Source organism: Paramormyrops kingsleyae, chromosome 6 (assembly GCF_048594095.1).
Source record: "Paramormyrops kingsleyae isolate MSU_618 chromosome 6, PKINGS_0.4, whole genome shotgun sequence".
Taxonomy (NCBI): Eukaryota; Metazoa; Chordata; class Actinopteri; order Osteoglossiformes; family Mormyridae; genus Paramormyrops; species Paramormyrops kingsleyae.
The window spans coordinates 18,466,226-19,042,941 of NC_132802.1; the positions used below are offsets into that span (position 1 = coordinate 18,466,226).

Sequence of the window (576,716 nt, forward strand, 5' to 3'; positions counted from 1 at the left end):
GCTCCCAAGGGTACTTCCTAATCAGCCTCTAGTTCTTGGGCCGCTCAGCTAGCCACAAACCGGGACAGCCGGCCTGATCGGTTCCTGTTCAGCCCTGTTTTCCGTACACCCATGCAGTTGATTGGCTGGCGGGGTCATTTTGGGAAAGGGATAATTACTTCTGGTCCTACGCACTAAACCTACTGGCTGTCACAGGGTAGCCTGTAAATTCTGGTGATTAATGGGATCTCCTTTAAAATGCTGTTATTATTTACAAAGTACATATAAGTGAAATGTGATAAAACACTTCTTTGCATTTGACATTATAAAAAGAAAATGGTAAGATGGGCCTAAATATCTATCAGAAAACTTCTTACACTGATGTCTAAGTGAAAAACATTAAATGTATCTCAGAATAGTTCACAATTTGCTATACATATATATATTCATATTGATATATTGATATATTGATATCAACAGGTGATACTGTGGATAATACTGCACGACCACATACTGTATATAATGCGATTTTGTGTACATACATATAGTAAAGTTTGATTAATAAATTTTGCACAGACAGACATTCCCAACATTACTTACAGTAATAACAAAGTATGTCACACATTATTATACAGCACTGTACAGTACAGTATTCTTTCACTCTCAAATGAAAGGGATTCAGTCATTTTAGCCTTATAAGGAATTCTCAGGAGACAATAGATCAAGGAAAAAATTTCATGCATCAAGGAATAACGTAATAATCGTGGTTTTTATACATTTTTATAACACGGACACTGCAATAATGCGAAAAAGAATGCGATCAATGAAATCTCAAGAGGCAGACTGGATGAGAGTTCTCAGGGAGACGTAGGACAGGGGACAAAGTGGGACGAGTGATGTACTGGGCGCAATTGGGCTGGCAGATTTCGGCATGTTACAGCCGGTAAATGCTGGCCAATGGTTTGAAATTTATGAACCATTTGTTTCTGGAATTTTCAAATTTGTTGTTTTTTTTTTTTTTCCGAAGTAAAAATCAAAGTAGTTGAAACTGTGGATACACAGGTTCTACTGTCATTATGAAGCTCAATATTTTTAAAAAATTAATTTTACATTTATTTGTTTCAACAACCACATCATACAATAATATATCCGCCATACTGATTTTTCATAAATATTTATTTTTTACAAATCTGTAAAATAAATGAAACTTGCTAACCATTAGCCATTAAATTAGATCTGTTCTTTTTAAAACTGTTTCTCGATAACTTTTGTTTGCCATTAAAATCCTGTCAACTTTTCTTTTGATTCAGCTTAGTAGCACAGAGATATGGTTTCATGTCTTTGTTTTGGGCCAATAACATTCTCAGTTCCCCTGGATACAGTAGATATCGGCAGAGCCCAGTGTTCAGATCTTAAGCCTCTACCTTAGACATGACAAGCTGTTTAACAACTGCCAATTGACTAAACTGATTGCTCCAATGTTATATTCAGACACAGGTTAACATGCAGTTTGGACAGTACTGAGACTTAAGCCCTGGATGATACTCTACACAGTCAAGAGTGGAGCAGGGCTGAGGTAACGTTTTGGGAAGCCAGTGCCTTCCTGGTCTGGGACTGCCAAACCTACCACTGTTACACCCGTTACATGTGAGAAGTTTTACTATTTTTCACATACCTTCAACATAGGTTTGACTTGCTCATTTATGCATCCAGATATTTGCTAGTCGGTAGTGAAGTGGTTAAAAACATGGACTGATAATTTGGGGTCAAGTCTACTGTAGTTCTTGTCTAGTCTAGTTATTGCAGAAGCACTAAATTATACTAATGAGAAATTAATATTGACATTAGACATAAATAACAATGTAAGATAATGTTGAGTACAATTAAAATTGTTAATATTTTTCCCCATTTTTTATGCAAAGGGATTTACTAAGTTCCTGTTAATAGTGAAACTGTTTTATACAAATTCTGAATTCTGATTTTTAGATTTATTTAATAGTGTACAGCAAGCAGGATTCAGCTAACTGTATCCAACTTCCCCTCTCTTAAAATGCATTGTGGATCTTTATATCAAATATATGACTGTTTTGACTGTCACTGGCCTATTATTACCCCCAGCCTCGCTTATGTTGTGCAGAGAGTGGCCTTAATTTAACTTCTGATTGCATAAAAAGTAAGCGAAGGGCTATTATAATGGATTGTAATCTCTGATCTTCAAATACCCAAGTTTGACCTGAAAACTAGTCTACTGTGCCAGGACACCATCTGAAATATTTTTTGTTGTTGTGAACTTGGACCTGTTTAGCAGCTGATGCTTTGCAGGCAATTGTTGATACGATTGTTTTCCTGGACGGGGAACTAATGCGCAGGGACTACAGCATTAGTGTTTTGAAATCAACCCCCAAGGCCCAGAACTGAAATGGGAAGGAAATGGTGCATTAAATATGAGTCAATGGCCATTTATTACACCACGCTGCATTCGTGTGGTTGAGATCTGGGAACTTTCAACACCTTGCAGTTTTCTGCCTCAGTGCCAGTTCTTAGAGCCCACCTGCCAGGCAGAGAGGGAATGGACTGCCCCCTTGCAGACGCTGAAGGCAGGCAAAGGCGTATCCCTTTGATATGTAAACATTCGGCAAGCAGGGATCTGGTAGGATCTCAGTCACAGCCATTAATCTGTGGGCAGTGGGGCTTGTCCTGCTGCTTGGGATGCTGTCTGAGATCAGTGAGGCCTGCAGTCACGAGACTCTGACCTGGGGCTCAATTTAAAATAAAAAAGAAATTGAGAGTCTCCCGAGGTACCGGAACACCTGCAGTTCATCAGGCTGTTTAGATTGCAGCCTGAAACGCTGATATGCTCAGCTGGGCCCCTTTCATTAGGCTGGCTACAGACAATAACAATACAGTACACAGTCTGAAAACGTACAAAATTAAGTTTAATTTAAGACGATGACCAGAGCATAACCCACCCCCACAGCGCAGTCCACATGTTGTCTGTTTCCAAAATAAAAGGAATTAAACATCGCTAACTGCCTAAACTAATGTATGGCACTTACAGAACCCAGCCCCACATGAGTGTGAAAATGCTCGTCTAGTATAAATATTATTTCTAAAGCATATTTAAACTTAGCAAAACAAAGTACTGCATTTGCTATTAACATTCTTTGGTTCATGTTTAACACATTCTGGACTGAAGGTTGGAAAACATCTGTGAGGCCAGCAGTAGGCTGGGATTGTCTCTCCGCTTACTCAGAGCGCGTCAAGCTCCCAGCGTCTTGTAGTAATATATCCTTTATGGAATTTTGGTCGGTTTGAAATATAGTACTGCAGTTAGCCTGGTTGTCTCTTGTGATAAGTGTAGCTGGTGAGGGATTGCATAAAAATATTCACAAAAGTAATTTTATTTTTATTTTATATTATAGGTATTACAGTTTTTCTGATAGCAACAGTGATAGAAACAGTGACTATGACATAATGTTACAATATTTCTCTCCAAAATAAATGATAAAATCATTAAAAGCATTTTGTAATGCTCTGAATTATCTAATATTTGCAATAAATATTAGCTGCAGCACAATATGAATCATCATTATGGAAAACTATTACCAAAGAAGCACATTAAATAGCTGTGGCAAACCAATTTGGATGTCACACATGATTTGTGATGAATTTTATTACAATGCCACCAAAAGTGATTTCTGGGGAAACCTGGGAATACTCATGGTGTAATACAGCAAACATAAAAACCGGGTTCTTTACAGTGGTTAAGTATTGTGACAAATAAAGCCAGATTAATTACATTCCAGACTCAAATGCTCTAACAGACATTCAAGACCATGTGTTTATAATCAATGGGTGACAGGTTCTCTAGACCGTGAAACCAGAGTGGGCTAGAAACAACCTACAACTGACGACTCTTGTCAGGTTGATCAAGTTATTCTGAGCATGTGTTTCTACGGTCATATGTAGGTGAACCTTAAGCTTCCTGCCATCTCGAAGATGACAGGGAAAAGAATACAGACTAAAAATATTTCATTTAACAAAACTGTGGTTCTGAGGTTTTGAGAACTCTTGCTTCAGGACCATCATATTTATGAAATTAGGTACAGCTACAACTAGCCTTATATGAGATTATGAATTTTACAGACAAGTGAAATGAGCTGGCGTTTTTTGGAGTACGTGGTGAATGTTTTTCTTGCTGTGGATTATTTTCATTTGGTAGAAAGACTAAGTCTGGCATTTAGTGTTAGTTGCTGTTTATCAGAATGTACACAGAGGGACTTTCTAAAACTAAATCTATTACATATAGTGTTTGTGATATTTACCAGGCTTGCAATAGTTGGTGCAGTCTTAGAATTTTAATTTAATGAAATACTGTATGTGAGACGAACATAGTATTACATTAATGTATTTGATTCCCGTAACAAAATACATGCCTAATCATCTTAATTCAACTTTAGGAAAACATTTCTTAAATTGACAAATAAAGGTTTTGATTTTTAATTGTATCAATCTTTGCTAGTTCTAATACACTTTATAAACAAGAATTAGTTCCTTTTCTGAAACTATCAACATTAACATCTCAATAATTATTCATGTGTTCAAATGTTTATATAGAGATGGCAAGAAGGTATGTGTACCTGTTATAATAGGAATAACAACAATAACAATAATAACAATGTTCATTTTTATTATTATTATTGTTGTTGATGATGATGATGGTGGTGATGATGAAGAGCCACATACATGAACCTCATTATGAAGGGACCAGATTTCCCAGCATTGAATTCCAGCATTTGCAGTCGCTGCACATGGCGTATAGTTAAACAGTGGTGTGATGTGTCACATCTGAAAGATGTCTCCTGAGAAACGAAACATCAACCCGCACCTCTCCCCCAGCAGGATCTCCACCTGTAGGAGATGGCCGTGAATTTCCAGCACGGGCTCTGCTAATAGGCCAGTTGCTCTGCACCCTGCTGAATGAGGGTCAAACAGCGTTAGAACTTGTGTTTACATAGGGTGGCAATATTTTGATCAGTGTGTTTAAGGCAGCTCCCTCGTTTGCCAGATGGCTCCAGGGCTTTTCCTGCTGGATGGGGTTCGGGTGCTGCCACTTATATTAGAATGTCAGGGAATTTTCACAGGAGTCAGTGCCATTTTCAGCACTGCTCTAATAGCCTTTGGCAAGGATTGCTTATTAATGCCCAATTTCCATGTCAAGTAAAATGAAAGACTTTATATGATACTTAAAACAGCAACATTTTATCACGACTTGGCAGATTTGACAGATTTAATAATAATACTAATAGTTTTTCTTCTTATTATTATTATTTTTATTATTATTTATTTATTATTATGGGGAAATTCCCTTCCTGTCTAGCCCATCTTGCTCTCTGACGCACTGACGCACATGTAGGTGAGAGCAGGATTGGCAGCGAAGGAAGGGCAGCCTCCTGTAGCAGTGCCAGTGGAGGGCAGCCTCCTGTAGCAGTGCCAGTGGAGGGCAGCCTCCTGTAGCAGTGCCAGTGGAGGGCAGCCTCCTGTAGCAGTGCCAGTGGAGGGCAGCCTCCTGTAGCAGTGCCAGTGGAGGGCAGCCTCCTGTAGCAGTGCCAGTGGAGGGCAGCCTCCTGTAGCAGTGCCAGTGGAGGGCAGTCTCCTGTAGCAGTGCCAGTGGAGGGCAGCCTCCTGTAGCAGTGCCAGTGGAGGGCAGTCTCCTGTAGCAGTGCCAGTGGAGGGCAGTCTCCTGTAGCAGTGCCAGTGGAGGGCAGCCTCCTGTAGCAGTGCCAGTGGAGGGCAGTCTCCTGTAGCAGTGCCAGTGGAGGGCAGTCTCCTGTAGCAGTGCCCATGGAGCTGTGGCGTTAAGGGGCTCACTGAAGGGCCCACAGATGTGACTACTCTCAGGTTATGTGAGTCTGTAGGTGTGGCTGTGTGTGAATGAATGGAGAGTCCCCACAAAGACATAGTTACAAACCTGTGTGTGTGTGTCTGTGTGTGTGTGTGAGAGAGAGTGTGAACCTTGCCATGGGTTGGCACCCCATCCTGTGCTATTACCTGACTTGTAGCCATTGTTTAATGAGATCGGCACTGGATCCCACCTTTTATAGCACAAGCAGAATTGAATGTGAATGAATTACTTTTCCTTACAGTTAGTCTTTGAGCTTCAGAGCTTCAGAAGGAAAATGGAAAAGCATTTCCAAAATGATTAAAGAACAAAGTACGTCTCAAAGTGTTAATTACATGGGACAAGCCTCATCAAAAAAGCCTAACAGAGAATGCACTTCTTACGGCAGCTGAAGAAGTTCATCTGCCAAAGACAATGATGGTGCACTTCTACGGAGCCACCATTGAGTCCATCCTCATCTGCTCCATCACCATCTGGTATGTTCTTGCTACCATATCATCCACTCTGCAGAGAAGGTCGTTGACTGCAATCTGCCGTCCTTCCAGGCCTCCAGGAACCTAGTGCAGACCGGACAGTGTGGCCGACCCCTCCCATCCTGGACACAGACTGCTTGAAACACTACCCTCCCGCAAGAAACAGAGGTCAATCATGACCAAAACCCCATACCACAAAAACAGCTTCTTCCCTTCAGCAGTTGAACTCATCACCAAGTCCTCTGACCATTGTTGAAATCTGGATAAAAATCAAAACCCAAACCACAAAGAAACCATTGTCTTGTGTTGATTTTTCTAATAGTATGTCACATGTTCTGCTCTTATGCTGCCTGTAATCCAAATTGAAAAAGGCATCCCCATGTATCATGGTAAGATGGTTCCTGAGACCGGCTGGAGGAATCATGAGGCATGTCAACACGTCTCCTTTACCATGAGTGGTTAATAATAGACACATCACCCTACTGGCAGTCAGCAGAACACCATATACCTCCCTTCCTTTGCTGGACATTTATTTATTGCCTTACTTTTTAATTAGCTTTAACTTTTTTTTCTTAACTCACTGGCTCACTCCTGCCAAAAGTGAAGCACATGTGGCAGAAGGGTTGCCAGGTCCTGAAAAGAAGGAGCATATTTCAAGGGCAAAAGTAGTGGAGCTCAATGAATGCTGTAGGAGTCAAGTTATTAAGGATTCTCGGTTTTCCTCCAGGTTGCCTAATAAAATATATTACTTGTAGGTTTTTCATTGGGTAGGGACAGGGAGGAGTCTAAGTAGGGTTCAACTTCACTTTAATTGGGATCTTATGTGGCATATGTGATTTTGGCTTGTGAACTAAATTAATCAGAGAAGCTTTAATTGTAGCTGATTCCTGTGTGTGTGCATGGGCTATTGAGTGCATGTTTAGCTCCTCCAAGCTGAATCCCATTTCATCGAGTGCCATTGAACTCCACGCACACCTTACTCTAAATCGACTCTCGGTCAGTGGGTGAATAAATTGCAGTGTAAGTTCCAAGGCACTCATTTCCTCCTCTCAACCTATAATTGAAATGTCAGAGAACGACAAACGAGTGTGTGATGCAGTTTATGGCCCTTTAAGGCTTAATGACCTCAGAAGAGAGGAGCACTGAACAGCACCTGCTTTGGTTGACCTGTTCATTGACTTGGCTCTGTTTCTCTGCCAAAGCACTCTGGCCTGATCTGATGTTTGCATGGGTAAGTACTTCATCTTCAGATATTGTTCTACTTAAAGTAATATCAACATCATGAGTTAAATTGCTTGGTGCTTTTCCATTTACTACATGTTGCCGAACCTGTGCTATCTTCATCTTAATGCTATGTTCTTTTAAGATTTTAAGAGTAGCGTTTGATGGTGACATAACTGACTCTCTGGCCCATAAAAAAAACAGCTTGATAACAGAAGCTTGTTGCGGCACAGCATGACGCGGACGATCCAAGAGGCAGCTCCAAGACAACGAAAGTTTATTTTAATCAAAACAAAACATGCTGGGGAAAAAGAACTATGAGAGGTCAGAAATACTCCGGTGTAAAACATTACTTAAAGAACCATAAATGACGTACAACAGGAAACAGGTAATAGAGAGAACAGAACTCAGAAAACCGGCGGAGTAACAACCACAGAACAATGTACAATAACTGACTAGAGAACAACGCAGAATGCAGGCACTTAAACATAGACAGGGAACCGACTAACAAGAGGGCAGGTGTGGAACATGAGAGTTAGCCAATCAACCAAGACATATAGCAACAAGAAACAAGTGAGGTGAGTTAGAATAACAACACAGAACTACAGATTTCTAACAAACACTGAAACGAGGAAACACTAACCACACTGGGAATTACTACACTAGGATAAGTAACCTGGAACCAATATGGAAGTGAACAGGACAAAAGCAGGACAAACCTATAACCAGGAAAGAAAGTACCAAAGACGGGGGAAGCAAAAATCCAGGAAATACAAATAATTTGAGGAGGCAGGCCTTTAACCCATAAGCAGAGGGTTTGTAGCCACATGCTCAGCCCATAGAGCTGTGCGGCAGCCAGGGAGCTGGGGAAACACACTAGGGATGTGAAGGACAAGAGACATGGTGGCAAACAGGATGGTCAGCGACACCTGCTGGCCAAATGGGACGGAGACACCAAGGGCAGGTTTGGACGGTACAGACCCTAACACCGATGTACTGTAAACTCTGGGTATATACTATATGTGAAATTTAATTCATGCTTAGTGAGTACTGTACAGTTTTATGACAGGAAAACATAGTTGATTACTTCATAACTATTCACCTCTCAGGGGAGATTTACACTCTTGGGCAGTTGATTACCTCACAGTACATTCAGAGCTTTCCACCTGCTTTCTGAATTAGTCAGAGGAAGTGATTATAGTTTATTACTATGAGTTGAAAGACTTGCACATAGGCCAGGTTGGGGCCACAGCTGGAGCGTGTCAGACGCTAACACGAGAGGAGACAAGCTACCCATAGTCACACAGCCGAAGACTGATGAAGCCACGGTGCAGGAGCACAGCACTCGCCGCCACGCAAGGCACTCTGGAGGTAAATCAAACAAAGACAGTCCCACACTGGCTGTTCTGTTTTATGACATGAAAGCTACATTTATGCAATAAAAAGGAAAACCAGCGTGTAGCCTACTGAAGTATATAATCTGGAAAGGTTACCTAAATTAAATAAACTAGAATATATATAAACAGGAACATGCTATAATCTTGCAACTGGTCACAAATAATAAATTATATGAAAATAAAAGGTAGAATTTATAATCCATTACTGAAACTGGAATTTAAGTTGCTTCTTGGAAAATAAGCTTTCGGGTATATACTGTACCTACGAAGTTTCACTGCCTAGGCAAAACTGACACGCAACTTTACAGCAAAACATACAAAAGCTGAAAATCAAAGTCCTTAATTTAAATCATCACAACATATAAGACAGCTTCCAGTAAATCAACATATTGCAGCACTATGAAGTTCTGCTTCATGTACTACTATAGCTTTATTATTAGCTCATGTTAATTAAATGGGAGGAACCCAGATGACCCTGCACAGCACAGGCAGAACACAGGGAGAGCACAGGGAGAGCACAGGGGGAACACAGGGAGAACACAGAAGGAACATGCAAACTCCCTACACAGAGAGCAGTGGCAGAAATCCTTCCCCCAAACCTGGATATGTGAGGCAGTAGTACTTACCACTCTGCCACTCTGCCATCTTATGTGTTGTTTAAATGAAATGATTTTTACTTTTTCAGTAATACATAGTAATTATGTATCTCAAGGTGACTATCAAAGAATTCCATCTTAATGTAAATCGGATGTTTGGAAATTTCAGCATATTGTCAGAAAAATGTTTTACATATTTACTATTTAATAAATACTTTACTAATGACCCATTTATCTATCCATCCATCTCTCCGTTATCCACACTGCGTATCAAGGGCAGGTGCCGCTACCCCATTCCAGAAAACACGGGGCACCAAAGCACCTTAGACAGCATGTCAGCATTTATTAATGTGCTGTTTCTATTTTTAACGACTCACAATTAAAATATTAACCGGAAACATTTTAAAGTGTTCTTATCATCAATTTGATTGTCTTCTGCAGGAATCTGTTTTTCCTAGTTACATATAAGCAGCTTAAGGAGACCTGGGGGATTGGGGGCAAAACATGATTAATACATATGATATAAATATGATTTTGAAAGTCTTTGTAAACTGTTATTTATAAGCGAGGATGGTCAACCGGTCCCCGTCTGTTTTGACTGAAAAAAACAACGTTTTGCAATAGCATGTCCGTCGTAAAAAAATGCATGTTGAACTTCCCTCAGAATTCGCCATGGTGTTGACCCCTGTTTATTAGTCTATAGATATTATAAATTAAATCTTATTTTGATAAATGCGTCTTTCAAACAAAGAACAGATTCTATTCTTTTTTTAAAGTATACGGCTCTGAACAAGGGCGGAAAGTCATGTCACTTTGGATTTCTTTTCATGAAAAACTCAGGTATACCCGGATGCCTCTTCATTTAAAAAAAATAAATAAATCATCATCATCATCATCAAAAATCGATGGATTGCAATACCTTTACAATTGTGTGCATCATTAGTACACATTTACATTTAAAAAAAATTAAAACACAGTTAAACAAATGCATTCTAAACAATACAAGAAATGTTACACAATTGTGCCGAATTATATTCTGTTACACAAGTGAAGTCAAAATATATTCATAAAGCAAATTTAAAAACAGCAACAGCTGACCAAACTGCTATACAATCAAAATAGCAAAAACCATGAATCAACTCATGATTACATTAGATTTAAATTACAAATTTTCTTTAGAAATTATTCTTAAAATGTTATTGCCAAAAATACATAAAAAATAATTAAGCAATGGGAACATGCAAGAAAACTAGAACCAGTAACAGCAGCTGACCAGTATTCTAAGCGACTTTAAAGGACGTTCATTCAGCGCGAGAAATAGCAAAAGCGTCGCAATTTAGAAAAGCAGTTTTATGTAAATCATAGGCCTAGATTTATTTATTTATTCATTCATTTCACAGTCGAAGTCCCACAGTGGGAACTAACACTCGGAACTCGGAAAAGCTTAATGAACCGTTATAACATGCATATGACACTGTGTGGGGTGAGAAAAGCTGTCGCTTCTGCCTCGGTAGACCTTTTTGGATTATACGTAAGGTGGCAATGTTTCTTATTATTATTATTGCTATTATTAGTAGTATTATAGCACCGACGAGAGCTCCGAGTTATCGCAGCAATATTGTGTTAACGCTGAGAGGCTTGTTTATCTCTCGTCCAACGCATTTCATTGTAATCCTGACCCTGTGTTAACATACATATGGCAAATGAAACTGAAACTTGAAACCAAGTTCGATCTGTCATGGACAAGAGCGTTTGTAACGGATGGATACCATACAGCTATATTCAACTAACAGCCTATATCAACATATTGCTAAATCTGATAGCAGGGTATAAAAGAAAGAGGACATGAACATGTCGATCTTGCAATTGTAAATAAAGACAGTGACAAGCAAGTAAGTTAGTTCCTGATAAATTTGAAGGAATAATAGAAAATATAGGCCTAAAAACAATCCATTGGATGACGTTACAACTATACTCTTTCAGTACGCTGGTTAAGAAAGTTTTACCTTCATTTTCTTATGCCACGTATAATACATGAATGTAGTTGAAAGAAAATAAAACTGTTTTACGGTTTAGTCAAGGGATGAAAGTAGGGGTACATAAACGATGTAATTTTACGAGGTGTTATTCTCTGTTTACCTACGTGTTACAATTCCGGTTTTTGACTTTAAAATAGCAATCAAAACGGACATTGCTTCCAAAAACATAAAGCATATAATTAATTGCATGTAAAATAACATAACACCGTATGCTAATTATTTTTTTTAATTAATTATGCATTGTAGTGGGCTGGTAAGATGGCTAGTGATGTTAAAACATACAAATTAATAACTTGCTGAATACAAATTCTAAAAAGTTTAATAAGGATGATTAGAAATGTGTGTGAACACGAGCATGGTATTACTGCGCATGTTTTCCTAACCACAATAACGATGTTTATAAATGACGTAACATCCGAAACGAGCAGCGATCCAACACTGATTCAGAGGCAAGTTCCAGTTCTAGTCCACGGGGTCCTTACAAAACGTAGGGTATTTTATTGGAAGAATGTAGTATGCAACAAATAATTACGCCACACTTAGCATTATTGTTTGCATGCGAATCACTGGCAAGGACACAAGAATCACTGTATGTCTTTGGAGACGAAAGGCAAGTAGTACGATATTAACAAACGTAACCAGTCCTCGCTAAAAAGATCAACATTGACAAGCAAAACACACTAACTTATTACTTCAAGTGCAGACTTTCATCGACGCTACGGCTTAAAAAGTACAAACATATAGGGCTCTGTTCTCCCATACGTATAAGTCAAAATCGCGTAACTTTTTAAGTGCTGAACTTAAGCGCAAGATGGGAGAAAAGACCCCATGATTTCTAGTGTTTCTCTTATTGCTTAACTCCAGTTGGGGTTACACAATGGGTGTTCTGGAATTAAAGGAAACTTTAAAGAATGGAATACCGTTCGAAATAATCTATAAAGCTATACATTTATGTGACAATACAAAGAAAATGTTTACATGTCATTAATTTCATAGAGCTTACTGTTCCGGCACATATGCAGCATTGGAGGGCAAATTAAAAATAAGCGACAACAGAAACGAAATGTAACAAATAAATGAAAATTTACAGTTGATCCGATTATGCATAAGCAGATGTTTCACACAATAGAGAAAGATAAGGGAAGATAAATACCAATCCCTTGATTAGGAAAATTTAATAAGTTACATTTTTATCCAGGGGAGATATATATGTGTGTCTGTGTGTAAATGTATATAACTCTCATACGGTCCTTACGAAATTTCATCGGGATTCTCACATTCTGCATATATCTTACCATTGTTAGAACAGCATATTAAATAAATGTACAAGTAATAAGAAATGTCAACACAAATACTATAGTACTCAGATATTTCACTGAAAGAGGGACAGAATCAGTGATCTGCTGAACGTTTTTGTGCGTCCTTTTTGTATGGGACAGATATTAATTGACTGGCAGGACATTCATTTGGTTTCTGCTTTTCGAAACGATTGGGGGTGTCTAGATGGCGAGGCCCTGTTTTTGGAAAAAAGAAGCTGAAGGAAGCTATAATTACCACGCGCCACTCCTCGGTTGCCCTGGATACACCCAAGAAAAATACGGGCCTAATACATGTCAAATGTTCACGGCACGGCGATAACCTGCCACCGCCAGTGCGGCCGTATACTCCATTTCATTCCTCCTGGTTTACGTTGTAATTTTTCATGCCGCCTGACTGCAGATCTTTCTCTATAGACCTGTCTTGCTCTGAAAGCTGCTCACTAGAGGGAAGTGAATTCTTCTTCGGACGACCTTTTGGCTTGGTGGGGGATTGCAGCCCGCCACCTTGCAGGACCTGTGCATAAGAAACGTGTGCCAAATATTAACACACCATTTTACAGGTGATGCTGCACACAAAGGCACGGATAAAAAATAAACATCTTCTGAACGATTCCATTCCAAACAGGGGCACAAGGCAACATTTATACTATTTTATTCCAATTTATCTAAGTGTATCTCTAGAAAACAATTAACGAAACTTACAATTTTCTTCCACTTCATTCTTCTGTTTTGATACCACGTTTTGACTTGTAACTGACTTAAACCCAGCGACTCGGCAAGGTCTATTCTGTGAAATAAAAAAATCACTCGCTATGGATTTTTTAAATCACAAGCTGCATGAATATTATGCGGCACTAACTATAAGTATCAAAGATATAATTGATGGATAGTAAAAATTGCACGAAATCTATCTATATTGAACAATAAGAAGTAAAATAAAAGCATTGTTTCATGCAGCTCCAGCGAAGCTGCGATGGTAAAATGCATATTTTATACCTATCCGGTGTGGAAAGATACTTCTGTTTCTCGAATCGTTTCTCAAGGCCCACAAGCTGCAGTTCGGTAAAGACTGTTCGGCTCCTTCTGCCTTTCTTTGTCTTGCTTTCTCCATCAAGTCTGGGGTTAATCTTGCCGTGGAGATGTGGTTCTAAGGACATTTGCCGAGAAATGGAGCCGGCCTGCAGTGCCGGCGGCCGGTGGAAGAGCGCGGCTCCCAGCGGAGAGCCGAGAGAGCACGACAGGGGGCAAAGAGGCAACTTGAAAACCCCGGTATGATCTGGTTTCAGGCCTGCAAGTAATAACAACAGCAATTAAAAATAAGATAATTAAAATCATGTGCAAATATTGCTTTGTATTTGTGCAAGAATACGTTGCATATTGTATTTTATAGCTGTCATCCAAACTCTTTGATACATATTATTATATTATTATGATTCTTAGACACAACACGCGAATATAAAATTGGCTACTGAAACAATGAATTTCTCAAGCTAAACTAAAACAACATCCAAGACTCGTCATAGGAGAAACATTTCTTCGAAGAACCGCGCACAATTCCTTTCCAGGAGTTTGAAACACGTAAAGAAGTCATTTTCTACAATAAAAGGCAAGTTCTCAAACAGAGAGAAACGCAAAACGAACTAGAAACTAAAGACATTTATTAGTGTTTTATTTATATAAAAACTCGCTTCGCATTTTGTTGACACCGCAGAAGTCCGACAGCTGGAACTAAAACGCGGAACATCTGGTGGGCTACTTAACGACTACAGCACCTGACACCCTAATGATCATGGAAATTAGTAATTATTATTCGTACATTGCTTAACTGGAAGAAAATGCCGGCAATAAAATACGGTATTTCATAATATCATCTTACCACTGTGCAATTCTGAATTATACGTGATTAAACGCAATTCTGGCTTAGGTAGCCTACATTCTTTTCTACAAAAAGAATATTATAGATGCAAATTAATACGCACAAAGTCTGTTCTATGCACATTTGAAACTTTAATAGTCTGAAACAATGGATTGACGATGACATAGTTAATTATGAAAATGAACTAATTTAATACATACGAAATTATATACGAACTACAGAATCCAGTTCGCAAGATTTTTGTTTTGCATGCTCACAAATGCAAATCCGACGTAAAAGTTTTTTATAACGTAAGACTTAATTTGGCATATTATGAATTGATTCATCTAGCCTAGTTGTATGATCTGTGACAATAAATTAGTTGCTATAAAGTTAATGTTTTAATAATCGTTAAATTGCTCACAAGTAATTTAACACTTTATTATTACACATCCCAGAAGTCGCGTTATATAGGACGTTATTCCATTACGATATGCCATTACTTAAAGCACATATTAAACGTAAATGTGGAAAATAGGTGCTTACCGAAATGATTGTGATATGATCGTGTTGATAAAAGTGCTTGCAGCCCAAACCTGAGTGCTGCTCCCGTCGGGGGAGACATCTTGGTGGCCGGGGGATCAGTCAGAATCTCTTCTATCATGAAACTCCTAAATCTGTGAGATCGATCCGGTAGTGCATTTGGAGGACTGTGGAGTTCACTAAAATCCAAAAGACGATGCATCGCCTCATTGATTTGAACCAGGAAATGGAAAAATACTGTTTATTCGCAGTTATTCCACAAGATGACTTCGCATTTCGTACAAAAAAATACTTTCAGCATTTAGGCGTCATTTCCAATAAGCTTTCAAGTTCGGTATCCGTTTAACTTGCACTTTTCTTTATGTTTGTGTTTGTGCGCGCACATTTCCAAATCGACATCCAAATCGACGTTTAGAGTAGAAGATTTGGCATTTAAGAAAGTATTCTCCGCCCACTATAAGTAAGTCAGCCTATTAGTAAATGCAACACGCACTGACACTCTTTCAGTACATAGGAAGGGGATACGCGACAATACCGGCCGAAGCCCGATAACCAAGTACGCCGCTGTATATAGATACTACCCTTAGATATAGATATTGCTTAGGTCCATGTAAAGCTTTAGTTTACAAAAAAATGCTATTTATGCAATGAAAGTTACGCGCAGTTTTTAAATTAGGCATATTTAAGGTGTACGTACTGAATATGGTAAATAGAGGGAAAGAGCAGGCCTAATAGAACACTGACTGATATAAATATTAATTATGAAACTCAAGGAAAGAAAAACTACAGCGACCTAAACAATTCTAAATAATTTCCTTATTTTCTTTTTCGTAGTAGGCTAGTTAATATACAGAAGTAGAAAGTTTCTGTTGTCAGCCTATATGACATTCATTCTGAACTAGCGTTAATTTTAAATTAGCGAACGTGTATTTAAAAACAAAACGAATTGCTGCATTATATAAAAGTAAAATCACCACTTATGAACTAGTTGGTCTGTGTTTATTAAATTCGTTATATAAAGATAACTACAATTATAAATGATCACAACCACTGCATAACCGCAGGCAGCACAGTCAAAGCGGTCAAGAATTAACGAATCAGTTAGCCCGAACCAAAGGTTGCACCACATCCTCACATCCTATTTAAAATATTTACAAATATTTATATTTGCAGTTTGATGGAAGTTTTTATAAGGGTATAACTGAGTGTAAACATCTTACTTTTTAGTTAAGTAATTCTTAGCCAATGTGCGAATGTATCCCTCATGGAGAACATTAGGCTATTAATTCAGATGTGCGTAGGGGCGTGGCCGTTGTTTCGCCTAGGCCCACCCACTTTTTTTCTAGGCCCACCCAGTCAAATTTCTGATTTTCTTGTAATTAATTATTAAAATTAGAGCTTGTAAGATATTGGAAAACTTCAGATATCATGATGTGATTTTTTAAATATTGCGATATTTATAAAACAAAAATCATTTCAAAATAAATTAATTTCTGACAAACCTGTCTATGAATGATTGCCTAGCAGACCGAAGCCGATACGACTTGTTTTAAAGAACAAAAACACCCTTCTATTAAACCCTTAAAAGAACTAACACAGACAACAAACAGTCACTGACAGTACATAAAGAGGAAGTGCAGGGAGACCGTACAGTTTTGGACTGGGGTTAATGCCAGAGGAAGTTTGCAGTTATTCAGTCAACAGATTATTGGCGACTTTTAATCAGCATGCGCCTCAGCACTCGCAGCCCCGTTATGTTACTGTATGTGGTTTCTGTTGTTACAAATCGTTTCCATTTTACAACAGTACCTGTAAAAAATTGTCTTGAACTGAGTTTTTTTTAGTATAATTGACCGAGGGATATCTAGCAGGGAAGAAATTTTACAAACTGACTTATTGCAAAGGTGACATCCTATGACTGTACTACTTTTGAATTTAATGAGCTCTTCAGAACAACCCGTTATTTCACAAATGTTTGTAAACCTGACTGCATGGCTAGGTGCTTGATCTTATACACCTGTGGCTATGGGTCTGAATGAAACACCTGAATTCAATGACTGAGTGGTGTGTCCCAATAGTTTTGGCCATATAGTGTAGTTAGATAGATAAGTGAACCAACACCAGGAGGCGCTGTACTCCTACTGATTAAGAATCAATGGCACCAAGGTAAAAGTTGTATAAGGATATTGGATCCACCTGAAGAAAAAGAAATGTATAATATGTTGCATATATGTGAAGAACCCCAGAGAGTCAAAACATTCAAGGTTTCTGTCTCTGTTTTCTAATTATTGTTTAGAACTGCTAGAATTTTCTCTGTCTGGTCCAAACAGTAAATAGCGGAGATCAGTCCTGAATAGCAGAGATGAACTATACCAGTGTTTCCCAGCCCAGTCCTTGTGGAACCCCAGCAGTCCATGTTTTTTCTTCCTCTCTGCTCCTAGTGCACCTGTACCAGGTATTCGGTGTTCCTGATTGGCTGGGAGCTGGAAGGGAGCAAAAACGTGGACTGTCCGGGAATCCCCGAGGACTGGGTTGGGAAACACTGAGCTATACTACCAAATCTCAGCTTATTACTGCAACATTAATGTGTTGTTGGCATACAAAGAACAGATTGACAATAGCATAATAGATTTTAGTATGTTTTCATATGATTGTGTATTTGTGTGTATGCATGATATTATGAATGAGTGTGGTTGTACAATCCGACTAGGGGAATATTGCATCATATATTGCATGCATATATTTTTTCATGTGTGTCTTCACTCAGTTGAGAATTACTGACTGAAAACAACCAGTGAGCTAAGGGGGATTACATGGTCACTGGGAGGCTTTGTTATTGGTCACTCAGAATGCGGTACTTACAGCTCTGCGGATGACTGGCTCCCTCTGGCTTCCTCCACCCCCAGGGGCCGGCTGACGTAAACAGCACACTTTGCAAGCTTTGTGTAATCCACTGTTATCCAAAGCTGCCTGATAACTATCCGTGGTGATTTGTAAGTGGCTTCCAGTGCAAAAGAGCAGCTAGAAGCTCATTTAATACCTGGGGTCTTGTCCTTAGCCTAGAGACCAAGAGACACAAATTTTCAATCCTTATTGTTTTCCCCACAATTTTAGGCAACTCTCTGTTATCAAATACCGAGTTGTGGTGTGGCCCTTAGTGTGGCCCTTACGTTACCATTAACGCAGAGCACACAGCAGTAACGGAACAGCTGTAAATGCCACATAGGCCCATAATGTCATTACAAGAAATCATCCTCATTTAAACAAAATAACATAATAAATTATGCTCATTCTGATATTTAGCTAATGGCATTTCAAAGCATGTTTTAAATAATTATAAACTTTTAGTTGTCATACATTTTGTGTGTTCAGTCATAGTGTATGTAGTCTAAAAGCTAAATTTTTTTGCGATGTTTGCATGAGATAAAACTGCATGGAAATTTGATTAATCAGTATTTCACAAAAATAGATATAATTTGGAATTTTTGAAGATAAAAAAGAAATTTATTTATTTATTAGGACTGCTGGTTACTGAAATAAATGGTAGAATTATTCTTACAGCCTTATCCAAAACAATATACCTGTACTGTATTGTGTAATGTATGCAGATGTTTGTATTAGAATCTATATATTAACGAATGATTGTGAACCTGTTTTTAGGCACTGTGAAGGTGATATGTTTATGTTCCTATTCTCCCACCAAACACCTTCCATTTCAGAATGACCTGTAAATACACAGTATGTAATGTTATGGTATAACACAGGATCATCACCCTACATTTGGTCCCACAGTGCATCAGACTGATGTGCTTCTAAATTAATTTCCTTCTCAGAGGAGAAATGCAGTGATTAGCATCAGCAACGAGCCAATAAGGTCCTTGCATTGCTGACCTTTCCTCACCTGCTTAGAACGTCTAAAGGCAGCTTAGGTCAATAATGTCTTGGCAGTTAGGAACATCTTCTTATGCCGATGGCACAGCCTCCTTCTGCTAATTAGCAATCACTGCAGTTCCTCAGCACAGAACTTGCCCCAGGGCTCTGTTATCCGGTGTGAATTTACAGTCCCCTTCAAAGCGATTGCAATAGCCATGCCAATTCATTTGGATTTGCAATGCACTGAAGACTTTTGTCTTTCTGTTCAATAGATGAAAGCAGGATGAGCGTTTGAAATTTCATCTTTTAATTCCAGGTATTTTCATCTAGATGCATCAACAACATAACACCATTTTAAGGTGAAGTGATTAGTTGTTGACACAGCACACAGCAACAAAATGTGTCCTCTGCATTTAACCCATATGTGACATCATGAGCAGTACCCTGCTGGGCAGGGAATCAAACCAACAATCTTTCAATTACAAGTGGGCTTCCCTAACTGTTTGGCCAATATCAGCAATGTGTGAAAGCTTATACGATCTACCACACTAGCATAGTGTCATGATGGATCTGGCAGGTTCCATCTGGCTAAGGTGAAAAAGCTGTCGGCATAGTGGAGATGAACGGTTCTTTGTTCTGATTGATGTTGCTGGATTGCTTTTCAGTGGAAGGCTAATGATGTTGAGGTATGGATATTACTAATGTTTATCGTCTCAGATATACAGCGATTTATAATTCTGTAATTTACTAAGACAAATCCTGATTCATTGCAACAGCCCTGACCAGTTTTTGTTACACAACGAGTTGTAGTTTTCTCTTTATGGCATGACATGAATTTTACACAGCGGTGGAACGTAATGAAGTACAATTACTTTGTTACTGTACTTTACATTTTTCAAATATCTGTACTTAAGTAGATTTAGCCATGGACATTTTTGACTTTGACTCTATTACATCTTACAAAATATTTGTACTTTCAACACTACTACAATTCTACTTAGTGTTTACAATCACATTGCTGTTTTTTGATCAGATGTTGACAGGGAAAGGGAGTGATGTGACAGATTTCACCTATAGATTTCAGAGCTTTTCTTGTCAAAGTGAAGCAGGGAGTATAGGCATCAGAGGTTTTGAATGCTGTCAGCTCGTAGAAACTTTTATAAAAGGAAGAAGAAACCATTGTTTCTTACTTCATACAAACACTTTTTCATTTCTTTTGGAATGTGGCTCTGGAAATGGTGAGAGGCGATCCTCGCATGTTTGTGATCAGCTTAACTTAATGGTGAATTATGAATAGCATGTTGATAATTTCATGACAAGAGTGTTAAAATCTGCATCCTGTGGCCATTAGCTGGTCAGTTTTATTTAATAACACACACATAGGGTTTTGTGATATGACCAAAATCTCAAATCCTGATAACGATGCATATCGCAATACAGCACATTTTCTGTAAATTCAATTAATAAATGGTCTATTTAAAATGGCCAGATAGAAAGACCTATTTCTTATTACATTTTGAAGTATATACTCAACAAATAATAGGTAGTTGCTCACATTTCATTATTTTTTTCCTTTTATTTAGAACCTTTGGGCAAATTTCCAGTTCAGCATGTAACAAAATATAAGATACTAATTTATAAAATATAAAACGGTAACTCGAACCATGAACTGTTTGAGCGTGCGCGGTAAGGATCAGTCAGCACTGTATGCGCAGTGCAGTAAGGATCAGTCAGCACTGTACGTGCAGTGTAGGCATGCACAAAACCTAGGGCACATGCGGCCACAGATTGGCCAGTAACAACTGGGGCCTTCGCACAAATATTCTGCTTGTCTCCGTGATGTGTACATACTGTGATTTGTGACACAAGGAAATGAATGATGAATATATGAAATGACAGATGTTTCACACATAATACATATTGACATAACGCAGCCTTACACACAAATATCAGTGCTAGAACTACTATTAAACTGTGTGACTGAGAGCATGTGCTGGCCTTAGATGTGCTTATCAGCATTAATCGTTGTTGCTGGTTAATTACAATGTAATTTCAGTTAACACAATGGAATGTGCCCTGTCATGCTTGAATTGCACTATCATGCCTGAACTTTTCTATTCAACAAAATATACGTACAGTAGACACAATGTCATTTTATACAGTTGCATCAGAGACTACAAGTTCAAGTACTTTTACTGTAATACTTTAAGTATATTTACAAGCAAGTATGTACTTGCTTTTACTTGAGGCCAGTGGGGTACTTCAACTTCTACTAGAGTATATTTTTGCCTGTTTATTTCTACTTTTGCTTAAGCAAATTGTTTGAGTACTTCTTCCACTACTGATTTTATATATAACATCCTTCAGTGACACTAATATGCTAAATATGTTGTGCTTTGTCTTAAAGATCATGTATTTCATTTTTGCATATAATGTGAAACTAACTATTCATATCAAATAAGAGTAAAATTTTATCTAATGAAGGATTTGTGCTTATAAGTGACTCATACTGACAATCAGTATGTGTAACATATATAACAAAATGTTGACAAAAATGTTATAGTTGATATAAAAATCATTCAAAATTCTTTTAGTACATTGTTACTGTAGATTTTTCTTTTTACTCAGACTAATTTCAACTTCAGGAGTCAAACCCAAGAACATGCAACATATGTGTTTAGGACTGTGGACAGAATGCGCTAGCCTCTCTTGATTCGTGGCAGCTCATTAATGGTCCAGGCAGACACTGAGACTGAGTGACAGTCTGTAAGCCTTCAGGCAGCCTGTAATGTTTGCTCCCGATATACAGGTCCTCCAATGGCAGCAGAGCTGGTCTGCTGAGTGACACGCCTTAATCCCTCAGGATAGCCTGCAGTGAAGAGCCTAACATCTGCATGATTTCAAAAAATTCCCTCCACCGACCCAAAACATCCCGAGTTGAGGTCAGCAGCACCCCATCCCTACCATAAACAGTGTTGATGCTGCACCACTTTCCTGCCCTGAGCTGCAGGATGGCGGACCAGAATCTCCTCAAAGTCATCTGGAAGTCATTTTCCATGGCCTCGCCAAACTCCTCCCACACCCGAGTTTTTGCCTCGGTGACCGCCGAAGCTGTATCCCGCTTGGCCTGCCGGTACCTGTCAGCTGCCTCTGGAGTCCCACAGGCCAAAAAGGCCCAATAGGACTCCTTCTTCAGCTTGACGGCATCCCTCACCACTGGTGTCCACCAGCGGGTTTGGGAATTGCCGCCGCGACAGGCACCGACCACCTTATGGCCACAGCTCCGGTAAGCTGCCTCCACAATGGAGGCGCGGAACATGGCCCATTCGGACTCGATGTCCCCCGCCTCCCCCGGGACATGGGAGAAGTTCTGCCGGAGGTAGGAGTTGAAGCTCCTGACAGGGGATTCCGCCAGACGTTCCCAGCAGACCCGCACTATACGCTTGGGCCTGCCAGGCCTGGCCAGCTTTCTCCCCCACCAGCGAAGCCAACCCTCCACAAGGTAGTGATCAGTTGATAGCTCCGCCCCTCTCTTCACCCGAGTGTCCAAGACATGCGGCCGCAAATCCGATGACACGACTACAAAGTCGATCATTGAACTGCGGCCTAGGGTGTCCTGGTGCTAAGTGCACATATGGACACCCTTATGCTTGAACATGGTGTTCATTATGGACAATCCGTGATGAGCACAGAAGTCCAATAACAAAACACCGCTCTCATTCAGATCGGGGGGCCGTTCCTCCCAATCACGTCACTCCAGGTCTCACTGTCATTGCCCACGTGACCATTGAAGTCCTCCAGCAGAACAAGAGAGTCCCCAGGAGGAGCGCTCTCCAACACCCCTTCCAAGGACTCCAAAAAGGGTGGGTATTCTGAACTGCCGCTTGGCGCATAAGTGCAAACAACAGTCAGGACCCGTCCCCCTACCCAAAGGCGACAGGAGGCTACCCTCTCATCTACTGCAGTAAGGCCTAATGTACAGGCACCCAGCCAGGGGGCAATAGGTCCAACCCCCCTCAAGGAGACTGGTTCCAGAGCCCAAGCCGTATGTCGAGGTGAGCCCGACTACATCTAGTCGGAACTTCACAACCTCGCACACCAGCTCAGGCTCCTTCCCTATCAGAGAGGTGACATTCTATGTCCCTAGAGCTAGCTTCTGCAGCCGAGGATCGGACCACCAAGGTCCCTGCCTTTAGCCACTGCCCAACTCGCACTGCACCCGACCCCTATGGCTCCTCGTACAGGTGGTGAGCCCATTGGAGGGGGGACCCACATGCCTTCTTCAGCCCGACCAGGCCCCATGGGTGCAGGCCTGGCCACCAGGCGCTCGCCATCTAGCCCCACCCCCAGGCCAGGCTCCAGGGGGGGCCCCGGTCACCCGTGTCCGGGCGAAGGAAACCGTGGATCTATGTTTGTATTAATCATAAGGGGTCTGATGAGCTGCACTTTGTCTGGTTCCTCACCGAGGACCTGTTTTCCTTGGGTGACCCTACCAGGGGCATAAAGCCCCAGGCAACTTAGCTCCTGGGATTATTGGAACACGCAAACCCCTCCACCACGATAAGGTGTCGGCTCCAGGAGTCGTACATATGTGTGTCGTACATATGTCTGTTTTACATATATGTGTCATACATATGTGTGTTTTACATATGTGTGTCGTACATATGTGTGTTTTACATATGCCTCAATCAGTGTTTGCCACCCCGGTCCTTGGGGACCCCCAGACAGTCCTTATTTTTGCTCCTTCCCAGCTCCTGGCAAAAAACCTGGAATGTTTGGGGGTCCCTGACCAAGTCGGGAAACACTGTGGTAAATAACATACATTTCGTTTGTAAATCATGTTTGTTATATATTTCAAGTTGTTGTTATGTCTAAAGGGAGTAATAACAAAGGTTGGTTTCCATAAACTTTAGCCGTGGACTCTAGGATATTATTTTAGCTGGTCAGATCCAAGCACAATCATTTATTTTTATTCAGGGACATTGTTATACAAAATGTATTTTTTAATGTTTTACACAGGGATCCAAGGGAACACTAATGTGCATTATTGACTGCTTTGCCCATTTGTTGACTGTACCAGAGAAAGTTGAAGAAGCTTTTCTAAACAGGACAATAAAGGCTTTCACAAAGGTATGTGAAGTTCATCAAAATCTGTTGACGTTGAATGTTGATGGCTTTGGGTAATAATTGCCTTTATGTTAATCTAGATGAGGAAGGACTCCGACGATGGAAAGGCCGTTTATAACAGCATGAGAACAATCCTTTGGCCAGTCCTGCATGAGATAAGAATGTCATGAGATCAGAAGGTCATGGAAAAATCAGACTCAACTGGCTCCCCTCAACAAGTCATGTGACCGTGAACAAGTCACTCTACAGCATCTGCCGCTGAGGAGGATTTGGGAATGGTGACTCACCGTTAATCTATGGGTTTTCCTTTAGCTATGCTAATATTTCTGTTATAAATAATCAAATATGTTCTTTTTTTGGCACAGTCAGATCCTTATTTTATGCTTTTGCAAGTTTTTTGTACTTCCTAAAGTTTCCGTGCCATAAATATATTTGTCTTATCCACTGTGTTTTGCACAGCTGGCAACATGGCAGAGTTGGTATGTAGCGCTCAGCTACACTGCATTCTGGAAAGCACAACTGGAACAAGATTGTCTCCTTATAATGTTCTTGGTATAATTATGGCAAGAAGCCCAGATTTAGCCAAGAACACTACGGTGGGAAAGCAAAACTGTACACAGATTTAATAGATAAAAAGTAGCAAGTCTTGGTGGTTTCAGCTGGACATGCGGTGCTTAGCGGCAGAGCTAATTAAATTATTCTGATAAGTTGCATTGCTAATACAGTGGATTAGTCATATAACCAGGGCTAAAACAAGACACAGATATAGAAACTTCGAGGCTAACATAAGATACATAGTTATTTTGATTACACCCTGCAGCATTAATTGATCTACATTTTCGGAAAGTTATAAGGTCACACTTTTTATGGTTTACATTAACATCTTCTTAATAGTGTCCTATGATTACATTCTCTATATGTTTTACAGTGCTAAATAACATTCCATATTGTCATAGGATGCCACCTTTGCAATAAGTCAGTTTGTGAAATTTCTTCCCTGCTACATATTCCATTCTGAACTGTTAGTTGTATTCTTGCAAATTGGGAGCTTTTAGGAACAACAGAAACTCAGCCACGACGTGCCAGACCATGACAAGTAACAGAGTGGGGTCGCTGAGTGCTGAGGCGCATAGTGTGTAAAAGTCGCCAACGCTCTGTTGACTCAATAACTGCAGAGTTTCAAACTTCCTCTGGCATTAACTCCAGCACAAAAACTGTGTGCCAGGAGCTTCATGGAATGGGCTTCCATGGCCGAGCAGCTGCATGAAAGCCTCACATCACCATGCACAATGCCAAGCATCGGATGGAGTGGTGTAAAGCACACTGCCACTGGACTCTGGAAACCTGTTCTGTGGAGTGATGAATCTTGCTTCTCTGTCTAGCAGTTTGATAGACATGTCTGGGTTTGGCGGATGCCAGGAGAACATCATGGTCAACATGCTCAAGGAATCACCTTAGCGGTGTAATAAATTAAGAAGAGTAATCCAGTTATCCCCACTAACTGCTAATCCATTAGGGCTGTGGAACCTGTTGTTTCTCTGCCCTTATAAGGCAGAAGACACCTTCGATGGGATTTCAATTCACTGTGGGCCAAATGCTGCCATAACCATCAGCTATTTCTTCTATATCTATTCATCTAACCAAACCACTCAGAAGAAAACCTGCACAGCACAGGGACAAACTAATCCTGAGTTATTACATCAGTGTTGCCTGGAATTTATGTCACAGGTTTGATATATACTGAGCAAGGTGTGATTGAGGCTGAATTTTGTTCCTGAGTGTCCATCCTAAATTTGTATTCCTATTTTGTCTATCCCATGTAAGCATTTCTAATTTAGATTTAATAATCCATTTGTTTTTCATCATTTGGCACTCATTTTGTCTCTGGTTTCGCTACTACTTTAAATTGACCGTATCCAGTACACGATCTGATATCATTTTAAATGACACGTACCTATATTGTTATATATTTTTTTAAGTCTAGAGTGCAGTATATTTTGACTCAAACTTCATGAATTGCATAATGACAAGTGAGTAAACGATCATGAAAAGGTGAGAAAACACTGCTTTGTCATTTAAAAAAGGTGCGTAAAGGCGCTTATTGTCCAACGCACCCCAGTATAAATGGATGCCGTATTTATTGTTTATTTACATGCTTTGACTTTGATATTAAAATATAATTTCGCGCTGAATCTCTCAGCCAATGGGCGCGTACTTCCGCATTTTACGCCGAAACAGACATTGGGAGCGTCGTGACGCTAACATTCACTTTAATGACATTTTAAACTATGGATTCTGATTTATCCGATTTAACCTTGGATTGCTTGATTCACGTTTTCTCATTACTTACTGACAACGACTTAATAAATGCCTCGGGTGTTTGTAAGGTCTGGGATACTTTATTAGCATGAGTTGTTCGCAGTTAGCTAGCACAGCTGAGATACTCAGGTTATGTTTGCTAACTTTATTCTGACACTTTCTGATGTTTGGACTCTGTGTCAGATGTAAAACGTGTTATTATCTTTAGAGGACAAACTGACATCCGCTTTAAAAAAAATGCAACCACTTTTTGCTTCTTTTTACATAGTTTGTAAGACGACCGAATGTGTTGTAGCTGAGACTGCATGTCATTGTCATTTGTAAAAGATAAATGATGATTGTGTATATAGCATTAGCCGGTAAAATTAAAAGTTAATAATTAGCTTGTGTTTTTCACAGCGGTGGTATGAAGCTGCAGAGACACCCTGGCTCTGGCGGTGAGTATCTCTGCTCAGGTAACGCAAACCATCCTTTATGCCTTTTAAATACCCGGAAATCAGTCATTCATACTTCCTGTAGTTTGCTTGATATTATCTTGAATCGTACATATGAAATGTTTCTCCGTCACTGTACTGTTACATTCATTTATTCGGCTGACACATCTGTCCAATTCGACGAAGAAGTTCATTAAAATCCGTGCAGTCAGCCTCCGAAGTGCGTATGGAGCACGACGGACTGCAAGTTTACTGGGGGGCCACCACAGACAAGGCTTCACCTCCCCCCAACAGATACCCGCTGTCTGTCGAAGACATTTTTCTTGCATAAGTTCGCCATCAAAACTTGTATTGTATTGAAGCCTCGAAAAATGAACCGCTTTTCAACACAATTAGCTGGAAAGTTTCATCTGACCCTCTGTAGTAAAATGTACTGTGTACATTTGTTAAATAAGTCTTAAATGAAGATCAGATCACATTATAGGAGCTGTTCATAGAGAAATCTAAACAATTCCAATATATTTTATTAATCCATTAGTGGGCAGCTCAAGTAAAACCATTAAGCAGTATTGGTAAGTTTCCCTTAGTTCATATAGGCCTAATTATTTTTATCGTCATCAGAAGTACTCCACATTACTTACCACTAACGCTAAATGTTACAACTTTTGACATCTCTTTGCACTTCCCTACATAGACAGATGTGTCTGCATCGCTGGAGCTTCTGTAATATCAGTCGGTGCAGTTCAGAAAATGGAAAGCGGAGCTGGAAGAGTTATTACCTGCAGCGCTCCAGTTTGGAACACAAAATGAAGACGGGCCGATCGTGCACAGACTACACATGCAAAAGCCTGAGGGGTCATACAGGTACGTATGAAGAACTTTAAAGCATGTGATAGCCAGTGTGGTGAAGCACTTCAAGGAAAGAAGAGAGAAAGTGTTTCCATGCAGAAGATATTGTTCTCATGTCCTTTGAGGTTCACCTGAGGTTCAGATTGTCTTCATTTGTTTGAATAATAGGTAGAGTGGTTGGGCTTGCTTACCTGCAGGAAAACAGACATGACTCTGACAACTGGGAGAGACCGTCCATTGTCTGCAGTGCATCTTCTGATGGTACAGTCCGTGCGTGGAATGTTCAGCAGGTGAGCACCTTCCTTCCTGAAGAGTGATGGTGAATTACAAGCCAAAACTTAAGCTCTGCATCTCTCGGAGCAGGGCGTCCAGCTGTGGTCAAGTCCTGTCCAAAGCCCTCTGTCGGGTGTCGTCACTGATCCTCAGCGTGAAGCTGTCTTCACCTGGGACACTTCAGGAGTAATCAAAGCCTGGGATGGCTGCACAGGACAGGAAGTGGCTGCCTTCCCCACTGCAGCCTCCAAGTGCAAGTTGCTGCCCTTTAGTGCTGATGACCAGTCTGCCCTCTTTGTTAGTGTTAAACTCAAAAGTATAAACCTTATGAGAAATATTTCTGCACAAATAATATGCATTTTAAAACAGCTCTCATCATTTTCTTGTAGGTTGGCACTAGCAGCGGGGCCGTCTGCATGCTGGCAGTCCCCTCGTTGTCACTGGTCTGGCGTCAGGTGCTCTTCCAGGCTTTCAATATCGACATATTGATTTCATCTCCTGATAAGAAATGGATCCTCGCTGCGAGCACAGAGGGCGCAGACTGTCACCCACAGGTAATTTTTATGCATCCCTTCAGTTTTGTCTCACTGAAGTCAGGATCGGTGTAGTTCACCAGAGGTTTCGCTGCACAGGTTTTCTGCAGCCGCAGTCTGAGGTGTGTCACTGAGGATGATCCTCCTCTGGGGCAGTCTGTGCCCGTCTCCTGCTGTCTGGCTGCGATTTTCCTGGCCTCTGAACCACCCCGAGTGGCTGTGCTGCACAGTGATGCATTCGGATATCAGACGGACAAAACACTCTCCGTCTTTGAAATCACTATTAAAAAATCAAAATACAAACAGGAAGTTGAAGGTATTTTTTTCTAATATGAGCTTATTGTTCCACATGTATTTTAAAGTTTGGTATTGAATCATGCAAACTGGATTGTTTAAAATTAGTTTTTTTCCTGCATTTTCTTGATGCTATGAATATTTTATAATGATATTTATGAAAGAGTAATTCCAGTATTTTCAGATTATCTCAGAATTTCCTATTGTACATGTGCTTCACTTTTATGCATATTCACAATCGGTCAGATCATAATCTTTGAATTGGATTGTGTGAACAGTTACCCCAGTCTACAAAAATTTAATCTGATTGAAGCTCTCACAACTGTTAGCTCATGTACCTCTATTAACTTTATTCTATGCTGTAATTCTGTAACAGTTGTTTTTTTAAGTTAGCTCAGCAGTTCTGCCAAAAAGCATGCAACACTCATGCTGTAGTTTCAGGAGGCGTTAAAATTGCATTAAATTAAAATTGACAGTGATGGTTTGGGAAGCGGAAGCTAATGGATGTTCAAGGGATCAATGTTAAATGTCCTCTTGCTGTTCACGTTCATAATATTAATAAAATCCATAACAATCCAGTTCAGCAGGTAGAAAGCTTTCCGCTGGGTTTGACTAATTGGCATACAGATGTGCACCTGCAAGCCAGAGGTGCTGCTACCTTTGTGGTTGCAGCTGGGAACCACCTGAGAGTGTACACCCTAAAAGGTGCCTTATTGGCTACTTTTGAGGATCACACGGAGCCAATAGCATCTTTCTGCGTGGTGAGTCATATATATTGTCCTTATTCTTGATTAGACATGCACTTGCGGTTTTTCTCATTGTTTTGGAACTGTGACACAGGACAGTTTTCGCGTGGTTACGGCATCCCGTGACCTCTCCCTGAGAGTGCTCACCTGGAAGAAGGAACGCGATGCTGGTCTGTCTCTCGAGAGCCGATTCCACCTGCTGGGAGGGTCTCACACCAGGGCCTGGTATGAAATAATGGTGTTTAGAAAACATCAAAGTACACAGAGAATACATGTACCTTTCGAATGGTCACAAGCTCTATCTTTCTATATTTCTGTAGCTGCCACCTTAAAATCTTCAATTGTGTAAATATCTGTAGTTAACATTCAATGCAAAATGCAAATAATTTATCCTGTTAAACTTTCTTGCTAGTAACTTTCTACTTCTTACTGATGATATACTTTAAGGCACCATATATTTTTATTTTGCAGGGGATTTACACATGTAATCTGCGATTACAAAAGTATTGTGGCCTCAGTGGAAGCCAGAGATGAAAAGGATGTTTTAAAGGCCTATTCCTTCAATGCTTGACCAGGCTTTCTCACCATACAAGGAGTATAAGAATATACAATGTACCGGTCAATAATAATGTTATTCAGCATATGTATCAGCAGTAATGGCTGGGGAAAATCTAATGGCATGAACAATTTCACATGGCTTTATGGTTACACAAATCCTAAGGCTTTTCTCCTTTTTCCACTATGGGAACAGCATTTTGATAAACCCTAAATGGGAATTTGTTAATGGCAGTTGTCACCACCCCAGCTCATAAATATCTATCACTGTGCAGAGCTTAGGTGCAGGCCATCATTTAATTGGGGTCCATTTGAGCTCAGTAGTTCTATGGAGAACTCCTGTATGCATTACCTGAAAATGTAAAAATCAATAAACATGTTTCTACGTGAATTCTATGAGTCCTTGTAGTGACATGTAGGTCTGAAACTACACTTATTTATCGCACATTCCATTTATATGACAATTTGCAGAATCATTCCCCACCAATTCCTTTCTGCATGTTTTAATGACCTTGTTTGAAAAAGTTGTTTCATATTTATATTTTTATATATTTAAATATTTGCATTCCATTTAATTCTCTTTTGAACCAAAATTGGCTGTGACATAAAAGAAAGAACTGTGAGAGATACATTGGTGCTTAATTGTCATGCAACTAATTGTGATTAATGATTTAATTGTCTTTCTGAATCCTTAGCCTGAAGAGAAACAGTTTAGAATCATTCTTGTGTCTAGCCAGGACAATAGTGGAGCATGTTGCATGATGGTAAAGTCCCTTTCCACAAGATGTTGGAGTGTGTCTGCGGGAATTCTTGCCCATCATCCAGAAAAGCATTTCTGAGGTCAGGCACTGATGTTGGATAATGAAGGCTTGGCTCACAATCTCCGTTCTAGTTCAACTGAAAAGTGTTTGATGGGACTGAGGTCAGGGCTCTGTGCGGGCCAGTAAGTTTCTTCCACACCAAACTCACCCAACCATGTGAACCATGTTATAGTTGCCCTGGAATATCTAGCAGGGAAGAAATTTCTTACTGCAAAGGTGACGTGCTATGACAGCACCACACCTGAATACACTGAGCTCTTCAGAATGACCCATTCTTTCACAAATGTTTGTAAACCTGACTACATGGTTAGGTGCTTGATTTTATACACCTGTGGCTATGGGTCTGAATGAAACATTTGAATTAAATGATTAAGAGGTGTGTGCCAATTGTTTATATAGTGTATCTGTACTCTGTCGGTAGTTTCTTTGCCATTATAATTTTTCAGGTTACCTGCCGCCCCCTTGTGGTCATTATGACACAGAGCATTTTTATGCACCAAACTGTTTCTTCATTTCAGGGCTGTCTTAATGTTCATTGTAGATTTTCAGCTGACAGAAAATCACTAAGTAGGCTCCTTGGTTGTGGAGCTCATATGATTTAAAGTGATTCATACTCAAGAAAAAGGCAGTGTAAATCATCCATCCAACTTCATATCCTGGCCCGACCAGGATATGAAGTTGTTAAATTATAATTTAACCTTTATTGTCCCTCATGGGGAAATTCCTTTTATGCCTCCATCAACTTGCTCTTTGTAGAACAAGCTGTCCATGAAGGGCAGCCACCTGTTGGGGCACCCAGGGAGCTGGGGGTTAAGGGCCTTGCTCAAGGACCCGGAGACATGCTGAGGTTTGAACCGGTGATTGCAAGCACACAGGCTTAGCCCACTGAGCCACACGTTCAGTGGGCTAAGCCTGTGTGCTTGTAATCATATATATATATATACTGTATAAATATATATATATTCATATATTTCGTTTCAACCAACCAGTTGAGTCCTCTGTGACTATCTCTTTATACTCAACAAAACCTTGGTCTGGATTTGTTCTTTCTAGACCTGAACTTTCCACCGCTGTCTTTAAAGAATTACTTTTGTGAGTAAATTCCCCAACACTGTTGTTATGGGGGTGTACACAAACACTAACACTGATCCCATAAGTTATGGTTTAGCATCCAAGTATGATTATTGGTGCTGTCTAGTATCTTTCCGAAGCATTTCCAAAAAGTACACCATGAATCTTTTCCCCTTCAAATTAACTCTGAAAATGAATAATTACATATCTTATGATCAATGACCAAGCAGGAAACCAATACAGTCATATTTTCAGTCTAGCAGAGCCCTGGAAATGGACACAATGGCCACTTAAAAAGAGTCAAAATAATGTTTAAGTTTGATGTACGTTGGACACCAGAGTAATAACTCATAGCAATACTGCTGCTGTTAACGTATAGCTTTTGACTGTATTTTTCCAAATCAGTTGTTTTCATTTTCTTCACAAATTTTCTTTACCAGTCTTGCATTAACAAGGACGATTTATGCAGGTTAGGGTATAGTCAGGGTGGGAGGCACTGGTTACAATTAACATATTTAAGTCTAAACACGGTTATTTGCCAGTTTCGCCGTTGTAAACCTGTAGGTGGTGCAAGTATAGAAGGATTGGAGAAGAAATATCACACAATGAAGTCTATCTTCTTGATGTCGATTGTACAAAGCTGCTTGTAGACAACTTACAGAAATTACAAGAAATATTAATTTACATCGTTACTGGTCTTGTATTTCTGCAGAATACACTAATAAACGCTACCTCACGATTAAACAGACTTAACAAATGCAGGCTATTTAGCACCTTAGTGAACCTCAAGAAAAACTTTTTTAACCATTTAAAATTGTGTTTCTGTATGACTTTCATAACATAAAGACTTTATAGCCATAGGCCTGGTAGCTTCTGGAAAGTGTTCTCTCATATTCTGTATCTATATTCACGTTTGTATTTTTCATGTAAACTGGACGTGCGCTTCTGTCTAAGGCGGACGCCTGTGCGGTATGTGCGTGTGACCAGGGGGGAGCAGCGGGGACTGAGAGAGGAGCCTAACATCAAGCAGAACTAAAACAAATAAAAATGACAAACTGCATGTTTTTTTAACAAAAAAAAAACATGCAGAAATTATATTCCGGAAGTATAATTATCAACGTGTTCTCTAGTTTTTACACCTTTCGCTTCTTGTCAATAGTACGTACGCATTTGACAGAGCTGGTGTAGCTTTATGCCAATCCTGTCTCATTAATCTTATCACAATTGAAAAGGTATGAAAATTTTAACGATCGCGGACACCATGGGAGGAGTAAGCGAGGCATTACAAATAAGATTTTTAAAAACTTTTGCTTATTACAGAATAATGCAAAGAGCATCAGACTTGAGTCAGGAAGAAATTGGTAAGTCAATCTTTTAAGCGCTTTATAATATAGCCTAATTCTCTCAGTCCATAAGCCCAGGAAAGCGACCTTTGGAGGAAAAAGAGACGGTAGCCTAATATATTTAAGGAGCATAAATAGATCACAACCACTATATTGTCTTAGTTGGGTTTTGTTTGTTTGCTTATTTATTTATTCTCAAAGTGTGGATTGTATTCATCTTATTAGTCGTTCGTGTTACATTTTTCAATTGCTTTTTAATAGACCTAAACACTTAATGTACACTATATGATTGCTAATGAGATTCTGGTTATAGGCTCCATTTCTTTCTTAAACACGCCCCGATTGATGAGACAGTTATATAGGACCCACGGGGGGGGGACAGCACTATGAATCATAGCAGCGCAAAAGCTACTGCGTTGTCAACTCGTATATTTACCTGTAACATTTACCAGACAGCTTAGAAAACCCGAAAAACGATACTGCTACTTCTGTTTTCTTTACTACTACTGTTTGTATATTACTACTACTACTACTACTGCTACTATACTACTGCTACTACTACTACTACTACTAATAATAATAATAATAATAATAATAACAATAATAGGTCAGAAGACAATACCGGGGAAATTGCTACGACACTTTCATAAAGGAACCTTCAACATCCAACGAGCCTACATGCATATTACGAGCATTGATCGTTACTCCTGACCCAGAAGAGACCCAGGACTCCCAGAATCGCAGTACCTTTCTGGATCTCTGTAGCAGCCATAACAGGAGATCAGACACCATGACCAAGAAAACGCGGCGATGGATTGTTCACATATTACTTTGTCTGGGGATTGTCTATTTAAAAATTGGGTGAGTATCTCGTTTCGGGATGCTCAGTATTCCATTCGATGTAAACAGAGTAGCATCAATGACAAAAGCTTCAAATTACAACGGTTTGAGCACAACATAAAACAAAACTTTGGCTTTATGCGTTTCATGTCATGTAAAATATGAAGGACCACGATGCTCAGCACTTGCAGTGTAATTTCTTAATCAGGGGAGATATTGCAGGCACGTTTTCGTTCAAAATTGCGCACAGCCACACGCACACACACACACACACACACACACACACACACACACACACACACATATATATATATATATATATATATATATATATATATATATATATATATATATATATATATATATATATATATATATATATCCGCCTATATGACTACACACAGCTATACACACACATACGTACATACGTAGGCTATGTCTATATGTATAAATTGAGGTCCACGATACCGGCTGCCCATAATATAAGATCAATGAGGGAGGTATTCCTTCCATTACCGGGAGGTTGATAATTACGGGCCTTTACGTAGTATTTCTTTCGGAAGGCCCCGGAAATATTGCTTTTCCTTTTGACTCCCTTTCAGGGGCTTCTCATCAGTGGTCGCGCTTGGAGCGAGTATAATTTGTAACAAGATTCCTGGTTTGGCTCCTCGACAGCGGATTATCTGTCAGAGCCGGCCCGACGCCATCATTATCATTGGCGAAGGGATCCAGATGGGCATCGACGAGTGCCAGTTTCAGTTCAGGAGTGGACGCTGGAACTGCTCCGCGCTTGGAGAAAGAACTGCCTTCGGAAGAGAACTGAAAGTGGGTATGTTACAGATCGGTTCAGCTATTGACCATCACGCATGGAAGGCAGTGAAACACCGACAGAGTCACATATGAATCAAACATCGTCCAAATATACTCGCTATGGTTGTTTTCTTGCTGTGGCACTGCCACTATAAATATGTACTGAATGTCAGTTCACTCACTCAACTATATTTTGAATTAAGAATATTTATTGTCGTTGAATTGCGATTATTAGACGACATATTCAAACCATTCAAACCAAAGGAAATTTCATACTCCCCGTAACAGGTACTTATTTTACTCTGACCAGCGTTTTTATAGCGAGGTCATCAAATTATTCCCAAAACACAGCTATATTCATAAATATTTATCTGGAAACACACACATATAACATAGGTTCATTAACACTTTCGTAGATATTTTATAGCATAATTTGTTTGTAGCCTAAATAATCACATGAAGTGCAGTAGGCTATTTTGAGAAAACTATGTCCAAATCTAATTATTCTGGAAAAAAAATTAAATTAAAATTAGGTGTTCATAAAAATTGAGTCATCAACAGTAATTAGATGGCTATGATACTGAGATGTTTTCTGCAGGTCCACTGGTGAGAAAGGAAAGGGGAACCATTGGCTTTTCATGTCTGGGAATTGGCCGAAGTGAGATAAAATGCTCAATTGAGCAGATTCCCCTGAACACAAACACGATTTCACACTTAACACGCTTCTTCACTTTCCCATGGCATTTTCTCAGGATCCAAACCAAGTTCAGGAGACAGTACTTATCATTCTGCAAAGGGTGAACGCACTTTTTGTTGCAATCAATCAAAATCAAAAGGGATGGGGGGAACCTACCTTTCTGAGATCTTTTTTTCCTGCAGCTCTCAGCATTGGCTTGCTAATGAAACCTCTATTGGGCAAAGCAGTTCATTATGTGTTTTAAGTGACAGATAAGACAACTAGACAAAGACAGTCACTTCACGCAAAGTAGTGACGACTCTAACACTGCTGCCTAGTCAGTGTGCCACGGACAAGCGTGACAACTGGATTAGCCGCTGTCCAGAAAGAAGATGTGAGCTGAATGGCATTGTTTGCAATTGCAGCTTTAAGAAGATAAGAACTGCAGAGGTGATTAGCTTAATATGTTTGTATGTGTTAGACACAGTCTGTGCAAAGGTTTTAAAAGTAAAATAAGCTTCACTTACTTTTCTTGGCTTACTAACTTACTGGTTTACGAGTGGCGTCCATTATCTATAAATACCAGACTTTTTTATCTTTATTAATTGGTAATTGAAATGTAGAAAACATCTACATGATAAGATGTTGAGAGGAGTTTACGTGAATGAAACATGTTAAACTTTAGTGACCCCGCCCTTTGTTAATGTTACTAATCTCCCAGAAACATTATCCTTATATAAATGACCAGGAAATAAACGGTCTGGGAGATTTGAGGCAGTCTGACAGGATGGGATCACAGTTTTTGAATCTTGTGTGTTGAAGCTGGAGTTATTTAAAAGACCTGTTGTTCACAAATCTGTGAATCATTTTTTCTCAGTTACTATAAAGTTTAGTTATCTTTTAATACTTAAATGTATATTTATTATTTATTTGGATGCACTTAGGTTTTAAAGTAGTTTGTAACTTTTTTAAAAAGTTTTTTTTAAGTGTGACTTTCTGGACCAAGTCTTTATAATTAAATTAATTAAATTAATTTCCCTAAGATTGTAAAAAATAGTGTCAATATGCACAAAAAGCAAAATATGAGGATTGATGGAACATGTTTATGTATGGTTCTGCTAATAAACTATTTTCATATTTAAATACATATATTTGAAATCGGACAGCACTGCACAGCAAGGTTGCACAGCAAACTCCTCATTATATCGCATAGTCCTTTGAGATTGGGGCTCTAAAGGAATGAAGAGAAATCCCAGCAGCATACTGTCACTGTGCAGCGCACAGAATTGTAATTAATCAGCAGCCAAAGGCCTAGCAAGCAGTGTAATGCTAAATTTAAGATTTAGAATAAATAGTATGTAGGTTTTACGTTTGTCATTTCATTCTATATATAGGAAGTCACCACACAAGTAACAAATTGAATTTGCTTGTTGCATTTATTTGACAGGTTTCGAAAAAGAGCACATTTACCTATCTGCTGTCACCCCTTTCCTACTGAAACTTAGTTTTTATCTAAACATGTTACATAGTAAGTGATTTAATCAAACAGAAATAGCTTTGGATTAAACTTCTATCCATGCTTTTTGTTGTTGAAGGTGAACTCTTTACCTGAGAGGTTACCGTATGTCCGGGATTCCCTGGATGCGTCCTCTTTTTGGGTCCCTGTCCAGACATCTGGTTTTTCAATAATTGGATTGTCTGGGTTTAGCGCTGCAACCTGTATGACCCAGTGTTGCAAGGTACAGTGGAGTACCAATTGAAGGAAAAGGCACCGATTTTTATTATACGGCAGCCACTCAGTATCGTCGCACAGCATTTGCAAGTCTCGTGCACGTGTTTACTTTAAAAATTAAACAATATGCACAACAATAACTCTTCCGCTGCTCACGTCACTATCCGGAGCCCATTGGCACCTTGACACTAAATTTTTGTTTTGGTGGGAACAGTGAATCGCGTCGTTTGCTTGAAGTTTAACAAACTGTAGCTCAGCGTTTTGTAACTTTTGTTGAAGAGACATATATTGTGTCGTTTGTTTGTAGATTGTAAATCCAGAGTTAACTGTAAGGTTGCCATACGTCCAGGTTTCCCCAGATGCAAATTTTCATTTTACAGGGGGGAACGGAAACTCATTAATATTCATGAGAGAAGTGCTACCTGATTGACCTGTGAATGCGAAAACTCATTAATATTCTGAATCCTGGACACATCCTCTTTTTCATCTCATCAAATATGGTAACCCGATGTTAACCCTGGATGATTAATCTATGAATCTATCAAACAGTATAATATAGGTTTAGATAACATTGCCCACAATAATAATACCTGGTTACATCTCATGCTACCATATTTTACAATGCTGATGTCACAAAGAATCCACCTCTGTTATAGGATTACTGCAGTACCCATGTTACATCCTTAGGTAGCATGTGACTCCTTCAAGCCGCAGTGGCGTTTACCGTAACTCAAACCACGTACAGTGTAAGTGTTTGGGAGCCCTCCTAGTGGCCACAAACTGTAACTACACTAGGAGGTGTGTAGGAGGGACTTGGCTGGGGGGTGGTGGTGGTGACTTTTGAGTGGGGCCCCAGAAATAACAAACACTCCCATGCCTTCAAACAATCATTTTAATGACAAATGATTGGGGCTCTGCCCACTGCAGTCATCTTCCACATGTGATAGAGGCTGGGACTGTGCCCAGGCTGGAGTCTACATACAAATCCTCTATCTTTTTCCATTGTATTGTCTCTTAAATAAACACTTTATTCGTTCATTGTACTCATTGGGCAGACTGACCTTTCCTTCCTGTTGCAGTCGCCCATCTTCAGACTTTTGCTACACTTAAGAAGAAAATTGATTGTGATTTTATTGTTGTCATTGTTTTTCAGCCCTTGTGACCCTTGCGGGCGTCATTAACTCTGTAATTAGTGCTTTATTTATAGCATGAAGGGAAATGATCTCTTTAGTGTTAAACTAACACGGTATCCAGTGATACATATGCTGGTTTTCCTTGCAAACATATAGGGACAAGCAACACTTCAATACAGCAGTGAAATACTGGATCTGATCCCAGTGAAAATGTCTTCCCTGGTCCAGGTAGCAAGGAGGCAGCATTCACTTACGCCATCATCTCCGCCGGGGTGGCCCACGCCGTCACCTCCGCCTGTGCACAGGGCAACTTGAGCGACTGTGACTGTGACCAAGAGAAACAAGGCTTCTATGACCATGAAGAAGGTTGGAGGTGGGGAGGCTGCTCAGCAGATATCCGCTTCGGCCTGGACTTCTCCAAGGTGTTCGTGGACGCCAGGGAGGTTAAGAAGAATCCCAGGGCGCTGATGAACCTGCACAACAACGAGGCCGGACGCAAGGTAGGTGCACTATGGCCTGCGCATTCCATTCCCATGGTGACCTTGTTTCTTTGTGGAGGTTATTGGCAGAGTTTGGTACGATTAATCATTACATGTGGCAACATTATACCTGCATGAAAGCTTTGCCCGAGCCTAAAATCTCAAAAGAAACCCACCCCCCCCAAAAAACGTCAAAGTTACAGAAGAAAACACTGGTCTAAGAGTAGATGTCTAAGCAGCTGAGGATCTGATTGGCCGGCTGGTAACTGATTAGCTATTCTGCACTAAAAGGGGAGGTAGCCTCATTAAAGAGATGCAACAGAGATGATGACATTGTCCAGAGAAACGTGGGGATTCTGAAAAAGGCAGAGCCCTTATGTAGCTGCTATTAGGCCCCATACACACACTTCAAGTCAATTTAAGTGTATCTCAGTATTCAGCAGCCCAGAGACATGCAGCGGGTCTGCGGTGCCACTGACGCCTCACCTTTGCATCGACAACACAAACAGGGGCTTAGTTAGCATGAGTGCCGATGCTGCCGCGTAGCTGGGGCTGCCAGGAGGGGGCGTCACTGACTCCACACAGTCTGCTCCTCTTGGCCAAAGACAAAAAGCGGGCCGATTGAAAGCCTGCGTGAGGCCGCAGCAGTAGGCAGGAGCCGGTAGTGCTGTCTCAGCTCCCTCCAGCGACTCTCCTGCACCACAGAGAGCCGATTCATCCGACCTGCACGTTCCCAGCCTCGCTGAAGGGCTCCACTTGGGTTTGGCCAAGCCGTTCACCATGGCAACTCTTCAACACTCAGTATGTGCCACCTTCTCTGGATGGCCCAGATGCCTCACAGCATTAACTGCATTCATCTTACACCCATATTTTTCCTCCCTTTGTTAAAGGGCCTCAACAGAGGTTTTATGCTAATCAGGCTAATGGCATTGAGGTCAGCGAGGGATAGAATGGTTGTCACATGTTTCAGTCACAGCTGCTGATGGATGAGAAGACCAGCACTAAAGTAATTTTTATTTGGTGGCTTAAGTGAAAAGGGAAGGTGGCAGATGGGCATTCCATTGGAAATTTGCATTATACCTAATTTTTTTGTGTTAATTCTTGCTGATATTGTTTCATTAATTTGGCGTAACTTGCTCCTATCGCTTAATTGTGTGCGTGTCTGTCCCATGGTGGGCCGGCACCCCGTCTGGGGTGTCCCCTCCCTGGGGTGTCCCCTCCCTGGGGTTCCTGGCTCACTCTGACAATTACGTGTTATAAAAGTTAAAAATTATACTTGTGTATTGAGAACATTGTGCAAACTCAGTCATTAATAAACAAACGGACAATATTTCAGCTGCAGCTCGTTTATAAAAGCTGTGCAAAATTTGGGGTTGTGCTAATAATGAGATACTGATGTTGGGTAACTGATGTTTTTGTTAAATATAAATGGTAACACTGTCCTTGAAGCTCTCATCTATAATGCACTACAATGACATTATACTGTGGACTATAATACTTCTTAAACTCCAGTGAAGCTCTCATCTATAATGCACTATAGATACCTTTATAATTCATTGTAATGGTCAGTATTAGAATTAAGGATGATTTACTGTATTATAAAGGTATCGGTAAGGCATAACCACCTCACACTGAAAATGGACACCCTTTATGCACCCTTTCAGCTTCCTGTCACTATGTAATGAAAGGTGGATGGTTTGCAATGCATCATGGAACCTGTAGTCTTTTTCAGAGAAGTTATCAGTGGGTTTTGAAGTTCATTTGAAATAAAACGTGAACACAGATCAGTATCAAGCTTCTTTGCAGGAGTTTACTGTAGCTGAAATTAATGTAATATCAACAAACACGGAAGATGGTGTTGCATTTGTTTTGAGCAGAATCACACAATAAAAGTTTGATTGGGCTGCAGGCAGGACTGGGAGAAATGCCTGGAATGCTAGAACGTCCCAAGCGTAAAAAGTTGAAGTATTTTATATACATGCTAAAAACCGCCAAAAATACTCATCTGTTCTTCTTTATGGCAACTAAACAGTTAAATAGTTTTCTTGATTTGTGTCGTTAGCAGTGAGATGATTTTATTAGGCCTATATTTAATAATTAAATAATTTTGTAAATTTAAATACCATCTCTGTTATGGTATGTGGCAAGTGAAACAAATATATTACAGTGTTTGTCACTTGTCCATCCAGGAAGACCAAAGGGCTTTTATCCAGCACTTCAAATAAAGGCAAGAACAACAATAAATAAAAGAGTGAATGAGAGAGTTAAAAAGAGCTTCACACTCTCATCAATCCACATCCTTACAATGGCTGGGAAAGCATTTACCCTGCAGCTAAAATGCAGGCAGAGTGCAAGTCTTCACCAGTATGCGTCACCCTGACGAGCTCAGCCATTCTCAGTATCAGATAAGGTAAATGCAGAATCTTAGAAATGAGGGAGACATCAATACTTGTCTTGCAACGTTATTTGTAAAGAAATATGTTGCGCAAGCATTTCTAATTGTATTTACTGTATTGACTTGTACTGAATTTCATATCTTAAGGCGTTTTTTTTTTTTTAGATTTTTACAGACAGACTTGCCGCTTACTTGCAGTCAGACTAATTTCTGTGTGATGTGTTCAAGTATTTAGGATGACAAGGTGAAAAGGAGGAATGAGAGATTCTTCAGTATGTTGCACAGGATTTCCCTCTTCTGCACAGTGTGACAGCACGAAAAACTGAAAGTCCTGGGCAGCCTGCCTGCATCTATTCTCCTTCCGCTTCTCTCACATCCATTCAGTCAAAGCCACCAAACTCCTGCTGCTTGACTTTCCACAGCAAGGCGATGTGTCACCGCAGAGTATGGAGACACGTGCATCAGGTCTCATGTCGCGGGATGCTAGCTTACGCAGTCTGCTTGATGTTTGGCCTGTGTATCTCTGTCCACCTATTTTACAGAGCACATTTTCAATCAGTTTTCTTTTTTCTTAATAAAAAATGTACCCAAATTATTTTGGACAAACAGTTTTTGTGTTTTATCAGTTTATTAGTATTGAAGTAAAGTGAGAGGAGTAAATAAACATTTCTGTGTGTACTGTATGTATTGATTGTTCAGCTGTTGTGTTTTTTTCTTCTTACTGAGAGTGTGAAACCAACTGTGTCCTTGCACAATGAATTGAAAAACTGCCGTGTTGCTTGCATGGAATGAGCAAGGGGCCCTGTCTCAGCCTGTAAAACTATTCCAGTCGTTACTTTCCACGTCTAGGAAGCTGTGATCAAGGATGCACTGTCTTCATGTTATGACAGCAGCTATGATTTTTTTGTATGGTGGGCTAATATGATCCAAGTTGTTTGTTACTGGCTGTCTATAAACTTCTGGAAAATTTTCCTTTGGAAGCCACCAAAGCCTGTTCCCAAATCAGAAATCAAATGCAATTTAATAGAACTAATTGTTTGCCTAATATGGTACACTATAGCCCTCATTGCTCTTTACACACTGCACAGATTAGAACTTAGATCTGTTGCTTAGGTCAATAAAAGGCTGCAGGGACTCCCTCTTTAATCTATGGAACCTATGTCGAATGCTTCCATAGCAGTAATTATGTTGCCAATATTTTCAGATCTTAGAGAAGAACATGCAGCAAGAGTGCAAATGTCATGGAGTGTCGGGGTCCTGCACGACCAGAACCTGCTGGACCACGCTGCCCAAGTTCCGTGAGCTGGGCAACATCCTGAAGGACAAGTATAGCATAGCAGTACACGTGGAGCCTGTGGTCATCAATCACAAGAGGCGGCCTTTCCTCAAGATCAAGAAGCCGAACTCGTACCGCAAGCCGCTGGTCACGGACCTGGTCTACATAGATAAGTCTCCCAACTACTGCGAGGGAGACCCGGCGACAGGCAGCGTGGGCACACGTGGCCGGGCGTGCAACAGGACAGCGCAACAGCCTGGCAGCTGCGACTTGATGTGCTGCGGCCGTGGCTACAACACGCACCAGTACTCACGTGTCTGGCAGTGCAACTGTAAGTTCCTCTGGTGCTGCTATGTTAAGTGCAACACCTGCAGTGAGAGGACAGAGGTTTATACATGCAAGTGAAGCATGTGTCTTATGCTTTTCGTTTGCTATCTTGCAATGTGAGACGTACATGGAATGGGAGGGAATAGACAGCTTTTGCTCGTTCGGAGTTCTTTGGCCTGATCTGCATTTGGTGATGGCTCCCCTTCAGATTTTGCTGCCATGGAATGTGGGGACGCAAAGGGAAACAGCACTGAGGTTTCACGAGGAATATGATATCAAAGTATGGGGAGAACAGAAGCTAACGAGATGGAATGATCCCAGAAAGCATGCCTTACAGCTTGTTGGAGGACCGGATTCCCTCTGGTCAGCACCAGGGGCGTTGCGGGCCAAAACTGTGATAAGTGGGAAACCCATCCTGCCCCAACCATCGCTGTCAGTTTGTAAAGGAATTCTTAGCACTTACACCAGTACAAGGGCCTATCTACAGCAGTGGTACAGGAGCATACCTTCACCTGTGGTACAATGGAACAGAAGTTCTGAACTTTCTCTTTTTTGCCATGGTTTATATAGTGATATTTAACATTTTATATAGATATAATATTAATATATTTAATGAGAAAACTACTGATACTTTTTCTTACTGATTTCGTTAAGGGGACAGAGACTACTGATACATTTCCTGGGATGATGTAAAGCCTTTCCAGTTGCCTTTTTGTGGTTCATGGGAGTTTTATTTACGAAAAAAAGTTCTGAGGGCAGAACAAAAAATGATTGGTTCAGTGAGATAACCAATCAAATTGTGGAGGAGGTGGGTCCAAGCAAATAGAGGAGGCAGTACTAACTAATCAGATGTCTTGGTCCTGCCTCCTCTAATTGCTTAGACCCACCTCCTCTACAGTCTGATTGGTTATCTATCTGAGTTAATCATTTTTTAAATTCTGCCCTCAAAATTTTTCTGTAAGTAAAACTCCCACGAGCCTTTTTGTGTTGCCTACTGATGTTCATGAGTGCGTATTTTTTAATACTAATATGAAAAGTGGCACCATGAAGCTTTACCCAGCTGCTGAAAAATACTCTGGAATCATTATACGCTATAAAAAGTTGCCAGAGTTGAAAATGCATACAGTAATTATTTGGGAATGATTCTTGATGGTTGGTCAAAGCGAGAAGCTGTGATTGAAAAACAAAAATATAAACTTTAATTGTTTTTGATGCCACATTGACTATTCTAACAAATATTTTTAACCAGTAGCAATAATCATACTCTCAGCAATTTTTCCCTTGTGTGGAAAATACTTGTTGAAAGAATATAGAGTATTTTGTTAGAAGCTATTTTTGTATGACTGTTTAATTTATATGGTTGCTTGATGCATATTTGTCCTGTTCATGCCTCTTTCTGTCTGACTCAGTTGACAAAGCCTGGCATATACTAAAATATTGGTTGCTGTCGATTTGGCCGGTGCGTTAAGTATGTGTTATTTCAGTGGAAAATAGAGTATATGTGTACAACCTGCTTCATTTATCCAATACATGAACAGGAATATGCCTGCTGCCTTTTTGGATTAACTCTCTGTTCTGCATTGATTGACGTGAGACTCATCGCATTGTCTGACATAGAAAAAGGTTTGGATGACATAGGTTGTCTTCAGTATATTGTTGGTGCAAGACTGTCAAAGGTAATGATCGTAGGTTCAAAAAAATCAGATGATCAGGCCAATGTTCTACCATACATTGATAACAAATCACAGTGCTGCAGTCAGTTTTGCAAGTCGCTTTTGGTGTTAGAGGATTTATTGGATCAAAGTCTAATATAACACTGAAGTAATCACAAAATTGCTAGTGTATTATGCTTTGGATTTGTTTCAGAAAAATAATAGCTATATTTGTTTAATAAAACTACTGCATTCTATAGCATCCATCTCCACCACAAAAAAGGAAACATAATTATCTTTTAACGCCATCCTCCCTTGAAGTTGTTTTGAATGTTGGATGTAAAATGCTATAGTGACATTTTGAGATCTTGACTATCACAGAAATTACAGACTTATACAGACTAAAAACAACCTAACTTCAAAAGACATCATTAATCATATGTCCTCACTTTAACACATTCAAAGATCTGAAAAACAGCTTCATAAGCGATGTTGTTGATGCTTGAAAGGTTTAGGATAATTGAACACTTGGGAGGGTGAGAAGTTGATTGGTGAAGCATATAGAGGTGTTTGTGCTTTAAAGCACTGAGCCAAGGGTGTCATGGAAACCATTTGGCTAAAGTGTAGAGTCGTTTGCAATAGGGTGATAGAAAGCTTTGCTATCTGCTTCATTTACTCTTCTGTGATGCGTTGTCTGGACAACACCACTGTGCATCTGAACATGCAATGTGGCTTCCAACAGAAGGTGGGGTATCCATCAATGAAGTGTTAATTATAGAATTCCAGGGGAAAAAAATCAAAAAGACTGCTAAAAAGAACCAAAAAAGCCCACTATTTGGAATGCTGTAGAGAAATTCCATTCTCAATAGCAAAATTATACTTTGTATTAACGTTTGTTAGTTATATACAAATATGAGAAGTATAAGGCATTATGCAAGGGCTCCAGCCCTGTACTTTTCATGTGTGTGCTACGCTGGCATAACCACAAACCCACTGGGTCATAAAACACAAGTGTCTCTTTCTTTAACATTAACAACCTAAATTCTAGGGGTGATCAAGGTGCCGGCTAACCTCAGTGAGACGTTTCTCCTAAACCTGCTTTGAGTCATTCCCAAGGAATTTGGTGTTTAATACCTGTGTTGGTCTGAGATGGCCCTGATCCTCCTGCCACCTTGTTAACAAGCTCATATTTCATGGGTCGCTCAATGCGCACACCTGCATGCACCTGGATCCCAGTGGTAGCCCTTGATTTATGGCTGCCATTCTGTTTCGCGCTGCTGTTGCTGGATCCGTGCCACGACTTTTCATTTGGTACCTGGTTAATGAAACATTTAGCTAAGTACAGTATCATTAATCTGAAAGTACAGCACTGAAGGCTTTGATTAGTTAATCTTTAATTACAAATTGGTAGCTAACAATGACCATCATGAGCTAACAGACCTAATACTTTTTAAGGGACCTAATGATTTATTGTTCAATAAATATAAGTGTAAGAGGGTGACAGGTGGCCCAGGAGAAGCCCTGAGGTAATATCCTTGAACTAGGTGCTGAATGCACCAGTAAAATACCAAACTGTAAAAACTGGCAAAAAAAATAGTTTATTTGGATAAAACTATCAACCAAGCAAATAAATATAAATCACTGTACCTGAGCAGCAGTCATTCAACCGGTGAGTAACATATTTTACATATTATACCTGCTTAAGACCTGCTGTGCAGTGAATTATAATCCATATCCTTATGGATCGCAGTTGCACATGAGTTCAGGGAATCCAAGGACAACAATTGTTTGCTCCTGCGAAATTAGTTTATTTTACAATAAAAAACTGGGGAGTATTAATCAGCTAAATTTGCTGGACACCAGCTTCTCAGCACAAACCCCACCCTAACCTAAAGGAGGTTGTTGCTCAGGTAGGTCTATTAAATATACATTAACAGAGCCAGAGAATGCAAGTAAGCTACTGAGCCGAACTGCCGGCATGTTGAAACGTGGAAACATTTGTACAGGTAAGAGTTAACCCACACAATGTCTAATATATACCAAAGATCCATTCAAATGCCCTACAACAAGGACAAAAATAGGAAACGATTAACAATGAATTGAATGAGGTAAGGATGAGGATAAATAAAAGACTGTAATTAGAGATTATGAGGAATGGAAAATGAGTTGGGGGGTGTTCTTTGCTTACCCCCCCCCCCCCCATCCATAAATCACCTGAAACATAATTTCATCAGTTGCATGTGTGTTTTCTCTGGTTCAGACATGTATATTCAGCACCTCAGCGACCTGCATGCAACGTTTATCCTCTCCCTTCAAAATCCGTAAGGTTTTTAGGAAGCAGGCACAGGGGATTATGATGTAGAAGAATCTGCCGTGGATGTAATGAAATAATAAAGCGTTCCTTTAAGCATGTTTACTAATAGTGTGTCTCCAGTCCCCAGGGTACAATGACATCAGATCCCTAAGTCTGTCTTTAAGTCAAATTTGTACGTAAGTCGGAAATAATAATAATACAGTACATTATAAGAACAATAATTACACAGTAATAAGAAAAGTAACCACATATGTTGCTATGTACTAGACCTCCAGCTGATGAACCTCTGAAGCCAGTCAATGTTTTCACAAATGTAACAAAGTATTGCATGTGTTCATTATTACGAAACATTGTATTTAACCCAGTTTTTAATTTAACAGACATTACGGCAGTCCATTTGTAATGACGAGTTTTCCGCAAGTTGGACGTTCTTAGCCTGGGGCGACTGTCCTGCGACACAGACAGTAACGTCAGCAAGCCCAGTGAAATGCTTCTGAACGGGACACAATATTTATGGCCAATGAGGCAAAAAAGGAACTACATGATTAGTCTGGATAAGGGTCTCAGCTGGCATATATGCAGGAACAAGGCTGCACGATTTAGAGCCTAAAACCTTTGCCCAGGGGCATCTATGGATGAATATAATGGGTTGGAGCAATATGGAAAGCAGGCATGAGAATAAAAAACAAGAATGCTAACAATGCTCCACATTATTTTTGGCATTTTTACATATCAGGCAATTGAAAGAATGAGATCAGTGCACAGAGACACGCAATACTGTATGACCCCTGCATACAGCACACTTGCCTTGCACTTTTCTCCTAGTCCACGTCATTTGAGCCATTGTGTATCTCCTAACAGGATGTCTTCAATGGAGACACATGACCTGCTCATGCCCTAAAGGGTGTCACATAACTGCAATTTATTGGGTGTTCTGTCTCTGCAGACCACGTTCCACCTGGTCCATTTAGGTAGTGCTCAGCTTCAGGTACCATGGTGAAAGGATTGTAACTCGTTCAGAGACACATTAATGTGGTCAGAAGCCCTTGGGCTATTTGAGTTTTCAAATAGTCCCCCCCCCCCCCCCCCCAGCAGACTTCACCGCCCATTTTCACCCTAGGGGCTTCAGTAGTCGGTCATTAGCTCAATTGCTAAATAACAACACTGAAGATTTTAGTTGGGGCCCCTTGCTAGTGGAGGCCCCTGGGTCTGAGTAAGTCAATGCATTTAAGCAGGCCTAAATGTTTTTAACATTTATTAAAATCAATTTAATTATTAAAATGGAAAAAGTTATTGAAACAAACTTTAGTAGCATAAAAAGTAACGTAAGAAACAGAAAAATGCACTTTAAAATTTCTTTATACTTTAATAATTTAATCATGTTATGTTTTTCCTTGCTTCATTGTGGTGCTGTAGAGGTGTTCTACAGCCATAATAAAGGTCATTTAACAATTAAAACGAGAGTACCCTGTTTTTTTTGTTGTTTTACATTTTAATCTTTGCTGATAGACATGTGAGACAGGTGGTGTGTCTTCCACACCTCTGTTAATCTGCTCTTCTTAAATATAGCATGAACTTATGCAATGAGCTGAAGGTGCCCTCCCACCATGACCGCGAGGCGAATGGGACGTGCTTTCATCACCAGGGCTTCGCCGGCTCATAAAGGTGTGGGAGGAATGTGCAAGTGACACGTGAAGGTGTCCTGAAAAACAGGAGAATGGGATGGGGGGTCCGCCAGGGTGGGCTGTTAGACCTTGGGGCCACATTCTTGTCAAAAGGACTATACATCAATATGTCAATAAATGAAATGCAAGCTTTATCCTGCAAATAAAGGGGATCCTTAGATGAAAGCGATAAAATCATTCACATAAACAATTAAATCCAGCATTACTGCTTTCATGCACATAAACAATGCAATTTTGCTGTCTACCAATGCTATGAAATGGCCTGTTTTATTGTTGCTATGAATGTAATATTTTTAGTGAATCTAAATTTATCATAGTTAATTATGACTGATCAGCACCACTCAGGGTAACAGTTTCCTTATTGTTGGCCAATAGGGTGGCAACAAGCTTTATGGACCAGGTCTTAGTTTCTTAGAAAGGCTTAAAAAGGCCATGCTGGAAAAGACGTCAAGAGACAGGAGAAGGCAAGCCAGCTATGCATGCCCTGTCTACAAAAATTAATCTTACAGCCTCCACCTGACTGACCCTTTTGTATATTTTTTCCTAAATAAACCTTGGTCCTCAAGGGGTATTTGCCTGCACCCTTGTCTCCTGTATCTCCTTATCTGCCACACTAGCGGTAGATGTGGGCAGGAGGAGACGCCAACCTGCAGGACCTGACCCATGATCCAGAAGGTACCTGAATAGTTGGTGTGCTGCAGCAACTAGTGCAGATATCCCTAAGATGGGACCAAGAAACTATTACTAGTTTGGGCAAGGTCTCTCAACATCTTCAGTGCATCCCTTTTGCAGGACTGAAGAGAAACCATGAGGATCCAGCCTGCTGCTCACCTGTTTCTTAACAAGGTCATCACTGAGACTGACATTGTGGCACACCTCACTGTGTTTGACTAGACCACAAAGAAGGAACAGTAGTCAGGACTCAACCCAAATCTTGGCCCCCATAGTTACAGGGGAGGAACAGGCTACTTACCACTCGCTGCCCTGGCTAGTCTCTCAGGATTATGAAGGAGGCTGAGATCTTGGTCTGCATGGTACCAGCACTTTGGGTGGCCCTTCACCTTCATCCCTGACCATGAATACTCCCCCCTTCTGCATCTTGCTTGGTACCCAGCGGCCCTGGTCTGGTGCCTGAGGGGATGGCTGCTGTCTGACAATTGCCCAGACCAAGAGGCAGGTTAGTCTTCTCTACAATAGCTTAATGCCCAAGGCAGGACGAAGGTCAACAGGAAAACGACAAGGCGACTGGCCGTGTAGCTGCTAATCTCAGGTGACGACTGCCCAACTGGCCGTGTAGCTGCTAATCTCAGGGGACAACTGCCCAACTGGCCGTGTAGCTGCTAATCTCAGGTGAGGACTGCCCAACTGGCCGTGTAGCTGCTAATCTCAGGTGACGACTGCCCAACTGGCCGTGTAGCTGCTAATCTCAGGGGACGACTGCCCAACTGGCCGTGTAGCTGCTAATCTCAGGGGACGACTGCCCAACTGGCCGTGTACCTGCTAATCTCAGGTGACGACTGCCCAACTGGCCGTGTAGCTGCTAATCTCAGGGGACGACTGCCCAACTGGCCGTGTAGCTGCTAATCTCAGGGGACGACTGCCCAACTGGCCGTGTAGCTGCTAATCTCAGGGGACGACTGCCCAACTGGCCGTGTAGCTGCTAATCTCAGGGGACGACTGCCCAACTGGCCGTGTAGCTGCTAATCTCAGGGGACGACTGCCCAACTGGCCGTGTAGCTGCTAATCTCAGGGGACGACTGCCCAACTGGCCGTGTAGCTGCTAATCTCAGGGGACGACTGCCCAACTGGCCGTGTAGCTGCTAATCTCAGGGGACGACTGCCCAACTGGCCGTGTAGCTGCTAATCTCAGGGGACGACTGCCCAACTGGCCGTGTAGCTGCTAATCTCAGGGGACGACTGCCCAACTGGCCGTGTAGCTGCTAATCTCAGGGGACGACTGCCCAACTGGCCGTGTAGCTGCTAATCTCAGGGGACGACTGCCCAACTGGCCGTGTAGCTGCTAATCTCAGGGGACGACTGCCCAACTGGCCGTGTAGCTGCTAATCTCAGGGGACGACTGCCCAACTGGCCGTGTAGCTGCTAATCTCAGGTGACGACTGCCCAACTGGCCGTGTAGCTGCTAATCTCAGGTGACGACTGCCCAACTGGCCGTGTAGCTGCTAATCTCAGGGGACGACTGCCCAACTGACCGTGTAGCTGCTAATCTCAGGGGACGACTGCCCAACTGACCGTGTAGCTGCTAATCTCAGGTGACGACTGCCCAACTGGCCGTGTAGCTGCTAATCTCAGGGGACGACTGCCCAACTGGCCGTGTAGCTGCTAATCTCAGGTGAAGACTGCCCAACTGGCCGTGTAGCTGCTAATCTCAGGGAACGACTGCCCAACTGGCCGTGTACCTGCTAATCTCAGGTGACGACTGCCCAACTGGCCGTGTACCTGCTAATCTCAGGTGATGACTGCCCAACTGGCCGTGTAGCTGCTAATCTCAGGGGACGACTGCCCAACTGGCCGTGTGCCAGCTAATCTCAGGGGACGACTGCCCAACTGGCCGTGTAGCTGCTAATCTCAGGGGACGACTGCCCAACTGGCCGTGTAGCTGCTAATCTCAGGGGACGACTGCCCAACTGGCCGTGTAGCTGCTAATCTCAGGGGACGACTGCCCAACTGGCCGTGTAGCTGCTAATCTCAGGGGACGACTGCCCAACTGGCCGTGTAGCTGCTAATCTCAGGTGACGACTGCCAAACTGGCCGTGTACCTGCTAATCTCAGGTGACGACTGCCCTGAATGGACTGCTGCCCCCCCACTGAGCCTTCTATATATTTTTCTGTAAATAACCTCTGGCACACCCTATGCTGATTACCATTCGGGATTTTTTAGAATTTCTTCATCTCTTCCAGGCAGATGGCTGTGAACTATTGGTATTGGGGAGTCGCTTCATTCACTGGGGAAATCATTTGGTTACCAGAGTGAGTTACTTTGTGGCGGATACATCTATGTCCAGTCATTATTGTTAGTGTATATATATATATATATATATATATATATATATATATATATATATATATATATATATATATATATATATAAATTATATTGCCAAATCTAGCTTTTCATTGACTTAGCTTTTGCTTGAATTACTCATGAAGTTTGTGTGCTGGCTTAGTGACATGAATCAGATTTACAAGCATTGTCTGTTGTCACAACAGAAGAGGGTCTATATGGGAGCATTGTGACTGGAAATATAACTAGTCTGCCAGTCAAAGCCTATGATCTACAGGCCCAGTGTAAATACAGATGCTCTACACAGCTATTTTAGGCATCTGAGGCCCATAGCAGGTGTAGAAATTAGTCCCACCGCAAAATGAGTGTGTCCTAAAAGCAATGATTTTATAACTTACATATGAGATGAAAATCAATTCTCATCCAAATCTGTTTTTTTTCCAAATTATTTTATGATTTAAGCAAAAAAAATACAATTGCTTACCTACTCAAGACAGTGAATACAGCTACCATTGGGAAGCACTTGTCGCAAAATGTCGCAGCATGGTCTGGGTTTACGGACAAAGGAGAAATCTACATGTATGTTACAGAATGTCACAGCACAGTCTGGGTTTACGGACAATGGACCAGGAGAGAAAACTGACTATTCTATATTTAACTGGCAGTTAAGTACAGGGGATTCACCAACCAACTTTGCTCTGGCTAAAGATCTTACTTTTTTCATCTTATAATAACGTATAATTTTGGTAATACAATGTTAAGCATGTTGATCAATGTATTTAAAGTAATACAGCACTTTACATTTATCATTTGATAACATAAAAGTCTAAATATGATGGGCTCTTTATATATATATAAAGAGCCCATCATGTAATGAGAGTTCAGTCGCATGCATGCTAGCGTACCACCAAATGTCACAGAAGCACACATTTTCTCCTTCTGCAACAAAACACAAAGGGCGTGGTGTGAAAAAGTTTTTATTTTGTTATAAGAATCATTGTAATCGGTCTGTGGGTTATATTAACATTGCATCAATGACACATCACCACAGAAGCAAAGGATCAAGAAGATTAATAGTATAATGATTGTGATGACATGGTTAAGTTATTTGAACTGCCAGCTTCAGCCCAAACTGTCTTAGTGAATTCAAAGCTCTCAGCAACAATATACACTCAAGAGCAAGTTCTGACAAGTGTCAAGACATAGACTCTGCAGGAACAGGAACCAGCGCTAACCTCTCATTATTTGGGAGTCCTGAACTGTAAGGCATTGTGTGCTCTATGCGGTAGCTTCACAGCAAGCCAGTCTAACAGATCTGAAACAGGATAAGAGCTGTTATGTCAGGCTAATAACACACTGCCGCTCTTGATTGTATGTGAAGCACACTTTCGGCAACAACCTGTTGTCTTAAGATACCCTTTCATGACACCTGTATCTGATGCCAGAAAGGTCTTGGCAAGAGTAAAAAGGAAGACAAGTGACACAACAAAAACTCTGAATATTTATATCTCATGAAATGGTGTTACTTCAGTGTCCAGTAAAATTCATGCATCGTCATGATTAATCATACAACAGAATAAGTCAATTAAAATAAATGCTAATTGTATTTCTTTGTGTTTTTTCCTTTATGCCTTACTTTAGGTAAATGCATTCTCATTGACACTGGTTGTTGTCATCCCATCTCATTGTTGCTTCACAACAGGCTAAAGTTTCATAATTGGCACTTCAAACGATTTTCCTGGCCTTATTGTGCTTTCAGCGCCTGCTAATGGCGCTTTCTGTGGTTCCAGCTCTCCTGTAGGCCTTTTCCAGTCAAGACGCTACACAGGTGAGCCAGACAAGTCACTTTATGCGAGCGTTTATCGCTAGAATACCTGAAGGCTGCAGCTCCGGACTGGGGCCCCAATATGCAAGCCTATGTGTGCAGCATTTTGCTGATCAGCAAGCTGTCACACTCTGGGTGGGCCTAGAAGACACTCTGTTTGGGTTTGCTCACATCTCCCACCCTAAAGGGGGAAGGCAAACTGGTATAAAATAGAGACTTTGCTACTCCGCCTCTACGGATCACAACACGGTAGGCTGATGACAGACGATCCTTGTGTGATCACTGACACCGAAATTACACTTTCTGCAATAATACTAGTATCTAGTTACACGACCAGTGAAAATGAAGACGCCCATCCCAAATACTGCTGACATCCTTCTGACATGGGCCGGAGGTGTCTGTATTAGAGGGTTATCGCAATGCTAAGAATAATGCAGGGTGCTGTCTTTGTTTATAAAGCTATACACAGGATGAACCCTCATCCATTCCATGCCGCAAACATTGTATTATTTGTTATAAAATGTTCTAAAATTTTATCATATTCCTGGATAACTGACTGCCTCAGCTCATAGTGTAAATAAGTAGATGCAAGCCTTTTGTTTCATTGATTAGCTCTTTGCCTCTGCACTGTACATTATTATGTCCAGCACTCTAACACAAGTTCTGTTTTATACTCAAACTACCAATTTTATTCTCTCATTTTCATTCTCTTTTTAGCCAATCCTTGCAATAACTCATCAATTCATAATGTGGTACACGTCAACAGAAAGTGCAGAAAAGGCAGACCTGCTTTCTGTGGTCGGATTTTAAGAATTTAAGTATTTGAGTAATACTGCTCGGTGATTAAGGTGAAATCAAAAGTCGGCTGGCAGGCGAATCAAAAATGTTGCACAAGAAGAAGCTTGATTGATTGGCAGTGGGGGAAACCTAAGAGATCACTACCTGCACACTTCACAGGTGGAAGCTTGCTGTAGTCACTGTGAGTGACAGACAAGTTGGGACATCGGGAGAGTATCGCCTCATGCGTGACATGAATAGATGCACAGTAGTATACATTACACACCAAAGAGCATTAATGCATATATATTTATATCCAGGTAATAACAAAAGCAATTCTGATCCAGTGGTGGGATTCTTAATTATAATGTGTTGTGTTGTTGACACAGCACTGAGGGGGGGTGAGGCAGAGTTTACTCCCCTGAAGCAGCTTATTATATGTTTTTTTTTCCTTTTTAATAATTTCAGTGGTCCATGTTTGTGGGGGGTTTCCATCCCAATTGAAAAGTGTTTTTTTTTCTCCTGACGCCCCTTTGAAAATCACAGTCTGTTTAATTTGTTTACATTTGAGACGTGTTTCTGTCTCTTCTAGCTTGAATTGCTGGGAATAATAACCGAATAGCACATAATTTGTATATTGATTGCCTAACATTTCTACAGGCCCAAACCTAAATAGACCAAGTGAGAGTAAAATCATGCCTCTGTAACCTGAAATAAAATCAGCATTCTCATTGCCTTGCAATAGTTCCTGTCAGAGCAAAAGCATTTTCAATGTGATTCAGTGCTGATAAATAAATAAGAACAGGGAGTGATATCTATTATTGCTTTGTGTGAATGGTCAGTTTTTAGGGCTCAAAGACACCAAAAGAGGCCTCCCAGGAATCACTGCTCTTCTTTGTTCTCTAACCCAGTTACACAACCTCCAATTCATACTGATATGGCAGAAAATGCCAACCAACTGCCTATAGACTATGCCAGCATCCTAGTGTCTGACTGTAAACTGTGGCTCTCAGTCTTCCATAGACTTGTACCGGTGCCAGCATCTGTCATTGTGCCCGGGCAGGCTCTGTGGAGTGCTTTGCATGTTTTAAGAATTCTGCAATTGAACCTGTCAGATCCAGCATTTTATATTAAGAGAACCATAACGTTCCCTTTGAGTATCAAGCAGACTCACCTGTTTGGGTTTAAATGTTTGCTCTACTTATAGATTCTATGAAAAACAGGTCTCTTGCATTGTTTGACTTCTAGGAAAATGTAAGTGGGGTAACACTTTATGGTGCACAAATACTTGCGTAATAAATCAGTTACTACTGAAGTACAAATCATGAACAAATCATGAACAAACATAGTCGCTACTTGAGATAAGATGTGTCATGATTCAGTTATGATGAACAAACATGAGATCGGTATTTCACTTGTGATATTCATTACTTGTTCCTTCAGTAGTTCCTTAGTAGTTCCTTCAGTAGTTCACAAAGGTTTACAGAAGTAACAGTTATAGTAAATATAGTATCTGCTTGGGATAAAAGATGCATCATGGTTCATTAATGATGAACAAACATGAGATCAGTATTTAACTTGTGTTATTCATGACTTGTTCATTCAGCAGTTTCTTCAGAAGAAGAAGACACAAGAAACACTCTCACCTATGTTTACGAGAGTTTCACTGCAATGATGGCAGCAGGTACTTGTGTGGCAGGGCTGCAGTGGAAATGACTTTTTGGGATTAACTTCATTTTCATGACAAAGAGGGACTTTGCAATTAATTGCAATTCATCTGATCACTCTTCATAACATTCTGGAGTATATGCAAATTGTCATCATAAAAACTGAGGCAGCAGACTCTGTGAAAACCAATACATTCTCAAAAGTTTTGGCCACGACTGTAACATTAAAAACATCTATTACTACCTGAAATAAACTAGCTGCATGCATCCCTCTTGTTCCACTTTCATTTTATCAATATAATATGGACTTTCTGACAGCACCCAGTCCATACAATAAATGGCTATAAAGCTTACCCATGGTATCCTTGGTCTTAGATTTGCTTAAAGGTGCCAGGATCTTCACCAAGCTGGGTATATATAATGCCTATCATTTAATTAGGATTCGAGAAGGTGACAAATGGAAGACCGTTTTCAACACACCCACAAGTCATTACAAGTATCTAGTGATGCCTTTTGGTTTAAAGAATGCCCCAGCAGTGTTCCAGAACTTAATTAACGACATCCTCTGAGACATGCTGAATAAATTCGCCTTTTTTAGCTTCAGGATATTTAGATTTCTTTCTCATAATGAACAAGATCAGGTTCGGAACATCTGCAAAGTCCTCCAGCAACCTCTCCTGAACAACCTGTTCCATTCCATCTTTGTTTTGCCCTCTCAGAGTCTGCGTTTCACTTGGTACGCTGGATTTTGATCACCCCTCACCTACTGTAATCTTTGCCTCTCGGAGAGACCGCTAGTCCTCCTGTCACCAATCTACATCCAAAATACACCCAACCTCTCGTCTGTCCTCTGACCAGCATCTCTACCTTGTGACTTGGATATTGTTTCATTTTCTGGTTCCAACTTAGATTGTCAATGCTGCTAAATGCAGATTATCTCACTTAATACCGATACCTAAATACCGATCACTTGGAGCTGATTTGCACCAATGTCATCCATCTGCTTCATTACAATGTCCTAACTACAGGCAAAATGGTTGTAGAGTAAATAATTACACAAGCCACAAAGTTTCAGAGAAAAAAATGTATTCAAAGAGTGTAAAGAGTAAAGAATGTAAAATTATTCAGCCCTTGTCTTTTTTTTTTATTCATTTGATGTGTGTTGTGACCATTACACATTCAGTTAATTAACTCTGGGAATGGTGGTATACTGTATACATTGGTTTACATGCAAACTGTCTTTCCATCTTCTATTCACTAGTCCGGTGGATGGCAATGTATGAGCCTGGAGCACATCTCAAGCAACAAAGGACAAAAGGCACGGGTGTATCTCATTACTGCTCACACTCATACACACGCTGTGGACTATTTGCATACACCCTGTTACGGCGTTATGCGGGCAGGAAAACAGTGACGATCCGCTAGTGACTCCGAGACAGAAAGGGATTTATTTACAAGATGGATCACGCTAACAAAACCAAAAGGGCCCAGAAAAGGAAAGGGAACAGAACTTCCAACAGCCAGTAACATACCACAATGATTCATTGAGAATATAATCACAGGTAGGAATTTAAATACACAAACTAAACCGAGCTAACGAGGAAGCAGGAGTGAGACTTGACCAAGACAACCAATCAACAAGAATACAGGGTAACAAGCCACAGGTGGAATTAATTAACAAAAATGAACATGTACACAGAACTAGGAAGCTAAACAGACATCAAACTAGGAGACACTAAGAGTACAAAGCAAAGCTAATTAGTTACAGAATCAAAAGGTTCAAAACAAATCCAGAACAGAACAAGGGCAGGAAAACTAAGACAGAAAATAAATACTGGGGAACAAAATACCAATAATTAAACAAACAGGTGAAGCTTGTTCCAAGCCAGCTTCAGACCACGACCAGCAAGTTCTCAATCTCTAAGCCAAACACAAACAGGTGAACCTGGTTCCAAGCCAGCTTCAGACCACGACCAGCAAGTTCTCAATCTCTAAGCCAAACACAAACAGGTGAACCTGGTTCCAAGCCAGCTTCAGACCACGACCAGCAAGTTCTCAATCTCTAAGCCAAACACAAACAGGTGAACCTGGTTCCAAGCCAGCTTCAGACCACGACCAGCAAGTTCTCAATCTCTAAGCCAAACACTGAGCTATATGGTGGCCCAGGGAGCAGAAAACACAAAAGGGTCGAAGGACCACATGACAGAGAGGGGAAAAGGCAGAATGATCAAGAAAGCCTGCTGGCCAAACTGGGAAAATCTCAGAGGGCGGGGTCAGCTGAGACTAACACTTGTGGGCTGTAGGAGGAAGGACACACAACAAGGAGAGATCCATATAAGCACAGAAGGGGCAGGATTTGCCACTGTAGTGCATTGTTATTAATTACTGAAACATATAAAACTGAAAATAGTCCTCAGTGTGATAATCTGCATCGCAACTGATTTAAGTAATTTGTATTTGAAAGCCAGGGGATCAGCTAGTGTTGGATTCTGTGTACTTAGGTTCATACTAACATTGGGCTTGTTAAAATCACACTTTTGACAGGCACTATATAAGGTTTCAAAACCTTTCAAGTGCAGCTCTTTATCCAAAGTATTCACAAAAGAAAATTAACTGTAAGAGGACCCACCTGTTTGAGCTAAAACACAAGTAATTTCAGCCCTTTGATATGGTACCCAGAGGGTCATGGCAGCCAACTCCCATTTTTATGAAGATGGCAGTTGCACATGACCCAGTTCACTGCATATTCTCCTGTAAATGAGCTGAAGAGACAAACAAACAGCCCAGATGAGTGGAGAGGGTGGGGTCCTTTAAAATCAGCTTCGGCAGTGAGGCCTTCACAGAACAACATAGCCACTGGTGCTCACTGGCAAAATGGAGCAACCTAATTCACAAGGAAAACTGCAATGTCTTGGAGGAGTCCTCCCAGCTGTGTCTAGTATGTGCTAGAACATTACCAGCAGTGAATACTGAAAGGCGTGATGCTGAGAGGAATAGAATGGTGACCCTGAGGTTGACCAACCTGATACTGCATGCGATTAGACACATTCCAGAATCTTACATATGCATCTGTGGATTATCCCTTTATGTTTTTCACATCATCATCTTCAAAGAAAAATTAAGCACAGTGATAAAAAAGAAGAAAGTCTCTTGAAAGGAAACACAATAGCTCTGTAGGAACTAAGAGCTGGAAATTCCCCTTTCGAGACTAAACATGTGCTCATCAATACATGTCAGTCAAGGTAAAGGAGAACTGTTAGAAAAATAACTTGAGAATGAATATGTCTGTGATTGATTCTTTTCCATGACTGCTTCATATCTGAAGATAAAGCTGAGATTTGGCGGCTCTCTAATAAAGGAATGTTATATGGCATCATGATGAACCTACTCACTGGAGATGCCCTAGGACAGTGTTCCAGGATCCAGCACAGTTTGCAGATTTCACTGCTTAAATACACCCACTAAACCTGGTAATTTGCTGATTAAGACGTGTTTGAGCTGGGAAACGTGCAAACTCTGTTGGGTTCTGGCCCTTCAGGACTGAAAGTGGGGAACCCTGCCCTTGACTTTCTTGTGGACTGCTAGGAAAGCCAGGGATTTCAGACAAGGTCCATCTCTAGTTGGATAGGGGGATATGGGGATTTTCAATGGCGTTAAGGTTGGAAAACCATCAACATAATCACACTAAATACACAGCCTCAGGTGCGTGTCCCAAAAGCTCACATTAGCAGTTTACGTGGTTGGACCAACTTGTACGTCGTTGTACAAAACTGATTGGTTTAGCTTTGCTTACTGTATAAAGACATTAAGCAATGCTGCACACCCATCTGTCCATTCCCCAACTGCTTACCCTGCAAGGCTAGACAGTTTTATTGAATCTATTTGTTTTTATATGGTGGCTTTTACAACATAGGTGCTCTGAAGAACTTAACAAAAAAATCAAACAATAGCAGCACTTATCAACATACCACAATCAAAAACACACAGTAAAAACATGCAGTGTAGATGAACCAATGTCTCTAAATTCCCTTTCACTGCTCTGTTGATACAATGGGTAACATTGGAAAAGTGGTCATGGAAAATGTATAAATTTTCTCAAAATTCAATTTGGATGCTATATGGTGAAATTGCTTAGCAAGTTAGCAGTATGGTAACTAATGTTTTTAAGTAGGCTGTCCCACTTTTATTTTTCAAATAACAACCTTACCCAGGTTTAAGTTACTGAATGTCATAGAAATAAATCCACCTCAATTTGCCCCTGCTAATCTTTCTTCAAGCTACGTCTTCCTTGGCATAGTAATGAAAAAATGACAGTAAAAAAGGCACAGCATCACGATATACATATCAGCCCAGACACAAGGCCCTGGGCTCTGCCCACTTTCCTGAGTATACAATACATCACTTTTATCCGCATAATATATGACAAATGGGGCATCATTAAAGTCTGGGAGTAGCACATTTTCCCTTAAGAGTGATTACAAACTTGTAAGCATTCATGCCTTACTGAGGTAGTAAAGCAGCTCAACATAGACATAGATAGACCATGGAGATAAATTGTATCAATACTCAACATGTTATTTTTTCATGGAATATTGTGCCTTGGGGTCTAGTGTGTAAAAGGCACAGAACATTTGTGTACATCAACACCTAATTTTGTGTCTGAAGCAAAACTTCTACCACAATCAAGCCCAAGCCAGTCTAGAGGTTCAGCTGTTTCTACATGAAAAGCTATCTCTAAGTTCCCCTAGGCTGCCGCATATCTCAGCGGGGATCTAAGGCATTATGTGAATGAACTTGCTTACCTACAGTTGCTGCTTCTTTCCTTTAAGACCTTTCTGCTCCTGGGTACCTGCCCACCAAGATCAAATCATTGTTATAATTTCTAACCGGTTAGATCTATTCATTGTATGATTAGACAATCCATTTTCCAGCCACTTATCTAATACAGGGTCACAGTGCCTCTGGGGCTTATGACAGGAAGTACAGAACACAACACCATGCAGATTTTTCATTATATCAGTTTATTACTACACTGACACTATAACATATAATGCATTCATAAAGCATTATAAACATGGCTATAAATATTTATCAAAAGGCATAACACTTAGCTATATGTATTATGCATTATGAATGCTTTATGAAGCTCTCATCTATAATGCGCTATAGATGCTTTATGACTGCATTATAATTAATGTTGAATGTGCTTTAAGTAAAGTGTTACAGATTTTTTATTTTATCTTGGTTGTCCTCCTTTTAACGCCAATGAAATTGTGACTAATGGATGCTATGAGGAAGAAGCCATATACAGTTGATAAACAATAAAGGCTGAGGCAGCATAATTATGGTATTTCCTGTGGGTGCGATGACCAGCGCGATGTGCCATTGGTAGGCACAGTCAGACACACTAACAAGCTTTGATTCTAAGAGCATGAGCAGAATCTGTCATGAGCATGCAGTTAGTGACATGTCAATAGATATTGTATCAATACTTTCTTTTATTCCATTGAGGTTGTTATTTTGCACTACAAGTAGTTCTGTCAAGCTTACCTTCACCATTCATTCTGAAAGCAGTGGAATATCTGATTCAGTAATACAGCAGAAGACTTAGAGGTCATAGGTAGTATTATACAAATTTATGTGGTGTATGTAAACAAAGAGACAAAGGCTGATACTTCTGCCAGGGCTACAGAAAGTGGACGGCAGGAATTTTATTATAAAGATCAGGTGAAATAATACAAAGCTGAAATAACAGAATTTTATAGGCTCCTAATAACTGTATAAATATCATTCAATTATTTCATGATGGTATATATTGTAAAGGAAGTGTTGATTACAGTCTGTGAAGAGGCTGTTGTACTGAGTAGAGCTGGTCTCAGGCTGTGCTGTGATAGCTGTAGTTTAGTGTCTTTCACCCAGGTCATGCCTCCTTGGAGGTTTGGTAACAAGATCACAGCATGCCTTTGTTCGTGACAGCACTGGAAATTCTCGCCTGCCTCAGTTCAGCTTTGAAAGGGGCTTTTATTTCAGCCCTTTTCGTTTTCGGGCCATGATCCACCCAACTGTATCTTAATAGGAATGTTTAAGAAAAGAGCAAGAAGGAAAATGGGATGTCTGCATACAGATACAGCTGGAATATGACGGTTGTGTATATTGTTTATGCTCTAGCCTTTATTTTGCATCGAATAAATATATAATACATTGGTATATTTATATTCCACTGTCTTTTTAAACTGAGGATTTGATGTGGGGTGCATTTCAATGCAGGAGGACTCAGTAACTGAAGTCGAGTCAGCTCTCTATTCAGACTCTGCCATTTCATAAATGTCCCCTGTGCTGTCCCACATACGTAGGCTTTCAGACACACAATATGTGTTTGTGTGCTTTCCCTTGGGGCAGCCTGTGTAGCGGAGTCTCTGTATATCCCCCCCCCCCCGCGTCTGGCAAGCCCGATTCAGATGGGACGAATTCGGAAGGTTTACCTGCCCTGTGACCTTGCCAACACCCTGCTCGGATGGTTAGGAAAACTTCTGCTTTTACCTCTTTGTGGTTAAACACATATTGCGTCAATTCAAATTGCATCGGTTCTGCACATTGCTCAGTGCAGTTTGTGTCATCATGCATGCGCCCGTATTTTTCATCCCATACTATAATTTCATTTGGAAAGGAATAAAAGAGTGTCCCATTTATAAAATTTATAGCAGCTGTGATAATTATGTGGGAGGAATTGTCCTGCATAGATTCCCAGGTGCTTAATGATTTATGTCGAGATCCCGTGTCTATTACAGTGGCTCTTAAGCATTAGTATTTAAAGTATCATTTACAAAACGGAACTTCATCCTACACTTCAAAGCTATACATTCAATCTTATTCTGAAGAATGACAGGCAAATATTGAAAGTAGTGCCAAGCGTTATAGTCATCAGACTGGAGTGGCAGCGGCCCTGGTTCTGCTGAGAGGTATAACCGCTCTCCTGAAACTAAAACTCATAATTTACACTATCTTTACACAATATTTACACAATCTTTTAATCACTATTATTTAATCACTATAGGCATGAACATGGCGACAACGAGTCTTACACCTGTTGTTTTTTTAAATGTACAGTTTGTACGTTCACATACATTATAAGTTTAAATCCCTCTATCCATTGATCGATCCATCCATCCATCCATCCATCTTCCAGCTACTTATCCTAGTTATGGTCATAAGGATAATTTTTAACATTTTGTACAAAAAAAAAACTATGTCCATTTAAGTTCCAGATTTTGTCTATGTCTTGTCAGCTTCTCTAAAATACTGTCTGCTGACTTAATAGGCAAGTGTGTATTTTGCCTGCATCTTCTGACCAATAGCTTCAGTTTAAATTATTCTCCAATTAAGAAGGGAAAGTTTAAAAATAGAGCGTGCTTAGTATTTGGTATTTGGTACACTATTTGGTACTTTCCGATTGGAGTAAAACAGAAAACTCTATATACGTCCCTGTGTAGAATTATTAAGCAAATTATTATCACTGTAAAAATGGGCCAAAAAAGGACCTTATAGAGACCAGAAAAAGAGGGATGCAAAAAAATTGAAACTGACAAACTTTTAAAATATCATTACCCTACAATCCAGTGTTTGGTTCCCAACAGTCAAAGAGTATAGAAGAAGCATGTAGAGAGAAGAAGACACAAGTTAACTACCAAAGACCTGTGTCAAATTAAAGGGTAGACTTCCAGACGGTTTCAGCATCAAATGCCACCATTTCTGAAAACTGCAATCAGAAAGGAATCTCGCAGTGTGCTACGTGACATTGGATAAGGTCACAAAGGCTAAAAGATGACCTCCACTCAATGAGGCACACAAACTAAAACATTAAGAATGGGCAGGGATATGTCTCAAGACTGGTTTTACAAAGGTTTTGTGGACAGATAAAATGAGTTTGGCTTTTGATGGAGCAGATGGATGGGCCCATGGATGGACACCTTCTTCAAGCACCAACAAGGTGGTGGAGAAGTGATGATGGGTTGCAACTATCAGTGATGAACGTATCAGACCTTTCCGATTGGCTGATGGTGCAAAAATTAAGATCTACTGCCAATTTCTAGAAGACAGCTTCTTCAAACACTTGTACAAGAATAATTCAGTAGCTTTCAAAAAGGTCATGATATTCATACAGGACAGTGTCCCTTGCCACACATCAATGTAGTCCATAAATTGGCCAGGAAGGGCCTGAAAGGTAATTGAATTATGACCTGGCTCCTCCTTCACCTGACTTAACCCCCATAGAGAACTGCAGGGCCTTACTGAAGTGTGAGATTTACCAAAGTGGCAAGCAGTAGGCTTCTCAGAGTAGCATCTGGGAGGGGGTCCTCACTGCCTCAGCTAATATAGGACATAATCAAATGAAGAACTTGACTGGTTCAATGACGAAAGGCTCCTGATGGCCACTGAGAAGGTGGCTCTGCAGGACATTAAGCTTGGTGAAGAACAGCCAGGAGTTTATTTCATATGTAGACGGCATACAACTTTTTTTATAACTTCTGTTATAAAAGGGAGAATAATTCTGATTGCCTAATAATTATGCACAGTGATAATCAAGTGTTTTTCTTTTATTTTGTTTGTGACAGACTAATGTAAAATTTTCCCTCTAAATTAATTTACTTGGGGCAAAAGACAACTTCATTTTTATGTTTGTCTAACTTTTGATAAAATTATCTTCAGGAATGTTAGCACCAAACACAAAAGCAGGAGAAAAGGAGGCATTAAACATACATGTAGAAAAGGAAGTAAATGCACACTACAGGTCTTGCCAGTAGTCTGAGCAAGGGAGCGTGAATGCATGGAGGGGAGACCATGTTACTAAGGGCTGGTTACTATGAGGACTGATGGTGTTACAGCACTGCTTAATGTCTTTATTCAGGAAGTATCTGGACCCAGTCTCACCGCTTCAGCCTGCAGACCAGCCCACACATCAGTCTCCCCTAATGATTTCATCTTCATTGGCAGGACGAGGGCATTTGTTCATCCCTCAGTCTGCAATGTTAACTCCATTCTCTTGCTCATGGAGGTTAGTAATTGAGCCTTGTCTGGTTTAGCTGTTGACTGTAACTCTTGGCTAATGACAGAGACGTTTGTGGAAGACAGCTGTAATCATCTAGGAGATGGATTGACCTCAACACGGGGCACAGGATGTCCTATTGATACCATCTGTGTCTCACCCCCAGGGTGAGACTGTATGTCAGAAAATTGATAGCAGGAATATGAGCCACTTCAGCCATGTCCTCAGTTTATTTCAGGGACTTGGGAGTTCAGGATAACCTATTATACTATGACTCAAAGTGATAAAGCAGAATTAAAATGGTGCTTATTTTACATTATTAACATGATTTATTAAATGCAAAAAGTAACATTTAAAACCAACTCATAGATTCAAAGCGCACTCATACAGCATCTGAAACCAGACAGTGAGTTTTGCTGCAAAGCTGTTTCTGAAAGGCTAATGTAATAAGCTTTACTGGTCTAACCACCAAGAGAATGTAAAGTATCTGCTGTTATTGTACTTGATTCATTTCATTGTCATCATTAATTTCCTATCAGGCTTAAATTCTAGAAATAACCAAATGTACCCACAATCTCATACATCAAATATGCTGGAACATCTTTAGTAGCAATAAACATATTTTCTGCACTGGTGGCGGAAATTGTGTTTTTGGCAGGATTTCATAGCCGAGGGAAAAAAACAAAAATATTATGGTGGTAAAGCTATTGCCAACAGGGACCACATTTACCAGTACATACCTGTCTTTTACCCCATAGCCAGGCTCAGATATAGAAATGAAACCCAGCAAGATGGTTTTTTAAAACAAATTCGCATGGATACGTGAACTGCATATATCATCCTGATCAGGACTCTGGAGTCACTTTTCCTCAAGAAATGAACAGGTAGACAATGCAGCACTTCATTAAACTGCAAGGAAAATTCCCATAACCCTACTATTTTTTTTTAATAACCTGCATTTAATCTATGTGGCACTTAATACTGTGGTTATTTGATGGTACCATAATTCCTGGCCACTGCAGGCTTGCAGATTGAGCTGCACTTTCGTTATGGTGCTTCACCTGGAGCTGCAAATGCTTGAGGGCCAGTTCAGAGAGGCCACCGGGAGGCTGCATGGGGTGAGAAAGTGAATTCCTCTCTGTACAGGAGAAAACATGAGGAGATGAGAGAGATACGGAGGAGTTTGAGGGGAGCTTGGGTTTCTTTCCGGAAAATGGGCCTGCTGACAGCCAGCATGCACCCGTATGAAGTGCCTGATGACTGTAAATTAGCACAAAGGAGTTTTACTCTGTATAGGTTTACTCCACACAGAAAGGAAACTGTGATTACTTAGGTTTTGTATTTAAGACTGTAATTTGGCACTATACTCTAATAGCTGTCTTGGAGCAACTCTATAGAGCCAAAAAGGTCAGGATAATTTAAATAGCTTTCAATATTTTAATTGTCCTTCTTTAGATGTAAGGATTCATTTCAACCACAGAATAATTCACGTCGCATCTCTGTTTCCGTACAAAGCAAAACAAATGAAACCTCAGAACTACAGAGCATCATTGTTCTTCTGCTAACTCAGGTTCCAATGTAACTCATGTAAAGCTGCAGTATGGGAAACTGGGAGTCACCTCTCTCCAGTGGAGGCTGCCAGCTGACTGCCAGCGTTTTGAAGGGGTCGGATTTCACTAAGATCGTGTGAGATCTTGTGGGATTTCATAGGACACAGCTAGAGATGGACGGATCACCATTTTGGGGCCCCTGGCAGAACTAGAGGGCATTCTTAGAGCATCTTATAATTGCAAGCACCTTACATACACCATGAAAAGGTTATTTCTTGGAGATTAACTAACTCTATCTGTCTTTTTTAACCATTTATTCCATGCAGAATTACAAGAGCCTGGTGTCTCATCCACCGTACTGCATGCATTTTACTGTCAAGGGATGCATACCCTAAGAAACAAAAACTGCATATGCACATATGTCTGCAATGTCCCCTTGATAAATTAGAACTATCCTGTAAATGTCTGCACATGAAATGCCTGAGATCCTGCCCATAAATGGTCAATGCAATCGAACTGCATGCTCATATAATATTCAAATAAAGCCCTTCTGTTTCCTTTATGTACAGTCACAGTAGTTACTGCAAATGAAAAAACCAGGAAGAGGAATTTTGAACAGTATGAGCTAGAGGCACGACAACGTTTTATATTTGGGGGCCTAAACGCATGTATCCCAAACACAAAACTATATAGATGTACATTTTCTGACTGCTTATTTATCACATATGTATGTATTGTGCAGCAGTTTCTAGCGCCTTTGGACTGTGTTGTATTATCGAATTAGATGGCAAAATGCATTTCGTTGAGTACTCATACTTATTTCAACGATACTAATGTTGAATCTAAAAAATGTATTGAATGGTAACACATCGCTGCTGTGGAACATTCTGTCAGCTCTAAGAAGTGGTCATATGTAAAGACAGAGGGAAAGACGTGACTCGCTGCACACAGGGCCAGTGTGACTGTAACTATCAGGGGCAAATCCAGTTCTTTCCCTAAGACTTAACATGCTCATGACGTCTGTGATACTCTGTTCTGTTGTGTTGTGCTAGAGTACTCAGGAGATGCTAAGGTGGGTGGTACATGATACTCAGAATGAGCAGATCATGAGTTTACCTGGAGTATCAAGCTACTATATTTGTCAGTGTCATGTCGGCATCATGGACGACTTGAAAAATAAAAGAATGAAGTGACTTTCTATTGCTGAAAGTTGCTTAATTAGTTAGTGATGTAACCTGTCTGCATCTACTGCTGTATTAGTTCTTAGTTATGCATTTCATAAATAAACTTTGATTTGCTTTGAGGTGCCCTTATAATGTGGGTGTAGTTGGTTGCCATGTTTATATTGGGCAAACCATACCTACAGATGCTGTTTAAATGCTGGCCTGTTCACCCACAGCACAGGCTGATGTGATGTAGCTCCATGCCAGTTTTGTTATGCCATCCGACACGGAAGGCATGAAGGATCCGCAGGTGGGGGGGCGGTTATCCCCAGTCAGAATGCCAGTATGGTCTGGTAAGTGCCTGTTGCCAGAAAGCCAACCACAATCAGAACCTTCAGATGTGCAGGTATTTTCTAAGTTCCAGCGGTCGGTCCCTCAAATGCTGGGCCCACATCTACACATAATAGTAAAAGAATGGATCTCAGAAACCTAAACCGACTGATAAGCCCGTCGTCATCATTCTGGGGAAAACAAGATAAATTTATTGATCCCCGGATAAATTCTTGTACATATAGCAGCAAAGTATGGAGAGGCATGCTATGCATTTAATGCAAAACTGACGCAGTGTAAAGACATTACACATAAACAGTAAACAAATAAATAAAAATGGTCTTGGTGGTCCATGAAAACTCGTTCCTTTCTGATCCTTTTGTTTATGTAGTCACTAGCATATATTGTCTTTGTCCAATGAAAAACACCTATCTCCAAAAGTCTAATATTTCAAGAATGTACATTTTCTCTGAATCTGCTTTGCAAAATAAATCCAAAATAACATGTCACCCATAGCAATAAAGAGACAAATATATTGCACAAGAATTGTGAGAAAATCACGATCTGAATTCTGAATAACAAAAAAATGTGATTCATATTTTACACAGAATTATACAGCAGTCCTAGTTAGCTATAAAAAGTAGTTCCCATCTGATTCCCCCATTTATGTACTTTTGAACAAAAACACCATTATGCTATATTGCATTTTCAGAACTATAGGCTATTTATATATTGTCTCTGTTCAATGAGAAACATGTATCTCCAAAAATCTAATATTACAAGATAATGGATATTACAAAAATCATGAGAGAAAATTTACTATCTGGATTCGGAGTAAAAAAAAAAATTGTGATTATTATTTTACCCAGAGTCTTGTGTCCTAGTTGACGCTCTTCCAAACAAAGGATGGGAGATACGTGGTTTTGATGGACACTTCTGACATTCGATGGAGATACTAGTTTAATAGAGGCTTCCATGACACATCTTCTCATTGGTCAATTAGATGTCAAATGCTAGCAGTATTCCATCTATAAAAAAAAATAATCACAACAGTCAAAAGTGGACATAAGCAGTTTACAATACGTAGATCCATGCATGCAAATTTTTGATGCCTACTGTATTTTACAGTTAGTGCATCTATTGACAATTGCAGCTATTTTCAATTAATGAGAAGAGGTAACAAGGTATGGTATTTGAAATAACAAATTACATTCTACAAAGCAGATGCATAGTCTTTGGCTTGCAATGGAAAATCAATAAATCCCTGTTTTACCATGGGTGATGCCTTTTCCCTGGTTTATCCAAAATAATTCCTATTTTATAAGGTCATATTCAAAGGCCTATGAAATGTCATGTCTAAACTAGAAAAGATGCAACAGTTTACAAATAGAATTAATGACAACATTAGCAATTATCAAGTGTATGTGTAAATTATTACTCAGTATGTGAGTGTGTGTGTACAGTATATATATATATATATATATATATATATATATATATATATATATATATATATATATATATATATATATATGGATAAAATACTGTATAGATGCTATGTTTAATCAAAATTGTGTCATAATAGTATGTCATGCCTTTCAATGAAAATTTTCTAGTGAGATGTATCAATGAGCCCAACATGTAGCAACACAGTCTGAAAGCTGATGGAGATTCCAGCATCAGAAAGAAAAATGCCTTTTATAATAACAAATCCTTGGAGTCAGCTTATTACCCCAGTGACATTATTTCTCTCAGGACAAGTTCTGACTCTTCATCACTATGAAACTCTGCCCACCACTCAGTTTCTGAGAATTTATTACCCTTGATCCATTTGCAACACAGACAGCACACATTCCAGTACTGATTTGTTACTCAGGGCCACAACAGCATTGCTGAGGTCTTCAGGAAACACCTTTCAAGAGTTTCTGTTGAGTTTTCAGAAGCTCTAGAACTACCAGTGATAGTGATGTAATTTCTGATGAACCACCATCCATTTGGTTTTATGTACAGTATGTGATTAAATTACTACTTTTGGAAGGATCAACACCTGTTGCTCTTTGACAGTTAAGCCTCCTGTTTCTATATGTTCAGTGTAATTTAAGTGAAAGAAGTCGGTTTGATAGAATTGTACATTAACCATTATGTGTTTACAAAAGCTCTAATTAAATTCTCATAACAACATGGTTGACAGCGAATCAAAGTTTTGAGAACTAGATCATTTGTGTGGAACATTTTTGACTACTAGATGTGGATATGTATGAGGGTTTTTGGACACTGTTCTGAAGAAGGAAGCAGCTAGGACTGAAGTTCACACCAACAGAGCAGAGAACATCCCAGATACTCCCAAGATGTAATGAAGTAGTGAAACATCAGAAGAGTATGCATCATTGGGAGGGTTGTGAAAGGCAGCATTGGGAGGTTAGTGGAAGGGTGGAAATTACCAAGGGTGGGGTATTCTTAATTTATGCATTATATACCTTACACAGCGTGTATTTAGAGTATGGAATAGTCTTCCTGTTAGTGTAGCACAAGCTAGAACCCTGGGTTACTTTTAATCAGAGCTAGATAAGATTTTAACAACTCAGAGCTATTAGTTAAGTTCTCCGCAAACGGGCTTGATGGGCCAAATGGTTGACAATATCCCTAGACTTAGTCAGCTCTTGTCCACCTTGACTGAACCACATGCTGTGTAAGGTCTCCGGTTTACCTAAGCGTCTTCCAGACCTCTCCAAACTTCTCCCATGCATGAGCTTTCAGCTTCACAACTGCCTTTGCTGCAGCCTATCTAGTCTGTCAGTGACATTCTGCTGATTCCCCTGAGATCCACCATCTTCAGCTTGACAGCTGTCTTCCTCACAGGCATCCACCATGGAGTATTAGGTGTGCCACCATTACAGGTACCATCTGCCTCCTGTCCAGACTCCACATATTCATTGAGCTGTTGAACATGGTTCATTCAGATTCGACGTCTCTGACTTCCCTCACCACATGGGAGAAGTTTTTGCAGAGATTTAAGTTCACTTTTACTCTGTGGCATTTTTGTTCTGTTGTATTTTAATTTTGTTGTTTACTTTTTTTTGTGTGTGTGTAGCATTGTACCATGTCCTCTTTTATTATGCATTTTATTTGTTTTATTATTGTATTACTGTGATGTACAGCACTTTTGGTAAATAAAAATGACTTGATTTGGCTTGACCTCATCCACAGTACCTTCTCATAGGCTAACTACTGCAAGCTGCCATTTGGCTCACATACATAAACAGTCTGCCTTCTCCTCTCTGCAATTCGGTAGCATAGACCCTCTTTTCAATTGGGAAAAACTCCTGCTGCACAGCCTTCTGTCTGACACATCTGAGCATCCCCCCCCCCTAAGGACCTTAATCTAGCCAGTTCCCACACTATCTCTGGATCTTTCCCTTTCAAGTTCCATGCTCACAAAGCCAGTGTCCACTGCCAGGTCAAATCATTCTGGGTCTTTTCTGCTAATGTCTGCAGCCTTAATGTCTGCAGCACATCTGACCCCCACCGTTCATCTTCCAGGTGGTGAGCCTACAGGATGGCTTCATATATGCCAATAATAATAATAATAATAATAATAATAATAATAATAATAATATACTTATAACATGACAAAGTATTTCTGTTTTCTTCAGGTCTTTACCTTATATTATAAACAGTATAAATACCACCCTGGGGTCCTGCAACAATAAATAATAGCCGCATGTTATGTCAAGTTGTTAAAACTGGAAGTATTATTTAATTTATTATTTAATTTAATAAAGCAGACAGAATGTCAAGTAAAGTGAAGTCATTATGGTTATTTTCATCCATCGCAGGTTCCATTTTCTGTACTATTAAAAAAGCCATTATTTCTCTAAGTACGATAAAAACCTATTTAACTGCTCCCTCAAACGCACACATGCATATGCACTTTAATTCCTCCAAATCATATTTTACTGTATCATATTTTTCTCTTTCTTTTATGTATGCAGACAATAATGTTTTTTTCCTTTATAGGTCACATTTTGTCCTTCTTGGTAATGGAAACACCACAAACTTTATTTTACCTGCTACATAAGTTTTCAAAAACATTTTTGCATCACCAGTTATAGTGAGAGGACGGCACTGGGACTAACTAAAGAATAATACTATACTGGTATTATCCTGTACTAAAGTATTAGGTATTTTGTAAAATGTTATTATATTTTAAATAAAATTGTATTCTATTTTATTCAATGTTCTTATGTAATGTATAGAAATAAAAGAGAATGCATTCCTGTACTCAGTGCTGCAGGAACAGATATACTTGGTAGCTATGAAAGTAATGTTATATATGGAGGTAGAATGTTTTGAGATTCATGGCACAAAAAAAATCAATATCAGTAGATTTCCAGCCTTAATTTAACAAAAGGCTAATGAGTAAAATAATTCAATGCACCTGAAGACAGTCTACAGAAATAAGAATAAAGTTGATGCCATAAAGATTGTATACCGTGATTTACCTTATGTGACACAGCATATTGCCTGAAGGAAATCTTTGATGTAGCTCTAAAAACATCCGCAAGAGCAACTTGGCATGGAATCAATCTGAAAAACCTAACTGCATCTGCGCTACAATGTAGCTCCAGGTCACCCACACATGTGATTCACAAAACATCCAATCGAAGCCGATAAATTGAGCATAAACAGATATGCGGATACATAAAGCAAACAAACTCAATCTGATGACCGGCAGCTCATATTTAACCTGTGGGATTGTGGTCTTCAGTCATCTTACTCCAGCTGAACAATTGCTTCCGATATTGATACACTTGCAAATTCAATGTGCAAAATTGTCGCTAAAGTGATTACTATAATCTGAGACGTGAGGACATCTTTGAACATTTGTGAAAAAGTGTTGGAAAGCAGGGACTTTCTTCTTCTAGTTACTATTTATGCAGACACATGAGAGGAAATCAAATGTGTTGAATGTGAAAAGAACTATAGAATTATGTATAGTTCAGTAAACGTGTTGTGTACAGGGATTATTATTATACTGCTCACACGTCAGGGTTCCCCAGTTCCAGTCCTGGGGGGCCAGTCTGCAACACAGTTTTCAGATTTCCCTGCTCAAACACACCATTTTCAGCTCACCGGCTAAGTGCCAAGTTTAGTAGGTGTGTTTGAGCTGGGAAATCTGAACACTGTATTGCAGACTGGCCCCCCAGGACTGACATTGGGGAACCCTGCTCTACATACTATTACAGTTCTTCTCAACCTGCTCCTCGGGGACCCTACAGACAGTCTACGTTTTTGCTGCCTCCCATTTCCCTGCCAGACAGTCTACATTTCTGCAAAAACATGGACTGTCTGGGGGTCCTGAGGACCCTGTTGATAAACACTGTTCTGTTATATTACTCTACTGAACATATTTTGTGTTGATGCTGATGTTGAAGCAGGAGAATTTCCATCCTGTTACTCTTCCTCTGTATAATGTCTTTACATTGCCTGGGAAAAGGCATCAGACTAACTCCTAACATGAATAAAAAGTCATTCCTTGGATATAGATGCAGTTTAGTAAACAGAATGTTCCTATCTGATGGAGTGATAGTACTTGAAGCAGTTCCTGTCTTAGATACCAGGTGTCTTCATTGACATGTAATGAAGTGTTTCTAAAGATTCAGGACAGATATACATCTTCAGCCACTGGTTATGGTGGAATTCCAGGTTTACACAGGAACTGTCTATGGTATGTGACGTGACTGCATCTTTTAAGGCATTCATATATTTCGTCAGGGAGTGAAGTTTGATGTCAACATTAGATCTTCTACTGTATGATTTTAGTCAAGCATATTACATTATGTTTTGAAGATGACAGTATTTTATGTACAAAAACCATAAAAAAGAGCAATCTTACAATAAAAGTCAGTTTAACTAATGAGAGTACTGTATGTGAGTATGTTTATTGATAAATTAATAATAATAATGAATAAATTAATGTATTAATTTTCATTTGAAGTATTCCAGGAGTACAATGCTACACAAAATGCGAATAAAAAATGCAGTTGTGCAATAAGTGCATGCAAAAATGTCATAATGACTTAAAATATCAACAGAAAACATGAGCTGGGATTAACTGGCCAGTAATCCAGCATTTACATACTGGCTGGGGTAGGACTGATGTAGTAAATTTTTTCAGTTCACTAGATCATGGAAATAAGAGGATCCATTCTCTAGATACTGCTGAAGACTGGGTTCTTTGCTCCAGCTGAAGATATATTAGTTCATGGCCCCCAGTGTGAGATAAAAAGTAAAGCAGCAAATGAATATGAGCATTATTTGTCTTTGGAGGAAATGACATCTTGCAATTTCGATTTTTTCAAATTTATTTTTATTTTTAATTTCACAGCATGTCCTCTTTAGTGTACAACAGGAATAAATACGTTTCCTTACATCAGTGAAAAGATAGATGCAAAAACAAAATGTCCACTGCAATGGACATAAATGAATGGGTGGGGTCTCAGGAGGTTATAGATGGTTATCTTATGTAGGAGTACCAAAAAAGTAGTCTCATATACTGCCCTTATGCTCTTATTTGGGGTACTGTGAGAAAATCCAGTAAGAAGAGTAACTGAGCAAGACAATAAAGACTCTCACAGATAGTTTCTGTACAAATTGAAGATTTGAAGAATTTCTGCCGCCAAACAAGAGAGCATTATGAATAATCCTGTACTGAGATAATGAATGTGTGTTTCTTTTCTGTATGATACGCAGCATTATCTAATCTTAGATTCTGTTTGATGAAAGACAGACACTTAGGATACTTTAAATGTAACGTAGGGTTCGTAATGTAAGGGCCTCGTCAATTGTAACACAAAAGTCTTTTATTGACAAGCATTTTAATTAAAGGAGCAAGCAAAGGAGAAGCGACTGGGTTACAGCAAAGTTCTCATCAGGCTTCAGACAGCTTCAAACATCCCAAAGTATCAAGGTCATGCTCAGTAATCAGTATTCAAGTGTCCTATAATTTTATAATGCTATATTTACATTTATTTAACCTTTTTTTTATATTACAATGACAATCCACTGTTAGTCAGCATCTTCAAATTTATCTCACTGTTGGTCATTCTGTCACCAGTTGCTCAAAATTAGATTTAAACATAAATTTTTATTTTGTTTTTGTGTTGTGTCTGTGTGTTTATCATTAACCATAACAAGTTGGTTGGGCAGCTTTAGCAACTTTATAACATAAAAAATGCTTTTCGGATAGCTGTTGTACAAAGCGAGTTGTTAGGGCCAGGACTGAGGAGCCCTACTTTTGAGTAACAGTCATTTCTCAACAATGCATTCAAGTGGCATCATTTTAAATAGCTAAGAAATTGTTCTCAACAAAATTCCATTATTAGAATGACCTGTGGACTGAACATGTGCATCATCACAGATCCCTTAATTACATTTCATGACAAAATTTCTTTGGCAGCAGCTTTGTGCAAAGTGTCGTACAAGTGAGGCAAATAATTTGCCACACCGTAACGGGACCGGGGGACAGCCTAGCGGTGTGGTGCTTAGCTCTGTCACCTCACAGCTCCGGGACCTGGGTTCCAGCCTCCGTTAGGACTCCTTGTGCGGAGCTTGCATTTTCTCCCTGTTTTGTCATAGGGATTCCTCTGGGTAGTCCAGTTTCCCCACAGTCCAAAAACATGCTGAGGTTAATTGGAGTTACCAAATTGTCTTAGGTGTGAATGACATCCAACATCTGAAGTATTATTGCATAATAAAAACTGTCTCTTTGCTCCCTAGAATATTTTAATTTAAAATAGTATTTTTCACAATATGGATTCATCACATTGCCCAGTGCTTCGACAGGTATAAAATGCTACCAAGGCTTCGTATTGAAGTGTATCCTTCAGCTAAAGGCGGCCAGGCTCTACATCCCATAGTAATATGGGGTTTGATTCACCAATGAACCAAAACAATAAGACCACCCCCACAAATAATGTTAACTATGTAGTACAAAATGTGCATGTAATGCATACAGCTATGCAAAGCTTAAGTGTTCCTCCAAAATGTTAGAATTCCTTAAAATCACCTGTGATCATGTTGGTTCTTAGAACGTCACCACCTGTGAAAGTACCCCCTGAACTGGACACAGTCCGGTGATACCTCAGCTCCCAATGCTGCCAGCAGGGCTCCTGGACCATGTCTGAAACCTGACTTTCAGACTATGGTGTCACATTTAATATATCATATCTTTGCTGCTTCCACAGCTGCAGTCTGTGCTTACAATGAACTGGGATTTCTGAGGTTAACAGTCTAATTAGGGGTTCAGTTTAGTCTCTGCAAAAGTGTGGGCTGTGGCTGCAGATATTATACAGAAAGACTGTATACAGAGCTGAGAAGAGTGGGAATTAGATGGGATAGACGGACATATTCAAGACAAACTGATATATTTGGAAGAAGTTAAATACTGGTACAGATGAAACGGGGGTTTCCCCGTTAAAACGGGAGTTTTAAATATTAGTTCTACATAATTTTTCATAGTTATGTTTAAATATATATGCAATGCTTGCAGATGAGGACAATGTCTTGTACTGGCACTGAAGTTTAGTTCCAAACTGTGGAACTTGTGCCTGTGAGAACGCTGTACTTTAGTTTGTTGCTGAATAACTAAAAGATTGAGTTGAAAAAGGCCCCAGCACAGGTTTTAACAGGCTTCCAAGAGTCATGTCCTGGAGACAAGGAGGAGTTTTTTCGCAATCATTGTTGGTTACTGGCTCTAGGGAATAATTGGTTCGGTATAATTAAAAAGTCTAACTCTGCACCTAAAATAGTGTTTCTATGAGGGTAACGAAGGTTAAGTTGACTGAGTTATACTAATATAGGTAGACCTCATTAGCATTTTACATTTTTTGTGTGTAATCATGCTTTGCATGTACCCAAAAAAGGCTAAAAAAAAAATCTAAAGAAATTATTTAATACTGAATACTGCTATTTAATACAGAAGATCTGCATCAAAAGAGCATATATCTTCACTGTTCTGCAGATAAACCAAATGTAATACAAGGGTGGAACAGGGAAGGAAAGTTGTATTGGGGTTTATTTTCAGGACAAATGGACTAGTGTGTGGCTCTACAGCTTATGACTCTATGCCCATGATCAGTAGGTCAGTAGTTCAAATCCCATAGCTGGCAGAGTAATCATGTCATTGTTAATCCCTTAAACAAGGTCACTGCCCTGACAAGACTGCTCCAGGGATGCAGATATGCTCCCTATTTGAATGTGTCTCACAGCAAGAACTGAGGAATTCCTATGGACTTGAACTTGTGATTTAATTAACTCCACAGCCCTGCACTGGATAAGAAGAAGGGGTTAATAGATAAATTCAGGTGAGGGTGTTAGGATTGAATGAAATCTTTGTTTGATATTGGTCTTTCTGAACATGTAGAATCCCTGCCTTAAATCAAATGGTGTCATTATCTAACCCACGGCCTTTGATATAAAATTAAATGCAATCATGGAAAAATGTTTCCAAACAGAGCAGTAAAGAGAAAAGAATCTTATTTATTGCAGACTGCTAACAGGTTGCAAAAAAAGGTTTGATACAGTATGTAATGCAATACATTATAGCCCATGGGCTGAATAATCTCTAGATATTCTATTTTTATATTTTAAGAAGAATCTTTTGTTTCGTTTGTATGCTTAACAATCCACTTAGTAGTCCCATCACAGCATGATCATACATCAATGTTTCTCGTCCCGGTCCTTAGACGGTTCATGTTTTTGCTCCCTTAAAGATGGAAGGGAGCAAAAACATGGAGTGTCTGGGTATTCCTGAGGACCAGTTTCACAAACACGGTCGGGGTTTATCTAATAAATCTAAACATGCAACATCTACCATGAGTTCTTTAAATAATGCTACCACGATCATTATACTTCCCCAGCTCATTTTATGTCAAAACAAAAAGCAGAAAATCTGAACTGAAAGCATTTTTCAACAGAGGACAACTAAACTTTAAGCACACATTTATAACTCTGACATGCTATTAAACCACACCTTTGCAACTGAGACCTATCAAACGATTGATATGAACACAGATATAACTGTGACCATATATATTACTTTACAAAGAATATCACCGCATCTAGATAGCTGACGTTCTTATATCAGAGCCATCTGATGCTTTTGATTATCATACCCCTTCTCAGACTCAAGTTGGGACTTGAACTTGCACTCTGACTACAAAACATATCAGTGAGCTTTCATCCTCATCTGATAACATTTGGAAAAGCTTTCCATATGACGGAACTTCAAGGATTTCCGTGTCATTTGCAGAAATGGGATCATTCTTGAGGCATCATGGACTAAGGAGATTAGGCAGCTTTCTGAAAGTCAACTTTAAAGGTGACTAAATAGGAGAAAGGAAGGAGCCTCACATCATTGACACATCTTCCCCCACCGGGAATAAGTCAGATATGAAACTTGGAGATCCTTATCTAGTGTTCAGTACAAGGCATAGGGTTCACTGTGTGAAGGGGGGGGGGGGGGGGGGGGGTGACTGATAGGGGTATAAGCTACTGAGCTCCAAGCCCTCAAAGAGCAGCAAAATTCTTTTGCGGTCCGATTCCTGAACCTTGTGGTGTGAAATAACCTGGATCATGAGACTTTCACTTTTTTCTCATGCCAGGAATTTCTTTACACGTGACACTAAAAGTAAGGCTTTACATAGTCATCTCTTTTGGACATAATGGCTTTAAGGTTGCAGGTAGTTCCCCTTAATTATGTTAAGCAACGCATAGTAGTTGTCTATTAATCAATTCCTAGTCATACACTAAAGTCATTTAATCAATATATTCTTGTCAGTGGCCGGTGGGGTGGTATAAGTAGCTAGCGCTGCTGTACCACGCCTCTCGGACCAGGGTTCCTGGTTCTGTGTGTGGAGTCTGCATGTTCTCCCCATGTCCCCAGTATGTTTCCTCCAGGTACTCCGGTTTCCTCCACAGTCCAAAAACATGCTAAGGTGAACTGGAGTTCCCAAATTGCCCATACAGTAGGTATGATTGCACCCTGCGATGGGTTGGCACCCCATCCTGGGTTGTTCCCTGTCTTGTGCCCATAGGCTCTGGCCCCAAGTAACCCTGAATAGGGCAAGTGGGTACAGCAGATGGATTGGTTCTTGTTAGTTAACAGAACTGGAGCAAAAACGATATATTATTTTGTTGTGCACATATGCCACATCTAAATTTAGTTTCCAGCCTTCTTTATGTGTTGAACTTATATACATAGTCATGTGGTTTGAATATGCATACTTGATAGCATATTTTTTTATTAGTTATAAAGAAAAAAATTCCAAAAAATCTGGAAATATACCAAAACATACTTACTCAAATGCCATAATAATTAGCAAACTGCTAGCCACTGCTCCTCCCATCAGCTATCAGAAGCTATATAAATAAGTTCTATGTTTAAGAATACCTCCAGGATTAAACACAAACATATCACCTGCACATTCCTATTCATCTATCTAATGTGAATTTTTGGCGATGTGAAGAGGATGCCATCGCCACGCCCCAGGGAGAGGAGATGTGGAGTGTGAGCGATGCAGTCAGGAGCAGCGCGGCTTGTAGCGTCTTGCACTTGGAGTCACAAATTCAACATCTTGCCATATATTGGTTAATAAAGGAATCTAATGAAGATGACAGTTCAAATGAAAAAGGGACAAAAAGTGAAAAAAGTCAACTGCAAAACTGACTGAGAGTGTGAATGAGTCACTGCACATCAGCAGTTTGACTATGAGGCAGCACTGATTCATCGGATCTCCAGGATTGATTCAGATGCCTGTGTGTGTGGAGTTTGCATGTTCACCAAAATAGTGCGAGTTTCTCGGGGTGCCCTGCTTCCCTCCAGTCTAGAATAATGCAGTCTGGTGAGTTTGCATCTCTGAATTTGTCTGGTTTAAGCGAAATTCCGTTATATGTGAGTCTGCTATATCCAGTGCTTTTTCTGCATGTTCTTAAAGGCGCACAGACGGGACCAGCGGACCTCATCCATTATAGACGATATTCAGTTTTAAGCGAATCCACTATAACAGGATTATACTGTAATAGATTTTATGCAATAAAAATGGGAAACTCAGATGGTTCATTCAAGGTGGGATGGTGGTTTTGTGACCTCCCACCTCTAGGAGTGATGTGGGTTTGTCACCTTCCACCTCTATAGTGGGAGGCGGAAGGTGTATTTGTGACCTTCTATTTCCATAGTGGGGTGGTGGCTTTTTGATCCCTCACCTCTAGGGGGTGTGTGGCTTTATGACCTCCCACTTCTAGGGTGGGATGTGGCTATATGATCTTCAACCTCTATGGGGGATATGGCTTTATGACCTCCCACCTCTAGGAGGGGATGTGGCTTTATGACCTCCCACCTCTAGGGGGGATGTGGCGTTATGACCTCCCACCTCTAGGGGGGATGTGGTTTTATGACCTCTCACCTCTAGGGGGGATGTGGCTTTATGACCTCCCACCTCTAGGAGGGATGTGGCTTTATGACCTCCCACCTCTAGGAGGTGATGTGGCTTTATGACCTCCCACCTCTAGGGGGGATGTGGCGTTATGACCTCCCACCTCTAGGGGGAGGGGTGTGGCTTTATGACCTCTCACCTCTAGGGGGGATGTGGCTTTATGACCTCCCACCTCTAGGAGGGATGTGGCTTTATGACCTCCCACTTCAAGAATGGGATAGTGGCTTTATGACCTCCCACTTTCAGAATTAGGGATTCAAATCTCACCCACTGCACCATGTCTTTTGAGTTTGCCTGTTCTTTCTCTGTTAGTGTAGGTTTCCCTAATGACATCATTCTTCCATCCGTAGTGTGCAATATGCAACAGACTGGCCCTCATATGTCCCCTCATGGTCTATGCTTCCAGGGGTAGATTAAGTTATGACTATAACAGATTAAGCTATGACTACGCATAGACTGTCTAGGGTCTACAGAGTTATGACTGTATTATGTGAAACTTAAAATTTTACACTGCCCACAAATCAAACAAATTTTTCATTTTAATATCTTGTTTAGCCTTAAAGTGCTCCCAGGAATAGGCTCTGGACTTAAACATTTGAGTAAGACATAACAAGAGATAGATCATACAGTTGCCTAAACTCAAATAAACAGAATGTAATTGTATTCCCCAGACAGTCAGTTCTGACTCTTAATCCCATTAAGAAGATAACTTAAAAATTATTTGACAGACCTTTTTCAAACTTTGCAGATGTATTTTCAGGGTCAGCGCCTGTCGGACACTTTTCCTAATATCTCTTCCCCATGTGGTCAGAAGCCATTGTTGGCCTTTCCCTTTGTCATCTCATTGTCTTTGGGTCTGGTGTATCAGAGTCCACTTGTAGAAAACACAGATGGCTGACAGTGTCACTCAGCTTAGGCATCGAAATGTGTGGACCCTCCAATTATTTCTATGGGATGTAGTTTATTGTCCAATGCATGCGACTGGGAGAGAAAGGCCCCTACCCTGGTGCCTGCGGCCTCCACCTTTACTACAAACTGTCTAGAGGGAACTGAGATCTATAGAATGGGAGCAGGAGTGAAACTGCCCTGTAAGTCTGAAAACGCCCACTGAGCTGCTTCTGACCACTGATGACAGGTCTTGGCGGAGGTGATCTCTGTGAGTGGGGTAGTAATCAAATTGTAGCCCCGAAAAAAAATGCTGATTCTGCAAAGCTGAAGAAATGCTATAGATCCTTCCAGCTGTTTGGCTGCGGCTATTCAGTAACCGCCTTGACCCTTTCTGGGTCCATCTGGACTGAATCTTACTCTAGTACGAAACCTAGGAAGGAGATATGCCATTGAGGTACACAAAGACATTAGTGAAGCCAAAAGGCATGACCAGATATTCATAGTGGCCAGTGGGCATGATAAGAGGAGTCATCCATTCGCCTGACTAGCTGGTTCAGGTCCAGATATTCTGCAGGAACCATAGACAGGTCCAGGAATTCTTCTTCCTGCTTCTTGGGGACCTCTGAATAAAGAGCTGTGCAGAGACACTGCAAGTGAAAAAACGCACTGCAGCTAATAATGTTGCCCCTCTTCCCATCTAAATGGAGATTATGCTTTATGACCCAATGTTGGCCCAACACAAGAGGTGCTTGAGGTGAGTCGATTACAAACAAGCACACCTCTTCCGAGTGATTACTACCAATGGCAAGATTCACCGGGAAAGTGGCACAGGTGATGGTGACCATCTTACGCCTAAGGAGATCATGTTCCAATGGTCTGCTGGACGTGCGTGGCACCTATTAAACTGTTGTCTGCCCCTGAAACAATGAGGGCAGCCGGGGGCTGCTTGATGGTGCCTTGGGAGATGAGCACAGACAGGTAGGTCCTCCAGGATGAGGAGGGAATAATCAGGGCTAAACCCACCAGTGTCCTCCTCCTCACTGGTGAGTGCATTCTTTTACTGGGTAGGTAGCAATGTAATGCCCCACCTGTCCACAGTAATGGCAGGCCTTGGTTGTCCTTCGCTGTTGCTGTTCTGCTAGGTACAGGCGGGTCCGTTCCATCTGTTTTGGTTCAGCAGGAAGCATCAAAGGGTTAATGGCAGTTGCTTCTGAGAACCCAGATGTTCAACTCCACTGTGGATCCGGTTATCCACCTGGATTTCAAGGTCTATCAGCCCTTTAAAAGAGCATGGAAGCTCGCGGGTGGTCAGCTAATCCTTGATCTCCTCAGCTAGCCCATTGTAAAAGGTGTCAAACTATGCCTGCCGACCCCAACCACTAGAAAGTGCCAGCGTTTGGAACACAATCGCATAATCTAATACAGACTCGTTGCCCTGTCTCTCTCTCATGTTTAGACCGGTCAAAAACCCACTTCATGTCCTCAGTAAAACTGGAGAGATCAACATAAAAATATGCCATCAATGAAGGTGTCCAGCAGTGAGTTGGTTTTGCGACCTTTCACTGTATCAGACACACTGGTCTTTGATGTGCCTAAATGTCGTGGCAGCTACAGGCAGTAGCGTGGTAGTGCATGATAGCTGTGAGTGTGAAAGGACATCAGTTTAAATCAAGCCTCTCATTCTGGCTGAACCCTGTCTGTGTTTGCTGTGTGTGCCAGGCTAACCTCTCCAATAAACCACCATAGGCATCTGTCAGAAGTAATCGATCAATCTGGAGGATTCTGTAAATCAGTGTAGGTAAGATAAATAAGCTGTCTTTATTCAGCCTCTCCAACTGCTCTTAACCAGGAGATACCCGTCACCTAAGATGTTACCCTAGCAACTACAAACAGAAAGATGACAAGCAGGGGATTCTCCACAAGAATGGCTGGCTCAATTACCTGATTGTTTGCCTTGGCAAATTCCTGTGCTTCTCCAGCCCCTGAACTCTGCCACTGACGCAGGAGTCTGGAAGCCCCACTGTGGCATGTGAAGTGTTAAATGCCCTCTGGCTCACACAGGGCATCACAGACTATAAGTAATGACCCACATCTGGTAAATTATTTTGCTTGTTCTCCAAATGGAGATGGTAAGATTATGCTGGGCCTAAACCTACATGTCTGTGCTGATTCAGATATAAAAATATTACTTGAGAATTTCAGCAAAACTTATTTCCTTAAGGACAAATATTACAAAGAATTGTGACAAATTCAGAAATGGCATCATTAAAAATGACTTTGCATTATATTATATTCTGTTATATTACAGTTAATTAGATATTGACTGACAGACAGACAGACAGACAGAGACAGACAGACATAGCAGCCCATAAAAAGAAAACTACTCATTTACCATAGTATAGTTCAAATGATGTCACGATGGGCAGTTCATTAAACCCGTCTATCAAATTCTCTCTTAAAACAACAACAAAAAAAACAAAAACAAATGCCTAGCACAATTTACAGTTTTTCTCTTCCTTTAAACTACATCCAAAGAAAGCACTACCATACTAAATCATTGTGGTGGTAACACTGAGCTAATGCCGAAAGAGTGCAAAGCCTTTAGAAAAGGACGACCTCATGCTCGTAAAATCAGTTGGTCACATGTTTACTATGAGATTGTTCCATGAGCATAATTGCATAGTGTAAAGCTCTATCCTTTACTTATGCCTGTGGAATGCTGTTGTGTAACACTGGGACAGATTGTTGGGTCTGTTCAGGCTTTGTTTTGAATGCTCCACTGCATATGTGCTGAAGGTACAAGAATTTGGGTAGAAGACTGTCGGTACAAGCCCCTGTGCCTTCACTGTGCCTACCTGGGGCCAAACGGGGATCCAGACTATGCAGCTTAGCCTGTGGAGATCAGGAAGCAGTGTTTACCTCTCTGCTCCAATGCTAACGCCCAGACTAAATCATGTCAGCTACTTCCTGAACATTTCCTGAAGTGATAATAACACACTGAACTATGACACATAAGGGTCTTTAAAATCCTGTCGTCAGTAATGAGAATTCGGGATAAGGACACAGAAGAGACAGCTGCATCCCAGTGCATCCCAGTGCATCCCAGTGGTCATTTATTTATTTCCCTGTATGCATCCCAGTTTATGCATATGGGCGCTGTTTTATTGTGCAAAGTGATGCTTCTTCATAAATACATATTTAGTATATATACGAATACAAGAATATCCCATCAGAAGTTACACGTTTTCTTAAACTCGTTTAAAAGGGAATTTTATTATTAAACTAACTGCAATACCTGACATGTGTGGCTTGAATGTAATGTGATAAATGTAAACTCTGTTTGTGTTGTGCACATCAGACAAATGGGTGGTATGTTTTGTTTTTAATTTTTAAAGCTGGGAATCAACATTTTTAGTCTGATGAATTTAAGGTTTTGTAATTGTTTGAATTTGTTGAAGCTGGTTTTTTTGATACTGTGGGTGTTGTTTTCCACTCGCATGAAGCTGAGAGCGCAAAGGTACATTTTTGCCGCTGTTTAATTGCACGGTATGCAAAGTGAAGCAGGTCCCGGCCTGCTGGGAAGCAAGCAGTGCTCCAGCACTCTGTGCTCTCGGGTGTCCACCTGACCCACCAAAGACAAGTGCGTCTGCCTCCACTTTCCATCCACTTTCCACCAGTGGACGTGTTCATGAACATCCCTGATGGGCGAGCTCAGAATCATGGAGCTGCAGGCTATTGTGACGTTGGTATGTCCAACCATTAAATTCCATATATGTGGTAGGAGACAAGAAGGGGCATGTGTATGGTGGTTGGGGGGGAGGGGGGGTGTAAACTACGTCCCCCTCCCCCACCCCCCAATGCTCAGAGCATTGGATCTGTGGGTTTGGATAAAACTAAAAACCAAATTTTCTCCGTCATGTTAAGCTGAAGTTATGAGTACAATTCAGACCCTGCAGCATTTTTCCATCAATAACAAAACTATAATCTGCCGTATGAGATGCAGCATTTCTAAAGTACCTTGAACTACCTTGTTGTTTTAATCTGCACAAAATCTGAAAGAAAAAAGTCGAGGTTTGCATTAGCTGCATGAAAGGACAATAGTTTGTATTTGTAGCATGTATGCTTCTTCCCCTATTGTTAATATTAAATGGACATTTAATTCAGTTAAAGAGATTATATTTCCTCTATAGACATTTGAAGTATTGACAGACAAACTCTTCAATTTCCTTTTTTTATTTTCATTGTGTTGTGATTTGCCAACTTCCTGTGGAAATCTTCATCAACCCGAAGACCGGCGTGTCTCTCTCTCTCTCTGGCTTCCCTTGGCCATCCTTTGCACTTACTGTAAATCTCTGGATTGTGGCCAAATGCACAGAATCTGGTAGAGATTGTCAAGGAAGAGGACAATCTGTCAAATGGCACACTCCTAGCTGTTAGGGGGACAGCACCTCAATGGCCGGAAGCATTTGGTGCTTGACTCTGGGTATGGGAGGAAGGCCCACACCTCGATCAGCATCACGTGGAGCAGGGTGAGGGGTGTAATGACAGCAAGCTGAAAGTGAAATCCTTCTGCTTCACCAGACCTTTTAGCACCTCTACCATTCCAGACAGCAACATCACTTACTCTTCCACAGCACTGGGATGGCCAGCTTTCAAACTTATTTATATGATTTATTACATTAAACCCTTCTATGTAAAAGAAGCCATCCATTCATTTCCTATTTATCCATTGTAGGGTTGTGGTGAGCCTGATATCTCTCCCAGGAAGCCCAGGGTACACAGACTTCCTGAAAGGGATGCCATTTCATCACAGGGCACACAGACTCCATGAAAGGGATGCCATTTCATCACAGGGCACACAGACTCCCTGAAAGGGATGCCATTTCATCACAGGGCACACAGACTCCCTGAAAGGGATGCCATTTCATTACAGGGCACACAGACTCCATGAAAGGGATGTAATTTCATCACAGGGCACACAGACTCCCTGAAAGGGATGCCATTTCATCACAGGGCACACAGACTCCCTGAAAGGGATGCAATTTCATCACAGGGCACACAGACTCCATGAAAGGGATGCCATTTCATCACAGGGCACACAGACTCCCTGAAAGAGATGCCATTTCATCACAGGGCACACAGACTCCCTGAAAGGGATGCCATTTCATCACAGGGCACACAGACTCCCTGAAAGAGATGCCATTTCATCAAAGGGCACACAGACTCCATGAAAGGGATGCCATTTCATCACAGGGCACACAGACTCCCTGAAAGAGATGCCATTTCATCACAGGGCACACAGACTCCCTGAAAGAGATGCCATTTCATCACAGGGCACACACTACAAGGAATTTATGTATTTGGAACATGGGAGTGACATGCGCAATCACGCATGGAGAGAACATGTAATCTCTCCAAAACACATAACCAGGATCAAAAATTGAATCCACAGCCCTTAAGGTGTGAGATCAGAGTGCTACCCACAGTGTTACCTACTGGGACACAACACCACCCACATATAACAAAGAATCCATAATACAAGAATGCAAAAAAATAGGTTATGTGTGTAAATGGAGTATCAGTGTAATTTTGACAATGTTATGTTCTAATGTTACATAATTTTAAACAGTGATTTTTACATTAGTCACAACAAGGCTTATTCCATCTTCTTAAGATATATAACCTTAAAAAAAATTCTAGACAGTTGAAAGACTCCATTGTGACAAGGACATAAAATATTTTGTGCAAACAAAGATACTTTGTCAATATTTTTCAATTAATTATTACCGGGATGAGCACTGTGTAACTTTCAGCAATTACAGACATTATGTGATAAATCATAATGGGTGACCTAGTACTAGACAGGAAAATCTATAAAAGGTAAAATAAAACCTATTTTCTCTGTCAAGTAGCCACTGTCCTTTGTGGCAGCTTATGGAAGCAGAGTTTAGGAACCAGATTAATTGTAAGTCAGAGCACGTTTTGCTCTGGAAACAGCTGATATATCATTAGAGGCTATGGAGACTTTAACACCAGTGCTATTAAGGGCAAATTTAACACAGATATATACAATTCAGAAAAGTTCCTCATAAAGCATTGTAATTATAATATCAGTAAACACTAACATTTTTCATTTCCTTTTGATAAAGGTAGCTTGATGTTGAGCGATGAAAAGATGAAGTCTAAATTGAGGTTTAGATTATTTTTAATAAATATTTTTGCTTCTGTTCTCAGTATGTTCCAGCAGCTAAAATCTAAAATTAGTGCAAGGAAAATTACAGAAGAAAAAAATGCAATTGAAACCATTTGCGCTGTAATGACCTTGGGTGCTGTAACTCATCCAGCTAAGCACATAACTGGCCCTGCCTCTTTGCGGAAGTATACAGAGAACATTAATCCTGCTATTAGACAATGGCTCACACCCTTTCCTATGCTGACAAAGGGATAGGAGGGGTTAAGAGAGCATCAAACACACATATACACATATCTATACGTACATCAGGTCCTTTTGAAATAAAAATGAATGTACAACTATAGTCACTAAGAATAGTTTATTTCTATTAAGTTTAATTACTGTCAAGGAGGCACATGCTAAGATGAAAATAGTTGATTGAGAACTCGAACACTTTCCATTTTGAAACGTAATTCGGTCTAATTGTTATATTGCTTTTCTACCAGCAGGTGGAAATATTGTTCCATTTATGTCAACTCTGAACTAGAGAAGGATTTTTTTATAGCTGACACAAGGAAGTTGGCTGAGTAAATAATGACTTAATAAGTAACTCAACGCTTGTATAAAACTTATGTAGAATGTCTGCAATGGGTAATTACAAGTTTTAAATATTTGATTTTGCCATCATTTGATTTATTATATAAAAATTAAGGCTGACAATTATGAACTTCCACCCATTTTCTAAGCTCTCATCGTGACCAGAGGGCAGCACAAGGCAGGGATACAGCATGGACAGGATGAGGTCTGTCACTGGGCACATACACCCAAGCTCTCTATCATACTATATGTGCAAGGCACGAACCAGCCTAACTGCATGTCTTTGGAGAGAACTCCACACAATCGATATGGGGGTGCGAGTCAAAGTTACAGTGCTAATCACTAAGGCACCATGTTTACCTGTTTTCAGATAGCATCTATTAACCACATACCACCAAAGCACATACAGTAATGTTTTATACCAGGGTTATTCAAATCACAGTCCTCGAGGTCCGAGCACTGCAGGTTTTCCAGCCTTCCTTTACCTGTCAGTCAGGTGTGAAGCCTCTGACCAATCAGAATCAGTAATTATTAAACTAACTACCTGGGAGAACTGAAAACAAGGCCTCGATTTGGAATCGAGGTCCAGATTTGAAGAACCCTGCTTTATACACATTTCAGAGGTAGCAGTTTACCAACTGCATGTCTTTGGACTGTAAGAGGAGACCAGAATACATGGAGGAGACTCACATAACACTGGAAGGCCTCCACATTCAGAGCAGAGGTAGGATTCAAACCTCGGAAATGTGAGACAGCAGTGCTACGCTCTGCACCAGCACGCTACGGTGGCCCTGAAAGCCCAGAACACGTCAACATTAACACAACGCAAAAACGACACAAAACATCAAGACAAAAAGTAAATTAAATTTTTAAATGTGTCGTGTTCTCTTAATGTGTTGTGGTTTTCAAAACAGAAGTGCCCTGTGCCACAGGGGGCAGTATTTCAACTCCTAATATCATGCCTCTGACAGCGATACCTATGATAACTGAATAGTGTCGAAAGGCTACTCATTCAGAAAACACTTACCCATGTGTTAAATGGGTTTTAGATTTAGATTGCTTATGAACAGAAAATAAACCTTTACCTTTTGCTTTGAAAGCAGTGCAATAAACAGACAAAAAAATTAAGTTGAGTGACATACTGAAACCATACTGGATAGTAACTCCAGGACCGAACTTAGAGACCAATTAGAGACAGAGTGAGGTCAGCGGCGAGGTCTTCAGTGGCAACTCCATGAAATTGCTGGACAATCTGCTTCCTGGTGAGCAGCAAAACCATACGGCTTTACATGATCTGTTGATGCCTTTTAGCAGAGCACGCAAAAACACTTCAGAGTTGATGTTTTTTATAGTCCCTGCTGCCCTTGATTCGGTCAGCCACCTTGATGATATAGCTCAGATCATAAGGTAGCAAGATCAGGCCACTGTTTTCCAATATGAACCAGTGTTTTGGCTGGACTTTGGATCCAGTAGATAAGTTCTGTCCCCTTCCAGCAGCTGTATGTTTTCTCCATTCCTCTGTCTCTGTATTGAGAGGATGGAAGAATTCAAGAATTGCTGAAACAAGCACAGGAGGATGTGGCAAAACATACCCTACCGGAGTTAGAGAGACAGGCGGATGATCAATCTGACAGTGACATCAAAGAACCTGAAGCAGCTTAATCATCTTCAAAGCAAACAAAATTTTGATTTCTATCTAAGCTGCAAAACATAGGAGATGGGGGGGGGGGGGGCTCTACAACAACTGTCAAGCAGCAAAATTAAAACATAGGGATGACCTCTTAGTCTCAACTTGTATGTGATGAGACAGGCATAGACTTCTGGCTTGCAAAAAGTAACAGCATATGCTACACACTTAAACAGTTTGCTTTAAACTGTCAGCTTCCCAGGCTTCAGAAAGACACAGAAGGCCTCACTTCAGGGAAGCACAATATAGCAAGATACATAGTGCATAATGTAATAAAGAGCCTTCCTTAAAATGAACAAAAACTCCTAGAACTGTCTTACAGTACTGTAAGGAATGAGAATTAAATGCCAAGGATACAGCAAACAAGGGACTATTTTAGCTCAAAAGAACAAGCAAGAAACAAAAGGAACCACAAGGGATCAAAAACAAAGCAAGCAGACAACAAAAAAAAAACTAAGGCACAACACAGCAGCAGCAAACACAATGACCAATTGAGGAAGAAGGGCAAGGGCAGGGACATATATACACAGATAATGAGGGCAAGACAAGGGACAGGTGTGGGCCAATTACAATGAAACAAACACTAAAGACAAGGGGCAGCAAGAAGCAGGCGTGGGTCAATTCACAAATCGCAAAAAACTCAAACCCTGTGACAGGGGTGACCCACGCCACCTGCTGGCCAGGAGGCATGGGTCTCTCTAACTCTGGTAAGGTATGTTTTGCCACATCCTCTTCTGCTTGTTTCAGCAAAAACACACGACAGGATCCTGACAATTTGCTATATGAAAGTTATGCTGTTATGTCAATATTCATATCCAGTATATTAGGAATACATGTATAACTGTTATTTTTGTTTTGGAAAATGTCAGAGATATTAAATGTTTATTCTGAAAAGCCTTGCAGTTTCAGGTTGTGCAGTCAGTGCAGCATTTTGTATTGCATAGGTGTGGAATGTGTATTTCAGAGGTATTGCTTGTCTTCTTTTGTCTGAGGTAAGAAATGGCAACAGTTAATAAATGTTCAACTACCTTAAAGTTTTCATCTATGACTTTTTTATGACTAAAATGACTTTTCGTTGACTGAAACTAAACAAGAACTAACCATATTTAAATGAGTATAATGTGAGTAAAACTAAAATGCAGTTTCATCAGAAGACTACAATTAAAACTTAATTTGCTGTGAAAATTAACACTGGTTTTCTCCACGAATAATGAAGTTGGCATCTTGCAGATCTGACATCTTCAGTGCTGTCAGAAATGTTTACATTAGCTTCTATGCTTCTACCCTGAGCTGTTATCAGACCTCTAAACAAAGACTTAAATGTCACTCAAAGGATGGGCAAATGCCTTTTATTTTTATTTTCCTCAAATAAAAGTAAATGCCACTTTGCATCTTCAGAAACAATATGATGAGCATATATTCTGTCATTGATGACAATAAACAGTTTATGGCTGCAGTTTGTAGCACAATGCCTTCTATTTGCAGTGAAATGTCATCCCTTTAAATGTCGTGAGTCACACTCCTGAGGCAAGAGGTGCATAACAGAATAAGTAGTATCTTATTATCCTTTTTATCTATCATTTCTTCAGCTCTGGGGCTGAATAGACCCCACAGATAGGACTGCAGCACCACCACGTACCGACTGAATTGTCTATATGTTTGCTAAATTTTAAATGGCTTCCGTAATATTAAAATTTCTTCATGCACCTTTGTACACTGTCTGGCCAAAAAACAAAATTTTTGTTTTTTCTTGGGCCCCCTTTAGCTTTCATAATGGTGCACATTTGTCATGCCATTGTTTCCACAGGCTTATGCAACATCTAACCCTTTATTTTCATCCAGATTCGCATTCATTTCTCACCGAGATCCTGCATTGACAAGCGAGTTGAACCTCCATAAAGCCTCCTTCATCACATCCCAGAGACCTTCAATGAGGTTAAGGTCAAGACTCTGTGGTGGCCAATTAATGTGTGAAAATGACTTCTCATGCTCCCTGAAACACTCTTTGACAATTCGAACCCGATGAATCTTGGCATTGTTGTCCTGGAATATGCCCATGCCAACAGGGAAGAAAAAATCCATTGATGATGGATGGAGGTGTAACCTGGCCATTCAGTAGTTTCAGGTACTCAGCTGACTTTACTTTATTGCTGCTTATTACACGGCTCTCTGGAATGCTTGATTCTGATTGGTCAGTTGAGACATTTGCAGGTTCGTTCTTTTCAAATAATGACCGCTCCAAAGTAATAATGCATAGCCGGTACTACTTGTATGTTTAAAATCAGTCCGCGCCAACAAAGATTATCATTTAAAAATGTTAATTTAAAACAAATATGTCAATAAAATGTTTCAAATTTATATTCATGTCCAGTTTTTTTCCTTATGTGGCAAGTAGCCGTGTAATAAGCGGGATAATGTACAGGCAGCCGGTAGTTATCGCGAAATAAGCCCCTTCAGTGTGATACAAGACCCTCCGCTTCGCGTCGGGTCCTGATCACACTGTCGGGGCTTATTTCTGCGATAACTACCGGCTGCCTGTACATTATCCCTTACATAACGTTGCTGAGCTGTAATAATGATCCAGTCATTGGCTCTTAAGTATTTGCTGATATAAATTCAAACGGCGACTTATTTTTTGTCCAGTTTCAGCAAGTCAGTAATGAGTCTTGTTGTAATGAGTCTTGTTGGGCACAGAAATCCCACTCAAGTACAAAACTACAATTTTCCTGACTATTTGATCTCAAGAACCTTTGGTCATAATAATTTGCCGCATTGCTGCCTACATTACAGTCCACCTTCACCTTATTAACCCTTGGCCCTCTGCATGCAGCCTTTCAGTGTTCTTCTTTTAGTTATGACCTTCTCACAGAGCAGTTTTTTTAAAAATAGTGAGTAACTGCTATCAGATCAGAGTGTTTTGTCTTTCCAGCTCTGACATTCATACTGATCACTCACTTAGCACAAAGTAAATCTGACATTCCGGATCCAATTGTAAATACACCACCTGAGGGTCTTCCTTTTACAAATGGCAAACGGGTTGTTTTGTTTTTCATGATTCTTCATTTTTGTGTTGTTTAAAATTGTAACAATATGCAAATGAACAAAAGATCATGTATACTGTGATTAGAGGAGGTCAATGTAAGACCAACCTCATAATTTATGAATTGCTTAACAATAGTGGATAAGGGTCTTTAATTGTTTATTGTAAATATGTCTAGTTATTAGAAAAGACTCTTCACTCTGTCAGGAACCTACCATACTTATTACTATATGTTGATGATATGTGTCATCTGCAAATTCATGATGGATTTTGAGCTGTGTCAGGCCACACCATCACAGGTGAATGGTGGATATCGCAGGGGGCTCTGCTCAGTGGAGTCCCAATATTGAGAGTTATTGTGGACCAGGTGTTTCTGCCAATCTGCACTCACTGTGATCTGCCATTGATTATGTCCAGAATTAATTTGCAAAGGGCAGTGCTCAGTCCCAGCTGTATGAAATTGATGGACAGTGTGGATGAGATTGATGGACAGTGTGGATGAGATTGATGGACAGTGTGGATGAGATTGATGGACAGTGTGGATGAGGTTGATGGACAGTGTGGATGAGATTGATGGACAGTGTGGATGAGATTGATGGACAGTGTTGATGGACAGTGTGGATGAGATTGATGGACAGTGTGGATGAGATTGATGGACAGTGTGGATGAGGTTGATGGACAGTGTGGATGAGATTGATGGACAGTGTGGATGAGGTTGATGGACAGTGTGGATGAGATTGCAATATTAAGTGCTGAAGTGACATCTACAGTATGAAAGGTCGTCTTGCATAGTAGTTTTGTTGGGTTATTATTTCTCACTGAGTATTCTTTGCTCTCCTCTTCTCATTGTATCGTGTCTTTGTTTAGCACCATAGCATCATTTGTCAGTAATTGCAAAATTTGATTCAGTGTAACTGGCACCACTTCAAACTTGACGTGAGGAGAAATGTATTTCCTAGAATGTAGTCACTGCCACCATCCATCCATTTTCTATACCCACTTGTCCTGCGCAAGATCGTGGTGTCCAGAGCTTATCGCCGAAGCTATGGGTGCAAGAGAGGGGCTAACCCAGGAGGGGGCGCCAACCCAATGCAGAGCACACACACCATTCACACCGATGGACTCACTGCAGCATGATTTTGGTTTGGGGTGGGGGGGGGGGGCTACAATGACACGGAGAGAACATGCAAGCTGCACACACATAGAGCCAAGGAAGAGGCTCAAACCCTAGTGCAAGGTGTCACGAGACAGCAATGCTAACCACTGTACCTCCGCACAGCAGTATCATTGGGGGGGGGGTTAAAAAAACGTATATATATTATTTTACTGCTGTAGCTTTTATTGCTGTAGCCAGATATAATCAGATATATGAAATTGCATTTCCAACCCCAATATCTACTGTGTGCCTGCTGGAATGTGCAGGCTAAGGAAGAAAAAACATTTTAAATATTTCAGCTAATATTAAGTTTAGACACTGCACATAAATAACAGAGCATTGTCATGAGCAGAATATCTATTCTTCAGAAGAACTTGCAAGACAAAATGTAACCCCTGTACAATTGCAGAATGTCTGCTGCAGAGTTGCTGATATTTTTAAATGTACATTTGCAGCTGTAGATCCTCTCTGATCTGATGCCCATTTGGTTATTCTGGCTTTGTTTTTCTTCCAATCCCCAAATAATACTTGGAAAATAACCTAGATCTTTCTCCTGTGTGCTTCCTTTACCTCGTCTTGGAATGACATTGCAATGACACATCATATACAGTCTGACATGTTTACCGCAGTTTTATTGCATTATGCTTGTTTGTCAAACATATCAACCACTCTCCCAATTTGTCTACCAAATATATGGTAGCAAACACAGAACCTCTATAGAAATGATTTTCAAACCTTCATTATCTATGCTGGACTGTTTAGCATATGGTTTAAATGAGTGGGCAAATGCTGCTTTTTATTGCCCATGAAGACCCAGTTTATGAAATATGTTTTCATGGTTATGGTCGGAAACAGTATGGTATTTACATTTTGTTTACTTTCCATGTTTGGTTGTAAATTGTCAAGCTGGTGTTTGTGAGGTATGTATAACAAACTATCAAAACCATGGGTGGTCCAATATCCAAAAGAAATTTAGATTAATTAATAATGAAAGACATATTATTATCTATGAAATAGTGTTAATGGAGCAGCACATTAAATAAAGCCATTTAGAAACTAGGGACGAGAATGATCACTCGAGTACTTGAAACTGCACTTACATACTCTAGAGAGTACCTGAGTACTTCACGGTGAAAGTGGAAATATACTGTTTTGGTCGGAATATTAGACAACCGTGATTACAAGGCCTTACTTTTCCAGCAACAATTTTTGGTAAAAGGTTTTTGGAATATGAAATCTTATCTTTTTAAAGAAAAAATATGTTATTTGACTAGAACATATAAGAAGTTAACCACCTCTCTGTTAAAAAGCAACCACAGGCAAATGATTCCATCGATTACGTTTGATGGATGGAGGCAGATAATTTACGCCATCTAGTGTTGTATGTGTATAATAACATTTAAATTCTAGTCCTCTAAGGTAAGACGATCACAGATTTTTTAGGGGTAATTTTTGGGGAAAAAAAATGTTTGGGCCAAAACGGTATTAGAAAATTTGTACATGGAAATATGAATCTCTTTTAATGCACTCCAAATGTTGCATACAAGATGTGGTACATTTTTAATGGACAAGGTGCTTTACATGGGTGTGTTGTGATACACTGCAACATCATTAAGAGAGAACAATACAAATCAGGGAAGAGGGAGATAGCTAGATAACGACAGGGGAACTGAAAAACACCTCTGGACGTCCGAGGTCAAGGGCTGCTCACCCCCCAGGACATGCTAGCGTTATTGAAAGAGTGAGCTTGCTTGCTAAAAGCACAGTGTTAACTGTGGTGACGGTCAAAGTCCACCAGTGAGTCAGTTCTCCATGCTGGCCTGTGTGGGGCGGCAGATTGATGGCTGCACCCAAGATGTCACCCCTCCATGGGGTTGATCCAGGACTCCAGCTCAGATGGAGCCCAACCGTGCCACCATCCAGGCACGTGGGAAGGAAGACAGAGAGCATTGGTGGTCAGAACATGTGGTGACACAGTAATGGACAAGGATAAATAAAAATGGCACATACAGCAGTACCAGTAGCCATGGTTACGGTGTGTTATGTGTTAAGTTGCAGGTAAGCTAAACTGAAGTGACTGAGACAGATTCGGCGTCCCAAACACGGACTGGCAAACCATTCCACAATACAGGGGCTCTATGGCAGAATGCTTTACTGTCAACTGTCACTTTACATGTTGAACAGCAAGGAACCCTGCGTTCTATGATCTGAGTGCATGATGCGATTTGTAAACTTGCAGTAATTGTTAGGTAGGCAGGTGCTAGACCTTTAAGTTCCTAATATGTAAGTAGGAGAACTTTGAAGTCAGTCCTGAACCTAACAGGAAGCCAATGCAGGAAACTAAAGCAGGGGTTGTGTGTTCAAATTTCCTGCTTCTGGTGACAATCTGAGCTGCTGCATTTTGAATACAGTATTAAAATTGGTGCAGGATTGTATGTACTGATTTTGTCGATTGGGTAATAAATTTGTGAGTGGGTAGTATATTCCCAGACTACCCTTGTCATTTGTGATTTGCCTTCCCAGATGTGCAAGCTACCCAAGCCATGGGCACTAATGCACCCTCATAGCATCATGGGTGCTGGCTTTTGAACTGTCTGCTAATAAGCTGGATGGTCCCTCTCCTCTTTAGCCCGGAGGATGTGGTGTACATGATTTTCCAAAAGAATTTGAAATTTTTTACTTATCAGAACAGGATAGTTTTCAATTTTTCCTCATTTCGTCTTAAATGAGGTCTGGCCCAGGGAAGTCGCCGGCATTTCTGGATCATGTGTAGATATGGTTTCTTCTTTGCGTGGTACAGTTTCCTGCATTTGTGGGTGCAGTGACGAACTGTACTCACAGACAATGGGAAGTGTCCCTGAGCCCATTTGGTGATTTCCACTCCAGGACTGTGTCTGATTAATGCAGGATCACCGGAGGATGCGAAGGTCACAGCTATCCAATATTGGCTTTTGGCTTTGTATCTAGTGTACAAAGATTTCTCTAGAGTTTCTGAATCTTTTAATGATATTTTGTACCGTAGAAGAAGAAATTCCCAAGTTCTTTGCAATATTACATTTAGGCACATTATTCTTAATTTGTTGCACTATTAGCCCACTCAGTCTTTCATAGAATGGTGAACCCCTCCCCATCTTCACTGCACAAAGACTTTTTATATCCAATCATCTTACTGACCTGTTGCCAGTTAACCTAATTAGTTGTAAGATATTCAGCCAGGTGTTTTGTTTTAGCATTACATAACTTTCCAGTCTTTAGTTGCCCCTGACCCACCTTTTTTGAAATGTGCTGCTGGCATCATCAAATTCAAATAGAACATATATATCAGTTGAATTTGATATGTTGTCTTTGCTCTATCTTCAATTCGTGGGCAGCGGTGTCTTAATGGTTAGGGAAGCGCACTTGTAATTGAAAGACTGCAGGTTTGAATCCCCAACCAGCAAGGCACCACTGAGGTACCCTGAGTGGTGAAATCACTTGATAATTATAAATTAACATACCAGCAGACAATGTTAGTTTAGTTAATTTGGTCAAGCTTAGTGTCCTGATTTACCTACAGCCACCTGCTGGACAACACCACAAATGACAATTACCATCAATAATTCCTCTCCAAAAATAATGGAAAAAAGGAAGAAAGAAAGTAAAGAGAAATTTTGCTTTGTAAAATCAAGCTAGCACCATGGCAACCTCTCTTTATTGAGAAGGCCGTACGTCTCACCTTGTTTCTCCTTAAATACCTTCGAGTGACAGAAATGCTATATATGCTTGCAGCACAGCCACTCAGTCAGCGATGAATTCTGTCATGCCTCTGATTACTGGTCTTGCAGTCAGACTTGCTGTCTCTTGCTTCCACTGATACACAGGTGGTTTCTATCAGCTGTAATCATCGGGTCTAATTGCATATGTCATGGTTATAATAATAATAACAGCTGAATGTCAGGTCTCAAAGCTGTCCTTGTAAATGAGTGAACTGTTGTCAAATGGTGTTGTATCGGTGCATGTCAGGGTTAATGCAATCAAATAACACTTCCCCCGATGACTGAACTGAAGATAAAAATATCATTACACAACTTTATCTCATTAAACTGCTGATTTTTAAGCAGGTTCACCTACTGGAAAATCACAGCAGTCTTCGGCTAAGTTGTAAGCCCAGTAATCACGGATTTCATGAATACAACTTTGGCAGGTTTCTCTGTAGGCGAGAAACTGCAGAAGTGGCTGTCAGAATGTGACACAAAGCAGGTTAAAATGGGTTTTCCAGCCTAAACAAGAGCTGTCAGTGAATAATCAGGCGTGCTGTTTGCAACTCAGTAATGAGAGTTTTTTGATAAAACAATTTGCAGTGTTAATAATGAAAGTCAATGATTGCTGAATAATTTACCTTCTAAATGCATAACTATTATTGTGCTCATATCAGATACGGTGAACATTCTAGCAGACAGAACTGGATACCTCCTGCTACCACATGGACCTCGTACAACCGAGGTAAAATCGAGATGTTTTTCACTGCTTTGTTTTTGTCATAACTGGCACGATGGGATGGATCTGTGCCAGTTGCTGTCACCAAACCTGAAATCTGCACATCAAAGAAACACTGTTCTGTGTTTCCCCCTCCCTGAAAAGATCTGTTGATCTTTACCTTGACTGCTAAGAGACATGATCTGAGTGTACTGCAAATATCACCGCTGGGGAGATATTCATTCAGAAGACAAGGCTACCATCCTCTCATGCACTCCAAAGCTTGTGAAATGGGGATAATGGGCTTCAAAGCGTGTGGTGCAGTGTCTGTTTCTTCAATATTCTGTCTGACATGCAAAATAAGACTACTTGCATGCAAAGATATAATATTAAGAAGGTCCCATGCCTTCCTTACCAAACAGGTCCCTCAAACAGCAAGCCCTTGAGATGAGAACTGAAAATACCTAGTCAACACTGCAGTGCATGCTCTAGCAAACCAGGGTCTCATTGTTTCCTGCTCAACCAAGGCACCTTCGCTCATTTTTGTATCTAGAATGTTTTTAGAGCATTAGATAATTAATAAATAATAATTTCTATGGATATAAATATATAGAATTTAAATTCTCCGTTATACCTTTAAAGTCAAACAAGAACACTGTCATCATAAGAAAAATACAACTCTACCATCAGCTGGTTTGTTTGGAGCAGAAGTCCCCAATTATTTTTCCCTGACAGCCAAATTCCATTAGCAATGGACAATAAAATTTGCTGATGGGCACTCGATCGCATGATCCACATTCAATTGTGTTTCGTTGGTGACTACTGGTCAACAGCATTAAGTACACATAATAAATGAAATTATTGTTTACGATGGTCATTATACTGAAGAAAATTGAGAACATTTGTTTGAAGATGGCTTTATGGTGACAAGATTGCAATTCAACATTCAAGACCATAAACCTCTCTAGGGTCATCACTAAGCTCAGTGACCTTGGACTGAACGCTTCCAGACCCCAGGTAGTACCAGTGGGCCGCAACACCTCATCGGCCCTCACCCTCAACATGGGAGCCCCCCAGGTCTGTGGGCTATGCCTGGGCCCCTCTGATGTTCTCCATGTATAGGTATGACTACAGGGCCACGTTCAATTCCAATGTAATTGTCAACTCTGCAGACGATACAGCTATAGTATGGTAGGCTAAATCAGCAATAACAACGAGTAGGCCGACCTGGAGGAGGTGAAGAAGCTGTCACTTTCGTGCCAGGGAAACAGCCGCCTCCTCAATGAAAACAAGATAAAAGATAAAGTCACATCGTTATTGGACACCACTGGACACCTTTCCAACAAGACGGTTCTTCACATTTCTGTTGTGTGTGTTCTGTTCTAGAGCTGCCCTGGTCAACCACAACTGAAGTGATTGTGACATGGAAACATCTGGGAACAAGTGGTTGGTCACACAAGCCCACAGACAGGGACCTGATTACCCAACATCAATACCCAACCTGAACAGCAGCAAATCCCACCAGCAGTGTTCCAACATCTAATGGAAATCCTTCTGAGAAGAGTACAGGCTATTTATTGCAGCAACTAAGCGGTAGCCAACTTCATATTAATAACCTTTGATTCAGAGTGAAATGCTGTCCTAATATTTTTGCCCATATAGTGCACATTCTTGTCTCTGTCATCTAAATCCAAACAATGTACACAATATGCAGTACTGTTACTTCCTGGAATTACTAAGGAAATGTTTTCTTCACACCTAACTGAATTATTACTGCATGTTTTCCATGAACCTCTGTCATCTGGAAATCAATATTCTCAAAATCATAGAATCGGTTCACTGAATATTTTAAAATACTCAGAAAAGCACTTATCCTGGATAAACTCTGCACAGATATAATTATTATACAGTCATAATAGAAATGAAGACGATATCTGTTTGAATTACAAACCCAGCTATCCATTTTTCCTATAACCTCAGACACTAAAGACATGAGAATGTAAACATATTGCAGTTCTTATATGTAATTACAGGAATTCAAACTTCTTTTGGCAAAATGTTGCATTAACAATAATTCTATAATGCTTCTAATGATGCTGTCTGTTCTTTTTAAGACATCCTTATTTTTTTGTCAAAGTGTCAAATGCAGCATGTATCACAGAGGTCAAGTGGTTGAGAGCACATTTTTGTAAAAGTCACCAAAGGTTCTCAGGGTTGTACTCTACTGCCTGTCTTCTTCAGGACTTGGTGGGGCTTTGAATTTGGTATCATTCTTGCTTCACTTTCAACTAAGTACAAACAGCAAGTGAAGGAGATGGTGTGCATGAGGAGCTGAAATGCTCTGACATTGCATAAGCTGTCAAGGTTTTTTTATCGCTTCTGCTGGAATATAACATGTTTTTATTCCATTTGGTAGCGTATACATTTTAAAATGAATTGTTTTTGAATGAGCATTATAAAACACTTGCTGCTTTTCTGTGAAGAAAAATTCTGTGCATTTTATTGAAAACCTCAATAAAGTTTTCTAATATTAGCCTTCTTTTACACAATAGCAATCTCATGCTTGAGGAAGGCATCTGCAAATGAGGCTTTCTTCTTGACAGATGCTGAAAATTCCATAGAGTTTAATGAAAACATTGGTACTTCCTGGGAAAGGAAAAAACACAGGGTGTAAAACAGAAGGCATAAGCCAAGGAACAAGTAATGTGATTAAATGTTCTTATATAAAATCACCCTAAGGCTAAAAACATAACATAACTGATTTCAAATATCCAATATCAGTGAAGGTTGGGCAGCATGCTTGTTCTCTCCAGGTTTGTGTGTGATACTTGTATGTTCTCCTGTGTTTCATCAGGTACTCTGATATTCTCAAAAGACACGGTGTATGTGAGTATGTGCCCTGTGCTACCTTCCAAACTCACTGTGACGGACTGAATAGGCAGTTATGAAAACAGAATGAATAAATAATTGTGTTTGACTGGTATTGTGTTACAAAAATATCAAAGTTTAACTGATATCGTCTAGGAATACAGTATGCAGTATGCTGTTTTTATACTCCGCCTGCATTTCTGTTTGTTGTCAGGTTTGACCCTCCACTTAACATTCGACGACCATATCAATCATCTCTGTAAAATGTCCTTCCTTCATCTTACGAATATAGGTAAGCTTCGCTCCACCCTCAGCTTTGTAGACTCTGAAAAACTTGTCCGCCTTTATCTCTACAAGTCTGGACTATTGTAACACTCTTTTCTTCGGGATCTCAGACTGGAAAATTCAGAAACTCTAATACATTCAAAACGGTGTAGCCACTATCCTGATGAGGTGCGAAAGCACCACCATATCACTCCAGTACACTTCATTAGCTTCCTGTTTCCATTAGGACAGAGTATGGAATTCTACTCCTGACCCACCAGTGCATCCATGGAACAGCCTCTCCATACTTCAAAGAACTTCTCACGAACCAAACTTGCAATAAACATCGCAGGGCCCACAGCAGTTGGCTCCTCTGTGTTTCCAGGACCAAACTCCGCTCAGTGGGGGACAGACCATTTTGCGGTTCCATTCCCTGCCTGTGGAACTCACTCCCAGATATCTTACATTCTCCTCAGTTTCTGCTCATTTTACAATCTGGTCTTAAAACCTTTTTATTAAGGCCTGCTGTACATTGTCTTACAAATTCTTTATGTTTGTGTAATTTCTATTTTGTTGCTTATCATTTATCTGTTATCTTATTTTTATGTATATGACAAAAGTATTGGGACATGTCACATCTGGCCATTACAATTACAGGAACTTTTATGACATCCTATTCTAAATCCACAGGCATCATTTTGGAGTTGGTCTCCCCCTTCATGCGAGGATATCTGCCCTATAGAGCAAGAAAATGTAAAGTGTCTTACTGAGTGCCCTTTAAGTGGAGAGAATGTGATGCAGTGCCTTATAAGGTGCCCTTACAATGGTCTAAGCGGCCCCTATGGGTACCCTTCCAGTGGAAAAGGATGCCATTATGAAGTGCCCTTCTAGTGGAGAGAATGTGATGCAGTGCCCTATAAGGTGCCCTTACAATGGTCTAAGTGGCCCCTATGGGTATCATTCCAATGGAAAAGGGTGCCGTTATGAAGTGCCCTTCTAGTGGAGAAAATGTGATGCAGTGCCCTATAAGGTGCCATATGACAGTTACTGGCGGAACTGAAATTCGCGGCTGCTGCAGTCAGACGGTCTTTTCTATGGTCGGATTTCCGTATCGACTGCAGCCATTCAGCTTCCCGCTCGCAATTCAAACTAGAAAGCGTGCACTGCAGCTTAATCTATTATATACTTAAATCAAAGTTAAAAATTAATAAAGAAAAAATGTTGATTTAATTAAATCCAGGCGCAGTTTGTTTAATATGCACGTTACTTATTTATCATGAACCGTAGAACGAGTATGCTGACGGCATTTAAAAGTTCGACAGCGGCCGTGGAAGGGGAAAACCCAGTTGGGTGACTGCTATGGCACTTCGGCGTTTTTTTCTTTAAAGAGATTGCATGTACTTCAATTTATTGCCTTTTTCTGTTCTGCACTGTAAAATATCACCATTACAAAAATTGCTGTTTTCTCATTGAAACTGGCACGCCCCAGTCTCTGCATCCGGCTTACTTGCATACACTGCTTAAAAAAGTCATTGGGGTTTGTACAAGCGAAGCTGTCAACCAAGATGTAAATCCATGTAACACACCATATATCGCGCTATAGAAAATATTATCAGCAAAACAGGCTGAGGATCTCCACAGGGCGAACATTAATGCTGCCAAAGAGCTGTGCTAAAGTATAGTATAGCGAAATTACGCAATTTAATATCAGCTAATTCTTATATCTATACCTGATTCCAGCTGTTCAGCAGCTTTATTTGAGAAATAACACGACATACTTTATTTAATAGTAAATAATAATAAAATCTGTTCCTGTCCATGACCTTAAATCTAATAATGTTCTAATGGTTAAAAAAAAAATCTTCATTAAAAAAGGTACTTCTTTTCCTGGATAATTTTTGCCTCTGCCAGGCAGCATAGAATTACACCTAAAAAAAGAAAATACTCACATAGTAGACTTCTGCCCTTAAACTCCCTTGAATGAGAGATCACCCACCTCATGCAAATATAATACACATAAAGAGGAGTGCAGGGTGCCTTTTGTTCACCAGATGATTCCCCAGGGGGGTCAGTAGTCCTGGCCGGTGACAGCGCATGGAACCTGCTTTGGGCTGAACCTGCTGTGCTGGTCATCAGTCTGCCAGTCAGGTCTGTGGTCATGGGAAGAACTACCAGAACATTTAATGGGAACAAATGTAGACACTGACCAGTGGCCATTTATCTTATGTGTCCATGCCACTGTTTGTATTTGTTATTTAATGTTTTAATATAAAATACTAAGGCTTAGGGTTTGACCTCCGTATCCACCTACATTAATACTGCAAGTAGAAGCTGGTATGAAGTCAAAGTGTGCTGTCCATCACAAACATCAAAAGTATGTAGATGAAGAGTAAGATGAAACGAAAAAGGCAATCATTTCTGATGAAGAGTGCTGTCTGTCTTCCTACAGACACAGGTAATTTATAGCTCATTGTTTGGTTACTGTTGCGTACCCTGTAATACAGTATTTATCCCATGGCATACACCATTCCTTTTTGAAAGAATGTTCTTCATCTTATTCCCTTACAATGTTGTTTTTTTAACAAGTCATACGTGTAAATGTGTTTTCTTTATGTACGTACTTGTATATTTCCACAAAAAAGGAACATACCTCTGTCAAGAGCAAATAAATAGGCACAAAAGTAGTTATTGAAGTAGGAGAACTACTATTACTAATACTAATAATTATAATAATACGAATAATAACAATAATTATAATATTTGATGTTAATACTGAAAATTCATATTTTTGCCAGTGAATTCAGGCGGTACAAAATGTAAACCAACTGCTAAAACAACAATAAACGTAAAGGGTAAATGTTCTGTATAATGAGAAGTGGCAGACTGTCTGAGACGCTCCTCCTTACAGCGGTAGAGTATGAAGCCCGATGCGGCGGCGCTGTAGCTTTAAGCGGAGCCCCCCCTCCTTCACCCCCCGCGTGACGCCGCCGTCTCCCAGCATTCACGGCTGCTCGAATAGCAGTGAATGGCGGGTGTTTCTGTGATCCGTGGGCTATTTTAAAATATAAAAATGCTGTTATTTAAAATAGGACTCAGTTATTTACGTAACACTTGTATGTAAATATTTTTTCTATCGATATTTATCGACTGGTGAATGTTGTTTGTGAATCTAGCGAATCACTGGCGTAGTCGCACTTGGGTATTTCCATGCTGTCCAAATTGAAACTTAGTATCACTGGTATTTCTCATAGAAGCTGCAGCTATAAACCGAGTGTCGTGTATCGTAATACCAAATATAATGAAACCGTAGAAAATGATCTAATCTAACCTCAATGGCATTTGTTTAATAAGAGACTGGAGTGTTCTGTTTTAAGAAAACGTATAATCCAATCACTTATTCTTTTAGTATCTATCATACAAAACGTGTAGACACCGAGGATCTAGCACGTATTTAACTATAAGCCAGACAGTTAAGGGAAATGGAAGCAATCTGGCCTCGTTTACTTTCAGTGTTTTTATTTTTATTTGCCATACCGCTGCCGGTTTGTACCTCGGGTGCCTCCAAGCTGAATATACCCAAAGTTTTATTGCCGCTCGCCAGAAGTACCAGAATCAATTTCACACTGGAAGCAACCGAAGGATGTTACAGATGGTGAGTGTAAACTGCAGAAGGAGAAAAAGATTCGCAGGAAACACGTGGTGGGAGGCGATGGCACGACAGTGTTTACGGCGCCTTTGCTATGCGGCGGCACAGGACCCTCGCTTTGATTTCGGTTCTTGGGTTGAAGCTCCTGTGAAATACGCCAGAAGTACCATGTTTTGTTGTGTGTGTTTTAAGCGTTGTCTAACCCAACATTTAGACTCGGGTTTTAGTACTGTGAGCACACAGTCATCAGACGGCGAAGTTATCCAGCATCCCAGCAGGGATGTAAGGTTATTAAAGCATGGCACGTGACCTTGAGGTTAAAGGTGTGCTAGATTCTTTTACTAAAATTATCTGCATCATGTGCCATGTAAGGCGTCCTACATCGATCACGGAATAAGATGCTAATTTTCATTATTTGGTAGATGTTTAAAAATTACAGGAAGTCCCTTTTGGTTCCTACATAAGATTGAAAATACATGTCACCTTAGAGTGCATCTAGGTTAAAAATTCTACTGTGAAGGCCCCAGTTCCAGAAAAGGCAATTACCTAAATCTGAACCGCTTAATGTATATAACTGAAAACAAATTTAAATATTAAGCATCTGTTATGATAGGGCTGTCCCTGCACAAGGAAGAAATGTAGTTTGTGCACAATGTTGATGGTTGAATGTGGTGCAGGATCTGATGCTTGTGTTTGCTGCAGGTCTTCCACACGACCAGAGGTCGCCAGCGTGGAGGCAGTTGACGTTGGTGAGCGACTCTGTTCCCAGAGGGCCGTGCTGCAGGCTCGGTCCACACATCCATCCAGACTCACCAGTATAATCATTGCAGAAGATGTTTGTAAGTATCTCTAGATGTTCATGTTATAAATTGGGTCTTCCAGTTCAATTCAACTTGTTTTGAAACCAGATTGTAAGCTTTACAGAACTTTGTTAAAATAGACTAAATCTGACCAGTACAGATCTAAAAATAGATGAATGAAAGCAAATGGTGGCTTATGGTTAGGGAAGCGCACTTGTAATTGAAAGATCGCTGGTTTGAATCCCCAACCTGCAAAGCACCACTGAGGTACCCTGAGCAAGGTACCACCCCCAAGCACTGCTCCCCGGGCGCTGAATTAGCTGCCCCCAGCTATGTCACATTGTCACATATGGGTTAAATGCAGAGGACACATTTCGTTGTTGCGCACTGTGTGCTGTGGTGTGTCAACAATGACCACTGATCACCAAATTCTAAATATCTGATATTTTTACATTTTGACAAAATTGTGTGGTTTATATATAGTTTACATTTGTAGTAGATATGTATGTTAGAAGTACATTATATTGACCTGTGGTAGATCTGTAGGTAAGTACATGCTCTTTCAGTTCTATGGTTTTACGTATCAAGACATAATTTAAAAAACTTCTAAAATTACTTAAATCTAACCTCAGGTGTAAAACAATTCACAACAGATTCCACTGTATCATTATTTATGAAGCCAAAATGAAGTGGAAAAACTACACAGGGTTCAGTAGCTTGCAGAACCACCTTTAGCAGCCATAACTTAGTCATCATTTTCTGTATGACTTTATCAGTCTCTCGCATTGTTATGGAGGAATTTTGGCCCATTTCACAACATCGCTTCAGTTCACTGAGATTTGTAGGCATTCTTTTACGCACAGTTCTCCTAAGGTCCTGCCAAATTTCTAGTATTTTTATTTTCATCTGGTTTTTCTTTTTGTGTTCTCATTATTTATGTTTTTTTGTCTCCCTTTTTTTTTCCAATGGAAATTAAAAATAAAGCCGTCCTCCGCAGAGGGGGGTTGTGGAGGGAATAAAAAGGTCCCGCCATAGCATTTCAGTCGGGTTGAGGTCTGGACTTTGACTGGGTCACTGCAGCACCTTGATTCTTTTCTTTCGCAGCCATTTTGCTGTAGATTTGCTGCTGTGCTTGAGATCATTGTCCTGTTACATGACCCAATTTCGGCCAAGCTTTAGCTGTTAGACAGGTGGCCTCTCATGTGACTCTACAATACTTTGATTTCCTGAGGAGTTCATGGTCGACTTAATGACGGCCAGGTGCCCAGGTCCTGTGGCTCCAAAACAAGTGAAAATCATCACCCCTCCACCACTGTGCCTGACAGTTGGTATGAGGTGTTTGTGCTGTGAATCATGGCCAAACATCTCCAATTTGGTCTCGTCTGTCCAAAGAGCATTGCTCCAGAAGTCTTGTGGTTTGTTCAGATGCAGCTTTGCAAACCTAAACCATGCTGCCATGTTCTTTCTAGGGAGAAGAAACTTTCTCCTCACAATCCTTCCAAACAGGACACATTTGTTCAGCTTTTTTTCTAATTGTACTGTCATGAACTTTAACATTTATCATACTAACTAAGGTCTGTAGAGTCTGAGATGTAGCTGTTGGATTCTGTGCACTGCATGGTCTGACCTTGGGGTGAATTTGCTGGAACACCCAATCCTGAGAAGATTGGCAACTGTCTTGGATGTTTTCCACTTGTGAATAATCTTTCTCACTGTAGAATGCTGGACTTCAGATTGTTTGGAAATGGCCTTATAACCCTCATCTGATTGATGGGCAGCAACACTTGCATTTCTAAGATCATTGCTAATGTCCTTCTTCCTTTGCATTGTGTGAACACCCACCTGAATGCTCCAGACCAGCAAACTGCCAAAACCTCCGCTTACATCTGGCTGCTACTTACCTTCTTAATTCCTATGGAAGCAGTAAGGGTGTCACTGCCTCTGCATATTGGCTTAGTTTTTGTGAAATAAATAATGACAGTGTCATGTGTTGTTCATTTGAAGTGGTATTTACCTAATTTTAAGGCTCGCTAAGGACCTGATGATTATTATTTTTTTTGTCCTGATACGTAGAACTTCAGAATCGAAAGAAGACGTTCTTTATTTTTTTGCATTAGTGTGTGCAATATTTATGAGGGTGATCTCTGTTTGATAAAGTAACCGGGCAGGTTTTGCGCTGCGATGCTATTGTGGACCTCATCAACGAGATCCAGATAGTTTCCACCACTCGTGAGCTTCACCTAGAGGACTCTCCACTGGAGCTGAAAATCCACGCCCTGGACTCTGAAGGTAATGCGAGTGTCTGCCCACGAGATCCCCAGGGAGTCTCCCCTCTAACATCTCTAATGTCCTTAGGTTTTTGCTGAAAAAGTCAACTACTTAGAGCTCTGATGCTGATTATTTTCCAGTTGCCATTTCCCTCAAAGTATTTATTCTGTAAAATAAATGTTTTATTTGTTATAGTACTTAATGTTGTGTCTTATAGGCATTTGCAGCTGTCTTGTGTTGCGAGCCAGCAATTATGATTCAGTGCCACAGCTTGTGTACACTCTGCTGCCCCTGATGTGTGACCTGATGCATATGCCAGTCGCCGTGGCGTATCTGTCCCTCCTTTTGTTTGGCTTTTCAACCTTCAGTTTACATAGTGCTGCCTTTGTTTATGATTAAGACTGGAGACTCAGTTGAGAGAATCTGTGCTAGACGGTGGGTGAGGTGGCTGCAGGAAGATGAACAGTGACAGGTCACTTGTTGATGTGGTGGATTGCTGGCATACTTTTTCGTGCGTGCAGTCAGCCTTACCGCCTGTGTTTTTCTTGGTCATATTCCTTGATAGGAAATACCTTCAGCACCCTTGCAGGACTGGTTTTTGACTGGAGCATTGTGAAAGATGAAGAGATGGGAAGTTTTCCTGATTCTTACAATGCGCTGCGGTAAGGGATTGAAATTGCTTCATTTTTTAAAGAAAGTCAGCTACTGTCTGGGAAGCTACCTGAAGTACAGACACGTAATCTGGTCCTTGGATTATATAATTGAGGCTAAAATTTTATACACTTAGGCTGAAGTCTTGCAAACTCATTGTTTCACAACTCCCACACTTCTTATGTTACCATACATCACTGTGTTAAGTCATTTCGGATTGAACTGGAAATGTGTGTCCAAACAGACAGGTCCCCAAACCTATCTGACTGTCAGGAAGAATGGGCCGAGTAGCTTGTGGAAGGCTACCTTAAGTGTTTGATTCGTTAAGCAATTAAAAGGCAATGGCACTAAATACTAAGTTTATCTAAACTTTTAACCAATTGAAGATCTATTATTTTATTTATAAACGCTATTATTATGGCAGAACAATATCTGAAAAGTATATTTTAATTTAAAAATATCAGAATAAATGAGAATGAGTTGTCCAACCACCCCCACCCCCCCAAAAAAAAAAAAAAAAAAACATTGAAGCACACGGTCAATAGTCCCTCTAGAGTCAAATCTAATAGTCAAGTCAAGTGGGGTTTTGTCTCACCAACCGTATTTAGTACATTATATATGGTGACGTGAAATAGCATTCCCTGAACTACAGTGCGAAATATATAACGTATGGTGCATGAACAGAGAGGACAATGCATTCACACACAATGTAAAGTAAACAATAATGGAATGTTTAGAATGGGCAATGATGGAAGCATGTAAATAATAAATATCAAAATACACAATGAGTCCTGGTAACAGTGCAGTAACCTCGCTGACAAAGGATACCAGTAATCTGGAAGCACTCAGATGTTGTCCCTGTTGCCAAGTGTACAAACCCAAAGTCCTTAAATGATTTTAGGCTCGTAGCATCTTCAGTCATGAAAGTTTTTAAGAAGTTGGTGAAGCAGGCTGTTCAGGAGCGGGTGCTGGCTTCTGTAGATCCTCTGCATTTTGCAAACGGCTGGCAGAGGATGCCGCTCTGATGCTGCTGAACCACCTATACCTCACCTTGAGGGCCACTGACTCATGCCAGACTTCTGTTCATTGATTTTTCTTCTGCTTCTAGCACCATTCATTCAGCCATATTTGTTCACAGCGAAGCCTCTCTGAATTTAATCTGGATAATAATATCACTGGATGGATTTTAGATTTTATGGCAGATAGATCAGTGTTAATGGTGTCCTCGTACAAGCTCTACCATCCACCAGTGTATATGAGTTAATGGTGTCCTCGTACAAGCTCTACCATCCACCAGTGTATGTGAGTTAACGGTGTCCTCGTACAAGCTCTACCATCCACCAGTGTATGTGAGTTAATGGTGTCCTCGTACAAGCTCTACCATCCACCAGTGTATGTGAGTTAATGGTGTCCTCGTACAAGCTCTACCATCCACCAGTTGGATTGTTCTCTCTCCTTTTCTTATTATTCTTTACACAAATAGCTGTCTAAGCAAGTTTGGAAATAGGCACCTTATAAAGGTTGTTGATGGGGGGGGGGGTTGATCATGATCAGGTCTTTCTTTCTTTGAACTTAATGTGTCTATCTGAGGGCATGATTGTTGATTTTAGGAAGTCGGTACCTTTCCTCAAAGTCACTGAGGTAACGGAGATTGAGTTGGTAGAGAACTGTCACTTTCACTTTTATTGTTATGGCCTTGTGGGCTTGACTTGCATTTCATTTGTAACTGGTGGGATGAACCAGAAAATCCACCCAAAATTCCTAAAAAAAAAAAAAACCTCTGCAGGATTCTTGTCTTTGCAGCAAAATATATGACATTATTTGTCTAGACACAAACCCTATTTAAAGGTTCTGGTTTTAGATAAATTCCCAAGTGCTTTTTTAAGCATAAAATTGTCTCGCAAGAATGTTGCTTGCAGCCCTGTCTTCTGTGTTGTCTCAGGGTGCTCAGGTTTTCTGAGTCAACTTACACTCCTCCACGTCACATCTCTAACATGGAGAAAGTTGGAAAGCAGGGAGACATCATTCTTGCGTCTGGGCTGAAAACGGGAAATTCCAAGCTGAAGGCCAGGATCCAGGAATCTCTTTACAAGGTTGGAAATGATTCTCAGGAGATTTAGCCCTACTTAAAAATATTTTGTTGTCAGTCCACATTTTTGCTCCCTCCCAGGAGGGAGCAAAAACTTTGAGACTCTGGGGGTCCTTGAGGATCTGGTTCAGAAACACGTCTTTAAACAATTTTGTTTCATTGTATGCTGGTTATAAATGCAGTTCAGTGTGTGATATACAGATATGGGATTCCCAGCTTTCTCTATGAGGTTCAGTTTTTCTCACACTAATTTGGGATTTGGGGCAGCATGGTGGTGCAGTGGTTAGCACTGTTGCCTCACATCTCTGGGACCAGGGTTCGAGTTTCCACCATCGCCCCATGTGTGTGGAGTTTGCATGTTCTCCCCATGTCGTCTTGGGGTTTCCTCCGGGTACTCCGGTTTCCCCCCACAGTCCAAAAACACGTTGAGTTTAATTAGAGTTACCAAATTGCCCATAGGTGTGCATGTCTGTGTGAATGGTGTGTGAGTGTGAGTGAATGGTGTGTGAGTGTGAGTGAATGGTGTGTGAGTGTGCCCTGCGATGGGTTGTTCCCCCATCATGGGTTGTTCCCTGCCTTGCGCCCATAGCTTCTGGGATAGACCCCAGACTCCCACGACCCTGAATAGGATCAGTGGTTGCAGAAGATGCTTTCACACAACAGTAACAACAGAGTCTTGTACGATTAATTACATCGATAATCTTAAGTGATCCCTTTGATACTGGGAAACGTTTATTTTACTAAGTGTTGGTTTCATGTGATCAGGACGTGGCAGCTGCTGAGGTCAGGCTTCTGATCCTGGAGAACATTTTGCTAAGTCCTGCATATGATGTGTACCTCCTGGTGGGTACCTCTGTGCAGTACAAGGTCCAAAAGATTCGACAAGGAAAGATCACAGGTGTGTCTTTGGTTTATATTTATTCTTATATATGTGTTTGGTTTACAATACGGTACCTGATACATAACATGACACATCTAGGTGTCATACTCATGCATATTTTTTTACTAGAAAAAATGTTAAAGCTGAAAATTTCAAAGATGATAGTTATTTTGAGGTTTTAAATATTTTATTCCCATTAATTTATTTTCTGCAAACCTTATGGTGATGTGGCTTCCAGCATGATTGTCTTATCTGACCTCAGACCGTGATGTAAGCGCTGTCTCTGGGAGATTGTTTGTTTGTGTTGCTTATGTCTGGTCTTTTCCAGAGCTTTCCATGCCCTGTGATCAGTATGAGCTGCAGCTCCAGAACAGTATGGTTGATCCTGATGGCGACCTGCCACTTCCTGTGGCCAGACTGAAGCAGGAGACCTCCAAGGTGCTCGCCCTGCAGCGTGGCTACACCAACATTGTGCTGGATCACAAAAGTATCCATGAAAGCTTTGGCTCTAACTGCTGGGTATCTGTAACCAGAACTAATAATGAATATTTACTATTTGTGTGGGTGTTGGTTCCTATAGCTGTCACAGACTGTATCGTTTGTTTAACTTATTTTTAACTTGAACTCTATGCTGTTCAAACCATTTGGTCATTTAGGTGATAGTAACTACCAATATCTATTAGTAGGGTGTAAATTGGCCCCAAGGTGATTCCATTTGATTACAATTATTTGGAAGGTTTTATTTGGGGATTTATACCACAATTCAATTAATGGATTATTCAGTCATGTTGAGAACCTAGATTCAAACCTTCAAATCGATTGACCGATTCTGATTTTATCTATTAATGTATCTTTATTCCTGTAGCTTTCAGTGGATCTAGAATAAAATAGCTTTTATTCTGATGTACTTTTGTTCCTCTGACGACTGGGATGATGTGCTTTATAAGCCTGTGTGCGTTTTCTCCACTTGGAATCTGCAGTTGTCCTTGATTTGTGCGTGTTCAGGTCTTCGCTTACAGGGGGCCTCACGACTTCCCAACAGCACCCTGTATGTGGTGGACCCGGGATATTTGGGTATGTAATCAAGTCAAGAGTTTTATTTGGACATGTACACTGGATGTGCAGTGAAATGCAGCAATAAAATCAGTCTTCTGCACGACTGCTGCTTAGCCAGTATGTTATCAAATGCATGCCCCCCTCATCAAACACAAGTTGTAGCTGTTCTGTATTCTCTGCCCTAATTACGATTGCTGATGTCAGGGACTTACCAAAGCTGCCCCATATCTAAGGCACACAACAAAACAAACATCCTCGTATCGACTCCATGGTGGACAACTGCTATACCCACCATGCCTGACGTGCACCAGTGTGTAAAAGCTGCAGTGCTTATCGATTTGTGTTTCCACTAGAGCATGGGTCACAACTCCTCGCCTTTCGCCAGGTTGACTATGGTTGGTGTTAATTTTTCAAACAGGTTTTAACATTCAGCCTGGGGACCGCTGGGTGCTGGAGACAGGACGTGTCTATGAGATCTCCATTGATGTGTTTGATAAGTCAAGCAACAAAGTGTACCTCTCAGATGTGAGTTTACTCTTTCGGGCGCTTATTTGAATGTTGATCATTGCTGCCCTTTGAAGATTTAATGAGCTTTTTTAAAACCATAATCAAAAATACTTGGAAAAAAAAATGAAACGGTGGTGAAAGCATTTATCTGAGCTATAAACGCCCCCTATTACACCTAAAATCCACAAGGATATTTTTGGACATGGTCTTATGTACTCACAGCTTTTTTACTTGAATGTACTTTGGTCTAAGCTTTGCTTTAGCTCATCTTTATATATCAGTATTTGATCTATATTTTTTCAGAACATACGGATAGATGCATCCTTTCAAAAGGAATACTTTGAGGTCTTGCAGTCATCCATGAATGGATCATACCACAGAGTAAAAGCACTGAAGAATGGGCAGACCGTCATTGATGGAGCCCTGTCTTCTGTGGTTGATGAGGTCTGTTCTCCTTATGTTTGTCTTTAGAGCCTGTCAGAGCCCTTCCATTGTGTATCATCGTCTATAATGTCATTGTGTTTAAGGCCTGTGAATATCATACACCTGTTTTTGTCACACTTTAGGATGGAGGAGTTCATGTCTTTCCCATTCCGGTGCGGAATCAGCAGGACGTGGAGATCTATAACCCCATCGTTCTCACTCCCAGGATTCTTACATTTCCATGGCAGCCCATAGTAGGAGCGTATCAGTACACAATAAAGGTATGCGTTACGATGACGATGACTATGCAAACTTCTGATAATGTCAGATTGTAAATCTGTTACTTTGGACTAGACAATATGGCAAATGTTTTTAGTTTTTTTTTTTTTTTTAATAAATTTTCGTATCGGTCGATATCTGTAATTATCACAATATAATTCAGAAATCATTGTTTTCAAAATGATGAATTAGTTTTGATGCTCTGAGGCTCCATTTATGCATAAACAAATTCTCAAACCAGAACATTTAAAACATGACAAAGTGAATGAACTGCAAACTGAAATTTAATTGTAATGAATAAACCACACTTAGTTTTTTATTTTTATTTTTTGGGCATATGGCACTAGTAATACACCAAGGGGGGGTGTATTGCTGGGTTTTATTCTCTGACTGCCTCTCTGCTCGTTACGGGGGGGTGGGTGGGGGTGGAGTTGCCACTCGACTTGTATCGGTAAATAAATGCTGTGTCCTGTTTTGATCCAATACAGGATGTGACTGAATGTTGCCACACTAATTGCTGGTTTCTGTGGCTGTAAGCACTTGTTTTCTGTTTGTCCTATGGGTCGGTAATGCTTTGAGCAATGAAATAAATTCGTAGTTTTTCCAGTTTTAGAGGCACAACTTTTCGGCAGAGATTGCCGCGCACAGTGCGAGTCTGTTTTGTGTCACCGGTCTCTTTAAATTGCCATAGTATTGCCACGTCACCAAAGTCTTTTTGCCTGTTTTATCCACAATATCTCCTTTTTAAAAAGCTGCTGTGGCTGCTGTGCTCTCTTCACCAACACCGAGGTTTCCCCCGAGGGAGCCGGTGTCCTGCTAACGCAATAGGCCTTCCTGTACGTTTGGTGCGCATAGAAAACATATCGATTGGCAGCAGACCAGGTTGTTTTAGCCAGAGCTGACAAAACGGTGCCACTCGTATTCTTCCTAGCGTTTCTGAATTCTCTGTGGATTATTGCTGTCGGGATATCTAACGGAATGAATGTTACTGTAGACTTTCGTTTTGGATTTCACTGGGTTACCCTTATTGGACAGGTTCCTTTGGACTTAATTGCCCTCCCGGTGAATTGTTTTGACTGTTGTTTTCCGCCTGCCTGCCTGCCCTGTTGCATTCTCTTATTTGCTTAATAGAGCCCCCGTTTGTGTTTTTCGGCTGTGTCTGCACTTGTCTTAAATCGTATTGTACTTCTATCGAGCATTTGTTATTTTGATATCATGGAAAAATATAATGCAATAATTGTTATCGTTTTATCAGCCAGCCAATCTGTTACAGTGCTGTATCTGTAATCGACCCTTGATCAGCAGTTAGTAGGACTTTTGTGGGGAGTGTATGGTAATGCCTAGGGCTGTGGCAATAACCACAATATTGCAATGTCACGATATTAACAAGGCAGCCGCAGAGGATGGCAAGCAGCCACCGCAACTGCAGTGTTCACATTTTATTTTTAATGTTCATTGGACTGCTATGCACTTTACCACAGGAGCTGCAACTCTCTCATATAAACGAACAAGCAACCAGAAGGACAGAAGCTGCTTTGAACAATTGAGGCCTCTTTGGCTTCCTCGCGTTCTGTAATTTAATAGACTGAACATGTCCTTGGACGTTTTGTCCTCCTCAGTAGAATGTGTCAGTGTAACTGCAGGAGAATTGTTTACATTTGAATTGCTTGTGACAAAATCAGTCAAAATTTGTAATACTTGAACTTGTATTGTTCAAATTTAAATAGTTCTTTTTAACTGATGTTCCTTTTGTTTAATAGGCAACAGGAGGAAGTGGGAACTTCACCTGGTCATCTTCTAGTCAGACTGTTGCCACGGTGACTGTGAAGGGAGTCATGACAACAGTCAATGATATTGGTGTCAGTGTGGTGCGAGCGCGCGATGTGCAAAACCCTCTGCACTTCGGAGAGATGAAGGTAAGGGCATTTCCTGCAGCTGCGGCGTCCTGGGAGGGTCTTTCTGGGCCTTCCGCCAGCCACTTCCTGTGCTTCGTTTATCATCAGCGCTGAGCCGAAGTAGTCAGCTAAAAGACATGAACCTGTTTGTATAGCTGGATGTTTTAAATGAGGGCGATTCTGTGCCTGGTTCACGGTTACCTCAGCTGTGCCCAGGGGTGCTGCTGGAGATTTTGGAACCCATGAAAGCCTTTCATACTAGGCCCCCACCCCAGACCAAACCTGACACTTAGGGGCCCTTGGAATCATCCTGATTCCCGCCCCCCCTTTATGGCACCCCTGGCTTTGCCATTTCTCTTGGATATAGACCTCATGATTAATACTTGTGGTCTGTTCCCCCTATGACACATGTGATTTGCCTTACAGCAGATGCCTGAGGGCTACCAGCTGCTCTCGCTGTGTGGCGCCAGATGTTTTTCTTCTCCAATTTCAGGGCTGGTCAACCCATTGGCTCCCCACTGGTTCCAATACTGTGGGACATGAAAGTAGTTTTCAGTTTATTCAAAAAATACTTTTTACATATTTTTTTCGTCGCCAGCCCCCGATAGCCAGTCAGTGAAATTTATCGTGCAGAACTTACTGTTGCCGAAATTTATTGTGTGGAAATTTAATTAATGTTGTGTAGGGTAGGCTTGGTCTGTATTATAGTAATATTTTTGCTGAACTGTGGTATTTTCGGTTGGTGAAATTTATTGTGGGCGAATCCTCCCATCTCCCCCGCTCAGTAAAATTTGTCACGGGGGAATTTCATCGGGTCACTTCACTCTAGTCCAGGTGAGTGGTGTCACATTACATGACATGACAGGACAGGTACACATATGGTGAACCTGATTACGTTAAGACAAGTCACACAAAATTGGGCTTTTAGTAAAGATTTTCAGATATTTTTGGAGAGGTGGGGAGAATGCATACGGTTTGGGCAGTATTACCGTCATATTTTCGGTGTACTACAGAATTTTCATTTGGTGTAAAGTCCCCCCTCCCAGATATATAGGCTGGGATGTGGGAGGACAAGTGATGAGACTGGGGACAGGGGGTGACAAGGCTGTCATTTGTATGCATGCTTACCTAGACTAGCAATATAAATATGTTGATTTCCAAAGTTAAAATGCTAATATATTTTTGCTTATTTGTTAGTGTTTAGTTTTTACAAGTTCACAGGGATCTGGTACGTGGTCCTGCTTTTATATATGCCCCTCTCTGCCTGCTAGGCATTTTTTTGCTGGCTAACTAGAACCTGTGTGTGTGTACAGTCAAAAACAATATAGGTAGCAGTAACACTAGATCTCAGAAGGAAATCAAAATAGGGTGTGTGTGTGTGTGTTGTCAGTTTGACATTATATGGCAGATAGTTATACCATTGGTGTCTCTGTCATAAATGTTACTCTTATGTCCTGGAAAATGATGGATATAATGCAAATGAGAAAGTAATAATATTTAGACATAAAGAGTATGTAAGACATGGAAATGAAGCATATACAAAGAAATGCGGGTAGGGAAAAGATTCTGTAAATTGGCATATAAGTGGAATATGTAAAATGGATAGGTGTAGATTGAGAGTTTTGGGTCACGGGTAGCACTCGGACCATTCAGGTAAAAAAGCATTTACCAGCTTTCACAATCACAGTTGATCCATTGAGTATTTCCAGAAACTGCAGAGATTGTGGAGTGTGTGAGGTGTAAAGATTAGATGGGGTGAGGGGGCTGTCTGGGGAAAACGCCTTTCTGACAGCATATTTTCTTGTTTAAAATATGATTTTGGATAGTACAGACGCTCCTCTACTTATGAATGAGTTATGTTCCGAACGGCCGTTCGTAACTTGAAATGTTCGTAAGTCGTTATTCAACATCATTTTAAAGGTATACGCAAGTACTAAGAACTAGGATGCTGGGAGTCCGCACGCTACACTGCTGCGCGGCAGGAGTAGCAGCCAGAAGCCGTACTAGGTGGAATTGCCACGCAGAAAAAAATAAAATGTTGCAGACAGGAAACTGGAGCCCAATGAACACAATTTGGACTTGCAGTCCTCTTCGTTCGTGTGTCTGAAAGTTCATAAGTTGAAAGTTCGTAAGTAGAGGAGCGTCTGTATTTAGCTACTTTAACGCAAAATTTTGTGTTCAAAATTTGGCAAAAATGCCTTGCTAGAGTCTGAATTCTCGGTTGTGATGTAGGTAGCTTGACGGTGTCTCCTTCTGCCCACTAGGTGTATGTGATCGAGCCCATCGGCATGGACTTCATACCCTGCCAGGTGGAGGCTAGGGTGGCCCAAGTGCTGGACCTACCGCTGCAGATCTTTGGTCTGCTGAGCGCGGAGAGCAGCGAGCGCGTGACCCTCAGCGACTGCTCACACTTCCAGCTGCTGGTGGAGATGGAGAGCCAAGGCGTTTTCCAGCTGCTGGAAGGTGAGGTGCACATTCCCATTAAATGTAGTGACACCTCAGGCTTTCAGCGGGTTATTGCTTGTTTGTAACATGGGCTAAAAAAAGTGTGAGCATCACTGGATTTATGTATTACCTTTCAGAATTAACTGTAGTCCCGTAAGGAAATCACTTTTGAGAGAATAGTTGACATATATAAATCCTTTCTTGCTCAGTAGCTGGACTGTATCACAGTCAGCTTAATAGTGCCACATTTGTCTTCCTTTTTTTTTATTGTACAGATTATGACTCTATAGCGCATTCGCTGTGCCTCAGATCCGCAGAAGAATTCCCACAATGGTGTGAGCTGATGGCTTGACCGAGTGCTGATTGTTCCCATTGTCTCTGTTCTCAGGGCGGTTGGCACCCGGGCAGGACCACTGCAGTGGAATCCGTGTTCAGGCACTTGTGCCTGGGCACGCCACCCTGCTGGTCAGCTACGCCCATGGGAATGTGCGCCTCAGTGCACGCATCACCATTGCTGCCTACCAGCCACTGAAGGTGAGGAACGCTCCATGTTTACATTGTTCCGCATCTCGTTCTTTTTTTGAGTCAAGATGGAACCAAAGAACTACCCTCAATCTACAAGCACAGCTCTAGAATGTACTATCATGCTTGTGTTTTGTCTTTAGCTCCCTATCACACCCTAGGCTCTGGTATTGCTATCATATTTTGAGCTGCGGCCTATGGTGACTGATTGGGGGGGGTGGGGAACATGCTTCTTACCCATACTGGGAGAATGCATTTCTGCCCCGATTACTGGCTCATCTTGGCAAGCCGCTTTTGCTCGTCCAAGAAATGCCACTTGTGCCCCCGGCATTCTGTCTTTGCCCTGCTGCGGTTATGTAATCATTGCTGTATGAGGGGGGCGGCTCGCGGTTCTGATTGCATGTGGGATGTTAAGCGTATGCTAAGCTGAACAGAGAGTAGCGGATTCACACTCATGCATTTTTCATTGCATAGATTTGCCTTTTCACCACACCGATATGTTGTGGTTATTTGATGTTGCCTTAAACAAGCTATAAAATTGAAAATTGAACCTTTAGGAGAAGCTTTTCAGCTGGATTGTTTTTGTTTAGGGTTTTCAGTTATTATACTAAAATTGTAGGAATCCACCATCAAATATGTGGAGGCATTTTGCTTATTTCTGGCTTTTCTTCCTGGACAGGTGATTGACCCCATTTCTGTAGCTGTAGTAACACTGGGGTCCTCCAAAGACATGCTCTTTGAAGGGGGTCCTCGGCCCTGGGTTCTGGAACCCTCCAAGTTCTTCCGAAATCTTACGACAGAGGATAGCCGCAGCGTCCACATGGCCCTCTTTGGCCCTGCGTCAAGGAACTACTTCAGACACTGGGTTCGGGCCACCTGCCAAGCTCTGGGCGAACAAGTAAGGGATATGAAAATCGAAAATGACCAGACAAGGGCTAAATCTGAAGGAGGGTCATTTATTATTTACTTGTTTATTAAGGGGAAATGTACCCTACTGCCATAGCGCACGAAAGGCAAGTTGGAACAGATGCAACCAGTATTCATTCATCAGTGATTCTCCATTTGTTCTGTAGGTCCTGGCTGTGACCGTTGGGAACCAGCCAAGTCTCACCAACCCGTTCCCAGCAGTGGAGCCGGCAGTAGTGAAGCTAGTCTGTGCCCCACCCTCACGCCTGGCCCTGGTTCCTGTCTACACCAGTCCCCAGCTGGATCTGTCCTGCCCTCTGCTGCAGCAGAACAAGCAAGTGGTGAGACCCTGTTAGCTCTTCGCCTGGTGCTACAAAGCAGCGGTTTTCAGTGCAGCCCTGCCGGATGTAGGTTCTGCAGGGGAGGTCTGTCCCTCTCGCACCTGAGTGACCCATCCGACCACTTTATTACTACAGGTACCCGTTTCCAATTACCGCAACCCTGTGCTGGACCTTGCTGCCTACGACCAGCAGGGGCGAAGGTTCGATAACTTCAGCTCGCTGAGCATCATGTGGGAGTCCAGCAAGGTCTCCTTGGCCACCATGGAGCCCACCATGCTGATGGAGCTCATTCTGACAGAGGACAACAATGGACAGAAGAAACTTCATGGTACATTTCACGATTTCAGACACTGATGTGTTTAATGGCGTGGCTTGCTGCTAGAGTCAGGTAGCAGTCTGGTTTAAGATTTGATTGCCATCAAGGCTGCCAGTTTTTGGTGGTTTAGCGAAGATGCATCCCTGCGCTTTGTTTCAGGCCGGCAGACGGTTCTCGTGCACCGTGAGTCAGGCATTGCCGCCATCACAGTGACTGCTGTGGGTTATCAAGCTTCCCACCTCGATGCAGCCAAGGTGCAGCGTCCAGTAAGTCTATCAATCTGTTAATTGTGTTGACTCAATATTACTTGTCATTGTGTAGTTAAAAAAAAAAGTAGATGTTTAGAAGATTTTCCGCGCTTACAAGTGGTGGCGGCCCTTATATCCCCAGAGGGAAAGGAGAAGTGATACTGAAACTGCAAATTAACAATAACCATGTAACCAGCAACACAGTATGGCTGCCATGGTAATATTAATAATAAAGAAAAACACCTTCCTGAATGGGTGCCGTATTAGCATTTTTTTCCTGTTTAACGTCTTGTTTTTTTAAATATGTTTCTGCAATAAAATTGATTAATACATTTAGGGAACAGTTGAAAAATGTTATCTGTGTTTGATTTGCAGCATTTCTTTCTCAGTTTTTTATACTGAATTTAGTGACAGTTTGAGTGACTATACACCTGGTCAGTTTGGAACGTCGCGTAGTAACAAACTCGTTTTTAAGAGTTTTTAGATGACTCTGTATATTAGGAACAGAGTGCAGTAACACATCGGGAAAACTTTCCCAGTCATTAAAAGACCACGAGTTGTGCATGTGATCATTCCCCTTCTCTGGTCCTGTTTCTCCATCATTCTTGCAGTATGACCCCCTAACAGTTGTGTCAGCCACACTGGAACTCCTACTGGTGGAGGATGTGAAGGTCAGACCAGAGGTCATTACCATATACAATCATCCCGAAGTGAGGGTAAGTTTACGGTCTGAAACCTGCAAGGCCAGTCTGGTCTCTCGTTTGTATGTGGGATGCACCAGACACTCAGGTTGAACAGTAGATAAAATCATTTGTAGGTTTGAATATGTTTTTTAAGTTTAAGCAGTTTTGTTCCTGCTCTTTACCCCTTAAATATTTTGACTGAGTGTATAGTGCCAATGTAATATCTATTAAACATTATTTTGCTGTATTGTAGGCAATTCTAGTGTGAAAAACTTATGTTTGTGCCTGACCTGAAAAAAATGGTGGGAATAATTAAGTTTTCAGGACTAGTCATCATAATTATGAAATTATGTTTTTGAGTATAGTCATATCTTACTGAAGGTACAATGTTGTTGGTGTTCTATAGAATAATCTTAAAACTCAATGGTTTGAACACCTGTTTGAACAATCCATGTATGATATTGATACAGTCACTCAGTCTTTAACGCTCATGCTTGTGTAACGAGGTAAATGGTTAATTTGTCTCCACTCTTTCAGACTGACCTTGCTCTGAAGGATGGCTCTGGGTATTTCTTTGTCAATGCCAGTGTAACTGGTTTAGTGGACTTGGTTTTCCAAGAATCCCAGGGGATTGCAGAGGTAACAACCAGCATTTTGCATTAAGATTATTAATGTGGTGTTTTAGACCTAGGAAACAAAGTACAACACAAAACATTTACAGTTAAGACCTGCATGTGCCTGTTATGCGCTTGAATTTGATTTTCTTCATTCCAGATCAGTCTACCAAATGTGTAGTTCTCTGTGGTGTCTGTCACAAACAGTTTTTCCACTCTTCCCAGGTACACCCACTGCAGGCAGGGATTTTGCAGGTGTTGGTTCATGATCTCTGTTTAGCCTTCCCTGCTCCTGCCAAGGCCACTGTCCACATATCTGACATATTTGAAGTGTATGTCACAGTGGTTGACAAGGTCAGTGCCGCAGTCTCACTGGTGAAGCACTGCATTGTGTTACTTATCAGCTCTGCTAAGTCACTGCCTTAGTAAACAATCCAAAATGCTGTATGTGCAGTGAAATAGCTTTAAGAAAATGTGTATAAGAATAAATTAATACACTATGTGTTGTTACTCTTGTGTTTATGCCTCAGGATTGTTGTATTGCAGGTGGAGATTGGAAAGTCAGTGAAAGCCCATGTGCGGGTCCTGGATGATAAGAAGAAACCTTTCCTGGCGAAATTCTTTCAGTTCATGAATCTGGAGCTTCGGGCAGCATCATCTATCATCTCCTTATCGTGAGTGTAGAATGATGCACCACTGTAACTTAACGCGTAGAAAACTATGACATGCTCTGTATTTACTACTCAAACCCACTTCCTTAACCTATCAGACCACTTGCAGAGTCTACTGAGAAGGAGACGGCAGTTTTCTTTGTGCAAGGTTTGGTTGTGGGACAGACCAGCGTGTCTGCTATGGTGCTGGACAAAAATGGTCGAAAAATCACGTCGACCCCTCAGCCGGTGGAAGTAAGTGTGTCCTTTTTTTCTACAAACACCCTGTAAATGAGTTCATGTTCGTGTGATACTGCAGTGGTCAGCACTGTTTCCTCTCATATCTGGGACCAGGACTCGAGTCTCCGCCATGGTTCCATGTGTAGAGTTAATGTTCTCCCCATGTTCTCCCCTTGTCATCATGGCGTTCTCTCCGGGTACTCCAGTTTCCCACCACAGTTTAAAAACACGCTATGGTGAATTGGAGTTCCCAAATTGCCCGTAGGTGTGCGTGTGTGAGAGAACAGTGTGTTCTCCCCCCCCCCCCCCCCCCCCACGACCCTGACTAGGACAAAACGGACAGATGGATGGATGAGTTCCTGTTGAAGCGTATGTAGGCTCTGAGCAGACTTTGCTTTTGGCCTTGCAGGTGTTCCCGCCCTTCAGACTGATTCCCCGGAAGATGACACTGATTATTGGTGCCATGATGCAGGTAGCGTTCCCGTGTTTTTTGCCCCTAGTTGCTGGCTGAAAATTTCCATTTGAAATATTTATCAGTGTGCTTGTGAACATGGGATTATCTGGGTCGTCATGGAAGCCCAGTCTGAGTGCTTTCTTCATCGTTCATGAGGCGTGTTCCTTCAGTTGAGAGGGATGACTGGTGCTGACCTTCCTTCGTTGGCAGGTGACATCTGAAGGTGGCCCCCAGCCTCAGTCACACATCCTCTTCTCCATTGCCAGTGAGGAAATAGCCTCCATTAACAGCACAGGACATGTCAGGGGTCTGGCCCTGGGCAACGTGACGGTGACTGGGCTAGTGCAAGCAGTCGATGCAGAAACCGGAAAGCTGGTTGTTGTTTCCCAGGTATTTGCAGTTTTTTTTTTTTAATTATTATTTTTATTTATTTAACCTCTTCTGAGTACATTTATATTTTATTACTTTAACATCCATGTTCATATTGACAGGATCAAGTAGATGTGGAAGTTGTGCAGCTAAAGGCCGTGAGGATCCGAGCCCCAATCACAAGAATGAAGACCGGTACTCAGGTAAGAACTCTTCCGACCTGCACGATATAAGGTGACAGTATCAGCCCACATTGACAGGCTTGATGAAGCTTCTTAGTTTGCCTTTTGAGGACCCCTCTGTGCTTCTGGGGCAGTAAAAGGAGCCGCTCTCCCCGCAGATGCCGGTTTATGTGATGGGGTTAACCAGCAGCCAGACGCCCTTCTCCTTCGGCAACGCTCTGCCGGGCCTCACCTTCCACTGGTCTGTGACGAAACGTGACATCCTGGACGTACAGACACGCCACTCAGAGGTACCTGATCCCCATCCTCAAGCCTCAGTAAATGGTTTCTGTCTCTCTGCATATGGATGGTTTTCATATGTTGCAGATAAAACTATTTTATCCAGAAAGTGTCCAGAAAAAACCCATGGAGATTAAGATCATGCAACTGGTGATCAACAAATAAAAAAAAAAATGCAGTGAACTAATTTTCACGATTTCAGTTAGAGCAGTCCCACTCAGGCCTGGCAGTTGTGAAGGCCACCTTATCATTTTCGTATCGGGGTGGCATGGTGGTGCAGTGACTGGCACTGTTGCCTCACACCTCTGGGACCCGGGTTTGAGTCTCCGCCAGGGTTCTATGTGTATGGAGTTTGCATGTCCTCCCCGTGTCATCGTGGTGCTTCCTCCAGGTTTTCTGGTTTCCCACCACAATCCAAAAACATGCTGAGGCTAATTGGAGTTACCAAATTGCCCATAGGTGTGTGAGCGTGGGTGAATGGAGCGTGGGTGAATGGAGCGTGGGTGAATGGAGCGTTCCCTGTTTTGTGCCTGCAGCCTTTGAGGCACTGGACCCCCCATGACCCTGAATAGGATAAGAGGTTTCAGAAGATGGATGGATGGATGGATGGATGGATGGATGGATGGGCAGTATCATTGGTATCTTCTGCGAATGAGATTTACTTGTCTGTGTTGGACTACATGGAAGACGTCAGTATATTTTTATACCAAAACCATTTACAGTAGAAGAATGGATGGATTTTTTTTTTTCCTTCACATACTCCTCAAGCTTGCTGGTATTTTGCTATCTCTTGTGGTAATTTTGTGATGTACTTTGAATTAGTTTTCTCAGATATTCTGTTGAATAATGCAAACCGATTTGCACATGCTGAGAAGCATTATGCCCCTACAGGAGAGTGTATTGCATACTGTCTTGAATCATTGATTTATCAAAATGAAACATTTGAGGAAGCTGACCTTTGGTTGATTTAAGCCTGGTTTAACAAGAGTACAACAAGATTAATTACAGATTTTGTAATGCACTGCCCTTCGATTCTGTCATATGAGCAGCATCTGAACGCCAGATGGGAGCCGCTGTCATTCGTGTTTAGGTTCCTTGCTCTTCTGATTTTCACCGCAGGCTTCCCTTAAGCTGCAGCCCCAGCAGAACTTTGCCATGAGTGTGCGAGGCCAGGCCAAGGGCAGGACGGGGCTGAAGGTGGTGGTGAGGGCCGTAGACCCGCAGGCGGGGCACCTGGCTGGGGATGCTGAGGAGCTGTCTGATGAGCTTCAGATCCAGGTGAAACCCTTGCCTGAGAAACAGGCGGCGATTTAATTATCCATCGTTATAGAATCTGATATAACGAGTCCATTTCACCCCACAACTTGGTTCCCATTTTAATTGTCTCAGTTGCTTTTAGGTTTTTTTCTTTGTTTTGATAAAACGGAGAACCCCTTTCTTGTCTGGAGCTTTGATGTGGACTTTCTGATCTGCTAAATAAGAAACCTTGCATTAATCTGTGTGCATGTTGTGTCATAATGAGAAATGTCGTCATATTTGTTGTAGGAAAACTTTTCTAAACAGAAACTGGTTGCCAAGTGACAACTGAGATTACATTTAACACATGGCGAGCATACACTAATGTTTCTGCTCATGTGTCCCATCTTGAGTCATTAAAATGTGTGGTGAATAAAGATTTCATTTTTTCAGGATTTGGTTTTTATCTTGATTCAATTTTGCATGATAAGGCTGGAATATATAGATTTATTTATTTATTCATTTATTTATATAATGTTCCTGTGTAGGTGAGAAATATTGTTATAACCCACACTTTTCAATTATAATGCACAGATCAACACAAAAGCTGTAAGCTGCAATTTATGGACTTGTGGTTCATTGTAAGACCAAGTTATGAGACTAACTTAGAGGCTTCTCTCCTTGTAGGTTTATGACAAGCTGCGCCTGCTCAGTCCTGAAGTCGAGGTGGACGAGATACTCATGTCCCCAAACTCTGTGCTTAAGCTGCAAACTAACAGGTATCTTTTTATATTTTTTTATATATTAGGTTTTTGTATGTCTCTTTGGCAGTGATCGCATTGAGTCAGTGTGTAATTAATGAATGAGGAATTGCATTGTTATTCAGGCATTTACAGATTCATTTCTGTTGTGAGGAATTTGTCCTTTGCTTTATTTTTTTCTTCATTTATTTATTGTACGTTCAGTCAAAGTAGTTGTATCAGCCAATGTTATGGAACCTTCACCTTCACCCTTTTTGACGCCATCTGTGCTGTGCATCATGTCCAGGGACAGTGTTGGCCAGCTCTCCTACCACGTACAGAATTGCCCCAGAAAGGCTGCTCTGGTCCATGTCGATGAGAATGGTCACCTATCATCTGGAGCCCTCACGGGCACCGCCTCTCTGCAGGTGACATCGCAGGAGAGCTTCGGTGTCAATCAAACCATCATCGTGGCTGTCAAGGTAAGGTTTTTCTACCTCGTTGTTAAAGCATGTCTACTATGCTTATGGATTTTTCACTTGTATGCATTTAATATTGATAGTAGCATTCCTGTTAAACGTACACATTCACCCAAGAAACAAGGTGTAGTTTGTGCTTTTCTGGTTGTCATGTGACTAAGGACTGTGTAGAGTGGAATAATTCATTGCCTGAAGACCCATTTTTGATTAATCATAATTTACTATTTTTTTTGGCACATACTTTAGTACAGTTGTAATAAACTTTAATACAACCGTTCTTGTGCAAAGAACAATAAACCGTATTACAGCTATATTATAATTGCAGTAAATTATTGCTGCATATACAGCTATGAACATTTAACAAACCAATATTGTTTAGTCCAGGTCCAGGATAATTGAAAAATATCCTCAGTTAGCAGGTGCTACAGGGTTTTTTTTTATTTTTTATTGTGTGTGTTTCTTGTGCAGGTGGTTCCAGTGTCTTATCTGCGATTCAGCACCAGTCCAGTCCTCTACACCTCAAGCAAGGAGTCTCCCTCTGCTATTCCACTGGGAACTGCTTTGACTTTTACTATCCACTTCCATGACAACACCGGCGACATCCTCCATGGCCACAGTTCACAGCTGAACTTTGCCACCAACAGGTCTGCAGCTGCGTATTTTTTTTTCTTAATTTTTGCAACAGTACTGCAGTCTAATTTGACTTTGGGTTCTGTTGTGGTTCGAGAATTTCACAGGTTGCAGACTTGTTTGTCCTTCCTTTTCCGTCATGTCTCTTTTTGTCATGCTCCTTTAATTCCTTCACAGTACCATAGGCTCGGTTATTTGTACATTATATGTCTTGATTGGCTGCTTTTGGGGTCACTCTGCAGGGATGACCTGGTGTTGGTCGGGAGAGGAGCCCGCAATGACACCCTGACCGTGCGCACGGTGAATGTGGGGCTGACGCTGCTCGGAGTGTGGGATGCTGAGCATACGGGCGTGGCCGACTTCCTAGCCTTGCCTGTGGAGCATGCTATCCATCCGGAGGCTGCCCAGAGCCTGGTTGTTGGGGATGTTGTCTGCTTCAGCACCCAGCTGGTTAATCACGAAGGTGGGTCAACACTGAGGCACAGTCAGGGCCTCCCTGTGGCAAGTTGTGGTCCAGGTCCTTGCCTGCGGATTATGTATAAAATCAGAGTATGCTTTGATGCAGCTTGTAAAACACAACCTGCTTAGTTACTGCTTGTAGGTTTGGAAAAGTCTTGTTTCTCCTTCAACAGACTAAACCTGCTGTCCCTTTGATGAGCTATTATCAAGATTAAGCTACATGTAAGGCTGCATAATCACCCTGGATAATATTGGATAAAAAATCTGAATGACCAGTAGTTTAAATCTTATTTTGATTGTGTTGTGAGAAATGCATTGGAAAAGACCAGACTGCTTGGAAGAAGGGATGACTGGCATGTTGGTAGGGAGATGGGTTCAGTTATCACAACAGTGACCACTCCATTGGGAAGCCTGAAGACCCAAAGAGGGGAATGAATCTTCTGGAGAAATGGTCTATATGGTTGCCAGGAGTCAATCATAACAGCAACTAAGAATTATGAAAAAGTAATTATAGGGTGGTTGAAAATCTTCATCAGTTACAAACATGAAATGCTTTTTTTGTCTGTTCATTAAAAAAAAACTGCAGTGCTGTGACTATCAGTGTCAAGGTGTTTTGGTTTTTTGTGCCATGGCTATTTCCATGAAAGTCACTGTCCCCTTCGGCTCTGACTTGCTTGTTTGGCCCTCAGGTGTCCCTGGTACCTGGAGCTCCTCAGCAGTGGCTCTGCTTCAAGTAGATCCTAAGACTGGTGTGGGTGTGGCCAGACACCCTGGCACATCAACTGTCTACTATGAGATTCCCGGCCAGCTCAGAACCTACAGAGAGGTAATTTTCTCACGTGTATGTTCATGTGTAAATAATTTGTTTTAAACATGAGATTGGTATAGTGCCAGTGAATTTTTAGATATTGAGGCATGGTTCTCTAGAAAACAAGGAATGTAGCCCAAGGTGGGCCACGGCAGAGTACTGTGGTAATAAGTTTCCTTCTTGCCAAAAGGATTAAGACAAACTTTCCTTGATGGGTTTCTGCTTGAGGCTGCTGCATGTCCAAATGGAGAGCTGGGTGTTCCTGCCTCTCTGAAGGGTTATTTTCAACCCAGGAAGGGCTCTGTGCAGCTGAACAACCATGACAGAATTTATCCGCTTGTACCATTACAAGAGATCTTTTTAGAGACAAGACTTAAACAGCCACAGCCTGAGACTATTTTGCTGGCCAGTGAATTGTAGACTCCCGTGATAATGCTCATCATTTCTGGTGGTCTTAACCGTGGATGAGTGGGAAAACCTGCTAACACTGTGGAAAAGGTGTGCATTTGTCATGAAGTGCTAAAGTCAATATTCTCCTGATTAGCTCATAAGAAGGTGTGGCGGATTTACAAACCAATTATAACTCTGAAATTATGGGATTATCTTTCCACTGAAGGATTTGAATGTTTTCCCATTTGATTGTTTTTCCTCAGGTGTCTGTCAGTAGTGCCATGCAGACCACTGTGATGGTGCAGTCAGGTGTTCTGCAAATTGAGCAGCAGTCCAGGGTGCTGGTCAGCACAAGAGAACAGGGAACCAATCTCATAGGTAGGCCTTCTCCATGACTTTAGCCTTAAACCTTGCCTGTAAAGGTCACAAGCTTTTGAGATCATGTGTCCATTTGTATGTTATCAGTGGGTCAGTATAAATAATTAGTGTCTAGCTTGAGAGGATATACAGGACATTTGGTCACATGTCCAGTATCTTGACTGTTACCAGATCTTCATTAAAATTTGGATTTTGCCGATATGGATAGCTTGTAGCCTATCCAGAGGCACCTGTAGTGTGTATTACAGGACAAATAGGAAATACAGTATGTCTGCCAAATTAGCTTCTCTCTCAGCTTGGAAACTCAGCCAGTAAATTCCTGGACAGCACTTGGGTTTGTAAGCTGGTATTCGCCTCACTTCCACGTCACTTTGGACAAATGCATCTGATAAAGAAATGCTCTATATGGACAGAAGTCTTGGGTCCTCTGGCCATTACACCTACAGGAAATTTCATGACATCCCATTCTAAATACATAGACATCAATATGGAGAGGGCCCCCCCTTTCAGCTATAACAGTCGTCGTTCTTCTGGGAAGGCTTTCCACTAGATTTTGGAGTGTGTCAGGCACTGATGTTGGACATAAGGTCTGGCTCACAGTCTTCGTTCTAGTTCATCCCAAAGGTGTTTGATGGGGTTGAGGTCAGGGCTCTGTGTGGGCCAATGAAGTTCTTCCACACCAAACTCACCCTAACATGTCTTAATGGTCCTTGCTTTGTGGCAGTGTGCTTTACACCACTCCATCTGACACTTGGCATTGTGCTTTATGATGTGAGGCTAGCATGCAGCTGTTCAGCCATGGAAGCCCATTCCATGAAGCTTCCAGCACACAGTTTGTGTGCTGGGGTTAATGCCAAAGGGAGTTTGAAACACTGCAGTGTGTCCCAGTACTTTTGTCCATATAATGTAAATGTAAATAAATGTAGATGCAAACTTACAACCTGTGTGTTCTCTGTAGGGGTTTGTTCACCTTCACAGATCACTGCCATCCATCAACTGCATCCTGAGTCCTCTGTACGCTGCCATGTCCACTTCAGCAATGAGGCCATTGAGTTCCCTGCTCATGATGTGTTCACCACACAGACGGGATTCGACCCCAAGACTGGTGAGTGAAGGATGTACAGCCCCATCTCCAAAAATTTTGGGATGTGTTTACCTGTGGAATATTCAAAGAAACCTGTTTGGGTCTTTCTACAAGTAGGTGAATAAGTAACAGATGGTAACAGATCATGATCGGATATAAAAAAAAGAATCCTTGAAGGGCTTGTTTACAAACAAGGATGGGTCAAGGTTTGACATTTTGTGCAAAGCTGCATGAGCGCACATCTTTCAGTGTATGATTGCAAGGAATTTAGGTATTTCACTATCTACGGTCCATAACGTCATTTAAAGATTCAGTGAGTCCGGAGAATTTGCTGCACATAAAGGGCAAGGCCACATACACAAACCAATATTCAGTGTGTGTGATCTTTGAGCCCTTAGAAGGTACTGCATTCAAAACTGACATTCTTCTGCAATGAATGCAACCACATGGGTTCCGGAGAACACTGGAAAGCCATTGCTGGTGTAAACGGTTCAGTGCAATATCTATATATGCAAGGTAAGAGTCAACTGTATAAAGCAGAAGCCAAACATCAACAATCCAGAAACACCTCAGTATTCTTTGGGCTGAAGTTCTTCTGAGATTGACGCAAGGAATAAATGTGTGCTGTGGTCTGAAGAGTCCACCTTTTGAACTTGTTTTTGTGGAAAATGGACTTAGTTTTCATCTTTGGCCCAGAGAACACAATCACCATGCTTGTTACTAATGGCATGTTGGAAAGCCAGTGTCAGTCATGGTGGTTTGGCATGGGGAACCTGAACATTTGTGAAGGCCGAATAAATGCTCCCGACCTTTTTGGAACTTGTTGCCGGCATCACATTTATAAGTGTGACTTATGAGGGCCATAAATCAGAGGAAAGAAAAGGTGCAAAAATACAAGGTGCAAGAGTATAAAACAAAGCGAAGACTGAATGTCAATGGATAACAGGTTATACCCCAGGTTATAGAGAAATCAGACTTTGGTGCAGATGAGTTACACCTCATTGCAAGTTAAAGGAATTACACTAGATCAAGGTCTGTATCAGACCAATTACAGCTTAGTTCACCCATGGTGACTTTTCAGGAATAGGAAACAGTATGCAGAGGAGTATAATTTTGGGGTTGAAGTATTGGTTTGCTCCTTAGTTGTATGATGGGTCTTAGTCATCTTTTTCTTTTGATTTACATGGGAATGTAAAATCCCATCCAGGCTTCTACAACTGCTCCATGGTCCTGAAGGCCCTGACAGACCAGCAGATGAGGGTCCTCAGCAGATCTGCAACCCAGCTGGTGGTGAAGGCCACTGTAGAGGGGGGACATTTCACGGGACAGCAGCTTGGTGCCCAGCTTCCAGTGAACCCCGTCTTCTATGCTGACCAGAATGAGATCTTGCTCACCAATCAGCACCCATCAGCAGAGTTCACAGTATATGGAGCACCTGTAGCCATAAGTAACCTTGAGGTGAGTATGTTCATTATTTCAATGTTGTTTTACTTGCAGATGGTAAAACATCATATATAATCCTTGTTTTAGTGGAGGACATGCCATCATAAATTCAAATTAGCATCACCAGACAACCATCAGTCTCTTAAGCTCTGATCTATGTAGTCAACAGTAGTTTTATCAGTTTCCTCTTTAGTCTTCACACTTTCTAGCCCCACGTTAAAATTTGCTTTAACAAAAGACTAGTGTTACTTTTCATCAGAAAATGAATGTTTTATATCTAATTCAGTGATTCTTGCAGGTGACTTCAAGCTCATCAAGTGTTGTGATTCATCAGAAGGAGGTCTCGCAGGGCTTCCCCAGTTTTGCCAAGTATACAGTTCACTTGGCTGACCTAAGATTTGCTCAGGGGGGTGTATTAGCCACAATCACTGTAACAAGCTCCTCGACAGAGCAGGCCTTACAGCTGCCGGTGGCAGTGATCCATGCGGCTGACCCCAGCACAGCCATGCAGGGTGGGTTTCCCTTTGTCTTCACCACTCAAAACCTCTGAGAATGTTCATTTTGAGCTGGATCTCTAAAATACCCTGTAAACATGGCCTGCAATGGCAGACTTTGGTATCTCAATAGCAAAAATTAACATGTAGCCTTACTAGAGCATACCATTGACAAATTGTCACGTCTTATGCAACTGTATAAATGTAGTTATTCGGTACGACATCAGTTTCAAAATTTCAGTAGATATAAATTACATAAAGAATTGGAGTCACCAAATTGCCCGTAGGTGTGCATGTGTGAGTGAATGGTGTGTGAGTGTGACCTGTGATGGACTGCTGCCCCATCAGGGGTTGTTCCCTGCCTTGCACTCATAGCCTCCAGGATAGGGTCCAGACCCCCCACGACTCTGAATAGCACAAACAGTTACAGAAGATGGATGGAAATTACAGAAAGTATAAGGCCACTGTGACACTGGTGATTTATGTAAGGGTGGATAATCATTCTTTGCGACTGAGTGGCCCATGACTTGTTTATCTGACTGTACAGCTAATCCAGCTGGAGCTTGGGAGGGGGCTCCTCTACTGCAGCAGTTCATCGAGTCTTACCAGGTCATGTTCTTCACCCTGTTTGCTTTGCTCGCTGCCACTGCCGCAGTCATCATTGGTGAGTATGGCTGCCTGGGCCAAGGAGGGTGGTGCTGTTTTATCCTTCATTTAATCTATTTAAATGGCTCAATTACTTGAACACAATCTTATCACACCAGATGTACAACGTAACATATTCAATGAATCATACAAAAAAGTACAGAATGGCGTGAAATGTCAATTGAATCATCACAAACTGCAATTTCAAGCGTAATTGGCTTAATTTTTGTAGAGCAAGCCAGTCAGCTTTAGCTAACAACTAATCAGTATGTCCCTTCCATTTTAAAGCATTGGACAGCATATGGATGAAGATCCTTTTAACCACAACTGTAGATCTGGGGTCTCATTTATCAAAGTGTGCATAGAACATTTCCTAAAATTGTGCGTACAAATAGCTGAATGTTGATAAATCTCATGCATTCTAAATGTGACTGCCTACGCCCATCAAGACTAATTTAAATAAATGCCCTCAATGAACCATATATGGGCATATAACTTCCACATAACACACCAGACCCTAATAGGAGTATGTGCTGCAGAAATAGAAATCATGAAGAGACATATACCTTTATATCCTATTTGTTCTTTGTGATATATTTTGTGCCATATGCTTGTATTGTGATTTTATAACTGCATTTTGCTATTAAGAAATAAAGTTTTTAAAAAATGTGCAGACAGGGACAATCTGAGCATAACCAAGAATGAAGTGGAGGTTTTGCTGAACATAATAAAAAAAAATTTTTGTTTGGCAGCCTTATTAGTTGCCAGTCAAAGAAAGAGAAGTACCTAGCATGAGGACAGATGACATACGCAGTTAATGCTGTGTACAGTGCTCTACAGCAAACGGTACTCTACAGCAAACGGTACTCTACAGCAAACGGTACTCTACAGCAAACGGTACTCTACAGCAAATAATGTAAATATTAGTCGCATCATTTTATAAAATCATACTTCATAATAAAAAGATCTCACTGGAATTTCATGAAAAATAAGGTACAAATTGTTCTACGAAATCAGAGCACGGTAGCAAAGCGAAGTAGGATGGCGTCTGAAGCTGCGTAATGTACATTGTTGTACAGTAAGTGTATTTTTATGTAATGAAATGGCACAGAATAGGTACTTTATGTATCATATCTGCTTATTGTAGCTGTCCATCACATTCATTACTGTATGCATACTGTATTACAAGTTTGAAATGGGCGGTGGGTCATCATAGGGCTGTGGGTGCTGCCCATTGTCCTGCACCTGTCACACTAAGCGATACACCCGCTGACCTCCTACTACATCTGCTGTCAGACATCTCTCTATCGTGCATTGTGTACTACGGATCTCGGACATAAATGTAATCGGACGTGCCTCAGTCAGGTGCATCTCAGCATTAGACTGTATTTAGTAAAAGTGACATTATTTCTTTGGCCATGGACCCGAGTGATTCTATTCCGTTGGGCTCGTGAGCAAGGCCCTTAACCTGCAGTTGCTTTGTCCTGGTTGTGATGTTAATCTACATCCAGCCCTATAAGGAGGTCCTCTAACTTATTGGGAAATTTGGGGGTTGGTGGCAGGATTGGCACTCCAGCCACCGAAAAAAAACCTCACACTGTTCCATCCAGACTAGTGTGGTGCTGAGGTATCACCCTCCACATGGCTGCGCTCGGGTTCTCATCCCTGAGGTGGTTTCTGTGGGTTGTGTGAGATGGTCGGGAATGTTTGTGAATATATGCACATGTAGTTCTATGCACAGGAAGAAATTGATAAATACCATTCTATGCATTAAAAGATGTGATTATGCATGGTTTACACAAAACACTCTTCTTGTGCACGTTTGATAGAGACCCCTGATATTGTTTTGAGGCAACAATGCACCAAAATTGAAGCAGCTTTAGAGTAACCGTAAAAGTATTTGACTTCCCAGTAACATTGTAGAGGTGGGGGGGGGGGGGAGGGGTGATGGAGCTGTCCCAGAAATACGTTGTGGTCGTTCCCACAGCCTCTAGTTGTTAACTGTTTTTAAGCTCTTGTATAAATTGCTTTTCTAACGCCCCCTTTCCACACTAATGGAATTCCAGTCGTATACAACATCGGGATGAACAGCAATGCAAAGGCAATAACATGACATTGGCAAAAGTTGAAAAATGTATATAAAGCAATCCGGTTTAGGCAGGCAGTAAATTTACAGCTAAAGGAAGAAGCCTTTAATTTATCCACTGAAATTTCATGCATTGATTGTGTATATCAGTCGTTAGCTCTTTGTCAATGACCTGCAACAGATATTCAAGAAATTCAAGTAAAATACATTTGAGAAGAAAAACACATTTGAATAACTGGTAATAACCAAAATTCATGGGCTTTCATATTCTGACCATGGCATTGCAGCTCTTCTCGCAAGTAACACACGCATATCACACGAGTAAGTAAAGAGAAAAGTTACAAGTACGAGTCAAGACAGTCTGATCTATATCTATATAACATTTTCAAAACATCATTAGTGGTTTTTGGTGTGTAAAAAGTCAAATATTCATGAAAAAAATCTACTGAATATTTGCATATGAAAATGTTTAATAGCAGCTGCCCTAGTTCTTTCCATAAATTCACCAGCATTAAACAAACATATTAAGCTGTTATGTTTTGATATAATTTAAAAATAAACTAATTTTAATCAACTGGTACCATGCGATACAAGCAGATTGACATTAAAAGATGGTATAGCAAACTACCTGTTGTAGTATAGGATTTATTCAAACAAGCAAACATTTTGTATACTGCTTTTTTTACATTCTTATGACCTTAAGTCTTTTCTAATAATAAACTTATCTAGCACATTTCAATGTGAATGACCATCAGATTCAATTTGTTTAAAAGCTTAAATACATCTTTTATCCCCAGCCTGCCATGCCTTCTCTCCCCGGGACCAGCCCCCACACCCAGCGTTTATTCAGAGGACACCTCCTACAGGTACTGTATGCTCTATATGCTATACCCTACAGACATTTGGTGGATGTGTAAAAACTCTGCATGCTTTTCATGTTGTTTTCCCGTTTGTGTCAAAGGAAAACTGAAAATGCTGATGTGCTACCTACATGTACATGAACACAATGAAAATGCCTTAGGATATTGGGTTGTATACTTCTGGTCGTGCTCTGACCCACACAGCCAATTTCCTACTGTCTTGCCATTTCACAGGACTTGCATCTCCAGCCTTCAGTCCATTCAACCACACGATTCCATCTGACCTAAAGGCCAGCCCTAAACTGCGACTCTACTCCCCAAGCTACAGCTCTCGTTAAGTCTGCTCTCGTTAGGTCTGCTCCCGCAGCTACCGGTAATGGAAAGCAGCTTCGTTACAGGAACACGGAGAACTTGAAGTGCCTTTCTTATGCTGCAGACGCGGTCAGCATGGCAACAGCCATTTTGCTTTAGTGTTATCTGTGTTCCAGATGGCTTTTGAAATAGCTCCTGTAATGTTTTGCGCAATATAGACGCCTTATTCCTATAGCAAAAAACTCTTATTTTTGTGCTTGAGTGTGTGTGCTGATGGTACTCTTCTTAATTTGCTTTCAGCTTTGTTTCTATGGGGGAAAATTGAATTGTTTTCTTTCATGATGAGCAGTCATCAGACAGAAGCAGTGACTGAAAATAACATTTTGTAACTCAGGAACATTATGCACTGAATTTATTCTGTTTGTAATTTTTCAATACATATAATAATTATGTGCATTCAGATCGAATGAGCTTATTTTGAATTGAGTATTTTGTGGCCATTGAATCTAATTTTGTGTGCGTTTTTAAAAAATTCTGACAAATCACTGATTTTTTTTTTTTAAAGTAAAATTTTGCCAGCCTCTAACGTGGCACATCTTGAAGCCCATCTGTAGTGTAACTGCCTTAAATACCTCAATTTGAAGCAAACACTGCAGATTTACATGCTAATGTGAAGGTTTATTCTGCAATGTGAATTTGGTTCCTCATTACAGACACCTCCAGTACAGTCAACGTAAGTGAATTAGCTTTGCTATAGTGATGTGACTCTATTGGAGTTTGACATGATGTCCACTTAAATGGCAGGGTGTTTTTTAAGTGATTAAGTGATTCTGTGATGTTATTTATTTTCTTAAGCCTGTTTAAGACTGCCGAATGGCAAATGCAAAATAATGAAAAATAGTTCGAAAAACCTGAGGGCATTTCTTTCCCACTTTTCTTACTGCAGTTTTTTTTATCAGGGGTGGGGTGTACTGCATGATGTCCTCCACTCATATGTGACTGTTTGCCTTTCCTAAGCTTCTTTTTGCTTTGACCTTGTTCGCAGATGAATAAATTAAACAAATATAATTTTTGAAAAGGTAAGGAACAGGATGGCTTGTTTTCTGTAAATAAATTTTTTTTTCTAAGTTTTCTGAGTAAGGGCATATTTATTCAACACCAACCAATACATCTGAATATTTCATGCTTTATATTAGGGCTGTTAGACAATCAATTCTCTTAATCGTGATTAATCGTAATAAGTGATTAATCGTAATTAATTCCATGTTTGTTATAATTGTTACATTTTATTTATACTATAATATAGTAGTGCTAGACTAACAGTCTCCCACTGAGACAAACTCAAGGCACAGGTTTGATTAAGATTGAACAAATGAACTCAACCAGGTAATAAACAAAATTAACAAATAACATGTCAATGTCACGTCAATAACTAATAATTAACTGCACATGAAAATGTGCTTTACCAATAAAGCGATTAGTGTTAAACCGATGAACCAAGCTCACTTGGAAGAGTAAACATAGATTAAACAAGACTGGCGAATCACCACTGCTGAAGCCCTAACAGAAAGCTGTGATGTACAGATTTTTCATTTGTACAGATTTTTTTTTTTTTTTTTTTAGCAAAAATACTACATGAAAGCAAGTTCAAGCTGAATCAACAGATGGCAACAAGATTATATTATAAGTAGGGATACCAAACATATTTTTTTTTATCACACACCTTCACATGATTTCAAAAAACAGACCATAAGACTATTCAATCCCGACTGCACAATCGACCCCTTCCTCAGAAAATGTTATTGCAGGTAACGGACCTTACTTGTGTGTAATTAAATTTGGGGAACCATGGCATGTACAGTCATGTAAATCTAACATTTGACAAACTGGTTTTGAAAACAGAAGCCTGATAAACACTGCAGGTTAACTGGAAACTGGCACTTACCTGGAAAGAATCTCCTTTTAAGTTAACCTTCAATGAAATAGAACAAATATTGAAAATGAAACTATTTATGCTTCCAGTCTGACAATTTCTAAAAGTGAAATGAAACAATAACAATGTTTCCTCGCCATTCTCCTACGTCAACTTCCCTGTGAGACCGAATGTCTTGAGTTTAGCTGTGAATTCTGTGAATCTGTGTAACATAACAACTGAAGCTCCTGCGTTGTTTACAACCATGAAGGAATATAAAATTAAATATAATCTATTAAAAATCTTTGCTCATACTGTTGTCTTATTGTGCTATCAAAATACTGTATGCATTAACAAGGTTAAAGGAATATAAATGTATGTCTTTGAAATCTGTTTTGCATTGATGCGAACAGCTCAACTTTACATACACCAAAACATTATGTCCGCCATGTTAAGTGAATAACGTTGACTATATCTAGTACAACAGTGCATGATCTGGGATATATTAGACGGTAGGCTAATATTTGGTACTTATGGTTGACGTGCTGAATGCATAAGAAATGGGCAGGGATGAAGATCTGAGTGACTTTGACAAGGACCAAATCATTATGTTCAGGCGAATGGGTCAGAGCATCTCCAAAATGCCAAAGCTCATGGTCGGCCGTGGTACCTCACCTATGGTCATGAGCTCTGGGTAATGACCGAAAGAATGAGATCACAGATACAAGCAGCAGAAATGAGTTTCCTCTGTAGGGTGTCTGGGCTCAGCCTTAGAGACATTCGGGAGGGGCTCAGGGTAGAGCTGCTGCTTCTCCACATCGAAAGGAGCCAGCTGAGGTGGTTCGGGCGTCTATCTAGGATGCCACTTTGATGACTCCCTGGGAAGGCACTTCAGGCATGTCCAACTGGGAGGCAGACCCAGGATATGCTGGAGAGATTATATCTCTCAGCTAGCTTGGGACCTTGGTATCATCCCAGTGGAGCTGGAGGTGGTGGCTTGTGAGAGGGAGGTCTGGGCATCCCTGCTTAGACTGCTGCCCCCGTGACCTGACCCCGGATAAGTGGCAGAGGATGGATGGATGGATAATATCGCTGGTGCCGGCAGTGAAACAACTTGCCAACTCATTAGTGGAATATCATTACATTGTTTTTTTTTTTATTCTGCGGAAAATGAAAAATTGATCTACTGGTCAGATTTAATAATAAATTAAATATCGTTGCAGGTCAAATAAAATATTGTGGTGCTCAAAAGGCAAAGAGATCATTAGGCAGAGACAAGTTTAGCAAGTTTAGTGAGCAAGAATATACTCACTTACACAGACTGGAGAGCCTTTAAGAGATAAAGTTATCGATCCTCTTATAAAAGCAGTATTGTGCAGAAATGATTAAAAGAGGTTATTTAAGGAGACAAAAGTGGATATGGCCAATAGTGACAGAGCGCAACGAGTCATACTATGAAACTTTTTTTTTTCGGTTCGGCAGCTTAGAAAAATTTTAAATCCAAATCAGATCAAACCAAATCAAAAAATGGAATTCATTTGAACCTTTTCTTCACTCTCGCTTCGGCCTATGTAACATTTCGGTTCTGTTCTTTTTTGAAACTGATGGAAACGCAAGCAGGTTCTCAAAATGCAACAAGTGAAAACCAGCCCAGCATTGACACCAGCACCGACTTGGTGTTGGTGGAAACAAGGCAAATGAGTTTGCTATACTTTAATGGCCTCCCCAGTCACCATCTCTGAATCGAATTGAACACCTTTGGCATGTGGTGGAACAATGGAGTCACAGCATCAATGTGTTAGCTGACATCTGCAACAATTACATGATGTAACCATCAATACGGCCTAGAATCTCTAAGGAATGTTTCCAGCACCTTGTTGAATGCATGCTACAAAGACATCAGGCTATTTTGAGACCTGAGAAGGATCCTGCAGTGTAAAGCAGCTGGTAAGTGTATATTCCAAATTTAAAACCCTTATAACCAGTACACCATAGTGAATACTGACCCCAGAAGTAACTTTTGAGAATCTTGTAATACTTCTAAATATATAAAGAAGCAAAAATATATAAGCAGCTAGCTTATCGTGCTGTTAAGCTGAAAACCCTGGGGCATCTGTTTTTCATCTGCTGCTGCTGTGTTTTCTCTGGGGCTAAAGTATTCAGTTTTGACACTGGAATGCTAAGGCATAACTTTAATTGAATTAGCATCTCCTGGTCTAAGATGACAACCAGAAATTTACCAATGCTGTCTGTCTATTTAACGGCCCTCGTTCTGAGTGTCCTCCAGTTAATTGTATTTGCCCCAGACTGCTCTGAATATATTATCACTATTTCTTTCTGACTTCCTGTTTCAATGATCAGTGGTAATTTGGTGATGAAACTTGTTGCTTTGTGTCTCCCTGTTGAATCTCTGCCCCATAATGTGGACTTAATGGTGATCAATTCACCATTGTGGTCAAATTTAGCGTTTCTCTGGTCAAGTGCCTTGTGGATTCTTCCTTTTCTGAGCTGTTGGGTATGTGCAGTAAAGTTTTTGTGTGAGGTTTACTTTAACGGAGTTTGTATTTGCACCTGGGTTAAAAGTCGCACAGCATCTATTCGGCTGTGTACACCCGGCTCCCTGCCCCCTGCCTCCACAAAGACCCAATGTGCGGCGCTTGGTGGCACGTCACGTCAGTGGCTGAAGGTGTCAAAGTGTGATACAAATATATAAGGTAGGGTACATCACCCACAAAGTGTACTCTTGCTCTAACAATAGTTAGCTAACCAAAGACACACAGTTGTCTTGCTAAATGCTGTTAGCATTAGCTACAGGGCTTGAAATTCATTTCTCCAGTGGGGGAGAATTCCCCTCTTATGTGTAGGACATGGGGAGGAATTTTAGATTTTTGCGAGGTGGAATAAAAAAAAAAAACAACTGCACCGATTCAGTAACATTAGCCATGAATTTTTTTAGTGGAATGGCATACTGACACCTAGGTGCAAATAGCCACATTGGCTATCTACCCTGGGTGCAAATAGCCACATTGGCTATCTACCCTGGGTGCAAATAGCACTCTTGGCTATTGACACTTGGGTATAAATAGCATCTGTCTTATTTTAATGGGGCCGATCCATACCTTGCATTCTAGAAGACTGGAGTACCTAGAGACGAACATGCATTTACACTATATAGTTTTTCTCTAATCTAATTTTCACTACAAGTTATCCAATATATAGCTCAGCATTCACTGTTTCAAACTTACTTTTTTGGGAGGATTAAATCCCAGGTCGCATAGGGCACAAGGCAGGACATTCCCTGACCAGGATCCTGTTCATTGCAGGGCACATAGTCAATCACCAAGGGCATGTTAGAATCATGAGTTCCCTTACCTGCATATTGCCTGCATAGATATGGGAGAATTCCACAGATCCAAGAGTTAGGAAATTCAAACCACCAACACTGCAGATGTGAGGTGTCAAGCTTTTCTTTCATTAGCCATATGATCTTGCAGTATTATACTCATATATACAAATATGGGAATCGAATTTCACCTTTCCGAACACTTCCAGTAATGATTTGTATATAATAAACATAAGTTGCTACAGACAAACAATTAATAATTGAAAATGTTACTTTAAGTGACATTCTCATTCTACAGGAAGTCCTGAATCATTGAATTCAGGTGTCCCAGTATTTTTGGTAATATAGTGTATCTAACCATTTTGACTGTCATGCTTAATACTTAATACTGAGGAACAATTTTACATTGCGTTATGATATGGATGATACGTAGCGTGGATCTGTGCATTGATGTGACAGGTGATTAGTCGTAATGCACGTATAGCCGCAGAGCGAAGTAATGTATGTGTATGGCTGATACCCAGTAAAAATCTGCGTTACCTGAACGTTGGTATTTTGTAGTGATTATCATGTTGTGAAAGTGCACAAACACTACACCGATGAGTATAGATAATGGATAGTGTATATTACCCATTGATGTAACAGGTGAAAACTTCAATCGTATTGCTGAACCTGAAAATATTAACCTATTTCAAAGATATTTTTCACGTTTAATAATGAGGTCCAGTGACAACTTTTCCGCACTATTGGAAATTGCTATTGGAAATTTTGATTTTTTTCACCCCACCCTAATCCAGATCCCATATCCCTTAGCAGGATATGCAGCTGTAACATGGAGAATCAAATTATTGATAACTAGAACCATATGAATGTCTTGTTTGCTGCCTGTTCCAATTTATTGGTACATCAATCATGAGAGAAGAAGGAGAGGGGTCTAATTATGGAAGTCTCACTCCCAAGAACTTGGTACTTTGTGATATAATTCCTGTTAGACATATCGTTCTGATACTGGCAACTTTAGTTATAGCTTCCTTGCACAGTTTTACACAAAAACAACAGAACATGCAAAGTGTTTGCTGGGCTTATAAGTAGAAATGCATGGATGACTTTCCACAATATTGTATTAAAATTGTGTCCATTCAAATTCTCATGATTAGCTATTTTGAAATGTGCCAGTGCAGCCCGGTTCTTCCGTAGCCACTTCAGATGAAGACTATGTCTTCTCATAATCACTTATCCAATACAGTGCTGTGGAGGACAAAAGTGCACATTTATTACATTTAATACATTGCTGTTATACATTTACAATGTCTCACGTTAATAATGAGCACTAATTCTCCTAAGACTGCCTGCCAAGAATTTTAATGTGCAGTAATTATATTGCATATTGAAATATAAAACCTTCTTAATCACACAGTTCCCATAATTTCTGTGTGAGGATTCAGTAATTCCCCTCCTCCCAGAGTTCGAACAATTTCAATCAACAGAAAAGAAAATTAGTTTTACATATTAAAAACTGTTGAACCAACCAAGTTAGACTATCAATTGCAAACACATCTGGGGATGATTGCAATGAAGCTGGATATTACAGCCTCAACACACAAAAATAAATAAGTTCACCAAAGTTTATTAGGAAATAAATATGGATTATCAAGGTCATCAGGGGAAAAAAAGTTGCTACTATTACATTATTGTTGTGGTTGTTATACAGCTGTATTTTAATGTGAACTACACAAGCAGGACTTTCACTAAAACTAATTCATAAGCACCCTGAAGAAGATCACTTTGTTGTTCTGAAAATGACTTCAAACTACCATATTAGGCCTATAATCCTCATTACTCACAGTTAACTATTGGGATTATCAATTATATGGGCAGTAAATGCTAGATATGACTAACGTGACCTGCTATGTAAACCAAATGCCACAAACGACCTAAGATATTGAAAACGATGCTGTCACGCCCGGCTCCGTACGATCCTTGTGTGTGTCACGCCCCCTCATTACCTCGTGTCAATTCCTGGTTGTGATCACCTGTGTCCTGTTATTTCTGGATAGTCTTTTGTATTTAGTCCAAGTCTCAGTCTGTTTTCCCCAGATCCGTCATTGTAGTGTCATGCGTTGTTCCTGGTTTGTTGGTCCTGTCATCCGATTAAATCCTCGTCTTGCCCTACCTACTGGCTCCTCTCCCCTGCTTTCCGGCTCGCTTGCCCCGCACCCTGACAATGCATGTAACATCAGCATTTTTAATAGTTGTACCATTAATAGTTTGGTGTAGTCCAAGGGCGTGGGGTTAACCGTGGGTTGGGTGGAGAGGGTCAGCCAATACCGACCTTAATTAACCTTTTCGGGACCATAAGCAAAAACTGACAGCCACCACAGCCACCTGACAGCAGTGGTATTTACATGTTATTATATGTACAAATTCTGTATAAAGTCATATCATTAATGCTATAGAGAATTATTGACTGGATAACTAGGTGGCTTACTGGAGGTATGGTGATATAAAAACTACTAAACATAAAGTTCAATACACCATCTATTCAGTGCAAAATGAAAAGGCAAGTGAGACAGAATAAGTTAAATAAACACTTTGGGAGAACAAACAATGAACAAAAAAAGAACTGAACATTGCAATAAATAAATCTGCTCCAGAACCATAAACTCAGTTTGATATTAGTTGCAGTACTGCATACTGCATAGTACATGCTGCGGAGTGTAAGTTGTAAACTTGGAATTGCGTCATTTACAAACTGTGCTTTTGAGCTATAAAGTGGGAAAAACCTCGACGGGGCCCCCTTTTGGACCCCTGCCTGTTTGGGGCCCCTGCGCAGCTGCTTATTATGCTGATGCATAAAGCTGCCCCCTGGGGTCAGTGCAGACACAAAATGTGGTGCGAGTAAAAAAGGCCATCTTGACTGGCATACCTTAGGCATTGAGTATGGCCATGCACTTCTATCTTCCCAGGAAATGGAGTTTTATTGCAAGCGTTGCCCCTGTGTAAGAATAACACAGCACCTTAAGGCCTGCAAGTCAACCGGAGATTAGTTTGGCATGGAGAAATACAGAAAATATATCTCTGTGAGGAATGCGCCTTGAGGCTGCTGACAAAATGAACCCACTGCCTCGGTGACCTATGAGTTAATTACTATTACCAATGGAGTCTCTATAACCCAGTAAATCTCTTCAAAAGCAAAGAAAGAAGAATCCTTCTTATTGAGAAAGAAGGCAGCACCTGCATCCCTTTTGCGTTCTTCTGATTTATGTTCCTTAGTTCATGCCACTGGGAATAAGCATAAAATGGTGTCTATAGGCATGACAGGGATGAGGAAGATGCATGACACATTTAGTAATTCACAATAAAACAAATATCTGAAACAGTCACAAAGGATCTGTAAGTGATTTAGAATTGTTTATAAAGGACCTATATCCCAGACATTGTTAGTTTCCTATGTGTGTTCATATACAATTTAATGCATGGATATTGTGCCACATGCATATTGTGTTGAATACAGCCTATCAAAGTTGATTATATTAATTTGATTGGAAGTTTTACCCTAGCAACTTGTATTTGTATTTATTTATTTATAAAAGGCAGTTCATTAAGTGGCCCCTCTTTAATGGACTCTCAAAAATCCATTGTATATGAAAACTGAGCAACGCAAAAGACATAAAATCAGCTTCAGGCAGTATGGTAAGACGTGGAACACAGCTGGGTCACTTTTCAGCATCAAAGAGAAGGCAGTACTTCATGCTACCTGACAGGTACATATCCTGCCTGTGCTTTAAGCACGTTTATGATGACTGACAGTAAAAGAGAATGATAAATTGTTGTTCTTCCCTCTTACTAATGGAAGTCAGCTTTTAACATGCACCCCCCGGTAAGAGAGAAACTTTCTCAACTTTTCCAGAAGGATGATGTGAGGTTTATACAGTACATGGCAGCTTCTTCTTTCTATGGTACTTTTGAGATGTACATATAACTTCTTAATGATGATCTTACTATCAGGGCTGCGAACAAACTGACCATTGTGATCACAGACATTTATACTTTGATCATCTCTGAAATGATCATTGCTGCAGTGTTATATAGCCTGTGCTCTCAACACTAATTTTATTCAGGCATTTGTCTTTGAGCCTACTAGCCTGGGAAATGATATAGTCAAAATGACAAACTATTGTCCTTAGAGATAACAGAGGAAAAATGGGAATCTTCAATAACACCTCTTAAATGCAAATGAAAGAAAAGAAGAAGAGAGCAAAATGAATGTTTTTGTGTTGTTTGTTTTTAAATAAAATTTGGCCTGGCATATTTACACACTCCTCCTACACACTATCTGCATCACTGAAGTCAAGCGGGACAGTCCTGTTGAGAAGAATGCATGCTGGGGGGGCTGTAAACAGTCGCCACCCCCAGTTCCTCTTTTTCTAATACTCAGCTTTCTATATGATGCGTGATTCTTCCAAGCATCCATTTTCTATGCCATTTATCCAGTAAGGGATCCGGTGAGCTCGGAACCTTTTCCCTGGAAGCACAGGAGAACCCTGCACAGGAGAACCCTGCACAGGAGGAGCATATGTATCCAGCTAAACTTATGAACCATATGATTTCCAATTTTTCTTTATAATGACACTATATTTAACAGGGTTATTTTTCCTCTGTTATCTCTATATATAATAATCGGTTTAATACTTTTTATGATAAAATCTGTGATAGAACTATTCCCCTTACTGTTTGTGATATGCTGATACTGTTTCCTGCAAAACAGTATCAGCATATATGTAGAGTACGTTTATGCTTCCCAGGTTTAATGGTATTGTATTATTTTAAAAGCAAGAGTATCCAATGTCCCACATTGATGTTTTTATGTGTGTTCCTTGCAACCAAAATTCAATACTAGAGCATTATCACAATAATGTCTTCAAGGTTTTCCTACCATTCTTCTTCATAATGCAGTTAGTGTTTTACAAATTGAACAAATTCTAGCACTGTAGATGGTGTAACTATTGTGCTCTCACTCTCTAATTCTAATCTTATAATGCCATCCAGGGGGTAGCCCTGCCTTTTACCTGATGCCACATCAGACAGGCTCCAACCCCCCCTCCATGATGGCTGCTGCAGGCTGGATAGATGGATGGGCAGCCTGAAGCTAAGCCTGGGAAGTATAGGGGCACAAGCCTTTGCCCAGGATGGTAGCATCTCAGGGCACAGACAGAATTTGGGGGAAAAAAGAAATTCTGTATTATTATTGAATTGTGATATTGTAATCTGTAATTCTGAATGTTTGTGTGTTTTATATGATGATTGGAACTAAACACTGGACCTGTGTTTATGTCCAGGAAACTTATAGCTGCTAAATAATCATGTAAATGACTACTAGAACATAAATGTGTGCTGCTATTATGTGAAGGGCTCTTGTGGTCAAACCTTGCTATAGATGCAGAGGGCCCTGGTGGTCAAACCTTGCTATAGATGCAGAGGGCCCTGGTGGTCAAACCTTGCTATAGATGCAGAGGGCCCTGGTGGTCAAACCTTGCTATAGATGCAGAGGGCCCTGGTGGTCAAACCTTGCTATAGATGCAGAGGGCCCTTGTGGTCAAACCTTGCTATAGATGCAGAGGGTCCTGGTGGTCAAACCTTGCTATAGATGCAGAGGGCCCTGGTGGTCAAACCTTGCTATAGATGCAGAGGGCCCTGGTGGTCAAACCTTGCTATAGATGCAGAGGGCCCTGGTGGTCAAACCTTGCTATAGATGCAGAGGGCCCTGGTGGTCAAACCTTGCTATAGATGCAGAGGGTCCTGGTGGTCAAACCTTGCTATAGATGCAGAGGGCCCTGGTGGTCAAACCTTGCTATAGATGCAGAAGGCCCTGGTGGTCAAACCTTGCTATAGATGCAGAGGGCCCTGGTGGTCAAACCTTGCTATAGATGCAGAGGGCCCTGGTGGTCAAACCTTGCTATAGATTTGCAACACTCACTGTATATGCTGAGGGACCAAGGAGCCCTGAGGACTAATTTGTCTTGTATATGTCAAAGGTACCTGGTGGTGAACCTGTGTGGTAAATTTGAGGTTCATTATGTTTTGCCTGCACTATACAAGTTGTGTCTCACAGCCAATAATGCTCTGAGGCCCCCTTCAGCCCCAGGCCCCTGGGGGCACTACCCCCACCAGCCCGGTCCATTATACAGCTGTGCCATTACCCCCAATTACATTTTGCGAGTGGCGGAGTCAATTATGTGGTTGGAATTAAATAGCTTTTCGATCTGTCTGTTGAATACATGCATGTGTGATTAAAAAAAATAATTGACATCCCTATACTCATAAAACAATGCTCTCGCTTTTCTAGATGCCATCTATTCATCCAGCATTTTTGAAAGCATTGAAATTCAGCCTTTACTTGCTTTCATGTAGTAATTTTGTTGGAAATTAATAATCTGTACATCTCAAGTTTAAGTTAATATTAGGATTTCAGCAGTGGTCAACGGCTGATAATCATGTTTAACCTTCTGAGTCTTCTTTTCTAGGGGCCTATATCACCAGAAGCTGCATTTTTGGGTTAGCGAGATAACTTGTTGAATTTAAGGTATCCATCCATCCATTATCGTGGCCACTTAATTCCCACTGGGGTCGCAGAGCCTGTCCCAGGAACAACAGGCACAGGCGGGAACCAACACTCACACAACTACAGGGCCAATTTAGACACACCAATCAGCGTATGCTGCTTACCTTCGGACTGTGGGAGGGAACCGGAGTCCCCGGCGAAAACCCACACAAACACGGGGAGAACGTGTAAACTCCACACAGAAAGGACCTGCGATCAAACCCAGGACCTTCTTGCTGTGAGGCAGCAGTACTAACCCTTGGTTTTAAGGGCTAAATGTAAGTTATCAACGATAAAGTCAGTTTAAGCTGAGGCTCTTTAAATCTGACAAGTTATCCAGCTATAAGCAAGAAATTCGGCTCCGTGATACAGCCCCAGGTCTTTGCAGTCAGCTTGGTTTATTAATTATCATGCTAGTATCATGATAGTTCAGTTAAGCACCTTTTTCACATGCAGATTAGTTTATGGAGTATTACTATTATTCATTTCCTTGTTATTTGTTAATTTAGTTTATTAAGTTTATTAAGGCTTCTGATGAGTCACACCTGTTCCTGGTATTTACCTGAGAACAGGTGTGGCTCATCAGAAGCCAGGTAGGATAGAAAACCTACTGAATGGTAACTCTCCAGGACCGGAGTTGGAGACCCCTGGTCTAGATGTAGGGAAAAGAATAAAAATGTCACAGTCCCCGTATGGCGAACTCCACTTCCCACAGTCCCTTATGGCTGCTTCCTGTTCCCTATTTATTACCACCTGCTTCTGTTCCCTATTTACCTTGATTGTTTCACTGTTTATTTATTTTAGACTTTTCAAAATAGACCCATATGGTTTTGATGACAGCGCTGTAGACTCCTGGCAATCTTTCAACCAATTTCCAAATGTAGCCGTCTGGAATGCTTCCCCAACAATCCTGGAGTTTCCTCAAGTTCTGGGTACAAGTTCACTACCTTGCTCTTACTCTTTGATCAAACTCATCCCAAACCAGCTCTATAGAGTTTAGGTCAGGAGATTTTGAGGGCCAAGTTATTTTTTGCAGCACTCAATCTCTTTCCTTGTTCTCTAGATAATTTTTACTGCATAATTTTTACCGCATCGAGCTGTGCGAGAGTCATTTCCGTCTTTAGGGTAGTGCAACTGGTGCAATCACACCAGGCCTATAGGGGCCTGCTCAAAAGAGAAATTTGCCTGTATAATAAAAGGCTAAATAATAATAAGTTATTAAGTTTAGTGGTGTGTGGATCAGTGGGTTAAGCCTCTGTGCCTGTCATCATAACCTCCTGAGACCCCACCCATTCATTTACAGTATGTCCATTGTAGTGGACATTTTGTTTTTGCATCTATCTTTTCACTGATGTAAGGAAACATATTTATTCCTGTTGTACACTAAAGAGAACATGCTATGAAATTAGAAATAAAAATAAATTTGAAAAAATCTAAATTGTAAGATGTCTTATTTCCTCCAAAGACAAATAACCTAAAATTGAAGGACACTTTTTTCCTTGGGTCTCAGGAGGATATGATTGCAGGGTCGAGCCCAGCCTCGGCAAAATAGTCACTTGTGTGTGGGCCTTTGAGCAAGACCCTTAACCTCCAGCTCCCTGGGCACCACAAGGTGGCTGTCCTCTCACTGTGACCTCCAAGCCTGCTCTTCTCACTTTTATGGAGAGGAAGATGGGGCAGAAGGAGATATTTTTCCCATGGGGATTAATAAAGTATCTTTATTCTACATTTCTTGTCATTGATTGCATGCAGCGACATTTCAACTGAATGCGTTATTTTGGCTAAATAATATAGCTGTAATGTCACACATATTTGTGGTGTAAAGTTCATTACATAATTTTTGATTCAGAATGCATAATGAAACAAATGAATACATTTATTGACCTGGGCAGAACGTAAAATCATCAGTATATGTTCCACATGGAAAACATTACATTAATTGTGGCTGGGAGTTGGTTACGGCTAATACTGGTTACAGTCAATTACAATCTGCGGTTTGGGAACATTGTGGTTTCCCTGTTAAGTACATCAGCACTGGAGAGAGAGTAGCTCAGAAGACCAAGACTGTCTGTCAGCTGTCTTATACTGACCTCAGATATACTGTATACTTTGCTGAAAACACAATCAAACATGCTAACTCATTTGAGTTGGCATCACCTGAAAGTGTGTGCAACTGGAGCAGAGCAGAAACAGCCTCTGCAGGTCTCCCTATGGCATTTAAAGGCGCTTTTACCAGGAAATCCTCACCAGGCTCATGAATAACTACAGGGATAGTGCTACAGATATAGTCAAATTCTGTTTCTCTGCTGTACTGAAATTGCACCGAACCATGAACCCAAAACCGAGGTTTATATCAAGCTGTGAGTTTTGTGTACCATTACAACCCTACTAAATATACATTTGAAAAACATTTAATCTAAATCCTGTCTTCGACATGTGATGAAATACCTACAGTTTGGCACTAGCTAGTTCAGAAAGGTCACACCGTACACTGTCAGTGACTGGTGAGCTATTCGTCTTCATTATCATTGCATCTGTATTACAGTGACCAAGCAGCATCAGGCACAATGACTCCCATACTCTGGTTATGTTATTATATTGGCTCAGCTGGGGGTACTGAATAAGTAGGGCTCTAATGGTGTGACATTAGCAAATGATCTGTATGTGAGGAATGAGTCCCTTACAGGAACTATACACTGGCGTTCATTTCCCTGCACAGAGCTGTTCTTTTTGTTCTTCGTCTTTCCCTTCGGAAATGTGACTTGAAAGCTGTTTCCCTCCTATGGCCAGTGAGAGTCAAAGCGGCATGGAAGGCCGTACTCTGAGCCAAGGGCGTAGATTTGGCTATGGGTGATAGGGAGGTGTTACAACCAGCTATTTTTTTATAGTGGAACACAAGCGTTTCAGATCTTTTTTTATGAATCTGAAAGTGCTACTGAACGAATTCACGAAGAAGTCAGAAAGAATATTTTAGGAAACGAGAATTGAATAGAGTCACTTCACCCGTCCACAGTGGTCTCACCTTGAACTGTGCCCCTCCCAAGAGACAGGCCTGATTTGGCTCATTATCTTGTTGAAAGACAAATTATTTTGAGTAGGTGCGTCCCAACCTGTGACTGGTATTGCAATTTGACTTAACTTTGTAGCTGAATTAGTAAATGTGATTTATTTACTTCAAACATGAAGTCCTTTTTCAAGAGCTGTCCCTTATTTTGTCCAACACCTGCATGTACACACATATATATTTAAATTCATCCATCTGTAGGGACACTGTTAGGACCGTTATAGGAAGACTTTCTATATGCTCAATAAATGCTCAATATTATCATCAAAATCAGACCTCCTACTCCTTAGTAAAAGCTTAGCTACCCTTTTCATAAATCCCTAGTGACGCTCCTGCCTCCATCTATCCATCTTCTAATGACTTACCCTGGTCAGAGACGCAGTCATACATTCACGCGCTCACTCACGCACACACATTTATTGATCTATGTCGTATATTGCAGCTTTTCACTCATAAATCAATCACGGTTATATATGCACACTAGAATTACGTGCAGGACAAATGTATCTGGCATAAGCTGAATTGTGAAAACCGATACTTATAAGGTACAACGAAGCTGTTGAATGGGGAAACCTATTATATCTGTTGTCTAAAGAATAATTGTTAAAGAATTTAGAAATATTGGGTTAATATTTATCATTTATGTTTCTGATATCAATCCCACATGTACGCATTTTATTTGTATATTTTCACAGCTTTTCCCAGTTGCGAATAAACAAAGGGTTAAATGGGTTTCCCGTGTTCAGTGTTGCGTACGAGGATTAGTTATTGTGCTGCAGAGCCTCCGGATGACGGGCTGCTAAGGACACACAGCTGAACAACTTCATCTTCAGTCATTCAGTCACTACCAAACACGAACGATGGTGGAGCGGAAGATCCACATTGTGTCGGAATTTGCCAGCGATCAGTTGTAGAGCCAGGGAGAAAAGTACGGGAACTGCGGGACGCCGGTGATTACGATCAGAATGGAAAACCCGGCCGAGAACCCAAGCAAGGCTGCGGAGTACTTAAATGAGCTGAACAAAATCATCGAGACGCAGCAGGAGTTGTTAGAGAAACAGAGGAATAGGATTGAGGAGCTTGAGGAGCAAGTGGTCAAGTTATGCCGGGAAAACGCCTGTCTGATAGAGCAGCACCAGCGGCACCTGGCAAACTGCAGGCTGCTACAAAGCAATAGTCATTCTGCTTTAGGTGCTATAAAAGAAAATGTCATCCGAGAAAAGTAAGTCGGCTTTCTTCCCAGCGTTTCCTTTGCTATATGATGGTCTACATATATTCAGTGTATGTCCACAGGAAACAGGCACGCAACAATAAAATGCCACGAAAATCACTAGTGCCTTTGCAGCAGGCGAGAAACATGGGATTTTGTACCATGCACTGTCACAAGTCAATCACAACAATTGTAAAATATCTGTGGGACAGAGTGAAGAAAAGTCTTTAATTTAAACTAATGCAACTGATCTAAAGGCAAATTTATGTTATTTATACAAGACCCGCTTATTATTATTATTATCCTTTGGATTTGCTAGTCAATATGCATTAAATGTGCTGGCCTTAAATGTTGTCAATGCATTCTTCAGGGCTTAACGAATTAAAAACTGTTCTCTCTGTTTTGTTTTCGCGTGACTCTTCAACTAAGATATTTTACAATATCTATTCTTCTGACTACTGTATAGTGTACGTATCTTTTCTAATGGACAGTATTATCCTATTGTGCCAATAAAGTGCTATACTCCCATTAGCACAACCTTAACCACATTTAAATGCCGGGCAATAAAGGTACAGCTTTGAAAATGGACCGAAGACCCGCAGGTGTCTTTCTCGGCGTTGCGTATTGCTGAGGTTTGTGTAATTATAATTAGTTGTGATGATGAATCAGCAATACAGAGAAACATCTGCAGTTAAATAAAGCTCAGATGCTTTCGCTAAAATTAAGTGCCTACTATGAGTCCTCAGCAGACGCGCATTTAATTTACTGTTTAGTGGGGTCGTTTAAATTGCTGTATTGATCTCGATTCACTTTGCCCTCTGGAAAAGCTTTTCAGCCTTAAATATAAGAATGCTACGCTCATGGATATAACTGTATAAATAGGAAGGACAAATCTCGTAGCCCATCTACTGTATAAAATACTATTTAAATATTTGAACTGTAATATATCGTTTCATTTGTTTATTATTTGTAAATGTATTTATATGTTTCGTTAAGTCTTACACCCATTTCTCAGTTAAAAAAATGGATGTTCATGCTTGTCTTTGTTTCTCATGAGACTCTCAGTTCGACGAACCGTTATTGAAGTATTTATAAGGATATGAACAAGAGCAGAACGCAAACAAATTGCCTTAATGTACGTTAGTGACAGCTGACAGTGCTGACTGTCTAAAATTACGTATCTGATAGATGTGCACAGTATTTCTTTCCATGAAAGGAACATTGTGTTGTTCTGATAAATGGATTTAACTCAGCTCAGTATTAATCTGGGGTATTTATGGATTGAAGCCGTTAGAAAGGAAACCAGTTTCACTTTTGTATGACAGACAGCAGAAAGTACTAGTACTGAGACTTAGAGTTTGGTTTTAAAAGCTTTTGAAGTTTATCTTAACGTTGTTTTCCCTACGGATTCATAGTAGCCTAATGGGATGCAGATTCAAACTTTAGCCCCCTGTACGTCTTTCTGGGATAATGTAATCATGCAAAGCACTTCCCATAGGACAGTAACATGATATGCAGCCCTCGGTCAGCAGTGAAGTTGGAGGCATATCCGGCCCGGATTATTCTGATCACATTTAGAGATGGAAAGACAAATGAGGGCCGCCGGTGAGGACATAGAATCAACAAATATTTTCACGCTGACGGTGTCTGTGGTCTGTCAGTGTGGCATGGAGGTGGCGGGAGGTTCAGGATGGACACCATAATCATCAGCTCCCCAGAATACTGCCTCTGGCTTTTCTCCCAAACAATTTTTTGTCAGGCATATAAATATTATTCTGAGGGTAGCAATTACTAGCTGTCCGTGTTTTCTGCGATGATCCTTATTAAACAAGACACGGGCTTATTGCAAAGCTCTGGGTATTAGTCATGTAAGGGAGCGCTAAATGGCGTTATTAGGACTGCAGCACTTCTCAGTCTGGTTTGGTCTGTACGCTCTCGGAAAATAGGTTGATGTTATAGCAAAGGCGATCCTAAAATGTGCAAAAGAGTTACAGTTTTGGCTTCTTCATCATATATAATTTCCCCTTGACTTCACAAAATTGAATGAATTGAGAACCTGGTCAATCATTTAACAATATTCGGTGTTATCTTGGTGCGCTTGTCGCGAATTATGCAGTAATGAGCGAAGAATGAATAATTCTCAGTGTTTCGCAATAAAATTTAGACGGCAGATATTTTCACAGTGATAACAGTATAACAAGAAGACAGACTTTATGGCATGTAGCGCTTTTTGCATCATCGTGGCTGTGGAAAGGAAATGGTTGAGTGATCGGTGCATCTAACGCTTAAAGACCTTGAAAGCAGTTGCTCATTGTATTGCCGCTAGAGGTTCCTGGACGGACTTTATTTTTTCCGACGGCTATTTAAAGCTTCAGCAGGCAAAATGAAACCCGTCCTTGAAATAAACGTTCGGCAGTATTTACATCCACTAACCCTCCCCTTTTGTGTGCAATGGTTAGGGGCACAAGGCAGCCTGTGTCAGTCTAAGCACTTGTAAACCGAGTGAGGATAATACCCATCCTCACAGAATGTGGACATTCCCCACAACTGACAACTTGCCCCACAGGCATCCAGCCAGTGACTAATATTTCCTTTTATCTGTGGGGACACATGCATAGCTCACAGTGTTGCTTCATGACCCGTTTATACAGCTGGATGTCATTGTGATTGAATTGATTGAAGTTAAGATTCTTGCTCAAGGGTACAAGCAGTTTCATTCCTCGGACTGAGCCAGCAACCATCTGCTCAGTCCAGAAACCATGACACCTTCCATTATCCAGGGATGACCTCTGTTTAGAGTCCCTCACAGTTGATATAGGAGGTGGGTTGGCAGAACAGCCCAGAGTGGTGTGCTGAGCTCTGTGTCTGCCCCCCATGTCACCAGCCTGCCATGTTAGCCCTGGGTGGGTAGCATTTGTGCTGACCCCCCCCTCCACCTCCCCCACCCCCACCCCAAAGAAACACTATATCTATGACAACATAAGTTATGTCTCCAAATAATATGTAGTTTATATAATTATGTAGTTTAAGTGGTGAAATTCTATAGTAAATAAGTCATATTGTTTTGTGAACATAAAAAATAATCTTTTGGCATTTGGATTAAGTAGCATTTTGGAAGACTGTGGCTTTTTCTAGATATTATTGGACGTTTGACACTTGGGAGTCAGAGAGTTGCTATTTATTTAAAGTAAATATGACCATACAGGAATACAACAATGATATAGTGCTGCAGGGCTGGATGGAAGCCTGGAGATATTCTCCAGAGATCATTAGAGAAATGGTGTTAGGCAACACTTTCATTCATGCTTGGATTCATTCAGTGTTGAAGATAAGTTCCAGGGCAAGACTCCCTATTTCCTAAAATCAAGACAGGATAATCAAAGCTTTAGCAATTAGGAACTCAACCTAAAACATGAATTAATACACTCACTGAGTACTTTATTAAGAATTACATACTAATTCTAGATAGAGCCTCCCTTTGCTCTCAAAACAGCCTAAATTCTTCATGGCGTGGATTCCACAAGATGCTGGAAACATGCCTTTGAGATTCTGGTCCTTGCTAACATGATTACATCACACAACTTCTGTATATAAAGTAAACTGCACATCCATGCTGGGAATCTCCTGTTCTACCTCCAAGTTGTCCAAATGGATTCAGATCCAGTGACTGGGAAGGCCTCTGAAGAACACAGAACTCATTGTCATGTCCATGAAACCAATTTGAGACGAGTTTTGCCTTGTGACCTGATGTTTTGTCACGCTGGAAGTAGCCATTAGAAGATTAATAAATTGTGTTCATGAAAGGACAATGCTCAAATGGGCTGTGGCATTTAATTGATGATCGACTGGTATTAACTGGTCCAAAGCATATGCCAAGAAAACATGCCGTACACCACCAGCAGCCTGGATGGTCGACATAAGACAGGTTGGGTCTATGGATTTATACTGTTGATGCCAAATTCTGACCCAACCATCTGTGTGCCTCAGCTGAAATGTAAACTCATCAGACCAGGCGATGTTTTTTCATTTTTCAGCTGTCCAGTTTTGGTGATCCTGTGTCCACAGTAGTCTCAGCTTTCCGTTTTGATTAACAGGAGCGGAAACCATCATGGTTTTCTGCTGTTGTAGCCCATCCGCCTCAAGGTTCGACATTTTGTGTATCCTGAGATGCTTTCCTGCTTACTGCAGCTGTACAGAGTGGTAATCTGAGTTACCATAGCCTTTCAGTCAGCTTGATCCAGTCTGCCCATTGTCCTCTGACCTCTCTCATCAACAAGGCGTTTCCGTCTGCAGAACTGTCGCTCACTGCATGTCTTTTGTTTTTCGTGCAATTCTGAGTCAGCTCTGTCAAACTGCAGTGCGTGAAACTCCCAGGAGATCAGCAGTGACAGAAAAACTCAAACCAGCCCGTCTGGCATCAGCAATCATGACACATTAACTGAAGCTCTTGACCTGTATCTGCTTGATTTTATACATTGTGCTGCTGCCACATGATTGGCTGATTAGATAATTGCATGAATAAGCAGGTGTTCAGGTGTTACTAATAAAGTGAGTGTACATTGCAGACTCATCACTAGTGACCATACACACTTTTTCTCCAGAAGCATCCACTGCTCCCTCCATATTTAGCTTCACTTCAGGCTGATTGCTTGCAGCAGCGCAAATGTATTTGAGTTTTAATTGGTTTGAACTTGAATTTAAATCGGGCCATAATTGGGGCAAACTTCGTAATTCAGCCATTTGTGCACTAAACCTTGACGTCCCTCTAAAGATGAGAGGAAAAACATAACGGTGCCCAGTGTGTGCTAATTTTCACTGCAGAGTGCTTTCTTGCTAGTGGGTTACATCATCAGTTAGTGGAAGAAAGGTCCATGTTTTATGAAAGGAAGGCAGCATTTGGGAGATAAATAAATTCACGGTAGAGTGGCATAGCATCACCTTAGCAGCACAGAAGCCCCAGGATTGAATAAATGTCCAACCTGATTTCATGTACAACTAGAGATGCATTTCAATAAGAAAATGTGAATGTGATTGTGCCAACAGCATCAGATTGCCAATGCATACCATGGCCTGTGGAATTACATGGATGCTAGCACTTGGCCTACAAAAGAAAGGTTTGAGTTTCTGGAAAGAGGGATGAAGAAGAGGGATGCGGATGGAATATTAAAAAGAGAAATACTTCTCAATGGGTGGGATATTTGAGAGGTGGGACACAGTTTCTAGGTGAAGAACTAGTAGGAGGAGGTAGGGCTCAAAAATCATAGGATAAAACTTAAGAGCAATATATGATTGCTGACCAATCACATAATGACATAAGCTGTAAGGAAGCTGTAATTGTCAGTTAAGTACTGTACTGTTTCACTTACATTATCTTAACGTTTTCTGTGAGAAGGGGGTAATTTATACAAATTTAGAAGAAGGTACCTGTTGTAGAAGAACTGGAGATGTGAAGGTATCGGAGGGAAAAATGTGCCCACAGTGGCTTCTGATTCCTATGTATGAACATATATCTTCTAGAAGCCTTGTTCCACAAAACTGATTTACTTTCTTAAAAGAAGAGGATTTACTTGTGGTAACACCAGTTTAATTTCCAAAATCCCTGCACAAGAGTCATAATCCAAAAACATGCAGCAGTGCATAGGGCTGGTATAGATAGACAAAGGGAACCAAATCCCAGTTCTGAGGTGATTCCAAAGTCCAAGCAGGACCAGAAGGTCATGAAGTTGATAGGAGCAACCAGGGAAAAACTACTCAATCCCAAGACAAAGAGCAAAAAATCCAGAACAAGCAGAAACCATGCACAGGAACTGGGCGGTCACAAACCAAACACTCAACAGTTCACAAAAACCATACCATGAAAATTAATCAAGATGATGAGTTACAGGGAGACAGAGCAGGAGCTGATTGGGCATAGCTGAATGGAAACTTTACTTGATGCAGTCATGACATTCATACTTATTTTGGGTTTCAGAATGATTATGATATATATTTAAAGTTTTCTAGTTACACTGGTATTAACGGAGTTGAACCTATTATTATTATTATTATTATTATAATATATATACACATATATATTATATATTTATGCTTACCGAACAATTTTATCACAAGTTGCTTGCAGTTATTGTGACTACTACAGCTATTCTTCCTTACATTTTTAGTTATTTTGTAAATGGCAAATGTGAAACAGATGTAAAACAGTCTGGACACCAACGTTCAATTCTGCTGCAACAAATCCCGAAAATGTCTTTTTTCCGTGTTGGCGCGCCTTGTGCTGTTTTCAATGTGACAGCAATGCTGGAGTGTTTTTTTTCACGTACAACATAGGAAGTAAAAATAAAGTGTCAAGCAAGGAATTTTAGAGGTTTTATGTATATATTCAGTTTGAAATGAGCTGCAATGGCAAAGTATTTAATCTTGTGCAGATTACTTCATTACACTAGCACACTTCGCATTACTTAAGGAAAACACCGCAATCATCTTGTTGAAACTCCCACTCAGTTGTTTCTCAGGTTATCTGAGCCTGCTTCCGCGAAAATATATGGTACTTTAGATAAAATCATCTGTGAGAAAAAAATGACTGCGAGATGCAGCAACCCTGCGTGGGGATCTGTGTATCAAAGTATGGCCTTTATATGTCAATCACTGTCCTTCAGCTGGGGGGGGGGAAGCCTTTCTCAACATGCACCAGAGTTTTTATCCTTTTGTTGTTGTATGTTTTGCTTTTCTTTCCCTTTTGTGATAGAAGCTAAGTGGTTTATTTACAGCATGGCAACACCTTGTGCAGACTCTTGTATGCTGGTCAAAACTGGTTCTACGTCCTACCTTATTTCCATAAAGCAAGAAGAAGGTGTGAGAAGCAGATAGAGATTGGCTCGCACAATTACCTTCCTTATGAGAGAAGGGATGAGCGGCCACACAGTGGATCTTATCGGAGCTGTTTAAATGGGGGTCATTGATCATCTGGTTAATGGCTTGTAGTATTACTCAGGTATAAATCGCTGAATGGCTCACATTCTCTATTAAAAGGAGCTCTTCTAAATCTTGAAAAGAAAATAACCCCAGTCGTGAAGGAGAAGCATGTTGTGGTATAACCAAGTAAGGGATTTTGTAATTGAAGGCCTTACTAAAAAAAATTGTTCTCCTATCATTGTTTTGGGGCCATTTTAAAGGAAAAAGCTATCTTTTATTCTTCCAATTTTTACACACTGCGCATTTTAGCAGACTTTTATTAATGAAAATGAATTTACTATGTTTCGTTTCTTTCAGCCCCAAGTGCCTTATTTCTCTGTGAAAACTCTCATTATGATATGTGGCACATTTTTAAGGAACGCCTTGGCATCCTTGTTCTAATCGAGCCTTAAGTTGGTCCAGTGTGGTTTTACCAGTTAGAATATCTAACCCTTATTTGTACTGTCTAGGGGAATAATACACACACACAAACATACACACAAACACACACATAGGTTTGTAGTTACAGGACTGTCACAGAAAATTAGAATATTGTGATAAAGTTCTTTATTGTCTGTAATGCAATTAAAAAAACAAAAATGTCATACATTCTGGATTCATTACACATCAACTGAAATATCGCAAGCCTTTTATTGTTTTAATAGTGCTGATTATGCCATACAGCTTAGGAAAACTCAAAAATCCCATCTCAGAAAATTAGAATATTTCCTCAGTCCAAGTAAAAAAATAAGATTTGTAACAGCAAAACAAAATCAAACATTTGAAAATGTCAATTAATGCACTCAGTACTTGGTTGGGAATCCTTTTGCACGGATTACTGCATCAATTCGGCGTGGCATGGAGGCAATCAACCTGTGGCATTGCTGATGTGTTATGGATGCCCAGGATGCTTCAATAGCGGCCTTTAGCTCAACTGCATTATTGGGTCTGGTGTGTTTCAGCTTCCTCTTCACAATACCCCACAAATTCTCTATAGGGTTCAGGTCAGGGGAGTTGGCAGGCCAATCGAGGACAGTGATGCCATGGTCAATACACCAGTTACTGGTGGTTTTGGCACTGTGGGCAGGTGCCAGATCATGCTGGAAAATGAAATCATTATCTCCGTAGAGCTGTTCAACAGATGGAAGCATGTAGTGCTCCAAAATCTCTTGGTACACAGCTGCATTGACTCTGGACTTGATGAAACACAACGGACCAACACCAGCAGCTGACACAGCTCCCCAAACCATTGCTGACTGTGGGAACTTCACACTGGATTTCAAGCAACTTGGATTTTGCTCCTCTCCAGCCTTCCTCCAGACTCTAGCGCCTTGACTTCCAAATGAAATACAAAACTTGCTTTCATCTGAAAACAGGACTCTGGACCACTCTGCAACTGTCCAGTGCTTCTTTTCCATAGCCCAGGTCAGACGCTTCTTCCGTTGTCTTGAGTTCAGGAGTGGCTTGACCATGGGAATACGGCTATTGTAGCCCATTTCCCGGACACGTCTGTGAACAGTGGCTTTTGATACCTGAACTCCGGCTTCAGTCCACTGTCTTTGAAGCTCACCCAAATTCTGGAAGCGGCTCTTCTTCACAATGCTGTTAAGTCTGCGGTCCTCTCTCTTGGTTGTGCAGCGTTTCCTGCCACATTTCTTCCTTCCAACAGACTTTTTGTGAATGTGCTTTGAAACTGCACTCTGTGAACAGCCTGCTCTTTTGGAGATTTCTTTTTGTGTCTTACCCTCCTGATGGAGAGTGTCAATGATGGTCCTCTGGACAGCAGTCAGGTCAGCAGTCTTCCCCATACTTGTGATTTAGTTTACTGAACCAAGCTGACTGTTTTTAAAGGCTCAGGGAAACCCTTGCAGGTGTTTCGAGTTAATTAGACGATTCAAGTGATTAGTTAAATAGCCTGCTAGTATAGTTTTTCATGATATTCTAATTTTTTGACATAGGATTTTTGAGTTTTCCTAAGCTGTATGGCATAATCAGCACTATTAAAACAATAAAAGGCTTGCAATATTTCAGTTGATGTGTAATGAATCCAGAATGTATGACATTTTTGTTTTTTTAATTGCATTACGGACAATAAAGAACTTTATCACAATATTCTAATTTTCTGTGACAGTCCTGTATATCTTAGTGGGGACTCTCCATTCATTTCTGTGGGGAAAGCTCTAATCCCAACATAACAACCTTAACTGCTACCCAGCCCTAACCTGAACCATAAGTAACCAAACTAAACATGAAACTTTTGCCGTTTATACTTCTTTGATTGCATTTACAGATCTTTGTGGGAACCTAAAAAATTGTCCCACAATGTCAAAAAAATTGGTTTTTATTACACTGTGGGGGATATTTGATCCCACAATATAATATAAACCTAATACACACACACACACACACACACACACACACATATACTGTATATATATGGTGAAAAATAACATTCACTTCACCATTACAGCTTCTAGTCATTTTTGCAGTTTCATATAAACGTGCTGTCTGATTTAGAGAGATGTTATAACATCAGTCTCAATGGGAAAAAAAATGTATGTATTACGTATGAGTAGTTGTGCTACTTTAAGCTTTCTTCAAAGGTGGGCAGTCTTATCCAGAAAGGGCCGCTGTGTGTGCAAGTTTTCGCTGAGACTCCCTAATTAGATTGCTAATTAGAGAACTGACTGGCTGAAGAGTCCTCACACCTGGGTTTGAACAGCTGCCCTAAAGGTTATCCAGAAACGGGCATACACACAGGCCCTTTGACCTTTGTTAATAAGATTGCCCACCCCTGGTCTAAACGGTAATGGCAGACAACCTACTGGCAGAACCGGTCCTGGAAAGATAAAAGACATCATACAGGTACTGGGCCGAGACCGACACTATGTCCTGTCCTGTGGGTAGCATGATAGTGATTTGCTTTAGTGTAGAAGATTTTTTTAAATTATTATTATTATTACTTTCAAAGGTGGAAACTGAAATAGATTAACCTTTTGGTTGTCAGTCCAGCATAGTTGATGGTTTTCTTTTTTTTCATTCTGGGGCACAGCTGCCCTTCAGACACTGAGTTCATGCTTTGAATACACATCATAGTTGACACATAATGTGAACATTCCAGTCATGGGTAAGCTCTGCCAATCTTCCACCCACTGATATTTCAGCTGTTATTTAATGCAAAGCTGAAGATAGGACAGGTCTTTGGTCAGCCTTGCATGTGACCTCATTATGTTCTTGTTGCAATGAAGCTTAGCTCAGAATATGTATTTATGTTGGTACTCCTTGGTGAGAGTTGAACCTTCTATTAATTTCATTCATATTCAATGACATTGCTTTTTCAACTAAAATACTTTTATTAACATCCATCCATCCATCCATCCATCCATCCGTTTGGTAAGGTTTTAGGGTGCATTTATTTGTTTTTTTTCTTCAAAATTATGAATTGTATGTGGATCAAAGTCAAATATACAAACAAAAAATTATTTTGTGAGATTATTTCAGGTTTTGATTTGAAATTTCAAGACAATTCAACAATCCAATTCACTAGATCTCTTATTGTATTAATCAGAGAGGGAAATATATATGGTTTTTCAGACACATTGGATGAAAATCTGGAAGTGATCAAATTCTGAGACAAAACACAGCAAAAATGAAGCAGTGAGGCTCAGTGGCAGCAAAGGGAAGGGTGACAAGAGACAGCTGACTTTGTTAACGTGATAACTCAGAAAGTGCATTATAGATCTTAATGCCACCACATCAAAACCTTACATGGATAAAGATCTACACCTGCTTTCATTTCGAGACATATCGCACCAAAACTGAAGCAGTGTCACTTAGTGGTGGCACATAAAACGACAGCCAGAGATGCAGATATTGTGAACTGGATTACATTGAGACAAGTCGCATAAAGTTGGGTGTTTATTAAAGATTTTTTCGAGATTTGGAGTGAGAGTGTAGGGGGACTAGAGATCGTACAGGTTGCAGGGTGTGGGAGGAGTAGGGATTATTTGGGGAGAGGGGGTGATGGAGCCATCATGGAATACATTGTTATTCCAACAACATCTAGTTTTTGAAGGTGGTTCCATTTAAATGTGGCATATACCACAGAGTAGATAGCAGTGTGTTTTTGCACAACACATTGACGGTGTATCATACACTCCCATCTCTCATTCCCTTCCAACTGAGATTTGCATAATTGTGAGATTGCTAAATGAAATGAAACATAGTCATTATACCATGCTGCTTTAGCATTGCCAGATTTTGGAGGCCGAAGGTGAACTCATTTTGGTTGTGAACCGGTGTGTTAAGAACTTTTTGAACTCATTAAAAAGGCTTTTCAGTTTTGTCTTACAGATAAAAAAAGTTATTGTAGTTTGGTATCAGAAATATTGAGAATGATCTTATTTGCAATGTCCTAGAAGAATACTGAATGATATTTTTATTGAGAGTATTGAATCATGCATTCAAGCGGGGAATGGCATTTTGGGAAATAAGTGTCCTTACTGAAGACTCAATTAAGAGCTGCAGGATTACTGTCTACTGATGCATAGTGTTTTATAAACACTCTGCCGTTTGATAGGATGTAAGCCCAATTTTCATGCTTCATTGGGAAGTCTAGCAGCCAGTCTTGAGGCTCAGTAACTCTGACATCCACTCTCTGTGCTGCATGAGACCCTTTCCTCATCCTTATCCCATGCCTTTTGTTATAATGGGAATACCTCTCCATTTTTGAATAGCAATGAAGAACTAGGGCATGTCAATATCGAAGAGTGATGAGGATGTAAACCCCCAAAGTGAAAACTTTGGGCCTTATAAAGATCTGATGGAGATTGTGCTGTGATGAGTTTGTGATGTGAACAATATATATTTGGTTCCAGCCTGCAGCATACATGTTTAGAACTGCAACATATACAGTACAGCCATGGAAAAAATTAAAAGACCACAGCACAATTGTTTGTTTCACTCATTTCTCAATTTATGGGTGTGTGTCTGTGAATAATATGGATTATGGCTTGGTTCTTCCCTATCTCTCTTCATTGAAGGGCTTCTTCCATACTTTATGGAACTTCAGTCCTGCTTCTAGGAGCCTGAAACACACTGTCCTAGCAGTGCACTTCACACCTGCACTTAATGTTTCCCATTCCTTCTGAAGGTCACTTGATGTCATCCTACCATTCATGAGAAACTGTCCGCTGAGTTAACAGTCATCTCTGGCATTAGACAGTCGCTTCTGCCCTTTACCTGGCTGGTTTCTGACATTCCCAGCTGTCTCCTGATTCACCTTATTCTTGTGTACAGCTCTTAGACCAACCTGCCGCTCAGCGTAACCTTCTGCCAGCAGAACCATGATTAAACCAGGATTTAAAAATATAGATTGGCCTTTTAATTTTTTCCACGGCTGTACATAGAAACTGCTGCATTATTTCAGCTTACAGTTAGATTTGACCTAAGTGCTAATAATAAATAAATAAATGCAATCTGATTAAATAGGCCTATATAATGTTAGTTTATGCAGTTTAAGGTAAGAATAGGTAGCTGCTTGGGCCCCAAGAACTAAGGGGCCCATGAACACAGAATTTCCAGAAGTTACATTTAAGGATACGACACAATATGATCATTTAATGTATGCAAAGTAGCATGACAGAAGAAGAAAACAGCGCAAAGATACAGTAGAAAACTAACATAACATCTCCCCTGTTTGATACTGTCCTTCTACAGTGGTAGATAAATTGTGAACAAACTTAACTGACAGCACTGTCACCCACAGCCTGATTGGTGAACTTAACCAACAGCACTGTCACCCACAGCCTGATTGGTGAACTTAACCAACAGCACTGTCACCCACACCCTGATTGGTGAACTTAACCAACAGCACTGTCACCCACACCCTGATTGGTTTTACCACTGGTACCCCACACTTTGATTAGCATTTTGGTCTATCATTTTTAACTCCAAAAAATAGCTCAAATAGCCGACTTAGGGGGCCATCTACCCATGTCAGCCTAGGGCCCCTGGAGAAGTTAGTTGGCCACTGAGTTTATGAAGCTCACAGACTTAGAATGGAATACAATCAATCCATGGTCAGGCAGATCACAATCTGTGGAGGATTATGCCAGGATTTTTTCATCTTTGAGCTTAAGTGTTGTTCTGTGTAAAAATGCACATAAAAGTGTATTTACAGCAATGGCAGAAGTAATGAATTAAATTTTATATAATTGAAATGTTCAAGTATCGCATGAAATTAACAGTCTGTGTTAGACAGTTCAAAGATATCAATTAGTTGATCAGTCCTATACGGAGAAATAGACCAGAATACCCTATAGTTTGTAAAGTTGACTGAGGGGGATCGGAGTTGCTTTATAGAGACTCACTACCAGATACTAGATATAAAAAATTACTTGTAAATGTTTGGTTATTGTCAATAAAAAGACACAATACATATTTGTGTTATTTTGGACAGATCCTTTATTATTAAAAACCTAGAAAAAGATCAGATCATGTTTTAATTAATAATATTTCAGGAGTACAGGCAGATTTAAAAGAATCCCATATAGATCCCAGCACTCTAACTGAGCTGTAATGCTTCTGTATATTATATAGTATAATTATATAAAAGCAATCATTGGGAATGGAATGGTCCACAGGATTCATCAAAACTATGAAAATCATTTAAGGTTTGAACTGGTTCATGGTCTATTATGACAGTTCTCATTTTATTTCATTTGAAGACGGTATGATGTTGACTGTGTGAATTTGATAGCTCCAGTTTAATAAGTAGTGTTGATGTATAGATAGTCTAATTCCTATGAGAAAGAAGACATTTTATTAGGTATTATTAAAATTAATAAAATTGACAAAATTCTGATCAATTCCAATAATCATTTCAATTCAATTAATTTTCATATAGCGCCTGTCTCAGCAGTGTCGCCCCAGGGTGCTTTACACGGCTGTGTTGGGAAACAATTCAATCATTTGTTTTCTGTCTGGGCATGTAGCGATGCAGCGTTACATTGTGTAAAAATCAGAGCAGCTTTCAAATAATAAAGCGTAATGTTTTTCTATATGAGTGATCTTTTTTCCTTTGAATGAACCAAATTCTTTTTAAAAAACAAAAAAAAGAAGAAGAACAGAATAAGATGGAGAAGCACTTTTGTTTTGCATCGCTGATGTTCTGTTCAGAGATGTGAGTCGTGTTAGCTGATGCTATCCCACCTCTGTGAGTCTAAAACTTCTTTGAAAAGAAGACTGCTTTCTTTCTGAAAGTGAGTCAGGGTGAAAAACAACAGTTTGAGGCTCACTCAAAGTACTTCTGCACTAATACTTTGGCATGTGAGGATGTTGAGGGAATTGCCTGTTTTGTGCAAAAGACTGAAGGATTCAGAAGTTTATTTCACAGGGTAATGAGCTCTGTGCAGCTCTGAGTTCTCACTAACTTTTGTTAAAAAAAACTAATGGGGGTCTTAAATATTTATCCTAAGTTATCCCTCCATTCTGGAATGCCAACCTTGGGTTCCAGGTGGAATCAAAAACTGTTTGGGTATGCTGTTACAATGTTACTAAAATGAAAGGTCATACGAAATAATATTTCACGTTCCATTAAAAGATTATTGTAATTTTAAAATTTTAATGCACTCGGATCTGTAAGTGGCTGGCAGTGGCCAAAGAATTATTGATTAATGTAGATATAAATTTTTAAAAGGGAATGTAATTCCCTTCTATTATGTCACCCAATTGGTCTGTTGTAGATGGGGTTGAAACACCTTAATCCCAGTTCTCATTGGGGCCGTTTTACTGCTGAAGAGGTGCTTGGTGACACCCACATTTGGCTTTAGGGATAACGTCGACTGCTAATAAAATTAACATATTACTTGTTAAAGAGAGGACTGTACCATATTGTTCTGCGTAACCCTTTGTGCTGCCAGTCCAGTGGAGAGATGTTGAGGCATCAAGAGTTCCCTTCACTGTAACTAAGGGGCCTAGCCCAGCCCCTGAAATACAACCCCATACCATTACCCCTCCTCCACCAAACATTACAGCTGGTACAAGGCAATCAGGCAGGTAATGCTCTTCTGAAATCCTCCAAACCCAGGCTCGTCCATCAGATTGCCAGACGGAGAAGCATGATTCGTCACTCCACAGAGCACGTTTCCACTGCAATCACGTTCACGAAGATTAGAGTTTGAACCTTTCCTGAATATTGCCCAATCGCCCTGTATTGAAAAATAAAGGCAGATGATATTTTCACGCCGGTATCAATAGCCATCAAAGATACATATTTGCACCAGGGTGGATGACTAATGTGGCTATTTGGGTGTATATAGCAGGCTGATGCTATTTGCAGCCAGGTGTCAGTAGCAAACCATGCTATATTATGAGTTATTTGCATCAAAACCAGGAACTTTGTGGAGGATGTGAGCAGTTCCCATCAGTGCGATCTTCTGTACTTCTTGGGCTGTGTGGTGACCAGGTAGCTCTCAAAGGTTTTTGGCAAATCCTTTCTTTATAGTTCCATGAGCTCCAATCACTACCAGCACAACTCTGGTCTTGGGGCCCCACATCCTGCAGATTTCAGTCTCCGCAAGTATTTGCTCAGTTTTTTCAGCATCTTTGAGAATGATGTCATGGGATCGCTACGTTGATTAGCAGGCAATGATTCTCCTTTTTTAAGTGAAGTCTACTAAATCTGGACAGTTTGCTGAAATAGTTTCCCACATGATGGTTCTGTCACTTATGCTGATGACAGTTTCAGGCTTGTGTTCGTACCATTTCTGAGGTACTTGCCCACTTAGCCCACTGCAGATCAGCCAATACAGACATCTGGCCACCTTGTTCTGTTGCTTCATGTACTTGGTGGGTGCCATCGTTGAACAGCCAGCCACAACATGGCTGATGGTCGTCTCTGCCTTGTTGCACATTCTGCCCTTGCTGTTGATTGCTGCTTCAAAATGTTCATCTGGTGGTACCTGGTGTTGAGTGCCTGGTCCTGTGCAGGGATGATCACGCCTTTGATTTTTCTCTTGAGCCCAGAGCTGCTCAGCAAGAACTTGTTCTTGATTTCCTTTGCCATTTCAATCAGAGAGTACTTTGCTATGGTGGCCTCATTACTGCTCACAATCTTGGTCAAGCTCAGTGTAGTCACTCAAGCGAACAATGGCACTGTTAAATACAGACGTAATAATAATAATAAGAAGAAGAAGAAGAAGAACAACAACAATAAATAACTGTAATAATAACATTAATTGTAACAACATCATCAATAGTGATATGAAATAATATTAATCATAGTTATTATTATTATTATAATCATTATTATTATTATTATTATTATTATTATTATTATTTGACCTTTTATAGTTCTTTCCACTTTGGCACTTTCAGCCGTTGATGTGATGTGCAACCAAGTGAACAGCATTCTGAAAAATAAAATGTTGTGTCTGGTTTTGAACCAATATGGGACGTGATTTGTCTCGTAATTTTGCCCGGGCGATCAGCCCTCAAGGAGGGGGGTCGGTTCCCTGATTTCATGCTAGATTGATCGATGAGGACGTTAGCCAGATACAACGGCAAGGTGAGGATCCATTTTGGACTAGACGAAATATTGGTTATGAACTGTTATTTCTGGGTATGTGGAAGGTTTGAATGCGATAGTCCATCCCACTTTCAATGACGTTACAGTTCCAAATTCTGAGACCAGCTTTTCTGTACTACTGTGCTGGAGCCGTTTTTTCTTTGCAGTGGAAAGGCATGGAACAAGTTCCGGCACCAGCTCCGGGCCGCATTGCAGGAAACGAGGCAAAATTAACCTGCGATTAGTATATCTGTTGCAGTTCTTACTGTTATGTCATTAAAAATTCAAATGTCATAGTGGAAATGAATATAAATATTTAGAAATGTACTGGTTGAGTGTGGGACAAGTACAGTTTAGAAAAAGTGAGTTAGAGAAAGTGACTTAGTTGTCCAGGGAAAATAAAGTTGTCGTTCCAAAAGCCCCCGTTTTTAGTTAAATCTGGCCCATAGATCGATCTTTCATTTTCCACTGAATAAAAAAAATCATTCTGCTAATCTGCGCCTGCAAGCTTGGCAAGTTTCACTGCTTTTTCTGTATAAAAAGAAAAAATGTGACTTCGCTTATTATGCTGCAATGTGACATACAACACTGTATTCAAATCTGTCTTCACTAAGTCTTAGGAGGATAGGTTGCTTTATGTAAGATCAATAGATTTGAATGCACAGTCAGCATGCAGAGAACTACATCTGTAGCATTAGTTGTGGGTTGGCTTTCCTGTACAGTGTATTACCTATGGCCTGTGTAGGCCATGTATTTCAGACCTGGTTTCCAGAAAAAAGTCCCGTCTGTACTGTCCATCTGTCTGGAACACCTGTTTCTCGTTCTGTTTCTCCTGCTGTTATTTGGTTATCAGATAAGTCCACTTGAATGCACATACACACACAAACCTACACATAAATCCAGGGGAAAGGGACCTATGGAGAACAGCAGTGTCTTTTTGTTTGCTGGAATACTAATAAGATATTTGTTTAACACCGAATGTTCTGCTGTTTTGTTTACTAATGGTGGTAATCGTTATAACAAATTTATCTTCTGCAGAACTTACGGTGGCAGGTGACACATCCTCTGAGCATGATGTCCACACATCTACACTGTGCTGATGTAGATGAAAACCGCTGCTCGAATGCTCTTCCCAGCCACAGTGGCATCGTATTGCAGCTATAGCTCATTAAGCCCCATGCATACACTGACTCAGCGTTCCTCTGACATTTGGTGTGAGGGCATGAGGATGGATGCTGTATTGCATTGGTAATGTCTGTAGTCATCTCCTATGGAGCTGTTCGATAGAGGATGGGAGCTGGCTAAGAGCTGCCTTAGCTTTGGAGGGCTAAGATCAGGTGACAGGAAGTAGCCATATTTATTCCTGGCCCTCCATGCCCATCCTCTTGTCTTGACATATATTACCCATCTGTAGCTCTAATACAACTAATGGAAATGTTATCTGTTTGCCTTTAAAGTAATCTTTCCTTGGGCTTTAATGCCAACTACCGCAAGCTCTATCACTATATGCTAATAGTGATCAAATGTAATTTACACAAAAGGCTGGCTAATAACATACAGTATTTAGTCATTAATACATGCCTCTGACTCATGTGACAATTTATATGTGAGCTTTTACTTAATCCTTTTTTGGATAATTGTAATTCCTGAGGGGAAAGTATCTGATGGATCTTACAACAATTTCACACAAAAATTAAATGGATGAAAGTCTACACCTGATTTAATTGTCCCAAAATTGAAGCTGCTGAATGTCAGCAAAGCAAGGAAAAGGAAGCTGTAGAAGACACGTGATCTTGTGAAAACAGTAACTCTAGAAGTATTTGATGGCTTTTTTCCCAGAAACATTGTATAGGTGATGATCAGGGGCCTATTTCATTTTGAGACATATCACTCCAAAACTGAAGCAGTGTCACTGGGAAAGATTTCATTGAGACACTGTTGGGGAGCTGGAGGAAAGCGCCGTAGCTTTGACCCCCTCTCACCCTCACCTATGTGGAGGAAGCGCTGTCGCTTGCCACTCCACACATGCACTTCTTGGACTCAGGACTTAAAGAGACAGCACACTTCTTATCTTTTACTTGCGCAAGGGTGCCCACTCACTTAGATGCAACAGACAGTATCTGCGCCTCAGTTCAGTGTCACACCGGGCAGTCCCTTGGCTTCTTTATTTATACTTGGCGGGAGGGGCTTACATGGGGCGTAGTTTAAACTGTTAATACTGCTAGTACCCTTACAGACAAAGGTTTATCAGGAAACGCTACACAACCCAGGGTAGGCCTCCTTGGCCATGTTGACAAGCCTATCCCCCACCCAGAGTTATAGTTCCTGTTCTCTCATCCTTTGGCGTCTAGGGACCACTTTGTTCTGCCCTGTCTCTAGACGCAGGGGCTGATACATATATATTACATATTGCTAACACACATACTTAATATGATAAAAGTAATACATTTTCCACTCTAACAGACACAATGTTAAGCTTTTCATAAGGATTTTTGGAGAGGTGGGGAGAGTGTGTGGAGGAGCTAGAAATTGTATTGGGGTGTGTGGTAATAGTAGGTATTAGATGGGGATGGGAGCAGGGGGGGTGACAGGACCAACTACCATTGACAGCATCTCATTTCAGTTTCCTTTGTAATTGTACACTTTAAATTGAGGCCATTTTTCATTTGGTTATAGACTCTTAAGAAGGTCAAAGATTTTGGAAGTCAAGAATGGCAATTTCATGTTCCGACATTCTATGCATACTGTAAAACCTGAAAATCCTGGATCTTTTTAAATGCATTTTCCAGTCTTGTAAAAGTCATGGAAAATAAAAAAATGCCCATATGTCCTAGAAAATAAATGGATTTTCCTGAATTTTTACAGGCATGATAAAATTATAACCTAATCATGCTTTGTTGTAAGCTTTTATAAAAGTTGACCACTGTATACAGTTTTCAGTAGGCTAACGCCAAATCAAAGTCCCACATTTGCAATTAGCATTTGTGAGTGAAGTGGGTTGGAACTACCCATCTTGCTCTCCATGACACATAGACGCACATGTAAGTGAGAGCGAGCTTGGCAGCAAAGGGCGGTCACCCATAGCAACACCCATGGAGCTGGGAGTTAAGGGCCTTGCTCAAGGGCCCACAGATCTCACTATTCGACCTAGGCTGGGCTATAATTGGTGACCTTCCGATCACAGACGCAGAGGCTCAGCCCACTGAACCCTGCCCAATCTCTGTTCCCTTGTCGGCTGGTGATCGTGTTTGTTATTAGATGTTCTCCGCTGGAAATCCTGTTCTAAGTCTGTGTAATTACTCTGTCTCCTTGTGTTTAAGTCTTCATTAGTTCTTGTATTACTTACCTGTCTTTGTTTACACCACTTATAGCCTCCTTTGTTCCTCAATGTTTTGAAATGTGTTTAAAATCATTTTCCTGTGCTCAAACGCTGCATCGTGGACAGTCATCCATTCTCAGTTTGTCATGCTTTGGCATAATTTAAAGGAAGAATATGTGGATTATCAATTATAGGTTATACTGTAGGAAATAATGCCAGAGTTAAAAGTGTCAGGAATTTTTAGAGTGATGTTTGGGTTATTCTTTGACAGTGGCCTGCATTGGACGTGCAAATGCTATGTCGTGAATAGTGTGGGAACCCTGTATCCACAGATGTTGACATAAACATGCTATTAGGATTTTTTTCCCTGCTTTGTTCCACTTCCATCAGGACCATTGACTTACTTTTCATAGATGCAGGCACGTGATATCCCGTTTTGTCGTGCCGCACAGTCTGAATCAGAATGTATCCAATACCAAATTACCAAGGAGATGTGATAAGATTCTGCAGCTCTCTTGGTGAAGCTGCCTCATTTTCCCATGCTATTCAATACCGTATCCCAAACTGCAGATTTTACATTTATCATATTTATGACTCAAATGCCATGCCTGCTGTGATCTTTGGTGTACAATCTGCATATTAGAGATTATGATTTTTCCCGCGCTGTATGTAGACGCTTAATCCAGAATGGTATGTTAGTAAATAAATTCAGATGAAAACACTCTTAGCACCTAATCAATTTTAAGACTGTTAGTTTAATAGAGTATATTAAATTGCAGCAATTTGTCAATCTGTTGACTTTAAACATCATTTTCTTATAATTACCATACAGAAATTTGCCAGCAGAAGGTATGTAAAAACAGTATTAATATTAACTGCAATTAATCACCAATCATTTTTTTTTGTTAAATTATTTACAACAAATCTGTTCATGATTTAGTTTTGAAATGATACTCTCACCATTCTGGGGGAATAATGATTTAGCTGAATGTATTATGTTAATAGTACTGTCCCTTTTAGCAATATAAACCTAAATGACTGAAGCATCTTATATCAAAGGAGTAGAAATGTATCAGTTTGTGGCACATGCATTTGGGCTTGTGATGCCATGAACATTAACATACATTCAAAATTTAGCATGTCCACTATAATTGTACCTACAAACAAGCTATAAATAACTGGCTTTATAGTTTTCACTTAGTAAAAAAAATTCTATTGTTGTCCAAATAATTGAGATTTTCTGTGATAATGCTGTTATGCTTATGATCTCTAAATTCACTGGAAGTTCTGAGAATTTTAGCATGAAATATTCATCCCACTTATAACTGTAATTGACATATTTAGCATGTAATACTTTGCCTATTTTCTACAAAACTGACAGCAAATTCTTATTAATGGTTTTGTCCCCAAGATGGTACTTAGTGTGCTGTATTTGATTTCATTTAGCAGATGGATATTAGTCTAAAATTTTAGTAGTTATTGAGGAAGAAGATGATTCATTTCTCAGGTTATTATGTTCTTTATGTTATTTGTGAGTGCTTGTGTGAAAATCCATAAAGATTAAATTATTTCAGTGCATTCAGAAAGAAATCAGTAAACCCCTTCACTTTTTAAAATTTTTATATTGTCTTATTCTAAATTCAGCAATGTACAGTACACTCAATAATGACAAAGCAAAAACAGGATTTTAGAAATATTTGCAAATTTATTAAAAATAAAAATCTGAGACATCACATTGACATAAGCATTCAGACCGTTTACTCAGCACGGAAGCACCTTTTGTAGAGATTACGGCCTTTTTAGGCATGATGCAACAAAATTCACACACCTGGGTCCTAATTATCAAACTTTGTGTAAATTTCACCATGAAAAAATGTGTGCAAATGAAAACTGAAAACTGCATATGGGCAAAAAACCTCTGATTTATCAAACTAGGCATACACACATATGTTTGCAATTACCCCCTTGATAAATCCGATGTATTTTGCAAATGTGCACAAGCCTGAGATCCTGCCCAGTACAGCCCACAATTACCCATAAATGGTCAATGTAAACAAACTGCGTACTCAAACAATATGGAAATCAAGCCTTTCTGGTTGCCAAGTCTGATAGTAGTGACCATATGTAACAAACCAAGAAGGGGAATTTTGAGCAGTGCAAGGTTGCGGCATGACAAAATGTTATATTCGGGGGTGTAAGCACATTTATCACAAATAAAAATGTACAGGTGTACATTTTTTCAATAATTTTTGTAACACTTTTGTTCTTCAATGTTAAAATCAGTTTCCTGTGCTGGTCGTGTTTTTAATAATTTATAAACACATTCACAATACTTTATAATGCATTCATAAAACATTAAAACATGGCTATAAATATTTATCAAAAGGCATGAGACATTATAGCCATGTTTATTATGCATTATGACTGCCTTATGAAGCTCTAATCTACAATGCACTATAGATACCTTTATAATGCAGTACAAAACATCCTTATTGCTTACACCGACCATTATAACACATTATTAAGGTATTTATTGTGCATTATAGATGAGAGCTTCATAAAGCATTCATAATGCATAATACACATGGCTATAATGTATGCCATTTAATAAATATTTATAGCCAGGTTTATAATGCTTTATGAATGCATTATTATTTGTTATGAATGTGTTTATAAATTATTAAAAACATGGATTATTTGCAGATTCTTGCAATTTCGGATTAGATGCCAAACTATTTTGTTGTCTGAGTATTTGTACTTCGTGCAGCGATTGTGAAGTTGAATCTAAGAAAATGTGTGTTGAATGGAAACACATCACCACTGAAGTAAATATGTATTTAAAAAGTGGTCGAATGCGAAGATTGAGAGAAGCGAGTTTGTGTGCTCCAGGCCACAGTGACTCGAGCGGTTTGGGGCAAACCCACATCTTGACCCTCAAACTTTGATATGCGTTTGGCATCTATGATGGTAGACGCCCTATTATGCAGTGTTATGCCAGAGAAGTCGGGAGATACTGATGTGGTAGGTCAGATTCCAAATGAACAAATCATGAGCTGACCCAGGCCATCTAGCTACTATGTTTGGCAGTGCCATGCTGGCATCACCGATGACAGATAGATAGATAGATAGATAGATAGATAGATAGATAGATAACTTTATTGTCATTGCCATAAAACAACGAAACTGAAGTGCCTCTTCTGTGCAACATTCATCCAAGATAACTTAATAAATACGTAAATTAGTTTTTTTTTTTAGATTTTTTTTGATTTGTAGAATAAAATAGCTTTTGATTGATGAAAGCCTCTTCGTTGGCAACCATTTCACTGCTTGCCTCAAGAGATGTATGCTGTACTATTGTACATCTGATAAATAAACCCTTTTTTTATGTTTGCCTGTTCCCCATGCAACATAGGGAAACACCATGTAGGCTGAGCAGATTTGTTATGCCATTCAGAATGGTTGACATGAAAGTACTGAAAGTTGTGTGGGACATCCCCAGTCAGTGTGCCAGTTCTCTCTGGTACTGTAGGTGCCTGTTAATGGAAAGCAAACAGTAGTCAGAACTGTGTACAGATATAACCTGAGTTCGAGTGGGTGGTCTCTCTAAAGGTATGGTCACAGTAGCATGAAAATCCAGTATCTTCACAGAGTTGAGCAGATAATATGGTATACCATGGTAGCTTCATTCAATGAATGAATAACATTGCCTTTGAAACTTGCATATGGGAAGGCATGTGAGAATCATCATAGCTAGTGTTGTGTTATAAATGGGGATTGACATAACTGCTGCGCAAAGTCTTAGAACTTAGAACCACAGATGAAGCACTTTTATGTCATTTGCATCATAAGCGTGTGTGCATGTCTGCACGTGGAGAATCTCCAAAAAATGAATGAATGAATCTTTATGTGGTATTGAATGTAGATTGATTAGGGAAAAATAAATGTAAATGGTTATACCATAAAGCTGCAACGTAACAAAATATGAAAAAATTGACTTTGGAATATGTTGTGAATGCATTGTAATCTAGCTTTGTCTCGTTATCTCATCTGCTTTGACCACATTGTTTCTGGCATCCCTTTAGCCTGTTGGGGCTGTGAAGTCTCAGAATACCCTTAAAGGGGAAGTTCACCCTAAAACTGAAAAAGACATGTTTTAGAGGGGCTTTAGTGGTATCATCTAGGTTGTTCTGCTGGGAGTTGCCTGGTTTTGGAGATATCAGCCTTGGAAATGTCAGGCTTTTCTTGAATATAATGGAAGTGAATGGCATTCATTTTATGGTAATTAAAGCACCATAGAAATACATTTGAAAAATTCAACAGCAATGGCTCTTATCAGAAATCTTGACCTCATTATTGAATATAATCCACAGACTTTGTAGTGAGCAGTTTAATGTACAAGCTGTTTCCTGCTACTGAACTCCACACACCAGTCATATGACTGCGCACAATGAATTCACCTTTGTGCTTGTGCCCATCTCTCCAAAATTAGGCAACTCCCAGCAGAACGACCTAGATGGATAGATACCACTAAAGCCCTCAAAAACATATCTTTCTCAGTTTTAGGGTGAATTGCCCCTTTATTACAGATTTCAAGATTTAATTTAAACATTACAATAGCCATGGGTTTCTTGCTACAGCAAAAAGTAATAAGTAATAATCAATCTATTTTCCTTGATATTCCTTTTATAATGATTTTTGCATCCACCCTTGTCTATAGCAGTGTGGTCGACCTGATGCCTATCCGAAGAAACACAGGAAGTATGTCTCAGATAGTTTTTGTCCTCTGAAGTTGCTCAGCCAAAGTGTGTTTATCTTGGCTGTTGTCTGGAGGGTTCAGCTAAAATCCTCTGATGTATTGGTTTCGCTAGCCAATACTGATTGGTCTGAAGGGGCCATCACTTTGAAGCTGGCAATGCTCAGAAATATATAATGAAATCTGCCAAAACAGACTATTTTAAATAAATAAATACATACATAACTTGTTATAATTGGGAATGACAGTAATCTGACTACACTGACTGTAGCAGTGGGTTGTAGATTAGTTGTACTATTCACTCTGAAGATATATGTGCCCCTATGCTGATGTTTGGCCAAGCATTGCAGAGTTTGACAGGACAACAAACCCGCAAGACCACTTATATGTGATGATTACTAATCACTGTTTGCTGTTTGTTATGCTGTACAAATACAGCATGTGACAAAATTTGAACTTGTTTATTTCATTAATGTCTAGATGCCTTTCTGGTCTATTGCCTTGGCTTAGTTGCCCTTCATTCTTTCAGTTGCTATTCTGAATGCAAGACATGTTACGGGGAAAAAATCCATTCCCATGTCAATGACATTGCAGATGACCAGATAAATAGAATGGTGTGTGCAGAGCATTGAACTTCATGTGCTGCACAGAATTGAAGCACATTGCCATTTTATATCTTCAAAGGATTGATACCTAATTCCCCCAGGCCTCTATGATCTCCACTCTGCTGCATGCTTTCATTGACTGAGCTGTGGTATCACTGTAACATGCTGAAGAAAACCAGGAATCAATAGCCACCTCCCTCCCCTTCGATGGGAACTCCAGCATCTGTATTCAAGCACTGCATCTCATACTGTGCTTGTGGATCTCTCAACTTCCCAGGTACAAGGCAGGTAGTCCTAGGAAGGTAGATTTGCCTAGATTTGAATGGATGTGCCTGGCCCACACGCTCAGGTGTCTCTTGTGTGACTTGAACTGCGTGAAGGCACACTAGTAAGACCTATTATAATTGGGTCTTCCCTAAGATCCATGGCAACTGTTGATCAGCACTGCTCACATAGTCCAGTCCCCTTTGCCTTTGGATCTCCTGTTTTCAGAGAGTAGATATAGCCCAAACCTGCCCATTCTGGTCATCTTTCATCTACCCAAGTAGCTTATATCAGTGTTCCTCAGTTCAGACCCCAGGGACCCCAGACAGTCAACAGACCTGCCAACCTTGGGATTTTTTTTTGAGTACCACAATGGTGGCACTCTCGCTGACTCACACTCGCTCTTGTGCCCGTAGCAGTATATATTATGGTATCATTTTAATCTGACAAAGGGGGGGTCTGCCTTTTTTTGTGTAAAACGGCAATATAACTTTCAATATAATATTCACCCGTCCAGCGGCTTTCAGTTGCCAGTTGCGAGGAATGTGCGTATTTCTCCTCACCTCCAGTCGTTTTCTATCGCTATTCTCGTCCTTTTACGGTCTCGAGGGCGCGCGTGTCTGTGTGAGACATTCGCGAGGCGCCCTGAGCTGTGTATGCAGCCCCGCCCCTCCTGCTGCAGACTGAAACAGCAGCCAGAAAGAAGCCTCAGCGTGACCAGCTGCTTTTTGCGGACTTTAGAGCTGGGTTCTTCAAATCTGGGCCCCGATTCCAAATCCAGGCCTTGTTTTCAGTTCTCCCAGGTAGTTAGTTTAATAATTACTGATTCTGATTGGTCAGAGGCTTCACACCTGGCTCACAGGTAAAGGAAGGCTGGAAAACCAGCAGTGCTCGGACCTCGAGGACCGTGATTTGAATAATAGGGCTATAGAGCAACAAACCGTACCGGCGTACTTTGGTGTAAAAATACGTACCTCCTACCAAAATTCGTGCAGGTCGGTAGGTCTGAGTCAACATTTTTGCTCCCTCCCAGATCCCAACCGGGTTGCAAAACACTGACTTATATTATCCCAAAATTGGCTCTGTAAGGTGTAATGAAACGTGCGCTGCCGATCGCTGCAAAGGGCATATTCCCTTGAATGCCTTTCCCATCTAACAAGGAGAAAGTTACTGTTCTTTGGCTCAGAATTAATGACGATGTTCAGCCTCCCCAGAGAGGTTACAGTGACAGAGTTAGCATTACTGAGCTATTAAAATGATGCAGACACAGGCGGCGAAGTGCATCGACTGATGGGCCTGTGTATTTACTCATATCACTGCTTTGGTGCCCTTTTCTAATTCATGCTGTTTTAATACCATTACATTGACAAAGCCTGGACTAATGGAAGGGTGCATGAGAACTGTGTACGGATGGTACTAATAATCATAGAGATGCATGGTACATGGCAGATGAGAATATGTAGCTAGTCCCATTCACTGTGCATCTCATTAAATGGTATAGATATCTCAGGCTTTGCTGGTCTGAAGCACCTGTTCCATTTTTTTTTTGTTTTAGAGGATTCTGATATACTACTTTATAAAATTATTTTAATATTTTTAAAATACAAACTATGACTATATTATCTCGCTTCTGAAAATGAAAGCATGGTAGAAGATTATCTCACTTATATGAAGTTATTCTCATGAACATGATTATTCTTCTAGACAATGAAATAGTGTTTGAATTTTGTTCATTGCAACTGACAGTCCCTTAACTTAGGTATATTAAAATTGTCACTTGTAGCTCTGACTTTTTTTCAACCATCTTCCCAAACAGGTAGCCAAAAATCTTACTATTGCTGCTGTTTTAAGATCAAATAACAGACATCTACAAAAAATGTTTGATAACGCTTTATATTAACTGCATTTATAGAACATTCATGTAAGTATACTTTAACATCCTAAGTATAGTATAGTAATGTATTTCCCTATAATATTGTGTTGGATGGTTCTAATGTAATTATTTAATTATTTGTGTGTTTTGGATTAGAACATTGTATTTCTAATTGTAAAAAAATGTCATTTTGTTGCATGTATGGCTTTCTGCAAACTTTAATATTGCATCTGGTCAGGCGGAGGCATGAGACTTAATACAGCTCTCCAGAGTGTGAGAAATGCAATTAAAAGCAATTTTTGGGGTGGCACAGTGTCAGTAACAGAATGCGCTTAAGAGTCTCTTACATGCGACACGCTCATATTTTGGTGTTTCTCCGCCCAAACCGCGGATTTAGCCTAAGAGCACTTAATTCGACGGGAGAATACGAGAGAAAAGCTCGCGGCTACGCACTTTTTTTGACTTACGCCTTTGGGAGATTCGACCTCATAGTTAATAAGAACAAAACTGACTTCACAGCGTTGGATACTTTTAATGAGAAAATGAATAGTAACATTCAATCATATATCTCTTGCTATGTGTTCGTTAAGCTAGATGTTGCATGTGAAACACATTGCAAAGACTCTTGCTATGGCTTCCTACTGTCAAAAAGCAGGGATGTTGAAATTGAGCTGTAATTTAAAATGGAGAGACGCCAGACATTGCCTGAAATACAGAGATGAGTGTACAGAACAGCAGGACTGGTTTGAAATTCCGTCTTTATACAGTACCTGAGCTGCCACTGTAGGCTCTCTCTCTGGAGCCTTAGCTAGTTCATTAAGCTGCTCTGTGTCAGACACCCTGGGATATCTACCCTTATAAACAAGCCATCTATATTTGAGCACCCTGTACTTCTCACTGTGGGAACAGCAAGAGATACTAATTAATTAAATGTGTTTTTCTTATGCTACATATTTGCAGTTTACAATTGAATAGGGAATAGTGTCACTCTAGTATGTGCCTGTATTATCTGTGCTGGATTTCTGAGCTTTCAGAATGAAAAGGCTGAATAAGAGTAATAATAATATAGAAATAATAATAAAACCTAATTACAGTTATCACACTTGGGATCTCTCAGGTTTAAGCCTGCCATGTACCTGGGAAGGCAATACACATAATATTTTTACTTTATTTTCAAGGTACACAGTCTTGTATGGTATTGCCATCTTATCATGGCTTAAGGGAAATTAGTCCCTGAAATTTGATGACTGGATATGTTTCCATTTGGTATGTAAGGATCTGTGAGCTAATTTCTATGCTGTCGTATCTTTCATTATCCAGGGTTACATCGATCGCAATGTGGGGCTGCAGTCACTTCTGCCTTCGATTTTTCAGGCAAAATTGTTGCTGAAAGAAACAGTATTTTGAAGTGGAAGTCCCTGTATTGTTTATGGCCTTGTTTTTGCTGCTCATACCGTAGACAGTGCTGTAACATTTACTGCAGAGAATGGGATGTATGGTCAGGGTGCATCCTGTTATGGGTAATAAAAATGAATGGAAGTCTCATAAAAGATTGATTTTCAGTGTAAAAACGCATTACTGTTCCGGGAAACTTTAAGAAAGGTGTAGAAATATATTTTAAACTGGACAGAAGAGATCGCCATGTTTCACATTGTCCCCAGCCCAAAGATTTGTGCTGTTGGCACCATTGAAACTGACAGTTGGCATTGGTGCGAGTGACCAGAGGTTTGGCTATATCAGCCTGACCATGAATATTGACCCTTTGGGGCAGTTTTGAGGGAAATGGAGCTGAGATGAGCATTTAATCCAGCAGTTAATTTCGGCAGCTTTGGTTTTATGTTATTTGGATATAATGCGGGTAAGTGTCCGGACATCCCTCTCAGACAGCTTCCTCTTGACTGTTCCATTGGATACCTTGGCTCTCGATACAGCAATTAGACTTGTGCTTTTAAACTCGACTCAAATAAGGTTGCATACCACTGTCATCAACACCAACCTATTTTTTTTCTCAGTTTGTGATATTGCTCTCAAAACATAAGGGTAACGTTCATGAACAAAAAAAACTAAATCCAAAACCCATTTGGCAAATGGCTGTGATATCAGAAACCTGACATTAAACGTGTTCTTAAAAGCTGAAAAGACTATTTTAAGGTACTAGCCTTCAACAAAATAGAATTAATATTGCAAATTCCGATATATTGAACAAAGTATTAAAATGAAATGAACCAAGTATCAATGATTCCTCGCCTTTAACCTCCATCAGCTTCCCCATGAGACGCCGCAAACTGACTGGGTTGATTTTAGCTGGGATTCTGGGATTCTGTGCAACGTCACGACCGAAGGTCTTACACTGTTTACAACAGAAAGGAATATTGGTTTCTATTAAACATATTTAAGAAATACAGTGGTACCTGGTATGCGTTCGCTTTGGAATAAGTCCAAGGATCCGGATTAACACTGTACCTCATTTCATTGCACAATTAAAGTATTAATATCAATAGTATTGTGTCATCCCATCTTATTAACATACCACAACAATTTTATATAGGTTACCCCCCCGGATTTGCTTTGTCATACATGTTTTCTACACTTTTCAAATAAATTGTAAACCCCCCCCCCACCCCCGGTCCTCGCTGATGTCCCCTAGTGGGTGGTGGCCCCCAGTTGAGAACCAGCGCTCTTAGGATAATGAATGAATTAATGAATCTATGAACTATGAAGGAATCAATGCCTCTCACCATATGACAGATCAAACCTTTTTGTATATATGCATAGGTGCTTTTTTTGAAAGTCTTATTTTGAGACATTTTTTTAGCTAGGAACAAACATATGGTCTAGGTTTTTTTTAATCCCTCTGTAGGGAATAAGTAGACTGTAAGCCAAGAAACAACAAAATGAAATGCAACCACTTCCAAAGCCCTATGTAATCAAAACATCAGAGCCAGCATTAAAAAGCTGCTATTATACACTCAACTACATAATAGCTAATCTATTTCGCTAGTGCACAGTGTTTGCCAAAACATTTGTTGGGTTGTCATTGTGGTTCTTCGTCGCTGTGAATGACTGATAAGTGTAAGATGAAGGACCTTGATTCTCATATGCATGATTTTTGCTTTTACTTCATGGCCCATAATATGAACTTGGAGCACTCTTAGCTGCCTCACTAGTCAAGTAATTGGATATCAACCAGAAGGTTGGAGATGCCAAAAGGGGAGCTCATTGTATGTCGGCTCAATAATTTTCTAAGCTTCTGATGTGTGTGTGAGGAGCAAAGTTCAAAAGATTGATGATGAATGTCTTAGAGGAGCAGGTTAATAATAGCAACATTAATGTTTCATCTTGTTGTTCATTAATTTCGAATGACTGCCTCCATGGTGCCATCTCAGCTAGCAGGCCTCAGAGCTTGGGCTTTGTCTGATCACCTAGTGTGTAGAGCTCACTTACAATTCTTTGGTTTTCTGTCAAGAATTGGATGAATTTGCCTTATTTTTTGAGCTGCAACTGTTCATGAGATCTATGGGTTAATTATATTCTGGGTTTGATTCCCTTCCTCGAGGCCCTTCCATCTTCCCAGTGCTCTGCTGCATGGGCACACAGAAGCCTTGTGAGATCCCTCATTCTCTTTGTTTTACTTTCATTGTGATTCTCCCTGGGGCAGTGACTGTGGGAGCAGTAACTGTGGAGCAGATGTTGGCTTGGGGGAGAGGGCACTGACCTCATGTCAGATTTCTGCTAAAGGAAGGAAATCAACAGGAAGTCTTCTGTCTGTTTCAATAGATGCAATACTTAAGAAGTGGCACTGCTATTTCGTCTTCGTTGTTCTATGTTTCAATGTCAACTACATCAAAATGTATACATTTTTTGAACTGATTACTTCTAATGGCAGTGTTCTCATTCAAACACCTTTTTTCTGCTCGGGGAAGTGTCATTCTCCACAAGACTGGAACGAGTAACCTCCTTACACTTATAATCGTGACACTGTACAGGATAATCATTATTCAATCAAAGCAGCAATTTTCCATATTGCTCTTGTTATTAAGTTATGGGAGCGTATGGTGCTGCTGTGGATCTTTTTTTGGTCATTCACTCGTGGGTGTCAAAACTCAGATACTGTACTTTGTGTGTCAGAAGTGAGAGATGATGCAAGCATAACTACATATATTAATAATCAATAATCAATAAAATTATTTATTCACCAAAAGCTATACTTTTGAAAAGAGGATTAAAGACAAATCTGAATTTAGGACTGTGCTTTTTTATTTCCTGGGTATTATTCTGTACAGTTAGTTTTCTAATATAGTAACAGAGCACGGAAAACTTTGTAAGAACTGTGAATACTTAGGGTATATCTGCAAAGCCACTTCCAGGATGGCCTTCATTGATCAGGTTAGATCTCATTAGTTCAGTATTTAATGGCTGTTTCTAATGAGATTTCCCTTAGGCTCTTTCAGATAAACCCAGGAGATCCAGTGGCAAAACCTTGTAAATTAAAAACAGTGCTATGCAAATGTGGTGTGGAAAGCAGCCAGTTATTGTTTTCTAATGCACTTTTGCTCACGGTACATGGTGAATGTTTAGTAATAGGTAGTGGCGGTTGGTGAAATACATTTTAGGTGGGGCTGTTCGTGCTATATTCAATCAGTACTGGTAACCATTCCAATACAATTTAGCACAAACTGCAGGATACCAGTGCTCTGAGAAATAGTAATTATTTCATTAGCATTAAAAATTAACAGATTAATAATGAAAATTATCTTGTGAAAATTACAGGACTCGCAACATTTCTGAATATTTAAAAACTCCACCTGGAAACATATCCTTAAGGCCATTCTTATCCTTTCAAGTCTGGCAAACCAGCTACTTTGTATGACAGAGGCAACATTAACGGGGCACCAGCAGCGAACTCCAGACACAGCTGTCTGTCAGCGCAGCATCACAGACGTCAGGAGAGGAAGGCAAAAAGAAACAATTGAGACAGTCCCTTCAGCTAAATGAAAATCACACATCCAGGGAAAAAATAAATCAATGGATCAGCAAATTGCCTTTAGTCGCTTTCATTTGCTACAGTGTTAACCACAAAATAGGTAGATAAGGAGCGTGCGCTGATTACCGCACGTTTACACACACACACCACACGACGAATCACCTCAGGCATGAGAACCTGAGCGCAGCCGCCGATACCTCATCACCACACTAGTCTGGATGTAACAGTGTTTTTCCAGAGGCTGGAGTGCCAATCCTAACATTAACCTGCAAGTTTTCTCTGTAAGATGGAGGACCTCCTTATAGGGCTGGATGTAGATTAACATCATACCCAAGACAGGACAACCGCAGAGCCCAATCACTCCTGGCATTCATAGGATTCAAACCAGCAACTTTTTGATTGCTGGTGAAGATCCCTACCCTCAGAGCCCCCACCCCACCCTCCTGGAGGAGCACTCTGTGATGTTTGAAAAACCATATAATTAACAATATCCTCATAACAGACAGCAAGTGACCATTTTGCTTTCAATGTGTGTGGGTCACATGCAGTAATATCCATCTTTATATCGACTTTATTTATTTTGCTTTTATAAAGTCATCTACAAAGTTACCGGTTTGCTTTTACTTTTACTGTATTGCCTTTAATTTTTCGGTATTGCTTTTAATAAAGGAACAAGCTGTCAATCAACTGCCTTTAGGCAAGCCTTTCTGCCCAGGCTGAGTAGTCAATTCCAGCATACATGAATCCTGCTTTCGACTTGTTTTTCGATTTCTAATTTATACCTCAAATAAGAAAAAAAAATGGATAACAATCGCTCACATTCCATTTTGTTTTTTTTTTCATCTTACACAAGAGGCATCACCCTTGTATGTGACAAGTTACTTGCAGAAAACTTTTTAATTAAATCGTAGTCACATTTTATTATTTCCATCCTACAATTCATTGAAACCTGGGCATGTTTTACTAAAATCACTTTCAAACTGCAGAAACTTTTTCTGGAAGCAGAATCTTTTTCTGGAACCCGGGACTTTTTGTCACGGTCACACCGCAGGAACTTCACTCAGTTGTAGTTTGTTGGAGGCAATTCCGGAATCCTTTTAAGTACCTATTCCAGACTAGGGTGTTTTTCCCTTGAACATGAACTACTGGGGAGGCACAAGGATAAATGTGTTGACTGGTTGACAACAAGCACCGGCGTTAACATGGAAATTAGGCGGAAGTGTAGGGAAAGAGATGTAGCGGAGCAAAAATTGAGCAGATGGAATTATTTTTGTACCTCAATTACATTTTTAATGCATCTTTGAATAATTTTTTGCTCATGTCTCCATATTTCTACATCGGAAAATTCTGTCTATAACCATATCTATACTTTAGTCAAGAAGAGATGTTTCACTGAGTGAGATGGGAATGAACATGAAGCTGATTTTACCCAAGAAATAATGATTTTTTTAAATATATATTACACATGATCTATTTTCAACACATACACACTTTAAGTAGCCCTAGCTCCCTCTATCGACCAGCTCCCCCTGGTAAAAGGCGTCACTTTTAAATTAAGATAAACTGTGTTTTCCCATTATGCCAGGGTCCTGGTCATAAAAACGCCTTTGGATGTGTAAAAAAGCCAAAACCTTTCTAACCTGAACCCTAGCTTCAATTGGCTAACCCTAATTTGGGGACTAGACTAGGGTGATAGAACAGGCTGTTGGAAAGCATGAAATGTGCTAATAAGAGACTACATTCACATTTACAATTAGTTATATTAATATCTCAGTCAGGTAAAGTGCAGTGAGGAAGGGTGGTATTTTTTTTTGTTTTTTTTCATTAATTCAGATTTTTCAAATTTTAAGTTGCAGTATCTCAACAGAACTTAGAGAGTCTTCTTATTATGCAGCCAGACTTTGCCTACAGACACTTGGGGCCCAGTGCTGAAGAACAAGCAGTATATGATCATTCTTGGAGGGAATGTGATCCTTTAGGAAATTCCTTGCCTCCTTGTGTTATTGTAAATGCCAGTTTCATCCTGAGGACAAACAGGCAGCAAAAGAGTTTAGAACCATTTTTTCTTCTTTTTGCTATTTATTTTTCAGTGGTTCCCTCATTTGCCTGTATTCACCTTTAGGTGCATTTTAATGGATGTGTTTAATTTTTGTCCACAGCAGAGGGTAGAGTTGCAAAGGTTCAGTTCCGATTTTCCTTTTGAATAAGCTTTTATGAGGTATTCAGTGAGGAATTCTCCTGATTCCACCTAAGCCATATAACGTGTTTTTTAGAAGCATAACCAAACTAAAACAGTAATTTATGAATTTCAAAGACATTTTTCTTAACGCTAGAGGATTTCTTTAAAATTTTCTAGCAGGGTTTATTGAAGTATTTATAAATTATACCAGACTGTACCATTGATACCGCTGAATATGTTGCAGAAGCATTTAGGTACACAATAAACACAACGGTATGTTTGTTTACCTGGTGCTCTGACACCGAAGCAGACCTGCTCTTGGTGCCTGTACCACCGAGTACTTCACCACCACCTGTACCACCGAGTACTTCACCACCACCTGTACCGCCGAGTACTTCACCACCTGTACCGCCGAGTACTTCACCACCTGTACCGCCGAGTACTTCACCACCACCTGTACCGCCAAGTACTTCACCACCTGTACCACCGAGTACTTCACCACCTGTACTGCTGAGTACTTCACCACCACCTGTACCGCCGAGTACTTCACCACCTGTACCACCGAGTACTTCACCACCTGTACCACCGAGTACTTCACCACCTGTACCACCGAGTACTTCACCACCTGTACCACCGAGTACTTCACCACCTGTACCGCTGAGTACTTCACCACCATAAGCACTATAGCCTCTGCCCTTGCTGTCAGTTAAGATGTGCTCAGTCTGAGCTGCTGCACTTTGTATCAGAAATAAATGCCTGTCATTTTATCTGAGGAAAAATCTTTCTCTTTCCTTTGCAGGTCTGAATGTGAAACCTCAAGAATTGTCAGGTAGGAATTAATTAAAACATTCCATCACCACTAGGAAGACCCTTCACCTCTGCTGCTGGAGCATTGTGATTAGATCACCATGTAACATTAAGCGTGTTGGTTGATTACACTGGTATACAGTGATTTTGGTGCCAATGATGTCTGAACGGTTTTATATTAAGTTTATGGTGCTGATTAAGAATATGACTTCGGTTTTGCCAGATTGGTTCTAGTTTCTGAGATATTTAATAGTTAATTAATTGATTAACGCAACACGTTTGAAAAGCATTCAGAATTGCAAAAATATTTTTTATTTTAGTTACAACTAGTAAGTAAACAGTCTAATGTCATACAAAAAAGAAATAAAAAATATGTAACAGTTACAGGGGAAAGTTATGTATGATTTGATTAAATAATAGAATATTAATTAGTTATTAATTGTTATTAATGTCAATGCTTCAAAAAAAAAAAGTACTGTGGCTGGTTGAAAAAGACGACTAATGTCTACGAAGCGCGATGCGACCTTTGTAAAGAAGTCATCAAACTGGCAACAATGGGCTCTAAAGCCATCGATTCACATATCAGGGGAGAGAAGCACAAGCGTTTTGTTGAAAGTCGGACAACAACTGTCCCCATTCAGTTGTTTGCCAGTCCTGCAAGTACAACCTCTACAGATAGGCCTACACCCGCTTTGGCAGTGTCTCCGGATCCCACGACAAGCAATGTCTTCAGTACATTCTCCTCAACCGACACACTGAAAGCAGAGGTGCTATGGGCTTTGCAAACGGTTAGCCGACATCACTCCTGTACGTCCAATGATGACATTCACACTGTGGTGAGCAATTTGCTGGGACACAGTTAGTACTTGTAGGAAGTTGTGGCCTACATACCCTTAACAGCTCATTCAAGACTGGTTTTGAAGAGTGGATGGTGGAGAAAGTGCTCAAAGCACTACATTTCTTTTCCACTCTGTACCAGCCAGAAGAGAGGACTTCACAGCTGCAACATCATCCTCAAGATTCCCTCTACCTTTCTGTGGCCATCGGTGGCTCGAAAATTTGCCAGCTGTCGAACGAGCATTGGAAGTCTGGCCCTCTATTGTGAAATATGTGGACCTGGTGAAGTCAAAAAAGGTGGAAAACCCAGGGACATCTTCTTTCGACTGCATTTGTGAAGCCCGAATGGATCCCCTTCTTCTGGCCAAGCTACATTTTTTCATGGTCCTATCATGAGCATTTCAACCATTTCTGGCTAAATACCAGACAGGTGTTCCCATGATTCCCTTCCTTTGGAAGGACCTGGCAGGTTTGATCTGGGTAAATATTCACCACCACAGTAACAACAGTAATAAATGAACATGCAAACACGCACCTGTGAACTTAACTCTAATTTTATTTTCAGACTCTCCTTCAGCACTTCATCATTCATTTCATTACCTAAGACACTGTTAAAGAGTCAAAAGACAGACCAAAAGCTATTGCATTTGTTATCACACACCAGTCGCATTGGGGAATGCATTATATTCATGGATGTCCATTATCTCAAAAACTAGAACCAATTCAACAAATGTAATGTGAATTCTCAAAATACCCTAAATCCATTCAAAAAACCTTGGCACCTGATTTTTATTTTTTTTGTAGACCTGTGTTATCAGCTTGCCTGTTTTGTGTGTGTGTATGAGTTTGTGTGTGCGCATGCATGCGTGTGTGTGTGTGTGTTCATGCATATGCACTTATTCCCTATAATTTACCATTACAATCTGCCTCAGCAGCTACTCAAACCCTGTTAGTGAGCACAATGGCTGTCCTGCCCCTTATTACTCTGTTGTTCAGTGAATGATGCCCAATTTACTTAGTTTGAATACCATCTGCATCTCTAGAATGGCAACACACTCTCATACACACACATGCACACACACACCAACACTCACACACACAGACTAACACACACACACACAGACTAACACACACACACACACACACACACACACACACACACACAGACTAATACTCACACACACAGACTAACACACACACACACACACACACTCAGTCACTCGTGCTCACACACACACATTTGTTTTAGTATCTTTGTTGGGAATGTCTATTCGTTTCTATGGGCATAACTGTAATCCCACCAATGACGACCTTAACTCCTAACCAGGCCAAACAAAATGCAAGTCTTTTGGCATTTTTAGTTTTTTGATTGCAGTCACAGATTTTTATAAAAATGTGTTTCCCCTTGTGGGACCGCAAAACTGGTCCCCACATTGTCAAAATAACCATCACATTGTGAGGACATTTGGTCACCACAATGTAATAAATACATAGACCCCCCCCCCCCCCCCACACACACACACACACACACACAAACCAAAAGCTTATAAACTGGAATGAATTTGCACAATACTCTAATTTAGTCTTATTTATTGATTGATCATTGAAGCCTGTGGTTTGCATTTAATGAAAGAAAAACTCTTTTCGGTGCGTTTAGAAGTTTTGGCTGCGTTGCGTTTTCTGTGTAGATTCAATTTGTTGTTAATTGGTTCTCTCTATATAAGCTGTATTCTTGATTTGAAGTATCTGAAAATCAACATGGTTTTTGCTGCAAATTATGTTGATCTTTAGAGGCAGATGAGTATAGAAAACACACTCAAGAGACTCTTCTGTCTGCAAATTTTGCTTTTAGAAAGAGGTTTTGGAAGCCAGAGAAATACAATATCTGCAACAAATAGCACAGTGATTACATGTCACACTTCATCTAGGAAGAATTCGTTCTTGTTCTTCAAAAATATACACTATAAATGTATGTTGGAGCACATAGTTGGTATTGAATTTTGGTTGGGTTTCTTAATGATGAGGTAGATTTTCTCGAATAAGTAACACTTTCTGCAGCATAGCCTGATGTATGTATCTGCCAAGACCCGTCAACCCATTAGGTAACATAGGTGGCCGCCTAGACTGCCATCTTCTGAGACTTGGGAAGCCAATTTCGCTTTGTCTCTAAGCCTGCCTGGGTCTCCTCGCGGCCTTTGAATAGCACTGGCATATCAGCCATGCAGAGAATTCTCCAGATCACCTTCACATGATCCACACTATGCACGACTTACTGCTGTAATCTGTTGTTGCTAATCTTCCACTTATGTATAAACCGCTTCAGGATGCTGTCATTTACGGCTAAAGCCAAGGAGCCTAATAGACCTACTATTTTACCTGTTATCTATAGATATCTATATCAATTTAGACTGTGAATTAAACTGAAAAAAGCAAGAGAGGAAGACCTTCTTTTTTTGTTTGAATACTGTATTTTATTTGAGCTGCACAAAACTGGAAAATTTTCAAATATCAAAATTTATTGTCATATATATCGCACTATGTGTGAATTTCAAAGACCAAAAAGTTTTTGTTTTCTTCCCCAAAATTAAAAAATTTACCCAAAACAAACTATAACCAAACAGAACTTATTATCTACCAACAACCTATCAAATACGTTAGTGGTGTTGCCCCGAGTTGACAACTCACTTGCTTTTGCTCAATATCGAACAATCATTAAAATTGCAAAAACTGTATTCCAAAATAACATTATTTTCTGCTGAGTAGTTACTTCGGGTCGGACGTCAAGTCTTCCTGAGTGAATCTAACTTTGGGCTCGGCAAATCAGATCCCTTCTACCCATTGCTACACGGTTTAATTGCCTATCCCAGTTCTCCCTCAGTGGTGCATTAATGGTAGTGCTGTGAAACCGCAAGGTCAGTTAAATTAACGTTTCCATTGTTAAAACACGTAGACATTTCATTCCACGATAGTAAGCATGGCATCAATGTAAACTGTTATTTGTGAAAGCGACGGGATTCCTAAATAAGCAGATGCCGTCCACTCAGGCTGTTTTACCTCATTGTTTTACATGAAAAAGGTTCTGCCTCCTCAGGCAATTATTTTTCCTCATTTTTAGCTTCATCAGTTGTTTTTAACTCTACTACAGACTTCAGTCTTCCACTCTGGAGGAAAGCCCCCACGCGATGTCCCAGACCAAGGTGGTGGCACTTTTCTTAGATAGAATTTAATTTCCTTAGATAGGCTTAAATTTTCCAACATACACTGAATAAAGAAAGTTATTTCCGGGCCCCATGTCCCTGATGGGCTGTAAGGTTTTTATTGATTCAGCTGTGCAAGGCTTTGCCTTGAATTAAGTAAGGAATATTATACCCTTAAAAACCTGGGATTCGGGACTGAATTCCTAGCACATCAGCAAACCTTGGTTCTGTGTGTCAGAAACCCTGTCTGTGTGGGTTTCCCTGGCATTTGATATGTTCCTCCAAAAGAAGCTTCCAGGACACATCAGCAGCTACTTGCTGTTTTTGTGCATCCCGCTTGGTGGCCGAGATCAAGCCAGTGCCGTTAAATGTGACAATTCCGGCGCCTAATTGGAACAGCCAGGAGGAGCCGAAGGAGGTGACATTGTGAGCATGTTGGACACGACACTCGCTCCAGGAAAACTAGCAGCAGCCTTTGCAGGACAAGCCGGGTGCAGGGAAAAAAAAACAATGCAGAAATGGGTGTGAGGCTATTAAAGATTCATTTATAAAATGCACTGTACAGTAACTGCATGCACAGATTCTGCCTTGTACTTGAATACTAAGGTATGCTGAGTGATAACAGTGCATTATAAATATCAGTTCCGGGGAGGCTGCCATGACTGTAATGTGCTGCATGGGGGGGGGGGGGCATCCATATGGATCGGGATTAAGTTGAGCTGCACTGGTGTTTCAAATGAGTTTGGCTATATGGAATAAATCCAGGCGTGAGTGCAGAGGCTTAGGTCATTAATAATTAAATGCAATTGAGCGCATTGTTGGCTGCTAAGAATAACCGTCTTGCTGGTTTATTGAGCTCTGGCCGAAGAAGTTTCCAGTGGTCTAGAAAGAAGCTCTTTCCTGGCGTGTTGCCTTTCAGACACCTGCAGAATCGTTGCTTTAGAGAATCATGGGCAGTTGTGCCTGCATCATCTTCACTAGCTGAGGTGGTTGTGTGACAGTGTGAGTGCAGGACGGCTCCTTCAGCATTGATTATCTGGTGTGAAATGGAGGACTGTGTGGTCTGCATTTAGTGTGTATGTGTGTGAGTTTGTATGCCACAGGCTTTGCAATGATTTGTCCTTAGATCCAGCATTCAGTACAGCCAAATACTGTATATACATGATGTAATGGATACTTGACCAAAAACATTCCAGAAACCTGTTAAGGGTAGAGTCTGGTCGCTCTGATGGCCGCCGTACTCAGGGGGTAGCTGTTGCTGTGGCGGATCAGCTCCTCCCGATGGTATCTGATGTCACTACTTTCATATTATGAGACTCAGGCACTCCTTGGGTGTCCTGTCTGTTGTGTCAGTGTATGCTCCGACTGCGGTGAGTGATGTCTCATTGAGGGAGAAATTTTACTCCCAGATTCGCTTGGTGGTTGGTGGGTGCCCACAAGGTGACATTCCCCAGGTCAAAGGTGACTTCAATGTGACCACAGGCATTGACAGGGCTGGCTATGAGGACTGTGTGGGTCTGGTGATCGGGGTGAAAGTGGCTCCATGTTCCTTGACTTTGTGAAAGGTCTGCGTGTAGCTGGATCCTGGTTCCAATGCCCTCAGCCGCGTCGTTGGACTTGGTACTCCACTACTGGTGATGCAGCGAAGGAGATCGATCACATCCTCGTGGGCAGATGCTGGAGGCTCCTGCAGAACTGCAGGGTCTACAGAAGTGCCCAGTTTGCAAATTCTGACCACAGACCTGTTGTTGCTACACTGAAGATTCAGCTCCCCCAACCACAGAGTAAGATGGTCATCTTGCCCGAGAGACAAGATGTTCCATGCGCCAACCCGAATGGGCCGCCTCAAACTGGGACCAAAGTGCGACCGTGCAGCGGGCGACGCCTCAGCACCACACCAGCTCCGATCCCCAACAGGCCTTATTAGCTCTGCGATGGCTGCAACTCTTCCAGGGACGAGGCTCCTGAAGGCTTTCCCCCATCCCCTTCATGGTGCGTGCGGCTGCAGCAGAGCTACTCCCACAGAGAGCAGAAGGTTTTCGTGCCTGTTTGGTCCGAGCTGCTGTGACTGGAGTGCCAATCCCATCACCATCCCCCAATTTTTTCCCTGCAAGTTGGAGGACCGCTTGCAGGGCTGGATGCAGTTAATGTCATACCCAGGTCCCACTGTACAAAATGGGATTCATCAGTAAATGTGAAATTACCAGTTTTTTTTTGCTGCACTGTATGGGCAGTCTCTTCTTTCACAATGTTGGAGTTACATCATTAAGAAATATTAGGCCTTCAGGATTTGGGGAGCTGGACACTGTCTCTCCATATCAAAGTATTTCATATATTCTATATATATATATATATATATATATATATATATATATATATATATATATATATATATATATATATATATATATATATATATATATATACAGTGGTACCTCAGTTCTCGAACTTAATCCGTTCCGAGAAACTCAAGTTGTAGTGAGTTCGAGAACCGAGGTACCACTGTGTGTGTGTATATATATATATATATATATATATATATAGGTACAGGCTAGTCTCGGTAGGCAGCTGTGCTATCTGTGTGTGTTTTCCACCTAATGTACTACTGCAGTAATACGATGCAACTTGAAATTTTGACTCCAATCTTTTCTTCCTTCATGTGTCTGGAAAAGACGCAGTGGGAGACATGCAGGTACTATGGTTTTTCCAGGTACTTTACAGAAACCCGCGCTGTGGATGTCAGCAGGTTTTTGTGGGGAATCCAGGCGATGGCAGAAGGCAGCCTCTCGCTACAGGGAGTTAGCGGTGAGGCGGCCAGGAGGCAGTTACCTTCCCCATATAGCAAAGGCCATTCATAGCTCTATATGCTGAATGGATTGGGAACACTGGGAATGCAGTGGAGTACATAAACTATGGGATACCGGCGCCTAAGCAAGACATCTGTCCTCTGCAGCATGACTGACAATTACTGATATATGTGGGACAAAAACTCATTATTTTATCTCATTTGTTTGCTCCGTAGCAGCAATCTTCCATAGCCTGTAAGAGGGAGACTAATAAAATGAGAATGATTCATGTTTCACGGTGTTTAACCCCCAGCTACTGTGGAAAGGCAGATGTGATTTGCATTTGGAAATGATTTGTTGAGAATGCAGAAACAACTATGAAAAAGGAGAGAACCCCAATTCAATTATCCCTGTGATTCTTGTCACAGCTGACACAGGAATGGTAAATTAAGGCCGGATGTTTCATGAGATGGGCTTGTCTGTGAAGCTGCATAGTGCATGTAATTCATTGTGTTGCACTGTATGATGTACAGGGAGGGATTTCTTCACGCTGCTTGCTTTCAAGATAACAGAGTCCTTGCAAGTTGCCCTGAGGGGAAAGTGGAGAAGAATAATGAACTGCAACTGGATTACAGTGCCGCTATAGTCCTGCAGCTGTGAATCCTCTGTGGAACCCAGCCGACGTGAGGCTGTATGTTCGTCTCAATTAATGGAACAATGTGCCTTTTGCACAGCAGAAACATCCAGAGCAGCGATAAAATAAGAGGAGCAGTAATAACAAATCTTGTATTAAAAGCCAGTATTACTCTGACCAGGTTTTCAGAAACTACATGTGGATCCTCTCTCCATTGTGGTCAAGATCTCCCATCTCTTTGTAGGCGCTCTGTGCTGTTTGGGAAGCAGGTTCCCATTTTCCCTTTACCTTCGATTCTTAGGCAACACACTCAAAGTTGATTTACACTTCTGCGTCAAGCCTACGCAAAGCTAATGCCGTGGCCCAGCCAAGTGGCCTATGCTGTTGAAAGCATTTATACTTGTGTGTAGTCTGCATTGCCGCAACGTGTAATTACAATTCTAGAGAGGTGCGTGTCAGGCTACTGCATAGGCTATGGTGTAGAAAGCACGGCTAAGCCGTATAGATGGCGTAGATTCTGTGAAGTATAAAACAGCCTTCAGAGAGCATGCATCTTCTGCCTTTTACCCCCAGGCCTAAAGACCCAGCTATGGCAATGGATTCCAACATCTGTTAACTGCCGGCTTGTAACTGAGATCTGGAGTGATATTTAGCATTGTTTGTGTTTTAGAGTCAGTGGGGAATATTTACTGCTCTGTCTTCTCTCTCCCTCTTAAAGGCGACATGCATCCCTGCCCGTGGAATTTGCTGAGACCCACGGTGGGATTATTTTGCCAATGTGCAGGAGACGCCAGCCCTGCCACAAATGGAAGTCTGAATCTTTCAGGTAAATGAGCTTTTCTGCACGTATTCTGCGTGGTTTTAAGGTGTGTCATTGGGATGTTTCCTGTCTGTTTTGCTTAATGGCGTGACATGCAGAGTCTGCCTTCCTTCGGTGAAGATAGCAGAACTTATTAGACGTCAGGTTGTCCGCTATTTTTTAATGCTTTGAGAGCCATGCTAAATTGTGTGCAAAACAGCTTGAGCACCACATTGTGCACCTATATAATATTTGGTGCTTTCATTATATTAAAGATGCCTCATCTAAATAGAGCAGCTGGCAGCATAATGTCGGCCAAAATGCTTGTGTTTACAGAGTGGAGTTTGCTGGTTGTACCCATGAAACAGGGCAGTCTCCTTAGCAGCAACAGATTGTCAGCTTCTGGAAAGATCTCACTTGGTCTCTAACCACAGCCTCTAACCTACTGTCTCCTGCTTTCTTTTTGTTTGTGAATATTTTTACATCTTTACAGTTTCGTTTTGCTGTCATGCTCTTCTGCTAGAGGGGACTGACACCCAAATTCCCACGTGACCCCATCCTCCGTGGGTGTATGGGGGATTCTAAGCATATCTCAGCTCTTTACTATTTGATTTTGCAAAAAAAAAAATTGTAAAAAAAACCTATAAAATTCTGGCTGATAAAAATTCTTTGCTGATTTATTTATGATCATGTGAATACTTGAGTGAGCCTGAATAATGACTGATTATGGCTGTAGACACGTAACTCCCAGTCAAGAGCTAGATAAAGTAACTACCAGAGCAAAGTGTACTCTGCCATCAAGCTGTTCTCACCCCCTGCACAGCCAAGAATCGCGGCAGCCATGGCTTTTCGCCCATTAGCAGCGCTGTACTACTTGCGATTACTTTATAGCACGTTTGGGTGCATCTGTAAGACTTAGATAAAAAGGTGAGAGAGGGGGAAAGATGAAACAGTGGAAGAGACAGAGCTGTGGGACATGGCCTTCAAAAGGCTTTCTGAGGAGCTGAGTGAGCTACACACACGTCTGCTTCAGTTCTGCATGAGGAATAGTTATCACTCTGTTAGACTTGGAGCAAAGCCAGAGCATTTGCCCTGTAAAACACCGACATTTTTAAGTCGTGTATAACAAATAAATAGTGTTGAGAGTATGAAGTCTTGCGATAGTTATTTGTTATAATTATTTGCCTGCATTTCAGGAATGAAGGTTTGTAGTGTAGTGTGCTGTGTATTATTTCAACATGCAAGAACACCTACAGACCTAAAGGCACCTGAGCTCTGTAGCATGTAAGATTTTCAGGCCACGCTGTTGCTGAGACGTGATTCTCACATCTGCTGTGCAGGTTCTCACTTTGCCATCCTAATGATCTCTGTGCTCTGCGGTGCAATGGGAGGCAGCCCACGGCGTCCGCGTCGTCCTGTATTCACTCTCGCCGTTCTTCGGTAACTGAGCACGTGGGAAGGAAATAAGGTAGAGCCTGCCTTAGGAATTAGCATTTCATTGACATCGTTTGAAAAACTTCTTAAGGCTTAATTAACAGCAGAACAATCACACACCAAGTTCTGTTATTTAGTTATGGGGAAATATTGGGCAGTTTTATTGTTTTAATTTCACTGCTATGTATTTATGTAGGATTAGCCCTATGTGTGGGTTTAATACTGTAGTGGAGATTAAGGAGCCAGACTTATAACCAGAGAGAAACTGGTCTGGGTCCCTGGGGGGGTGGTGGTTGGTTATCAGGCGCCGTATGTTTGAAAAGCCACTTTAAGTGGCATTCAATTAAATTGCTACTTAAATGAAACAACTTTAAAAAAAAAAAAAAAAAACTAAAAAAAAAACGAGGGGTGACAGTAAGAGCCCCCGCTTTTTAATTCTGTGAGTGTCGCTTTATGAGCCTCTAATGAGAGCAGAGTGAAGATGCGGCTGTAAAGATGTCGCTCTCGCTGGCTGGCCGTTTCTCACGCGGTCTTGCCTGCTGCAGCTTGTGCTCCGTTCCTTTCATTTCCTCCCTTATTCCCCAGAGCAAACACTGCAAGAAGTCGCGGATGAGGCAGTAATGGAGGGTGCTGAGTGGCGCTGTGTTTACTTATTCTATGGCACCTTTAGTAGCCTACACCACTCTGTGTTCCCAGAATGCTTAGTGTTGCACTTTGCCTGTTGATTTGTTGTCTTATTAGACTCCTGCTGTGTTGTACGGTGCTGTATAGCTCTTCCTCCAATACTGCTTGCACTTGTAACTGGGCTAGTTAACAGCTGTATGTTTGTAATGTGCTATTTCCTACACATCATGTTACTTTAATAAATGTAATTGCCCTCCATCCAGCTGCAATTTGCAGTTGTGTTGAGATGCTGCTGACCACAGATGAATGGGCATCTGCTAAGATGGTGGGAAGGTGCAGTACAAGGGCCAGCGTATGTAGGGGCCATTGGGGTGATGGTCAGGGATGCTGAAGGACCAGTTACTGGTCGCGTTACTGGTTTCAGGTCACAAGTAGGACTGTCACAATCCGGAGGGAGGAAGGTGCAAAATCCGGTTGTGTGAATTTTCTTGTGTTTAAAGTTTCAGGGAAGTCTCTCCCTTCCCCATTAAGCCAGTCTTTAGAAGGAAACAGGCCATATATCAGCTGCAGCTCATAAAATACAATATTGAGCAGCTGAGTAGCACAGCGGGTCACAGAGGCCAGTGTGAAGGTTAATATGAGATATTCCTTTGATGCTCTTCTGGACAAATGGTGCAGCCTTAGACTGCTCTTTGGTACTTGATCCGGCCAGATTTTCTGCACAATGCCAAAAAAAGCAGCTACACTGTATTTTACTCCAGCACATGCTTGCTGCCTCTGTGCCTCTGGGAACATTTTTTTTTAAGTCACAGCAACATCAGGGGGCCTGGCTTACGGCCCATAAGGCTTCAGTCATCCTGAAAATCCATTTACTTACTGCATTCTCCCCACATTAGATTCCAATAATGGTGAAAAAGCTCACATTATCTGGTGGAGTTAGGGTCCATATGGCCGCATACTGTATGGCGTGACATTGGTGGAGTGGGGGGGGGGGGGGGGGGCTGTGGGTGGTGAGGGTGCTAAACAAAATCATTTTCTGTAACCTTTTAAAAAGGTTGCTTGTGTAATGAACCGACTGAAGGGATCCAATTGCAGGGTGAATGTCGGTGAATCTCAATATGCGTACTTGACCGTACTTGTGTTCTCATCCACCCTTTTGTACAACTGTACAATGACAATAAAAAGTCTTGAAGTCTTGAAGTCTTTTGACGCCATCTTCCTTTGCTGTAGACAGGTTCCAATACTAAGAACACAAGTATAGAGGACGGTAAAAATCCCCAGATGTTGGTCTTGCCCCAAATATCAAGGATACATTGATTGCATCTTTGCTCTAAGAGTCCAATCCAATGATTCATTGCGCCCCACGTTCATTCCTGGAAGGCAAGTTAGCAAGACCGGTTTTGCCAAGACCACAAGTACGGTCTTTGCGTTCTTGGTATTGAGAATCTAGATCAGTGTTTCTCAACCCAGTCCTCAGCGAACCCTAGCCAGTCCACGTTTTTTGCTCCCTCCCAGCTCCCAGCACCTGTACCAGCTATTCGGTGTTCCTGATTGGCTGGGAGCTGAGAGGAAGCAAAAACGTGGACTGGCTGGGGTTCGCTGAGGACTGGGTTGAGAAACACTGATCTAGAGACTGACACTTGCAGTGTCAGGCATAGTGTGGTTTTGTTTTCGATCAGCTGGTCTAGCACGACTCAGTGATTCAAACCTCTGAAATCCCCTACAAGGTAAGTTTCTCCCCTAAGTTTAATGGCTCTGGAAAATGTGTATGTAAGCATGCTTCTTGAATAGCCTTGTGTTTCAAGGAAGTACCTCAACATTGCCTAAAAACATATCATCATAAGAAAACCTTGCATGTCATCATTGGATTCTATTGTGTATTTCATATACTTATTCGAGGAATTTGAACGTAAAAAATTAGCACTAACACTAGGCTTTTAAAAATATTCCTTACAATATCTTTTGGTTTATAGCGAAAGGCAATTTTAATCTAAGGATTGACCCCAAAAAACACAGCATCTTCAGATATTACATACATACTCAGTAACTGATAAAATTAGCATATCCTTGTCAGCATGTTTACACTGAAAATCCTGTTAGTCTCAAATACTAAATTCATTGGACTTCAGGCTGCGTGGCAGAAGAATATCCCTGTTTGTAAAATGTGACTTAAGTTGCTCTGCAGACAGTAGGGGCAGTGTGTTGGTAAACATCTAATGGAGGAACAAAAACAGGCAGAAAGCATTTCCAATGGAAACCAAACTGTTGTGAAGCAGCGTAATTGCTGTAGAATTATTACGGTTATGTTGCAGTTCTAAGGGAGAGACACAAAGGTGATGCCTCTGCAGCGTGTCTCCTGTTATTTTCTAAGAGACTGGTCACATAAAACTCATTCATGCATTATTAATGCGTTTACAGTGCTTCCTCAGACTGTTCACCTCTCCAACACTGTTAGTTTATCTGTGGGTTGTGTGCCCCCTGGTGGTGACCAGTGGCATTTACGTGAACTATACTTGAATAATATGAATGATATCTACTTATCAGACTTTGAGTGATTTAAATGTGATTTACTGGCCGATTTTTTAGATATCCACAGGGTTTTTTTCTCAAGAAGATTTAAGGAAAAAAGTTTAAGGAAAAAACAATCATCACTAAGGCCTTTATTTTATAATCTGTTGACGTTGTACGCTACAGTAAGTGTTTAGTATTTTTCTCAATAGTAATATGAGGATGTACTGCACATATCCTGGTTGTCTAATTTTGATGGTGAGGTCCTCAGAGCTGCCTTTCTGCATGATCTCAGTGGAAGGAAGCTGTCAGGTTGTGCTCCTAACCATCCTTGAACTGGATTTTTCCAGAACAGTCCTAAGATGTACGCAGGCCATTTCCTGTTTCGCTGCAGGGAGATTGGATGACAGATATGAAATTGTTTGTTAGGAGTAAATGGGGGGGGGGGGGGGTTCAGTGTCGGCTTTTTGATGAAAGTGTGGACCAGTCCCATGAAATCAACGACCTGTGGAATTTTTAATTATTTAAAATAAATCATTATAGGTATTTTGAAGGTATCATTCATCAAATGTGAGGGCAAAGCACAATATTCATTTTATACCACATAAATGTTGAAGGCAGTGTTGGAAAATAGCACATATTTATCCATCTATACGTCCATTTTCTGTTACCACTTGCCCCATTCAGGGTCGCGGGGGGGTCCTGAGGCTATCCTGGAGGGTACAGGGGCAAGGCAGGGAACAACCCAGGATGGGGCGCCAACCCATCGCAGGGCACACTCACACACCATTCACTCACACTCACACACCATTCACTCACACTCACACACCATTCACTCACACTCACACACCATTCACTCACACACCATTCACTCACACACCATTCACTCACACACCATTCACTCACACTCCATTCACTCACACTCACACACCATTCACTCACACACCATTCACTCACACACCATTCACTCACACTCACACACCATTCACTCACACTCACACACCATTCACTCACACTCACACACCATTCACTCACACACCATTCACTCACACACCATTCACTCACACTCACACACCATTCACTCACACACCATTCACTCACACTCACACACCATTCACTCACACACCATTCACTCACACACCATTCACTCACACTCACACACCATTCACTCACACACCATTCACTCACACTCACACACCATTCACTCACACACCATTCACTCACACTCACACACCATTCACTCACACACCATTCACTCACACTCACACACCATTCACTCACACACCATTCACTCACCCCCACACACCAGTTTGGTAACTGCACATATTTTCCTTTGATTCTATCGTGTCTATATGGTAGGTGCCTCAGAATTCACAGATTGGTCACATTAATTCTGGGTTAGCAAGCTAAATAAACAGGTGTTAAAAAGCTATATACCTTAAAAAACTATATTAAAAAATCTTAATTTAATAGCAAGTGGTGTGAGCTGAAATGCACCGCTAATGTGTTTAAATGAAAGCAAAAAAAACCCTCCAGAGACTCCAGATACTTCCCAAAGTCTAAAGACCTACAGTTAAGCTATTTAGAATCTCTAAATTGTCAGTAGTCTATGCCTGTGTCTGTGTCTGTGCAGTGGGATGGACTGGAATGCTGCCTGTTGGCCTTGTGCTCTTTGCTGCCTGGGAAAGGCTCCAGACCCCCCTAACCCCCCAGTCCAGGGATGGAACAGGATTCCAGATAGACTAAAGCAATTTGTGTTGCATAATCTTAAGAAAGAAAAATATTGCCTTCTATGCCTGGCAAGAGATCGTGGATATTGCTGTATTAATTCTCTGATTTATAGGAGCAGCTTATGGTTTGATTAGTGTGCAAAATGATGACAAAGATGGGCTTCCCCAGGGATGCCAGCTCTTTGATTCTCTGCCTCACAGGAGAACCGTTCGCCGGCCAGTACCTGTGAGAGCTGGAAGGCTGCAGGCAAGGCCCCAGCTGTGCATGCCCCCTGTCCTCACCGCAGTGCTGCTTCCGCCTCCATCCTCGAGCGCCAAATTGCTGTTCAGGCTTTCACAGGGGATCTCGCTGTTTTTTTGGGGGGGGGAAGGCAGGGATGAGTCTGTGTGTATGCAGTGTGTATGCAGTGCCCTGCCATCTGAATCCAGCTGGCTGCCTGTCTGTCTCTTTCTTTCCTGACAATGGCATGTCACACTCACAGAACACATACAGCTCACAGAAAGTCTTGGGACACTTGCTTAATTCAGTAAAAATATTGCAGGTTTATTGGTTTTATAACAAAAATCATTATTTGTTCATTTGTTTACAAAAAATATGTCACATTGGAATTAAAAAGGGCATTGACAAGCTGTCTCATCGAGACTTCGCAATAACATAAAGCACCAAACATTAGTGTTTAGTATCCCTTTGGGAGCCAATGACTACAATCGCAATTAATACCAAAATGGAAAGAACAGAACCAAATCAGTCGGTCAAAAAATTGACACCTAATAAAAAGAAAACGTCTGTGTGGAAGATATGTGCAGGTATGATAAACACTTGTCAAAGGACTTTTGTTATGAAGACAATAAATCTGTGACATTTTAACCAAATTAAGCAAGCATCTCTAGACTTTCTATGGGGGACACACACCTGATGCACTAATTATACAGCGTTAATGACACCAAGGACTTTGCCCTTTTCACGTCATTGAATTTTCTTTGACAATATGATAGCAGCCATCCTCCGACAGAGTGCTGAATGCTTACTAATTCCTGCCATATACCAGTCTTTTTTATTGCATTGCTATCACAGAGACTGTGGTTGGCATGGTGCAGTGGGTTGGTGAATTGCTTTGTAGTAGTTTGTATTGCAAAGGTGACACAGCCACGTGAACATGTGTCAAGCGTGTGAACAAGACAGGAAAGTGGCCTGACAGGAAAGTGGCCTGACAGGAAAGTGGCCTGCTGCGTACGATTCACTATGCTGTGGGCAAGCGAGGGCAGGTTATTGCCTGTATTTTTTGCCACTGTTGCTTGCTGAGAAAAAAATGAAAATGCAGCATATGGCTGATTAACCCATAGAGCTGCTGGTGGGTTTAGCCAAGACAACGCTGGCATTTTTCCTTCCTAAGACTCAGCCACTAGCCGGTAGGATCAAACCTCGCCTTTTATACTGGAACAATGTCTGTTGCCTTTGCTGTGACTCTGGAAGCCGTGGCTGAAGTATTCTTTACCATTTTTCACAGAATTAAGAATAAGCAACCAAGCAATTAGCTGTGGTAGTTATTGTCACACACCCACAAAGGGATTCAACTTGCCATTGTGTTTGCAAACAATATGTTTAAAAAACAATTAAGGCCCTGATCACACACCGCTGAGGCCGACTAGCATAGTCTGCGGCTGCCATCGTTAGCAGCTGGGTTTGTTGCTTAGCATTGGATGACATGCACACGAAAATTTCATGGGCAATTTCATATATTGGGATATATTTGGTAATTGGCATTAAGCAGCTCTGCAGCTATAGCATACAGTGTTTCTTTGCCTGAAGCCTTTGTGATGCTGCTTGTTTCCCAGCTCAGATTCCTCAGTGTGGAGCCCTTTCACAGGCTTCCGTTCACATCTATTGATGATCAGGCTGTTTCTCTCTTCTCTCTCGGCGGCCAGTAAGATCTGGCTAATGTGACCTGCAGGAAGCGTCCCTAAATAGGGTTGGATACCGTAAAATTTGAACTCATCAAACTACTCATAGCGTGTGTTTCTTGCAGGTAGTAGTGCACTCACACACGCCTGCATCCCCGTGCCTGTACTCACACGCGCATGCATTCCCGTGCCTGTACACACACGCGCGTGCATCCCCGTGCCTGTACTCACACACTCCCACTGTCTCCCTTTATCTTCGTTTGTATGTAGACAGGTTAAAATGCAGCCTATACTGACTTAAAAAATTTTCACTTCTACGTTGACCTACCGATTTAACAGACTATAAAGAACACAAACACCGTGACACTTTGTAAAACGTTTTACTCAAAAATAAATGCCACATTTGTGACTTTGCACATTCTGTTTGTATTCCGCCGTTGCGGGTTTTGGATCCTGAACAAGTTGAGAACTGAGCAGCCTTAAAATGTGCATGATGCAGTTTTGGTCACATGGACCAAAGCTGTACGCAATACAGAAAAAAGCAGCCTTGAAAAAACAAAGATCTGTTACAGCGTTCTTTCAAATCGCGAGCAGTGTAAGCAGATGTAAATTCGATGTCAGCTTAACCTATACCAAGCCTATGTTGGGTACAATGGTCAACATCATTTTCCCATAATTGTGATAGGATAATTTATGTTCCTTCAAGAAAACAACTTCATACAAGTTTGACCTAACGTTAAATTATATCTGTTAGAATAAAGCTAAAAATCTATGACACAGATTTTCATATGACGTATCGCAATACAGTACGGTATACTGCGGCTCAGTAAATTTAAACTTGCAACAAATTGAAGAGAAACCTGTTGTGTATGCTATTGCTAATAGCCCATTTCTGGCTACCAGACAACACTGTAACATTGACACTGGCTGACATGCATACAATCATGTTTAGTATATGAAATCACGCTGAATGCCTCATCAAGCATGGCTGGATAAGTTGAGACCTTGTGCTTACTGTTTGCCCCCCCCCCACTTCAAAAATCTCTCCTGTGTCCCTGAGTATAGTAGCCATTAAACTTACATATTCTAAATCATCAAACATGGGAATATGGTTGTCCTATGAAAGGAATCACAAGTCTGTTGACGATAGGACAGTGGCATGCGTGGCGTGTTTCAGCGAAGGCTAGCTCCACACAATCGCTGAGCATTTAGCATTGGCTGCAGCTATTGATTTTAGCCGCTTACCATCTCATCAGTTCTGCCTTGCTGTTGTCATAAGGGGGGTGATAAGTCGTGCTGATAAATGTCACCTCACCACGTCTGGACATAAGAAATCAAGTTCATTCTTGTTAGCTGTGTCCAAACTATACCTCCAGTTAGCTGTTTGATATCCATCCTGCTTTAGCAAAAGGTATTTATTTCCTGGTCTTTGTCTTTTTGTTTACCCCTCAGATAGGCAGGTTGAATAGGACTATGTGAAAGGGAAGCTAAATGATCCCTTCATCGCAGTCCCTTAGTGGCAGAATAAGGGTTTGGTTGGATTTAGTTGAATTGGTTGAGCTTCAGGGGCCACTCAAAGCAGCGGTTCTGGAGGATGTAGACACCGATACTGTGAAAGGCTGCTGATCCACACCCCAAAATCAAATACACTGACATTTGTTGTGAGCTGTAACAGCAGTGGAGATGGCCTCCTCTTGGCAATGCAATTTGCAACATGTAATGCTTATTTTCATGTTACATGCTCTATGAAGTGATTAACATCCCCTGAATGGTTCTTTGTTTCATCATAGCATGACATATTATTAAAAGAGTCTCTTTCATGGGACTCTTTGCAAGGTTGTCCTGTGTTTTATCGGTACAAACAATAAATTTGCTTTAGCATTTTCTGTCATTGTCCTGGCATACCCATAATTCCACATCTTTTCCCACAATGGGTACTTACAGTACTTTAATAATGACCATGGGTGGGTTATAGATATCATAATATTAACAAATCTCTTTTTGAGATGACTATTGGTGTATAAGAGGGAATACTTTGTCCATGGCTATTGTAGATGTGGCACTTGACATCAGACACCCTGAAGGACCAGCTGAATGAGACGGATAAGGACTAGATATGATCAGGACTCTCCAGCCCTTCCATGTGTTTATCTTTAAATAGCAGCTGTAAAACCTGAACAGCTTCCGGCTCCACAAACCACCATGCTGTTGGATATGTTAGGGTCAGCTGGCTGCAATATGTGCTTCAACTGTCAATAGAAACTGCATCGATGTTTGCTCAGGCTCCTGCGTGTGCCATCCAGCTGGTTAGTATTCTGGTCCCTGTTCACACATACACACACGTACACACAGACAGACACCTACCTCTGTCACGCTAGCAAAGGAGCTCAAACATCCCTGACAGGTTTGTCCAGCATAGTCATTCCACAGAAAGCTTTGAGGCCCTTTTGAATCTTCTGTGTATGTTACAGTACTCCATACTCCATACTGCATGACTTAAATCCTCACATTTCAGAGCGTGCTGGCTCCTGACTGTCAAGGAGCGTTTCAGGCTGTTAGCATATTCACAGTCTGTGGAAAAACTTCACTGTCAGCACAATTTACAGCATCATATTACTGCTGTTATGCTTCTAACTGCAATGTGTCGTTTACAGGACACAGCGATGAAAAAGGAATCGGATAGTATTCAGAATGATGACATAATCACTTTTTTATTTGTCCTCATTAGCACTTTAAGCCTGTAGGATGTAATGGTACAGGATTCTGGTACGCAGCTCGCAGTGGTGTACTTTTTTACCTCATCTGAAGCAGTGGTGTTTGTGTGTTGCAAAAAAATGTGATCAGGCTTTGAGGCTGATGCCCACTGTGTATTTGGGCTGCTGCTGACCTTAGCGTAGCCCACTACTGCACAGCGCTGACCTTAGTGTAGCCCTCTACTGCACAGCGCTGACCTTAGTGTAGCCCCTCTACTGCACAGCGCTGACCTTAGTGTAGCCCTCTACTGCACAGCGCTGACCTTAGCGTAGCCCTCTACTGCACAGCGCTGACCTTAGTGTAGCCCTCTACTGCACAGCGCTGACCTTAGTGTAGCCCTCTACTGCACAGCACTGACCTTAGCGTAGCCCTCTACTGCACAGCGCTGACCTTAGTGTAGCCCTCTACTGCACAGCGCTGACCTTAGTGTAGCCCTCTACTGCACAGCGCTGACCTTAGTGTAGCCCTCTACTGCACAGCGCTGACCTTAGCGTAGCCCTCTACTGCACAGCGCTGACCTTAGTGTAGCCCTCTACTGCACAGTGCTGACCTTAGTATAGCCCTCTACTGTACAGTGCTGACCTTAGTGTAGCCCTCTACTGCACAGCGCTGACCTTAGTGTAGCCCTCTACTGTACAGTGCTGACCTTAGTATAGCCCTCTACTGTACAGTGCTGACCTTAGTGTAGCCCTCTACTGCACAGCGCTGACCTTAGCGTAGCCCTCTACTGTACAGTGCTGACCTTAGTATAGCCCTCTACTGTACAGTGCTGACCTTAGTGTAGCCCTCTACTGCACAGCGCTGACCTTAGCGTAGCCCTCTACTGCACAGCGCTGACCTTAGTGTAGCCCTCTACTGCACAGTTAAGACCTTAGTGTAGCCCTCTACTGCACAGCGCTGACCTTAGTGTAGCCCTCTACTGCACAGCACTGACCTTAGCGTAGCCCTCTACTGCACAGCGCTGACCTTAGTGTAGCCCTCTACTGCACAGCGCTGACCTTAGCGTAGCCCTCTACTGCACAGCGCTGACCTTAGTGTAGCCCTCTACTGCACAGTGCTGACCTTAGTATAGCCCTCTACTGTACAGTGCTGACCTTAGTGTAGCCCTCTACTGCACAGCGCTGACCTTAGTGTAGCCCTCTACTGTACAGTGCTGACCTTAGTATAGCCCTCTACTGTACAGTGCTGACCTTAGTGTAGCCCTCTACTGCACAGCGCTGACCTTAGCGTAGCCCTCTACTGTACAGTGCTGACCTTAGTATAGCCCTCTACTGTACAGTGCTGACCTTAGTGTAGCCCTCTACTGCACAGCGCTGACCTTAGCGTAGCCCTCTACTGCACAGCGCTGACCTTAGTGTAGCCCTCTACTGCACAGTTAAGACCTTAGTGTAGCCCTCTACTGCACAGCGCTGACCTTAGTGTAGCCCTCTACTGCACAGCGCTGACCTTAGTGTAGCCCTCTGGAGCATCCTTTCAAGAAGTCCTGCACTGTAACCTTTTGATTTGTGCAGAAGATAAGAATATTCTTTTCTTTTTTTTTCTTTTTAACAAATTAAATCATTGATATGTTGGAAACAAAAAATATTATCAAGAAAACAAACTTTTGGGAAAAATGCATTTATTTATATTAGATAAGTTTGTCTTTTTGTTGCCCAAAGCCACTTTTTGTTGTTAAGCCACTTTTCCAGGGTGAACATTCTCTACATTTAAACTATGTAGTTTGGCAATAAATTATCATTTTTGAAAGATCACTGTTTTTCAAAACATTCACTAATATTCACAAGAAATGAACACAGTAACCTTCTGTGGTCAGAAGGAGCTTCTCTGGCCAGTGTTTCCAAATACACTCTTTGGAGACCCGGTTGGTCCATGTTTTTGCTCCCTCTGAGCATCTTCCATCTACTTTGATAATTATTGTCCCATATTTTCTGTATAATATATTCATGTTTTATCCAGACCCTTTGAATAGTGAGATATTGTGCATGAAGCATCCTTTTAGGCTTTTTGGATGTCAGCTTCCTTTCTGCTGATGTGCTGTGTTAAACCAGGCTGGTGCACTGAGCACCTGTAGTGACAACAATAGCCTGTTGCGAAGCATGGCAGAAAGCCAGCAGTGTGCCACAATGCGAAACAAGAAATCCCTGCAAAATATAGGAGGATTGCATGTCACCCAATAAACCAGTGCTTTTGGAACAGTATTATTTTTGCCTTGCAAATTCTCATGTACAGTGTATCAGTAGAACAGTCCCGGAGAGCCTCAGCCCTGCACATCTTTGTGTTTCCTTTCATTTAACACACCTGATTGTACTTCTCTGCTGATTACCAAATCAGGTGTGGTGGAACAAAGAAAGAGCTAAGTTCTGCAGGACTGGGGCTCTGCAGGACTGCAGTTGGAAACCCCTGCAGTAGGGTGTGGAAGCAGCCCAAATGAGCTGCTTGCTGAGCTCAGCCAGCTGAGATCTTTCCATAAGTCTGCACTTCAGGAGCTCTGGGACAGTGGCAGTTAGCCCTAGTGCCCTACATCTGTCAGACAAGGCCAGCATGGCACTGCCCCAAGCTGGAGGGTGCCTGTGGAACGCAGCCCAGTGATGACAGAACGCCAGGGCAGACGCAATGCCACAGGTACTGCATGCCCCGTTTCTGGCTCAGGTGTCCTCACCCTGGTCAAGCCAATCATGAGTCAGGTACATTGTCTAAAGTGAAAGGATGTGGGGCAGCTGTAAGTGCCACTGGCTGCAGCTTCACTGGAGGTTATAAACAAGCAGTGGGTGCAGTTCTGAGCTGTATGTGGTTTATTGAGAAAGTGGTCCTCAGCTGGCTGTAGTTGGTGACTATACTAGGGTAACTTGTGCTAACTCGGCCCATTCTGAAACACGTTTTCCTGTCCCTGCGCGACTTCCCCATCTGTTGATCCAGTTGTCTGAGTCTGGGATTTTCAAAGTTTGCCTCACTGTGCTCAATTTTTGTTTCAAGCCATCAACACTTTGCAGATAATAGTCTGCAAAAATGTCACACTGACAAACTTATTCCGAACCATTAAAATCCCATTCAGTTTTGTGTCCTGAAAGCTTCATTGTGCATCAAACATGCTTGATGACCAGAAGCTACTAATAGTATTAGAAGCCTTGGTGCCTATGACTGCCAGCAGCATTCTTGGTCAAGCAGTAGTGCAGCATTTAGGAACCACTGCATGAATGACTGCAGCTATCGAGTGTTTGCTGTGTCCTGTGTGCTGCATTAAATAAAAGCATTTGCCAAGTGACATTGGAGGTTTTTTTTCACAAAAGGCTCCTTGGCATTTTCCGGATTATTCGTTGAGGGCTTACAGCTCTGCTCCTTTTCCGCTTGGGAAGGGACAACATAATTTGTCAGCTCATCAGCATGCTGGCACAGTGGACAAGTGAAGCCTGGCAGCTGACTTGCTGAGAGCGTCTCTTCTGTGGGGCTGCACCGCTCGCAAAGGCCCTGCCTCAGAGACGGAGCCGCTCGACATGGCACCTGAATGGGGGCTCCCCACTCGCCCTCGTGAAAGGAAATGCGCTCAGAGTTTCATCTGCATGCCTTGAGTACATCCCACGTGACAGAAAGAAGTAAAGTATGCGTTCTGCTGTTAAAATAATGGATGGAAACAGATGGGTATTGACAGTGAAATCTCCCAGTTATCACCATTATCACTGTGTTTCAAAGTGGTCATCAGTAAACTTACAGTATGTCGCTTGTGAACGATTTATTCTTCCTGAGCAAATCTCTTTTTGTGGACAAAATAATCTTGGTCACCACACTAATTCATTTAGTTTGGCCGCCGAGTGACCCTTCATTGAGTTTGTTCACTGAGTGATCTGTCGTTATGTTTGTTCACTAACTGATCCTTCGTTCAGCTTGTTTACAGAGTGATTCATTGTTGAGTTCATTCACTGAATGACCCTTCATTTAGTTCGTTCACTGAGTGATCCTTTGTTCACTGAGTGATCCTTCATTCTGTTTGTTCACTGAGTGATCCTTCGTTCAGTTCGTTCACTGAGTGATCCTTCGTTCAGTTCGTTCACTGAGTGATCCTTCGTTCAGTTCGTTCACTGAGTGATCCTTCGTTCATTCGTTCACTGACTGATCTTCCTTTCAGCTTGTTTACAGAGACACTGTTCAATCTTTTCACTTAATGATTCTTTGTTCAGTTTGTTCACTGAATGATTCATCGTTCACTTATTTTAAAGGGTGATTCATCCTTCAGTTAATTCAGGAGTGAGCCACATCATGGCCAAGAGTCAGATTCTGTGTGGCAAATGTTACATTTTGGGGGTAAGTCCTTAGCAACATTCCCATCACAGGCACAGCGTCCTAACCAGCTAAACCACACACCACCCCCAAATGTAAATCCATCCATCCACCTTCTGTAGCCGCTTACCCTATTCAGAGCCGGGGGGGGGGCTATGGGCACAAGGCAGGGAACAACTCAGGATAGGGTGGCAACCCGCGGCAGGGCACATTCACACTCCATTCGCACCACTGGGAAATGTGGTAACTTAACCTCAGCATGTTTTAGGACCATGGGGGGAAACCCCACGACGACACGGGAAGAACGTGAAAGCTCCACACACACAGAGCCGTGGCAGAGCCTCCCAGAGGCCCAGAGGTGTGAGGCAAGAGCACCTCTCCACTGCACCACTGTGCCACCCCATAGTCAGATCACATGTTCATCGTCCATGAGTATATAATGAGTACATAATGAGTACATAATCAATCGAAATTGTACAGTTTAATATACAAATTTACAACACAAAATAAGAAAACTTGGAAGTGAATGTTCTACTCGGAATGAATCTTTTAGTTTAATGAAATCGAAAGAATCTGATAAGAATTTGAAAAGAATCATGATTTCCTTGTCTAGTCATCAACACATATGACCAGCAATAGTTCTACAGCTGGCAGCTGTGAAATTGGTGATAATACCTGGGGCGGGGGGGGAGGGGGGGTGTGCCCACCATTATTTAATATATATATTCATCCCCCAATAAATATACCTTTGTATTTGCATACATTGATAAGTTTTGCCCCCCCCCCCCCCTGCAATATCATTTGTCCCCTCCCACAACAGCAAGCAGTGATACATTCTACTCCATGTACAAAAAACAGAAGCTTCTCCTATTGCTTCTATTTGGAGGGACACTTTGCATCCCACTTCCAAGAGGAACGACAGCATCAGCACTGTGTGATTCAGGTATCTCATAGCAACCTGGACCACGTTTTCTGAATGGAATTTGAATCACTGCAATAAACACCATTTGTAAGTGTTTAGTTCCTTGGATCTTACATTTTTTTTATCAATCTTTTTTTTAATCATAAATTTGGCATTTTCCTTATATCACCCTGTTTTGTCAGATTTGTTTATATGGTCATGCCTCATCATCTTACAATGTATTGATTTCACAGCAGAGTGAGGCAAAGGGTATCTGTCTTCAACACATCCTCCTGTTTCTATGGAAACCAGGGGACCAATCTTCTTGCACTGTTGTGGACCATACTACTGCTGTATGACAGGAGGTAGCTAACGTGAATCAGAGCTGATTTCATGCGCATCTAAACACAGACTCTTGCCTTGCCTCGATTACGTGCTGCAATCGGCTCTTTTCCACAGTAGTATGTGGCTCTCCTTAACTACAGGTAGACAGGCAGCCCCCTCCCCCCCCCCCGGGTTTGGTTCCTTTGGAACACACCTGCACTGCCCCTCCCCCCAGCCTCTATGCGCCTTGAGCTCTGCTGATGCCGCATGTGACATCACAGGGGCTGCTTACCTCACGGGCTGCCTGCCGAACGCTCCCTCATTCGTGTGGCCTGAGCCTGAATGAAAGCAGGGAGAGCGTGCAAGCGAGACAACGTGAGAAGCCAGCGTGCGGCAGCCCAACGCTTCCAGCTCCAGCCCAGCTCTGTCATGGCGTGCAGGCGATGCCATTAGTGAGTACCTGTGAGACTCTAACGCCGCAGAAGGTCAGCGGGCGGTAGACGGGGAAGGCGCACGGCGTGATCTGCTGACCCTCGTTAAATCCATAGGGAAGGACGGGGTCCATTGTCGGTTGTAAACGGTGCCATCTGGAAGCATGTTGAAGCCTTGATTATTCTGTGTACATGTCATTCATATACAGACTCAGAGGTGTGTTCCAGCATAGTCCGCTGTGTTTTCTCATAATATATCCTGTTCTGAGACTGTATTTTAGATCAAAAAGATTCGTCTGTCCAGTTTGTTATTGTAGCAGTAAGGTTAACCCATGAATTAATGATTAAACAACACTGGGCTAAAAAAAAGCTTTTAGTAAGAACACAAATCTGTTGAATGAATAATAAATATAATTTCTGTGAGGTCCATGTGGACGTTATCGGTCCCTCTGTGCAGAGCACCGGACGTGCAGTCCAGGAAGAAGGTCAAATGCTTTGGCCATTTGACATGAACGTACAAACGTTCAGCTATTTCAGCGCAGTTTCACATGCGAGACGCCACACCATCCATATCTCTGCTTCATGGTCCTCGCCCGTCCCTCACACATCGCAGCTCTGCTCGCTCTATCGCTCCGCTCCGCGCTTGTTTATCTCTGGTCACGGATGTTTCCATGCAGATTCTTTGTCATCGATAAAATTCCGTCCACTGATTTAAAAAAAAAAACATCCTTGTTTATATGTGTTTATATTTTAAAGCAGACATAGCGTGTAGATGAGTGTTTTGAGATCATACAAAAATCTCAACCCACAGAAAACGCAGTTTTTGTCGTTGACGCTGAATAGTGTTGGTTCATTTGCGATGGCTCATGCTTATGAGGTGTCCAGACTGTGGGACTGTTTGAATCCGTGCATGGAGTGAGCAGGCATATGTGTCTGCAACCAAGCCAGGCAAGAAGAGGAATGCTCAGCTGCTCTGTGTTAAGCACCACGCAAGACTGAGTAATTCGCTTTTATAACAGTTACGTAAACACTTCCTTAAGGGTCGTTTTATTTTGTTTAAAATTTGACTGAAGTATTTTTAGAGAGTGCACTTAGCCTTTGTGTGGTTTAGGGTGGATAGTTTAATTCAGGCAAGTGCCTCGTGCTTTCAGTTGTTACCCAAAGCTGATGAGCACCTTGTTAGTCCCGGAGAGATAAAAATCGTATCCACCGCAGCCCGGGGGATTGCATAAGGACCATCTGTTCCCGAAGCTGCTATCTTGCGACACCCCGAGGATGAGGCGGAACTGTTTGCAGGGAGACCAAAGCAATGGCGGTCGTGTGGCGGTGTCTGCTCACGTTGGGAATAGCGACAAGTTTCCCCCTGTTGTTGTACAAGGCACCTTTTCTCACGTGGCAGACATTTACACGTGAAACGCTTCTCTTCTGTGACAGCACCGGGAGGAAATTAGACGCATAGGGATTTTGTCAGTTGTCAGTGATAGCACGCTGGATATGATAACTACTGTAATCCACCTGATCCGTTTTTGTTGCCTTGAGAAATATCCAGGTATAACAATAATGTGATTTCAAGCTGACTGTAAGCTGCTTAGGCCAGTGTTTCTCAAATTGGCCTTCAGGAACCCCAGATGGTCCATGACGTTGCTCCATCCCAGCTGGGAGGGAGCAAAAATGTGCACTGTCTGGAGGTCCTCAAGGACCTGTTTGAGAAATACTAGCTTAGGCAGTGATGTCACAGGTCGTCTTAGAAAGCATACCACTTACAAAGAAAAGCACAGGAAGGTCAGATGTTAGAGGTCACAGGTCAAATGTGTCAGTGTTGGAAAATCTACAAAGCCTTGAGTAGGCTGCTCTTAGCTAAGAAGGAGGGATCATTTGCGCCATTCAAGAAAGATTTTTCTCTCAGAATAATGTAGGGCCAAGGAATGAGGGCTGTAAGCATCATGGTTAGAAAAGCCCCAAACAAACTATTCTACCCTAAACGCTTCAGTGAATCACTCTGGGTCTGTTTCTGGGCCGGTGAAATATTGAGTGAAGCGTAGAAGACTTTGTCTTGTATTCTGTGAATCTGTGAATAGCATCACATATAGCTGAGTACATAGACCTAACGATGTTCGATATTTATCTGGGTTTTTAACTTGTGCATCTAGAGGTGACCTTTATGGATAAGTAAAGGAGAAATGTAATATCAGTTCTTAAATCCTCCTCATGGTCATTTTCAGGTATATTTTATTTGGCTGCTTTATTCAAGACTTGGATTTAGAAGCACAGCGTCTGAGGCAGCCAATAACATGCATCTGTTAGCCTACAGCCTGCGGGAGATTTTCTTACCCTAAGGAAAACAGTCTTGTTTACTGCCTCCAAGGCATTGCTTATTCGTGTAGGAGGTGTAGGATGCTAAATATCATGTTGAGATTTTTTTTTGTATGTGTTATTATATTTTATAGATTTTTGCATTGTATTGTTCCCTAAAATCGGAATGACAGAACACCAGCGTTTCTTTCACATCGTGCTATAGGAACCCTAAAACGGGAATCTTCGAATCTGGCCCTCGATTCCAAATGCAGACTCTGTTTTCAGTTCTCCCACTTAGTTAGTCTAATAATTACTGATTCTGATTGGACTCAAAGGCTTCACACCTGGCTCACAGGTACCGGAAGGCTGGAAAATCAGCAGTGCCTGGACCTTGAGGACTGTCATTTGAATAGTCCTGCTATAAATATGTGCTTTTTGGCTTTTTATTGGCAGTCGTGAACAAAAATACACCAGTGCTGTACAGATAATCAAATGTCTTGGTCCCACGCCCTGTAGTTGCTTGGACCCACCTCATCTACAATCTGATTGGTTATCTCTCCGAACCAATCATTTTTCATTATGCCCTCAGAACATTTTGGTGTAAGTAAAACGCCCACGAGCTTCCGCTGCTGGTTCATGCTGACATTTTGCTCTCAGGGAAGCTGCTTGGGCGCCACCAAGATGCCGCCGTTTACCCAGAACCAGGAAGGAGGGTCTCAGCTCTTTATTAGGCAATAGCTCTGTCGATCAGAACCTGGAAAATAAAGGAAAATAACTAGGGCCGAAGCAGGATTTCTTGCTTAGCTGGATAACTTGTCATATTTAAAGTAGGATGGGCTAAATATAAATGAACGTTATAAAGGCCATTTATACCGGGGTATGTTAAATCTGATATTATGCGACTAAGCAAAAAATTCCGCTTCGTGATACAGGCCTCAGTTCTCTGCGTAGTTCAAGGTGCCCCAGTTTAAATGGACTTTATCTTCACACGCTAACATTTAGCCCTAACTACCTTAAACGTGACAAGTTATCAACCAATCACATCTTGTGTTTATATGTAGTCAGCCAACAGCATGCTAGATACACTGTTGCAGACATGCCCACACCAGACCGGAACAAATATGTTTTTAGGATTTAGAAACGTTTTTGACTGTTAAACTTCATCTACTTTAATTGCAAAGAAGTATTAGCAGATTTACAGTTTGCAGAACTAAATTTAGTGGAAGCTAATTGGTTCACAAACAGTTTTCAAAGTTAGCAGAAATGCTAATCCGCTAACAAAAGCTTTGCTAATTAGTGGTTAGCGGATTAGCGGAGCCATGCCCACCACTGAGTAAACAGAAAAAATAGCAGTGTTTTCCAGCAGCTAAAAGTCCCCTCCTTCTTGATGTAAAACATCTGTTGGCTAATGACTCAAACCAGGATGAATGTCAACTGATTCAACTGGTCCTTTGATCAGGTCACAGCTGATTACTATACTGGAAAAAAACAATCGTAATTATTTTGAAAAAGGTGGAAAATGGTTTAAGATGGTGATGTTTATGCAGTTCCCATGCACCCATTTTTACTCACTCTTTGGTTCAGGCTTCTGAGAAGTGCATACCTACCGCTGCTGGTTACAGTACCCTCCTGAACCAAAGAGCAATTCTGAACATGCGTCTGCACCAAGGGTCGGCCAGAGGGTTGCGTTTGTGGCGGAGAATTTTCTGTTAATTTTGGGTCGGCTCTTTTCTAGAGATTATTTCCATCCGACTCGCGTAGCCAGATTTCTCACATGTCAGCTGGGGTTACAAGGTCCTGATTCAGATGCCGGTCACGCAGCCAATGAGGAGAGATGCGAGGACCTCCTTGCCCCCGCCAAGTCCGTAAAAGCTTGACCTGCACATGGCACACTGCCAACACAGATTCAATGCCTCCTCAAAGGATCTTCACAGGTACTTTTCTCCCAGTGCTGGTACGGCTGGATGAAGTAGAGGTTAGTAGCACACCACTGGCCTGAGGCCTGTGTTCCTCTGACTGTTAGCTACGTGCTCTGTCAACCACTCTTGGCAAAAATGACTTTTCCTATGCATCACCCTTAGCTGTCGTGATGTGGCTGTTTACTGTTTCAGCTCATTTATAGGGATTTAATTTAGGATAAACTAAATCTAACAAATGAAATATTGAGTGATGGTGTTTCTCATGTAGTGTTTCTCATGTAGAAACAGACTGACATATTGAGGACTACTTTGTGTGATGTAAGCACATGCTGAGTTTTGCAACACATCCTTTCTGTCAGGCTAGTACACAGTGTGGTGCATCTTCAGGCAGTTCCTGGAGCTATGAGGCTGCGGCTTAAATATATATTTTGCATGTATTTAATTACTTAGCATGCCTGTGCAAGGTATCCCTCCATCCATGCATCCATCAATAAAACTAACACATTTTAAATGTAATGTTTCTTCCACCTGCGACCGCTTCACTGGACCAGGCGTCTCAGAAAGCACAAGGCACGAAGGAGGGTGCACAAGAATACGCTCAAGGAAAAACATGCCACTACACACAGGCCTGAGACCATTTAAGATAGTTGTCTGCATAAATATTCTGTAGTGCTGGTAGATTCATGTGCATCTGTTATCTATAGCTTAATACAATAATGTTTTGGAAATTGAAATGCACAAAAAAATAAATAAAACAGATGAAGACAAGTGGAACCTTCTAACTGTGAACCAGGATACTTAAACTGTACTGACAGGATACTTAAACTGTACTGACAGGATACTTACTGTACTAACGCAAATTTAATTGCTTTTCAGCTTGTACAGTATGTGTTGCACTGCCAGTGTCGTGATGATGTCGTCAGTTTGGAGCACATGTGTCCTGCGAGCACCGTCTTCCTCTTTGAGCTTCGCCCCGTTTCCTCAGTGAGGCTATTCTACCAGCAAACTGACACTGTGACTCTATGGCTACCTGTACCTGATTCAGGGGCTTCACTTGCAGGGTCTAATCAGTTGTCATCCACTAGCATTTCGGATTAGGTCTACTGTGGTGGCATGGAGGAGCCCAAGTGGGCCCCCCAGGTGGAATTCAGCTCTACCCATCCAGCGCCACAGTGAGCGATACAGTACGATAAAATGATCGTGTGTGACAGGTGTGTGTGTGCGTGGTTAGATCAGTCGGAGGGAATGTGCTTTTGAGGGACTGGCTCACCCCCGCTATGATTTCTGGCCCTGCTACAGGTCTATGCACTGCTGGTGCTCTTGCACTGAGGCATCCTGCTCCTATTCTTTTATGTCACTTTTGGCACAGATGGGTCCAGTATGTAGGGTTACAGTGACTTCCAGAAGACCCCAGCCACAGTTCTGTGGGTTTCCAGAACGTGTTAGTATTGGTATGGGCCCTTTCTCCACATTATAGGCCGACACCTTGAGTTCAGTGAACAAATAGCAATTAAGTAGAGATATTTGTCCTTTTCTCGGCTGGTGTTTTGGGAAGGACACTTATGGGCAAGTGCTATAGCGGAAGATGTGAGCAGCCCTTGCATGCAGATGTGAATGCCGGCCATCTGCCTTGCCTCCCTCAGTATAGTCTCGCTGACAGGAAACACAACCCTGTCCTGTTCATTTTGATGTATCTGTCCTTAAAGTTGAAAAGGGGAAGCTTTCCTCTCCACCATTTTTTACCCACCTTCCCCCTCTTTACTCTACCAATGTAAAACTGTCGAGAAACAAAAGGCACAACATGTCACCTGGGCTTTGGAGTTTTCCTGGCAGAATGCACGTCATCTCGGGGTTGAAGTTCACCATGAAAGACTTGGTTGCTCTTCTGTGTTGTGTAACCGTGAGTCCATGGGCAAAGTTGGTCATATCGCTGACTCAGAATTTCATCAAAAATGAAATCAGGAGCCAAAGAATGTATCACCACCTCAGATGAGTTGTGCTTGGCACAAAATGTATGGAATTTTGTGCATTGTATTGTTCTATAAATGGATGTTTTTAAAGAATACCCTTGGATAAAGCCAGGGGCATGTTCTACGGAGTGGGGTTACTGGCTTATCGGGGTAACTTGTCGGATTTAAGGTAGTCTGGGAAAAATGTAAGTCCAACTGTGGTACCTTAAACCCGAAAAGTTACCCAGATAAGCCAGTAACCCCGCTTTGTAGTACAGGCCACTGGCCACAGAACTAACATTCCTAGTTTTCATTTATTAACAAATGATATTTTTCCTCTGCGATGCTGTGAAATATGCAGTGCTCTAGCAACTGTGATGATGAAAGTCATTGTGGATGCACCAATCTGCCACCAGTTCTATGTGCTGCTCTGTGCTTCTCCATATTTACAATGTAAACAATAACAATGAACACAAACACAATGTTTTTGTTGTTCTAGGGCTGTGCAATACCTTCCATTGCCACTAGGTGGTGCATATATCCAAGTTGGAGAAGCTTCTCTATAAATGTGCGGAGCCTGAAGTTATTGCAAGCTAATAATATAGACAGATGCTGATGTATACCCTGGGAAAATATTCTCCATATCATTCATCTGATGTTGGATCAAACGTCTCCCACAGGTCACAGCTACTGTGCTTTAACTGCCATTGCAGTTATGAGGGAGGTGATTTTCTGTACATAGCATCCATATTAATGAAATAAATATTTATTAGCTCATAGATTTCATTTGCAGTAATTTGTACCTACTTATTATGTGACAAAAATGCTGATTTATAGAGTGGTTAAGTATGTTTAGGACCAAGAATATTTTCATAATGAATGTAAATAGCTACATTGTCATATTTTTGAGGTAAACCTCTGAGACGTGTATACATCTCCAGAATCTAAGAAAGAGGCTTCTAGTAAAACACCCAGGAATCTTTTAAATCGGGAAACATTTTGGCACAGCAGGGTCATGGTATTCTACAACTCAGAGAAGTATGATGTCTGAGAAATTGCTTTGAATGTGGCTGAAGAATTTGCTTTAGACTTGCATTGATTAAGCTGAGTGACAATTACTGAGGTTTAAAAGAGAGTCTACTAAACTAAAGGAGCTTAAGAAAGAAACCATTCTTTCTGAAATTTCTGTCATAGACCAACAAAAGGAATAATGACAAAAAAAACCTCTAAGCTCAAAACTTGGGAATATTGAATAATGGAAACTGGGGAAATGGCTTTATTTATTTGTTTGTTTGTTTGTTTGTTTGTTTGTTTGCTTTTTTGTTTGATTGATTGGATTGATTGATTGATTGTAATTAGATTTTTTCGTGTGTACTTTCAGTCCTTTCTGCATGTATAAGAAGTTGCTGGAGGGTGAGTACCGATCTGTTGCACAGGAAATGCTACTGGCATCTGGCCAGATCATGTAGTGCATCTTCACATAGGAGGCCATGTCAGAACTAAGGTCAAGCTGAGGCGGATGCTTTTTACAGAGTGTGTAATATTACTGTGGGTCAAATGGGCCTGATTGATCCTCACTGTCAGTGAGCCCCTGGGGTGGGGGAGACATAAGTCAAAACTGACACCCAGCTGGCACTTCATGATGGGACAATTACACGCCTGCCAACCCCCCCAGGCCACAGTATGCTTTAGGGGGTCTTCGATGAAACTCAAGGGAATCTAAGAAACAAACAGTAAAAGAAACGTGGTGTAGGAGACAAAAAATTGGAGCTTGCAATGCTGCTGTGATCCATACAAAGAAGAGATACAGCAACAGAACCCAAAGAGAATCCGAACAGAACCCAAACAGAACACACTGTAGATAAACTGGAAACTCTCATAAATATCTCCTTCTAAGTCAGACATGGCCAACCCACCAGAGATACATTTGATATGGAATGATGCGGTGTTCTGGTTCTTGCGTCAATGCATCTTCAGGGAACATTTAGGTTAAAAAGAGAACGTAGGAGTGCCATTTCTAACACAACATCTGCAAAGGTGTCCATCTTGACGGTAGCTTACAGACAGGGCTCCAGGATGGCACCTTTGGCTCCCGTTCTGTGCTGCAGACGATCTCTCGTGCCAGACTGGCACTGCAATGGTCTGGCCTCTTTTCGTGCCTTGGAATGCAGCCTTGTCCGTTTAGCCGGTGCAGGCTCTTGTGGCGCTCTCAATCTGACTCATGAAATTCTTTTCGGAGCTCATCCAGGGACAATATGCTGCAAATAATTTGCAATAAAGACAGACCTTGGAGAAAAACCCAAAAGATCATTTGTCAAGATGCTAACACAATGACCATGTGGTGCCTCTGTTCTCATTGTGGTTGGAAGCAACCAGGCAGGTTGTTTTTTATGCTCATAACTTAGTCATTATAATTATTATGATGCAATTCTGATGAAGGAATATGTTTGCTTTTAAATAAGCAGGGATGTTTTTCAAAGGGTCATATCCTTGTTGGCTATTATCAGATACCACTGAGAGTGGGTCTTTGTGAGTGTGTTGGTTTTTTAGTAAAGGCCAGAGATTCTGCGCTGGGAGAGTTGCAATACAATCCTCATTTCCATTACTACAATAGAGGATCTTTTAAGAGGCAATTCAGGGTTTATAGGCACTAACTAAAAATACCTAATCCAGGATTTCGACCTGTAAGCTTCATGTCACAACTTCAGCTTGTTAACTAGTCTTGTGTGACATAAATGATTTGAATCTGATATTAGTTCACATTTATTTTATTGTGTGTCACCCCAAATCCAAAGATATACTCCTCAAAGCTAACTCTATTTTCTTTAAACTGAGTATGTAGCAGCCTTGACCAGGGCTAGAGTGCTGTTAAGAGTCAGCCCTGGCCTTTGGCCCAGACAGCTCCACCCCACATGCAGTACCATGGGTTTTGCTGATGCTAGGGTCCCCATGATAAATTGTAAATGAAATTGTAACACGCAGGAATATTGCCACATTCCTTTGGCTACTTTGACCACATTCGCTTATACTAATATAACGCTTCCATTTTAGATAAAGATATGTTTATTAATAATTGTGTAGAGCTTAGTCATTTCACTGAGTCTGAGTTTTTACCCAAACCCAGATTCACTGTGGTTTTGAACGGACTTTGAGAAAATGGCCTACAGCTTATTCTGAGATTATTCTAAGATTCACAAAACATGGAACCAAAATGTAGAGAATCCAGATCAATCTTTTTACACCTTTTGTTCTTGATTTCATATTATGTGCTGTTATAGCATTTCTTACAAAGGTGGCTCTGCGGCTTGTTGGCTCTGTGCAGTATGTTGGCTCCTGCACTGGAGATTGTCTCTCCTCCCAGGTGTTTCACACGCACTGGTGAATGTCTAAATTGCCCATAGCATCCACGGGGTACCTCGTTACCCGTCTTTCCTGGGCAGACTAGACTGGGAGACAGATGTACTGAACTGTAGAATTGTTTGTTTGTGTCCTCTGACTGAGAACGTTATAATCCCTTCCACAAACAGTTTATCTAGCCACTAATGGAACACTAATTGCAATTACAGAGCAAAATGTCACCACTAAAGGAAATTACAGGCTGATATCATTAAGTATAGACAAAAGTGTATATATACAGTATGATAGGAAGACAATTAACATTTTGTGCCATTTCATTTTCTTCAATTATTCATTCAGAATAAATAAAAGATAAAGATGAACTTTAAGCATTGACATTCAACCTTTTATCATGCTGTTTTATTTGATTTAATTGAAATCCAAACATGCTGTTCTTTCTCTGTGCTATATTTGTGTATCAAAGGTAAATGTTGTATAAAGTAATATCTCTGTAAAGGCATTTATATTGTTGTGGTTCTGGTAAAAATTCAGTGAAAGCTTCAGAGGTCAAAGTTATCCTCTAGAAAGAACAGACTACCATTTAAATGGGCTCAAGCAGGTTTTAATGTTTTGTATAAGATTATAACCTGGTTTGACATTCTGTGACATTGAGGAAATTGAGGTGTTACATTGGTCAATACACCTGATTACTAAGACGCTGCCCTGTCTCCTGGTGGCTTTTAAAGCTGCTCTCACTCACGTCTCACATATACATGCAAGGAAAACTTCTGTCCCGATTGACCAGTGCATCTCAGTTAGTCACCTCTACTGATTTAGCTGGGGAGAGCAGTTCGGTCGGCCCTGAAGAATGCAGCCAGCATTGCGCCGGGAATCTGAAGAAAAGTGTCGCGGTGTTGTAAGAGCTCGAAGTTGTGAAGCCGGGGGAAATGTTGAGACAGAGTGCAAGTGAGCATTGATTAGGGAGGGTGGATTGGGAGGGAGGTTGTTGCCTGGCGACGGGAAACTCCCTCAGCACCTGCTTCCTAATCTCTTCTGGGCCTGGGAGCTGTCGCAGCTGCCGCTGGCGTCCTGTGATGACTAATTGCATGTATAAGGGTATAAACAAAGTTATAAAATAGATTATTGTTGGAGACATTTGAGTCGCAATGATTTTTTTTTTTGAGGTGTACTTTACTGGGTGCCAAATACTTGTCATCTGTCTTTTTCACAGATGAGCAATTTGCCTTAATGAGAGAATATACAGGCAATTATGCTAATTCATTTTTAATTACCATTATGATTAATGTGTAATTTTATTGATTTGTGGTGCTGGGCAGGGAACAGAATCTGTGTTTTGGCAAACAGCGTCTTTTTCAGGGTGGATGGGGTTTTGTGGGAGGGGGATGCACAGCAAAAATTAAGTAAATGTAAAAAGATAACCTGAAGGATGGGGCACAGAGGCACAGACAGGAAGCTTTTTGCTTTTTGCAGGAAGGGCTTGTGGGATTATCTCTTTTATTTATACACAGGAAAGAGGGATAGGCACTTAACTCTGGTATCTGGGATGCAAAACCGGAGTACGTATTTTATATTTAAATCAATTTTTGAGTTCTTTGTTGGTGATAGCATCGGAGAGGCGGGCACTGAAGCTTTGTGATCCGTGAGGCCGTCCCCTTTTTGTGTCCAACCGATCGGCAAGCAAGTCAATCACTTTGCATTAAGATCCCATTTGCCGTTGTGTCTGTGTTGCTGTTGCTAAGCAACCAGCATCAGCCTATCGCAGCTGAGCTTTCTCCCTGCTGAGCACCATGTGCTTTTGTTGATTGCCTTGTTGCCACTCAGATTGGCTGGCAAGGGGGGAATTGGGGAGGTCAGATGTAATATCCCAGTGGGGGACATCGTTGACTGCACTGTCGCCTTCGTGAAGCTTGGGCAGCCCCGTCCTCCAGACAATGGAGTAGCTGAAATCCAGTGATAGAGCAGGGAGGGGGAAATCCACCACAGTGATCATCAATGGGAAGTAGAACTGCTATGACAGAGAGGAGGCCCTCTAGTGGGGGTGAACAAAAGTGAGATCCTACCCCCCACTTTCATGCACCATCTGGTGGCAGAAGGGCACGGGCTCGGCGTCGTGCGTCCACAGACCCCTGGCGTTCAGGGCTTTTTAAACACACGCTTCCAATAGATCAAAGACGGAGGATCGGCAGTCTTTTAGATGAGGTCACCTCCTCTGAGCCCCAGCTGCTGAGGAAAAGCATGCCAGGGCTGTGGGGGTCCCTTGGTGTGTGGACCGGACCTGAGGGGGGACCACATGCCCTGTCGTACTTTGCCTCTGCACTTGACCCCAATGCTTGCTGAGCGCTGGACTGATTTGGATCCTTTCTCTGAACAAAGCCGTCCACCAGGGGAAGGATCCTTGACCTGAATCTTGGGAAAATGCTGAAGATGAAAGCGGTCTGTTCGGATTACTGGCAGGTTTTGTGTCTGCAGCCTCTTGGTGGATTGCATAACAGGTAAAGTGCTAAATAAATCAGATTTATTTAAGCGGTGATTTCTTGATTTTTGAAGGCTGCACTTGCTTATTGTGACGGCTGCTGTAACTGGGTCTAGCTGCCCGCGTTCCTTGTGTAGCTTATGATCGTGTCCCTAATGCTTTCTTGTGTGACTTGTGTGGTACGTGCTTCTGGCTATGAGGACGGGACCAAGACCAGCTGGCATAATCCCCCCCAGGGAGGGCCATGCAGGCCAAATGGCCACAAATGGCAGTTACTGTTGTGAGGACTATGAGGGTAGAGTGGTAGACAGGGCATTTGTCTGCACTGTTTTTGAGCATTGGCCCATGTGTTGTGCTGGGGGACATTGGGGGTCTCCTATCACTTCTCTTCCTGCAGTAGGACGGTATTTCATTCTCATCAATTCGCTGAGGCATTCTTCTTATATTTCTCTTCTCTATTAATAAATAATTCCATTTTTATTGCTGGTCTACATTAAATATGTAGGATGCCAAGATGAATAGCATGTCCAGTAATTATTTAAAATGTCAAAGAGACTGAAAAGTTTTCTCTGTGTTCTTATTTGGAGAAGCCCTGAGATTCTCAATTTTCCATTTTCCCCATCTACAGCAATTGGATTTAATCTTTTCATATTAGCATATTTCAGATGATGAAAGAACGTGTTTTCTGTTTATCTAATTAAAAACCATGGTGCAGCAGTTTCTCAGTAAGAGTCCTGTACCAGTTTGGCACCCTCTGGCACAATAATTAGTCTGCAGGCCCCTCCCCCACCCTCTATCCCTACATCGCCGCTTTTTCCTGCCCTTGTTGATGTTGAAGGTGTTTATTACTTCATTAAAGCTCCTCAGTTCATATGCTCTCCTTGGCTTTGATCAAGCTGACCTTTTGGTGGTAGTCTGTAATGTAGTAGGTTGAATATAAAGTAAATGTTAAGCTATATGTCTTTTTAATAATTGATTTTGTGTATATTAAGCAAAATATATACAGAAATATTTTTTGTTTCTCACAATATTGCTATACTAAAAGAATAACATAAACAAGCCCTTTTTTGCATACGCTGTGACTACTGTATGTCAAGAGCATGTAACTATAATGATTGCATCCATTTACCCATTCATCATGTGTTATAAAATTGCACAAACCACCAATTCAGTCTCACTGATTTAAATTGTTTACTCACCCATGAAGTTATGACATCTATTTTTAAATTCTACTCATTTACTACGAGAAAATATGACAGTATTAGCATATTAATGGTCATCTCAAAGCATGACAGTTAAGAAGAATATAATTACTTATTGCTCCCGTGGGTCTGTTCTATTAAAAGCCAACACTTCACATTTAGTTGACCTTTGTCAGGCCACTGCAAAGGTGTAGAGGGGGACAGCTTGACTATTAGCAGTAGTACCTGAAAGAGACTGTAGCAAAACAGCAGTGGTACGTTTCCCCTCAGTATGGGAAGCTGCCAGGCTGAAAGGCCGTCTTTGCTAAGGTGTGAAAAATTCTTATTAGTTACACTGCCATTTTCTGAGATCTGTGGTAAGTGGACCTGTTCCTTTTCTTGTGGCACACCTCCACAATGTATTACAAAATGAACATGCATTGTGTGCAACGTGTCTAACTCTGCTTTGAGCCACTGAGTCAATGGATTTTTCATCCTTTCCTTATCGGTTGATTGTTTGGTATAATTAGTGGTAAAGATAACAATAGAATCAATTTGCATTGTGAGCTCGAATGCTGGATGACAGCTCTGTTCGAATCAAATTAAGCAGTTTCTCAGTTTCTCCCTCTTGACACGACTTGTCAGCACCCATTGCTTCAGCCTGAGCTGCACTGCAATCTGGTTACTCGGCATGCATGCAAAGTAGCAAATCCAACTCTTTCCACTTACAGACTAAAAGAATGTGATTTGATTTCGTCTATCATGCGTAACGCTCCATTCTATAATTTTTGCATCTTTATAGTCTGTGTTGATTGAGATTTTTTTCCCCCACTGTTACGTACTAAAGCTAACAGTGGCGAGTGTCTGTGATGAGTAGGATGGGGTTAGTGATGGGATCCCAGACTTCAGAACCCTGTTACCTCCAAGTGTGTTTTTGGGGAATCCCTACCTCAAAGACATACCCAAAACTAAGGGCTTATTACTCATATCAAAAAGGGACTCAGTTATTTTGTAGATACTGATAGATATGAACTGGTACTTTATTTGTTTGTTTGTTTGCTTAGCTGGAGCTATTTTATAGCTGACAAGACCTGAGAATGTAATGAACCTTCCTTATAATTGTTATTTGTTTTTGATCCATTTCTGGTTGCAGGTATGTATAAATTGAGAGTTATTCAGTCTTGTTGTACTTCCATTCAGCAGGGAAGATTTCAACAAACAGCAAAACTCCTGAATCGGTCCTGGAAGTACTCATCAACAAATGTTTATATATTGTTTCTTTATTGTTGCCAGAAATACTTACCATTCACCACTGTAAGATGGAAGTGGGTAAAGAACCCACAACTAGTAGAATACAGTACCAGTCCAAAGTTTGGACACACTTACCCATAGAGAGGTTTATTTGCAATATTCTCCATGTTTTAGAATACTTCATAAAGACATAAAAAGTATAATATAACACATATTGAATTGACAAAAAAGTATTAAATGAAAAAATATTAGAAGGTTGCCAGTTCAAATCCCTGGTTTAGCAGAGTGATCCCACCATCAGGCCCTTTTGTCCCAGGGACTAGCTGACCCTGTCGTTTCCTCTACACCAGCTCCATGAAGGGGACTCTTGGGGTGTTTTTCCAGCTGTCCTGAAGGAGGTCCCACATACGTGCTGAGCTCTCGTTGGCCGCCTTTCCTTCACTCTCTTGTCAAACTCCTCCAAAACCATTTCTACTGTGTTTGGGTGTTTTGTGGAGGCCTGGCATATCCAAACTGTATATCTAAGTAGGAGAACTCAAGTTCAGTCTAACCTACTGTATAGAAAACCATGTTTTTGTTTCTCAGTGTCTTGAATAGTAAAGAAACAGTAGTTTGGCAATGTTAATAAGCTGTAAGAAGTACACCTTCGAAACCGCGTCTCCGTGTGATTTGAGTGAGGCATGTGTCTAAGGTGACACTAAGCTGCTGAGGGGAAAGTTTAACCCCTCAGGGTGGAGTGTGGAGATTATAGGAGACCTATCCATGGACATGCCTTTAATTAAACAACATAACCTCGGCTTTTTCCACATTTTGTGGAAAGGGACAAGAACAGTCGCATTGCCAGCATCAGCTGCCACTCTTATGTCATTTATGACTTTAGTTAAACCAGTTTCAGTGCTGTGTCCCTGATGGAAGTCTGACTGGAGTCTGTCCAGTATGTCATGTGTCTCCAAGTATGAAGTTAAGCAGTGACTATCTTCTCCAGAAATTTGAACAGAAATGGTACATAATAGGAACATCTGTAATTGTTGTGCTCTTGTAGATCCAAACTTGGTTTCTTTAGTCATGGTCTGATGACTGCTGCTTTGAATCGGACAGTCACATCACCTTCATTTTGCCAGTTATAGGTCTTGCCAGGACTCCCATGGATTCTTTAAGAAGTTAAGTGGGGATTGGGTCCAGTGGACGAGTGGTTGGTTTTTATAAATCATAGCTCTCCTCTTTCCCTGTTGGCTAGAAGAACTGGATTGTGAACATTATGCATGAGCAAGTTTGGACTCACTGTGGGGTTTTGTGAAGTCCCCAGTCACTGGTAAAAGGGCTGTTAAAACTAATTGAGGTTAATTGGCTCCAAACAAGAGAAAAGAGATTTACCCCAGGTGATTTACCAAACCTGAAAGCATCAACGTACATAATCTCCTACTGATTATGTAAATATATTCAATACTTGTTCACCATTGAAGCTGTCAGGTATGTACAAAATTCATTGTAGAATTATCTTCACTGAGTTCTGAACCTTGACATACCTACTGAAGCAGATAAAACTGAGTTTCACTGACTTGGATATTTTGTCTGTTTCTGCAGTGTGTGGAAAGTAATGGCAGCCTGGAGCCTGGGTGTGGTTTAGTATTTTGAAAAGTAGGGCTGTGTGGACATGAAAATGATTCCCAGGCCGGCCCTGTGTGTCTCCTCTGGAAGGGTAAACTTACACAGTAATTATGATGTCACCATCTCCATGTCAGGTTCTGGCCGCCACATCAACCTCGCACCCATAGTGCCAGGCATGTAATTCACATGTGAAACATGAACTGGCACCCCAATGTTGAGTCCATTCTTCCTGTCATTGCTGTGGAGATTGTAGAAATAACATCCGCTGATGTCCCCAAGTAGGGAACAGCCAGTACCTTCCCACGACCTCCCCAACTCTCCACACCCTCCTTCCTAGAAGGCCAGTCTGTTTCAAGGACTGTGTGGAGACTGGCAGTCACAACTGGATGATTTAGGACGTACAGTAAATGAGACTGTATGCTGAGACGAAAGGGGCCAGATTTGCCTGCGCTTGAGTCTATGAATGACTCTGTAAACAGTCAGCCGCAGCCTTGTGAGTGTATGTAGTGGCTTTACCTTACTTGGCGATCTGGGCAGACTGGCTCTCCGTTCGCGAGTCAGCTGAGCAGCATGTTTGTAGGCTAACGAGCAGAACTGCTTGGAGAGCTGATCAATTGCACACCAACAGAAGCTGGACGTAGGACTGCAGGAACTTGCTCTCTTTTGGGTGGATATTTTGGGAACATCACGCAAATGAAGAAGTGAGGTGTGACCCTTCGGAGTGCCTGTTGACAGCGTGGGACATTACCTTGGGAACACGTCCCCCTTCCAGGCCCCCACTTCACTGCATGACATTTCTGAATGTGTCTGAAAACTGGACTTAAATGCCATGTGGAATCTAATGTGGAAATATTGCATCTCTGTCAGAACAATAAGGTAGGATACCCTGCTTCACCATTGGCCCATTACACTTTCAGGGCTATCTGAGTGCCATTATGAGTGTGAATCTGAGTGATTTCAGGCAAGATGTGAGTAGTCCCTGAATGCCCTCTGAGATACCACAGATGGCCACATAAGCCTTTGGACAAATATCAGTCTGTCAGGTTGTAGGAATAGTGTAAACCACACACAAGATCATGGGCGTGGTTGGAAATGCCCTTTTTCTTCTTCGTTCGATATGTTATTTTTAACACCTGATTTATTTGTTTGTTTGTTTGGTCTTTGATTTTTGGAAATACTGTAATTGATTTAAAGTTTCGTCTGCCTTAGTGATTATTTGTGGTTTTTCATAATTCTATTATCCCATTAAAGTTAAATGGAAAATTCTCTTTTTTCAGGTGATTGATTTTAAAATACATCCTCAAAATGTGTTTCCAGTAATATACCCTCCAACAATCCCTTTCATCTCCCCCTTGCGTTTCCCAGCTATTCGTCTTCAAATAAGCCTTTAGATTAAGATTTTCCAAACTCTGTCTCATCTTCCAGCATTTCAGCATTCTGCCTGAGACATCAGCTCCTACCTTTGCTTTCTTTTGCCACAATGAATACCAAGAGGATGGTGATTCTTATATTCATTCTTCTTTAATCCTGCTTCAGGGACTGCACCCCCCACATTCCAATATGGGAATACATTAAAACAATATGGCAGCTAGCAATAACTACCCCCCCCCCCCCCCAAACACACACACACATCACCATCAGCAATCCCTCTTCTTTCTTTGTAAGCAGCGTTTTTTTCTTACACAACAAGCATTGCACTCCCTAAAGGGTTAAATAGTTCTTGGTGTTCTGCGGGTTTCCCGGGCCGTGGTCAGGGTCTGAGCCCCTCCCTCTCATGCAAACGGGCCAATCCCCTTCACCACAGTGTGCTCTGTCTAACACAAGAGTCCTTCTCATGCTGTGGTTCACTTGCCCTGCCCCAAATGCCATATTTGGGGAAAATGCTCTTAGCTGGAAAAAGTGGGTCTGTTGGTAGTGGCGGGGGGGTGGGGTGATTTCTGTTCCATGTAATACCACCATCACAGTCTATTTTCAAGCTCCCAGTTTCCTGATATCTACTCTCCGGATGTCCAGTAGACTCCTGGAAAACAGGGATCAGTATACATGTGTGTCACTGCAGCACTGCTGAAGAAACTAAACTGATAGTGATAAAAGGGCAGCTTGCTGATTTACTCTAAATCAGTATCGTTCATTTGCACTTAATTATCTTAAAATTAGGACGGCAAGTTAAAGTTCGAATTGAAAAATTTGTATTGAAATAATACTAGTATAATTAGTAGTTTATTTTGTTATGTTTCATTGATAGTTATATAAAAATGTGAGCATTTCTTAGTTAGGATATATGACATAATAGTTTTTTTTGTAGTAGTAGTAGTGGTAGTTCATGCATATCAATGCTTATAAAGACTCAATGTATTTATTATCCTCCAGACCAAAGATCTGAAAGCAATGTTCCAGGTACACTTTGTACTATATATGATATCACCTTACATTATGCAAAAATGCACTGCAAAGACAATGATAAACAAAAACCTTTACTCAGCTGATTTTCCATATTGCCTTGCATTTCTGTCTTTACACATTGTGTAGACTGTGGATTGAATCTTATGCTAGGGGAGACTCCAGCCATTTAAGCATCACCTTGTCTTGGGTCATGTCTTTGCAGAAGATTTTTCTGCAGGAGTTGACAGATCTATCCATATGGAACTTCAGGCTGCAGAAGCAGCATTCATGAGGCTTGCAGTCTTTCCAGAAGCTCTGCCGCTGCCTTGTGACTGGGGGGTGATTATTTCACCCCCAGTCACCCCCAGTCACAAGGCACACGGCCGTGAACCTTACAGATGTTTTTTCATTGGGCGCGGCAAACTGGGAAGTAAAAGAGCAAAACTGCATTAGCCCAAAAGGTATCCATCAAGCAGAACTGCTTTAAAAGATCCAGTTCCTGTCTGGGGCTGGAGGGGAATTGAAGAGCACTTGTTCTTGTGAACCAGATCTGTGTCTTTGTGGGCCTTGCCAGGTAACAAAGGCCATTATTCATTTAGTCAACACTAAGGCCAAGAATGCTTATAGAAAATAATATGTGCAGGTTTTTCAACTCTCACGCATCTGAAGTGACACTGACTCTGGGGTGACACTGGCTTTCTGACTCTGACGCTCACGCAAGAATTTGTACGGCAAATGTATATTGTTCCATTGCAAACCTAAAATTAGCTACATCAAAACTGTTGGGGTAGTTTGTAAACCCTACACACTATTTACAAAGTAATAAAACTTAAGTAAATGTGCATGCAGACTTGTTTAGACATTAGTTTAGGCCTATTGGTTTTGAGAAAAAAAATCTGCAATTTTTTGTATTCAGTATGGTTGCTGTTATATTCCCTGGATTGAAAATACACGAGATTTTGCGACCGGTCCTCCGGTGTCGCAAGCACATTGTAAGGTGTGGAATTGATCATTGTAAGATCTGGAACTGATCACGTTTTGAGGAAGATTGCACCAAAAATAAAGCATTGCCGCATAGTGAGAGCAAACAGAAGGGCAGCTCAGACACATCATCCCATTACACTAAAAATATTTTGTGCATTTTTTTCCAAACTTTGCAGGCACATTCTACAGGTGCAGAACTGAAATTCAGAAATTTTGTGACAAAGCCCACCAAAATAATATCAGCAGTGCTACTGTAAGTGGTAGCAAAGGAAAGAAAAGGTAGCTGCAGAGGACACTTGTTCTTGTGAATCCAGTAACTCAAAAAGTATTTAATGGGTCTTTTTCAAACTTGCTAACTCTCACACTTCTGTTGGTAATGATATGAGATCTATTTCATTTTGAGAAAAATTGCACCAGAATTGAAGCTGTATCTCTTAGTGGTGGCACATGAAAGGACAGCTACAGATGTAGATCTGGTGAACATGAGTACATTGAGTTGCACAAAGTTATGCTTTTTATAGAGATCTTCTTTTTTGAGAGGGTGGGGATGTGGAATGAGTAAGGATTAGATGGGGGGAGGGGGTGTCAGGGCCGTCCGGAGAATACATTGTTGTTGTTCTAATCACCCCCATTAGTTGTTGTTCTGATAGTGTATCATTATTATTACTAATAAAGATATTGAATCCTGTAAAAATCAGTGTTTACAATTAAATGGCTTCACTTCCCCTTCCAATCCACAGCCCCTCCTCTTTCCACCTAGTGTATTTATTTAGTTTTCCTCCAGTTGCTCAGAGGCTGACATTGATTGTTTTGGTCCCTTTCTCTTGCTTAGAGTGCCAGGAGCTGGATGATGAATTGTGGGCACTAGGATCACCTATAAAATAATGGGACGAGATATTCTTCCCTCTTTGTTTTTCTGACATGTTGCACCTCATAGGTTGCCAAGTTAGGTGAGATTTTAGTTGCCTGCAACACTTCATTAATTCTGCTGGAGGAAAATAGGATGTTGAAGTTTCAGATCTAATGAAGGACAAAGCTTTATGAGGTGGTTTTGATCTTTAACAAAAGTTTAAACACTCAAGAATATATTCTCCCATCAGGCATATAAGTCAAAACGAGCTTTTGAGGTAAAGCTGATTTATTCTTCTGCAGAATAAAAAAAAACATGGATGCAGTTGTTCACGCTAGAGCTGCATGATATTGGAGAATTTCAGATATCATGATATTCATGAAGCAAAAAGAGTTTGAAATAAATTGCTCACAAATCCTTCTATGAGTGATTTAAACATCAATGATGAAAGTGTTTATGATTGGCTTGGAGAGCACGTGCAGAGCTCATGCAAAAGCAGCGGCGGTAAACTTTAATTTACTGATTTTTAAAATCTCCATCCATTATCTGAAGCAAAAATTTGGGTGTGGGAGGAGTCTGATGAGGCCATGGAGAAGGACTTCTGGTCGGGCTCAAAAAGATTCTGGCAAACCATCAGGTGACTCAGGAGGGGGAAGCAAGGCTGCACCCTTGCTGTGTACAGCAGGGATGAGAACTGCTGACCTCAAATGGGGATGTAGAAAAGAGTATTTTGAGGAGCTCCTGAATCGCACTGATACACCTTCTTTTGAGGAAGTAGAGCTGGACGACTCAGAGGAGGAATTATAATCACAGGGGCTGAGGTTGCTGAAGTACTCAGAAAATTCTTTGGTGGTAAGGCTCTGGGGGTGGATGAGATTTACCCTGAGTTCTTGAAAGTTCTTGATGTTATTCGACTGTCTTGGCTGACACGCCTCTTCAACATCGCATGCAGGTTAGGGACCTTTGGATTGGAAGAATAGGGTGGTGATCCAGGGGACCAGAGGATCTGTTCCACCTGCAGGGGTATCGCACTCCTCATTCCCTGGGAAGGTCTATGCTGGGGTAATTGAGAGGAAGATCTGCCCGTTGGTGGAACCTCGGATCCAGGAAGAACAATGCGGATTCTGTCTTGGCAATGGAACACTGGACCAGCTCTTCACCCTCAAGGGTACTTGAGGCTACATGGGAGTTTTCCCAGCCAGTCTACATGTGCTTTGTGGACTTGGAAAAGGCATACAATTGTGTCCTTTGGGGGATCCTGTTGGGGATGCCTCATGAATATGGAGTGGGGGGTCCGCTGTTGTAGGCCATCAGGTCCCTGTACAAAAGGAGCAAGAGTTTGGTTTGCAATAGTAAGTCAGACTCGTTCCCGGTGTGCGTTGGATTCTGCCAGGGCTGCCCTTTGTCACCAATTCTGTTCATATGGACAGAAATTCTAGGCGTAGCCAAGGGGTGGAGGGTCTGGTTTGGTGACCTCAGGATCACATCTTTCCTGTTGGTGTCATTGAGCTGTGACCTGCAGCACTGGGGCAGTTTGCAGCTGAGTGTGAAGCAGCAGGGACGAGGATCAGCACCTCCAAGTCTGAGGATGGTTCTCGACCCGAAAAGGGTGGATTGCCCTCTCCTGGTGGGGGATGAGTTGCTGCCTCAAGTGGAGGAGTTTAAGTATCACGGAGTCTTGTTCACAAGTGAGGGAAGAAGGGAGTGGGAGATGGATAGACAAATCACCACAGTGTCGTCAGTAAAGCAGACTCTGTACCATTCTGTTGTGCTAAAGAGGGAGCTGAGCCAGAAGGCAAAGCTTTAATTTTACCAGTCGATCTATGTTCCTACCCTCACCTTTGGTAGTGGCTGAAGGAATGAGATTTCGGATACAGGTGGCAGAAATGGATTTCCACTGTAGGGTGTCTGGGCTCAGCCTTAGAGATAGGGTGAGGAGCTCAAAGTAGACCTGCCGCTCTTCCGCATAGAAAGTAGCCAGTTGAGGTGGTAGGAGTGTAGAGTCGGATGACTTTATCCAGCCATCCTGAGCAGGTAGTGAAAAAGGCAAGTAAGTGCACTTAAGTGGCAGAATGCACTTGGGTCTTCTACAAGCAAGTCGATCATATTTATGTGCTTCTTTACCCAGTATGCATATCTAGCCTTTGATCCAGCCAGTGCCGATGTAGCCCCTTGTTAACACAAACTCAGTGAATGTACCTTCAGCACAGGCACTGAGGATGTCAAATAGCCAAAATTGCTGAAGTCCTTCCTGAATATGGGTAAATGGCATCCAGTATCTCATCATGAGACTAGGTCTTATTTTTCCAAAAGCTACAGTCATCGTGGGTGCTATTCAGATTTAGAAAAATGTACAAAGCTAGTAGATTCTTTTCCCAGTGATTCATTGGGAACTTTGAAAACCTCGTCTCTTGGGTTAGGGCCCCCTCAGCGTCAGGAGGGTGAGTCAGGTGACCACACAGACTTTGTCTTTCATCCAACAAGGATATTGGTTTCTGCTTGTCATTTACATGCATGTTTCTCTGTTCCCCATAGTGACCCAGGGCCCAGTGTTTATCAGTTTGGGTTAGGGTTAGGTTAGGGTTAGGGTTAGGTTATCTGCACGCACTCTGGATGCCGAAGGAGCATTTTTGAGAGTGATGTCTTGTATATCTAGAATTGTTGACGAACAACACATCCTTTTCACTGGTTAACGTCCGTCCAGTCGTTGTACAAGAAGGTGACAATATATATATATTGGCACTAAGGGGCCTAAAGTGTGCCAAGAAAACATCCCCCACACGATTACACCACCACCACCAGCCTGCACAGTGGTAACAAGGCATGATGGATCCATGTTCTCATTCTGTTTACGCCAAATTCTGACTCTACCATTTGAATGTCTCAACAGAAATCGAGACTCATCAGACCAGGCAACATTTTTCCAGTCTTCAACTGTCCAATTTTGGTGAGCTCGTGCAAATTGTAGCCTCTTTTTCCTATTTGTAGTGGAGATGAGTGGTACCCGGTGGGGTCTTCTGCTGTTGTAGCCCATCCGCCTCAAGGTTGTGCGTGTTGTGGCTTCACAAATGCTTTGCTGCATACCTCGGTTGTAACGAGTGGTTATTTCAGTCAAAGTTGCTCTTCTGTCAGCTTGAATCATTCGGCCCATTCTCCTCTGACCTCTAGCATCAACAAGGCATTTTCGCCCACAGGACTGCCGCATACTGGATGGTTTTCCCTTTGCACACCATTCTTTGTAAACCCTAGAAATGGTTGTGCGTGAAAATCCCAGTAACTGAGCAGATTGTGAAATACTCAGACCGGCCCGTCTGGCACCAACAACCATGCCACGCTCAAAATTGCTTAAATCACCTTTCTTTCCCATTCTGATATTCAGTTTGGAGTTCAGGAAATTGTCTTGACCAGGACCACACCCCTAAATGCATTGAAGCAACTGCCATGTGATTGGTTGATTAGATAATTGCAGTAATGGGAAATTGAACAGGTGTTCCTAATAATCCTTTAGGTGAGTGTATATATATATATATATTTGTCAAATGTAAGGACACAGTTAGTAGAGTAGTGGTTAAAGAACCAGTTAATGTAACCAGAAAGTTCCCGATTCGTGCCTCAGGGCAAGACCCTATTCCAGTGCCCATTAAATCCTACTGAAGCAACACTACAACCGATATGGTCATGGTACATGCAGCGTATGTCCAGGAAAGCAACTGTATCGCAGTGTAAATGCAAGCTGTAATGTGTGGATGTTTCTCTTTACATCACATATGTATTATGAATGCAGAAAATTACCAAGCTTACAATTTATATGTGTGGAAGTTTTAGTCTTTTTAAAGGAACATAAGGATCCATCTAATATTCTGCAGCTGTGGATGTGACACGGCACACAGTGGCCTGTGGCTGCATGGCGTCCTGCAGTATTGGCCATGCATTCGGCCAACTGGTCTGCTTCCTGAGGAAAAGCACACTGAGCGGCAGAGGATTGAGGATCTGGTGTGAGGAGAGGGGGGGGGGTTTATTGATGGGCAGTTTCATGGGAGCACGTACAAAATCCCTGAGCAAGCTTATATAAGAGTCTGTGTATGTGGGTGTCTTCAACTTATCCTACTGTATTCTCCATGCTTCCGTGTAGCACCGTGTCGCACCTGCAAGCAGACAGTCATGTGATACGTCAACCTCTGACACTGCAAAGCATCCTGATGAAAAGAACATGAAGGCAGAGGGATGCATGGAAACCGCCGTAGCGCACCTACACCGCCGTAGAGCGCCTACACCGCCGTAGAGCGCCTACACCGCCGTAGCGCGCCTACACCGCCGTAGCGCGCCTACACCGCCGTAGCTCACCTACACCGCCGTAGAGCGCCTACACCGCCGTAGCGCACCTAAACCGCCGTAGCGCGCCTACACCGCCGTAGCTCACCTACAGCTACAGCAACACACAGCTGATGAGGACTAGCTGTGTGGGTTTGCATAAATCACATTAAAGAGGGAGATACTTAATGAACAGCTTGGGTTACAGCTCAGGGGTAACAACCCTGAACTTCTGCAGTTAAGAAAATTATAGTGCAGTGTTGCCGCAGCCTGTAAACAGTCATTAGAGTGGAGGCTGCAGCCATGATGTCAGCCAGCAGCCCCAGGCAGCCTCACTGCCTGCTTCCACTGCGTCTGAGCTGCAAAGGTCGACGCGTTAGTTAGTTTGTTCATACAGGTTTTCTTTTGGAATACCATCCCCCCCCCCCCCCCCCCAAAAAGAAACTGATGGAAAAAAGCACATTGTGGGAAATTCTTTTAAAAATTAATGCTGCCCTACATTTGAACTCGTAACTTGGAAATTCCGAGTTCCAAGTAGGAAATTTCAGCTGGAACGCCCCCTGAACGCCCCCTGAAGTCGAAATACCTGCTCAACACAACCCCGACCTCAGAATTCAAGATGACTGCGCCCTGTATCAACAGCTGTACTTTTATGATTTTTATTTGCACTTACGTCCTATTTGTGGCTCTTTAAATTGGTCATACACATAGTATTGTCCAACCGCTATCAGTATACGTGATGCTACGGTGTTTTTATGCTCAAAATACCATATAAGGTGTTGTAACTAATATAACAATGGCTAACAATTAACTGGGCTAGAACTGGGGCCTGATTCAGAAAGCAGGATATCTTGCTTAGCTGGATAACATGTCGGATTTAAGGTAGTCTGGGCTAAGTGTACTGTAAGTGAAGAAGATAAAGACCAACGGTAAATTAAATCTGACAAGGGTATCCGGCTAAGCAAGAAATCCTGCTTTATGAAACTGGTCCCTGGTATTGCTTAATGGCTTTCCAACTTCCAGTACTGGAACACGGTTAACTCGGGTGTGACGTCATTCCCAGTTCCGAGTTCCGACCTCCGAGGCAAATGGAACGCAGCATAAGCCTTAGTATTTGCAAAATTATCTGTTTCATATTTTTAGGTTTGTGTGTTTGCACAAGTGTGAATGTGATTTTTTGTCGCAGCACTCAGGCTAGCACCCAACGCTAGAGATCTTCTGAAGGCTGAATCCTGTTGTTTCTTCTCTGTTCAGATCTGCACTCGACAGTTAATTGAACAAAATATTCCTTGTTTTTGTTCACCGGATATGCTCATTTGGCTTCACTGTACACGTCGTTGCTGTGAAAGCTCTATATCTGTGCTGGGTTTGGAACTGTCACAAGCGAAGTGCCAAGAATTGGTATGAAATAAAGATGGCTTCTTTTTCATGACTTTTGCTTTAAGCCTCTGTTCATAGGAGGAGCTGCTGCTGACACTGTAATGTACAGGTGGCTGCCAAAGCTCACATGTCACATGTTCACAGACATTCTTGCATTGCTGTTCTATTTATATCCTTTACATCTTCCCGTAGAATTCGCAGTGTTCTGAATTTGACAGCCTTGTTCTAAAAATGGCTCAGATGTATGAAGGCATTTCGTATTTTATTATGCTTGATATGATTTTGAATATACTTTGGGATCTAGAAATATCATTTTCAGGATTATTATGGAAATCGTGGATCATTTGTAACCTGTGTAATTGAGGCTCTGTGTAATGGCTCCCTCTATGGGTGGAAAAAATATGTAATAACCACTTTACATTTGGTGCTTGGCATATACTGCTTACTTCTCCATTTAACGGTGCCTGGATGTTTCTCCAGTGTGACGTGATTCTCCCCCATGTGTGGTGGTGTCCTTTGAACCCCACAGACTGCCATGCAAGACAGCCGCCCCTATATTGTGAGAATTAAGGGCTATTTTCATATTGTAAGGCAACAACTTGCTATAGTTGTTGATTTTCAGGAAAAATCTGAGAATGTAGAAAAACCCTATTATTTACGATCATTTATACTGGCCATGGTTGGGGTGGGGCTGACTGTCACAGGCAGTGGGGGGGGGGCATACCCCGGATGGGATCCATTGAAGGGTGCACAGTCACTCGCTATCAGCAATTTAAACATGTCAGTGGGCCTCTCTGCATGTCTTTGGACTGAAGGAGGAAACCAGAGTATCTGGATGACATCCGCACAACACAGGAAGAGACTTCACATGAATACAATGCAGACACCCCCATGCTGGGGGTGTGAAGCAAAAGTACTGCTCACTGAATCACTTGCTGCCCCTGATGATGTGTCATTATCCTCAATCCCACTCCTTTGCTGTGTTTGCTGCCATTCAGTGACAGCTGCAGTATCCCTGCCTTTTCTTACCCACTGCCCAGTCCAGGGCTGAAATTTGGGTTGGGGGGTGGCAAAAAACCTGGGCCCCATACGGATCTCGACTATTTTTTTTTTTTTAGTAACAACATATAAATCAAATATCCATTCCAAAACATTTATATAACAATTTTGGTTAAAGTATTATAATGTGTAATAATGTAATTGATCTTAAATTTGGCCTATCAATCCTCCCCCTGATCGGCGAATTTTACGGGTAGCATTTTGATTAGCATATTATTGATGTTCCATCATTTTTCATTCCCTCTTGTTTCTCTTTAGGTTCCAAAAAAGGTCAAATGTCTCACTTAGGAGTCCCCTACCCATGTCAACCTAGGGCCCCCAGAGAAGCTAATCTGCCCCTTCCACTGTCCGTTTCATCTGGCCCAGTCCAAGATTTCAAGTATCCAACATTTGGGAGCAGAGGCAAAGTTTTCCGATCTCATGTCTTAAGTCTGTTTCCCAACCCGTTCCTCAGAGACCCGGAGCTGCTCTACGATTTTGCTCCTTTCCAGCTCCCTGCCAGACAGTCCACATTTCTGCTCCCTCACAGCTCCTGGTTGGAGCAAAAACGTTGTCTGATTGTGGGTCCTTGAGGACCGGGTTGGGAAACACTGTTCTAGGCAGAAATTCATCAAATAAAATTCACTTAAGTTGAAAGTAGGAGGTTTTTTTTCTCAATCCAAACATTTTGCCATGTACAGACAGGTTGATAATCCCTGGTTTAAAGTGTTGGATAGGATTAGCCTGGTGTGAGACACCCTCAGACTTGGGTTCCTTTGTTATCTCTAAGAGAATCACATTTCAGCAGGACCTTCCAGAGGACAAACGGACCACATTCGCAGCCATATTCATGGGTATAATTCCACGGCCCTCTCTTAAGCTGTATTTAGATGATAGACAGGAAAAACCACTAAGGTGATTACCTTTTTCAAAGAAGATTATTTTCAGTAGTGTTTTTTCATCTCAAATATCAGTGAATGTGACCTCAGTGGATCGCTTGACTTCATGCTGTTCTACATAATTGCGCTCCTCATGTAACAGAAAGCCCAAACATAAGGGCAGTGACATTCTTCATTAATGTCAGAATTCATCTGTGCATTCTTCAAAAACCTGCTTTCTCTTTTTAAACCTGCCACTGTTTACACAGATTTTCATAATTCAATTACAGGGATTATACTGTAGATACCTCAGGCTTCACTTCATGCATTTCAAGTGTGATGGTCCTGCCCAGTCAGAAGCATGGTGGTTGTAGATGGTTCTCCTCCATCACAGTGAATAGCAACACCAGCCAACAGAAAGGACAAAGGAACAGGGTTAGGTCCTTATATTACCCATATCTGGCTGGCAACGTTATTTTGTATTTTGGGTTCAAAAACCTGTCATTTTGCAGTTTTCCTACTTATCTTAACCTCTTCAATATATGTACAATCCCAGGAAGCCCATAATAATCTATTTCTGGGTTCTCCTCTCAACTAGCACCCCCCCCCCACCCCAACACACATCACCACCACTGGGACCTGGGCTCTGCCGTTACCGCTACTCTCTGGGCCTCAGAAAAACCTGGAACGAGCAGTGACCTTGCAGTGCTGCTGTAAAGGCTTGGGGAGGCTACGTCACTCAGAGAGCAGAGGATCAGCAGCCGAGCCTGAACAAATGGCCTGAGTGGAGAGTGTGTGTGTGTGTGTGTATGTGTATGGGGGAGGGGGGCACTTGGAGGGAGGGAGGGAAAGAGAGAGAGAGACTAGGGGGAATAGAAAGAGAGAGGGAGAGGAAGAGAGAGGTAGGGAGAGAATGCAGAAGCTGCAGCACATCTCCCTGCTTTTCAGAACACAAAATGTGCTGATCAGTACATACTGCAGTTTCCTGACGTTTCTCTTTTACATCACGCTTCCCGCGCCAGTCCACCTCTTCCCTCCTGTTCTTCATATTCACTCTTCCATCTGGACCTGCCCAGCCTCTGCTTTCCAGCCAGCCCTGCTCATGGAGGACAGCGGGTGAGGTAGGTAGCGGTGCAGCGTTTTCATGTGGACAGCCTCCAGCAGCAGGAAGGGCTAAGCGATGGGCGGCTGGCTGGGGCCGCATTGTTGGGAAAGGTCTGCCTCCTTAGTGAATCCGGCATTGCTCCGATGGTCACATGGCTTCCCTGCTGGCGGAACTCACCACTACTCGCCTTATAAAAGTGAAGTGGATGGTGCAGGGAAACTTATCATGGCATCTTGTCTGTATGTCAAGGTTTTTTTTCATCATACAGATCAGTGACCCAGGACAAGTCATTTTCAAAGAAAAGCCCAGCTTTGATCTACTCGATGTGAAAGGTGTTGAATTGCATGGCGGTTCAGTCGGATGCATCCTGTGACTCACTTCTACGTTGAGCAAAATGGACATATTTGGGTGCTCTGTCAGTTCACCTGCAGTGAACATATGCTTAGAAGCTAATGTGTACAATATATGTGAATGGGCCCAATTTGTAAAATCCAGGGGACCCGAAGATGCCTTTCAAATTGAGCATGTTCCACTGTTGACTGAATTGCACAATTACCTCGTTGTATCAATCTCTACTTCAGCTTGCACTCAGAGTGGCATCCAAGTCCTATAGCTGGAGTGGCAGCGTTCGATATGTCGCAGTAACAGTAGGGGACTTAAATGGCTTTGCACTTCTTGGCGAGGGGAATACTTAACGTAGGCTTGCCATGTTCAGGGGATGCTGCTCTTTCAGACAGCACTCCTGTCCTTTCTGGGTTTTTGGCATGCTGAATGAGTTTCGGCTGTCTGAAACGCACACCCTATAATTTTGGCCCTGGGGTTACCATGAAGGGCTGACAGCAGTAGTCTGTAGAATGCACTAGCAGTAGTAGAGCGACTGGTACATCTCTATGTTCTAAAGCAACAAGACAGAAAGGAGAGACTTTGCATCCTGCCATTTTTTAATGAAGAGTGTAATCGAGGCTGACACGGACTCAGAGGGAGGGAAGAGCGTAGTGAGTCACGAGTATGAGATAGAGTTCAGAGTAACTGTTTCCTAAACTTGCTTTTTTTTGTGATGACAAAACCAGAACAGGATGCATCTCTGGAATCAACAGAACTCAGCATCTCTGCAGTTAAACTGTCAAACCCAGCAGTGAATTATATTCACCACTTGCTTTGGGTCTTTCGGTAGTCAGAGTCATCGTCTGGAAAATGTCTGCAATGGCTGTGAGAGTCGGTGCCTTTTCGTCTTTCCTCCCTTCGGACTCATTCCTCTGTGCCCTGACCTGCTCCACATTGATCACTGTTCCTGAGTTCACACCACAAATCTTCCAGTAAGGAGAGGAAAGAAATGTCTGGGATCCCAGGTTTTCTTCACGGGAAACGGCGGCCTGCTTTGGGATGTGTACTTCTCTGCCCAGGTGTCACAGACATGCTGACTGTATAGCTACAGTATCTGCCCCAAACGCAGGTTCACGTGCATCTATTTTTTATAGCCTGAGGTGTCTCTGCCCAGCCCAGACCCATCGCTGGATGTGATTAGTGTGTTGGGTATTCTCCTCAGGACCTTTTGAAGTGTAATTCTGAGAAGTGGGTTTTACCCTTCAGCTTGTACAACATCCTGTGATGCTGACAGACCACTTTTGAATCGTACCCTCCTGACGATTAGGCCTCCGCTTTAATGGCTAAGTCTCAGTAGTCAATCACTAGGGATATAGTTAGTATTTAAAAGACTAGACTGGAAAAACCATAAACCAGACTTATGAATTCCACATGCTATTGTAATATAATAAAATTCATTATTCAGAATAAGTGTATTTCTACCCAAAATGAAGGCACGTCTGTGAAACTTTAGTGAATGATGAGAGCCAGACATCTAATATCCAGTGCTTTTCTGCCAGCTGCAGCCTATGGCTTTGGCGTTCCTACTCCTGTTCCCTGCTGCCTGCCAAGGGAATCTGTGCCCTAAACGCATTCTTTCCAGCAGTTCCTGGGGCACTCATCTGTTTTGGGTGTTTGTTTAGTGGGTTCCAGTGGTGTCCCGGCACACGACTGCCACATTTTGGTCGGACAGCTAGAGAACACAGAACCCGTAAGGGGTGGCTGGTTTTCGTTGGGGGGTGGGCTGGTGTGGGTGCTCCCCGATGGCATGTAAAGTACAAATTACGATTCCTTCAGGATTTAAATAATTCCATCTGTGGCTTGCTGCAATGAGCAATCAACTAGCATGTGTTAAAAGCTACGATATTCCCTACTACCCTAACCCCACTTTAAATCAATGTTACTACATTGAGTTACTCTGTAAAACAGATGGGTGAACAGCCACTTCCACCTTAGTCTTGATGCTCGTTCCCCACAGATCTCTGAGCAGCACACTGCAGGTCGTGGCCAGCGAGGCTGATCAGTGCCTTAAGCATGTCTATAGGGATATTTGGAAAGAGTTTGGCCTCAATTTCAAGTTGTATACAATGAGTAATTATTGCTGCTCAATTCAGCTCGCAGGGGATAAGGACTGTTTAATCAATACTGCAGTAAGCCTTAAGTATGGGCTGTGGTCATGTGACCGCAGTGGGAGGATTTAAATAAGAGGCATTATGGGTTGCTTGTGCTGGGGGACCTATTACAGTATGTCTGAGTCTTTGTTTTCCTCTTCTGGACGCTGCTGCCTTCTCTCTATTGAGTACGTTGGGCATTTTCGTTGTTCTCCGTGTGGGAAGTCGGCTGTCCTTCTCTGGCTTGTTCGGAATGCGAGCGGAGGAGCAGAGCTGCCGTCTTTGTGCCCTCACGTGTGGGATGGGATGGCAGCGAAGTTCAGGCTGGCCAAATGTGCAAAGAGCTAACTGTCGCCGGGACGACTGGTGACTGGTGAGTCACGGGGAATGTCACACTTCAACCCTTTCCACCCCATGCTCCGTGACTCTGAAAAACTCATTCTCAGTCTGTGCTAAAGTAAAAGATTGACTTCCACAACTGCATGTATATCAGCAACTGTATTGTGTGTTGTTTAAGCCTGTTTCTGTAACTGCTTTTCCAGTGCTTATATATTGATTCACGTCAATGTAGCCTGAGATCACACAGTAACATTAAATGGAACTGGCAGTTGGAATGCATGTTTTTTCTGAAAAGATGCAAAGTAGAACATTTGAAATAAAGACAGATGCCCATTTAGTAAAGATTACAAATTTCTGATACTGCCTGCAGACACAAACTCGCAGTCCTTTTCTTAAATTTTAGAACAGCAAGATAGTTGCCTCTATTCCAGATTTTCATACCTTGACTAAAAATAAGGATAAAGTCAAAGTATATTTAAATGACAACTTCAGATATATGATACGTGGAGCCATCAAGAGGTGAATTTAATTTCACTAAGGTAAGCAGACAGGGCAGACTGCTTACTGCCCTAAGAGTCACTTCCTGAACGATGCAGGAATACACTTTAATAAATGGAATTTCCTGTGCTTGGCTAAATACCAACTTTAATATTTTAGATGTTTTTATTGTTTTTAAATAGTACCCATTCAGTATAAAATGATCTCTGGCAGTTAGATGTTATCTGTCACTCAGGGCTTATCAGCCACATTTTTGCTGAGAACCTTCGGAACATCCCTTCCGGGAAAAAAACTGCCAGTACTATGATTTGAAAAGCCTGTTTCCTGTTACCCCTTAATATCCATGTTTTTTTTTCTTGTGTGCCTCTGAAAAACAGTTGTTTTTCTTTCCTTCTACTGACCTCCTGTTTCCCAAAGTGATATAAATCCTGATATTTTGCTGACTGGCAGTCGGCCCACACGTTACTGGAAGCACGCGGCAGTGATGGAATGTTCCCTGTCTCCGCGCTGCGGAGCGTCTGTGCACTCAGCACTTACAGACCCATTCAGAACAGCTGTCTGGCCCGACACTGCTTATGAACAGGAACCTCTCTCTGCATACTGCTTCGGTCTGTAGACTTCATACTTCACACTCCTTGGGTTTTGAGTTACTCTGTCTGAGTCTGTGAAGAGCTGCCCAAGTTTACTCTAGGCGCCTTCTTACCACAGACTAAAGACATGCAGTTTGTCTGGGTTAGGGGCTCAAATTCAGTGGTAGTGTTTAACTTTTTGTGAACGCATGTGTGTATGAGCAAGCTTTATGATGAACTGGTGTTTTGTCCAGGATGTGTCTTACACATATTGTTTGATGGGATGGGATCAGATAATTTAAACAATTTTAAATTTGCACAGAAGTGTCTGCTAAATAAAATGAATAAATGATAATGAATCCCTGGCACCTCTGTGCCATCTGCTTCCCGAACCCCCAGCCTCTCAGAACCAGACTCAGGGGCAGAATTTCCTTTGACAAATACAGCAATGCGTGACGCACCTGGATGTTCAGAGCAGGGCCCAGATTTGAGCCGTCGAAAGGAGATTAGCCTCTGTAGGGCCAGCTGTAATCTTCACTGGGGGGGGGGACTCTTTGGCCTCAGAGATCCATGTCAGATAATAGTCCAAATACACAGGCCTGCTATGCTAAACGGTGTTTGTTCATCCCTGAAATGCAGTCTAAATTGATTAAATAAATTCTGTGGTACACAAGTTGAAATAACATCTCAAACGGTTTTAGTTTTTTGTTTTTCACTGAGGAATAACATACAATTTCTAAGACCCTTAATAATCCTACAGATATGTGCCTCTGCCTAGGGCTTAGATGACTGGGTACTGTTTCAGAAATCACTAGTGACCCATAACAATATCAGTTTAAGGTCTTATTTCGTATTTCTGGATGTGATTCAAGTTTGAAGCACTCTTCAGTGTTTTTTGATTAGAAGATTTGACTTTATATCAATTGACAGAACACACTGGGAATAATTTCCTGATGACAGTCTGTTTCTTGCCATTCTTTCCAGAGACCATGTCTGGGTTTATCAAAGCACTTAAAGCTGTTTGCAACATTGTTTGTAATCAATACACTTTTCCAGAAGAAATAATGAATCATCAATCATCAAACAAAATGTTTGGCATAATCTCATGTACATGTAAAAACATGGGGAAAAAAGTAGGTTTTTTCATTTGATTTATAGAGTATAATTAGTCAAAATCAAGTTTAATGAGCATACTGTAACTACAGCATAATACTTGTTAAATGAGACTTTTATACACAGCTGTGAGTTTAGGATAAATAATTGGTCTGGAGCTCACACATGTAGCAATAAATGCTTAAATAAAGCCATTTTACTGATAAATTACACTCGTTTGGTATTTATTTCAACTTGTCAGTTCTTCATGTTGCAATAGAGGTTGTTTGGATGACAAGGTGCCTCGATGGCTGTTTTGGGCATAAATGTACAGACAGTTCTCAAAATATATAAGTAATCTGACACACAAATTCTTACGTAAGTCAGGATTTATGTTAATTGGATTAACCCCTACCACACCATTCAAAAACACATCTGACAGCTTGTGCATTGTAATTTCTGGTGTTACTTAGAAAGCTATTCAGTGGTTTCTTACAGAATAAACACATTAACTGTGAGAATGATCAAATGAAACAGTATCATAATAATAAAGGTATATGTTTAGTGTGATTTGTATCAGCCTAAGGTTCTGTTTTCCACATGATGCTATAGCTGCAGCTGTTTAACACAGAAACCCTTGAGATCAGCAGTTCTCAACCTTTTTTTACCATGCCAGCTCAGGCGTGACCATATATCAAGTATAGGTTTAAATTAACTCTATGATTAAGCATGCAGTGCACTCTACAATTTACTCTAATCAATGCCTATCACACAGATCTGATTGGATGTGCCAGTGAATTTTAAATTAAGCATCTGTGGTTTGGCTTCTTGTATTGCTTGAATGTTCACTAAACATATTTAAGAACTTGCCCCGAGCCAAATTTGGGTCACGGTTGGTGCTTTAGATTGGCCCCAGTGTCCTTCATTTTGTGTGAAAGATATGTGAACCTGGCCCTAAAATTAAGGGTGTAGATTTGGGTACCAGTGTATTTGGGTGTGTTTCGGGGAACCAAACCTACTTCCTTGCTAAAATTGCACCTTTGTTTACAGTATTAAAACAAATATTGTCCTTGCCCATGTTAGGAGACAGGGCTGAGAGTTTCTGGCCGGTGTTAATAAACCCAGTGTCTCCACAGCGGCATTACAACCAGCAACAGGACTAGATGGTACAGGAGAGTAATGGGCCATCATCTCACTGAAGTAACTCTAGAGATCTTTGGAACGTGATTGGCTGCCTCTCCTGGGGCAGACTTCAAACAGGCTTATTCTGCCAGGAGCATGAGGGAGATGTAAATGGGAACCAATGTGCCTGGTGGCAGATTTCACCTCGTGATCCAGCTTTGTTTCGACAAATTGGAGCAGTGTCACTATTTCAAGCGTATGCATGGGGAATGAACCACTGTGGTTCTCAGAGCCCAGCTGCAGACAGCTGCCACTGAACAGAGCCCAACCACTGGAGATGTTCCAGAATATATATGAAATGTAAAAAGTGATAAACCATTGTAATAGACCAAATTATAAGAAACAATTATGAAGAAATTTTGGTAACACTTTCTATGAATGCCATCTCCAAAAGAATCTAAGAACACGTTCATAACACATTTAATGCATTTATAAAGCATTATGAACATGGCTATTAATATTTATAAAATGGAATAACACATTAGAGACATGTTTATTATGCTGTATGAATGTTTAATGACGCCTTTGCAGTATAATAATCAACAAAGAACAATTAGGTGAATATTAGCTGACTTTTCAGTGCTGGGACACCGAGTGATGCACATGGCCTTCTGATCCCGTGACCCCTGGATGTCCTAAACTAGACTATCACTTTGTGCTTGTGAACGCAGACCCCCTCAGGGAGGCCGGAGTGCTGCCTGACCTGCCCAGTGCGGCAGTACTTACACTAACGGCTCCCTAAGGCTGGACAGGGCAGCGTGGGGTAAATAACCAGTGAATCCGAAAGACGAATACAGTTTAAATTTCCTAGTATTCCTGGTGTGCATCTTTTTCTTAAGCATTGCTTGTCGGGCTTTCAACTATATGCTGAGTAATTACCTTCATGTGAGTCTCAAAACAGTGCGTCAGCTGTGTCCTGCTCAATAGCTGAACAGCTGTTCGCCTGTAAGTGACAAGGGTCAGTTCTTGGTCTCTATAGACTGCAGAGTTAAACGGACCAGGTCTTGGTCTCTATAGACTGCAGAGTTACACAATGCCTCAAAGCCTGGATCTTTAATCCCCCATTTCGACACAAACTTCCATAAAGTTGTGCTTTTTGGACCCTCAGGGGCTTGTGTAAAGCAGAACCTCTGAGCCAAAGAGGAGACGCGTAGACTAACGCTACATGACAATCAAAGGCAACACTTTACTTGAAGCAGTCTACATACTGTAAGGGTGACATGTAACATGTGCATGACACATGTCATGCACATTAATGACACATTATTGATGTTTATGACTGTTGTCATAATGTGTCATTCAGTTCCAAAAACTGAGTGACACATTATGACAACAGTGATGTTTATGATAACAGTCATAAACATCAATAATGTGTCATTAATGTGCATGACATGTGTCGTCATTCTTTTGACGGTTACATGTCACCCTTATATAGTAGACTGCTTCAACTAAAGTGTTACCCAATCAAATAATAAGATGTTGCCTTTAAAAGAAACTGAACATTTTCTGATAGAATGATCCTTGACCCACTAATTGCTTTTTACTGCAGCCACAGATCTGTTTGCTTTGCACTGAGTACTGACACATGTCACTATCTACAAGCCCACTTACGGCCCTTCTGGTGCCGCCTGCACCCTGCCAGTTTGTTCACTGACTTTTTGCAGTGCTGTTTGTAACAGACAGATGGCAGCACACCCCCCCCAAAGCACTGGGGGAGATGCAGGCCGCGGTGTCATGCTCACTGAGCATGAAGCCTGTTCTTTCCCATGTTTATTTATATTCCCCGCAGTCACTGTCAGGCTGTGACCCTTTGTGGTTCGTGAGGGCATACTCTGAGTGGCCAATGACAGGAGCTCTCCGAGCAGAGATATACAGCGTTACGCTCATTTCTGGTTGATGCCCACAGACAACAGGCATTTTTCAATGGAGAGCTGATTAACTTCTTTTTTTTTATATTAATTGGAAAAAAGTAATAATTTTAGTAACTTTTATCTAGTATTTCCCAAACAAATATTTAAAAAAAAAATTAAGTAGGATGTAATTTTTTTAGACAAAAGTATTTCTCCAGCCACAGTGAATCACGGTAAAGAACACTTTGATGCTCTTTTTTATGATACTTGCCGCATTCATATATGAAGTTTAATAATGATTTTATCAATTTAGAATGATACGAGAAATGGTTTGTTATTTTAATACACCTTTAAGGTATAATTGCTTTTTTTCTTCTGCTGGAATCACATTTTATTTTCTGTTGTTGGTAGTGGTTTTAAGGTGGCTTCTCTTGCCATTTTGTGTTCCATCTTAACTGGAAGCATTCCGAAGAAGCACGTCTCAACGTTTTGATGGCGCCAGCAAAATATAGTGACTGGGAACAGTTGATCTTTACCCATCACAGTCTAGGACTTGGTGTGCCATGACCTACGCACTGGCTTCTTGCTGGCTTAATAAATTTCGATGATTTGTTGTCATCTTCCTGTCGAAGCAGTCGCTTGGCAACAGGAGGGTGGATCCCGAAAACCCATACATGCCTCAGCTGCTTCACTGTCCGACAGAAGCAGGACAGCTGTAATCAAATCCATATGAGACCATTTTGGTGTCTGTCCACCTGCTGGAATGGGACTGGGGGTTACAGCTCTGCAATGGAGACGCTTGTGATTCACAAACATTCAAATCAACCTGTTCACAGGTTTCACAGGGTATAGATAATAATGGCCACTACCATGGGACAGAGGCTCTCCAGTCTTTTCCATTTGACCCAATGGACAATTCCATGATTTGGGCTGAATGTTGGAAAAAACTGTCGGGCTCAGCCTGAGACATGGTTGCCCATTAAAGTTTGTAGAATATTGTAGCAATCAGGCAAAACTAGATGTTCATGAGAAATAACTAGACATGTGTGATATATAATATATCAATTGTTTATTTACTCAGAAGTAAAGGTGATTTGGACATACGTGTGTCTGTGTATTAAGGAGCAGTGAACTTTGTAGGTCAGTACAATAACAGCCTTGTTCTCCAAGGACAGCTGAGATCCCGTTCTTGTTTGTTTGTCTTTTCTGTGAAGCAATGATTAGTAATGTTACTCAGAAATGCCATATATGTTACTTTAATCAATGGCCATATAATTACATCAACATCTGTATATAATAAGTTAAAAATGGGACTAGGAATGGTCTCCTAAGATTGGGAAAACATACATAACTATATTTGTTGCATATTTTAACTTATTGATTAACTTCCAGTTGTTTGTGTAGAAACACCTACAGTCCATCATGAATGGTTTCAAACAAATACTGGGCTGAGCTATTTTCAGTGATAATAGCAAGAATGTCCTTGCTCTAGCTCTGCGAGGATCATGCGTAACAAAGATTACTGGCTGCGGCAGTATGGCCCTTTCAGCCAATCACCACACAGTCTCCCTGCATTGCATTTCTCACTGAGTCACCAGATAGATGTGCAGGGTGACCATTAGTGTTACGTTAAAATAAGATGCTATGCTATTTTAAAAATAGGGCTTATATATTTCTATGCTCTACAGTATAACCCACTCACTGTACATATTTCCCCTGGAGCTACTCGTAAAGCACTAAGTGGAAATGGCTGCCAGCTCGAGTGACGCCATTCTGATGTAGGTCCTTTGTCACCCCAGCCCTTCACAAACCACTTACCCTGTTTCAAAGCCCAAAGATAAAGTCACTTTTATACATTCCTGATTGAGGCTCCACTAGCTGGGTCTTTGCAGCTTAGTAACAGTAAGTTTAATTTGTGTACCTTATTAGCAAATTGAGTTTAATTAGTGTACATCATGTGATTACTAATTAAATTCCTTGACCATTATACTTGAGTGTTTTTTTTTTTACTATAGACAGACATGTAAAACCTCATTCAATAGATATGTTAATAATAGATGTGACAGTCTGCAGCATTATTTTCTGAAAGCTTAATTGAATTGGGTGCTGGTTTTAACTAAACTCATTTTGCACTGTTAATGTAATGAGAATTCAAAGTAATTGTGGAATATAGATCTGACAGAAAAATAATGGGCCTGTTCTGTATTTGTTTGAGCTGCCTCAACGAGAAAAAAGATCAAGAGGCTACAGGGACTTTGTACAGAAACACTGCTGTTCGTTTTACATTTGCGGAGTTTTAAATTAAATTATAAAAATAGCTAGCTTCACGTCTTTGTGGCCTCACTTCTTCTTATGGAACAGAGCACAGTGCAATGAGAAAATTGTGTGTATGTGTGTGTAATGTACAAAAGTTTTATAAACGGATTATTTTTAGTTTCCTCACTGAACTGTGAAAAATATAAAATATTTTCCCTTGAATTAAGACAAACATTTATCAAAAGATTTTAACTGGTTCTTTAATGTAAAACCTGAATTCCTGTGTCTGCTGAAATAGTAGACATTTTACTGTAGCTCTTAAGGGTAACATCTGAAATACCATTATACAAAAACAGTGACTTCACTGCTGTAATGGTTTCCAGACCCCGCGCCCCAGACCTTAGCGTTTTATTTTCCACTTCGGGCGGCCTTCGTCGTAAACGCTCCATCCATCAGTTTCCAACCAAAGCAGAGCTGTGGAATGTGGCGTGACATCATGGTGTGCTCGTTTACTCAGCTTGCGGAGGAGCCCAGTGGGGTGGAAGGAACAGCATCGCTGGTTTGGATTAAAAGACGTCCAGGCTCCATTGCTGTGACGACTCCTTCATTCATTTCCCTCTGAGGCAAAATCATTCTGCAAATGAGGCAACTACTTGGTGTCCAGCCTCTTCTCTTATCGTTGTTCGATTACCTTTGTTCAAGCATGAAGACGATTTCAGTATAAGTTGAAAATGAAATATCTTGTTTCTTATGAAAATAATATTAAATATATGGACCTTTTTCAATGCAAGCATTTGAGGCTGACAAATGAAAGCAGCAAGTGTGTCCGAGAGGAGAAAAATGTGGAGGAAAAAACGTGTTAGCGCTACTAAATTATTTGACAGCCAGTCACTAGGTGCTCTGGGGTTGTGATGGTCCTCAATCTTTCAGGGAAGACCCAAGTGAACATAATTCCCAAGTATGATGCTTGCAACATCATTACGAGAGAAGGTCTGCTCTTCCCAGTTATGACATCACTAAGTAGGCAGGGCCACATCATCACATTGAGGAACCAGTCAGTGTGTGGGGATGGATTTAAACCAGACAGGCGAACTCGAGGTTCTGTGAGGAGACACACAAGACAGAGTGAGTCCCTCTTCATTTCTATAGCAATTCGTGGACTGAGGAAGAGGAGCCGTTCTCGCAAAGCAGCATTTTGCAGAACTCATGTTCTGCAAGTAATACCATATCACGGGCTCCTAGATGGATAGTGACTATTGCAATCTCATTGTTACTGCTTTGTATCATTACTTGTTCTGCGAGCACCAGCATTTAAAGCACCTCTTCTTAGACTGTGTTGGCATAACTGCATGAAAATTGGTTTCATCTCTTCTTTCTTTTTTTCTCCAGTTGCAATCAAGCAGTGTATTTCTGTTGGTCACCCGAAGCTCTTACAGCACAAATCTATGTGAGGCCGGACTATTTGCCATTATTATGACATCTTTAAAACCATAAAATTAAATGGAAAATATCAAAACCCTATAACTGTAAACAAACCTCAGTAAAAAGGTCAACATAGTGCATGGTGCACTATTTGAATGCTTCTAATAAAGTGAAAAGAGGTGATCTTACACATTAACTTCTCTAATAGAATTTTATATGATGTAACATAACCTTATGTAACCATAACCTTTTAATTTAATGAGACAGAAGACATGTATATTCTCCATTGAGTCCTGTTGTTTTAAGAGGTGTTGCCATGCCTTCCCCTGCTGTACCTGTCCCATCAGATACTACACAGGGTTCTTATGGCCATAGGGACAGTGGAAGGTAAGTGCCCCCCCCCCTCCCCCCAGTCTGGGCACTGTAGTTCACAGCTGCTTTATCAGGCAGCAAAGCAGGGCTGATCGACTAGCCTACTAGCTTTCTGCACAGAGGACTCATGTCAATACAACAGCAGGATAAGAGTGTTTTCATTGATACGTTTGGTTGATCTCAGTCCTCCGGTTTCCTCCTGCTATCAAGCGTCTTTGCCGGCCATTTTCCCCACAAGCCACCCTGCTGTGAAGCAGTGACTGTTCCGGCTAAAGGGACCAAGCTTGGGGCTATTTTTTGCCGTCCCTTGTGAGAAGCTGGTCCCGTCAGTCAGCGCATAGAGCTAAAAGGAGGTGTGGAGCAGGTGACGGCTTAGCGAGCACAGAGACAGAGGTGGAGAAAGACCAGCAGCAGCTGGAAAGGCTTCAGCAGCAAAAAATAACTGGTTAGGGTCACCAGCTCAATGTGAGGGTTGTTCATGTGGCCAAACCTACACAAGAGACCAGCTAGTGACACGTGACTGTCTGTCTGCCCCTTTTCCTCTTTTCCTGCTGTTTGATGTCTGAGATGAAAAGGCACAGAGGAAGCAAGCTAATCGTTATCTCCTTGGGGAAAAGACCCAAGTTCCCCGTTAGAGGACCTAACCACCTTCATGGCGTTGTTGTCTTGTTAAACTCCATCTGGGAGTTGTTTTCGCCATTTCCTTTGCTAGCCCACTTTAGGCATAGATAGCCCCTTGTCTCTGGGGCAGTCAGGCAAGATCTTTGCTGTATCTGGGGTAATTATGTGTCTGCTCAGTCTCCCCACCTTTAAAAGCTCAGGGGAGACAGTCAGCTCTTTGGTCAATGTCCTTCATAAGTTGTGGTCAACAGAAAGCCACTCTAACAGGGAAAAAAGGTTGCTATGGGTACATGGGCATTACCCTTTTCATACTCATTGCATAAGCAAAGTGAGTAGGAATCACTTCATTTAGTCTGAGTGTTTAATCTGATCATCCCAGGCAGCCCAGTGTTATGTTTATTGTTTTTTCACCATGGTAACAGCTTTTAACCTTTAATATTTTTGCTTTAATTATTTGTATTTATGTCATGCATATGTTTTATATGTTATATATCCTAGCAGTAGGATTTTGTGTAAAATGCCAAAGGGCGCTTCATGCTGTCTGACTGACAGGTGTTAGCCTTGGAAACCGCAATTTAGTTTTAAATCCCAAAGAGGGATTAAAAAGCTGGATGTGCACTGTATGATGAGTTTACTGAGAGAAGCGATCTGCGCCCTGTAAGTGCCACTGCAAAGAGACAGATCCTCGCTTCCTGGTTGCCCTTGCGTGTGTCTCTGATTGCCTTCCTGTCCTCTTATGCTGGCCTCGGGTTCTCCACCCCAGTATGTCCACTACAGCTCATTATTATTCTGGATGTGATGCGGCTGACGTTGTGCCTGGGGGAATTCCCTCCCCCTTACAGTCCAGCGCCAGCTCCCACACCCCCGTCCCGCTGCTCCCTCCCCTTAGTCCTCCTCCCTGACTGCTTGCAGTTCGGAGAGCCCAGCAGAGCGGGAGTTGCGGGAAGACGAGGCGAGGCGAGGCACAGCCTCTTTCCAGAGCCTCTTCTGTGAGCCGCAGCTTGAGGCCTGCTGTGGTGATGGTCGGGATGCTCGTTTTTACGATCGGCAGATGAGATGTGGTGTTTGCACTGTAACTCAGAGAAGACCCAGTCTCTGCTGGAACTGGAGCAAGCTGAATGGTAAGATGGTGCAAGACTGTTTGTGTGTCTGTGTGTGGGGCGTCGATGTAGAACTATGTGAGAGATAAGGCAGGTACCAATATATATATATACCCTGCTTTGTTATGAACTTCATGTAGTTATGAAGCTAAGATCATATGTGTACATATGTGATTAGATTGTGTTGTTTACACCATTCAGCCAAGGGTGAGCTTTTGTTTTCAAATTGTTATGAATACAGTACCCAGTGAAAGGGGTTATAGTCTACTGAACTGGTCTGGAAGGAATGAACCTCTGATTCTTTAGTTTATACAGTACATGTTTGGGGGTCTGGTTTTCAATTTAAAACCACCAAGGACACAACCGTATATTGAGGACAATGGGATGCTGGCATTTCTTTGGCCTATCCTGGTGGACGGCCATCTGATTGATGAGACCTTTAATGGAGACGTCCATCGCTGGCAGAAGTGAAAAAGTCTTTGCTGTTGCTAAACAGAGGCCTCTGAGATAGAGGTTGTGGAATAATGTGGCACAGAACCCACGGTGGCCTTAATTAAAAGAGTGCTTTGTTAGTGCTGTGAATGCAATATTTATGGTGCCTAAGTATTTTAGAAGCTGCTTGTTGGATAGGCTTGTGCTATTTTGATTTGTGGCATGTGTTTTGCTTGTCATAGCCCTAAGAAACTTAGATGAACAGTCTTCTTTATGAATACACCCTGAGGAACTGCATTTGATGAACATATTGATAAGTACTTTAAAATATTGAAAGCCTTTAATTATAAAATTATGTAACTATAATGATTACTATACTCACCGCAACATTGGATAAATCATTGGGGAAGATGGATGGATGGATGGATTATAATGTTATGTATAATCTACCTCCCTGTAATCTGTATTATTAAATCACTTCTGCGTATACCATTTTCTTTTGAAAGACATTAAGTCTGATTCATGCATACTATCCAATAATATACTATGAAAAGTTCCAACATATTTCAGAATTACCACCTTTTCACTAAATAATCACTCATGAACTATTGCATTAGTGTGTATAGTGTTCTAGTGGTGTATGTGTCTGAGTACTAGTCTATGCTGTGGTGTGATCATTTTGTGAGAAGTTTTCCAGTCCAGTGATGTAATGTTCGTACCTGGTATTTGCCCTGGTGTCACAGCAGGAACACAGAGCAATCAATATAAGGTGAGCATGTGACAGTCCGTGGTCGTTTATCTGCCTCTGAGTTTTTATAAAAGCACGTTAGTGACCGGAAAACAGTGGTCAGTAGTTAAAAGTGAGCACCACGGCAGAGCTATGTCCGCTTATGTAATTGTTGGCCAGACTCTCGATAGAGGCCTTGGCAGCGCAGATTGCTGATTGACAGCTCTGTTGCATCTTCCAGTCTCTGTGACTCGCAGTCCGCTGCTTTTAGGAATGCGAGCCGAAAGGGGACCGATGCACGCCACCATTTAACGTTTATTAAACGTTTGTTTCCTCTTCATAAATGTGTGAAGACAGCATGATCAACACAGTTCATTAAAGAGCAGAAAAGCATCTGTGAGGCATGTTGTCAGTGTTTATTTGAGGAAGCATCTGGTTTGGGGTAGAAGGGAACAACACTCAATGGGGGTGAGACTGTGGGCATTAGCGTGTCCTGCTTGGGCCTGCAACTAATTAACAGGTTTGGCTGCCATATCATCCAAAAGGAATCCATTTCTTTTTGAGTCATTTGGGATTTTTCTTTCAGTGTGAATGAAACCTTGTTTCTTGGTTACACATGAAAAAGCCCGGCCAGATAAAATAGCTCTGCACACAATACTCATCTTCTCCTTTGTCACTGGTCGCTCAGAACCTGCACCCAAGAGCCAGTACAGCACAGAGCCAATTAGGGCAGAGTGAGTACAGTAGGAAACGGAGAAAGTCCTACTTACACACGTCAATCCTATGGAAGTTAAAAGAAATCCTTCGTTTTAAAACTAGGTCATGTGTATGGACCAAGTGAGACACTGTCTCACTGTGGGCATTTATGGTGCAAAAGGTTCACTAGCAATTAAGGACGTTTCCCAACCAGCTAAATTCTTGTATCGCTTGATATTATTGCTAATGTCACATCTTATAGCTAATTATTTGTCCTCCTATACTGATGCTTCACAAAAACCCAGGATTTTGTAGTACAATAATCCTGACCAAAAATTCACAATACTTTCCTGTACCTTCTCATATCACATTGCAATGTGAAAACAGAGTGGTTTTTCTAGGTTTAAGATATTTCAGTTTCAGACTGAAAATGAGACACAAATGTCTTGTAATCTATATTGAAACTGACTTGTTGACTTTGTTGTGGTGATGTTGCGGTGTTTTATTTAGGTGTTAGTGCAGTCTGCAGGGAACTTGCTCCTAATGGAGTATTGTGTAGCTTTTCAGTAACATCTTGCCAGACTGTGGAGTTGTTGCGGTCTGCAGTTGTACAGGGCCATGTGTGCCTGCACTGTAATTGGGCACCACAATACATACTGATTTTCTTCATTATATGAAGCATATTTGTAGCCCTGAAACCTATAAAGAGAAACACGGGTCTCTTGTAACAGCCCTCTGCTGTGGGCCACCAGAACCTCAGGCTGTGCAGCTGTCAAAAAACTCTCTTGTGGAGGTAGTGAGGTATACTTGTGAAACCCTAAAGGTGCAGCTGCTCTCTGAAGGGGGCCAGTCGCATATGCAGTTGTTCCTCGCATAATATTTGGGTTTGTTAACTTGTGCCTTACTTAAGGAATGGGAGGAGAGGTACTTACAAGGGGATGCATGCAGAAGTGGAGATTTCAGGTCCAGAGACTACAAATGCAGACCACTATTTTGTTTCAACCAACCAGTTGAGTACTCTGTGTCTGTCACTCTTAATACTCAGCTGGTTGGCTGAAACAAAATCTTGGTCTGGATTTCTAGAAAGGATTCAGACCGTTATATCAGACGGAGCTGGTGAAACTCTTTACAGAGGGGGTTTCTACAATACTTAAACCAATAAACGCTGTGTTTTTCAGAAACAAAGAGCATGCATAACGCAGACACTGTGTCGAACCAGTATTTAGATCATTTGTTTTTCAGTAATTTTGTTTAGAGACTGCTTACAAATGAGTGAAATGGGTGGCGATTTATAAGGACCTGCTCATCGATATCAATTCACACAAAAAGAAGTTTTAGAATGTTTCTTGTCTCACCCCACTTACTAAAAACCTTTCTATTAAAAATAGCTTTAATAAGCCACGTAGTGCCTAAATGTAAGCAGCTGAAGTTGTGTTTCAGAGGAATAAATGGAAGCTAATGCGTGTGTTAGCACAGCACATGTTGGGTGGTGATGTGAGGCGGGTCAGGCTGGCTTACCAGAACCAGATAACGCTGCCTTGCCGTTGGTCTCACCCGCTGGGCGAGGGGAGGTCACGGGTGTGTCTGTGAAAAGTGTGAATGTCACCAGTCCGGAGTGTGCGACTCGACTGGTAGCGGATAACTTCCCCCGACATGCAGCGTTTTTACTCCAGCCAGCACTGTGACACCTGAACCTAGAAGTCAGCTTTTTTCTGGAAGTCAGGATTTGCGGTGGAAGTTGGCAGGTCTGCAACACCTAACAGAGCCCGGCTTCAAGTGTGAAAGGTAAAATCTTTTTGTGTAAGACACCAGAAAAGCTATTTTTTGATGGTTTTAGTCCCACCTTATACACAGATACGCCAGGGCATGCAGAAGCTTTTTCAGGGACTGGTGTTCAAAGGTTACAAAGGGGCTTTCGGAACCTTTAAAGCTTATGCACAAATTCACATGAAGTTATTCAGGCAAAATGGGCAGGTGCTCAGGCACCCCCAGCCCCCCTCCTGCATGTGCACATAACCCATTAATGTTGTTAATTATACTTCAGAAGCTGCTATGTTCTGTGAGTCTGTTCTTCATTATCACTGATGTCCTATCTGGGGTAGCTCGGCGTCACAGTAGCTCGCATTGTTGCCTCACACCTCTGTGACCTGGGTTCAAGTCTCTGCTGTAACTCCCGCCCCCATTGTGGGGCGCCATTTCCGCCATTTCCTCCACCTAGTCTGGTTTTCCCCCACAGTACACAAAACATTAGGTTAAATAGAGTTACCAAATTGCCCATAAGTGTGAATAATGTGTGTGCACCCTGTGATGGGTTGGTGCTCCAACCTGGGTTGTTGCCTGCCTTGTGGCCAGAACCTCCAGAATAGGATACATGGATACAGAGGATGGATGGATGGATGTTCTCGCATCATTTCATTAAGTTAATCCTCTGGACGTATCATCAACTAGTCTTATATTCCAACGTTCCTCTCCAGACTGACAGAGAAAATTGATCGTGGAGCAAGATTGTCTCCTGGGCGGTGGCACTATTTATTAGGAAGACAAATGTATTCTTTTAGTAAGATACTGATTCTGGACGTTAAGCCAATTCTTTAAGGGGTCCTAATGGAATCATGAGCCAGGGGTGGGTGTTTGCTCACAGGAAGGGAGGGGGGTAGCTCTGTGGGTAACCGAACCTGCAGGTGGGGCCCTCGGAAGCTCCTCAGGTGAGGTTATTTGCAAGATGGTTTCCGTGGTTATGAAAAGCAGCAATTCAGCTGGTGCATTTTGTGCTGCAGTCCTGCCTGACTCCCTGTCAGTCTGCCCATACCGAATGTAGAAGCCATGCAGATAAAGAGATGAATGTAGCATCTGGCAGTATTGCTATTTATTTTGACCTTTACCCTTAATCACATTGTCTATATCTAGCTTTGTTTGGTACTTATTGGTACTGCTACTCGAGTGGAAGTCAATGGAAAAGGGAAAGTACCAAAAGTATGGTACTTGGTTCGGTGGAAAAGCACCCGATGGTTTTCACTCACGGCGTTCTTTTCGCACAATGTCAGTCAAAATGGTAGCATTCAGTCGTTTTTTTCATGTAGCACCTGATCTTTGGCTGACTGCCTCCTAGGTAAGTAATTTCTGTGAAAAGCACAGTATTATGGATACTGGGCTATAACCTTAAAGAATCAATGACACTGGCTTTGGTGTTCAGGAAATGCATGAAGCTCTTGTGAAGTAAACAGATAGCAGCAGAGCACCAATCAGTAGTTCTGACATTCTAAGTGGCGATTGGTCCAGACCCTTTCTCTTTTGCATGAGGCTTAGGGCTGTACCAGACATTTTGGGATCTCCTTGGCAGTTGGCAGTAAATTAGCCAAAAGCATAGTGCTGTGGTTCAAGTATGGATAATGACTGAGGGAGATGTTCAACGTCAATCACAAGTAATTATGCAAACTTCAGCTAAATACATTAGCACGCTTTGGTTATGTCAAGAGCCAAGCCATAGTATTTCTTTTTGTTTGCATCATTAAACGATTCTGTTTGTGAAAAGGGCTTATGTGGAGATATTATAAGCTGAATTGTACAGATGGCTGGACTTCAGATCATGATGTGTGCTGGCAATTTTACATCTGGCAGGTGATCATACCCTACATGAATTCCGGGGGACTCACCTGATTTCCCATTTCTTTCAGCGTGGAAGGTGATGCTCCAGTCCAGGAGACGGGCCCCTCTGCTGAGAGTGTCTACGCCCGGGGGCCCATAACCCACAGCTCTGTCCTCAGCCCAGACCGTTTTGATGCCCCGATCTATGGGCCCCCCAGTAGCCAACAGCGGTCACGACACCCTAAGCTGCAGCACTCCCAGTCCATCCTGCGCAAGCAGGCTGAGGAGGAGGCCATCAAGCGCTCCCGCTCGCTGTCAGAGAGCTATGAGCTCTCCACAGACCTGCAGGATAAACAGGTACTCCTGCTCAGACCTTCCATCCTCGAACCCGGTCGCTGCCCAGGGACGGCTGCAGTCTCCTTTGCTAAGGAAGCATCACTGAAGCTTGCTGCTGAAAAGCTGCCGATTGCAAATATCGACTTGTTTATGAGAAAATATACCTTCACTTTAACTGATGCATGTTCATTTCATAATGTCATTATAATGCACATTTTATGAGAGTTTATCCGGTGTGACACGCATAACTGTTAGGTTATAATGAGCCACATTTATTCTTTTCGAAATGCATATATAATAATATAACAATATATAGTCTTTTTGAAATGCATTTTTTGCTAATAAATGACTAATGTTTGACCTTCTTAAGAGTGGCTGATTTCATGCAGTATTTAAACAGACTTTGTTGAGAAAAGTACTGATAATTTTTGCACCTTTGCATTTCCATCAGGGGTCTGGCTGTGAATAATGCTAGTTTAGTTTGACCCAGTCCTCATTGTCCATCTCTGATGTTTATCTTCTCCATGTGGGTTCTCAGTAACCTTTAATTTCTCCTGTTTTCAGTTAGTACTGCCCACACATGGTTCAGCTCAATTACAGTCTGTTTCCTGTAAGATAAACATTTACTGGTGGAGCTGGTAAATGAGTTTATCCATAGGTAATAAATGTGGCCTTAGCCAGAGATTCACAAAGCAGCTACCTAGCCTGGAGCTGAACCCCTTTCTGCTACTAGAAAAATATACAGTTTTACATTTCTGGAAAACACTCACATTTATTCATTGTTCTTAATGACTGAGCACAATGCAGTTTGTTTGTGTTTTAGAATTTTGCTCTTGCAGACTGAGTAAATGGAGACCACAGTTTTGTTTTTTGCATCTTCCATACACATTTGCACTTCAGTTATCCTACCTGAAATGGAATTCTAGACATTTTCTCCTGTCCCAACTAATATCTCCAATACCAATACAGATTTAAAGCAGCTCAAATTAATATAGGCAATATAATATTATATGATCAAAAATTAAATCAATGGTTGTTTTAATTAATCTGTACTGTGCAGACTGATATGATCATATCAGATAGAGGGCTGAAATGTCTTAAAATTAATATACATGAAGTCACTTATAAGTAACCTTACAACTTAACTAAAACAAAGAGCAAATTTAAAGTACATTTTCTATTCTACTTAACAGAAGTACCTTAGAATTAAGCCATGTTCACACACAGAAGTTTTTGTTTAGCAGAACACAATATTTACGTTATGACAGAGAGCCCCGATACTGGACATGGACAGCGACTGATGACCTAAGCACTACATGCCACAATATGGACATGTTTGTACGTGTTGTAGTACAATGGTGATGATAAGCAACCTGACATGTTACCAGATTTTAACTAATCACATTAAAATTGTGGATAAGTGGTATAAGGGACCTTTAAGACTGGGCATTGGGTGTGTATTAGGCTCATGGTAGTTTTACTTACACAAAATTTTTCAGGGGATAGAACGAAAAATGATTGGTTCAGAGAGATAACCATGCGTGTGCCACCACAATGCTAACAGCTAACCAGACGGGGCCACATTAACAGCTAAGCTCAGGGGCTTGAGTGTAGCTTAGCTCACCAGCCACTGCTCTTGGTCAGTGACAGGCCTTTCTGTCGCTCACACTTAATCATCTCTAAGAACTCTTTGGCCAATCTTACTAATAGTGCCAGGCTTGACTGATAAATTATAATACAGGAAGCCTAGCTTCTCAGCCGTTTCTCTAGGGTGAGACCTCTTTTTCTCGCCGTAAATGACGTTATCAGTGCCTGTATGTTTGTGGAACCTTAATATTGGGCAGATTTATCCACCTACTGACATATCGCTTGAACCCTGATATAGACGATAGTGATACCTAAGGTGCTGTAAAATGCTGAAAGTGTTTGGTTTTAATGTCTAGCCTGATCTGTGATGGGTGCCTCACTTTTATTTCTTCCAGGTGGAGATGCTTGAGCGTAAATATGGGGGGCGTTTCATAACTCGGCATGCTGCCCGCACCATCCAAACTGCATTCCGGCAGTACCAGATGAACAAGAACTTTGAACGTCTCCGGAGTTCTATGTCTGAGAACCGCATGTCCCGGAGGATCGTCTTGTCCAATATGAGAATGCAGTTTTCCTTTGAAGGACCTGAAAAAGTCCACAGCTCCTACTTTGAGGGCAAACAGGTCTCCTTGAGGGATGACGACAAAGACGCTGAGGCTTTGGTGCCGGCAGAACACCAGGACATGGTGGGTCCCTCGAGCATGAAGCCCGCCGCTGACCAGGGTGACTTTTCCGACGCCATCACCGAGCTGGAGGATGCATTCTCCAGGCAGGTGAAGTCGCTGGCGGAATCCATTGACGATGCTCTGAACTGCCGCACCCTTCATGGTGGGGATGAGGTGCAGGTGGAGCAGCTTCGGGGGCGCCCCGACAGGGAGAGTGAGGCAGGCTACCAGATGAAGCCCTCCCACCTTGTGGATCGCCAGAGTATGGATGAGATGACTGCGTCCTACAGTGACGTGACTCTTTTTATTGATGAGGAGGATCTCTCTCCTCCCTTACCTGTGACCCAGTCTGTGAACCGGACCTCTAGCACAGAGTCAGATATCCGTCTCCGTTCTCAAGAGTGCTGGTCTCTGGCACACAAAGACGACCAGGGTGACACGGACACCAGCTGCCGTAGTACTCCCTCACTGGAGTGCCAGGAGCGGAGGGTCCGCATGGACCACCTGCCACTGCTGACCATCGAGCCACCCAGTGACAGCTCAGCAGAACTCAGTGATCGCTCTGACCGCGGCTCGATGAAGAAGCAGGCTGCCTATAAACGCAGTTTGGCTGGCCCCGGGCAAGGTAGCCCCAAGCACGTCACGCACGTGCTGCCACAGCGTGTGCCCTCACGGGAAGAGGAGCTGCTGCCACACAGGCCCCGGCCTCTGGAGGCCCACCTGATCCTCAACGGCACCACTAACCGACAGAGCAAATCTGAGTCAGATTTCTCCGATGGGGATAATGACAGCGTCAACAGCACATCTAACTCCAACGATACGATAAACTGCAGCTCCGAGTCATCATCACGGGATAGCCTACGGGAGCAGACCCTCAGCAAGCAGACCTACCACAAGGAGACCCGCAATAGCTGGGACTCGCCTGCCTTTAGCAATGACGTCATCCGCAAGAGGCACTATCGCATTGGTCTCAATCTCTTCAACAAGTATGTAATCAGTCCAAATCACTCAGTCCAAATAACTCACTTTTCACTTATAAAGGCTCGAGTTGTCAAACAACGCACCAAAGTGAGTTTTTCCGGTGATTAACTAGAGAAAAATTGTTGTAGTCATATTGTCATTATGCAAAAAGTATTTGATGGATCTTATTGAACTTTGTAGATGTGTTGTATGGATGAAAATCTGGAACTGATCCTATTGCACCAAAAATGAAGCAATGCCACTGAGTGATCACCAAAAGAAGGGTAGCCTCAGAAACGTAATTTTGTTAGTGCTATAACTCAAAAAGTATTTGATGGATCTTATTGAACTTTGTAGATGTGTCGTATTGGATGAAAATCTGGAACTGATCCTATTGCACCAAAAATGAAGCAATGCCATTGAGTGATCACCCAATGAAGGGTAGCCTCAGAAACGTAATTTTGTTAGTGCTATAACTCAAAAAGTAATTGACAGGTCTTATTACCACTTCACCAAAACATTATATGGAGAAAGATCTACACCTGATTTAAGTCAAATTGCATCAAAATTTAAGCAGCACTGCTAGGTAGCAGCAAAGCAAGGAAAGGGTGGCTCCAGAAGCAGAGGTGGATATTTCAGGTGCAGAAACTAAAAATCCAAATCTGGTTGGTTAAACAGTGTTTTGGTCTGGATTTTAACTTTTCTGGATCTGAACTATCCACTTCTGTTTACAAGTTGTGCAAGTATATTTGATAGCACAAAAATTGAAACAGTGTCACTTAGTGGTGAAAAGACAGCCGCAGTGCCACAGAGGTGGGGAGGGTGTGTATGGGGGCTAGAGACCCCATACACACTGTGCAGGTTTGGGGATGTGGGGAGCATGGGGATTAGTTGAGGGAAGGAGGTGATAGAGCCATAAAAGGAATACTTTGTTGTCATTCTGACAGCATCTGTTTATTAATGAAGATTATTATGAACATTATAATTAATGCACATTACAGCTGTTGAGTCTGTTAGGATGAACGTATTATTAATGCGATGTTAAGGTATACTTACATATTTTTTATTAATGCTTCTTGCATCATAAATATATTATGTAGGTTAACTAATGTTCTATTAATGCATTATGAAAGTGCAGTCAATGTACAAGATGTTAAGTTACAGAACCAGAGGCTCTCCCTTTCATTCAAGATAAGAGAAACCTAGAATCACCTTTGCAAGTGTTCCTCATGTGATAAGCAGACAGTGTCATATTTGTAAGAAGCCCTCTTCATGTCTCCCACAAGGTGAGAGTGAGCAAGCTGCAGCCACCTGTTACAGGGCCCATGGAGCTGGGGGTTAAGGGCTTTGCTTATGGAGCTGTAGATGTACCAGTGCCAGGCTTGAACTGGTGACCTTCTGATTACAGGCATAGAGGCTTAGCCCACTGAGCCACATGCTCCCCTTTGATCTGTGCTCCACATCAAGTGATATGCTACATTATTTAGTAACAAGGCTGGTTGACACGCTAGTACAGGGTTCTTCAAGTCAGGACCTCGATTCCAAATCCAGGCCTTGTTTTCAGTTCTCCCAGGTAGTTAGTTTAATAATTACTGATTCTGATTGGTCAGAGGCTTCACACCTGACCGACAGGTACAGGAAGGCTGGAAAACCAGCAGTGTTCGGACCTCGAGGACCGTGATTTGAATAACCCTGGCCTAGTATATAACCTCTTACCTAGAATGTACCAAAAGGGACCTCAGCTACAGTAGGTGTCTGGAGGAGCTTTTTGGTCACACTCTGAGGGCATCATGAACATCATGAATTAAGAGAGTGTTGGAGTATGAATAGAGCCCTGTGAAGCACACCAATCAGTGGGATATTTCTACTGTTTAATTAATCTTCCTGACTGTAATCATTATTAATTGGTCTGTTAGAATACAATGCTGTCCCAGTAGAGTCCCTGTTTACATTGTTTTCAACATCTGAAGCTGCTTATCCCCGCAGTGCAACCTGATCTTTTACCTGTATAACCAAAGTTATACAGTAATTCATCACAGATGTGATTCCTCCATTACCCTTAAGGTTAATGGCTCAAACAAGTAAGCTGCTCTGAAAATGTTAGATTCTACCTGGAAGAAACCCACTTATCCCAGGAAGAACAAATGTAAATTCCAAACACACTCTCTTTTCTCTTTTCCTCTGTATTAATTTACCATTCAAATTAATTTAAATGCCTCGCTGTCAGTTTAGGAAATAAAAGAAGGTGTGCAAATGGTAGCTCATATGACCTGTATATCCCTGTCAGTAGGATATGAGATAGAAAGACAACACTTCTGATGCTGAGATGTTTCCTGGTCCCGTTCTAAAAATAGCACAGTCACCTTCATTCCTAGGATGGAACTTTTCCCTTTGTGTGTTTTTGCTTTACTGTGTAATGTGATATTGTTGCAGCTTTCTCAGAATGACAGTTCTCTCTTCCTCGGTATAAAAACAGTGTTACACCAATACTGTATCAGTGTATGAGCAGCTCCAGCTGTGTGCGCATCTAGGAAAGTGGATCAGGCTCCACCTCTTCATGCTATGCCAAGCTTTTCAAAATTAATGAGGTTTTTTTTTTTTCCCAGGACCCTGTGTGCTCTGTTTAAGAAGCACATCTTATGTAACACTGTAAAATGGAAAACATTTTTTCCAAACAAGGGTAATTTTGTACAAAGATTTCATGGACAAATAAGCATGAAGTCATTCATTTTGAACAATGAAGGAAACTTAAAAATAATTACAGTGGGGTCTAAAAGCCTGAGACCACTAGTATAAATGTACCTATTTTGCATTTTTTTATAATTTAATATGAAAGTATTCATTACAAGTTATATTATAGACACAACAACTTTATTGAAAAGTTGCATCTTTGAAAAAATTGATACATCCCCTTTTTGCTCTCACTCTTGGGAGTTTTACTTACACAAAAATATTCTGAGGGCAGATGGAAAAATGATTGGTTCAGAGAGATAACCAATTAGTCTGTAGAGGAGGTGAGACCAAGACATCTGATTGGTTGAAATTCTATTACTTGCTCTTCTCAGTTCTTGCAAAGCTTTGAGATATGTTTGACATCATTATCCTGAACCCTTGTCTACAAAGATCCAAACCAGAGGGTGTAGCATGTCTCTTAATAAAGTGGCACTTTTCCTTTATCAAGGGCGTAGTTGAGTCGGTGCAGGTGAACAATGCCTGAGTTGCCAAAACACCCTTAGACTTCAATATTCCCACCACCATGCTTCGTTGCTGTTTTGATGCACTGTGGTATCACTCTCCCTTCTATTCATCTCCTTATATAAACCCTTCTGTTACAGTAATTCTCAAACTTGGATTGACCATTAATTAGGACTTTCTCCAATGATGCACTCTGGAATGTGCATATGCCTTACCCATGTCAAAACTTTGTTTATTTACAGGATTAAATTATAAAGTTTGTATATTTTCAAAATGGTCTCAGACTTTTGAACCCTGCAGTATAGCTGGTGTTTGTACTAATTATGGTGACCTCATTCCCATTGCTTCTTTATCTGCAGGAAGCCAGAGAAAGGTATCCAGTACCTGACTGAGAGGGGATTTGTTCCGGACACACCTGTGGGCGTGGCTCACTTCCTTCTTCAGAGGAAGGGCTTAAGCCGACAGATGATTGGGGAGTTTCTTGGAAACCGTCAAAAACAGTTCAACAGGGATGTCTTGGAGTGAGTATTGCTAGGCAATAAATATTACTGAAAACAAACAGCTACTTTAGCCAAATCTGTGTTTTGGATAACACTGAATGCATTCAAGTTCATCCTACCATGTGAGCTTGAGTACAAATAAAGTCAAAATTTGCTGGTTACAAGAGGTTCATTGGATAATGCCAAATCCTGTCAGAAAACATAATAATGGTTAAAGTCATGGACTTTTCATGGACAGAAGGGCTCTGTTGTTGGACTCATAAACAAGGTCATGAGTTGGAATTAGAAAATGTAAAAAATCTTTGGCCATTGATGTTTTGCAATTACTTACTCCGTTTTAAATGATCATCCCCTCCTTACTTTAGTGAAATGCCAGCATTCGAGGTTTTTTGAAGGTTTCACCCATGTGGACTTTGCTGGTAGCTCTGTGAGGGTTTAGGTTCCTTCACACGTCACCTTTCTCAGAGTAGGCCATCGTTGGTGACATCAAGGGTGCGCTGTCTGACCGCTGCCCTTCATGCCCGGTAGTTGCGTGGTGGATGAGATGGACTTCTCAAGCATGGAGCTGGATGAAGCCCTCAGGAAGTTCCAGGCCCACATCCGGGTCCAGGGGGAGGCGCAGAAGGTGGAGAGGCTGATCGAGGCTTTTAGGTGAGACACACAGGCCTGGTGTGAACGCTATGCAATGTGTCAATGAACAACCGAAAAGATTTAAAGGGGAATCTTACCCAACCATACAAAATGTTAATCAGATAATTACTTTCTGTGTACATGAAACTCACTTTTCGTTACGGTAAACGAAAAATTTGTCCTCCATTTTCCACTGAAATCTGAGGAGAAATCCTGCTTACAGCAAATCATCAGTCTAATTGTAAACTCAGCATTAATTCTACCACATTCATTTTTTTCTGTCATTATCTGTTTTGCTTGCAAAAATAACATTCTTCTGATTTAATATATACATCAAATTAGAAGGTTCACCAAACCATTTCAGGCTGCTTTAAAAATGTTATGCAAAAATAGGTGGGAGATGAACACCATGCTCCGAATCATGCCATGTACCAAGAAAATAATCAAGAAAAAAGCTTATTTTATTACTTGCACAATGAGCGGAGGAATATGAAGAACATCATGAAGTGATATACAAATTGTATACATTGTATTACATAAAACTGGGAGAACAGTGTAGGTCAATCAGCTGTAAAAAGTTATTATTGGTGTCATGTCATCTTGAAGTTTTTCCCCTTCAGTTTGACTTGACCATGTTCCTCATTTCACTACTATTAGCCTATAGCTGGGGTTAATGACTTGGTCACTACTGACCTTGTCTGAACAAATTCTTTTCCCTACCATAGCCAGCGCTACTGCATCTGCAACCCCACAGTAGTACGGCAGTTCAGGAACCCAGACACCATCTTCATCCTGGCCTTTGCTATCATCCTCCTCAACACGGACATGTACAGCCCCAACGTCAAGCCTGAGAGGAAGATGAAGCTAGAGGACTTTGTCAAGAATTTGAGAGGTGAGCGGGCAGCCCCTATGTAGCAGACATTTTGATGATCTTTCTCTTTCTGCAGTAACTGAGACAATTCTAATTAGGGAGCAAATTCAACTGTCCCTTCATATTTAATTGCTTACACTTAGTATATTGTTTCACTAATAGTAATAAAAACTCGATATGTTTAAACCTTGGTTCCTTTAATATCTAACATATTTATAAGCTTTCATGTGTGTGTGTGTGTGTGTGTGTAAGTTTCTTTATGGTAGTATACTTGGAAAGATGTGTCCCTATAAACCAGGGATTTGTCAGGGTGTCCTCATAAGTACTGTATACCTTTATATGTGTGTGTGCGTGTATGTGTGTATGTGTCTGTGTGTGTGTGTTTGCTAATGACTAGATGATGCCAACCCCAGGTGTTGACGATGGAGAGGACATCCCACGGGAAACGCTGATTGGAATCTATGAAAGGATCCAAAAACGGGAGCTGAAAACCAACGAAGACCACGTGTCTCAGGTTCAGAAGGTGGAAAAGCTCATTGTGGGCAAAAAGCCAGTAAGTCCTGCTGGATCCATATGGGAGAATCAGTTTCGTCATTTGTAACTAAGATGTTTGCCAGTCACCTGCTTTTATATCTTACATGAGTGTGAACAGAGTAATTATTAAATTGTAGGTTTACTAATTATCTTAAAAGTGCTTTGTGCTCATACAGCTCAGAAAATAGAAATCTCACGTTCTCTTGCTATTTTATTGTGCTTGCACTGCAGATTGGATCACTACACCAGGGCCTTGGATGTGTAAGTAACTATTCAATTCTCATGCATCGCATGCAATAATTCTTTCCCTGATTTCCATGAAAATCGTAAAGTAAATGATGAGGCATAATTTGAAGTGTTCTGAACGGTCTCGTTACCTCCATAAAAAGGATTTAGATTTCTGGACAGTTAACAGTCCATTCCATTTGTGAACTCAAAAGTGGTCATCAGCCTTTTACTTGGCTTTTTCCAATTGTTTAATATTGCTGCCTGGAACTACACATCATTTATAAATGATATAGAAAGTAAGCTTCAGTAAATCACCCTATATGAAGATATCTGCTAAGGTAAACATGTCACGAACTCGTGAATTTCTGACATGGGGGCATGGCATGGTGCAGGCAGGAAAAGGTGGACAATCCACTGATGGGTCAGCAAAACAGGGGTTTACAGAACATTAACAGAACATGAGAACACTAGGAAACACTACAAAACAAAATGGACCACAAGGGGTCAAAACTAAAAAGGGGTACAAAGTAAACTAACAAAACAAAAATGATCAATAAGGTAGCTGGTTACACCAAGGAACAGCCAGGGAATCAAACATCAAACACACAGTCAATAAGACCATCAACAGCAGCAACTACAACATTGACTCCACAAGAAACAGGGCAGGATCAGGAACTTAAGGATAACGCAGGACAGGTGAGAACAGTTAACAAGGGCTGGCGAAACGGGCAACGGGTGAAAGGAATAATTAAATCAAGGAACTAACAGGGGAACTAAGAACTGACAAAGAAACAAGGAAACAGAATTTAAATACTGGTAAAATAACAAAGGCAGGTAAAAAAGAACGAGGGCAAAGCAAAAAAACAAAACAGAAAATAAGTAGCGAAACACAGGAACTAGAAATACAAATGAAATACTAGGGAAACAGAATCTACAAAATACAACAATAGAGGAAGAGGGATTTGAACACCCAGCAGAGAGTTTAGGGGCTATACACTCAGCTCACAGAGCCATGCAGCAGTCCGGAGAGCAGGGGAGGCACACTAAGGGAATTGTCAACGAGGAGGAACAGGATGGCCAGTGACATCTGCTGGCCAAACAGGGAGGAGACATGAAAGACTGGGACAGACGGGTGCACAGCCTGACATAAACATGTCATTTGTAGTAGCATTTAAACAAGCAATATATGCGAGGGATTTGCAAATATTGTAGGGGTGTTATTTTTATAAAAAAAAAAATTTTTTTTGCTTTTAAAAATTCATGCGTAGTTTTTCCATTTACGGCGACAGTTGAATTAGGTAATGAGTGTGCTTAATTTTTGAGACTGAGTTTAATTTATCTGAGTTTAATTTATATGATACTCCTGGCGTTCAATTTTTAAACTATATCAGCTTAGCGACCGCTAAGAGCCCCTCTGTGTAAGCCTGAATTATTGAACAACCGTCAGTTGTTGATCCCGACAAAACAATCTCCATAAAATTGCCTGTTTCCAAAAATGCTACACAAATTAACTTTTCCTGAAGGGTTCAATTATCTTTTGTAGAGCTAGACTTCTGACAGGACCGCTTCCTCCTTGTAGGTGCTGTCTCTGCCCCATCGGAGACTAGTGTGCTACTGCAGGCTCTTTGAAGTACCCGACGCCAACAAGATCCAGAAACTGGGTCTCCATCAGAGGGAAATCTTCCTCTTCAATGATCTGTTGGTGGTACGCTGCACTCTCTCCGCTCCTCATGTGCTGTATATTCTCTGATTCTGTGATCTCAGGATTTCCCTCATCCAGCTACAGATTCATTTAAGGCTATCTTTGTCCAAAAAAGCTCCTGTACACTTAGAAACCATCTATTTCAGTTTCCACATCATCTGATATTATTATTTACAATGATAAATGCAACAAACGTTTACTTGAGTTCAATTATGAGCACAGCCCTAAATCATGGGCACAAGATATTTGGGCATAATGGATTTTGGGTGAATCTACAAATCGCATCTGTCCTGGCATTCATTCAGGTAACGTTATACTTTAATGTAACTCTCATCCCATCCATCTTTTCTTTAGGTTACAAAGATTTTTCAAAAAAAGAAGAACTCGGTGACATACAGCTTTCGACAATCCTTTTCCCTCTATGGGATGCAAGTACTTCTATTTGAGAACCAATGTAAGTACTGGATGCCAGACCCATCACATGATGAGCTCCTGGTTCCTGATGAGGCTGCCATAGTGACCAAGCAAAGGACCAAATCAGTTTAACTTTGCAAAAAAGGTGCTTCAGAATCTATTTGTTTAGTACATGAAGATCCTCTAGACATTTTCCATTTACTCTGTTTCAGACTACCCCAATGGAATCAGACTCACGTCAGCTGTCCCTGGAGCAGATGTGAAAGTCCTTATCAACTTCAATGCCCCAAATCCCCAGGATCGTAAGAAGTTTACTGATGATTTGCGAGAGTCCATCGCAGAGGTCCAGGAAATGGAGAAGTACAGGATAGAGTGTGAGAAACTCCTTCACAATATCAACCTGCATATAAAATACACAATAACACTAACTCAATAGCCTCAGACGTTCATGTGTTATTGTGTATTCTTCAGACAAATGGTTACTAGGTCTTCAATTTAAGTTGTTAACATGGGGGGGGGGGGGTTTTGTCCCAAATACTTTTAAAAATGGGAGGAAGAGATATTAAGTGGAAATGTTAAAAGAAAATGAGCGATGAAGTTTAAAGGACAGATCTGTATTATCTTGCTGGTATTACAGAATAAGATCATGCAAATGAGTGTATTCTCATCACAAAACTCATCGTAGCAGCATGAGAAAAATTAGGAAAGTAGAGCAACTTAATTTAGCGATGACATGCCGTTCACCTGAATATATTCTCCATTTAGCGGAACTGGAGAAGCAAAAGGGTGTGGTCCGGCCCAGCATGTCCCAGAGCTCAGGCCTCAAGAAGGAGTCTGGGAACGGAAACCTGAGCCGCGGCAGCCTGGACGACAGTTACGCCATGGGGGAGGGACTGAAGAGGAGCGCCCTCAGTAGCTCGCTGCGGGACCTCTCCGAAGCAGGTAAGGCTACACTGGTTTCCTGCACGCGACGCACCGACAAAGCAGACCGGTCGTGCATATTCTGGGTCGACGGTGAAGGGCGGCTTTCTGCTGAGCACAGACCTAAAGCGAGGTTTGGCTCCTGTTCACCGCTCATACTGAAGAGCTTGTTCGCCTGTGAAGATACTGAACCGCATGGAAGCCAAATTAGCTGGGTTGTCCGAAGCTGAATGTGAGGCGGTGTTTACGTGGAGAAAGTAGAGTCCAGAAAAATGTGGTTGGGGCAGAACCTTTCTTTGGAAAGAGCTCCTGTCAGAGAGGCATGTCTCAAAGAGGGGTAGATGATGTTCCCCTTTAGGTACACTTTCAGAAATCAGTCATTGAGTCATATGGGTTTTACTGTAGGTGTCCTGGAGTAATTGTTAATGGATCATTGATGCTGATTGCTAATTGGTCTGTTGATGGTATTTTACTTGCTGTTATTTTTACACTGATAATATATAGGCGACCCATCAAATTATTCAAATTTACTCTAATTCGGAGGCACTGTATAAACATGTTATTCGAAATCTTATCTGAAAGCACTTGCTTGATTTTCCTGATTATATCTCATTGTCAGTTCTACTGTTTCTATGACATTTTGTTCACATATCATTCGCCTTGTTTGATCCAACAATGTTGACCACCAACTTCATTACTCATTGTGTCTTTCATATCGTGCATTGCTGGCTAAAACTGCATCATAATTAATTTCTAACACTATAAAAAAAAACAAGCAGAAACCCACACCATTGTGAATACTGTATAATATGTGTTTCCATTTATCGTGCTATGTTTGTACATGATATCCATTTTTTAACCTGTAATTTCCAAAACACAAATAAGGATGGAATGAAGGAATGGAAATATTAAGGTAAACTGTGTCTATTTGTATTAATTGCCAATAATTAATTTTTTTTTTTAAATATTTAATAATTTATTTTCAAATTAAAATTTTTATTTATTTTCTAAATGCCATATGGCACATTGCAGCAGCAGTGTAGAAATGAAGAACCAGCCATAGATAAAATTCAAAAAAGCTTTTAAGCTAATAGCTCTAGACTATAGAATTTCCCAGATATTTTTAAATTTTATATTTATTTATATTTTATGTGATATTATGTGACATATATTTTATACTTTTTTCCCAATATTTTTATATTCTATATTTATGAGTCTCATATATTTATAAACACAATAACTAGACAAATGAAAAAAGGGAGAATTAAAATTGCAAACCAACAGAATAATTACTGTAAAGCTCTTTAAAATAAGAAGTAGGCTTCTACTCCCTAGTTAACATTTTTGTCTCATCCTTTATATTTAAAATGAGATCTTATACTAACTTTATTGGGCACCATTTTTGTTCATTATATGGTTCTCGTAATTTTGAAATTGAAAGCCTTATTTTATATTATTTATAATGTACCTTACTATAATAATTATTATTAATATCTAATAGGATTGAGCCTGATTATGATCACTAAAACTATATTTTATACCAGAGCATTTTGTTTCAGATGATGGAGAGCTTTCTCCTTTAACACTTTAACATTTAACTTTAAATCTAAGCTGACCTTTTTAAAGTTACAAGTCTAAACTGCTCAGGCAACAACCGTTAGAAAAATGAGTCAGTTGATGTTTGACAAAGGTTTGTATGTCTACATGTATTGTTCTGTGTCTGGATATTTGTGCTTTTTTCACTTACGTCACAGTCTGGGATTTTGTTTTGTAACTAAGTGACCTCCTCCTGGTGACGAAATTTTTTCGGGAATACAGTCTTTCCTTTGATTTTTCAGTTACATAGCAAGATTTAGATTTTATTTCCTCACATTGTCCCATGATACTTTGCTTTTCTTTTTATCTCTTTTGTTTTGTTTTTTTATTACAGTCTTCCTTTCAAATTAACATTAGGAGTCACATGTCAGTCACATCCGCATTAAGTCATCGACCGCAGACCACTCCCACCTCGGCTGTGCAGGTCGTCCACAGAGCCTCAGAGCCTCAGGCAGCTTGCGCTGGCTCTTGCCTGTTCACTTCCATACCACCTGAATACTAGCCCAGGTAAACCTGGGGCTGCTTTACCTTTGCTTGCTTATAAAGGCCCAGCCCTTGAGTGGTCATCACCTCTCCTGGTTTTTTCAAACCTTCTGGAAGCTTCTGCAGAGGCTGTTGTCACTCTCCTGTTATCTCCCCTGGTGACACAGCGCTTTTATTTCTATATTGTATATCAACAGTAGAAGTATCCTGCCCAGTTAAAAACATATTATGGTGTAGAGCACCCCCAACTCATAGCCTCATGGCAGAATTATATTATTCTAACTCCCCCACCTCCCCCCCTGCTCCCTCAAAATACCCCCCGCCCTCGTCAGAGCAATCCCCTCCTCTGCTACCATGCAGCCACAGCGGCCCCACCCCGCCGCCAGGGATGAGGGATGTAGGCTCCTCTGTATAACCCCAGAAATGTCCATTTCTAATCTGTGGTGTTGCATGTCCCGGGCAGGGAAGCGGGGCCGTCGCTGCAGTGCAGGATCACTAGAGAGCAATATGGAAGTAAGTAGGAGGCCAGTCCTGTAAGCCTACTCTCTGTGTGATGATGTGCTCTTTGAAACGCATCCCTCTTTCCTTTCCTTTTGCACCCTTTTTCCTATTTTTGTTTTTTTCCTGCTGTGGGTTAATCTTTAGCCGCCTGTCTGAACCAATGTGCATGCCTGGCCTGCCTGCATTTTGCTGTCAGACTTGCCTCTGGTGGGAGGGGTTCTGCATCGCTCAGGGGGGGGGGTCCTGCTCACCACTCTCTCCTTTCTGTAGCTCAGCATGACCTGACTAATCCCACTCATCTACCATCGTTTCTCAAGCGTGTTGGTCCCTGATCAATGTTTTTTTTTTTCTTTTGGTGATTCACTTTTCTTTATCTTTTTTATATTTTCAGTTGTTTTTTTTTTAAAGTGCAACTACTTAATTCAGTGACTGCACAGGGATTGCAGTTTTGGATGGGCATCTCCTTCCACCACAACCTGCCAGTTGGTTAAAACTCCCTCTCAGCCTCTGCACATCACTGGTCCCCTATGTAGCGCCACCTATCGCCACTTCATGCGAAGCCCTGATTTATAATCAGCTCGCACCGTGGCCAGAAAGCATATCGTCATTTTTAGTTTCCATGGACTGAAAGTCTTTAGGGAGGCCGAACAGAAACATGTGGTTTTTTTTTATCACATTTGTCATGGTATGAAAAGGCAAAAACAGGAATAAGACTTCTTTGCTTTTCCAAGTCTCTCATTAGACATACAGATAGGAGCATCCAATGCCAACAAATTTAGCCAGACTTTTGTCAGGAGAGTATTGCTCACTTTTGTTGGGAGACCAGCAAGCTCTACTGACCTGCGGCATGTACACGCTCAAACTGTACCCCATCAGGCAAATCATTCATATAATTCAATGCAAACAAAAACAAACAAAAAAAAATTCCAAATAAATCATCCTCTTAGCTATGTCAGTCACGGTCCTTTCATACTCCGGTGTATTCTTACCACTGATACTGTTTATTGTCTAATAGAAGGATAGGAGTTCTATTACCTGCTTTAAATAATCATCTATCCCTTTTAATGCGCCGAAGATAATCCCAATGTTAATGCTAATGTGCATTAAGCTATAATATAACCCATTCATTTCATACACAAAACCTGTTGGTGTCATATCGTGATCAGAAAACTAACCATTTTTTGGTGATAGAGTGATTTGCCTCATTGATAACCAAATGTTGGATTTGGTACGAATCCATGAAGCAAGTGCTATTTTACAGTCTTCTGCGATTGAGTCCCCGTCAGTGATTTTCCCTCGTGATCCTCATCCTAGGTTCTTCACTTTTGGGCTTTTCTGAATTGCCTTTGGTGTTTTTAGCAGATTCTGTTAGTGGGTGATTGTCACTTTTTCCTTAACGATTACAACTTGGTCCGCTTAGAGTTTGAAGCAGCATGAGTTTTCCTTTGGCATGTTTTGGTTTAACACTGTGGAGGCCTTTGTCATAATATTGTCAGCTAATTTTTAGCATTAAATAGCTATGAAGATCTCTGATCTCTATAAGCTAAGCTAATGATAGCCCCTCCATATCGTCGGTATGACTTCTAGGTTGTTCTGCCAAATGCATATGAGCAATTTTGTCTATAACATTTCTCCAGACTGTTGAACCTAATCCTGTTGGTCTGCAGTCTAGATGTTGCTTTCAAAGTATGTCAAATAACTTGAACCTCAAAGATTTATCACAAAGATGAAAAAGCTGATATACTTCCAGCCCACATTAATGAGGTCAGGTTTAGTGCTTCTTCCTCATAAACATCTATCTAAACAACGGGGGTATATAATGATGTGGAAATTGTGCTTGTTGAAGTACAGTTGCTATGCTAGCAATTAACCATACGGCTGCTTTGTTAGCATTTCTCTCTGCATCTTTTTGCATGCTACCTGCAATCAGCCACTAGGGGGCAGGAATGTGGAGCCCTTCTTCTGTGAGGCAGTGTCCAGGGCGTCACTGCTGCATGCTTCTGGTGGGTGGCAGGAGCAGTGACGGCACTCTGTTGTCCCCCCCCCCCCCCCCCCAGGGCTCCATCATTAGCAGCCCCCATGCACACCCGAGGGCCGCTGCCTCCCGCGACGGGCCTCCACGTGGCCAGCTGCCCGCTCCCAACTCCTCCTCGCTTCTGGGAACTCTGTTCGGCAGTCGACGGGGCAAACCCCAGTCTTCCTCGGCCCACGGCCACCATTCCCATCAGACTTCATTCCAGCACCCCACCCTTATTTCGCACACACCCCACCCCTCCACACTGCACCACAGCTCCCAGTTGGAGCACCACGCCCTTCATGGCCAGCTCTGTCACACCCAGCAAAACCCACCTCCCTACCACCACCATCATCATTACCACCCACCCCACCAGTACCGCCAGCATCCGGCCTACGCACCTCACCCCCACTCCCAGCACAGCCACGGCATCCACTCCCAGCATGCATCTCACCACCACGGCCCAGTCCCCGGTAGCAGTGGCAAACCTAAACACAGTGGCATCAGCACCGTGGTGTAAGGTGTAGGCGGGAGAAGGGAAAAGGCCCAGTTTTCTACTCAGTAACGCCAGTAGAGGGGATGCTGTGAGAAGCCACAGGGGTGGTCACTTCTGGCTGGCAGCCCCTCCGGCTGCTGGCTTGGATGGAGGGAAAACACGTCAAAAGGCTCCATTCCTCCACATCACTCGGAGATTCGTTTCCTCAGAGCCTACTCCAACTGTCTGCCAGGGAGCCATTTGATCATTGCATGACTATCATCTCAGATCATGCAGACAAGTCCCTACAAAATGACTACACAGAGAGTAGTAGCTCTAGTGATCACAACACTCTCAAAATGGTTCTTTGTCTTCCCTTCTGGAGCCTACAACAAGACAGGAATGAAGATTATGGCTCCTTCCCTTGTAATGGGGAAGCAGATGTGAAAATTAAGTTAAAAGTCAAATTTAAAAACTGGCCAAACTCAGTTCTGCACACTTTACAGTTTTGTGTAGTTCAAGAGTAGGAGGGTAGCTTGCAGAATGACTAGACCAGCAACTAAGAAATGAGTCTGAGAAGCACCAGTCATAAAACAGTTTTTTACTGGAGCTGCAGATCTGAACTTGGTGCCGTCAAGCAATCAGAAGTATGTGCCAAGTACTAGTGCTATAAGAGTTTAGTCTACTGTGCTTTGTACATTAAGCCTATAACCTTTTGTAGAATAGTAAAAGCACCAATTATTCTCAATAATGGAAAGAGAAAACATCTAATGTTGCCTCATGTCATACTCTGTGGTTTTAGGCAATTAGTGCTTGTAGATAATTAGACTCCTGTTAGTCTCAGTGGGGCAGTTTGGATACACCTCTAAAAGCAGGTTCTTCAGGGATGAAAGGGAGCAAAGCATGATACTGTACTTTATCCATTTATCAATGGGTGAGCCCATCTTCAAACAGAAGGGGAAACTGGATAGAGACAAAGCAAGAAATACAAAATGGAATTGGGGGCTGACGGCAGCCGGATGTCGTTCGTTTTTCTTGTTCCATTTTTCGTCTTCTTACAAGGCCTTGTAACCATCAGCACGTCAAGCCGGCAGCAATCGCATGCATACAAGAGCACTGCGGCCTCATGACGCCCCACCACAAAGGTGCAGGGACGAGTCACGATACAACGGTCTTACTAGCTATAGCACACCACGGCCTCAGTGCATGTGTTTAAAAAATAAAAATAAAAAAAGAGGCATTATACTGCAATTTATTGACCTCATTTAGAGCCAAATCTTTGCTAGCAGTTCGTGCTGGAGGCAGAGAATGGGCAGGAACTGACTAAGGAGAGGGCCTTGAAAAATTGAGGGCTCTTTTTTTTAGTTATATATTCCTGAAACCTCACCCAGCCTATGGAAGGGAAATGCTCTTAACTCTGTTAGGGGGAAACCTTTTTTTATAGTTTGTACATTTAAAATTTTTTATTATCCAATTAATTATATGTGCAATAGGTATATAAAAAAAAACATATACTGAAACAAAAATTGATTCATTTTCCATGCTGTCCATTTCCTGTCGCATTGCTTTTCTTCTTTTTCTTTTTGTGTCACCAAATCATTTTCTCTCCACAGCTTTACTGTCTCTCTGGGTCTTTGAGACCTGTTGTCTTGCAGTAACAAAGACTGTCCAGGAAAATATTCTTGCATGTCATGTCAATATATTGAGGCTGTTCTCTACATATTGTATATTTGCAGAATAAATCAGTGTTACTCTTGACTGTTGTTGGAGCTAAATGTTAATAAATTACAATGTGTAACCTTTTCTTCATGGAATTGTAATAACAGTAGATTATGTTACTGCAGGTTGTTCTTTTTTTCTCACTTTGTAAATATATAAAGTTAATGTACAGTGCAAACCCACAGTTTCAGTTGTGCAAGAGAGTATATGTACACATTTTACAAAGCATATTACAATGATATCTAAATGTATTAAGGAGAGGATATTGCAATACGGGACCTGCCATTGTTCAGCACATGGAGCCATTTGAAAAAAGCTAACATTACTAAAAATATATATTTGTCTAGTACTGTACATAACAAAAGGACTTTCAAAAACAGCACTGCTAGAATGACCAGGGTTTGTTTTGTAGTTGCAGCAAATACATGAATCAGGACTCCTGTTCGGCTATATGCTGAAGTCACATTCAGGTTCTGAAGAATAAGGAATTAACGTGGTTTTTGTGTTTTTTTTTTGTTCCTTTTCAAGTCGATAAAGGATTGTAAGTAAAAAGGTAAGCGGAGTAACAGTTAAATTGCACAAGGACTGTATGGATTCTTGGACAGTCATGGACGCTGAGACCACACAGAACCCCACCTGGGAACCCAAACCCGTTCTGGTCCACTGGCTGCAGACACACCTGACTTCAGCACTTTCCCAGTTTCACTTTTTTATGAAGCCCATCGAGGACCCACTGATCTGCATTTTTGCCGTGTGACTTGTGAAGTGGCTTGCATTTTGCCCAAGCATTAAAAACACCAAGGCCAGACCCCCACCCATCCAGAGGCAGGACTGAGGAAGGGCTCATGGGTGGAGATGGCATTTGCTGTCAGATCAGACCAGCCACACTTTCAAAAGGGGAAGCTAATTTGTACATAGTCTCTATGTCTCTATTTTAGTTGCAACACTTCCTGTCACATGGGGGGGGGGGGGGGGACTCCTGTCAGTCACATACACTACAAATACTCAGCACACACATTTCTTCCACCACCAGCTATTCTGAATGGTCATATGGTGTATATGTTAAATGAAGACTGTTGAAAAATCTCGCTGCCCCTCATCTAGTGGAGCAGGTCTGTCCTTCAAGCTCAAGACCAACATGACCATTGAAGAGGGAAAAGAGTGCGTTCATTTTAATATGCATTTTGTTTGTAAGTAGTTCATAAGATCTTGTTGATGTAAAACCATAACTGTGATAATGTTAAGAAAACAAAATAAATAAGTTATGTAAAGTGGAACTGTGGTGAGCTGTGGTGAGTTAGGCGGTCGGCAGAGGAGGACTGTGCATCAGTACATCAGCCCCCAGGAAAGCAGATACTTTCAGAAATAATCTGATTATCTTTTTTATCTGTATCATAGTGGAATTAACATGGGCGGCACTCAGTCCCAGTAGAACCTTCTATATATCTTTTATATATCTTATATCTTCGAAGCATTTATCCAGTACAGTTTTGCAGTGGAGCCTGAAGTCTATTCCAGGCAGCACAAGGCAATCTGTCTATGACTGCAGGAGGAAATTCACACAGGGACGCCATGTAAATAGCACACACACATAGTGGAGAAGGGATTCAATGAAACCCCAAGCCTGGGGAAGGGAAGCAGCAGCAGCCACACAGCCGTGTCACCCTGCTCCGGGGGTGCTGTGCTGTTTCTGGGGGAATAGATTAGCTGGTACTGCCACCTGCTGGCTAAGGCTTAATTTGTGTGTGTGTGTGTGTGTGTGTGTGTGTGTGAATACATGTATGGGTTTGTATTTGCAACCTGTTACTTTTTAGTTAAAAAAATTAAAAAGTCTTGTATTTTGTTTGGTTACTAATGCTTAAGTATAATCCCATTTCTAAGAATTTGGGACGATGTGCAAAAATGTAAATAAAAACAGGATGTAATAATTTCCAAATCATAAAAACCCAAACTTCATTGAAAATAGAACAAAGACAACATACTAAATGTTGAAACTAAGACATTTTGCTTTATATATGCTCAATTTGAATTTGATGCCAGCAACACGTTGGGACAGGGCAAGAAAAGCCTGGAAATGTTGTGTAATGCTAAAACAAAACACCTGGTTGAATATTATAGTTCATTTAGTAAGATGACTGGTATAAGAAGCACCTCCCAGAGAGGCAGAGTCTCTGTGCAGTGGAGATGGGGAGAGGTTCACCACTGTGAAAGCAGTGCCACCAGTGAAAGCAGTGCCACCAATTAAGAATAATGTTCTTCAATGTAATATTGCAAAGAATTTTATCATCTACAGTACATAGTATCATTAAATGATTCAGAGAATCTTGAGAAATCTCTGTACGCAAGGGACAAGACCAGAAACTAATATTGGACAGCCGTGACCTTCAGGTCCTCAGGCGGCACTGCATTAAAAACAGACCCAATTCTATAGTGGAAACCATTGCGTGGCCTCAGGAACGCTAACAAAACCCACAATCTATGAGCACAGTCTGTCACTCCATCCACAAATGCAGGATGAAACTCTACCGTGCAAAGAAGAAACCAGATCTAAGCATGATCCAGAAACGCCACTGACTTCTCTGAGCTCCAAGCTGATTCAACCCCTGGGAAGTCATAGTGAGGATGATGGTTTTGCCCATAGAAATTAATAGAGTGAGACTGTGTGTGTTTTTTTTCCAAACACGATCACTGAAAAGAGAATTTTTTAAAAAATGATGCAAGTGTTTGAAATATTGAACAGTTGCTGACAACCAGTCATCTGCTCACCAATTTACTTGAAAAGTGTTTGCATGGGATCCTACAGACAATCAGGCAGCAAAGGGGAAGGTGATTCGGTTACAGGGAACACACACATTTAATTACACGGCAGTAATGTAGAGATACCAGTTAGCCTAACTGCATGTCCTGGGGACTACAGCATGTAAAAGGGAACTTGCAGGACCAAGTTGACAAAGTTGGACTAGAACTGATCTGAAAGGATATCATGCAAAACATTGAGGGTTTGCATTTGATTTTATTTGTCTTATCACTACCTGTGACTTTGAAAAAATAATATACATATGGATATATGAAGTACCCCATGACCCAGAATACAGACAATGAATGAATGGATGGATGGATGGATGGTTGGATGAAGTGCTATAGCAATAAAGCTTAAAACTGCACTGCTGCATAAAAAAGCCCAAGTGCAAGAATTTCCTTCCTGACTTTTGAGCCACAGTGTCAAAGATAAGTGTTTCAAAAGCCCCCAGTACACCCTGAAGTTCATGGAAGAAGCTTTTTGGCCGTTACTAACTGCAAGGTACGAAAAATTCAAGTGTTAATGCTCTTTTTGTGTTTAATCTTAAACTCAACTTGGTATGGCAGTAATGTAGTTCATATTATAGTATAATGCTATTAAAATATATTTGAGTATAGTTAAAATGACCGCTTGCCTTGTTGATGGATATTTTTCTTCATTTGATGAAGTTTCTGGTTGTTGCTTCTTCATCTACCTCGTAATTATTTGATCTACCTCATATTTTCTGTTGCACTTTTGCAGTTATTTCTGCTCCACATTTAAAGTTGTGCAGCCATTTAGGATAAAGGAGGGTCGTAACTCCATGTGTGCTATGGGATGCCTGAGAGGATCCATCATGATCATGCTACTGCTGCTGTTCTGTGGAGATGCGGGGTCCTGCCCAGCCAGATGTATCTGCTCCCCTGTGGCTGAGAGGGGCCAGTGGGTGTATTGTGCAATTTCAGAAAACAGCCCCTTCCCGGCATTGCCCAACAACACCATCATCCTCGATCTCCAGGGCAACCGCCTCCGTGAAATCCCAGCGGGCAGCCTGGACCAGCTATCTCAGCTGCAGCTCCTGTGGCTGCAGGGCAATAGCCTGGAGTGTGGCTGCAAGGTCCTGTACCTGAAGCACTGGTTGGAGGACCAGGGGGGGCAGGTGGTGACGCAGGGAGCATTCTGCTCCCTCTCCAGCGGTACCCTGAAAAGCATCGTCAGGCTGACGGGAAACGAGTACCCCAGCTGTGGAGACGCTGGTGAGCTGGGCTGCCTGGTGCACGTTGGGTGGGGCGTGGCAGCCTTGGGCATCTCACTCCTGTCTCTGCTCCTCCTCAGCTACACCATCATCACTGTCAGACAGATACACAAAAACACAACAATAAACCTCATTCCCTGTAACTAAAAAGTTGCGTATCTGTGACATCACACCCGGATTTGGGTACTTCCCTTAGCATACTGGATTACTGTATAAAAAATGCCCGTACACATAGAATTACAAGCCATGCTTTATAAAGTTATTTGAAAGAAACTTGTTTAGCTGGCTGTCAGTTAAAGCCCATGTGACATCCTAGGCGCCCAGTTTCACTTTGTCTCCAAAGGTGTGTGGCACTCTGCATGCTTCTGGTGCCCCTCTAGAGATGGCGCCCTAGGCGGCCGCCTGTGTCACCTAACGGGCAGCCCAGCACTGCCTGGCCGACCAGGCGGAATATCACCCTGATGCATTGCGTTTTCTTTTTTTATATATTCTTTTGACACCTACCAAAGCCAATGGTAATAAACTGTTTCCTTACACTTTGACAGTCATTTATTCTTGATGGAAAGAAAAATACAAGAAATGAACATGACATATATGAATGATATGTTGTTGCATAATTAAAGATAAACATAAACTCTTGACTGCTTTGAGTCCATTTATGTGAATTTATTTCGTAATTTCACATGCTGAGAAGCCTGATAGAGAAGTGTAAGCCTGTAGTTAAATGAACTAAGTGAATATCAATTTTCTATTTAATTATGTTGTTTTCTTGTTCCAGTTTTCCACCTTTAGTCATCCACAACTGCACAGCAACTGTATCGATAAAAACTAAAGTAAATCAAAACTTCAGGAAAGGCAGGTCAGGGTGCTGTGCTAGTACTGCTGACCTACATCCCAGGGCTCAAATCGCATGGTTGTCATGGTGATGGCAACGTTGGGCGCTTGACCAAGGCCCTTAACCCCCAATTGTGACATGGACATTGTTTTCTCAATAGTGCGTCACTTTAGATGAAAGTATCTGCAAAATAAATTCATATAGCGTCGATGTCAATAAAGAAATGAGCAGGACATTCAAATGTTACAGCTTGGGCAGCTTTTTTGTAAAGTAACAATTCAAATGTGTTACTAATTTAGTAAAATGTTTGGAGGCTGTGATGCTATTTATTTAGTTAACAGCATGCAGCAGCTTCTTTCCCAACCAATAGAAGTATAAAAAGCATATTTCTTTATCTGCTTTATCTTGGATAAGCAGAGTCAACAGAGGAGCACCTCTTGGTTTAGTGACGGTTCTCCTTGCAGCGAGGCGTGGAAAGGCCTCCCTAACACTCTTCCAGCAAGACAGCTGGAAGAGATACTCTTATCTTTCACCCCCATGCACGTTTTTGTGGCGGTCACATGACCCAAACTTGAATCCAGTCAGCCTTTATGTGTACACATGTGTTTTTTACAGTCTTCCTACATTATTTATTACTGGGATGCGGTAAATTGAATGTCAGAAAACATTTTAAGCTGCGTGCCCAAAAGCGGCAATCGGCCTCAAAGAGGACTTTAACGTGCCGACCTACCTCAGGCAGAAGGATGTTTGGGACCGTGAACTTCTGCTCCATTACCGGTGTGACGATTGAAGGTAAAGCCCTCGAACCCACACCCGCTACAAGCTGCACCAAATGTCGGCGCCACTCTGCTTGTACACTTTTACATTTAAGCCTTTGACCTATTTGCAATACAATTGTTCTACAACTTACTAATATGTAAGCTTGTGCAGTAAGGGCCATCACACTTTATTGACGGTTATGTGCATTCATATTTTTATATTCATATTTTATATTCGTTAATGGATGAGCAGACATTTTGAATGCTTACACAGGTAAATGCGGGATAAAAAATTGCGAGATTAAGTAGAAATATCCATTTCTTGAGAGCTGAACCGGTGACCTTCTCAGTCCTCTACAATTTATTCCTGACATCCAACACGAGTCATATACCTTCATATAGTGCAAATTATATTTTTGAGTACCTTTGACTGGCTTCTGTCTAGCACTGTTCTGTTCTGGCACTGGATGAACACTTGGATGTATGTCATTAAAGGCAGTCAATTTTATTTTTTTTTTTACATTGTAAACTTCCCTATATTTACCGTCTTTTCCACAAGACGGCAAGTCAGCCCTAAATGATCCTGAGTATTTAAAAATAAATCGAACTTCTATTATTCAAGGGTTACTAATGAAGGGATGAAATCAAAAGCGAAAGTGATGTGACTCAGTCCCTTCACTGTATGTTTGTTCTTGTGCTGAGGACTTTAGAAGGATGACAGAGCCCACAGACAGACTCCCAGCCCCCATCCTGCCCTCTCCTCCCTCCCTTCCTGCACAACCTGGCTCTCTTCCCCATTGTTCCCCATGCAGGATGCATTCTGGCCCAGCATTAGCTCTCTTAATCCTCCTGGCCTCTTCTGGGGCACTGACCAGCCCAGACTCCTGCCGCTGTTCTGCGGTTGGACCCTCTGGACTCTCCCTCGACTGCCGAGCGCAGGGTCTGACAGACGTGCCTCCCGTGCTGCCCAGCACCAAAGAGCTCTACCTGCAGGACAACAGGCTGACCGCCATGCAGCCAGGGCGCCTGGATTCACTGCACAGCTTAATGCTCGTCAATCTATCTGGCAACCCCTGGCACTGTGGCTGTGACATTCTGTATCTGAAGGCTTGGCTCGAGGACCAGGGGGAAGTGGCGGGAATCCCAACCTGTGCCACTCCGCCCAATCTGGCACATAAACCCATCACCGAGCTGACGGCGGCAGACCTTCCTGAGTGTAGCCAGCGTCACTGCCAGAGTACCTGGCTGGACAGTTTCACCATCCTGCTGTTCTGTGGTCTGGTTGCCACACTGCTCTGGTGCCTGTGGACGGCTAAGAACTCCTCCTTGACAATTATCCTTGATCGGAGACTCCAAGGAATTGAGAGCAATGTACCGCGATCCTTCAGGCCAAAATATGAAAGAAGACCGGAGTCCTGTTCAACGGAGGTTGAATCCACACTTGAGTGGACGGATGACCTGGAGAGGCCTCTGCTTAACATGGAAATCTTACCTCAAATCATTGACTCTTTGCATAAGAAACATAATATAAAGATTAAGGTAACATGATGCATAGGATTGATACCATGCATACAAATGGGTGGCCAGTGGAAGATTTGAAAGGATGACAAGTGATTGTACGTTTCAAACAGTACAGTGTTTTGTTTAACTGTACAGGTATGCCTTTCTACGCTTACAGTTTTTCTTGATTGCTTTGGCACTTTTCATGAAATATACCAAGATTCTCACGACTCTAAAGGAATTCTCAAAACAATTCATGTAGCACAACACTAAGGTTTAGCTGCAAAAGCCCATATCTCACAAAAACAGAAAAATGGCAATACATGAACAAGAAAATAGCAACAAAATCATGTACTGTAGAAAACCAAAAACAATTCTGCATCACTATGGAATATATTTTTTAATCATTTTGAAAGTTTGCACATTTTCCATGTGGTGACTAACACGATGATCACATACATGTATAGTTGTGGGTGTAAAATTATTACAATGGAAAACCACATGATCCATTTTGACCAACAAGCCTAAAGCAATTGAAAATTATGCCAAATGATGACAATTGTACAAGACCATTTGTATACATGCACTAAAACATTTGCAATTTGTGTGAAACAATGAAAAAGGTTATTCCGCTGTGCAGAAGTGGCATTATGATATGGAGATTAAATTTGTTGTTGTGCAATTATTGACATTTGAGAAATGTGCCAAAGCAATAAAAAAACATACTTTTATACACCTGAAATTTCAAATACTGTTGTCAGGCTACCTGTATAATTTTGACACTGCAAAATTACATACATACAACCATCTTCAAATTGCTTATCATGGTCAGGGGGCGGGGAGGGCGGGGAGGGTGAAGAGGCCTATCGTAGACGGCACTGAACAGAGATCTGAGCTGCTCCCTGCCTGCCAGCTTACAGCAGGACATGTAGACACACTCACACGCATACACACATACACACACACACACTCACATGCACATGTAGGGTAAACATATCCTTATGGGGACCGCTCATTCATTTCAATGGGAAAAATGCTAACGCTAACTATGACCTTAACCCTACCCTGCCCTAACCATAACCATAAGTAACCTAACAAAATACAAGAGTTTTTGCATTTTTAGGTTTTTCATAGCAGTCACCGATTTTTATAAAATAGAGTTTTCCCTTATGGGGACCAGGAAACCGGTCCCCATAAGGGAAAAAAACGGATATTTATCACGTTATGGGGACATTAAGTCCACATAAGGATAGGTAAACCCGCTCGCATACACACACATGCATACATACACACACGCACACGCACGTGCACACACACATACACCGTAGACAGTTTATGGACGCAACAGCATTCTGCGACATCCATTTAAAAACTATTCAGTTTCAAAAGCTTGTTGATGTTTGTTGATATTTGCATAATTTAAAATATTTACATTTTTTTATATAAAGTTTTAAACAAGATTTCAGATAAAGCCTCCTATCCTGATTATTTGTTGCATCGTGATACAAATGATAATACTTTTTAGCAATATAAGAGATTCTCATAATGTTACCTCAACTGAACTCATTCCTGATGTTTTAACATTGAAATGCAAGGCTTTGTTTCAGGCACCATTATTAAATTGTTATGGTAATTGTAAACCTTTGGCTGTCATACCTAGAGTTCACCTTAATAACTCGAAAGTGTAAACAACAATTTCCCAATTGGGAGTTCAGCTTATAATGGACTGGCAACTACACTGATCAGTCATAACATTAACCGACAGGTATAGTGATTATCTTGTTACAATGGCACCTGTTAAATGGCCATTATATATCACGCAAGCGAACAGTCATTTCTTGAAGCTGATGTGTTGAGGAAGGAAAAATGGTCAAGTGTAAGGATCTGAGTGAGTGATGCATGGAGGCCCAACCTCAACTTATGACTTAAAGGATCTGCTGCTTACGTCTTGGTGCCAGATACCACTGGGCACCTTCAGAGGTCCGGTGGAGTCCAGCTGTTTAGGCATCAAAAGAGGGACGTACACAATACCAGGCAAGAGGTTCTAATGTTATGGCTGATCAGTGTATAACACTATTCACATATGCATTCAGTATAATTTAAATCTCTCTAAATTTTGGGTGTGGGGCACATTTATTTGCCGGTTGCCCATTGCACAGTATGAACCTCCATTTTAGATTTGATTCCCTTGTGTGCTACATTTTATTAAGGCATTTATTGATGCTATATTTCAGCAAAACCCCAAAATTGAATTTATGGTAAGGAGCTTGCCATTCATTGAGCAGAGTGTGACAAATACGTAACTCCAGGTATTCTGTACACTCTGGGTGTAAGTGAATCAGGCCAGAAAATGCCAGCCTTTGAAAGCTGTGCTGCTTTCACGTTACCAGCTGCTGAGGTTTACTTCAACCAGAAAACTGACTTTAATTGAGCAATAAGGAAATTAATTTAGTGGAAAACAGCACACCTTGATGATCTTAATGAGAAATTCCCACGTTGCCATCTCTACTTATCGTCAGTTTCACTTTTAATCAGTGATATGACATTGTCTCTCCTAATTTAGAAAATACAGAGTTTCCATAAAAACCTAGATCAGTATGCAAAGTGGTGGGTTGTTGCAGGTTCTCTCCCTGCTGTGTGTATATTCTCCGCATGTTGCAGCGGTTTTCTCCTGCAGTCCAAAGACAAATGGTGAAATGGTGTCTGTGAATCGCTGATAGTGAGTGTGCCTTGTGAGGACTGGTAACCTGTCCAGGTTGATCCCCTGCATTGTTCCCCATGCTGCACAAGATGCTACAGCCCACCCCCTGGAATAAGTGGCAGGAAAAGAAATGGATTGTTATATACAAAGGGGAGGCTTTTGGTGTTTTCACAAATTAACCATGTGCTTCTCCCGTGATTATTTGCAATGCTATTTGATTTTCTTTTGGTTATTTATTATTTCCTTAAAACCAGCATTGTATACACACACACACACACACAGAGCCGGGGTAAAAATTAAGGAACCACAGCACGATTTTTTGTTTCACTCATTTCTCAATTTATGGTTGTGAGTCTGTGAATAATGTATTTGTTTTTGCAAACTGCAGCCTGTTTCTTCTCTGTTTCTCATTAATGTTTTATGGGATTTTGGTCCTGCTTCTAGAAGCCTGCCATGCACTGTCCTAGCAGGGCACTTCACACCTGCACTTAATGTTTCCCATTCCTTCTGAAGGTCACTTGATCCTATGATTCATGAGAAACTGTCAGATAAGTTAACGGTCATCTCTGCCATTAGAATCTCGCTTTCTCCCTTTACCTGGCTGGTTTCCGGTTGTTCCCAGTGTCTCCTGCTTCATCTTGTGTGCTGCTGTCTTACAAATTTTGAACCCGGAAGCAACCTACTGCCCAGCGTATCCTTCTGTCAGCATAAGCATGATTAAACCATGATGTTAAAATGCAGATGTTTAAAAACATAGCGAGGTCTTAATTTTTTCCACGGCTGTGTATGTATGTATGTATGTATGTATGTATGTATACACACACACACACACACACAATTTATATGTATATATAGTATATATATATAGTATGTGTATAAATTTGTACATATATACACACATACATGCATACATATATTAGATAGATAGATATAGTTATATCTCAAATAAAATATTTACATTTATTCCACTCATTCCTCTTTGCCCCACATTTTATGAATTATAGTCTCCAAACAAAGACCTTTCCTTTAAAAATAAGGTTGAAAGCATGACAAAAGCATTTTAGCATGGATGTTTTTTGCAGATGACATACAAAGTTCCAGTAATAAACTCGTTTAACCCAGTGTAACACATTGACAAGCATCACACATGCAACAAGTTTGCAGCATTGTATCTCTTATATTGTGTTACGTCCAGGTTCCAAAGACTACATAATGGGAAGCAGTGACAAGCAAGAACTCCTTTTACATTTGTTTAGAATTAGAATTTAGAGATCAGTGGTCATTGTTGACACACCAGAGCACACAACAACAAAATGTGTCCTCTGCACTTAACCCATATGTGACATAGCAGGGGGCAGCTTGGAGGGAGAGACCGGGGTCAGCCGGCACCCAGAAAGCTTGGAGGGAGAGACCAGGGTCAGCCGGCACCCAGAAAGCTTGGAGGGAGAGACCAGGGTCAGCCGGCACCCAGTAAGCTTGGAGGGAGAGACCAGGGTCAGCCGGCACCCAGAAAGCTTGGAGGGAGAGACCAGGGTCAGCCGGCACCCAGAAAGCTTGGAGGGAGAGACCAGGGTCAGCCGGCACCCAGAAAGCTTGGAGGGAGAGACCAGGGTCAGCTGGCACCCAGTAAGCTTGCAGGGAGAGACCAGGGTCAGCCGGCACCCAGCACCCTTGCCAGCCAAGGAATTCAAATCTGTAACCACAGACCTCTGACCCACTGAAATAACTGCTGCCACAAAATAAAATAATACAACAACCAAAAAACAAAATGGGTCCCACTTCCTTTTAGCCAGTTATAAATGGTAGTTAGTAGTAAAAAGAAAACTGATATAACTTGTTTATAATTGTCTATTAATGAAGTGTTACAAAATAGCTATAAACCATTTATTAAATCCTTTATAAGGGGAGTCTTATTGTAAAGTGGTAGGGAATTTTAGCTGTTCTACATAGGATGAGTCAAATCCAGGTTAATATTCAGCCTGTTCACGCTGTTCCTGTGGAATCACTCCAAAAATACATTTAACCATCCATTAACCAAACTGCGAAAATACTGCAATTTAATATAAATCAACAAAATAGACATTTTCCCCTCAACATGTCATTTAAAAGTTCTAGGACTTGCAAAATAACAGCATTAATATAGCAGGAAGCTTATAATTATGTAAACAACAGCAGTTCTGTTTATGTACCAAGAATACAAACAGCAGTCTTTATACATTTTGCACATAACAGCTTGTTTAACTAAAAACTGCTTCCCTTCAAAAGAGGAAGGACTCGTATTTCCAAACAAGGATGAATAACACTAACAAATCCTTTGATTTCCATGCCTGGAAAACACCAGTATCTTTAGGATGAAGGTGGCACTTACAGTTTCCTGAGATCAGTTACTCCAGTTGTTGTCCACAGTTTATGATACTTTGAGCTCAACCCATTGGAGAGCTATAGATCAGATACATATTGGTACACAGTAGCACAAGACCACAATGAGCTTTATAGTGGAGAGGTCTTTACAGTCTTTTAATGGAAGATAGCCACATGCAGTCAGACAGTGTCACATGGCAGAGAATAAAGACAGAAGCAGCTTGGTTTGTTAAGGAGTTAAGTAATGAGAAGAAATGTTTGGATGCTTTACAAATGTAAAATTTCTCAGTACCAGCATTAGGAATAAAAAATGAAACATTTCTACATTAACAGACTGGTTTAAATTGTTATATTTTCATTGTCCTTTGTATTGCAAAAGACTACAAACTATGAAGATTCCCCAGAGAATGAATATTCATTTTTAAAATCACATTTAAAATACCCATAATTCCGAGACGGCTACCATATTATAGGCTCTGAGAAGCTAATGCAACATGTTCAAATTTATATGAATAATAACATATAGAACTAAAACCTTCTCACGCTTCACAAAATGTAGTAGTAACTTTGCCCACTAATATGGTTTCAATTTCTCCCATCGCCCTTAATTTAACACTACAGATGGGAAGTAAGTAGTTTTGTGTAAGAGAATTCAGGTACAATACAGTGTGAATCATCCTCTTGGCCTTCCAAAGGGGAAATTATTAAACTCTCTTTTGGAGGTTGGGGGGTCACATGATGACACTTCTGATTGGACAGCGTCCCTACTAAAGGCAGACCCTTGACCCATGCATCTTACTGAATCTTAAACTTTTCCTTTTCAAATATAAGTTCTACAGCAGCATCTACATCCTGCACCACATAGTTGGGTTCAACCAGTGATGGGTCGAAGCAGAGGTCACGGTGGCCATGGAACACAGTCTCCCTGATGCTGTGACCGGCACTGGGAGGTACCTCCATGTGTGGGTTGTAGACACCAGTGCAGACCAGGATGGACTTACAGGAGGTGGCAGAGGGGGCAGCCAGCATGTTCTCCCAGGCACCATCCACATTGTCTTCATGGGGCAGTGCGGTAGAGGACCCAATGCCACCCCACACCTTGGCCACCGCTTGTGAACGCTTGTGAGCAGTCCGCTCTTCCAGGTAGCGGTTGTACATGTTAGCACCATAGATGTCAGTCATGAGGTTGTCTCTGATCAGAATTATATGAGAAACAGAGCACAATATTACTCACAAAACATGAAAGTAATATCAAAGCCCTCCCTGTCATGCAATGAGTTAGTTTGGGCTCAATCAGCATGCACACGCAGTAAGAGTCAGCGCTCAATAAGCATGCACACGCAGTAAGAGTCAGCGCTCAATCAGCATGCACACGCAGTAAGAGTCAGCGCTCAATAAGCATGCACACGCAGTAAGAGTCAGCGCTCAATAAGCATGCACACGCAGTAAGAGTCAGCGCTCAATAAGCATGCACACGCAGTAAGAGTCAGCGCTCAATAAGCATGCACACGCAGTAAGAGTCAGCGCTCAATAAGCATGCACACGCAGTAAGAGTCAGCGCTCAATAAGCATGCACACACAGTAAGAGTCAGCGCTCAATAAGCATGCACTGTGTGGTATACATGGAAGGTGGTAGAACGATATTTAGTGATATTTAGTAATGAGGGAGTGTAGGACCTATCAAGTTGAACTTAATGTTGTAAAACAGTAATTTGCATTAGCATGTGGGTTGAATGGTCTTACCCGACAGCATAAAGGGAATGGACAGGTCTCTTCCAGTCTCTCCTGGCTGCCTGCTCCCTGATTAGGTGCTCAGCATAATGGTAGGTCAGCTCACCAGGCTTGCCCATTAAGGCCTCATATTTCAAGTCTTTTCCAGTTATCTTTTTATAGATGTTCTCTAGACAGACCAGGAAAGTTCCATGGCCAAATCTGTGTTTGCGAAAACCAGGAGAGACAAATTAGAAGAGCCAAAATGCCTGAACCATAATTGCTGAATCTCTGAATAAGCGATGTCCAATTAGGCCATTTAAGGATGCAGGATCTATTATATATATATATATATATATATATATATATAGAAAATGCAGTTTCCTGTCACATATATTAAGAATCTAACAGATTTAGCTGCTTAACCTGCTCACTAAATTTTCTGCTTCTGGCTTTTATACTGCAGGCAAAATTCAAGAATAAAATGGCAAAAATCCAGGCAGAATGCATGGTATTCGGTAGTGATAGGAGGAGGAAATTGCGATACACACAGCAGAGTGTCACCCAGCTGCTGCCATTCACACTATCTAGCTGTGTCCTTTTTTATGAACATTAACCCTGACTCTCTGAACACCACTGAAGGCCTGAATACGGGCAGCTTAGAAAGAAGGCCCTGTATCATCATCTTGCAGTAGCAGGCCATGACAGTGTCCTTCATATCTCGACCCTCACCAGACATCATTTTGCAACGTTTACACACCCCTGGTTGTTACCGTGGTGATTGGGCTTCTGCCATCCATATGAGGTCCATGTTGCAGGCCAGCAGAGGAATGTGAGGGACCTTCAAGGTCTGATGCGGACTGCTTAGGTTTCCATTAGTCAGCAGGACATCGATGATCAGCTGCAGGTTTGTCTCCCATCGAATGGGCTCCCCAAAGAGGATGACAGCTATCACGCAGTGGGGGGGGGGGACACAACACTTTCAGCAGCGCAATAACCCAAATGCATAAATAGTGTCCTACAAAAACATCTAAATGAATCTGAGGATTTGCTGTTAATTAACAGAGTTAAAAAACAGAGGCCAAACTTTTTTTTTTTCTCAGTATTAACTCTAAATTCTTCTCTGTCTCTCAGCAATTGCTTAGTTTAGCAGGTCTGCTTAAGTGAAAGCCTGACACTCATTTTCCGGTCTTTTGCGCATTTCATGCCTTTGTTCTAATAACAGCAATGTAAACATCTAGATGAGACACGAAACGCATGACAAAGTTAAATTCTATTATTAAGCCCTGCTCCAAAAACAACTCTGAAATTTACCTATGCATGAAACTATGGATTATTTTGAAATAAGTCTGGCTTCCTTGGAGAAAAATCTTTTCCAGTATAATTCAACATGCAAAATAAATGTGCATTTACCTTCAATATTAGGTAGATTTACAATGGAGGATGACTACGATGACAAACAAAAAAAAGAAACAGGACTCATTAGGGACTTTGCAACTGGAGCCAACAAGACAAAATCAAAATTAAAAGACAAAATAAAAAAAAAAATAATAATAAAAAAAAACATACAGCAGCTCGGCAGCTGGATTTGATCTCTGAACTCACTGGAAGTTTCGGTCGTCGGCTGTGATCGACCATGTCGAGGAGTGGAAAGGCCTCCCTCAGCATGTCAATGCTGACCACCTTCTGGAAACCCAAGCTACACATGGATTAAGTATATAAACCGGGCTCTTCAAATCCGGGCCCCCCCATTCCAAATCCAGGCCATGTTTTCAGTTTTCCCAAGTAGTTAGTTCACTAATTACTCATTCTGCTTGGCCAGAATCACACCAGGCTCACAGGTAATGGAAGGCTGGAAAACCAGCAGGGCTCGGCCACTGAGGACCACGATTTGAATTTCCCTGACATAAAAGTTTGAAAATTGGGCGGCACATAGAACAAATGTTAAAATGTCCCTATCACAACAGCGACGACAGAGGCAATTCTGAGCATGCCTATCACCCTATATTTAATACAAAAACATCGTGTACCAAACCCACAGAGGCAACAAGACATAACATGCCAAAGCAGCAGTAATACAAGACATGCTTCCCTGTGTGACTATAACTCTTGGATGCCCCCATGTGGATATGTAAGGGAGGGCCATGAAACCGTTTCACAAGGAACCACAATAAATGATTACAATGATTATATATCTATGGAAGTTTGGCCATAATTATAAGCAATCTTGATAGAAACAGTGTACTTCAACTAAAAGAAGGATACTTCTTGGCAATGTCCAGAACTGGGCCTTGCCCAGACACCAAAACACACTTCTCATGGTACTTCCTGAACATTCGCAGAGGACTGTGTGACATCAGGACCTGATCCTGGGTGATCTGAGACAAAAAGAATCATGTTCGATGCATTTTACTTTGAAAATAACCACAGCAAGGGACACTGTTTTTTTTTTATATATAAATAATTATATTATTTTAAATAATATAAACTTACTACCAAGTTAAATAGCTTTAAACAATTTCTTTCCCATACTGCACATATGGTCCTTTATCTGGTGTGAACCAAACTATGTGAATGCAGAATACTGTTCTGATTTCTTAATTCTTTATGAGAAAGGAGTAGAGATATTACCCCCCTTCAGAATCTGTGGGGAAAGCCTGGTGACGCCCTCATACACATAGCTAACAGTAATGAGCCTCGTCAGTCTCTCTTTTCCGTAAAATACAGCACATTAGGAGATCAGCAACAATGTATCACAAACCCCAAAGAACGAGCAAAAGCTCGCGTACAATTTTATTAGCAGCCTCAACATTAAATTTGATGGACTGTCATGTAGAGATACATATACATGCAAGTCAGAGTCATGATGCACTGCTGAGAATTCAGCTTTGGTTCAGTTATTTATTATTACTACACAAAGAAGTTACTCTTGCCAAGATAAAAATACATAATAAATTACTGGCTGTGACAGCAATAATATAACAAAGTAGAAATATCCAAATTATGACAGATGACAAAATGGTTCTGCTGAAAATATTTTGCTTCTCTGCCAAAAGAGAACAGCTTCCCTCTTGCCAAGGAGATAGAGACTGTCACTTACCCGCACCCCCAGGAGATGCGACAGCTGATCTGCTTTCGTCTGCCGAAGGCAGTTCCCTGCATTTGTGACAAAAACAACAGGAGCCACAAACTGGCCCTGCGAGTTGATCAGCTTTTGAAAAGCTCTCTTGGCAGCCGGAATTGGCGTCTTCCCCCGGACGAGCACACCATCGATGTCAAACAGGAGACCGAAGCTAGGAGAGATCTGTGAAGGAGACATTCCAGGTTTTAAAAGTCTTCATGGGAATTTATATGTTAAATGCCAACCAAGACAGTACAACATGTATTAACAACATTCTATTAGTACATCCATTAATTTTCCACTGATTCAGTACAAGGTTACAGCGAACCTGGATTTTTTTTCTTATAAAGGGCACGAGAATTTCCTGATCCGATGCCAGTCCATCACAAGGCGCACATTCACACAAACACACACTATGAGCGATTAGGAGACCCCAGTTTGCCTGCCCGCATTCTCTTGGGCCGTGAGAGGAGTCACACATAGGGGAACTGAAGTTTTCAAAGGGGAAGAGTTTCAAGGGCATAAACCAACTACCTACTGTTAGTTCATATTAATAAAACTGCCATTTATACAGGAATTTAATTACCTTTTAGGTACGTTTCTTACACGTCTGTAAATACAGAAGGGTCTTCATGTTCTTTAAAAACAATACAAGCTCACTCTTTCACAGGAGGATGCAGAGGAAAAAAAACAAATCGTCAGAATGGTGAAACCCACTAATTTTAGATTTTGCATCAAATAAAACAAATTTCATTGGATGGATTTAAAAAGCAGAGGTTTTAGCACACATTTGTTGTACTATCATGGTTTCCCATTCTCAAGAAGTCATAATTTCTCTATAAATATAGGAAAAGAAAGGATGTAAAAAGAATATTATGTGAACATTACACCTGACACAGGAGGCACGTTTAGGGGGGAAAAAGGAATAAAATTTAAAGGATTCATTTTCATGACATTTCTTGTAAACCTGAGTATCAAGCACTAACAACAGAACCACTATTTTCTAAAATGTACATGGTTGATAGTTATTTTTCACACTGATAATAAGTGCAGTTATCAAAATTCAGCTGATAACTACAATGTAAGAGCAAATGGGGAAGGTATCTATATATAAGAAATTAATGGGGTGGGATTTATGTGTAACCTTCGGGTGTTAAAAAGGATACCAAACAAGCAGTACGCACTTCATTTATAATCGATTACCAAACGGTAAATATATCCAAAGGAATGTCTGTTCCCCGTTACTAATAAAAGGGCTTAAGGTGACCTTCATTGTGTTTCCGCCACCTGTGCGTAACACAGGTACATGTCATATGTTTGTGTGTATATGAATAATATGAATTTGACCCAAGGCTGGCTGAAAATTCTGTTAGTAAGCATACAAACTCAAGTGTGTATGACCAAAGCATTTCTGTTCTCCCTTTACAATACAGGCCTTTTAACCATCTTTGTACTTTAAATAGTAGATGAACTGCAACACATATGTAGTGATAAATATGTCGATCACGTTTAAACACTTTAGTCATTTTCAGTTATTTTTATAGACAGATTAATTGACGTTTGGAAAGCAATCTATTCTGGTGGAATGAGTTAATATCGTTTGGTGAAGTCCAATCGCCATCCTTGAAATCAGTTGACAATAGCAGGGCACCGCATGACAAATACTCTTAGGCTGCTCCTCTTCCTCACCGGACCGACTAAGAAACGCAGGAACTATGAAATTACACCGATTACGCAGAATCAGCGAGATTGTTGCGATTAGTTATAATCTGCCGTGTTGACATTATGTTGGTTTCAATTCCTCCAACGAAACAAACATGAATGATGGCCTGGGGTGTTGTCAGAAATAATCATACTTTACATTACAGCAAAAACGCCATAGATACAACCTCCTGGGCACGACTGGAAAGCGAGTCCTAAGTCGTTATAAAGGACCGGTGAGTTCACCAGCAAAACACCGGTTAAATACAATAACATAGCCAATGATTATAGTATTCTGTTCATAACTGGTATCTAGTAAGCATTTCAGTAGTTTTTTCCTCCCTATACTGTCGATGATGTAAGCCAAATAATAAATCACCTTAGGAAATAGATTGGATGATACAATGTAGTTAGCGTGTAGGACCGCATTCTGCCCCCTACCTCGCTGTCAGACGGAGACCCGCGGGGTCCGAGCTGTAGGAACCGAGTCCCTCGCCCGACTTGCCGGCTGCACAAGCCGTTAACTGCCTGGTAAAAAGATAACAAAGCTTTCATTTCTGACTGAGGAACTGGGACAATACAGTCCCCCCCCCGCAAAACAGCAGCTTGATGTGATCGGCTTTTTCTTTCCTGTCCTCTTCCTCCATAGATGAAGGGAAGGCCAGATGACGACAGAAGAGGAGGAGTCCCCACACCGCACGGGGGTGGGAAATACTCATTATAGGGGCAATAATGGGGGCAGAAACATTCCCTGCCATATTGCGCAAATCACACGACATTTAATAGAACAATAATCAGCTCTGATGATGGGTCACATTAAGACAAAAAGTTTTACTTTGCGCAGTACTGCTCGGAGAAAAAAGATAAAAAAAAATAAACTCGTGTCTTCTCAAAATGTTCATCAAAACCTGCGTTGTAGTGTAGACTTGAAAAGGTATTTAAAATAAATAAATAATGGATTGTCCTATATTGTCTAAATTACCATACCATGGAGCAAATCAGTAATTCTACCCATCGATATTTTCTACCGTTTGTAAACCAAGCGTTTTCAACCTGCAGAAACAGACCGACATCGTGTCGGTGGTCTTACTATTCGGTTTATGCGAATCTTCAAGAGACCCCGCTTTGAGACAACAAGCGCTGCAGTCCTTCAGTTATATAAGCATTCCATTCTGTCTGCAGAATAGAATAAAATAGAACACAAATTGGTTCAGAACCGAACACAAGATTTTATTTTTCAACAGATCTACGTGACGATCACGTGAAATATGAGATGGGCGGCACGTCTAGGGTAGGATTGTATTAAACAAGGTTATTTCAGGCTTCTTTTTTTTTTTTTTTCTTTTGCTCAGCCCCCCTTAAGCTCGTGCATTAAAGGCCTCCTGGTTATTAGAGGTTAGAGTTTCAGGTGTTTTTGCTCAAATCTAATTGAAAATGCAGAGATCACTAAACGCTACTGAGCACTGAGCCATATGTAAGCCAGTACATATATTTAACATTGCCTGCCCCGAGTCTAATGGTATGCGAGTTTGTGAATGGAAAAAGATTAAATGCATTATTATGTATATTATATTGTAAAGGCATTAACGTACAACTCAGTGTTTGAGGCGTCTACGTGTACACGGTTTCTCCAATTGTCTGTACCTTTCTCATCTTTCTAATGCTCAACAATTTTAAGAATAGTTATTAAAATAAATCTTTATTAGTTCCAGTTAACCCCCCCCCCCCTGCATTGAACAAGTGGCTTCAGAACATGGATGGATGGATGGATGGATGGTTCCAGTTAATAATAAGCATATAGGTCTGAAGCCACTGAGGCAAATATTAGAGCATCTGTCTGCTGGGAATCTTGCTGACTGTTGTGTTGAAAGGTGTATCATTGCTGTTAAGCTTTGTGGTTATCAACCCCTTTCAAAATCAGAATACTCCTGGTCAGAGACATTAGTATAGCTCACAATATAGTGCCTTTAATTTGGCCTTAACAAGTATGAAACAAATCATAAGCAGTTTTATCTCCAGTTCTGCAGATGTTTTCCTTCATCTTCAGTTGGGTCAATCAGTACCATGGTCTTTGTGGGCATGTAGACAAACTAAATATGTGTTAAATTCATCATAAATAAGGTCATGGAAGACATGGCACGAGGAACACGGGTGGATTGGTAATTCACAAAAAGAAAGCAATTTAACAAAAGAATAAACATAGAAAGTCAACTTATCAAAAACACAGCTAACCATGTAACAAACCAAACAAACTGACCGTCTCCTAGACAAGACACCATGAGGGCTATATACTGATTGACCAAACCACAAGACACAAAAGGGGTAAGAACAATAAGAAATACCACAAATAATCAAAACAGAACAGTTATAGCAAATCAAAACAAACAAAATCAAATCAAGTTAAATTCAAAACATATACCTGAACAATAAAAAGTAGCTAAATGCAAACTATTCCTCCCCCACCACAGAACAGCCCGTTGGAGTTGATATGTGGCGTGGAAGAGGCTGTGAAGGACTCCTGTGTACCTGATCCCAACAGAGGTCTGCAGGAGACATCACCGCCACCATCTTGAGTCCTGATGACCCCAAGCAGTGGCTGTGTCCTCACGGACGCAGTACTGCAGGTACGAAGGGACACAATAACAGCGATCCGAGAGGTGGTGTGGGAACTCACTGAAGGGATAAATCAAAGGGATTTTAAACGACATATCTGTTTCATTAACGGAACTTGTTATAAGACATAACGTTGATCTTGTTCTTGAAAGGTGATGCATCACATTTGCACAGAATGCCACAGCTGAAGGGGCAAGGGTTCATTTGGTATGTTGGGCTGTAAATTTTCTGTCATCTGTCTGCAGCTAATGGGAATGAGGGGTTTGCCGGCAGTTCCTCTGTGGCACACTGTGCGGCACGGCACATGCCACTACGATGCTAAAGCTTTGGCTGTGTTGTGCAGCAGTATGTCACTCCCCACACGTCCAGACACTGTCACCTGCCCCTGATGAGCCCAGCTGTGTACTGCAGAACCGACTGCACCTTCAATTCAAGATTCTTTAATTGTCACATACATAGTTATACAAAGTACAACACGTAGTGAAATGCACTCTGAACCGCTCTTTTTGCAGACTGTGCAAGCAAATCATTGTAGAGTCTCTCCTCCTTCCTCTGGAGTCGACACAAAAGGACTAGGAGCCAGAGTATGAAGGGGTAGCCACTGTCCCCTGCAGACATGAGGCAATGATTAAGGCTGCTAAAATGAGATACTTTGAAAAAGAGAACTTGGCAAAAAAAAAATATTTCTGAGCTCTGGAGGGTTTGTGTAGTTCACACACTAAATTTCAAAATCAAATCAACATCAAAAAATCAACACAATTTCAATTAAAATGGATAAAACGGAAAGACACATACATTATGCATGCCATCGCCCGGCTGTGAAGGGAAATAGAACAATCAGGAAGGAGTATTTGACCGATTAGATTTGATTTGGTGCAGCTGGCTGCAGGTGCCCTCCTTAGTGGCACAATCACATGGCACAGACCGCTTCCTATAAAGTGTACTTTCTGGATTTAAATTAAAGGCACTGCCATCATTAGCTCACAGGAGATTACATTTCTGGGGGGGAAAATTTAGCAGCCAGGGCAGATGAATCTAAATAGTTTCTTTAAAATAAATAAAACACATTTGTTAGAACATATATGTATAAAATATTTAAAGTAGATAATTATATCAAGGTCTAGGTCACATTAAGTAAGCTTAAAAAAATCTACACATGATTTTAAGATGTATTTTAAAAGTATTCTATGGAAGTATATCTACTTCTGAAGTGATTGTATGTAAAAAATGAATTGCAAACCTGAAATCATATTTGTTAATCTGTAACTTGACCTGTAGGCAAAGGTTTTGCATGTATACTGCTACTGTGATTCAGAGATTCACGCATTCAGTTCACACTTATACGTGCCGCATTCTAGGTTTACACATTTTTATTTTAGGAGAGTACAGTAGTCCAGTTTGTAGTCACTAATATGCAGTTGATTCATAGGCATAGGTAGACTGTGCCTGCTAATCACCTACTTACAGTTTTTACATCATTGTCAACATAAACCGGAAGCAGTGCAATTTGTTGGCATATCATTGAAACCAGATTGTTTCTCTAGAGCTCTCCATTTGGTCATTTATTGGGAAACTGTTCACAGATTTTGACTAACTGTACCCAGTATTAGCCATAACCAATTCACAGGCACAATTACCACTATGTTTTCTGTGTTGAACATCTACTTGTTAATTTAGCTTCTGTCTGTGTCGTTAAATGTATTCGTTCATTTCATTGTGAGTACCAAACCAAAAATGATGCTCCGAAAGGAACACTACAAATATGTGTACGCTTAGAGCACTATTCTCCACTCAAACCCACAAGCCTAGAGCTATAAGGGCGAGTGCTACACCCTGGGTCACCATCTCATCCCCAATGTGAATAATTTAATCATCGCTATTATATACAAGAAATGAATTAGAAATACTTAACCATCCAAAGAGCAAATACAATTACAGTACAACAATCAAGAAGTATTCAGTTTGTAGTATTCAAAGTATTTGACCTGTTAGAAAATTAGATGTAGAATGTAATTAGTACATTTCATTTTGTTAATGTACAGATGAGTGAGCTCCATTTCCTAGCCTGACCTTGTGATTCCTTCCAGTGTGCCAAGAATCAGGGACATGACTGCAGCAGTTGTATGCAGCAGCAGTTTCATCACGAGTCACATGAGGACACTAGAAAACCAACAAAATAGGAAGCATGAGTGTAGGGGCCAAGACCATCTGTATGAAAAGGACACAGATGATTAAGCAGATAGTATGAACAAGGGCATTATCCTATTGGACTGGGAATATGGTCCCATTGTGAGCAGAAGCACAAGTTCAATATCACATCACATGCAGACCATCAATTCAGAATGCGATTATCACATAAAGGGTCCATCCTGTGCCAAACACTCCCCTCACAAGCATTTGAATGTAAAATGTGCAGCAATGACTTTCTCCACTACGTGAACCATCCTTCACTGCAATCATTGATCAAGTTTTTACTTACAGCCATATCCAGCGAGGTTGGCTGCAGTGCCATATTCTTTAAACGTCTTAATAACATAATGTATAGGGTGGAAACACCAAGGTCTCTGGAAGTGGGACTTGTAGCCTTGCAAATGTCCTTGCTTGGCTACAAGTTTGTGCCTGACCTCCTCAGATAATTCTTTGCTCAATGGTCATTGGATTATACACAGTAGTGGAAAAAGGAGAGTGTGTGTGGATGCTGCAGCTCATGACAGAGCAGTTAGATCATCATGTAAAGTAGAATCACCTGCTTGAACTCTAAGTACTTCCAGAAAGTGCCTGAATATTGTCCTGACCATGTTAGAATTTCTTGTCCAGTGTTTTGTTGGTTTGTACCACTGGAAACCTATCCATCTATCCATCCATCCATCCTCCACTCCAAGTTCATGTTGCAGGGGCAGCAGTTGAGCATTGAGCAGAGGTGCCCAGACCTCCTTCTCCCACGCCACCTCCTCCAGCTCCCCCAGGGGAATCCCATGGTGTTCCCAAGCTAGCCGAAAAAATTAATCTCTCCAGGACGTCTTGGGTCTGTCCCAGGGTCTCCTAACATCATAAGGGTCTGGTACAATGTGGATCAGGTGGCAGTTGAAGGCAGAAGCTTTGACAGACTGAAAACTAAAGAAATGTAAATGTGGATAGAAGAAGAAATGGTGAATTATTTGTTAATTATTTGCATTTAAGTGCATGAGGGCCAATATTTTGGCAACAAACTTGGACAACAAGACTGAGGTGAAGGCATAGAACCAGCACAATCAGCACTTTAGTGTGATACTAACAGTCTCTCCGGAAAGGCAGATTGTGGAGACATTTTAATTGTTCGCAATCTAATATCGTCAAATTGCACACTCCTACTTAAAGAATTCAATGTGTGGGTAAAATACTTGCAATTTTGCTGCAGGTATTTTGGCAAATAAACAATATAAAACCTTTTATGTATTATTGATTGCAGGTACACAAATGCTCTGACTGGGCCTCATTCACAACAATTTTATTATGTGCATCTGCTTCAGGCCCCAGCTCTTCTTCTGACGCCACAATGCTGCAGTCCTTCAGGTGACACTGAAATCCTTCAGGTGACACTGGAATCCTTCAAGTGACACTAACCAGTGCACCACCATATCACCCCTACATAACATATAAATAATATTTATTTATTCATGAAATGGGAAAAAAATTGCCAACTTGAATTTGTTCAGTTGTTTTAGTGTATGATGGTACCGAGGCAGAGATGTGCAGAAAAAAAAGTTAGAAAGGTGGAGAGACAGCTCAGTGATGGAGTGAGGAAAGGAGGGCAGCAGTGAATGAGTAAAAGCAACTGTTTATACGCTTTACATGCATTGGTTTTAAGTATTTTCTACAAAACAAAATCCAAAATGAAATAGGATGCTCCATGATCAAATATATTTTTTTTTATACTGTTTTTACTATTAGTGTAAGCTTTGCATGTTATGGTTTTAAGTATTTTCTACAAAACAATATCCAAAATAAAATAAAATTTAATGGATTCTGACTTTTTTCAATGACTCTTTTTAATAAAAATAAATCAACAATTAATGTGCAACTGTTCCTTGAGCTGTTTTGTCTATTAAACTCACAAAGCCCTTTGCAAAATTATTCAATATTGATGTATTAAATAAACACCTGTCCCACATTACCAAACTCGCCTGTCTCACATTACCTGAAATGCGCCCCACTTTACCTTACGGTGCAGGGAGTGCATAGACATGTGTCACTGCCCCTATTAAGTAAGAAATTGTGAAATGGAGACATCTTAAGGATTGCAGAAAGGTATCATATGTGAGTTAATTACATTAAATTAATGTTTCAAAGGGCACTAAAAATTAAATTGGCAAAAACTGTCCCACGTCACTTGAATTCACCGTAATGTGATTTTGCTATTGTGTTGTTTGAATTGTCTTGCAGTTTTTGCCATAGTTGCCAGATTTAGTTCCTAGTCCGTTATGATAGATGTTTTTGCGTGATTACGGGGTTGTATTGTCAAATTGTCTTTTTGTTGTTTTTGGCATGCTTGTTCAGATTAGTTTGTTATACTGTTTCAATAATTAGTTGTATAATTAGAGGTTTGTGATTTCACTGTAATTAATATGTTGTTTGAATTGTGTCCTGATCTTGACTTCTTACTGCAATATTTCTATTGTTAAAATAGATGTTTTTGTACATGACAATGTGCCGCAGTTTTTTCCTACCTAAATAACCATTTACAACTACAAATAAGAGGTAGTATTTCACTCTGTATTTTGTCTGTACTTTTTTTTTCTTTTAAAACACACAAAAAAAACAGTGGTTAGGGAAAACAGCCCCTTTTAGCTGCGCCCAGGGTCAGCTTCAGAGCCGCTTTTGACGGCCTGCGGCGTCATCAAGTGGTCAAAAATGGTTTTGCAGGTTTCTTTTGGAATTACAACACCCTAAAATAGATGTGGGGAAACGTCGATTTATGCTGTAATTAATTCAAATGATTAAATTGTCTGTATATCCCCTAAACCTGGGGCTAGGGTAAACAGTGTGTAAGGGTTAAATAAATTTTAATATAATAGGCTTTATGACAGTGCGTTCTTCAGTACGAGTATGTTTATGTTTGTGTCTATGTCTTTGTCCTTTATACCCTTATTCTATTTATATATTACTTATTTTTCGTGACTTATTGGTTCTTTGCACTGTTTTTAAACTGGAGCCACGTCGTCTCGTTTCTCTGTATAGTGTAATGTATAAAGCAGAGGTGACAATACAGTTTACTTTGAGTTGCCCGTAAGTCAGGCGTTCCTAACCTGGAGACACTGGTTATTGTCAACACATCTCAGTGTGCACTTCCGAAGAAACCTTCAGAAAGAGACAAGCCTGTCATCTGCATTTACAAACAAACATGACTTATGCCGTTAAGCCCTAACATAGCTTCCCAAGCAGTGTATCTGGTGACAGATCCTGCAGAAATGAGTCATCAGAGACTAGCCAGAAAGCCAGAGGTCAAATGTAAATGGCGCTTGTAGATTTTACAGACCAAGAAATGGAGAACTGAACGCACAGGACAAAGACAGTAGCAGTCTCATGTTGGGAGGAAAATGTCAAAGAAAAACATGCAGATTAAACCTACAAACCATAAAGCTTTGACATCATGCTTACATTAGATACCCGCTACGAAACCATCAGTGCCTACGCTGAATAAGCAGAATTTTCCACCGTTTCATATCAGGTTTCATTTCAGATTCACTGTATTTCTGAGATGAACATGGGTAAATCCACTTTTGTTTTAGTGCTATTGGATTGCAGCAGCAAATTGATTTTGTCAAGCTAAAAAAATAGCAGATGTGAGCAATAGGATGAACTATATTCAATTTCGAGAGCTCAAAGTAGCGATACATGCACGAGTGAGAATACCAAACATACTGTGGATTTTGGGAATCGTCTCAAAAGATCTCTAGACATTCAATCAACCTTTCAGTTGTGTAAAGATATTATATGCATATTCAATGGAGTGTTCAGGAAAGGAAATCGATGATTACAGTTATCCTAAGATATTTTGGTGCTGATGCTTATTGCAAAGTTACCACAAAAAATTCTTTACACAAGTACATATTTTAAGGTTAATATTTACTTGGTGATGTGTTAAATTACTACATCTGCACCAACTATGCACCTTATGTCAGCGTTTTCAGAAAATAGTAAAAATTAGACACACTGAAATGCTTCCTCCTCCATCTTTATTGATAGGTTAAAATAAAATTTCAGCTGCATTAACTTCCCCACTAAAATTGAGTACAAGCAAATGATATTTAAGCCCGAGATATAGAAAAATAACATTTGATTTGTGAAAAACATTCCTCAAACTCATTTCTGTTCCTTGTTATGGTCTAAAATATTGCCTCATTTTATACTGCCAAACTCAAACCACCAGACTGCCACTGATGCTAAGAACAGAGTTTCTTACAAAACTAAGAACTTTGGCCTCGTTTAACCAAATTTGCCTAGAATTTATATACGTTTCATAATATAATTTTAGTGTGCTTAACCAACTTGTACTTTGCTTGTATACAGCTTGCAAGGCCCAGAAAGAGGTGGACCACACAATCACTATCCATCTACCCCAAGTCATTAACTCTTTGGCCTACTCCCAAGTTCCCCACTTATCTAACACAAAGGAAGGCCAGGCTTCCATGTCACCCTCCCAGACACTGTGGCTGAACCACAGAAGGCTGGCCGAACCAACCTGAGCCGTATGTTCCCACTCCTTTAATTGTGCCAGTCCACCAGTGGCATGAAAACGGGGCCATTTAGCACAGCATCATATAGAACACCACTACCAAACTAAAACCTTTTTTGGACTGAATGTAGAAAGTCAATTTTTTTGTTCTCTACCCCCTTCTTCCTCTCACGTGTCATGGGCTCATTGGCCGGCGACAAGCTTTCATCCGCCGACCTTTGGCCAGTGATGAGGATTCAGAGAAAATGACAACCATCAATCAGAAACAGGAGGGGCAACAGAGGGAAGGGACTAGGCAGTGGCCTCAATGGTGCACTCCTTGGCCAGGTGCCCGGTCTTCCCACAGTTGTAACAGTTAACCTCACTGGCTTTGCTGCACTGCACGGCCACGTGACCAATCTCACCACATCTGTAGAGGAAGACAAAGAACAATGGATTTCAGCTGTTACAGGTCATTTAAAATGACACTGCACTCCTTCAGTTGAAGTTTCCTGAACTCCTTTACACAACAAAGCTAAACTGACATTGCCCTTCTAATATTTAAGCTCCAGTGATTTAGTTCAGGAATACACAAATTGAAGTGAAGCACTAATTATAGGTTATAATCCATTTAGACTTTATACCTGAGTAATTGCACACATACATCACAAGCCAAAAATTCACCTTACTTTAAATGTACATTATTAAGAGCTCCATAGAAAGATGCATCACAAACATTCTGAAAGCTGCAGGGGTCCAGCAACACCCACCTGTAACACTTGACTTTTTCGCAGAGCTTCTGGATGTGCCCGAACCCACCGCAGGAGTAGCACTTCTGCTCGGTGGCGTGGTCGCAGTCACGTGCCACATGGCCTGCCTTGCCGCAGTTGTAGCAGCACTGTTCCCTTTCTCGCTTGGGCTCCTTGCAGTCCCTGGAGATGTGACCACTTTGGTGGCAGTTGTAGCAGGCTGAAGGAAATAGGTAAACAGAACCATCAACGGCAATGCAAGCCCCTCTAATTAGGGGTGTCAAGATGCGCCGATGCATCACGACCATTCGATTAAGGTACCGACTCAATGCATCGACCTGAATCGATTTTTGGGGGGTATAATAAAGATATTCCTACTTCATGATGCAAGCCCATATGTATACGTGCTGCAAGCAGATGCACAAAACTGCAATAGCGACTTCCCAAAATGTAGGACAGCAGGGGAATGACCATTAAAATTCATGACGGAAGTGCTAACCGATTATCTTTTCTGAGGCTTTAGGAAAACTCAACGGTTGTTTTGTAGCTCAGAACACTCTCTAATGGTTAAGATCTTTGTACTACAATGCTTTTGGAAAACGCCTCCCTTTCATAGTGCAAAAATTAGGTATTTTTGCTAGCTATGGCAGCAATGGACAGCTAACTAGCTAAGAAACAAAAAGTCCTTTTAGCTTTAGAGCAGAGGTTTGCATTCCAGTGGGATCCATGGCAAGATTGCAGTGTAGAACAAATTTTCATTCAGAACGAGGAAACGTGCAGAAATTGACGTGTATGCTGGAGCAGGAGAACCAAAATGACTAGTGGGATCCACAAAAAAATAAGTATGGCTCAAATGTGTTTTTTGTTATTTAATTAAACATTTGATAGGCTTCCGGAACCTCCGCGACCCAGTAGTATAAGCGGGTTGGAAAATGGATGGATGGATGATCAAACATTTGTGTTTGTGAGTTTCATTAAAAATTTCAGAATAAAAGAAAAAACACGCTGCTCTGCCTAATTTGATTTTTACACAGCCAGCCTATCCTGGAACTTTTGGAAGGATGTTAGCAGTTTAAAAGGCCCATCACTCTTGCGAGTGTCCGACTGATGATGGCAGAGACATAGAGATGGACGATATTTTGGTTAACATGTTCATATTGGACACTCAATATTAGACAGGGAGATCAAGTCAAACTAAAAATATTTACTTTGTATACTTTGTTTACTTTGTTCCCATGGAAATATCTTTTTTCAGTGGAGTTAAAAATGTCCAAATATCCCAATTAATCAAACTGAATCGTGACAAAATTAAAGAATTCTAAAGCATAAAATCGTTGTCACAATAATTGTAATCGACCAATGATTTACACCGCTAACCACCATCCAATTACCCATACTTAAGTCTATCTGCTTGACATATTAATGCATGCATTTGCCATACTTTCAAAAATGCAGTTCCTGCCAAAACAAACATCCTCACCATCCTCAGTCTGTTCACAGTCTCTGGCAATGTGACCTTGATCACCACAGCGATAGCAGAAAAGATCTGGGTGGAGACAGTGAAAAATGGGGGTCAAAGGTTCTTAACAGAATGACACATGAAAACCATCCCATTTGCCCTTTAAACCCATTCCCAGACAGCCACTCCTGTTCTCCCACATATGGCTTGGTGTCTCCTACCTTTGCCACGCCCACGGCCCCTCCCACGGCCTCGGCCTCCATTGGGACAGTTCTTGACCCAGTGACCAGAGCGGCCACAACCAAAGCACTCGCTGCTGCTGTTCATATCCATGTTGTCACCTTCTGGGGAAAAAAAAGATACAACAGATATTCCAAACTCCTTTCTTGAAGATCACAGTCCATGTAATACATGATAGCTTATAATACAAAATGCACTCAGTTGCCATTTCAACTGATGACTATATAAAAAAAAAAACTATATCAATTTAATTTAACAGTAAATTTAACTATAGTGAGATCTTAAAACAAATGTGGTTCCACATTTTGACAAGTATATACAGCAAAAAATGTAAATTATTGTACTTTGGGAAAAAGGTAAAGAGGACATGCGCAAACCATATTCTATTACCCAATGTCAATATATTACTTATTACAATGTCTGCATCAGCACAGAATGCAGCAACTTCTCAAATAACTCCATTAACTACATTTACGTCTTTAATCACCCAACCGCCAAGGTTTAGAAACTGGCAGGGAAGAACCACCTTCAAATGTGCCTTAATTAGAGCTTCAGCATTTGGCTTGTATTATGCATGACAGGGCTGCAACCAACCACTTCCGGGCGAATACTGTACAAAAAAAAAACTCGGTGGATCCTACAAACCCAGGCCGTTTGCACATTATATACAATAGAGCGCCGTCTCTCAAAAACAGGGTTTTTATTTAAACTGTCCGTGAAATCTGACGTATGCTTTAAGTATATCCACCCTTCTTAGGACAGATAGCTAATTCGCCACTCAAGCGCTAGATACGTCTAAATAAGGTTCAACCCAACATGGCCACCGGGTCACGGGAGCAGCCGCTCCCACGCCATGTGCCACCTGTAAGGCCCACTGACCTCTACAGTCCTAGCACGTTTCTTTGGCTTGCAGCACACAAAACCCATGTGGAAGCGGGGATAACCACCATCATGACAATATAGAATCAGCCCGGTAGAAAAATTAATCGCCAACTAAAATACCGCAAACAATTAAAAAAAATATTTAAAAAAAAACTTTTCCCGTCAATGAAACTATGGAAAATGAAATAGACCGTTCAGAGCACAGTCGCTATTACATATTATACAGACTGCGTTTTAAAAACCCGTCTATTACGTCGTAAAAATGCCCCAGGGCTCTGGTCCATGAAGTATGTTTAATGCGATTACTTTAAGCCCGATGATTTAGAACGTGCAATTCAACTCTATCATTCCCGGTTACCAGCTTCATAATTAATAGCGTTATTTTGAAAAATATTTTCATCGCATTACGTGAGGCATCACCCGACGAATGCAGCTAGACAGGCTATGTAGGCCAATGCCCCGCTTTACTTGAAACGTGGTCAAAAGGGGAATTTCCCAAAAGAAAAGGCCAAATTACCAGCATTTGCACCTCTGCAACTCTATTTATCAAAACGGTTACAAGGGGCTGTAGTTCTGTCGTACTCGGTATCTAAAAACATCAAATCTCATTTTAATCCTCATAACCGCCCACCCACGCTACACCTAGGGCCTCGACACCTTGTATCTGTAGCTTGTAACTTTAGAGGCGGCCATAACTTCATTTTCTCACCGCGCCCAGATTGTCGTGCCATCCAAAGTTAACATCATTTAAGGAAAAAAAAAACTGATATTTAATAAAGCGGTGCAGCTTCCCGCGCTATAGTTGGGCCTGAAGGCCCCGAAATCGCGGCTGAATTTTTATCTAACTGCACCGCCCCCTTAAAAAAAAAACTACCCAGCAATCTTTCGTTTTTCTCCGAGTTCATATATCACCTAACGTGCTCACCGAACAGAAATATACATATTACTGCAATGAACGGCTAGGTTACTAAGCAGAATCCAACGCACTCACTTCGGCTAGTTGAGTAACCACTCGCTGTACGGATGTGCAGGTTCCCGTCTCGCGCATGAACTCCACGAGTCCTACCCTCCTTCTTAGGTTACAGCTCACACTGCGCCTGTACTGCAAACTCACAATGACCAATGACATGCGAGTGTTGCAGGTACCGCCTCCATACACCAACCAATGGCTGTCCAGGAGTTCCAACGGGTACCGCCGCATTTCCGGTCTTAAAAAAACACGACTACCACTCCGAAACACTGAACCAGAATCGGTTTCGCCGCTGCCAAGGTTTACATGCGGCTACTGGTGTAATCCACGTTGCAAAGAGCTTGCAGTGTGAACGCAACGGAAGTTTCTTTACAGGAATGTAATTATTAAATGAATGATTTGGCTAACTCGAGACTTAAGAGCTACCGAAGGCAGCTATAATGGCAGCTCTAATGATACTGAATTTAAAGTGGTGATGTTCAGCAGTTAGACACTGCAATCAAAATAAGAAGCACTCTAAATCAAATGATCTAACATAATATTTGTTGCCTTACTTGAAAGTTTTTCCAGTACGCAACATGTTTTCCAGTGAAGCAACAAGTATTTGTAAGGCCTAGCAGATTCAGTATATGTTAACTAGACATAGGAATACCATAAATATAAAGCAATAAATAAATAAACTAAATTTAAATAAACTAAGTATTGAAAAAGTATCTAAGGAAAAATACTTTTTTTATGAATCACCTTGATGGCCTCCTCTCGTTTGTATAGTTCTTATGTTCTTATGTAAATCTGCTAAAAGGAAAGTGCATGTAATACTGTCAGTCTGGCTCTGGCCCCTAACAGTCCTGCTTTCTGGGTTTCATGTGCCTGTGTTTCAGCTGTTTGCAATGGCCCCAAGGGCCAAGATAATGCAAGACTTTTCACAACCGACTAATGTGTGCAATCACATTTTCACATTTTCACTAGAAATTGGCAAAGAAGTTTAATTTCCACTGGAGGGCAGTCTGGTAGGTGGCCCTTCAGATACACCAGTTTTCTTCTACAGTCTAAGGCCTGATCCCAAACCGGTCCCAACACACTCTGCTTTACCACTCTGCCTTCATTTGCGCATTCCCGAGACCCGTCGCCATACTGAAGTGTATCTCTAAGCAGCTAAGGGTTAGCGGAATTGGCCCATTATGCCTTCATAAAGCAAGTCAGCAACAATGCAAGCTCATGCAGCTCCATTACCATTTTCATATCCCACAATGCTTTGCATACAGAAAACAGAACAGTGTGAAAAAATATTGAGGATGATGTATTGCCATATGAAAGTAAGAAAACAATTACATATTAAAATAAAACATTAAATATCAAGTTAGTATTAAGTTAGTGTGACTGAATGTTTAAAAACGTATAAGTTACTGAAAGTTACGTTTCTGAATGCAGTTTGTTTTCACAAGCTGGATAGCTATGACAATAATATTTGTCCATTTTTATTCAATTATACAATATTAATCAGAAGAGGATGATACATTTCTGACAATATGGCCCAGATTATATAAAACCTATAGAACTCAAAATGTCAAATGTTGTTTTTGCAGCAGATAAACTATTTGATTTTCCTAACTAACTCCACTCATTATTAAAGAAATGACAATACAGCTTCTTGAGCGAGCTATTTCGTCACGTCACAACAAAATGCATTTCCTCTTTCTGATGAGGAAGACTGTAGAAGGTGCGGTGAGGGTGAGTCTGTCTCAGATCTTTCTTGCGAAAATTTCCTTCAGTTTAAGTGCATAGGGCATTTTGTAAGGGCAACTCAGCGTGAATGTAATTCATAATTAAGGTGGAGTGTTGAGGGTATAGTTTGGGATTGAGCCTAAAATCATGTGAATTGGTGCCCCTGAATTCCCCAAAGTGTATCGGTGTTCAAGAAATGCCATGTGTTCTTGTATTTGGGCAAATACTCATTTTGGATATTCCTGAGCGTTAAATCAGTCCCTTCAGTTTTATTTAGAGTGTATTTAGGTTATAATTATCTAATAAATTGTATTTTTACAGATACATTTAAAAAGCATCTGTGCTTGTTTACCAAAATAGCATTAGAGTAATGCCTTCGTGTGACTTTTTGGGCCAGGGACTTACATTGGATGAGTGTTTATGGTAAATGGATTAATTGATGGATGCTACTTACAAAGAGGCTGATAATTTTAGCTATATGCTTTTCGGAGTATGAATGGGAAACACAGTTGTTTGAGTGGGAAACACAAGTCATTCGAATGTGCAAATGTGTATCTGTCTTTCTCCACACAGGACACTCCAAGTCAAACACTGACAACAAATGACAGGTGGAACAAATTGTACATGCATCTTCTAACTGCTTATCCTGGTCAGGGTTGGGTTGGTTTAGGGGGTGGGGCTAAAACCTATTTCGGGCAGCACGGAGGACAAGGCTGATGTACACCCCAGATGGAAGGCCAGTCCATCTCATATACCAGCACAACATACCATCATACTCCGTGTGCCATTTTTGAGGATCAAATTACCTACCTACATGCATTTGCACTGCAGGAGTAGGCTAGATGACTCAAAGCAAGTCTGTGCAACATGGGGAGAATCCTCTTTCATCAATGTCTTGTTGATCGGGCTACAACATCTCCATAATGTTCACCCTTGGCACCTAGCATCTCAGGTTCATCCCTCATTGCTTCTGCTCCTCCTATTGGCAGACATTCAGCTTGGCAGCCAGTTGGGAAATGTGAGGTCCCAGACAATTTTGGCCTGCATCTTCCAGTCACATGTTACATTCAAGAGGTTTGATCTTTTATATTTATATTTTATTTTCATATTTATATGTTAATATGTTCAACTGAACTTCTACTCTGCTGTCATTGTGAGTGTCATGACATCTTTCGTCAGGGGGGTAATGTTTTTACTAAACTATACCTACGTAATGCCGATCATCTAGTAAGGATATGGGGGAGTGATGAGTGGAATACGGCCTTTTATGCCTACTGGTCACTATGAGTACCCTGTGATGCCCTATGGTCTGACCAATATCCTGCCCATTTTTCAAAATATGATAAATGACAACAGGACATGCTGAACCAGTTTGTTTTTGTCTACCTTGATGATCTTTTGATTTTTTCTTGCAGTGAATGGGATGACATGTAACATGGCTGTAAGATTCTTCAATACCTTGTCCAAAACAATTTGTTCATCAAGACTGAGAACTGCAAATTCCAACAGCATTGTTGGCAGGTGGCATATGCTGTTGGACATTCGTTGCTGTAGGGGGGTCTCCACTATTTTATTGACTGGGAAAGATATGGTCCCAAGGAGTGGTCCTGGGTGTCTGCATGTTACATCCTGGATCCGGATGGTTGGGGTGGGGGGGGGGGACTTTCAAAAGGCCCTGGGATGACCAGCAACATCTGCTGGCCACTAGTGGAACTGACATAACAAAGGGGCTGATCCTCAGAAGAAGGGTCTGGCTGCAGATCCACTGTGAGGCACGTCCACTGACAGACAGGAAGTCCACTGACAGATAGGAAGTCCACTGTTGGTGTCGTTTCTGGTAAATATTCCCTGGTATTTCTTTCCCTGAATTCATTTTTAAAACAGAATCACTTGTTCAATAATTAAAAGTAGTACATTTGTGTGCTTTTCAGATAAGAAGCATGCACAACTTAATTCATTTTCATTTCTTTCGCACGTCTTAGAAAATGTTATGGTAGTTTCCTCTGTGCCACTGACCATACCTAATATTTCGTTCTGATATGATGGTGTAGGTCAGCATGTCCCTCATAATGGACTGCCTGGTGCCCTGTGCTTCCTAGGAGAGACTCCATTATTTTGCAGTCAATTAGACCTAGAAAATGAATGAATGGATATTATACACTGATCAGTTTCAAATATTATATATCATTTTAATATTATGATTAATCAACCATTATCATACCAATATACCTTATGTATTACTCAGTATTACATTATTTTTGTAGGGAATGCTTCATGGAAACATTAATGACATTGTAACCATTTACCATTTTAACCATGTACCATTTCTGATGCAAAGTCTTGGATTTATAAAGGTACATAATACAGCCTATAAATAGGGTATTGATCAATATGACTAGATTCCGTCATCTGTTATTACTGGTGCATGGTGCACCAACTGGTCATTCCTCGCACTCTCAATTCATGAGACCTACTCATATATTCATGCTATAATATAAATAGTAGGTGAAGCTAAAAGTGAACAAAATTACATTTTAATTCAGGTAATAAGAAAATTGAGCATAATGTGAGCAGAAGATTGATTGCTAGTTAAATTACTGAACCTTTACACAAAGTAACACTGAATATTTATGAAGGCCCCAGCTGTAATGCCTTAAGGCAAATCCTGTCATTAGAGATGCTGTACTGTAAAAAATAAACACTGCAGATATTGTACTGGGTAAACAATAAAACTGTCACCAAATTCAAATTAACTTGGAGCACTAGCTGCAATCATTAAAGTCAAAATATTTGTCAATGGATAGCATTTCTGGAATTTTATTTTATGTTTCTGCATTGTGCTAAAGAATTAATAGACATCATTCTATGTCTGTTCTAAAAAGTCAAATTAAATTAGAACATAAATTCTGCTTATTGACAGCATGCCCCTGCACATCACTACAGCAGTAAAGTAAATGGTTATCCAATGTTTTACATGTGTTAAATGTCAGGTTATACTTAAATATCTGATTATGAAAATTTTGGATTGCAGGCGATCCTAGTCAGAGATCTTTTCAAGAAGCCTCGGATAATATTTATTCATGATATAAAATGCATTTATTACTTCAACAATTTCTTGTTCTAGTCAAAAATTTTTTTTAAAAAACCTATAGGCTATAGGCACAACTCAAGTAGACTCAGTGTAACCATCCTAATGTTACTCAGGAACATTTTGTCCTGGAAACTGTGTTTATCAGCAAAACATTTTAGTAATGGAGCCAACCGTCTGAACCATCCTTCCTAAGTGTTAGATCACCAGATCAATAAACTGGAAACATGCAGCCACATACAGTTCTTAAGGTGGTCTGCACCAATTCTGGTAAGCACATCACTACTCACCTAATTTTACAAGTATTCTGAACTATTAAAAAATTTTTTTTTTTTGCTTCAGGCAAATATTTGCATGAAGCTGCTCTTCTATTTATTGGCAGAAGTTTTACAATGTATTGCTTTGCATTGTTGCTATATTTATAACATGTCATTTGTTTTGTTGCCCAGTTCTTACAGTTTGAGAGGTTTATCCAGCATTTGTTTCCCTAACCTCTGACGTGGCAGTTCGTGGACGGGAACTCAAGGGTGCACCTTAAAAATCTGCCGAGATGGCCCTCGATCCCTCCCCTTTGCCTCCACTCTCCTGCATGTGAGCTTCTTGTATTAGTCCTCCCCTGTTATTTGATGAGATGTGGTTGGCAATTTGTGAGTGCTTATCGGGGCTGTTTATATTGTGAAATTACAAAAAAAAATATCAGCAGTTAGAGGGAAAAAAATGTTAATTAGAGATAGCTCTGGAGACTTCAAATACTAAGGCCTTTAGTTTATGCAATATGCAGACGCAGTCTAAAGCTTGTTTCCTACTAACAGTGTTATTGTCCATTAGAAAAGGGTGGGGGTGGCTTTTGCTGGCCCACGTTAACTATGTTAGATAGGCCTCCAATCTGTCTCAACTATCTACACAAAGGGACCAGTGTCTTTCATGCTGGCATCTACTGGAGCTTCTTCAGGTGAGTACTGGCCGAACTGACCGAGCTCGAGCTGGGCTCTCAGTGCCTGTTTGCTGGCCTCCCATAGGATGCTGCGACTTTCAATGCAAACTCACATATGTTTTATAAAAATATACCACAATTTATTAATTGCGATTGTGGTGCAGGAGGTAGTGCTACCCCGGGTCCTCCTGACTCCATCGAAGTGTCCTTGAGCAAGACACTGAACCCCAAATTGCTCCCGGTGAGCTGGTTGGCACCTTGCATCCGGTGTGTGAATGTGAGTGTGGATGGATGGATGGGTGAATGTGAGGCATAACTGTAAAGCGCTTTGGTACTCGTAAGAGTAGTAAAAAAGCGCTATATAAATGCAGTCCATTTACCAATATATATTTAGAAAAATAGAGATTTGTAAATGCTTAATCAAGCTTGTGACTAATCAAACTCAATAGATATGAGGACTAGTGTGCTCTCACTACATGATGAAGTGTTTGACTTGATATCTTGTACAATCATATGTTACGTTCTGTACGTTATGTCCTCTTAATACAGGACACTCTGTGTGTGTGTGTGTGTGTCAGGGGTGGGCAATCTAATCCACAAAGGGCCGGTGGGTATGCAGGTTTTTGGGATAACCTTTAGGGCAGCTGTTCAAACCCAGGTGTGAGGACTCTTCAGCCAATCAGTCCTCTAACTAGTAACCTAATTAGGGAGTTCCAGTGAAAACCCGCCTTTACAGCGAACCTTTCTGGATAAGATTGCCCACCCCTGATATATGTTTTCAACGTAATCATTTGTTAAAAATGAAATCATGTGTGCTGCAATGTGTTATCCTTGCCAGCAGATGGAGTATGTAGTTCATTAATGGATTGTTATAGTGGTGTATCTCCATTACACACAAATTGCATTGGTCTGTTAGAGACCACAGATTACTTAAAACTAGTCTGTGGAAAAGAAAAGTCTGTTACGGTAATACATGTGAGACTACGTACTGTGAAGTCCACTTTTATTGCCTTACTCTGCTTGCTGCTGTCCACTGTCACAGTGAGAACAAGAGTCCTGGATATGCCAGTGATCTGGCTTAGGACGGGCTGACTAAACTAACATCACACCAACACAGAACCCCTGGATATTGTATATTCTCATTTTTAGGTTTCCTTAGTGAGCAACCTAAAATGAAACAAGATTATTGTAGAAATATGGTTCTAAAACACAAATTGTAGATGAAATTGTTCTCCTGTGCCCGGATTTATAAATAATCTTTTAAATAATCATAATATATAAATAAAAAATTGGAGAACTATTATTACCTACGCATACCAAACTACCTGGCACCAGGCGAAATTCCAAAATATAACGCGGTGTTCTGCTAAAATGTACTGGTACAGTACTGGGCCTCCGTCTGGCTACTGGGTTCAAGGTGTCCGATTTCACTGACTGGCGTCAGACGGACGCGTTACGCTCGGAGTCGCTTCACATTTTCAGAAGCGTCACCAAGCGGCGTGTGCTGACTAATGTGTTTAGTGAGAAATCAGGACGACCGAAAAAAAGCCAAAGCCAAAAAGTGATCGTGCGGACATAAAATAATCTGTCAGATCAAAGATAGCACTGGGTGGTTGGAGTGTAAGCCTTTTTTAGCCAGAGATCACATGTGACACTCAGAAGGTGTTGCTAATCTAGTTGCATTTTAGCCTAAATTTGCACATTGCAGTTTCACACCATACAGAGAGAAAACACCAGATATAGAAGTTTTTTGTAAGTGCAAAGGACTAAGCAAAGTTTTACACGCTTCGGTCGTATTTAAGTGTTTTTGTGTGTTGCATTGGGCTGGCCGCTATGCTTTTTCGTCTAATGTGAGTTTCTAAATATGATGATGTCACCAAGTTGCAAGTTTTTCTCTTGCGTATGGCGGGGTTGCAGCGATCTTTGGTTTTGGTAAGTGCTCAATAACTGCTGTTTATTTTCGTGATCTTTTTCGGATATCGGCGCTTTGCACTAACGTTTTAATGTAAGTATGCTAACTGCATTAGCTTTGTAACTTTGTTACATAGAAGCTGCTCTAGATTCCGTGCTGAAGGGCCTTAAGTCGCTGTCAAGATCAGACAACAATAGCCTCTTGGCTTATACTGATTTATTGTACCGTTTTTGGCATAAAGATCTGAGTATTTATAAATGCGGATGCTTGTTGAAACGTATTCTTGGAAACTAGAAACGTTTTCGACGTTTCCAGACTTAGTTCTCTTTATTTAAAGTTCCGAAAGTCGGGCTAATTACACTGCATTGTTTGAATATGAAGCTTTTTAAAGTCCCTAAGTTATATCGAGCTTTAGGTTTCAGTTATCTGTTGCATATAGGGATATGAAAAGATGGGTAAAGTGAAAGTGTTTTACCCCTTATCCTATATACTTAGTAGCTTTTCCGAAGTTATACGGAAACTCTTCCCTAAAGACGAACATTAAATGTTCCTTCGAAGCGCATGAAACTGGCCACTGTGTCGTTTTTAATACGCGATGAGCTATTTTAGAGCATTAGTGTCGTTTAATCTTTGAAGGCTTGCAGTACGAGTTACAAATCGAAACATAAACACAGCACGTCATGACAAAAATAATCCTAACCCGCATAAGACGTAATAAAGAGCTATAAAATATGCAATTTTTGTTTTAACTAGCTGCTTTATTACGACGCAGAGTGTGAAAAAATCAGGTAGTATTTGTACAGCATTAAATATGTGACTTCGTGAAAGAAAGTGCAATTTGCATAAATGTAAAGTTTATTACTGTAGGAAATCCATAGGTGCAGGATTGATATGTCGGTGTTGGTAGATGCATAACTGCACAGCGTGCTGCTTCAGGTCCATTAGATGCAAGGTGGTTTGGTGGTTTGGGCGGCAAGCGCTGTGCGTGTGCCTGGTGCCTTAAATTGACATCCACCTCATGAGAAAACAAAAGCTTGTGGTGCATTTGTAAATGACACAATATGAGAAGATAAAAATAATAATCCACAAATTTCAGACAAAATGGCCTATTCAGAATATGTCAGGGCAGTTGCTAAAAAACATGCATATATATAAAAATAAGCAAGTCTTAATAACAGAATTGTATATGTGTGACGTTAAACCACAGCCTTAATTATCCTCATATTATAATTTTAAGACTTACCCTTAGCAGTAGCCAGAGATAGAAACTACAATAGCCATGGAAACCCAAGAAATATCGCAGATATCATCGGGATCTTCCTGACAGTTAGGTGTGCCTGCGTTTTTTGTTGCGCTCTGATAAAGGTTAAAACCTAAGTTAGTGTAAAGGCTGGGTCTGTGAGTTAAGGGTGAGTCGTGTTTGTACTGAAAACCAGACTGGAAACGTTAAAACACGCTATGTACATAGGCTGTATTTACAGTACACAGGTCTTATTCTGTTGTATCCAACCAGCATTTTTCCCAGCCCTGCTTCATTGGGACATTTGCTTCTAAAAGCCTGGACAGATGTGTTTGCCTGCCCTGAAGGGGTTAGGGTTAGGTTTAGGGTTAGGTTTAGCCTGTGTGTACGTTACTTGCGATTCTGTGCAAGATTGGTTGATCATGTCACTCCCAGGTTTGTCATTGAAGTGCAATTCTGAAAGTTGACAGGTGGGACGTGCAGTGCCATGTGTTTCTGTGCCGGAGTACCTGTTTAAGTTTTTGGTATTATTAGGACTGCATGAAAGGCTTTTATTCTGATTAACACATGTGTTTTGAAGGACTGATTTAACTTTTGGATGGTTGAGATATTTGCCAGTACATTGAGGCGTGTTTAGCACAGCATAATGTTTTTCAACTTTTCGACACAGGACCCTCCCAAGAAAATAGATCAGAACTAGGGACCCTTTACCAATAATGCATGATCACACGTCAACACTAAGCTCCGGAGCCTTAGTATTTCTTTCATAGCAGCAGGTAATTTGATTTCGAAGTTTTTTTTAGGGTTGCATATCTCAGGTGATTTGCCTTTGTTGAAAAGAATCAAGGTCGTTGATGGAAAAAGTATGTGAACCTCCTGGATAATGACCCCATAAATGGAAGCTGATTGGAGTCAGATGGTCGAGTTAAGTGGGGCGTTATCTGTCCTGCCATATGAAAAATAAAAACAAACCTGGAAACCTGCTCCTGACAGTGGAATTATCTCCACTTGCAATATGGTGCTATTACAAAAACAACAACATGATAATAATAATAATAATAATAATAATAAATTGCTGTCTAACATTTGTTCTAAGATCACCTGAATGTTCCTCAGTGCTGCTGGAAGAATTTCAGGTCAGTGTGTGGCTCTGTGGGTTTGGACTCTCTACTTGTGTTTGGAAGGTCATTGGTTCAAGTCCCAGAGTGATTATGTACCCCCTGCTGGGCGCTTGAGCACAGCTTTGAACACCAAAAACCGCTCCAGGGGTACCACATAAAAAGCTCTGCACTCTGGCTCTAAGCTTTGCTTTTACCCTTATCTGTATTAGGTCTTGGGAAATCTATCTGTTTTTTTTATCTTATATTTGATACATTTTTACATCTGAAATGGCTTGATAATATAGGCCTATCAGTTTTTATTTATGTATCGTAAAAGACAGTGGTTTGTCATAAAATGGCAGGACGGACTCGTCAGGCACCCACACCATGTCAAAATGAGGTCAGATAGTAAAACAAAGAAAAATGTAGCACCAAGGGAAAGAAATATTACAAAGCACAAACACACATGCACACATACATTTGCATGGGACTGAGGTCAGACCTCTGACTTTCCCTTTCGCATTAAATCATTGTGAAATGGGGGAATATGTAGTTCTCTGCTACAATATTTGTCTTAGACAGTTACTTTAAAATTCATATATGTATTTTAAAAGTAAGTCAATTAAATAGCATATAATTAGTGTTGTTGACTCCCTCCAACATTGCATGACATTTGAGGTAATGTAATGAGGGACTACAGAGTTTTATACAATTTGTTACATGGAAAATTGTTTCCCTGTAAGCAAATTTTTATGGCGTAGACATGCTGATATGTCAGTGAACTACTGTAATTTCACTGCCATATCAAGTTTTCCCGTGAGAAGTTTAAAAAAAAAACTGCAATATGCTAAATGGAATATGAAAAATAAGACTGATGAAATGAGAAATGGGGAACTTCTGTCATATCTAAACAAAATAGAGGATACTCATATCAAACTTGAAAGCTGCATTGTAGCTGGCAATGAGTGGTAATAGCAAGAAAACTGCAAAGTTACTACCTGCAATATGTCTTACTTTGTGTGTAGCAGTTTCCTGCTAGAATACAATGTGGAACAGGCATAGTGAGCTGCTACTCGCAGTGACATCGGCTTCCTTTGTCTAAATGTGATTCTGATACATGTTGTGTTTTATTTCTAAGAGGTTGCACGCTATCCTCCTCCTTACCATCATGTGCTTTTTGCATCCTAACCCCTGACACATTATGCAAGCTTGCAATACGACGTGACAGTGCGTAATAGTCATTAACAAACCAGTTATGACTGATGCTGCAGATCTAAATTCCAATACCAATAGTCATTTGGTATCCATTTTTGGCTCATTTTTATTGCCTATTCCTCCTAACAGCTAGATGCTGTCATTCTTCTCTCATGTCATGTGTTCCTGCCTCATTCATTTAAATGTGCCGAGTTTCTCTTTTTTTTGCTGTTTTGTTAGTTTCTTGTTTTCACTTCTGTTTTGAACAAGCAGCCTGTTGCAGATGGGATCCTCTGTTACTTTGTTGGAGGGTGGGCTAGGTTGGTGATTTAAATTATTTATTAGATATGTGTAGTGGTTATTTGCTGCTTTGAAGGGGGGGGGGGGGTTCTCTTGGCATTAACAGTCCAGCTGGAGAATCAAGCTTGAAACCTGAATTGGGAAATGAAGTAAAAAAGAATGAGTCTAAGCCACATATGTTTGATGACCTAATATTTTAGATATGAGTTCTAGATTATTTTGTATCATAAGAAATGTGTAAATATAATTGTGTGAGATGAGCAAAGAAAGTTTAATGGGTAAGTAAAGCAGCAACATTGTCATTATTGGGGGCCAAGCACGGTAGGCTTTATAAAAACAGGCTTCAGTGCATGTCCCTTACCTTACAGTGAGCATATACTAAAATATCGGTCTGCTCTAAATGATGCTCACATTTCCTGTTATTCTTCAGCCATCATTAGTTGAAACTGTAGGCCTCGAGACAATATTTCTACTATAAAACCGGCTAGTTAATGCTCCCCCCCCCCCCCGATAAACAGATTTTCAGTGTCAGCATTATTCCAATAGATTCCGATTGATGTATTAACCCCAAAAAACAGGTTCTGGACTGTTATGTTCTGATCTAAAGAACTATTGGCCAATCTCTAAACTATGTCTATTCTGGTTAATAGTTCTAAATATGTCTGCACCCTTGGTGTTCTTTTAATCTCACCTTTAATGCTAACAGTAGCTCACTCACCAAGTCTGCTTTCTTTTATCTTGTCGATACGGCCAGAGTCCGGTCCATGCTAAGCAACACAGACGCTGTAGCGATCATTCAAGCCCTCATCTCCTCCCGTCTCCATTACTGCCATTCTCTATTTGGTCTTCCTGCTAAGTTACACTCTGTATTACAACACATACAAAGTTCTGCAGCTGGAATTCTCTCTAGCACTGAAAATTCCACACATACCAGCTACCTGTCCCTCTCTGTATACAGTATGAACTCTTTCTGATGCCTTTTACGGCCGTGCATGGTCTTGCTCCCCAGTATATTGCAGAGCTCCGCCTCCTTTATACACCTGCACATTCCCAGTCTTGTTCCCGCAGGTGGTCAGTATTCACCACACTAGCGTTTGCAATCTCTGATTACCTGTATTATGCAAACATAAGTAATGTATATTAGCGCTGATTTCTTCTATTCTCTTTAATACAGTATATAGTATAATACTGTATAAACATTTATACATGTATCATAACATTTTTACTGTAAAGGTGACATTAAAACAATTTCTAAAGATGGCTGACACAATCCCACTACCAGTACAGTTTGCCTGAAATATCGGTAAGGGGGGGCTCCTCGCTTATCGACCAATTTGCTTAACAACCTAGTCACTCGGTCGTTAAGTGAGGAATGTCTGAAGCAGTGTTATTAATTCAGCACGTAAAACTGTGATACTGGTACTATGTGTGAAAATGAGGAAACCAGAAAAGGTTTTTGCAAATACGCATGTAATAATATAGGGTAGCCCGATAACTGTGACATCACACTAATGACGACTCATAGCTTGTTACTATTCTAGGGTGAATGGCTGAATTCAGAGTTTCATTATGTTGTGCAGGAATATTTTTGTCCTGTGTTGACCAGAGTGACTCTGAGAACAATAGCTCCCTTACAATTATGCTGTTTCATCTAGAGGCATGGAGTAGCTTATTACCTTAAGGTCTGTGCACAAACATCAAGTAAGCTTTCCACAGCCCTGCTTGGCACCTAGTTACTGTTTTTTCCTGATATATAAATTGTTTCACAGTAAACTCACTGAGTTACATAATCTCTCTTGCATATAGTAACTTAAAACAAACCAGTCTTACAAAATATATTAGCCCTTATTTGTTTGTATTTTTTTAAAATGATGCATCTGTAATTGCTCCTGTTTACAACATATTTTGTCAGTCACATGGTCTTGTTTTGTTTTGCGATGCCTTGGGTAAAATGTTCACTGCTGTTTTTCTTTTTGTCTGTTCTTTTAAAGATTTGTAAGGCCAGCGTGTAATGCTAATGGAGCACATCCAAGGAGCATTAAAGACCCTTAGCAATGGGTTTGGGTTGAAGGACTCTATCTTTGAGGGCCCTTGCATGTCCCCGACCATTGACCAAGGCTTTACCTATTGTCGGCGCTCATCAGACGAAGGCAAATCTCCCGACTCCACCAAGACAAGCAGCACAATCCGCGTCTACCTGCCCAATAAACAGCGCACAGTGGTGAGTTCCTGCAGCTTGGGCTACACTTTGCGCTAATCCTAGTGAACAAGTCAACATCGTTTATTGAATACGGTGTGGAGGGCAGTACTGACCCTTTGACCCTGAACATGAATGTGTCTTGGGTGATCATTGGTTTCCTCCCCCCCCCAGGTGAATGTTCGCCCGGGAATGACGCTCCATAACTGCCTCATCAAGGCACTTGTGGTGCGTGGACTTCAACCACAGTGCTGTGCTGTCTTCAAGCTCCATCCTGGTCAGAGGAGGTAGGGGCAGCTCCCACTGGCCCAATTGGAATCTTCGTTTTCTTTTTCCTATTATTAAAGAGTTTTCCCCCAAGATGTCCCGAAGCTCAGGGGAGTGAGATTGGAGCTGCCAGGAGTTTCATGTCTAGGCAGTGGTATCAAAACATATTTGTGTTTATATACTTTGTCATTTGTTCCTTACTTAATAGAGAAGAGGGCAGTGACAGTGAGAGACACTTTATGACTAATAACTCTTGAGTACTCCCTCTAATCAGCATAATGGCATGTGCCAGTGTTGAAATCCTGATGATGAGTGAATAAACTAGATCGCTCCAGATACACTAGAGATTCCTCTAGCTCATTCCTAAAATGACATATAATTTCCTTGCAGTTAGAGTTTTGAATTTCGAACAGAACTGGTGTTATAATGCATTATGTAACAATTTCACAAAATGTAGCAATTTTTTGTCACATTATACAATGTTATTACGTAATGCATTGTTACACACTGCATTATGTAATAACACCTCATTATGTAATAACACGACAAAATGTTACAAATTTAGAGGCTGCATTATAATTTTATATTGCAACATTACCCTATTATTATTATTATTATTATTGTCATCATCATCGTTATTGTTATCATAATTCAGTTTAATTTCTGTTGAGTTATTACATATTCGTTATTACGAAATGTATAGTTATAACTGGCTTTCGCCTACTTGGTTATCCCAGCGAATTTCTCATTTTGCGCAGCAAAAAATCCCGCATGGACTGGAACACAGACTCTACCACACTTATTGGGGAGGAGCTTCTGGTGGAAGTGCTGGATCATGTGCCTTTGACTACGCATAATTTTGTGAGTCACCTCAAGTTCAGCATGCAGTCCAATCAGAATGGCCTTACTCCCCTTGAGAGGGGGCTTAATTCGCAATACTTGGTTCTTTTGCAGGTGCGGAAAACGTTCCTGAAATTAGCCTTCTGTGACATATGCCAAAAGTTCCTTTTAAATGGCTTTCGATGCCAGACGTGTGGCTACAAATTTCATGAACACTGCAGTACTAAGGTCCCCACCATGTGTGTCGACTGGAGCAATATCCGGCAGCTTCTGTAAGTCTTGCCAGCTCTCCTTTGCACAACAGAATGGCACTAACTGCCCACATGGGTCTTTGTACTTGGTTTTTATATCACTGGATTTTTTTGAGCATGGGGCAGGTAACTTCTTTGCTGCTGTTTCTTCTTTAGTTCGTTTTCGATTCCTGGGGAGAGCGGAGGCCCATCTGTCCCTCCTCACACTTCCCGCCGCATGCGTGAATCTCTCTCGCGGTTTCCGGTCGGGTGAGCCACTCTCCTTCATAGTATTTCCACATCAACCCATCCAGCTGGTGGTTATGTTATGCTGCCTCAGTGTTTTGGTACTCCCCCCCCCCCCCCCCAAGAGCAGAACCAAACCCCAGGAACTTCACGAACCAGAGTGAACTTTATTTCAGCGTTTGCGCCAAGAGAAGTGTGTTTGCGCATGCATATTGAGTCAAGTAGCCATTCAAAAAGTACAAGAGGGCACAGCACAGGTTAATAATTTGTAGAAAAGCAGGGACTCTACAAACAAATTGCACTTGGGGTAATTTCCCAAAAGATTTGCAAGCTTTCAAGTGTTATTAAAAAGGTGGTTTTATACATTTTTGTAATACATTGTATAAAAATGTTTTCAAGGGAAGGTGATTCTTACCAAAGTTCCGCTGTTGCCAATTATATTTCAGTTCCCAACACCGGCATTCTACACCGCATGCTTTCAACTACAACGTATGCTACCCACCTCCAGGAGGCGCTCTGTCACAGAGACAGAGGTCCACGTCCACCCCCAATGTCCACATCAGCACCAACATTGCTGTTGACAGCACTGTGATTGAGGTAAATGTACAGATGTGCCCCTGTGTGTATGATCTTGGGAATTTTATAGAAGCCATGCCTCCCATTGAACTGAAAAGTTGTGGCATTTTCAGGAACATCATGTATGTTTGAGTCACACAGCATGTTGATCTTCAGAACTTTCAGTTTAACCCATCTGTTATATTCTTCTGTGGCTATGTGTATTTTATTTATGCTTTTTAAAACATCTTTAAATGACGCTTGAGCTTTTTTTGAGACATTCAATTTTGGGACAATTTTCAGTATTAATACATCTCAGGCAGCTTGTGTTCCCTCTTTTCTTGCTTTCATTCCTTTCTCCTTCCTTTCTTCACTGTTCTGTGTGCGGTGATATGCTGGAGAGTAGCTAGATTACCTGAATGCTTCTCCCAGCTCCTGGTGTCGTCGCTTTTGCCTCAAGAGAAGAGTAGGTATTGTTAGCTTCTCGGCCATGACTGCTGAAGCCTGCACAGAGCACCATCACACCACTCTAAGTCAGCCCCCCATCCCCAAATCTGCCACGTATCATTGCAGGAGAAGGTCTTTAAACCTTCCCTGTAATGATGTTTGCCAGAGAAGGTCTGCAGTGTCTACCTCTGCTCTAGACCGTTTGACTCCATTATGGATTCCTCCTTGGATTCCACTGCTGCGCCTGGCATCAGCCTTTTCTAAGATCATACCCAAGGCATTGCGTAGTGAGTAGCCTGCTGCCAGAAACTATTAAAATGAAGCAATACCCTCTATAATAGGAGCACAACATGTTCTGCAGGCTCTTGCCATCCTGTGCTTACAATTTTCTTAAATATTCTTATATGACTTGAGAAAACTTTGTTCTTTCAGAATTTTTTAAGTGCTTGTTTTCCGCTTGACTCTTTATGCCTTATTTTGTCCTGATTTTTTTAACGTAAAGTTGTTGGTGCTGTTTTTGTTTTTCTTGGCTGTTGCTGAATGCTGTGACCTCCAAATGTTTTCTTTACTTTCTCTTTCTTTCTCATTAAATTTTGTAGGATGCGATTCGAGGTTATGAATCAGGTGAGCCATTTAAATGCCAGTGCTCTGCTTGGGGAGGGTCACCGCAAGCTGCGGGGCTCCTGCTAAGTAGAACTTCATTCCCTTATTGGTTCCGTCACAGGAAGCCCTCAGAGTCACAGCCCCACTGGCTGGTCCCAGTCCAAAACCCCAGCTCCCACACACAGGGAGAAGTCACATTCTTCTAGCATGCAGGAGAAGCACCGAATTGTAAGTTCATACTTTGCTCCATTTAATTCCAGCCCTTAACAGGCTCAGCTGCCCCAAGAGCTTGTGTGTCCTTAGCCAGTGAGAGCACCTCAATCCTCAGGACCCGTTTCTTACTGATATTCTCCAGCGCCCCAGGGACAAAAGGGACTCCAGCTACTACTGGGAGATAGAAGCTAGTGAGGTCGTCCTGCTATCTCGGATTGGCTCTGGCTCCTTCGGAACTGTGTACAAAGGGAAGTGGCACGGTAAGCACTCTGGGAATTTGTCCGTCACGCGTCCGAGAGCTGATGCCGTATGTTGGCACACTACGGAGTCCTTGCTGAGATTCTGGGTTTGCTGGGTTTTTAAAAAAAAAAAAAGTGTTACAAACATCTGCAGTCTTAGCGGAGTAAATAGCAGCTTGTGTTTTGACAGGTGACGTGGCAGTGAAGATTTTAAAGGTCACGGATCCCACTCCAGAGCAGCTTCAGGCCTTCCGTAATGAGGTAGCCGTCCTGAGGTGAGAGGCCAGCTCAGAGATATTGATAAATGCATCCACAGCGGACCCTTCTTTCCTGACCCCCATATGACAAATATCGTGCCATGTTTTAAGTAACGTGCCACATGCAGGATTCTTGGAGGCCGCTATCGGCGCAACGTTTGCCTTCCCTCGTTTCCTCTCTCTTTGTCTACAGGAAGACGAGGCACGTCAACATCCTGCTGTTCATGGGCTACATGGCGAAGGACAGCCTGGCCATCGTGGCGCAATGGTGCGAGGGCAGCAGCCTCTTCAAGCACCTGCATGTCCAGGAGACCAACTTCAAAATGTTTCAGCTGATCGACATCGCCCGGCAGACGGCGCAGGGCATGGAGTGAGTCTGCTTTCGGTTACGTGCATCCCAGAGCCCCCCCGGTCTGTCTCAGCATACTGACATGAAAAACACAGCTCAGTGTTCCAAGTGTTAAGAGGGTCACTTGAGGTTTGGAAGTAAGTTGGGTTTGCTTTAATCTTTGATGTAGCCTTTTATTTCTGTTTCCCTTCCAGCTATCTACACGCTAAGAACATCATCCATCGGGACATGAAATCAAACAGTATCCTTTTTGTATTCTTTACTACATGTGTTAATATGGCAACGCATGGGCTTTCAAATCTGCGGTTTGCTAGTGCCAGTAGAATGAGCCTTGCTGCAATATGCTCTGCTGTGCTCTTCTGTACCTGTGCTGTACCTTGATGACCCCACAGACATATTCCTACATGAAGGCCTGACAGTGAAGATTGGGGACTTTGGCTTGGCCACAGTGAAGTCCAGGTGGAGTGGTTCCCAGCAAGTAGAACAGCCATCAGGATCCATTCTGTGGATGGTGAGGCTCCAGAAGTGTGACGTCTTCCCATGGTCTCCTTAAGAACTACTAGGAAAATGTCCCCTCTGTCGCATCTATTTGTATTTAAAAATAACGAATGACCTTCCTGAGCTCAAGGTGGTGACATGCCCTGTGTCTCCCGGGCAAATGGGGGAAAAGCTCATTTAGAGACTGTTGTAGTTCTAACTTCAGAGATATTGCCGTTTGCCTCGAAAGCAGCCTTGACCTTGCAGCACTTATCAGCCTCAACCAGGGACTAAACAGGAAGTTGAGCTGGCCGTAACCCAGCTCCCCCCTCCATTACTTTGTCTTGAGCCTTTCATTTAAAAGCATGGATATGCATCTTCTAAAGTCGCATTGTGATGAATGCACTAATGCCTTAAAGACTGTTCTCCAAATGTGAGGAGACTGCTTTGGTCCTAGGTGGTGCTGAGGTGTTTCAGCTCCTGCGTGGTGATGGTGCGTCACTCTAAGCTCCTCATGCCTTTTCTTTGTAGGCTCCAGAGGTCATCCGCATGCAGGACAACAACCCCTACAGCTTCCAGTCAGACGTGTACTCCTATGGTATCGTGCTGTTCGAGCTGATGGCTGGGGATCTTCCATACTCCCACATAGCCAATAGAGATCAGGTAATTCTGGGGACAATCAGTGGAACCTGTGTTGGTCGTACTATTACTACTATAATTATTGCGTGTTTTCCCCCTGTATAAATGACGGTTTCTCTGTATACAGTATGTTCCTCCTGTCCAAAAACATACTGGTCACATGGTGCCTTTGCATTGCCCCTTGTTTGTCCTTGTCATGCACTGGCTTCAATCCTTGGCCCCTACTGGTTCCATGAACACTTAGACCCTATAGTGGACCTTTTCAACACTGTAAGGTTAATTTACTTCACTGCACAGCCATCAGTGCTCATTCTCCATGGATACAGTGTGGTCATTAGTTTTTCTCTTGTTTTCTGTGCTGTTTTGAGTCTGTGACTATTCTTATCACGAAGTATGACACCAGCAAAAGTGTAAACAAATGTCTTTCACCCTGTTATGTGCTGCGTTTTATCCTGTATCCGTCTATCCTTCAACTAGGGGCATTGAGCCAGTCTCTGGCAGCGTATAACACGAGGCAGGGGCAGACCCAGCACGGAGCACACACTGGTGCTATTTAGAGATGCCTATTAGCCTAACTGCATGTCTTTGGACTGCTGGAGGAAACCATAGCAGTCGTAGGAACAAGTGCGTGCTCTCCTGCTCGTCTGCAAATGCCAGTAATTTTCCTTGTTCAGTTTGACGTGCTCGTTTTTGACCTTCCACTTATCAGTCCATCAGTGTACAGGGAAGCCACACGCCAGTGCCAGTGATGAGCATGAGAGATAAACTCGGTCTCAAAGGCGCCCTCCAGAATTCTAGCTGGTTTGCATTCCCTGGGCTTTCTCACCACAGAGCTATATTTATGTCATGGAGGCTAACCCCCACCCCCCCCACCCCCACCCTGCCTGCCACTTGCAAGACCAAAGGGATATGACATAGATTTCTACCCTAACACACCCATTGCTTAAACTAGTTTGTCACTGGAGAGGCCCCTGCTCGGACATTTAACATGTAAAGCTGTGTGCGTAGACATGAGTAATCTGACACGTCTGAGGCAGTAACGACTGAGGCTAATATCATTACATTTATAATTAGACCAGGGACCTGACTCGCCTTAGAGCAGCCACAGTCGCTTTGGGGAAAGTATTTTTTTGCCCCAAGTCAATTAGTTGCTTAGGAACCCCTTGTGATGCTCTGGATGGAATCTTCAGGCGGGACTGGACAGGGAGCCACACCTTTCTTTTTCTCTTGCCTTGGTCCTGGTGTTTCAGGGGTCTTCCAGGGCCCTCGTTTCTGTAGGTCGGCAGCTGCCTTACGGTCATGTAATCGCCAGGGATAAAATGACGCAGTCTTGTCATTCCCAGATTATCTTTATGGTGGGTCGAGGATTCCTAGCCCCAGACCTCAGCAAGCTGTATAAAAACTGTCCCAAATCCATGAAGAGGCTGGTGGCGGATTGTATAAAGAAGCTGAAGGACGAGCGCCCCCTCTTCCCACAGGTGAGCCCTCCTTAGCTGAGGAAGTGCATTTTTTTTGTTAAGCCTGTTCCACCTGCATTGATTTTCTCCAAAAGAGCACCATCCGTCGTTTCTGTGACCTAGTTCCAACCAGTTTCGAACTTCAGAGGAATGACCCAAAAACTGGTATTACAGGCTGGTACGTCTGAAATGTATCAGCTGAAATTCACTGGTCATAACATTTAGTATCTTTGTCTGCCCCCTACTGGTCAGTACTGGCCTGCTTTGTGCTTGATGTGTCCCGGATGATGGTGCTCTCTCCCACTGCTCCTTGGTGGTGTGTTGCAGATCCTCTCCTCCATAGAGCTCCTCCAGCACTCGCTGCCCAAGATCAACCGCAGTACCTCGGAGCCCTCGCTCCACCGCGCCTCGCACACCGAGGACATCAACCCCTGCACCTTCACCGCCAGCAGGCTGCCTGTCTTCTAGCTCTGCACCCCTGTGCCGGCCGAGTATCTGAACCAGGGGGATATGGACTCAACAGAGACACGGCGATGGGACATGTGAGGGGACCGGAGGAACATGCCTGGGCAGCCAAGAGCATCGGGGGCGGGACACTGAAGGAGGGGTGACCATAGTTAATATGAAGTATAGCTTTGTTTTCCCTGCTTTATTTACTCCTTGGAAATATTTTAAATGTATCATTTGATATTGCACAGTATTCAGGATCAGCAGAAACAAGCCTAGACCCAGCGTGGAGAAAAACTCAACTGACCTGATGGACACACATAATGTTCAGCCACATATGACCCCTCCCCCCCCGCCCCATGCCCCCTTTTTTTTTTCTGTCTCCATTTGCACTTGTACCATATTTCTGGTTCCCATGAGCAGAGGTGTTCTGTGGCACTGGCAGTGCAGGTAGCAGCACTCGCACTGTAAATACCTCCAGATGGTTCCCATGAGCAGAGGTGTTCTGTGGCACTGGCAGTGCAGGTAGCAGCACTCGCACTGTAAATACCTCCAGATGGTTCCCATGAGCAGAGGTGTTCTGCGGCACTGGCAGTGCAGGTAGCAGCACTCGCACTGTAAATACCTCCAGATGGTTCCCATGAGCAGAGGTGTTCTGCGGCACTGGCAGTGCAGGTAGCAGCACTCGCACTGTAAATACCTCCAGATGGTTCCTATGAGCAGAGGTGTTCTGTGGCACTGGCAGTGCAGGTAGCAGCACTCGCACTGTAAATACCTCCAGATGGTTCCCATGAGCAGAGGTGTTCTGTGGCACTGGCAGTGCAGGTAGCAGCACTCGCACTGTAAATACCTCCAGATGGTTCCCATGAGCAGAGGTGTTCTGTGGCACTGGCAGTGCAGGTAGCAGCACTCGCACTGTAAATACCTCCAGAGCTGTAGTTTGATTTCCTCCCCCCTCAGCACTGGTTTATATTTTGGTTTTTGTTATGGGGGGCTCTAGCGATTACCCAGCTGTCTGTTGATGGTTGTGGCCCTGTGGGAGACACGTCAGCATGAAATTGTGACTGTTCTCTTTTGCATTTATTTTTTTATATATATATATTTTTTTTCTGTTATTGTTCTTTTCAGAAATTAAGTTTTATTTTAAACTAGGTGAAGATTTTTGTTTATCCATTGTATTTTAATAAAATTAAGTTAAATGTATTATCTGTTACCAAATTTAATTTCACTTAGTGGACAGGGCTGGTGATTTAGTGAGTTTTATGGCGCAATTCCGTTTGATAGAAAAGTGCTAAGCTAAACAAACAAAAGCCCAGTTAAAATGTTTCAAAACCACTGCTATGTATACCGTGTATGCCATTTATACCGTGTATGCCATTTATACCGTGTATGCCCTTTATACCATGTATGCCATTTATACCATGAATGCCATGACATGGCTGTGGTCATATTGTACCCTATTGTATGTGCATATTGGAGGGAAAATGGTGAAAATTGTAGTAGTGGAGTTCCTCATCCACTCCGTGTTTAGGCATGTGCACCAGAGTGGTAGGCGTGTACACAAGGGCTTTGTAAACCAAATGCATTTTGGGTATTTGGAGTATTTTTAAAAAAAAAATTACATCACTTCCCGTTGTCAGCTTTCATGAGAATTGGTTGGTAGCTGTTTTTGTATAATAATCACAATAATAATAATAATCAAGCTGCATCCAATCAAAGTACTGCAGCCTTATGTGGAATCTTTCGTAGCAGTTTTGTAAGAGTTTGCCGTGCAAGGATATCATGGAAGCTGCAAAGACTTTGGAGGTGAGTGCAATGTTTGCCACTGTATAGTGCTGTGGAGTTTAAGTGGCCAAGCACTGGTTTCCAGTCAGGGACATGTCAGAGGATCACATGAAGAAAAAAATCATCAGGGCTAAGGTCAATCAGAGTAGCCGTGTGAGGTGGCGGAGGGTGACGTCTAGTGCAAAACTCTTAAGTTCTACAGTAGGTAATTTACTTCATTGTGCAGAATAATTTGAAAATGGCTTTTTGAAATGAGGAGGGTATTGTATGAATGTCATGGTTTGGCGAGCCATGAGTTGGCCAGCAAACTGAACAACATGCCAGTGCACTTCCACAATGCACAGATTGCCTTTGCAATGCATTTTCCTACAGTAACCCCATTATTAAGGCTTGAAGGACAGTGCTGAGTTTTAGAGAGAAAAAAAATCCCACTTAAACCAGCTGAGTCCAGCCTAAAGCGGGTGACTGACCTTTGTGCTTCTATTTTTGTTTCAGGCGTCTATTTCTGACTTCTGTTTCTGCTTAGCTGCACGGCCGACCATGAGTGCTCTGGCTGGGGAGTGGGTAGCAAGTCTAACCCCCCCCCCCCAGCGCACACGCATAGGCCCTGGATCTGCCTTTTATCCTGTATGTTTTTCTTCGTTTAGGCAATTTAGTGTATAAAAGAGAAAAGGATGGCTCTGAGTTTGGCTCCTCATCCAGCTGGTTCTTGCCATACAGAGACTCTCACGATGGCCTGTTTATGCACATATTATGCTAAATCTATGTGTTGTCACAGCCGAGACACTAAACTGGGTTTAGTGCCCTCTAGTGGCTCTAGGGTGTTATTTTCCTTAGGGAAAACAGTTCAGGCAGTTGTAAGCCAACGTGTTTTGCATAACTGCTACAGCTGACCATGCAGACCTTTATCTGTATTTCTGTCAGAGTCATTGAAATTAAGTAAAGCTAATGTTTCTTCTGAACTGGTATCATTTAACGACATCAGTAATAAGCTATTCAATCCCACGTTTTTCTTCCATCTTCCCATCTTCCAAGCACTTATTGTGAATTTACAGCCTACAAAACTTAGCTTGCGGTGCAGTTGTGTTGTTAGGGGTGATATTTGAATGAGTCTTGGTTCGAGGTCCCCATTTGAGAAGCGACATCGCATTGTACAGTATGTCCTCTGACCTCCGGGGTGAGGCACCTGCAGATCCCTCGCACATTTCTGCAAAAGTAGCAGCACTTATTGGAAGGTTTTTAACAATGTCTGGTTCTGTCTTAATGTGGCAGAACTTAAAAATAAAACAATACTTAATGTTTTTAGCATGTTACACCAATAATGAGGTGAATTATTAAAGAGTTTATTATATAGTCGAGGTTGTAGTCATTCATTGTGAAAGCTAGAGTAAAATAATTTGTGCAGAAGTGCACTAATACACTGTAATTGGTGCGGGCTTGGAAACCAAAACAGTTTGTATGAGGTACACCTGCAGATAGCAATTAATTTTCATTTTTAATGTTATACCAGCATGTCTTTAATATTTACCTGCTAAATTTTATATTACAAATGTAATTTTTGCTATGCTGTGAACAATGATTTGTGTGTGTGTGTATCAGTGTACACATATATATACACATACATAAGATTCTTCAGTTCCATGCTCTCCATAGTCTTCAACCACAGTGCCACCTGCTGTCAACATCTACTGTAACATACACTTAAATCTCATTGATCTGCCTCTTACCTAGACTTCAGGATAAGTTCCTATTGGGGCTGACAGAAGAGGGCAGCATGTACTGAAACCCCTAAATGTAACTGGATGGTCAAGGAAACTGATTTTTAAACCATGCTGCTCCAATGAGTATCCAGAAACAGTAACTCAGTGTCTGCTACAAAACAGGCAAAAATATATAAATATTTCCATGGGAGTTATGCTTGGCTTTAGATTAAATAATTAGACTTTTAAAACAACTAATTTTGGAGGATTTTGCAATTGCTTTAACTTTATGTTTTTATGCAAAACACAAATCATACATGTTTTATGAATAGCGATAAAATTATGCAGCTGTAGCTATTTATTTTAAGGAGTGCAGTTGCTGATGACTCCCAATTTATACTGGTAAGATGTATAAATGTTAGTTTTTTTCCTTTCCAATTCATTAAACAATACTAATGGAATTTTCAGAAATGGAACAACAACTGCCGTGGACAGCAGAAATGTAGCAGCAGGATGTAAAGATCCCTGCAGTTGTGTGTATGCACTAGGCCAGATGATGGCGACAGTGGCCTTCAGTTAAAATATGTCAGCTGAAGTCCTCACCGCTCTTGTGATGAGCTTTTCTCTGTTATTCAGTATTCATTAGTCTAAAGAGCTGGGTGGGAGAGTAGAAGAGTGGGCACATAATTCTGTCCAAAAATTGTAAATCCACAAATAATCAGCCAATTTTTGTTTGAAGAATTTAATGATATCTTTAAATTAAACAAGACTCACAGTGTCACACAGAATTGTAATACGCCCAGGTTAAACAAGATCCAAATGGAAGAACTGATGAAGAGAAAGAATACAGCACACTTAAACTGTATCCATAAAACAATACAATTTCTGCACATAAGCCTTAAATGTCTAATAACAGTACAGTTTGACATTTCACTGCTTTTGTATAGCTAGTATGGTTTTATTAGCATGAACAGTAGTTTTTGGTCTTGTTAAGTATTTGAGTTAATCTGCGAGAACAACCTGCTTGCAGTGATCTCAAACATGCATACTTGGATAGCCACACAAAAAGTACATTAAGAATAGAACTCTTCATAGAAAGTTTTGCAGGTTAAACTCAAAAGTAATAAGAGGACAACATCCAAAGCATAACTCAATACACATGTTCTGCAAAATTTAGCATTTTGTTTTTAAATCACCTTTGTTTGACCCCAGCAAACTATAAACAAATGGCAGTACTACTTAACACCTCATACATGGCTGTTGTTTTTTTTAAGGACATTGAATATCTGACATGGCGAGACGTTGAAATTTGTATATTTAGTTAATTTGAATACCACTTGATACAGTACTTTCTAATGTTCATGTTCATTGTTTTTCTGAAGCTAGTCAGAGAACAGACTAGCAAAAGACTTACGGAGATTGCGGATGGTCTCCGCTTTGGCCTGGTCCTCGTTGTTGGTGCGGAAGAAAGATGAGCCGCCAAAACTGAAGGCATTAGTCAGTGATTGGGATTTACTGCAAAATAAGAGGACAGGTCAGTTCAGTGGAACGTTCTCACTATTTGTGTGAGAAAGAGTCAATCAGAATATATTAATGAATGGGAAGCTTGTTCTTTGATCACATTCTGTACCAATCAAGCGAGAGCAAAGATTTCTGACCACTGTTTTTGATGTGTACTTCAGTGTGACACTTAAAATCATTCAATCCAGGGAAGATCACTTACTTCAGCTGTGGTTGGGACTGAACCTTCACTTCTGCAGTCTGATCCTCCGCAGTTGGCTGGGCTTGTGAAGGACTACAGGGCAGAACTTGGCCTTGTTCCAAAGGTGGGGGCTGTGTTTGGGGCTGGATATGAGGCTGGGCCTGAGCATTTGCAGGGAGCTGATGGTGAAGCCAGTGTTTTGACTTCAGCTTTTTGGGAGATGCTGGTGTTTGAGTCTGAGCCCTGGTTGATTGGTCCTCAGATAGCTTCTTACCCTTTGGGTGTTGACTGTCTTGGAATGAAGCTTGGGTCAGCTCTGAGAAGGACTGCTGTCTTTGGGAATGGGATTCTTGGGGTTTCACTGGGACCCCTGGGTTCAGTACAAGAAATACTTTACAACAAGACTACATTTTACACGAAAGTTTGAATTTATCTATCCAGTGCTTCTTTTTATGTTGGTCTGCTTCACTGTAAGTGCTAGAGTGCTTGCTGTTAAACGATGGGGGCGTGATACATCTGATAACAGGCAAGGAATCAGATAACTGACTGGGCGGAGCAAAAGGGTTCATGCACAAATATATTACAATCAGATGACAGCTAGCACACAGTACATAGCCTGGTTCACATCATATACCATCATCTCTCAAGCATGAAAAGCAAGGCAAGAATGTGCACATATGCTTGATGGGTTAATGTTTTCACATACTCGTATGTATGGTTTTCACACAAATAGACACAAATGGCTCATCAATAAAGCACAGTTTTTTTCACAGCTAGATGTAATGAGCTTGGTTGGTAATGATTGTACCTTTTGAATAGCCTGTTCTTTTTGAAGAAAAGAACACTCAGTATTGCAGTTACACCAAAGGCCGCTACTAAAACGAGGCTTAGGGGATTCAGAACAGCATGTTAATAAGTGAAATGCATTAACCATGCATAAAACATTTGGATTAGTCACATGGCAACACAAAATTTACAAAAAAAACATTTATTGCCCAAGAGAGAGAAATCAGACAAAAAATACCAAAAAAGAGAATATTATTCTATTATCACCTTAAATAGCACATTAACCCTTATCAGTTGCACAAAGCCCATGTTTTGAATCCAATAATTCACAATTTGCACAATACTAACAAAAAAAGGATTCCTCCCATGATTCCAGAGGACATTTTCACACTTAGCAGAGAATGTGAAATATCACAGCACACACTTTCTCTCTTTAGGCATTGCGTGCATACACACATATCAGGGGGTATTTGCAGAAGCAGCACAAATGCACAGTCACTAAAACCACAGAGCTTTTCAGTTAATACAATCCACAGAGGGGGTATATATCAATGCTGAAGGAAGGAGTTTTGGGCGATGTTTCATGTGAGCCCATCTCTAACCAAGTATTAAAATCAGTCAAAACTTAACAAAGAGTTTCTGGAAAGCAATCATTCACAGTATCACATTGCATATGCACACAAATGTTTAACAGGCATATCTAATTCTGTGCTGTCTATGTATGCTGTATATACAGTGAGGTTCTCTAAAGAGATTTCCCATTTACAGTAGTTAACTCAGCCAAGCATGGACTGTTGCTGACTGTTCACTGAGACTTTCTGAATTGCATACTGGTGTGGTGATTCCTGAGAAAAATTCAAATGATATTCTATGAGAAAATTTGTGATGTGATCAATACAGAGGCTTCTGAGTTAGCCTACTGTACATGTGCTTAGATTATGAAGATTCTACATTAATAGCATTAAATGCACAATGCAAGTTTTCTAAATCAAAGAAATGAGCGAGCAACTTAAATGTATGAGGCATAGATGTCTGACATGCTTGTTAGGCAAGAAGCATTTTGGAGAACATAGGCACACAAAGCAAATATTGTCTATTTGTGTGACTATTGTTTGAGATAAATATTAATTTCTGACACTTAAAGACAGGCTCAAACAAATATAGAAATATTCAAAGGCGCACATATACAATCACTATGAGTAATGTAATTCTTAGTGGGCGATCACAATGAAGAAGTAAATATTAGGTATTTGCCTTGCTGGTGAAATTAGCATGGAATTACTAGAAGCATAGCATTTTTTTTTTTTAAAAACATAAGAAAGAAATTTAGGAATATCACATGATCTGCACTGAAACCAAAGCAGCCATTGCAGCAACACAAATCAGCTTGTTTAAGGTATACAGAAGCACAGCTGGACTTGCGTAAGACAGGGACGGTCCAGGCCGGCACTGAAACCACTGAAACACAACAAAGGCAAGTTCATCTTCCCCTCTGCCTTCATCGCCACTCTGTCTCGCTAACTGGGTACTGAGCTCATAGGTCATGGAACGTCATACGTCTTTCACTGTGCCATGACCGGTTTTGATCCAGCAGAAACACCATTACAGTCCAGAATGTACTGTAAACAACCTTGGGGTGAAGGTCGCTGGGCTGCCATCTTACTGGGGTTGGCCAAAACCTCATCTGGGGCTGTTCTCTAAAAGACACAAAGACAGAGACACACCAGCAGTCACAACCCAGGTTGATCTACTGAGAGGTGGACAGTTCAGGGCCAGAAAAAAAATCCAGACCAAGATTTTGTTTCATCCAACCAGTAGAGTACTCAACTGGTTGCTGGATTTGTACTTTCTGCACCTAAACTATCCACCTCTGGATCTACTAAATAAGACCCATCCATTTACAAAAGACAGGACTGATGGATTGAATTCTTACTTTACTTAGCAGTTAACACCAGAATGAGCACAAATATTAGTCTAGGTACAGCCTATGAAATCCTCGCAGACAGTGTAACTGTTATGAATCTGTGCGATGGTGTGAAACTCACAGGAGATGTGAGATTGTGAGTTTGTCACATTTAAAATGTTAGGAGTTGAGAAGAGTCCTGTTGTACCTGTGATGGCTGGGCTGTCGTTGGCCTCTGAGAAGACCGTGTCATTGTCTCATTCATTTTTGCCACAACTAAGTCACAGATGAGCCGCTCGTCTTCGGCTTGGTGCTCTCCAATCAGATGCATGGATGAACCAACGACCTAGAATTCAACCCCATTCCCCATTAGAAACTAGTAATTATCTCCTTAAATAACTAATTCATTATATTTAAAACTGTATAAAAGTTACCATGGATCTTGTTCGTAACCTGGGAGCTGCCTGTATTTTTTCACGATTTATACTTGAGTATAGTAGCTGAGATACTAAGTCACTTGTGCCCTATCAAATAAAATGTCTATTCTACTTATAATCCAAACCATTCATGGATATCACAAGTGTCTTCTTAGGGTCAGTGTCTTTTGTTGCAGTAGAACGGCCCCACTGAACTGCCAGTTTGTGCAATGTTGGTTTGGAACCAAACTGTGATGAATCTTGGCCCACTCTTCAGTCTTTTCACCTAAGTCTGCCAAGAGTCATCAGTCCTGTCAGAGGAGCTGGGGAAGATATTTTATGCCAGACTATTTTGGAAGCACGGGGCTTTACATCCAGCTGACAAACACCTTGCTCCCCCCGAGAACATTTTATATGCACATTTCTAGATATTTTACCGACAAACATAACTGTCACGCCACCCTGTGAAGGTTTTACAGTGTATAAATGTTCAACTAATTGCATTTTATAAAGCATAAATGAAGGAGTTGTAAACAGCTTTGAGCCAAAGCATCAGCTTTTTTGTAAAACCTTTAAGGAGGGTGCCATGGGGGCTCCGAACATTGCAGTGAAGTTGCAGTGGGTTGAATTCCATCTAAACTTCATGTGAGTGGAATTCTCCCCATTTCAAACAGCTTTCCTCTGCTAGTCCAAAGACATGTTGTTAGGCTAACTTGCATGTCTACATTGAGCATGATTGCGTGTGTGTGTGTGGTCCAGCTATACATTACATTGTGGGAACCAAATGCCCCCACAAAGTGAGAAAAAACCTGTTAATCTGACATTGTGGGGACCATTTTTTCAGTCCCCACAAGGGTAAATTCAATTTTATAAAAAAAATCTGTGACTGCAAAACTAAAAATGCCAAAAGACTTGTATTTTGTTTGGTTACTTATGATTGAGGTTATGGTTGGGTAGAGGTTAAGGTTGTCATTGTTGAGATTAGGGTTCTGCTCATAGAAATTAATGGATGGTCCCCACAAAGGTATGAGTACAGGTCTGTGTGTGTGCGTGTGTGTGTGACATATTATGGGCTGGCATTCTGCTTTATCAATGCAGTATAAGTGGTTAAAGGATGAAATGATGACTTCAGTGAAAGACTTTTGGAAGTCAGTGGTGGAACTTTTCTCAGCATTAATACTGGTGCCTCAGAGTTGATCGTTTTATCATGTTATTCAGCTGATGGGTGACGGACCAAAGGAGGACTACGAGTGACACTTCTGTCAACCTTGTGAGGCTGAAACCTGGTAAAATGTTACACCCAGGCAAAATATATAAGCGGGGAAAGTCAGAGTCAAGTAAACCTCAGGTGTTCTGAGTGATAAATTATTACCATAATTACATCGAGTGATGATTAATTTCCATAAATTTTTATATTATTCTGTTCTTTTCTTTCTTCATCTTAAATGAAATGAAGGCATTTAACTGAACACACAAGATTGTGCTTACCTCACAGATGTAACCCTTCCCATCTTTGCCATGAATGGCTTACCTCACAGATGTAACCCTTCCCATCTTTGCCATGAATGGCTTACCTCACAGATGTAACCCTTCCCATCTTTGCCATGAATGGCTTACCTCACAGATGTAACCCTTCCCATCTTTGCCATGGATGGCTTACCTCACAGATGTAACCCTCCCCATCTTTGCCATATATGGCTTACCTCACAGATGTAACCCTCCCCATCTTTGCCATAAATGGCTTACCTCACAGATGTAACCCTTCCCATCTTTGCCATGGATGGCTTTGACCGCACAGATGTCCAGCCCCCCAAAAATCTCTGAGCAGGTATTCACCCACAGCTTGTACCTGTCAGGGGATGAGGGACCGATATTGGAACTCCAAAATGGAAATGCAGGAAAAACCATTTAAACATGTTATCGGACAGTAGTACTTTATTTATATAATGAAATGAAATTAAATAAAATATAAAAAAAAATTAAAATTATGTAATTCTAGTGTGATATCAAAAATATAATTGCAGTTTTAAAAATAACATGTTAGCTACTTTATTTCCAATGACTGTTTATCTGAAAGTGGGACGTTTCATTTGTACCTTCATTCATCAACTGATTTTTACATTTCATCCACCCATTTACATAAGTGCTTATTCTCTATGAGGTAAAGGGGGTCTGTAGCCTATTGTAGGAAGCACAGAGCATCACGGGGCACACCCCCAAAATCACAATCTGTGAGAAATTTAGAGACACCATTTTTCCTAACTGCCTGTCATTCAAGGGCAGAGCCAGAGCCAAGACGGGGAGAACATGTATGATCCCACACACATGCAGCAGAGGGCAAGAATCAAACCCGCGACCCTGGAGGTGTGAGGCTACTGCAGCACCCTAAAAGATACCCTATATCAGTTTCATACAACAATTAGGTCTGTTTAGTTACAAAACCCCAGCCTTGTGCCCCTGTGCTGCCTGGAACACTGCAAAAAATGGCCATTCAAATTTAAGATAAACTGTAAATTATCTGCCAGTGCAGTATAAGGTAAGGTACAGTTGTAACAATATGCCTAAATGCAAGGAAATCAATCTTAATGTGTTGTTAGTTTAATAATGAAATTACGATTATGTCTAAATATAAGAAAACTATACCTGCTTAGATTTTCATTTTTTGTACTGAATAGGTTCCAAGTACCCTACATACCTAGGTACACCCCCCCCCCCTTGATCAGGATAAGTGGATGGAAGATGGATGAATGGATTATCTTACAAACTGCATAATTTAGGAATTAGACTCGTACAGATTGACAGTGATGAGCAATCCTTACATTGCCTCAGCTTCTCTGTCCATAGCAAGGTGAGATACAGTAACAAGGTTTCCCGCCAACCCAGGACATACCAACCCAGGAACCCAGGATATAAAATCCTTTATAAGAGTGAGCAGGGAAATATGATAACAGTGGACCTGCTGCTATTATATTTAAAGGTGGATTTTTAATAAATTCCGTGTCTCTCATACCCATTGGTTGTGCCTCACCTCTCAGTCATGGCTACTTGTTGGACCATGCTAGAGCTGGCGTTTGCTTTCCAGCTGCCAGAGATTGAGGTCCTCCTGTGGGCGAGTAGTGGACCAGTGGTAAGCCCTGCCATTTCCAGATGGAGGCAGACAGCAGATTTGGCACACAAACAAAGCAATTAAAGTAATCTTATACATTTATTTAGAATCTAGACTTGTAGTTAGACAACAATAAATCTCAGCAAGGCTCAATCTGTTCACATTCTCTGTGAAAATAACACCGGAAGAAGCCCTGACTGATGTTTGCTTTGGCGTCAATGTGGCAAAACCGCTGAAAATGTCAACATCCTGGTCACCAAGGACGCACTGTCTCATGACCCACACAACCCCACATACACACAGGGACTGGTAACTGAAAACACATTTATATGAAGTCTTCCAGAACCCAGTTAAAACTGAGCTATACTGTTAAACTTTTTTCCATAATGAAAATCTTTCACAGCCAGACAAGTAGCAGTAATCCTGTTATATAAGGGTTATGAACAGGATTGCAGTTTAACATGTCCTTGCAGGAACGTTTCAGCAGAACAGAAACACTTCTGTGTCTTTAACTTTTTGCTATTATCTTTCTGTCCTGAAGTTGTTTAGAACCATAATAAATAAAATTATAAATAAACTAACCCCATTCCAAATTACTAATATAGTGTGTAGGTATATGCCCTATATCATACATGTATTGCTACTAAATCACTCAAACTGTAATTAAATGACAGTATTCTTTCACAGCCAGCGCCCTAAATTCAGTGAGTCCTACTTTGTTTTCTGCCTTAACTCACCTGGGGGTGGAGGTGGGGGGGGGGGTATTCCATGAAGCAGGATTTCTTGCTTAGCTGGATAACTTGCTGTATTTAAGGTAGTCTGGGCTAAATGAACTTCATGTCCGTTCACATACGTTTAGCCCAGACTACCTTAAATCCAAAATGTTCTCTGGGCAAGCAAGAAATCCTGCTTTGTGGGGCACTCCCGCTCCCCCCACTCCGAAGTTCATGGTTTTAATTGCCTATAAACTTAAAGGAAACATTTGAAATGCAAAATTACAAATACTCTGAAGACGGTCCAGACTAAGAAGAGAGTGAATAAAAGACCACGCACATGTAGGCTTTGTAATCGCTGCCTATCTTCTGGATCCTGATGTCATACTTGGAGTCGATGTAGGGCTCCGTGGTGGTATAGGTCTGTGTCAGGGCTACCACGCTGGTAATGTCCTGGAAGCCACTGTTGCTGTCCACCTTCACCTGCAGCAAAAAGGCAGGAAGAAAAAGAAGAGTGGAAGCATGAAGAATGGGAGAATGAGAGAAAGTGCAAAAGGAGAGCAACAATGGACAGAGAGAAGAGGGAAGCAAGTACCAGTAATGAAAACAAGCAGTGGGCAGTCTGTAAAAAGATATAGAATAAATATATAATCACATAGAAGCTTGATAACACACAGACCTCTATACATCATTAGTCACCACATCCTGGCTTATCTCTTATGTAGTGTAACTCACCTTTCCCATGCCGCAGTGAGCATGTCCAATTTTTACAACAGCAGGAAAAGTAGGCATAGTGACCTGAAATAGAAACAATGCATCAGTCATATATTTACAAATGACTCCAAGGGCAACGCTTCCACATCCCGGCCAATACTGACTTTGGAAAAGGATTCATTCCCTGACTACAGGGCCCAGTCATGAGGTGTGACCCAAGGGCGTCAGTCAGCTGATGCACAGCCGCTCACCTTAGCCACTAACCATGACCGAGCATCAAAGGGAAAGGTGCAAGAATGCAGTACTGCAACCAAATTCACACATTTGGAATGATATTAATACCTTTGTGTAAGTTCGCATTCAACTTGTAAAGTTAAAGTGTGCCGGCTGCGTGCTGGATGGTTTAATTACATCCCAGCTATGTGAAAGAGGCATGTATAGGAGGGTGTGGGAAGTGGTGCCATTCTGAAAGGGGTGGTTCCTTTTCAGGAAAAGGGGTGGTCCTTTCAAACAAAAAAGGCTCTGCATGAGAGATTCCCAATGCCTGTGCCTCTTAGGAACGAGAACAGAGAGAACGGCCCAGAGCAGGAGTAGGGGATAAGTTTTGGGCTTCTCTTCTTTGAGTTTCTGAGAGGAGCGGGGACCATCTTCCCGGGACTCCATCCCCGAGCAGGAGGCCGTGTGTGCTGAGGATGACGGCGGACAACATGGCAGTCCACGCACACGGGTGCACGGTGCTGCTGTTCCTGCTGCTGGCTCTGGTTCGGGTGGCACCGGTGAGGGGCTGCACCTGTAACCCTACACACCCACAACAGCAGTTCTGTGATGCTGAGTTAGGTAGGTGGGATTGTTGACAAGAGTTTGATGCCGCAACATGAACTATACTGACCATTGTGTTTAAAAGCCTGCCATGAAATATCCATATGATGATTAGCTTTGTATGTTTATCTTAATCTCAGTTTGAATAACTTAATTTTTAGAGCAAGTCAGACAGCTTGGGACACTCAAACGCTGCTGTTTTTCACATCCATCTAAAATTGAATGGAGTGAAAATATTTTTAAATGTGCTGGCTGCACAGCTAACCTGGCTGTTCATTAATAAACGCAGAAATATACACAAAAATGTGGTGAAAATCTCCACTTTATTGCTTTCCATTTTTTAATGTATTTTTAAGCAAAAGCCCTACTGACCATTTTGTCATCCAGTTTGCAAGATTGGGATCATTCCAGAATGCATTCATCAATTCCAATCCAAATCAGGAAATGGAACTGGATCTGGGATTGGGAAAGAAACTATGGGGAACAGAATTGGAATTGAATTCGAATTTCAGGGAGATTTAAATTCCAATTCCAGTTCCATTTCCTGATTTGGATTAGAATTGAATTCATTCAGGAGTGGCCTCAACCCCATCAGGCTGTAAGGATTAAGGATTCAATTAATAATGCATGGATAAGTTTAATTAGGCCATGGCTATCCAGTGCTTCTAATTTCTCAGAGCTATGGCTACCTTTTGAGGAATACAGAACTGCAAAGTCAAATTCAGCTATGGTGTTTTCAGAGCATTTCCAAATAATGAGGAACTCTATTACATATTAATGAATCAACCCAGACAAAATATCATTGTGGTGATTGGCAGTATCTGTAATCATTTGTGCAGCAAAAATAAATGTGTGTTCCCCATCTGCTAAAGTCAGTGTCACAATGAGATGCACTGAGCTGGGTGCATATAATTTGAGCATTAGTCTCAGTGGGGATGGAAAATTGGTTGTGGTGGTTAAAGGCTTAGATGTAAATATTTCCCGAATGCCAGCATTTGAAGGCTGCTAACATAATCGGGATAGAGGTATATTGGAGTATAGTTGCCCCCTTTGGTGGCCGTCACCTCCTGCTGAGGCATGAAATGACTGTCAAAGGTTGAGAAATTGCCGCCTTAGAGATGGCAAGTGGATAGCTCCACCCCAACAGGTCTGTTTTCAAAATTAGGAGTCTGGCTGTAGACTGTAGCAGGTATGTCACCCTATCAGTACCTCACTCCTACTAGCTAGCTGTGCACTACGGTGAACACCGATTTAAGCCATAATCCCCTTGGATGACCACTGCTGTTAATGCAGCAAGAGAAAGATGATTATTTCAGGAGGAAAACACAGGCTCCCCTTTGCAAAGCCTAAGTCCTTTCAGTGATTTATGCCTTTAATTTTTCCTCAAAAAAACAAAAGTTTTGTTCATCTATTTAATTCAAACCCAAGGTGAGTTATACACTGATTTTCTTACAGATTTATCCAGTTATAAATCATGCAGGCCTTTTGTTTTTACAGTTATTCGTGCAAAAATCACTCGGGAGAAGGTTATATCCCCTAGCAACAGCTCATCATCCCACCTGAAAATGATCCAGTATGAGATCAAGCTGATGAAGGTGAGAAACGAATATCAAGTATTTTAAAATACCCTTAGAAGTCCAAAATGAATTGAAAAATCATTCAGTTCACAAGCGTCCACTTGCACTGTTTAGGATCATCTTGGTGAGTCTGTAAATTCCCCTTTTATGGCCTATATCAATCGACCGTCTGATTGATGGTATGAGGGCAAGATGACCTCATGGCTGACCACAATGGTCAAGGCTCCAGGATGATTACAATGGCATTGTGAAAATTACAGTCATCCAGCGGTGTGGTCGCCTTCAGAGTGACTCGCTCACCATAGAGAAATGCATTTGTCATTTTGCAGAACAAGAGGAAAGAAATATCTTTTTATATCCACTTCGTGGTACCATGGAAATTAAGTTCTGATTTCTAAAATAACTTCCTAGGTCAGCTGAGGAATACGGTGAATTGGATTAATGTGTTTTATACTTTGAAGATATGCATACATTTGAATATGATTTTCTGTGAAAACTGGTCCCACTTTGATACGTAGGACTGTCTGTTTTACATTATTTGATTATCTAAGGTTTACATATATAGCTGAATGTTAAATATATGGGTTATTATGTATATATTTTATATTGATATATGATACATAAGTTCCTAGTTACTTTTATCATCCATAGCAATAAAGCTTTACATTTTTACCAGCTGAATTACTGTTTGTAATAATGTCTGCAGGTGTTCAAAGGCTTCAAAAAGGTGCAAGACATCCGCTACCTTTACACACCTTTCTTCTCCTCTCTGTGTGGGATCAAGCTGGACTCCAGCAGCAAGGTCCAGTACCTGATCTTTGGTGAGACAGAAGCCTCTCTTTGAAACACATGAATTCCCCTTGTCAATGACCTCACATAAAAAGAACGCTCTTCTGTTTATCTCTCCATATTTAAATGTACATTCAAAATTGGTGAGCCTGCTCCTTTTGATTTAGTATTCCGGTGTTTCCCAATCCAGTCTTCGGACAGTCCACGTTTTTGCTCCCTCCCAGCTCCCAACCAATAAGGAACACCGAATACCTGGTACAGGTGTGCTGGGAGCTGAGAGAAAGCAAAAACGTGGACTGTCCGGGCTTCCCCGAGGACTGGATTGGGAAACACTGTAGTATTGTAAAAAAAAATGTATGCATCCCCACACATGATGCTTTTCATGGACCTAAGGCCACCACAAATAATAGAGCATTCAGTGACACAGCCCCCCCCCCCCCCTTTGAATGTTGTATCATTCAGCCAACATCATGAGTGATGGGAAGGTCGTGGTTGAGCTCTGTGATTTCGTGGAACCATGGAAGCAGCTCACCATGACCCAGAAGAAAAACCTCAATTACCGATACCACATGGGCTGCACCTGCAAAGTGAGCTGCAATTCTTACTGCTTAACTGATCTGATTTGATAGAAGCTTTGAATAATAAGCCATTGATGGATTTTTTTGGGGGTAGCCTCAAGAATGGAATGCCTTTGGAAAACATTGACCATTTTGTCAGGTCCAGGTCCTGCAGGTGTCCCTCTAACACACTGTCACACATGTTCCCTTTCTGCACAGATTTCCACCTGCCATACCCTACCATGCACTGCAAATGTGGAGAAAGAATGCCTGTGGACAGACTGGCTGCTGGAGGACAAGCTGGCCGGGGAGCAGGTCCGCAACTCAGCCTGCATCAGGCGCAGCGATGGCTCCTGCAGCTGGTACCGGGGAGCCCCGGCCCTGGAGAAGAACTTCCTGGATATGAATGACCCTTAAGAGGGAAGTAGGTAGATGGAGGAAATGTGCCGTTCAGCAGTAAGGGGAACAGTCTCACCTTCTGTCCCTGTAGGACTCTTATGATTCTCTTTTTCTGTGACTGGGGATATCAGCTAAAGGCTGGACTTCAGATACGGTCATGTTAAAAGTAAGTACACCACATGAAAAATTTTCTTTCAACATATTTGGACAGACAAATATGATTATTTTCATTATTATTAAAAAGTTATGCCATTAATAATAATAACAATAATAATAATAATAATAGTAACAGTAATAATATTATTTTCATTTCAACGATAGAGAAGTATAATAAAACAGAAAATGCTGCAGGACAGGGGTAATGTTGGGATAAGGTCTTTATCGTTTTGGAAGCCATTAAGAAAAAATGCTCTTGTTTTATCCTGTTCATTTTGTGTTTAAATGCTAAAAAAAAAAAAAAAAACATATTTTGGTGTGATTTGGGGGGCGGGAACCAATTAATTGGTTTTCCATTATTTCTTATGGGAAAAATTCGATCAGAACTCGAACTTTTTAGGATTCGATCCAGAGTCTGGAACGGATTAAGTTCGAGAACCGAGGTACCACTGTATATGAAATAAAATAGCGAAAAACCATAGTGCACTTCGAGCACGTATCTGTGTCAATAGGGAGCGTCGTGAATCTCGCCGCTTAAATACCGTTTAACAATGCGGCACTGACTTTTGACGTGGTTTTTGTTGGTTAAAAGCGCTGCTTTAAAATAGCAAGGGACCGACAATATGCCTGGCTATGCCTAATTTAAAAAACATCACTCCTGCCAGCGGAAAGCGGCCAACGCAAAATCAATTATTATTTTGTTGACGCACGCATGGCGCGAAAATGAGCTATGCGCTGGTACGAAACTAGCTAAGCCACTTAGCTTTGCGCTTTGCGCGGGTGGATAGTAGAGCCCTATACGAAAAAGTGCTTGAGGAGAATGTGAGGTGTGAGGAGTATTATAAGGTGAATCTCAAGTGTGGCTTTAACATGATAATTACCCCAAAGCTACAAGCAAATCTACAACTTAAGGGAGAGATACGGAATAGCCAAGTCAAGCTGAAATGTATTAAAATGTAGTGGCTGGACTGGAAGAGGGCTGTACAAGAACCCCCTCCAACATCAAACAGGTAAAGGAATTATGCATGGAGGAATGGGCAACAATTTCTCCTGGTCAATGTAAAAAAAAAAAACAAATTGACAGTTATAAGAAACTGAGATTGAATCTGCCAAAGGAAGCAGAACCAAGTGCTAAATGTAAGGATGTGCTTACTTTTCCCCCACAGAGAAAATAACATTTTTGTTGTTTGTAGATTTTTGTTGAATCAATTATTTCACAATCAGAATTTGTTTTTAAGTTACATCACATCTATCTGCCAATAGTCTTGAAATAATTATTAAATATTTGTCCAAATATGTTCAAAATGACGAAGTGTACTTACTTTTTCACATTACGGTATGTCTGATTTGACAGCAGTATGCTTAAGAGAGATTTTACATCATATCTATTTTGTGTCAAATCAAAATGCCCAGTATACAGTTGGGCAGCAATATCTTTTCTTTTATTATCTTTTTGTTTGTAATTTTTACCTTGGTACAGTATACCTATTGTATTATTGTATAAGTGGGACATGCATATATAGGAAAATACAAGAAAAGATTGGCACTAAAGTAACTTTCACCACATTCACAAGTCCTGTTAGGCCAAAGTACAAACTGCAAATTCCAAAGAAACTACTCAGGAACAATTACCAAAAAAAAAAAGGTTTTACACCAAAAAGTGGTTCCATCTCTTGCCTTCTGTGGAAAGTATATGCAACAAAACAAAATCTACAATTTTAGAGTTAAAAAATTGTAATAAGTTGCTGCTGTTAAATTTAGAATATTAGACTGCTGGGCAAAGTTTAAGTTTAAATGACTTTTTCATCTTAGACTGGTTGTCGCCATTTTGAAATACATATATTATTCCAGTTTTGAACGATTTGTGTATGTTTCTTTTATGCACATCAAAATCTGCACTATTAACCATGTTCATTTAACACTTAACATTAAGTGTTTATTTGATTTCTGTATGTTTTTATGTGTTCTCGGACAACATGTATGTTGATAGATACTCATGTATAAAAATAAAACAGTAAAAAGAGTATTCAATTAGAGTTTCCTTTTTCTTGTTCCAAAAGAAAAATTAATTTCAGTTGTATAAAAACACTAGTATTCTTGACAGCATGTTGGTTGTCATTGAAACTCTATGATGCTACCAAATAACTTATCAGTACATTTGAATTTCCAATACAGAGCGTTCAGTATCACTTGCACGGGAAAATCATTGGGATGTGGCGTTAACTTCCATATTAAAGCATGGAGACTATTATGAGAAACAGTTCAGAGTTCGTGAGAGAGAGAACAGCTGTTTTAAGTATAATTGAGCTCCAAGATCAGTCCACAAGCGGAACGTAACCATTTATCCTTGACGTCAAGTATGTAAAATGACACTGATGGGAATGTTTGAATTGCAGACCTCAGCAGTGAAGACAGACACAATCGTGGGGTTCTCTTTTGAGTGAAAAATTATAGGTAGTGGAACAGACGGTATTATATAAGGATGGGAACAGCGGATGTTGAGTTCTTACCATGTCTTTATAGTTTGGATAGAAGGTCTGTTCAATCAGGGGGAATTTCTCTGGCCCAAGGCTTTTGTAGGCGCTTATTAGCTGAGCAAACTGGAAGCACAACAGAGTGAGTCACCAGTGATCAAGAAAATATACGCATGTTAAAAACCAGAAAACAGAAACACCTTTTAATTATGTATCGATATGATGTCTAGTTGAGAGTCTGTGCCCATAACCAAGGCTACGACAGCCAAAGCTGGGAGCAGACACTGTTGTTACACCCCGAGACTCCAGCTGTAATGACTGTAGTCATGATAAACATAGATTTGGGGCCTGAATTGAAGCATTTTGTTAGTGTCAGGCTTAAATGCCGTATTGGGATTTTCCAACGGGGCCCTACCGCCCAGGGTTTGTCGCAGAGGTTGTAGACAGATTCCAGGGAGTTGATGCTCGGAATTCCAGCGTACTGGAGGCCAATTATCACATTGCGGAAGTCCTCATTCTCTGCCATGCTGAAAGCATGCTGCCGGATCAGGACAAAATCGGGCTTAAAGGACCTTGGAAGAAACATTTAGTCCATGTTAGTAAATAAAATTAGGATCTCCCATAAAAACTCAATGAATGTGAAACAAACACAGTTTCCGTAAAAACAGAAAAAATCTCTTATAGAAAGATGATCACGATGAAGATGGTCAAATTATTAGTAGACACTCAAAAGTGGAAATGTGGGAATTTCAGTGCCAGGGAATTTTATGGTTTGGAGGTAAAGGAATGGTGATGTTAGATGTCGGTTTTCATTTTATTAACTTTCTAGTGTCTGAGTTCTCCACAGCAACAGTTTACATCAAGTACTCGAGTTCAGATCACACACAAGAACAGGGTATATGCAGTGTCTTAACCTTACACAGGGTATATGCACACACGGTATATGCAGTCTGTGTCTTAACCACAAGCTTAACCCTGCACTTAATTCAACTATAAGCATGCATTTTAATGGTACAACAGTTCATGAAATTAAACCCCAATAGCACTGAAGTCTATGGGGTCAAATTTTTGCAAGTGTGGCCTGCATGAAAACAATGTATTGATTTTTCCTTGTACAAACTCTGTAATGATGGTAATTACAGTTGGCTTTGTGGATCCTCCTCTCCCACCCACCCCAACCTTCAATCCTTGTTGAATGATTCATTTTGCATTTCCTTTGCACGCCATGTCTCTGCAGTGGCTCAATAACTAGAACCATCTATATATGCTTATTGGCTCCACTTCTGTGGTTCCTAGTGCTTGTGATCTCGTATTATTAACCTTAGTAAAAAGATTTTTGGGGGAGGGGGGACTGGGCCGGGTTGGTCAAGTTACAGGTGAGTATGCCGTCAAAGGACAGGGAGTCAGTCGAGAGTAGGTTTGGGACTCCTCAGTGACCATTGCACACAAGTTACAAGCCACGATCACCCAGTGCTGATTATCCACCAGGACGAGAAACTCAGCTCCCAGCTCAGATAAATAACTCTCTGGTAGTTTCCACCTTGATCTCCAGACCAAACCATGTAAGCCATATTGTCGCATATGAGACAGGAAGTAGTAGGTGTCCATTCGCTTACTCAGCACTGACCTCTCAGATTGTAGACAGCAACAGCATGGCTTGTGCTTTCAGGGGCAGACTAACTTCTCTGGGGGCTCTAGGCTGACGTGGGTAGGGGGGCCCTTAAGTGGGCCGTTTGAGAGATATTTTTTGGAGCCGACGGAAACAAGAATGAATTAAAAGCGATGGAACATCAATATGCTAATCACAGCACAAGGTGCCAGAGGTAAAACTTACCGATGTGGGTTTGGGTGGGAGTGCTGTCAGTAGAACTTTCCAATTGGAGGGAGGGGGGTATTATGTCGGCAGATCGATCAGCCAAATTTAAGAAGTTTAACTGTTTCCCCTTTTGCCGTGGGCCTAGGCTGTAGCCTAGGACAGCCTAAGTTAGGGTTGATTTTTGCATGCGTTCATGATTTGTCTACTGTATCAAAGACAGACATACTGTATGTAATGTTAGGGTTGTATGTTTGTGCCATTTTCTTATTCTGTTAGGCTTCTTCATGCCGGTTCACTTGGTGAACTGTGAAATAACCGATAGCCTATCACTACTCCAGTATGCAAAGACAGCTGGTTAGCCTGAAGTCTTAAATAAGGAATAATCTATTATAGCCTGGATTGGGGGGGGGCAACTTTGTCTATCCTGGAAAAACTGGTGTTAAACATGTAAATAACAGACATGCTGCTATAATTTAAATGATCATATTATCTGATATCCATGAATGTAACTTCTGGTAAATCTGTCTTCATGGGGACCCTAGCTTTCAGACAGCTGCCTATCCTCCCCTTTTGGTAAGTCCACACCTGAGTGCTTCATGCCATGAGAAGAAAGCTAGAAAATCCCATCTGTCACTCCTAATTTGGCATTCTGGAAAGTCTGCCATCTGCATGTGCCCCAATTATAGTGTCCCCAGCAGCTGCGGAAGACTGGCTCCACCCTCCACCCAGTGTGTGTCATACCTGACTGCCTTGGTCCCATTCTGGAGCACCTGCACATGCACATTGCAGTTTCCATCGGCGTGTGACACAAGGCTGATCTCGGAGAATTCAGCCTGGAGGGTTTGGGAATTAAGTGTAAAGAGAGAACAGATCAGCATGGATGACATGTGCAGCCCAGCCATGTCTGGGTATTTTTACCTTTAGTTATTGGTGTCTACATGGTCTCCCAGAGTCAACACTGACTTGTCGACACCTAATAATAATGTTTCATTGAGGCAGTTATTTTTAGGATTCTCTTTTCATTAACATGTTTGTGGGGTTCATGTGGTTGACATTCCAGATGACATGAACTTCTAACATGTTGTTGATCATTATGGATTGATCATAGATTCCTTACAGTGGTTTGAACTTGAGATATGTCTGAAGCAGCGTGCTTTATGTGAGAGCTATACGAAGAAGCTTTGTGCATTAGTGAAAGTGTGTGTGTGTGGGTGGGTGTCCGCAGTGTGATTCAACCTTGTTATTTTGATGTTGTTGGGACCAGTTTTTTGGTCCCCACAAGGGGAAGCTCAATTTTATAAAAATCTGTGACTGCAATCAAAAAACTAAAAACGTCAAAAGTATCGTATGTTTGTTTGGTTACTTATCGTCAAGGTTAGGACTGGGTAGGGGTTAAGGTTGTCATTGTTGGGATTAGCGTTTTTCCCATAGAAATGAAGGAATGGTCCCCACAAAGATATGAATACAAAAATGTATGTGTGAATAATATCTGCAGACCTTTTTCCAGGCCATGCATAATGTTGTGCTGAATGTGAGATGACGTTATTTTTTCAAGGACGAAAATTGGTTCACATTTTAAGGTGCTTAAAGAATGTGTTAGCAAGGAGACCAGCATTCTCTGATTTGTACTAAGTATAAGGGTGTACTTGATGTACAAGGCAGGTAGAGGGTTACCTGTTCCACTGTGATGTCATACTCTCCCTGTACTTTCTTTCCTTTGAAAAGCCTCGCCCTGGAAATGACAAGAATCACAATGGAAGAAACTCAATCAGCTGACAAACAGATGTCAATATTAAGATACACAATGTAAATTTAATTTAACTTGATAATTTCAAAACATGAACCCTTAGCTCTGCAGTGAAAACAAACTATTATCGCTGAAGCTCCTCAAGATTCCATAATTAGTTACCATTTAAGTATCTTATTAAAATGAAACCAAAAGATAAAATCAAACAAACTCATTTTATCTATAATTGTTTGGGTCATACAAAACGAAAAAAAATGAAGACATTAGCATCTTTCTATACCTCTTTACCTCTCCATACATTGATGCTATTGTGAATTCAATGGAACATCTCACATCCCCCCCAGGGAAATGTTTACACAATGTGAGCCAGTCCGCAGTCATTAGGAGGTTGGTGTCACGCCCCGCTCCGTCCGCTCCTGATGTGTGCCACGCCCACCTCGTTACCTCGTGTTCAGCCCTGATTGTGATCACCTGTGTCCTGTTATGTCTAGCTGGTCTTTTGTATTTAGTCCGAGTCTCAGTCTGTCTTCCCCAGATCCGTCATTGTATTGTTGTAATGTTTAGTCGCCGTCAGTCCTGTGAAATAAACCCCGTTTGCCCATCTCACCGGCTTGATTCTCGTGCTTCACCGCTCGCCCGCCGGGGATCACGACAGTTGGGACCCCCTAATTTACACTAATAGGCAAAGACAACTCAAAAAGTTCTCAGTGATAAACTTCTGACATAGACTTACACATGATACTTTTTGAGAATGCATATGACTATGACCAGAGTTGGGTAATTCAGGTCCAGAGAGTAAAAGTCCAGACCAAGATTTTGTATCAACCAAATAGTTGAGTATAAACAGTGACAGTCACAGAGTATTCAACTGGTTGGTTGAATCAAAATCCCGGTCTGGATTTTTACTCTCTGGAGATGAATTACCCAACTCTGAATATGACACATGCATCCTTGCCACAGCTGACATGTACTTGTGCTGACATGTTCTGGATGTAGCTGCATCGTGTTGCCTGAATTATGGACAATAAAGGCACAGTATTCACACTAGATAGTATCAGTACATTGCAGATTCACAAATGCTATAAAACTGTGGTTAAATTACTGACAAATTTAAGTACAGACACATTTATTATACAGTAACCAATGAATTTTTGAAGAGACTCTGAACAGTTCTGTAATTCTAAGGTCTTTGATCTTTACACACGAAATATAGGAATAGATAAGCTTTACACTGCAAAAGACTGATTTGTAATCCACTGGTTCTAGCCCTTAGGGTTCACACTCCATCTATACATTTTGCTTGGGTTGATTTCTCACACTTTCTTGCTCTAGTGCTTCTGTTTAGCTTATCGGTCTTCGTTCACTTTCCGGAGACCCTAGTTCTCCCTGTGGCAGTGCCTGGTTCCCTGGGGAGAGCATCACTCTTACCACAGAAGTTGATCTATCTCTCTATATCAATCTTATGTAAAGTTTCATTTCCTATAACACAGTTCAAATGTTTTAGCTAAACTTAAAATCACGACACTCAGCCAACTAGCATTTTGGCATTGCAAGTGCAGGGGGACACAGACACACCCGACACACCCGCGTAGCAGTATAAAGGCTCCCAGTGGCGCAGGCCATGACGTAACTCTGGGTAGGCTCGACACAGACCTGTAAATCAGCCTTTACTGGTGAAAACAGCTACATTTCAAGCCTAAGTCAGATCTTTGTCTTCTCCCAATAAGCCGACCTCAGTGAAAACCCTTTTCTGTGAACCCACTCCTGGTGACAGCCGCAGTAATTACACCCTGCCGCTCATGTGGGTGTTTGTTGTCACTCTTGACTTCTTGGTCTCTTGCTAAGATTCTCTGAGTTTCCCGGAGTACAAACGTCTGGCGCCATCCACACACAATCCGCCGTGGTGCTGCCCACTAACGCTGATGATTTCTGACACAGTATGGCTCTTAGATACAGATGATTCTTATACTGGGTCAAGAAATTAGAGTGTCCATAAACAAGCAGTCTTTTAGGATGAATTCTACTGTGAGCACTGGCTCAGGTCTGAAGTAAGTGGTCTGCACTGGTGTCACTTTCTCTTCAAATGCACCACATCTGCTGCCTTTAATCACTGAAAGGCAGCCCCTTGAATCGCTAATTACATATGCTGAGCGCTCTGTGTGGTAGATGCTTAATGGGGGCAATTGAATTAGAATTCACAGAAATGCTATTAATATTATGGAAGTATATCTTTAAAAAGTAATTAGTCAGGAAAGGAAACAAGAAAATGCATCTACTCTAATCATTTTCTCTTTAAATTCCAATGGTGTTAATATAATTGTTAGTATAATTGTGGTATTAGTATGACTGTGTTGCGTACACGTGTTTTATATCTGTTATGCATGTTATTCATATATCTGTTGTTATGCATGGTGTCAGGGGTTTAGCTAGGCTGGGTCTCAGATGGCTAAACACACATTTATCTCCCCATTGTCCTCATTACCTCTGAGACGTCTTACGCCATGAGAAGATCTTCAGCTTTGGACTCCAGTGCCTCTGACCTGCTTTAGCCCAGAGAAGGCAGAGATGAAAGAGAATTTTAATTCTGAGCGCCTTTGATCTCGGGCTGCCAATTACAACAGCGGCATTCTGTGGAAATTCGAGGAATGAAACCCATGCCAGAAAACACAGCTATTAGACCGGTGATGGGCAAACTGCCACTGACTGCTGGCCGTTACCTGTCTCTGCGTCACAAGGTTATTTTTAAGACCGCGGTTATAAAGGATGATCAACTCTGTGTTGATCAGGGTGCTTGTCTGCAGGGAAAAGTCACCCCTATGTAAAGCAGGCCAAGGATCGTGACTTGGAGCGTTACGCAACTCGGAATGCATTAGGGCTTCCTGTCGTCCTTTTTTTTGCGTACATACAGTATAGCAGAAATAAATCTTTACCTGAGGCAGTCACGTAACAGCGGGATTCACTGCCTCCATATATGTTTTGGTCCCTTCTCATGACAGCCCTGTTCCTGACACAGCCAGGCTGTTAATGTCTGTGGGGGCCACAAAGAGCCTTCACCGAATGTAACACTGCTCACATACTTCAGAGGAAATTGACGGGATTGACGTTGTATGACACGTAATCACTGTGGCGATCACACCACCTGTACATGGGCCCCAAAGCAAACTTTTTCTTTGTTCTGATCCCACCCACTGCATGCGATTGGCTGAGATATATGTGATGCTGCAGGGTTGGTCAGCAGGACTAATTATGCAGTTACCAGCATGTTTTGCACCACACTGCACTTTAAATATTGTAAATTAATACATGCATTGTAGTATTTCTGTTAATAGTAAATGTAACCATGGATTTTTTTGCCATGGAATGGGTGTGTTTCATTTGCGTGTAACTCGGAGTGTCCTTTTAAATGCTGGCTTCCCAGTCATTGCCGCTGCTAGTATTAAACCAATAGAGGCTGTTAATAAAGAGAGTAACATATTTTAAAAGAGCTGTCATCTCCTTCATCAAAATGACTCATTCACTCGCCACAATACGATTATTTGCACTCTGTATGTGGGTCTGCTGCATCGAAAACATTCTGTGGCCTCTTGGGTTGTTGGGTGATACAGAATGAACAATGTCCCTGCGTCATTTTAAAGATGAGACCGATTGTTCTCAGTGACATGTTCAATTTAGTTTTGTCCAGATGTCGTTTGAAGTCTACGGTCAGCATTAGTCAAGAGTAAAAGCTTGCATTGGCTCTGCTGAAGTGAATACTGAAGCTGGATGAAAATATGAATCCCAGTTGACTTGAAAATAAAATATGAAATCATACAAATAACATTTTGCCTATGTATTTTTTGCCTTTTGGTGAGGACAATTTTCTTCAGTGTTTAGAATGCTTTTCCAGCAAGTTCCTTGTTATGCTGTACATTTTCTATTAGTTAACTGAAACCCTCAATGATCATGGAAATCAAGTAATATGCCGCCATGTTGAATAAAACCCCTTTTATTTCTTTTATTTTCATGTCCTCTGTTTGCATGATCCTTGTTCTAAGCAGATCCCTGAATAAGAAAGAATTTCATACTGATCTCAAGCTTTGATGAAGTACATCTCAGAGGCAGTTACATGAGTTTTTCTTACCTACTGTAAAAAATTTTTAGACATCACTGCATATTCCCCCACTGGAAACGTTATCACTGGCACAATCGGTATTATAAAACTCCTTTGACAGAAAAAGTGAGAACCCTGGTTGGCACACTGAGATCTTTACTTCTAGTTCCTGATTCCTGGGCAGGCATCAGACCTTTCTGGAAGCTACAGCTTTACTACCTCTACAACTAATTTGGCAGATGTTAGTAGAGCAGAGACAGATTCCTTTTTCCGACATTATGCTGCCATTGGATAAAAAAGGATAAACAAGGAAACAGAGCAATCAGCCAGATTAATGGTGATTAATCAATCACCAGCGTCATAGGGCTTCATCCATCTTCTACCTTTTTGCCTCAAGTGCCAAACCATAAAAGAGAAAGATGAGGACCATTGTAATCTAAGAGGCACAGTAGTGTTGAATCAGTGATATAGCACTCATATCACTGGACAGAAACTGCAGAGTCAGATAGATATTCATCCGTTTCTGGCTTCCTCCTCACCCCCCCTCCAAACCCCAGGGCTATGGTGACCCCACATTTTCCCATTTAGCTCCCTGACTTTGGATCTCCCCCCCCCCACTGCTATTTGTCAGTCAATCTCAGTCTCAAATTTCAATATCAACCTAAAAACCTTTCAGTTTGCTGAAGCATATAACCTTTCCTATCCATAATATGTTTTATTGTTTCCCTGTTTACTTTATCCTTTGTGAACAATTTTGAGATCTTTGAAAAGCACTATATAAATGAAATATATTATTGCTGTTGTTGTAGGCAGAGTTACCTAAAATACAAAGAAAATTTAAATCGTACATATCTGTAGAATGTTATAATGAATTATCAGGATCCTCCTGCACAACATCTCTCTTGTTCTGCTACTCTTGTTTATTAAAATGGCCGACAAGTTTAGTACCATGTATATATTGGTATATATTTAGGTATCAAATACGAATATATACTTGCTTAATACATCACATGATGTATGTGTGGCATCATGTGATGTATTAAGCAAGTATATATTTGTATTTGATACCTAAATACATTATATGTCTAAGTCTTCATTTTAAATGTAGAATGCAAATCTGGAAGTAAAGCCTCTTTTTCAGTGTGTCTATGGATGGCGCCTTGTATCAAAATGAGTAACTTTCAACTGTTCTGCTGGACTTGAAAGACTCATTTCTCACCTCCAGTAAACACAGCAGACTGAGGACATCAGTTTCAGGGCAGTGAAAAGCAGCGATACTGCTCAACTGGCAAATGAAGATTTGTGCATAAGCTGCGAGGACGTGAACAGAGCATGGCGCCCCCTACTGTGAGCCCATTTGAGTCACATCTTTGTGCCTTGTTCTGGGCTGCGACTTGACTTGTGCTTCTCCGACCAAAGTGGCATTGCTCAAATTAATACTGAACTGCAAAAATGGCTTTGAGGTGATAAGTGAGTCCCACGGTGTGTCGTGTTGAAAAGTAGTTTTGGCTTGAGAGCCAAACATTTCTCCCTGAGGGACTTAATGAATGTCTGCACTTGAAAAATGACTTCCTAAAGGAGCAGAACTTGTTTGGGGATAAAATGTGCTAAGGATTGATTGGAGAGTGGACTGCACTGGAGAGAACACATGTATCCATTATTAATGGGAGCACAGACTGACCAGTTACTTCTACTGTTTGGATTGAGCAGTTTATATATTGCAGAGTAGAGAAGCATGAACTAACAGAAATGTTGAAAGATAACTTAAATACTGGAAATAAATACTGGTCACTCCTTAATTTCCATGGAGAAAGCTGCTTTATTATAGTAAACAGTACCATGTTATGATAAGGCTGCAAAAAACACTCTATATACAATTATGGTACTGAAAATGCAGAATTACGATAGTAAGTAACTAAAAGTTTGGGTTGACTCTTTTAAGTGCTGCTTCTAATAGATAAGAGGTTTACTGTGCCTTTGTGAATCTTTTTATGTTTGTCTCGGAGTGCATGAGGAAGAAAAGCCTCAGGAATAAAGGTGTAAGGCAGTGGTCGGTAACCCTGAGCCTGCAGTGCCGGTAGGACAGAAAACCTGCTGGATACCCACACTGCAGGACCTGGGTTGCTGACCACTGGTCTATGGAAATGGTGGTGATACAATGGATTGACTATGAGTGCATGTTGAGTGTGTCTGTGAATGTCTGGTGAGGCCACCTTAGAGCTGAGTCAGACAGCCCTCTCCCTGCATGCCTGTTCACCAACAGAAGTGAATTATGCAGGAGCCCTGACATTTACCTCCTCTTTCCTGCAGAGAGCAGTGCTCCTGTGCCCCGCTTTGCATGCATGCACATAATCCACTCAGGTTCTAAGGAGACGGAAAGCTTCTACAGCAGTTACCTCTGAGACACCTTCGTTAAGGCATAATGTCTTTGGCTCCAGTTCCCAAAAAAGGACGGTTATCAATACAATGTTTTTTGTGCCTGAAAATTGCACATAATCCACACATATTTAATAATACATCATTCAATTAGAGGATGTGATAATCTAATTTCAAAATATGCGCGGGTGGGGAAAATCAATTGCGGGTATTCTGTTGTGCCCTTTCGTCTGAATCACTGCCCTGATCTAGATGGTGATATACAGGGCATAATTATCTTAGAAAAGTTAGACTATAGATGCACAAAGCAGTCCATTCTGGTCGTCCTGCTGACTCACCACTCGCTTCCTCTCACAGATATAGTAATACTATCCTGTCTCTATAATATCCAGGCGCATGTTTTGTTGTTATATCAGCTGTGTTTTCTTGTTATTTATCACACTGCTGATAGGCTGTCTTGGCTATGGACATTTTTTTTTAATTGATTTCCCCTGAGTTGAAGAAGTCATACTCGGTACACTCAGCACCAAAGCAGAATTCTTCAAAAAAGAGGGACACTAAATTAGAGCTTGATTTTGTTTATGGTGGAATACTAGCGATTCTCAATTTATTAATTTATTCTGGAGAAGCAGGGTCACATAACAATCGTCACACATTATGTCCAAATCCTTTTTCACTCTCCTTTTCTGTGTCCCTTCATCCCATCTCTCTGATACTACAGTCCTAGTTAGAGTGCTGTCATTCAAGAACTTCATAGTACAAATTATTTCAGTCCATGTTCTTTAATATTACTGTTATCTCAGTGATTTCACAGTATGTTGAGTTTTAAAACTGGTAAATAAAATTTAAACTATAATGTATATTATATATATAATACAAAATTATGAATATTATGATTTGAATCGACTAATAATTAGGCGGAAGCTTATGAATGTAGAAGACAAATTGGCAGACTGCCGCCATAACTGTTCATGGTTCACGAGAATGTGATGAGCTAAATATCAACATATTTACCGGAGAAATGGAAATACAGTTTTTATTAGAAATTTGAAGGACATTACAAATATGCCAGAGAGAGCTGACGAGCATAAAGTACGGTTGGTTCGCATTTGACACAGAAAATGAAGCTCGCAGCAGTTGGTAGTTTTCTTTATGACAATCCTATGACTCCACAGATTTTTAGAGGTGGGGTCAAGACATTTGATTGGTTGGTCCTGCCTCCTCTAGTTGCATGAACCTACCTCCTCTACAATCTGATTTGTTAGCTCTCTGAACCAATCATCATTCTTTCTGCCATCAGAACATTGTTTTGTGAGTAAAACTCCCATGAGCTGCTATCTGTGCTGCTGCTAATATCAAACCAATAGAGGCTGTTAATAAAGAGAGCAACGTCCATTTTTAAAGAGCTGTCATCTCCTTTATTAAAATGACTCACACACTTGCCACAATACATTTATTTGCACTCTATATGTGGGTCTGCTGCATCAAAAACATTCTGCGTCCTCTCGGGTTATGGTGTGACATAGAATGAACAAGTTGGTGGCATTGTTTGTATGTGACAGATTGTTCTCCCAAACGTTTTCGATTTTGTTTTTTCCGGATGTCATTTGATGTATGCTGCTACGTGGACATTTATAATATATATATCTAACAGAAGCCTAAGATCTCTACAAAGCCTCAATGCCTGTTTGCTAATTTTTTTCCAGCATGACGAGAACACAAATGTCAAACAAATCATTATTGCACAGTATGTCTGAATTGCAGAGCCAGACATTTTCGTGCACAATCACCTCCAGTCTCTCAGGATATACTGCATTTAAGGAAACTATTTCATTAAAATAAAACCTATCACTGATTGTTGAAATGTCTAGAATTTACCATCTCATCGATCATAATATTTTTACAATAGCATCAATATCCACACCATATCTACTGTATTATCTGTTAAATGCTAATTTAACATGATTTTTTAATTCATAATAATTTTATATTGGCCTGTTTGTGTAGGAGTCCATTACCTAAATGAATGAGATAAAGCAGCACCGTATGAGACGTTTATCAACAAAACTGCACGTAAATTCATTAGTGGATTGAAGTTTTTTGAAAACATCCAACCCATAGTCTGTGTCATCTGTGTAGGTTTCCCCTTCAGTTTGTTGGCTAGCTGGGCTCATTCCTTGTAAAACAATCGGTCCATGAACCACAGCTGTTGAATTTTCATGAAGAGACTCTTGTAACCTATTTCCATAGACATTTTCTATGCCAGAATCTGATCTGATTACTTGTGGACAGCCCCCTCTCTCAGCAGCAGCATTGAAATAATATCCAGTGATTGTGTGAGAGTTATTGTTTGTTAAGTATGCGTCCAAATGATGTGCCTCAAAAAGCTGTCAATGCACCCATTGATTGCTATTCCAAATTGCGTCAGTTTGTCATAAGAATCCATATGCTAGAGGGGGTTTCGGCCGGGGACAGTGTGATGTCATCCCTGCAGGCATCTGCCTCTCCTCTCCTACACACTTTTTCACGGGTGCATCTGTGACCAGGACAGCAAGTCTTTATGGTGTATCGAGGGCCATGGTATATAGGGTCGGCATACCACCACAAAGGACGGACCACATCCAACAGGAGTAACAGCGGACACAAGAGGAAACTGTCTGAAATGGATGTCCAGGCACCAATCTGGATAGTATATAAAAAGTGTAAAACCACTCTTACCCAAGTCCCTGCAGAATGAAATGTGCACCTCGTCTCTCCTGTTTCCACCAAAACTGTTCATTGGGAGATCCACAGGGCCAATATTCATGATGGGGTTGCTATAGCCAATCCTTTGGTCACTCATGCCAATGCCAAATGTGTTAGCAGTGCTTTGGCTGTGGACGATGTGAAACATGTATTGATCTCTGGTGAGTTCATCTTCAATGTCTTTCCCACGTCTAGGAGAATTACGGTTTGGAGAAGCCCCAAAGAGGCTCACCACCCAGACTACGGCGTACAGTACAGGGTGGATCAGTGATGGTTTTGGCTGCAATATCATGGCATTACCTAGGCCCACTACTTGTTCTAGATGGGCACATCACTGCCAAGGACTACCAAACCATTCTGGAGGACCATGTTCACCCAATGGTCCAAACATTGTACCCTGAAGTTTCGTGTATCAGAATGATAATGCACCAATACACACAGCAAGTCTGGTGACAGGAACCAGGAAACGTTCTCCTCCACCAGCATCACCTAGTGACCTGGCCAGTGTTCTGCCACAGGAATGGTTCAAAGTCCCTGTCTGGCATCTGTCAGTCCCCAGACAAACAGATGCTCTATTGGCTGCGAAAGGAGACCCTCGTCCATACTAATAAATTACTGTGGTCTGAAACCAGGGCTTTCAGTTTCATTATCCAAACCCTGTAGGTCACGACTCATCAGGTTTGCACATTCTGTTTGCATCTAAAAAACAGAAACACGTAGATTAATGTAGATCTGAGACTATGTATCTAAACTTACTATTGATCAGACTTGCTTCTGTGATAGGAGTGGTACAAGGAGTGGGGGGCTCAATATTATTATTTATCCCGATATTTTTTTTTTATTAAAATATGGTATTTATTGGGGGCATGCTGAGAATTTCTGGAGTTACTAAATTGCCCATAGGTGCATATGTGACTGAAAGGTGTGTGATTGTACCCTGTGATGGGTTGGTGCCCCATCCTGGATTGTTCCCTGCTTTGCACCTGTAGCCTCTAGGATAGGCTCCAGACCCCCCACAACCTTGAATAGGTTAAGCAGTTTCAGAAAATGCATGGATATTGTTTATTATTTTTTTCAATATCATGCAGACTTAGTAAGCAGTAAACATCTTTTTAAAATTCTAACTTCATATTACTGTCAGAGATTACTATAAATTAGCCAACATGGTGAATGGAAACTTCAAAATTATGCACTCATGTAATCATGAGCATTGCTGTTTTGAATGGGGTTAAGTCAATGAAAAAAGAAAAGCTGATATTAGATATTACTTTCAAAAGAAACTGTAGCTGCAAAACAGTAATAAAACAGACATTTGTAGCAGCACTCAGGTCAATGAGGAGCAGATCAGCTCCCAGCTGGGAAATTATGTTCATTTATTTTTTATTATCTTGTCTGCTGTAAAATACAATGTCAACATCTGTAAAGAATGGTTCACCTTGTACTGTATTGACATAAATGGAAAGAAAATCTTTCACAAAATGTCTTGTTTTCATGCATCCCAGCTTCATGATCTATAGAATTCTCTTTCTCCACTTTCTCCATTTCAAAATGTTAACAGGCACTGTCTGGAGTAATTATTACCCTATAAAGACCATGCAAAGGGACACACAGACTAAGGCATCGTTTGACTGCTTTGCTTGTAGGTTGGGCTGTAAACAGCCACAGCTAATGCTTTCAGCTTTCTTCTCCAATGGCGGTATTGTAGGAAACTCGTACCATGTCGGATATCTCGACCTGGTTAAGGCGCTTTGCTCAATCGATGCCCCAGTAAGCATGTCATTATGAGCAGCAATATATGCTAAATTAAGCTGATTGACTGATTAGCATGTCTGGCCAGAACGAACAAAGGGACGTTATCCTGAAAGATTGAAAGGAAACTCGATAATCGGTTGCTCTGTCACTGCTGTAATGATCTGCTGGTTTCGTGTCCCTTGTAACACAGGCAAAGTTTCTATTAATTTCTATTTGTATTACTTTCTTTTTCTATTATGTTTCAGGATTTTTTGTTTCATGAGATTTGCATCCATAGTGTGATAACGATAGACAGGAGTAAAAGAGTGATACAAGCTACAGTGGTTTATCAAGGATATCCAGGCACCTCAGAACACATGCCTGTCTAAACACGGTCTCACTGAGCCTATAAGCATGTGTATGAGTTCATGAGAGGATACCTTCACATACAGCTAACACCTCTTGCTTGAGTCAAATTCAACAAGCAGTAAAGAGCTGAGCTCTGGCTGTAACTTACAATGTTATGTGAAGCATGACCGATGTGCAAAAATGACCTGGTTTAACGTTAAAAGGAGTCACCATTCCAGATTAGTGAATTTCATATTTTCTGTTATTCACGAGTTGGCTGTCAACAATGAACTGGGAATATTTTTGGATGACATGTCAAAAAGTCAAAAATTTATAAACAATACCACAAGTGACTTGTATCACACAAAATCATATAACATATAAATATTAGTAATGCATAATATTTGTTAGTTTACATCTCTAATATTGAAAGTCTTGGCTTGGGAACATCTTAAGCTTAAACCAGCCACACACCTGTGTTAATTGTCTTTGTGGAATCTCACATTTGAAGCTTTTCAGTGCCATTCACTTTGCATTGGATCTTCCACCCCTAACCCTTGTGAAACTGAAGGAGTGACTGTAATAAAAACTGATTTGATCAGAGCTGTTCAATGAGTTCTTGGTTCATTTTATTTCACAGATTCCCCCTCCAGTTCTCCTTAACTAAATGACTCACCCTGCTGAAATTCAGTAAGTTCCGGAAGCCTGCAGCTGATGGCTCACTGCCAGAGGATGCAGTGGGAGGTCTGGTGCTACAACCTAGAGACTGGCAAGGGCAAGTTATAGCCCTGAGGTTGGCAGCTGCTCTTGCTATTGGACAGAGCTTGTCCAATGAGGAGTGGAGAAGGAACGTGTCAGATGAGTGCATCTGGATGTCACTGTTGACACCATGGCAGTATCACTGTTGCTTGGACTGGAGCCTGTCCTGCCTCATTCAGCTGATAAAATGATAATATAACCTAAGAGAAAGTTGGTGGACTTAGGCTGTTTGAAGGGAAGGGGCAAAAATATAAAAAGTAAATATAAAATATAAAAAGGACACCCCCCCCCCCATCAGCAAGTAGAATGATATATGATGTATGGTGAAATAGTGTTCTTGCAAGTACAGGAAACTGCATCTCATTTTCTTCACTTGGAATGGCAGCCATCAGAGATGTTATTCTCTCCATTACAAGGGCACTTCATCATGTTTTCTCACTGGGAAGGGCACCTCAGTGGGCACTTCATGGGGTTTGTTCCACCAGAAGGGCACCCTGAGGGCACCTCAGATTTACCCAATTGTAAAGGCAACTTGTATGGCACTGCATCACATGTTCTCCACTGGAGGGGCATCCATTAGGACAATACTCAGACATGGATTGTACAGGTGGCATTAGAGGGCACTTTTCCAGAGTAAGGATACCCATAGGGGCCACTTAGACCATTGTAAGGGCACCTTATAGGGCACTGCATCACATTCTCTCCACTAGAAGGGCACTTCATAATGGCATCCTTTTCCACTGGAAGGGTACCCATAGGGGCCGCTTAGACCATTGTAAGGGCACCTTATAGGGCACTGCATCACATTCTCTCCACTAGAAGGGCACTTCATAATGGCACCCTTTTCCACTGAAAGGATACCCATAGGGGCCACTTAGACCATTGTAAGGGCACCTTATAGGGCACTGCATCACATTCTCTCCACTAGAAGGGCACTTCATAATGGCACCCTTTTCCACTGGAAGGGTACCCATAGGGGCCACTTAGACCATTGTAAGGGCACCGTATAGGGCACTGCATCACATTCTCTCCACTTGAAGGGCACTCATTAAGATACTTCACATGTTCTTACTCTACAGGGCACATCACCACACTATCTCACATGAATGGGGCATCCTAGTCAGCACTCTATTAATCTTTTTTCTTTGTGAATGGCAATAGTGGCATTTTTTCCACCCTATAGGGTACTTCAGCAATGTTTTTCATTCATGGGGCACTGTGTGTGTGTGGGGGGGGGTGGTTGCCCCACTCCTTGAGTGTAATGTCATAATAGGACAGATATTGACTATTTGGTAAAAAGTGAAATCTGCTACGAGTCTACCTACGGAGAAGATTAAATGGAATATTTAGTGGAGGAGTGCTACCAGGCTCATTCTTTTTGATATAGCTCAAGCTTTTGATGTTTTTGATTGAACAGGAAAGACACTGTTGTAGCTAGTGAAGAAACATGGGAAACGTAGTTTCACTTCATCATTTTAACATAACAGTAAACTACAAAAGATCTGGGGTGCCAGTCTCTGAAAGCTTCTGTGTGGACTTCATGTGAGGTTTATCATTTTTGCATTCTCTGTTTCTGAAGTGGTCACAATAGACTCAGTGATAATGGCCAGCCATCACAGTAATGGTGCAGGGGTGGGGCTTAGTTACTGTTGCCATAGCAACACTTTAATGAGTAGAAAGTACTCAGAGGATAGATAGATAGATAGATAGATAGATAGATAGATAGATAGATAGATAGACAGCTTTTATTGTCATTGTGTAAGTAGAAATCGATGGCTCACATGTATGTAAATTTTATGCATATTTTTTCAATCAAACCCGCAGTTTTCTCCATGTTTTGTGCTTAATGTGGGCCTTTAGGTGCCGATACAATCGTTACTCTATATTTCAATAGGACATAAAAATAAAATCCCCCTCGTGCTGCCAAAAACCGTTCTGACCTGTTGAGTCACAAACTCCACAAGAACTCTGAAGGTGTCCAGTGGTATCTGGCATTTAACAATACAGCTTAGTATTTCAATATGAATTACACAGCATGTTAACATAAACAGCATACATTGAATCCCCCTCACCCGGATGCAATCACAAATATTTACGGTGATAAAAAGTGATTCCTGTGTGCACCATGGTGGAAGAGCACTTCACACAGTCATACAAATAACCCCATTACAACCATATCCATCTGACAATCCACCTCCACTCACAAGAAGAGCTACTGAAGATACCTCACAAATGGTAACACACATAAACAGTTAAACATGTAAAAACAATAAATACATGCACATGGAAAAGGGCTGATATAAATCAAATGTGTATTATTAGGCTAAAACAATTACGGTAGACAATTTTGATCTTACAAACATACAAATATATAGCTCATTAAGAAGTGTGTGTGTATATATATATATGTGTGTATATATATATAATGTCAATATATACATCTACCATCTTGGAAGTAAATCTATTATGCAATTATTGATGTCTTGCTAGATTAAATGACATTCATGTGTTGTATGATTGCATTGAATTGCTTTGAAGGAATTAAACTCTTCTAGCCTTCACAACTTGGTCCTTGTCAAAGTCGCTCAGATCCTTATGCTCGCCCATTTTTCCTGCTTCCAAAACATCAGCTTCAAGAATGATTGTTCACTTGCATAATATATAATGGCGGCCTTCCATTGTAATGAGATAATCAAAGTTACTCACGTCACCTGTTAGTGGTTTTAATTTGTGTATGCTAGACTTTAATATCTGTTGAAATTCCCTGCTCTTGATTGTATTTGATCATGTCTTAAAGATTAGAGCTTCATGTTTTCCCACCGACATTCTGTAATACAAACTACGCCCCTTAAATGTTTTATTTGAAACCAACGTGCATTTCATGTGCAGTTCAAGTGTTTTATTTACATGAAATGTGTAAGCATGTAACATAAAAATGAAGTGTTGACTCAAAGTCTGGTGTCAAGTACACCATACCTACCACACAAACGCTATGCATGCAGCCAGCAAGCCCCAGCCTGAGATAATCAGGAGGGAAAAGTACGTCTGAAGGATTTGACTGCAAACTCCAAATCTGAGGGAACATCTTGACTGAAATCTGGGAAGCTCCCCCTACCCTTCCTTTGTCCCAATGATATTCTGGAACAGACCATCATGATTTTGTTAAGTGCAGGAGCTATGGTGGAAGTGCCCCCCCCCCCCGCCCCTCAAGCACACCGGGGATTCTAGAAAGAGGAGAGCTGTAAAAATAACACCTACCACCTACGTCTACACACTCCACCATATAAAGCATTCAAAATCTGGATCTTTTTTTTCAACCTCTGCATGAAAGGTACCTGGTCGAGCAAATAATCTGATGAAATACGGAATTTTGGTGGCTGTGTGGTCCTGTGAAATTTAAAGGGTAATTTCTTTGTAAACTATACTGTATCATATAATATAATATCCATTCCTGCGTGTCCAATGCAGAGTCATGGAGTCCAGACCCTATCCTGGAAGCCACAGTCACACAGTCCCACAATGACACGAGGAGAACATACACACTCCACACTCATGGAGGCTAGGCAGAGACTCGAACCCCAGTCCCAGACGTGTGATGCATCTGAACACACTGAACTGCCATGCCCCCCATATTATATTATATTATATTATATTATAATAAAATAATCGCCACCCAGCCAAGCATGCATTCAGTTTACTGAAACCACACCCCCCCTCCCACCACTTCAGCCATTCCCATGTGAGTGGACTACAAACAGTTCAAGTGCGTGCTCTGTAAATTGAATGCTATGAAGTTCTCATAAATAATTCATGCAGTGTTCCAGTGTGCAAATTTTTTTTTTTGCTCTGGCACAAACACAGCTCCATGTCTCAGGCCTCCCACGCAAAACCCCTGCAAACTGTGTCCCCTTACGGTGCAGTGGATTGACTGAAAAGCCTATATAGAGTCCCATTTTTGCCATAAAAACAAAACATAAACTCAGAATTTATAATGAGATGGTCACCTCCTTTAATTTACTTTTCCATTCTGGAAGACAAACGTCCCATATCTGCGCCGTTCGGGATTTCTCTTTGTGATTTTCCTGTCGCAGCTGCTACTGTGATGTAATGATGTCTAGCAGTTATACTATGTATCATATGTCCTTTGTGCATTTCAATCATAAAGTATTGTTAAAATTTTTATACTCTACATACTAAGACTAAGAGTGAATATAGTAAAGAGTACCTGTTAATTTATTGCTTTTCATTTTATAAAGAAAACGTTTTTATTGTAAAGACTGACTTCTGGAGTCTATTCTGCTTGCAAATTAATGATGTTGCACCACAAGTTGTACAACTCTCATCACTACAGCACCTCTGACCTATGAACTCTGATCTCTCTTACCACTGAAGTGTCTCATCAACTAACTGATCCAGAACTGAGCTCCAAACGGACAAACACAACTTGCAAAAACAGATCCCACTGGAGCTGTCTGGCCTTTCTACTGGGAATGTCACTACTCACCAGTCCTGCTGAGCTTTGTCAATGACCATCAGGATCTTGAACTTGTTTGGGGCTCCGGTGGGAGTCTGCTCCACCAATCCCGCTGAGGCAGCAGTCTGCTTGACCACATTGGTGATGGAGCTGAAGAATCCTGTCCCAGCTGACTGAGCCAACTGGGGAGAGTGGGGTGGCTGGGGGTGATGGACAGCCTGGGCTGCCTGGGCAGACTGGGCAGGCTGGGCAGGCTGAGCTCTTCGGTCTGGAGCAGGAGAGGTGACACGGGGAGCCGCTGGACCTTTGGCTTGGGGCGGGGGCTGTGGAGGAGGGTCTGGTCTCTGAAGGTCTGTCATGTACCCATCAGGTAAGTTAGCGATGAAGCTGCTGTCTGACAAGCGTCGGCGCAAGTAGTTCATTGCTGAATCCAGTCAGAGAGCTCAGAACTGGCAGGAGGATCGAACTGGTAGGCAGGTATAGGGCTGGGGAGGGGTGGAAACACCCGGACGCTCTCTGAGTATCTGGATCCACCTCCAAAGGTCCAGTCAGTCAGATGAAAGCCCCAAGCAGCGCAGAGATGACGGTGCTCTCTCCCAGGTTTCACAGTGATTCCTCTGAGATGCCCTCTAAAAGGCATCAGCAATCTCTGCTTGATCAGCCAATCAGCTACAGCCCTGGCAGCTAGAATGCCTGCCAGATCTTCTGTCGTTGTCTGTCTCTGCGCTCTCGTTCCTTCTCTCTCCCGCTCTCTCTCCCGTGAGCAGACCCTGCACCACTTGCTCACTCACGCTCTGCCTTTTCCCTTTACTACCTCCCCCATGGCTCAGCTCTTCCCCGGTTTCTCCCCAAGCCTGCTTCAGCAGAACATGCTTCTGTCACACTGCAGTGTGGAGGAGGGGCAGGGAGCTCTGATTAATGTCCGCAAGCTGATCAGACGGCTTTCTCACTGCCTCTCTCGCTTCCCGTGGTTTCCCCAGGCTTGTTTTCACATTGTGAGTGTCCTCCAAAGTCCCCCACACTATGAAAAGGTAAGCACAGAGGGGGGGGGGGGTCCCTCCTTTCACTGAGCTGTATATAATATTACTCCATAACCTTTTATGTGATTTGACTGCTGAACATAATTTTTGTCTTATTCTCACGATATTTGACTATATTGCTTTTGATAGCGCATCTTTTTTAAGCAGGACTGTTTTCACGGCGTGAACGTCAAGGATTTTTAAGAAGCAGGGGAAATACTCTATAAGCATCTCATTAAAAGGGGTGGGTGTTTGTGGGGGCATTTTAACCAGTTTTATCCTGTTACATTTCCTGAGTCCTTCTGGACGAAGGCATTAGAGCAGGGTAAGAATTCTCACACTGGTAACATGTGACAGGCATTAGGCAAACTAATGATACTCCTCTCCTCTGGATTTTAGTCCTTCCTTCCTCAGGGGAAACGTGTATATTAGCAATTAATGAATGACTCAGTAAATGATTGAATCTCACAGTCCAGCTGTAAATCGTGCTGCAAACTGTGTAACTTTGTATGGGTAGAAAGAGCCTAATTTCCCTTTATGAGTCTCCCAGAAGTCATTTAATAGTCTTTGAAAGTCTTTCTATTTTTGTAACTCATTTTATGCAGTGATGTTTTGTTCAGAATCAACATTGTTTGCTATCCATTTATATATATATATATATATATACACACACACACACACACATATAGTGTGTGTGTGTGTGTAAATTTACTCAAACACAACACAGTTAGGGGTGCCAGGTGACTAGTGTTGTTGCCTCGCACTTCCGGGGGTGCAGAAGTTAAATGGCTGGAGCTCTGTTCAGTGTTTCTAGAAAAGTAGATTTACATGAAGCAAAGTGAGCCATGAGCGTCACCTACACCTAAATATTTAATTTTTCATGTTAGTGACAGGATATCTTGGGGAACTCGTTATGATAAAGCCCCGGGGTGAGAGACATGCAGAGGTGGAAGAGATTGCTGTAGTAGGACAGTGGCTATGCACGAGTGGGGAACTCGGTCTCACTGGGACCATACAACTACCCGTAAGATCACCTGGGCAGAGCTTTGGAAGGCAGACCCAGCTAGACTCAAGTTTCTGATCCAGTCACTGTATGATGTCCTTCCAAGTCCTTTCAACCTGCACTGCTGGGGTCTAGCCAATACCCTGGCATCCCCACTGTGCTGGCAAAAGGTTCCTTGGAGTACATCTTGAGCTGCTGTCCGAAAGCCTTGGGAGAGGGGAAGTACAGATGGCACCATGACCAGTTGCTGAAGGCCGTAGTTGACACCATCTGCATCTGAATCCAACAGAGCGAACATCAGCTACAACTTGGCGAAACATCACCTTGTCAGGACGGGAGAAAAACCTCAGGTGCAGCTCAGGGCCTCAATTAGGCTGCTGGCTTTAGCTTGTGACTGGTAGCTGAAGGGTGACCGAGGGAAGCAGTTGAAGTTTGCAGAACACACTGCAAGGACAACACTCAGGCCAGAATTGGTCTTAAAGTCTGTTCTAAGCAAATGCTCATGTTAAATCTCACTGTCCTTTGAGAAGACCAGATAGAGGAGGCCCATGAGTGTAAGAAGGGAAAATATCTCAAACCGGTAGAGGAACGTACAGTAGAAGGCATGGGTGGAATATCCACTGTGAGCCCACTGTGGGGGGGTGCAGGGGCTTTTCGGGGCAGTCTGTACATTGAAGCTGCAGAAAAAGTGTCGAGGTAGCTGTAAATCAAGAGGGGTGATCCATGTTATAGTGCACTACTTGGACATAAGGTGGGGGCTCATCAACCCTGGGTGGGTCGCCCAGGTGATGGTGACTGAGGATCCAAGGGCCAAAACACCCTGTGACCCTGGGTTCATCACTGATTATGTCTCCAAGCCACTCATCTGGTGATTCAAGAAAGCAACATCTAATTCAAAGCTTTCCCAGAAGAGGAGAGGCTTCTATTACAACAATGGGCTGACACAATTCATATCAATACCCTCGGTTTTGAAATGACATGCTCAACAAGCTGGTGTCCACATTGTGTACAGACGCTCCTCTACTTACAAACTTTCAACTTACAAACTTTCAGAGATACGAATGAAGAGGACTGCAAGTTCAGATTGTGTTCATTGGGCTCCTGTTACCTGTCTGCAACATTATTATTTTTTTTCTGCTCGCCAAATCCGCCTAGTACGGCTTCTGGCCGCTACTCCCTCCGCGCAGCAGCGTAGCGTGCGTACTCCCAGCATCCAAGTTCTTAGTACTTGCATATATCCCTAAAACGATGTTGAATAACAGCTTACGAACATTTCAAGTTACAAACGGCCGTTCGGAACGTATCTCATGCGTAAGTAGAGGAGCGTCTGTATTTATTTATTTATCACATTAATTACAGGCACCTTCAGATCATATGGATGTGAAAATCCTACAGTGGGATACACTTCCTTATGCCTGTTTTCTTAAGAGACATTTGTGTAAGACACTGGATGAGAGAAGAAACTGTCTCCTGTGTACCAAAAGTCACGTGCCACATCATCGCCAATAGTGTAGTATCAGTGTGGCACTTACACCTTTATGTGAATAGAGACCTATCAAGCTCCCTCAGGAACAGTCAGATTGTGGTATACTTAATGACAACTGAATCAACAAGTCAATTCAGGTCAACGGACCTGGCCAACAGCTGGCCAGCATACCTAGTTTTACTGGCATGCATGATTAAATTAAACATGAAAAATTCACTGCTTCTATGGAATTCTGCATGCACTCCAAAAAATTATGGGTAATTTTTTTACCCAAACACTGGGTTGAGCCTGTTGGGTAATTTTGCTGGGTTATTTTCAGTCCAAGTACCCAGTCCTGACCTAGCGTTTGGTTTACTGGTTTGACGCAGCTGCAGGGTTATGTTTTTGACCCAGTACTTGGGTAACTGTACCCCTGTTGTTGTGGGAATCCATGTTCCCATACACCACATGAACCACATTCAAAAAGTTATTCATTGGAACCGTTGGAGGACAAGCACACAAACATCTCTCAAATGGCTGATGTGGCATACGTAGATGTAACAAGGTGAACTGGTTGCATTTTATTAATTGTTTTTAATATTTTTCACAAAGTATTATTATTATTATTAAGACTAATAATGCTAATTTTAAGTGAACTATAACATTAGACTGTCTTTCATCCAATGTCAGTCAGCTAACGTTAGTTAATGTTAGCTAGCCAACTAATTAATGTCACGCACAGCTTGTACGATCCTACTGTGTGCCACGCCCCCTCGTTAACCTCATGTGAAACCCCGATGTTATCAGCTGTTTCTTGTTGTTTCATTAAGTCCTGTGTATTTAAGTCCACGTCAGAGTATGTATACCCAATTCCGTCATTAACGTCATGTGCCTGGTTATGCCCTGTCTACTCTTGTCTTCTAATAAACCCCATATTCCTGAAGCTCCGTGTCCTGGATCCTGATTGTCCGTTCCCTGCTCTGCCGGCCATCGTGACAATTAACTATGAGATAAGTAATGGATAACATTTTCAGCAGGCAAATCATTGTGGAATAAACCCTGACAAGTTTACACTGAAGTGCAGCTCAGTTCACTGGCTCGCTACATACTGATGTTCTGAAACTTACTTCTGTCAACAGTAATTAATACTTACAACAACATTTAGTATTTCTCAAGTGATCATATTTAATAATTATTCATACCCATTAAAGAATACGTATTTAATCATAATAGAAGGCAAAAATTAATAGGCCATCATAGGTTTGTTGTTATAAATTACATAATACAAGAGGCTGGATTATGTCATTTGTGTTCTGTCTAATGTTTATCCAATGCTAGGTTTTCAGTTAACCTAGGTTGGATTGCTTCTTGTCACACCGGGGAATCATGGAAGCAGGAATAACAAGACGAGAGATCAAGGAATGCAGGTTTATTATGATTCTTCTCCCAATACAGGACATTGAACATGTAATGTCAATGACATACTGAAATACAGACTGAAATACACAAGACTAATTGACAGGAAACGTAGAACAGCTGGTAAACTTAGGGATTCCACATGGGGTTAATGAGGGCGTGCACACCAGGCGCGCCCAAGGGGAGCGACAGGACGAGACCGGGGACACAGGACCTGGAAAACAAGAGCATAAACGTCAACGGGGCACCAGGAACATGACAGACACACACAACAGGCACAAAGGCAATAACCAAGACAAATAACTAACAAATGACAGGGAACACAAGCAGGCACAGGGGCATCAAAACCAGAGACATGGGGGAACACCAATGGGAGGAATGAAGGGGCCAGGAGTGAACGAAGGAGACACGGAGGGACGAGGAGCAGACACAGCAGGCTGGAAGGGAAAGGACAGGGGACAACGGGGAGCCCGAGGGAACCCCAGCAGGCGAGAGGTGGATGCCGGAGGGGCAGCAGACTACCTCAAGGCTGGAGCCAGAGGGACCCTCGGCGACTGCGAGGCCAGAGCAGGAGGGGACTTCGTAGAGGGCGAGGAGGTAGGTGGAGGAGGCAAGGAGGAAGTCGGAGGGGGCACCAGGGGAGGCGAGGAGGAAGTTGAAGGGGACACCGGCGAAGGCGATGAGGGAGGAGAAGACACGGCAGGCGACGGCGCAGCCACAGCCAGCAAAAGCACAGCTGACTGACGAGCCAGAGTGGGGGAACCCGCAGGCGACCGACGAGGCGTCAGAGCAAGGACCGAAGGCGGCCGATGAGCAGGAGCCCGGGGAACCACAGGCGACAGCCGAGAGGGAGCCAGAGGACCTGCAGGCACCCCTCGAGCCACAGCCCAACAGACCGAGGGTGAGTCAGGGGACAGGGTGGGTGGGAACTGACCTCGGCACAGGTGTCACCGACCGCTCCGGGAGACCGAAAGGTGGGGACCTGGTCAGGATCGACCACGCTGGGGTGATGGTTGGGGTGACCCCCCTGAGGGGCTCATCGGAGAACCCCTCTGGGGTCCCATTTGAGGGGTCCCATTTCAGCTCCTCCTCCATCTCCAATAAGGGAGGAGGAGCGATGGTCCAACAGTTGGGGACCTCCTTGGGGACAGAAGCCAGGGGCATGGAAGCAGAGTCCGGGGAATTAGGGATAGGGACTGGGATAGGCAGAGCAGGGACTTCAGGAGGTAGAGCAGGAGTCACAGGAATGGGGTCATGAGTCAAAGAAGCGGGGTCCTGAGTCACAGGAATAGTGCGGGGGCAGAGCATTGTCCGCCGGCACAGGAACCACAGGGTGCACTGCAGGAACTGCCGGCACAGGAACCACAGGGGGTGCTGCAGGAATCGCCGGCACAGGAACCACAGGGGGCGCTGCAGGGACCGCTGGCACAGGAACCATGAGAGCTGGAGTCGGGGTCTCCACCTCAGCAGTAAGCATGGCCCCTTTAAGGACCTTTGGGAGTCGCGGGATGGCATCCCAAATTGACCTGACCCCTTTAACGGCCAGGTACGTCCCCAGTGAGGGGCGAGCTACCGGTGCTGGCAGCGCAGCCACGGGCCAACTCTCGGGGGTAGTGGCTGATCTGGGCAACAAAGCAGCAAGCAGCTGCTGTGAAGAGGCAAGCGGTGACGCATGGAACAAACACCGCCGGGTCCAGGAACCATCCAGATGGAGACAGCCCCCAGAAAGATCATCGGCACATCTTTTGGTCTCCGACCTTTCCGCTTCAATTTCTTCTTCCGGGTTGCTGCTTGTGGTGGAATCTGGGGAGCTTCTGGGGGCTCGGAAGGTGAAGCGGGAGGCAAATCATCAGCACGGGTTACCTGCTGGGTTTCCAATTCAGCCACACTCTGCATCAGCTATTGGAGATTGTCGCACACCTCCACCGCGAGGTGCGTGTCTTCTGTAAGGGACATCCCCTCCCTTCCAGCAAGCCAGAGCCCAAGCCTCGGGATCACCTCGGATTTCAGGCTGGCAAAGCCAGCAGGTAACCTCGTCAACCAAACCGAGGTAGCAATCCTCAGTCGGGGGGGGTACCTGTTTTTCTGTCACACTGGGGAATCATGGAAGCAGGAACAGCAAGACGAGAGATCAAGGAATGCGGGTTTATCTCCCGATACAGGACATTGAACATGTAACGTCAAGGACACGACTTGGGAAACAGACTTGAACTGAAATATACAAGACTAATTGGCAGGAAATGTACAATAGCTGGTAAACATAGGGATTCCACATGGGGTTAATGAGGGGGCGTGGCACACAGGAGGATCGTGCAAGTTGGGCGTGACACTTTTAACCTAGCATTTTTTAAAATGCGCATTTTCAAAAAATAGGGAAAATAAAATCTAACAAATCTACTGCTGTAGGACTTTTGGGACATTAACATAGTAATTTAAAAGGGGCCCATTTGACATGGTTAAGCTTGGATTTGACTCTCTACAGAAAATAGAGTCCCAGGCCAGACACAGAATGTATGCAGACATGTGTAAGGCGTAAAATCTGAAACCATGTTCACTGATACTCAATGTATTAATAGGCCTTAGATTTGGAAGTTATTTTAAATGCCGTTTGGACTGCAAGATTTCTGAGTCCAATGAACAAGGAGTCAACACTGCATAGAAAAAAAGCAATAAGTTACCCTGTGTTGCATGGCGTTCTAAAAATATATGGGCAAGTGTTTCCAGGAGGGCAGTATATATTTAAACAATACAAATCTACTGCCTTCAGTGGTCTCTGGTAAAGAGATGTGGATAACTGTGCAAAAAAAACTGTTTTGGCAACCTCTAAATTATAGAGAAAAATATGTGATGTCAAGCTCAGACTACCCTTTAAAAAATGCTGGACAACCATGTGTGGGCTAACTGGAAACCCAGCCCTGGAAAAATATTGGACGGAAAACACACTGGGTAATTTTAACCCAGCTTCTTAGGTTGTGCAATTTAACCATGATACTGGGTTGTTACAATTCACCAACTCCAGGTTACCATTGGTGCTCCGTTGCACATTTATGTTTTTTCTTATTACAAAATATGTATTCACATCATCTTTAAAGTCTGTTTCCCTAGGTCTGTCATTAACGTTGCTGTGTTTGGAGTGTGTTCCCCGTTTGTTCATATCCACGGCTTCCTGCACCTGCTTGCCTGCACTCATCGTGACAGAATGACAGACCTCCTTCGGAAACCGAGAGTGACTGCATTTATTGGCTAAATCTGCCCGAGGTCCAGAAGGACCCTGTGGCACTGAATCTGGCCAGCCAGAGCGTAACCCTGTTGCAGAGGATGTCTCTGCGAAAACCTCCAGCTTTTAGTACAGAGGGTGACGGAGAGAAGACCCCGCCGATGTTGCTCAGCAGCGAGCAGTGCCCAGAGCCACGGGTCCTCTCCACTGTCACCCACAAGCTGGAGGAAAAAGAGGAGGCAAAAAGAGCAGAGACAGAAGGAGGAGTCAACAATCTCCCGCTGTTCCTCCCCCCGCTGGAGATCGGGAGGAGTCCCTCCCAATCCGGAACCCGGCGGTGTTCAACGCCGACATCGCCGTCACCGCATCCCACACGCAAATACCTAAAGTCCGCATCGGCGTCGCTATGTTGCCACCGCTGGCAGCTTACCCCTATCGGGAAGCACACCTGGCCCTTAATGGGGCCAGGTCCATTTGGTCCTAAGGCCCTTCCAGGGATAATGCCCAGGGCTGAGGCATTACTCCTAGCTCCAGTCCCTGATGTTCCTGACCTGTCTGATGTTCCAGACCTGCCTGGTGTTCCTGGCCTGTCTGACCTGCCTGATATCTTGGAGGTTCCAGAGCCGGCGGTCCATGCACTGCCACCCGCAGAGTCTCCTGCTGCAACCAAGGCCCCTACAGCGCCCCCTGAGCTTCCTGCAACGCTACCGCCCTGTGGGGCTCCAGTCCCGGTGGCTAACGCGCCGCCCACGCCTGGTGTGCTGGCCCCGGCTCTGCCCACGTCTGATGTCCCGGCACCCGCCCCTCCTGCTCCTCCCGAGGTCCTGCCTGCGCCTCCGGCTCTGCCCGTCCCTGCTCCGACCACAGAGGCTCCAGCTCCAATGCCCTTGGCTCCTTGCCCCGAGGAGGTCCCCAACTGTTGCACCATCGCTCCCCCTCCCTTATTGGAGATGGAGGAGGAGCTCGAATGGGACCCCTTGGGGATTACCTTGACTTCCCCGCTGACCCCCTCTGGGGGTCATCCCAACCATCGCCACAGCATGATCGATCCCAGCCTGGTCCTCGTCTCTCTATCTTCCTGAGTGGACGAGGACACCAAGCAGTTGTATAACTGTTTTGTCTTGATACATATTCAACATACACAATAAACACATTTTTGAAATTTTAGAATTGCTTCAGAGGTTTTTGTATCCTTTATTCTGTGCCCTGTTTTCCCACTTTCACATAGGGATGTCAGCTAATGGCATTATTGCTTTTATAGTGGTGGAGAGTGATGGCCTTCTTGAATCGTTGAAGCTTTCCAGCAAATTGTGTTGAAAATTGGTAAATTTCTCTAGGCTTCTGATGCTCACTAGAGTCACCTGCTGGTCAGAAGAGCTTAGAGCAGGACATAGAGCAGCACAGGCTAATACACATCAGTAAAACCAGTGTTATTACAGCTGTCATTATAATGACAGTTCAATGTTTTTGTGCCATTTCCAATCCTAATTCCGTTTAGTTTTTGTTAGTTCTGCTTAAATGGGCTCATTCCATTCAGTTTAATGATATTTCACATATGAGGTAAAGACATAATAAGTATGTATGTGTGTAATACCACTCAGAGTTCAACAATAAAATTTATATTTCATTTACAAATGTCTTGTTTTCTATTAAGAATATGGGTAAAGTATCTAATAATGCTTTTACTACTAATATGTCAGTTAGTGCTAGTGAGTACAACGAAGCAGTTTGGGACTGGATAGATGTACCTGGAATGGACATACGTAGAAAAATAAATGTCGGGAAAGTAAACAGATGAGACGAGTAAAATTCTAGATTTGTATCACAGCATGTGTCATTTACCTTGCACTTATATTTCAGATGCTTTTTATTGCAGCCCCTTCCCATTGGCCAATCAGATCCTAGTCGAGTGAGTGACAAGAGGAAGTACTGACCACTATGCTAACAGGGATCTTCATGTTACAGTACAACTACGTTGAAATATATCAGAATTACAATTAAGTTACATTTTTGGAGTTGGCTCCATCACAGACTGTCATAGCTATTATGCAGTACAATGTGAATAAAATAAATAAAAATAAGCCGAAAGCATTCTGTGAGTGATACTTGCCTTCTGTCTTCAACCTCAGCATGATATAACTCACAATACGCAAGGTTTCAGTTTGGTTTATGTGGGATTTCAAACTGCTAATGAACCAATAGTAGGTCTCTATGGGGAGTGAAGCCTTGTTTGTCACCGATCATGTGATTCTCTGAGAATGATACAAGCCTTGAAGCGAAACTTCATCTGAAGCTGGCCTTCACACTCGATATGCACTTCAAAGCCTCGGCTTCAAGTCTCATTACCAGTTTTGAGACCCTCGCGATTTTGTTGTTTTCCTGCCCGTTCAGTTCAATAAACCTGTTTTGTGTTCCCCTGACTCCTGCTCCTATGTTCTTAGTTCCACACCTCACAACAGAATGTGAGGACCCCATAAGCCGCTTAGCTGCTACTTCAGAAAGCCTCCTCCTCTCCACATCTCGGCATGTTCACTCTCCAATCTCTGCTCAATTCTCCGGTCCACAAGCCTTGGTGGTTAACCTGTAGCGACCTGGAGGAACCCAAAGAGGAAGAGATGGATCCTGGAGAGGTTTTCGGCATACGGATCACCCCTCCAGCGTGGAAGCCATGTTGTGCTCCCTATGGTAGTGAAGAAGACATGTCCTCATTGCTTCCCCTGGAGCCCCAAAGCTCTGAAATGGTCATGCCAGCTGTCGATTTGCCTAATGGCTATCCATGGCTGGCCCTAGGTCTGCTTGCTGTCGCCAATCACAAGAAGCACAAGCAGAGGAAGCGGAGAAGTTGAGCTCCTGTCACACCTGGCTCAGGAGAGGCCATTGCCACACCCAACACCATGCCTACCCTCAAGGCTTTCGGCGCAGGGAAGGCCGCATTGCCTGCGCTCCAGACTTCTGGTCCACAAGGCTGCTGTCTTTTTCTCCAGTTGTCCCGGTTTAGCTCTGATTGCCCCAGTTGTCTTGGTTCTGCCCCGTTCTGCCCCCAGTTGTCTCGGCTCAGCCCCGTTCTGCCTCCAGGTGTCCCAACTCAGCCCTGTTGTACCTCAAAGTGTCCCAACTCAGCCCTGTTGTACCTCCAGGTGTCCCGGCTCAGCCCCTAAAACCTTGCTGTCCCTGGATGTCCTGTCACACCCTGCTTTGGTTTCTCCTGACGTCTAGCCGTCATGGTCCTAGCTCATCATTTGCCATACATGCTAGCCCAGAGTGGATTAACCCTAACGATGCCCAAGTAGAGGACTTGTAGGGGGACCCTCTGGGCCTCGCTCTAGGTCCCACTCCATGGGTCCCTACCTTGGCCCCACGATTCCTTTCCCGTTACTCATGCCCTGGTTCCTGCCCCCCGGCCCTCTCCCACCTATAGTTCGTCTTGGTTAATGCCCTCTATGGCCCTCTCTTGTTTGTCTGTCCGTGTTTCTGTGGGTCCTCCACTGGTCTGTCCTGGTGTGTGTCCTGCTTGTTGTCACTCCTGCTGTCCCTAGTCTTGCCCAGGTTTGTTTGGTTCCCATTGTTATGCCTAGTGCCCGATCTCATGTCCTGTGCTGTTCTCTTTTTAGTATTCCGTCCTGTCTTTTTCTGTCCACTGTGTGTCCTGTCATCCCCTGTCTAGCTTGGAGTGCCGTCTGTCTTCAGCCCTGTTGTTCAGTTCCTGTGGTCCCCTCCTCTGTTAGTCCTTCGCTCTGGGTGTGGACTGTCACACCCTGCCTTCCTGCCCCACCCCTTTTCTCCTTAGTGTGGCTCTAATGTGCCTCTTGTTTGTTCCCTCCTTAGTCCTTGTTATAAGTGCTTCCCAGTCCTTTGCTCCCCAGTCCTGACATTGACATTGTGGTTTGTGTTAGCTCTGTTGTTCGCCCTAGTTTTGAGATCCCTTGCGATGTTGTTGTTTCCCTGCCTGTTTTGCCCTGACTCCTGCTCCCGTGTTCTTACTCCCGCACCTCATAACACCTTGATGTTTTTGATCAAATTCTTTATTATCTGGGCATTTGCTAGTGGTCTTGATCCTGCATGGAGTAAAAATTCATCCAACCACTTTAAATGACAACTTATTCAATTTTCAGTTGCAGCTTGTCCCTTAAAAACAAATTTGAGACACTAACCCAACCTTATGTCTATGTTTCGTAGGAAACCAGAAGATACTCACATGGATTTTGAATATATATGCCCTCAGGTGGTAACACTAGCCATATTCACTTTTCGATGACCATATTTTCCAGAAATTTCTGAATGCAAAAATTAAACTATAATGGTACAAAAGATTAATTCCTCTGTTCATCAGCAGCAAAGTTACAGAAGACCTGGCACAGGCATGAGAACTTGCTCGTCATATGGCAGTACATTACCTATTTTGTTTCTCCGACAGTAATTCAGAAGTCTGAGGCCTGACTGAGCACTTCAAAATACTGCATGTATTTGTAGTTTCTTGGCTTCTAGAGTTACCTTGAGTGGGGGACAATGGATCAGCTCGCTCAGTGAATAGGGCCACTGTTCTTGTTATTTGACTTGGATGTGCTGCAGATGGAGTGACACATAAAACAGGAACTCTGGTGAGTAAAGGCACCCCCTTATGTAGCATAGAAGGAAGGGAGGAAATCTGTATGGAGCGGGTTTGGTAAGTCCTTTGTCCAAAAAGATCAGCCATCATTGAATTAATTATTCCTTGTCCTAGGAGAAGCAAAGTGAGCTTCCATCCTGTATTACTATTGTTGTTATTGTTATTGGGTCCCCCTCCCCTTACGAGTCACTTTTGGTTTAGGTGTCATATACTCAAGTAATTCAACATAATATATCGCAGGACTAGGGGCGGCACATGGGTGCAGTGCTTAGCACTGTTGCCCAACACCTCTGGACCCCGGGTTCAAGTCTCTGCCAGAGTTCCATATGTGTAGAGTTTGCATGTTCTCCCAATTAAAGAAAATGGATGGGTTATCCCTGCTGGGTGTCGATGTGGAAATCTGCAGCAAACAAACCCAGGGTTTTGCTGCTCTGCTGCTGCTGACTAGCCAGCTCCCCCCTCATGGCCTCCTCTGACAAATACCGGTTAGTGTTGCTTCAATGCCGTTGCCTTGACGGTGTAGTTCCACTACTCGACCGGGGTCAGGCTGAGGAGGGCTTGGAGCGCTTCCCCTTCGAGTGCCAGGGTCAGGTGGACCGCCGTGTCCACATCGCTCCACTCATTGTACCATGTTGCCTGACGGACTTGGGTGGAATGCTGCTCCAGCAGCTTGCTCACTGTAACAAGGGAGTTTCAGGGTGGTCATCTCCCCATTCTCTGCTGCTTCCGCTCTACGTGACATGACTTGCTACAGGGTCGTGATTAGATGTTTCGTGACAGGCGGAGCGAATTAGACCCTTAGGGTCTCCCGGGGAAGGCACAATGCTCAGTTCCCAGGGTTCCCTGTAGATGTGCTGCTGCTTCCTCCAAGGGCAATCTTTAAAACTGGACTTGTTGGAGCCTTTGAGTCAAGTCATTAATATAGCTGAAAAACCTAATCCCCCACTCCTGACACAAGCGCAATCTGTTGTGGATATGCTTTAATGAAAATACTGACCTTCTTTCAAAAAGCATTTTATTATAACATTTTATTATAGGACACTTTCAGATATAAAAATGCAGTGGCGGCAAAGGCAGGAAGGTCAACAATTAACATAACACTCACACTCGGGATGGACAGTATAATTAAAACGTGCAATCCTCGGTAAAACATTAAACAGTTACAGTACATTATTTACATTTAAATGTAACATATACTTTAATACACGGACACACACAGCACATTGCATTAACTTAATCCACGAACCTGTGCGCGGCGTAATAATTAGGCCTAGTTGTTATTAGATATAGTAGATATTACTAGTAGATGCAGCGGTGCCACGATATGAAATACCAATTCAACTTATTTCCATTTGTATGTGCAGCGCTTTATAAGCAAAACCAGGACTAGCTTTTTCTGAAAGTGTTTATTCGTGCACCACTAGATGGTGGTACGGTATCATTTCCCTGTCCTTTGTTCGTGCAACTCCCGATTTAGTGGTAATTAAAATGCAACGAGAAATGTCCCCATAATATTAGTGTGGCTATATTTCGGGTTTTTAAAAAGAGTACACTGGGGGCAAGACGTAAAGGGAAGCGTTAAAACAACGCAAATTTGCACATAGAAAGTACTCCGACTGTAGAAAGCAAACGACAACATGAAACAAAGCGAAATAACGGACATTTCAGGCAATTTAGAAATTCCGACCGGACGCATTTTAAGGACGTATGGTCGCCCTGCTAGGCGCTGGTCGGATATTTGATATGGGTATCCAATTTGTACGTAATATGTCAGTAGCAGGGGTAGGCAACCCTGATCCTGAACTGCCGGTGTCCTGCAGGTTTTCCATCCTACCTGTCTCTCATTAACCACACCAGATATCAGACAGGTAGTAACTCATCAGGTAGGACAGAAAACCTGCTGGATATTGGCACTCCAGGATCAGGGTTGCCTACCCTCGGTCTATAGCTAGGGTGTTCAGCCATGCCTATGTAAATTGTCTACATCTCTCCCAATATTGTTATTTGTTATTATCAGTTGTGTTAATTAAGATTTTGATTGCACTTAGATGCCGTAACCCCAACGGATGGAACTTAAATCGAATAGGGATGTAAATGAAGCTGCGGGCAATCGCCATACGCTGACATCAAACAATGTTTTGTTTTGTTCGACTATTTGATGGGATAGACCATGTACCTCATGTACATTCTGTAAATGAATGAAAACGTACATAAAACAGTAATTTCGCATTCTTTCGTATCATTTGGATCATCTTTATTTTTAATAACTGTTGCTCGGGGGTGTTGCGCTGGTCCATGCGGCGCTGTTCCCGTCACACGGTTTGCAGTTTAGCTTTAGCCCCTCCTTGTTCCTCCACCTCTCCCCCGAGACCTCCATCCCCTGCATGCTCTCGTGGCGGCGCACCAAATAGGTTGGCTTTTGTGTGTGTGTGTGCGCGTGTGTGTGCGCGCGCAGAAACAAATCCCTGTTATTTGAGGCTCCGCGAGGATTAAAGCGAGCATGCCCAGTCTAATGCAGTGAGCGCCAGCAAACCTACAAAGAGGAAACGGGCTGACAAAGGAGTCGGAGCCGAGGCAGTCGGGGTCGGTACGGGGCTTTTACGGCGGGCTGTGGGGAGGACAACTGGCGGGCCCCTTTTCTTCCGAACCGGTGTTTAAAATTAAGCGCTTAATGCTAAAAGTTTGGAGAAACCCAAGACACTGTTTAACCTACTGTTTAATAAGTAACTAAGGTCAAACTCGACCGGTTGTTTAAACACGGGGCCTTCTTTTACATAGCGGGCTGGCTGGTTTTTAGCTTTTCAGCTTGTAAATTGTAAATCTATTATTCTGGTAAACCGTGCCCTTCCTTTAACTGAGTGTTCTGCAAGACGGCTGATCTTTTCTGCTATAAAATTAAATGCTTCTTACGACCATGGATCTGTTGAACTACCAGTACATGGACAAAATGAACAACAACATTGGCTTACTTTGCTATGAAGGTAATTTCTCTCTTCTATTAAACATGTTTCCTCGAAATATAATACATTTTGTAGAGATTGTTGTAATTTTATTAGCAGTTTCTTCTGACGTATATCGGTTGACCCCTCTGAGTGGGTCTCATCTATTTAGTCTTGTAGCTATAAGTACCAACATATTTAATTTGGCATGTTATATTGTTAACTCTGTTGTGTTATGTTTAATACTGTAAATATTCATGAATTAGCAACATATTTTAATACAGCGTCAAAAAAGATTTACTTTGGCTTCTGCAGCTAATCGTGTCTAAGATTTGCCGAGGGCATAATGTAGTAGTAGTAGTAGTTATGCTGTTTTAGTTGTGATGAGTTGTCATTGGCTTTTCTTTTTCTTTTTTTAATAAAGAGGATGTAGTGTCCTAAGGGATCCTGTTGCGTGGTCATTCGCTGTCAAAAATCTGCTGTGAGTTTATTAGCGGACGTTGAATTGGGGGGGGGGGGCACATTGTACAGCCGCCAGATTGGTCCCTGAGGATGGGCCGCCATGCATGTGACGTACAGTATAAGGCGATCGATGCATCTTGGTTGTCCTGCCTATTAACTTCACGCTTAATCTAACCCCTTACCGGTGTTACTCATGACAAACTAGAGCTTGACCAGGACCTTTGTGGATTATTTGGGTTGTTATACCCCGTGGTAATTACTGCTATAAAATTAATGACACTCCCTTGACTCCAGAATGCAGTTATTTTGTTGTTCTTTTTATTTGCAGAATAACTGTCTTCATTTAAAAGTAGCATATGTAAAAGTAAATGTTTAAAATCCTCACACTTTTCAGCAGTTATTTCTGGTTAACAATATTCAAAACACACCTGAAATGTTCAACAAGTAATGATGAAGGTTTGCAGTTTTATTAGTATTATTGATTTATGTTTAATTGCCGCTCTGATGAAACGGATACCCTAGATATGTTCTTAAATGAGTACAATCTGGAGTTAACATTTGGCAGAATAATAGCAAGGTATACACATCTATTACCCTTTTGTTTTGATTTGTATCCTTTTAATGCTAGTTCTCTCCATGGGAATTAAAATGGCAGGCGAATGCGTGACGGGGTAACCCGTGGCTGTACTCCTTGCACTCCGTATGAACCAGCTAAGACTTCTTGTGTCTGCGAATGTTAATTTGGATGTAGCGTGTGCTCAGAGTAAGGGCAGCTACTAATAACTGGGTATATGATCAGGTAACTTTATTTCATGTGCTGCTGTTTGACAATCACCTGCAGCAAGCAGTGATGCATTGAAGAAATCCTACACTAGCATGTGATGGCCCAAGGAAAACAGACCTTCTGTTGTGTCCTCTGTTCCATGGCACAGTGATTTCTGTTGTTTTGCTGACCGTGGTTAATAATTATTAAGCTTAGGGAAAATTAAGTGAACTGAAACTTAATTTTTCATCTAGACAACATAGGCAAGCTGAAGACAAAGTCGGAGTTTGAAGCAGACTTTGTTTTGTGTGTGCACATATTCAAATAATGAAAGTTAACATTTGTGATTTATTGAAATCGAGTGAGGATTGTTCCCTGATGGTTTTCTCAGTTTTCTTTTTGTCTGACAAGTTGATTGTAAAACAAGTGTAATACAATGGCAGTAGAACTAGGGTGATATATAGGGTCCTGTAGGGTGTATTATAAACTGAGTTTTACATACTCTGAGAACCTCAACAGAGCTGGGTTAACTAATCCTGATTGCTGAAATCAGCTGCGATGGTGGTTGTCAGTTCACTAGGTTGACACTGTGTTTTTTAGGCTGTGTCCGAATTCTAAGGCTGCATTTGAAGACGAATATGTCACAGCAGCACGACAAGGCTGTCCCATTACGAAGGCTCCTTCAAATGCGGTATGCCTTCATAATGCCTTCATAATGCCTTCATAATGCCTTCATAATGCCTTCATAATGCCTTCATAATGCCTTCATAGACCTCATCCTTCGAAGGATGCAGCCCCTGAATTTGGACGCAGCTGTAGTCAGAGTCTGTGTGCATTCGCATAAAAGTGGCAGCGTCAACATTACAAACTAAGGATAAATACTAAGGCTCATCCTTCAACTAAATTGCAGGTATGGGCAATACCACTGGTTTTCTTTTTGATCTGACATCAAGTAATACCTCCTGCACCCCACTCCCTTTTGGTATTACTTGGTATTGCATCGGGGGAAAAAACGATGGTATCACTCATCCCTATTATTTAGTCAAACGGCAGCTTTTATATACAGCTGCATTTTTTTTGGTGAGAGGGTGGAACTTGCACCTGTTTTAATCAGAAAACCTGAACTTAAACATGCTTGGAGCCGGTTAGGTGTGCAGTGTAATTCGCTGTGGCAGTATGACCTATTGAAAAGTGACCTTAAAGATTCATAGTACCCAAAACTCTGAAGTAAGCCTCAAGAAACCTTAATCCAGTAAATTAAGCCAGTAATCGCACTTTGTAGTACACCCCTCTTATCACAAAAGAGTATATGGATTTCCCAGCCTGTCTTTTTGATGAAGAGCTTGACCAGTGATTCAGTGAAGCTTGAGTGTTTAAGTTCTTGTATTGGCCCCATTCATCATTATGGGACTGTGTGTCTACATACTATATATGATATTAACAGAGTCTCAGGCAGAGTGCAAAGCCACTTTGCTCATGTTTTTGGTCAAAACTGGAAATATATATTTGGATTTATATTATATAATATACATATAAATTAGTAGAGTTAATTTATAGACTCTTCTGTAGATCCAATTGCAATTGTTTCCAAAATCTCGCTAAAACATGAGCATTTTACAGCTATAATGCATATAGCATAATGTGAATGTGTTTGTAACTGAATCAGAATTGTTATCCCTAAGGAAATTGCCTTATAAAGGTTTTCTGATTATGATTCAATTACAAATTTTGACAGCAGTTTTAACTGAATTGTAAATCTATGTGGAGAATAAAGGAGAGATATGGTTGCTGTACTCAGAGAGAGGTTCAGCTATATTCATATCTGAGCATCTCCACCAAACACCCAGGCTCCGCTTGGTTGCCAGCACATCTTCCTGAGTAGCTGCAGTTTTGTGGGCTTCCTGTTCTGTCATTGTAAATTTGAGATGCAGCTTGTGTTTCCGTGCCTTTTGTAGATCTGACAATTGGCAAGCATTTGATAAATCAGTCTGTCTGGTGTCTCACGTGTCTGACTTGACAGGCATTTCCTGTGGTCTTAGCATGGTGTCCTGCTGTGTTGCCTCCTGCCCAACTGTTACCACTCTTTACCCAAATTAGTACAACAACCAGTCAGCTTAACTGATTACATTAGTGTCAAATCTTTTTGCAGTAAGTAGTTGTCATTATCTAGGAGTCTATCTACCAACAGTTTGTCAGATAAGTTGGTGGTGTTGCCGTGAGGTGTGCCAACAGACGCCAACAGACGCCAACAGACGCCAACAGACGCCAACAGACGCCAACAGACGCCAACAGACGCCAACAGACGCCAACAGAGCAGTGCAGACAAATCACATGCAATCACTCAGTATTGACTCCATGCAATCCAAAATATTTCCATATTCAGAAGATGAATGACTTTTCATGACCAGTTCTTGCTCACTTTTCTCCTCTTCACTCATTTTTTGTTTAATTTCTTGTAAGATTTACCTAAGCTGTTGCTAGGTTGTTTCCCCTGACCAAGTAAAAATGTTTTAATGCAATTGATGGTTTGAACCCGGCAGACTATCGCGGTCCTCGCAATGTGACAGCTGCATGTACATATTTACACTGCACAGTTTCGCATCCCACTGCTTTGTGTTTGTGGCATTTGCATGTTGCATCCTTTGTGTGCGTAGCTTTTCAGCTGATTCACCAAATTTCCTTCTGCTGTCCAAAAACATGCAACTTAAGTGCATTACAGTGGCTAAATTGACTATTTGTGTCTGAGTGTGCACCCTGCAATGATTGGTTGATATTTATTATATTATGTTATGTTATATTGTATTGTACTATATTATAAGTGATTGAGTATTTGGGCTGGCAGCTTTGTAATGCACTGGCCCCTAAAGATGGTGTTGGAGTTTTGCATTTGTCTTTAAATATATAGAACGTACTGTCTTTTATGTTCATTTTTTATTTCATGTAAATGTCGCTATTCTGCAGACCTCACTAAAATGATTAGAGTAAACTAATATTACAACCTAAAATGTTAAGTCACTAGCTACATTATGGAATGCCATGGTACTTTTCTTTCTGGCTGTTGTGGTACGAGCCAAACACGGTGTTTTTCACCTTTTAGAACAGAAGCAGTAGACTTGTTGTGGATGCCACTTAACAGGGGTGATAATTGGCTTGCAGGTGAAGATCTGAGGGGTGAACTCAGGATGCAATCCATGTCTGCCTTCATCAGCAGCCACCGTACCGGACCCCCTCCCATCAGTCCTGGCAAGAGGAAGTACAGTGGAGACCAGCTAAACGACAACGCTGAGAGCGAGCATGTTTCCAAGATGAGCCGCCTGTTTGCAGCTCAGATGTAAGTGTGTCCTATAAAGGAAAAAACACCTCATTGTGACGACTTCCTGAGGGAGAGTAGCCCAAATGTGTGTAGCTTGGTTGTTTGAAGTCTTTCATACCATTCATCTGTGCCTCATTTACTAGAATTAGTACATTCTTGTCCAGAGTAGGCTTCAGTTCCCAGTACTGTTTGATCTGTTATCTCTTAATGGGTACATTCTCCTAATCCACCTTTTGTCATATTTTTGAGACACGGAAGTGGGCGACTTGCCATTTCAAGCCAGGTGGATGCTGATTGGACAGATGCGGTCATGCATTTTTCAGTGGATTCCCTGCTGTTGGGTGTAGGTGGTCTGATTTGAGGGCTTTTTTGCCCTTGTTAAGTGTCTTGCTTTAAGTGAAGCCTTCTTTAAATTTTTACAGTGAAAATTCCCATTTCCCCTTTAATACAGCAGGATATGGTTACCAGGCAAGTGGTAAAGGAAGTCTTAACGTCTTCAGCAGAAAAAGTTAAGAATCCCTTAGTAAGAGCTGGTATTTCCCTCAAAGGGCTGAGGGTGCTTGGCTAACGCCTGCAATGTAACTGCTGCCGAAATATGAACATAGGATGGTGACTGTTGAAACTGAGAAGGCTCTGATGGTACTTTGAAGATAAATGAAATTCCTTCTAATGAAGGAAGGAAATGAATGGGCATCAGCCAACAGCACTTTATCCCTCTGGAGGCTGACATAGCAGCGAGAATGATGATTGGACACTTTTTGAGCCAATATGAACTGCATGTTGTGCTGAGCCTCGGAGGAGCAGCTGACTCTGTGCATTCCACTTAACATGGGACCTCTGTGGTCGTAAGGCCCTGTTAGGTTGCCGGTCGAGGCACCCAGTCCAGTGGATCAGGACTCTGCTGTCAGGACCCTTTTGCTCAAGACACTTGTCTTATTAGTCAATGAGGTGCTGTAATCAGGTTCAAATCGTCATTGTTGAAATTACAGTTTAGGTCCAGCAGAATTGACTGAAGGGTTCTGATAGCTTGAATAGTTTGGGAACATTGTATGTTCTTCGGACTGTCTTACCTGCACAAAACTGTTCTTTAAAGTAAAATAAACTCATGAAGCCCAGAGTAGCAGCACAGCAGACACATTTGTATCACTGGTCAGTAACTCCTTCACCTGAGTTACTTCTTTTTGGGAAACATGCCATTAAGACGTCATTATAATTTAAAAGTTGTTGACAACCAGACTGGACAAACATCGTATATTTCTGACATACTAATCATGTTCTCTGCATTCGGCAGTGTAGCCATGTCCCTGGAGAATTAACTGCACAGAATAAGTAGATTATCATTTGGCTTGTATGTATTGCATTCATGCAAAAATCATGAAATTGTGTAGGGCTGCACACTATTGGAATAATTTCAAATACCGTGGTGTGATTTTATTTTATCGCGATAAAGATTGTGAAATATTGATGAATGTCAGCACTGCACCAGGCACATTACTTTCGGTACTTCAAGAAAGTACCAAAAATATAGTACTTCAAGTTGTTGGTTTCTCACTGGCGTAAATACCGGTCCTGGCACTGAAAGACATTTGTACTGAATTAGAATAAAATGGCTGTATATTACAGGGCTGGCCGATGTGCAATATTGTATGCCTGTTGTGCATGTGCAATTCTTACTTCACCCATTAGCTAAAGTTCAGGCTTTTTAAATTCTGTATTCATACATTATAGCACAGGGAGCTTAAGTTTCGTTAAACATTTTTACTCTATCATTGGGGAAAAAAAAGTTTTGCAATTTTAATTCTTATTCATTTTCAAAATTATCTAGTATATGTTTATAGAACAGTTTAAACCTCACCTCTGCTGCTTTTGCATGAGCTCTGCATGTGTTCTCTGAGACAATCATAATCATTTTCATCCTTGCTGTTTAAATCACTCCTAGATGGGTTTTTTAGAAATTTATCTCCTTTTTTGTTTTACAAATACCCGAATATTTATCACAACAAAGTCACATTGCAATACTTAGAAATTTTCAAATACCGTGCTGTCCTAGTATATTATACAAAATGCTTCATACATCATACTGGTTCTACCGACCAGATCGCAGTTGAAGCTTGGGTCACTTAATTTGTCCACAGAGCCATCATTATTTATTTAATTCATTTTATTTAACCTAGTTTATCATTGTTTTCTGAGTTCGCAACTGTCTTCGACACGGTGGTTGCAATGCCTCTCAGTGGCAGGATATTTGCTTAGCTGTTCGACAAAGAAAGCATTTCAAGTCCCACCCTAAAGTGCCGAAACACCAAAAAAAGTATCCCACTGGTGCGTTTGGTACTGGAACTTTTGGTATGGCTGTTTTCTTTATCGTAATCGAATGGCTAATTGAGCGTTTCCTATCTGTTGTCAGAAGTTCATATGCCTTTCCTGGATCAATCATGTTTGGCACAGTCATGTCTTGTTTCCTTTTGTAGTTTGAGTGCATTAAACACTCAAATTTTAAGAAAAAAAAAATAAATCATTACAGAGAATCGTGATCTCAATCCTAAGCAAAAGAATCGTGATTCACATTTTTTTCAGAATCGTGCAGCCCTACTGAGTACAGATAATGTTACCATGGTGACTCTTATACACAGCAGCTTTTGTTTATTAAAAAAAAAGAGTAAAATTCTTGACTTTATTTTTTTCTCCCTCTAGTATGTGAAGAACAAGCAATTTTTATGTGTAGGCAGATGTGCATGTGTTCTGTTGATTTTGTTTCTGTTCCTGCTGGTACTGCATTGAACATGTTGGCAATCACGCATTGATGAATGTTTTAGCTGTCAGTTAAACAGCCTATAGCATATGTGATGGTTCAGGTCACTGCTACTTTTCATGGTAATTTTTTCACCATAGCCATTAAACAGACAAAAAATGTCAGGTCTGCTGAGATTGCTCTGAGGTTTAGAGAGAAGTCTCTTCACCCAGCTGTTTTTGGCTGTGTATAGCGGACACCTGACCCTTCGGGGCTGTGTGGTTAGGTTGGCTTCGGTTATGCGCCGCTCCCTTGTGGGGCTCCAACAGCTGGTGATGGGGGGCTACCTCCCACAACTGAGGCGCTCTTGCAACCGCTAATGTTGGAAAAAGATCTGAAGGCCAGGAGGAACTGAAGGGGCTTGTGGTTTATGTTTTGTAGTTTGGAAGTTCTCTGAAGGAGGTAAGCACCTGGAAATGAATCATAGTATGCAGCCACTGAATTGGAGTAAGAGTGTAGTCAGAATTGTATCCCCAGTTCCAGGAGTAATGACTGTTCCATTAAATTTAAGTTTTAGTGTTATACTTCTATAGCTCTATTGAACGATTTAATATGTCCACATTATATTTGACTTTGCTGGGTTTGACACCCTGTGACACACGAGACATCCTCGTGTGTGTGTGTGTGTGTGTGCGTGTGTGTGGGGGTGGTGTCTCTCCCCTCAGTTTTTCTCTGGCCATGAACAAACCCTGTTCAGCACTGCTCTCGTCTGGCACTGAGGAACTTTTCCATCCTCTAGAGTCCCCCGTCACCCCCGCCCCCCCCCCCCCGCCTTTTTTTCCAGGAAGCTCACTCACAAGCACCCCCATCCCCCCCCCCGGCCCGCTTCAGACCACCCTTGCCATAGTTATTGGCTCCAACTGGAGCTGGGAAATGTTTCCAGAAGGGCCTCAGGCCAAATGGAAGCAAAATGCAGGATTTTTTTATTTTTTTGGCAGCTCGGGTACCCGCCCTCTTAGTGGCGCACTGCTGCAGTGCCTTTATGTGTGCAGTGCCTGCGTGGGCTGCAAATGTGTAGCACGGTATGTCATGTTGTGAAATCGTAGGTTTCAAGAACAGATGTGGCAGACTGCTACTGTGTTTATTGTGTTTTGCATAAATTAAGTTGACCAAATATAAAATGACAACTTCTGTTTTGTTTGCTTATTCTTAGACTTTGAGATGAATTTGTAAATTGCCTGTGCAGATCAAAACGTAAAGATGCCAGCGATAATGCATTTTTATTAGAGGGGCAGTCTTTATGAAAATGAAAGTGGGGGGGAAAAATCCATTACATTCCAAGTGGTAGTAATATTTTATTTATTCCTTACATCGATCTAAACAGGCACATGCACTAATTACTGGCCTCCCCCTCGACAACAGACAATTGAAACACATGTTACTGATACAAAATAGTAAGTAAAGGATCTGTCTCTTGGGACCTGCCATACTACCAATAAAACCTAGCAACCATAAAGAGATTTTGGTAATACTTAAGGCCATGGTTTTAGTCATTCATAAACACATTCATAATGCATTATAATGCAGTCATAAAGCATTATAAACATGGCTATAAGTATTTATCAAAAGTCATAACACATAGCCATGTGTATTACGCTGAATGCTCTATGAAGCTCTCATCTATAATGCACTTTTAATACCTTTGTGATGCAGTACAAAGCATTATAATGCATTATGAAGGTATCTATAGTGCAACCACAGGCAATTGCAGCACAGTAAGTGTAGATCGATAAATAATCAAAAGAGCACAGAATGTTTTTGATGCAGCAAACCAACATAAAGGGGGCAAAACTCGAGTGGTCGAGTCATTTTAATAAAGATGATGACGCTGTGCAGTACGAAGAATTTCAGCTGCTGACCAACCCCATGGCGTCGCATCATGTCAGCCAATTGTCGAAAGTGGGTGGGATTACCACTCGTACAACGTCGTATTGCTGAAATGACGTTGATTACATTTCAAGTATGTGGCTACCTCTATTCCATCAGCTGTTATATTGAAGGCATTTTAATTCTAGCCCTCGAAAATAAGACAACCCAAGTTTTTTAGATGTATTTTTTTCTGGGAAAAGCATAGGTAATTGGTTACAATAAAATTTCACCATGTCGCCCACCACTGCTATCAAGGATGTTTCCTCATCTTGAATGGGAATTAATAATGATAAGCACGTCTATTGTTTGACCATCCATATAAGTTAGAAAGCTTGGAATTCCCACAAGGAAGTTGCATTTGAACGGCTGATTGCTGGCTGGATGATTGGAGCTTGCACATCACTAACTTCTAGCTTCCCAACAAGCTTAATAGCAAGCACACTGTTACTGCAACAGGCAGTGCTTGTGAAGCGATGTGCATTGAGATGTAACAGTACACCTTGGTGAATTGGAAATTAAGGTAACAACTACATCAGATTTGATTATGGGAAATAATTAAGTTCCTTTGGTAATATTTGTGAAATTTAGTTTAAAAAAGAATTTTTATTATTTAAAAACTTTATGAAAACAATGGAATAACTGATCAATTTAATCAAATCTTAATAGAAATTAAAGATTTCTGGTGCATCAAATCATTCTGTCAATAACTGAATCACCTTGGGGCCAAAGATTTAAACCCTTGATAGTGAGAAAAAAAAAATTGTGTGTGTATGTGTATACATATGTATATATATATGTGTCACTTCTTCGTAGGTTGGCAAAACGAGGCATTTACAGTATTTTTATTGGTCTTATATGGAAAAAAATTGAATGATCCTTGGGTTGAAAGGTGAAAGCTGATATAAATGATTGCATATTGTTAAATTACAAGGTCTAATATTTATTGGTTACAATAATGATTCCCCTTCAACATGTATCTTCAATAAAATGAAAAGCCAATAGTAACTGAATGCTAGAAACCTGAGTAAATGTGTGATTTCCATTATAGACACGTTTTGTGTCCTGTGCATGTTCCCTTACAGCTCTTAATTCCTCCCATATGTCCTGCTGCTATTTATCTTTGTGGCTCAGACAAATTTTACTTTTTATATAGTCCGGGACAAGTTTTTACTTTTGGAGACCGAAAATGTAGTTGTGTTAATATTCTATGTGGATGATTACTGGCAACTCTGCTGCATGCTTATTGCTTAACCTTGAACTTGTAGTCTGAATTGGGAACAAGTGAGAGAAATGTGCGTTCAATTTTGTTAGATATATGCTGCATCACACCCTGTAAAATAGTTGAGAATTTCACAATTTTGCATAGTTTATGATTGGGTTCAATCTGTTTTATCTTACTGAGGTTCTAAATTGCAAATTTGTTAGAAAGCACAAATTACTAGTACTTACAGTTGTACCTGCCTAATAAAGTGAGTTAGGATTCTGGTTCTGATTCCCCTTCTTTCAAGTCGCTTGAAGTATCTGTACTTGTTAAACTTGCATCCTTGTACTGTTTGGCTTTTGTTTCTCCTTTGGGAAGACTTTTTGTGACATAACCTTCTGTCTCCCCATATGTACTCATCGTGGTAATGTTCTGCCCCTTAATTTCAAGAGAACAAATTTATTTTATATAAGTTAAGTTAAAACCAGCTCTCAAACTCAAACCAAAGTAAGTAATTTATGGCTTTGTATAATTTGTAGTGCGTGATTTGTTCTCGTTCTAAAAACAGGGGATCACTCTATAACTATTACAAGCTGCTACAAATTGCAGATTGCATTTATGCAGGGTGGGGTGGGGGGAGACGCAGAAGGAAAAATCAAACGGTATGCTCAAAACCTGAGAATCTTCTGTGCGTGTTGAATGAGCCGGACCATTCAATGAATCTTGCAAGGCTGCTGAATAGACAAATGAGGGACCTTTACTGTGAAGGGTATTGTGATTCTGGCCAGATTTCTCCCCCCTCCAAATCAGGGCGCTTGCCAAAGAGAAGTGGCCGCAGACCATATTGTGAGAGGATGCAGGGCAGCCTTCATGCTTTTTTGGCACTGATGTTGGTACTAAAGTAATGTGTGGCTGGTTTCTTGCCCCCCCAGCCCTTTTTCTCTTCTAAAACAGATGGTGGCCTCCTTTTATCTGCAGTTGATTTATGCTTTTAGGGCAAGGCTTTCTTGTAAACCGGAGACCCACGTCAAAGATCCTACCTCTTCACGAAATTGGTAATTGCAGACAATAAACATGGCTGCTGCCCCCCTTCTTATCCTCCCCATTGCACATCTCCAGCATAAAGAATCTCTAGCAGGAGCTCAGTCGCGCTTTCTCATCTTTCCCTGGGTTATCATATTTAAGCATGTCTTTAGCAGCTCATTACTGGAGTTCCTCCAGGGAAAAGAGGCAGGATTTGGATGGGCAGGAAAAGAGCTGGGTTTCTGCATCTATTGCATTTTCACATGAAGGCCTGATGTTGCCGGTTGGAGGGTTTGGCAGCATGTTTCTTAAATTTTGTTCCTGTGGGAATTTTTCAGGATGGTAAACTTGACCAAATGGGCACAAAAATGGCAATAAATGTTATGGCAGGGGAATGCAGGCTTGCTGCGGAACCAGACTGTAAAACAGCTGAAAGAGTACATCCATGACCACTAGGTCTTTTTCTGCATTGTGATTCAGCTGTTCCTAGTCTGGCAATACTTGCTTGCTGCGGACACTTTCTCATTAGCGTGATAACTCAGTATTTTTATGGTATTTTATGGTTCTTTTTCAAATTTTTCAGACTCTTTGTATAAGTGAAGATCTGGAAGTGATGAAATTTTGAGACAAATCTTAGTGACAGCAAAGGGAAGGGTAACTTCAGAAGCCACTTGACCTTTTGAACGTTATAACTCGAAAAATATTTGATCGATCTTATTGCCACTTTACAAAAACATCATATGGATGACAGTCTGCACCTGGTTTCATTTTGAAACCAAAACATAGCAAGATTGAAGCAACAGTGCTAGGTGGCAGCAAAGGAAGAGAAGGGAGGCTGCAGAAGACACTCGATCTTGTGAGCACAGTAACTCTAAAAGTATCTCATAGATCTATATCAAACTTATGAAGAACATTGTATATCTGGAGCCATTTTCATTTAGAGGCAAAGCACAACAAAACTGAAGCAGTGTCACTTTGTGTTGGCGTGTAAAAGGAGAGTTACGGATGTACATCTGGTGAAATTGAAAAGTCTTACGAAGTTGCGCTTTTACTACAGTCGTTTTGTATTTGTATTTTTTATATTTCACAAGTGGGGAAAGTTTGTAGGGGGGCTAGAGATTATGGAGATTGGGGAGTATAGGAGAAGTAGCAATTAGATGGCAGGGCCTTCTGGGAAATAAATTTTTGTCGTTTTGTCAGCATCGAGTTAAAATATTGAGCTGTGTATTAAAAACATGAGACGTCATAAGTTTGAGTAGAGCTACTGCAGACCTGACAGGAAAGTGAGGTGAAGCTGGGTAATGGTGAGCATGCAAGCGGTTTTATTTGCTCTGCCTACATCTCTAAGCTACCTGATCTTGTAGTATCCTTCCACTTTGGAGTATAGGTCACTCTGGCCTGCTCACTTTAACTGAGTGGCCCTGTATGTGGTGATGATGGCGATGATGATCGTCATCATCAACATAATTCTAATCTGTAACCATTTCCTCATTCATTGACACGTGATTAAATCTTATTCATTCACTTGAATGGGGCACAGACCATGCTAAATTTTAATAGTGCTGTACCTTTCCCAAAGCTCTCAGTACCATAGACTCTAGATTTGTAGCTGGTGCACTGAGCCAGATATTCCTGTTCTTCGAGCACCATCCATAACATCGCAGCTCAAATGAGGTGCTTCCCTTGACAATTCACTTTAATTATGTGGATTTCTGTTTCATAAGGTATTGATTTTTTTTTGTCTTGGCAAGAAGTATCATTGTGTGAATGATTTGGAGGCTGTACTCTCGTCACCCTTTACCCTCTGCACCCTGTGGTTAGAGAGATGATGATTTACAGGGTATAGAGGTACTTTGCTGTGGCTTGAGGCTAATCTGCACCTTGTTACAGAGATAAGACTATCAATGGACAGTACCGGCAAGACCGCCGCGATCAGAGTGGGAACCCCGGCGAGCGCGGATCCATCCCCACTGTACGCCTTCATGGTAGCCTCATCTACTCTCCGATGCCCATCCTGGCCATGGAGCAGCCGTTGGCGCTCACCAAAAACAGCGTGGATGCCACCGGCACCCTTTCCGTGTCTCCAGCTGCCAGCCCCGTGGAACGCCAGCAGGTAATGCAGTATTCAACACGTTGTGTGGACACTGGGGCTCAGTGGTAAAGAGGAATCTCACTTGTATCCCACTGTTGCAATCTGCCCCCTAAATAGAGGTTCCCCAGTATGCCTTTATATTCAAGAATGTAGCTTGTGGTTTTTTGACAAAACTTTTATTTTTTAAGGTTGTACCCTGAGCATGATCCTGTTGAGTTGCTGTATTTTCCATGAAAATGTGAGTGTCCCTGAGTAGTCTGGTTGGCTTTATGTTTCAGAACCGCCCCTCTGTGATCACCTGTGCATCTGCCAGCAATCGCAACTGCAACCTGTCTCACTGCCCCTTGTCCCACCGCGGCTGTCTCTCCAGCTACAGGAAGCCCGCTGGCTGTAAGCTTCTGAGCATGACCCCACTAACGCCAGACCTCCCCATTTCCTGTTATTCAGTTGCACAAGACTCTTTGCTTGGCTTTTGGCACACGTTAGGGTGCTCTTAAAGCATACGTAACTCCAGAGTATGCTTATAGAGCGGCTGTGTCTGATTTAAGCCTCTGACAGATGGTGCTGTAGTGCAGTGACTATACATGTTATGGGTACAGTTGTACACCATTAGATTACCTCTCAGCTTTAAATACATCTAAAAAATGGCCAAGTACGCCCACCCACCTCTTATTACTTGGAGGTCCTTCCACCACTTAAGGTGTTTAGGGTGTCTGACATCTGGGATACAAGCAGAGTCTGGCATGGTTCTCTTTAGGGTGATACGGCCTGGCAAAGGTCATGAGAAAAGCTCTTTCCTTTCTGTGAAAGAAAAGCGTTTTTTTTTTTAACCAGAAACAAAGAGAGGATTAAGTATTTTAAGTGAAGGATTTAACTGCTTTTTCCCCCAGTTATTTATGTGAACTGCGGATTATTAGCCTACTACTATATGTAATATAGCAAGTTGGTTCTGCAGTATAGAAATAAGTGCTGCATTTCTGTTTGTTTTCAGTTTTGTTTTCCTAGTCCTGAAAATAGTTCATTCTAATTACTTGTCTGGCAGCGGACACGCCCTCTGACCCCGTGATTGAGGAACACTTCCGCCGCAGCCTGGGGAGGAACTACAAGGAGCCTGAGCTGGTGAACTCGGTGTCCATCACGGGCTCTGTGGACGACCACTTTGCCAAAGCGCTCGGTGAGGCCTGGCTGCAGATCAAAGCCAAGGGCAGCGTCTCTGGCCCTGCTGAGACACCTGGCCATGGGTTCGATAATGCCCGAAACCACTCCCCTTCAATGGTTTCATGAGTAGCGTCTTACAACCCCCACCTCTGTCTAAAACCCTGCATGGTTTTCCTGAGCTTAGAACAATGGAAGTGTGTGTTCTTCTACATGCTGGGTAGGAAAATGGCCATTTTCCCCCCTATAATTGTTCAATATTACTATGAATCATACCTGCTTGGCGTTTGTGGTTTGAGATGGCCTGGACTGTTGGTTTTTTTTTCCATTTGAAGGTTAGATTGGCTCTCTACCCATTTGCCGATGTTACCAAAGAAAAATTTCATCGTGGGATACACACAGTCATGTACATCTTGCCTTCTGGTCTGCTGTGCTTTACATTGTTCCCCCTCTTTTTTAACTTGAAAATGGCCAAATGAGATTTGCACTAAAATTTTGTGGGTTCAAGAGGTGCAGGTCAGCTTTGTAATAGTGTGTGGGTGTGTATGTGTGTACACATTCTGGCGTTTTCCTCTGCGTGTCTCTTCCTTAAAGCTACAATGAGCAAACGGCCAATAACATGAAGGAGGTGTTGTGTCTTCTCTGTGCTGAGATGGCTGAGCTCTCCGCTGAACTTTTTTTTTTTTTTCTCTTTTTGTAATGGGCATTTAATTTTTTTTCTACTTTTATGTTGCGTTAGCACTTCAAGGTTCAAGATGAGGTTTTAAACCGTAAAATTGTGCTTTACAAATGCATGTTTAAATAGCTGGTATCTATTAATGTCAAGATTTTATCAGTTCTTAAATTGTTAGCCTCCTATTTTGGATGTTTTGTTCTTTTGTACGTAACTCCTAGATATTCTCACTGCTGGTACAGTTGCACAGGAAAAATGTGTATATATTTTAACTCGATATTCATTAAGGTGACATGTAGCATCAAACACTGTCCTTGGGCAGGCCTTATTATTACTGGCAAGTTTTACATATTGGTAATCTGTGGTACAGGACGATCAAGGGTTATATCTCACTGAATACAGACTCTTCAGTTATGAGTGGTCAGAACATGGCAATTTAGATTACACACCCTTCATAGTATACTTTAGAAAATACTGTATATTTTACATTAACAGATGCAATCATATTGCGGTCAGACGTCTGTTTTGTTTTGGCCTTTAACACAGAATGAATATATTGTTGACTTTACCCACATTAACTCTGACAGACGTGTTACTCATGCTTGATTTTATTTGTTTATATATACGCCCATACGCATATAAAATTAATTGGTGGGATTTATATATTGGTCACAATGTTATGGTAAAGACTTTTTAAAGCTGACGAGTGTCTTTTACCATTAGTTACACTATTTCCACTGTTACTTGTGCAAATGCATTGTACCCAGATTTCACACATTCCTGCAACAGGGGGCCTAATTTGTGTTTTATTTTTCTGAAGTATGAATCTGTGCTTTTTGGAGACCAAGCTGACTAAAGTGCTGCTACAGCAGCACAGGTGAGCACTCCTCCTTCTAGGGGCCACTGCTCACATTCCATCTGTCCATTTTAGCGAACACGTGGTGGTCAGGGGTCACTAATGGTCATTGAGAAGGAGTTCTGCAATGGTGGTCTCAGTGATGCATCTCCTAAAGTGCCATTAGCTTTTTGTAAGCTAGGACTGATTGGTGAGTTCTGGGATCTGACTTGCTTCGAGGGGAAGGACCCTTCATTTGGAGGCCATTGCATGTTCGCTTAGCTAGTAATTGGTAGGGAGCACCTGATTGACATTGAAACACACAGATACCTGCATAATGTAGGAGCATCTTTCACAATACTCTTTTCTATATAGGCAACTACAAGACAGACATTACGCTGTGCGTAACGAATGTACAGAGAATAGTACAAGGTATTTTTTCGAAGAACAATTGATTTAAAGATATGTAGCTATTTAAGTAATTTCTGTCCTTTTATTGTAATCATTATATGTAAAGAAATATATATATATATATTTTGTTTTGTAGTATTAAGGCAAACACGCAGGAATGTAGTTATTAAAACACTGGCGTGGTTTAACAGCCACCCTCTTAAGAGGACAGCGACATGCGTCTGCTGAGCTTTCCTGATGGTGTGTGTGCCTTTCGAGTGAAACCAAGCACAAGTGTTCATTTGAACCAACCTGTCTGAGATGGGTGACTTCAAACAGATGCTGGTTTAGATGCTAAAATATTAACTTGTTTTTAAAGGTCACTAAGAGTCTAGCTTAACAATATATTTCTCCATGTCTAAAACACTCTGTAAACCTGTATTGTGCCTTTTTTTGTTTTCATTTCTCCGAATGATGAGTTTTGGTGAGGCCAGCTTTTTGTACTTAGTAGCCTAAATAAAGTGGTATTAAATGACGGATCTTTGTTGTAATTATTTTCAGTTTACCATCTTTCCTCCAACCCTTCCTTGGGGCTGTGGATTGTACTAATGGTTTTGGAGTATATCCTATGCAGCCCTTGACATAAATTCTCATTGGCTGCTCTACAGGATGCTTTCTTGGATTCTGTTTTTCGTTATTGTGATGTGTCATTCTTTCTAAAGTTCTTAAATACTGGAAAATGCATACTGTAGGACACCTAACACATAAACACTCCATTACTTATTCAGTAGCGGTGTGAGTAGATCTGGTACCAAATGGAGATGCACAATATATCTCAATATCTTTATTTTTAACAAATATCAATGGCACCTTCTGTGTCAGTCTTGGCTCATATTTTAAATCTCAGTATTCAAAGTTAGAAGACTAAAGATATATCTTACGAAAGGTATTTATTTTCCTACATCTGTTTCCTGAACAATCTCTTAAGAAATTGCTTAAGGAAGAGCTTAAGAGCTACTGTAACAGGTGCCTGAACACCTGTTGGTTGACATCGATTGATTATTCCCTCACACCATTTTATCTTAATTCTATAAAACACCTGCGTGCACTAATATGTGTGCATGGCATTGATAGTGAGACGAGCAAAAGCACAATAGCTGAAAGAAAAGATGCTGTCAACATAAAAGAATGTCCTACGTGCTTCAGTATTGACTACTAAGGACTATTCCAGGACTTATGGAAAATATATTAGACAAATATGCAAATGAACCTGCTGTGTCGACTCATCAACCACAAGGACCAAAGTTTTGATATCCTGTGACTTTGGCACATTTAGAGAGGTGTGTGCGTTCCAAGGGTGTCAGAAATAGGGAGAGTGTGTCCACCCCCTCCTTCCCAATGAATAAATAAATACATAACCAACAGCATTTTCATTATGAATCTGTACTTTACTGAGGCCAATTCGCTGCGCATTGAGTGCAAGGACGAAACCTAACAAAGACTGTAGCCATATAACAGACTAAATCATACGGATCAGTTATTTTTTAGTTAGATATTTGGTTATGAAATTACCCTTAATGATGTTAGTCTTATTTTAAATGAGCAATATGAGCCACCAACAGCGATGACAGACAGCTAAGAGAGGCTCAGACCAACCTTATGAAAGAATATCTTACGTAAGATATACTTAACTAACAACGTTTCGGTAAACACGTCGCAGCATTAAGAGACAATTTAGAACGACGTAGCGTAAAGGCGGTTTTGGGAAATGCACCCCTGTTCTTTTAAGACACATCTAGGAGCATGAATTTGTAAAGTGTAAGCTTGACAGCTACTTTTAGATTAAAGAGAAGAAAAAAAAACTAACCAAGAATGGAAATCTAAATACAGCACCAAAACAACCATGGAGCCTTAAAGAAAAGCACACGCAGTGTATTAACCAACAGGACAAAGACTTTCATATGTATGCATCTTAACTAATCTATGCTATAGGTTTTAGAGCTGTTTCACATTAAAACAATAACATCAAGTTAATGAAAAAAAAACAATCTTCTATCTGGCAACTTGCTGCATATGATCAGAGTTTTATGTTAGGGGTGCCCAACTCCAGTCCTGGGGGGGCGGAGCCCTGTGTATCTTAGTTCTTTCCCTGTTCCACCACAAATGATTCAACTCAAGAGCTGTGTGGTAATTAGCAGCAGGAGTTGAATCAGGTGTGTTAAATGAGGGGAAACCCGAAAATGTGCAGGGCTCCGGCCCCCCAGGACTGGCGTTGGACACCCCTGTTTTAGGTGTTCAGAGTGAGAAATAGGTACTCCTGAGATAAAAACATACCATGATGTTAAATGATGGTCTTACTGTCCCACATTGTTTGAACAGAATTTAACTTCATTATTTGGGTTTTGTACAGTTCTGTCAACCAGTAAGCTGAGCAGCACTTTATTCTGCATCTACCAGTCAGCAAAATCCAATAAACATCTGTTTGCATGCACTTTTATTAATGCACTGTTCATTTCTCCACTACAACACAATGGATTGTGTCCTGGAGCTCCTGATGGTGGACATCTGCCATCTTTCCCTGCCTGCAGCTGGACTGCACCCCCCCTCCATCCCGCTCACGGAAGCGGCACCATCACCTGCCTGTGTAGGCATCAGCTTTCCTAACTCCACTGGACCTTCCACATTTATACCAGGACTACACACAATTCTGCTTTATAAATCGGGACTATTTTGGGCTTCCTCTGTAGGCCCGATGATGGTGGGATCTCCCAAGGTTTCTTCCTACTAGGCAGTTTTTCCTTTGCACTCTCGCCTCTGGCTGGATGGCCGGGGGCATCGGGCAGGGATAATGATACGCATTGTGAAAATGCACTACAGAAAAATTTGTGCTCAAGGTGAAATGTAAAAACCCCTGTGATTTGCGGGGATGCCCATAGCTTTGGCTTACACTGACTTGTTTTGTTTCTGTAGGATCTGAGGCACAAAGAGATTATAAAAGTTTGGTCTTTATATGGGGCAATGATACACAGAACCTGGGTTGCCAGGAGATTTGAGATTTTCTGCTGCAAAAAATAGGGTTGCTTTGATGCACCACATGTTTCTGCATCTTCTGTGTGTGTCCCATAACGGCACAAAGGAAAGACGGCTGGGGGGGGGGGGGGGGGTGGTGACTAGGCTGGAGGGGGGGTGGGGGAGGGGAGCAGAAATAACAGTACTGTATGAAAGGTGAAGAAGACCATCAACATGAGCCTTTGAGGTGGACTTGGGAGCGTGTTATTGAAGAGCACCTTTTAATCGTCCCCCTCTCCCAGTTAATAAACATCAAAGACCAAGCGGGGGGGGGGAAGACTTTTAAATGGATCAGTCCGCTGGTAGAGACAAGGCCGCCGCCCCTTGGATCCTATCCCGACCGCAGCTTTTCCTGTGTGTGATCTTTTGTGCAGAGCAAGGAAGAAAGACAGGGAGTCTTATGTAACTTGAATGGGCTTATGTATAGCCAAAAATACCATAGTTCCATTCAAGGGTCCCTTTTTTTAATGAACGTTTTAAATTGATCTCCACCTAAGCAGATTTTTTTTCAGAAGATAAAATTACTGAAAGATCAAGAAGTTGGAAGCAGGCTTTGTCTGTATCCTGATGCAGCAGCATAATGCTATAGATCCTGTTTATCATGGCCAAATTGACCCATCCCACAGAAGTGAGGGAGTAAAGCCTTTTTACTGATTCAAACTCTGACAGCTGAAGATGTTTTTCAAAGCCTTCTTTAATGAGGCTGTGCTTCTACAACATCCACCGATAATAAAAGATGCAGCACTAGACTTTTTCAGTCCCAATCTGGATAAAGCCAGCTCTCGTTTTCTCCAGTGAGCCCTTTAATTTGTGATGTGCGTAACTGGAACACTTGCAATCAGAGCTGCGCAAACACAAAAGAGGATCTGCAAACAATTATTTCTCGTAGACTGGCAAAAATATAAGCTGGAAAAACTTTTCCCTGCTCTCCCACAGTAAAAGGGCTGCCCACACTGTGGTAGGACAATGTCCCACACTTTTTACTGCAGATGGGTGTGATGTTTAAATTCATCGAAGGCTCCTCAGAGTCAACTGATTCTTCTGGTTAAATCAGATGATGACAGTCTGCAGAAATGTACACAAATACCATGTAAGGAAAAGGATGAGGGTTCACTGGACACACACACACACACACACACAACCAACCACCCTCTATTATTCACTCACAGGGTTCCAACTGTGAAACATCTCAGGCAAAGAAATGATGTTCTTCTACACAATTCTGGCAGACTTGAAAAACCAAGGGGAAAAAAGGAAAAAAAGCGTGCTCCAGATGCTATAAGGAAAGGGGTGCCAAAGTGCCATTTTATTGCTGTTCATTGATGGATTCAATGGAGATAAGGGCAATCAAAAAAAATAGGGCAACACAGTTCTTGACTGTCTGGATACCCAACTTGCTCTCTTTGGGATTGGGTGAATTTTTAGTGTGGAAAAAGTCCCCTTTCACAATTTAAATGCCATTTTAATAATCAAATCATAGAAAGTAGTGATTTTTGTCCCCCCTCCATTTTTGAGCAATTAAGAATAGCAGTAGGACTTCCTTACACAATAAACAGCTCCTCAGGGCTTCCATCACCATCCTTTATATAGGGCAGCATTCAGCATCCAGTCAGGTTAGTTAATGCCCTGTAAGCCTTTCCCATGAGCTGAACAAAGGCTGAACAAAAAAACACATTAGACTGAATTTTTCAAATAAAATTCTATGGTCATACTAAAACGTACAGTGACACTGGAGCCCTCTAAGCCACTTACTGCTATGAAACTGTGTGGGGGAGAGATCTGCCGGGCACATTTGCAGTGACCCCCAGAACAACAAAAAAAGCAAGATGAGTTGGACATGACTGTGGTTTTAAATGATAATTACTGTAAGTAGGTCTGATGTATCATAAAACATTTTCAATTGAGAATACTAGCAATTTTTATGATAGATAGATAGATAGATAGATAGATAGATAGATAAACTGAAGTTATTGTAACCAGCTTTAGCATACTGACCTATAGAAATTCTTATCTATAAAGTTGAGAAGTCTGAAAACTACTGAAAAGAAATGCTTTATTTGGCATTTGCACAGGTAAAGGTACATTAGAATGTTTATTTTTACAAATCCCATCTTGCTCTCCTTTGAGACAAACACACATATATACAGCTGAGAGCAAAGCTTAGGGTGAGAGTGCAGGATGGGGCCATTTAGCAGGCGTCCCTCCAGCACTTTGGGGGTTAGGGGTGAGAGTGCAGGATGGGGCCATTTAGCAGGCGTCCCTCCAGCACTTTGGGGGTTAGGGGCTTTGCTCAAGGGGCCAACAGAGCTGCGACTTTTCTGCTAGGGCTTGAACTATGACCTCACAAGCACAGAGGCCCGATCCGCTGAGTCACGCACCACTCGCCAAATTAGCACTGAAGGTAATATGAAAACAAAGAAGATTCTGGGGATTAAAGATCTAATGTGTTATGAAAATGTTATTGTTGGACTGGACTAGTTCACAATGGTTGTCGGTTGTACATTTCATTTATCACGCAGACCCCTCGAACCCTACTGTAACTTGCAAGCTGGGAATAGCAAGCACATTAATAAAAGCAGAAGCTGTCCCACTTTGATGACTTATAATACAGCAGTCCCCCCCCCCCCGAACGCTAGTGCTCAAACACCACATACCACACAGCACATCCAGGCACAGATTTGGACGGGGGATGAAAAGTACAAAACAGCTGCCAAATGGCAGCACATAAATGTCCGTGTACATGACTCCATTCTGGCAGCCTGAGTGCCATAAATAAGAGAAATGTTCTCATAATTTAAAGCATGCACCCCTCACATTTTTTATAAGTTAATAATAATCTCACTGCCTTTTATCCTTATTGCACCAGAAATTAATTTTCATAAACACCTTGTAAGAAATTCACCAGTAAATTTACTCCAATAACATTGTTTTTTTTGTTTTTTTTTTTAACTGTTGTGATGCATGCTTGTGAAAATGTAACATGTGTGAGTGAAATATACTTTCACGTACACGTCTGCACGCATGATTAATCACACTGGCTACATACTGTACAGTTGATGCTGAGCTTTAATTTTTTTTCCACCTGTAGCCAGGGATACTGGTCACCAATGAATGTTCTCATATTAAGGAGGGTTACAGCGCTATGACTTTGTAGCTGGACTTTATTTACGACATTTGTCTCTTTAATCCAACGGCATTATTCAACAGGCCACAACTTAATCATTTAAATGCAATGGTCTATTTAATGGGGTTGATGAATGGAAGCCAAATTATACATTGGAGGTACATGACCCCACCACGCCCCAGTTCCTACACCGCTGATTTGATCAATGATGAAGCACAGGGCAGCACCGCAGCTCAGTGGGAGCCCCTCACCCACCCCCCCATTTGTTTGGAATCTGCACATTATCCCAGTGTTGTGCAGGTTTCTTCCGGTACTCAGGTTTCAACATACAGTCCAGAGGCAGACATTTAGGCTAACTGGCATCCTTTGTAGGAGGCACCCCAGCTTCGTACCCTACGCCGCCCCGGCCTCGTACCCTACGCCTCCCCGGCCTCGTACCCTACGCCGCCCCAGCCTCGTACCCTACGCCTCCCCCAGACTTTGCTTGGAATTAGTGGCTGGAAGACAAATGAAATTCTCTGAATCAATCCAGTTGTGAGACCTACATTTGTTTGGCGTGATAATGGTGCACCGTGACACTAGAAAGCCATTTTGTCAGCAGGCGTGCCTAAGCATGTGCTTCACTTAGTGGGACGAAAAACAGAACAGCACAGAACCAAGACCTCCCTTTAATACTGGGTTGCTGTGCCGTAAACATTCAACCCAAATACTGCCTAGTAATACCTCTGATGATATGTTGCACCCAGAGAGCTCAGGAGTAACTTGACTCACATGAAAGAAGCTTCCAGATATACAGGCAGGTTATGTATTCTGTTCTGCTTCTTAGTGTGTGCAGTACTGCTGTTCCTTTGTCATTTAACATATGGCTTGATGTTGTGGTGCATCATACTGTATGTATGTACTGTATTTAACAGGGTAAGTTGAGGAATACAAACATAACATTTTTAGGCCACAGATTTTTTTTTGCTTGCCTGTGCTGTTTTGGTTTCCTTCTATAAAACAGGCTGTTCTCAAAATGAATGTGCGTAAAACTTTAAAACGATGCCGAATGGACTTACATGCATGAACATGGGCAAAACAGCCCCAAAAAACCATCATTCATTTCTACCCGACAGCTCTGTATTTCCTGAAAGCCATTTATAAAGTTCTTTTTGGATGTTGTGTTTTCCCCGGTTCCTCGGCCTCTTCCCCTGATGTACAGGATCTCGATATATGAATAATACACGAGTGAACCTTGAAGGGTGGTGGTCGTAGGAGAAACACACAGGGAGAAACAGCACAATTCTATATTTTGAAAGTCATAGGGGAGGAGTCTAGTTAACAGTTATCATTGCTTACTGTATTTTGATATAGTTAATTGTGGAGAGTTGTCTACTGTACCTTGGGGGGGTCAACTGGCCTTAATGATAGGTAGGCCAGTGATCCAGGAAATTAAAGAGTGAAATTCAGTAACATGAAGAGGCAGGGACAACTAAGAAAAGGATGAATGGAGAGAGTTAGTGTGGGAGGTCGCCATACTGCTTCTTACTCCGTCTTTTCAGTGGGCATCTGTACCCCAGGCTTACTATCCCTGTTAGGCATTACATTTAGGCTCTGGAACAAGCTTACAAAAGATAAATGTCCTACCCTTTTTATTTTCTTTGGATAGCTATACACAGGGCTACAGTTGGCGTCAGAGGGAGATAAGAATGTAAAACCAGTTTATGTCCAAAGAAAAACAGTATACTGAAGAGTGAAAGAAAAGGGTCTGGTGGTTCCACACAGGAGAAAGCAGCAGTGTAGCAATCGTAGAATTGCTAAGAGGGCTACACCTCTTGGGGAGTTAAGGCTGTGGAGTAAAGGCTTGTGTGAGTGGGGATGTCCACTGGCTCCACCTAGCAGAGTCACTGCAGTGATTGTTAAGCTAACTGAGTAACACATACCGGTGAATTTGTATGAGGAGAACAATACAGGTAGTATCCAAATCCATGGCTAGGGGGGGAACTTTGAATAGGATAAACTGGGCTTGGCTGTCAGGTTAAGGGGCGGTACAAAGATGGGGCTCGTTAAAGAGGTGGTGAAACAGGCACGTATATGGTGGTATATGGTGTCCCATCAGGTGTTTCACTGAAATGATAAAAGAGATCTGTGTAGAGCTGCGTATGAAATAAATGAAATCCTATATGCACACTGTAAATGGACATATATATGTCAAAAAAACAATTAATCTCCCAACTAACATAATTTTTTTTTTATAAAACTTAAAGAAAATAGAACCCGATGGGTGTAATTTTTGCCCATCCCTCCAGAAGAGCATTTCTGAGGTCAGGCACTGATGTTGGCTGTGAAGACCTGGCTCGCAATCTCCATTCTAATTCAACCCAAAGGAGACTGACGGGGTTGAGGTCAGGGCTCTGTGCAGGCCAGTCAAGTTCTTCCACACCAAACTCACTCGACCATGTCTCTATGGACTTTGATTTGTGCAAGTCATGCAGGAACAGAAAAAAGGCCATCCTCAAACTCTTCCCACAAAGTTGGAAGCATTGCACAGAATGTCTTGGTCTGCATTAAAAGTTCCCTTCACTAGTAAACACAGTTCTAGTAATACTACTTATATGAGCATTGAAATATAAATCTTAATCAACCAGGACACCAAGACCTCTGACCACTGTTAGGCTGAGTAGGAAGACCACCGAGGTTGAGGTTGTCAAACTTATTTCAAGCAGCCTTGGGACCAACTAGCAGTACTTCTGTTTTTTCTTCTATTTAACACAAGAAAATCTTTTGCTTTTGCATTTTTGGCATTTGCTTGGTCATGTGAGGCTTGCATGCAGCTGCTCAGCTATGGAAGCCCATTCCATGAAGCTCCCAGCGCACAGTTTCTGTGCTGGGATTAATGCCAGAGGAAGTTTGGAACTCTGCAGTTATTGAATCAACAGAGTGTTGGTGACTTTTACACACCATGCGCCTCAGCACTTGCTGACCCCGCTCTGTTATGAGGCAGGTATGAGGCAACAGTGCTATCCACTGTACAGTGCCACTCCCACCAAAATAACAACAATATTTAATTAGCAAAAATAATTTAAAAATTAACACTTTAATAAATCCCCCAATAAAACAGAAATTCTTTTTTAATTCTTTTCGACCGACTTCACATTTTGTTTCACTAGCAACCCTCTAGACATTTTACTCAGTGCTTGCTAACCTACAGTATAATCCCTGGATTTGGTGTGGTGCTGACTTACATTGAGAATCAAGTGTGATAGCCATGCACAAATAGAATTTTATCAATGAATTCTCAACATGTTTTTATCAGATCTTTAGCCTCATTCTCAAAACTCCAGAATATATTAGAACAGCACTGATCTGTTGTGGACGTTACATGCAATACACGTCTTGTTCCTTTGACACACATTGTATTCAGTGAACACATTTCAAAAACTTTTGAATTTCTTTTATACACTCAACTCAACTAAGACCAAAACTATGGATTTTTACTGCCTGATTTACAAATTCTTGCATTTTTTACGTCAGAACTGATAACCTCATGTTCTCAACCTATTTCATAGGTAAATGTTAAAATGAACAGCAGTTCACATTGTATGTAAACACAAAAATATGTCCTATATTTTTATTGCTAATAGACCAGTCATGCCTGATTCCCATATTAGTTGAAGCCATACCTGAATGTTGAAGTTCTTTCAAAGGCATGACCATATACATAAAAAGGGGACCTTTTTGGTCTGATTTTGTTCAGTGTGGACACGGAATGTTATAGAAGAGCAGAATGAGAGAGAAAGAAAAATGGCTGGACAAGGGAGAGGAAGAGTTAGACAAAGACATGGTAGAGGGAGTGCAAGAGCTGTGAAATGAAATTAAAACCCACCATCATATACCATGTCATAAACCATGGTCTATCACTGACAGAGGCTAGTGAAATAATTCAGCCAAATCTGGGATGAGAAACAGTGGCATCCATTGCCAAGGTTTTTTGACAAGCCAACAGGTAAAATATGCAAGAGCTTCTTCATATAATATAATATAATTAAGGGGGGAGGTAGGAAGTAACTTGGCAGCATGTTTGATTGCATAAGAGAACATGGCATTCCGCCATTCCCATGCCATCACAAACTGGTTTGCTACCCATCCAAGGATGGTGTCCCTTTTCCTTCACCCCACTAACCTTTCCTTTACCTGACTGCAGAGTTTTTTTTTCATTGTACTTTTTTCATTTTTCACTGTATTGCAGCAATTCTGTCACCTATTCTTTTTGTATGTTATATGAAGAAAAGATCAGTCTTTCACTTTTGTTATAGAATGTTTGTAAGAAGGAAAAAGAAATGCATACATTTACTACACTCATTCATTGATTGACCATATGTGAATGTAGGAACATAGATCACCCAGTAGATCAATAGATTTGCCTTCCGGTTCAGCTCTCTCTTTGCCACGACAGAATGGTACAGCATCCACATTACTGCTGATGCTGCACTGATCTGTCTGTCAATCTCCTGTTCCCCTCTTCCCTCACTTGTGAATAAGACCCCAAGATACTTAATCTGCTATGGTTGAGGCCGTAACTCATCCCCAACCTGGGCAATTGACCCTTTTTCCATGACCCATGACTTGGAGGTGCCAATCCCCGTGCCAGCTGATTCACACTCAGCTGCAAACTGCCCCAGTGCATGCTGCAGGTCACAGCCCGGTGAAGTCAACAAGACCACATCATTTGCAAAAAGCAAAGATACAGTCCTGTGGCCACTGAACTGGACCCCCTCTACCCCTCGGTAATGCATAGAAATTCTAGCCATAAAGGTTATAAACAGACTCACTGACAAAACGCAGCCTGTCGAAGTCCAGCACACACTGGGAACAAGTCTTACTTACTGCTGGTAATGCCAACCAAATCCTCTCTCCAGTTATATAAAGACCTAATGGCCAGTAACAACTGACCCTGTACCCCATACTCCCGGAGCGTTCCCAACCGGACCCCCCCAATGGAAATGATTGTATGCCTTTTCCAAGTCCACAAAACACATGTAGACTAGTTGGGAAAACTCCCAATGACCCATCCATTATCTTGTAAGGGTGAAGAGCTGTTCCAGCATTCCATGTCTTCGACAGAACCTGCATTGTGCCTCCTGGACCTGAGGTTCGACCAATGGACAGACCCTCTTCTCCATTACCTTAGCATAGATCTTCCCAGGGAGGCTGAGGAATGTGATCCCCCAGAAGGTGGAATAGATCCTCCAGTATGCTTTCTTACAGACTGGGACCACCACCACAGTCTGCGGACCCAAAGGTACTGTCCCCAACCTTCATGCAAGCGCATAAGCCAAGACAGCCCATCAACATCAAGAGTTTTTAAGAACTCAGGGTGAATCTCATCCACCCTCGGAGCCATACCACCAAAGAATTTTTTGAGTACCTCAGTAACCTCAGCTCTAGTGAGGGGCGAGTCCTCCTTTGAAGACGTGTCAGTGGGATTCAGGAGGTCCTGCAAATATTCCTTCCTTCACCTGACTATATCTCCATTTGAGGTCAGCAGCACTCCATTCCCACTGTAAACAAATGGGTAACGCCCTGATAAAAAAATCTATAGCTTACATATAAAAAGTTGAAATATAAGCCAAATATACTTTCTGAAGTATATTTCAAGTATAATTATGAAAAGTGAAATCCAAGTATGCTTTTATCTCTATCTCTAGTAAATGTATAAAATGGACAGTCTTCTTTCAAGTATACTTTCCCAAGTATATCTCTACCAAGTATAAGCAAACTACAAGTAAGCTATCTTATTTTAAGTTTTAAATGAGTGTGCTAACCATATACTTTTTTGTAAGGGAGTGTTTGAAAGTATAAAGGGGATTACAAAACTCAGCTGTCTGGTCACACTATGATAGGAAGAAAAAAATAAGAAAAAGGTAAATTGAAGATGGAAATTTGCTTTTTACTACTTTAAACTGTGCTTCTTTACGACTATAATTTAAACAACACTCAGGAGCATGTTTGAAATGCTTTGTGCAATCTACTAGTGCTATTGTCTATTGTCTTAAAAATGGCTAATAATTCATCAGAGATCATTTATTATCACGTGAGAGAGAATGAGATTATGTTATGGCTGAGGATGTATTCTGTGTAATTTCTAGGCTGAGGGACAGCAGTGGGTGGCAGGGCCACATTTATAGGGGCTTATTGAGAAGCCCTTCTGCCTCATGCTGTGTGAATGGAGCTGACATGTTCTCCCAGTGTTGCCTGGGTGTTCGCTGAGTACTCCAGTTTCATCCTTCTGCCAAAAAACTTGCGGTTTTCAATTTTGTCCATAGCATGTGATTGTAAATGCGTGTGTCCCACGATACACTAGAGCAGTGTTTCCCAATCCAATCCTTGGGGACCCACAGTCAGTCCATGTTTTTGCTCAAACGTGGACTGTCTGTGGGTCCCTGAGGACCGGATTGGGAAGCACAGAACTAGAGGGTGTTTCCTTCCCCTAAGCCCAATGCTACCTTAGTTGGGCTCCTAATAGGTAGATTGATGGATTAAAAATAACTGAAAAATATACATAATTGGATCAATCCTCCAAATCACCCTACAGATTTCTAAATTCTAAAATAAGATTTACTTCACTGAATAAACTGTATTCTAAAATTGATACCAAAATAGAAGTAAACTTGATGCCTTTTTCTTCATACACTTTATTGGCAAAAGTATTGGGGCACCTGCCTTTTCACACATGAATTTTAATGACATCCCATTCTTAATACACAGGCTTTAATATGGAGTTGGCCCTCCCTTTGCAGCTATAACAGCTTAAACTCTTCTGGGAAGCCTGTCCACAAAGTTTAGGAGTGTGTTTATGTGTTTAATTTTTGACCATTCTTCCAGGAGAGCATGTGAGGACAGGCACTAATGTTGGATGGGAAGGCCTGGCTCGCAGTCTCCGCTCTAATTCATCCCAAAGGTGTTCTGTCAGGTTGAGGTCAGGGCTCTGTGCAGGCCAGTCAAGTTCCTCCACACCAGACTCGCTCATCCATGTCCTTATGGTCCTTGCTTTGTGCACTGGTGTGCAGTGATGTTGGAACAGGAAGGGGCCATCCCCAAACTGTTCCCACAAAAGTTGGGAGCATGAAATTGTCCAAAATGGCTTTGAATGCTGCAGAATTGAGAGTTCCTTTCACTGGAACTAAGGGGCCAAGCCCAAGCTCTGAAAAACACCACCATACCATAATCCCCCCTCCACCAAACTGGCAACTGGCAAACAATTGGCACAATGCAATCAGGCAAGTACCGTTCTCCTGGCATCCGCCAAATCCAGACTCGGCCATCCAATTGCCAGACAGAGAAGCGTGATTCATCACTCCAGAGAACACATCTCCACTGCTCTAGAGTCCAGTGGCGGCATGCTTTACAAGCTTTACAGCACTGCATCCAACGCTTTATATTGCACTTGGTGATGTAAGGCTTGGATGCAGCTTCTCGGCCATGGAAACCCATTCCATGAAGTTCTCTACACACTGTTCCTGAGCAAATCTGAAGTTCGGAGGTCTGTAGCTATTGACTCTGCAGACAGTTGGTGGCTTCTGCACACTGCGCGCCTCAGCATACGTTGTCCCCGCTCTGTGATTTTACATGGCCTAACACTTCGTGGCTGAGTTGCTGTTGTTCCCAATTGCTTCCACTTTGTTATACCACTACTATCAGGTGACCATGGAATATTTAGTAGCAAGGAAATTTCATGAATGGACTTATTGCACAGTTGGCATCCTATCACGGTACCACACTTGAATTCACTGAACTCCTGAGAGTGACCCATTCTTTTGAAAGTGTTTGTAGAAGCAGTCTGCTTGATTTTATACACCTGTGGCCATGGAAGTGATTGGAACACCTGAATTCAATTATTTGGAGGGGTGTCCCAATACTTCCAGAGGGATTGGGGAAGCCATGCCCGGGATTGGGGAAGCCATGCCCGGGATTGGGTTTGGGTTATCTGTGTCACGAGGGTGACTTTCCTCCTCTGTCAGGACATGGCTGCTGACCGTTTAAAAATGGCCAATAATTCAGCAGAGATCATTTATTATCACGTGAGAGAGAATGAGATTATGTTATGGCAGAGGATGTATTCTGTGTAATTTCTAGGCTGAGGGACGGCAGTGGCTGGCAGGGCCACATTTATAGGGGCTTATTGAGAAGCCCTTCTGCCTCATGCTGTGTGAATGGAGCTTAGATGTTCTCCCAGTGTTGCTTGATTCTGATAGACAATACAAACCAGTACTTTGCACATTTTTCCAGGGCCTGGAAGAAGAAAATCTGTCTTTGCCTATGTGAGTTGAGTAGACTGGTGGATTTCGCTAATGACACACAGATTTCAGAGGGTTTCAAACCCATTATTTTACTACATGGCTACATGCCTGATAGGAGTGTCCTGCTTAAACAGGGCAGGCACACATATCCAGCCAGATGGATCATAGATGAGACAAAGTCTGATGGATCATATTACACACCTGAAGTATTATTTCACTCTGTACTGCTAAAAGAAGCAGAGAATGATACCATTCTTCCATATCCTGCCATTACATGCCAAGACGAATTACAAAAGGCCAGGATTAGAGTAAGTTTTATTTTATTTTATTTATTTTATGGGCAAGAAATCAACCTGTTACTTCTCAGTCTTCTGAAGTAGCTGTTGCAGTATATTGCAAAATAACCACACTAGAAAGTACCATTCATTAATGGAAGGGACTATTGCAAAACCAAAAGGCAAAGCCAAACTGACTGTACTTATATTACTATTGTTGTTAATCATTGAGCACAGTCCTTGATTTCCACTGTGGACAGAGTACCAGAAAACCAAACTTGAATAAAAGTGTGTGTACATTATGTTTATACTACATTGTGGGGACCAAATGTTATTTATGTATGTTTATGTATGTTATTTTGTTGCATGTGCAATGGAAACAAAGTGTTCAGTGGTTTATAATCATCTGCCCAGGTGAACGTGAGTCAGTACTGGGACATGGGACACCACAAACCCCAATTTTTGTTACTGATGTAACAGTCAAAAACGGTTGATGGAAAGAATTATGGTGACACTATTGACTTATTGATTTTTATTTTTTATATTAAAAGGGAGCACATCAAAAACATCAGAATAAAATCACTGACAGTACACCTATGTACAGCAAAGTTCCAAACAATAATTTCATTTTAAATTACTGAAACAAATTTGTGAATTTTAGAGAGCACACATATAATTTATGTTTCTTTATATTGATTGTTTTTTAATTAACAAATGACGGTTTACTGTAGCAATGGCCTCTTGGATAATGGCTGGCAATAGAAAATGGTGTTAGAGAAAAAGAAAGTGTTTGTTCATGTGTAAGAGCCTTAATTTGTAGTGTAAATGCTTGCAGAGATAGGAAAGGCAAGAAAATTCTTTGTGTCTGGTGTCAGTCCATCTGTGACCACACATTAGTATCAAATTTTCACACGCTGTCTGCCACAGGACAATAGATCTATTTTATGATCAAGGTGAGAAGCAAAAATGATCTTTTATATATGCATAGACAATGAATGGGCCATCTAAAGACTGAACGAAAAATATCCCAGAATGCACTAATGAATCCATAAAATGTCTCATGGAGGACACAATATGATCATCCAAGTGAATCGAGATTACACCTGCATGCTCATCTTTGAGGGCTTAACTTAATAGTGCAGACAGACTGGGAACAAGGGAGGTCTTGCTCTCAGCAACCTCAGCGGAACAATTCTATCATCGTTCCTGTTAACACTTTACACCAAAAAATCCGGGCAACAGTGTATAAATGCAAGAGTGCTTCGAGATCTACATCAATGATCAGCTAGACTGGCCGGAAAGTGCAAAGGTAGGTTGTTTTCTTGAGGAGATTAAAATGGTTTGATGTCTGCAGCAAATGTTTATTGTAGTCAGTGTTATGTTCCTCACTACTGTTTGATGGGGGTGGGGGTGGGGTGGGGGGTAATATCAAGGTGAAGGAGACTGTTAACTAAACAAGCTTTTGAGAAAGGCTAGCTCTATCACTGCACTGAGTCTGGACTTTTAAGAAACTGTTGAAGGAAGAAAGATGTCTAGATTGTACTCCTTTCTGAATAAATAATAAACTGAGCTCACAGAGTTGAGGAGAACCTTCAGCCAAATGCTTACTTCCCCAAAATACACAACTGAGCACTTCAGACATTCCTTGGCGTCTACTGCCAAATGGCTGTACAACACTTCAGGTCTCCATGTCCCTAACTCATATCAGAGGACACTAAGTCAATTTTCTTTGACTTTAAATTATTTCACCTTTCATATTTCCACCTCACTAGTACTCTGTCTTTTCATTTTATTGCTTGTTTGTTTGGGGGAAACTATTGTACTAGGAACTAGAGCTGGGTTATATGGCAAAAATATTATATCATAATTTTTCTCAGACAGGATTATGAGCCACGATCCTATCATGATTTTTTTCATGTCTGTTTATAAGACTATTCTGCAAATTACTGCGTGGTTGTAGCAGTTGATGCACTCATGTGGGTTCCCCTTGCTGTCTGACTATCAGCAAACTCTTTTGGATTTCTGGAGGTGGTGGAAAAGATTTGTTGCACTGCCATCCAACGTGCAAACCTTGCAAATATTGTAAATAACTGCTGTTTACATGGTGTGGGTTTTGGAAAATCCAAACAAGTTCCGAATTACCAGTGTCAAATCCTTTTTAGGGACCAACTCCTCCATGACAAATATGTTGCCAAATAGTGAATGTGTTGCATGTTGCGCATTGCATGTTGGGATGCAGGCTCAAAAGGGAGAGAGGAAGAAATCCAAGGCACGACCTACTGTTTACTATTACCAGTTTATTGGTGCGTCAAAATGGGGGAAAAAAAGGATTTGGCCGACAAAACTTTAGATGCAGAACTGAAACTGAGAGAATGTGCACTGTAGAACTAGTACTAATGATCTCTGCATAAAGGCAGATTGTGGAGACATTTTAATCCTTCAAGATCTAATATCGACAAATTGCACACCCTTATGGTGAACTATTTATGTTTGTGATGCTACTGGACAGTTTTATTCAGTGCCCTCCAAAATTACTGGCACCCCTTGTAAAGATTTGAAAAAAGGGTTAGAAAACAACTTTTGGTGAAGTAGTTTCATCTCACACCGAAAAAAAAGAAAATCCAACCATTCATTAAAATAAATATATTGAAAGAAAAACTAATCCTTCATCAAGAAATAATTATTTTCAACAAAAACACATGTACCACGATTATTGGCACCCCTGCATTTATTCCTTTGTACAACCTCCCTTTGCCAGTATGACAGCACTGAGTCTCCTGTAACATTTTGTAAGGTTGGAGAATACAGAGCAGGGCATCTGAGACCATTCCTCTTTACAGAATCTCTCCAGATCACCCAGGGTCTGAGACCTTCTCGTGTGCTCTCCTCTTCAGCTCAGCCCACAGATTTTCATTGGGGTTCAGGTCAGGGGACTGAGATGGCCATGGCAGAAGCTTGATTCTGCGGTCAGCTATTCATTTCTATGTTGATTTGCTTCGGATCATTGTTCTGCTGGAAGATCCAATGACAGCCGAGTTTTAGTTTCCTGGCAGAAGCAGCCAAATTTTGATTTAAAATGTGCTGGTATTTCATAGAGTCCATAGTTCCATGTACCCTGACCAGGTTTCCAGGGCCTTTGGAGTTAAAACAGCCCCTCAACATCACAGAACCTCCACCATAGTTTACAGTTGGGATGAGGTTCTTTTCATTATAGCCATCCTTCTTTTTACACCAAACCCACCTTGCATTTTTATTGCCCAAACGCTCCATTTTCATTTCATCAAACCATAGAATATGGTTCCAGTCAAAGATGTAGTGTTTCACAGACTCTAGGCGCTTACGTCTGTAGTTAACTGATAGGCAAGGCTTCTTTCTGGGAAACCTTCCAAATAATCTGTGAGCATGAAGGTGGTGTCTGATGGCTTTTTTAGAGACGTGGTGAGCCCAAGATTTTACTTTGTCTTCTAATTCACCAACACTGATCTGTAGGGATTTTTTTTGCCTCTCTTACGATCCTCCTCACTGTACATAGGGGAAAAATAAACTTGGGTCCTCTTACAGGCAGGTTTGTAACAGTTCCAGTTGATGTCCACTTTTTATTGTTGCCCTAACAGTAGAAATGGGCATTTTCGGCTGAGTAGCGATTTTTTTCATACGCATTCCCTGACTTATGAAGGTCAGCACACTTCTCCCTCATTTGGTCTATGCGTTCTCTTACCTTTCCCATGTTGATGGATGACTAAGGGAATTTGACCTCTGTGTCACCTCATGTTTGTACCCCAGTTAATCAGGAAGTAATGGATTACAGCTTGAAGGTTCCTATTCACTCCAGTCAACTCAAAGATGTACAATTTACAGGGGAAACATGCTTCAGTTACATTGTGTTCAGGTAAGTGTATTCTTGTTAAAAAATATTATTTCTTGATGAAGGATTTGATTTTCTTTGAATAAATTTATTCCAATGAAAGGTTGGATTTTTCTCAATTTATCAGTGTGGGGTTGAAGCTACTTCACTGAGGTAGATTTTTTCTAACACTTTTTACAAATCTTTACAAGGGGTGCCTATAATTGTGGAGGGCTCGCTATGTCCCTTTCAATACGGCAATCTTCTTCACTAACAGTCTATCATCAACAAACCATTCTTGGTCTGCAGCTCATCTGCTAGGCACCAGCTGGTGGTTAATGAGGCCTGAACATTGACGCTTTGAGTGTGAGGGTCCTTAGGATGGGACCCTGAACCAGAATTAGTCCAATAAAGCACCTAGCCGTGTATCTGGGTAAAACAAAAGCTAAAAAATAATACTGACCAGTAAATAAGCAGTGAATACAGCTTTTGTAACCATAAATATGTTAATAAATATTCAAGTTCAGGCTTTTTGGTTTTGTGTTTTCAGCTGTGGTTCCATTCTCTTCAATATTGGGTCATGGCTGGGTGTGGTATCCGGGTCAGACACCGATTTCCTCTGGCTGGTGTGACCCACACTCTCCGAAACCATTTTCTGTCCAGACCCAGGGGGTATTACTGTACCATATGTCCCACTTGCTCCTGTTGACCTTCATTTGGACTGTCTGCTGTACCCTTCCACTGAGCAAGAGACTGCAAAACAATCACTACCGATTTCTGTGCCTAAATATAGTATTTCACTGAAATTTATCGTGCGGAACCTTGAATGCTGTAGTTATCACCACTCTTTTACATTTAAACATAATTGCGAAGCCATTACAGTATTTCCCAATTCCCATGCAATCTTACTTTCACATGATTTTGTGCATGGTCAAAATGCAAAATTTTCATCCCTTTCATCTATGAAAAAAACTTCAATTTGAAGGAAGGTTCAAGACACTGATACTCAAAAAACCAAGTCATCAAAAGCACATTTTTAAAATCTGAGTTAGCCATTATTCTACTCTGAACTACTAAAACAATTCCTCCTGCCCTCTGTTTGGTCTCCAGGATCTTTTGCCATAGCGAATGCAGATCTGTGTCCTGATGTGGGAATTTCCCTTCCTCCAAGACCCCTCCCAGCTCGTGTTATCTGAGAGTCTTGATCAAGCTGTATGTTCTCCTCTAACTGTTGTCTAAAAACATGAGATCGCCCGCAGAAACATAATGAGAACCAGATGTGAAGAATAAGGAGGGGAGGGGAGCAAGAAAGATTCTGATGTGTTATTTATGAGGGTTTTGATTCAGCCTAGAATCCGTCCTTAAAGACAAAGAGTGTTATAACATTTCTAGGGTTCCTCCCAGAACCTCCCAAGCCAGTGGGAGAACCATCCAAAACCAGCTATCCAAAGCACCTTTGTGTAGCACTGCTGACTCTATCAATGTAAGGCATTAACGGGGAAACTGAAACCCTTCTCAACTTGCCCGTGAAATATATGTGTTGGTGATTATGGTGTCCTTAATTAAACAATACAGACATGTAGTGAAATGAAAACCAGCAGAACTAGAATTCCTTTATTGTTCTTTATAGCTTAAATTGATTGCGTGTTTTTAAAGGTCCTTTATTTATGAGCACAACAACTTAAAAAAAAAAAAGCAGAATACAAAAATGTTCAACCACATCTAAATGTACTAATTCCTTACATGACTAATGGATCCAACCTCTGGTGGCACTTTCAATCAACAGCTGTCTTAGTCTGTATTCAGTCGTGTCCCATGTCTACATCTTAAATATGACTCATCGTATTGATCTGGATCAGTACTTCATTTTACTTCACCTCTATGTCACCCTACACACCCCCCCCCCTCCCAAGCCATCCATTTTCTGCACAGCCCAGGTTTGTTGAGCACTGGATTACTATTTTAATCCTGGTTATTTGGTAGAAAATTAAATGCAACCATGTATAGAACCAAAACACAAAACAAATGAGCAGAAAGAGTTACCCAAGGAGGCCGGGAGAAGGGGAACTCCGGAGCAACCAGAAGGAGGAGCCTGCAGCTCCGCCCACATCTGCCACAGACCGCTATCAGCATCAGCTCCCCCCCCCCCTGCTGTCTGACAGGCATTTTCCAGACGCCAGAATATGGCCAATGAAGCTGCCATCCTCTGCATATATACAGTGTGTCTCAGGACCATGACTGGCCTGTTAAAGTGAGGCGGCGCAGTCAGCTTTAGCAGAACCAGACATGGTTCAGCAATGAGTGCTGACAGCTTGGGGCTGCTGAGAGTCTCTCCGTGCCTGACTGGGAAGAAGGATCTGTGACATTTGGGACACCATCCCTCTCCTGGCTTGGTGGAAACAAAGTGGTTTAGGTCTCATTAAGCTTAGCCAGCTCTCACAGCTTCACAAAGCCTGTGCTCCACGTGATCCAGCGGAGCAAACATCTGGACTGAATTATTAACTATTACTACATGAGCTTCATCGCCTCCTTCCCATCACTAATCTTCTGCCACAGTGGTGAATGTCAGTCACAGAGATACGTCTCAACTTCACGTCTTTACCCTTCCAAAAACCTTAAGAGGACATTTGCCTTCAAGAATCACAGTGCATCCCTTGGATTTATATCTGTCATCGCTTAAGAGGCCGCAAAGAACTTATATGTATATACGGAATAGTTGAAACACCATCTCAATATAAAATTGGATTTTTTTATGTAGAAGAAACAGAAATTTAGACACAAGGAATAAATTACTCTAATTTTCTCTTTACTTGGCATAATAAATGAAAAAACATGCCAAGAGCCACCCAACACTAGGGGGATGAAGGGGAATAAAGTCCACAAAAAAGAGTTTTCATAACAGTAACTAAATGAAAATTGTGGCCTATTCTGTCACAGAAACACTGAATCCAGAGAGTTTTACATAACTGCTATTGGAAAGGTGCCAGTTACGCAATGCTGATACAAAGACCTACATCATAACCGACAGTGATTAAAAATGCAGTTTTCAATTGAATTTATGGTTGGATGGCATATGTTTCATATTTCTCACCAATGCAGTATTTGTTTTTCTGTTACAAAGTGACAGTTATGTCACACTCAGACTTAGAGGCTGCGCTTCAGTGCGTTCTTATTATCCAATGTCCAGATTTCAAAAACCCAGGGTTTTTAAGATATTTGCCGTTTATGTCTGTCTTCTAACCTGATTGGCAACTCCTCTGGAGTAGTAAACTTAGTGGAAACTAGAAGTTCTGAAAACCTGTAAGCTAATTAAAGATAGAGCGCTTAGCGGGAACACTCACGTGTTTACGATATATATTCAGCAATTATGTACTTGCCTTATATGTTAATATTACACAAAATATTCTTAAGTACACAGATTTAACAAATCACTATATTAGTTACTGACATGTTTATGACATCTGTGCACACACTGAATAAAAATGTGCATCAGAACAATCTGGAATTCAAATTTAAAATACTTTACCAAAGACTAGTATTATTTCATATAGAAGAACATTTGATTTACTGAAATGTAACTTCACTCACACTTGTTCTTTAGCACTTTGGTATTTATTTTGGACATGGCTGTTCCTGGTTGGAGAAAAGTACCTCAATCAGTACTTGATTCGCTTCCCAGGATAAAATTGGAAATTGGAGGTTTCAATAACAAAACAAGTCTTTTAACGTCAACTTCAGTGCATTTTGTCCAAGCATCGCCTTCGCCCATGTTCCTGCCCACAGTATTGTGCCTGAACCAACCAGTATGAAACAGAGAGAAAATCTCATCCAGTAGTAGACAAGGGATTTTTAATTGCCACGTTGTGTTTGATCCAGTAAAGACAGAGAAGGGAGACCGCACCCACACGTGAGAAACAGACAGCGCTTTCTCTGATTTTCAGTGAGATAACCACGCTGCGGCTTCTCTAGGGCATAAATAGTCAGATGAGAGGTTAATTACATGCATGCGGCTGCACTGTTATTTTAATGACATTTTAACGAAACTTCAAAAACACAAAATGGGTTTTCGATAAATTTTATAATGTATAATGCTTATTCTTTATATATTTGATTATTAGAATAACATGTATTGTATTAGTTTTATATGTATTTTTTTCTGTGAAAACATTTACATTTGCATAAAACGGACAGATGTTTTCTACTGCTAGCGCGTGGTAAAAGTTTGGAAAGGCATCGTTGTGAAATAATGCTTTAAAGCGTGGATCTGTAAGCTGCCACTGATGCCTATGACCACAGTGCCCTCTAGGTTTGCTTGCTAACATCATTAGCAAGACTAATTTTTGAAATGTTACTCAGATAAGGTATTGGCAATTTTTTTAAATGGAATAATACAAATTTTCACCCAAAAGTGCTTCTATGACTATTTTTGTCTCCACATAGATTTATTAGTCCGGTTAATTTATTTTCTCAGTCTTAGCTTGTTTTGACACTCAGAATACAAAGATAATGAAATGCATAACGTCACACAATTTTCCTTTTATTTTATAAGACGAGCCACAAGAGGGAGCTGTAGCCTCACTATACAGACAGGTCATCATAGATAAACGTGCCTTTTGCGTCAACCGTTCTTTTCAACAATGACATCACATCATATGTATAATTTACTCCTTATTTGGTGGGCTATAATATTTATCACATGCCTTCACACATACTGCAGGTGAAGTTGGTTTCATGCTGTACTTGTTTGGAAATCTAGAAGAAATCCCTGGTCTTTCAGTTAAACGCAGTACAATATTCAGTCTATACATAACATGACCTACATAAAATCTGTCTTATACCTTGAGGCAGTGATGTGAAATCAGAGATGTTAGTCACCATTGCCATGGCATGATAACAATTCAATTGAATTTCAATTCCAATTCAATTTATTATTTTATTTTAAATAGCACATTTCACAACACAATTGCCCCAAGAGTGTCAGGCAATTTATTATTAGTTAATTTATACTAAATGGTTCGTGATACAGGGAAAAGGATAAGATGGAAATGGTCCATGGCTTCAAGTTTTCTGCAAAACCATCTCAGTCGGCCTGAACATGCTCATCTAGGCATGAAATGGGAGCCAGATATAGAAAAAAATATGAAGCATCTTACTTCAAAGGAGAGGTGTGCATTTGTTATGCAAGAACTGAGCCTGTCTGTCTTCCAGCTATCCGTGATCCAGCCCCTTTGCTCTCGGAATAAAACCAAGTTCACTGAAAAAAACTGGTTAAAAATATATTTTTTTTTTTTTACAAGAACAGTATTTAAAATTGTCCTTAAAGAGGATTCTCTGAGGGTATTTTGAGTATTACTGAAGCGTCTCTCATGCATTCTGTTCAGCCTACAAAAGCCATGCAGCTGTAGGTCTCCATGGAAGCTTATAACATCCATGGAGAATTACCTCCTAATAAGGCTTCTTCAAGGTCATGCTAAAATGCCCGACATCCTTCCTAATAATGGACCCTCCTCCCCACTTCTCACTGCCACCAGCCACCCCACAGACTTGTTCCACCAAGGTTCCACATCATGAAAACCCAAGACTTGCCCATAGTTATCAGGCTCATAGATGCCGGGAGCCTTGAAGGACATTGTGGCATTCCCTTAAATCAGGTCCGATGTGTGGCTCTAAACCAGCCCTAAAGAGCAATGCGTTGACTGGTATTTCATCTGCAATCAGGAGAAGGCCACTGGAAATGTGAACTTGGGGAAGGTTATAACATGACTTGACTTCTTAGAGATTAGCCACATGCCTTTTGTGATGGAGTCTGCCACAGGGAAATGGAGAATGTCACACACATGAAGAATCCGGCCTTTGTTCTGTCCCCTGTTGTAGCTGTTCTTATTCACGAATAAACCCTGAGAAGATAATGGAAGTGAACAGCAGGCACACAGACAGCAGCCCAGGGTGGAACTCTGGGGCAGAGTTGAATCACACTGGCCAGATCCGGTAACCTGGTTAGAGTTTCAGTCACAGCTGCCTGCAAATCTTTCACATTCATCTTTACAGAAACTCGACATGTGCAAAGAATCTTTTTATACCGGAAGCCCAACAACAGTATTATCGGAAGCGGAGTGAATGGAATTCAATGCACCCATGAGGAATTCAGGAAGGGGGGTAGGGGTGGTTCCAGGGGCCAACTTGATAAGTGACCTCCCCCCCCACAGACATGTTTGCAGTGCGTCTGCTGTGTCATCCTGCTGTCCAAGCCAACATCAAGGTCATTCTGACCCTTGATGCACTAACACGGGCTCTGTCCACTCACCCCAACATCAAGCACGGTGGCTCTCAATTCCGAAATCAGAACACTTTCATTTGTGAGCTGAACAATGTTTTATAATGGTACCATTCTAATTAAACACTGAATATATACGAATATACTTTAAGGAGTATTACATGCAGTAGCAGTAGGGCTATTTTCTTATCACCTACGTATTCAAATCTCCTTACATCCAGTTTCTTTTTTCTCTGGACCACTCCCCCTTTTCTCATAACCACGCCCCTTTCCTCTGGACCACTCCCTTTTCTCCTAACCACTCCCCTTTTCTCATGACTACTCCCCCTTTTCTCCTAACCACGCCCTTTTCTCATGACCAATCCCCTTTTCTCATGACTACTCCCCTTTTTCTCCTAACCATGCCCATTTTCTCATGACCACTCCCCTTTTTCTTTTTGGGTTCATTACTTGTTCATTAGCATTTCTTTCAAACATTTGTGCTAAAACCCCCTCTCCAAGAACCTCAATGAAATGTGCCATAACGCACAATAATTAGGTTTCGCATAGACAGGCACATGCACTAAATTAGGGATTCCCAAGCCAGTCTAGATCACACAAAATTTTCAAGGTCTGCGGGAGAGCCGGCAGATCGATTGCCAATTCCATAATTTTAACGTTTTGCTTTTTTTTCATATCAAACAGAACGTGTGAACATGAGACCTCATAAAAGAACCGAAAACATACAGTTCTTTTCTGGAAATCTACATACAGAGCTCATATGCTATTCCTCCTGAAAACTACGACCAAACCCAGGGCCACAGTTTTCCAACAGAGCCAGAAACATAAAGACTGTCTTGAGTGACCATGAGTTTGAATGGGATGGATACTGACCTTGCCAGTAACAGCAGAGGTAGGTGGGAAAGGTGAGCCAGAGTTGGAAGAGATGGGAGAGAAAGTCGACATTTATGTTAAAAATGTCACAGTCTGTGCAGAACATTATTTGGGTTCATTTGTCTGTTACAACTAAACAGTGACTCCTGACAAGACAAACCATGAAAGTGAGTGAGTCACAGGGATTTATAATGTCTGTATAGAGCAGCAGTGTCTGCAAGACTGTGGGACAGTGTTTAAAACGTTATCATTCATAAATAGTTAACTACTTCCAGTTTTTAAAATATGGATGGGTTAATGTTTGTAATTGTGAAATTAAGCCATTCAGTGATTTAGCTATAGACTGTAGGATATACAACACTAGTGCAGATTCCAGTTGGGTGACAGTGTGCAGCTGAGTGGGTTAGCCCTCAAATCCTGTGCTCAGTTGAGTGGGTTAGGTCTCGAATCCTGTGCTCAGCTGAGTGGGTTAGCCCTCGAATCCTGTGCTCAGCTGAATGGGTTAGGTCTCGAATCCTGTGCTCAGCTGAATGGGTTAGGTCTCGAATCCTGTGCTCAGCTGAGTGGGTTAGGCCTCGAGTCCTGTGCTCAGCTAAGTGGGTTAGCCCTCGAATCCTGTGCTCAGTTGAGTGGGTTAGGCCTCGAATCCTGTGCTCAGTTGAGTGGGTTAGCCCTCGAATCCTGTGCTTAGCAGAATAGCCACATCTCCACTGGGCCCTCAAGCAAAGTTCTTACATCCTCAAAATGCTGAAAGGATGCTGAATAAAGACCCTTCGCTCTGACCAAAAGCTTTGCCCTCATCTCTATATGTGTGTTTGTCACAAAAATAGCATATTCCAATGTATATGTTCTCATACATGTACATATGCCAAAGCTTCATTTAATCCATTCATAGTTATAATTCACTGTAAAAGCTTTAAATAAGAATTATATTAGATAGAAGAAGTGTGGTTGCTGACGGCTTTATTGACACAGGAAAAGTTTTTTTTTTCAGTTATTAGGTCTGTGAGGGAAATGAGTTTAGATAATTAGTCCATTTGAGTGATGTCACAGACAGGCAAGATGACCTGTCTACAGCCCCAGGTGGCCGTAGGCTGATGTGTTCCCTGAAAATAAGTTGCTACTTCACACAGTTGACCCTGACAGACCCAGATGGTTTAACAGTCATGTGCCTTTTCTATGGCTGCTTTAGGCCCACAGAAAGAAACACTCTTGTTTATTGTAGCAAATTGTGCAGCTTGTTTATAATCTCCCAAAAGAGACTATGACTCACATAAGTTTTGCCAAAAATATTAAATTTACTTTAAAAATAACAGCTAATTCAGTGTTAAAATAACAGTGAAGAATATAATACCTATGAAAATTCTTTATGAAATAAATGCAATCTGCAAAATGCAATACATTTCATAATATAGAATGGAAATAATGCAATTGAACAGAAATGTCTTGCAATTTGCACTTATAATTCCCACCAACTTCAGCGCTACTGACCACCCATGTTTTTATGTCTTTAAAACCATCTGGACTGAAATACTAAGTACTTTTTGATGTGTTTCAAAGTGTTTAAACATAAACTGATTGTAAAAGAAAATGCACTAATTGCATTTTTACAATAGCAGTTTTTCTTTTTTAAAGATATATTGTCCTGTGCTTACCATAAACCATCCACAATATACGTCACCACAGCATTGCACATGCGACTTTTTCCAAAACTCCAAGCTGAAATTACAGGTATAAAATGATGAAAAGTGATGAGTTTAGTTCATAAGGATTCACTCACTTTAATCCATCTTTTTTCTTTTCCATTGAAATACCAGTGGGCTGGTAATTTCTGTTACACACAGACTCTAGCCAAGGCAAACTATCCAATGCCTGCACCTCCAGCCACCTGAATACTGCCAGAATGAAGCATGCAGCAGTTCAGATGGTTCAGTACATTGACCTACTTTGATGGTTTTGCTCCTGTCTTCCTGTGGGCTTGCATACACAATGACACAAGGCAGCGGCAGAATGTGAATCAGATCTAAACCAAAACATTAAAAACTGAATTCCAAACCATCCAGCAATTAATTCATTATTCTATAGCAGGGGTGGGGAAGCTGTTACATGGGGACCACTGTGGGTGTGGGTTTTTGGGATGACCTCTCTATCAGCCAATATCAAAGCAGAGGTTCTCAGCTCCAGTCCTGGGGACCCACTGTGATTGGCTGACTGAGAGGTCATCCCAAAGACCTGCACCGGCTCTCCATGGATCAGGTTTCCCACCCTGGTTGTATAGGATCACACGAAAGCCTGGAGCCTATCCCAGGTAGTATAGGGTAGGAGGCAGGGGTGCACCCAGGTCTGGATACCAGGCAGACTGTACTTTGCAGACAACAATTAACCTAGATTTGTGTCCTTACAATACAAAAGGAAAGCAGAACACCTGGCAACCCCATCCCCCCCCAACCAACCATGAGGCAGAGGCAGGATTCAAACCAATATGAGGCAGCTGTGCTACACACTAAGCCAACATGTTACTCTCTGCTATAAATGGTGCATCATTAAAAAGATCACTGTGTAAATCCCCCTAGTTCTTAGCTGCAGAGGGCTGGATTATGAAAGTACCCTAAAGAGATCAGAGACGGTAGAAAGAGCTAGATCCTCCCTCATAATATATGCTCTGAATCTCATACTCCCACCAGAAGTCATGCACTCAGGCATGTGTGTTGCAGTCATTATATAATCCCCAACTCTACGCCCTGCCTTTAGAGAAACCCAAAAAATAGCTTACCCAATTTTCCTTTAAAAAATGTTCAATGTATTTAAGAAGTATAAGTAGTCATTATAAAAATTATGAGGCTTCAGCTGAGGATGGTATTATAGTTGTAATGTCTAAATAAATGACATGTACAGCTTCATTATGTAATGAATGTTTGAAGTAGAATATGATCCTGTTATCCAAATGAAAGAGACGAGCATCGGTTGCTTAAAGTGCATTTCCAATTACAATTAGGTTAATCATTAAAACCTAAAAACAAAGCCTAGTTAAATAAAATACTATCTTTGATGTTTGGTGTATTTTTAGAGATGTGTGTCAGATAATGAGGATCAGCAAGACCTGATTAATGCAAATGTAACACTGGAGTGGCAAGGCACAATGCAGTGATCTGCAGTTGTCATTTTGTCAATTATATAGAATTTTTGGGTAAAATCATACCTTAAGTTATACACTGTATTAACTACTCATCAATGACATATTTAGTCATTCATTTATATTCTGTGTAACTGTAAAGTTTTTGTCAGCATTTATTAAAAAAAAAAATACATCCTTGTTGATGACAAAGAACGGGATGGTTAGATAGTGTTAGCTAGCCAAGATAAACCCAGTTTTCCTTATAAGGGACTGCTCCACAAAACAGCTTTAGACAGTTAGCCAGATAACTTTAGAAGTTTCTACAGAATTTGCTGTAAGAAAACCCATACATTAATGTACATGGTCCACTGGTCCTTTGGGAAGTAGGGTGGATCCCCGTCGAGGCCAACTGCCTTTAATTTAAGCTAATAATCAGTTATTTTGCAGTTTCCCTGAATAAAATCAGCCATATTGCAGTATGTGTTGCCACTCAGCTCATCTGACGGGGCGTGTTCTGGGGGAAGGCCCGCCCACAGGGCGTGTTCTGGGGGAAGACCCGCCCACAGGGCGTGTTCTGGGGGAAGGCTCACCCACAGGGCGTGTTCTGTGGGGAAGGCTCGCCCACAGGGCGTGTTCTTGGGGAAGGCCCGCCCACAGGGCATATCACTGAGTTGCGTCAAATTAATGCAGTGGTGTAAATCTGACAGTGTATGATCTGACTGCTTGATTTGTACCAAAGAAAAAAGTGAAGAGCTATTGTCAGGGATTGAAAAAGCACATGTTGGAATAGGCAGATAGCTTGTAGGGCAAAACATGGGCATAGACTCAACCTGGCTCTTATAATCTCACTTCAAATGATTCTTGGGTATTCCTAAGCCCTTCAGTCAGAGGAAACAAACATGTTGGTGATGAAACACAACAATATTTATAATGGCTGGAGGACGGTGCAAGAAAGCCTGAACACCATGGCTCTGAAAAACATACCCCACTTACATAATCACTGTTCATCTTTGTTTAGACAGGCCGAAGAACTGCATAGAAAGGTAATATTGTTTAAACAACAAAATCACAAAGTAGATGTAGAGTGACACAATGATTTGTAAAGAGAAATGACTGAAGTAAAGTGTTGTTTAACATGCAAACATGGAAGTGGTGTTATTGTGGCCAATAAGGGAAGCCAGTGCTGTGGTCTATGAAAATCCCAGTGCCCCAGTGCAGTGACGGGGACACTGTGCTCTAAAAATGGCATCGCCCTTCAGATGAGACGTAAAACTGAGGTTCTGACTCTGATATCCCGGCTAAAATTGCTCACTGTGGCCCTGTGAAATCTAACCTCTTAATCATCCCCTATATCTCACTGGTGAATTCCCTCTTCACTGGTGAATTCCCTCCTGCCCCTTCACCACCTTAGCTACTGTGTGGTGAGCGTACTGGTGCAGAATGGCTGCCGTCACACCATCCAGGTGGGTGCTGCACTGTGGTGGTGGTTCAAGTGGCTCCCTATTGGCGGTTCGGGTGACTGGAAAAGCGCTATATAAACGTAACCTTCATTCATTCACGATAAGAGGGACAGTAAGGATAACCATATAGCTTATCAGCATTAGGTTTGCAAAATAGATGAACTTTCAGCTCAAAATGGAAGGCAGGCTGGCACAGTAGTAGTTATTTACCATTCTTACCGAGTCCCTGAGCCATTACAGCTGAGAGAGCATGCTCGTATTTCAGGAAAGAACAACAAGCTTTTTCAGAAAGTATCAAATAAATGTGATGATACTGAATCTTTGCCTGCAAAACTTTGGAAAAACAAGCAAATAAATAAGAACTGTGATGAGTAAAATGCGAAATTCCCTGATTCAGTTCTACCCTAGATTGACAGCTATCCATCCACCTTTCGAATGTTTATCCTGGTCAGGAGCAGCGGGCATGGAGCCTATCACAAACAGGAGCAGAGGGCATGGAGCCTATCACAAACAGGAGCAGAGGGCATGGAGCCTATCACAAACAGGAGCAGAGGGCATGGAGCCTATCACAAAAAGGGGCAGAGGGCATGGAGCCTATCACAAACAGGAGCAGAGGGCATGGAGCCTATCACAAACAGGAGCAGAGGGCATGGAGCCTATCACAAACAGCATAGGGTGTGAGGCTGGGGTACTGTGGGCAGGATGGCACTGCATTACAGGGCACATACATGCATGCAATATCATACTCTATAAGCAATAGGTTTCCTATGCAACACAGAGAGAACATGCAAACTCCACACACACACAGCAAAAGCAGGGTTCAAATCCCAAATCCTCGACATGTGCAGCCAGAGCTCCTCAGCCAGTTTGCCGCCTTTGACAGCTATCGCTCTCTCCCAAATAAGCTGATGTTGCCATGGCACCCATCTTTGAGCTGAAGAGCTAAATCGGAGCAATCACATTTCACATCACTTGAGCTTTGAGCGTGATCTTGATGCTGACTTTGGTTCGATAAAATTGGCCTGGTGCACAGTGAGGGGTAAGTGTAGTTGACAATGCAGAATTACTCTTTGACGGAACAGACTGTTCCAACCTACTGGAAATTCACAGCACCTTCAAAACTACCCTGTTCCCCTGACATGTGTCTCTGTAGAGAGACAGAAAAGATGTTAAACTTAATAGTCTAACTAAGCAGTTCCTTCTATTACAGGCATGATTTTTAAAGACAAAATTTCTTTCACACCTAAAAGTGACTCACTGGGTAGAATTTTTAAGGAGCTGAGTAATGTATGAGCCCAGACACACAAGAATTACACGTAAATCTTGCACACATAAAGAAACACTTAAGTCTTGTACATTATTATAATATTATTCCAGCAATACTAAAGGAATTACTGGGAGCACAGCAGCTGGGTCATTGGGATAAAATGATGAATGACAGTTACGAAAGGGAATTTGTTCATTTTGATTGTACAGTGCTTGCAATTAGCAATCCATTGGTTAATTTTTGTAGTGATCATGTAAATATTATTTAATAACCTGCACACTTCTTACAGTATATACCACCGAACAGTCACTACTAAAATCACTAATCACTGCAACAGAGATGAGGTGGATATTTTAGTCGGTGTCATTTTAGGTACAAAATTGTAACAGAAATGGAAATCCGTTTAAGAAATAACGAGCACTAAGGGGTTTCTAACTGCGGCTGACGCAAAACAAAGAGACAGTGGAACTAACAGGAAAGAGAACATGGGTCTTTTTTTTGTTAAATGTTCACCTTTAGCTACGCTAACAGAGTCTGGGTGTTTCAACCACCTCAAATCTTATCAGCAAGCAGCACAAGCTGGTGGCTTTGGGATTTCATGGCTGCTGTCGCATGATGTTCTGATTTTGCTTGGGTTTCAGCACCCCCCCCCCCCCCAAAAAAATGTAGAAGACATGAAGACATTGTTATGGAAAGGTGAGGACGTACAGTCCCTGCTACACTCAGCCCATGGGCAGCAGGCTTGAACAGGGACAGGCCCAGCGAGAGGCTGACCCACAATCCACTTACTGCATGGCTATAAAAACGAGTTAATGCATGAACTGGATGCTTTTATCACTGCTTTACTCTAATTTCCTACCGATAAAATGCCCGCTAATGCATTTAATTAGTGTCCAGTATTTAACACAAGACTGTATTATGAGATTAAGTATTAAAAATTTGTGTATATAATCCTTTTATACTCGCACACAATTTTGGAGGTATTTATTCGTAAGAGTTTTTGTTTTAGTAATCCTTACATAGTAATCCATCACGACATATGCACACCTTTAATGAAAACTATGATCATTCATGAACCGTCATAATTAAAAACAGCAAGTGTTCAGTCTGGCATGAGCTTGATTGTTTGGTTTTCTAACACAGAAACAGCGCAGGGAGGTTTGGGTGGATTTACCGTCGTTGCCAGGGTTTGAAAAATAGTGACGTCGAGGAGCCGGGGAGCAGAGTCTCGCCAATCACATTATTGATACCCTCCGCTTCATAAGATGTTTCTTTTTTAATTAATTAGTTATGTGAAATGTTAGTTAGCCTATTTTTTTATTCAAGTGAATATTTAGATTAAAATGTAATTTTTAGCTCTTAAAAAAAGTAATGAGGGCCAGACCTCGGTGACCTAATAGCTAGCTATGGTATTGGGTGGACTGAACATCTGGAGGAACATGACCTGTGGAAAAAAACTTGAAAAAGGCATGAATTCTTTGTGAAGGACAGGCCTCACTGCTGAGAGACATGGCCTCCCTGCGCACGACTAATCCCGAATACCCTGAGATCGGGCGGGTCTTTCGGAGCCGCTACTGCTGCCCGTGATTTGTCACTTTATCAGAATTGAGTTTTCACTGCTAAATTATTCAACATTAGCAGGCGTTTCTTCCAAACGCTCAAATCCTCCCCATTCCTGCCAGCCCCCTCACAAGAAATATCTGCGCGCAGAATCCTCTCGTTACATTCATATGCAGATGTACGCGATTTCGACGATCGTTTATCCCTTCAGAGGTTTATTTCAAATATCAAATCTGAGTAACATAATCAGTGCACCAGGAAAAGAGCAAGATAAAGGAGACAGTGAATATCAGTGTTTATGCCGGAATTCGATGTCACTCTCTTGACTACAGAGTGTTTCTTATCAATACCATAGAATTAAAGGAAGTACATGTCTGCCAACAGCTCTGTGAAAAACATTAATCTCATGGAGAGTCCAGGCTTTAGACCTGCCTCAGTTAATTTGGCAAATACTAATCCGTGGTTACAGAGTGCCTTCACAGAGCGGCACAGGGGCACAAGATTTAGTGCAGATTATGTGTGAATGGATTAATTAATTAAAATTAATTATTCAAATGAACTTTAAATTATTCATCATATATCTATTTTTGTGCTAATTCTTTGCTTGGTGTCTGTGCAGATTAGGAGACTGCAAGCTGCTGACAGAATTGAATGAGAGATGATCGCCTGTCCCTGCGACAGGTTGGTGCCCCACCCTGGGTTATTCCCTGGGTTATTTATTTGTCCCCAGCTTTCATATATTTTCATATGTCTTGTTGGGATGGAGTTATGTATTCAGGTGAAAATATCAATATGTTAGTGGGAGGTATTATAAAAGGAAGGCTCAGAAACGAAACACCTAAACATTGTTACTGATGACTTTCGTCTAATAATCATAAATTGTGCACGACAGGCTTTTATTTCATTAGTGTCGTACAGATACTTGAAACAATAAGAGGGCTGTCAAATTTTCTTTTCTCTTATAGTGATCAACATCCCAGAGCCAGTGCCACCTTTAATGGGTAATTTTTGACCACGGAAACAGGAAACTCCTTTGAGAGCTGTTCAGATCGTTGATGTTATGTAGGTACACAACCTACACAGTAATATCTGCCTGAAGGTCCTAGCTCTTATTTTTAGTTGTTCTGTAGATGGATAATGTAGTTTGCCTTGACAGCAGCTATGGGTGTGAAATCACTGAAGAGTTATACAGGTGTATATGTAACTTACAGGTGAATATGATTAAAATATATGTCTTCTATTCATGTTAAAATGGCTTTGAATTCGGAGATGCTGCAACTTTCTAAATCACAAAAATGTTCTTTAATTTTGATGACTACTTGGTGTGTTGTTACATTGTAACAATCACTGACACTGTTAACCATAGAATTCTTATAAATAGACTGGAAAAATTGGGTAGCATTCTCTGGAACACTCTCTTGTCTGGTTCTGGTCATACGTAAGGCATGGTTCCAGGATGCCACCTCCACCGGCACTACCATGCCCACCTGTCCACCAATCCAACTCCCCAGAACATCGACAGCTAAAGCTCATTTCCCTATCATTATCCATGACCCCCCAGTGTATACATAGCCTAGTCAGTTCCTTCAGTCTTTGCAAGGAATTGCTTCTATGACCAATTGCTGAGCAGTTACTCCCCAGTTCTTCCCCCAGTAAGAGTTTCTCCCTTGGTGTTTTCCAGTGCTTACCTTGCTGTGGAATCATCAGATCCTGCCCTGCAGTGTGTGTTTCGCTGTCCCTACGTCTCCATGAGTGCTCGCCTTTCCCTTCACCCCTTCGACAGATTCTCTTGGGCTTTGGGCCTCTGCTCGTATCCGCGACTATGATTCCGGCCCCATGCTTCTGATCTACTGCTGCTCAGCATTCGGTTCCCAAGGTCTGGGCATTTACAAAATTCCTCGCCACTGAGCATGGATGCAGCAGTGCTGCTCGGTGCTCTGGCATGTCTAGAATGATGACTCAAATATCTTACTGCGTTTCAGGCTGCCATGCTTAGTCCAGTGCAAACTGAGATGGCTTTCCGAGGTGAAGACCTAGGACTTGAAGAGTTTGATGTATTCCCAGCCTCTAGTAGGACATATCACTCACATTTGACAGGTGCTTCAGAGATTTTGAGGCAATTTCCTGTATGTCACGGACAAAAAATATGAGTTCCATGTCCGTCCTTTTTAGGTTACATCCTCACTCCTGGCACCGTTCTTATGGACCCTGACAAGACATCAGCAGTGTCAGAGTGTCCCCTTCTTTCATCAGAGGTTTACCTGTAATTTTGAGAAGGTTCTGGCTGCAGACCTCACCTGTGAATAAACCCCCTCTGTCAATAAATCTCACCCATTAAAGACGATTAAATCATCTTGTATTTTATCATGTTCATAAACAGCACTTTGTACAATGTCCAATGAGCTTAGCAAGTGATTGCATCATAAAGGGGCGGGGCTTACATGCTGTTCCTTTGCGAGCTCGGTCACCCATCCCCCAATAGCAAAAGGCTGATTTAGTCAGAGCTACTGTAGCTCCAGCCTCCTGTAACGCCTGTTAGAAATGACAGGAGAGAGAATACGCACAACAGGGTTGCGTGTTTAGCCACCATGTAACCGTAGGCCTGTGAAGCAGCTTTACATCATTTCTGTTCCATGTTGCCATGTAACCGTAGGCCTGTGAAGCAGCTGTACATTATCTCGGTTCCACTACTATGGCCGCCAGGCAAAAATGTCATTTACCACTTGTACAACAACAGTTGTTGCATGTAGTCTGGCCAGTCCAGCGACACCTTCTGATGCAACACTCTGCTGAACCCCACATGGGTGCCACACAGACTGACAAGACCATACAAGCAGCATGCTCTGTGTGACAGATTTCTGCATTTCAATTCTATCAGGATAAAAATCCACAATAAATTTGAAGAAAGTGCTGATCTTTTTTTCTGACAGCGAGTGTCATTAGGGCAATCTACCTCTGTCTGCAACAGCCAGTGACACAAGAGCACTGTATATGTGTTAACACATTAAACATGTCTTATAACCCACCATTCTGTGACCCAGCAGTCAAACAGTTGTACCTCACCTCTTAGCTAATAGCATTATGGCAAACGGTCAGCCGAGTTCTTCAGCCCTCACTCAGCTAGGAGACGCATGGAGTTCGGCCAGTCTGACATGGTCTCCAGCATCTCCTGAAGCCGTTACTCTGCTGAGCCCCTCATGGTTTCCACACAGGCTGACTGTCAGGGTCAGCGCCTGTCTGACCCCACCCTCTGTCACCTTCCCCCATTTGGCCAGTAGGTATTGCTGATCATTCCACCTGACAGCTGATCATTCCACCTGTCTCCCTCATCTGCCTTAGTCCTAAGTCCCTAATGTTTTTCCTCTGCTCCCCAGACCACTGTATAACTCTATTGCAGGGGTGTCAAACTCCAGTCCTGGGGGGCCAGAGCCCTCCACAGTTTTTGGTTTACCCTCATTTAACACACCTGATTCAACTCCTTGTCCTAATTACCACACAGCTCTTGAGCTGAATCATTTGTGATTCGTGAAGAATTAAGATACACAGGGCTCCGGCCCCCCAGGACTGTGGTTTGACACCCCTGCTCTAGTGTTTGCTATTAGTTCTTTGCTTCCCTGTTTAGTTTGCCCTGCTTTTGCCATGTTTTACTTTGGGTCTGTTTGTACTTTTGTTGCATGTTTATTATCCTAGTGTTGTAACTCCTAGTGTGTGGTCTCCTAGTTCCCGTTATATTATATTATTATAAGTTGCCCTGTTGCTTATTGTGCTGTGTCTCTGCTGATTGGTTGTTTTACTTCATGTGTCACACCTGCGCCCTCGTTAGCAGGGTTGTCTGTTTGTAGTTAAGTACCTGTCTCTGTTCCTTTCCTTGGTGAGTCATTGTGATTATGTTGCTATGTGTCAGTTGCCCTGTTCCCTAGCCTGTTTTTACTGCTGGTGTTGCCTTGGTCCCTTGCCTTGTTTTATTTTGTTCTCTAGTAGTTTGTTTCCTACTTGTTTCAGTATTAGTTTATTATCTTTGTGTTTTTCCCCATTTGTTCATGACCCCTTGTGGTCCTTTTGGTTTTGTAGTGTGATTTATTTAAAAAAAAAAACCAAACTTTTTGTTAATAAAGCCCTTGTGATCTCCCTTCCTGTAACTATGCCACACCGTGATAGTGACACGCCCACCGCTGAGTCCCCCATGGGCTCATTGGCCAGCAGCTGCTGAGACCCTGCATGAGGCTCCTCTCCTCATGACCCCATCAGAAGACCCTGTCCTTCATGAGCTGTGTGCCCGTTTTGCAGGGCTTACCTTAATGGATGGTGACGTTGCGGATGGCTGTATCTCAAAGCCAGTTATAAAGATCATCAAAGGGACCCTGGCATGTATTTTGGACAGGATCACTGAGGGCATTCAGGAGGACTGCCTTGCGTGCGCAGTGAACTATCCAAGCCTGCAGTGACATTCATGTCTCTATGATCCAGACACATTTTACTTTTTAATCAATTTTGAAAAGTTGTTGAATCTGTAGACTTTGGCTGGATGTTATCGTGAAAGTGGTCCTGATGTTACCTTCAAAGCCGCCACCAGTGAAGGTCCAAGGAGCTGTTTAGGCCATCATGTGTGAGCTGAAGAGGTCAACGTTTGTGGGAAAACTTTAGGGCTTGAAAAATGATGTTATATAAATTGTCTGCAATTGACATACGTCCTCATTTTCTGTTTTCTGTGATCCAGTTTTTGCCTGCATGGATCATTCCTGTGAGCACTTGAAGTGCATTTATTATACACCTTCAAACCCTTGGCTGTTCGGTGGTATAGAGAGACTATAAAGGTCTCTGATAGAAGGAAGGGAACAGAAGGTACATTAAAAAAAAAAGAAACTGTGATTAACTGGAGAAGATGCATGCACTTTGCACAAACAGGCTAAACTTAACTTTAAAAGAGACTTTGTGACCAATGTCATTTCTCAGTGGCAGGCTGACTGATTAGACATGGCGACTTGTGCTGAGCAGAATGACAATTTTAACTGCATGCTAACATGCGTAGACATACTGTCAGAATATGCATGGGTGTGAGTTCATAAAAACAAGTCCAGTGCTGAGATATGTTTGAAGACATTATATTTGAAGGCCAGAACCCCAAAAAGCCTCAATTGGATTACATGAAGGAGTTTCAACATGTCTTTTCATAATTTTATCAAGAAACATGGGATAATTCACTTTGCTGTGCTGGAAAGGTTCAGCTGTACACTGAAGAAACAAACGTGGCATTTTACAGCTTATAACACCAGATAGGTGGACGGTGTACAATATTGGGTGTGTGCTTACAATAATTATCACATTACTATTAAAATTAAACCAATAAACCAGGTACATACACAGAACACATTCGATGTCTTCAACATATACGGTTTGGTGCCGAGTACATTAAAAAACATTGGTTTAAGTTTAATGTTGGGGATGTGGTCAGGGTGTCAAAGGCTTGCGAAAAATTTACCAAAGGCTATGAACAAACTTTTTCGGATTAATATTTCATTGTTGCTGAATGTTTGCCTGGAGCCCCACTAGTGTATCGGCTGAAAGACTGTGATGGTGATATCACAGAGGGGGCATTATATGCTGAAGAGCTACAAAAAAATCAGACTGAGGAAATATTAAAGCTTCAAAGTCAAGAAAATCTTGGCAGAGAAAATGCAGCATGACAAAAAGATGCTTTTAGTGCAGTGGCAGGGATGATCAGAAAAACAACTGGGCTCCAGCTAATCATGAAATAGATGCATAAGTGTGGCAGGAAGTGTTTGGAAGCACAGATGCAAAAACACCACCATGGAAGAAGACAGATTTTACATCACTCAAACAATCCTTCTCTTCGTGTTTTTCCACACAATAGCTACATGACAAAATTAGCCAAGGTAATGGGTTTTAGCAGAAAATGGAAAGTGGATTAGCTGAGATACAGTACCCACATACCTGGGATTCACTGGCATAAGACACTGCATTTTACGTGGGTAATGGCCCATCATTATCGCCGACACTGCAGTACAAGCTAAAAGCAGGGCATTACAATGATGTGGAAAACCTGAGCAGTGAGATGAACAAAGCTTTATGAATATCAAAACTAAAACTTGATTATACCCTGATTAAAAAAAAAAACAAGGTGTATATTTTAGGTCCACCGTACATGGCATGTATTGCATGGATGCTATTTGTACTTGATGTTTTTGTTACGATCCCCAGTCTAGGGTTGGGGACCGCCAGAAAGGTAAGGGAAAGGGGAAGACGAGACAAGCAGGGAACGTGAAAGGGGGACACAGGAAACAAAGGGATGTTTTTTTGTAGTTTCTTATATTTATTCACAGATACGGTTACAAACACGAGGTACAACAAACTTCGGGAGTGACCCAGGCCAAAACAACAACCAAAACAGCTAACGAACACGTCCCAAACTCAGCTAACTCTAAAGGTAACGAAAACAAGAGGAAACAAAAATGACAAAGACTAAGTCTAATTCCCTAACCAAAACAACAGTAAACACCACGTTCGCAGAAACAAAAAGGCAGCCACTCCTTACGCACCTAACAGACACGTACAGAAAACACACAGTCCAAAAGCACGGTATCCGAAGGGGCGAGCAAAGAGAGTAGTCAGGAGCTAAGCGAGAGTTCAAACCAGAAGACAAACAATCCGAAGGCAAAGGTACAAAAGGGGCGAAGCAGAGAGTCAGAAACCGAGAAACGAAAACAGTCATACACAGAAGTCAATCAGAAACAGCAAACCAACACAGCAATACCAAAATACAAAGGTTGAGCAAGAGCTCGAGCTAGATGTGACCAGCAGGCTTTATCCTTGTCGACCGGAACACAGGGCCAGGGTCAGAGGTCAGAGGGCGGAAGGGGCGTGGCCGGAAACTGGGAGGCGGACTGAAGCAGCAACTGGCGAGTGGAGCTTGGGGCAGAAGGCTGAGGTGTCCTGTAGACATATCCAACACCCTTACGGCCCGTAACATTTTATAGAAAATATTGGAAGAAGCGACAGCTCAAAACCCGCTGATATTTACACAGAGCTCTACACAGCATACATGTACCCAGACATCGTCAAGCACAAAAGAGTGCATTTGTAGGGAGTCCTACAAATATTAACATAGCATATTTGCAAAAATGGTTTAATCCCACCACCCCCTTCAAAAAATATCAGTGTCCCAGTTTTTCAAAAATCAAAGGTGGCAACACAAGTTAACGGTGCTGAGTAAACAGCCGCCAACTTGCCAACTGTGCTTACAACGCTGCTATCTGGCTTTCATAGCTAGCTAGCGCACAGTCACATCACTGCACTTTAGGCTATGTGAAGCCTACAAAGAAAAGGGAAATGAGTAATGAATGTATGATGCAATATTAAGCAACCAAAAATGCTACATGCTATGAATGCTGAGGGAGAACAAGACAGTGCCTGTGTTTCTTTGTTCTGTTCTGTTCTGTTCTAACTAGCTGTTCTTTTGCAGCCACAGAGAGTCAGGCCAGTGATGCTAATGAGACAGGGGCAGGAATGATGCTGATAATGCAGGGGCAGGAAGCAGTGAAGAAAGGACAGCAACAGGTATGTACAACATTGTGCACAGTTTTGGCAGTGCAGTGCTGTGCTGCAATGATAGTATGTAAGTTTGTATGTGAATTATTGTTTGATTGCCGGAAATGAAAATATCTGCGCATGTATATGCAATAATATACCATAGTTATACAGCCATGACATATGTATCACAGTTATCGTACATAGACAAGAAAGGGCTGTACTTATGGGTACATGAAAGAGACAAGAGAGGGCTGTACTTCTGGGTACATGAAAGAGACAAGAGAGGGCTGTACTTCTGGGTACATGAAAGAGACAAGACAAGGCTGTACTTCTGGGTACATGAAAGAGACAAGAGAGGGCTGTACTTCTGGGTACATGAAAGAGACAAGACAAGGCTGTACTTCTGGGTACATGAAAAAGACAAGACAGGGCTGTACTTCTGGGTACATGCCAGAGACAAGACAGGGCTGTACTTCTGGGTACATGCCAGAGACAAGCTTGGGCTGTACGTCTGGGTACATGCCAGAGACAAGACAAGGCTGTACTTCTGGGTACATGTGCTGTCATTCAGGATCGCATGTTTGATATTATCGATAATCTAGATATTTTTTGCGGCCATAATCGAAATTCAGATATTGGCCCAACCCTAGTTTTCAGTTGATTTAGAAATTGCACATATGTAATTGGACATAGTTGATACAGTTGTTGAAAATTTCCATTGACATTTTGCTACCAATAGAAATCTTGGGTCTGATTCAGCATTTTGTCTGCCATTTTCTGAAACTAGAGTAACTCGTATATATCACGTCATATATTGCATAAAATCTAGTAGATACTACAGATATGCTTCTCATACTATAATAAATTTATGACATGCGACATTGTGGGCAGGATCTGGGATCACCGGCAACTACTGTATGGGAAGCAGGGGCTATTCTAGCATTTGCCCCTGGGGGGGGGGGGGTTGGGGGGGGAGCAGCCACCATTAAAGCTGTTTCCCACACTACTGGCCAAGCAGTGGGTGTGATGTATATATGGGAATACAGGACTGGGGGACTGAGACAAGGGGGCTAATGCCCCCATTAATAGGATCTAGGGCATTGCCTGTGATAAGAAGCTGTAACAATCTCCATAGTGGCTGTACAGAATATAACTCATCCCTGGTGTTCCATCATAGGCACTGTGGTGAGGATCTTTTCAGTCTTTCATTTTATATGATGTATTGGCTCACTGATTAAAAGTGACTCCAGCGCATTACAAAAAACATTCAAACCTCTGGAATCCTCACAGCAGACACAGGAGAAACAGCCTGGTAGCTTGGTTACTGAGCTGAACTTCTGTATGCATTCTTCAGACACTTGGATTACTTATGATGTGAATAAAGGCTCAGGGACAGCCTGCTAGCTCAGCCTTTCACAGGCAAAATCAGGGCATCTCTTTCCTTTCCTTTCCGACTGAAACGGACGGCACTGTTTGCACCTAAGAAAATATGTAGCCCATGCTACAAGACAATTATTGAGAACCTACTTAGTAGGTCAGCAGCATGGCTGAATCACTCTTGAGAGCAGATTTAGAAAAAAGACCAAAGGGCACAAGTGCTGCTTCTGAAATGCTTCTGTCAACGGAAAATGCCCATTAAACTCCCTTGGTCCATTTATCATGCCCCAAAACCCTTTCTGAGTTTACCGTTAGAGCCTGTCAACATGCTCTCCTTTTTTAGTGATGTCACCTTGGATTTATCCTTACCGATGACATATTGAGTGAAATGTGGAAACTTTTACAGAGTAAAATACAAAACACACAAATCAAGCAATGAAAAGATATGGATAGCTTTACAGATTTATAGAAAACAATATGAGTATACAGATACAGTATTGAAACAATGTTATGCCATGGTACTGCTGAGTTCTTGAATCTGAAGAGCTGTTGATCAGTTCTCCATAGTCGAACATGTTGTTCTGAGCGGGTGGATCACAGTAATGAAATTAAATGATGATACTTTATTGTTCACCGTGGGGAAATTCTCTTCTTGCCTGCCCGTCTTGACGTTTCTGCAGAGACTTGGCTCAAACCAGCCACCTTCCGATCACAGGCACAGAGGCTTAGCCCACTGAGCCACACACTGCCCCCCCCCATTTACAGTTGTAAACTGATGTGTGATTGTAATCATTGATTCACACTAACATTGCTATTGTGACCAGTGGTCAGAGCTTTAGTGCCAAAATGATTTTCTGATGTAATGCACTTGTAGTCTGGACAAACTGGATTGCACTCCTGTTTAACCTGCCTAACTAGGATAGTACGCGAATCCCATTTACCCATAACGCAATTGGATACTAAGAGGTACTGTACATAAATCTACATTAATCAAATAGCTGAAAGAAGGCAATTTTGATCTAATGGGTGACTTATGGTCTTAGCAACAGACTGTTTTTGAAATAAAGACAGTGGCTTTGGTCATCTATACATGTTAGATAAAATGTAAATATGTTTGATTAAATGTTTCCTAGTAGCAGAGTTTGACAGTATGTAATTATTCAGACCGTCCAGACATTACGTTACGGCATATGGTGTTTCAAAGGTATTTTAAACAGCAGGGTTTGGGGGGGAGGTGGGTCCCAACATACAGTTAAGTATCTGTATTACTTGTTCTTCACCCCTATTTCCAGTAGGTTGCCTTTGTCCTTTGTGGGACTATTGTATCGGACAGACATTCTATTTGGCGAACTTTCTATTTTTGGCCTGCTGTCTTGATAATCATAGAAAAGACATCCAGCAAAATATTCAATATATGTTATTTATTTCTGTTAATGTTTTTAAACATGACAATCGTGCTTTCTCAATACAACAGCATCTACAGACATTTAGTATTTTTTACAGTTAGAAATATACAAAACAATATTCTTTTACTACACAAAATTTCTATAATTATTACCTTAATTTATATCATATATTTTCTTCATCTCAGTAAGATATGTCTTCAGGTTTCTGAAGTAGATTATTATTATTAATCAATTATTATTGCAAAATACGGATTACGAACATTAAGACCAAAACAAGGTTCATATGAACATTCACAGGAACATATATTTCACAAAGTACAGTTTTACAGCAGCTTCCAAGAAAACTGCAGTGGGTGACTTCATAGAAAATCCACAGAACATTTATTCATTGCACAGAGTTAAGTATTTCTGCAAAGAAATTACTAATTCAACCATATCCCTGCCACTTTTAGCTGCCATAATAAAACAAAGAATCATTACCTTTATTTAAACACAATGGTATTGTCATTAATATTGTGTGCTTTTAAATAATTTAATAAAATTGGGGAATATAATCAAAGGCCATATAATGTCTCTCTAGAACAGTGGTTCTCAGACAGGGTGCCTCGGAAGCGGGCCTGGCGTGTTGTGGAATTTAGTCCTAACATGCCTTAGTCAACCTTTTCATGAAAGAAATGGATAACATGTTTTACGTGCTGTAAAATGTTTTTATTAGGGCTGTCAGAGTTAGGTTTTGGAACGTGTGACCCTCGGATATGGCGGACTACTGTATTCATATTTTTTAGATATCAAAATATTAATATTCTTTTTCCAATTCTCACTATGAACAACATTTTCTGTGACATAACAATAAAAACTGTACCAGATACACTAATGGTGTATTTGGAGCCCTGGAGGGGCCACAGACAGTATTATTATTATTATTATTATTATTATAGATTGTTTGTGCGCACAATGTACATTTAACTCACATTTAACTCACATTTAACTCACATTTAACTGACATAGAAGGAAGGGGTACGATTTATGGGTGCTCACTGAGTTTTGAACTCATGAGTATTGCACTGTTAGCATTTGTTGAGTTACCGGAGCATTGTTGATGATGAATTAAATTGTGCTTTATCTAACGTGCCCATGAAACACTAAATCGAGCTCACAAGAATGTGGTCAGAAAATACAAGACTAATCGTGCCCTATATTGGTTCAAAACTGGATACAACATTTTATTTTTTTAATATGGAGTGATTGCACAATATATGGGATGTGTTAAACTCTAATCTTCACATTTCCCAGAAGACTTAATTGCACGACTTCACTGGCATGTTGCTTTTACACAATAAAAAACTATCCAAAAAAAATGAACATTTTTATTTACAATGTATACACAGAATTAGCTACAATCAACAATAACAGTATTTACAAATTGAAGTATTATTTCACTTGGTGTATACCAATTCTTTGCCGACAAAACAAGGAATATTGCCAAACAAGTCATTTGTCATATAATTAGGTTTACCTGATCTGTGCCTGTTCATTCATGTGATGATGTGACACCATTGACTATACAGGAATGGACTAGGGGGTAACACAGCAATGATGTACCTTGGGAACCTCATTATTATGTGCTGTGGAACAAAAGGGTTTGAGAACCACTGCTCTAGAATAAACTGCATAGTCCTATGACTCTACTATACTGTCTATTGAATCTATTGCTTGAATGCTGAAGGTCCTCACAGTGTTAATCTCTGGTGGTTTTTTAGAAGACATTTTGGTTGTTTACATCCTTTGATCCTGAAGAATGGCAAGCATGTTACACTAAACATTACTGTGGGACTGTTGTACTGGGAGTCTGGGTGTGCCTCTGCAGTGCTGTCTGACCAGTTTGGTTAAGTCTCATCAAATGTGAGATGTTGCATGTTACAGATCAGTTTGTGAGATTTTGGTCCTTAAATACTTTAAACCTTAAAATAGAAAATGTATTTAAAATTTGCACAAAAAATTGGTCATACATAGAGTTATTTATTTCATTAGACAATCAATATAAATTTGTAACAGTCTTCCATAAGCATCACCTAGCGGTTCTAAAATTGTGTGAGACACTTTCTCACTCCTTTATGCACTAACAAGGTGAAATCTTGCTGGCTATGATAATAAGGAGGCTTCCCAAGATTATATGGCTCGCTAACAAATATTGTCTTGGAATAGCATGATATACAGTATGCGAGTATACACAAAACATTGCCTTGGCTTTCACACAGTCCTGGGTGTAGAAAAATTTAACTTCTGTCATTCATTTTTTGCTTTTACTTACTTATTGATTAATACATAAATTTCCTTGTGAGTACTATAATCAAACCTAATCTATTCTTAAGTATTCTCTTGACAGTAATATTATTTACCTTAACACACATATAATTTATATGCTAGAATTTGTATTTAGACTGAATTGTGTCAGGTAAATAAAGTTTAGTTTTAATCCCAGTTACAATATTTCTGATTATGGTTTAACTCAGGTTAGATACACTAACAGTCAAGCTGTTACACGATATTAGCAATTAGTATGATATGGCTGGCTTAGTCATTACTAATGCAAAATAAATGTGAAACAGTTGTTTTCAGGTTGGTCTCATTTCGTTCCAGGAGGTAGGATTTTATTATTTTGATACAGAAGTCCATGGTCTCATTGAACCATGATTATGCTTTCTGACTTAAAGGTGGTTTTTAAAAAGGTATTTATATATAAGCTTCCTCATTAGCAGGGTTGGAACTCTCTGTCTGGGGCTCCGGTCCATTTTCCTGGACTTTGATGATGGCCACAGGCTGAATCATTATTCTAAAACGCTGGAAACGCACACAAAGTACCGAGTTCAGAAGCAGTTCCTGCATTGTTCTTCATCTGCACCTCTATGAATGGTCTGGATACTCATACCCCACCCTGAGATGTCTTACCTCTCTGGAGGTGCCCTTGAGCGTGAGGAACATGTAGCCCATGTATCCTGGTATGAGCACCATGGAAGACAGTGCCATGGACCAGCCCACGCCCTGTCCCCAAGCTGGAAACACGTAGTTGTTCAAGGTGAGGGGGACCATCTGGACAGCGCTGAAGAGGAACACCCCCTGGCAGGCAATGAATCATTGTATATAAAGCATGTCAAACGTGACAGAGGAAACCACTGGTTACACAGTGACGTATTAATGCATATGGAAAATGGGTGGACGGATATCTTCAAATATCAATAAACTGAATAATGATACATAAACCTATTACAAACTAAGACCTAAAGTTTTTTCACTCCGTTCTTTCATGTGTAACTAATAAAGGCATGTTTTAACCAGATGTCATCTTTCCATCTAAACTGTGCCTGTATTACAGCTATACTCAGGTATCACATTATTTATCAAACAGTATAAGAAGGATATAGAATTATGTTGTTACACTGAGTGTGAGGGTGAGCCCTGCAATCATCAGGGACCCCCCCCCCCCCCCCCCGAGGGAGCCTTCTGCCTAGTAGCCTGCACTTCCAGGCTTACTCTGGCCCTGTCTTCTGTGAAGTCGGGGGCTGTTATTTCAGTGATGTGGGTGCTGTAGGGTGGAAGGTGAGGTTGAATGATTTTCAGAAATAGGACTTACAGCTACAATGAGAGGAGTAAACACCACCCAGCACAGCTTCCACCAGATGCACGGCTTATAGCCAATCATCTCCTTGATATTGTCATAGAACTTGTTGACACCTGACACAAGAAAATTATTTACAAGATTATAACACAGGACTGTAACATTGCAAAGCTAAATTCTTTTATTTTATGTTTGACTGATGTTTGAACTGAATCATTCTTAATGTGATTCGATATATTCACTATTAGCCACTAACATTTACTACATTTATTGTAAGAGGTTACCTGCTAGAGGGATGCAGTTGAATTGGTTAGTTGTTTTCAGTACTCACCATAGCACCAAGAGATAGAAATGCACTCAAAGAACACTAAGAACAGTAAACACATTCCACTGGCCGAATAGTAGTCAAACAGCTTGAATACGTAGATGCCACCCTGAGGACAAAACAGGAACATAATACTCAAAATATTACAGTAAGATTGGCCATGCATTCAATAATAAATATACTCATATAAATATACTCACAAGTGTACTAAAAAAGTGTTAGTCTTCTTGACAAAAACTATGACGAAAAGAATTCGACAACAAAGATTTTTGACATAAGATGATAATGAAATAAAAACTAAATTATGATGCCAAAAACTATGATGAAAGGTACTGACACTTTCGTCAATGAATAAAAACAAGATTGAAATGTCAGGAAGAGATTAATTTCAAACTGTGCCAATCAGCAGTAGCATTTTACTTAGTGTTGATTGAAGTTGCTCATGATTGGATAATGTTTACCTATCCAGCTTCAACAGTGTAAAAACTGCAGTTTTGTTCTCTAACATCTGTCTGCAAACTATTTTGTCATTATGTCTGTGCTCGGCTTGAGTAAATTTTATCATGGGAAATCAATGTCAGCTTGGTGAATTTTGGCAAGGTTTAAAAATACAGGAATACTGTTTCTTTTGGAAATACCATCAAAATACTATATATTGAAAACTAAGATTCCACCAAAGCCTAGTCTTTGCTACAGTCAGTTTTAGGTAGGAAAAAATGTTCTGATATATGGATAAATTTCACATTTGATGTAAAAGAAAAGAAGACTTAGTACCCGTGTGGAATGGCAGTAATGGGAAACATCACTACAAACAAAGTGCCATGAAATGAATAGAAACAAATTAGTTGATTTCTCTTTTAATGTGTTTGAAAAGTTCACTGCCATAATCTGAGCTAGGTGTAGAAATAAGCACATCCCAGCTGCTTTTCACTACTCTGACACTTGTTTATGTTTTTAAGAGAGGACACTTCAGTTTTCTCTATTCAAGTTTCCCCGCAATGCTGTGTTTTCTTATGAATGAAGATGTGTCATATGCATATAATTTTGGTTTTATGATAAATAAAATTATTCATAAAGTTCACATAAAGCCATTATACATTTTAGAATTAGTGCAGCCTTACAACAGTTAAATCTGCGTCCTTAAAGACTGCATGTCCAACCCTAATGGCATTAAATAATAACAGCTTTGCCTCAGTTTCCTTCAGGAATTCAGAGGTGGACCAATCTGAGTGCATGTAAATGTGTACACAGAAAACCAAGTGAAAAATTCAATGAAATGCAAAAATGACATATTAGATTAACTAAACCTGTTTGTTTCACTGACTGCATGTACTATAGATGTAGTCAACTAAATCTACAGTATCCTTTAATTTTCCTTGACTAAAACTGAAAATAAAAATCAGACGACTAAAATGAGACTACAACTAAATCAGAATATGCCGTCAAAATTAACGCTGTTCAGACCACAAAGCAGAAAATCCAGGATCAATATTCTTAAGTTAAAAATCAGCCACATACTTTATTAGACATTAAAAATAATATTGTCTAAAGAATAAAATGTAAATAAATACACTATAAGTAATTAATATTAGACCCTTATGACGTATGTGACTGTTCTGACACAACAGAAGGGTAGGATTCATGCTTTACCTGTGTGATGTTAGAGAGACCAATCACATAGGAAACAAGGCAGACCCCAGCAATGAAGAGCTCTCTCCTTGTTCTCAGCAGCTTTGGGAACTCGTCCACCAGGGCTGTGATGAAGCCTTCCACAGTGCAGAACTGCATGGACAACAAGCACATTATCAGAGATGGCTGAGGTCTTACTAACAACTTTCCTGTGGGCTGAATGTTTTTTTTATTTCATCATGCATGTACTGCAGCTGCACATTCTATCACGGGACAAAGAGAGTACACCCTTCTTCAGTATATTGCCAACTTTTAGAAACGAACTTATCTGACCTCAGGTGTAGCGAAATGGTTTTCAGTAGCCATTTCCTTACATGGCATAGGTGACATCAGTGGAAAACAGGGGTGTTTCTAGCTACTGAGAAAAACCAGGGGCTAAGTCGAGTTTTTTTTTTTTGAGGGAAGACTGGCATAGGGGGTAAAATTCTCAGGGCTACAGCCCAAAATAATCGGACCTAATGACACCCATGGTGGCAAATCATCAACATGATGCTAAATAATTAGTTTCAATAAAAAAAAAAAACCCTATGGCACTGTTTCATTATTTTTTTACTCATAATTTATTCAAACTGACATTTATTGTAAGTCTTATTCAAAGACTGACTAAAACTAGTAAATTCTAATAATAAATTATGAAAGCATTTTTTACGTGAAAAAAATTAGAATGTAGTCATACAATGATTGGTCTATTTATATGCAACAGCTGTGAATTCAAGAGAAATAAATGTAACTCCCTCGTATATGTTTGGGGACATTAAATTGTAATTTAGCTGTTCAAAATCATCACAAGTCTCAGCAAAACAAACTACCAAACTAGTTTTTTATTCTAACCAAGTTGAAAGTGAATAGCTATCTTACAATGCATTAATATATCATTGTAACTACCAGTTCTATAGTGAATTAATCGCATAAATCTATCTATTTTATAATAAATTCCAATGGGGGGCTGAGGTATAGTTCAGGGATATCCCTCCCAGCATTCCTGGCAGCATATATAATTCATTTAGTTATGCACTGTGTTTTTTATCAGCTTTATTGTATTTATGTTTTATATTTTACTGACTATACAGTAGGTTGTGTGTTCATTGTTGTTTTAAATTCTGTTATTGTCTTCATACTATCCACCATTGAGGTGATGATGTTGTATGCTGATGATCTGCTTGATCAGTCTGTGTTATGCTGAGTCTGTGTTTGGAACAAGAAAGTGTTGCTTGCCCCCTATAGTGTACAGTCCCAATATAGAGCCTCAGTATTATATAGTTAGTATGAAATGTTTTTAAGTGCAGTGACCTCATAAAACCATGAAAGTTTGAAGTCTCATTTGAGACTCTTTTATATTTACAGACTATGTATGTGTGTATGCATTTTTGTGTGTGTGTGTGTATTTTACAATAGAACTTTTTAATAGTTTACTATAAGAGATTCGCATCAGTTCTAATTGTGATTTGTCAGCTATTCACAGCCATCTTGGAGCTTCAACTTCTGATGGATTCATGACAGTGAAACTCAGCAGCTCTTCTTACACCAAACGTATTTTGTATCTACCAGTTGCCATTAAAAAAAACCCATCAAATTTCAGTTCTTGACTTACTTCATTTACCATGATCTCTCTTAGAGGTTCTATTGTGAAATAATCATCACATTCAAATGACCAGATTCATCCATCCATCCATCAATTCATCCATCCATCCACCCATCCTCCGCTTATCCAGGTCAGGCTTGCAGGGGCAGCAGTCTGAGCAGACATGCCTGGATCTCCCTCTCCACAGCCACCTCCTCCAGGTCCTCTGGGGGAATACTGAGGTGCTCCCAGGCCAGTTGGACGTGCCAGAAGTACCTCCCAGGGAAACATCTTGGAGGAATACTAGACAGATGCCTGATTCACCTCAACTGGCTGTTTTCAATGCCAAAGGAGAAGCAGCTTTACTTTGAACCTCTCCCAAATATACAAGCTCCTCACTGCATCTCAAAGGCTGAACCCAGACAAATGGGCTCATTTCCTCTGCTTGTATCAGCGATCACATTCTTTTGGTCACAACTTAGAGCTCGTGACCATAGGTGAGGGTAGGAACATAGATCGCCGTTTGGCCCAGCTTTCTTTTCAGCATGACAGACTGACACGATGTCAACGTATCTGCTGAGTCTGCACTGATCCGCCTGTCAATCTTCTGCTCCCTTCTCCCCTCACTCATGAATAAGACCCCAAGTTACTCAAACTTCAACTGATCACCACCTGATGCTGCATTGGATAAGATAGCAGGGGAAAATGCCAGACAGATCAGGCAGACCTAAATGTATAGTAAGGGTGTGCTGGGGGCAACAGGTAGAGCTGCTCAAGCATTGTGTTCATTATGAACAAACTGTGGTTAACAATTACGTTCAATAATGGAGCACTGTTGGGGTTCAGATCTGACAGCCCATTCCTCCTGATCGCACCTTTCCAGGTTTCACTACACAGACAACTGTCAGAGCCTATCCTCCAACTGGAAGTGGAAGGAGACCCTCTTTCACTGGGATTAACTCCAATGTACAAGCACCAAACTAGGGGGTTATGAGTAAACCAGCTCCTGCCCAAAGTCTTTCACTTATGGCAATTCCAGAATGGAATAGAGTCCAGTCCTTTTCCAGGAGTTTTGTTTCAGAGCTCGTGTAAGCGATGAGGTGACCCCGACCATATCTAAGTACACTATATTGACAAACATATTGGGAGACTTAGCCATTACATCTGCAGGAATTTTTTTGACATCCCATTCTAAGTGCATAGACATCAATATGGAGTTTTTGGAGTGTGTTTGTGGGAATTTTTGCCCATTCATTCAGAAGAGCATCTGTGAGGTCAGGCACTGATGTTGGATGTGAAGGCCTGGCTTGCAATCTCTGTTCTAGTTCATTACAAAAGTGTTTGATGGAGTTGAGGTCACGCCTCTGTGCGGGCAGTCAAGTTCTTCCACACCAAACTCACCCAACCAAGTCTTTGTGAACCTTACTTTGTGTATTGGCGGACAACCATGGTGAAACAGAAAAGGTCCTTCCCCAAACTGTTCCCACAAAGTTGGAAGCATAGAATTGTCCATAATGTCTTGGCATGCTGAAGAATTAACAATATCCTTCACTGGAACCGAGGGGCCTAGCCCAACCCCTGAAAAACAACCCCCATACCATTATCCCTCCTCCACAAAATTTACATTTGGCACAATCAGGCAGGTAACGTTCTCCTGACATCTGCCAAACCCAGACTCGTCCATCAGATTGCCAGACAGAGAATGTGATTTGTCACCCCACAGAAAACGTTTCCACTGCTCCAGAGTCCAGTGGCAGTGTGCTTTACACCACTGCATCTGATGCTTGGCATCACGCTTGGCGATGTGAGGCTTGCATGCAGCTGCCTGGCCAGGGGAGCCCATTCCATGAAGGTTCTGGCTCACAGATTTAGAGCTGGGGTTAATGCCAGAGGAAGTTTGGAACTCTGCAATTATTAAGTCAACAGAGCGTTGGCGACTTTTACCCCCTACGTGCCTCAGCACTCAGTGACCCTGCTCTGTTACTTTACGTAGTCTGCCTCTTCATGGCTGTTACTCTTGTTTGTGAATACTTCCACTTTGCAATAATATAACTTATAGTTGACTGTGGAATATCTAGCGGGGAAGAAATTTCATGAACCGACATACTGCAAAGGTGACATCCTATGACAGTACTACGCTTGGATTCACTGAGCCCTTCAGAATGACCCATTCTTTCACAAATATTTGGAAACTAGGTGCTTGATTTTATACCCCTGTTGCAATGGGTCTGATTGGTCACCTGAATTCAATGATTAAGAGGTGTGTCCCAGTATTTTGTACTTATAGAATATTCCTCTACCTCCTGTAGTAGCTCAGACTCCTTTTCCACCAGAGAGGTCACATTCCCTAAATTCAGTTCTGGCAACCAGGTATCGGCCTGCAAGGCCTCTGCTTCCAAGTGCCATCCGATCCACAGTGCACCAGAGCCTTCGGGCTCCTCCTCCGGGTGGTTGGCCCAACAGAGCATGGTCCCACGTGGCTTATTCAGGCTGTGCTCCACCACCGGGCCCTCACTGACGAGCTCCCCCCTCAGGCCTAGCTCCAGGAACAGCCCCTGGCATCCCTGTGTTTATGTTTTTCATAATGGTTGTTTAAAGTGTCCATAGTCTGGCTCCTCACCTAGGGTATATTTGCCATGGGAGACCCTACCAGGGGCAATTGTCCACTCCTAGGATCATTGGAACAGACACACCCCTCCACCCCAGTAAGGTGGCCATTCATAGACATCTTGGTCTTAACCACCACATGAGATCTTTGACTACACCAAAAACAGGTGAAGAAAGGTCAAAGGGTACAGTATGTACATAAGCACTCTTGGGGAAAAAAAAAGTCATCTTGAACTTCTACCTGACTGTCAATTCCAAGCATAAGGAGCATGGAGAAGAACAGAACTGCCCACAGTGGAGATACAGGTAACTGCGTCACAGCTTCTGGATACGCCAAGAAAGCCAAACCAGGACCTGCAATGAAAAAAAGAACTTTGGGTAAACCTGGTGTCATAAGCCGGTATGTGTGTGTGGAGTGCTAATAGTGGTGAGGGAAATGATAGCAGTAACAGCAGCAGCTCAAGAAGTTGTGAACGCATACTGTTCTGAGAAATGGGGCTTAATCCCCCATAAGGATGACACTGAAACAAAACTGCGGGTGGTATCAGGTGCGATTACCAGAAGCAGCCACATCGGCAATTGGCCTCTTTGTGACATTTGCCATAAAGCCGACAATGGAGAAGATGACGAAGCCAGCGAACATACTGGTGAAGGAATTGATGCAGCATACAATGACAGAGTCTCTGTGGGACATACACACCACAGTTTAGTATTGTTAGCAAGAGATATTGATCAATTTCTTTCTTGCTTTTTATTTGTTCTCTAGCCTTCTAGAGTGTCTTTCCAAACCCAAAGCAGTTTATACTTTCAATACATTTAGATGTCTCACATTTGTAGATTAGACAACACAGGTAGAAAAGCACACATAAACCTCTTCTTAAAATCTGACAAGGAATATAAATGCAGCTGCTTTTAAGTAAGACATTCACCAAACCAGTAACAAACAAGCCAAGGACCAGATCTATTAAGGTTGTTGTGAATGACATCTGTACCTGTACACATTGTTGTTGAAAGTGTTGTAGCTCCCAAGAGCAATCAATGACCCCAGGCCCAAACCATAGGAGAAAAAAATCTGAGTAGCAGCATCGAGCCACACCTGACATAAGGGACAGTGAATTTAGTAATAGAATAGTGGAGAATAGGAAGCCTTTACAGACAAGAAACATGTTGAAAAGAACTCAATTTCTCTTAAAGATTGTAATGACATTTAACAGAAACCTCTGACTCTTTAAGTTTGGTGAAGTCTGGTGTAATGTAGAAGAGGATTCCATCTTTTGCTCCAGGAAGTGTTATTCCCCGGACAAACAAGATGAACAGCATTATATAGGGGTATGTGGCAGAGAAGTACACAACCTGGAAGAGAAAAAGAGAGAAAAGCACGTCACACCATAATTTAATGTGTCCCCCAAATGTTTTAATGTTCATCTTATTTGAATTATCCACCCATCTATGTATTATCTGGGGTCAGGTCATGGGGACAGCAGTCTAAGCAGGGATGCCCAGCCACCTCCTCCAGCTTCCCTGGGGGATCCCAAGGCTTTCCCAGGCCAGGCCAGAGATATAATCTCTCCAGCGTGTCCTGGGTCTGCCCCGAGGTCTCCTTCCAGTTGAACATGCTCAAAGCACCTCCCCAGGGAGGTGTCCAGGAGGCATCCTACAGTACATAGATGCCAAAACCACCTCAACTAGCTCCTTTAGATGCAGAGAAGCAGCAGCTCCACTCTGAGCTCCTCCTGAATGTCCAAGCTCTTCACCCGATCTCTAAGGCTGAGCCCAGACACCCTGCAAAGGAAATTATTTCTGCCACTTGTATCCGCGATGTCATTATTTTGGTCCTTACCCAAACCTCGTGAGCATAGGTGAGGGTAGGAACGTCGATGAACTGGTAAAGCGAAAGCTCTGCCATCTGGCTGAGCTCTTTCATTACCACGTTCTGCATTACTGTTGATGCTGCATCAATTGGCCTGTTGATCTCCTGCTTCCTTCTTCCCTCATATACCCCAAGATACTTAAACCCTTCTGCCTGAGGTAGTAACTACTCCCCCACCAGGAGAGGGCAATCCACCCTTTTCCAGTCAAGAACCATGACTTCAGACTTGGAAGTCCTGATCCTCATCCCGGCCACCTCAGCTGCAAACTGCAGTGCAGCAGTGCATGCTGCAGGTCACAGCCTGCCAACGCCAGCAGCACTGCACCATCTGCAAAAAGCAAAGACTTGACCCTGAGGCCCCAGAAATGGATCCCCTCCACCCCTTGGCTACACCTAGAAATTCTGTCCATAAAAGTTATGAACAGAATTGGTGATAAAGGGCAGCCCTGGTGGATTCCAACACCCACTTATACTAGTGGACAAAATTGTGGAAATACCTAGTATTTTTGGCAGTGCACTTTAAAAATTACTACACTAATATTGGCAATATTTTTTTATAAACAAAGAATATTAAAAAATATACACTTGATGATTAAAAATGTAACTGGAACAGCAGTTCTGCAATTTCAGCAAGTTCTGCAATCTCCAAACTCCTCCCACACCTGAGCTTTTGCTTCAGTATCTGCCGAAGCTGCCAGTAACTGTCAGCATCTTGAGGAGACCCACACGCTAACCAAGCTGGGAAGGCTTCAATCTTCAGCCTGACAATTCTCACCAGCAGGTTCGGGGATTGCCACCGTGACAGGCACCAACAACCTTATGGCCACAACTCCTCACTGCTGCTTCTGCAATGGAGTCCCAGAACATGGCCCTTATGTCCTCATTGTCCTCTGACTACCTCCGGATGCAAGAAAGCTGGATACTCAGAACTGGTGTTTTGTGCATATACTGTACTATGCGCAGACAACAGACAGAGCCCATCTCCCGAAAGAAGGCAACCCTCTCATTCATTGGGGTAAACTCCAACGTACTGGGTCCAAACCAGGGGGGGCATAAATAGACCCACACCTGCCTAGCACCTCTCAGCATGGGCAACTCCAGACTGTAATAGAGTCCAGCCCTTCTCCAGGACTTTGGTTCCAGAGCCAAAGCCATGCATTGAGGTGAGCCCAACAATATCTAGTCAGTATCTCTCTACTGTACCTCCACTAGCTCAGAGTCTTTTCCCACCCAGAGAGTTATGTTCCTTGTGCCAATAGCTAGATTTTGTCACTGATTATCGGTCTGTCAAGGCCCCTGCCTTCGACTACCACCCAGTCTACACTGCACCTGACCCCCACGGCTCCCCCTGCAGGCGGTGGGCCCACAGGAGGGCGAACCCATGTTATTCCGATCACCAGGCTCTTGCCCACATGCTGTCCCCCCAGGCTTGGCTCCAGAAAAGGGCCCTGGTCATGGATGTTGTTAGGTCCACTGACTCGGTGCTATAGCCCCGAGTATTTTACCCCCAATGCCAGTCTTCCTTCAAAAAAAAGTTAAGCCTTGAATAAACTTCACTTAGCCCCTGATTTTTGTCACATCCCTCTTTATGCTAATCATTCCCCTGTCCGGGCAGTATCACATTCCTCTTTATGCTAATCATTCCCCAGTCCAGGCAGGGTCACGTCCCTCTTTATGCTAATCATTCCCCAGTCCAGGCAGGGTCACATCCCCCTTTATGGTAATCCTTCCCAAGTCCAAGCAGGGTCACATCCCTCTTTATGGTAATCCTTCACCAGTCCAGGCAGGGTCACATCCCTCTTTATAGTAATCATTCCCCAGTCCGGGCAGGGTCACATCCCTCTTTATGCTAATCATTCCCCAGTCCGGGCAGGGTCACATCCCTCTTCATGCTAATCATTCCCCAGTCTGGGCAGGATCACATCCCTCTTTATGCTAATCATTCCACAGTCCAAACGGAGTCACATCCTTCTCTATTCTAATCATTCCCCAGTCGGGTAGGGTCACATCCCTCTTTATGGTAATCCTTCCCCAGTCCGGGCAGGGTCACATCCCTCTTTATGCTAATCATTCCCCAGTCCAGGCAGGGTCACATCCCTCTTCATGCTAATCATTCCCCAGTCTGGGCAGGATCACATCCCTCTTTATGCTAATCATTCCCCAGTCCAAACGGAGTCACATCCTTCTCTATTCTAATCATTCCCCAGTCGGGTAGGGTCACATCCCTCTTTATGGTAATCCTTCCCCAGTCTGGGCAGGGTCACATCCCACTTTATGCTAATCCTCATGTCTTTGTAGAATATCAAAACAGTACATAAAATTAGAATGCAAAAAGTTTATGTCTGGTTGGACATAAATAGATAAAGTATAAACATTAAAATACAGTATCAATATATATTTTACATTATTTTCATTGGTGAATTTTAATATTCATGTTTCTTATTGCATTAAATCTTTTTTTCAGTTCCAGTCATATTCTAATTAATGAAATATGACATATTATGAAGAATGAAATGACCGATGTACTGTACCCCCTTATGTAATAAGTCCTGACGTACCCCCTTTTCAGATGCCTGCCTCGACAGAGGGAAACATCACTGGCTGTCTAACAAAGCCATATAAGCTGCTTACCTTTCCAGTCCAGCTAACTCCTTTCCAGATACAGAAATACACAAGGACCCAGGCAATAGCCAGGGTTACTGCCAGCGGCCATCGAATGTGTCCTGGCTTCTCCAGACCATCGGTCATCTGGTGCATATTGCGCCTTTGATAACAGAAAGGACATTGGTGAAGTCCTTGTCAGTGAGAATAGGTTAAGTTGTACAAGTTGATTTATCCAGTTTAACGTTTTATATGCCAACAAAAGGCAGTGACAAATATATAAACAGTGCACATGGAGGAAACATCTTACTCCCAGAATTCCATGACAGCACTGGTAAGATTTGTCGTGTCCGCAATGCTGTGGTTTGAGTAGCATTTCTCTGTATTCCATGGATTGTTACATGATTTCCATGGAAGTTCCTGCAGAGAAAGAAAAAAACATAGATCATGTAAAAACATAGATCATGTAGTCCAAGGACTGTGGCCATTTTAGTATGTTTTCCTGTTAATACTTACCATATTTAAGTATTGTAATGCCTCATATATGCCTGTCTGATACATAATTTAATACAATAGACCTATAATAAGAAATGTATAGAAGTACTTACTGCAGTAAAGGAGTTATACAAGTAGAAGATGGCCCATGCAATAATTACGACGTAGTAAATGTTTAGCCAGAAAGACAGAACAGCAGCTGCCAGGCCAACACCTAATGTACAGAAAATCACATTTTTAAACGTTAGAAACATACAATATGAAAGCGTTACATAGTTATAATAAATATATGATTTACGAGTAAACCATAGGATTCGGTCATACACTAATCCGCATGCTGCATGTCATTCAAGGAACGTGTTATGATTGTGTCAAATTGTTGCAAAAAAAATCTAGGAATAATTTGCAAAGGCATAACTTAAAATGTCTACCTTTGAACATCGGGGCCAGCTTCCAGACTCCGAGTCCGCCGATTGACGTGTATTGACCGAGGGCACACTCCAGGAAAAACAAGGGCATTCCAGCAAATATCAGGGTCAAAAAATATGGAATTAAGAAGGCTCCTGGAAATACAAGTAAACATGCAACGTAACCGCCAATGCATACATTGTTGGTTACGTTGCATGTTTATGACAGATGTAGTGAACATTTCTTTAAAAACCTGCTACCAAATCTGAATAATATTTTAAGTCGATGGACATATGCTTGTGGGTCTGTGCACATTCACAGAAAATTTTAAATAAAGAAAAAATACTATTCGGCAATTTCATCAATGTGTGTTCCACTTTTTAAACCCCGTTTGTGTTTATGAAAGGAAAACATCCAAGAAACGCATTTTACCTCCACCGTTTTTTCCACAGAGATAAGGAAATCTCCACACGTTTCCCAGTCCGATTGCATACCCAATGCACGACAGAAGAAAGTCAAATTTTCCTCCCCAAGTTTCTCGTTCAGGGACATCATTTTTCTTCTGCACTTTCACTACCAAGGTTTTGGGTTTGTCATTGGTAGGTGCTTCATTCATTTCCGTTAAAACATGCCCATCCGAAGTTTTATTGGCATTTGTCGTCATGTCTCTGGCTTTAGTAGAGGTTTAGCAGCTTGACGAAAGATTTCAGCACTACTCCACTGAGACAGCGGCTTCACGACTCTTCTGCTTATCTTGAGTGCAAATACTGGGCAGGGAGAATCCACGGGTGAGGCAAATTTCTGATGAAATGTGGCGTAGGCCTATAGCTAAAATAACGTACAGAAACCTTGAGATCAGTAATTGAAATTCTTATTAAAAACCAGACAAAAATGGTTATTAATATGTTACACATAAATCGTTTTAACATAGTCAAATGGATAGTAAGCAGAGAATCCTCCATTATGTAGAATACATTGATCTATTTGCAGGATTCATAGTGCATTTGCAAAATACAGAACCGATAACCTAATATGCATATTCACAATTAAGACATGTCTGAGCATTTGGATGAAAAATGAGATGCACGGTGACTGAAGCATACAGTTTGGAGTACACTACTTAAAATATTCCATCGTCATTCATATGCTTTGGTCAAGTGAAATCCACAGGAAGGTTAGTATTAAAAAATAAACAAAACGTAAACATTTATTAGGCTACGATTGTACAGCGCATGCTACCGGTGAGCCCTCAAAAACGTGGAATCCGGGAAATACGGATCCATGCAGTCAGTGATTCATTGTGTTAAAAACAGTGTGTATTCGTAAATTAAGATATGAAAACATAGTATAGGTTTAATTCTGAGCAGTCCAACTGCTTTATTTTTAAAAAGCCAATAAGATAGGACAAGATAAATACACCGTCAACTTGCGGTCCGAATATTATCAGTTAAGGTATCTGCACATATTAATTATTCTGAAAGCGCAATCGCTGCCCATCCAAATCAACTTAAAGCAAAATCAGAATACTTCAAGCAACTATGTTACCCACATTCTCGCAAGCCTTCGACAGTTTCTAAATCGGCCGAGGTAAACACCTTTCAAAGGCGAATGTCTTTTATACTATTCCTCACAAATATTTGATACCATGAAATATGCGCAAGAAATTCATTTTTACCCATATTCTGTCATCACCGTTTCTATCAAAACTCATGCGACGGCAATAGTGGAAAGCACTCTTCAATAAAAAGATATGATTAAGATAACTTACTTTGAAATGACGATCCAGGATTTACTATTTTAATATTTGTCGAGTCGCACTTAGCCTAAGTTAATCACTGTCCCTATTCCCATTAAATTACTTAAAATAAGCCAAAAGGCATCGTTGGGCATAAGGCGCGCGAAAGCTTTATTGCGTGCTGCTGCTGTCCAGTACACAGTGGTGCTGAGGAGAGAGGGAAACCAGTAGCCTACGAAAAAGACCAGCTTCGCCTGGTTTCATGCTATTATTAATTCAACAAACGGAAACGTTACTTGTAGTATAAATCCCATTGCACCCCGACAGAGCGGCAATGTCATCTGAATGTCGCCCAAACACCAATAAGCACCACTGAGTTCGTAGGTGGCTTGGAGATCCAATGTCTTGTCAACATATTTGAGTTGGTATGACTGACAGCGATAGAATATACTAACAAAAATTCACGTTACAATATTGGTTTACCGTTCAAAGTTATACCCCCGGACCGTAAAGACACGTTCTTTGTCACAGATGTCATTGTGGCTTTTATGAGTCTAAGAAGGTTCAGGCCATTAGAATTCATTGTAAAACATTTCGTGTTATATTTAAAAGTATAAGTATCTCGAAGATCTGCAGGATACGTACTGATACTTTAACTAAACGCTGAAATCCCCCCCCCCCCCCCCCAGTAATATTCCCTTCGCGCGTCTCACCAAGATCAACGCGCTTCAACAGTGCAAACATTAATGAGGACATTGTACTATTCCAATATTTCACAGTTAAATATAACAACTGACAGAATTAAGTCCTGATAGCTTCTGCTTACTTACAGATGTAATGAGTAATCTGCGTTTTTGACATAAAATAAGGGTTATATTAGGCTATGCTCTTTTAAAATTTTATAAACAAAGACGGGCATTGTAACTACCTATCTAAAATCATTTGTAGGCCTATAATATAAGCAAGAAAATAGGACGAAATAGCGCTACGAAACTTGCGAAAAATCATCGTATCGATGTAGGACGGAAACTGAGCATCGTCATAACATCTGAAGAATAAAGCAAAATAATCAGATCGAAAAGATGTATGACTGAAAATGTAATTCGGTGCTAAGGTAGATCGAAAGAGCGTGGAAACTAGAATACACGTGTAAAAGATTAAAGATAAAAATCAAAGATTAACTTCAGTTTTTCTGGTCTAGCTCAGTAAATATCTACAGAGACTGTAGCTTATTTCCGCCAGCAAACACCAGCTTTCTTTAATATAAAACTCTAACATCTGGCATGACACTCACGCTTTCGGACTCTCACGCCCAGGCAAGAAATCTTATGGCAGATCCATGTTATTCCATTATAAACCCAAAATTAAATACATCAAAAGCATTGGGGTAGTTTGCATGTCATACAGTCTAACAGGGTAATAAAACTCTTACATACATGTGAATGCGTGTGCAGACTTGTCTCGAATTGAAAATCTCGCTACAGCCAGCTTACCAAAGTTGGCAACCCTGCTATATGGAAATTTTATGTAATTAATTTACAAAACTTATATCCTTGATTCATTCCTTCGTTTTGTCATTAAGTTATTTTTACATGTGTTTTATCAGGCTTATGTACAGACTCATAAGATCATATTGTAGCGTGGGTGGGATTTGCATATCCCGGCATGCTCGTGGACCGGGTGTATAGTCCCCGTGTTTGTATTCTTGTAAGTAGCGGTATTTGTTAGTGTAAATACTTGTGTGCTCCTGACATTCGTATGTACGCTTACCTGTGCTGTGTATGTAATCTCGACGTGCAACAGTGGCGACATACCGTGTGTGAGCCTTTCCATCTAGTCTGTGACCTTCCCAAATATTGTTTATGCGCATCTTTTATACAGTAGGTAACTTTATGTTAGCAGGAGAGTAGCTAGACGTTCTGGAACCCCTGACAAAATATCACCTTGCCCCCCACCCACATTACACTATATAACTTTGTAATGTTTGTATTCAAGGGCCACCGTAAAGCGCTGGGTCCCCTCAGTCAGTCAGGGTATCCATGCCCCTCCAATGGTCCTGCATGCCGGCCTTCCTTTTAACGTCTTTTGCATCTATAACGGATATGTTACATACAAGTGCTGTGAGTGAAATTCCTTTCAGCTCATATTTAATAGCTTGGCATTGGCAGAATGTTGAGGGCTAATTTCAAATGCAGGGAAAGACGGCACCCGCACTGAATGAAGTAAACTCTGTAACACCAGACTGGTGCAGTGGTTAGTGCTGTAGCCTCACATACAGTACCTGGGACCACGGTTTCCTCCAGGTACTCTGGTTTCCCCCCACAGCCCAAAAACATGCTGAGGTAAACTGGATTTACCAAATTGTCTTTTAGGTATGAATGGTGTGTGTGCCCTGGGGTGGGCTGCAGCCCCGTCCTGGGTTATTCCCTGCCTGGTGCCTGGACCCCCCCCCCTCGCCCCTGAATAGGCCAGGCAGGTATAGAGAATGAATGGATGTTTTTTGTTTTTTTTTGTTGTTTCAGTTGGAATGTTCTTTTCTAGCAGTGGTTCTTTGTTAATGTGGGACGCCACCCCCTCCCAATATCTAGAAAAGAAAGTCTACTTAAACATGTCAAACATAGAATAATTAGATAATGCAGAATGACTATGACATGAATTTGTACATTCTTACAATGCCTGCCCATGTTAATCTGACAGCATTCATTAAGAATTGGTTCCTAATTGTATTTGGCTAATTTCCTGTTGAATACCAACACTTTCTAGGTGAAGGGCACTGGCCAAATGAGAGTCTCCATCCATCCATTTTCTGTAACCACTTATCCTATTCAGCGTCATGGGCCGAACCCAGAGGCTATGGGCGCAAGGCAGGGAACAACCCAGGATGGGGAGCCAGCCCATCGCAGGGCACACTCACACACCATTCACTCACACTCACATGCCATTCACTAACACTCACAAACCATTCACTCACACTCACAATCATTCACTCACACTCACACACCATTCACTCACACTCACACACCATTCACTCACACTCACATGACATTCACTCACACTCACACACCAGTCACTCAGACATCCACACCCATGGGCAATTTGGCAGCCCTAATTAGTCTCAGCATGTTTTTGGACTGTGGGGGGAAACCGGAGTACCCGGAGGAAACCCCACTAAAACGGACGAAGAACACACCAACATGTAGCCATGGCGGAGACTCAAACCCTGGTCCCAGAGGTGTGAGACAGCAACGCAAACCACTGTGCCACTGTGCCCTCCCCCACGTAAAAATATATGATATTAAATATTGGCCTCTGTTGTCATTAATTTCAATAGCCTAGCGGGATATATTTTCTTCTTTCTTGGTTGGGTCGGGATCTCCATCCCAAACAAAACTGGAGTGGCATAGTCTGTGGAAATATAATAGCGCCCCCTACCCATCACAACTGGTTTGGCATCCCCCAATGTCTGCACAATGTATTTCAAGAGCAACACCAAGTTAATGAGGTCACTATGCGACATTTAGCCTACTGTTATTTTTCCCGAATAGACTATATAATCCACAACAGCCTTATACTACATATATTTATATAATACTGTTTCAAACCATACAAACAATTCCATCCATCCATTGTCCAACCCGCTTATCCTACTGGGTCGCGGGGGGTCCGGAGCCTATCCCGGAAGCAATGGGCACGAGGCAGGGAACAACCCTGGATGAGGGGCCAGCCCATCGCAGCATACAAACAATTTATTTATTAAATTAATAAAAATTTATGAAAACAACTATTTAAAAGTGTTTATTATTTTAAATATTGACAACATGTCAAAGAGTAACAATAGGCCTAACAGTTATGCTGAACTGATTAAAATAAAATTACTGAACAAAAATGTGCTCATTGAAACACTTTAGCTTATGTAGTCCCCATAAAGATATAATTACATACCTTTGTGTGTGTGTGTGTGTGTGTGTCTGCATTTGCGTGTGTGTGTGTGTGTGTGTGTTGCTGAGTTAAGAAGTGCTGCTTCACAGGGTTGGCATCTTGGGGTGAAGGGGTTTGTGGGGCATGGCCCCTCCAAATGAGCTATCGTGTCCCACCCCACTCCCAGCACCACCTACTAAACACACCATCTTTTATTTAAATTCAATTTAATTTTTTAGTCAAGGTGTATGGAGTAATAGGAGTGCCATGATAAAGAATAAGTCTATAAAAGTATAAAAAAATGTTTAATAAGAAAGTAAAATAAATACAAACAAAGATTAAGAAAATAAATGTTTTAGTGCTTTTCCCGTATTGTTTTTTTCCTAATGCTTTGGTTTTTCTCAAAGGACCAAGATTTCAATGAACCGGCTTTGGGTGAGACTTCCCTCAGACAGACAAAAGTGGTAAAACATGCATCTCCCCACAAATACATCCTCCAAGTGTGATACTTTCTGCTTTTTGCCTATAATGTATTTAACGGTACTTTGACAAACAAGAAGGAAATCACAAAGAACTTGAATTAGCTATTCAAACAGTAGTGGAAAACTCGCAAACCGTTACCACATGGAGAGTGATTTATCCATTGTCTAATAGGACTGGGCAGTATGTAGAATTTATATGGTATATCAATAAATTTCCAAAATGACATCAGCGATGACAGAATACCCTTTACAGGTATATCAATATACATTTATTGTATGTTAAATAAGGACTCTATTAAAAATTATTAAAAGAACCCAACAGCATGCCTTCCTGGTTGTAAACAACTGGAGAGCTTTGAGTGTGATGTTGCACAGAATCCCAGAATTCATAGCCACTTCAACATTATGATGGTTGTTAATGGACCGTAATTATAGCACAGGTCCTTTTAGAATCTGTACATCATTTGGTACAGTGTGCAATATTTGGCCAGTCCACTCAGAGCTCAGGTAATTTGACTGTCCATGAGTGACCAGTAATTGGAATTTTGCTGCTTATCACAGGCCAAACAATTAAATGACCTTGAATACCTATCTGCGTCATCCTGGGGGTGCTACTGTGGAAAGGGTTATGGGTGTAACTTCCGGATAAGCAACAGAAGGAGCCATAAGCAGCAAAACCTTGTGCTTTTAAGCAGCTAGTCACACACAGCGGCTCAGGGCGTGGACTCTGGCCATGGGAGGTACCAACAGGACCAGCCTGCGGACAGGATAGAACCAACATAACCGAGGATAAAAAAGAAAGGACAGAGAACCAGAAAAATGGGAAACCAAACTATGGGACAAGAGACCTGGGAATCAGAAAACACGGACCCCGAGAAAGAAGGGAAGTAACACACAAGTGGAGCAACAACAGCCACAATGGGACAATGACCAGAGAAACCTACAAAAAACAAAGTAACTTGGGGGACAAAGACCATAGATAGAACACACAAACAGATGGACTGAGGGAGCAGAATCAGTGAACACCATGCAGAGACACTGGGCAAATGTCGGAGGTGCAATATGACGGGACTGACAGTTGAGCAAGAACTGGGGAGCATGGATCCTCAGTGCTCTGACCGACATTGTTGATTGGAATGAAGTGGAAAACTTTTAATAGTAACGTCCTGAATGGACATTGCTATCAATGAACATTTACTCCCATTTATTTGGTATTTTTTGAAAGAGCAAGTAAAAAAAGAAAAGCACAACAAATGCAGCGAACCTTTCTTCCGATTACCTCTATGCGTAAAGTTACGGAAGCAGCAGACAAAAAAAAAACTTTTTTACAGGCTGCTCCCTGCATGAACATACATTTTCTGTAAACGATGTATCTTTTTCTCTTTATAAAACAAAGCATGTTGTTTAATTAAACTAGTCACAATATCCTTTCGCCCAATGAATAACTACTCATCGATATTCAGACTATTCCTTAATCAGTCTCTAAAGGATGCACTAACCCAACAGGTCTCCTTTACAGACCGCGCGTAGAAGTACGAACAGTGCAGGAACAGATAAATCCATCTCTCCCTGGAAACAACTCGGTTAGGCAGGATATTGTTCTGGTTACTTGTTTTGTGTTCAATGCTAAAGGCTTGTGGAAATGGAACATACAGTTACATCACTTTGCAGGTGGAGACCACTGGTGCCTCACGCAGCCAAGAAACACCAATCAAGGCAGATGGAGAGCCAATGAGGGGTGAACTCACCCATGAAATGAGAGCACAGTAAATTGAACATTTTAAACCCCCATCTGGTTGACTTATCCAACAGGTCTGGGGCTCAAAATATGTTTGAAAACACTGAGAAATTGAGAGCGTGCTGGTTGAATATGAATTAATTGCTTAATACATTAGCTGAATAAAAAATACTGCTCTGTATTTCATGAGGATCCCTACACGATTTCTTAAAGGCCCGTTTTCCTCCGAAGGCTTCAGCTACCACAGGAGGAAGCACCCAAGCATATTTAGTAGTGGGACAACTACATTAAATGAAACTTTCAAGAAAAAAAAGTCATTTTTTTTGTCATTTCAATATATGCAGGCATACAGCAAAACGAAATAGTGTTTGTCTGAGAATTTTTAAATGTCTTTACAGTTATGACTTCCAGATGAGTGCTGACGCAGAACTATGCTGAGGAATCTGATGGCTTGAGGAAAATCTAGTGGAGTTGGTCTGAATGCTCTGGAGTCTCCTTCCAGATGGGAGGAGTGAAAAGGGTCGTTAAGGATGTTTGTGGATTTCCAGATGCAATGCCTGTTAAAGATTTTTTGCGTAGATTGTAGAGGGGTTCTGATTTTGTTCTCAGCTTTCCTCATTAGTTTCTTCGGCAAAGGCTTAGTTTTGGTGCCAGCACTGTAAGGACTACTGTAAATCAGGTCACCGATTCTGTTCATAACTTTTATGAACAGAATTTCTAGGTGCAGCCAGGGTGTTGAGGGTGTCCGTTTTGGTGACCTCAGGATTAGGTCTCTGCTTTTTGCAGTTGGTGTGGTTCTGGCGGCTTCATCGGACCGTGACCTTCGGCTCTCACTGCAGCAGTCCGCAGCCGAATGTGAAGCGTCTGAGATGAGAATCAGCACCTCCAAATCCGAGACCATGGTCCTCAGCCGGAAGAGGGTGGAGTGCTCTCTCCGGGTCGGGGAGGTGGTCCTTCCCCAAGTGGAGGAGTTTAAGTAAGTAAGTGTTCACGAGTGAGGGAAGGATGGAACAAGAGATCGACAGGCGGATCGGTGCGGCGTCCGCAGTGATGCGGGCACTGCACCGGTCTGTCATGGTGAAGAAGGAGCTGAGCCAAAAGGCAAAGCTCTCGATTTACCAGTCGATCTATGTTCCTACCCTCACCTTTGGTCACGAGCTGAGGGTAGTGACCGAAAGAACGAGATCACGAGTGCAAGCGGCCGAAATGAGTTTCCTCCGCAGGGTGGCTGGGCTCTCCCTTAGAGATAGGGTGAGGAGCTCGGTCATTCGGGAGGGACTCAGAGTAGAGCCGCTGCTCCTCCGCATTGAGAGGAGTCAGATGAGGTGGCTCGGGCATCTGATTAGGATGCCTCCTGGACGCCTCCCTGGTGAGGTGTTCCGGGCATGTCTCACTGGGAGGAGGCCCTGGGGAAGACCCAGGACACGCTGGAGGGACTTTGTCTCTCGACTGGCCTGGGAACGTCTCAGGATTCCCCCAGAGGAGCTGGATGAAGTGGCCGGGGAGAGGTAAGGCAGTGTAACTGCAGAGCAACATGAACACACTAATGTACAAGTATAACAAGTATAATAACAGCATAGCCTACTTGTGTAGGCCACGGTGTAAACCCTGCATATGCCCAATGCAGGAATATCAATCAGCCTTGGGATGAAAAATTGAGTAGGGCCACTAAATCCAGAGAATATGGAGTGCTTTTCCACTGCCGCCAAGAACCGAGCCGTCCCGAGTTATACCATGAACTGGAGGTTTTCCATTGTAAAGTGTGTGAGCTGTTCCCAGGCTGTACCTGAGTCGTGACTGTGATGCTTGTGTAACCACCATCTGATTGCTTGAAATCCACAGAGATACCAGTGTTCTGCACATGGATTATCTAAAGGGAAAAGTGTATATTCTATTTTTTTTTTCAGTATTAGTAGTACTGCACATTGTGATGTATTCATGAATTTCTGATAATTCAGAACTTAAAAAATTCCCTACCTCCTAACTAAAAAAGTACTATAGAACAGATAAATGGAATGGATTCGTAATGCAAAATTACACAAGCAAATGCTAATTCCGCTAGCCTTTCATGTTTGCATAACACGGCAATTCTCACAGATGTGCTAGTAAATTAGGAAATGATCACATAGTAAATCATGATGTACACTGTGTGAACAGTAAATAAGCATCTCTGTCGCTCTCCAAACCTGGCAACGCCTTTACCAAGCTGACCCTCTGCAGTGGAAATCCATAGCAAGCTGGAACCACTGTATAACTAGACTCTCTTCGTGGTACGGCTCAGTTCTTGAATGCCAGTTGAAAAGTGCCATTAGATGAAATCAGGTAAACAGATCTACCCCATAGGACAAGTTCTTGGCCAAGAAAACCAGCATGTTCATTTTGCTAGATTTCAAACATGTATGTTGACATGTTACCACATTCCTTGATGTGCTGAAGAGCCTCTGCAAGGGTGAATTAGTGGCAGGTATACAAAGATATCTCCAAGCAAGTTCGCTCAGCTTTGGGTAGGTGACCTGATGAAGTTTCCACCAAGCTAAGGGACTGTCTTACTGTCAATGGTGGGGGACAGCAATTAGATATTAAGTTCAGCTTCAACAGTTTGCTCCAGTTGCATGGAAGATCTGGTGAGAGTGGGACATAGATCTGTTTTGAGCAAACTGCCAAATGATTGCTTTGCCTTCTTGTCTCTGGGTAGATCCATGCTTTGGGAGTCAGTGTTGTCAGAAGGTGTTCCCTCCTAAAACAGAGAGACAATTAAGAATTCATGGAAACATACACATGCTCCATTCACATTCAGATAATGCATCATTTGATTACAGTATATGATATCTTGCATCCCACCAGTGCTCATGTCATTAAAATTTATACCCGAAATACCTTCTGTGCACTTTCTTCCATTTCTGACATGTGTTCCCCGAGCCCCCATGTGGCTTAATGGGCTAAGCGGGCAGCTGTGTCATCCAGACTCCCTCTTTGTCATTTGTAAAATTTTTAACATTATGGTTCTAGGTTTATTTTTGTGTTAGTTATGTATTGGTGTATTTCTCTATGGTTCCTTGTTTTGTGTTCTAGTCTCCCCTACTTTGACTAATTGCATATTTTATTTCCCCTACTCCTCCTGGGGAGTGCTGCCTGGAGACCTCAATCTATCAAGATGTCCAGCACACCCTGCAACATGTGACGTCGCCACTACCAATGACGTCCGTGCATCCAGCTCGCCGTTCTGCCTGTGTCATCTTCCATGTATGACCCTCTGCCTGCCTTCTGGTTGCCTGGTGATTGGAGCGAGTGTTGGCACCGGCTGTCATCTCCCCCCTGCTCCCTGTTTGTGTCTGAAATTTTGCTGTATTTGACTCTCCCTGCCGGCCCCTGGAGGATGGGCTCCCCCTTTGAGTCTGGTCCCTCCCAAGGTTTCTTCCTTCTCGGGAGTTTTTCCTTGCCACTGTTGCCTATGGCTTACTCACTGGGGGCTTTGGGTGGGGATGCTGTAAAGCGCTTTGAGACGATGTAATGTTGTGATAATGCGCTATACAAAAATAAATTTGCTTGTTTGTTTTGTTGTTTTGGTCCCTGTTCTGTTTTGCAGTCTTGTTCAGTTACATTTGTTATCCTGGTTAATAACCCTAACCTGTGTCTTGTTCGCAGTCCTAGTGTTTGGTTAATTGTTATGGTTTGCACCTGCTCCTCATGTAGCTCTCATTATCTGTGTATTTAATTGCCTGCCCTCAATCTGTTCCTCATTTAGTCATTGTGGTGGTTCTTTTGTTTGTTGTGGTTAGATGTATATGCTGTTACTTCCTGTGCTGCTGTGTTTTCCCCTGTACTACTTCCTGGTTTAATTCTTGTTCTCTCCCTGCCCGTGTTCAGACCCCTTGTGGTCTCTTTTGTAATGATGGGCCAATGAAGTTTCTTTTGCAGCATTCCCCATATTGTGCCGGAACGTGTTTTGAGTCTTTGAATCTTTTCTTCAAACATAGGGAGACATCTAGTGGGTTTGACCAATCAGAGAATGACGTCTATATATGTGTTCGTGTTGAACGGATAATGCCGTGGGGTGTAGCTTGACAATCCCTTGTGGGCAATGAAGATATTTAGCACATTGAGGATATGTAATTGCTGTATGACAGATGTTTGGAGCAATGCAAACCTGGACAGTACAACTAATACAAATATAATAATTTACATTTATTCATTTGGCAGATGATTTTATCCAAAGTGATTTAAAACAAGGGAATGAAAACTCAGCCTCTTGCGGGGTTACAACAAGAAATGGCCAATTGAACTAGTAACAGGTCTGATAATAATAATAATAATAATAATAATAACTGCTTTCATATTTTGTCATATTGTAGTGGCGGGCAGACCAAGGAATCGCGGGAGCAGAGAGGGACAATGAGACTTGCTTACCGGGGAAAACACACACTTTGTCTGGGCAGGTAGCTCCCTGAGCGCTGGCGTTTCTAGCTGCTGGCCGGTGCTGGCATGTCAGATCCCCCCCGGCGCCGACCCTTCCTCTTCGCGCCTTAAGGGGACGTAATACAGCTTCCAGGGGGTCCACCTGGCTGGGGCACCCCACACCCAGCGACTCCCACAGCCAGGCTCCCTTCTCCAGGTGCAGCCATCGCATGGGGCTGCTAGAGACTTCCAGCGGTGTGGCCCCCTCCTGGCCAAAGCCCTTCTTCTTACCCCGCTTAGTAGGGCCCTGGTGTTGTGGGGCAGGCTGGTCCTGCCACAGGACGTCCTGCTTGCAGGGTCACGCAGCCACTTGCCCTGCTCTGGTTTGGCTGCCAGCTCGCCAGCTGGGCTTCCAGAGCAGGGCACGCCTCCTCACGGCCATGCAGCGTGACTCTACTTGCAGCTTGTGGTGTTTCTCAAACAGCTGGACTGGTAAACCAATAGCATTAGTATCATTTTAAAAATCCAGCTCCACATTATTATTTGTAAATGACTTCAAATGTGTTTCTCATATGATAAACTGATTAAAAGATGCACTATCGAGTACATTTCTCACCCAAACAACCAAATCCCTCTGTAATAGATAAGGAAGGGTTAATGCACGACAAGGTGTGCACTGCTTGACATTACCTCTGCAGAGTGGATTTAAAAACATTTAATGTATTGTATGGCTTGGAGGTCACTGAACTTCTTATACCATGGTCTCCACACATTTGACTTGCACGTTTGTGCTTGAAGACACTGTTTTCATCTTTATGAACTGAAAACGCATTTATTAGTAGAATTATCTCGGCTTGGAAGGTACTTGTTTTCAATGAAACTGAATCTTAGAGATCCTCCCCCCTGTCACTCAGCGAATTTTATCAGCGGTGTTTCAAAATACCATTGCTTTCTAAAATGCCATACCATAAACCACAATGTCTGGATGGAAAAAATTGATACCCCCCAAGTCTGCTCTGGAACATTTTGCTTGCTTATGACCCAAGTCACCATCTTTAATTTGAAAATAGTCTGTTGCTAAGACCTTAAGCTAGCTGATACTGTAGTTTGAAATTGCCAGCTATTAAAGGGGCGGTTCACCTTGAAATCAGAAAAAAATAAAAAATAAAGTGTATATATATATATCATGGAAATCTTCCTGTGGTGTTTAAAGTGCCAAAAAAATGCTTGTGAAAAGATCAGCTGCAACGTCTCTCACCAGAAATCATGATTCAGTTACTCAAGATAACACAGTTTCACATAGGAACTATTTTCTTTCTTCCAAAGTTCATTAATTCTTGTCCTTGCTGTCACGCCCACAGCGCTATGACAGCAGAGTCCTCCTACTACCAATTAGTAGACGGTACTTAAACCTCGCACTGGTAACGGCACAGTGTGAGGTATTGTTGTGATGCACTTACTGAGCGGTCTGACTTCCTGTTCTCTCCCCAGTTGCGATCTGTCATCCTTGCCCTTCCCAAACCTCCCGCACCTCCTGCCAGCCCTCCTGCCCTTCCTCCCCTCCCGTGATGTCCCTCATGTCCTTGCCTGTGTTAGTCGTCCATGTCTTCGGCTTGATCTCCTGGCTCACCGACCCCTGGCTTCCCATCTCCTGACCACGACTCTTCAGCCATATCACTGTGCAGAAGATTGTGACAAGGTATTGGCACTTTAATCACCACAGAAAAAATGCCATTTAGTCCCATTGTATTCAAGAGAAGGCAGACATTTCTACAGCAGATACTGTATCTCCAAAACTAGGCAACTCTCACCATAACAGTCCTGATGGATAAATATCACTATAGGCCATCTGAAACACGTTTTTTTTTTTGTTTTGTACTTTTGATTTTGGGGTGAACTGGCCATTTAACATCCTTTAATACATGATAGAGAGATACTCAAAATACACAAAAATGCAAAAGGAAGACAGTAAACATAAACACATATTTGCATCAGATGGGGAAATCACAATAAAACACGTACTTTTACACAAAAAGGGAGACCAACAATACTCTCTAGATGAAGGGAGCATGACACGCACAAGGAGGATGCAAATACATTATATGCAATAGCTGGGGAGGTTCAGGGTAGTCACCCAGCATCACCCAGAACACATAAAGAACTACAAACCACCCCCGCAAGGGTCAGGCGTCCTGGTGACCACTCTACCCTGACCCACTTAAGTTCTGGAATGGCTAAGAAGGTGCCGCGGGCTTCTGGAAGGTCTACAGGGGGTTGGACCAATCGTGCACACTGGTAAATAGGCTGCAGCTGGAGAGTCAGGGGCTCGTGTGGCTTCCTTGCTGCTGTTTTTGCATGATTCCCCCCTCCCCCCTTCAGACTTAAACAAGCTCAATTTGAGACTGCTCACATGTTACCAGTTGAACTTTAGTTCAAGCGGTACGGAAATACATCTTAAAATCGCAATAGATCACAGAGAATATGTACTGTGGTGAAAGCACTAGCACCTGCCCACAGGCCTACATTGAATGTGCCCCCAGTTCCCTCCAACCATCCCTCTGAAGTCATTAAGTGTGAAGTCACCCTTTCATATGGTATTAGCTCCAGCATCTAAATATTTACACAAGCTAATTTCCACTTGGTCATTTGTCTTGCAGATCATTTTGAAAAAAAAAGCATATTTTCAAAATTTGACTTGCTAAACCAACATGCTGTTTGATGTTCTTTTTCTCTGTGAAGCAAATGGAGAGGAAAACTTTTTTGGAGTCCTGAAATTCTGAATCAGGATGCAATTATATTCTTGAGGGAGCTGGAGAGATGACATCATATTTGGAAAACCTCCCTGACTGAAAACAATGTGGAAATAGATGTCATGAGTTTATGTGTCTTTTTTCTATGTAAATTGTTAAATGTTTAGAACAAACAGATCAAGTCATAGCCCCAGAAGGCTGAAAATGAGTTCCAGGTACTTAGGAAATTTCTTCCCATGTACAAATAATGAACATACAATGCAGTACTTAGGCCATCAACAAAAGCAAAAACAATATTACTCTTGAAGGGTACAGCAGAATCTACTCTCAGATTTACAGCCCCTGCATTTGTTTAATTGTGCTTACATTTATTGATTCCGCAAGCATGTTTGTCCAAAGTGCCATGCAAATGAGGCAGATAATACATCACAAGCATACAGTTGTCAAAGGGCCAACATAGGTACAGTCATGTGGAAAAGGACACTTTTTCAACATATTTGAACATACAAATATTAGATCTTCCTTTCAACAATACAGAAAAAGAAATATGATAAAACTGAAAAATTTACTGTTTTAGTAAACATTTGTACACTTTTACACAATAAAATTCTAATTCTAAACACCATGAGAACTAGCCTCCTACTAGTGCAAATCGCAGAAGCATCCAGTGGCCAGAGATCATAACCGAAGAAGAGTCTATGTCTCACCTGTTTGCTCCCGTTAAAACCCCTCCTGCCCTCTCACTCAGTGTGAGGTAGCGTTTGCGCTTCACGATCCTCTTTCCATTAAATCCCAAGTTCTATGATTTCTGGGTCTCCAGGTTTCTGTCCTCATCAGACCTGACACCTGGATTCCTTTGACACAACTGTCCAAAAGACAACATTCAAGACCATTTGCTCCATACTGGACAATGCCTCACACACCCTGCATCACACCCTGGTCAAACAAAGAAGCACATTCAGCTACAAACTCACACAGCTGCACTGTTCCAGTGAGAGCTATCTAAGGCCTTTTCTCCCCGCAGCCAACAAATGCTACACTAAGTACCCCCCCCCCCCCCCCCCCCCCGACCCCTTACCCACTCAGTCATCAACCCTCTAGAATAGTATTGTATTTACACCTTAGCAAGCAAGTCCACTTTTTTCTGTTTTCAGTAATGTTAGTTTCCCCGGTGGGGGGGGGGGGGCTGGTCAGACAGTTGATGTTGGACCCCCAGAGGTTTTTTTTCTCCTAACTTGGGAGTTTTTGGTTCCCCTCCTCCATTGCTATCTGGCTTTCTTTATTCAGTTTCTTTCCTTCCTTTTTCCCATTCTGTATTACTCTCTCTAATGATGTTTAATGTATCACAACACATCCATGTAAAGCACCTTGGGACTCTGATCCAGACCATGATGTCTGTGAGGCATGAAGAAATCCAATCTGTGTCTTTGGTGTACTCTGGAGGGAAGGTGAAGTAGAGTTGGATGTCAGCTGTAGAACTGGAAAAATGTGATTGGATGATCAGATCCACAGAGGTGGTGTACAGAGAGATGGGCAGGGGGCCAGAAACTAAACCTTGGGGTATACCAACTGTTACCTGATGTGACTTAGACACCTTTGTACCCCAAAACACGGATCTACCTGATATGTAAAAGTCAAAGCAGTCCCTGTAATGGGTAGATAAGGTTGAAAAGGAGAATCTTGGGTTTTACTATGTCAAAGGCTACAGACAGGTCTAACAAGATGGTAATAGACAATTGAAATGCAGCTCTGCAGGTAGTAGGGTATCCAAAAGAGTCAGGGTGGTCCCAGGTGAGTGTCCAGCTCTGGAATAGTTTAGGATCCAGAAAATTATTCTGTGTGACAAAGTCAGAAGCTGGCCAGCATGTTTAAGAGTTTTATACTCTATAGACGAGAAGTCAGAGACTGGTCTGTAGTTTTCAGGTTAATGGTTCGAGTCATCAGTGAGTACGAGGGTGAGGAGAGATGGTGGTGGGAGAGATGGCTTGAAGAAGATGCCAGGGAATAGGGTGCAGTGGACAGGGATTTGGCCTGTTAGGTGGAACCTGAAGACAGTAAGAGGGACAAATGAACAAGTGCTTGACTGTGTGCAGAAGTGGTTGTATGCAAGTGGTGGGTGCAGAGAACTGGCTGCCTAAAGATGCTACCTTCTGAGCTTTGCCCTCAGTTGACTGTAGTGGAAAGCCAGGGATGAGTGGGTACTAAGAGTATGTAGAGGAGAAGGGACAACATGACATGAAATTAGGGCAGAGAATATCAAAGGCTTCATTTGCATCAAATGAAATGAACTGTTCAAGAGAGGGAAGGGCAGAGGAGAAAGAGGCAGCAGAAGTAGGGCAGAGAGAATGAAGGTTATTGCAGGGATACAATGAGGGGAGGCAGAAGGGCTTATTGGGAGAGACAAAGTAAATTGAAAAAAATAGTGCTATAGAAACAGGGTGGCCTGTTGCACGGTTATGTGTCAAGATGATGTTCAGTCCAACTTCAGCCCTGTGCATTGGTGGAGTAGAGAGCAGCCTCAGGTCAGCAGCATACGGATGCTGGATAAGTGATGAGCTATAATCAAGATCCAACAGCTTGTCTAATTCTTTGACAACATTTCTCTATAGGCCTGACAGTCAGCAAATGATGACAATGTTTAATAGGGTTATTAATAGTAATTGCATTGTAGTAATGTTAAGCACAGAGTTTCTGAAGAAAGACATTAGTGGATAGGGCAGCTGAAGTTGTGATGGTCACACAAAACCAATAAAATACTCTAATATAGTATAATTGTCCAACATAGGGCAGTGTGGCCATTTGGCTATTTCTGTCACATTTACGTTGGGTTTAAATTGGTTTGCTAAATTGCTAGTGTCCTAAGTTAGCAAAATGCTTTGCATAATTCCACTCTTCATTTTCTGTCCAGCATCAAATGTGTTTTTTTTTCTACTCTATAATTAAGACATATGATTGATGTATGTAATTATTTCTAATAATGCCAGGTTACATCCTGTGGTTCACTTTCTCGCTGCCTTCTCCATTGATCGCGGCCACTTTGACCCACTCTAGCTGATTTAATGCATATTTTCCTTGTAAGGTTCTATATTGACAAATAGATCATCTTTCAAGCTTTATTATTGCTTTTACAGAAACACAGTCACATCTGGGGATGTCCTGGAATGAACCAGAGGCTATAAAGGCTCAAAACGGTGCAGACCTCGGTGGGAGGGGTGTGACTCTGTCGACATCAGGGAAAGGTTACCATTACCAGTTCTGACATCTCTGCCTGAAAGACCCCCACGCGTTCTCCCTCATCACTGATGGAGGGCAGAGGCGATAATTACAGCCAAGCAACAGATGGCTATAGATTGATTTTCTGTATGTTGCTTCTAGTTAATGGAAATGCAGATACTCAATGATTCAGTCATTTACTCTTCCTAAGCTCAATAACACGATATTAGCCAGGGATGAACAACAGCCCCTAATGGCAGAACAAATGTCCGCCATTTTGCAGAATGAAAGCGTCATATTTTGCACTGTAACTTGTAGCTTGACAGGAATTTTAATTAGCCTGTTATGACTTACTGGTAGCCCTTCGTATGGCTCAGTACGTGAAGTGAAGTAGCTCTCAGTTTCAAAAAGGTTGGTGACCCCTGCTTTAAGTTAATTTCCCCCAAATGATTTTCTGAAATATGTTATTTCCTGTACCATTTTGTTTATACTTATCGTGATAATTGTAGTGTGGTTTAGTCATTGACAAGCACTGACTTACAATAACGCCCTTCAAGAACCCTGGTGACACTGAAGTTGCCTAAAATATATGACCATGCAGTTGAATGTATGTTAATCCTCTGAATTTACTCCCTCCATCCATTCATCTTCCAACTGGGTATCCCATAGAGGGTCACTGTGGCACCTGGATCCTCTCCCAGTTAGCACTGGACACAAGGTCTCAGGAGACACGCCATACCTTGCCTTACATCCACAATAGAGCCTCTAGACTCTTTCTGGAAGATGTGCTTGGAAGTTCAGGACAGGTACAATTACAGTACCTTTCCTTTTAAACTCAATATGCTTTTAAAAATCACACAATGCCAATTGTACACAGAAGAATGTGATTATTAACTTTCCAGATTTAATGATAGCAACACAGATGGATAAGAAGCAGAACTTGAATCAATCCACTCGATGTTTTGGGGAGTCAAGCTGTGTTTGACTGTATGGTGGGTAACGTCAGAAAACAAAAGAAAAATGCTCTCTGTTGACACGGTTTTTTAATGGGTGAATGTTATGCATGGGTTAACTGTCATGGATAGCACTGAAGAATGCCCATCGTCGTCTCAGCCACGCCCCTCCGGGGGTTCCGATCGATAGGGCTTCCCCAAGGTTCCGCGTCCTGTGAACCAGTCTTTCTGCCCGTACCGGTTGCTCCCGGTCCAGACACTCCTCTCCCAGCTGTGTCTTGTTTTCCCTGGTTTCAGTTTCCCTATATCAGGCAACTCGGTTCTCCGATCAGTGCGAGATCTTCATGGTGTGCCCAGAGTTTGGGCGTTTTCTCCGGTGTGTGTCTGTGAAAAAGGTGGGGGCTAGACAGGCCCCCACCTCCTTAAGGGGATGTGAATACCTAGGCGTGCAGACGGGTAGAAACAATGCACAGATCCAGTAGTCTTTGTCCAAAAAGAAGAGGTAACTTTATTTAAAATATCTTCCCAGCCTCACATCAAGCTGTTTCCACCAATAGTGACGAAGGAAGGAAGGAAGGAAGTCCCTTACTCTAGCCCCCTTTCCTTATATACCAGTTCCCATTCGGTTAATTGGGGCAACCTAAAAACACAGGGGGAAACAGATTTCAGTATCATCTGATTACATCTTACAATATACAGTTTTACCCCCAAACAGAACAGAATAGCTGGCTATTAGCCACATACCTTCTCTAACATTTCAAACAGTACATCAAACATTGCACAACAAAACAATAATACACATAACATCACTCACCCCCCTGTGCCAAACCATCCCCTTCCCTCATTCCACAATTGGCTATAAAGGAACCTTCTCACTGCGGCGCGCGCTTCCACAGGGAACCGGTATACCGAGGGACCAGAGAGAGCGGCAAACAGTGTGTGAGTTGGTGAGAATTGTCTGCATGTTTGCATATGATTCTAAGTTTGCTATGGAAGTTTGATGAAGCTGAAACAGTGGGTTCCTCACTGTTCACAAAAAATGTTTCCATAAATAAATGAGCTGAGCAGTAAATTGCTGTGTGGAGTTTTACTGTTCTGTGAGCAGGGGACGATGGGAAATGTAGTCTATATTCAAAGGTAATGTGCTACCATTCCTACTATTAGACCGAGTACAAAACACATTTACATTGACACCACAGGTAACCAAAATTCAAAAAGTGACCCCTTCACTTTTTTACAGTGTCTATCTGTGTCTTGACCTCTGCTACGTTTCCTAGACTCCGAGTTTCTGCCTGCCCCCCTTCTGGACCGACATCAGTCGCCCGACCCCTGCCTGGATTCCCGACCGTGTTTTGCCGATCACCCAACCTCCCCACCTGAGTTTGGGTTACGGTTTCGGGCTCAGCCCCGGGTACCTCTGACATCTCTGTGGAGAATATTAATAAAACAAGGAGACTTATAGCTTTGTCTGTCTTCTTGCCTTCACAACAGTTAACTAAGGCTTTACTATTTCAATGCAATCATTAGTGATATCCAGTATGTTCTTTATGGATCGCATGGAATATTTACATTCATTCTGTAAGAATTACACTCCTTTATATTCATATGAACATCAAAAGTTTACAAATGAGAGGAGGCCCTTCGGCCCACCAAGCTTCAGCTAATGGCTTAAAGTTGTTAAAATCTTATCTAGCTCTGTTTTTAAGGAACCCGAGGTTTTAGCTTGCACTACACTAACAGGGAGATTATTCCATACTCTAACTGCATGCTGTGTTAAGCAGTGCTTTCTCAAATCAAACATTTTTTTTAAGGAAATTTCTTGTTAGAAGTAAGGAACACAAAGTGGTGGGAAATGATGTACAAAGGGGGCTGACGCTGTTTTATTTTTGTCATAGTGCAGTGACAGCAGGGGTGTTGAAATGACGACTGAGGCCATGTCCTACATGATCGATGACCCTAACGACCCGTGTGAGGGACCATTAGTCTTTCAGTGCACTGCAGTGGGTACGGCCATTATAGATGTTAGCCCGACAGTGATACATATCTGTTTACAAAATTCATCTGCAGTTATGCGGACAGACATGTCTATATGTGACAGTAGGTCTAGAATGATGGGGAAATCTCACATGAAATGAGTTTCTAAAGATCTAAAAGACAATTTACCAAAATTAACCTGTTATTCCGGTGTCATATGTTCAGTTCACTATTATCTCAATTATGCAGGTTTATATCGCTGGTCTGGGTATTCAAAACTTGCCAGCTTGTTCACTGTAAAAAAGGCTGCCAACCCCTCACTGCCTTGCAGTTTGATAAGTGGAGGAGACCAGGGGTCAAGCAGCAGAAGTGCAGTGAAAAGGATGAGTCCAAGGTCCCCTGAGTGACAGCAGCGCAAAAAAATTTGGGACATAATTTTGCAACCTTTTGTTGGACAATCATTGAAAACACAATTTACAGAATATGTTACTTACTGTGCGCAGACACAATGTCTGTTTTTGAGCTGTAGGTGAAGGAAACATTTTAGAAAGGAGTTGTGACTTTCTATACCAGTGGTCGCCGACTGGCAGAATCCAGATTGACCCCCCACCCAGGTTGGCAAACTTTATCATCGGGGGAATGCTGTGTTTTTTGTTTTTTGTTTTTGCAGTGGACCTTGGCTTTATGATGGAATTTGGCCATTGGGGGAAAATAGCTGGGGACCCCTGCTCTACACCAACTCTATTTTGTTTTGAAATGTTTAACCAACATAACAGAAAATGCAATCCATTTGTACAATCTATTACAGGCACATAGTGGTATGCAACGTTATATAGCAAAAAAAAAGGCATGATCAGTGATCAGTGAGACTATGAAAATTATTTACACCGTGAATATAACTTCTGTACTGACATACAGTCACGTAACACAAGAGATATTGATAAATAAACTGAGCAGCACCACTGATATAAACACAAGGATTTAGAGCAATATTTTCATTTCATATTTCTTTTACTTTTTACCTTAAGGACCTTGTGTGATTTGTTAATAGCCTCAGAAAGTCCACAGATATCCCAAGGTTGCGATTTGGATGCCAGCAGCCTCACAGCACCTCCAGTCTGCCAGCGAAATGTTTGTCCTCCTTCGCTCACTGTACAGTACATGAGTCCCGAAGTCTGCATGACGCGTCGCTTCTTTCTGGCTCACAGAGCACTATTCCCTGCAGCTCCGCCTTTGCACGGAGCCCTTATTGCTTGTGACAGCGCAACCCTGCACTTAGGAGTACTATTATCTAGAGAAGCTTGTCACATGCTTGTTGTTTGCAGAACTGACAGCCATGCCCCCTAACCCTACCCCCCTCCCCACCCCACACTGCTGTTCCAGTGCAGGGCCATGGAATGGCCACATTACAGTTATGATTTTCGTCCCGCCACAGACCTCTACGGGCCGAGACGATGACCACAAGGGGAGGACACCAGGAGACAAAAGGTCACTTAAAAACGTGGCTATTTGAACTGCAGACACATACAGTCATGGCTGAAATTATCGGCACCACTGGAATTTTTCCAGAAAATCCATCACTTCTCCCAGAAAGTTGCTGCAATTACAGATGTTTTGGTGTACACATGTTTACTTCCTTTATGCGCATTGGATCAACGCAAAAAAGCAGAGGAAAAAAGCCAAATTTGACGTCATGTCACACAGAACTCCAAAAGTGAGCCGGACAAAATTATATATACCTTTTCAAAATTGTGGGTAAATCATTTTATTTCAAGCATATGATGCTCGTTTGAACTCACCTGTGGCAAGAAACAGGTGCTGACAGTATAGCAATCACACCTGAAGCCAGTTAAAATGGAGTAAAGTTGATTCAACTACTTTTCTATTGTCTGGAGAACAGAAAGAAGAGCAGAGAATTGAGTTGAGAGCAAAAATTGTGGAAAAATATCAACAATCTCAAGGCTACGAGTCCATATCCAGAGATCTTCATGTTCCTTTGTCCGCTGTGCGCAACATAATCAACAAGATTACAACACATGCCACTGTAGCTAATCTCCCTGGATGTGGATGGAAGAGAAAAATTGATAAAAGACTGCAACAAAGGATAGTCCGAATGGTGGATAAACAGCCCAATCAACTTCTAAACAAGTTCAAGCTGTTCTGCAGAATCAGGGTGCGACAGTGTCAGCTCAAACTATCCGTTGACATCTGAACGAAAATGAAACGCTATGGCAGGAGACCCAGGAGAACCCCACTGCTGACACAGAAACATAAAAAAGCCAGACTTGAGGAAGCCAAAATCCTTCTGGGAGAATGTCTTGTGGACAGATGAGACCAAGGTAGGGCTTTTTGGTAAAGCAGATCATTCTACTGTTTACAGAAAATGGAATGAGGTCTACAAAGAAAAGAACACAGTACCTACAGTCAAACAAGGTGGAGGTTTCAGTTATTTTTTCCAAAGGGCGTGCAACCAAATATTAAGTTGAGGATGCCAATAATTTTGTCCGGCCCAGTTTTTTGAGTTTTGTTTGAAATGATGTCAAATTTGGCTTGTTTTCTCTGTTTTTTCTTTTGTTGTTCCAATGCACATAATAAAATAAGCATGTGTATACCAAAACATTTGTAATTCTCTGGGAGAAATGGTGCATTTTCTGGAAAAATTCCAAGGGTGCTGATAATTTCGGCCGTGACTGTACTTCAAACTTGATTCATTTCACAATAACAAGGAAACTTAACAAGAAGCAAAAAATAGACAATACTTAACAATAAATGAGTAAGAGGCACTGCATCTTTGCTCCACTAGGGGGCTTGGTAACTACATAGATACAATAAGAAGGGCTTGATGACGTCTCTTAACATTGTAATCATGATCAAAGTGCTGTCACTTAACAGGAAAGTACTGCACTGGGGTCCAGTAACGGGTGACTGTATCACTATTGAAGTATCCATGCTTAAATACCTATCTGTGACTTTCTGGCTTTAGTTATCATAGAGACTTCTGTGATGAAACGAAGGCTAATCACCCAAAGGTGGGGCGACAGGGTACCGCTACGAGCTGAAGAGGCCATCTCCACCAGGCAGCACGTTTTATAGTTCATACACTACATACAGACATTTCTAACCTTAAACACGATAATGTTGTCACAAAAGCATAATCCATTTAACTGTTACCTTTGCTGTGTAAATCCACCTGAGGATGCTAAGACTGTGAGCTCAAATAATGTTAAAATGCTACAGTTGTTAAAGGGAAGTGCTTTATTTTTAAAAATCCTTTCGAGATTTTACAGCACCATTAATAATAATTCAGTCACAGAGAGCATTGTTACTTGTTGCTTATTAGGTTATTACCACATGGTTACCATAGAAACTACAAATGTTAATAGGCTGCCTGAAAAATAAGCAGGAAAATATATTCTCAATGGAGCATGTATTACAGATTTTAGTATTTTCAAAATGTTTTTATAAATTTGCAGATTAGAGTAAGACGGTTATTTCTGAACTTACAACAGCAGCTTCTGTGTAATGTGACTGTTTATTGGGTCAGGAAAAACAGTTGTACTTGGGTATACTGTAATATAATTATGTCTATTTAAGAGTTTCAAAAGAACTGCACACACCTCCTGACCATGATTTATAAAAACCTTTTAAAAGATTGTGGAGTTCTATGGTATTTCTGAAGTAAGAAGAGTAAATGGTGATCAAAATTTGTCTCAGAGTTAAATAGAATATAGCAACCTATCTCAAAATGCATAATAATGTTCTGCAGGCTGTTTTTTTAGAAATACTGCTGTGAGAAAATGGTAGGATCATTGTTAGCTTGTCTGATGAAAATCACAAAGCATCCATATAATTTGCCATTGCTTCTTTTGTTTAGATGTTGCCAGTTCTGACTTTAATAATATCAACAAAATGTGTTCAGTCTTTAATAATTATTATTTACACACCAGAAATTTATTTACCGAAACTGTGAAATATATAAATAGATCTTAAAGTATTGTGAATATTTTAAGATGCATGGATGGGCATTAGAGGTAACTACTGATAGCTACCAGTATTATTGACATATATCCTGACAGACATTAACAATGTTAAAGGTTTCAAGTCATTTTGTCGTACTATCCATCAATTTTTCGGCAGTTTATCCAGTTGGGTGGCCTTAAACCTATTCCAAGCAACATAGGGCACAAGGCAGTGGACCACCCTGGATGGGACGCCTGTCCATCACGGGACACACATCGTACAAAATCATGCATTATGGGTAATTGCAATGCACTTCCTCATGTCTTTGGACTGCAAGAGGAAATTGGAGCTGAATTGGAGCTGAAGGATGAATGTGCAGATCTCACAAATAAACTCAGAACAGGATTCGAAACTCCTAAGGTTACAAAATTGGAGGTGTGAGGAAGTGGTGCAGCCCATCAAGCCACTGTGCTGCTCCATCTTAAGAGACCAGTAAACCATATGAAGATCCTGAAATGGACACTATTTCCTGGTGTATTGAAATACATTGCAAATATTTGGAAATTATTAAAGATACCTTGACTTTTTTTAATGGTTTTAATTTGATTTAAATCCTTTCATTTTACTTCGGTAAAATTGAGAATATTTGTATAGAATAGATTTACAACATAGTCAAATCGTTTAGAAACTCTTACATGTGAATATGCTGCCCCCTACTGTTTATTTGGACGTTTAACTTGCATTGAGCAATCGGGTACACTTTTTTTATACGGACGACTGTAATTTAAAATTGAGCAAAGAAGAAAAGAAAAGAACCAAATATTTTTAAGGAAAATTTGCCATCTGGAAACCAAGCACCTGTAGTCTACTGAAAATGCACTGTGTGGCCTTCTGCTGGTTTGTAATGTTACTGGGTTGTCTTAAAACCAAACAGAAAGTTTGACATTTTGTTAATAATTAGGTCTCACACAAAAATAGTTTACTATTTTTAGTAAAAAAATAGTTTGTGTGTGTGTGTGTGTGTGTGCGTGAGTGTGTGTATGTCTTGGATTACACCAGCACAGTTCATTGACTGTTTAGTTCAGTTTTAGAGTGACATATACTTACTGTTAATATTTCTTTAATGAAAATAGTGTTGTGTCATGATGGTGATACAGCCTGATTAAGGGAGTGAAAAGTGCCCTAACTGCATGAGGGACAGGGAAAAGACTTTCAAAAAGCTTAGTCACAGCCAAAATGTGTGATATAGTTTGGCTCAGCACAGCTATTAAAAGCACTGGCAGGGCTCTGCAATGCAGATCTAGCCATCACTGTATTTCTGCCTTGGGTGACTTTACAGATCTAGCCATCACTGTATTTCTGCCAGGGGTGGCTTTACAGATCTAGCCATCACTGTATTTCTGCCTTGGGTGACTTTACAGATCTAGCCATCACTGTATTTCTGCCTGGGGTGGCTTTACAGATCTAGCCATCACTGTATTTCTGCCTTGGGTGACTTTACAGATCTAGCCATCACTGTATTTATGCCTGGGATGGCTTTACAGATCTAGCCATCACTGTATTTCTACCTTGGGTGGCTTTACAGATCTAGCTGTGGTTTTAGCTCCAGCTATCAGTGAGCAGAAGGATGTGTGCTATAATGGCTTTTGGTTTCTCACACTTTTATACCGGACCTGAACAGCCCAGTCCAGCTGGTCTGATGGATATGCCCTTTTCACAGTACTTGGCAGCACTTTGCTCTATAGCACGTTACCTTTTTTTAAGGTACAAGATACACTTGATTGCCAGTTTAAAAATAGCTTGTTTGATCAAGGGACTTGCTTGTTATGCCTGCAACAATTAGCTTTTTTGCATTTTCTTGGAGAATGCTCTTTCCTTACATTCAAATCCCTGAATACCTCTTCAAACATACAGCTAGTTGACCTTTAGGGAACAATGAAGAATGCCACACAATGCTTGACATAAATTAAATCACGACTAATACGGATATACAGTTTATGAACTTTATAAAACAACGTGCTGTCCTTTCCAGTTATTGTGTTCAATTAACAGAAACATTTTATTATAATGAGTATTTTCTTATACAGAGTATATTGCTGGCAGAGTGGCTGATGACTCGCTATGTATTGTAGGTACAGTAACTAATAAACCTGAAAAGTCCTAAATCACACATCCAGTTTATGACAAAATCTAATCCGCGTGTTCTGAAACTGTCCAATAAAAATGACAATGGGCAATAAGCTCATGTACATATAGCACAAAGGAAGGTAGAGGAACAGGACCCATTACTGGTTCAAGTCCTTGGAGGAGTCAGCAAAGTACCCTTTAGGAAAGTACTCCACCTCAATTCTACCAGTAGAAATCTCTGTAAAAATTATAAGTTGCTTTGGATAAAAGAAGAAAGTGCAAAGATTTAGCTGTGACAAATTCATTTTAAGACATCAAGTAATACCAATAAGCATGACTTGAGATACCGGCGGGTTATGCATGCTTACTCTACACTCTTAGTGATAGAGATAGAGTAACAGAGTATTGTTATGTGTTGTTCTGAGTACTTACCTCTTTGTTTTGGCCCATAATGCCGAGTGTTATACAGGTTGGCAAACATCAGTCCTACGCTGCAACTTTGCCCAAGCTAGAAAATTGTTTAAAAATTATAAAATTTCGTATAAATGATGAATTTAGTTGGAAGTCAAAGTTTATATGTTCACTGCACTTCAGACCGCAGGAGTTCCAGAAACACAACAGAAGGTTCACGGATAGCAATAGAAAAGCATGACTATTGCATAGCATTATATTAACTAAGACATAGGTTTTTATTTACAATTATAGTGAATATCTAAAAAAAAAAAAAAATCATAAAAACATGATGGAACAGCAGTCGTCACGGCCCAAACGTGCATGAGTACCAGATGCACTCTGAGCATTTAGTATTTTCTTCATCCCACAATATTCACGTTGCTTAGAACAAAACACAGAACCACTAAGAGGTAGATTCACAAGCAGTGATCAGAATTTTTAAGAAGCAATGAGCTGGAATCTTCAGAAAGCATGAAGCGTAACTGAGAACTGCACCCTAAAATAAACAGGTGTCTAAACGGGGCAATTCCCGAACCCTGGTCCACGCAGAAGTCTTCCTTCGCCCTCATGTTTCGAGACCACGGTGTGTGCAGCTCTCATTAAACACACACAGAAAGCTAAATCATCTTGGCAAGCATAACACTAAGCTGGCACAGAAATGTTCAGGTGTCTGAAAAACTGCACACACCGAACAACCTAGGACAACCTAGTCCAAGTTCCTATATAGAGATGTTAATTTATCACCTGTTTGTGAATGTATTTTTAAAATTCATTCTTAAATCTATGGAAAATGTATTCAATAAAATGTGTAGCAGTATAGATTAGCTGCATTAATGGTGTTATCAGGGACATAAATATTACCTTTATTCTCTGCTTTGACACAAGCGTAAATTGTGCGCATTCATTTTACCCAAGAATGTTTTCTGTTTCCTGAGGAATATATCATGTAGCCGATACAATTTATTTGAAAGATGAGTTTTTCGTTTTGAAGTACAGGTAGTTTCCAGGTACCTAAAGTGACAGTAAATAATAAATTAAATAACATTAAATAAAAACATTGACACAAGATCGACAAAGAGAAGACAACGGTCACTTTTTTCACCATCTCTGCCTTTAAACGGACGGGTGATGATATAATTCTTACATGCTTCCGTCGCTGTTACAACATGAAAAGGTTAGAAAATTTATTCCCTTCTGAAGCTTCTCTGATGTCCAGTAACAACCAAATGCAAGGATTGGTCCAAAGTAAAAACAAGGGCGAATTTGACCTGCATATTTTGTGTAATTCTTCACTCTTTCTTAATGAGAGGATTATGAGTCAGGATGATGCTGATACCTTGTGGCTGCCGGCATCTTGGTGCACATGTTTGTCTGTTTGTTTTTCAAGGCAAATCATCTGAACACCTTTTGAGCACAAATACACAATAAAATAGATAACAGCCCTTGACCTCCATAGGGCTTCGCATGTGTATGTAGTGACTGCAGGAAGACAAGCTGGGATAAAACCCATACAGTTGCACATAAAAGTTTACACCACAAAGTTTCATTCATATCTGGAGAGTGCAGTTTTTTTTCTCAAAAACATTCCATTGTGAATTTCTCAGTAAACTGAAACATAGAAATCTAAAACTAAAAATAAGAATTAAATAAAATACTCAATACACAATGTAGCACACGATTTCAACACAATGTTTGATTTTCATACATATAAGCTAATAATTTCATTTTTTTTTTCACGTTTTTCGTATATTAGGAATCCATTGTAGCTTTTGATAGTTACATATAATTTAATAAAAATAACTACCTTAAACAAGCATATTTATTTAGGAAACATTTCAATAAAATTACTGTTCGACGTTCCTCAAAACCGATTCCCGATTTGAGGTTGATCTCAAATACATTTTACGCACGGAGTAAAAAATAAATAATAAAAATAAAAATAATTTTCAAACTAAAAGCGGAACAAAATAATCTTAAGTTGTGTATATGGAAATAAAAGAAGCCACTCAGAATCATTACACTAAGATGTCACGGTAATTGTTATATCTCATTATATTTTGGCTTCCTTTATCTTCTAATAATATCTACATTAGCAGGCAAATTCAGTACACATTTTGAAATAAAACACCTACGCTCCGACGTTACAAAGGTATGCGACACCTTGAGCCATTCCAGCTGCATCTGCGGCACAGCACTGTACCCCTAAACACCTAAACCTGGAAGGTTTGTAAACAAATGACATCCTTATCAGGACAAAGGTTAAAGTAGTTAGAGCTGCTAAAGCAGAAACAAGGCAACATGCCGATAAACGATGAAGAATTCTTTATGGAAACTATAATTTTTAATTGTTATTTATAAACGTCTCTTTTTTTTCCGATGTATGCAAATCCACTGATAAAGTTGTGCCCTGCAACCTTAGCACGCTTCTCAAAGTATTACTGAAATAAACTGCTGATCTAAGCCCATGCCGCACAAGACCCTCAAAAACGCACAGACAAATTAAGTCGGATAAGCTGCCGTAAAACGTGCAGTCCAGGGCATTTCCCACTGAAAGAGACCCAAATAATAAAATCCTAACTAAAGTCTAACACAATTAAATAAAACGTGATAATGTACATTCATGCATGAGCAGTAAAGAGAGTTTTTCTCTTTAAATTTATAATCCATACAGTCAGTTTTATTCCAAGGGAAGAAGGTAACGGCCGCGCCACTTGGTTTCCGAATCACGTCACTGAAATTCAGCCGCCCCCCCCCTTCCCCGCCATCCACGTGAAATATTCGCTGTAAAGGAGTGCTCCAGTCCAACCTTCACACTTATCTGGCACTCGTGTTGGCTTGTTCACACCTAGGTTGTGCAGTTTTAATTTTAGCACAGACTGTTAGGGCTAGAGGGAGGTCTCCAGGCTGTGAAGAGGGCTGCCTGGACTGGAGGAGGCTAAAGAGTGACTGGTGTCGATGGTCAGGTAGATGCCGCTGTCCAGGGGGTTGATGTTCTTGGTAGGTGATGAGAGCTGGCTGGAGCTGTGCCTCAGGGTCAGGTCTTCCTCCCCAGTCGAGGTGTCAACCAGGGAGATGCTGGGCTGGGAGTCTGGCGTCCTAAAGTCAGGGTGGGTCATGAAGCTGTGGATGGAGGTCCGTGACTCTGGCTTTTCTAGGCCGTCGTAGAGGGAGCTGCGGAACGCGTTTACCACACGTATCTGCGGGATACAAATGATCTGTTGTCAGTAACGAGGGATAGTGGGGAAGGGATGTGAGGCTGTGAAGAAAGAGGATTCTGGGTAATCATGACACCAGAAACTGTCCGTAGTCATTAATCCCACACAATATTTACTCATTGTGCGAGTAGCATTTTGCTTGGGACAAATAAAAAAAATTATATATATATAAAAAAGTAAATAAAACTGTAGATAAGCAACTTAAGACACCACAGGCATCACCGGTTTTGTAGGCCTAATAATAAGGTCCACCTTGGTGAATACCTAGAGACAAGCCATGTTAGCAAGAATGCCAGAAGATGTCAAGCCCATGCAAGCTGAGAGAGTCCTGAGATACATTTGTAAGCAGGAGGAAAATATTAGATTTCACATTCATTGGAGGCATTTGAACAGGAAAAAACATCGTTCACCAAGATTCTCAACAAGGACAGAGTGGAAAATGGTATATTAACCAAAGAGGTAAAGAAGACAGGAGTTTGAAAGATGTCAAAAATGCACATCTTCAAAACACAATGAATGCAGATCACAAGCTCAAAAGAAAGTCACAAATAACACATTGGACGAGTATTTTGAAGGGACTCTTCAATGAAAAATCACAATTTGATATGTTTTTTCGTTTTGAACTAATAGGAATTACAGGAAACCAGACTATTTGGTCAATACATTTGTAGTTATAATAACTGAAAAATTGAGATGTATAGACATTTTTAATATTTCAAATCAAATTCAAATAGTTTTTCATTTATTTGTCACTTCACTTGACTCCGACTGGAGTACAGGTGAGTGAAACACTTGTGATACAATTGGCATTTCATTAATGCATTTGATGTATCTGTTAAAAAATTAAACATTTATGTTAGCATTGCCATTTTATAATGACCTGTAAATTACCACGCTACCTAAAGCAGGCTGATGTATATAGTCACTGCTTTAGATGCAGAATAAGACATGCCATCATTTTTACAACTGGAATACCACATATCAAAAGGTCATTTTTCATTTGATTGCCCTTGGTAGACAATACGCCACTTCACTGATGAACACGAAAACACAGACAGCAGGAAGACAAAGCCTGGATATGTCGTTCTCCCAGCAGCGCCCTCCCCATGAGAGTGTGAAGCTGGGAACACTCAAGCTTCATCTGTTCCGATGGCTTCTTGTATCTTCCTATTATAGGTCAAAATGTGAGTAAAGCTAGGAGTTTTATAAAGAAAAACTGTAATATAAACTGTAATGTAATTTCTCAAAATACATAAAAATGAAGTAATAAGAACTCACTCAAGACACTGTAACATAGCATAGGTTCAATACCTAAAAGACTGTGTTTTATTTGTCTTTTAATGCTGTGACCAGCTATATATTATGAAACGGTTACTGTTTGAGGGCATGAAAGGTACTTTTTGTGCTATTGAGTTGTACCAGATGGAAGTTAATGAAGTCTGAAAAATCTGGAGTTCTGATTTATGACAATGTTGAAATGCAGAAGAGACCAGCGTTTGCGATAAATCACAAAGATACTGCCAAAACAAAGGACTCATGGCCTCTAATTTAACAACACAGATGGCAGAGTGGACAGTAACACTGGAATTACAGGGGTCCTGCTCTCAACCTTGATTTTCTTTCTCCTAGATGATCCTAGTATTTCCCCTCAGTGCTTTATCACCTGCCCTATATAGCTGCTCAGCACAGCAAACCCCTGTGTATGATGAGTGAAGTCTAATTGCAGTCTGATTGAGGGTTTCATAATGTTGGCATCTACTTGAATGTTTACCCAGCCTGATGAGGGTGTTGCTGGGAGACGGAGAAAGAATGGAAGGACTCACAAGCTGAGATTCGGGCTTCAGCCGAGACCCTTAGTGCAGAGCTCTTCAGCACTCTGGGGGAAAAGACATTTAACACTCAGACAGACCACCCGTCCTCCTGAACAGGAAGGAACTGAGTGCAAAACAGACAAGTGGAACCACGGACACCCATGTCATTAAATACTGTAGTTTTACTTAGAAATGCCACCCAGCTCAAGATCTTCAATTTTGTATTTGTTTGTTACTAATTTATTAATCCTGCAACCCTGACCAGGTAGTTACCAAGTAGTTACTAGATGGATGCATGGAAATTAATTAATATGACTAAAAGATTAGACTGAAAGATTTATGTATCCCTGACTCCGGGTAACTAGAGAACTTGAAGGACATTAGACACAGCCTGATGTGGAGTTTCCACTCTAGGGTGAAAGTCAGAATCGTCATGGGCTGGGGGCATCCCTGGGTTACACACCGAGAGCCCTGACTCACGGCTAGGAGGGGTGACGATGGGGCTGGCGGGGGAGGAAACGGCATTGGACAAGGACACATGACTGGGGCTAGACACATGGATTACATCCTGGTTCTGGCTGGTTGTGGAGGACTGCCGACTTAGGACCCCCTGAATGGAGGTGCTGCTCTTGAAGGAGTTCATGACCTCGATCTGCAATGGAGGACAAAGTGAGACAGGTGGCTTAGGTGGGACAATGATAGCAGACTTCTCCCTTGTTGTGGCATCACAAGTTCTCAAAAATGATTCAGTATATAGGGAAAGGTCTAATCGATTACTGCAAAATGTTTATGAAGTTTTGAGAACTTAGAAACTCTGAACTTGGAGAACTTTCGTTGCACAGTACTCATTCTACTTTAGTGTTTAAGAAAACAAACTTCAGCGGAATGTTACTCCATGGAAATCCTGTGGTCCTTCCGCCATCTGCTGCTGAAAATGATGGTGAGATTGATGAAATAGTTTAGTCAGAGGTTCTCTGTATTGCCATGGAGGCTTTTTCCCATTGGAGAGTCTTACATAGTTGATAGCATAATTGAGGCAGGATGCGTGGATGCAGGATGCAAACAAGGTTGTGTGACAATGTCCAACATTTAAACACAACATGACACAATTTTCCATTTCTTATCATGTCACAATCCAGGCCAAGATTAAAAGAAATGGAGTTTTCTGTAAATAAAAACACATATTTACTCCAAAACATAACAACCACAAGGCTAACAATCATCTAAACAAGTTTGAGTAATGATGATAATACAGAAACCACATTAACAAAGGTTATGGAAGTTCTGCTACCTGAGTCTGAATCCGGTTCAGGCCACGGAACCAAAGAATTTGCCCTCTGCGTAACTCTCTCTCAGCATGATCTATCTCCTCATTGTCCTCATTCATGTCCTCCTCCGGAAGCTCCTCCTTGTACGTAAGACGGCCAGCCCCTTTTAGGAACTTAAGCCAGTTTGTGGGAACTGTCGTTATTACCTTATGCAAGAATACAAATTAGAAAAAGAAAAAAGAAAAAAAATGTGAATTTTGTAAATTTGTTTACATAGTTAGTTGTATACTACTGGCAAATATGTCCGTGTTTATAGAAGATTAATTCATTAGCTCATGGGCGCTTCACTAACCCAAAACTGTTCTAAGGACTGAACGAAAAATGATTGAATGAAAAATGATTCAGAGAGATAACCAATCAGATTGTAGAGGAGGTGTGTTCAAGCAGCTAGAGGAGACGGAATCAAGACATCTGACTGGTTGGTCTCACCTCCTCTAGTCACTTGGACCCACCTCCTCTACAATCTGATTGGTTATCTCTCTGAACCAATTATTTTTTTCGTTCTGTCCTCAGAACATTTTTGTATAAGTAAAACTCCCATGAGCCCATCCAGAAGTGGCCTCAAAATCTGTTATTACAAGATGGTGGTTGTTTACTTCATTTGGTTTATCTTTGGTTTTACTAATGGAAAATAACAATAAATGGTAAACAATTAATCATGTTGAGGTCAAAATACATATGTGTTTAAATAAGAACAATGAATACATGAAAACCTACCTGTCCCCAGACAAGCTCACCCATGCCCAGGAAAATACACCACATCCACTTGTCTAGGTCCAGAGGAGAACAGCTGAATGGTTTTCCTCCAAACTGCACAATCACAATCTGAAGGTGGGAAAAGGGCTCTGTCACTGAAATGGTTTTCCATTATAGTTACTGTTTTAGCAATAAATAACAACTTTTTTTACACCCTGTGACACCACAGATATTAAATGTACTTATACCACAGCACTGTTGTATTCTCAAATCTCAGAAGGATGTTAGTTAATTTCTAATCGCATTCATTAATTTAATTAATTTAACTGCACACCTAGTGCCAGCCAGGCAAATCACAGTAGTTAGTCGATGCACTATATAATCTAAAATAGCATTACTTAGAATTTCAGATGTAGAACACAATTTAAAATGTAATGGAAAGCAAATGAAAATGTCTAATCGTTGGTAGAAGAAAGTAATTCTACTAATAAATGCATTTCTACCCTGTAAATAAGTACAAATGTAGACGCTGAATGTGCAGTAAACGTGGAATAAGCAGGTTACTGCACTCCAAGCCATGCATTACACGCTTTACTCATTCCGTGGTGGAAACCCCCCCCCCTACATTTACTCACTCCATGGTGGAAACCCCCCCCCCCCCTATATTTACTCACTCCGTGGTGGAAACCCCCGCTACATTTACTCACTCTGTGGTGGAGACCCTCCCTACATTTACTCACTCCGTGGTGGAAACCCCGCTACATTTACTCACTCCGTGGTGGAAACCCAGCTACATTTACTCACTCCATGGTGGAAACCCCCCTACATTTACTCACTCCATGGTGGAAACCCCCCTACATTTCACCCCAGCAGCCGTGCTTTTATAAACGTACAATGCATGTCTTGTCATGCACTAACCCTTACTTGACCAAGGGCCACTCTGCTAGGTACTCAAACCTAGCGCTACCGCGGGGCCTGGTGGGCTGGAATCTGTCCTGCTGTGCTTGTGATAGTTATGTATTTGTACCCCTGTTTAATGGGTTGAAAGCAGCACAGAAACAGGGAAAGTTTAGCAGTAATGGGAAGAAGCTCAGGAACTACAGAGAACTGTGGCAGTTTGGCATCTCCTGTTTGTTGCCAATGTCATGTGTGTAGTTTTGTAAACAAGGGCTTGTCTTTGTGGTCAAAATAAGCATACAAGCTGGAAAAATCTGTTTGTTCATTCATCCATTCATTCATCCATTCATTCATTTGCTCATTCATTCATTCTCCACCTATGTAATGTTGTGTTCTTCTGGGTTTCAGTTTGCATGTTGTGTCTTTGTATTGAATGATTGTGTATGTATGTGTGGGCGTGTGTGTGTGTGTGTGATATATATATATATTCACCACACATTTGTGTTGCATGTAGAGTGGTACATTGTGTATATATTGCTCACCCCATATGTACCCTTACTTTTACAACCCTTGTTACCTGAATACCAAAAGTTCCAAACACAATTGAGCAGAAGATAGGATTCCTGAAGATGCCTTCAAAAACATTCCGTTCCCCGTGGATCTTGCGAGCATTGATCTCATTGAACAGCTGCATCATGACAAAGGCATTAAAGATGATGGTGTAATGCTCAGAGGGCGGCGAGTGAAGAGGAGCATTCCTTCCGTTGTCAATGTCAAAGATCTCTTCACCTGATGGAGAATAACATCAGAACATCAGACTTTTTACTCTATGAAACACTCACTTGCTACTAATATGTGTGAAATAGTAAATCCTTGTGACTTTTCATGCACAAACATCGTACAGCCATATAGATTGAACTGTTACCTGGTATATATTGGTATGGATAAAAATGGACACTTTCATGTTGAGAACTGCCTTAGCATATAGTCACATGCATAGTGTACTCCACACTTCCTATACATACCAATAAAAAGGAGTGTAAATATGATGGTGAGCTGGTAGATGGCATGGCCCAAAATATTCTTCGTCATTGTACTAGAGATGAGCGCCTTGTTGCGACCGTAGGGCTTCCTCATCAGCAGGGCCTCTGTTGGTGGTTCGGTGGCCAGCGCCAGCGATGCAAAGGTGTCCATAATGAGGTTCACCCACAGCATCTGAACAGCCTTCAGCGGAGAGTCCTAGAACAAACACAAACATCAGATCATGTGACTCCCTCAGCTCGTCTTTTTCACTATTTATCACCATTTTACTTAAAAAAAAATAGATCTTTAACAGATTTATCAAATATTTTAATTCGGGAACTATTGGTGTCCCCCTTTTTCGTGATCTGCGCATGTACCTGAGTGATGCACGCCCCAGTGAAAGCCACAATCACCGCCACAACATTTACGGTCAGCTGAAACTGCAGGAACTTGGAGATGCTGTCGTACACGTTCCTCCCCCACATCACGGCCTTCACTATGCTGGAGAAGTTGTCATCGGTTAGGATGATATCAGAGGCCTCCTTGGCTACGTCTGTACCAGCAATTCCCTGTCAGGGAGGAGAGAGAGCAGTCATTTCAACCACGCTAAAGTCCTAACACACACATTATTCAAATAAGAGGACTTCATAAATCTTTCAAGAACCAGTAATGTTGATAGAGCTACATTGCTGTAGGGGGAGTCGGTAAACAAAGCTTCCATTTTACACAGATAATATACTTTCCTTCTGAAATCAAATTATACAGATGAGACTAAACTGCATGATATAGGGATGTTGTAAGTATGTAGCATCAGTCCTGTCTATCAGAGTATAGTCAAGGGTTTTTATTGTGTCACAGTATAGTCAAAGGTTTATATTGTGTCAGTGCGTAGTCAAAGGTTTTTATTGTGTCAGAGTATAGTCAAAGGTTTTTATGACGTCCTTAGACAAACCCTAGGGGATCTTTCTCCCATGAGGTGTCTGAATGCTTAGATGTTTCCCCAGGGAAAGAACAGACAAGAGCTACGCCAAAAATACAGCACAATCACAATGTCTCCTCTCAATTATTACCTTTCAGCTCTAACAGAAAAAGATTATTTTAGCGCAAAACTATCTTGCAGAATTATTTATTTTTGCCTCTATAAAAAAAAATCTCTAGCTTTGATGGAGCTACCGATCCGAAATGTTGTTTACCCAATATGGACAGCAAGGGGCACTCATGGTCCATCACATTACCAAGAACGTGAAGCTTGAGAGCTGGTTAAGAAAGCCTATGAAATGCATAGGGTAAGAGTACCCAAGTCAAACGGGCCCCACATGGAGATAGTCACAATGTCCAGGATACAATCTGCCACTTTATTCACAGACAAAACTGCTGCCCAAAATAAGAAAAAAAAAACGTATTTTCTTCCAATTTGTATATTACTACAGTATGTGTATGGAGTCCTATAAAGGCTGTGATTTTTTCATATGTTTTTTTTTTTTTTAAATGACCCAAAGTGTTTTTTTGTCATTTGTAAGAATCAAATAATAGAAGCTGTACCAGAGCTCACCAGATAGCATTGTTTCGCATTCAGTACAATAAATAGCATTGTTTAAAACGTGACACATGAAAGGGATTTTTTTTTTATACTGTCAAAGAATGTAAGATTTGCTATGAAATGGATCTTCTCTGGAGGACGCTGCATTAGCACAGATCCACTCCCTACCATGGCAAAGCCCACGTCGGCTTTCTTCAAGGCTGGTCCGTCATTGGTCCCATCGCCTGTCACTGCCACCACCTGCCTTTGGTCCACTAGGGTGCTGTCAATGATTCCTGCAGACAACAGGGTATCGCTGTACCATCGATTAAGGTAAACCACAAATACCAATCTTACAGAAACATGCTGTTAAACCAAAGGAGAATTAGGCAAAGTTATACTAATCAATCACATTGGCAATGACATCCATCCATCATTCATAATCGCTAATCCAATAAATATACAACAACATTTATTTCTACAGTTCAAAACCTGCATCTATCCATATCATATTCATCCCACATATAATAGTATTTAAAAGCATTCCAATTCATCCACAAAACAGGGGAACAACCCAGGTAAGCCCTACCCTTAACCAAAGTGTGCTTGTCGGTCGGAGAAGACCTCGCCAGAACCCTTAGCCGTGGCCAGATTTTATCGATGCGCTCTTGTTCTACCTACAATGGAAATCCAACAGAATGTTAGAATCAAAAACGCCATTCAATTTCCGGAACTTGTCAATAAAAATGGTGTGTGTATGGGAATATAGCAACAAATTCATACAAAAACTAAATCATATATGAAATAAAACAACATATTTCATTTTCAAGCAGAAGCCAAGTTGCCTGCCTAGCTGAAATTAAGTTTCCCTGTATATCTTATTTTATCTGACATGGTTTTACCATAAAAACAACAACCCAGCGTCAGCAATGAACAGAACAGAATTGCTGGGGAAAGGAGCTGGAGCCGATCCCAGGTGTGCATAGAACACCAGGCAAGGAAGAATGCCAACCCCTCACCAGGCACACAAACATTAGGGGCAATTTAAAGAACACCAATTCACATAAGTGCATGTCTTTGGGCTGTGGAAAGAACCCCACAGGAAAAAGGGAAAACATTCAATCTCCAAACATGAAGTGGGGGAGGGATTTGAATCCAGGAAGTATAAGACAACAGGGTTTCCTATGATGCCACCCAATGTGGCTTGAGTTTGCTAAACTGAATTTAGTCAGGTTAGGTTCTGGATAGTTACTGCAAGACAGAATAACAGAGCTTTGTGTGACTGAATTAAGGTTTGTTAGGTTAAAGGAAAGACTATATGTCGCACGCTGCCTAGGGAAGTACCTCTCCTTTCGAATTGCGGATCCTCCTGTTGAACTCCTTCCCATCGATGCACAGAAAGTCCTCCCCCGGCTGAATGATGCCACATTTAATGGAAATGGCACGGGCGGTATTGATATTGTCCCCAGTTACCATGCGCACTGTGATGCCCGCACGTTGGCACTTCCGGATGGCATCAGGCACCTGCACGGGGAGGACAAGATATTTGTCAATCTTATCTTATCTTTTATCTTATCTTATCTTATCTTATCATGCACATACACAGGTTTGTAATAATATCTTTGTCGGGACTCTCCATTCATTTGTATGGGGAAAACTCTAATCCCAACATGACGACCTTAACTCCTACCCAGCCCTAACTTTAACCATAAGTAACCAAACGAAATGCAAGACTTTTGGCGTTTTAACTTTTTTGATTGCATTCACGGATCTTTGTGGGGACCTGAACATGACTTGAAATATATATATAACACTTTGAATGGAGATGCAGCCTTCCTGTGGTCAGTGGGTAGTCTGTCAATAAAAAAAAATTGCATGTGATTCATTGCTTTGTTGTGGGAATTGTTTTCGTGCTGACAGCTACACAGAGCAGCAGCCTTGGAGGCTGAAAGGAACGGAGGGAAGGAATTGGAGAGATAAGAGGAGCTGGACTGAATAATTCAGACAAGGTTCTAATTGTTATATTGGGGCAGACAAGCTGCTTGGGACACACTGTGAAACAACCTCATTTTCCAAGGGGTTCTGTTAAGCCGAATTCTTTATAATGTACATCTTTTTTTTTAACGTAAGGATGCTGAATTATACAGTATATGTATCTGGTTTCTTCAAAAAATATTGGATTTCATGTCAATATGGCATAGATTTAGGATACAACATGGAGTAAGGCTTGATTTGAAAGTATTATCTGGCTTAAATATATGTTCATTATTAAGATATAACATACCTATATATAGTATGAAAATTAATCAGTGTTTTCACAAGATATTCACATGATTCCCATACTGAGGAAATCAGAACCGTAGCAGATGGCATTAAAGTAATATTTGCCACATTCATTGAACTGAGAGACACCTCCTTTTGGAAATTTTGTAAGACTCCTTGTATTTTAAAAAGTATACTCTGAAATTTCATTGCTTCGTTTTTTTTTTTTTAAAAGCTACTTGCTATCTGATTAACTCATCTGTGATGACCATACCTCTGGTCTAACTGGATCCTCAATCCCAACCACACAGATGGCGGTCAGGTTGGTGACAACATTGTTTTCGTCATCCCACTCGGGCTCAGGATCTGCAGGGAAGTCACGGTATGCCACACAGATGGTCCTCAGGCCATCACAGGCCATGGGCTCAATCACCTTCTTTACCAGCTCATCCCGATCCCGTGGGCGGAAGATACGTGGCTCCCCCGCCCCATTCAGGATCTGAGCACACCTATTGGGGCAAGTGAGAGCACAGGAGAAGGAATGCCGTTCAACACAGGGCTAGCTTTATCCAAATGTTCAGAGGATATCTTGTTCTCAAACACAGTGCTGATCCACAAATCAATATTTTGAAACGTAGTAATGACTACCTGGAATGTTTTCTAAACATAGCAGGGGCACCCTGACTCAAGATACAATTGAAGAGCAAATTTCCAACACTCATTTAGTCTATTTTTTTGTTGCTTTTGAGATGAGACGGCCAATGACTGCTTGGAGTCAGGATGCCTTTACCATATGTCACTGTTTTGGGAACCACAACTCAGTCAATCCAAAGAAGAACTTTTGTTAAATTTCTAAAACTCACTCCAAAGTCCACAGAAATGTTCTGGAAAGCGTATCCGGTGGTCTGAGTGAATTTTGGAAGTGGCTCTTCAATTCCGCACTCATGCAGACTCACTTTTTCAGCACGATCTCTGACGCTCCTTTGCTGAACATCCTGAAGCCACCGCCAGGCATCTTAATGACTGTGCTCATGGACTTTCTGACGGAGTTAAAGGTGTAGACCTTGTAGAGCTTTTCCTCTGGGATCATGTTACGGATTGGTTGATAGTCACGCTTCAGTTCTAGAACGAAGCCTAGAAGGGCGCATTCGGTCTTATTGCCCACTTGCTTAGGTAGGCCACCTTCCTTGTCAGGGAGCTGCAGGAACACGGACAGATGCATGATGCATTTGTGAACAATTATTTGACTATACCGTACCAAATACTGGTTTACCTCTGAAGAGCTGCCAGCTTCCTATTTAACTGCGATAACACTATAGGCCGCGAGACCTCACAAATCGCCGAGTTTAGGGGAATAGACGGATATTAGAGGGACCTTGTCATTCAATAAAAATATCATTGTGTTGTGACTTTAAGAAATCGATTGCTGGAAGTTAACCACAAAACTGGACAATTTCAGGCAAACGTAGACGGCATGGAAATGGAATTTTCCACTGATTTCACAGGCAAAACAAAGAAGAGATGTAACATGAATGGAAGGACATAAATAGCCCTCTGTTCCATGTACTTCAGTATAATTTCCTCAAATTATATTCTGTTGAAAATAACCATATCAATATGGGGTCATTCTTATCCTCCACACCCTATATGAAATGCCGCCCCATTGCAGGGGACACAAAAGCACACATTATACACAAATGAAAGATGCTAATTCGCTCAATTGCCTGTCTGTGCGCTGTCGGAAGGAATGAGAATACCCATAATCCCATATAACATACACCAATTAGCCATAACATTAAAACCATTTACAGGTGAAATGAATAACATTGGATTATCTCATTACAATGACATTAGTCAAGGGTTCCATTGTATATTAAGCAAGTGAACAATCAGTCAGTCCTTGAAGATGATGTGTTCAAGCAAGAAAAATGGGCGAGCGTAAGGATCTGAGCAACTTTGAGAAGGACCAAATTGTGATGGCTAGACGACGGGGTCAGAGCATCTCTAAAACGGCGGGTCTTATGGGGTTTTTGCAGTATGCAGAGGTCAGTACCTACCAAAAGTGGTCCAAGGAAGGCCAACCAGTGAACCGGCAAAGAGGTCACGAGTGTCCAAGGCTCACTGATGCGCATGGGGAGCGAAGGCTAACCTGTCCAGTCTAATGCCACAGAAGAGCTACTGTAGCACAAATTGCTGGAAAGGTTAATGCTGGCTCTGATGGAAAGGTGTCAGAACACACAGTGCGTCACAGCTTGCTGAGTGTAGGACTGCATAGCTGCAGACTGTCCATCGCCAAAAGCGCCTACAATGGGCACGTGAGCATCAGAACTGGACGATGGAGCAATGGGAGAAGGTGGCCTGGTATGATGAGTCACATTTTCTGTTACATCATGTGGGATGGCCGGGTGCTTCTGCGTCGTTTACCTGAGGAAGAGATGGCAGCAGGATGCACTATGGGAAGGAGGCAAGCCAACGGAAGCAGTGTGATATTCTGGGCAATGTTCTGCTGGGAAACCTTGGGTCCTGGCATTCATGTGGATGTTACTTTGACACATACCACCTATCTAAACATTGCTGGAGACCAAGTACCACCCTTCGTGGCAGTGGTATTCCCCAATGGCAGTGACCTCTTTCTGCAGGATAATGCACACTGCCACACTGCAAAAATTGTTCAGAAATGCTTAGAGAAACATGAAAAAGAGCTCAAGTTGTTGACTTGGCCTCCAAATTCCTCAGACTCAGCATCTGTGGGATGTGCTGGACAACCAAGTCCGATCCATGTAGGCACCACCTTGCAACTTACAGGACTTAAAGGATCTGCTGCTAACATCTTGGTGCCAGATACCACAGGACACCTTCAGAGGTCTTGTGGAGTGACAGGTCAGAGCTGCTTTGGCAGTACAAGGGGGACCTACACACTGTTAGGCAGGTGGTTTTCATGTTTGGCTTATTGGTGTATAAAATCCACACAAAGAATGGATCAAATTCTCACCTCTGGAGGTGTGAGGCAACTGTGCTGCCCATTCAGTCACCATACTACCCCTCTCTCTAAATCAATTGATTTAGAATTTCAATAACAATGATAATGCTAAATCTAACTGTATTGAATCCAAGTTTTAAATCAAAATATTTTTATATGGTGCTGTGAGTTTTCAAAGAAAAACTGCTCTGCTCTTTTGGTGGATTTAAACAAAGTATTTTAATGGTACTTTCAGTGGAATTTGTTTGTGTACCCAAAAAATAACACTGCTGTTCACTGAATGTATAATTGTCAATTTATATCTCTACTGATCATAATCATAAAAGCTCTCACAGCATTTCTACATTTGCAGTTGTTTTCATCTATTTGCAATCAGGATAACAAATTTATTGTTTGTCTGTTAATTTAATCTTCTGCATTCTGAAAGTGCAAGAGTGCAAGACAGGGATAAAGTTAAATGATTAAAAATAGAAAGTGACAACTTGAATGTGATGGCGAATAACATGCAGAATGCATACTAAAGAAGCAATATCGTAACCTGTGTAGGGGGGGGGGGCAAGCTTATTTTCCTGGACACAGGGGGTCCTTGGATAAAAAACAGCGGATAACCACTGGCCTATAGACAATGGCCATTGTCTTTAAGGCATGTAGGATCATTCTGGCCAACACCTAAATCTGTGCACTGCCGTCCATTTTCTGACCAAAGTAAATGGAGCTGGATCAGAATTAAGGAGATTCACACTGGGCAGCAATTGTTGAAATACAATCGGAATATAGGGGGTGGACCCTAACACCCCATTTCTAAAAGTGAAGAACATGTGTAAATTACAGAAAAGAGCAGAGACTCTTACAATATACCAAACACCTACTCTTATGTAAGGCTCTACCATCTATATGTAGTTATGATGCCCAGGTCTCTGGACTCACAGTATGAAGAAATGCACCTAATCCATTCTTGGGGAGGGCCTATAGGTAGCCTTGCTGAACCTAATATTGTAGATCGGCTTGTGATGTCTTGAGATGCTTTTTTATGTCTTTCTGTTGGTGACCTACCAGCTTCTCCCACTGGACTCTTACTTGTAGTATGCTACAAGTATGGTGGTGAGTATGGTGTGGTCTCTCTGCTTATCCTGCTTAAAGCCTAGTCATTTGGATTATAGCTGCTCTTTGGCTTTAGCTATTGAGCTATATTGGCAATTAAAAGCTAATCCAGTTCTGCTTCCCATGCCGCAGTTTTGCTGAAGCTTGCCTAGGCTGCCACATGGGCTTCAGCCGGCGCTGCTCAGAACCACCAAAGACACACGACAGCAGTCCGCCTGCTCATCACTTCTTGCTTGTCCCCCGTTTCAGGAAATGGCAGAAAAAGTAGATTGCATCCTACTGCGTTTCTGAGGGGCACTGATGCTTCCCTTTGCTGTAGTGTTGCTGTCTGCCATCTTTGTATCTGTGGAGTCCAATGCATCTGATCTAAAGCTTCTGGAGTCAGTTGCTTAGCCTTTGGTACTTTGCCACTGCTTGCTCATTTCCTCACTGAGTCAGATCTCTAACACCAACCAGATCCGGGGGGGCAGAAGCCCATACCTGATGAATCAAGTACTGTAACAACTAATGATTTGAGCCCCTCCATGATTACAAACAGTAACTACAGGTATTTCTTCATATGATGCTAAATGCATTAAATCTTACTACTACATGTTTCAGTATTAATACAGGCTTAGTGGGTATTTGTGTTTGAGTGGTGGTTTCTGTACTTTTACTGCTGGTTTTCTGTTCTGTCCAGCAATGATGTTACCAAAGAATGTTGCCATCATTGCTTTATTATAGAAGAAATATTATACACTTATTTAACCAGCGTTGGGACAATGCACTGGAGATTGGGGGAGATGTTTTTCAGTATACAAGCCGCAAAAAAAATCCATAAAACACAGAACAGGATGTAGCCATAAACAAGGAACATAAAATGTGGACTATAATCCTAGCTGCAGACGTAATCAGAAAAGGAGCTGCAGGTTCACGTCGAATACTGGGCCTCCTCCGAAGCCGCCCGTGCGCAGTACCACGTGGGGCGACGCAGTCGAGCAGCTGCCCTCTCACTGGTCGACGCTCACGCTGCCACGGCACAGCATATGGTAGGGAGCGGCCTGGCACGCGCACTTCCTCTACAGCTCGTCCTCCTCATAACCGAAATCTGTTCCTCGACATGCCCTCCCCACCGCAAGAGCCCTCATTCCACATTCCTGAAGCCGCGGGCCACCCGAGGCCCCGACTGCGTCCCCAGAAAGGTCGTTTCCGCATTAACTCTTTAATTTGCCTCCGGCGCAGACAGGAGAACTGAGAGATGCCGGCTGGGAACTCTGGGAGCTATCGACGGCTCACTGCTGACATCACGGCGTTTATAATAAAAGGGCCGTCCGCTTTCAAAGAGGGAGACGAAAGGTTGTCGCCATGTCTCTTCAGAGGGGTCTCCCAACATCTAGTGCTATCGCAAGGGGGGGCTGTGCTATTTATAGCCCAGTGACTCAGTCCTTTTTTCTAGTTTCAATAGAAGTGCATCATCAAAAATGAAATGGATTTTCTAGGCCGCCATGGGACCCTAACCTTACTCGTAAGTGAGTGTGTATGAAAAAGCATGGCACTGACATCGAGTGGCCAGCATGAGTTGTAATAATACACTCACTATACTAACTGGAGAGCACCTTAAAACTATTGTTGTAAACCTGCAAATCACAAGCATTATTCCATTTCATAACTGGGAAAGTTACTGCTACTGCTGCCTTGTATTTATATATGGTTTTACTTTAAATCTAGGCTATTTCGGTTTGTGCTATGGAGACATTTTTTTGTTGCTTACAGTTACACTCAGATCATTAAGGTCTTTTGCTGGGATCATCGCTGATGTCGTGAGACATTCTTTTTAAGAAAAATCATTTCAGTTTGCTAAACCTAAAAAGCACTTGGTACAAATACTGCATAGAACAGACTGCCCATTGTATGGCTTATCAACCTTTATGTTCTCTGCACAGTAAGCACACTCAGCATGTTTCTGGCCAGAATCTGTACAAGGCACATGGGTTTATTGCTAAGGGGTGTGTCACAGCCAGTGGACAGACACACAGGAGGCCCCAGGACGTCTGCATGCACTGCTGTCATACATGTAACGCTCCTGGAAAGTACTGTGATATTTTCATGTTCCCTGTGTGATATAAAAGTAATCTCTATCTAGCTAGCCAGCTATCATCACAGGCTATGGAAACAAACTACACTATTTTATATTCACACATTGCAGTATTTTTCTCATATTTCTCGCTGTTCTTTAGCATATCTAAAGCATTTCTTTTTAATGCTGACTGTTGGGATACTATGTAAAAAAATGGTAATATTGGGCTCAGTTAGATTCAAAAGGTTATATAAATCGGAAAAAATTGCTAATCTGCACTATTACTGTATGCCAGAACATAATCAGGCACTTAGCTGAGATCTTCCATCCATTTCCTTTCATGTAATTGATTGCTAATTACCCCAGAACAGCCACTGCAAATTCACAAGACATATTTACAGCATGCTACCTTGAGAGAGGCGAAACTACACTTCTTATCCCTCTCTAATGGATTTTTTAACCTTGTGTGACTTCACTCTCAAGTGTAGCATGCTCACGTTATTGGTTCCCCAGTGTTGACGGGGTGACATTTGTGTGGGGTGATGATGTTTTTGGTTCGACCGCCATGAGAAGTATCCTGCCCATAAACTGGGGTAGACGGCCCATTTTGCACAATGATGCACATTAAAATGGCATCCCTTTATGAAACCCAGAAAATAATGGCAGAGGAATGTGCTTTTAAAAATCTTTAACATTTTTCTTATCCCTGCTGCATTTATGTGGCCCCGGTAAACAGGGCCCTCCGCCTCAATAGATGATAATGGGATTTAATCTTCCCATTGATGATCCTGCATTAGGCAAGACCGTAAAGCCAGTTATCAGCCTCAAGGCCACAGCTGGGAGATACATACAGTACGGCTCTTGATTAAACTGCTGCTAACTCCTGCCAAACAGCTCCAGTCTGAAAGAAGTATTCAGGTCCCCATCATGTAGGGCGAGTTCCAATAAAAACCAGAGTCAGGTTGTGATTGCTAAGGTCACGCAGCTGTCTGAAATGAGGGGCTGTCTTGCCATCTAAAGTATTTTCGCACTTTGCTCATCCACCCCGCACTCAGACTGAGGTTCCTCTTTTGAAGAACCGCAACCCCATAGAACCAAAAAGTGATGTTTTTTTTTTTTTTACAGTCCAAACTCTTAAGCACTGAGGCCAATATCAAACATCCAGTGAAATATAAATAGATTCCTGAATCCTTTTCGGGCATCCTGCTCTCATCAAAAGACGTACTTCTCTAAATTGGGAAAAAAATATGCCTTCACCATAAAGAACAGAATTTAGGACATGTCCCACGGTATGCACTCTTTAAGTGTGTTTTAATTAACTTTTAGTACCTTTGGTTGTTTCTATTTTAAAGTACTGTGCTTTGGGCCCCCTACTAATTTGAAATGCATACATATTGATTTATAATGTGATTCTAAAAGGGAAAGGTTTAATTAATGTACAGCTTAATACACAATACATCATGGGATGGTGCTTGGAATTAGCTGGTTCATTTTTGTTCCAGCATTCATGGCTTCAGGCTTTTATTGGGGAACACTGTTAAACTCTGAGTTATCCAACCCAAACCTATAGACGAGAGTTTAGTGGGGTTTTTTTTATCTTCATATATTCTGGTTGTTATAAGGACTATGAGCTTTTTTTATCAGTGAGATAATGAAGGAATTAAAAAAAAAAAGATGCTAAATTTTATTTATTTATGTTAGAACGTATTTACCAGTATCTTGGTGGTGTAGGCACTGTTTACGGCAATGGCGTTGACCAGCATTTCCAGGGTTTTGGATGGCAGGGCATCTGGGTCAGGGACCTCCTTGTAGTAAACATCTCCCACATAGGCTTGCACCACAGTCATCCTGTTGGTAGTGAGTGTGCCCGTTTTGTCCGAGCAGATGGCTGTGGCGTTGCCCATTGTCTCACAGGCATCAAGATGCCGTACTAGGTTGTTATCTTTCATCATTTTCTGTTCACAAGAAACGACATATCATCCACCCATTAGGTAAAGACGCACCAAGAACACACGACCTACAAGACTCAAAGCCCCCGGTTGGCAAAACAAGTCACATTCGGCGGTCGTACCTTGACAGAGTAGGCCAGAGAAATGGTAACTGCCAAAGGAAGACCCTCAGGAACAGCTACAACCAGGACAGTAACCCCAATGATAAAAAACTTGACAAAATACTGGATGTAGATAGGTGTACATTCCGTCATCCATGGCTTCTTCGCAATGACAAAGTTATCAATGGCAAAGTAGAGCACCAGAATGATAACTGTGATGGCCGACATCACCAGACCTGTGGAACACAAAAGACAGACATGCTGTCTATGATACTGCTTTGCTTTATACCTGGGGAGGTAGTGGGTCCTCATGTGTAATTTGGTCTACAGCAGCACCACCAGCTGTCAAGGACAGAAGTCTAGCCACTATATACATTTAACTCTTTATAAACGAGCAACTGATCAATGACACATACATTCAAAGTAAAATTAGAGCTCAGAGACAGCAGATTTAACACATCGGTTGGTATTAAAATTTAGATGTGATTTAAAGCTGGGCACATAATAAGAGCTTTTCAGGCTTTGAGACTGCAGTATGGAGATGAATATATTAATCTCAATGATTTTGTACGATACCTGCTTTGCCGATCTGGACGGCCAGCTTGGTCAGTTTGCCCTGAAGGACAGATTTCTCTTTCTTGGACACACTGGTCTTCTTCCTCTCTTTCTCGTCTGCATCCTCGCCCTCTGCACTCTTCAATGGCTGCATTTCCATCGCCGCAGCGCCATCCTGCTTCTTGGCTGAAAGTTCCGAAATACGGCATGAGACCCTGTTATGTCTCTGGTCTGTTCTTAATGTAAAGGGCCTTGAAACCCCATGCAATTTGTGCAGTTACGTAACTTAGTGATCCATAAAGATGACTGACAAACAACCATCATGAAAAGGTTTATATATACACATATATGAAAAAGGCACAACTGAAAAACCTTAAAAGTTTGACCAAAGTAAAATTGTTCATTTTCTCAGAAATGTTTAAAGACCCAAGTTCAGATGACTGCCAAAAGTGATAAAAATTCAATTGTTATCTATAGGAATGTACTTTTAGTCCATTATTCCTTATCCAATTCTATTGGTTGTTTAATGAAAGGAATTACAAAAATGTATATTTTCGACATAAAGATAAAAAATAATGGTAGAAGATAATACGGATCTGGTAAGTGTCATATGAAGTGGCTACATTCTGAATGCACACACATAAAATCCATCACTCTTAAAACATCAATGGAGACACATGCCCCATTTATCTTGTATCCCCGACAAAATCCACACTCCTACTCTGAAATTCCTTTACAGTGTGAGCATTTGAATTATATTACAGTGCATACTTTACAGTAGAAAATGTGCAGGCCAGCTGTAGTGAATAATAGAAACCTCCTACCACATTAAAATGTGCCATTCCTAACAAGCCATTTCCATATCTAAATATGTACATATCAGTTTCGTTGTTTTTCACTACCCACAACCGGTGATTATGTCACCTGCCAGTTAAAAGCAGACCGCAGAATTTTATTTTTGTTTAGGTAATCACTGGAGTGAAACAAAAGTGTAACCATGGCAACCTGCTCACACTGTCACTTTAAGGACAAAAGACTAACAGTTAGTTAAAGTACTTTTCCTTTTGATGCAGAAGCCTGGAAAGCTGCTTATTAATGTTACAAAACTTGTCTGAGCCTTATTTTATAAGTAATACCTCGGATGGTGACAATTTACTAGAAAGGGCAGAAATAATATAGTATTATGATATTACCTATGTATTGATGAACCACAAACTAAGTCTTAGTTACATACTGATCTCGTGTTTATCTCAAGCAGTTAATATTTTTGTTACTATATCTGTTAATTCTGCAAATCTTTGTGAGCTAATGAAGGTACAGTACTACTGAAGAATCACATCACAAATAACACAGGTTAAATACTGATCTCATGTTTGTTCAACATTAATGAATTCTGGGGCAACATTTATCCCAAGCAGTTGCTATATTTGTTACTATATCTGTTAATTCTGTAAACCTTTGTGATCTACTGAAGGAACTACTGATGGAACAAGTCATGAATAACGCAAGTGAAATATTGATCTCTTGTTTTTTCAGCATCTTTTATCTCAACTAGCTGAGAGTTAATACTAAGTATTTGTGCCCCATCAAGTAGAGTTACCAATCTGATAATATCTAACTGAAGTTTTTGTTGTCCGATTTGCCACTCTGAAATGAACAAACAAAACATCATAAATGTTCATCATATATGTTTCAGATTTCTAAACTTTTGTCAAATTTACCAGTGTAAAATTAACTGTCAGGGGCATCAAACACTATTCTTTCGAACACTCAAAATAGTTGAAATCCTAAGTCATGGCCAAGGGCCAAGGCTACTGTGTATAAATGGCTTTTCATTAACAGCGGAAATGAGACTGCATGCGTTTAATACAGGGATGACCATTCCCGCTTCCGCCATGCTACAGTAACTCCTGACTACAAAGGGCCTCCCCTGACTACAGAGTTCACATGGAAACCCTTTAGTTTCACCTGTATCCAAGGGTACTTGTCCCCATGGGCAAGTACTAGACCTAGGTCTTCTTTCTGCTCTTCAGTTTTCGATTTTGACTCTGTTAATTCTCGCCTCAAACCCAGTACTTTTCTCATTACATCGGGGATTTTCTTTCAAAGAAGTTTCAAGGGAACAATTGGTTCTCTGAATTCCTCAAAGGCCCTGAGCCTCTTCAAAGGGTTCCGTGAATCCCACACAAAGTAATTAGCTCAGTCTTCACCCAGCAGAGACTATGCTGCTGCTACTATTGATTCAGCTGATGTTTCCACAGTATTTGCACCCTTTAATCAAGGAGTAGAGTTCTGAGATAAAACTTGGAGGATTACCAGCAATCACAGCATGTGTTTTCAATGCCTAATGATGTGTATTATGACAAAATATCTGATACCTATTGTAACGTGATGTAACTTATGGAGGCATGTTCCACTGCACGTGAGTAGAAATAAATCGATAAAGTGTGTCAGTGTTCCAAGACCCAAAATCAGTGGCATCAGACAGAGGCATAAGCATGCAAGATAAGAGTGTGGCACGGGCCAGATAACCCAAAGGAGTCCATTCAAGTTAAGAGGTCAGAGGTCACAGTGGTTACTTTGTGCTGATACTGCACAATAGGTTACAGTAAGCTCCAGCGAAGAAAACAAAGAGAGGAAACCATTGCAATAAAACAAATAAGTGGGTCAATACCTTTGGTTTGGTTGTTCTCCATATTGCCATCTTGCATTTTACCTGGGATGAAGACACATGAGACACGGACACATGTTTTTACAGCAGAATAAAATAAGAAGGTCAGACGCAAGAACATCTCTCACAAAGACATCATAGTGACATCAAATGTGAAAAAGTACATGTATAATTGATGTATGGCCCGATACAGTCCCAGCAAAAATCAGTATGACGTTTAAGTTTAACAATTAATGTGAGGCTCCTGAAAAAAACAACACAATTTCTTTTAACTATTTGTCCATGTTTTGGAGCAGTGCTGGGTAGGAGAGTGTGTGTGATCTCCAAGGCTGGGTCCCTGCTACATGTATCGCAGAAGGAGGTGTGCAGGCTCATGTTCAAGCCTCCCTGCTTATAAGGAGCGAGAGGGAAAGCAGTGGGGGCTGCAGCATATACTGGCCACCCCCCCACCCTGGAACCAGCCATACCCCTGGGGTTTTTCTCAGGGAAACCGTCTGTAAAGTTAATGATCACTAGGACACTGACCGAATGGAGGATCACTGCTGAAAAGTATATATTTGTAGATGCTGTATTTATGTTCGTTTTTTTTGAGGGCCAATACTGCTGCCGCAGCAGTGGAAAGAATTTTAATTTGAAAGATACCGTTAAATCAAGGAAATCTCTGCTTTTGTTTAGTACACGGTGCTGTTCTACGCAGTGCTCATCAGCACCACACAAAAGTCCTTCAAAGAAATATAACATTTCATTTGGCTTCCTTCACCCCCCCCCCCCCTCCCAACAAACAGACCTTTGTATTTAAATTATTAAGCTGTGCTCTCCTAATATCAAACTCTCTGCTATGCCACCGACTCTTCCATTTAACAGCTCCAGCTGTTTCATCCTCACCCTTAGGGGCACTTTGTAGTCGACCACGTATGATATCCTCTTCCTCAGCTGTGGTTCTCAATACACCCCCCCCCCCCCACCAGAATGTTTTCATTCCAACCCTACCTTAATGAGGCTCATATGGTCCTTAATAGGCTAATGATGCATGTGGCAGGTTGAAAGCAGTGTGGGTTGGAATAAAACATTCTGGTGGGGGAAGGGGAGCTGGGGTGGGGGGGGGTGTCAGGAACAGGATTGATAACTACTGTACTACATGCAACTATTATGTCACTGCCTAGCATTCCATTCAGTCCCCAAAATAAGTAAATTATATATAAGGATTGTTATAGCCTTATGTGTATATGTAGGCGTGCTTACAGAACATTATTTCCCCTTTTAATTTACTGATGACATTCTCTCTTTATGTATACTTACAGTGTGTATATACACAGAGACAAACACACACAACCACAAAGTAAGATCTAGCTGTCATACAGTTACAGATTAATACTCATTTAGGGAACTGGAAGATGGAGGAGTCTTATGTACATGATGATGAGGCACAGAAGCAGCCTGGCAGGTAATAATAGGTACAAAAATGAAGGGAAGTGAAATGGGAGAGAGGAAAGACAACAAAAATAGCAAGGTTGAGAAAACTGAGACATGAGAACTGTGTTGTATACGATCTCCCACTGGAAGAGCTAAAATAACGCTGTGAGCGATGAGCGATGAGCGATGAGCGCTCTCACTGGGCTGTGCCAACCTGATTTAAAGTACCTGGACAGGGGAGATTCAGACTGGGGACAGCTCTATCCCAACCAAGAATACCACATCCAAACGTTTCATATTTCATCAGGATATACATTTAGCCGTGATGTTACTGGTGTCTGATAAGTATTACATATTTGTAGAATGATATTTAGGAACAACAACCGGTGGAAATGCATGGACTGAGGAATGTAGGACATGCATTGTTTGAAATTTAAATACCACTATGCTATTGTGTAACTGTATAAAGGGTGACACAACAACATGCATAAGATCAGTGTAAAAGTATAAAATAGTTTGAATAGTCACATGTCTGTGGGCCCCTTGAGTAAGGCCCTTAACCCCCAGCTCCCTGGGTGCCGCAAGGTGGCTGCCCCTTTGCTGTGACCCCCCAAGCCTGCTCTCACCTGTATGGAAAGCCAGGTGAGGCAAAGCAAAAAACAGAATTCCCCCACAGGGATTAACACAGTATCACTATCCTATTTTATTTCTGCTGAAATGCCTTTGCTGTGGAACTGTTGCCAGATAACCCCATGATGGTGCATTCGTGTTTATGTAACTGTGACTGTCCATTAGCATACAAGAAATACCCCCTGAAGCAGGATAAATCAGCACAGAAACCTGTTCCTTCCATTGCATCACACCGAAGAACCAATCAGCACTGAAGCTTGCTCCTCATGTTGCTTCAAACAATGGAACAAAATGGCAGAAGCCCATTTATTGCAATGAATCTCATAGTGGAGCCAATCAGTATAGAAGGTTGTTCTTTGCATTGCTCCGCACCAAAGAACCAATTAGCGTTAAAACTTGTCCCTCACATTGCATCAAACAATGGAACCTGGAACAATGGAGAAGCTCACTCATTGCAATGGAACCAATCGGCAATAAAGTTCATTTCTTGTAATCCAGTACACAGTGAAACCAATCGGTACAGCATAAAACATGAACAATACAAACAGTATGTAATGGTATGAAATGTGATTTAGTATTCATTTCTAGCCATTCCGGTACAGCATCATCATGCCTCAGGACCAACACTACTGACATGCAGCAGAACTGACAAAAAAATCAGGCAACGTATGGATTAAGCTGTAATTGTAATTTAAATAAAATTATTTCTAGCTAATTCATAATAATAATCTTTAATTTTGTGCCAAGTATAAACAGATTATATATAAGCAGATTTTAGTATCCTTATATGTAAATGGATCAGTGAAACTAAATAATATTCATAATCTTCCAGTACATTAAGAAACATAATTATTTTATCAGTCATTAGTCAAACCTTTGGCAGCATGTAATTATCATCAACATTAGAGATGATCCACAATGAATCATTGACACCTCTTATGATACTTGACAGGTACGAATATCCTTAAACCAGTGTTTATTTTAGTTTACAGTTTAGTCAGGCATTGCTAATCCATCAATATTTCTAAACAAAAGTGCTCAACCACTAATTTGTGTTCAAAATATGTGGATAGGATAAGTAATTCATTACTGATACCAGGCATTCAGTTCTAAGCAAAAAAACTAAAATAAAAGTATAGATAAAATAGAGAATAGGGAATAGAATCTCACTGACTAAAGTAAATAAAACACACAAACACACAAACACACAAATATCACCTTAGATTAATATTACAATATGACAAAGAAACAGCCATTGTCCACCAAGGAACACATTGATTTAAGCAAGGAAGGGAATCCTCTCATCAGTGTGTAAAGAATCTCAGCTGCAAAGCCATCCATCCATTTTCTATGCCTGCTTGTCCTATTCAGAATCAAGGGGGTCCAGAGCCTCTCCGGATGACATAGGCACCAGGCAGGGAACAAGCCAGGGTGGGGCACCAACCCATCGCAGAGCACACTCACACACCATTCACTCACACTCCATTCACTCACACTCCATTCACTCACACTCCATTCACTCACACTCATTCACTCACACACCAATCACTCACACATCATTCACTCACACACCAATCACTCACACACCATTCACTCACACTCCATTCACTCACACTCCATTCACTCACACTCATTCACTCACACACCAATCACTCACACATCATTCACTCACACACCAATCACTCACACATCATTCACTCACACACCATTCACTCACACACCATTCACGCACACACCAATCACTCACACATCATCACTCACACACCATTCACTCACACACCAATCACTCACACATCATCACTCACACACCATTCACTCACACACCAATCACTCACACATCATTCACTCACACACCATTCACTCACACACCATTCACTCACACATCATTCACTCACACATCATTCACTCACACACTCATTCACTCACACACCATTCACTCACACACCATTCACTTACACACCATTCACTCACACACCATTCACTCACTCACTATTCACTTACACACCATTCACTCACACACCATTCACTCACATAGGCATCCATAAGGGGAAATTTGGTACTCCAATTAGCCTCAGCATGTTTTGGGACAGAGGGGGTTAACCAAAGTACCCAGAGGAAACCCCATGATGACACGGGGAGAACATGCAACCTCCACACACATGGATCCATGATGGGGATGAACCCTTGTCCCAGAGATGTGAGGTAACAGTGCTAAGCACTGTGATGCCATCCTACGTATAGGTGAAAAGCTGTGATTCTACCAACCATAACGCTAAACGCAAAGATAACATACCTTTTTTCTCTTTTTTTTCCTCCTCCTCACCACCAGCACCTAGCAGCGTGAAGATGATTCCTGTCTGGGAGTTGACTCCTACGGCTGTGACCAGCATTCGTCCTGAGCCTTCCATCACATGGGTGCCTGGGGAGGTGGCAGTCAATGGAGGTCACAGGGAAGGTTGCACATGAACAGCAGCCTCCGAGATCCTGTCTACACCCACATTTATAGCAGAAAATTTTAGTCTATGTTGTGCGAGGCATCGTCATCTACATTCTCAGAATTGCAAGTCTGTGTTTTGAACAATACATACATCTATGCTCTCAACAGTATGATGTTAAAGGTACCAAACCAAAAAAAAATTAAACACCTCCTTAGGACTCTAAGACGGTGTGAAATGTGCTGTAGAAGCTGCACCCACCAGAGAGCAGCATGGGGTCCTTGTCTGCTGATTTCCGTACATGGTCAGATTCCCCCGTCAAGGAACTTTCGTCAATCTTCAGGTCATTCCCTTGTATCAAGACTCCATCAGCCGGTAATAGGTCACCTTTGATTTCAGAAATAATGAGATGGCAAAATATATCAAACTGATCTGAAGAGTTGGACATGAACAGAAAAGCCAGCAACAGACGATGAAATAGCATCGATATGTAACCATGTTTTTCATCAAGAAAATAAAAACTAGACACAAAAAAAACCTGTTTGGTCATATTACAGCATATACAAAGGATACAAAAACTCTGGATTCAGTTTATAAGAATATCAGTTATCCGGATCGTACTACTACTATAATATTTAGAAATGTTTCCTGAGCCCTCTCTTCAAAACTGTCTGTCCAAATACTTCTCTAAACTACACCTGAGGAAGCTGTAACTGTGTGGTAGTACTGAGACTGCTTCACTGTAAATCAGGGGTGTTCTGCTTCAGAAAGCAGGCCACGCAGTGAGGATAGCCTGCAAAGGGACAGGATCACGTGGAACCCAAGGTACAGATGACCATCTTAAGAGTATGAAACGGAATGGTCACCTTCGTTATCAGTGAACCATTTCAGAATATGAAAAAGGAAGCAGGAAAATACACACTTTTCTTTTTAGCATAAAATACCCACCGTACTTCACTTGTGCAATATCGCCGACCAGAATGTCAGCCACGGGTATCTGTACGACAGTCCCGCAGCGGATGACGGTGAACTTCTGCTCCTGTTCAATGCGGCTCTGCAGACCCCTGAACTGTTTCTCTTTGCTCCAGTCGTTAAAAGCAGTGACGAGAACCACACACACCACAGAGAGTAAGATCGCGGCTCCCTCTATCCAGCCAGCCTCTGCCTCGCCCTCATCCTCGACCCCTGCAGTGATGGTTCCACATGCTGTGGGCACACAGGCAAAAGAAGTTACAGAACCAGTCAGATTTCACACACATATACACACAAATAGACTCATCTCACGACATATAGTTTTTAAAAACTGACACACAGGCACACGGGTGCATACTTTTGCACACACATACATACACTGTAGCTCTTACAGGATTATGACGTTTTAGTTTTTCCATTGACACACATTCCAGAGAGCATTTCAGAACCAGTGGCGACAGGGTGTTGCTCTCAAAGACTAAGATAAGTTTGGAACTAATTATCTTGTGTTTCAGACCTTAATTTGTAACGTCTCTATCCCAGCATGGTTCAATCTTCCCCTGAAAACGGCTCCCAGCGGAGCTGCTTGTGGCTCTGTGTTGCGCTGCGGTACGAGATCTCAGTCCCGCAGAACGGCCGGCTGGGTGGCTGAGAGCTACTTTCTACAGAACCGTAGGGCAGATTAACAGCCCCCATTAAGGGGAACTTGCTGATGAGTAAACAGTCTGAATGAGCAAATGTTGACTGAACAGGTTGTACATCTATTCTTCAATCAGCAATGTGGAAGTGCCTGTTCGTTAAGTTATTACAAACTCCTCTATCGTTTCTTATTTACAAGTCATATCAGTGCACCTATTAACAAATGAATATTACTTTATATGTGACTCCTGACACCATAAATCTTTGTTTTCTGGAACCTAACAGCACAAAAACAAGGTATTTAAAGAAACTGTAAAGCTATCAGAGCACAGAGTCATTTGTTCATGTTCTTACTGTCTTTGATCTCAGCTTATTTAGTCAGCACTGCATCTATTTATTATCACTTACAAAGACAAGATAGCCTGAGTGGCGTGTTTTTTTGGAAACTGGGTAAAACTGGGTGAAACCGGGATACCTGAGATCTCATGCAACGTCTTTACTGACCAAATTCAAACCTTCAGCCCTGAGGCTATGAGGCTGCACTAATAATATTTAATAAAATAACGGCTTCGCTTCCTATCATCCAAATATAAAAAAAAAAGATGATGTCTTTTCATTAGATTACACCTGCAGGTTCGGAGGTTTAAATCACAGCCCAGACTTCTGTTTCTGGAGTTTGCTCGTTTGTTCTGTGCTGTAGGCCTTTCCTCACTGTACTCTCGTTTCCTCCCACAATCCATTAATGAGTGGCTGGATGGACTGATGTAAGTTGCCCCCTGTGCATGCATGTCTCTGGGCATTTTGTTGCCTTGTGTCCTGTGCTTCAGGTTCCATGTTCACCGGTACCCTGTTTTGGATAATGGATGATGGGCGGATTTTGTGTTTCAGCGTAAAGCTGCTGTCCGTGGTCCTGATGTCAGTTACAACTGAATACCAGCCCATACTTGGAGGCCAACACAGGCTATTTTTTAAGACAGTTGTTTTATATATAATAACTGGTAATGGCACTTAATAATGCCATTTTGAATATAAACCATTAAAGCTTCTCTGAACCTCACAGCAGGTTTTCATTCTAGACTATCTTCAGTGCTTCGCTATGCATGTTCCTGAAAATTAAGTCAAATTACGTTACATTAAAACCCGTTTCTAAAATTCAAATAATCGGTTCAGACTGATGCATATTATAAGGAATACAATGAAATATGTTTTTGTCTATTTCTGTGCAGGAATCATTAATGAGTGAGTTTTTTGACAGTATATAAACCAACACAATAACCACATACATTACAGTAAAAAACAAAGTGACGCCTGCTGTATATCATTCAGATTAAAGACATTTTCGGTCTAATTCATAAAAATGATGATTGATCAGCTGATTGTGTTAGCGCCTCAGCCATCATTGTGAGTTTATCTGCTGTTTGCCACTCAATCTCCATGACTATGAAGTGCAGCGGTGTTCCTGTGAGCAGAGACTACTATATTTTTCATAAGAAATGGGTAAAAGAGGGCTTCAGGGTCTGGTTCCTCAGAGGCCTCCTGCAGAATACATATTAATTCCCTGAGACGGAAGGAACGCTCTGCGTCAATAGAGTCTTTGATGTTGGGTGAATACCCATTTTTCGCAAAGTAGATGGCTGCATATATGCAATTCCTTCGTCAAATCCACAGTATCTTACACTGGATCTTGTGGGTCAAATAAGATGACTTTTGTGGCCACTAAGAAGATGCTGCTCATGAAATGTGAAGATCTGGTCCAGGACAAAAAGGTAGACTAAGGAGTGAAAGGTACTCACATTCACTCTCGCCCCCTGGTGGCTGATAGAAGGAAAGACCCAGTGAGATCATTGCGGCTACCTCCAGGATAATAAGGGTGACATCCTGCAGTGCCTCCCATACTAACTGTAGGAAAGTTTTTGGCTTCTTGGGAGGAATGAAGTTTTCTCCGTAGATCAGTTTCCTGTTGTTAATGTCAGTGGCAGATCCAGACAACCCTACAAGAAGATACAATATACATGTCAGTAAACAACTATGGTCCATGAAGGTATTACAGAACTTATTATTATGGGAAGGACAACAATTGATACTTAGTCAGAAGTACCAGAAAAAGCAAGTCATTGTGTGTAGTGCAAGTGATTTGTTTTTAAGTGTGAGTCGTTTTCACCATGACTATGGTTTAATCCACTATGCTGATGAGGAGCAAACCTGCTGCTGAATGAATTGTAGCTCCTCAAAAAAATGTCACCCTTGGTTGTGGAACTGTAAATATGTCCCCCCCCCACCTCACTTCAGTCCCATTGTCTCATGTAAATTCTGCCTCAAAGTCCAAATGGGAAACGATACTATTTTGCTGGCTTTCTAGAGAAGCAATTCAAAAGCTAAAACATTGTTATGTTGCTCTCAAGTGCCAGACTGTGTCATTCTACCTCTTCACATATGATAATAGTGATTAAATATGTAATAAGTCAGATTAAAATCACTAAAAAGATGAATAGCAGTATGATCATACTGGATCCGAACTATTGCTACAAAATAAAACTACTCCTAGCACAGAAATGATGACATCATCATTTTATATTTGACTACAATGGATATAATTCTGCTTGAACAGTTCTCTGTGATAATTATACTTAAGAACATAAGCATCACATTCGCACGGCATTTTGAGCAAAACAACAAACATGTACAATGGGTTAAACCAGTGACCCAGAGAACTATTTTTGGATCTGACCACTGTTCTACATCGCTGGATAATTTATAAGGCACAATCTGTGCTTTGTTTGGAGAGACAACTACCAGCAGCATAAAGCGGAAAGACAAAGTGTTCTCAATATTTTAAAGCCAAATATTGAATTATGGATTTCGCATGTCGGTCAGAATAAACAGAACTTTCTACAGCTTGCTGTCATTTTACTGTGGCTGCATTGTATGAATTTGTAAAGTTACCTTTATATATTTTATTTTGCCAGGTATTGCGTCCTCTCTGCCGCGCCTGCCTGACCATCCTACCTCCTCCCTTATGTGTCCCTGATGGGTCACACCTGATGCTTATTGCCACTGTTTTGTCCATATATTTCAGCACCTGTTTCTCTCATCCTCACTGGTCTGGTCATTGACGTCGTTCCATCTTGCTGCCTGTGTCCAGTCCTCCCAGTTTTGATCCCTCATGATTCCGTTTATTTTTATTCTTTGTTCATCGAGTTCAATAAACCTCCTTTTGTTTCTCTGCCATGCCTGCCCCCCACCCCGAGTCCTTCGTCCTGGCGGTCGTGACACTCATTTGCTTTTATAGAAATACATTTACATGAATCAATTCACTGGATGTTGCATGTTGAAGTAATATTCTCCAAAAACATCCATAATATCAGCGTATGGCTCAGCGGGCTGAGCCTCTGTGCCTGTGCTCAGAAGGTCACTGTTTTGAGTCCGGCCTCAGCACGTTTATGGGTCCTTGAGCAAGGCCCTTAACCCCCAGCTCCCAGGGTGCTGCTATGGGTGGCTGCCCTTTGCTGCCAAGCTCGCTCTTACCTCCAGATAACGAGTTGGGGGAGTGCAAAGAGAACTTCCCCATGTGGATCAATTATTATCATTAATGTCGGTGAAGTAAAGTAAAGATCCTGCCAGAAATGTTAGCCCAAATGACTCTGCATTACGGTGTCCAGCCTCTCCTTTTGCTAACGACCAAAGACAACAGGGTTCCCAACATAAAGACGAGGCTGAGAACCTCCATGTCCGCACAGAGAATAACCAGCAGCTTTTCATGTGTCAGTGCCTTGCCTCCTAAAACATACATGCAGTTCCCCCATCTACCATCAGTACACATTTTCTTTTTTCCACATTATGCTACTTTCTGTGAATCATTTGTCATTTGAAGGAGAAATACATAAAAATGAATGTCACTAACCAATACAGAGTTCATCCACATGCAATTATACTCAAGGAAACAGATATTTAATCACGTATGTCTCCAAATCACCTCTATGATATGCACTGTCATGGCAAGGTCACATTTGGATATACAAGCTAGGTCTTAACAGATGGATGTAACTAATATAGAAGACAGCGGGCAGCTCTGCCAAAGAGACCCAGGTGTGCTGCCAGGACGGATGCAGTTTCATCAGCAGCTGGGCAAACCAGACAGGGCACACTGCTTGTTTGCCTGAGGCCTGGATAAACACAACAGGGGTTTGCTGTTATTTCAGCTGCTCATGCAGTCCAGTGGCGTGTGACGGACCAAGGAGCGTTTTCAGGACCCAGAGCTGAGGCGGGAAAGATTATGGCTGGATGACAGTAAGCCTCAACCCCTAAGGCACCATTAGCTCATCACAAGAGTGCAATATTTAAAAACCCCGATGATCCCTGAAAATCCATTTTCATAAAATAAATAAAAAAAGCCCAGGTGCATGTTGTGTGTCTTTCGATCGAAGCCGAGTGATGGAGGGTTTTCTCTTCTGCAGCCGGCACTCAGAGAATATAATCAGTGATTTATCATTATTCATCATTGATAAAATGGGGCCTGTTGGGAAATTAGTGGGAGTGGGGGGGGCGGAATCTTCAGGTAAGCTTGGACCTTCAGGAACTCAATTTATTCTGTCAGTTATGCCAAACACTTCACATAATATCCATCTTTATAAGTGACTAAAATGTGAAACTGAGAATAATTGATAAATAAACTGTGAGTAATTTATCTGAGTATTGGCAGCCTTTAGACAAAAAAAACTACAAAATGATTAATGGCACAAATTTAAAAATCTCCTACCATATGAAGGTTCCACGAAATGTATTTTCTTTATCATTTGAAGTATTCACATTATATCTACGATTAAACCTTGGCTGCCTTCATTTTACGATTAAGATTATTAATCTATACGGTAATACTAGTTCCCGTTCCTTGTTTTCTCATGTCTCTGCACTTCTAATTCAAATTATTTCTATATTCGACCGGGTCCTTCAGAATATAACAAAATTCTGATCAGCCTCACAGATATATTTATACAAATTATAGATCAAGCAGCAGTGTCTCCTGTAGACATCTTAATTTTAAAGATTAATTAATACTTAAGATTATCAAACCCCTCCCCCCCCAAAAAAAAAATGGTGAAGTGAAGTAGGGCAGCCTCACTGCAAGGGCAAAAAATATTTTAGCCTCAGCCCACTGGATACTGATTGACACTGCTGACTTCTAACAAAATCACATGAGGGATGTCAAAGAGCAAAGTATAATTCATGGCCGGATGAAGCAGTGAACGCAGTGAACGCCTTGTTAGCAGAGTTATTGCTCCATTGGGTACATGTGGGCTAAACAGGAGATCAGATCCATGCCTGCATATAGATGATGGCTGAAAATCGATACATTGACAGAGTATTTAGTCCGCTGTGCATGTTTCACTCAGATGCAGTGCCCTGTGGTCCAGTGACTTGTAAGCTTATGCAAACTCACATGCGCACACACATCCTCCAGTGACACACTCATACTTAACAAATCAGAAAGTCTACTGACAGCAATGAAGACAGAGGCATTTTTAACCCTGTAAGAAAGAGACATAATCTCTCTTTTGCATGCTTTGCTTTAAAATGACGAAGGATCGTTTGTTATTCTATAGCACCTGCTTATTGGACGAATGCAACACGCGTTGACAACCAGCACTTCAGTTCCAGGAATATTGCTCCTCATCGGAATTGCTGGTTTCATTTGACAAATAATAATAACAAACAAAGAGTTATTTTTCAGGGGCAAAATATTTTCGGATAAAGTGTGCTTTTTTGGAGATTGCTATTTTATTTTGACTAGATTACCTCTTTTTATTGACCCACTGTATTCCCACTTCAAAACCATGTATATTTGCAAATGCGTGAGTATGTCGAACTTTTATATATGGAAGAGGTTGTGTAAAGCCGATTGTGTCATATAAACAACGTTTATTGGTGTCGGAGAGCGCGGTGAATGCCTCTCTGAATGTCTGAGGATTTCTAGTTAGCGCCTTTGAAGCAGGATTCCATCAGGCCAAAAAGTGGATGTAAGTTCATTAACAGAGCTTCCTTCTACAGTGTTCCCAGGACAAAATCAGAATAGGTGCAAAGATGTGAGGTCATATCACTGTCTGCTTCATCACTGTGACCGACATCAAGCTATTTTTTCCTGGAGACAGTGGGGATTTGGGCTCTCAAGGGGTTTCTGGTTGGACAGCCACATTATTATTAATTTGTGTGTAGAACCAGGACACCCAGCCATGAATTCTGCAATGTCACATGTCGAGCAGATATAGAACTAATGAAAGTGACATATCTGAAATGTACTGCAGATGGGCATTTTACAATAAGTGCACCACTGGTTTACAAATGACTCATGCGAGTTGACATTATTATTGGATCAGTTGACATTGTTGTCCCATTGTAAAATACTGCATGTATTGACACTTGCATTTTTTTCCAGTGTCTAAAAATAGATCGCCATGGAAACGCGAAGTATGGCACCGGCATGGCTGAAGCACTTGAGAGCAGCTGATGCAGCCTCTGCGCGGTGGGCTCTGCTGGCTTACGAGTGCAGCAGACAAAAGGATGGTGTTGAGAAAGATTGCCGCATTATCCGGTTTACTTTGACGCCTGGAGAAAAAAAAAAAATGCCTCCAGAGAGTGAATTACTGGCACTGTTTGACAGATAAGTGTGCAGGATTCAAGATTGCCATGAAAAACAAGTGCTGGCCTCTGACAGAAATGCCCATAGAACTGGGAAAGCCAGGTTTGAGAAAGATTGCCAAAGGACAGACAGAGGACTGCAGTCCACACCTCTCCAGCATCCAAATTATTACCTAAACACCCCCTCACCTCTCGCCCTACTTCACCAAGCTCAATCCATCATATCTATTGACAAGTATAGTAACACAGTGAAAAATGACAGCATTAATACCTCAGACACAGCAGTTAGATCTCCTGGCCTAAAAATGTCAGGCTAAGTGGTTTTACATCATACCTACAAGGTAGCAAAAAGTGGTTTCCATAGATACGTACCATAGAACACGGGTAGGTGATGACGGATGCCAGGGTGCGATAAACCATATATGTGCTTATTTTTATGAAGATGGATTTTTCATAAGAACAGCTTTATTTGGAAAGAGCGTCAAAACCCCTACAGTCTTTTGATGGCATCTGAGATGACATCTGTCTGTAATCTTGATAAAACTCTGCGATTACAATACCCATTCCGAGCTTGCATCTTTTCCCAGCAGATGAAAACGGATCAGGTTGGTAGAGAGTCTGGAAAGGTCAGGAAGAGGGTAGGGTCATGTTCGGCTGATTGCAATGCAGAGTGAATGTTGCTGTAACATTCAAATTAACAGCGCAGGACATTACTTAGTGAAAAACAGGACCTGATTGGTCAAGATATTTTACTGCCTAATACAGGCACAATATTCCTCCGGCTGCTCATTCCTTGACACCTGCAGTCCGCTGGTCCTCAGTTTATAGCTCGTTACCTCAAATGGAGGTGGAGGCTAAAACCAAGAAAGCAAAACCCCAGACATGCATCCAGCCAGAGAAACGTGTGAAAATTGTCTTTTTCAATAAAAGCTTCAGCAACGGAACAGAAGTGCACTTGCTACTTTCTCAATAATTTGCAATTTCCAGCATCTTCCTGTTGTATAAGTTTTTATTTTTGTGCACTTAATGATCTGTCTCCATCTATGCCTTACCATCGCTAGCTTATTGTAGAATACTGAGAAGGAAGGGGAAAGCAGAGAAAATACTGTGGAACAATTTTTATGCAGATAATTATTTTATTAAATCATGCAGTACCTTATACAGGCTGTTCCTGACTTGGAACCTTTTGTGAATTACGATAACTTGCACATATGACCAAAGTTCAAGAAAAGGAAATGCATATAAAAATTCATTTTGGATGACCGTATGCCCAGCAGCACGATGCTTCCTGGTACGCGCTCCACGCTGTAAGACTATTGCTGCACAGCAGCGCAACTCACCCAGCTAACACATCTTCCTCTCTCATTCTCATCCTAGTCCGACATATATCCATTTTGACATATGACCTGGCCAGTCATAAGTCAGGTAAAGTCTATACAAGCATGGGCATAAATTATGAGGAGGTGGGGGGGGAGAGGATTGTAACCCCCCCCCCCAATAATCAAAACCAGCCAATACAGCCCCCTGGACCTCCTAAAATGCGTGAAGACCTCAGCCCAAAGTTATGCCCTTGTGTACAAGGAGTACAGCGTATGCAAGAACTGATTCCTCCTATTGTACATACATCTTTGAGGTTTCAATAAATGCTCTTGAAGTTCAAAACACTAGGCGTTTCCCCTCACAATCCCCAGCACTGAGATATACCAGAGATGAAAAGCTAACTGTCCACACAAGCAGCTGAGTAACAATGTACAGAACCCATCTGCTCGCATTTGGCATTCGTGTCATTGAGGGGTGCAGTTCTGAGCGAGCTTCCCTTTCCACTAAAAATGCTACACAGCCCCACAAAATACTTCAGGATTATGTTTTAACCTTTTAGAAAGCCATGTCCTAAAATAAGATCATGTACATTTGCTGCAGTGTGTGCAAAATGACCCATTCTAGACCTCAGTAGCATAATTAGTCAAAACACGACTGTATGATATAAATCCAGAGCTGACAGGTTAGTGCCTGAATTATTACTGTCTCCTGTGTGGTGAAATGCTATGGAAAAGCCAGCAGATTAGGGTGAAGAACAGCGACACTGGCAATGCAGTGCATAGACTATGAATTAAACTATGACTATATGTGGTCATGTGTTCAACCCTTTCAGCGTCCATCACCCAAAATGCACCAGTTGCCACATTGTTATGGTTAACTGGCTACTAATAGCCCTGATACAGGCTTTCCAGATGGATCTAGATTAATCAACCATGTCTGGGAAGCAACAATGAACATCTGGTTACAGTTTCTGGCTGTCAGTGAACATCTGGTGACAGTTTCCTAGTATCAGTCACTTCTCCATCGGCGGCATACACTAGGCTGTATAATTACTTAATAAATCTGTCCTTTGATAAGTGACATGAACTGAGAAAGACTAAGAGAAAAAGAATTCTTTGCATTACATACCTTACTTCAGTGTAGATATGTTTGTTCCTGTTCAGACTAAGGCTGTGGTTCTAAGATACACATACTTACCTATAACATCTCCTCACTGATTCATTCATACCTCCACTCTGCTCCCTCACTCACATTCTTTCCTCACTGAGCTGCTCCAGTCCCTCCATACTAATTCTTACTCAATCACCTTCCATCGCTCATAAATTCACTTGTGTTCTCACTTTGTCATCCCTCTTTTTACTGTAGCTAATGCCTGTAACACCAACAATTACCAATCTGACATATAATCTATTTATGTCATTTTATGTACGTTTTTAAAATCAATGAAATAGCTGTTTATGCAACACTTGTCTACAGAGGTCACCCCCCGTCTTAATGAAAAAACTCCACTCAGATCTCATAAAGACAGTCACTGACGTTGGCCCTGTTATCTCAAGCCCAGTGTTGGTCCTTTTGTTGCATTTAAATAGTTATTTTCATGAAACATATGAAAGATTTTCTAGCTCATTCTTTCAATAGGCATATCGACCTTTGTGCAACTCCTCATGATCCCATCATTAAAGTTCATTTGACCTCATAGCGTAACAACATGGTAACACTTTGTCACTATTCTGTTGTTTGAGAACAGCCGCCTTCAGTGTGCTAATAAACGGCGCTGTTTTTATCTCTGGCCCTCACTGGTGAAGTAAGCCATGTCAGTATGTGTACCAACTTAGCCATTAATCTCTTCTTAATCTTGAATTTATCGTAACTGAGTGTAATGTCTGTGGTCTCCCAAGAAGAAAATTACTATTTTGTTTCAAGATATTTGTTTTAGCTGTTGACCATACCACACCACACCATACCATACCATACCACACCACACCACACCATACCATACCATACCATACCATACCACACCATACCATACCATACCATACCATACCATACCTCTTTAGTCTAAAACAGGAATAAATACGTTTCCTTACATCAGTGAAAAGACGTCCACTGCAATGGACATAAATGAATGGGTGGGGTCTCAGGAGGATATCATACCTCACCATATCACACCATACCATACCACACCACACCATACCTCACCATATCACACCATATCACACCAAACCATACCACACCACACCATACCTCACCATATCACACCATATCACACCATACCATACCACACCACACCATACCTCACCATATCACACCATATCACACCAAACCATACCACACCACACCATACCTCACCATATCACACCATATCACACCAAACCATACCACACCACACCATACCTCACCATATCACACCATATCACACCAAACCATACCACACCACACCATACCTCACCATATCACACCATATCACACCAAATCATACCACACCACACCATACCTCACCATATCACACCAAACCATACCACACCACACCATACCTCACCATATCACACCATATCACACCAAACCATACCACACCACACCATACCTCACCATATCACACCAAACCATACCACACCACACCATACCTCACCATATCACACCATATCACACCAAACCATACCATACCACACCATATCACACCAAACCATACCACACCATATCACACCAAACCATACCACACCATACCACACCATATCACACCAAACCATACCACACCATACCACACCATATCACACCAAACCATACCACACCACACCATATCACACCAAACCATACCACACCACACCATACCACACCATACCACACCATATCACACCAAACCATACCATACCATACTATACCATACCACACCATACCACACCATATCACACCAAACCATACCATACCATACTATACCACACCACACCATGCGATATATCACATAGCTCCATATGTTGTGTAATGTTATGTGCATCATATGCAATATTTAGTCATTTTTAATCATGCTTTGGATGTATTGACTCATTATATACAAAGGGATATTCAGATATAACAAATATAAATTGCTTCAGCAGGTCAAAAGAAACTTAAATCCTTTCGAAATCTCTTTTGAGATATTTTGATAGAGAGCAGCCCTGAGCGGGGCTGGACTTACCCTCTGTTGGCGATGTCTTCAGCCGCCTGCAGAGCCCATCTATGTCCCCATAGTCTTCCTGGATTTTGGTGACAGCCTCCAAACCCCGCAGCTCCATGAGGGAGCGCAGCTCCATGAGGGAGCAGCCGAATTCGCTCCCATGGATGGTCTTGTTTCTTTGGTTCTTTTCATGGAAGTCACTGTTGGTCATTTCCCCCATTGTGGCCAGTATTGCTTTCAATTCAGTTTTACTCAGAAGCAGACAGGAAGGTTACAAAAAAAAAGCCGATGACTCTGATTTGATCAGCGAGAAATCCTTAATCCAGATTTAGAGCTGGATGGAGGAGAGAATCCAGTAAAGGCCGTGGAGCTAAGAGGAAGGATCCCCCTGCTTTAGGAGAAGAAGGCATAAGACCATCCAGGTGCTCTGAAGCCGTCTAGCTGAGTCTTGCTCTCAGGGTTGCAGTCCAGCACCGCTACGCTTGTACCTGCCCATTCTGCTGCTCTGGCGCTGCAGCTACCTACATGTTAACACCCTCCATCATTCCTTCAGAGAGAGGAACAGAGAGAGAGACACACAGAGAGTCAATCACAGCATTAGCGTCACAGCCATTGAACAGCAATGGTCACAGGACTATGGCTACACTCATAGAGGTCCCTGGCACCAGCACGGCAGCGTGGAGACCCGCGTGGAGACCTGTTAAACCTCACCATCGGTACCAGTGAGTTAGTGTGAAACCGTGAGCAGCACACGACTGACTGCAGCAGATGACCTGCCCTGCTTTGATCAGCCCCTGGAGCCAGTGTTTAATAAGGCAGCTCATGAATATCAGAGCCTTGCAAGACAAAATGTTACTCTGGTTTAGCGTTGCGTGCGTTTCAGACGGCAGCCGCGAAATCAAAGGGGCTCACTGCTGTTCACATAAACATTGCTTACGTACTGGTGCTGGAAAACGTGATCACTGGTGGAGTGATTGATACTTGGCTTTGATGACTGTTTAGTGAGTGATACCAAGATCAATAAGGTCAATATCCTCCTGATTGCCCAATTAAAACTAGAGGAAATGGACTTAACTATGCAAAGCACATATGTGCATTAAAGAGTCACACGTCGAGTTTAAAAACTTGACCAAACATTTACTCTCACCATCTCCACCACATGGATTTCACACAAAATAAAAACGTGCACACTGTCCAGTCTTCATATCTGCCCCTTTAATGCATTACATTGGGAATATTTATAAATTACAAACTCCATAAGATCCTTCATATTAATATCACCACAGGGATCATCAAAATAAATTCACAGCACAAACAGCAAGCCTACTAGCTTAATGGCCCGTAATAACATCCCCAATGAAGTGGCCAATATATTTATTATTCAGCTGGAAAGACAACACAAAATAATCGACAAATCAGTTTGCTAAGTGATCACACTAATTCGGAAAAACTTACAGTATATTTGAATTATGATATAAAATTATTTGATGTTACCCGTGATCCATTTTTGCAATGCCACTGTAGACTAATGTTTCCACACAAAATGCTACCCTTCATCTCGTTTTTTTCTCATTCTTATTTCTTCTTTCTCTTCATTTGCATTTTTTTTATTTGTTAGCCTCTCACTCATGTCTCATGTATCTCATAATAAAGAAACAAAATAAGAAAAAAAAATGCCAGAACATGGGCATGTTTATCAGTCTGCGTTCTGCCAGCATCATACGGATGTTTCTGTCTGTACTGGTGACTTTGGTTTCATTTGCGCCTGTTTGCAGAGGTCTGAACATTTCACGATCTAGGAGATATTTTGTTTCCTGTAGAGACACGAGGTCTTAATTACCCTGGATAATTAGGCTTTTAATCACTGTAGCTCACTATTTGATAGAAAGGGAATTATTTGTTTTTCATTATAAAGAAATTAGACCATGGAAAAACAGTATTAAGATTAAGATGCACTTTATTGATCCCAGGGGAAAATTCTGGAATCTATGAATCCCAGCCAGTTTTATTGTAATCATTATTTAGCCAGATGTACCATCAAAGAGCAGTCCGTGGGGGAGCTCTCTGAGACTTCTCCCTAACGTGAGTAAAATGTCTGCAGGGTGTTTAATGATTCTGCAACCTTATTTAGAATAAATCAGACACTGTTTTTCCTACATTTTTCTTGTCATAGCTGGTGCTTTCACATGCACTGAATTGAATTTCATGTCACACGTAACCATCTCATATTATAGCTCTATAAGCAACAAGCCAGAATTCACAGACAGATATTTTTGATACATAAGAGGTACAGACCACGGTTTTTCATTCCTTTTTCCTGGGATCTGTTTCAGGCGCTCAGGTTTACTGACACGCTGGACGTTATGGTGAAGGGGGGGGGGGCAAAAAAAGACGACCCGAGAGCAGAGGCAAGCGGCCACGCAGGAGACGGGTTACGCGTCGCTCATTATAGACATCGGTCTGATTCCGTCTGATTTGAGAGCATTTACCCTTTCTGCATTTGCAGTGCCTGAACATTACTGTTATAATACAGGGCAGCGCAGCAAGGCCTTCAGAACAGGAGTACATTTGCCCTTAAGCCCATGTCTATGTGGCCACTCATCCACACAGAGATGAACATGCACCATCGCTGCAGGATAAATTCACAGCAGAAACAGTGAGCCCTAGTGGCTTAATGCGCCATAATAACATCCCCAATGAAGTGGCCAAATGACGTGTAGTGAGGAATTGAGTGCATTATAAAAACCGTATATTCATCCATCCAGCCTTCTTCTATTCTGGTCAGGATGGGGGGGGGGGGGGGGGTGAGCGGTGAACAGACCAATAGAAATGCATTAATTATTCATTTTGCTATAATCCATACACAATTACATGAGGAACCATAGAACAGGAAGTTCAAGGAAGGAATTTTCCAGAGACAAGCACATCACAGTAATTACAGCTAAAGCTGAACTTCAAGAAGATACTGAAAAATTCATAAAATTACAGAGCACCCTGGGATGATCCCATATGGACCACAGCCACCAGACATTTATTATAATATTGCAATAAAGAAAAATATGTATCAGAATTAGGATAATTTGAAGTAACTGGTGAAGGGTTGCCGGAGTAAATTCTAAATCAACCCTACAAAGACCATCTCTGCAGAATGAAACGGAAGATTAGATGATGACAAGAATCTGGTCAACAGTGAGGACATATCGATCAATGCTGAAGAGCGTGAGAGGTGAACTTGTACCCATTGTGGTGACGGCTCACATACTTATGATAATAAACAATAGTTGACATATTTGTGATCTTTTTTAGGGTTGTTTATTTTCTATTTTCTAGGATTGTTTTTCTCAGCCAGTGAAACGACAGCTTGATTGTCTACGAATCAGAAAAGTGAGTCCTGACAACAGACATGGAGCCCATTGATGGATTTGACTTTATAGTCCTCTCTAAATAAGCCTCACTGCATCACCACTGCTCATCCTTGCTGTTTTATTAGAATATCAGCACAGCATGGAGACAATAACCTTGCATCTAATGGACTCCTACACAGAAAAAAGGAACACTGATCTGTTGTCACCCAATTGTATTTATCAGTCAAACAAAATGGCTTTCCTGCATCTCCTGGGCATCTATTACAATCCACATTCCCTGCAGGTATGGCTGCTTCCTCTCTGTCATCTGAGGTCTGTGGGTCCTCTAATCTGTCTTCATTTAGACCAAGTGCAAATCCACACTCAGGAAGAGTGGTGAGTCACATGGGAGAAAGCAGCGTGATGATCTTGCCTGTTCTGGTAGGAAGCTGAGAGATTTCGAATCCAGGAGGAATCATGACTCACAGCTGAGAAAGCAGCATGGATTCACACTGCATTTCCATAAAGGGGAAAACACTGTAAATTATTTAGGATGGTTACCATTTTGAAATTTATTTTTAACATAAATTACCCCTGCAACTTAAATTTAACGTGATGTAGTCAGGCTCTGCGGAGCCCTGGCAATACTGCAAAAGTCATGGGAAAAATAATTAATTCGCTATGCCGCAAAAAGACCATAAAGCGGACTCAGTGAGGAAACAGCTCCGATGTGGACTTTGTCTCGCATAGTAAGTCACTTGAGCATACAAATTACCTCCAGAACATCATGTCTTGGCTCTAGGGCATTTCCAGCATATCTCACCAATATATTTCTAGTTATATAATTTAGACTATACACAATGGAATATGAGCAAGGTCTACAAATGGTCTATTTTTTTTATCAACCCCCATTATTATTGAGGAATTTATGATAATCACTTCCTGTCATATGACACAATGCACGCAATTGTGCTGCTCAATCTTAATATGTCAGCGCTGTTCATTTCATCATATCACGTCATTTTTGTATATGTTCGGTCTGTTCGCCGTTCTAAGCCAACTGGTTAGCATCCCAAGCCCCCTAATGTAAGAGGGAAATCTACGCATTATCATTAGACAGCAGACAAAGAAAATGAGTACAGAGGTTCTACGTCACTGAATGCGATGTCACCAATCAAACAGGTCATGTGTGATACAGCAGGCAGTTCCTTCATAAACTTGGTGGAGCAGCTAAACCATTCGTGACCGAAACGCTCCCTAAAGTCAGGCATCGCCCTCGTTGCCCAGAAGTCTGTTAGAGATGCAGAAAGATTCTGCAGTTTTTACACCGCAGCGTGAATATTATCAATAATTAACAGTTAAAGAAGACATACATTTCCTGCTTGATGCTTTGCCATCCATCCATCCATCCATGGAGGCAGCATGGGGCTCAGTGGGGTAAGCCTCTGTACCTGTGAAGGGAAGGTCACCGGTCTGAGCCCGGCCTTAGCCAAATAGTCATGTCTCTGGGCCCCTGAGCGAGGCCCTTAACCCCCAGCTCCATGGGGGCCGCTGCAGGTGGCTGCCCATTGCTGCCAAGCTCGCCCTCACCTACATGTGTGTCATGGAGGGCAAGATGGACAAGAAGAGAATTTCCCCACAAGGGATCAACGAAGTGTCATTGCTATCATCCATCCATCCATTCAAGTAGAGTGAGACCATTTCAACAGCACAGCTCTGTAGCCATGCCAGTGCAGGACAATGGGAAGTAACCCTCACGCTGTGCTGTCAAGATGAGTTTATCCAGGCAAGCACAGCCAAGACTTGGGTATGTAGTCTGGGGTGGGAGAGCGCAGGGCGAGTAGGTGGCAGACTGGATGTCAGGGATGTCGGACACACTTTCTGCATATCTAACAGGGCTGGATCCTACTGCAGCCCCCAGGCTAAACGTGCCTAATGACTATGAAGAAATGACAAACTTTTCAGCACATCAGTTTCCTCTGCCGCTCTCATAGACTCATATTCAGACGCACAAGGCAGTGTAGCCTGTCCTTGCTTCCTCAAGTTAATGCCTCAAATAGCCCCTCACAGAATGGGCTTCAAATCAGAACAATAAGCAACAGTGTCATCATTCAGATTTCTGTGTAGACACTCTTCATATTTACACCTTAAGTTGTTTTGATCACAAAAAAGGCGTCCGGTACTCACACACACAAACACACACACAACACAGGCTAAGCTAATGTCAGTTGCCACTGATTATCAGACTGTAATGTAGAATATTCAAGCCCAGTATACTTTACAAAAAAACTGAAAGAAAACCTACAACCAGACACCACTATTTGCTCAAATGCCACTACTATACTAATTGCTTTGTCAATGTTATCATTTTCCTCTAACTAACCCTAAATGTAAAATTCTTACACTTCAGAAGCTGAACTCTGACCACCTATCAGGTAAAACATTCTTGGTTCCACAACATCTTTTACTTTTACTGTTACTTATGTTTCTCTGTATTTGCCTTTTTAAGCCGTTTCTCTTATTTCTTTTAGGATACTTGGCATTGTCCTCTTCCGGCACACGAAAGCACAGCGTTCCAATGGACAGTGCTGACTCCTCATACTCCCTCATACTCCCTCATTTTTTGAGTCTGGTTCCTGCTATTGGCTCATGTAGATGGAATTTGCATTTTCCACAGACTCGCAAGGGTTTTTCTCTGAGTGCTCCAAAGGCATGAGTCTGTTCTAGATCAAGTACTTTAGTATGTGCATATGAGCCCTGTGATAGATTGGGGGTCCTATGAAAGGTCGGCCCTGTTCTCCCTGGAATGGTCTCACAGAAACAGTCCACTTGGTAAATGGTCATGGAAGATTGATGTATGGAATTATCCAGTTTACAACATTATTGCTTCGCCCCCCCACTGTCTGCCCGTTTGGCTGCAAGATCAAGCCAGGATACTGGAAGTCTTGGCTCCTGGTAAAGCTGCTACTGTCAAAAACATTGTTTATCACCCCTCTCCCATAGGGAAATGTGTGCAGATGGCTGCATTGATTTGGGGACTGGTCCCTTGTGTACAGTCTCTAACAAATGCCGTATAGTTGAATGTGCACACAATGACCACCTAACCACCAGTCTTACACTGCAAGAACTGAATCCAGCCCGACGAGATACCAGCAGGTCGTGAAAATGTTCAATGGTACAAAGTCATGTAACGGTCACATGTGTGTCAGGCTTTTTTGTGCCTTTGCCCCCTATTTCCCAGAAACAATCACTAAGAGACGTCTCTTTGAGCCCTGACTCTAGCTGCCTCCTGTCAATCCACTGCCCAAGTAACTTATAGATTATACAGATCATAGTGCACATCATGATTTGGTAAATGAAACACCAGAAATACTTTAAATACACCAGCACACAAAGATGCCTTGCAGAAAAACTCCCTCTTTTTTGTTGCCATAAAATGAATAAATAATATCATGCCAAAGATGTTATAAAAAACCCCTAATGCAAAGTCATGGGGGCTCTGGAGCTAGGTAGGGCTACACCCTGGATGGGAATCCAGTGCACTGCAAACCTACCTCGCCTGAATTAATAAACCCTTAATGCAAAGTCATGGGGCTCTGGAGCTAAGTAGGGCTACACCCTGGATGGGAATCCAGTGCACTGCAAACCTACCTCGCCTGAATTAATAAACCCCTAATGCAAAGTCATGGGGGCTCTGGAGCTAGGTAGGGCTACACCCTGGATGGGAATCCAGTGCACTGCAAACCTACCTCGCCTGAATTAATAAACCCCTAATGCAGAGTCACGGGGGCTCTGGAGCTAGGTAGGGCTACACCCTGGATGGGAATCCAGTGCACTGCAAACCTACCTCGCCTGAATTAATAAACCCCTAATGCAGAGTCACGGGGGCTCTAGAGCTAGGTAGGGCTACACCCTGGATGGGAATCCAGTGCACTGTAAACCTACCTCGCCTGAATGAATAAACCCATAATGCAGAGTCACAGGGGCTCTGGAGTTAGGTAGGGCTACACCCTGGATGGGAATCCAGTGCACTGCAAACCTACCTCGCCTGAATTAATAAACCCCTAATGCAGAGTCACAGGGGCTCTGGAGCTAGGTAGGGCTACACCCTGGATGGGAATCCAGTGCACTGCAAACCTACCTCGCCTGAATTAATAAACCCCTAATGCAGAGTCACGGGGGCTCTAGAGCTAGGTAGGGCTACACCCTGGATGGGAATCCAGTGCACTGTAAACCTACCTCGCCTGACTGAATAAACCCGTAATGCAGAGTCACAGGGGCTCTGGAGTTAGGTAGGGCTACACCCTGGATGGGAATCCAGTGCACTGCAAACCTACCTCGCCTGAATGAATAAACCCCTAATGCAGAGTCACAGGGGCTCTGGAGCTAGGTAGGGCTACACCCTGGATGGGAATCCAGTGCACTGCAAACCTACCTCACCTGAATGAATCAACTCCTAATGATAGTGTTTTGCTCTGTGCCCTCCTTCTCCTGCATATATACCCTCAGCTACATCCAGGCATCTGCCAATCAACTGTATCCAGGGATAGAATGAAAAATTTTAGCTGAATCTCGTTTTCTATATTCAATTGTATCTCATTGCCCCACTTCCAGCAACTGGATCACCTGAACAATGACCACTACCCCTAGTTTTCATCATATATAATATATAATCATGAATAATTATATTATAGAAAGTGAGATTTGCAGACACGTCCCAAAATCTCTGTGCTCATTTGAGCCATTCTGTCCTCATATAGGCGTTTATTCGCTTTTCGCTAATTCCGCATTTCTTCACGCCTCCCTTGTCCTATTATTAGCATTGATGATATCTGACTGATTGACTGGCAACGGCAAATGGTTTCCAAGGTGACACGTAGCTGTGCTGAGGCACCCCTGGCTATTTAACACGCCTCCTGAACCTTGGTGTGTGGGACCAGCATGGGCAGAATGTGCCCTAAGCCACTGAGACTGTCGAACCCACAGCATGACAATTTGGAAACAGCCTGTAACCAAAGACATCTTCAGCTGTCCTTCCTCTCACTGTATTTTTAGCAATAGCTAGATGGCAATGGTAAGTATACTGAGACGTAGGTGTTTTTAACCATCCATTTCTAAAATATCTACTTGACAGATTTTTTTTCCCGCATTTCTGATCAAACTGAAAGAAATATTGCAAAAGAGATACGTTTGTTTAAAATTATTTATTTTAACTGTCACACCTACCCTGGGGTCAAATGTCAGGCTTTTCTCATAGTGACATAATTATCGTACGAGTGTGTAAGAGTTACAATAATATTTAAGTTATAAATGTGCCATCAAAAGCTGCATGAAAAAAAATTCGCGTGATAAACCGAATTGGGAAGATGTTCAGGTGCATGTACCTGAGCACATTTAACAATCGCTAAGTCTACTTAGCAAAGCAATTGAGTACCCCGAGTTCATAACCTTCCTGTCAATACAACAACATAGCCACCATCTATTAAAGGAATTACAAAATGTAGCATGCAATAATAAAATATACAAGCATACTTACCTAGCTTGCCCACTGTATCAGTTACATTCTAATCCAGTATATGAGGGGCAGTGTGTTGAGAATCTGTGCCCGGGAGCAGTAGGTCGTCAGATCATATCACATAGTCGGAGCGATTACATCACTGGACCCTTGAGCAAGACCCTTAATCCAAATTGCCCCAGGGCCAGGCTGCCCCTCCTTTCTCAATTGTGCATCACCTTGGGTAAAAGCATCCACTAAGCTAATAGTATATTGTCTGCAAAAGTATTTTCCAATAAACAAAAATACAAGCTCATCCTACCCTTGAAAGGGCTCTCTTCTTATTTTGATGCATTTTATTTCCATGTCCCGGCAGGACAGAGGTGGCAGGGTCGCATGTTATTTGCACTTGCTGTGGTTCCCTCCGTTTTGGCTGCTTGGGACAAGTAACAACGAACAAAACAGCTGCTGGTTTGAGCGCCGGCTGGGTGTTGGTCAGTGCCCACTCACTCCCACGTCCGCAGCCTGCCAGTCCCCAGTGTGGGCACATAGCAAGAGAGGGCTGCTTATCAACTGCGTGCCACTTTTACATTACAAGCATAGAGCCGATAAGGAGGGAGGTAGAATTAGCTTTCTCCTGTATTAAGGTTTTTGTATGTTGCAAGTGGACCGACAGCCTCCTTTGCAAAACAGAGACGCCTGATCAATACAGTAAAACAAGTAAGCACAAGATACAATATATTGCAGTGATGTTTAGAGTGATGATATGGGGTACAAACTGGTTCATCTTCTCTCAGCAGCAGTGCTCATTTATCAGCTAATCTACTAGAATCCATGGATAGAAAGTTGTGATTTAATCAGAGGAAACACGTGGTGCTTCTTAATACCAAGAACGCAAAGGTCGTACTTGTGGTCTTTGCAAGACTGGTCTTGCTAACTTGCCTCCCAAGAACGAACCTGGGGTGCAATGAATCATGGGATTGGTCTTGTTTGGCAACGATGCAACTGATGTATCCTTGATATTTGGGGCAAGAACGACATATGGTGATTTTCACCGTCCTCTGTACCTCTGTTCATGGATCTCGACTTCCAAAGTAGAAGATGACGTGAAATGGGCACCAGGACACAAATATGGCCAAGCACACATACTGAGAAACACGCGTGTTGTGACCAGGGCTCAAACTGTCATGGAGTGTGTGGGTGCCCCCCCACCCCACCATGAGAATAAATGACAAAGAACAGATCAATATTTTATATGTATTATTCATTGTTTGTTCGTACAGTACTTTCTCCAGTGGTTCCTTCAGTAGTTCATAAAGGTTTACATAATTAACAGATATAGTAACAAATATAGTACTTGTTTGAGATAAAAGATAAGTGACAATTCATTAATGAGCAAACATGACATCAGTTACTAACTAACACTTAATTTGTGGTTAATTAGTACATAATTTTCCCTTCAAGTAAAGTGTTACTTATCATGGTTTTAATTCTAGTCTACTCCAGTTTTCAACATCACTATTGCCTTTCACTGCAGTTCTCCCTATCAAACACAAAAGAGCAAGCAATTGATCCTTGATCCATCTCTCGTCTTTACCGTTTCCCAGAAAGCATAATTCTGTACTGTGAAAGTCCATGGTTATCATTGGTCATGCAAATAATTTCTTTAACCTTGTCAAGCGTGTGGTGGCGTTGCTGACAAAATCAAGCCAATCAATGTAGCAGACAGACCTGTGGTCATATTTTAAAAAGACGTAAACAGGAAGTAAGGCAGCGGATATTAAGCATGTACGGCATTTCCAGCTCTGATTATATTGGTGAGACATTGTATAGTTATCAGCCAATTAATTTCTTAATTAGCTAACACGCGAAAGTATAAAATAATTAAAGTGTTGATTCTGTTGTAGCTAGCCAGCTATAAAGTCTTTTCTTCCCACCAGACGAACATCTCGGTGAGGAGGCAGTTAGCGAGGGTGTAGCCTCACTCTCTTCTGTGTTTTTACATCTACAATCGATAAATACTGAAAATATACAGCAGAAAAGGGTTGTGTTTTTTGAAGCAGCCTGTTCATCATTTCTATTTGTTTTGTATCATTTCAATGTGACAATATTTGTAATAATGTTCTTAGAAAATTAGTTACTATAAAATTGATGAGTGTAGACTTCCAGTCCTTGGGTGATAATCCACAAAATATGTATCTGTAAGTATCATCCCCCCCACAAAGATTTGACTCCCACCATCCCCCGTGAAATATTTTTACAACTCATGACCATATGTTGCCATACATGTGATTAACCACAAGCGATGCCACCCAAACAACCAGACCTCAACAGTCCTATGTGACAAGGATACCCAGAAACGATGCGTAAAGGTCCTTAACGCTCAGCCAAAGCCCCTGAGAAGACAGAAACTGCTGAAGGGATGAGAACTGACCAGTGTCACATGGTATAGGTCAGTGCTCACTTGCATCATGCATCTGTAAGTTGGTTTAAGCTCTGACGTTTCTCCATGGTGCTTGTCTCACACCCTAAAACCTCAAAAACAGGGTGTATTACTCTGAAGACCATGAGATGAACAAATACAAAAATGTGCATGTCTCCACTGTCCATAACATGTGCAGTCGCTCAAAGAAAGAAATACAGGCTGATGAAAAACAAATAAATACTTTGTACTAAATTAACTATTTATGTGGAAAAAAATAAAATGTGTGATCTTGCAAGGGGAAACGTCATTTTACATTATGCAGAGACATACAGTACTGAAAAAGACAGTCAAGCAAAATATTTAAAATAAAAATTAAAAATATATGGACAATGAAGGCGTAATAAACATGGCTGCCCATATAATATTTACATTTCTTGATATATATAGCCAACTGCTCTGAAATGGCTGAAAACTGGAACCAATCATAAATAGCTAATCAGTTTGAATTTGGTAAGCACATTTGGACAATTGAACTGTCTATAGGATATTGAATATTTGTTTACACAGAATTCTGTTTTTGTATGTTTGTATATACACTCACCTAAAGGATTATTAGGAACACCATACTAATACGGTGTTTGACCCCCTTTCGCCTTCAGAACTGCCTTAATTCTACGTGGCATTGATTCAACAAGGTGCTGAAAGCATTCTTTAGAAATGTTGGCCCATATTGATAGGATAGCATCATGCAGTTGATGGAGATTTGTGGGATGCACATCCAGGGCACGAAGCTCCCGTTCCACCACATCCCAAAGATGCTCTATTGGGTTGAGATCTGGTGACTGTGGGGGCCATTGTAGTACAGTGAACTCATTGTCATGTTCAAGAAACCAATTTGAAATTATTCGAGCTTTGTGACATGGTGCATTATCCTGCTGGAAGTAGCCATCAGAGGATGGGTACATGGTGGTCATAAAGGGATGGACATGGTCAGAAACAATGCTCAGGTAGGCCGTGGCATTTAAACGATGCCCAATTGGCACTAAGGGGCCTAAAGTGTGCCAAGAAAACATCCCCCACACCATTACACCACCACCACCAGCCTGCACAGTGGTAACAAGGCATGATGGATCCATGTTCTCATTCTGTTTACGCCAAATTCTGACTCTACCATTTGAATGTCTCAACAGAAATCGAGACTCATCAGACCAGGCAACATTTTTCCAGTCTTCAACTGTCCAATTTTGGTGAGCTTGTGCAAATTGTAGCCTCTTTTTCCTATTTGTAGTGGAGATGAGTGGTACCCTGTGGGGTCGTCTGCTGTTGTAGCCCATCCATCTCAAGGTTGTGCGTGTTGTGGCTTCACAAATGCTTTGCTGCATACCTCGGTTGTAATGAGTGGTTATTTCAGTCAAAGTTGCTCTTCTATCAGCTTGAATCAGTCTGCCCATTCTCCTCTGACCTCTAGCATCAACAAGGCATTTTCGCCCACAGGACTGCCGCATACTGGATGTTTTTCCCTTTGCACACCATTCTTTGTAAACCCTAGAAATGGTTGTGCGTGAAAATCCCAGTAACTGAGCAGATTGTGAAATACTCAGACCGGCCCGTCTGGCACCAACAACCATGCCACGCTCAAAATTGCTTAAATCACCTTTCTTTCCCATTCTGACATTCAGTTTGGAGTTCAGGAGATTGTCTTGACCAGGACCACACCCCTAAATGCATTGAAGCAACTGCCATGTGATTGGTTGATTAGATAATTGCATTAATGAGAAATTGAACAGGTGTTCCTAATAATCCTTTAGGTGAGTGTATATCCTGGGTTGCATCAGAGGAGTCAGATGCAGTGTGATCAAGGCTAAATGTAATGTGCAAATGAATTATCTTTGTACCAGGTAACTGTACAGTTATTATCAGTATTAAGGCTTAAGAGTAACAGACATCTCGCATGCTTCATTAATTTTGTGTTGTTGTAGTGGACCCCTCATGGGAGTTTTACTTACACAAAAATGTTCTGAGGGGCAGAACAAAAAAATGAATGTATCAGAAAGATAACCAACCAGATTTTTGAGGAAGTGGGTCCAAGCAACTAGAGGAGATGGGACCAACCAATCAGATATCTTGGTCTCACCTCCTCTATTTGCTTGGACCTGCCTCCTCTACAATCTGATTGGTTATCTGTCTGAACCAATCATTTTTTTGTTCTGCCCTCAGAACATTTTTTTGTAAGTAAAACTCCCACGAGCTAGTGGACCATTCTGAAAAGAAATTGGAAAACATATAATACGCTAGAAGAAGGGCAGCTTGTTTACATTGTATGTAGCTGTAAAAAGGGAGTAGGTAGACTTTGTCAGAGTGCGGGGCAAATTAAAATAAAAGTACATTTAATGAGTCGTTCAGAGCTGTGACTTTCAATGAATTCATAAACCTAGTGTTTTTAATCAGCACTCTAAGTGGATGAATCATACAGTCCAGCAAAGACACTTTCGAAGGACTGTTGTCTCAACCATGGATTCAAACTCACAGTAGTAGGAATACTGCTTTATGAAACATCTCCCTCTCCACACTCAATCCCACATTAGGTTGTTTATATTTTCTGTTAGCTGACACTTAAGGAGAGATGAAAATATGTTAATGGATAGAAATGTCAATCAGGTTACTTGAGATTTCTCTGTATTACGTAAAACCTGTGAAGTGCACTAGTGAGTGAGTGTGATTCATCTGGTTCCAGCGCTGACAAAAAAAAAAACTCAGACCCTAAACTGGCTGCTGATCCAGATTGATACTGAATACCCTGCTAAATTTTTGTGTTGTAGGAACGTTTACCGTACATTACAATTATGGTACAGAAACGTTCAAAATGTCCAGTTTTCTTGCTGTGCCCAGAATGTTATCCCACTACTGCCACCAATACTACAACTAAGACTAATAATACAAAATAAAACAGTGGGCGACACCCTCACTTCACACATCAAAGATCATGGCATCAAGGTTTGATGTCAGGTTCATAGTAAATCCTTCTAGCACCTCTATGAAATAATATTTTAATGTAAAACAATGTTTTCAACATTAATTATGTTAAAAGGATGTTCAGGTGATAATTTCATCGTGCTGACATTGACAGGACCTTTGTTAAAATGAAAAACATGGAAATAACACTCTACTAATGTTACAGTAGGAACTTTCTCTGCCAACTTTGAGAAGACCTTAAAGTAACATTGGCTGAAGTTCTGGGAACGTTCCCTGTGAGCTGAGCTGCTCTTGCATCTTGAGCTGTTCCCAGACTCCAGCTATAAGGAATAAACACAAAACTTGCACAAAAAGTTACACTTCTGAGACACTTCATTAAGGACAAGCCATTTAAAAAACTGGATTAAATCTGTTTTATTGGGAGAACCCAGGATAGTTCCGCATGCCAATCAAACCTGCAGCCCCCCCAGGGGCAGGACTCCTGGGTCTCTGCTTGCTGACTGTAACTCTGTGTGCTCAGCAATTGCTGAGGACACTTGATAATTAGCTAACAGCAAGTGAGCTGATCACGGCCACCACTGAGGCTGTCCCTGTAACCATGCCAAACCTGTCTGCAGCATAGAACAGACTGTGGGCTCCATCTTTGCTGCAGAACCAGGCCTTGTCACTCTGTGGGTGTCCTTCTCAGAAGAATATAAAAACAAATATATCAAATTGCCACAATAGGCAGTAAGTAAAGAGAGCAGCATCATTGCTAATACCACAGCATTACAGCACACTCAAGTTACAGTAATGCTAATGCTGTAGCATTACAGCACACACAACTTACAGAAATGCTAATACTATAGCATTACAGCACACATAGCTAATAGCAATGCTAAAGTTGTAGCATTATAGCACACACAACTAACAACAATGCTAATACTATAGCATTACAGCACACACAATTTACAGCAAAACTATTACTACAGCATTGTGGCACACAAAACTTACAGCCATGCTAATACTATGGCATTTTAGCAAACACAGCTTACAGCAACACTATTAGTATAGCATTATAGCATACTCAATTATAAGCGATGCTAAAGCTATAGCATTATATTACACACAACTTACAGCAATTCTAATACTATAGCATTATACCACATAACGTAAAGCAATGCTAACTTCATTATAGTATACAGGAGATACAGCAATGCAAAGACTCTCCTATTATAGCATACATGGGGCAACAGCTCTAATAATACAATGTTATAGCATATGCAAGGTGAAGTAAAGTTAATCCTACAGCGCTCTAATAAACACAAAACAAAACAAATAGCACAGCATTAAACTATGTACAAGCTTTAGGAATTTTAATATTGCAGCAACACAGCACTCATAGGGGAATCCCAGACAAATAGTATGACATTCCAGCAGATTCTTACAGTTTTTCCTCAATCAGTTAAACACCCTTTTGCTGACTCGAATACCACAGATCCATGTACTTTGTGTCCACAACTAAAAACACATTACTGGTGATTCAATACAGTTAGCAATTCTGATGCACACATTTTGCAAAAGTCTACACATACATCTTAGGGCAGTAGCACACCTCTCACCGGGAGTACAACTGTGTCTTTTGGAGAAACACCTCAGTCAGCCATTAAAACAATGAACTAACGCAGGACTAAACACATGAAGAGGTAGAAGAAGATGCACAGGAGGAAGGAGATAAGACTGAGTTTTATTGATAATGTCATGAATAGAACAGAGATTATTAATTCTCTTCACCTGCCCCATCTTGCTCTCTACAAGACACACATATGGATGAGAGAAGGCCTGGGGGTCATAGCACTGGGTCAGCCAGTGTGCAGCCCCCCTGGAGCTGGGGGTCAAGGGCCCTACTCAAGGGCCTACAGATGTGTAACTACTCTACTAAGGCCAGGGCTGGGCTCAAACTGGTGACCTTCCAGTCACAGGACAGAGGCTTAGCTCACTGATCCACACAGCACCCCCAAGGTGAATAGCTAGCAAGTTCAGGCCAAATTTGAGTTGGTATACTGTAGCTGGAATAGTTAACAGGTAAGTTTTGCAGTAGAGTTGCACAGTATGGTTATTCCATGCTTAGGAGCAGAGTTGGGTAATTCAGGTCCAGAGAGTAAAAATCCAGTCCTGGATTTTGTTTCAACCAACCAGCTGAAACAAAATCTTGGTCTGGACTTTTACTCTCTAGACCAGAATTACCCAACTGTGCTTAGGAGACACAGTAACTATGCAGACATCATAGAAAATCACCAAACAGTGGGAGAAACTGCCTCTTCAGTCCAGAAGAAGAAGAAGAAATCACCAGTATGGTGTTAGCAAATAATACCATCAGACTCAGAGAAATACAAAATCACATCATGCAGGACAATAGCATTTCCCATGATGTGTTGTGTATTGTTATATCCACTAGTGATTGTTTACTGAGAAGAAACAGGATGAGAATGAAGCTGATATTTGAAGTTCTGGTAGAGAGGAAAAGTGAGCATGTGAAATATATGCAACATGCATATCTTTCACATGAATATCTTTTAGTATGAATATTACTTTACAGTGTAATTTCACTCTGTTGTTGCCTATGCACTGTTCTACATCAACATCATCAAAGAAATCTCTAGCTCTACAAAATACTTAGCTTGATGTGAATGCGGAATGAAGATGTGTATGTTAATGAGGCTGGATTCATTTTGACCAGTAACATCATAGCCTTTTATGGTACAGCAAATTGTAAAATGCAGTGCAAGAATACAACAAAACACATCGAGAGCTCGGGTCATATCCTGCCGTGCATGTGTTTTTAGCCACAAGATCTCATCTGCGTCACAAAAGATGTGTTCTCTGGCCAAACAGCAGAGAAAGTAATGTTTAGAATGATGGATCCATCCTTGATAAGCCCAAGAAGCGATATCATCCAAGTCTGCTCACATAGCCTCAAGTAGACTGACCTCCCAAGAACGAACGAGTTCCTATTATATATTATCCATTACTAATTAAAAAAAAAAAAACAAGGATTGACTATGGTGGAAGGAAGATCACTTGGATGTGTGGGCAGGAATTGATCCATTCTTGGATGATTCCTGAATGCTGAAAACTAACGTTATCCCATGACAGCGTAGGCAGTGTGGCATGGGGTACTACGCTGTGTCTGTGGGGGTGGGAATAAAAAAACATTGAGTCCGTGGAGGAAGTCCACAAGAATAGGAACACTGTATTGGTCAATAGTGACATGGCGGTGGACTACCCTTTGTAGACTTAATGCAGCATGCATTTTCAGTCTTGCTTGCTTTCAATGTTGCTTTTTAGTCCACCGGTTCTTCTGCCTCTGTGACACTTTTTGGTCAGATTCAGTCGCGCCTCATCAACATATAAATCATCCATTGATTCACCGTCCACTTCAGGCTAGTAACACATTGTGTAGGCAACAACACAGTCAAACTACTGAGTGATGTAAAGAGAGAGTTTCCCCATAATTTGATGGTTTTCCATGAAGTCGGCATGGTGAAAATAGTTACTGTGTCCCTTAGACACAGAAAAGTCATAATTGTGCAACTTTCCTACCTGACTTACCTGTTTTCATTGTGAAACATCCCAATTACCACAGCTACAGTACACAGACTTAAACTGGCCGGACTCACTGCCCAGGTTCTTTCATAGCCATGACTTATGACACTATCAACTATCATCCCATTTGATATGTTCCTGATTTTTCCCTGTCCTCTCCACCTTCCTCTACCTCTTCCCCTCTGTACTATTACTGGTTCCATTTTCTTCCCTGACTCCTTTTGTCACATTTACAGTATATAGTGAGGAGCATATAGGGATCATGCATATATACATTGTATCTTGATGGCAGACTTGTGTGTGTAGAGCTTGGCAAAATGTGGGCATCAGAATTGCTAATTGTGTTGAAACAACAGTAATGTGGCTACAATTCTGGAGGCAAAGTTCCGGGATGTGTGGTGGAGGCATCACCACTGGATGATTGGTAAATTCATTCAGTCAAGGTGTGTAACCAATTGAGTAAAACTGTAAGCGAGTTTGTCCTTCTGTGTTTAAGGTTTGGCACTGTAATTTTTGTTTTTTGGCTTTGTGTATATAGTTTCAGTAAATTAACTAATTATTCTCAGTAGGGTGTGTAACCAAATGAGAAAAACCGTAATTCTGGTTTTTAGGATCCACGGCATGTCATTTTTGTTCTAGATGTGGTATGATTAAATACCAACTGAGTAGACTGTAAAGACTATTATTTGAGATATTATGAAATAATTATGAGAGGTAGGTCTGTAAAGACAGTTTAGCCTTTTTGGACCCAATGAACTTATACTATTAATAATACATCTAATCATTGAATAATTTCCAATTGAAGAGTTCCAAAATTCACTCATTTCTGTGCAGTGAGTTTTGATATATTGAACAAAAGTTCCTTGGATTAAACGAGGACTAAGTGATTTTTAGTTCCCGACACCATATCAAATGATAAGGAATCTTGACTAGATCGTTGGTGGTCTCATTTCAAAAACAATAAAAAATGGACCAAATGAGTTTTGGAAATTTGCTACTCAATTATTCTAAGCAATAAAGATTGTCTGGCACTCCTCGGTTTTTAATGCCAATTAATGCTGCATAAATCAAACAAATCAAATTGAGGAAACTTCAATCTTTTATCCATGGACGCCGATGTCCCTCAACCCTTTCAGAAAACACCAGCGGCATTCAGTCTTTAATAGATGTGACATCTGTCAGCATTCTGTAAAGACTCTATCAAAGCCTGATTAATTAAGGGGTCAGCTGGAATAAGCACTGGCATGTCCAGTGGGGCTAGGAGCACGGTCACGTATGGGGATAGGCGCAGGGAATGCAGTTATGCCATTCCAGGCACGACCCAATCACGAAGACTGTGAGCATTAGACTGCCTTTCTGCTTCATCTGAAATGATGACACAGCTCAAGGTTTCTGCACTGATCTAAAGGGTTACACCTAATCAGTGCCCTAAGTATAGTGAGTCCCAGTGATTATGACTCACTGCGCACCTCTTATAAAGGCACACCGAAAGAGCTCTTTAAAATGTTCTTTATTTCAGCTTGGGTCGCAGACATAACTTAATTTCCCTGCGGCAGAGCAGCCAGGATTTTTGAAGCTTGTACAGGTACCTAATGGTATCTGATTAATGGTAGTCAGTGGTTAGTAATCAGTAATTTGTGACATGAACGACACTCATTCTTCTAAAATTCAAAAACTGCCATCGCTACTGCACACGTCCCTTTGCTAGGATGCACCTCAAAAGAAACACTATAAATTCACTTCACAGAAAGAGTAGGTGTGTCATCTTAACTACTGTATATCGGAATTATAGCCAAATATCCGAGCAAAAGAAACGGTTCTGAGCTGCCAACGCTGCACAATGCCCAGAGAATAGCATGAGGTATTAAACTGGCTGTAATAGACAAACTAAATTTAGACTTAAAGACACTTTGGCTCTCCTCTTCAGCATCTCTCTCTGTAATTCCTAATCACAGATGCAGTCACTGGACTGCAGCCTCGCTGAGCCCAGTGCCAAAAGGTCGATAATCACACTTTAGGAGTACTTTAGGAGTGCCACATAATATTTGAAATATTATCCCAAACAGCCGAAGGTATTATTAGTTAGGGTTCCAGCCACTATTTAAATGAGAAGGTCCAATTTTTGACAAAGAAGTGCTTAAACTTTAATTGGCATACTGCATAGCTTTGTTCCTGAACGTATTAACATTAATAGTGAAGTATGCTTCAAGTGCAGTGAAGCAGGGCAAATAAGGAGAATTCAAATATGGAAGCCTTATGACTAAAGTATCCCAGGAAATGCAGTGATTGAGCAGGGTCTTATATTTAAACGGGACTAGAGCCCAACCACTTTCAATGGACTGATGTTTTAGTGGGGCATTGTGGAACAGAAGGGGACTCCAGCATGACATATTCTGACGTCTTCTGTGGAGCTATGACCTCCGTGGAGAAGCCTCAGGCTTCCGCAGCCTTTGAAGGCACCTGCATATCTGAAAAGACCATCAGGCTTTCACACTGAGCTCGACTCCGTTCGTCTCATCCCATTCCACCACCCCCCCCCCCCCCACACACACACACACACACACACACACAACGTGCCTCCCACATAAACCCCACGGTGGATTGTGGCATTTTTCTGCCTTTACATTAAATTACTGAGTGCAGGCATGAGACCGTGAAGATGCCAACTATATTCTGCAGCAGGGCCACAGTGTATGACCTACCCTGCCTTGCCCACACAGGTATCAGCGCTAAGACGTTTCTGAGGGTTTTCTCTTCCAACTGTAAAAGTTCTTTTACGTATTTTCTAAAATCTACCAAACTGGATCCTCCACTTAAGGCAATCAATAACTACCAGTTTGGGAAGAGGCAGGGACGAAGGAATTGATTAAGTAATGATTTTCATGAGTCATCGCAGTGATAAACGAATTTCAGAGCCATTGAAGAGACCTACATATCACCAGCATAGCAGTCGGCGGATACCTCCACAAAAACAATTAACAGTGTATCTACAACGTATCATTACAGTCCTTTTAAAAACTGAATCGATATGAAATGTGACAGTATAATCCATAGAGTGAAGGAAAGCCATTGATAAGACATTGGTAAAGTAATGAAACTTGTATGGATATGTCAACCAGTAGTTCAAACAAAAGGAATCCAACAGATTCTCATTTTACAAGAAAAAAATAATTGTAACAATTCACATTGAAAAAGGAGGCAATAATTATACACATATAAATGTATATGCATGTTTAAATAATATATTTATAATGTAATTAAACATGAAACATAAACTCACATAAATCATAACTCACATCTAATGTCTAGTGAAAGTGAATTTTCAAAGCTCTCAGTTGTACATGCAAATACCTGCTTGCAGGGAGCAGAATTAGTCGTCCAGTAACAGGCTGGGCACTGCAGGTGCCTCGTCTCTCTGTCCTTATCTCACACCCAATGTGCCCCCCCCCCCCCCCACAACTTGACCTTGAGCAGCTCGAACCTCCAGCATTCATATAATCATTGCTGTTATTTGGACTGTATTGGTAAATACCACAATTACCCCCATCAGGATTCTCTCAGCCACCTTTCCTATCTGGACTGTCTGTACTGTTTCCTTACAGAACTCTTGACGCAGTGAAGCAGGCAAGATAGAGGTCACGGCTACTCCAACGGGGGGAAACGTTCAAGGTCTCCTGCCCCCTAAAGAAGAATAACAGAAGGGAGGGTCCAGAGAACTTTGCGCAAGGTGTTAGATCCCTGCATTCCCTCGGAGCTAATCCTGAGGTGAGCCCTGCCTCACACAGAAGGAGAACCTGCATGGACCCCATACGGAAAGACTGCCGCGACCCACACATTTTACAGAACGCAACACAGAGAGCAGACATTACCTCGTAAAGGAAGCAGACGGTCCAGTGCACTCTGCTGCGAGGTTGGTCTTTTAGGAGGAGGGGGGCGCGGGGGGGAGCCACAAGTGACAGGAGGCGACAGCCGTGCGCTGAAGCGACAAGCGGCTCGGTGTGGCAACCTCCCCTTCTCCCCTCCGTAGCATTTCTCACTGCGTGAGCCTTAACCTCTCAGAACAAGCGTATCCACACTGCTACACCAACTGCACAAAGCTATCCTGTCTTCCCCTCTCTCTCACTATCTGATTCAAGGGATGCACCAGCAGATACGGCACTGGAACGGACAAAACGGATGGGGGCACCTCACAAGCAGGCGGTATTTTTAACTTACCCGGCATGTGCGAGACATCATCCCAGATCCAGTACAGGATTAATTACGCGGTGGCGAGATTGCAGCTCAGCCTTTGTGGATCAGCTAAAGTGGAGCTACGTTACAGCAGAGCTGCGCAGCCAGTACCATCTAAGGAGCCAGCCGGGGGGTGGGGGTGGGTTGGGGGGGGGGGGGGTTGAGGGGAGGAGCAGGAAACATGGCCAAATGGAGGAATGCTGCTTGCAGATTATACCTCGCCCAGTAAAAAAAAAAGGATAAAAAAAAAACTACAGAGCCTGCTGGGGGGGGTGGGGGGGTGGGATGTAGCCTAAACTCTGGTAGATTGTGCTTCACAGGAGGTGGAGGTATATCACAGAGGAAGGAGAAGGAAGGAGGTGATTGACAAGACACCCCCTTGTCATCATAGGGAGTGGAGACCCGCAGCAGTTTTGTTGGCAGCAGGGGAGGGACTGAAGGACAGAGGAGACACTACCTGCCCTTGATGAGGAGAGCAGACGTTTATTTCTGATTGGTTACTCAGGGGGGAAGGCAAAGGGGAGGGCAGGGGGGGGGGGGGGCTGAAACACAAGGGTCATGTGCATTTCAGCAGGTCTGAATCGTCAGTCAGTGAGACCCAGGTATCTGATGTACTGGGGTCTTTCAACACCGTCACAGCCGTCCCGACCGCAGGTGACGTTTCACGTCCACTGTCCTTCAGAGATGGCAGCTTTGAATAAGGGGACGGGCTGATTATCCAGGAGGACAGGCAGAAGGTTGTCTGAGGGCGACACTGGACTGCAGCAGTGTTTTCAGGATCTGTAAACTGGAAACAGAAAAATGGCAGGATGGTTATTCCAGAGCCTAAGCCTGCACCAGCAAACGAAAAAGCAGTTGGCTGTCATTTCAGCCCACTGACCCCCATTAAGTCAAAAGGAAGCAACACTTAGAAAGTTCAGGGTTCTGTGTGGTATATTCCTGCACTCCTCTGTCCACTCATCACATCTGGTCATTCAGAATATGGCCCTCAGCTACATAGCTGTGATCTGAGAACAGGTGTCAATAATTGTACTGGCCACTAAAACTAGTGACATCCATTAAGCCAGGGGTGGCCAATCTTTGGGATAACCTGTAGGTCAGCTGTTCAAACTCAGGTGTGAGGACTCTTCAGGCAATCACTCCTCTAATTAGTAATCTAATTAGGGAGTTGCAGCGAAAACCCGCATACACACCGGCCCTTTGCAGATAAGATTGGCCACCCCTGCATTAAGCCATGAACAGCTCCACTGGGTTTGTCTCCAGAGCCTCGAAGATTGATGTGATAACAGTTGCATCCAATAATTATATTGTTCTCCTTATTATCTCATAGGTCAGGTTTTATGACCTGCATGTTTAGAATTTATATTAAAAACTAATAATAGTTCAAATCTATATGTTAATGACTGCTCTAATGGTTAAGTATCTATGCAAGCAGTAGAAAGGTTCTGCTTAGAATATGCCCTAAAAACAGCTGATATTCAATATTCATACACATTCCATCTGAAAGGGACCTCGTAAATATGCAGGCCACTTGATCAATGTCATCTGCATATAAAATATTAAAGGCCGTTTTTTAGAGGCAAGGCAGCTGGCCCTCAGAGGCCAGACTACAGAAAGTTTAATGAGGTACTTTTTCTGGGCCTCCACAGTTTCGAGGAGGTGTCCAGCTTGTGTAACCTCCAAAATGGTGATGGGTGGCGCCCATGAAAATTTCTTTAATGCAGTACAACTTGGCAACTGTGCTAGCATGGCACAGTCTAACGTCCCAGCCGAGTGGAGCCAAATGCTTCAGTGGCACCCGGGACAAGCAGGAGGACACAGAGAGGAAGATGCAGAGGGGTGCATGACCCAGGAGACGCGCCCATCCAGAGCTGCTACCTGCGGCTGCAGCCACACTGTCTGCTCTTTAAGTCAGACTATAACTTACTGGTCATATTTCGCATAACTTTAGTTTCACAATGACTTTTTAAGTTAGAATGAGACGCCCACTGTAGCCAGAAGTTTTTATATAAACATCGGTATGCATTGTCTGGCCATGTGTGTTCAGTATGAAGCGGAAGCTTCTCTATATGACAGCTGCTGGGTCAACATAACTCCAACAGAACCATTATTGTCAATCTCCAGCACAACCACTACAAAAGGCTTTTGTGGATTTCAATACGAGAGTTATTATATTTGCGCTCTCATGTGACATATGATATAAGTCGTATAGCACTGCAAAAACTCACTTGTTACTATGGTGACGTACATGACCACAGTGCAAGACGCTGTTCACTGCATCTCCCCTCAGTTAAATTCCTTTTTTCTGATTATTAAAAGAAAAACAATCAATTTGTTATTGCAGCATAATTAATTTTCCATCCATGAGAGTCAGCTTTGTCATAAATTACTAATGGTATGGCACACGCTCCAAAGACCCAGGCTCAATTCAGAACAGGTTGTATTAATTTTCTTCAAACAGTCGTTAGCAAAAGCTTAATAATAATTTTGAAAAGTCAATGTGCCCCGTGCTGCTCATCTAATTGGCCTGTGTCGTGATTGGCTGTATGGTCCGTGATTGGCTGTATGGTCCGTGATTGGCTGTATGGTCCTGAAGAAGCAGCAATATTGCTGCAGGACAGAGACCCAAGGACAAAGCTGTCCCAGAGGCTGATGCTGGACAGACACATTCTGGGACATTCTGAAAGTCACTGTGACTGTGCCGCTGATCTAATGGACCTGTATATTGATTAATCAATTAATCAATTAATCAATTAATGATTTAGTTAATTTTCTGAAAAACAACTTGGGCTGCAAAGGGCAGGAATCGGCAAAGGTGCCCTTAAAATCACAAACCATCACATACATGGCAAACATGCTACGTGTATCATTTATTGATGTATTAAGGCTTGGTTAGAAAATAATTAGTAAATGTTTTTGAAGTTATCAGTACCTGAAAACCTCTGCTTTAGGACAGAGGGCCCTCAGGACATGCTAGCCCTGGGGGGGGTCATCACCCGGGGCATCTCCCTTGCACACAGCCAAGCCTACATCTCTGCTCTTCTGTCACCTCTTTAAACAAAATTTCCAAAGTACTTGTGAGCTAACCTACAAAGAAATTCAAATGTATTAAGGTTTTATTGCTAATGATGGATCCCTTCTGCATAATTTGTTTCTCGCTTGTGTGAACAAACTACACAATGTGTGTGAACAATCACATTGCACTGACTGTTTTACTGTTCTGATATAAATGCTACAACTACCTCGTGTAATAAAAAAATGTATCTATTTTAGCAGTCTTTTTTTTATTTGTTCATTCTATTTTAAACTGTAACACCACATTTTCCCAAGGAATATTACTGTTCCTTATCAGAATCCACATTATATTATTAGTATCATTTCCACATGCATTCATCACCAACCAACAGTCAAAGCCCTTATAAGAAATGTACCAAGTAAGCTGTCTAAATATTCCAAACCCTGAAAAACGTGTATGACCATATGAATGGTGGAAATGACAGTACAAGGCCAATATTACAGTCTGTGGAGTCTTGATTTAAATGTTCTCTTCTTGAATGTTTGCATGGTAGGTATTCAAAGCTAGTAAAATAAAATGATGTGCATTGATGATAAAATATTTAAAACAGCAAAAAATCGGCTGGTTTCAGAAGCAGTTCTATATTTCTAATGATTCAATAAGGCACCTGACCATCTTTGAGCTTCCCAGAGATAAAAGCTTGTCAAAAAAAAGTCAGATGGAAGGGGAACCAATCCAGAGCCAATAATTCTAGGGAGCCTTTAGAACGTCCAGCATTCCTTAAAAAATCCTGCCGTGTACCGGGCACTATAAGGCTATGGGTTCACCCTGAGCTCACTGGATTGACATCCCTGGCACTCACTGGATTGGCATCCCTGGGACTCACTGGATTGGCATCCCTGGGACTGACTGCGCGTGTAAAACATCCCTCTTGTTGCCCAGTAAGTTGCATGGGCAAATTATACACATCAGAATATAAATAGGAAAAATTAGAAGACATCTTACTTTAACATCTGCACTGTCTCAGTCATTGTCAAATAAATCATAATACTCAGTAACCGGAAGGTCCTACCAGAATGACAATCCAGAACAAGAATGGCAGGCCAGGACAAGCTTACAGCACCTGTAAGTGAAGTGGCTGCACTCTTCTTTCTAACTTTCCACATTTGCCATCCTTTGGTTCCACCATCTCCTGTAGAGTTTCAACAAATCATAAAAAGTGGAAAAAAATTAAGCTACTCTCTTAGCAGAACCATTATTGGAATGCGAGCAATAATTGAAAAATGAACGCTGTCAAGGACAAAAAACGAAAGCGGTTTTCTCCTGTTTTAAACATATGCACGTGATTTATGTAACGTGAACCTCTATATGTGTTTAAAGATGAAATTTCCATCCATCTGTCTACAATAACCTGTCATCCAGTACAGAATCCTAGCAAGCCTGGAGTCTATCCCAGGAGCCAAATGACACAGAGAGAGGAAACCCTGGATGGAATGCCAGCCCATCAGAGTGTCACACACTAAGGGCACCAACCCACATATGCCACATGTCTTTAGAAAATACACATACAAGAATGGAGAGAACATGCAAAGTCTGGTAACACTTTACCATGTTTTTAGTAATTTATAAACACATTCATAACAAATAATAATGCATCCATGAAGCATTATAAACATGGCTATAAATATTTAACACATTATAGCCATGTGTATTATGCATTATGACTGCCTTACAAAGCTCTCATCTATAATGCACTATAGGTACCTTTATAATGCATTATAATGGTCAGTATAAGAATTAATACTTATATACAGTATTAAGAATTCTTTGCACTGCATTATAAAGGTATCTATAGTGTATCATAGATGAGAACTTCATACAGCATTCATAATGCATAATAAACATGGTTATAATGTGTTATGCCTTTTTATAAATATTTATAGCCATGTTTATAATGCTTTGTGACTGCATTATAATGCATTATGAATGTGTTTTAAAAATTGCTAAAAACATGGCCTTAAGTAAAGTGTTACCCAAACTCCAAACATAAACAGAGCTACCACCCCTATTTGCAGATACAAATAATGCTTTACATTAACTGCACCGCCATTATGGATTCATAGAACATTAAGTGCGCATATATATTGCATTTATAGTGCATTCATAGAGCATTAATAAGCAGCACGTAAATATACCTTAACATGTCTTAAAGCATATATCATATAATGTCTTAAAGTTTTTAATCATATATTTTTTGTTATTAATGTATAAAAAAGCTGTTATGGTATTTTGGGATGTTAAGGTATACCTCCATTATGCTTATGAATGTTCTATGAATGCATTATGAATGCTGTAAATGTAAGGTGTTACCGAATAATGTTACTCGTTCATCTTGCATCATCTTCATTCCCACAATTTATGAAATTATTGGTAACTTACAAACGAGTGATGGAAAAATATATAAATCTCTGTTTTTAGGACCGGACACCAAATGTTCAAAGGTAACATCTCTGCATTTATGTCAAGGTCATTAAAGACCAGCTACCAAATCCTACACGTTTAACATAATAAGATTCAATAAAAAGGTCAGACTAAGTTCATTCTACACATCAAAAAAACTGCATTTTATTATTCATTGCAAATTTTAAATATATTTTTCAGTAGCCTTAGGCTTCATTTATCATGTTGTAAAAAAAAAATAAAGGGAAAAACAAAATGCAAATTGCAACATTAAGACATTTCAAAAATACCAGAAGATCACGTAACAGGCAGCTGAACATTCGAGAGGGCAATGCTGAAGGTCTAGGGCTCAATTATTCCTTTTTTTATCACCTGGGTGCAGGAGCATCTAAGCCTTTTGACAGCAGCCCCTATTCAACAGCTGGCAAGACAACTGAACAGGAATTAATGAAGGAAGAGCCAAGTTTCACCAGCATTGTGTGTACCCCCTATGGTGATACGGAGGTTCCAGAAAATTCTGTTTATTGAATCTGCATGCCCACTTCTAGGAACTGCAGCACTTCCAACAGATGTGCTGGCTAGCTGTGGGAATGCACATATACAATGTACAGGCAACACCCCCCTCCACCAATCAATGCATTACTGCCCACACAAAACAGAACCTCCACACCAACTCACAGCTCTTCTACAGCAGGAGATCTGAGACGGGATTTTATCTTTTTAGTGCAGGACTGTGCTCAGCCTCAAAGCGGATAGCAGAACGTAATGGAGAGGTCGTGCTGCAGTTGTAATGGGGGACCGAAATACCCTGGCTTCTCCTTAGCCTGCTGCTAGCTGTGATTAGATTCTGTATGAACCCTCCTTGGAGATTCGGCAAGGTGACTTTCAGCTGCTGCCCAGACCTGGAAACAGGAGGCCCCTCCTTAGGACAAGCGATAGAAAGAGAAGAAGGACACGGAGCTCTGAAGACATAGGCCGTCCGCCCGCGGAGCGAGCGCAGTGACGCCACGGCGACTCTCGTCTTTCTGAGAATCTGAGACAACAACGGGCAGGGGAGGCTATTTTTGGCAGGCACTGAAGGAGTCTGATTCCGAGTGCGAAGACAGCACTCCCAGATATCCCTCCTCCCTTTTCTAACACTTACTTAGCATCACTAACTGGATGCTGTGAGTTTGACAGAGAGGCCACCTGGACATAGGCAGTGTTCTCCGGCTGCGTTCTCACTAATTTAAGTAGGTCAGCTGTGCCAGGACAGGACTTAATTAACACTACATAACCACAGAAAAGGCGCATAAAGGGTACATGTCCCTGTATCGAGTGTCCATCATACAATCCAGTGCATGGTACCGTAGAGGAGAACCGAAGGAACGTTATCTGGCACTCTTGTAATTAGTCTTTTTACGCTGTAGGTGCCTAAGAATAGCTTACAGGACACTGGAGACATAAAGGTAGAGTCACAAAGTATTAAAACAAAGATCCGCTTGAGTGCATGCCAAAAGAAATCATTTAGACACTAACAGCACCATCTAGACAGCAGCATTCCCAAGAACTGAACTCAGAATGATCATGTTAAAAAACATACCTGCGCAGAAATCAAAGCTCCGTAATCTATGCTTAAATATGTTGTGAACACTTGTGGAGCTGCTCAAAAAAGGATAATATTTTTGTTTATAGCATAACTATTGCTTCTCGGTTATTTTTTTTATCATGGGCAGCACATGTTTTTTCTAGCGCTGGTCTTGCTGGTTTCAGAAATACTGCTCAGTGTCATTTATGGGTAGAATGTGTCTATGACTGCAGCCGCACACCGTCACGTGTTCTGTTAGCACAAACTGCACAAATTATTGGTCATATTGTCTGCATTTCCACAGCCCCTGTTCCAGCTTTTGGTCGATTTGTGACATGCTTTAAATTGGAACAACTATTTTTTCCACCCTGTTTTTTGTCCCAATTTAGTAATTTTGTATATTTTTTAATGCTCTCCTTTTTCTTTTCTCTGTATAGTCCAGGAAGGATTAAGAAAGCAAGGGGGGGGGCTCTCATATGTGTGCTGAGAGCTGATAGTTCTTTAACACACTATGTGCCTCACAGACTGTAGGGCAAAGCCTACTGGATACACTGGAGCCCAACTCGTCACTAAGAGGCACTTATGCAACATAACGGCGTTTGTCAGACAGAAGTGGCTTGGACAGCACAAGGCCCTGGAAGCATGATGCCACTTATTTTCAGATGCCTGTAAAGCCTGGAAGTGCGGTGAGAAAACAGCATACAGCAGATATAAAGAGCCTGCACTGGGAACCATCTTTATATGCTGAACCTAAATGGAAGCAATGGTGAAGAGGCAGATACAATAATGACAATGTATCCATACCTAATGCCTAAGTTTAATTGAAGACAACACTGTGCACTGCAGCAGTACAGTAGGAGATTGTTTGCTTGAGCCCCTCACTGGCACCTGAGGTTCACTGAAGTATTGACAGCACTGCATTCCCCTACCCACCAGCTGGGATTACAGCCGACCGACCCATTTCATTTCAATCTAAAGTACTGTGGAATATCTTAGACTGCCAAAGAAAATTGTTTAAATTATCACCATGTTGGTGTAAAACTATGATTTTATGTTTGTCAGAGTGTGTCAGCTTAGCCATTTCAAAGCCTCTCGGAAAATCACCCCAGCATTTGCAGTAACCATCCAATATACCCAGGAATTTCTTGACCTAACCACTAGAACATTGTGTTTGGCTAATCAATATACCATCATACTTTTTGCGCTACTGTCTCTTGGAATATATTCTAATGTTTTTCTTTTTTCCTGAGCAAATATATACTTACTGGCCCAATAAATAGCTTTAAATGTTTTCTTTTACAGCCTAAGACGTTTGCAATGTTCTGTATGTGGCCCTGTCATGCAGAGAGTGCAGATAATCATTTTCAGCAGCACAAATAGAAGAAGCCACAGCGTCAACAAGGACGTAGTTATGTGATGTTAATGAATATATGGATATATTCCCCCGAGAGCACAGACCAAAGACCCTGGGCGCATCAGCCAGTGGATTCCATCTCCACGGATGAGATCTCTCAGATTAGCTGCATTATTTCCGTCCAGGTCTTGAAGCGATGGACTGTACAGCAGAATAAGGTGCAATGCCAGAAGTGATCCTATGGAGACCAGTTCTGTTTTAGCTGTAATCATCTTTTGAAAAGCCTGTATTTAAGATGCATGTGGCTGAGGCAAGTTCTCCACCTGGCTGAACAAATATTTGACCTTTAGGATATATTAGTCTTTTTTACTATGTGCAGAATACTACAGTAAATCTTTTTTGTTTTTTTTTTTACTTAAATCGGTTAAGAATGCTTTATCTGTATCACATACCTGGATATTTCCATAAAACATAAAATCTAATGATGGTTTCCTCGGTTACAGTTTGAGTCATCCTTACGGTGAATTCTTAGGCGTCAGGAATAATTTTACGAAGCGAGATTCCTTGCAGCTGGGGGAATTGTGCTATGCCATTATGCTCTTTGCTTTCTCGCCGTCTATTAGGAGTGTTCCAGGCTCGGCGTACAGTTTATGCGAGGAGACTGCTCCAGAGAAACCCCAAAACGACGCCGGCTCCTGTCGTCCTCCACCAACTTGTGCGGAGGCATCCAAAACGAGCCCAGGAAAGCATACAGCTATATATAAAGCACTTCAGGGAGAGGAAAAACTGTCAAACAAAGTACAAATGTGCTCTTTGGCAAAGAGACAGTAAAATAAGTTTCAGGGTGTGAGAATGGCTGGGTGGTTCTCTGACGCTGTGGGTAGCTCTCTCGCCTCTAGCATGTTCGATTTCTGTCCCCAAATCCCATATTCTTGGGTTTCTGCGGATTTCCTCCAAAAGATGTATGTTTAGGTGAGCTGGCATTTATAAATTGTGCATACCTGTTTTCTGTCCAATGAGGGGCTGTCACCCCTTCCACCATGTTCCCCATCGCGCACTGCGTACTTCCTGGGATAAGTTCCAAGCCCGTCATGACCCTGCACAGGATAATGGATGGAACATTGGCTGTTTCTTTTTTAATTCCCCGAAAAGATACACCATGGCAATAAAAGTATTACATATGTACTGGAAGAACCTTGGGAGGCTCCAATTGAGAATCCCGATCGAGAAGAATGTTTGAGCTTTAAAACCCTGGAGTGCTGACACTGTGCTGAGCAGCCTGGAAGGGATTTTAGCTCGGAAATATATAAAGAAAGCACATAAATACGAAGATTAACAATGTTTGAGCGAACTGAAGTAACAGTTCACATGATTTACTCACAGTTGTTTCTGCAACCTGTTAAAAAGCAAACACCTCATTTAGACTGGGCTAGGATACAATGCCTGAGTACAAATACATTTCAGAGTCTAGGGACAATATGTCAGGGATGCTTATGATAGGGCGTTAGATTAGTTGCCCCCTTGGTTGCTGCATTCCCCTGTGGCAAAGAAGCCAGTGAGGGAAACATCTGGTACCGCAGAAGGTGAAATTGAATTTCTGGTGGACAATGACTCACAATTAACAGCCGATGATGGCATTAGCAGCCGCAGGTAAGAAACAGCATCTCCCCAGTGAGGGGCATAATATACAGCACTGCAAGGGCGGGCACCGACGACATTCACAAGGAGCTCGCATTTGTATTCCGAGTCGCTCTCCCTGCAGCTTGCCTTCATTCTCTGATATCCCTCCTGTCGCAGTACTGCCATCTGCTGGCCACGGAAGAGCATGCGACAGCTGTCAAAATCTGGGTCAGTAATTAGTTACGTGTCACTTTAAGATTGATGGGGAAACTAAGTTTTGGCAAATCCTTTCAAGAATAATAAAATATGGTCTCAAAATTGTTACAAGGAAGGTTTAGACTTTGAAATATGTTAAAAGTAAAGAGGAAAAAATATTAGCATAAATTATGGTTAAAGAAGGAAGTTTAGCTGTAGTATCCTGCAGGTCAAAAGTTAGTGAACATTTGGAGTTTCTGGGTTTTAATACAGTTTAACCACTGTCAGTGTCACATACAAAAGAGAAGGAAAGTACAGAATGGCAGCTAATTAAGGAAGAACAAATGACAAACTCCATCTGTAAGAACAGCAGGCTTAAACTCATGAAAAAAGTCAGCTTTTACAGTGATTACAGCTGAACAAACTCTAGGCATCCTACTAATTAAAGACTCAGGGTATTTTTCTAAACCTTCACTCCCACGCTGTCGGAAACGTGTGTGCAAATGACCTGCACTATCTGGTTGTGTATCCTTCACCTTTTTAGCCATTTAATGCCAAATCTACTCAATGAGGTTAAGGTCAGGTGATTGTACAGGTCATGTCAACACTTATCTTCCTTCTTCTTTGCATAAGTATTAAATCTGTACACGTTAGTATCTGGTAGAGCCACCTTTTGCTGCAATAACAGCAAAGTTTCTCTAACTCATGTTCACTTGTCTGTTTGCTTGCCTCTTGTTTTTTTCCTAAATTATTAATAAAGTTTTTAATTGGTATTAAACATTCGCATTTGTGTCAAATTATGTTCTGTATATCAGTGAACACTGGTTATAGTAGTGCTGTCCAAATTATCACTGCGGTAATAAGATCTGTAAATATCTGCATGCGGGAAACAGGATTGTTCTTTCTTTATATTTTCAGATGAGATATTCAATCCATTCATGGCACTTGACATAGTCCTTAAAGACATCTTTAACAGAAACACAGTTTTGGGACAATTCCTCATACACGTCCTCCTACTCATGGTTGTATATCGCTTCAAACTGGCATTGACAGCAGACGTCACCCCACAATGAAATAAGGTAGACAGTCTCCTCCATTGTCCAGTGCTGGGTCTTCTCTTTTATTCATTGCCATGTTGAACTTCTAGATGCACCTGATAATGAACTCTGACATTAGCATCCAGGGATTCGTCTTTTCTCTGTATCACACACTTTTCTTATCCTACCCGAATTGGTCGGTCAAATCACCTTGCCAACTACATGCTGAACCCCCAAAGTAAAAGTAATGCTGTCTGAATAGAGCTTTTGTCTCGGGGCATGTTAGGCTGATGGGCAGTTTGACATCCAGCCCCCACACCTTAGCTCCCATCAACAGATGCACACGACTGTGGTCAGAGCAGGTGTGTGGACATATATCAAAAGGTGTGTAGCTTGACGAGGCCAGAAGGCAGCAGGCATCATGACGGTCTATAGACTGGGCCATTGAGAGTGGAGGTGACGGAAAGGGACACAGGAAAAGAACCTTTCGGAACGTCCTGTCCTGCCGCGGCTGAGCTGCCTGCGACAAAAGGCCAGTCCTACCACAAGGAGCTGAGACGATCTCTAATAGGATGACATTTACTGAGCAGCAGCAAATGCCCAGACTCAGAGAGCTACACTGGAGATCAGTAGGGAAAATAGGGGTGCTGGTTGATATGACGCAAGGCAAGTGATGCTTTCATGTGTTATTCATGTGTGTGTGAATGCCATTTTGGCCAGACTTCTGTCAATAGAAAAAAAAATCAGAGGGGAAGAGAAGCAGTGTGAAAGCGAGATTCTGGAATCTGAAATGAGCATTTCCTGATTGAGGGAAAATTTAATTGGCTGTGTGCTGTACAGGACAGACAAATGCATAAGAAGGCATTTTCTCAAACCAGGGTGCGCTGTTGTAGAAATTATACAGTACTGTGCAAAAGTCTTAGGCAGTCAAAAGGAATGTTTAAAGCTATTTATCTGGGGAGTAAATGCACAATTGCTCAGAACAGAAAACACAATTTAACATTGGAACATATGAAAATGCACAGTAACACAATAAACACAAGTAAGAATTTCTTCTGTTCTCCAAAAGGTTACTGATATCTAGTTGGATGGCTAGATGAACACTGCTTTGGATCCCAAACCTCTCCTCAGGGGCACCTCAGGCATTCCAAGTGTTTATTCAATTTTACCACTTAATTAGTTAAGTCAACTAGTTAAAAAACAGCTAGATATTAGGTGAGCTAGTGGTACAGCCAAAAAATACATGGCTGGACTGTATGACTGCTGGAAATAATGGGGTGATTTTAGCAGAGGTTTTGAAATGGCTAAGCTAACACACTCTGACAGGCATAATAGTTTTACACCAACATAAAGATCAATTAAACATAATTTCTTTGGCTGCCTAGGACTTTTGCACAGTACTGTAAATAATGCTAAAATCTAAACTAAATTGAATATTAATACAACACACTACCTTCTGTTGTAAAAGAACTTTCTGAAATATGAACCATTCCTACTTATTTTTGTTGTACTGTATGTATTCATATGGCAGTCTCATGTCCTGTGCTGCCTCAGACAGGCTACAGCCCTCCCCCAAGGTCGTGCCCAAGATCAGAAGGTCTCCAGTTGAAAACCTATGGCTGGCAGAGTGATCATATGACCACTGGGCACTTGGGTAAGATCCTTAACCCCAACTGCTCCAGGAGCACTGGCGTTGGCAACCCCTGGGTGCCGGATAAGCGGCTTCGCTCTCACATTATGCTGTTTCTCAGAGGCTGGATCAGAAGCTGCACTGACCTTAACTGCAAGGCACTGCAGAGGGTGGTACGGTTCCCTGCAGGTCACCTACGCCATGCAGTGCAGGAGGAGAGCCTCTAAAATCATCGGGGACCCCAGTCACTCCCTGCTCACCCTGCTACCGCCCCCTGCAGGTCACCTACGCCATGCGGTACCGGAGGAGAGCCGCTAACATCATCGGGGACCCCATTTATCCCAGCAACTCTCTGCTCACCCTGCTACCATCAAGCAGACGAAACCGCAGCATCAAGTGCCGGACCAGCAGGCTCCAGACAGTTTCTTCCACCAGATGACTATGGGGGCACTGTCCCAGAAAACAGGATTTCCCAGTTAGCTGGATAACTTAAGCCAAATGTCAAAACTGTCCAAGAGGAGGAGAGATAATTCATATTCCTATTGGACAATCCTTACATTTGGCCTAAGCTATCTGGCTATTGAAGAAATCCTGCTTTATGGAATACTCCCCAGGATGCTGGACTCCATCTAATATCAGCCACCACCCCCAACGACACTACCTCCACTCTCTACTGCACTATAGTAAACTGTGCTGCTGCTACAATTGCAGTCTATCTGTTTGTTCTATAGTGTATTGTATTTTGTCCTGTATTGTTTTTTGTGCGTATGTATAGCACATTCTGTTGTACAGTTGTTCAGTTATTTTATGCACAGTTTGTATTTATTGAGTGCATTGTACTGTGAAAGGGGAACTCTAGATCCAAGACTTTTACATATTAGTTCATTTGTTCTAATGGTGACAATAAAAGTGATTTGATTTGATTTGATTTGATTTGATGTATGTGTGTGTCTCATGGGAGAGAAAGATGTGATATGCAAAGACAAAAGGGTCATTCCATTTCAATTCAACAAATTTCCAAAAAAAGTTTTTGCATCACCATTTTCGATCTATTTCTGATTTAATTTTGCCGAATTAAAATGGAATGGTCGTATTTGCTCCGTATATAATAAGACTGTAAAAGTTTTTAATTCCATAAGCCAGCGTTGCCCAATGCAGTCTTCAGTGACCCACAGATGGTCCACGTTTTTGCTCCCTCTCAGCTCGCTGCCAGACAGTCAACATTCTGCAGCAAAAACCTGGACTGTCTGCAGGTCCTCGAGGACCAGATTGGGAAACACTGCCATACGCAGTTAGGAGATGGATGGGTGGATGATATATTCACTGGCTTGCTGTGTTGGTTTAAAGCTTTACTGAAATCAGGTCTGGGTTAGCAGACCTAATTGCGACAGTCTCTTCCTGAATGTACAGTTGCTCTCACGGATACCAGTGCAGCACTCACTTCCTGAAATGAATTTGACTGTCACTCTACCTACTGGCACACAGTAAGTTTATGTGAAAACCTTTAGGGTGAACTCCAGTGCTGTCCAGTGCTGTCTTTCCACTTGTAAGTAAACAAAAAAGCCACCAGGGTTCCTATCTCTGACAGTGGCTTTTGCTGTATTTCATTACCACTACATTTTAATGATGGTTTTAGTAAATTAAGAATGCGTGTTTTAATCAATATCTCTTTGATGAGCAATTTTCTACTTTTCTTAATATCGCAGAAGGATATGGTCCCACTCTGGAAGCAAATGTGAAAGAATGTTAATTAAAATGCTTCCTGTTGTCCAATTTGTTTGCAGTTTTCAGTCTCCCTGTCAGCTATTTTTATCTTCTGCAAACACTAGGACTTAATCTTTTGTCTGAAACCTGTTTTTTTCTTCAGCAGAGTTCCCCCACATCCCCAAACATGGCAAGAATACTTTTTGTTTTATGACAGGTGCTCAGGCTGGTGGAAATGCCACGCCGCTCTCCATCTTCTCCCGCAGTTATGAAGCAATTCACAAACTTTTCCTAGATTGATGCACAGAGCCTTCCAGGGAGCTTTGAGAAAATGTAACAGTTCTGGCAGATATTAACGCCCTAATTTTTTTTTTGCCAGTTTATTATATATTTTTTTTTTGGTGCTGCTTCTCAGCGGATAAAGAAGTTTACAAAAAAAACAGTGAAGAAAATGAAATCTCTCTACTGGAGTGTCAGCAGAATGTGCTATTTTTGAGCATTGTTAAGTCACAGTGTGGCAATACTGGTATGATGACATCTGACTGTTTTGTGATACTGGCGGACAGTAACAAGGATTTCCCAGAAGATGGAGTTATGTTCCTTTGCATGATCTCCCATAGTTATTAACTGTGTTGGGCTATGGCTGGTCCAGTTAAGGGAAAAAGCCTGTTTTCCCTTTGATGAATGTATAATGCCATATTGTAGTCCTTCGGTCTTACAGTGTCGCTGGTCTAAACCACAAAAGTCTAGGCCACCATTATCTTGATGCCTTAAAGGCTGTGGTCATACGTGCTGGATGAGACACCCCCCCCCCCACAGAGGAAGTAGCTGACGGTGTTCTCTAGCAGCACAAGACGTTCATTGTTCTAGTGTTTGGTGTCTGTATTCTAGGCTTCGTTCTCAGTCCCCACAGGTACAATAACATTTGCTTATGATGTGAGTGACTGTTCCTATGTTCTCTGTGAAATTTGAGATGTGACGCACATTTGAAGCTAGGCACACACCATTACATATATTCATCTGTGATCTTCATACTAGGAAAGGAGGGATTTGACGATAAAGAGTATTCAAAAGCAACAATATAAAGAATTAATATGATAGTGACTGTCACATACCACCAGCAGAAGATCCATATCATCCTGAATTAATTATTTTTAACTGATTGTCATGTTAAAATTCATTAGATCATCTGTCTATAATGTATGGAGTCATTGGCAATGCATCAAGGTGTGTAATGCATCGATCTTAGTGATGGAGATGAACATCCCATTTCAATGACAACGAGTTTTTTTCTCAAATTTTGCAACTCAACAAGTAAGGGGAAACTCAAGTGAGGATAAAGAACGGCAAGAAATGTCAGTTATATTCCAACCATCTCAAGAGTCACAGTAACTAATATATCAATAGGATTCATTTGACAATAGAGCAAGTAATTTTTGTCTCTAAAGCTCTTTAAAAATATTTTTCCATTTATTGAAAAAAATCATCAAAAAAATTCAACTAATCTAATGAGAATTTGGGTTTAACTTTGAATTAGTTTAATTTGAATTCACAATTGTATTAAAGTTGGATTATCTGGAATGCATCAATGTAAATCAAAGACTTGCATTAGACAGGAGTAGCTATCAAGTTTCTGTAACCATTTATGCATGTACAAAGTAAATGCAGTTGAGATAATATAATTGCACAATCAGTATTTTCTAGCTAAGCGTATCCTCAAGGTAATTTCGGGTTCCTTCTGCATAACAATGCAGCAAAATATGTAAGAGTGCTGCAGGTTTTTGGTATATATTAGAATCATGTCTACTTTGTAAGAAAAATTGTAAATCAAGAAAATGCTGAATTAATATTGTTACCAGAGCAGTGCTGCACAATTATCATAATCAACATAGCTTGATCTGCTGATAGTGAAAATGAACCAAATGTTTCCACAACTGAAGACGACAAGTGCAAAACTGGTTCCCCCTTTTTGATGGTGCAGCAATTTCCTTGGTTAAATTATTGACACCAGGGCTGTAAGTCAAACAACTGACTCATGCAAAAAATATCTATCAGTTAGTCTTTCATATGGTAATTGAGAAATGGCACCAATTTTCTATGAACGAATGCTAGTGTCTATCAATCAGGGTCTGCTGTACAGAAATGTTTAGGTGATTATCTGCTACAGATTTTAGTGGCCAGGATCTGAGTAACAATGTCATGCTCTTGATCTTTTCTTGGTTTTGGCAGAGGTCCACCACCTGAAATGCTCATGAGGAGTGTCAGTAATCTACTTCCCCAAATCCCTTCTTACCTTTGAAGGTTACCTTAACGTATACAATTCTGGATTGATCTCATTTAACAATTTCACTGAAAAAACAGTACCACACATACTTACTGAAATATAGCCATTTTTCCCAAATATATAAAAATATAAAGGCTTAATATCATCTGTAGCTGTATTTTTCATCTGTAACTTCATTTGAAAGATTTCCTTCAATCGCGAGCTTTTTATTCCATGTTTCCATTGAACAGTAATGCTTTTTTTGTCTGTGATGTTTATAGATAATTTGTCTTGGAAGGTTTTATTTTTAAATTTGCATTGATTATGAAACAGTTTTTTTTAATTTTCATACTCCTTTGTTCAGGTCATACTTTACCCAATACAATGCATAAATCATCTAGAGCCATTCAAGGTTTCTGTAGCAACTTTAGATCAGCATTGAGTACATAATGTTCTCTGTATCTTATTATCATACCTAACTTAGTCAAGGAATCTGCTGTCTAGAACTAAGCAAACTTGAGGTATGGAGAGAGACAGAGCATTCTGTAAATATATACACCAAGACTGTGTCCTTCACATCCAATTTAGCCTCAGTGAAAGCACAACACTGTTCTATAACCAGCTGTCATCAGCCACTCACCATTACACCCTTGTCTGACCAGGCTGCAAATACAATTTCTAAGCACAAAGAACCATTGCATGTATGTGTTTTTAAGTTTATTTCTCCCTGTAACTAAAACTTGGACTGTCAACATCTCTGCTATTTATAGTGATGGTCTTTGTGAATGATCTAAATGGAATATTCTTCCCAAGGCTCATAGCAACAAGAAGATGGCAAAAATTTAATCTTCAAAAGACTACAGTGCCCCCTAACATGAACACTGCGAATTGCTGGCTAAAAAAGAGTCTGACAGCAGAACAGTTTGTATTGTGCAACATATTATAGAATTATGACAAAAACATTTGATGCTTGACATTTGTATGTATCCTGTTCTCAATGTTGAAAAACAAATATTTTCCCAAATTCTGACAGATGTTAGTGCTCAATGGCTGCGTCAGCCACCAGATGTCAGTGCAAACACATACACTCTATGTTGATCACCAATCATTGGGCAAACTTTTAAATTGATTATTTTGTTAAATAATAGTATATAAACTATAGTATGTTAGAACAAGGTCATGCAGAGGCTGTTAAAGAGTCAGGTGCCTCCGAACTGGGGTGGGGGGTCCATAGCTAAAATTCAAAATGGGGAACTCAGAAAGGAGGCACTTTGAATCATGCTCATTGATCCCCCCCCCCCCCCCCCCGTCGTGACCCCCCCCCCCCCTTCGCCCAGCCCTGGTTAACAAATTGTTTAGAATAGTTGTAGAAAAACAACTGAACAACACTGGTCAAAAATTCAACTTTGCAATAGTATGATTTTTCATTTTTTTGTCTTTTAGCCGACTTAAATACGTCACTTATATACTGTATATGTTGTATATAATACAATCAACCACCACTTCAGACAATCTGTTCTGTTATCTGACATAAGAGGCACCCATTTGAGAGACTGCATTGTAGGTTTCTGCAGGATGCAGATTGGCCCGTGCCCCTTGAACCCAAACACTATGCCTTTTTGAAAATATTGTTGGCAGCGGTAATGGAAACAATACCAGGTGTTCACAGAGCCTCAGACGTGGCTTGGTCACTGGACCTGAAACGGGATTCTGTAGAGAAAATCACGTGGCTGTGCTGTAATTGCAGGTCTGCTCCACATCAGCATGCCAGAGGTACACCGACAGGTACTGTACTCTGTGTGCTCCCACGTCCCACGCAGGAACCTGTCTATGCTCGCCTGCCCGCCGTGAGCACATTTCCACCACATGTACTTAGGCAAGACCAGGCTGTATGGCAAAATTAGACACGTGTCCTGATTGTGTGGTCATCATTTGCCAGTGTATTTTTTTTTTGTAAAAACATTACAGGAAGCAGCTGAAGAATAAACAGCAATTTAACATACAGAGTACAAATAGATAAAAGTATGTTTTCTTTAGGATGTTAGGGATCCTGGATGTATATATGTATGTGTATGTGAGTACAGACATTTGAGGGTGTGAGTTCATGCCATTAGATGTGTGTTGTTATTGTGTGTCTGTGGCTCAGTGTGTTTCAGTGTATGGACTTTTTGGGGGTGGTTGTGCATTTATGCTATCAGGTGTATTTTAGATATGAGTCATATTTCAGTGTTGTGTGTATGTGTGCATATGTCTTCAATGTGAGGTGTCAGAGATTCAAGCTGGCATCTGAGAGCTTCTGGGACATGAGAGGCCTCGTAAGTTTACATTCCTGCTGGTGGGCTGTGTGGGTGTTTCCTCACTGAAGCCCTGCACCGGGCTTCAGGCAGACGTGTCACTGCCGGTCCCCACTGGCATCCTCTGGCCGCGCCACATGGCTCTCGGAGCTGTTCGGACTTGCGGAGCCTTAGAGCCTCATTTCTGTCCTCTGTGTTTCACCAGCTAACCTCCATTCTTCAGCACACTGGCAAGCAGTAGGCTGTGCTAATTACCACCACACTGAAAAGTCATTGTAAAACTAGATAATTTGCTGCCAGGAAAGAGCTCCGTCCTTCATTCATCGCACCATACAAGCTACAAACAGCAATGCCTGAAAAGCAATGCAGTGGTTCTGTAACTAGTTCAATAAGTTATAATTTTATTGGTCATGAAATTCATCCTTTTAAAATTTACAAAAAAAAAAAAAGATTAAGTGAACATGAAGTTTGTGTGAAAAAACTAGAAATGTTCTGTATAAAGTTGTTGAAAAATGTCTCATGATTAAGATCAGGAACCCCATGTGGATAATTAGGCAGTAGGATAAAAGTGTTATTTTTCATATGTTCCAGTTTTTTCAATTTTTCCTCACCTTTAACTTCCCTCATATAAGATTTTATATTTATTATCTTGGAGTCACACTTTGCATCTATGGATGTGTTTTTTCAAATGACAGGAAAATATACTTACACTGCGGCACTGTTGTCTGACAAATGTAACTACAGCCAAACTCTACTCAATGAAAATGATTTTAACGTGTATGGAGCGTCAGAAAAAATGAATAAAGAATGGAGCTGTGTGCTTTTACATGCCTCCGTCCATCCGCATGGCTGGAGAATTGGGGCAGGTTTGAACGTGCTCCTCTCTGCCCACACTCTGTCTGCTGCTGAGCTCTTTTTTGGATCAGTCACTGCAGTGCGCATGCTGTTCTCGCGTAAGAATCAGGACTAGGCTGCAGGTCACAGGCTGTGTTGTGACACGGCCTGAATAGCCAGGGATGCTTCCATCTCCTTCCATTGCGCTTAGTGATTCCTTAAAGAGCAACGCAAAACCTGCTGGAAAGTTAATAGTGATCACACAGATTTCCTCCCTCCGAATCTGGGATCCCTCTGCCCTTCCTCTCTTTCCAACTATATCCTGAAAGCTCCTGGGCTGATTTTCACTGACATTACAGATACAAATGTGTTTTGTCAAGATATTATTTACACAACCTAAGCAGAACGTTGTTAGCAATGTAGGTTCTTCTCATCCCTGTTGGAGTTGCAGAAAGTGCTATGTGTGGACAACAGGAGCTCTCTGAGAAAGGAAAGGAATGCAGTCCTCTCTCCCTGAAGCACTGAGACAGCAGATGTTATGCTGTCCTGAGTTCTGGACTCAAGAGAATGGGGCTAAAACCAGTCCTCATGCTGGGATGATCAGGAAATGTTCTGAGAACTATTAAAATAATGGATACTTTCACTCATACAGGCCCACAGGAAAAGCTGCCCCCCACATAAACCTCCACCTCACACCAAAGCAGGAATAAACTTCACTCTGTTTCAGTGCTTTCCTTAAAACAAACAATACATTAACTTATTATGCAAGAAATATGAACCATAGTGTTACATCATGATGTAACAATGTAATTAATTTCAATAATATTGATAGTGCAGTGAGATTCTGTTACATATGTAATTGTTGAATGCCACATTTCTTTTGTTGATTTTTTATGGTTGATTTGTGTACAGTTACCATGAAAATCCTGGCACTGTGCATTGCTATATTAGCCATATGCTTGACTGTGTGTGTGCATCCATGTGCATATTCCCCAAACTGACCTGCAACAATATTTAAAGGGCGGAAAGCGTGCAATATGGCATGACATTCTATGC

The 576,716-nt window shown here is 41.5% G+C and overlaps 15 protein-coding genes and 2 long non-coding RNA genes across 45 annotated transcripts; 10 read left to right on the forward strand and 7 right to left on the reverse strand.

The window, feature by feature from the left end:
• Positions 1-12,082: 12,082 nt before the first annotated feature.
• Positions 12,083-16,184, reverse strand: LOC111840320 (homeobox protein BarH-like 1). Its single transcript, XM_023804996.2, has 4 exons — positions 15,328-16,184; positions 13,923-14,214; positions 13,629-13,713; positions 12,083-13,440 (listed from the first exon to the last, which is right to left on the reverse strand). Exons 1-4 carry the CDS (start codon positions 15,524-15,526, stop codon positions 13,279-13,281), a joined length of 738 nt encoding a protein of 245 aa, XP_023660764.2. The 5' UTR covers positions 15,527-16,184; the 3' UTR covers positions 12,083-13,278.
• A 10,360-nt stretch (positions 16,185-26,544) lies between these two features.
• On the forward strand, positions 26,545-30,718 carry fbxw12 (F-box and WD repeat domain containing 12). The gene is made up of 10 exons (XM_023804957.2): positions 26,545-26,711; positions 27,043-27,080; positions 27,772-27,941; positions 28,095-28,216; positions 28,290-28,496; positions 28,589-28,753; positions 28,832-29,048; positions 29,606-29,787; positions 29,867-29,997; positions 30,244-30,718. Exons 1-10 carry the CDS (start codon positions 26,613-26,615, stop codon positions 30,341-30,343), a joined length of 1,431 nt encoding a protein of 476 aa, XP_023660725.2. The 5' UTR covers positions 26,545-26,612; the 3' UTR covers positions 30,344-30,718.
• A 2,494-nt stretch (positions 30,719-33,212) lies between these two features.
• LOC111840379 (protein Wnt-7a-like) lies at positions 33,213-47,292 on the forward strand. Of its 4 annotated transcripts, XM_023805135.2 has the most exons (6): positions 33,213-33,451; positions 33,540-33,580; positions 34,170-34,423; positions 35,005-35,231; positions 38,982-39,253; positions 42,832-47,292. In XM_023805135.2, exons 3-6 carry the CDS (start codon positions 34,353-34,355, stop codon positions 43,306-43,308), a joined length of 1,047 nt encoding a protein of 348 aa, XP_023660903.2. In that variant the 5' UTR covers positions 33,213-33,451; positions 33,540-33,580; positions 34,170-34,352; the 3' UTR covers positions 43,309-47,292. The 4 variants fall into 4 exon arrangements, with proteins under 4 accessions (XP_023660903.2, XP_072569891.1, XP_023660904.2 ...); XM_072713790.1 differs by having other exon boundaries at positions 33,213-33,580; XM_023805136.2 differs by lacking the exons at positions 33,213-33,451; positions 33,540-33,580 and having other exon boundaries at positions 33,667-34,423; positions 35,078-35,231.
• A 57,529-nt stretch (positions 47,293-104,821) lies between these two features.
• On the forward strand, positions 104,822-137,793 carry nup210 (nucleoporin 210). The gene is made up of 40 exons (XM_072713791.1): positions 104,822-105,531; positions 106,228-106,364; positions 108,483-108,614; positions 109,159-109,255; positions 111,187-111,337; positions 112,099-112,231; positions 112,542-112,700; positions 113,219-113,287; positions 113,688-113,794; positions 114,080-114,220; positions 114,343-114,480; positions 116,239-116,394; positions 118,638-118,836; positions 119,207-119,352; positions 120,020-120,238; positions 120,414-120,587; positions 120,723-120,915; positions 121,063-121,169; positions 121,763-121,867; positions 122,372-122,473; positions 122,674-122,802; positions 122,995-123,122; positions 123,218-123,353; positions 123,748-123,810; positions 124,003-124,182; positions 124,284-124,364; positions 124,502-124,633; positions 125,742-125,900; positions 126,546-126,637; positions 126,906-127,080; positions 127,546-127,721; positions 127,950-128,170; positions 128,856-128,992; positions 129,628-129,742; positions 130,701-130,847; positions 132,034-132,284; positions 132,568-132,781; positions 133,311-133,427; positions 136,292-136,360; positions 136,589-137,793. Exons 1-40 carry the CDS (start codon positions 105,359-105,361, stop codon positions 136,690-136,692), a joined length of 5,664 nt encoding a protein of 1,887 aa, XP_072569892.1. The 5' UTR covers positions 104,822-105,358; the 3' UTR covers positions 136,693-137,793.
• A 14,586-nt stretch (positions 137,794-152,379) lies between these two features.
• iqsec1a (IQ motif and Sec7 domain ArfGEF 1a) lies at positions 152,380-282,016 on the forward strand. Of its 12 annotated transcripts, XR_011992206.1 has the most exons (17): positions 152,381-152,808; positions 188,092-188,121; positions 196,272-196,379; positions 261,498-261,765; positions 263,727-264,982; positions 268,511-268,672; positions 269,180-269,302; positions 270,007-270,173; positions 270,566-270,705; positions 270,918-270,947; positions 272,494-272,619; positions 272,971-273,070; positions 273,243-273,404; positions 273,796-273,972; positions 275,882-276,054; positions 276,494-276,543; positions 278,589-278,609. XR_011992206.1 is itself a non-coding variant. In XM_023805009.2 (16 exons), exons 1-16 carry the CDS (start codon positions 152,552-152,554, stop codon positions 279,063-279,065), a joined length of 3,633 nt encoding a protein of 1,210 aa, XP_023660777.2. In that variant the 5' UTR covers positions 152,380-152,551; the 3' UTR covers positions 279,066-282,016. The 12 variants fall into 12 exon arrangements, 10 of the variants coding, with proteins under 10 accessions (XP_023660777.2, XP_072569893.1, XP_023660783.2 ...); XR_011992205.1 differs by lacking the exon at positions 278,589-278,609 and adding an exon at positions 281,268-282,016 and having other exon boundaries at positions 152,380-152,808; positions 273,796-276,054; XM_023805009.2 differs by lacking the exon at positions 275,882-276,054 and having other exon boundaries at positions 152,380-152,808; positions 278,589-282,016.
• A 1,440-nt stretch (positions 282,017-283,456) lies between these two features.
• Positions 283,457-285,411, forward strand: LOC111840366 (platelet glycoprotein IX-like). The gene is made up of 2 exons (XM_023805112.2): positions 283,457-284,040; positions 284,281-285,411. Exons 1-2 carry the CDS (start codon positions 284,006-284,008, stop codon positions 284,918-284,920), a joined length of 675 nt encoding a protein of 224 aa, XP_023660880.2. The 5' UTR covers positions 283,457-284,005; the 3' UTR covers positions 284,921-285,411.
• A 766-nt stretch (positions 285,412-286,177) lies between these two features.
• On the forward strand, positions 286,178-291,539 carry LOC111840314 (platelet glycoprotein IX-like). Its single transcript, XM_023804981.2, has 2 exons — positions 286,178-286,400; positions 287,179-291,539. Exon 2 carries the CDS (start codon positions 287,180-287,182, stop codon positions 287,912-287,914), a length of 735 nt encoding a protein of 244 aa, XP_023660749.2. The 5' UTR covers positions 286,178-286,400; position 287,179; the 3' UTR covers positions 287,915-291,539.
• Positions 291,540-292,437: 898 nt separating this feature from the next.
• Positions 292,438-300,239, reverse strand: LOC111840375 (haloacid dehalogenase-like hydrolase domain-containing 5). 2 transcript variants are annotated; one of them, XM_023805127.2, is made up of 8 exons: positions 299,902-300,239; positions 297,739-297,942; positions 296,904-297,016; positions 296,208-296,337; positions 296,052-296,085; positions 295,412-295,586; positions 294,672-294,860; positions 292,438-294,120 (listed from the first exon to the last, which is right to left on the reverse strand). In XM_023805127.2, exons 1-8 carry the CDS (start codon positions 300,013-300,015, stop codon positions 293,724-293,726), a joined length of 1,356 nt encoding a protein of 451 aa, XP_023660895.2. In that variant the 5' UTR covers positions 300,016-300,239; the 3' UTR covers positions 292,438-293,723. The 2 variants fall into 2 exon arrangements, with proteins under 2 accessions (XP_023660895.2, XP_023660897.2); XM_023805129.2 differs by having other exon boundaries at positions 296,244-296,337; positions 299,902-300,234.
• An 8,032-nt stretch (positions 300,240-308,271) lies between these two features.
• cnbpa (CCHC-type zinc finger, nucleic acid binding protein a) lies at positions 308,272-313,220 on the reverse strand. Of its 2 annotated transcripts, none has more exons than XM_023805140.2 (5): positions 313,089-313,220; positions 311,197-311,319; positions 310,997-311,062; positions 309,538-309,736; positions 308,272-309,197 (listed from the first exon to the last, which is right to left on the reverse strand). In XM_023805140.2, the coding sequence occupies exons 2-5, from the start codon at positions 311,306-311,308 to the stop codon at positions 309,080-309,082; spliced, it is 495 nt and encodes a 164-aa protein (XP_023660908.1). In that variant the 5' UTR covers positions 311,309-311,319; positions 313,089-313,220; the 3' UTR covers positions 308,272-309,079. The 2 variants fall into 2 exon arrangements, with proteins under 2 accessions (XP_023660908.1, XP_023660909.1); XM_023805141.2 differs by having other exon boundaries at positions 311,197-311,316; positions 313,089-313,201.
• A 3,253-nt stretch (positions 313,221-316,473) lies between these two features.
• LOC111840303 (uncharacterized) lies at positions 316,474-322,081 on the reverse strand. The gene is made up of 3 exons (XR_002837383.2): positions 321,970-322,081; positions 316,814-316,923; positions 316,474-316,655 (listed from the first exon to the last, which is right to left on the reverse strand). It is a non-coding gene; the product is annotated as an uncharacterized lncRNA (long non-coding RNA).
• Positions 320,274-337,166, forward strand: raf1a (Raf-1 proto-oncogene, serine/threonine kinase a). Of its 5 annotated transcripts, XM_072713795.1 has the most exons (19): positions 320,274-320,566; positions 324,534-324,580; positions 326,552-326,781; positions 326,932-327,044; positions 327,783-327,885; positions 327,979-328,136; positions 328,272-328,364; positions 328,787-328,937; positions 329,302-329,361; positions 329,942-329,966; positions 330,067-330,173; positions 330,301-330,418; positions 330,588-330,672; positions 330,848-331,024; positions 331,198-331,244; positions 331,396-331,514; positions 332,012-332,143; positions 333,463-333,597; positions 333,904-337,166. In XM_072713795.1, exons 3-19 carry the CDS (start codon positions 326,572-326,574, stop codon positions 334,042-334,044), a joined length of 1,974 nt encoding a protein of 657 aa, XP_072569896.1. In that variant the 5' UTR covers positions 320,274-320,566; positions 324,534-324,580; positions 326,552-326,571; the 3' UTR covers positions 334,045-337,166. The 5 variants fall into 5 exon arrangements, with proteins under 5 accessions (XP_072569896.1, XP_072569895.1, XP_072569894.1 ...); XM_072713794.1 differs by lacking the exon at positions 324,534-324,580; XM_072713793.1 differs by lacking the exon at positions 324,534-324,580 and having other exon boundaries at positions 320,275-320,746.
• Positions 337,167-338,249: 1,083 nt separating this feature from the next.
• On the reverse strand, positions 338,250-374,684 carry LOC111840299 (synapsin-2-like). The gene is made up of 13 exons (XM_023804958.2): positions 373,736-374,684; positions 357,110-357,167; positions 356,177-356,268; positions 354,035-354,191; positions 353,656-353,745; positions 346,870-346,932; positions 346,475-346,617; positions 345,344-345,418; positions 344,062-344,164; positions 342,108-342,245; positions 341,627-341,693; positions 339,232-339,580; positions 338,250-339,023 (listed from the first exon to the last, which is right to left on the reverse strand). The coding sequence occupies exons 1-13, from the start codon at positions 374,125-374,127 to the stop codon at positions 338,891-338,893; spliced, it is 1,860 nt and encodes a 619-aa protein (XP_023660726.2). The 5' UTR covers positions 374,128-374,684; the 3' UTR covers positions 338,250-338,890.
• On the forward strand, positions 347,398-353,169 carry LOC111840302 (metalloproteinase inhibitor 4-like). The gene is made up of 5 exons (XM_023804965.2): positions 347,398-347,685; positions 349,165-349,262; positions 349,951-350,065; positions 350,496-350,620; positions 350,810-353,169. Exons 1-5 carry the CDS (start codon positions 347,541-347,543, stop codon positions 351,005-351,007), a joined length of 681 nt encoding a protein of 226 aa, XP_023660733.2. The 5' UTR covers positions 347,398-347,540; the 3' UTR covers positions 351,008-353,169.
• Positions 374,685-388,729: 14,045 nt separating the features above from the next.
• On the forward strand, positions 388,730-406,474 carry LOC111840353 (transcription cofactor vestigial-like protein 4). Of its 3 annotated transcripts, XM_023805081.2 has the most exons (6): positions 388,730-389,412; positions 393,752-393,926; positions 402,683-402,905; positions 403,163-403,274; positions 403,927-404,058; positions 404,375-406,474. In XM_023805081.2, the coding sequence occupies exons 1-6, from the start codon at positions 389,331-389,333 to the stop codon at positions 404,377-404,379; spliced, it is 729 nt and encodes a 242-aa protein (XP_023660849.1). In that variant the 5' UTR covers positions 388,730-389,330; the 3' UTR covers positions 404,380-406,474. The 3 variants fall into 3 exon arrangements, with proteins under 3 accessions (XP_023660849.1, XP_023660850.1, XP_023660848.1); XM_023805082.2 differs by having other exon boundaries at positions 388,730-389,014; positions 403,927-406,474; XM_023805080.2 differs by having other exon boundaries at positions 388,742-389,412; positions 403,927-406,474.
• A 15,380-nt stretch (positions 406,475-421,854) lies between these two features.
• Positions 421,855-476,013, forward strand: LOC140591892 (uncharacterized). Its single transcript, XR_011992207.1, has 3 exons — positions 421,855-421,993; positions 446,558-446,652; positions 473,223-476,013. It is a non-coding gene; the product is annotated as an uncharacterized lncRNA (long non-coding RNA).
• LOC111840386 (sodium- and chloride-dependent GABA transporter 1-like) lies at positions 450,761-466,719 on the reverse strand. Of its 2 annotated transcripts, none has more exons than XM_023805143.2 (15): positions 466,349-466,719; positions 465,013-465,347; positions 464,604-464,735; positions 464,286-464,386; positions 463,988-464,097; positions 463,708-463,840; positions 460,425-460,559; positions 460,199-460,302; positions 459,765-459,889; positions 459,448-459,560; positions 455,000-455,131; positions 453,356-453,458; positions 453,040-453,140; positions 452,358-452,525; positions 450,761-452,249 (listed from the first exon to the last, which is right to left on the reverse strand). In XM_023805143.2, the coding sequence occupies exons 2-15, from the start codon at positions 465,242-465,244 to the stop codon at positions 452,142-452,144; spliced, it is 1,797 nt and encodes a 598-aa protein (XP_023660911.2). In that variant the 5' UTR covers positions 465,245-465,347; positions 466,349-466,719; the 3' UTR covers positions 450,761-452,141. The 2 variants fall into 2 exon arrangements, with proteins under 2 accessions (XP_023660911.2, XP_072569899.1); XM_072713798.1 differs by having other exon boundaries at positions 465,013-465,408.
• Positions 476,014-491,730: 15,717 nt separating the features above from the next.
• On the reverse strand, positions 491,731-555,812 carry LOC111840344 (plasma membrane calcium-transporting ATPase 2-like). Of its 6 annotated transcripts, XM_023805069.2 has the most exons (23): positions 555,672-555,812; positions 533,657-534,182; positions 524,325-524,522; positions 521,869-522,126; positions 521,182-521,307; positions 520,779-520,904; positions 516,446-516,487; positions 513,793-513,957; positions 513,238-513,452; positions 512,879-513,121; positions 505,986-506,227; positions 505,304-505,538; positions 504,112-504,291; positions 503,357-503,444; positions 502,957-503,063; positions 501,626-501,817; positions 501,251-501,464; positions 500,803-501,014; positions 499,350-499,457; positions 498,596-498,778; positions 497,785-497,956; positions 497,317-497,369; positions 495,340-495,475 (listed from the first exon to the last, which is right to left on the reverse strand). In XM_023805069.2, exons 2-22 carry the CDS (start codon positions 533,853-533,855, stop codon positions 497,362-497,364), a joined length of 3,513 nt encoding a protein of 1,170 aa, XP_023660837.2. In that variant the 5' UTR covers positions 533,856-534,182; positions 555,672-555,812; the 3' UTR covers positions 495,340-495,475; positions 497,317-497,361. The 6 variants fall into 6 exon arrangements, 5 of the variants coding, with proteins under 5 accessions (XP_023660838.2, XP_023660833.2, XP_023660834.2 ...); XM_023805070.2 differs by lacking the exon at positions 497,317-497,369 and having other exon boundaries at positions 491,731-495,475; positions 497,843-497,956; XR_002837387.2 differs by having other exon boundaries at positions 497,317-497,956.
• Positions 555,813-576,716: the final 20,904 nt, after the last annotated feature.

Excerpts from the sequence above, each read along its gene's own strand:
- LOC111840320 (XM_023804996.2), bottom strand. The coding sequence starts at position 15,526 with ATGCATCGTCTTTTGGATTTTAGTGAACTCCACAGTCCTCCAAATGCA. Across the intron at positions 14,215-15,327 it reads ATCATATCACAATCATTTCG|GCCTGAAACCAGATCATACC; the intron begins GTAAGCACCTAT and ends TATTACTTGCAG. Across the intron at positions 13,441-13,628 it reads GAATGAAGTGGAAGAAAATT|GTCCTGCAAGGTGGCGGGCT; the intron begins GTAAGTTTCGTT and ends TCTTATGCACAG.
- fbxw12 (XM_023804957.2), top strand. The coding sequence starts at position 26,613 with ATGGATTCTGATTTATCCGATTTAACCTTGGATTGCTTGATTCACGTT. Across the intron at positions 27,942-28,094 it reads AAGCCTGAGGGGTCATACAG|GTAGAGTGGTTGGGCTTGCT; the intron begins GTACGTATGAAG and ends TTTGAATAATAG. Across the intron at positions 28,217-28,289 it reads GTGCGTGGAATGTTCAGCAG|GGCGTCCAGCTGTGGTCAAG; the intron begins GTGAGCACCTTC and ends CTCTCGGAGCAG.
- LOC111840379 (XM_072713790.1), top strand. The coding sequence starts at position 34,353 with ATGACCAAGAAAACGCGGCGATGGATTGTTCACATATTACTTTGTCTG. Across the intron at positions 34,424-35,004 it reads ATTGTCTATTTAAAAATTGG|GGGCTTCTCATCAGTGGTCG; the intron begins GTGAGTATCTCG and ends ACTCCCTTTCAG. Across the intron at positions 35,232-38,981 it reads CGGAAGAGAACTGAAAGTGG|GTAGCAAGGAGGCAGCATTC; the intron begins GTATGTTACAGA and ends TCCCTGGTCCAG.
- nup210 (XM_072713791.1), top strand. The coding sequence starts at position 105,359 with ATGGAAGCAATCTGGCCTCGTTTACTTTCAGTGTTTTTATTTTTATTT. Across the intron at positions 118,837-119,206 it reads CGTTTTCCAGCTGCTGGAAG|GGCGGTTGGCACCCGGGCAG; the intron begins GTGAGGTGCACA and ends CTCTGTTCTCAG. Across the intron at positions 128,993-129,627 it reads AGCTCAGAACCTACAGAGAG|GTGTCTGTCAGTAGTGCCAT; the intron begins GTAATTTTCTCA and ends GTTTTTCCTCAG.
- iqsec1a (XM_023805009.2), top strand. The coding sequence starts at position 152,552 with ATGGAAAACCCGGCCGAGAACCCAAGCAAGGCTGCGGAGTACTTAAAT. Across the intron at positions 188,122-196,271 it reads GAAACCTCAAGAATTGTCAG|GCGACATGCATCCCTGCCCG; the intron begins GTAGGAATTAAT and ends TCCCTCTTAAAG. Across the intron at positions 272,620-272,970 it reads TCTTCAATGATCTGTTGGTG|GTTACAAAGATTTTTCAAAA; the intron begins GTACGCTGCACT and ends TCTTTTCTTTAG.
- LOC111840366 (XM_023805112.2), top strand. The coding sequence starts at position 284,006 with ATGGAAGAAGCTTTTTGGCCGTTACTAACTGCAAG. Across the intron at positions 284,041-284,280 it reads TGGCCGTTACTAACTGCAAG|TTATTTCTGCTCCACATTTA; the intron begins GTACGAAAAATT and ends GCACTTTTGCAG.
- LOC111840314 (XM_023804981.2), top strand. The coding sequence starts at position 287,180 with ATGCATTCTGGCCCAGCATTAGCTCTCTTAATCCTCCTGGCCTCTTCT.
- LOC111840375 (XM_023805127.2), bottom strand. The coding sequence starts at position 300,015 with ATGAAAGCTTTGTTATCTTTTTACCAGGCAGTTAACGGCTTGTGCAGC. Across the intron at positions 297,017-297,738 it reads CGCATCTCCTGGGGGTGCGG|ATCACCCAGGATCAGGTCCT; the intron begins GTAAGTGACAGT and ends TTTTTGTCTCAG. Across the intron at positions 295,587-296,051 it reads AAATCTACCTAATATTGAAG|CTGTCATCCTCTTTGGGGAG; the intron begins GTAAATGCACAT and ends ACTGCGTGATAG.
- cnbpa (XM_023805140.2), bottom strand. The coding sequence starts at position 311,308 with ATGGATATGAACAGCAGCAGCGAGTGCTTTGGTTGTGGCCGCTCTGGT. Across the intron at positions 311,063-311,196 it reads GGGCCGTGGGCGTGGCAAAG|ATCTTTTCTGCTATCGCTGT; the intron begins GTAGGAGACACC and ends GTCTCCACCCAG. Across the intron at positions 309,737-310,996 it reads CTGTGAACAGACTGAGGATG|CCTGCTACAACTGCCACCAA; the intron begins GTGAGGATGTTT and ends TATTTCCTTCAG.
- raf1a (XM_072713795.1), top strand. The coding sequence starts at position 326,572 with ATGCTAATGGAGCACATCCAAGGAGCATTAAAGACCCTTAGCAATGGG. Across the intron at positions 329,362-329,941 it reads GCTTTTGCCTCAAGAGAAGA|GATGCGATTCGAGGTTATGA; the intron begins GTAGGTATTGTT and ends TAAATTTTGTAG. Across the intron at positions 332,144-333,462 it reads ACATAGCCAATAGAGATCAG|ATTATCTTTATGGTGGGTCG; the intron begins GTAATTCTGGGG and ends TGTCATTCCCAG.
- LOC111840302 (XM_023804965.2), top strand. The coding sequence starts at position 347,541 with ATGACGGCGGACAACATGGCAGTCCACGCACACGGGTGCACGGTGCTG. Across the intron at positions 349,263-349,950 it reads ATGAGATCAAGCTGATGAAG|GTGTTCAAAGGCTTCAAAAA; the intron begins GTGAGAAACGAA and ends TAATGTCTGCAG. Across the intron at positions 350,621-350,809 it reads ACATGGGCTGCACCTGCAAA|ATTTCCACCTGCCATACCCT; the intron begins GTGAGCTGCAAT and ends CTTTCTGCACAG.
- LOC111840299 (XM_023804958.2), bottom strand. The coding sequence starts at position 374,127 with ATGAACTACTTGCGCCGACGCTTGTCAGACAGCAGCTTCATCGCTAAC. Across the intron at positions 354,192-356,176 it reads AATGGGACCAAGGCAGTCAG|GTCCTTTAAGCCCGATTTTG; the intron begins GTATGACACACA and ends GTTTCTTCCAAG. Across the intron at positions 339,581-341,626 it reads CCAGCGACCTTCACCCCAAG|GGGTCCCAGTGAAACCCCAA; the intron begins GTTGTTTACAGT and ends TACTGAACCCAG.
- LOC111840353 (XM_023805080.2), top strand. The coding sequence starts at position 389,331 with ATGCTTCTTACGACCATGGATCTGTTGAACTACCAGTACATGGACAAA. Across the intron at positions 393,927-402,682 it reads CGCCTGTTTGCAGCTCAGAT|AGATAAGACTATCAATGGAC; the intron begins GTAAGTGTGTCC and ends ACCTTGTTACAG. Across the intron at positions 402,906-403,162 it reads GCCCCGTGGAACGCCAGCAG|AACCGCCCCTCTGTGATCAC; the intron begins GTAATGCAGTAT and ends TTTATGTTTCAG.
- LOC111840386 (XM_023805143.2), bottom strand. The coding sequence starts at position 465,244 with ATGACGACAAATGCCAATAAAACTTCGGATGGGCATGTTTTAACGGAA. Across the intron at positions 464,387-464,603 it reads GCTGGCCCCGATGTTCAAAG|GTGTTGGCCTGGCAGCTGCT; the intron begins GTAGACATTTTA and ends TCTGTACATTAG. Across the intron at positions 459,561-459,764 it reads TGCCGATGTGGCTGCTTCTG|GTCCTGGTTTGGCTTTCTTG; the intron begins GTAATCGCACCT and ends TTTTCATTGCAG.
- LOC111840344 (XM_023805070.2), bottom strand. The coding sequence starts at position 533,855 with ATGGGGGAAATGACCAACAGTGACTTCCATGAAAAGAACCAAAGAAAC. Across the intron at positions 521,308-521,868 it reads TATTGCACAAGTGAAGTACG|GTGACCTATTACCGGCTGAT; the intron begins GTGGGTATTTTA and ends CTGAAATCAAAG. Across the intron at positions 520,905-521,181 it reads GGACCCCATGCTGCTCTCTG|GCACCCATGTGATGGAAGGC; the intron begins GTGGGTGCAGCT and ends CCACCTCCCCAG.